The sequence below is a fragment of the Elgaria multicarinata genome, chromosome 15, assembly GCF_023053635.1.
Source record: "Elgaria multicarinata webbii isolate HBS135686 ecotype San Diego chromosome 15, rElgMul1.1.pri, whole genome shotgun sequence".
NCBI classification, from domain to species: domain Eukaryota; kingdom Metazoa; phylum Chordata; class Lepidosauria; order Squamata; family Anguidae; genus Elgaria; species Elgaria multicarinata.
This window is the reverse complement of record NC_086185.1, coordinates 17,311,610-17,888,325: the sequence shown is the minus strand read 5'-3', so window position 1 is coordinate 17,888,325 and position 576,716 is coordinate 17,311,610. Positions and strand designations below refer to the sequence as shown.

Below are 576,716 nucleotides of genomic sequence, written 5' to 3'. Positions count from 1 at the left end.
TTCCTTTTTTCCTCCAATGATCCCAAGATCAGTAACTTTACTATTGACAGATTGGTTTAAGAATCAGCATGTAAACAGTGGGGTAGCCATGCCTTCCCTTCTACATGGTTTTCCTTAAGCAAAAAAGAAAAAGGGGGAGAAAGGGATGGATTCTATTGACTATCTTTCATTAGCTGTACAAAAAGCTGAGGCAACAGCTCTTCTTATCTCTAGATCAGGTTAATTTTAAGGCTTGATCCCTCTAATGTCACACTGTCTGCTGCTCCTTAAGCTCAAATGGCATATTGATTGTTATTCAGCTGACGTCCAAAATTCTTCTTCTAGCCTGATCTGCCAGCTCTGGCCAGAGCAGAGCTGATCCTGATGGCCAAAGTGTCCATAACATGAGGGAGCTATGAATGAAACTCTGAGTTAGAGGTGTATCTATCCATTCATATCTGGCCCATGCCAGTTTCACAGGTATTGCATTATAAGCCTATCTGGCGTAGTGACTAGAGTGTAGGACTGGAAGTTGGGAGATCCGGGTTCTAGTCCCCACTCAGCCATGGTAACCCACTGGGTGACTTTGGGTCAGTCATAGATTCTCAGCCCAACCCACCTAACAGGGTTGTTGTTGTGAGGATAAAGTGGAGAGGAGAAGGATTATGTACACCGCCTTGGGTTCCTTGCAGGAAAAAAGGCAGGATATAGATGCAATAAATAATAATAATAATAATAATAATAATAATAATAATAATTAATAAATAAATAAATTTCGGCACCATTCTTCAGATCCTTAAGAACAGCATGAAGATTTGTGTTTAATATGCAACTAGGAATGTCATGGGTGTCTGACTGCATCTGGGAATCCAGTAGGGCTGTGCACAGACCCCCCAATCTTCTTTGGATCCTGATCCACAACTTCCAGATCAGGTCCGCTCCGCTCTGCTCCACCAGTCGCCTGCTCTGCTTCGCTGCAGAGCTCCGGATCCGAATCAGAGCTCCGTTCCCCCCCCCATAGACTTGCATTGAAATCCAAATGCCTATAACTTTTTTTCTGTTAATGTTAGAAACCTCAAAATCAGCACCATGAGAGCTTATCCGTGTATCCACCTTCATGCCCAGTTGGAAGGAAATCCAAGCCTCCTCAGATTTTGGGGGAATTTTTGAAAATCTGACGCCCCATTTTCAGAAATGGGATTTACTCTGACATTTTTACAGATACAAACTTGGACATGGGCACCCTCACAGATGCCATCAAGATCCACATTCATGGCAAGATTCAAGCAAATCCCATCATCCCCTGATTTTTGGCGGGGTTTTTTTTCCTTTTAACTCACCCCAATTCAAGTCCCATGCTAGAATTCCATCAGTTTTCACATTAGAAACCTCAAAATCGGCAGCATGAGAGCTTAACAATGTATCCACCTTCATGCCCCAGATCGAAGTCAATCCGAGCCTCCACTGATTTTTGGGGAACATATGAATTATTCCCCACCAAGGACAGTATGCCCATAAGGAAACCATACCTGCCCATAGGGATCCATTGCAAAGTGCTTGCCCATAGCAATCAATAGCACAGATGATTTGGGGGGAACAAGTTTTTTTTTCTAAATAAGGATCTTCATCTCAGGTGAAACACTTCCAAAAATGCATGCATGCACACACACACACACACACACGCACACACACACACACACCAAGAGCGTGCAATGCAGCTGCCTTTTATTACATGGAAGGATACCCTCCCTGAGTCAAAGCAAGACACGCACAAACCATCCCTGCGAGGTGGGCACAGAGGAGGACAGGCAGCACTGGGAGCAAGCATGCCAGAGGCTTGTGGGGTTCAACCACAAAGCCCATCATGTAGTACATCTCCCAGGCACCAGGAGGGCAGAGAGGCAGGCAGAGATGTACGACTATGCCATAGATCTATGGGGAAGTAAGTCCCAGCAGATACCCCACCACAACAGCACCCAGGCGGAGGCGGGAAGGCAGGCATGCAGCAGACATTTCTGGGGGCACAAGGAAGTGAGTCAAGGCCTGTTTCAAAGCCAGTAATGCAAACCATCCCTGTGAGGCAGGAACAGCACGGAGAGGTGTCTTTTCTTTTGCATCCCATAACTAGGGGACTATGAGGATAAGAGTAAAGCTTTGTGATCCTTGCTTCAGAGTTGATTGACTGCACTGTGATCACAGCCTTTAATAACGTTAATAATAGCAGTACTACTACTAATAATAATAACAACAACAACAACAACAACAACAACAATGAGTTGAACCACAATGAAAGCCCGCCTGACTTCAATGAAGAGGGAAAGCCAGGAGAGCTTGGGCTATGGGGTGTATAAATATAAAATGTAGTAAATAAATAAATAAACAAACAAACAAACACAGGAGGGATGGAATTAAAAGCAGCAGTGTTTCTGAATAAACAACAAGAAGATTTTATTTATTTTTTTAAAGGCTATGTCTGTCTTTTACCAGTAAGAGGAAAGTGGACGTGCCCAGGGGGAGGGGGAACTGTGCCAATTTGACTGGCCCTGTCGAAGTAACAGTCTTTCAGAAGCTACCTTACACTTCAACTCATAACAGGCATAGTAGCTTCTTCCACTGGCTAATCTTTGGAGGGTTCTGATGACCCTCCAAGGGCAGAAGTGTGCACTGGGCATGTCCATATGCCCTAGGGGACCTCAACCCCTTGCTCCACATCTATTCAGTTGTTCACCAAGGTTAGGGTGGGTAGCAGTGCTGTGTTTCCTATCTGTTATTTATTTGCTTAGTATATGATTTCAGGTTGCGTTTGCGTGTTTGGTGGGGCTACTGTTTCAAAAAACACTGGGAAAAGTCCGTTCAGAGACTAAGAAAGAAAAGTTTCCTAGTATCCCAAGTTAATAAGTATCCCGTTTTGCTTATCCCCACCTCCAACTTTGGGATTGGAGGATGCTTCATCAGGTGATTACGATTGGGAGTTGAATCTGCCTCTCAGTGCTTCAAAAAAAGGTACCCCCTCCTGCTTTTTTTACCCTATTTTTTAAAAAATTATAGCAAGCAAACCACATCATGCAAAGTGCTAAAAATAGGCACAAATGACCCACCACCCACCACCCTCTAAGCACAGAGAGTTTCAAGGAGGTAGCTTGAAAAACAAAAAAGTTATCTGCTAATCTTTTCCGCAATGCAATCCTATGGGGAAAAATATCCGAAATGGCGGGCGGAGCACTTCACGAAAAGAGGAGCGCTCCGCTTGTGGTCGCTTCTCTTTGTTGTGCTCCGCTAGCCCCCTGATCCACTTCTCCTCCACCTGTAATGGAGGCGGAGCACCCCGCTTCGCTGTTGCTTCTCCGACCCGAAGAGAAGCGGATCTCAGCCCTAGAATCCAGAGGACTCTCCTGCACCCCCCCTCTAAGACCCATTTCACCAAGCTGCCATCACCTGCCCCTGCTTACAGTGCTGTCCCAGCTTCTTCATGACCCAGCAAACACCCAACAACACCACAGGGCCACCTGCCCTCATCCCAATCCAATATTATGTGCAACAACAGGCGTTCCAGAAAGTGCGCATTTTCAAAATTCCAGAAATGACAGCCGTAAAGGCCCCATCTATGCAAAATTAAAGGTGTGGATGTGCAACTTTCTCAAACACATGCATTTTGTTAGGGTGACCCTATGAAAAGGAGGGCAGGGCTCCTGTATCTTTAACAATTGCATAGAAAAGGGAATTTCAGCAGATGTCATTTGTATATATGGGGAAGCTGGTGAAATTTCCTCTTCATCACAGCAGTTAAAGCTGCTATACAACTGTTAGAGATACAGGAACCCAGTCCTCCTTTCCATAGGCCCAACCCTAAAGAAGTCCAAGGTGGATGGAAAGCATCAGGATCATTTTGAATAATCTATTTTTCAATAATGTCGGTGTCTAGACACTCACTGCCTGAAGGGACACACGTTTTTAGTAGCCCATTGTTAAAACATCGACAGCGAATCGCAGCTCTGTAGCAAATGGTGAAATCTGAACCCACCAAAGGCCCCAATGCACAAGCAGAGAATTAGGTTTAGGATGATTAAATATCCATAATAAAATAAAAAGGGAGAATGATCAGTCTAATTACAATCAAATGCTTTCCACACAGGCACCTGCCTCCCTTTCTCTTGGGCCCTGACTACAGGGAAATAGTATTTTTGTTCTAAACAAATTCCTCTCAGGGCCTGTTAAAATTCAAGGGAAGTTGGCGAAAGGTTCAATTATGAGAATCAGTAGCTATACATTCTCATGAAAGTACATGGCAAACGTATTTGTCAACAGCAAAAAGTTCAAGCCTAGCATTCTGTATAACCTGCCCAAGCTGCTTCCAAAAGCTGGAAGAATAGAATACACCAAATGTATCAAAGACAGTGAATGGCTGAAGAAATAGTCCTGATCCAAATATAATTTCAGCGCCACAAGAATCTTTGCAAATGAGGTGGCACTTGAAGCACACTGGCCTGGTTCAGACAACACGCTAAACCACGCTGCTTAACCACAAAATGGTTAATGAAATGTATAATGCATTCCCTTAACTATTTTGTGGTTAAGCAGCGTGGTTTAGCGTGTTGTCTGAACCAGGCCAGTGTGGTGCCATGACTTCATTTTCTCCTCGTTTTGTTGGCTCAGATCCCACGTACTCCAGTTCTAACTTGACAGAAGTATCTCAGAATTGTAGTTCAGCTGACATGGTTACTGGATTTTGCAAAACCTAAACGTAATAGAAAATTAACTCCCAGGACTCCATGGCAATTTGAAATTTATATACAACAAGAGAAAGAGAAAGACTAGTGGGTCTCAGTGCATGTCCAGTGGGTCTCAGTTGCACCTTTGGGGCCTCGGTGATAGACAGAACCACTTCTATTTTTTGCAACTCAATCTGATGAAGAAGGTGCTAGCAATCCTGTCAGTTTCTGACTTGATCACCATCATCTTTGTCCTTGAAACCTACTGTTCTCAGTGAGGGACTGAGCCCTAAGCTGTAACTTGCCACCTCAAAAAGGTATTACGAAACAGCTGACATAAACGCACCATCCTATGCCATGAAATGCCTGGAAGAAAAGGGCAGTCTTAACCTGCTGCCAAAAAGATGATAGTGTCGGTGCCTAGTGGGCCTCAATGGGGAACTCATTCCAGAATTGAGGGGCCACCACTGAGAAGACCCTCTCCCTTGTTGCCACCTTTTGAGCCTCCCTTGGACATGACGCTCAGTGGAAGGCCCCAGATGTTGATCATAGTGTCCAGGTACACTCAGATCAGGAATGGCAGACCTCAGGTATTGCTAATTTAAAAAGCTGTTATAAAATAAAGCATTCTTTATTTAGCTAAGCATTTAGTGCTAGGGAAGGGAAGTGCTGCTTTAGCTATATGCCTGCCTGAGATTTGAGATCTGATGGAGGAGCCCTCCTCTCTGTCCCACCAACATGAGACATACATTATGGTGGGACATGGGAGGGGACTTTCTCTGTTGTGGCACCCAAGTTTGGAATGCCCTCCCCTTGGAGGCCTGACTGGCACTGACATTGGCCTGGTTTCAGCACTAAGTTAAAATGTGGCTTTTTATCAAAGCCTTTGGCCACAGCTAGACCTAAGGTTTATCCTGGGATCATCCAGGGTTCACCCCTGCCTGAGCACTGGATCCCCTGTGTGTCACCTAGATGAACAGGTTTGACCTCTGGATGATCCAGGGATAAGCCTTAGGTCTAGCTATGGCCTTTGAGAGCTAAATTTCCCTAAAAGTTGCACATAGTTTTTATTGCTTTTAAACTTCCTACTAGTTTTACTTAGCTTGTTGATAGTTTAATATGTTTTTAGCTGGGTACATTATTTATTGTTTTATACTGTTTGAAATTACTTTATCTGTATGTGTCCCTGAGATCCCAATGATATAGGGCGGGTTACAAATATATAGCTTTTAGGATATTTTATAGGGGGGAAGTAAAGACCCCAAAGTGGCACAGCCAATCAGATGAGATAGCACTGCTAGATGAATCATTGACTTGATTGTTGTAATCATCTCATATATATATATATATATATATATATATATATATATATATATATATATAATGTTATTGGTAATTGATCAATTTATTCTATTTATATTTAGAGTAGGGAAAGGTATTGGATATGCTAGGGCTAGGATCAACTTATTCCATTAACAATCTCTACTCTATATAGCTCGGGGTGGGGGGGTGTTCAGAGACCAAATGCTAAACAAATCTTCAGTGTGCATTACAACACAGCCATTTGTTATTGGAAAATAACTGATTTTCCTCTACTCCTTTCACCCATTTCTTCCCTCCCCTCCTTCTTCTAAGATCCCTCATTTCCCTGCCCCAAAATGCCATCCTTAGGTGATTTCTAAGTGATTTAGATGAGTGGAGTAGTCCCTCTACTCCCAGATAGGGAAGGAAAGCCCCATTTACCTATTTGGGTAAGGTCACTTACTCAGGTGTAGAGGACGAGCCCTAACCGCTGGTTAAATCGCCAGGTGCTTGCTTGCACACATACCTCTGGCATACACACTCATACCTGGCATACCACAGCTCAGCGGGAAACCAGGGAGAGAAACAAGAGGTGGGAAGCTCACCAATTGAAAGGAATGTCTGGAGCCACCTTGAGGGCTTCTTCTTCACCTTCCTTTCCACACGCTCCGGTGGGAATTTGGGAAGGGACAGTGAATACTGATTGGATGGAAGGAGGGTGAAGCAGGAAGGTTTCTGCCACGTAGGCAAGGTGGGACAGGAAAGTCCCAGGGGACATTGCAAAGGGGGTTGGGCAGGAAGGGAGATTGTGCAGAAATAACCGTTTCCCTCCCTATCTGAGCATGTCTGGTGACGTTAAAGGTGACAATTTGGGCTAGTAGCCAATTGTAAGTGTAGGATGTTTTTCCCTCTGTATAAAACTGAAAGTTAATCTCTGTCCATGGCCTTCCCTCTCCCATTTGATCTGAGGGGAGGACCTTTGCGCAAAGAGGATTTCTTGGTGCCTGGAGTGGAAAATAAACCTTCCTTTGGAAAACTGCATCCGGATGCCTTTTATTTGATTTAATTGGGTTGTAATCCACAATTTTTGCAACACATTCAGTGACCTCATATTTTAGTTGAGATCTGCAGGGAGTTCAATCACTTAGATATTTGCATCCAGTACACAGATGTGCAGCAGTTGCTTGGGCATTCTGCAACACACTTGGCAAATGACAAGCTGTTATTTGAATGTTTATGAAATCGGGCCGTACCAGCCAATTCTGTAGCCTAGTTCAATCGTCACCCTACTGGAAAAACCAAGCTGCCTATCACTAGAGTTAAATGTGGTGTCAATTTTATTCTGTTTAAACCCAACATTAGGGTGCAACTTAGGGCAGTGAATGGCTTGCATAATATGCCATTTTGCATTTGGAGGAAAGTGGCAGAATGAAGTTATTTGCTAGGCAATACTTGGATTGCAGACTTGGATTGCAGACTTTGACCTTGAGATTCTAGTTGTAGAGGTCATCTCAGAGCAGGAAGTTAAACATCAGGGGAGTCAGTTCCTCTTCTAAATTAGGATGCTAAAATGGAAGGATGCTTTGGAGGGATGCTTCCAGATAAGCCCCATATGGTGCCATGTCCTTGCCTCATTCACAGACTTTTACAAGGGGGCCACACAATGACATTTTCCATTCATAACCCTTCCATGTTTTCCCACCACTTCTTCCATCTTCTTTTTCTTGCAGAAAAAAATATGCATAAGATGGAATTCCTGCATGATACCTTCTGAAAGGAAACTCTAGAAGGCCTCTATGGGGATGCATCCCAGGAGTGGATATTGGCATGATAAGACTGTGAGCAAAGGTCTAGCACCAAAAAACAATTCCTGAACTGAAGATCTGCACTCTTGTTCCTTGATTCGATGACTTCCTTCCCTTTCAACTAAAGCAGTATTTTGCACCTGATTCTGTTTGGTGGATCTCACAGTCCTGGGTGTGTGGGGTTAAGTAGAACCTGCAACCCTCCCTCTCAATCCTCTTTCCTTTTGTGTCATGTTTTTAAGATTGTAAACCTGTGGGTAGGGACTGTTAAAAAATATTTTTGTAAGCCACCGTGAGAGCCTTTTTTGGCTGAATGGTGGGATAAAAATGCTTGAATAAATAAATATATATCATTTTTATTATTTTCATTTATTCATTTCTACTCCACGTTTTTTCCTTCAAGAAATCCAAGGTGGCATACATAATCCTCCTCCTCTCCATTCTTATCCTCATAACAACAACCCTGTGAAGTAGGTTAGGATGAGAGACTGCAACTGGCCCAAAGTCACCCAATGAACTTCCAAAGCTGAGTGGGGACTAGAATCCCGATCTCCTGAGTTCCAATCCAACACTCTAACCACTACTCCACACTGGCTTTCTGTTATGCTCTCTTACAAACCTTAGCTTTCAAATTTGCTGATATAATTATTGAGATGAAATATATGCATTACTGACACAAACACTATCTTCTAAATGGTTCACAATCCCTGTTGACAGTTTTCTTCTGATATCTCCGAACTTGATAAATGTAACAAAAGTAGAGTCAAACATATGATTTTTGTAAAGAAGAATATCAATGCTGCAGAGGCAGAACTAATTATCAACAAACAAACAAAATGCATGACTGGAGAGGCATCAGAACACATGAGAGGTCTGTTGATTGATGTCTATTAATCCAACACTGCAACAGATCTGAAAATCCCACCCAACTTAATACACCATCGCAAATGTTGAGCAGCATATTTCAACTGAGTTGCAACACTCTGATATAACTTAGAAAATGATTTTTCCTTTTAAGATGTATAAGGCAGTTGCAACTAGGGCTGTGCATGGACACACACACACCGCTCCGCTTCGTGGCCCGATCCACTTCGGGCCAATCCTCCCGTCCCCCGCTCCACTCCACGGAGCGAGATCAAGCTTTGCCGCCGTTGACGCATGGACAGCACCACCGCCAGGTAAGCCATCCCACCCCCACCCCCTTACCTGTGTCCGTCTTCACGGGCTTCAATTGAGGCTCCGGCTTGAAGCTGGAAGAGGCCTTGGCCTTCACATCCGGCTTCAATTGGGGCCTCAATTGAAGACCACGACAGACCGTGATGGACGCAGGTAAGCCTCCCTCCTCCCTCCCCAGTGGCAGCGTCAGATGAATCCCCCTCCCCCACACTTACCTGCGTCCAGAGCTCCAGATTGAGGCGATCCTCTTCGCCTCAATCCGCAGCCCCCCCCCCCCACGACTCTCTTCACCTCCACTTTTTCCGGAGGCAAGTAAGGCCGCCTCACTACTGCTTCTCTGAACCGAAGAGAAGCAGAGCACAGTCCTAGTTGCAACTAGATAACATGGGTAATGGTGTGTGTGTGTGTGTGTGTGTGTGTGTGTGTGTGTGTGTGTGTGTGATTTGGCTTCAGAAGTCCTTGTTAAGAAAGCCATGATTTCACACAGTCTAGAAACATATTTAGCCAATTTCTTTCCAGAATATTTTTTTTATGACAAAGTCAAGTTTATTTGGCACAAACTAAAAATCAGCCCTCTCCAAAGTGTTCCCTTAAAGATTACCAAGTGTTTTTTTATTAGTAAAATGCATTTGCAGCGCCAAAGAAATTCGTAATTTCAGCTCTCTCACCCTCACTTAAAGCAAGGAAGTGACAAATAGTTCTATTACCTCATTTCTTTCTTGCTTCGTTTGACTAAACAAATGCCCTAGAGTAGCAACACTTACTTGCATAGAAAATATTAATCCATCTTTTTAAAAGAGCTCTTCAATAATCTTCCTAATTTTCTAATGCCAGAGACACAGATGACTGTTCCTTATGGTGTTTGACTTTCCCAAAAATCTATCAGGGTGTCCTTTGTGTCAGCTTCAACAATCCAATGAAATGAAGGGGGGGAAAACCTGATGCACCTCTTGGCTGTTATACAATATGCAATTACCTTCCTCTGTTTAATGCTTTCCCTCTAATTCTGGCTGTTGTTGGGTTTTTTTAAAACCTTTAAAGCCCTTTATGGTATAGAATCATAGAATCACAGAATACATCCCCTGTTATGCTAATAGTGGCCTTAAAGGAGAAATCATGTCATCCTCAGACATTATAGAAGATTACAGAAAATCCCCCGACACCCAGGATAGAACAAAAACCTGAACAAATCTGGGGAACTCCTTTAGTTATTTACCCTGATTGATTTGACTTGTACCCTGCCTTTCTACCAAAAGTGGCATCAAGCCAGTTGTACCCTCCCCACCACCACAGTGGAGACCTCACAGAGTGTCACTCTGGAGCGACACTCCAAAGGGACCTGAGTCATTTTAGGACAATTAAAATGGTGGGTTTGGCAGTGTCTCTTGCAGGCAAAACCAGCATTTTTGCTGCTGCTGGCCCCTGCTTCAACATAGTAAGGGGAGGAAACTGGAGCTCCTGGGGGTCTCATCTTCACTGCCCAATGGAAGGATTTTGACAGCTCTATTGCTCTTGTTGTTGCCAGGAGGAGGGACTTCACTGGCTCTGCCAACCAGGGAAGGAGGTCTCCACCACTGGAGTGTGTGTGTGTGGTTAGCTGGTGGTGAGGGCCCTGCTCTGTAGAGCTGCTGATGCCCATGAAACCTGCCAAATTCATTGTGTATATTTCCCCCCTAAAAATAGACATCAATTGTGCACATCTTTGAAATGGACACATTCTTCTCCCCTTGATTGAAGCATATTTGTGTGGGTGTTTAGTAGTATGCATTTTTCATACATGTTTCTCACATGTACGCTTGGTGTCAAGCACATTTAGGGGGTTGGGGACCACAAATCACATTTCAAGTTTGGAAATATATGGACCTCAACTGTAGATTGTGTCCAAGTCTGCATTCTATCTGGAACTGAGTAAATCCTGATCAAAAAATGATATGAAACTAATTTCTCCTGCATCCCTAGAGTCTGGCTTCTCCTTGGCTGCCCCGATGACATCTGCCAAATCGGCTGAAGTCAAGATGCTTTTTTTTTCCCCAAGTCTGGAGGGGGCTCGTTTTCAAGTAGAATCATAGAATAACAGAGTTGGAAGCGGCCTATAAGGCCATTGAGTCCAACCCCCTGCTCAATGCAGGAATCCACCTTAAAGCATCCCTGACAGATGGCTGTCCAGCTGCCTCTTAAATGCCTCTAGTGTGGGAGAGCCCACAACCTCCCTAGGTCATTGGTTCCATTGTCATACTGCTCTAACAGTCAGGAAGTTTTTCCTGATGTCCAGCCATAATCTGGCTTCCTGTAACTTGAGCCCATTATTCCATGTCCTGCACTCTGGGAGGATCGAGAAGAGATCCTGGCCCTCCTCTGTGTGACAACCTTTCAAGTATTTAAAGAGTGCTATCATATCTCCCCTCAATCTTCTCTTCTCCAGGCTAAACATGCCCAGTTCTTTCAGTCTCTCTTCATAGGGCTTTATTTCCAGATCCCTGATCATCCTCATGACGGACATCTCACTCTAAGGCTGAGGGTGTTTTCTACCCCTCCAAATGTTTTTCTTTTAATCACAGCACTTACGTTTCAAATGCTGGCTTATCACTGCGTATTTTGTCTCTTTCATTCTGATGCTTTTATCTGAAACTGTACTCTGCTCAAGAGGTCCTCTCTTCACATTCACCCTGCAGCATGAGTAAGCTAAATTGCAATGCCAGGCAAAAGGCAGCCTTCAGTGACCTTACTAGAATTAGAACTATACAGTGATTGTTCCTAGTGCCTGGCCTTCTGCCTCAGAAGGGTTCTTACACTTTGTGTGTATTGTTTTTTTGGGGTGGGTGGGTGTGTTTTACAGTTCTTTCTGCCAGCTGGCCTTAAAAAAAAAACCATGCCTCATTCGGTTCTCTTTTGTTCCTGGGAAAATGTTTAATTAGAGAAAAATAGAATGCAAACTGCAATCTTCTTCAGCTTGAGGAGTGTTACAATATAGATACTAGATGTTGCTCCCTATTTGGTGCTTCAGAAAATGCCCAGGTTCAGCTTGCATGGATTCAGACACCACCCACTTTGACTTAGGTACCAATCCTGTGTCAAGATTTGAGGCTTCTCTTCGTCAAGGAAAAGTTCCATAGTCTTACAGGAGCTTTGTCTTCCGGAGTCTTTGTGGGTTTATGATGGACATTATCCATGTGCTCCCCACCTTGTTTTTCCTGGTTCCTTTGTTGGCATGTTCCATATGTTTCATTTATATAGCCAATAGATGGTGCTGCAAGGTTTCTAAAATGTCCCATCACCCAACATGACCCTTTTAACTGGAAATGATGGTGATGAAACCAGGGACCTTCCGCATGCAGGATATGTACTCTATCACTAAGCTATGGACCCTCACACTGAGCTAAAGTCCTGCGGAATTCAGTGGTATACTGGTTCTGAATATGGAGTTTCCATTAAGCTCCCGTGGTTAATCAGCAATCACTGTTGGTGGACCTTTCTTTCATCATGAATTTGTTGAATGTCTCCTTTAGTGATTCTTTTCTTTCTAAATATCGAGGCCCTGTTCTCTGCAGTCCTCTTTGCTTTTAATTTGCCAAAGTGGAGTACATCTTCATTTGCCATTCTATCAGGCTGTCATTTATTACCAACAGTATTCATAGGACTTGGCAATAAACTGACAATTTCATTGGTACAATCATCCATAAAAGCCTGCTTTGCATCGCTGCCTTAATGACAGGGAGTGTTGGGAAGAAATGTATGAAATACAGGCATTGTCATCTGAAGGGTGGCACACACCCAGGGTAAAAATGGCTAGTTATGCCATAGTAGACCAGTTCAATATCATGGCCAAACCACATTTGTACAAGTTAGGGTGGGGTGGGGGCAATTAAAGTTTATGTACAATAAATGTCCCAAAATGTCTAAATCATCTCTCTCTCTCTCTCTCTCTCTCTCTCTCTCTCTCTCTCTCTCTCTCTCTCTCTCTCTCTCTCTCTAACACACACACACACAGAAACTTGTTGAAACAACAATTGCAGAGAACAGGGGTGGTTGAACCTCTTTCAACCTGAGGGGCAAATTCAATGTTGGAGAAGCTCTCAGGGACCACATTCCAGTAGTGAGCAGATGTGAAGACAAAATGGAGCAGAACCAAAAGCAAAGAGCTGTGGGGCCAAAATAGCATCTCAACTTTTTAGAATGGGAGAAAGAAACATATCAAATGATCAGCAGTTGGGGCAAAGGGGCATGGTCATCTATGGAGCCCTGGGGGGCCACATTGGGACCTCAGGCAGGCCAGATAGGGCCCCCGGGGCTATGCATTTACAGTTTATTCATATATATTATCTGCACACCTTCACCCAAACTTGTTTGTAGGGTGGGAGCAGGGCTGGCACTGGAAGTAGGTGTGATCTCAGTCCCCATCCCATGTGTTTATTCAACATACTGTGAATAATACTTCTACATATCCATCATTTATATAAGGGTAGGAGGAATCTGGGTATAAGCTGAGAAGTTTTAGCCACAACAAATGTAAGAATTCTAGAATATGGAATAAGGGGAGGAGGGAGATAGTTCATGTAGTGCTCTCAAGTTGTGTTTTGGATCTGGATCCTAGCAAACAAAGACATAAAAGGTCCGCCCAAAATAAAGGGAGCAAGTGCACTTCTAGGATGTTACTTTTGTGTTCCCAAGCATATTGGTGTCAGGATCAGGATCAGTCTCCCTGATGTGGATCCCAAATCAGACTCGGAGCCTGAAGAAGAGGTAAACCAGCCAAGGCAGGAAGCAGGGGAGGAAATTCTCAAAGACTTTCCAGGACTCAAGGAGGAATTTTCTGAGGAGCTTATCAAACAGGAGGCCCAGGCTCACTGATCCTCCTCCTCACCCCTAGGAACTCAATCTTTGTCAAAGGAGCATCAGAATTGAGAGATCCCAGAGTCAAGTAGGAAGAGCTGAGGCAGTCCACTAGAAGTTACAGCTTGAAGCCCCTCCCGGAAGGAAGGGTCTGGTAAAAGCCTGTCGGGCATGGCGGGAGGGGGGCAAAACCATCAATAGGTAACTGCCTTGCTTTGTTAGGCTAATTAAGCTTAGAGGATAGCTCCTAGCATTCACAGTCCTTTCAGGTGTGAAGAGGTGCCTGTTTACTGAATAAAGCTTTGTGCATTGCACAGCAGACCTCTTTATTGCCTCACATCTCGGTGGGAGGGCTTGGAATCAAAACAATTGTCCACACTATCTTTCATTAGTTTGCAACTGTTCACCTAGGCTAAACCCCACCTCCATCCTGCAAAAGCAGGATCCTAGTTGTCTGGGAAAATGTCAAAACTTCAAGAACCCTATACAAGTTATCCACATCTTCATATTACGATTCTAACACTCCATACTGAACAGGCTTTGACAGTGTCTCTTCTCATCTCTTGAAAGTCAAAACAATGTTATCCCAGTTTCTTTTACACAATCTATTTACATTTTGCATTATATATTTTGCCATCAGTCCACCCTTAGGGACCTTGCAAATGGCTAACTTGTTCTCTTGGAAGCCTTTCAAGGGAAATCTCACATTTATCAGTCAACGCTGCTAAGAGTGCCAGAGGTATCATCGATCCAGAATATGTTAAATACCAGCATATTTTTTTACATACTAGTTAACCATGTGTTCCCCATAAGTTGAAATCATAACAGTGCCTTTATAAAGATTTGCTACTGAAGAATTGCAGTATTATGGAACGTGTGACACATCAAGTTGAATGCAATCCATCAGCCATATGGGGGTAGAGGGAGAGGAAAAGGCACAGTTGGACTCCTGGTTTTGCTACTTGCCTGTCACTGCAAAAATGGGATTCGTTTATCCATGGAAGGCTACAACATATAACTAGATGGCCACAATAAGATGGCCATGTCAAAGTTGTCAAAGTCATATCAATTCTAGGGACTGACATATCTATCAGTATTGGTCTCACTGAGATTGTCAGTTTTTTAAAGTCAAGCTCATTCCATTCCTGCTTGAATTTGCCATTTTTAACGCACACTGTGCTTTTTTTTCCTAATGTAAACATTTTTGAGCAGTTTTTTTTAAAAGGTACACATTTTTCCAAGTATTTGACTTGGCTGAAATAGAGATGTGGGCACTTTTTCCCCATGTATTTATGCACACTTTTCTCTGTTATGTGCATTTTTCCATGAGCATCCGAAAGCTCAAGAAATAGCTAATTTTAGAACACAACGCTGTCTTAGCTCACTGAAAGGCTCAGGAGCTATGAATGGGGTGAATCAGTAAACAAAACTTGCTGGAGCAAATTTCTCATCTATCCCTAACCTTTTACTGTGTCAGCCACCTGGATAACACTGATATTTTTAAAATAAAATAATAAGTAATTTGCAATAGCATCAAACACATTAGACTTTCTCCATGAGATACTTGCACAAATACCAGTTCTTGTATCAGCAGCTAACACTGAATAATTAGTATTTTATTTTTCTGGGGATGTTGTCTTTTTTTCTTTATTTTTTAACCTGTGAAGATGGTATAAGCATCACCTATACCTATGTGCAAAAACAGACACTCTTGTGGGATAGATGTTCCCAAGTTTTTATACCTTTCCAAATATAATATATACAAGCCCTGGGGAGATGGTAAAGGGGTGTTACAGGAGCAAATTTTCAGGGCCAGATGAATTACATCCTATGCTATGAAACAAACATGAGGTTGTCATCTTAGGACTCATCTACACCAAACAGGATATTCCACTATGAAAGTGGTATTAAAGCGGTACATAAAAGGCAGGAGCCACACTACTGCTTTATAGTGGTATTGAAGTGCACTGACAACTGTTGGGGCCCATTGACACATGCCATATACTGCTTTCATAGTGTTATATCCTGCTTGGTGTAGTTGTGTTATGGGACCCACCAGTTGTCAGTGCACTTCATTATCACTATAAAGCAGTAGTGTAGATCCTGCAGTGCACTTCAATACTGCTATAAAGCAGTAGTGTGGCTCCTGCCTTTTATATACTACTTTCATACCACTTTTGTAGTGTTATATCCCCCTTGGTGTAGTTGTGTCATGGGCCCCACCATTTGTCAGTGCACTTCAATACCACTATAAAGCAGTAGACCCTTTTATATACCACTTTAATAATAGAATATCCTGCTTGGAGTAGATGAGCCCTCAGAGGCTACTGTTAGGTGGATTTGTACCCAAACAGTGCTCATCAATGACTCTACATCAACCTGGAGAGAAGTAGCAAGTGGTGTACTATGGGGTTATGTCCTTGGCCTGGTGTTGTTTGACATCTTTATAAATGGACAAGGGAGCAGAAGGGATGTTCATCAAATCTGCAGATGACGTCGAATTAGTGTTATGCCTAAACCTACTGCCCCTGTTTTGGGAAATCAATCAGACTTCAGGTAATCAATCAGACTCAGAACTAGAGGTGGAGGTGCCAGACGCCAGCCAGCCTGTACCAGTAGAGGAGGAAGCTCTCACAGGTGATTCACCAGCTGGGAGTCAGCCCTCTCCAGAGCTTATCTCCTCAGGGCCAAATCCTACACACTCAGTGAGAAGTGAGCTTTCTTCCGGAGAAGAGCGTCCCAATAAACTAGCTGATGCTAGGATCTGCCAGAAGCTCAAACGCATGGAGTAGAAGGAAGGCGTGAGAAAGTTGGTCCGACTAGGATTGTGCCAGAACCTGCCTTTGCACCAGGCTCTCTGAAGTTACGGGCATTTGGGAAGTAGCTTCCTATTCTTCTTGAGCGGACAATTGTCTTGCTTAGTTTGCATAGTTTTGCCTAGGGAGAAGTTTCCAAGAGATTACACTCTCTTCAAGCAGAAGTGATGTTTGTTGCTTAATAAAAGCTTTGTGGATAACATAGCAGGCCTCGTCGTTTGCCTCCCATCAAAAGCAGGAGTTTTCTGAGAAACACGACAACTAGGTGGGGTAATTAATAGCTTGAAAGACAAAAACAGGATTCAAGACAACCTTGATGGATGGGGAACTGGGGAAAACCCAACAAAACATATTTCAGAAATGAATGCAAAGCTCTGCATTTAGGTAGAAAGAATTAGGTACAAAAGTACAGGGTTGCTGATGCCTGGCTTAACAGCAGTCAATGTAAAAAGGATCTAGAACTTTTAGTAGACCCCCAAACTAAACACAAGTCGGCAATGCAACCTGGCTGATTAAAAGACTAAAGCAATTTGAAGACGCAGCAATGGAAGTGTGGTGTCCAGATGGTGAGAAAGGGTGGTGCCAATCTCTTTTTCTGTGGTCATCCCAGATCTGGATTCCTGTGCCCAGTTTGGGGTATTGCGGTTTAATAACTGCAGTACCCAAAACAAAATGGAACATGCATAGTGCTCCTTTTCAAAAGCTGGTGGCCATACCAAGGTGCTGGGGGAATCTGTGCAGCCCAAGTGGCTCAGATTTTCCCCCAGACCAGATGTGGGGGGGATTACCCATTCCTACATTAATACACATGGAAACCAATCTGATTCATGTGGGTTCTGCCCAATCTAGAATCAGAAAACAGTAACCACACCTCCTTTCATCTTATTAAGAAGCCTCACTACCAGCTAAACTTTGCTCCTATATGGTTGGAGTTCTGTGTTCATCATGTAACTGTATTGCAAACCGATGAGAGTAAGCCACACTGAACTTAATGGGGTTTAACCTGAGCAGGCATGTATATGTTTGCACTATTAATTAAGTTCCTGTCTTGAGTTCTTCTGGATTGAATTCTGTTCACAGCTTAGTATTCCTGCCTGCAGTTGCTACCTCCAGCTTAGTCAGTTGATTGAAGTCTAATTAGTTCTCCTGAGGAAATACCCAAAGGCCTGCTGCTGAGAAACACAACCCTGCAAAGATTTACAGAGACCCCCAAAAGACATATCTTGACAATTATTGTAATGCTAAATACCCCAATTTGGTACAGCCATGTATGTCTAGCCCTGTTCATGTGACAAGATTTAGCCTCCATGCATAGAGGGGGAGGCAGTACGGTGAATTCATGAATACATCTGCAACAATATATCGTATTTTATATTATGGTTTTATACTGTTGTTTTATACTTTGAATGGTTTTAATTTTTGTGAACTGCCCAGAGAGTTCCGGCTATTGGGCGGTATAGAAATGTAATAAATAAATAAATAAATAAATAACAATCCCTGCATGCACGCTGGTTTGAGCCGAGGCAGTGCTCCATGAAGTCAGGAAGCATGGAAAAGCAGTGTTCAATAATAATAATAATAATAATAATAATAATAATAATAATAATAATTTCTTACCCACCCCTCCCTTTGGATTGAGGCAAGGAACAACATTAGTACAAGAATCAACACATCTTAAAAATTCTTGATTTTACATTGGTCTGGGTAGGCCTGCCGGAAAAGGCTAGTCTGCAAAGCTGTCTTAAAATCACAGAGAAACTCCTCCAGCAGGCCTTTCCACAATCTGGGGGCGACAGAAGAAAAGGTCCTCTGGGTAACTGATGTCAGACTAGTTTTGGCTGACTGAAGTAAGTTTTCCCCAAAGGACCTGAGTGTGCGGGGCGGCGTGTATGGGAGAAGGAGATCCTGCAGGTAACCTGGACCCAAACCATGTCGGGCTTTAAAGATAATGAACAACACTTTGTACTTTGCCCGGAAACTAATTGGCAGCCAGTGTAATGATTTTAATGTTGGGGTAATATGCTCACCCCTAGATGTACTGGTAACCAACCTGGCTCCCGTATTTTGAATAAGTTGAAGTTTCTGAACTAGATATGGTAGCCCTATGTACCGCACATTGCAGAAGTCAAGCCTTGTGATTACCAGTGCGTGCACTACTGTCTTTAGGTCTTCCAACTCTAGAAAAGGCCGCAGCTGGCGCAACAGCTGAAGCTGACAGTAGGCACTCCTGGCCGTCTCATCTATCTAGGAGAGGCCACCAGTGAGGGAGGAAGCAGCAGCCAGGCACCTCTCCACCGTGCCTGGGTCCAGCTCCAGCTGAGAGCCCCCTCCCTCCTGCTACCAACTGTAACTGCAGAGGCCACCACTGAGGGAGGAAGCAGCAGCCAGGCACCTCTCCACCGTGCCTGGGTCCAGCTCCAGCTCAGAGCCCCCTCCCTCCTGCTACCAACTGTCTCTGCAGAGGCCACCAGTGAGGGAGGAAGCAGCAGCCAGGCACCTCCCCACCGTGCCTGGGTCCAGCTCCAGCTGAGAGCCCCCTCCCTCCTGCTACCAACTGTCTCTGCAGAGGCCACCAGTGAGGGAGGAAGCAGCAGCCAGGCACCTCCCCACCGTGCCTGGGTCCAGCTCCAGCTGAGAGCCCCCTCCCTCCTGCTGTCAACTGTAACTGCTGAACTTTCCAACTAAGATTGTAGTGCCTGAGTTTGCTTTCCTTTCCCCCCTCCTCCTCCTCCCTCCCAATCCCCTTTCCTTTTGTGTCATGTCTTTTAGATTGTAAGCCTGTGGGCAGGGACTGTCAAGAAATACTTTTGTAAGCCGCCATGAGAGCCTTTTGGCTGAATGGCGGCATAAAAATCTTTAAATAAATAAAATAAATAAATAAATCTATCTAGGCTGTCATTTGGAGCGACGGATCTAGGAGCACCCTTCCTGATCATATAGAGCGTGGCCTGTGCCCATACACAGAGGCACATAGCACCCATGCCCATGAATGCAGGAAAAGCCAGGGCTATAGCCATTCACTTCCTGCCAACACACAACTATACAGAGTTTAGAGTTATTTTTTTCCAGGAAAAAATAATAATTTAATGGAGCTCTTCTTTTGCCCAAGGTGATGTTCAAACCCCCATAACTGTCCACGTGCTTCCTTCTGCCTACAGCTGTATTTCATATTCCAGGCTATTATTAAGGAAAGGAAAGGAATGCGAGCAGTTGTGCGACCTGTTTGCTATTAATCTTTTAAGATCGCAAGGGAAGTGCAGATTCAAGTCAAGGCAGAGCCTTTGGAACCAATAAGAGAGGCAAAAAGGACAAGGAGCTAGTTGAAGAAGTAATGAGAACGGTGAGGGCGGGGGGAATAGTGTTCTGTTGTCGTATCTCACAAGGCAAGATAAGGAAGAAAATAGATTAATTTTAGTCTAAGGAGGTAGGAGAGAAGCAGCGGCTGTTAACATATATATCAAGGGGAATACTCCAGAGAGGATGCGGGTTCATTAATAAATTAAGGGGAAGACAGAATTAAACTATTCTGAAAACGCCTGCACTATTAAACATCACCGTACAATCAATTAGCAAGAACGGAAATTGAACCCATTTGGAATCTACGTTTTGTTGTTGTCTTTAAACAAAGCTGTTCATGTAAAATGGGCATGGAAGAAGTTGAAAACTATGAAGGGGGAGAAAAACTCAAAAACTCCAACAAGATTGGGACAAGTGACTGGGGTATAAAATTCACAATCCATTATTTATTCAGTATCTTCTTCTTTTTTTAACTATCTGGAAGATGGACTATTGACTGGGAAGAAAGTGTTTCAGCAGCTCGTTCATTAAATGCACATCTGATAACAAATTGTAAATCGCTGTTCAGAGAAGACAAAGAAGTCATACAAGAAGGTCTGGAAAAACAGCGACAAACACAGAGTCCTGAGGGGTGAAGAGGTGCAGTTAACACTCTGGAATTAAATAATGCATAACAGAGCAGACGTTGAAAGGGAATGACAGGGTGCTCCTAACTTTCAGCTACAGTGTTTGGTTGAAAAGTTCACCATCCTAGTTGCTTCCTTCCTGTTTCCCCATCACACTCTATTATATTACAAAATATACTTTTGCACATTTAGATGCTATTGCTTATGACACTTGGATCCTGTCCTTCCTGCACTGGTGTCAGGGTCAGGGCTGGGCAGAGGGGAGGCAAGTGGGGCCGGTTGGCATGGGCCTAGGATTTTGAGGGAGGCTACTCAATGGTGCAAGAATGTTTGAATGGATTAGCAGTTTTGAACGTTAACATGGACAAGGCAAAGTTGCTTGATTTTTCTGTTGTTTATTTATTTATTTATTTATTTATTACATTTTTATACCGCCCAATAGCCGAAGCTCTCCGGGCGGTTCACAAACCTTTATGATGAATTTGCCCAAAGAAAAGCACATAAAACATTTCTGAATGTGAAGAAGTGGTGTCTTATATACATCTTGAATAAAACCGCTTGCCATTACCTTTGTTATAAATCATACTAGTTCATATGTATTTATAGCTGATTAAAAAATACTTAATGAGCATTTTGAAATGGGACCTACATTACCCATCTGCCCTGGGCCTATTACCAGCTTTGCCCGGCCCTGGTCAGGGTAGCATCCCATGAACGTTACCCCAATTTATCGCTGCACAAATCCTGCAACTTAATGTTCTGCTGAGAGAGAATGGCTGACCGAAGATTACCAAATGGCTGAGCATGGATTCAAAACCAGATGAAGAATGCCACATGGGTCCAAAAATTCTTGGAAATAAAGATGGTGTTGGAGAACAGCATAATTAGTGGCACAATCCTATGTGGGTTGTCACAGCCTCCGAACTCAGAGTATCCAATGCAGGGTGAGAGGACAGCAGAGGTGGTCATGACCTCCTGTATTCTGCTAGATGGGTGATTTTACCCATCTAACAGTGGCACCTCAGAGGAGGAGGGAAGGCAGCTGGTGTGGCCATAGGATAGATCATAGCACAGCCACCCTGGTCTCCCCCCTTCCCTTCCCATGGATTCACAATCTTTTCCCATCTCCACACTGTATTTTCCAAGTGTGGAGAGGTATCTGGCATAGTTATCTCAGTGTCAGCTATGAGGGGGAGGAGAGGGGGAGGGAAAATTGGTGGGGAACATTTTTTCCTGGCTCCAGGGTCTGTTTCCAATGTTGGAACCAGGAAACCAAACTATCCTATCCCACCCCCAGACACTATCTGGGAGGCGTAGGATTGCTCCCCCTAAAAAGCTTTAAATGTAAATTAAAAATCAGGAGGGCCTCATAGTCTAGTGGGCACCAAAGAGGTGCCCATGGGCACCACACTGGGGGACCCCAGGAATAGACAGTGCCAAACTAGATGGGGAAAGGGTATGATTTGGTATGAGGCATGTTCTTATCCTGTATGATTTTGCTATTCTCTGCTGGTCAGCTTTCAATTTCCTCCAGGAATGACAAGTAGAAGTATCGTTTCTATATAAATATTAAAATACTTGTGTTGTTGTTGTTGTTGTTGTTTTAAAAAAGAAAGAAATCCTTGTTGTGATGTGGATGATTATTGGAGAGAGTTAGTGAGAATTAGTAAGAGAACCTTTGATATGGTTTTAGTTACAATATTCTGCTCTGCAGCACAGTCAAAATGAATATCACTGTGTGTGAAATTCATATCCTTTTTAATTCATTCTGCGTTTTCACTTTTATTGTTTATTAAGTTTATTTATATACTACATTGTTCTCTCTTTTTTAAACCTTAGCCGTGAATCATTTAAATGCAGGTTAATCAATGTATGCACATTTTCTCCTGTCATTCTCTATCATCCACTTCAGCATCCAAGATAATTTGCTTTATTTTTCAGTAACTTAGGAAACAGTATATAAATTACAATAAGAGAGGCTATCAGATGTGCACTATAGGAACAAATACAATTCTGGCCGCCAAGAAGATCTGATACTTCTTCTAGTGAAACGGTTTGAATAAATACCTTAATCTACTTTATTTGATGATGGATATACCTGGTGTTTCTTCCCTCTACTTTTAAATAAGTGGTCTCAGCAGCAAAAATAAATAAGTCACATATATTTATTAATTTTGAAAATTCTCTTTAGCAACTCTTGAAGGTTAATTTCTAAAATCATCATCATCATCATTCCTGATTTAAAATAAAATTATATGGGCTTGTCAATGTTAAGAACATAAGAAGTACCATGCTGGATCATACCTATGATCCAAAGTAGTCCAGCACTCTGTTCATACAGTGGCCAACCAGCCATCAGCCAGGGACCCACAAAGAAGGACATGGTGCAACAGAACCTTCCCACCCATGTTTCCCAGAAACTTGTACACACAGGCTTATTGCCTCAAATGCTGGAGATAGCACACAACCATCAGGGCCAGTGGCCATTGATAGCCTTCACCTCCAGGAACCTATCCAACCCCCCTTCAAAGCCACCAAGACCAGTGGCCATCACCACATCCCGTGGTAGTGAGTTCTATCATTTTACTATGCACTGTGTGAAGAAGTACTTCCTTTTATTTGTCCTGGGTCTCCCACCAATCCGTTTCATGGGATGACCCTGGGTTCTAGTATTTTGAGAGAGGGAGAAAAAGGTCTCCCTATCCACATTCTCCATACCATGCATCATTTTGTACACCTCTATCACGTCTCTCCTTAGGCTTCTTTTTTCCAAGCTAAACAATCCCTCATAGAAGAGACGTTCCAGCCCCTTAATCATTTTAGTTGCCCTTTTCTGCACTTTTTCCAGCTCTATAATATCCTTTTTTTAGGTTTGATGTCCAGAACTGTACACAGTATTCTAAGTGTGGTCACACCATAGATTTGTGTAAGGGCAGTATGATACTGGCAATTTTATTCTCAATTCCTTTTCTTATAATGCCTAACATGGAGTTTGCCTTCTTTACAGTGGCCACACACTGGGTGGACATTTTTATCGAGCTGTCCACCACAACCCCAAGATCTCTTTCTTGTTCGATCACCATCAGCTCAGATCCCATTAGGTTATACTTGAAGTTGGGGTTGTTTTTTTGCTGTTGTATAGTGGATCGAGTGTTAGGCTATAATTAAGAACAAAGAGGAGACCTGCTGGAGAAGATCAAAGAACAATCTACCCAGGATACAGTTTGCTACCATGGCCAACCAGTTGCCATTGGGAAACAAAGAAGGATAGAAGATTCAGCTTTAATAAGAAACCCATTAGTGATGTTTTCATTTATAGACCTAGTGCTGGAATTTCCAACATGGCACCCATGGACACCAATAGGGCCATGGACATTTTAATTTTATTTCTTAACATTTATCTTTAAAAAGAAAAAGAAAAAAACTGGTGGTTGCTTTTGTTTAACTGGGATGCTGCCATGCTGCAACGCACCATTTTTTATTTGAGTTCAAAAGAATGGTTTTGAGGTTTGGATGTCAGACACCACCTCTGCCTTTTTCTTGGGCAAGTTACTTTTCAGCTAGTCCTTCCAGTTTGCCTTCTGGGAAATGAGTGTTTTGAGACCAACGATGTCCACCATTGCAGCCATCATGTGAGTGGGTAAAGCCCTCCATGGCGGCCAGTTCGAGAGAGCGCTCACAACACTCTTCCAAAATTCCAAATGTGCCCACTAATGCAAAACATTTGGAGACTCCTATGTCTCGGGTGGCTTAATGAACACCTGGATGGGAGATAGGATGGCACTATATAAATGAAGAAGGAAACAAAGCAGGAGGAGGAGGAGGAGGAGGAGACCGAGACCGAGACCGAGACTTAGCCCAGTGAATTTGCAAGTTTTTTCTGTCTTTAGCAAGCCCATCTCTACCACTACTTCTCAGGACTATGGGCTCATCTACACCAAGCAGGGTATTCCACTATGAAAGCGGTATATAAAAGGCAGAAGCCACACTACTGCTTTATAGTGATATTGAAGTGCACTGCAGGATCGACACTACTGCTTTATAGTGGTACTGAAGTGCACTGACAACTGTTGAGGCCCATGACAACATCTACACCAAGCAGGATATAACACTATGAAAGTGTTATGAAAGCTGTGTATGGTGTGTGTCATGGGTCCCAACAGTTGTCAGAGCACTTCAATACAACTATAAAGCAGTAGTGTGGCTCCTACCTTTTACATACTGCTTTCATACCACTTTCATAGTGGAATACCTGCTTGGTGTAGATGAGCCCTATGTTTTGCTTCTGAGATGGAACTGGGTGCATTCTTTTTCTGACCTATCTCAGAAAAACAAAGAAATTACAAAGGCTCTCGTCCCCCCACAACCCCTGCAAGCACTCTTTGACAAAGCTCATCAACAACAAAATAACAACAAGAACAGCAGCAAGAACAGCCAATTGCAAATTGAGCAGGGATGTGTTCAAGCACCACCAGCACCCTTTAAGGTATGTGTTACTTCCTGTTCTATCAAGACAAAGAATACAGTATGGTTCTTGTGCAGCTGAAGACAAAAACACTGATAGGGTGTTCTTGTCAAGAGAAAGTCTCCTAGATCAGTGCTGGGGAAGCTTTTCACTGTCAGGGCTGGCATGCAAGTGTTAGGCAGAACCAGAGCTAAAAGTACATGGCATTAATCCTTCTCTCCCTCTCTCTGCCACTCATCCTTCCTGCTCTTTCTGACACCTCCTTCTCCCTTCCCTTCCCTCTTTCCCCATTCCTTCTCACCTGGGGAAGTTGGAGAGAGGCGTAATTCAGTGGTCGAGCACCTGGTTTGCATGTCTCAGCTTTGATCCCTAGCATCTCCAGACAATGGGGCTGGTAAGGAATCCTTCCTGAAACCCTGGAGAGCAGCTGCCAGTCAGTGTTGACAAGTCTAAACTAGATGTGGACAAAGTCTAGGCTAGATGTGGGCCTATCCAGTAGAATTTTAGGATATTTTAGTATGCTTTTAGGATGCTTTTAGGGTGTTTTTTAACAGTGTATACTATGTTTTTAATCAGTATTTTATGTATTTTATGCTTGCTGTTGTTCCCCACCTTGATCCAATCAGAGAGGCGGGTAAGAAATAAATTATTATTATTATTATTATTATTATTATTATTATTATTACCCAGCAGTCTGCCAGGAAAGGTGTAGATTTCTCTCAGCCAAGGACTTGTCAGAGGGCTTTTCAAAGTAGGCAGAGGAGCACAGGATGCCCACCCTTTTCTTTGTTGCTCAGACCAGCTCATAAGCTTGGTCTAAGGGTGATATCACCTGACCCACTCTGTGCTCTCAATTTAAAGATGTTTCCTTCACTGGCTTCCGGTGGTTGGTACTGGGTGGGTGGGTGCACAGACGGAATCCGTCCCCTAATATTCTTCACGTCATAGGTCCATAGGAAGCTCTCTTGCACCAGGTCAGACTAGTTGTCCACCCAGTCCTGTTCAGGTGACATGCTAAGCCATGGTGGTTAAGCATTTTGAGCTAAACATTATGGCTTAGCATGTCATGTGACCCATGTCATGTGAACCATTCCTAACCATGGCTTAGTGTATTGTCTGAACAGGCCCATTGTCTACTCTGGTAGCATCTCTCCAGGGTTTCAGGCAGACCTCTTTTGTATCACCTCCTACGTGGTCCTTTTTAAACTGGAGATGGCAAAGATTGAACCTGAGACTAGGGATGTACAGATTTTGTAAAATTTGTTCCTTCCACATCTCGTGGAGGGTCAGGTGTCTTTTGTTCCATCATTCACTCATTGATTGAATCAGATTTTTCCCCAATGTCTTTATTTTGCACAAATTAACACTTGTGCAAATCCCCACTCCCCCATCCCCAAATGTACATTTTCATGCTCTAGCCTATGGGTAAAAGCTTCAGCTATTGGGCGGTATAAAAATGTAATAAATAAATAAATAAATAAATAAATAAAATGGCCAACTAAATTTTCATAAAATTTCAGAAAGTTAAAAAAGAAAAGAAAAGAAGAAGAAGCAGTTTGCAAGTCCCTGGAATCCACACAACTCTGGAAAATCCAGTCCGCTACGGAATCTGCTGGCCAGATCCATACATATCCAAATTTCTTTGATTCTGTCGTGGACTTCGCAGACATCCTCACATAGGACCATTTCAATTCAAAGCATACACTCTACTCCTAGCTTAATGTTACCTGTTCAGTACCTGTTCTGGGCATGAATCTCTCTGGACACATACATGCAATATAGGCCAATTATGGGAGTTGAATGGCATCAAAAAGACAAGCATGTACTTGGCTAAAGATGTTTGGGGGTGTGTGTTTTCTCCTCTTCTATCCAGAGAAGCACAGATTATGTATTCTGAAGCTATTGGCAGGAGAGAAAAGAAAAACCATGTAAGCGTTAAAAAAACCACACACCTGTTTTCTTGCCTCTGTGCAGCTTGGCTGCTTATCACCCAATCCGCATGCCCTGATGACACCTTGCTCACCTTCAAAGGAGGTCTTTTATTTTCCTCTGAACGCACCGTGGCTTTTAAAACCATTGAATAAAGTGGCATCATCTTTGATTACAGTGTAAGTGACAAAGGGTCAAAAAAAGAGAGAGAGGGAGAAAGGAGCAACAGCCAAAGCCCGCTCCCTCCATTCTTGATATGGTTATCATCAATAACAACTTTATGCTGAAGAAAAGCAGAATGGACCAGGCTTGGGATATTTCATGATTGCCTCAATTTAAGGTAGTTTTGGTGCTGAGCTGGTCCCGTCGCCTGGCAGAAAATGAACTAGCAGACGAGTCATGGCTTAGGAAGCAGGCATTCATGATGAATAACCAGGAGATGCAGGGTAAACACGCTCAAAACACCTTGTAATTTAAATTCCTGCTTTTCTAAGTGTATTCTCCCTAACTAGATTTATAGTGTGCAGCCTCTGGATTTAATCGCCCAAAAGAAATGAAGCAAAATGGGCCGGTGTAAAAGCACCTTATCAAGAAGGGCTTTTTGTGAATAGAGGCAACAGAGGAGACGGCTCGTGCTCCCCTGATTCTTCACATTTCTGCTTCATTGTGGATGTGCCTGAGAAATTCTCATCACCAGCTGGAGAGATGGAGAAGGCGCTGCTTCTAACTTCTCAGAGCGTGGGAGCCGTTGCTCATATGTGCTTTGGTCACATTAAAAATCCAGACCTCTGGGGAGGAACCCACAGGGCAACTTCATCACACACCGACATCACTCCAGCTAAAGAGAGGACCGACGCTAGCATGAGATTGTACTTCAGTGTGCTGCGCCTGTATGCCAAGGATCTTCTGATGTTTCTGAAACAGTGAGAATGAGCAATTATAGACAGTGGCTCCTGTATCATAATGGTTGTACAATTAATTCTATCATTCAGGTGATGCACTGTGAACTTCTCTACCCGAGTGATTTATTGTATGGTCGTGATTGGTCACAGAGAAGTTTTTTGGTCCTTTACATGACATTGTCAACTTCCAGGATGTCTCCCAGACTCCCCCCCCCCCCTTATCCTGCTTTCAAAAGGATCGGAGAGAAAGTTAATGGCACTATATCAACAGTGGATAATGCTGGTGTAGTGCTATCAGTCAGCCACTAGATAGAACTGTTTTAATGAACATATAGAGCATTGTCAAGAAGGGAAATTTTCATTTCCAAATCACATCTTTGCCATCTAAAGCAGCCAGAAAGACTCCAGAAGGGGGGGGGAGTAAAGATGTGGGATTTTTGCTTAATGTAGAGAAACTCTGTGTGAACTCAATTGTATTTCTCTTCAATCTGTTCCTTTTCATATCTCCTTGAAAAGGATTCCTTTTCAGATCCTTTCTAATTATTTTATTTTACATACATTAGATCACTCCATAGCCTTTAGGCAATGCATAGATAGCATTCTAAGGTTGCAATTCTAAACATGTTTACTAGATAGAGAAAACATCTCGAGGGACTTACTTCTGAGTAGACATGCTTAGTATCACACAGTTAAATAAATAAATGTAGCATGTTCCAAGTGAGGCTGGTGACTCCGATTTCAGTGGGGCTCTAAATCCACTATGGGTTTCAGTGAGAACTCTAAAGGAGCTGTCTAGGGTGCTGAACCTATTTTGTGAATAAATTCCAGCTCCTTGTATAGTGCCTTTAGTGCTCCTCCTGGTTCTGACTAAAATCCAGGATGGAATTTCAGGCCCACTGATATTGGAGCTACCAGCTTCCATTGGCATGTTCTCTGCCAGGGTCATGCAAAAGTCATGCTTACCATTAACTGAATATTTAAGTGTACATACAGACACAACTTAGCTGTAGCCTGCAGGCTTTGTTACACATCTCTTATGTTGTTGCTGCTTAGTCATTATTTTACATTAATGTAGATTCCCCCCATTCCCTTTGCCTTGAAATCGTAAAGTCCAGCACAATATGTGAAACAGCAGGGTTCCATTTACTTGCTCAGAAAATATACAGTTGTGTCCTAATTAATTTGTCGGCCTGCTGATTCTGGGTTGCCGCTTTTGTTAATAATGTAATCCTAGGCAAACATTTATGTCCTGTTATTAATTGACTAGTTTAAGCGTTCTAATACTAACTAGTGAAAATGCCAGGCGCCTAGCAGAAGCTCTATTCATCTTCCCAGGCAACAGGTGAGCAAACGCTAAGTGTCTGAAAGGAACACGGGAAGGGCACGAGGCTCAGTGTTAGCATGAAATCTTCCACAGTCAAATAAATTATCCAGTGTGTTAATTAACTCTCATCTATATTCGTGTCATTAGCGCTCATTCGGTCGTAAACTGTTTGATCATTTAAATAATTAAATAGCCTTGATGTGATTGAGCAAACAACCAGCCGCCCAAGCGGATGCAAGAGACACCATGACAGTAAGTGAACCATGGTCCTCCGATTCCCTTCCAGCGAAAGCGCTCCCGTCTCAGCTGTGGGGGAAATGAGCCAAATGCTAACTGGACTTGTCAGCCAAATATTCCCTACAGTGAATCAGCATTTGTCATTAATAGAATCTGGGCTCTATTGCTTGCTCTTTATAAGACGTAATTATTAAATTCAACAACATGTGTGCTTTTCATACCTATGGAATGAAATACAATGACCCTTATTTATTTATTTATTATTTACAATATTTATATACTGCTCCCCCATTGAAAATTTCAGAGTGGTGTACAAGATAAGATAAAAACAGAATAAAACACTTACAACAAATTTCAAAAGAAGCAAATACAGTGACTCATGGCTGGACATTAAGGAAAGGCTTCCTGGAATAATGATGTTTTCAGGAGGCACTGAAAGGAGTACAAAGTTGCCACCTGCCTGACCTCCAAAGGCAGGGAATTCCACAGGAGGGGAGCCACCACACTGAAGGCTCTTCCCTTGGTGGACTCCAATTGGAGGATGGATGGATGTGGAACCACCAGGAGCAGACCCTCAGATGACCTCAGTGACTGGGCAGGTTGGTAGGGGAGAAGGCACTCTCTCAGGTATTTAGAACCCCTTGCCTGGTGCACATCAGCTTGATTCTACATAATGCTTTCCAGGTGCTTTTGGACAACAACCCCCATGTTGCCTGGGGCTGATGGAAGTCCCAAAATCTGGAAGACACCAGGTTTAGGAAAGCTGGTGGATGCTCATAGTGAAAGATACACGTCCTTTTTTCTTTCTTTTTTAAATTGTTGTTCACCACCTTGATGGCTTTTTAGCAGATACAGCAGCATATAAATATTAATAATAAATAAAATAAAATAAAATAAATACATAAAGAAGTGAGTGGGGGGGGAGTTTGTATCAGTATGAAATACACATTTCTAAATTCCTAAAAGCACCAGAACTGTCCAACACAGTCCAGGGATGGATAAACTAGAATACTAAGTACACTACAAGTGACAGAGCCAACAAATTCCAGACTATTAGTGCATGATGTATCAGTGAGAAAGGGGGATTCAAATTGCTCATACCAAAGTCTTCAGCTTATAACTTGATTATTCACTTGTAAGAAGGCTGTGTCATTTCTTTTTCCATCCATGAAGGAATTAATATTAATTCATTTTAAAAAGGCTGCTATTTTTTGTTGGTTCAAGCTCCACAAAACCAGGAAATTGGAAGCTTAGGCTGATGCCTTAACAGACAGTAATGATGTTGAGCCATGTCACAAATTGTGTTTGCTTTCATCGTACCCTCCATGCACCCACACTTTTGCTTGGTCTTTCAGGCCCAAAACTCAATGGGGAGGATGGGCTGCCTGGAACCAGTGAAGATTGGTCCCATGTTGTCTTGATCCTGTATTGGTTTATAAAACATCTGAGCCTTACTGTATTGTTAGAGGAAACTTCCTGGGAGTTGGCCCATGCCTGTTCATTGCTTGTTATGGGGGATGACTTTGGGCCATTCACTGACTCTCAGCCCTACCTACCTTATAAGGTTGTTGTAAAAACAAGAGAAGGAAAGGACCATTTTGGGCTTTTTGGAGATGGACTATAAATGTAACAATTAATTAATTAATTAATTAATTAGCTAAATCTCCCGTCCTCTCTTCTCCAAAGGAAACTATATCCTCAGAGATATAGCGCTATAAAGAGAGACTATATATTCCTTCTCCAAAGGAAACTATATCCTCAGAGATATAGCTCTAAGAAGAGAGACTTAAACAACTGGGCATGTTTAGCCTGGAGAAGAGAAGATTGAGGGGAGACATGATAGCACTCTTCAAATACTTAAAAGGTTGTCACACAGAGGAGGGCCAGGATCTCTTCTCGATCCTCCCAGAGTGCAGGACACGGAATAACGGGCTCAAGTTAAAGGAAGCCAGATTCCAGCTGGACATCAGGAAAAACTTCCTGACTGTTAGAGCAGTACGACAATGGAATCAGTTGCCTGGTGAGGTTGTGGCCTCTCCCACACTAGAGGCCTTCAAGAGGCAGATGGACAACCATCTGTCAGGGATGCTTTAGGGTGGATTCCTGCATTGAGCAGGGGGTTGAACTCGATGGCCTTGTAAGCCCCTTCCAACTCTGCTATTCTATGATTCTGTGATTCTATGAGATGTCCTTGTTCCTCTTCTTACTGCTTAATGAAATAGAATGTCTTACAATATTAAGGACAACAAAAATTGGACAATAACAACACTTGCTGCATAACTAACGAATGTATTTGTTTGGGTCCACCGAAGCATGTAAATGCTAGGAAATGGGAAATACATAGCTTGGGAGATAGAGACAGAGGGCCTAGAATATGTCTTACTTAGGGACAGAGAAACCCAAGTCCTTGATGACATGACCCTACTCCAGTGGAGGCAGGTGGCTCCAGTTTCATTGAACTACTATTTTTATTATTATTACTTGGATTTTTATTCTACTTTTCCCCATAGATTAGACACAAGGCAGATTGCATTCCAGAAAAAATAGCTTTATCTGGAGTTGCCATGGATTAAACCCAGAACATTCTGCAGGCAAAGCATGTACTTTACCAGTGACACATTGGAAAGGAAAGGAACCTCTTGTGCAAGCACTGAGTCATTACTGACTCTTGGAGGGATGCCAGCTTTCACTGACATTTCCTTGGCAGGCCTTATAGCGGGGTGGTTTGCCGTTGCCTTCCCCCGCCGTTATTACCTTTCCCCCAGCTAACTGGGTACTCATTTTACCGACCTCTGGAGGACGGAAGGCTTGGTCGACCCGAGACGGCTACCTGAAACCAGCTTCCGCTGGGATCGAATTCAGGCCGTGGGGAGAGTTTCAGCTGCAGAAACTGCTGCTTTACTGCTCTGCGCCACACGAGACTCCAGTGACACATTGCTCTTCCACAAATCTGCGTACCACCAGTGTGTATCCATTTGCCACATTGCACAACTCTGCAACACTAGCATAGCCTCGCACATCCTAATGTCATGTTTCTGCCACTTATTATTATTATTATTATTATTATTATTATTATTATTATTATTATTTTACCTCCCATCCTAAGCAATGGAGTTCTAGAAAAAAACATTTTTGGATCAGGTTACTTGCAGCATTGTTTACAAAGCCTCTTTTAAAGGTGACCTTTTCTAATTTTGCCTCCTGTTGCCCTTTATCACAGGAGTTTATGAAGTCTCTAAAGCTCACCAATTATTTTTCCATCTGCTTTGTGTATCGTAATCAGAGGTTTCAAAGACCATTGAGCTTGTACCTTTCTAAAGACGTATGTTATGAGATGGGATCAGGGTGGGGAGAAGGAAAATGAATCCAATAAAAGGATAATGGAAGTTTCCCCTGAACTCCTCTTCTGTTTCACCCTGGCATGCCCAGGACAAAGGCAAGCAATTTCCCAAAAGAGTTTTGAAAAGGTTCCATAAAGTGATGATTATTCCTTTTCTACTACTCAAGGCATCAACAGAACACTCATTTGACTCTTCAAGCACCATTAAATTAAACCCTTAACACTACTATAAAGTGTTACTAGCACATGCAATTATACATCTCGGGTGTTCATCAGTAGGGCTCTGCACATTTCAAAACTGATGCTTCCACCAGGCCATTCTCATCAAGCCAGTATTGCATCCGCAATGCACCGATGCAGCCCAAGAGGTGACTGCGGAGAAAGGACTTTGCACAGCCATTACTAAGAGTACTCTATTGCAGTTTTGATGCCATTGAGAAATATAGCAGTGTAACATTCAAAGTTCTAGGAAATAAAATGTATCATAAGCAGGTAAACACAGATCAATGGAGTAGTGAGCTTATATAAAAAGAAAAGGCAACATTGCTGTTTATCATAATTATTTGCAAGGGAAAGGATCATCTTCAGCCATGGATTTAGAACTTAATTTTAAGTTCTTTTTCTGACTGATTTAATGTGAAGTTAAGATATAGATACATTTCTCCCATTACAAGATGTGAATGTCTAAGGCCGTAGCTAGACCTAAGGTTTATCCTGGGATCATCCAGGGATCATCGCAGGGGCCTGAGGACTGGATCCCCTGTGTGTCACCTAGATGAACAGGTTTGACCCCTGGATGATCCAGGGATAAACCTTAGGTCTAGCTATGGCCTAAGTCCCAATAAAATCATGAGAACTCCAATGCAGAAGCCTCATCTTTCCTTCTAATGCACAAAACCCAGAAATCACAGTGTGTTATGTTGCTTTACAAACTTCTCTGAGACTTGATGCTCACTTTGTCCCTGTTCACTTCTGGGAACTGAGTTCATGCATTTATTATCCAGATTCCCAAATTGCTGTTTATTGCATTCTGATGAGTTCTAGGCTTCCATTACAGGTTCATCATTTTATGACCCAGCCCAGAGAGGTAAGATAATGAAAACATAGCACAATTTCATAAAGTAATATTGAGCATCAGGCTTCGGGGGCGAGGGTTAAAATTATGCCTTTCAGCCTAATCGCTTTCTGTGTTATATTTTACAGCTTGCATCTGATTTTTGGATAAAATCAGAATAGGCTGTGTTCCGAGCCTATGACAGACAGATGGCATCTGCTTGGGCCACTTGCAATAAAAGAAAGAACATTGAAGAAGCTGGTTACATTTAATATTTAATTATCAGTGTGTTAATTGGAGAGAAATAGGCAAACACCCTTTACATTTAGACTAGAGATGAACAATAACTCTTACATTTTTAATCCCCCATTGTTTTGAAGACTGTATGAGAGACAACCCATGGTGGATGTGTGTGATATTCAGCCCATTTTCACCACTGATAATCAGGTTTTGCAGGCTTTACATTGTTTCAAAAACCTACGAAAACTTTTTGACCAGAGACGACAATGGAAGAAAATGTATTACTGTGCACCTCTTTTTGTCCTCTTTCGTGGTGATGCCTTTCCTCTTTCTTTGTTTTTGGCAATGATTCAGTCACTATCCTATCACCAGAGTCAGCAGGACCTTGTTGCACAGACAAGATCACAATCCAAACATTGGACTCTTTCCATCTAGAAGGGTCCAATGGCTAAAATGAAGGTGGAAGGGGAAGAGGAGAGCTTGAGGATCCTTCAGTGTCCCAGAACATATTCCAGTCTGATGATCTGTGACTCACCTGACTATTTGGTTAGGTAAATTCCTGGAGGAGAAGGCTAACAATGGATACCAGTCTTGATGGCTACAGGCTACCTCCAGTATTACAGGCAGTAAACCAGTTGTGGGGGAACATGGGCAGAAGGGTGCTGTTGATCTCATGTCCTGCTTGTGGGTTTCCAATGGGCCACTACTTGGCCATTGTGTGAATAGAATGCTAAACTAGGTGGACCCTTTCTCTGATGGTTCTTCTTATGTTCTTACAGGGCAGCTGCATGCTGAACCAAGGGTATACAGGTCTAGCTCTGAATGCTCCTGATCAGATCCCAAGTAATCCCAGTGTCCCTTAGAACTCAGCCTGAACACCACTGTTAAAGACTTGAGTGCTGTTGCCTTTCAGCAAAACAGAGGATGTCAAGAATATACAGCAGAGAGCCATGTCGTCACACAAGCTCCGAGTACCTATTTCAGGTCTTGTCATACATTACAATCTGGACAGCTTTAGGCCTCGGGCACATTGCATGCGTACTGCAAGGGAACATGAATTTATATACTTCGTTCCCAGCCTGTACCTTTTTCCCGCAGATAAAATAGGGCACTTCAATTTCCAGTGCTGTCAGATGGTATCATTTACAAGCATTCCATTCACTTAACACTAGAGAAAGCCAGATCCCCACACGTTCCAGGACATTTCTGCGCGATGAGAAGTCAATCACAGCTGCTTTGCCACCAGGCACTGGACAGCTACTCTCAGCGTTATGAGTAATAGCATTCTAAGCTGCTTATCTAAGGGTGGAATTTAAATTGTGAAACTTCAGGACAGGATGACATTCTTCTGACAATCTGAACACAATATGGAGAAGGATGTTGTTGTTGTTGTTGTTTTAAAAAAACTATTGAAGGTATATACTGGCTACCTATTGGCTACTAGGCCAGGTTTAAAGTTTCGGTACTAGTGTACAAAGCCCTAAACAATTTGGGACCAGGATACCTGAGAGAGCACCTGCCCAATCACTGAGGTCGTCAGACGGCATGCTCCTGGTAGCTCCACGTGAACCTGTGGCCCAATTGGAATCCACTTGGAGAAGAGCCTTTAGTGTGGTGGCCCCTTCTCTGTGGAACTCTCTGCCCCTGGAGGTCAGGCAGGCGCTAACACTTGGCTGCTTCCGGCACCTCCTGAAAACAATTCTGTTTCATGAAGCCTTCCTCAACTGACTAGCCACTGTTTTTCTGGTACCTTTGTTTTTAATTTTAACAATTTTAATTTCCTTTTTTAATCTTCTTTCTTTTACTGTTTTTACCTATGTTCACCACTTTGGAATCTGTGTTAGATAATTGAGCAGAATTATTGTTGTTGTTGTTGTTGTTGTTATTATTATTATTAATTTTCTGGAATGATCCTGATCAAACAACTGTGGAGCTGTAGCTTCACAGAAAAATGAATTTATGAAAGCAATGCCTACCATCAGATGCAATATTGTGTGTGTGTGTGTGTGTGTGTGTGTGTGCGTTGAGGCTAACATGAGTTGAATGGTTAATATGCATGACAACAGGCCATTATACACATTCACCTTGCTCCATGGAGAATGTGCATATGATCTGCTCATGAAGATGGAATTGTACATGTCTCAGTTGTATTTTGCACATTGTACATCCATTATAGACGATGGCCCAATTGGAATCTACCAGGAGAAGAGCCTTACTGTTTATATCTATGTTCATAGCTCTAGAATCTTTTTTAGATATTGAGTAGTATAGAAATATTATAAATATATAAATTATGCATAATCCCCAACAGGGGGAATGTGTATATCTCAACCATATTTTGCATATTGTCCAGCCATTATGCATAATCCCAACAGGCCTTGGGGAATGTGTATATCTTGATGGCATTTTTCAGATTCTCCATGCCATGTGCACATTCTCTGGTCAATATCCATAGTCTCCAAGAGTTTTTGAAGCTTGTGCATATCTTGATAGTGTTTTCTGCATTCTCTTTGCTATATGCATATAGAAACCCTGGAGAATATGCATACTTCAACATAATTTAATAATAATTTTGTAATTTTCCCATGCAATAAGCAGAGTCTACAAGTAACGTTAGAAAATGAGCAGAAATCAGCAACACATAAGAAAGGAATTTTAAACATTGATTATTCAGTATAGTTTTTCTGCAAGTGGTGTTAGAGAATGTCTATAAATAAATAGTAAATGTGAGATTAACCTGAAGGTGACTTCTAGAAATCAGTCCGGCTCTAAACACACCCAGATGGAAAACAAAATTGATCTCTGGGATTATAGAAAGGAAGACTCAGATAGAGCTCTCTCAGTGAGCCTGATGGCCAGCTGGTTTTTCTCTCCTACTGACCTCTATTTATGGCCTGCTCTACACATAGTAGAATGGGCTGTGCCTTTCCAGACTGCAAGTGGTAATCATGTTTTAGATTACTCGCCTGTCTGAAAAGCAGGAGTGAGTTGAAAAGGATTCTAGCAGGCTGGACTACACCTGAACTATCACAGCAAAGTGAGAAGGATTGCGATATTGCCAGTTACTGCCACTATCACAATCCTTCTGGCTATGCTAATTCAAAACCTATAGTGGGAGAAGGAACCTTGGTACAGGTGAGTCCTTAATGAATGCAATCAAACTTAATGATAAATTCTAGTTGAGTAACATCACAGTGGAGCCTCCAATAGAAACTATTGTTGTTGTTGAAAAACTCTTCACTGTATATAGCTTCCAGAGGCTGGAATGGTGTTTTAAGAATGCAAATGTATGGCATTTCCTGGAACTGTTTCACGGATGCCTTAGCAAAGAGACGAAATGCATTCACACCTAAAAACCAAATGAAACAAAATTGCCAAGCATCAAATTATGGAAACTGATCAGTATGTCAAACATCACCTCCACCTTCAGGAGAGATTGACCATTATCATTACAAAATGCACATCTTCGTCAGACCATGGAGAGTTAACGGCCCACCACGCTTCAGCTCTGCCAGGAAAGACAATGAATACATAAAAAAATTATGCCATTCTTCAAAAGAGGCATAGAATTTCCCAATAGAATCAACACTTCCCAAATGAGCAGCTTTTTACGATTCCGAATCACTAAACAAAGTGAGAGTTGAACCATTTTCCAACATGAATTAGCAATTTTAATCCTGCTCCGTAATGACAGACTGAATGCTAGAGCCTGTCAGCACCTGAGATCATTGTTTATCATTTATATTGCACTTTCGTTATGGAAAGTGCTTTACAATTCATCTTGTTTTGTATTCCACCTGACCTACGTCATTATTATCCTCTACATTTTACATAAGAAAAGAATAATTTGCATTTACTTTGTAAGACACCCTGGGAACATGTTGCAGGCCAGCATATAAATCAAATAAAAAAGAATAATACAATAAAGAGAACTGGGATAGATAGCAAAATGCACATTTTGCCCTAATGTGCATGCAGGAGTTCCAATTAGGAAAAGGCCTATTTGCCAGTTTCACTTTCTCGCACATTCATTTTTATTTTTATTTTAAAAAGGGAGTTCATGTTCTTTCTCTCTACTATATGAAGAACTTTGAAAATTTTAGTCAATTCTTATTCAAAATGAGCTGAAACAAAATCTCACCCATCCACACCAGCCAAATTCAATAGGTACTACTATTTGAGGGATGAAGAGGACCATAATAAAATAATATTTTTGTAAACAACCCAGAGAGCTTTGGCTATGGGGTGGTATATAGATGCAATAAATTATTATTATTATTATTATTATTATTATTATTATTATTATTTCTTACCCACCTCTCCATTTTGAACGAGGCAGGGAAAACAGTATATATAAAATACAAAGAACTGAATTAAGAACATAATACACATTGTTAAAACATTCTGAAAACATCCTAAAATTCCCCTGGATAGGCCTGCCGGAAGAGATCAGTCTTGATAGACCATGATGCACCTGCCTGCCATATAGGTATTAAAGATGCCTATTAAGAGGGAAAAAACTCATTCAACATCACAAAATGGCTGAATTCACAAGGATTCAAATCCAGGCTTTTAACAGCAAAGCACTCGATGCCCTGTCCATTTTGTTTTCTCCCACAAAGGTTTTTTTTAAAAAAAAAAATCTACAGGGTTTTTTTTTCTTTTCCTTGCATATAGAAAACTTTGCTAATTCTTGTAAGTTCATAGCAAAACTGAACTGAAGCAAAATTCTCACCCCTCCATAACTCCAATATACATCTTGGTGGGACCACACTTAGAATGCTGAATACAGTTCTGGTCACTGTGCCTGAAAAAGGATATTATAGAGCTGGAAAAAGTGCAGAAAAGGACAACTAAAATGATCAAGGGCTAGAGCCTCTCTCTTATGAGGGAAGGTTACAACAGGAGAGATCATTTAATTTGGAAAAATGGTGGGTAAGAGGAGACATGAAAGAGGTGTACAAAATTATACATGATGTGGAGAAAGTGAATAGGGAGCCATTTTTCTCCCTCTCATAATTCTAGAACCCAGGGACATCCTATGTGGCTTCTTCAACAGTGCAGAGTTAAACTATAGAATTCGCTACCACAAGATGTAGCAATGGCCACCAATTTGGATGGCTTTAAAAGGGGGGGTAGACCAATTGTAGGAGAAGGCTATCAATGACACTAGCTCTGATGGCCATGTGATACCTCCAGTATCAAAGGAAGTATGCCTATGTACACCAGTTGTTGGGGAACATGGTTGGGAGAATGCTGTTGTACTCGTGCCTTGCTCTTGGGTTTCCCATGGGCAGCTGTTTGGCCACTGTGTGAACAGAAGAATGCTGGACTAGATGGGCCTTTGGTCTGATCCAGCATAGCTCTTCATCACTTCTTATGTTCTTAGATATGCACAGACTGGCTGATTCACTTTAATGGCAGAGGCAAATCTATATGCATATTCCATTGTGCATTTTGGTTGTACCACTAGTGAAGGGATTTGAGATGTTTTCAGTAATGGAGCTCCATTGTCTTGTAGATAGCTTCCTCATGAGGGGGTTGTACTCGATGGCCTTATAGACCCCTTCCAACTCTACTATTCTATGATTCTAGGATTTCAGATTAGCATCTTGTGGATCTTTAAATTAGAATCATTCAAGGTTGAGCTGTTTGGGGGGGGGGGTTCTTGTTCAACCTAACAGGAAAATGGCAAATAAGCACACTGGCTGAGGAGTAATGGGTACTGGTATACCATCTTGAGCTGTTAATTGATCTGCAGTACCCCTACCAGGAGTGCAACTAAATATTTGTGCAAACTGGACTAAGTTAAAATACATATATTCACACATTGGCATCTTCAAATGTCAATAAAAAGGTGATTCAGTCACACATCTGAATGTTAAGGTGTTTTCACATTCCTATTTTCCTAGCAACATGGAGGAACTAAGCTATAAGCAGGGTTTGGTGAATTCTCTCCAGAGTTAATCAAAACCATAATCTATTTAAGTTAAGAGCAGAGACATCACACGGACAACAAAGGTCCGTATAGTTAAACCAATGGTATAGTTAAAGCGTAGTAACCTATGGCTGTGAGAGCTGGACCATAAGGAAGGCTGAGTGAAGGAAGATAGATGCTTTTGAACTGTGGTGTTGGAGGAAAATTCTGAGAGTACCTTGGACCGCAAGAAGATCAAACCAGTCCATACTCCAGGAAATAAAGCCAGACTGCTCACTTGAGGGAATGGTATTAAAGGCAAAACTGAAGTACTTTGGCCACATAATGAGAAGACAGGATACCCTGGAGAAGATGCTGATGCTAGGGAAAGTGAAAGGCAAAAGGAAGAGGGGCCGACCAAAGGCAAGATGGATGGATGATATTCTGGAAGACTCGACCTTGGGGGAGCTGGGGGTGGTGACGGCCGACAGAAAGCTCTGGTGTGGGCTGGTCCATGAAGTCACAAAAAGTCGGAAGTGACTGAACGAATAAACAACAAAACTACATAAAATAATAAAATGCAATTAAAGTGGTGCTGCTTCCACTGCCTTCAACACAAACCCACATCCCTAATTCCCATTAAGTCATGTTCCCATCCAGCTTCATCCTAGGTCCCCTGACTTCTGGCTGCATATTTCAAATTGCGCTTCTTTCTTTCTTTCTTCCTTCCTTCCTTTTTAATGTTTGTATTGTAACTCTTTAGATTGTTAGACTGAGGGTAACTTAATTTATCTGTAAGTTGCTCTGGAAGCATTTTTAGCTGAAGAATGGGTTATAAATGCTTTAAATACATATGTACCTTGACTAGGAACATTGGGGCATAGGCATGGTTGCAACAACCACAGGCTACTACATGTACATTTCCCATGTTATAATGGAAGCTTCAAGTTGACACAATGTTGAATTATCTTGACGATAAATATTCAATGTGCCGGATTTCCTCTGCAGGCTGCCTGCCAGATCCAGATTACTCTGCAGACGCAGTGGAGTTACAGATTGGCCTCTAGAGAGGAATACAGAGGACAGGGAAAGGGGATATTAACACAAAATGCAAAGGTAGACAGACATTGCTACATTTTCTCTTTGCTATATTACTCTACCTGATCTGTTGTCAGATATTCTTTTTCCTCAGTAAGTATTTACGATAAAGTCTCTTTCAAACTTGTAGTTCGATCATTTTGCTTTACATCCCTCCTAGCCTCCTTGTTGTATTTAAATGCAAATTATTCTTTCTGGAACTTTCGTCTTTTTTAAAAAAAAAATCATCTGCACAACTTGATATTGAGATGACAAAACACATACACACAGAAGAACCAGAAATCAAATGTGTGATGTTAGGAGCATAAAGCAGTAGTACAGAAGATTCTTATTTATTTATTAAAGCATTTGTATCCTGCCCTATATCACTGGGATCTCAGAGTGGCATACAGATAAAATCAGAACAATGTAAAACAATAAATCATGTACACAGCTAAAAGTGTATTAAATTGTTAACAAATTAAAACCAGTAGATTAAAAAAAAAGTAATAGAAAGAATTTAAAACTATTAAAATCATGTGCAACCATGGAGAATTTAGCTCTCAAAGGCCTTGATTAAAAGCCGTGTTTTAACTTGTTGCCGAAATGAAGCCAGCGTCAGCACCAGTCAGGCCTCCAAGGGAATACTGAAGGAAAAGATGGGAAGGATCATCATTTAGTGGGAGGACACGTGGTTTGTATGGAGAAGGTCCCAGACATCCGTGGTATCTTCAATAAAAAGGACCTAGTAGCAAATGTGTGAAAGATATCTGCCTGAAACCCTGGAAAACTGCTGCCAGTCAGTCACTTCATTGTGGGAGAAGGTAAGACCTGAGAAAGAGATTTCTGCAAATTATAAGGATGGTTGGCCACTGCGCTAACAGAGTGCTGGACTAGATGGACCCTTGGTCTGATCCAGCATGGCTCTTCTTATGTTCTTAAGAGAAGCCATAGCTCCTGCTTTGAAAAGAATGACATTAAACAAATAAAGGATTGTGCATATATATACCAGCCCAAGGAGGAACCTTTAATCCTACGTGATTAGTAATCCAAATTCAATATTTTGGCCCATGGTAGGTGGGTAGGATGGGAATAGAGCTTGATTGAGGGATGGCAGGTACAGATGGCAGGACCAGAAGCCTGGAGCCAATAGGATGCACTGGTTTTAAACGTTTGAATTAGTTGTATGTATTTTATGGTGTTTTTATTTGTGCTGTACCCCTCCTTGAGCCAGAGAGAGAGGCGGGTAACAAATAAATAAATATATTGTTGCTGTTATGCCCCTAGAAAGCTGGGCTGGACCTCATGGGAATCACTTCCCTTCCTTCCTCACTGTGATGGTGACAGTAATTGATTCACTGCTCTAGCCCACTTGACAGCAGCTGGCTGCATCTTTAGAACGGTTGGTTCTCTCGTAGCTTTCATGCAGATGCCTGAGCAGATATACAAGGCTGAACAAAGATGGCAGTAGACATCTTTGATTTGATTGTTGCAATTTAATTTTGCATACCACTTTGAGCATTTACATTGATCTCTTGTGTTATTCACCAGTTTACTGTGCATGAGCAGTGCCCGGCCACAAACGCATCCATGTCCCATTCATGCTCCGAAGGCATTAGTCTGAACTAGTCTTTGGTCAAGGTGCACCTTCCCTGTCCTGTTATTTTTCATGGAAACTGTTACTAGTGCATTAACAGTATACAAGGTTATACCTTGCATCTAGTCTTTATGGGAATAAATATATATAGTATATATCATCATCTGATGACTTTAAACTCCCACTGAGATGATGCAAGATGTTTATTAAGTTTCTGACAAGTTAATTATAAGGATGAAGAGAAGTCTTAGCTCCTCCTTTGAAAAGAATGACATTAAACAAATAAAGGCTTGTGCATTTATACCAGCCCAGGGAGGAATCTTTAACCCTAGGCAATTACTGGTTTGTTTATTTATTTATTTATTACATTTTTATACCGCCCAATAGCTGAAGTTCTCTGGGTGGTTCACAAAAATTTAAACCATAATAAAACAACCAACAAGTTAAAAACACAAATACAAAATACAGTATAAAAAGCACAACCAGGATAAAACCACGCAGCAAAAATTGATATAAGATTAAAATAGTGATCCAAATGCAATACTTTGGAACATGGGAAAACTGAGGAAGCTTAGATAATGATGTCAGTGGGAGGGTGGGAATGGAGCTTGCCTTTCTACTAGGCTACTGGATGTCTTTCTATCCTGTGCCATTGCACATGTCTACTAGGAAAGGGCTTAAGCAAGAGGACACAGGGTCGGACAGTGCTGCAGCAGCTCTTGAGTAAAGCAGGTTCAGGACCTTGGACAGATCCAGGACCATTGAGAACCAACCCGCAGGCAGGTAAGACCCCCACACTGGCTTAGAGAAACTGACAAGAATTTTATAGCCAGCACTTGAGAACTGTCCTTCTCAAGTGCTGCAACTGGATTTTTAAAGGGCCAGTGCCTTTTCATGTAGTTGCTGTCTTCTTCTGGCAGGAAGGGGCTGGTTGGGGAAAGGCTCCATGTTCACTGGAGGAATCCATGGCAGAGGACAGTTGGTGCCCATATTGCAGGTGGCAGGACTGAGGCTGAAATAGCATGGATTGCCTAAGAGACTTTGTGGCAAAGGTAAGATTTGAACATGGGACTTACTGAGTCTTAGCTCTAGTCTCTTAGTCACTGTGTTATAACAGCTTTCTTACTTTCATACTTACTTCTGAGCCGTGCATATAATTGCTCAGCACATCTCATAATATCTCTATAGGCTGAACCTTACATTATTTGTGTGATGGTGCTGCACTCAAAAGGTAGAGAGAGACTGTGGTTGATTCCAATGGTGGTCAGGTCAAATGTAATGGAGTGGGGGGTTAGGGCATCCACGCAATCAGCTCATTCCACATGGGCAAAACTTCCATGTGCCACCTGGAACATTGTAAGAAAAGCAATGGGACAGCAGCAACCATGCCCCTGTGGGTGAAGTAGAAATGGAGCCTATCAAAGAGTAAATAGTGAAAAGGATAAAGTTCATAGTGGGTAGCTGTCCGGAACATTTTACTAAAAAATACTGCATGCAAAGGAAACAAAGAGGTTTCACCTCTCCTTTTAGCTCCTCAAACAAGCTGTAACAATACTGCAAACGTGCAGCACGGTGTTGATTTTATATTCCATGCAACATATGTTGCTTTGTTTTACACAGCTACTATTGCGTATTGTACAAATCTGAATACAAACATTACAAAAACAGGGCAGCAATGTCAAGATCAGAGTAATCAATTGCACACAATAGTATAAATGCCTGTGTGTTCTGGAAGATGAATAAGCATGGCCATCAAAGAAATTATATCCTGAATGATACGAAATCTCACAGAGAATGAGCATGATTCATTTTAATTCCTCATGCTTATCCAGCAGAGCAAACACTACATAACAAAATCCACAATTCTTTCTTTTGAACACGCCAACATAGAGAGGATCTGAGGCCAGGGCTGGGAGGAGAAACTACACAGAAAGGGTTGGATGCTGTCAGCCAAAAAGAATTGGACTCCAGTGGTGCAGCTGGTGAAACTTGCCATGTTTGCAAGATTCTTTTCCTTGCCGCCTTGAGATTTACGAATGCTTAAATATCACAAACCTTTCTGCAGGATGTTATAAATGCCATCCGTCTAAGTAAGTTCCTCAGACTCGGGCAGTATTCACCTCCAAAAAACAAACAAACACACACACACACACACACACACACACACAAAAACCCCACAATGTGCAGTTAATAAAACTAGAAACAATTTAAGGGAGTTTTAAGTGCACCAATCTATTTCTGGTCCATGTCATGTTTGCATGCATTCATCTGTGAGTTTGTTCTGTTCCATTTCTGCTTTAATATGTGGGTGTTTTTTAAAGCATGCATAATATTAATGTTTAAAATTGTATTTTAAATGTGTTCTCTCTCTCTCCACACTCACATATACACATACATGTGCAGGGCTTTCTCCTGGGTGGCCCCTGCACAACGGAATGAGCTTCTCCGTGAGCCCCTGCCAAAGGAAGTGAGGCAGATGGCTACTAGGAGGAGGGCTTTCTCCGCTATGGCACCCCGGCTGTGGAATGAGCAACCCAGAGAGGTCCGCCTGGCACCTACACTGTACTCTTTCCATCACCAGCTGAAGACCTTTTTATTCTCTCAGTATTTTAACACTTAATTTTAACTTAAATTTAAATTTTACTGTTCTAACTCTGTATTTTAATCTTATATCAATTTTGCTGCATGGTTTTATCCTGGTTGTGCTTTTTATACTGTATTTTGTATTTGTGTTTTTAGACTGTCGGTTGTTTTATTATGGTTTTAACTTTTGTGAACCACCCAGAGAGCTTTGGATATTGGACGGTATAAAAATGTAATAAATAAATAAATTAAATAAAGCTTCATGATGAACTATGATTGATCTCCATTGCCTTGACAGTAGCCAAATCCTGTCGCTTTTTCTTGTATAATATTGCCAGGATTCGATCATTTCTGTCTTTCTCTTCTGCCAAGACGCTTGTTCATGCACTGGTTATTTCTCGGTTGGACTACTGCAACCTTCTTCTCTCTGGCCTTCCTTCTTCTCACATCAGTCCGTTGGTTTCTGTCCACCACTCTGCCGCTAAGATCATCTTCTTGGCTCGCCGCTCTGACCATGTAACTCCACTTCTGAAATCTCTTCATTGGCTTCCAATTCACTTCAGAATCCAATATAAACTTCTCCTGTTGACCTTCAAAGCTTTCCACGGTCTAGCTCCGCCCTATCTCTCCTCTCTCATCTCAAGCTATTGCCCCGCTCGTGCTCTTCACTCCTCTGATGCCATGTTTCTCGCCTGCCCAAGGGTCTCTACTTCCCTTGCTTGGCTTCGTCCATTCTCTTCTGCTGCCCCATACGCCTGGAACGCTCTCCCAGAACATTTGAGATCTACAACTTCAATCACAGCTTTTAAAGCTCAGCTAAAAACTTTTCTTTTTCCTAAAGCTTTTAAAACTTGATGTTGCTCAGACTTTAGACTGTTAGTTATACTGTTATACTGTTAGCTTTACCCTACCCTGTGCCTGTTTACCCTACCCAGTGCCTGTTTCCATTCTCTTCCCTTCCTTATTTGCTTTACTATGATTTTATTAGAATGTAAGCCTATGCGGCAGGGTCTTGCTATTTACTGTTTTACTCTGTACAGCACCATGTGCATTGATGGTGCTATATAAATAAATAAATAAATAAATAATAATAATAATAATAATAATAATAATAATAATAACTTTTTAATAGGTGTATAGCCTCATATAGGCTCAACTCGCTACAGTGTGAGTTGTTGCCAGCAGAGGGAACCAAAAAAAAATCCACAGGGCTGAATAAGAAAAAAAAATCTGTTGAGCTTTACCCAAAAAAATCTGTCGACCTTCATCCCTTCTTCCAGGAGCAAATTTGGTGGTGTCAGCGGGGACTGCAAAGAAGGACAGTGGGGTACCTGTGGCCCACGGGGTGAGAGTTGCCCACCCCTTCTGTATATGATGGCAAAGACTAGACTGTGCTTCCCTTCTTCTCTCCAGACCCAGCGAAATGGGCAGAGTCATCTTTCTAGTATGGAGAGGAGCAGCAGACCCTCTGTAGCTCCTTCCTCTCTTGCCAGTGGATGGACCAAACCTGATCTTCCCTTTGCACACTCATGTATCAGTGATGTTGTAAGGAGAGAGAATCTAGAAATGAATGGAAAGAACATAAACAATAGCAAACCAGTGTGGTGTAGTGGCTAAAATGTTGGACTGGAAGTCAGGAGATCCAGGTTCTAGTCCTCACTCAGCCATGGAAACCCACTGGGTGACTTTGGCCCAGTAACACACTCACAGCCCAACCCACCTCACAGGGTTGTTGTTGTGAGGATAAAATGAAGAGGAAGGGGAGGATTATGTTTGTAGCCTTGGGTTCCTTGGAGGAAAAAAGGTGGGATATAAATGCAATAATAAATAAATAAATAAATAAACTATTTGCAGTGCTCTGTTCAAAATCTGGACATAAGGTAACTGAACAATCAAGAATCGCTAATGCATTGCTTCCAATATGGAAATAAGGCCAAGTAATTTGGCATTCCAAGATGAGACATTCAGATGAGGAGTATTTCAGAGGAGTCCCTACTCTACCTACTTTTCTTTCTTTCTTTCTTTCTTTCTTTCTTTCTTTCTTTCTTTCTTTCTTTCTTTCTTTTTGTGGACCCAGAATAACGAGGCTTCTTCCAAATTGGAGGCACCAGGGATTGAACATGGGAGCTTCTGCAAACAAAACCTGTGCTCTTCTACTGAGCTATAGCCTCCTACCTATTTCACAACACGCTCTGGAATTTGGCATCACAGGATTTGCAAGCACAGCACACACAAAGGGCTCTCCATGCAGTTCTTCATTATTAGCTAGAATGAATACTTTCTTTCTTTCTTTCTTTCTTTCTTTCTTTCTTTCTCCAGCTAGGGAAGATGGTACAGCAGGGAAACAAATGTACCAGGAGAAAACCATTGATTTGAACTAATACCACTATTATTGTTTAGAAGCTGTGATGTCCATTATATTTAAATACCTCTCAAATGTGCATTGTCTTGGAAAGCACCTGTACCCCTGTGACCAGTTCAGTAGACACACAACTGCTGCACAAAGGTGCTTACTAATAAGACAGCAGCAGCTAAATTGAGCTTTCCAATACAGTATTGGAATTTGGAAGACAATAATTGATTTCATTTCTCTGACCTTGGCTGGTGAAATGGAAGCTGAAAGGTAAAAGTCTACCCTAATCAAGAGAAAAAAAAATCTATTTTCCATTCTGCTAGGACATGTTTTTACCAATCCCACCTGCAGGAAAGGGTGTCTTTTCCATGTTAAGTCGATATGCTTGCTAAAAGGCTAGCAGCCCACTGATGGCAGGGCTTAATTTCATCTGGATTAGTCTAGCAGTTTTCATCCAAACACTGTTCCAGGAAAGCCTGGGGTTCCCCAGAAGCTTATCAGAAGTTCTTCAATGGGAAGATCATTGGAATAGCAATCAAACTTCCTCAAAAGAGAGCAACTAGGTCTTCCCCTGCAACCCACCACTGCATAGCAGCATTCAGGTGTTTCCTATGATACATTCTCAGATGATGTGAGGCAACAAAAAAGTCCAAATAGCTCTGGCTGCACTAACTGTGCCTTAGAGCATGGCCCTGGAATCCTTTACACCATCACAAGCTCCAGGTTTAGTGGCAAGATGAACACAATGGGCTCCCTCTCACTTCTGTCTCCACTGTCCCCAATCAGCTGCCCAGAGAGCTAGTGCAAGGCAAGTGAAGGAAGCAGCTCCATCTTCTCGCTCTAGCAGTTATGGTGTGCATCTTCAGAGAGGGCACATGAACAGGCAGCAAGAGCAAGGAGGAGCAGAGTGAGAAGGCTCTGGGGAGTGACACTGGGCCCCCTCTGTGAGACCATTGCCAGGTGCCCAATGTTACTGACCCCTGAAACTGAACCTCTGCTTCATGACTTTCTGAGATTCCACAGCAGACATGCAGAAGTGTCTAAGCCATTGGGTGGATGAAGAGTGTATCAAGTTTGCAAACAATTTCCTTCAAGGGCAGACATGTGTGTCATGTGTAACTTGGCTCCCTGAACCTTTTTACCATTCCAGACTAAAAGGAAAGACTGATGTGGGGTATGGGGGGGGTGATTCTCAACAGGGGGAGGGTCTCTTTGCTTCATTTATTTCATTGAAAAATTGCACGCACACACACACACAGAGAGAGAGAGAGATACAACTATTTCAGCGAAGAGAGAGAAACAGGGCATTACAAATTGTATGAAAGAACATCTGCCTCTTTTTAAAAAATCATGCGTAGATCCATCTTAATTTGGTGGCTCAAACATCTTAATAGTTCAGACTCAAGTTCAGATAGTTCAAAGATCTCTAACCTGGATGTCTTTGGTTCATCACTAGGTCAACCTGGTAATAACTTTGCTTTGTGCCTTTTGGGTGTTTTCACTCTTTTCTTCCTCCAGCAAACGAGATACATATAATTCTATTCAAATGGCACTCGGAACCCAGCTTCTCCTTCAACATATTTTTATGCACCAGAAAAGAATGTAACTATAGGTGCAATCTTAAACTCCTGCCACTTTCATTCACATTATTATTATCATTAGTACTACTTCTTCTGCCATTTTCTTTCACAAAGCTAAGAATTATTCCAATGACAGTCCACTTTCCATTCTGGGCCCATTATCCAAATTACTACATCTGCTTACATTATCTAGAGTATCTCAAAAATGTCTTGGAAAACCATCGGGCATTTGTGATTCTTTCCCCCACCCCTTCTTACTGATATTGCAAAGTCAATGTGACATTATGAGATGGAGAATGAGCATGAAGTGGAACTCTTGGAACCATCAGAAACTGGCACTTGGGGGACATGAAAAAGCCAAGAACGAATTTCGGCCAAAGGTTGATGAAACCTCTCAAACTGGGAGCTCTGTTGTCTCAGAAACAAACTAGGCATTCAACACAAATACATTTAATCAAGCCAGATGGTTTGGGGATTTGGGGGGAGGGATTAATAAAATAACAGCTGTTGGGGTTAAGGTGGCCAAAAGGAGGAAAACTATTATCAAAATTGATTATCGAAATCGATTTCTCAAAAGGAGGAAATCTATTACACAAAAAGAGGACAAAAACGGCCTGATTTGCATAAAGTGTGTATATGCTAACTCATGGGTATAAATCCAAACTTAGAAACAATTACTATAATTTCAATAGAAATAGAGCCTATGTCACCATGGTGGGTAAGGCCCCTTTTCTTCCCCCCTATGGTCCTTCATCTTTAATCTGGACTTGGACTGGACAGCTTTTCAAATAGAAGACTTTCCTCTGGCAGCCCTTCAAAGAGAGGACTGTTCTCTGTAAAATAGGACTCATGGCAACCCTCTTGGGGGGAATAATTTTGAGATCAGCACAAATAGCAGGAGCTGCTGTTTTAAATCTCCCCCCTGGTCCTTTTTCTGCTCAAAGCATATCCTATAAAAGCTGCATTGAACTGAATATATGATAGCCCACTTCAAGGACTTGAAAGGTTGTCACACAGAGGAGGGCCAGGATCTCTTCTCGATCCTCCCAGAGCGCAGAGCACAGAATAATGGGCTCAAGTTACAGGAAGCCACCTTCTGGCTGGACATCAGGAAAAACTTCCTCACTGTTAGAGCAGTATGACAATGGAACCAATGTCCTAGCGAGATTGTGGGCCCTCCCACACTAGAGGCTTCAAGATGCAGCTGGACAGCCATCTGTGATGTCTGTTTTAAGGTGGATTCCTGCATTGAGCAGGGGGTTGGACTCAATGGCCTTAGAGGCCCCTTCCAACTCTAGTATGATTATATGAATGGCTGCCTATGTATTTATTTTTTAAAAAAAATCCTGCCTTGATCATGGTATCAGGACACAAGAATACGTTCAAGCTGATGTATCAGTTAGAGGGTATGGGAAGCATTTCCATTCAACCTTATTCAGGAACAAGAACCTCTTAAGACCCCATCATAGTAGATCACACCAATCTGGTAGCATAGGGGAATTTAAAGTAAATGTGCTCATGGTTGCTATCTTTTGACTCTCTGATCCTGCAAAGCTTCCAAAGAACATGCAGGGTTGCTGATCAGCCGCTTGGCGTGTGAACAAGAAGCAGGGGAGAAGAATGGGTTCATAACGCCAATTCCTCTTCAGAATAGTGCATCAGTAAGAATACTGCATCAGCTGTTTTGTGCCCAGCTATAGGGCTAGGAACTACAGACATAGTGGCCATTTGCCGACATAGTTCCCCATTCAGCTAGTGGTACGCATGCTGAAGCTTGATTCCATACATATATAGTCCCCGGTTGGATTGGGAAGGATGTCTCAGATTATTTACAACACTCTTTTAAGACCTTCTGCCAGGGCAACAAAGGTCCTGAACTGTCCAAACCAACAATCCTTGCCATGATCACAAAAAGGTAAAATAAAATTTAAAACATAGGAACATTAAAAAAAATGAATTGCTTTCTGGTTACGCTGAACAAATGGTGAGTTGGACAGAAATAAGACCAACTTTTGTTACAGATGTTCTTTTGCTTCCAAAATCAAATGAACCTATGGAGCTACTCATAACAGATCAGACCATTGGTCCATCTAGAACAATAATGTCTACACTTATTGGATGCATTACTCCAAGGCCTCAGTTCTTGCTATTCAAAGTCACAGATGGTAGGGGTTCAACCTAGGACCACACATGCATAGCCCCTGGCTGGATTTGCAGTATACAGAATTTATGTTCTACCATTGGGCTAGCCTTCAAAATTACTGGTGGAGGAGCAGAAGCACAGCTCAGAAGTGATTGTGCATACATGAGGACCCAGGTTCAATCCCTAGTATCTCCAAGTTCAAAGAGGACCAGTTAGCAGATGCTGGGAAGATCTCTAGGAGGTGCACTTGAGAATCATTGCTAGTTATAGAAGACAGTACCAGACTAGATAGGCTATTGGTCTGACTCAATATAAAGAAGCTCCATATGTCCACTATTTGGAAAAGTTAATATTGTATTAGCAAAGAGGGTTTTTAGTAATGAAAATCCATCTGTGGTTGGTTGGTTAAAATATGTCTGACCCACCTTTCCTGATGATCAAGGTAGCTTGCGCAGTTTCAGTGGAAACGATTTACCATCTGGTAGCCCTGGGGTATGCAAATTGTGACCCTCCAGATGTTTTGGCTTACCACCCTAGCCAACATAGCCAATGTTGAAGGAAAATTGTACTTGTAAGCCAAAACATCTGGAAGGCCACAAGTTGCCCACCCCTGCTGTAGCTGTTGGGTCTGCTATGTGAACAAAAAAGATCACACCCCAGTTTTCAGCTAATGACACCAACCCAATTGATATCTGTGCTGGCCATTTCTGAGAAATCAAAGAAGACGAGGTTAGATGCAGCAGCAGCTTGAAAACAATCCTGCAGTCTTACTAAAGAAAAGCAAGGTCAGTCATGCCTACAGGACCTTTGTGTACAACTTGTAGTCAGATTGGGCCTTTGTGTACAACTTTGTGTTGTGTTCAGAGCCTTTGTGTACAATTTGCACACATGTCAGCTATAGTTAGAATTTTACCTTAATGCACAGGACAAGTGCTATCCTCATTCCCCCCCCCCCCCCGGATTTTCTCTCTCAAATTAAAGCTTTGCTTCACGTCAAGCCATTTACCTGTCTAAATTCTAAAATGATCTCCAACGTCTGCAATACAACAAATCTGAAAAGGTTTGGAGACATTCCTTTCCAGCACTTGCTGGCAGTGAAGCAAGGAAGTCTTTGCTAGCCCAGCACATTTTGCTGTTGTTTAGACCCGATTTGAGGCACTCATTTTTTTTAAAAAAAAGTTCTGTCACACTTTTTAAAAGTTTAGGCTTCACTTTCAACTAATCAAGCTTGACTAAAATGGAAATAGCTTCAGAATCTGTATTCCTAACAGGAAGTAAAACAGTACGAGAGAAGAAAATGTCGCGGTGAGAAGCATACAAATGCTAAGTTTATTGATGCAAGAGAGGAGACTATGATTAAGTTGTTTAATGTACTATGCAAAGCAGTAGAACAGTTAGTTTAATATATTTAACCGGGAGAGTTAGAACACAGCTCGGAAGTGCATTTATAATTAAACCCAATGGTCTTAGCCGTTTTATTGCCCGCCCCCAAACCCCCCTCAGCTGCAATTGTTTGCGTGCACACAATTCCCTCGGATGCTTTGTTTTGTTCCTGTGTTTACTTCTGGCGGTTTTTGGGGGGGATTGAAATGCAGAAGTTGTGCCTGGATAAATGAAGAATATGGCTTCAAACATGAGGTCCAGCTGGTAGAACTCATGGCTTCTCCATTTGCCCGACTGCTTATGAAGCAGAGTTAGACAATTAGAAGGAACTTAATGAGGTCCTCGCACCCCAGGAGTTGGCACATCCCTTTGTTAGTTTATTACAATTACAGAATGAGCCAAAACAGACACTTCTTTCAAAGCATTGGTAAGAACGGGAAACATGAAAAGCTATCAGATTCCTTTTCTGATCACAAAGAGAGGTTTGCTTCCATTCACAGCTGCATGAACGTGTCATGGCTTTTTCAGTCAACAGCTTCTGATAATCAAAAGAGAGGGGGGGGAAGAGGAAGCAGAATCCAGTTGATGCTTATTGTCATTGTCACATTTTTTCAGTACTGACCTCAAGTGTCCCTAGCTCACATACTGCACGTTCTGATACTGTCAACATTAGATGTGTTTATTAGGGTTCTTTCATGGCTGGGTCATCGACAGCAGTCCAAGATGATCCAGGAGCTGGGAAGTAGGAACCAGAGGTTGAAGACAGATAGCCAGGGCTGCAGAACAAGCAGGAATCAGAACCAAGAGTGGGCCAGGGACAATCAGGAGTTAGAACTAAAGAGGAAGAACAGAGAGGAATGCACCAGAACCACTAAGACCTTGCTGCAAAGTCCTGACTCAAACAGGAAGCCCTTTTATAGTTTTCCCTGTCCAGTCCAGTTGTTTGGGACTTCTCCCATATAAGGCTACCTGGGTTTTATTATCTTTGGGGGCTGCAAGTATAGATGCAGCACCTTGCTGATTACCAGGCCTAGAGGCAAATGGCTGGCCACAATTAGAAACAGTTCTGCACCAAGTGGAATCTATCACAATGAAGTCATCTATTGATTTCTCAGAAACATTTGGCACAGTGGACCAATACTGCAAACAATCTGTCATGCCTTGAGATTACAGTTCCACGCAACATGCTTTTTGAGACATGGGTTGAGCTCAGATTTGTCATGATACCCAGAATTCCTTGAAGTGCATGCTGGCAGGGAGTTTAGAGTACACAAAATGGGCATTCTGTCTCCGTAGAAAGCTCCAACTCTTGAAGCAGGTGTGGCTTAGGTGGAGGTTCAGAAGAGCTATTTAAAAAGACAACCCAAATGCATGATGTACTGTACCCCTCTCCCCTGCTTCCGTGGAATTCTTCACTGCCTGTGGAATGAGGTACTGGTTTTTCTTCTTCTTTCCCAAGGCAAGGGAAAGCTTTGGGGAGGGGGGAATTTTATTGGAGGTGGGGCGTGCATTTACTTTATTACGTGTACAAAGGGGTCAAGATATTTGCTACCTCTTAAGTTAATTTCAAGTTTGAAATAAAACTTACATGAGCATCCCAGGAACTGTTGCCAGGCTGAAAGCTTCTGTGTGAAGAGTTCCATGCCCCTGCAGAGGCAGGTTGTTTCAAGAAGAGGTAAAACACACCTTGGCCACCGCATACACTTAGAGCACAATCCTATGCAAATTTAGACATCCTCCAACTCGCAGCAGTCCCCAACCAGCCATGCTGGATAGGTAATGCTGGGGGTTCATCTACACCTATGAGACTTCCAGGAGAGAGGAGGGAAGATCCTGGGCTTTACATCTTCCGGGATCGTCCCCCTGCTTGCACACACCTGCCGTCATACTGGAAATCAAGACGGATATTGCGGAAATGGAGCGCAATTGTGCTCCACTGCAAGTAAGTTTTTTTAAAAAAAAACACAACAACCTTGAAACTGCTCCCCATCCCAGTCCCCAATATGCACGGACTGCCCCCATGCAGCTCCATGCCCGTTTCCAGAGCCCCGCTACTTGTGGGGTAGAAGGGATTTATTTATTTATTTATTTATTTATTTATTTATTTACATTTTTATACCGCCCAGTAACCGAAGCTCTCTGGGTGGTTCACAAAAATTAAAACCATGAAAAGCATAATAAAACAACCAACAGTCAAAAAACACAAATACAAAATACAATATAAAAAGCACAACCAGGATAAAAACCACACAGCAGAAATTGATATAGATTAAAAGGTTATGACCCGTGTTCATGCGCCACACTGACTTCGGTCCTCGGGGGTGTCCTTGGACCGGAGTTATCCCAGGGAAAGTTTGTGGTTGTCCCTGCTTGACCCCTGGATCTGCTTTGCATCATTTGGACTCACAGGGATAAACTAGAGATGACCCCAGGATATATGCATGGTGAAGACACAGCGTGGGAGTTGGAGGACATTTTTCTGCCTAAAACTGCATAGGACTGTGCTACTACAGAATGATCCTATGGCCCCTAGACAGGCAAAGGATCATAGGTATTTCCCCTCTGAGGTCATAGGCAATGCTACAACCTTGGAAGGATTCCCCTGCCCCAGCTGTGTGAAAACCTCCACAGCAGCTTCATCACCTGAGGTTGGTGTCACATCCTTTGGAGGAGAGGAAATGAATATTTTCAGAGCAGGCAGAGAAGAAGCCATGGATCCACTGGATCTACAAGTCTCCCAACTCCCATTCATGGCAGTGCAACTCGGCTAGACAGGCTCAGAGGTCAATCTAGCAGAATAAGGTGGACAGAAATGCAAAAAAAAATTAGCCTCTGTTGCTCCTTCCACCCTGCTGACAAGAACCTAGAAGGCCATTGGATGCACCTGAAACCTCTGATCTTCTGTCATTTTTGGCAGCTGTCCCATTGGACTGTGTCCTTTCAAAAGAGAAATGCAACCCCTGTCTCGATAGGAAATGTCTGCATCTTTCTCCCCCTCCTGCCTTTACATTTCTCCCCCACCCTCCATAAACTGCCGTGGAAAAAAGAAAGAAAATGTTGGGCACGGCATTAGTCCAAATATTCCACGGCATCCCTTCCAGCTTAGATGAAGAAATAACTAAACAGCAAACACTTTCTGCCTAAGACAAGTGTTGTGAATGCAATTAGAATGTAAGAGCCCTGCTGGATGAGATCAAAGATCCGTATAGACCAACATTCCTTTCATGCAGTGGCCACAGCCAGATGCCTTCAGAAAGCCTGCAATCAAAGCAAGGCACGCCAAGTTTCACTTGCTGCCATTAACCCATTTGCAGTTTCATTTCCCAGGTCAGTCCTGAAATGCATTGTGGCAACTCTTTCATTCAAAGTGGAACATAAAACTCTATGTTGAATCCAGTGACACCAATACTAAATTCCTTTTCTTTCCTTCTTGCAAGTCTAATAACTTGCTTTACAGTTTTAATTAAAACATTACTATAATAAAAAGAAGCCATTATTAATTCGTTCACTTCTTAATTTCCCCACCCCGCCCCAATTATATTCGGGTTTTTTCATAGCCAGATTTTCTCTTCCCCCCCCCCTTCTTTTAAACTGTTAATGGCCTGCAGTTCCATTGCAGGCTTCCTGGAGGCAATGCAAACTTGTGCCAGCTCTCTGCATAACCTCAGTAATGCTCAGTCACTCAGAACCTCTCCATCTGGGTCTCCATCCATCCACAGAACCAGCTGCTCTGAACAAATGCATTTTCCACCTTGCCTGATGTGTCAAATATTTGAGATATATTACTACCATAATTAACCATTTTCCAGCCAGTGAAGAAGAAGAAAAAGATACAGAGCCATCCATCTATAAATGTGAACTGAGCACCTGGTCATAAAAACATAAGAACATAAGAAGAGCCCTGATGCTGGATCAAACCAAGGTTCCATCTAGTGCAGCACTCTGTTCACACAGTGGCCAAGCAGCTGTTGATCAGGGGCCAAAAAAGTAAGACATGCTGCAACAGTACTATCCCACCCATGTCCCCCAGCAAGTGGTGCACACAGGCTTACTGCCTTGGAGACTGGAGGTAGCACATAAACATCAGGGCTAGTAGCCATTGGTGGACTTCTAGAGGAATTTATCCAACCCGCCTTTAGAGCCATCCAAATTGGTGGCCATCACTACATCTTGCGGTAGTGAATTCCATAATTTAACTATGTGCTGTGTGAAGAAGTCATTCCTTTTATTTGTCCTGAATCTCCCACCAATCAGCTTCATGGGGTGACCCCGGGTTCTAGTATTTTGAGAAAGGGACAAAAGTGTCTCCCTATCCACATTCTCCACACCATGCATTATTTTGTACGCCTCTATCACATCTCTCCTTAACCTTTTTTCCAAGCTAAACAATCCCAGCTGTTGTAACCTTCCCTCATAGGGGAGAAGCTACAGCCTCTGATCATTTTAATTACCCTTTTCTGCACTTTTTCCAGCTCTATAATACCTCGTTTTCGGTGTGGTGAGATTCAGAATTTCTAGACATCATTCTGTCAGAAGGGCTTCCCTCTTTAGGATATCTACTTAAAGAAGGACCAGATTTGGGGGGGGGGGGGTAAGGAAAAAGACCACCATCCTTCTTCTTTTTTTCTTACACAGAGAGTAGATTCACACAACTGACATATATTGGTTGTTTTTAACAATGTATATTATGTTTTAATTCAGTTTTATGTATTTTATCATTTATTGTTGTTCCCCGCCTCGATCAGAATGGAGAGGCGAGTAAGAAATATTATTATTATTATTATTATTATTATTATTATTATTACATACCTTTATTTTTTGCAGTCATCAGATGAAAGAAATTGCATAGCACAAGGATGTCTAAAGTTAAAAATACTAGTACATAAAATTGATGGTGTATTATTACTACACTAAAATGGTGTTGTCCAATGACAACTGCAATTGAGAGAATCTGCAACAACCTAGGTTGCTGAAAGAGTATTGTGGCACATTTCCCATCATTCATTTGTGGCCCATTTGATACCTAATCTTGCTGACTACATTAATTGGGGGACACTGGAACAGGACACAGATAGACAGAAGGTCACAACTAGAGAACAAACCAAAGCCAAAAGAAAGACCAGAAACAGAGGCATCCCAGAACTCAGATAGACCTTGTTGCTCAAAGAAAGCTGTAGTGCAACTGGAAGTCCTCTTACAGTCTTTCCTGTCTGGGATGAGCTAATTCATGGACTCAACCTGGAAGGTTCTTCACTGAGAACTTATTTTGATGTGACTTATCACATAGGGCAAAAAAATCAGATGTTCCTGACTGTGGTCAGGTACACAGATTGGAGATGAGATTGAAAGAAATAAGATGGAAGAGATAACTCAAGGAAGTTTGGATGAATATGTCAGAGAACATCCAGCTTCACTTGTACATGGCCCTAAAGATTAGGCTGGTCATGCTTCCTACTTTTCAGCAGAGAGTTGTCTATTTGAGGCCATTCTATATTTGGAGAGCTGTCCAGTCAAGGTCTATTTTAAAGGTAAAGAACCACAAGAAAAGAGATAAAGTCCCTTGAAGTTGCCCACCTGTTAACAGACTAGAGAAGCGCCCACATGACCTAGTCACAGTCTCCTCCGCGATGGTGGGATATGTGGTAATATTACTTAAATTATAGATATTATAAATTTGCATCAATTGGCTCATGCAAATATTACACAGAACTGTATTCTCTTTTGTCCTGTTTTTGTTGTGGACTCATAGTCACCCTACCAAAGATTCCAGCCCGGGCATTGCTATTATTCCAATTGGTGTTTAATGGTGTCTCAGAGAAGATTGGATTGCAGGAACAGTTATCTCTGGATCATGCTTTGTGTAGCTGTTTTACCAGCTGGTTGCTCATCTGGAGCTATTCAAGATTGTCTTGGACCATTCATTAGGGAGTCAAGATGCTATTAAAACTACTGATAAAGCAACAGTAGAATGAGTGGCATTTTAGAAAGTTAGGAATATTTCAATAGGCGAAGGCACCAATCACCCCCAGTTAATAGTACTAAGAAGACTGCACCTAATTAGGGTGACCATATGAAAAGGAGGACAGGGTTCCTGTATCTTTAACAGTTGTATTGAAAAGGCAATTTCTGCACGTATCATTTGTACATATGGAAAAACTGGTGAAATTTCCTCTTCATCACAACAGTTAAAGCTGCAAGTGCCCTGCCCTCTTTTAAATCTGGTCACTCTAGTATAGCTCCTGCACCTTTAACTATTGTGATGAAGAGGGAATTTCACGAGGTTCTCCATATATACAAATGCCACCTGCGGAAATTGCCTTTTCAATACAACTGTTAAAGATACAGGAGCCCTGTCCTCCTTTTCATATGGTCACCCTACACCTAATGCAACCCAGTTTGAGGCTATCCAATCCATCCTCCAACTCAAGGACTTCCATATCAAAGTCCCAAATGGACCACGCTAAACATACCCCTTTTAAAATGCTGTAAAATTGCTTCACTGGTTTTCCTTCCATTCCAAACTAAAAATGAGAAAATCCTCATTTAATTAGTGGAGGGTTTTTTACAGCCATCAATAGGAAATACATTTTAACAGGCAGCAATAATAAATTAATAAGCAATTAAAGTAGATCTAATTTGTTAATGTGACATGTGCATAAAAAGGGGAAATGGAGGAGGACTATAACCATTGTTGTGAATCACCATACAGTTAATTAACAGTGGCTTATCGGGTGTGCTCTGGCAGCCTAAAAATGTGGCTGCCGCCATAAAAATACTTGGATTTTCTGACAGAAGAGCCCCCCCCCTCCAATTCTGCAAAAAGTAAGCATATGAAGTCTAAAGTGAGAAGTCTTTGTGGTTATAGACTTTGGTTAGAACCTAATTAGATATCCTACTTCATAGGAAGGCACTTATACCAAGTTGCACCATTGGTCCATTTAGCTCATGTCTTCCTAAACTGCCAGACAGTATAGCATTAGCATCTTGGATAGACATTCTGGCATGTCGTGACTGAAACCCAGAATGGATTTGCACTCCCACCAAAATTAGAGAAACCAGTCTCCACTGTTTTCCTCAATGACTGACGCCTACCAATTTCCATCTCGTGCCAGAAGCTGTGTCAGTTTGCAAGGCCATACCAAATTCCATTTCTGTGTCAGTTTACAAGGCCATACTGAATTCCATGTCTTTCCCAGTTCTAGCATTCTGCCTGCCCTGCCCTGTCCTCAGAGAAGCCCAAAACCAAATGCTGCAGTTTAAAAGTCAGCCTCCATCTTTCCGCTGTGGCATTAGCATTCTATTCTCAACCACCTCCTCTCTCCAATATTACCTCAGATTAATTGGCGGTGTATAAAAGATGTTGCCAGGTTCACAATGGTAACCATGGTAGCCTTCATACTATCTGCACAATGCATACGTAATTCATTCCTCAAGAAAACATAATTAGAATATAACATAATACAGTCTTTTAAAGCATCACTGTGCCATGGAAGTCAAAGAGTGTGTGTATGAGGAGGGGGGAGGCGAGGAAGGTGATCTGTTGAACAAGGCTGCCCTTCCTGAACAGATTCATTCAGCGAAGTCGCTTTCTGGGCCAGGTTGCTGCAGCAAAGCCGACTTGCCGGTTCGCTCCAGCATTTAAGCTAGAATATTTTTTATCCTACAGCCAAAAGGTGGCGCTGTGGCACCTTTAATCAGTTTAACATCATTCCATCCACAGACCTGTATTCAACCTGCTGTAGATTGCAGCAGTCTTGCCTGGGCAAAGGTAACCATAACCGTGAACCATTTTGCTTAGCTGGTCCCCAATACTGGGGTGGGGTGGGTTGCCACAGAGCCTTCAATAGGGACATGACCTCATCACGAAGTGCTGTCAAAATAATAATTCCGTGTCATGATGAAAACAGCGAAGGCAAAAGAAGCTGGCAGCGTAAATGAGAAGTTCCACTGTTTGCTTTTCTGAAACCTGGCAGCTGACTCCCGAAGTAAATGGGAGTTTTGTCTTACAATTAAAAACAAAATTCGATCTCTGTGAATCCTGATAAGAACTTATCCGTTCTGTGACTCCTGGACTACTGTGTAGATCCTAGCGTAGTTAGTGATCCATCTCATTTGTGCAGCCCGGATCTTCAAAGGCAGTTCATGTTTAGAAATGTGTACTTTGGGAGAAATACATTTCGGAAAGTGTATTTAAATGCATATTTGTATGCAGTCCAATGCAAAATGGGGGCTAGCTGCCAAAATATTTGCAAATGGCCTTAATACCATTAAGTTGAGAGGGTTTGGTTGATTTCCAGTCCATTTCACCTGCAGATGTTCATTGCTTTAAATTGTGGACTGAACTAAGCCTTGGGCCTCCCTACCATGGAAGCAGGGTGCATAAGGAGTTTAGAGATACCATCAACAGATTTAAATATAATCAGGATTATGATCTGTTCTGTTTTAACCTCCAGGTTCAGATTTTCAGAGGCAATATTCCTCTGAGAATCAGTTGCAGTGCAGGAGCTGCAGAGAGTGGAAGAAGATTCTTGCTTCCATGCCTTCTTATGGATTTCTTAGGGACATCTGGCTCACCAATGTGAACGAGCCTACACTAGAGTTTGCTAGACTTGATGAATCTTCAGACTGTTCCAGCAGCAAAATTCTTCTTGCAAGGGCCTATTAGTAGCTCTCAGTGCAAAATATGAAGTTTCAAAGCATTTCAACGAACATTCCTTATTTCTGAACCTAGCGGAGTCCCTGTTCCTTTTAGTACACTTGGTACTACCAAGTAGCAAGCAAGAATAGAAAGAAAAGAAAAGAAAAAAGAAGAAGCTGAGAACATCTTCCCATTCACCCCTTAATTAAACTGCAATAGCACATATGTAATTGTGACAGAGTGAAAGGACTTTGGCAAATTATTAAGACAAGCGTATTTTCCATCCCAGTAATTGGGATGCATGTTCGTTAATAATGATCTAATTGCCATAAAGTCAACAAATGATGCCCAAGTATTTGTTTTGTTTTCTTTTTCAGCTTTGCTCTTCTCTGTAAAGAAGATCATTGGTTGTGGGCAAGATTATTGTCCATGTATAAGGAATTTCCATCACACACTTTCTCCTTGTTGGGTCATTCGTAGATAGTGCATTTCTCAGTGGAACCATAAACTCCATCCACCAGAAATAGCACCCACATCAGTTACAACTGTAAGCCTGGTACGCATCTGGACTATGCTTAGGGATATTTTCAGAGGTGACACCATCAGTGCAATCCATTATTATCATTATTATTATTATTATTATTATTATTATTTATATAGCACCATCAATGTACATGGTGCTGTACAGATAACACAGTAAATAGCAAGACCCTGCCACATAGGCTTACAATCCTATGAATGCTCATTCAGAAGTCAGTCTATCTGCTTTCAATTAGGCTTTATTCCCAAACAGCCTACAGATCACAGCCTAAGTGCACTTGAGCCTGTTGGAGAAATTCGAGAAGGAATTATTATTATTATTATTTATTACATTTATATACCACCCCATAGCCGAAGCTCTCTGGGCAGTTTACAAAAGTTAAAAACAGTGAACATTAAAAAAAAATGCAAAATTTAAAAGCATAAAAAGCATAAAATACAAACAAAAACAGACAATATCCATTTAAAAACAAATATTCTGTGTTCAGATTTCTAAGTATCTAATCTGTGGTCCAGCCTCCCCAGGCCACACAGAGTCTGTGGACTACTGGATTTCTTTATTTACTTTCCCCAAATTTATGCAAATTCATTCCCAGGAAACTGCACAACCTTCTGCTGAGACATATGCTATGCTGGAAAATATACATGGTGGGAAATTGAATAGAATGGGGTACAATACACTAAATGTCACGTACTAACATGAATTATGTAAATTGTTGCCAACTTTCTTATGGAATAATTTGTGTATTTTCCTGCATAATGAAGGGTGGGATTGAATCCGCCTGTGAACAGACACCAGAATGAATGACACGGCACAATCACGAAATACACACAGGTTGGATTTCACAAAATCCGGACATGCCTAGTTGCAGGTTATATTCAGGTATCACACAAGAATACTAGGCATGCAGAAAATTTGGTTGCAGCACACGCCTTGTGTTACATTCACATTAGGAGCCTATTTAAAGCAAAGCAGATTCAAGTGGGAGAATAAAATAATGTCGTTGCCAAAAAATAATAATTACCGATCTCACAGTATGAATTTGGTCTGCTACATTATGTAGAATTCAGCTGCATTATCAATCATGTAACACTGTCCTGAGCACACGGTTGGAGCAAGGAAGCTCAATGTGGGCAATGTTAACTCAGCAAAGGTCTGGCAAAAGACAGAGGGCATAAGCATACTGACTATTCCTGATTCACCAGTTATAGATGGGTCTGCATTTTCAGTGATTACACTTGGTTGTTCCTCCTCATGAGTAAAGACTTGCTCCAAGTACACTTTCTGCCTGGGCAAAAGGGTTTTCTGACATCTTACCACAGTACCACAGGTGAGGCATCTCTGTAATGGGACTGATCTGTTTGCTATGTGTTTTCCATGGGTGGGATTGGGATTTGTTGAGGAAACCCACTCCTCCTCCAAAGAGCTCACTCATGGGTTTGGATCAGCCAGGAACCTGACAGCCATTTAACCCCAAGGGTACATCTGAGCAAGGGTACATCTCTTTACAGCTGCAATGGCATCCCATGACCAAGGGTCCCATGACATGTAGTTTACAGAGTACCCAATGGGCATATTGGGGTCACAGGCAGCAAGCTGGGAAAACAACATTTGCCAGGATCCCTGGTATCTATGGCACTATTGTTGCAACATTCAAAGTTGACGTGGAGGAAGGAGGGGTGGCAAAGAGGCCTCCTTTGAAGAATTCCTGCTGCCACTGCCTCCCAGATAATGGACAAGGAAGCAGCAGAAGGGGAGTTTTCAGAGGATGCTGGGTTCACAGAATGGAGGAGGCATTCAGATCCCATCGTGCTCACCACTGTGTCACTGGGAATCCAAAAGGATCCAAATTTTGGAACTGAAGAGGGGAAGGAAAGCTAAATCCCATTCAAAAAAACACCTAGATTTGCCAATCCAAGTTCAGGATCAAGCCCATAGGAGTTTGTTATCAGGGACAGCTGGCATGTGTATCTTCAAAGCTTGTATAATATATGATGTTTTCGGGTAGAAAAAAAGCAGATGAAATGTCAGAGGAGACATTTTGAAAAGCAGTGATAGTATTTTCTTCCACTGAGGACCACTCTGTAAGTGTTGGAATGGAACAAACTTTGCCTTTAGTTTTTGATCCTTCTAACCCAAGAAGAAACCAAGAGCACATTTAAATTCTTGGATGTCATACCAGAAGCTAGGCTGTTCCTGCAGTGTAAAGAGGATAGATTTTTGTATTGTTCCTTCACTCCTATTTCTAGCCCTGGATGCAAAGTTTAACAATAACAGCATTGGGTTCCAATTATGCAGATTCAAGAAGGCTAAGACCCTGATACTATGTGTGTTTACGTTTGCATGGGGGTGTAGCCTAACTTATTTAGGATGAAATCCTATGCATGTTTAGGCAGGAAAAAATCCTATAATTCCCAGCATGCTGGCTGGGGAAAGAGTGGGAGATGTAGGCCTTTTTCCTCTGTCTAAACATGCACAGAATTGTGTCTTTAGTGTAGTGTAACATTGTTGAATGACTGCCAATGATATGGAATGGAAAACAAGAGCTTTTTTGTCTTTTTTTCATTTTAATGGCACCAATGTGGGGCTAATTATCATTGAAAATTACCAGTAACAATGCCACCGCTTTTGGTAGTATGACACATATGCATAAAACGTTTTTGAAAATACGTTCTTCATTCTTGATCTATAATGCTTGATTGGGCAATTCATACATTTCATTGTGTGTCCACTAATCACTAAGTCCCTGAATAAATAGAAAATGGAGAGGCTGGTAGGATCACGGATTCTGATAGGAGCAAACCCCTACGAAGTGGAGGCTAGAGACTTCATGGTGCAAAAGACACATCCAGCGAATAGATATTATCAAACCACTGTTTCATTCTCTGTGGTGTACAAAGGAATTCACAGAGCAATGATTATGAGAAAAGTTAAATGTCTTTTCAGGGCTTTGAGAAAAGTTACATAAAAGAATATCTTGCAATAATGTATGCAAATGCATAGATAGCGATACACAATTTAAGCTTCAGAAGAGAAAATTGTGAATTTGAATCATTTTCCCCCAGCTCCCTCCACATCACACCCCTTATCAAGTCCAACATTCTCAAACAAGGACCTAAACTGTGTTGTGTACTGTGTAGTGAACAAACGGTTATCACAAACATGCTTAGAAATCCATTTTCTAGAGCAAAACCTTCTGGCCCAATGTATCAGCATCACTCTCAGATGCATTTCCAGCTACTGGGAGCTGTGAAGGGCAGGGAAATGGGGTAGGCCAAGAGAATATGCCCCTATAACTTTTACAATTTGTCTTTAAAGACCATCAAACAGTTATAAGCTACTCAGTTTGGACATTTCCCAAAGCATGTGATGATCCTTCTGGGCTTAGAGGTCAGGTGAGGTTGGGAGGTTGATCTGGTGTTATTGGGAGATATGAAGACCTGAATTTTTTTCCTCAAATTGGGCTACTAGTTAGTGGGGGAAGCCACTAAGTTCTCTTCTTACACTTCTAGATTTCTGGTCTCAAGCCTGCTTTCTGCCCTCGTGTCTCTCTCTTTTCTACTCTTGGCCTGAGCATCTAATACAGCCTTTCCTAACCTGTAGAATCCAATATCAGTCCTACTTAGAGAGACCCATTAAAATGCATTGGCCTGAAGTTAGTTGGATTTTATCCTCTGTGCTGGGAATTGTAGGAGTTTCATTCCAGCAAATCTAAAGGGAACCAGGTAGGGTAAGGCTGATTTAATTCATGTATAGTACAATGTCTAGTTTTGCCCATAAGAAATAAAAACTTGAGTCTGGTTTTGAGATGGGAGCCTCAAATGGGCCAATGGTTGGACTTTAACCTGGAGTCCCAATCAACACATGGACTAATCATGAAATAATAGTACTTTAAAATCATCAAGTTTACACAGGCAACAGCAGAGGCATTAGGCTACTAATGAAACACCATGCACTCCAACTTAGAAAATCCCATATATATCAGAACAACTTGAATATCCCATATGGGTTTTTTTGTTTCATTTTTTTTTTAAAAGGCACCCTACATCTTTAATAGACAAGTGTTAATCAGAAATGCTTTTATTTCTAGCCAATATTTCTGGAGCATAAAATTGTAAACTGTATTCTCCCCAAGCCATCTGTATACAACAATGGAAAGAATTTTAAAATCCTCCTACAAAAGACTGTTTTGGAGAGTCTCAAAACATGGCACTATAAAAACCTATCGATGTGCGCAGATGTTCTCATCCTATTGTTATTTGACCCCAGCTGTGTGTTTGATGCTAGAAAGAACCTAGATAAAGTTACCATGCTTATATAGCAAGGCCAATGTAAGTACTCCCCTATCTTGTCTCTCACATTGAATGATCATCATCAAGCCATTTGCATATGTGTAGCCATCTTTTATGTTCCTACTGGTCCATTTTTTGCATCTAGGGATATAAATACTACAGAAAGAAATGTACATCTGTTAAGGATGCTGTCTTCCTGCACAATGGTTGGCGTTCAAGCAGAATGGATTGAGAGGCTGCAATGTGTTCTTTTTCTGCTGTACGGTTGGGTACCATATGCCCCAAGTACACATGGGAACATGTTGTGTCCATAACATGCTGCAGTATGAAAGTGGAAGACTAAAATATTTCTGTAGTGAGCTGCACTTACTGTGGCAATGTAAGAAATGCTATGCACTGCAGCAATGACTGCATTATCTTATTCTGGGTGTAAGGAATTTCTGGCGTCCAAATAATAGCTGTTAGAGTTCAGATAAGGAAACACAAGCAAACAGTTAAATTTGACCCCTTCCAAGCTTAAATGTAGTACAAATTATATGGATGTGTTCTTACCATTGACACAGCATAAGAGGATCAAGTTAGATTCCCCAGAAAGGGAAAAAAACAGTCACATAAACATAAGGGGCTATTCATTTATTTATTTATTTAATTTTTATACCACCCAATAGCCAAAGCTCTTATGGTGAGCTTGTTCAGACAACACTTCAGGCTTTGTGGTTAGCAAAACTGTGGTTCTCTGGGGTTAGCACTAACCACAAGCCATGCTAAACTTCATGCCGTGTTTAGAGCTGCTTTCCCTGCTGCAGACAGTCCGACTGTGGTTAGTGAGTGAGCTGGGTTTAGCAAAATGCATCACGCAAGACCCCTTAAACCCTGCTGCTTAACCAAAAGCCTTAACCAGCAGGGTTTAAGGTGTCTTCTGAACAGGCCCAGAGACTATCAGTCTGTCTAGCACAGCAGCTCTCCATCACCTCATACCTGGTCATTTTAACTGGAGAAGTCATGGATTGAACATACAAACCATCACTGAGCAAAGGCTCTTCCTGCTGCTAGAAAGTCATCCACCACTGTGCTGTCATTGGCACTGCTCCATGGAGCTGACTTCAAGCACAGAAAGGAATACATGTCTACAAAAGAGCTTGTTACTAGCTAGCATAAAGAAGCCTTGGAATTTTCCACCCCAGCATGATTACTAAGAGGTTGGCCTTCATCCGTTGCCTTGTCAATAGAGCAGTACTTTCTGTTTCCTGTGCTTCTATCATCAGACTTGAAAGAAATACCCAGCTCTACCTTTCCTTTTCATCAAACCCAGGTGAGGCAGTGATTGTTCTGAACCAGTGCCTGGGCACGGTAATGGACTGGATGAGGGTTAACAAACAGAGGCCCCAGCTAGACGTAAGGTTTATCCTGGGATCATCCAGGGTTCGCCCCTGCCTGAGCACTGGATCCCCTGTGTGTCACCTAGATGAACAGGTTTGAGCCCTGGACGATCCAGGGATAAACCTTAGGTCTAGCTATGGCCAGAGACTCAATCCAGACAAGACGGAGGTACTGTTAGCGGGTGGTTCATCTGTCCGGCGAAGGGATGTTTGCCCTGTCCTGGACGTGGTTGCACTCTCCCTAAAGGATCGGGTCCATAGTTTGGGGGTGCTCTTGGATCCAGAACTGTCACTTGAGGCACAGGTGAACTCAGTGGCAAAGAGCACCTTTTATCAGCCTAGGTTGATATACCAACTACGCCCTTATCTGGACAGAGATAGCCTAGCTACAGTTATCCATGCTCTGATAACCTCTCGCTTGGATTACTGCAATGCGTTATACGTGGGGCTGCCTTTGAAAATGGTCCGGAAGCTTCAGTTGGTACAAAACAGGACAGCCCGTTTACTAACAGGGACTGGCTGGCGAGATCACATTACGCCAGTCCTTTTCCAACTTCATTGGCTGCCAGTCCAGGTCCGGACCTGATTCAAAGTGCTGGTATTGACATTTAAAGCCCTAAATGGTTTGGGACCAGGTTATTTGAAGGAACGCCTCCTCCCATATGTACCTGCCCAGACCTTAAGATCATCTACAGGAGCCCTTCTCCATGAGCCCCTGCCAAAGGAAGTGAGGCAGGCGGCTACTAGAAGGAGGGCTTTATCCACTGTGGCACCCCGGTTGTGGAATGAGCTCCCCAGAGAGGTCCACCTGGCGCCTACACTGTACTGCTTTCGTCGCCAGCTGAAGACCTTTTTATTCTCTCAATATTTTAACACTTAATTTTAACTTAAATTTAAATCTTACTGTTTTAACCCTGTATTTTAATCTTATATCAATTTTGCTGTGTGGTTTTATCCTGGTTGTGCTTTTTATACTGTATTTTGTAATTGTGCTTTTAACCTGTTGGTTGTTTTATTGTGGTTTTAATTTTTGTGAACCGCCCAGAGAGCTTCGGCTATTGGGCGGTATAAAAATATAATAAATAAATAGACTCCAGGCCTAGATTTGGGTATACAAATGCCTTCTCAATAATGGCACAGAGTCAGAGGATAAAACTAGATTCCCCAAAAAGAAATACTGAGGGGGGGGAATTGTCTTAATCTGACCATTTGTTGACCACCGCCAACCCTAACATGGTTCTGACATATTGCACCACTGCACTATCTAGATAATTGGGGGGACGGATCAACAATATAGCATCACCAAGTAACCATCATGACTTAGGGATCAGAAGCACTCCACTACACCAAACACTTCTTCCAGGCTTGTAGCTTTGCCAAACCTTTCATTCCAAGGTTTAGTCCATTTGTACGAAGTTCAGTTATTAAGATAGGCCAGCCAATTAACACATTCTTAATCTTTTTTTGTTAAGGGAAAAAAACTCCATAGAGAAATATAAATCTGGGAGGTTTTTGGTAAGTCTTCCTATAGCTTATCAACATTTTTGTAGTTCTGACATTCCCCAATAGGTTTTTATTATTCCGTTCTCCATGCAGATAAGTTAAGTGGATTTCCCATTCTCACACAGAGAGCTAATAGAATGTTGGTGCCTTCTTGAAAAGAGTGTGTTAGCCTAAGTTCCTGTACACTGGCTCTACATCATTGCAGCCATCCAATCACAAGCCTCAAAGAGACACTGGCCTGCCATGTAACCCTCTTTGTTCATGTAACTGGAAGGCAAGTGGAACTGAAATAAACTATGAGTGCAAGTTTAATTGCAGAAGGATCTTCAATCCAGGCTTAATGGCCCCTATTAGTCCATCATCCTTACTCTTGATCTGACTTATTTTGATGGTGGAGAGGAGGCTGCAATGGTGAGGAAGCTTTCTTAGCTCTGAAGAGGGGCATGTCCAAGCACATACAGATACCATTAGCCATCTCTCCCTCTTTTGAAAGGATGTAAGCAAAGCCATTTTTTTTCTGCAATGCAATGCACAAGGGAGCGTGATGCTTCATCTCTCTATAAAGCTAGGTAATTTTAGATTCTGGATCTAATATCTTATGGGGGTGGGGTAAGGACCCTTTAGATGGCCTTGCATATTATTTCAGTTGTATGACGCTTGCAACAATGAACCTTTCTTCACATCACCACCACTACCCCATGCTTCACAACTGCTTCTACATTCCTCAACTATTAAAACATTTGCCGAACCTGATTAAAAATATGCTGAACATATGCAGTCTTTCATTTTAAGCTCACTTACACCGTGGTATCATCATGGCTACAGGGATAAGATGGCATTTGTTTCTGTTACCCTGATATCCTCATCACCTACCACTTTTTGGGAGGTCATTGGGACCCCATTGAACTGGGAGACCTCAGAGAGAGACCTCGGAGATTGGTCCCAAGGTCCAGTCTCATCAGCACCCTGGCATAACTACCGTATTTCTTCGATTCTAAGATGTACTTTTCCCCCATATAAACATCTCTAAAAAAGGGGTGTATCTTAGAATCATTGACGTCTTGGAATCGAAGAAATATGGTAACATCTTTCCATTTCTTCCTGTAAGTTTTGGTTGGGTTTTTATCGAAGTTGGACACATTCTTTTTGTATGTCTTCCCCATTAGGTATATATTTTCCAAATCTTTGGAAGTTTTAGAAATCTTTTTGGGTAATGAGGAGTTTACGCATGGATTTTTGCAGAGATTTTGAACCAGTGGTGGAAGACTCCAGCACAGAAATAGAAAGAGCCATGAGAACAGGCTGATAACTTGTAGAGGAAGCAAGGTTTTATATCTTATTTCAGATCGCTTCCCATGTTTATGAACATTAAAAAAAAGACAGTCGTCTTCTATACTCTTCAAAACACGCAGCTTCATAATTTGGATTATTACTTGCAAGCCTGCATGTCTTTGAAATGCTCACAAGCTCTGATGTGCCTCAGAAAAACATCCCCTAGAGTTTGGTCAGGTTATTATTGCAATTACTTATTTGTGATCACCAGGGCACCTCAGACAACTCAAGCAAGACTGGAAATCTGTTACACATTTCTCTATGCTGGATGCTAAATAAGCTGTTTTTAAAAAGTGAACACCTAAGAGAAGTGAATAGTACATGTAGTAATTTCCTAATAGCAAAAACAGCTTCTCACCCTGCGGTCTATCATAGAATCATAGAATAGCAGAGTTGGAAGGGGCCTACAAGGCCATCAAGTCCAACCCCCTGCTCAATGCAGGAATCCACCCTAAAGCATCCCTGACAGATGGTTGTCCAGCTGTCTCTTGAATGCCTCTAGCGTGGGAGAGGCCACAACCTCCCTAGGTAACTGATTCCATTGTTGTACTGTTCTAACAGTCAGGAAGTTTTTCCTGATGTCCAGCTGGAATCTGGCTTCCTTTAACTTGAGCCCGTTATTCTGTGTCCTGCACTCTGGGAGGATCGAGAAGAGATCCTGGCCCTCCTCTGTGTGACAACCTTTTAAGTATTTGGAGAGTGCTATCATGTCTCCCCTCAGTCTTCTCTTCTCCAGGCTAAACATGCCCAGTTCTTTCAGTCTCTCTTCATAGGGCTTTGTTTCCAGACCCCTGATCATCCTGGTTGCCCTCCTCTGAACATGCTCCAGCTTGTCTGCGTCCTTCTTGAATTGTGGAGCCCAGAACTGGGCGCAATACTCTAGATGAGGCCTAACCAGGGCCGAATAGAGAGGAACCAGTACCTCACGTGATTTGGAAGCTATACTTCTATTAATGCAGCCCAAAATAGCATTTGCCTTTCTTGCAGCCATATCGCACTGTTGGCTCATATTCAGCTTGTGATCTACAACAATTCCAAGTTCCTTCTTGTTTGTAGTATTGCTGAGCTAAGTATCATCAGACAGAACAATCTGAAGTAGAGCAAGGGAAGAGAATAGCAACCGATCACCCACCTCATCCCAAACCCTTCTGACTAAGACGGTTGGAGGAGTCTGGTTGTGGGGTGGAGTTGCATGAGCTTTCGTCGGCTCAGCCCCCTGGACTCCATTCCGTCTTTTCTGGCATGATATTTATTTATTTATTTATTGCATTTATATACTGCCCCATAGCCGAAGCTCTCTGGGCGGTTTACAAAAGTTAAAAACAATAAACATTAAAAACAAATATACAAATTCTAAATACATAAAAAGCATAAAAACAACAGTATCCTTATAAAAAACAGGTATTCTGTGGTCTGTTAAAAACAAACAAACTCAGTTTATGTTGTTAAATGCTGTTAAATGCCTGGGAGAAGGGGAAGGTCTTAACCTGGCACTGAAAAGATAACAATGTTGGTGTCAGGTGAGCCTCGTCGGGGAGATCATTCCATATTTGAGGGGTCACCACTGAAAAGGCCCTCTGATGAGTCAGGGCAGCTGGTAGAATTTCTATACATTTTTATTGTGTTAAAAAAAATACATTTTCACGAATAGCAGACACAAATAGCACAAATTTGCGTAATTTGCGTAAAATTCAGGCAATTTTGAGCAACTTACAGCCGACATCTGCCCAAATTAAGCGAATTATAACCACAATTTGCACAAATGGTGCCCATGGGACACATGTTTGGAACGCTGGGCAAATGGCAATTTTAGGGAGAGGGGGACTTAAGTTCCTGGATTACAGGAAAAATCCCATAGCTCAGTTGACAAATGCAAACCAAACCAGAGGCTCTAGGGAAACATGATGAGCAGAAAGAAGGCTGGATTTCTCCATGACAGCCATCCCTACTGTGCTGACCAGAGCAGTTACTGGGGCTGGGGGTTCCCCTGGACTTTCGAGCCCAGTAGATTATTGAATTTTATATTTTCCACCACCACCCCATTGAAAGCAACAGGGTGGGAGAATCAGGTAACCAAGCCAAGTAGGTAATCAAAACAAAGACAAAACACCTTCAACTAATTTATAACAGCTAACTTCCTGATATTACTTTCTCTCTTAAACTACAAGACACAGATCTTATAGATTATGTATTTTATGAGAGTTCTCCTGTCCTCACTTTGGTAGGTCTTCCCCCTTTTCTTTCAACTCCCAGCTTCCTGTCGTCTAGTCTGGGTGCTACAGAAAAGGCCGGCTTAGCTCGTAATTATCCTGAAAATTTTGAACTAGGGGAGTTCGTAGTCCTATCCCCACTTCCCAACTCCAGCTGCTCCACTACTTTCTCATGGATTGCAACCAGTAAGTACAGAGTTCAAACAATTTATCAGCTGGGATTATATGTACTTGGTTTGGCGTAACAGAAAACTACCTGTCATACTCTTCCCAGTAATTTATAGAACTATTTCCTTTAACAATATAACACGTACAGGACAAAGACAAGCTCCTCTTCAAAGAAGCTGGCTTTTTTACTACCAGCTCTTTACAGGCTTTCATATCAGAGCAAATACAAGCTTAAAGGGAGAGATGGAAAATTCACATTGTCTGTTGATGCACCATACAAGTGGTCCCAGACGTGCCACTACTAGTTCTGAGGAGTCCTACAAGGAAGAAAGAGAAAGCAGAAGCCACTTCTTGCAGCAATTCCTTCAGTATAACAGGTACTTAGGGGGTTATTTTATCTCTTGGTTTTTTAACTCACAAAGTGGTTATACTCTGGGAGATTCATCTTGTTTATTTTGTGCCAACAACATCAATAGCAGGCTGCTGAGCATTGCTTTGCATTCAGCGGGACACAAAAGAGAGAGCTTCGGCCATTGGGCGGTATAAAAATATATATATATATATATATATATATATATAAAAACTTTCCTCAACACCGCTTTGTCAAATTTAATACTGAAACTGTTCTCTGACAGACACACTCTTAGGACATCATAATCAACATCAATCCACGATCACAGAGGAAGGAACAGTAAATTATCCACAGAGAAAGGAGGATCAGAAAACCACAACACGCATGCCACACCACCCTTACCCCACAGAGTGCCATGGCTTATTAACTATGCAGTGCACTTTATTTTTCTCGAACACACCTCCTTGAGCACCCGGGGTTTGTAGTTGGGCTGTTCAGGGTGGTTAACAAGCAACCCTGCAGAAAACGTCCTGGGTTCAGACTACACGCTAACCCACAGTTCAACAAATAACCCACACTCAACCACTGAGTGGGTGCCTCTTAAATCATAGGACCGGCTACCCAAGCTTTTATAAGAGGACAGGATGAGCTAGCTACATCTCTTCCCTTGGTTGTGCTGCATTATCTTCTGGTCCACCAGTGGTTAGCTGCCACCACTGATCCTATCTCCGCATGAAATCTTAATTGATTTTATTGCTTCAGTTCTACCTGATAGTTTTATAGTCTTCTTACCTTTTTAGTTTTACTATTATTCCACCGTTGATGGGATGTGTTGTACTGTTTTGATTACATTGTAGTTTTATGATCATACACCACCCTAGAATACATCAGGATCGGAATTTTGAAAATGACATAAATATATCAACAGTTCAGAAAGTGAACCCCTGGTTTTAAAATGAATAAATAAACGTCTGTTTCTGATGTTCCCTTGCAGAAGAATTTCTACACACCTACATACCCCGCTTTCTTCCTCCATTTCAGCTGACTCTTCTACCACTCACGTGCAAATTGCTCTCTCACTCTTGCACAAACACATACATGGAAGAGGAAATACTTGTAGCTAAATCTGCTTATGTCATGGGAGTAAGTAATGGGAATTGTTTGGTAATGATGCCTCCTGTTAGAAAGGCAGTCCCCCATTTACACAAGGCTCAAAAAAGACCACACCCTTCTTTTGTGAAGAAAAGTTTCAAATATTGTTTGTTCAGTCTGTTTCTTTGCATTCTATAACACTAGCAGGGGAGAGAGAGAACAAGCACAACTGTTCCCAGCAATGTTAAGAGGTCAGAGAAGGGGGAGGAGGACCAGGAAATCACACTGTATGCTATAGAGATCCTAAGGCTAGCTAAGCCCAAATTTTCCATGCATTAACCAGCTAACTGCAACACTGCCCCCTTCCTGTAACTTGCAGATGAGGTTGCAGTATTTGTAGAGTGACCATATGAATAGGAGGACAGGGCTCACAGAAAAGGGAATTTCAGCAGGTGTCATTTGTGTGCATGTAGCACCCAGTGAAATTCCCTCTCATTACAACAGTTAAAGCTGCAGGAGCCCTGCCCTGTTTTGTAGCTGCTCACTCTAATAGAGGCTAAGGGCCACAAGCAGGCAATAGTGATTATTTTATGGTGCTTATGCTGTTTTTCTGTTCACCAGATCTTTCAAAACATTGTGCAATAAAATACAATAAAATCACAACATTAAAAACAAGAATAACAAACCATTCTTTAAGCCAAATGCAAATTTCTAAAACAACTATGTGTCCTGGTCTAAAACTCAGTGGGGATGTAGTCAGCCTGACCTTTTTTGAGGTGGAGTTCCATAGTGGTGGTGCTGCTGCTACTGAAAAAGCCCTGTCTCATGTATTTGCAAACCTAACTTCACTTGGTGGTGGGTCACACGACAGTAGAACATAAGAAGAGCCCTGCTGGATCTGACCAAGGGTCCATCTAATCCAGCACTCTGTTCACACAGTGGCCAACCATGAACCCACAGGAAGGACACGGATGCAACAGCACTATCCTGCCCATGTTCCCCAGCAACTGGTGTATATAGGCATACTGGCTCTGATACTGGACTGATACTGGACTGAAGTCAAACAAGCATCTGGCATGTGATGGATGGAAAAACTCAAAATCCATCAGCCATCATTGTGAAATAACACAAAATGAAGAACACAAACTGAACAGAGATTGAAGTAGACTGTTGTTCCCCAGAAGGGATATGCTCTCCCTAGAGGGAGGAGGCCCTCTAACTTGGAGTTAGAAGCCATTTCATATATTTCAAAATATATTTCAGCACACAAAAATGGCTAGGCTATAGAATCCCCTCCAGGCACTTTAATTCTCTAATCCTAACTAAGGCAAAAGTTACAAATCAGGTCTATTTTTGTCCCATGTTCCTGCTGCCAAAGCAGGGCAGGGAGCAGACTTTCCTGTAATTTCACACTGATTAATTCTGCATGGAATCCAAGAACCTTAATCAAGGGAATTGCTTTGAGTTCCCGAGGAGAATAATTTTCACAAAGACAAATACGACTGAGTCCTCCCCACTACCACCCTCCTAAAATATATATAATGGGGTTCTCTTAGGAGGTAGAATGCCTTTTTGAATTTGCAAAATGCCTTTCTAACTTTATAGGCTAAAAAAATCACCTTTTTTTAAAAAAGTAAGTATTGCGCTCAAACGCACACCAGGGCCGGGCAAAGCTGGTAATAGGCCCGGGCCAGATGGGAAATGTAGGCCCCATTTCAAACTGCTCATAATGTATTTTTTAATCAGTTCTAAATACATGTGAAGTAGAATGATTTATATATAAAAAAGGTAATGGCAAGCATTTTTATTCAAGATGTATATAAGACATCACTTCTTCACTTTCAGAAATGCTTTACGTGCTTTTCTTCGGGCAAATTCATCAACAACAACCGAAAAATCAAGCAACTTTGCCCAGGGGGACTCGGAGTAGGCCCCCTCAAAATCATAGGCCCATGGCAACTAGCCCCACTGGCCTTTCCTCTGCCCAGCCCTGACACTCACTGGAAGTTGCATGTAACCAGCAATGATATAGGACACAGTCTGGGATATATTGGTATAGTGTGACCATACGAAAAGGGAGACAAGGCTCCTGCATCTTTAACAGTTGTAGACAAAAGGGAATTTCAGCAGGTGTCATTTGCATCCATGCATTCAGCACCTGGTGAAGTTCCCTCTTCATCACAATAGTTAAAGCTGCAGGAGCCCTGCCTAGTGTAACCAGATACAAAAGAGGGCAAGGCTCCCGCAGCTTTAACTCTCATGATGAACAAGGGATTTCACCAGGTGCTGCATGTGTACAAATGACATCTGCTGAAATTCTCTTCTCTACAACTGTTAAAGATGCAGGAGCCCTGTCCTCCTTTTCGTATGGTCACCCTGTATTGGTAAGGCTTAAATTGCCCTTCAAGCCATTCACAGGAACATCTGTGCCTGCTTATGAAATACATGGAGAGAGGATATTTCTTTTTCCCCCTTCTCTCATAAAACGAGAAGTCATCCAATGAAAGTGACAGGCAGGATATTAGGACAGACGAAAGGAAGCACTCCTTAACATTATGCAGAATTAAGTTCTCTGCCACACGGTGATGGCTAAAGCCAGCAAAACCCGACTCACCAAAGTTCTCTGAATTCCATCCCAAACCTCATTTTGACTCGAGTCTGTATGAGATTGTGAGATTTTTTTTTTCCTTTCATGTGAAAATCCTTGCCTATTTTCTTGCATATTTTTCCAAAGTTATGTATCAATTGTTTGCATCTTTGAAATGTACGCATTCTTCTCCCATTGATTTGCCCACATTTTTCAAAACTACTACATTTGTTTAAATATATGCATTGTTGGGGTCAACAAATCAGATTACAAGGTCGACCACAGAGTCTGTGTTCGGTCTGAAGGGTGTGAATTCAGTAAAACCTGAACAAAATTGAAACAAATTTCTCATACTTCTGTAGCTGATCCTCGCTATATTATATATAATCTTAGTGTAAGTCTACAGGCTCCCAATCTAGAACAGGAGCATTGTGAATGGTCAAGAGAAGACTAAACCTTCCCGCCCAGCCACGTTTCCCCTAAAAAGGTTCCCACAACTGACACCATAGGGGGTTGTCCTTTTTTAGCCCCTGCATGGTGGGAATCAAGTTTGGGAGGGGGGAATGGCTATGAGGGGAGGGCTCTCCTGCAGGAAAAACAGTTCTGCCACGCTGCTATATTCCATCCCATAGTCATCTAAACCTTATACTCCTAACAGGATGGCCAACCCTCCATCTATAACAGGAGTGAGGAAACTCTGGTCTTCCAGATGTTGTTGGATTGCAACTCCCATCACCACTGACCATTGGCCCCAGGCTGGTAGCAATTAGAGTCCCACAACCTCTGGAGAGGCACAGCTCCCCCACCTATAATTTATCAGGCTCCCACAGGGGATAAATTATGTCTTTGAATGTTCATATACCAGGTACTATTGCAATATACAGCCTCTACCTCCACACGCCACCTATCATAATGACAATGAAGCACAGGTGCTGGCATATGTCATCCTCATCAGATTTTTAGCTCTCTACAAATGTATTACAGGAAAAGAATGAAAACATGTTTTTTCTTCCTTTATATTCTGAGGACACATTGCTCTCTGGAATATATCTACAATGACTCTCTCTCTCTCTCTCTCTGTATAAATTCCTCTCTTCTTCTTGCTTTTGCTTCACAAGTTAGATCTTTCATTTCCCCTGACTTTCTTAGTAATGGAGTGCACAATCAAGTTCAAGCTGTGGCCAATGCAGGAGACATGAACAGTGCTATTCCTCCATGCTGGAGCCATTATAGACAACAATAAACCAGACATGCCCAGCGAAATAATCCAATACTGTATCTCACAGCTGAAGTCATCCAGGAATTTGTATTAGGTAAGATCCACAGGGAAGTGCTGTATTCAAAGGGAAAGCCGTTTGGAAAGAGCTCTTTTTTTCTTCATCATCTGTATCCAGTGCAAAGCTACAGAGACCGAATGTGCTGCTAATAGCATATTCAGCACTCGCCTCTGGTGCAGAGGAAAAATCTGGCACGATCGTCCAGTTCAGCTGCCTGTGGTCAGCTGTGTTACACTTTTCCAATGAATTTTTAAAGTCATTTGCAGTAGAGGACAAAAACGGAATTAATCCAAAGCTTCACAAACTCCGCAAGATGGCTAATATCATTAGTGTTGTTAGTTATAAAATGTATTATTAGTTGATTTTCCAACACTGACAACAAAAAGAGTGCTCGAGGCAATATAGACATGATTAAACATTAGTTCCAAAGTCCTTTGGGGGGGGGTAGGTCATTCAAATCTAGAAGGAGTTCATGTTGCATTTGTTATTTCAGGGATGGCACACACATGAAAGCAAATTTGTTTATGCCATTTATTAGGGTGGCCATATGAAAAGGAGGACAGGGCTCTTGTATCTTTAACAGTTGCATAGAACAGGGAATTTCAGCAGGTGTCATTTGTATATATGGAGAACCTGTTGGAATTCCCTCTCCATCACAACTTTTAAACCTGCAGCAGCTATACTAGAGTGACCAGATTTAAAAGAGGGCAGGGCACCTACAGTTTTAATTGTTGTGATGAAGGGGGAATTTCACCAGGTTCCCAATATATATACAAATGAGACCTGCTGAAATTTCCTTTTCATTACAACTGTTAAAGATACAGGAGCCTTGTCCTCCTTTTCATATGGTCACCCTAAAATCATTTATTCCACACCTTTCTCCAAGGAGCCATATCTGGTTCTCTCTTTACTTTGTCCTTGCAAAAACTGAATTGGGTAGCTTACGCCCAAACCATCTAGTGATCTTTATGGAGGAGTGGGTCTCCCCAGCCTTGATAGACCATTTTCCACTGTTGGGATCTATTTCTACACGAAACATCAAGGTGGCTACAGAGCAGCACCAATAAAAGACCAAAATTCTGACAGCTCCAGGAGCAACCCAGCCATCTAGAACCCAGCCATCATGACTCTGGGGGAGACTCTCTCCCCCATGGAAGAAGACAAAGGAAGAGCAGATCCATCCATGATCTGAATCCTATCATGTCCTTCTTCTTCAGCCTGTTTCTGATTGCAGAGAGCTTGCCTTGGTGTGATTCGCTTTCTGGCACAGCTGCAGCCTCGAGATACATTTGCACGTTAGTTTTTTATCCGATAAAGGATATCTTAGTTAATAAATGGTATAAGTTTAAATAAATTATTAGGAGATCAAATTGGTAAACTCTGCATGAAGCTGCTTATGAGAAAATTGTGCACTTCAGGGACAAAAAAGGCAGTTATTATCTGTTTTTATGCTTTTATGGTTTTAAATTGTGTATATCGATTTTTAATGATTAATGTTTTAATCTTTGTACACCGCCCAGAGAACTTTGGCTATGGGACGGTATAGAAATGTAATAAATAAGTACCCAGTGACCCTCTAACACCTTCAGGGAAGGCCTTAACGGTCATTGGGCAAGTCTGAAATACCTCTTGAAAACACATTTGTTTACATGAGGTTTCCCTGGCCTGTAATGGACCGTGACATTGCTCCGTTTTATTATTGTTCCTATTGTAATGTTTTTAAATGATTCATTATTTTTCCATTGCTTTTATATTGTTTTATTGTATTACATACGCATTTCAGTGTGAATCACATAGAAAGCAATCCTGTGGTCCCTGAGCAAGCAACACAGGGACTATAAGGTTGATATGACAGCATCTTTCAATGCAGCTAATGACAGCAGGATACCTTATGGAACACAGGGGAGACATCTTGCTACTGCTCTGTGTCCCCAAGTACCTGTTGCCTGAGACAAGTGCCTCACTCTGCCTTATGGTAGGGCTGGCCCTGCCTTATACTCTTTTTTGCTTGATATCACTACCTGCTCTCCTGCATGAAAGCAACAAGAGCAATGAGATGCAACAGCACCCTCCACTTAGGGAATGCAAGTGAATGGGAAGTGGCTGTGACAGTGGGGGGAGGTTCTTTTCCCCCATTTGAGTTGCCTTTGGTGGCATTGGTGTGGATGAAGTCTTTGTATTTGAATGTATTTGTTTGAATTAATTGCATACTGACAGAGGGGTTATCTGTTGCATGTCTTTGAAGACATGGTGGTTTAACGCCATCCTGAAGGAGCTTCTTTGGAGAAGGCTGCTTAGAGCTGGAGCACAAGATTTATCCAAAGATGGTCCCAGGTTCATTTCCCCATATTTCATGAAGATTGAGAATGCTCCATGTTGCTTTTTTATACAAGATCATACTATTTGCCATTCTAGCCTACTGTTCTCTATTCTCACTACAGTAGCTGCTGTCCAGGATCTCAGACAAAGTTTTCCCCCATGATCTTTTTAACTAGAGATGGCAGTGGTTGAACCTGAGACCTCATTCATTCAAAACAAGGATCCTACCACTGAGTTATAGTTCAATCCCAAAAGTGGGTTGACTGCTCATTTTGCAGATGCCTCACAGTGCTCATTTTTAGTATTCAGGTTATTTATTTATTACATTTTATTTATTAAATTTATATCCCTCCTTTTTTCCTCCAAGGAACCCAAGGCAGCATACATAATCCTCCTCCTTTCCATGTTATCCTCACAAAAACAACCCTGTGAGGTAGGTTGGGCTGAGAGTCTGTGACTGGCCCAAAGTCACCCAGTGGGTTTCCATGGCCGAGTGGGGACTAGAACCTGGATCTTCCGACTCCCAGTCCAACACCTCCCACTCTAACACCACATTGGCTCACACCAATTATTCTCTTTCTCCTTTTTTTACACTGACATTTAATTCCATAGATGTTGATGATGATGATAAGATATATTCCATTGCCAAACTCAAGAGTTCACCAAAACAAACAGACAAAACAAAAAAAAGTGGATGGTGGACACAGTCATATTTTTCTGTGCTTCATGGTAGTTCTATGTGTTTCTACCACATGGCTACTGCACAGGTGCAATAGGCACAAATGTTCTTAACCCTCCATGTGGGGTTACTGAAATGACCTCTACGTGGGATTGCCATTAAAGAGAGCTTGGAATCTCCAGCTGGTAAGTACAGAATGTTGCTGTCCAACCACTAAAAGCCACTAGGTGGTGTTTTCAAATCCAGGTAATACCACATCTACAATGGTTACTAATTTGTTTTCAGCCCAGTCAAGGTAATCATTTTGACCCATATGGCCTAAACCAAGGCCGGGCAACACTCATGGAAAAGTGGTATTTTTCCAAGGTGTTCCAAGAGAATACTGGGGAAATTCTTCAACATCACAAATAAATAAATATGATGATGATGATTTGTACTTCACCTTTCTGCCAAAAAATGACACTCAAGGTGGCTTACACAATTAAATTGATTAAAACAATAAAATAATGCATTAAAATACAATAAAACATAGCAATTACAAGGAGAATAAGAATTAAAACAGCACCCAACCTACAGGGTCACTTACAGGCTGGAGGCCTTCTTGAATAAAGTGCTCTTTGCCTTCTAGTGGAGGGGCAGCAGAGAGGGATCAAAGCTAGGTTCCCATGGGAGAGAGTTCCACAGTCTCTCTTGGAGCAACACCAAATGTGCCTCTGAAGTTTCAATCTCGAAAGAAGGGCCTTGCTCCACTCCCTGCACTCCATTCAACTTAACGGGTTAGCTAGGATCAGAACTACCTGAATGCCTGCAGAGGAATTGTAGCAGCCTCATATAATGTGTTTGCTACAGTACCAAAAGAGGTGGCTAGAAGCAAGGCAGGTGGGTTCCCCTAAAAAAGTCCAGAGCTGAGCAAAGGCAAGAGCACTTAGGTTCAAATTTCCTCTCAGCCCTGAAGTTCACCAGCTGGTCAGTGGGCAATTACTCCCTCTCTCAACCAACCCTACCACATAAGGTTGCTGTGAGAACAAAATGTGGGGAAAACACAATATATGCTGTCTTGAACTCCTGGGAAGAAAGGTGGGATACAATTGTAATATTATTTAAAACACACGCACACACAATGAATTCAGCCATTTCTCCCTCCACAAGAAACTCAGAACAACGCCTTTTGCACCAACGAGTAATTAATACATTATACAGTTCCACCGTATTAAAAAGGAAAGAAACTGTTGAATAGGGTAAGACTCAACGCTTATTTAAAAGCACTTATAATTTTAAATCGTAATTAAGAAAACAAAATTGTCAAGAGCATTTTAGCGGTGTATGAATATTCGTCTTTTGACGTCCCTCATTTCTCTCACATTATTTCACACCTCATTGTGCTACTCTGTTTTATTCTATATCTTATTCTTCGGTCGTTTCTATTCCACACTGTTTCCCCCTTCTGCTTCCCCCTTCTGCTTTAAATTCCTAATGAGCGGCTTGACAGCAAGGAACTAGCACATGAAAGGTAAATAGGACTTAAATGTGTCAGTTAAATACATATATATATATATATATATATATATATGGTATTTTTTTTAAAAAAACTTATTTTTAAGAGTTCCAATTCCCAAGGAACATTTGTAATTGGCTTAAAGTTTGCTTTTGGATTACATAAGGCTGCTACAATTCCTGTGCACGTATTCAGGTAGTTTGGCAGGCTGGCTTCTCCTGACATCATATTTTATGCATTTCTGCTTACAAATGACAGGGCTGCGTGAATGTGCATATTTTCCGAACATCAGCTCTGCATGATTTGGGGCCTCAGCAATTTAAGCCACATTCCCTCTCTCCCATTCGCTCCCCGTGATCTATGTGACTGATTTTCAGAAAGAAGCAAAAGGGAAGTGGAAAGCCCAAACCCACGAAAGCTGCATGCAGCCAAGACAGAGCTGGTAACAGAGTCAGGAACAGCGTCAACGGCAGGTATGGTTGAGCAGCCACCGAGGGCCCAAATCTCTAAAAGACATCCACTGGCAAGGGATTGAATATTGGCAATCCAAGAAGGTTCAATGTTGTAGAAGCCTGTGGTTCTAAGAGGGGAAGGAAAGGAACCACAGCAGCCAACCAGGGTGAAAGAGGCCCTATTGGGGCGTCACACTAGGCTTACCTATTGTGGTAAGTTTCAACACTTAGATGCCAACACAAGAAAGGCCGTCCCTCAGGATAGACATATTCCTAAAGTCTTGAAGGTGGAGAAAGCTGGAGAAAGGTCTCTGATAAAACCTGTTCAGATGACACACTAAGCCACGTTAGCTAAGCATTTTGAGCTAAACATCATGGCTTAGTGTGTCGTGTGAACAATTCCTAATCATGGTGACTACATAACCATGGTTTAAACACACTTACTGTTGGTTGTTTTATTATGCTTTTCATGGTTTAAATTTTTGTGAATGCCCAGAGAGCGTTAGCTATTGGGTGGTATAAAAATGTAATAAATAAATAAATAACCATTTAATACAAAAGGGTTAGCAGCCTAACCATGGTTTCTTTTTCAACTGAACAGGCCCACACTGATCTTAACTGATAGGAGGCTTCATAACAAACAGTAGGCAAGTCAATGAAAGAAAGAAAAATCATTTTCAAATTGTCACCTTATACTTCTGTAACCTTTTCCTTTCCGAACTTGCAACTGAAGTTGGTAAATATTTGGATTCATGCTCTCTAGCTCAGCTCCTATCTGCTTCAAGACAGGAGGAAATGAGTTTCTTTCCAGCCTATTAATTGAAGCTGACATTAATATTCACCATGAACTTTCAATTTGATTAATTTCACAATTTGCGTGGCACAAGTTCAAACTGAGGTATTTGTCCAGGAAAACAAAATAATTGGATTTGGTTCATTTCAAAGATTTTTAAATGTTTTAATTAAATAATAATAAACTTTTTTTTTTTTTGGACTGCAGAGGCGCATGTCCCAGGAATGCTGCTTATTTACTGCTAAGTGTGATAATGGCTGCACTCCTAAAAACAATCACATATCTTGGGTTAACTGGAAAAGAAATTGGCAGCAATTTTGACAAGTTTTCCTTGAAAGTATTTGTGGCAGAATCACTGCACTCCGATGCACCAATGTCTCCAGCTGCCAAAAATTGTTAGAATTAGAGTTTGTCTAGATGATCTATTGAGACAGCATATTTTTCAAGATGGTTTCAATTTACCCTTCATGAGAGTCCACAGCCAAACAAGCCACATCCCTCTTTACTTCAAATGGGGGGGTGGGATCATACTTTTCAAAGAGAACTTGAACTTCCAAGAAAGATATTTTATTTATTCAGTTATTTATTATACTTCTATACCACCCACTAGCGGAAGCTTTCTGGATGGTTCATGAAACAAAGTTATTAGTTATCCCTAATAGACACTCACCTCAGTGTCTAATAAGCCTAATGTCTCAAGCAATGAATGCCAAATTGGGGGGGGGGGCATTGAGTAGGGATCCAGAGGGGAATCCAGACGCAGCAGGAACAGTCCTCAGGCTGCCCTCTGGCTGCACTGCTGCCCTCAACAGTACACCATTGCTCCTGGCAGTAGGAATGAAAAGAAATTGCTCTGTCAGGAGCCAGATTTCAAAGAGGATAGGAGGAAGGGCCCCAAAGGCTAATATCACTTCTTAAGCCACTCCTCTGGCCAGGTTCACTACAAATCCCCACCAATACCAGGGCTTGAGGAGCATCCCCTCATTCCACCTCTCACCTGCAACAGCCCTCCCATGGTCAGGCAAGAGGAATGTGGAGTAGATAAAGACAAAACAGGAGCCCTACACTATGAAGGGAAAACCAGGACACATAGGACCTGTGAAAAATAATGCAATATCCATGATAATCGTGGCTAAATTAGCCAGACATTCATAATATTTGTTACATACAGCATAAACAATACAGATATACATTAAAAGTAAACATTACACATAGTGAGAATCCTACATTTCTGAAATACAGAAGTCCATTTTTACTGTGCAATTGCACGCCAATGCGCAGAATTAAATGACAACGGATTATATTAATCGTTTCGATACTTCATCAGTCAACTCTGCATGGTGACACTTTGAAATTTCAATATCTGAGGCGCTCTTCGCTCTCACTATACGCTGCAAGTAAGCTACAAGCACAAAGGTGACAATAGTGAAACCAGGTAAATGTTCCTGTAAAACTTACTGGAAATTTTCTTAATGCCATTTAATAAGGTAATCTGAACATGGTACCTTCCTATATCAGGGCTTTATATCATTTAGTTTCTTAGAAAATGCCTCCAGTATGTTCTGCAGGAACTCACCTTCAGCAACATTTAAAAGGTGAGAGAAAATGACTAAAAATTTAAGCTATATTGGTAATCAAATGAATATCAAATCACTTGCCTGTAAAAGTCCACCTTGTGCTGAGCTAAGCTTGAAAAGCAACATAAGGGAGGAATTGAGATTCTATTGAGAAGGAACACCAATATATATTGTAATGTAGTGAAAACAGCTGTGTAAGTAGTATAAACATTAATGAGATAAGTTTTTGATGGTCCAAAGTGAGGGCTTTGTAAATCGCTAACAATTAAAGAATTGATGCTCACCACACCACATTCCGTGGTCACACCCAGTGAAGGGCTTCTGAGGATGATCTTACGAACCAAGTAGCTATATATATTCATCTCCTAATCATAACACTTTCATCTGTAAATATCTTGTCCTCACCTCGTAAGTCCCATTAATTTCAATTGGTCTACTCTAAGTACAACGAAGTCTGGATCCAACCCATGTTGTTGCTGTTGTTTCCTGGTGAGCAGGAAATGTCTTCCATACTTGCAATCTATATCACTTATACTGATTTCTGTCATGGTGGATTGTAACAGTGATTGTAGTATATGACTAAACACCAGTGACAGAACAATGGGAGTTTGGACTCATGCTCCTATTGGTTAAAAAGAGAAGGGTTGTTCTTTTCCTCCCACTCACATCATATTAAAATTTGGAGTCATCTAATAAAATTGCCTGTCAGTAAATTCATGGCAGACAAAAGAAAGAACTTCTTCATACAGTGGTTTTCTTCAGATATAACATTATCCAATGGTTTAGCATTTCAAGAATGAGCCTAGCCTCCTCCTGAGTTTGCATGTTCTCACCTGCACTACCTGCCCTCCTCTGGGCTGGTTGCAAGAAGGAGACTGAAAACTTCAACTTCTGTGTTAGATTAACTGCAGTTTTGTGTGTCGTCAAAACCCTTAAATGGTGGCTAACCTTAGCCATGGTTAGAGAAAACAAGCCAGCTTCATAAACCATGGTTTGAAGTTGGCTTGTTTCCACCAAGCAAATTTAAGGTTAACCATACTTTATCTGAATTGGGATGGCACAGCAAGCTCCACTTGATCTAAAACACTTCTGAACCCCTCTGTGTGGCTGCACCAGGGGAAGAGGGGGAGAACACAGCCTGGCTAGTTCTCGCAATGCTAAACTGCAATTTGAGCAAATTAAGCAAACTACAGCCAGAATTTGCTTAATTTGCACAAATTGTAGCCACAATTTGCACAGATGTCAATTTAAGGAGAGGGGAAATACCCTGAAAATCGACAAGCTGGCCCCTGATGAGGCCAGCTCATAGGTAAGTGAGCCAAAGTCCAGTGCAGGGGTGTGAGTTGATGAAAGCTCATTGAACTTCACACCCCGGATGGATCCCTCTGACATCCCTAGCAAGTAGACAGTGGCATCTCCTCACCCCACCATTGCCTGGAACAGAGAGAAAGGGAGGTGGACAAGTAGGTTTTGATGGGTGAAGTATCAGATGCAGTACAGCACCATGTACATTGATGGTGCTATATAAAATAATAATAATAATAATAATAATAATAATAATAATAATAACAAGCCTGTATATATACCAGTTGCTGGGAAAAATGGCAGGTGATTGCTGTTGGACTCCTGCCCTGCTTTCAGGTCTTCTGTCAAAAGCCGGTCGGCTACTGTGTGAACAGAATGCTGGGATAGATTGACCCTTGGTCTGATCCAGCATGGCTCTTCTTATGTTCTTACGTGAACAGGACGAGCAAAGCCAGGGATCCCATATCAATGGGATCCTGCTGGGATTTGGGTCCCTGGCAGGGCCCAATGATACCTGCACTTGCTACAGGACCTGACTGTAAGGCCATAGCTAGATGGGGTTTTATCCCAGGGTAATCCCCGGGATCGTCCCTGTGCATCCACATGATGCACAGGGGATCACGGAGGGATGATCTCTCCCTTGCCCTGGGATCTCGCCCTCCCCTTTTACCCCGGTTTTTCCACAATCTTGGGCTGAACCCAAGACCGCGGAATGTGTGGCTGGGTGCCCCGGGTTAACCTGGCTCTGCGCGATTCCTCACGAGGAGCCGGGAGCTGCACATGGGGTGCAGCATTCCTCAGGAGCGCTGCGCCCATCGGGGGTAGGGTGGGGGGAGTGGGGAAAGTAATTTAAATTTGAAAAATTACTTAACTTTTGCGCACGAGCGTTTGTGCGCTGCTGGCCCTTTAATAAAAAAAAATGGTGGGCGCAACGCCTCTCCTTCTGAGGTCATCTCATGTAAACAGAGGAGGGATCTCACATTAAACACAACGCAAGATCTTCCCTCTTCCCTTGCGGGCTAACAGGTAGGTCTAGCTAAGGCCTAAGTCTTCTATCCTGAATCTCTTTCAGTCAATATGAACATTGCTTCTACATTGTAGAACATTGCTACAATGATTAACATTGTAGCTAATCATGCCCTAGTATCTGAAGAGCAACATCTTTTGTGTCAATAGCAAAGGAATTATGGGAGTTGAACTGTAACTCTGAAGACTCAGTTATTATTGCTGCTACTCTAGCCTATAATGGACTGTGGAGTGATTTTCCAACCAGTTTTTACTGTGAAAAGACTTGCAATCCCCATGGGGGGGGGGATGATAAAATAAATGAGCATGTATAAGGAAATATAGAGGTGAAGATCATAGCGCAACTTACATTTACAATGGAAACACCTACAGTGTTATCATTATTTTGAATTTAAAAAGCTGTTCTAGAAGCCAAATGTGTAGATCATTTCCGGAGTGCCATATGGATACTGTCAAAGATTAGACTAATAGTACAATCATCTATCTAGTATTATGCCCATTAAAACTTTGGAATATGAAATTAAGTGGCTCAAAGTATTACATTAAATATTAGACATTAAACTGCTTCAGCTGAATTTCAAAGTCTGCATATTTTAAAGGTCTAAGAAAAGAAGCCTGTGTGTGTGTGTGTGTGTATTATAATCCCTAAATATTTTCTCTGTGTGTTCTTTTACCTATTAATTGCAGTACTGAATGATATCTAATTTACAGCAGGAGATAAATGTGTATAATCTCACGGCAGTCTAGTTTCTCTCTCTCTTTTTACTACCTCCTTTTATTACTTTTGCACACAATAAGAGGTGCAGCTTCTTCAAGGTATGATATAAAACACTATACTGACACAGACACTATGTTCATGTGGAACAATTTATTCTTCCATGAAAAAGCTTATCAAGAAAAGAGAATCTCCCACCTGCACTTTGGTGGGATGGAAGAACGTGTTTAACACATGATCCCTGAACATAGAAGTGTTCTGTAGGCATATAGGTAATTTGCATATATTTGATTGCTTCTCATAAATGGCTTTAATTGCTTCCCCCACCTCCAGAAAAATTACTTCCCCAACCTCCGGAGTAATTTAAAGACATTTTACCTGTGATATGTGGATGTATATACCTTTAAGAGGCCTGTAGCTGCTAGTCTCCAGGTCCTCATCGAAGGCCTGGGCGGAGCCTCTGTTTCTGTCAGTTGGTGTTGTGGGCCTTGCTGAGGGAGTTTGGTGTCACTGTTCTAAGAAGTTTTAGTAATAAAAGAATCCAGCAATGAAAAGACTCTGATGTTATTGCCTGGTAGTCTAGAGGCAAGTGGCAGGCTGAGCAGGTAAGCTCACCCGTATGGTCCCTATGCCTGAGGGATACTACATGGTGTCAGAAGTGGACTCTCCCCTTCAGAAATCCACTTGAAGAGGGGTTTTAGTGCCCGCCGCCATATTGGAATAAAACATGGAGCATTTTAAACCTCCTTCTGAGCTAAGCTTTATCGGGAACTTAGGAGAAAATTGGAGGAAATGGGAACAGAGACTACAACTATACCTTACAGTTACAAAAGCGGAGAAAGAGTCAGAAGACTACAAAATTGCTGTAATGCTGCACTGCATAGGAGAAAAGGCTTTAGAAATTTACAACACGTCATGGTATACCTAAAGAGATAATCTGTGACCATGTACCATTTGCGAGCCAGGTTATGAGACAATTTGCAACTGAGTGGGGGATCACCTTGACACATTCGAGCCCAGCTTACCCCCAGTCCAACGGGCAAGCAGAACGTACTATACAAACCATCAAGCACATGCTATCGAAAACTCTACAAGATGGCGCTGATCCATATCTGGCTCTGTTGAACCTGCGTAATACTCCAGTAACAGGTTTAGATTTTGCTCCTGCCCAATTGCTCATGGGACGTTTACTACGGAGCACACTGCCAGCTATTACATCTGCCCTGAAGCCCAGGGTGCCACGTGGAGCGCACCCTAGATTACAAGATCGACAGAGGCAGCAGAAAGCATATTATGACAAGCACACAGCACCTCTTCCACCTTTGCAAGTAGGAGACAGGGTCAGGTTGAAAACAACTTTAGGTTGGATGCCAGCATCAGTAGCTCAGAAAAGAAGAGAGCCACGCTCATATGTAGTGGAGACTCCCCAAGGTCAAACTTATAGAAGGAACAGGGGGCACCTCAGGAGGGATTGCTTTTCCCCTGTGAGTGCAACCAATGTGGATCTAGGGGTTGCAGAGGAGCTGGCATCCCCTGAGGCAGTGGTCTTGCCAGAAGGACCTCAAGGTGAGCTGGAGCTATCGTCAGATGTAACAGCAGATGGAATCAAACGGACACGGAGTGGGCGAGAAGTGAGACTACCAGCAAAGTTTAAGGACTATGTTATGGGATAGTGGTGAAGAGCTGAGATTGACAAGTTAAGATTTAATTGAACAAAAGTTATTGTTTTTATGGAGAAGGGGGGATGTGATATGTGGATGTATATACCTTTAAGAGGCCTGTAGCTGCTAGTCTCCAGGTCCTCATCGAAGGCCTGGGCGGAGCCTCTGTTTCTGTCAGTTGGTGTTGTGGGCCTTGCTGAGGGAGTTTGGTGTCACTGTTCTAAGAAGTTTTAGTAATAAAAGAATCCAGCAATGAAAAGACTCTGATGTTATTGCCTGGTAGTCTAGAGGCAAGTGGCAGGCTGAGCAGGTAAGCTCACCCGTATGGTCCCTATGCCTGAGGGATACTACATTACCCTTAAAAAAAAAAAAAAAACTAATACTTTTCAAACCCTTTTTATACCTTCTCTTATCTGCAGTGGTGTGCCTGAAAATGGGCCTATTCAGACAACACGCTAAACCATGGTTAAGCAGCTTATCGTTTTGCAGCAAATGGTAAGTGAGCATGATTAAACCGTGGTTATGTAGCCACCATGGTTAGGAATAGTTCACATAACACACTAACAGCTTCATCACACCAGCGTTATACTGTGCAATCACTGCAAATTGCGTGCAAAGGTCTCCGAAGTTTTCCATCTTATCATCTGCTTTTACTGTGAAGCACTTCCATACATCCTGCTTTAATTGTGCTTCTTAGCCCAAAAAAACAACTTATTTTGGACTCCTTTAAGAATGAATCTTTTGTTGTTCTCTGAGCGGCCACTGGGGGCGCAGGAAGAGGATTTGATATGTTTAAACAGCAAATTAAAGAAATGCTTAAATCTGCATAAGTTTTAAAGATAAAGACATCACAACTGGCACAGTAATAGATATTAAGGAGAGCTTTCAGCATATCAAATTTGAATCAGATTGGGTCATACATTGATTTTTTATGATTTTTTACATTTCTCCCCCTTAAACCCTTTTTCTGGTATGCAAAGGATCTTAGGAGCGCTGCCACCCATGGTGTGATTTAGCTAACAACAACAATGCCAGCTTTACACTATGGGGATAATTCAAGGAAAACGGGTACGTGGGATGAACGTCTATGTCATGGTTAGTGTCATCTGAACAGGGTCTTAACTATTTTTGCATTTTCTTTAAAAAAAATGCAAAGAATAAGCAAGTTTATGAAAACTAGCCTTCATTTGGCATAATTTAATCAGAATTCAGAATTCAGTTTTGCTGAGAACAGAATCTGAGTGTGTATGGGACATAAGTGTGTGTGCGTGTGTGTGTTAAGTTTAAAGTACACATAGATGTTATTATTGATATTGGCTTGCATCCTAAGAGAAAGGGAGTTAATGGAAGGAATATTTAATTATTTATTTAATTTATTGCATTTTTATACTGCCCAATAGCCGAAGCTCCCTGGGCGGTTCACAAAAATTAAAACCATTCAAAGTATAAAACAAACAGTACAAAAACATGACATAAAATACAGTCTAAAAGCACAACCAGGATAAAATCAGCAGCAGTGCAGAAATACAAATTTAAAATACAAATTAATCAGCAAAGTTAAAATTAAATTTAGAGACTGTTAAAATGCTGAGAGAATAAAAAGGTCTTCACCTGGCATCTGAAAGAATATAGTGTTGGTGCCAGGCGAACCTCCTTAGTGAGCTCATTCCACAGTTGGGGTGCCACAGCAGAGAAGGCCCTCCTCCTGGTAGCCACCTGCCTTACTTCCTTTCTCTCACCCCAAAAAGCCTCTCTAGAGAGCATGGGATGCAAGATGAGGGCTGCGCTGAAAAAAGCCACTGCTGCATCAGCATGGGTCTGAAATCCCAGTGGTGGGAAATTACAGCAACGCAGTTCGAACAGCCATGCAAAATAAATGCACTGGTAGTGCCTAGGAAATGTCCTATGGACCCCTCAGATAGTCTCATTGGAGTCGGAGAAAATGAAAAATGAAATGAAAACACTCTGCAAAAGATGTTAACATGCAGCAATTCTAAAAATGCCCATGCAATGACCCTAACAAGTGTAACTCAATAATCTAATGATATCTAAATGGTGACTGTAAGCTACATGCTTATTGCAATGCACCTTCTTTACCTGGAAAATCAATACAACATTTGCTTAAAGAAGCCGTTTCTCTCGGTATAGCTGGCAGAATTATTTTTCCCCCAATATTGAGGCACTTTCACAGAATAGAATTTGGGTACCAAAAGTTACTGTGCTCTGGCTGTTGGGCGGTCTGGAAATGCAACGAATCAATCATCTCCCACATTACATGAAATATTTTGTGACTGCAAGTCGCCTCCACTGAGGTTGCTTCTCAGGAACTTTGCAGTATGTTTTCCCAAATACCACCAATTATGTCTTTTGATCTCCAGTCCTTCATTAATGAATGGTTCTTAAGGTGACAGAGAAAACAGAAAAGAGAGACGCTCACTAAAAGAATGTACATTCCAATCAAGGTGGCTCCTTTGTTCCATTTACAAATGTAGCTGATTCAAATACTGTCCTTGGCATCAATTATAAAACCAACACCTGAAGCTACAGCAATAGCGTTTGCAGTGATGGAAGAGCTCAACATTCACAATGCTCCTGAGTTCTGCTGTGTATAGGCCTAAAGGAATTGTTCTTGAACCTTGTTCATGACATATATGCTTGGGATAGAATACTGGACAGCTTCTGGTAATGGAATGTTCAAGGAAGAGTTTTGCAAGATCACACCGAGGCTTTGTATACGTCTCTGGAATGCAACCAGAGAACATAGCCAGCCAAAAGTTGTATTCAATAAAGGTTAGGCTGTAGCGTTCTATCCCTAGCACAGAATAACAATCATGATGATTCAGTCACTGTGGCTCAGCTCTCATTACCAAGTTCACAGAAATGGAACAAAAACGGGAACCAAATGCAACTGTAAATGGCAGCCTTCCCCAACCTGAGCCAACGTTGGCTGAAGATAATGGGAGATGTCAACCAGCACATCTGGAAGGCACCAGCATGGGGAAAACCAATGTGGGCCTGTTCAGATAACACACTATGCCATAGTTAGGCTGCTAATCCTTTTTCAGCAAATGGTTAGCGAGTGTGTTGAAACCATGATTATGTAGCCACCATGGTTAGGAATGGTTCACACAACAAGCTAAATGAAGGTTCGCATGACATGCTAAGCCATAACATTTAGCTCAAACTGCTTAACTGCTGTGGTTTAGCATGTCATCTGAACAGGGTCTATAAATTTATTTTTCCTTCTATTAATAAACGATGAGGTTGAAAATGAGGTTATTAAATCCAGCAGAGGTAAAATTTAGCAGTGACATTTGATTCTTGATCATTCGCACCATCCCTGACCATGAAGTGTTTAAAGGGGGAGGACATAAGAGTACAGGCTTTGCATGTAGAAGGTCCCAGGCTCAGTCATCAGCATATCCAGTTGGAAGGCTCTCGGGTAGCAAGGCTGGGAAAGTCCCCTGCTTTATACCCTGGGTTGGCACTGCCAGCCAGAGCAGACAATATTTTCCTGAATGGGCCAATGGTCTGACCTGGTATCTGCCTGCACATTGTCACATGTCCTGCTATGAATGATTATTGAATGTGTCACCAGCAACAACAGCCAATCCAGCATGCTGAAGCAACGGAAGATGAGATAGAAAGCCATCCCACCACTCCAGATGGAAGACCAGTTCATTTCCCCTCCTCTTCCCTCTCCACTGTTTTTTTTTTTCCCCTTTTATGTTGTGTCTTTTTATATTGTAAGCCTGCAGGGCCCACTCCAGGAGCCTTTTGGGCTGAGGAGTGGGATAAACATTCTTGAAATAAATAAATAACTTGATGTCCAAGAAAGTTCTTGTAGAGTCATTGGGCTGATATCTCCTAGCTCCCTTTTTGACCAGATCCCTTTCCTGACATCTGCTAAATTCATGGCCTGCAGTAGCCCTTGATTTATTATGATCCCTCGCCCCTCTGCCCTGAAAGAGTTGCCTAAAGGATTCCTGGACAGGTCTGCCCATACTTTGCTGGAACCTTTGCTGGAATCTTGTTCCATTTCCAAATTGCTTCCCCACCCCACACCCAAACCACTTCCTCAAGGCGTTATTGCAGCTTTTAGAGAGTGATAAATTAGACAGAACCCTTAAAGCCTACAACTGGCAGAGGAATTTTTCTTTCCCTCTCCTAAAGTCAAAAATCATCTGCCTTTGCATTTCCAGTCTTTTGGCAATGGGCTCTAGTAGATTAATCTGCTGAGTCAACATGCCATATTCCAAATCTGGCTCTTCTCAACTGGGAAGAATGTTGATGACTCTGTGTGTGTGTGTGTGTGTGTGTGTGTGTGTGTGTACGCATGCGCGCACATGGAGCTGCTTTGTGACAGATCTGGCCAGCTTTCCCCACTAATGAAAGTCATTGTTTTGGATCCAATGGTTTAAAAATTCTTTCACCAAGGACAATCTGTCCCCATTAGATAGACATAACTCGCTTAGCCTGCCTGCCTGCCTGCCAGGCTATTACTTTTCTATTGTTATCTGACTACAGCCATCAACTCTATAGACATTGGAGTGATAAAAATGTGTCCAGCTGACACACAAGCTGATATCCAGCTGCCTTTAAGCTCCATAAATCTCTCCCCCTACTTCTTCTTCTTCTTCTTTAAAAGCATAGCTAGCAGTGCTAACTCTTGGATTCTTAAGACCATTGAGTGAAATATCCTGTTCCTGCCAATGCTGAGAGGTGCAGCTTGGGTTCCTGATTGCATTAGTGAGTCTGGAGGCTTTGTCCAGCAATGCAAAGAATAGATATGTAGAAAGGTTTGCTAAAACAGGGTGGGGAGCAGTCCAGTTAAGGAGACAGACTTAGGGCATCATCAACCGAGCGTTTTATCGAATGTTCACTACTGCCCACTTATGGATATTTGTGCGTCCTTTAGACAATGACAACATCCATTACTCACACACCTCCCACTCCCTCTGTTCATTTTCTGTCACAAAATAGACCCCTTTAATTCTGACTTTTTAAAAAACCAAACTAAACCAGAATGTGCTGTGATCTCCATCTGTGTGAAGGAAAAGTGTCATGATAAAACTAGCCCCCAAATGCACCATGTGGGCTTTGTTTACTTCCTCTTTCCTCTCTGGGAGGAAAGAGGAAGTAATGAAGGACAGAAGCAGGGGCAGAGAAGTGACGGTAAGGAAACGCGATTTCTGACTATGCTTCATTTCTTGCTTCTTCCTCCTGAACTAGACTCAGAAATGGAATGTCCCATGTAGGGATATTGGATAAATCCACAATGGAACCAAATGAGTTTGGATTTTGATGAATTCAACCTAGAGATTCCACAACAGACCAGCTTTTCTCCTATTGGGAGGAGTCTGCAGACTTCCTGACCATTTTCCTAACCTTTGGGAATTTTGTGCAAATTTCATCACAGAAAATACGCCAAAAAAAATTTAAAACTACCAAAAATATGCATTTCCTCTTCATAGACTGAAGTGTGAAAATAAATATTTTTGGGGAAATTGTACATTTGGGGGGCATTTGTGCATGTGTGAATTTGCATAGTGCAAATTTGGAAACTGGGTGAAAACAAAATTGATTCAATTGATTGAACAAAAGGCGCCTGACAATCTGTGAAACATAGAATGAATTTTGAACAATCCATACACCATGTTCTTATATAAGATGTGCCTTCTGGTCTGAGCTTTGACTCATTGCTATCTATAGCCCAAGAGGTGATGGTGGAAAGTGGTGGATGGAGTTCTGACCAGTCAGGGGACATCAGTTCTCCTTTGCAGGCTCCCCGCATGGGATGTTTTTCAGGGTAGCCACTCCAGGATGTCTTTCAAGATACACCAACTTCCTAGTATTTTCTGGGGCAAGCAGTGGAGTTCTCTTCTCCCAAAGAGGAGGTCTTTTCTGGTTCTGAGCCATGGATGGGTCATAGCGCAGTGCAATAGAGCAATACTTTGCATGCAGAAGATCCCAGGTTCAATCCCCTGGTTCAATCAAGACATCCTTGGTGGAGCTAAGCAGATCTAGGTCTGGTCAATGCCTGGATGGGAGGCTAGTAGGGGACATCGCTCAGTAGTGGAGCACCTGCTTTGCATTCAGAAGGTCCATGATTTGATCCCAGTATCTCCAGTTAGGGCTAGGGAACAATTCTTCCTGAAACCCTGCAAGGCCATTGCTGCCAGTCAGTGTCAACAGTACTGGGCTAGATGGACCAATGGTCTGACTCCGTATAAGGCAACTTCCTATGTTCCAGCACTGCCAACGAGTCATGCTCATTAGGCTGCTTTACCTGAAAAATGTGGGGTGTATGAAGAAGGTGAAAGAAGAAAGCGCAAAAGCTGGGTTGCAGTTAAACCTCAAAAAAACCAAGATTATGGCAACCAGCTTGATTGATAACTGGCAAATAGAGGGAGAAAACATGGAGGAAGTGACAGACTTTGTATTTCTGGGCGCAAAGATTACTGCAGACGCTGACTGCAGCCAGGAAATCAGAAGGCGTTTACTTCTTGGGAGGAGAAGTAAATCTTGATAAAATCTTGATAAAATAGTTAAGAGCAGAGAATCACACTGACAACAAAGGTCTGCATAGTTAAAGCAATGGTATTCCCTATAGTAACCTATGGCTGCGAGAGCTGGACCATAAGGAAAGCTGAGTGAAGGAAGATAGATGCTTTTGAACTGTGGTGTTGGAGGAAAATTCTGAGAGTTCCTTGGACTGCAAGAAGATCAAACCAGTCCATACTCCAGGAAATAAAGCCAGACTGCTCACCTGAGGGAATGGTATTAAAGGCAAAACTGAAGTACTTTGGCCACATAATAAGAAGACAGGATACCCTGGAGAAGAGGCTGATGCTAGGGAAAGTGGAAGGCAAAAGCAAGAGGGGCCAACGAAGGGCAAGATGGATGGATGATCTTCTGGAGGTGACAGACTCGATCTTGGGGGAGCTAGGGGTGGCGATGGCTGACAGAAAGCTCTGGCGTGGGCTGGTCCATGAAGTCACGAAGGGTCGGAAGCGACTGAACGAATAAACAACAAGCAAATTGAGTAAGTCATCCTGCCTCCAACTTGCATACAGGCTCCATGCTCAGCAAGAGTGGCATTACAGTTGGAGCAGTGAGCCCTCTGGTGGGCTTAGGGCCCAGCCAAATGCCCACCCTTGCCAGCTTCCGGAACTGGCCCTGATAGCTACCATTTATATTGCACACGTTACTAATGCTGCAAGCCGGTTGACAATGGAGCCAATTACCTGGGGGATCATAATCCTCTGCAGAGGTCTTTAAATAGAGGCAGTAGACAGCCATCTACTGAGAGGCTCTGGTTCTGCATTTTCTGCATTAAAAAGAGGGTAGAACTAAATGGTTTCTTAGGGTCAAACTGTATGTTACATTGAGATTTTGGAGCGAGGGTGCTGAGCTGTATAGCTGTGGAGCCAGTGAAGAGAAAGGTGTGTCACAGGGACGGTTGCAGCATTCTAAACCCCTTGACACCTGCACCTGAATAAAGGAGCAGTATAAGGTGGGGGTCATCACAGGCCCAATTTGGGTTGGGACACTGCTCAACAGCAGAGTAGAGTTAAAGCTCTACACCCACACACACCCCAATTTGCTTCCTACACGCCCCTTTTGTTTCCCAAAATCCCCCCATATCACATCTATGGGGATTTTAAAAAAAGAAAAAAATCCTCCATTGGTATCAAATATTTGCAATATTTTTATATGGCATGCTTCTCTAAAAGGACAGAGATGGATAATCATCTGCTTGATCATCCCTGGGAATGCAATACATTCTCTGACCCTTTTTTATCCTTTGTTTTCATATACTTTCATTGCATCTTAGCTGAAAGCATGCATTTTCCTCAAATGCTGCAAGCTTTGCTACATAACCCATTTATTTCTTCTGAAGTTCAAATGAATTTTTAAACCCCCTTCCTATATATATATGTGATTTCTTCCCCAGCATGATTTGGCAATACTGTGATTCTCTGTACATCTGGTTTACCATTTGCATGGCTGGTTATCATAAACAGCTCTAATTCCCATTTAAATCTTTCCCAATCCTCAGCAGCACAATTTGCTAAATTCCACAAGCAAGGAGCTTTTAAATACTCGAGCTGCTTAGATTGCTTGTACTCATCTCTTAGCTTTATTGTGTTCTTTAATCTCTTCAATAGACTTTTCACTCCTGTACTGTGCCGGTGTCTCCATTCTACTATATATTAATTAACAGGAAAAGCCAAGATGAATAGATCCATATTGCGATAAACATGTTGATACTTCGGCTTCTCAAGCCCATGTTGCATTTGGAACTCCTAGACCAAATCTACACCTCGTACCATTTCGATGCAATCCCATCATGGTGACACTATATCCTTCTTGTGCATTTATACTTTACAGCCAAAACAATGGTATCTGTCCTAATGTTTTTGATTATAAAACATGAGGAATAAAGCTAGAAAGCAGCATATGGAATACATAATGTGCCCCAACAGTTAATATTGCACTTCAATACTAATTAAAAACGCTAGGCTTGATCTAGCCCTAAAGGTTCTTCTTCATAGCAACCACTCTTTTATTGTAATGTTATTGGTGGGAATGGTTATAACAAGAGAAAGAGAAACAGAGGACATAAGGATATAGGAAGCTGCCTTATATTGAATCAGACCCTTGGTGTGTGATCCTGGCACACTCTGGCCTGGTTCGGAGGACACAATAATCAAAGGAGGGGGGAGTCAACATCCGTTGTGTTGATTATTGTGTCGTGGGGGGACACACAATGGACACACAACTCACAGTATGTAATGTTCCTGAATTAAACAACACAGAAAAACAACAGGCTGCTCTGTTGCTTATCCAGTAATCAATTGATTAAAATGCCATGTGCCCAGCTCCGTTGTATAATCTCCCCCCGTTGAGTGCACTATTCCATAGGTCATAGAGTTCTCTGGCATGAGTGGCCGAAAACACCCCAACAGAACTCACAATGGCTGATGGGATAGGGCCGGAAGGACTGAGGGAGGAACACCAGCCACCCAAAAGGACGCTAGGACTTTCAGCCATGCAATGGGGGGAGGGGCAATGTGTTGTGTGGGGAATACCGGCAAAATAAAGCATGGTGAGTTTGCAATTCCCCCCGCCCTTGCCTAATATGCCATCCGAAAGCAGCCTCTGTTTCTGCAGAAATTATGTTTCTCCTGGGGAACAGGGAGTATCTTGGGAATCACTAGCAAAATCACTGGGAATCTGGCTGTGAGGCCACTTCTGGCAGCAAAAGGGGATGGGTGCAGCCCGGGGCGTATTCCTAGGAGCAATGCAGCCTTCCAAGACACCAAAGTTTCCCAGTCCTTGTTTATTAATGGTTACTCCACCTTAATAAATATCCCCTCCATCTTAAACATATTTTTTTAAAAAACACCAGAAGAAGAAAACATCCCAACAATGGTTGTAAGTCCTATGTACACCTTAAGGGCCCCTAAATAACTAGTCACCTTTATTCCAGCATAACTTTGAAAGCTTGGGAGCATAGTGAGAGCCTGGCTTAGCTAGGGTGACCATAGGAAAAGGAGAACAGGGCTTCTGTATCTTTAACAGTTGTATTGAAAGGGGAATTTTAGCAGGTGTCATTTGTATCTCTGGAGAACCTGGTGAAATTCCCTCTTCATCACAGCAGTTAAAGCTGCCCTCTTTTAAATCTGGTCACTCTAGTATGGCTCCTGCAGCTTTAACTGCTGTGATGAAGAGGGAATTTCACCAGGTTCTCCATATATACAAATGATTCCTGCTGAAATGCCCTTTTCTATGCAACTGTTAAAGATACAGGAGCCCTGTCCTCCTTTTCATATGGTCACCCTAGCTTAGCTGAGAAGGAGATATGTGAATGACGGACCCCCCCCCCCTTGAGACTTCTGGCACTGGCCAATAGTATGGTTTGACTCTTGGGAAGTATATCTCCCAGAGTTTGTTTTTCGAACACATTGAGGGGAGACTGCAGTTAGCTGCTCTTGCTTTCTTACCTCTAGCACACTGCTTAGGTTCTATTAAGGCCAGCTACTTACTTTGACCAGTAATCTTAAGTAACCAGCTGAATCTCCTGAATTCATTAGTAAGAACAGACACCCTTGGAACAATTTAGATTGTCCATAGTAAACAATGTTATACTGCAACCATGTTAGACTTCTGTTTACAAATTCAAGACCTAAGTGTAGCACTTAAGGAAATTTTATAAGGAAATTTGATTATATTAATCAGGGACTCAATAGGGAATGGTTTTTATGCATATTATACAGACTTTTAGTGCACTGTATGGGCTGTAACATTTGCTTAGCTCGCTTTTCAGACTCAAACCCCAGTTCTACGTATCGCATCTGATGAACTGGATTATAAGCCATTAAAGCACATGCTAATTTCTTAAAATCTCCAGATCACTAAAATAGCTAGTCTATACATGTGCTACACTTAACCATTGAATTTATATTACTGAGTTAATAATTGTTCCATAAGATGTATATTTAAAATAAGATACTGATTTTATTAAAAACTTTTAAACCCCACCTGTCAATGCAAGATTCTCAAGGTTAGGGTGACCATATGGAGAGGAGGACAGGGCTTCTGTATCTTTAACAGTTGTCTAGAAAAGGGAATTTCAGCAGGTGTCATTTGTATGCATGCAGCACCTGGTGAAATTCCATCTTCATCACAACAGTTAAAGCTGCAGAAACCCTGCCTAGCATGATCAGATACAATAGAGGGCAGTGCTCCTGCAGCTTTAACTGTTGTGTTGAAGACAGAATTTCACCAGGTGCTGCATGCATAAAAATGAAATTCCCTTTTCTATGCAACAGTTAAAGATAACAGAAGCCCTGTCCTCCTTTCCATATGGTCACCCTACTTGAGCCCTATTTTGGACATTTTAACCTCCCCACTCCCATAGCGGTTGATGGCCCTCCATTGCCATCACCCACCACAAGTTGGAGAGGAAATGTCTTCTGTAGGAAGACAACTCTACTTTTCTGGGCTCCCTGTGTGACTGAGGACCAAAACAGACATTACTTTTGAATGCCCTCTTTTATATCTGGTCACACTAGGCAAGGCTCCTGCAGCTTTAACTGTTGTGCTGGAGAGGGAATTTCACCAGGTGCTGCATGCATACAAATGACACCTGCTGAAATCCGTTTCCTACAGAACTGTTAAAAGATACAGGAAACTTGTCCTCCTTTCCATATGGTCACCCTACTCAAGGTGGTTTTCAATATTACACAATATACACTGGTCTATCTTCAAATAAGCCAGAGATAAGGCAAGCTCACTTTTCTACTCCATTACAAACTTAAGAACCATTACAAACACTTAACACAGATTAGTTATCTCTTTACATGCCACTTGTTGTCATCATAAAAGGGTGACGGAAGAGTCAAGAAAAGAAGAGATCAGAGCCAGAGGGTGTAAAGATTATTTTTGAATTAATAATCAGCATGGGTCTTGCATCTGTGGCTGAAAATAGGTTCATAGAACTTTGCCTTCTACCTGATTGTCATTGCCCCTGACTTCCTTTTTGTAGGGAAAGTAATTAGGGAAGAAAAATAGATGGTAGACTTTCTCTCTTTTGTTCTAAGCCGTTTAAAAATGAAATTAAATTGCACAGGAGGAGAATGAAAAATCGAGCAAGACTAAAAATGTAACAAGGAAAGAGCATTAGAAGAACCAATTACGACCAATTATTTCATACAGTTAAAAAGACATCCACTTGTGCCTAATTAGCTTTTAGAGAGGGTTCTTTTCTTGTTTGTTTTGTTCTTTAGAATTGTAAAATGAACAGGTTTTACCTAACGTATATTTATTTTTTAAAATGGCCATTAATGAAGAAGGCTAGCTGACATTATTAGGGAAATGGCTTAGGTTATCAGCCTGATCCATAGGTTGCCAGAAGGTATGGACTGGTTCCTGCAGCACTTCTTTTAATGTCTGAAGGAAGCAGATCAAGAAGATGGGGCCAGTAATGGGGTTATTTCCCACACCAATGCCAACTATGAACATAAGAAGAGCCCTGCTGGATCAGGCCAAGGGTCCATCTAGTCCAGCATTCTGTTCACGCAGTGGCCAACCAGCTGCCTGTGGGAAACCCACAAGTAGAACTTGATGCGGTACCATCATCCAATTCAGGTTCCCAAACAACTGGTGTACAAGTCATGTCCTCTCAAGCCTTGGTCTGATCCAGCATAGCCCTACTTATGTTGTTATGACTTTATCAGACTCAGATGACTCATCTTGGAGAAGGGCCCTAGTTCAGTGAGAGAGCACCTGCTTTGCATGAAGAAGGCCCCAGATTCGATCCCCAGCATCTCCAGGTAGGTCAGGAAAAATCCTGGAGAGCTGTTACCAGTCAGTGTCAATACTACTGGGCAAGATCACCCAGCTGTCTGAATCAATATAAGGAAGCATCCTCTGTTTTTATATTCCACCTTCCAATGCAGTCCTCATCACCTCCATGCTGTAGGAACCAGTGGCTGCATAATCAGAAAATAGTTGTCTCTGCATGTCGCTTTTCATGGGTGAGTTTCAAAAGAACATAAGAAGTACCCTGATGCTGGATCAGACCAAGGGTCCATCTAGTCCAGCACTCTGTTCACAGAGTGGCCAACCAGCCATCAGCCAGGGATGAACAAGCAGGACATGGTGCAACAGCACCTTCCCACCCATGTTCCCCAGCAACTGATACACACAGGCTTATTGCCTCGAATACTGGAGATAGCACACAACCATCAGGGCTAGTAGCCATAGATAGCCTTTGCCTCCAGGAATATATTCAACCCCCTTTTGGAGCAATCCAGATTGGTGGCCATCACTACATCTTGTGGTAGTGAGTTCCATAATTTAACTCTGCGCTATGTGAAGAAGTACTTCCTTTTATTTGTCCTGGATCTCCCACCAATCAGTTTCATGAGATGACCCCGGGTTCTAGTATTTAGAGAGGAGGAGAAAAATGTCTCCCTGTCCACATTCTCCATACCATGCATAATTTTGTACACCTTAGTTTCTTTTTTTCCAAGCTAAAGCTCCTTTTTCAGCCAGTGATCTGTCCAGGGTACTGACAGGCATTGTCTTGACTTACATTGCTTATTGAGAACCTGCATTGCCTAACCTGACCTTGCCTTACTGGATGTATCCTTGCCTCATCAGATGTGACCTGGCTGTGATAGCTGTGATCCAGCCTTTCCAGTCAGCAGCATCACTACAACCCAGTCTCCCTTGGAAGCCCCATGCCAAGCTAGGGCAGGACAGCTGGGAGCGTCATATTTCCTGCTGTTTGCTTTAGCTGCCAAATTTTCTTTCAAATTGGAGCCACACAAAACAGACCAAGGCCATAGCTAGACCTAAGGTTTATCCCTGGATCGTCCAGGGGTCAAACCTGTTCATCTAGGTGACACACAGGGGATCCAGTGCTCAGGCAGGGGCGAACCCTGGATGATCCCAGGATAAACCTTAGGTCTAGCTGTGGCCCAACTCACAACTCTGCAGATATCTTCTGTGGCAAAATCATCAGAACCAGCCATGTCCAGATTCAGCTCAGCTAAAACCATTCCCAGCTATGAACCCAAAGAAGTTCATAGTTACAGAACTAATTACAGATCTAGAATACCTTGGTTATAAAACTTGTTCCTCTTGACCTTCATAATCATCTGCTTGAAATCCTTTCAAGTATTTCCTGTAAAATATGTACAATTCTGCTCTTTAGAAATGAGAACAATATGCAAGTATCCAATGGGATAGAATACAGTGTTCTCCTTGTCCAGCTCCTCCACAAATCATTTCCATAAATTGATAACCCTCTTGCAATCAATAATAAAGCATGCTTCCTGATTGAAGATCAAGGTTACAATTCAATCTTATATCTCCATTATCCACCCAGGTTCTCTTTGATTTATGAGTGTAACAGATATATCTGACTGGAGTACATCTTATTGTTTCATACACTGCCAGCCCCAAGATACAGAATCCTATAAGGCTAATGCTGAGGAATGGATTAAACTAAAACATGATATTGTATACTATGAAGCTATATTAATTCAGTGTGCAATTGTAAACACTCTTACTATGAAGCAAGGCCAACTGGACACAGTTGGACTTACTCCTAAAGAAAATTGCATGTGATTGCTCTTCGAGTTCTCAACATTGTCTTTACAGTGCCCCCTTCAGTATTTTTTCACACCACACATCACCGCTTTTGTGGAAGTTATCAATACATGGCCAGCCACAACTTGATAGACTCAGAGTTATTTCAGAACCAGGTCCTATGGATAGCTCCCTACATTTGGAGTTCAGGGGGAAATGTATGTTCTGTTGAACTCCATGTATGTTCCATCTCTAAACTGTAATCAACGCCTCACCTCTTTCCTCACCTCCTTCCTGAGATGAGAAGGGCACTACCACCTTATCTATATGGGCCCTAGTGTCATACCTTAGCTTATTACAGGTGATCATCTATTTATTTATTAACTTTCTCCATGAAAGTTTGGCCTCCTCCCACATATACCTAGCCTGACACTGAGGTCATCTTTGGAGATCCTTCTCAATGTGCCCTGACCAAGTGATATGTGACTACAAAGGAAAGGGCCTTTTCAGTGGTGGTACCTAAGCTATGCCTGGAGCCTTCCTTGTACTCTTTCCAGCACCAGATTAAGACCTTCCCCCACCATGGCTTTTCAGCCCTGTTCTTATTGTGTTATGGTTTGTTTAGCCATTATAGCTTACTGTTTTGATGTTGTACACTTCCCAGTCATATTCTATTTATTATTTATATAGATTTATTTATCACCTTATTTGCCAACTTTTTCCCCAAAAAACCATCAAGGTGGTACATAACATGTATTGTATGGAACCATTCAGATGACATTGAGGGCTCTGTGGTTAGCTTAACCATGCTTCTCTGTAGTTAGCACTAACCACAAGCCATATGCTCGCACATGACAGTGTCTGGTTCCTGGTTTCCTTAACCATGTGCTAACTACAAAGCAGTTTGATGAGCACCTGAGTCCTCTGAATGCCCCGGCCCATGTCCCATCAGCCCTTGTGCTAAGAGAGCCGGCAGTTGTGCAATTTAGGCTATTTAGGCCATTCTATACTACTAGTTCTATGATTTCAGCCCCTTAACCACAGGTCTGTGTCAAACGACACCTTAAGCCAAAGTTAGTGCCACTAACTCTGCTACTGAACAAGGTTAGTGAAGCCAACCACAGTGTGGTGAGTGGAGGCACCTGGTTAAGGAAAACTTATGTCAGATTGACACCATTCACCCTGCTGCTTAACCAAAAACCCTTAACCAGCATGGTTAACGGTGTCATTTGAACAGGGCCTATATGTTGTAGGCTCTGTCCTAAGCTCTTGGAAACCATCTATCTATTCAGGGACATCCCTGCCATAAGGCATAATATAGCAAATGCCTCAGATGGCAGATGCAATGAGGCATGGAGTGGCAGCAAGGTTTTTAAAGACAGAACTGTGAGTTCATCCAATGTCCCCTGCACATAACCCTAAGTTAGTCTGCTGCCCTCAGGTGAAGTGGAAACCCTGTCCATTGTAGGGAAGAATGGAAATGTCATTTCTTTTCATACACAGAATATAAGCAGGGTGATTTTGGGGGGAGGTCTGCAAATTTCTGAATTTGCAATCACATTACTCACACACTTTGAAATGTAGATTTTTTATTAAAAATGTGCAATTTTCCCATTCCAAAAGCTCACTTTTCCCATTGGAATGAGCTGAAAATCTGGTCAAAAACAAAACCAGGAGTGATCCCAACCAAAATGTGGAGAATTCACGAAAGCTCAAAAGTTGTTGGTTCTCCCATCCTTACTCCAGTACTGAATTAACAACCAACAGTTTGTCTGTTTAGCTTCTGTACATGAAATGGGGAGAAGAGCCATCTTAACCTTTGCATGAGACAGCAAACTATCTTGATTCACCCCTGTATCTATTTCAATGAGGGAAATAACTCCCACACAGTTATTTCTATTGTGATGTTTTGCTGAATGTTCATTTGTTCCAGTTCCAGAGGGGGTCATCAAAGGCTGTCATTCCCCTTGTGAGCTTGTGATGAATCCCATTGGCTACCCTAGTCTCTTGTATGCATACCAAACCATTCTTTTCCATTGCCAACTGCCATAAGTAGTTGAAAGGAAACAGAGAAAATAGTCAAAGTAAGGCAGCAAACAAGAAAATCTGCTTCATTTAGACTCCTTCAAACAACACCAGGTCTGCTTTGTAGCCTGTGATAACAGGTAATGAGGCTGCATTAGGCAGCAGGGTATGAAATTCAGTATGGAACCACTGGGACAGGTGAACTTGGAAGCAGTATTCCATGGCCAGGTAACATTATTTTCCTCTGATATGCAACATTTTACATTACTACTCCAGGTACCACCACATTAGAACATTTAAAATTTGCATTTGCTCTGATGTGTAGTAACTGCCATTTTTACATGGTATCGACTAAATGTTATAGCTACTGATACATTTATTGTGTATCAGTTATTTAGAATTTTTTTCCCCAAAAAAAATCTTGCCGAAAGTAGGGGTGTGCACAGACACACACACCCCTGATTCAATATGAATGTTTTAGGGAGGTCTGTATCACCCCGATTCAATTCGGGATTTGTTCCTGAAGTAATGCACAGCCCTAGCCAAAAGCTGCTTTTTTTAGGAAGATTTATTTATTTATTTGTTGTATTTCTATACCCTCCAATAGCTGAAGCTCTCTGGGTGGTTCAAAGAAAATTAAAACCATCAAATTCAATTCGAGGTATAAAACAAACCACAATATTAAACACAATATAAAAGCACAGTATAAAAGCACAAGCAAGATAAAACCAAGCAGAAATGCAGAGATTTATATAGATTTAAAATACAGATTTAAAACAGCAAAGTTAAAAGGCTAAGGTGATAAACTGTTAAAATACTGGGAAAATAAAAAAAGCTCTTCACCTGGTGTCGAGAAGAGTATAAACATTGGTGCCTGGTGAACCTCTCTAGGGGCATTCCACAGCTGGGGGCTCATGGAGAAGGACCCCTGAGGATGATCTTAGAGAAGGCATTCCTTCAAATAACCTGGCCCCAAGCCGTTTAGGCACTATGAATCAGGTCAATAGTTCAGTGTGGATGTTGATGAGAGGTGATTATGAGACAGCCCTCTTGGGTGTTTAGAATGGGGTAGTCAACACAGCTTCATATGGGGAACAGTGTATGTGGAAGCCTGGAGTTCGGCACAGGACCTCTTTCTGGAAACCTGACATGGACAGGAGGTCTGATGACTTTTACAAATCCCACTGTCTCTATTTAAGCATTTGTTGTATATTTATTAGGAAGACAAATACTACAAACACACCCTATATTTCTGATGCACTTCAATCAAAAGGAAAGCAACTCTACAGTTGTCTGTCCCTGAAGATTTTCACCACTTGAGCTGTTTATAACTTTGGAAGATACAGGTTGTAAAATGCTTTGCATGTGATTAGGTGCTACACATAGCTGGGTAATATATTCCAGGTATAAATGTTCCCAGCCAGATGGAAGCAACCTCTCTCCAGGAATAGTGCAGCCTTTTTCTACTAGTGTTTAGGATGACAAAAAGAGACTTTGCCAAGTATTGGAAGCTAAATAGCACTCACATTGCTATCAAATGGTTTCAAACATTTTGGAATACAGTTATAATAGATAGAAAAAGGGGGAAATCGTGTAATGCTTCTAATTGAAGCAGAAATCAATGTAATGATTTTTTTAAAATGATGATGTACTGTGAAATGAGTTCCATGAACTCATATAGAAACATGCTTTTGAAATCCAGAAGAGTTTCATAGAGAATCTTTGACATGGGAATCATTTGTTCAAAGTGGGGGAACTTACTGGCTCCTTAAGTAAGCCTACCCCACTCTTTGGATTGCAGCCTAGTTCTATATCAAATTTGTATTATTATGAGCAATGAATTTTTTTTCATTTTTCGCATCATCCGTATATTCCATAAAGACTTCTATTTAAAACCAAAAACCCCCCAAAAAAAGATCCATTCCTCCAGTACAGAGTTCCTGACCCATGCTGTGTTAAAATGAATGAAAAGGAAGTCATCTTCTTGTTTTCTTGTATCTTTTTTGGAGGATGTTACTACTGAATTTCACCACTGGAGAAGGAATGCATTCTTCTCTTTTTAAAAAATAAAAAATGCCCCCAAACAGGTCTCGTTCTCACACCTTTTTTTCTCCTATAAGCTAGCACATTAAATCAGCTGTTAGAATTGGATGTAGAGACATCTTCCTCATCATACATTCCCCCAAATGTTCACTAATGCCCTCATTTAATATTATGGAAGCCCTTCTGAGGATAGTTTTACATTTAGCTAGAATACACATTACTCTGACAATGTGAATTTCCACTGAGACCAATTCTTCTAGTGGAGTTCTCGCATAAACAGTTTGTCCCTGACATGGAAGCATACCTATTAACATATTATGCCCCATTTTGCCATAAATAATCTGTCAGTCATGATGAAATTCCACCTCAACCACCATCCTACAGAGAGAGGGGAGGAAGAGAAGGAGAGAGAGAATGGGATTCTGTTTTCTCAGAGAGGATTTTTTTTTTTTTTGGTTTGGTTTTGAAACATGAAAGAATTAAGCAGACCCACAAAGGCATGCTGATAAAGGTTTTTCTCCCTCCCCTATTAAGATGGAATGTTTTGAAAGATGACCCGTGAACTGGGATTCTAAGCCTGATATTTCTGTTACAGCTAAATGGGCATTTATCAAATGCTTATTAAGATGACTGCAGAACAAGGTGGAAAATGATAAATGCTTCATGAAGAAAGATTGCATTTTGGCTTCCTCTAACGAAATAGCATTCATCATTACATTCCCCCCTCCTCCTTGGCTCCCACCACCACCACCACCAGTTTCTGTTGGAAAGATGTCTTTCCAGGTAGTTTTCTGCTTAGTCATCCTATCTATCAGATGAGACATAAGAAATCAATACTCCTGTGGGGAAAATGAGTTGCTTCACATTTACATTTGTTTTCTCTCTCTCTCTCCTGCCTTTTCTTGTGGCTTCTATCCATTACCCCGAAATGCTTTCCCGACGAATACTGAGTACACCTCCAGTTAATGTATCCAAAGAATTGCTGGCCATTAACTTTCATTACCACTTTGGGTATTTAACCTGAACCTTCAGCTGGAAAGCAAGCAAAATTGGGGAGGGGGGATCCTTCAACTTGCTTTGATTATGAAGAGATTTGGGGCATTAATCTGCCATTTTAAGAGAAACAGCTCAATATAAAAATAAAACTCCACATAATTGGCTGAAAAGATTAGTTAGAGCAGTGAAGGTCAACTAGTACCCATGGACTGAATCTAGCTGCCTTCCTCCCAAGTAAGCAAGGCGTAACAAAAGTTTAGTTCAGATGTTCACTTGTAAGAAAGAAGAAGTAATGAGTCTCCAGGCATGTATGCACAAAATGCTATTCTACTGCTTGCTACTTCATGCATTATGAAATTCCAGGAGATTTCAAAGACTGAGGTATCTTAAAGACTGCCTACTCCCATATAAACCATAGGAACTGGAAGCTCCTGGAGACAAGTAACAGAATGCAGCAGGCAAGAACACGGCAGGCAAAATTCAAAGGGGTCAGCTGCTGTGAAAGGTCCAAAGTAGGGCTGTGCACGGACACCCTCGATCTGCTCTGCAGCAGCGGCGGCAGCGGCAGGTAAGGGGCCCCTTCCCTCTTCCCCCCTTACCTGCGTCTGTTGCAGTCTGGCTGCTGCTTCAGCTGAGCCCGAGGACTCAAACAGGAAGACCAGGCTGCAGCTGCCCTTCCCCACTGCCCCCTTATCTGGCTCCACCGCCATTGCCACACAGACTGCAGTGGTGGCGGCACCTGGTAAGGCCCCCCTCCCTCCTCCCCCCTTACCTGCATCTGTTGCAGTCTGGCTGCTGCTTCAGCTGAGCCCGAGGACTCAAACAGGAAGACCAGGCTGCAGCTGCCCTTCCCCAAAGCCCCCTTATCTGGCTCCACCGCCATCGCCACACAGACTGCAGTGGTGGCAGCACCTGGCAAGGCCCCCCTCCCTCCTCCCCCCTTACCTGCATCTGTTGCAGTCTGGCTGCTGCTTCAGCTGAGCCCGAGGACTCAAACAGGAAGACCAGGCTGCAGCTGCCCTTCCCCACTGCCCCCTTATCTGGCTCCACCGCCATCGCCGCACAGACTGCAGTGGTGGCAGCGCCTGGTAAGGCCCCCCCTCCCTACTCTCCCCTTACCTGCATCCGTCACGTTCCAGCAGCGGCTTCACCTGAGGCCGAGGCTCAAAGCGGAAGGGCAGGCCGCGGTTATGCCCGGGGCTTCCGGTTTGAGTGTTTTGTCAACACTGACTGGCAGCAGTCTCAAGAAGGAATTTTTTCCCATCCCTGCCTGGAAATGCTGGGAATTGAACCTGGGAGCTTCTTTAGGCACTGCATGTGCTCTACCAATGGGCCATGCCCCTTCTCATATATATAAATGAATACAATCCATGGGCTCATCTACACCAAGCAGGATATTCCATTATTAAAGTGGTATGAAAGCAGTGTATAAAAGGCAGGATCCACACTACTGCTTTATAGCGGTATTGAAGTGCACTGACAACTGTTGGGGCCCATTGACACAGACCATATACATTTTTCACACCACGTTAATAGTGTTATATCCAGCTTGGTGTAGATGTGTCACGGGCCCCAACAGTTGTCAGTGTACAGTGTAGGCACCAGGCGGACCTCTCTGGGGAGCTCATTCCACAACCGGGGTGCCACAGCGGAGAAAGCCCTCCTCCTAGTAGCCACCTGCCTCACTTCCTTTGGCAGAGGCTCACGGAGAAGGGCCCCTGTAGATGATCTTAAGGTCCAGGCAGGTACATATGGGAGGAGGCGTTCCTTCAAATAACCTGGCCCCAAACCATTTAGGGCTTTGAATGTCAATACCAGCACTTTGAATCAGGCCCGGACCTGGACTGGCAGCCAATGAAGTTGTAAAAGCACTGGCGTAATGTGATCTTGCCAGCCAGTCCCTGTTAGTAAATGGGCTGCTCTGTTTTGTACCAGCTGAAGCTTCCAGACAGTTTTCAAAGGCAGCCCCACGTATAATGCATTGCAGTAATCCAAACGAGAGGTTATCAGAGCATGGATAACTGTAGCTAGGCTATCTCTGCCCAGATAAGGGTGTAGTTGGTATATCAACCTAAGCTGATAAAAGGTGCTCTTTTATACCTCTTTCGTACCGCTTTCATAGTGGAATATCCTGCTTGGTGTAGATGAGCCCCAAGTATTTCTTAAAAGGCCGGAAGTCTACATGGCTTGGGACCACAATACCTGATGGAACGCCTCTCCCGACATGAACCTACCCGTACACTGCGCTCAACATCTAAGGTCCTCCTCCGAGTGCCTACTCCAAGGGAAGCTCGGAGGATGGCAACAAGGGAGAGGGCCTTTCCAGTGGTGGCCCCCCGACTGTGGAATGATCTCCCCGATGAGGCTCGCCTGGCGCCAACATTGTTATCTTTTCGGCGCCAGGTCAAGACTTTTCTCTTCTCCCAGGCATTTTTAACAGCATTTTAACAGCATTTAACAACGTTAAGTTTGTTTTTAATGGACCCCACAATTGTTGTTTTTAAATGGATACTGTTGTTTTTATACTGTTTTTATGTGTGTGTGTGTGTGTGTGTGTGTGTGTGTGTGTGTGTGTGTGTTTTTAAATTGTATACTTTTAATGTTTACTATTTTTAAATGTTGTAAACCGCCCAGAGAGCTTCGGCTGTGGGGCGGTATATAAATGTAATTAAATAAATAAATAAATAAATAAAGTCTTCTGATAAAGTTGTCTTGAATTTCAGGATTTCGGCCAGGGAAAACAGTTGCAAAGTTCTACCTAACTTTGCAACTGTTGCAAAGTTGCAATGGTCACAAATTCATCATTGTGAAGCAAGAAGTTCAGGCTTTGTTCTATATAGTATATGAATACAGAATACATTAACACTTTTTGTCCCATTTTGGGAATCCCAGTCTGGACCACTCTTCATTACAAGTCCCTAATGCTCCCTGCCCCGATGCCAAAAAAAAAAAAAAAAAATGCTCTATCTTGATATTAGCAAAGTCAGGTTTCTCTCTGGAAACCTTGGTTGGATTAAATCCCCCAAAGGTATCTGTGTACCCATCTTGCGTTTTTATATCAACTGCCTGTATTTCTTTCCTGAAATCCTGTAGGAAAGTAATTGATGGATTTCCATATCAGGATTCAAAGCTAATATGCATAAATCAACACTGCTACAGTCTTTAGGACTAAAGACAGCATTGAGAAGACTGCCTCAAACATATGTCCCTTTGAGTTATCTTTCTTTGGATTTTGATATTTGGGCTTGAATATTACCCCCCAAAGCCTGTGATCTGTACAAAGCTAATTATATGCAGCTATTAAAGCAGATTGCATGAGACGCTGACAGTTGGAAAGGCCTAATGACCAGCTGGGATGGAAAATTTCTATGTTGTCAAAGGGTAATTCTGCCAAGATTTTTATGCTATTTTATTTGCTACCAACATGAATACCTAAGCCCTGGTTTTAATGTATAATAAGCAATCATTTGGGAGTGTATGTTTCCAGGGTAGGAACAGTGCCATAATTTTTGGCTTTTCTTACGATTCGCCAGTTTTAGAACTCTGCAGAAGTCATGAAATTTTCTTTCCCCACCTCACCCCCACCCCCCACTCCTGAGCCTGCGTCTTCTTAGGATATGGAGCTGCCCATAGAGTACAAATCAACCATACAATGATAGGAAAGTGGGTATTTTTGACTGTCAGCCATACAGCCAGGGAAAGCTTCCTCTGCTTATATTATCCATGATTTCGAATCTATTTTTCATGAAGATTCTCAAACTGCAAGGCCAGTTTTGAAACCAGTTTGAGGAATTAGTGAGGTCCTGTGCATACTGAGAGCCAGACCTGGAGCACAGAGACAGTGGATAGTGAGACATTTTTCTTCCTCTCTCATTGTACTAGAATACTAAAACTCCATGAATTTAGTTAGTAGACTGGTGATTAGCCTTCACACTGGGAAACAGACAGCCCTGATCCATGAGTAATTATAGGCATCTAGTCACACATTCCACTGGTGTCCCTGGATGTATTCACATCCCCATGGCCATTGAGCTAGTTCAGTGAGACTCAGGCCTTAGCTAGATGGGGCTTCATCCCAGGGCAATTCCTGGGATCGTCCCTGTGCGTCCACATGATGCACAGAGAATCCCGGGATCAGGGAGGGATGATCCCTCTCTTGCCTCGGGATCTAACCCTACTCTTTGAGCCCACTTTAAGTCTGAGACAGCGAAACATGTGGCCAGCCATCACGGTTTGTCCTGGTTCCTCGCAATTCCTCACGAGGAGCTGGGACCCATGCACTGGGTGCAGCAGAGCTCCTCAGGAGCTCTGGCCCCAATGGGGTGGGGTGGGGGAGTGGAGGAAATGATTTTTTAAAAAAAAATTAAAAAAGGACTTCCCTTTTGTGCATGAGCACTTGTGCGCTCCTGTCTCTTTTTTAAAAATGGCGGGCGTGGCGACTCTTCATCTGAGGTCGTCACGCGCCGCATATGAACAGAGGGGGGATCTCGTGATAAAAATATCACGGGATCTTCACCCCTCTGTCACGCTAGACCGCTAGGTCCAGCTGAGGCCTCAGATAAGGACCATGATGTGGATGCACACAATTGCACATCCACACTGTCAATCAGTGTGGATGCACCAATGGGTCTCTCTTCCTGGACTGGACCAAAAGGCTCATAAAATTTGTACAGGGAAACCAAGTTCTGAGTCCCTTTGCTGATTGTGAAATATTTTCTGGGGCCCAACAACTTTGGCCCCAGCTCAAAATAAGGCAGAGGTTGGGGAATGAAGGAAGTGCAACATGATGGCAGCTTATGTTGATGGACATCAACTCCCAGAAGAAGTGATTATTTAGAATTCCATTCCAACCCATCATTATATATCTCTTCAATGCAGAAAACCCATGTACAGCCAAGCAGTAAAATATATGAAGAAATGGGATACACCATCTTTTTTTACTTTTCAAGAAATGCCTTTCCATCTTGGCAGCTGGAACTTTGGCTCACTGCCTTTACCCATCAAAGCAGGAGGACCATCTGTCTAACTTTTTTTTTTTCTTAAGACCTTGCCAAGTCTCAAATCCAGACACAAGAGAGAATATTTCAATTACATTTTGCCATCCAGACTGTTTAAGCTACTGACTGACAGCAGTTGGAATCTGGACTGGCTAATCAAATCTTTCCTGAAAGAAATACTTATATTGTTATCACAGTCCCTCCCACCACAAAAAAAAGTTATTTCTGATTGCAAACTATTCCAGTACTGTTAATCATTATGCTGCAAATACTATTACTGCTTGAACAAACTGGCTTAAATTGGCTGTCATTACAGTGAGTGCAAGTATCCTCACAGTATGTGACTAGCTTCCCAAATGAGGCTTTAGCGTCTTCTTGATTCCTCTTCAGTGTATGTGTCAAGAAAGGGTTGGAAAGGCATCCCTTGGAGACAAGATGTTTGTAGCCAAAGAACTAGCTAGTTAGTTTAAATCAGTATATGTGAAATTCACTGCCTGCCCTCCACACACACACACACACACACACACACACACACACACACACACATGCACAAACACTGCTAGATCCAAGGATAGAAGGACCCCTGTTTTATAAACAACTTTAAATGCAAATAGTCTCTTATATATTTCATTTATATACCGCCCCATAGCCGAAGCTCTCTGGGCAGTTTACAAAAGTTAAAACAGTAAACATTAAAAAAGTATACAAAATTTAAGAATCATCAGAAACATAAAAACAACAATATAAATACAACAGTATCCATTTAAAAACAACAGTTCTGGGGTCCTTAGAAAACAAACTTAGCATTGTTAAATGCTGTTAAATGCCTGGGAGAAGAGAAAAGTCTTGACTTGGCGCCTGAAAGATTACAGTGTTGGTGCCAGGCGAGCCTCATCAGGGAGATCATTCCTGGGAAGGGGGGCACCACCAAAAAGGCCTTCTCCCTTGTTGCCACCCTCTGAGCTTCCCTTGGAGTAGGCACTCGGAGGAAGACCTTAGATGTTGAGCGCAGTGTATGGGTAGGTTCATGTTGGGAGAAGCATTCCATCAGGTATTGCGGTCCCAAGCCATGTAGGGCTTTATAGGTTAAAACCAGCACAGAGAGAGAGAGAGAGAGAGAGAGAGAATGAGAATGAGAATCATGGTCATTTTACTTTTAAAAAAAACTGAACTGATTTTTTTTCAAGTGCTTTTTACAAGGGTAGAAGAGTTAAAATAATTACTGGAGGAGAAATCTATCAAGACCATCACACAGACCAAATGGTTTTCCGGGGGGACCTACTGCATAAGTCCCACTGAAATGAAGTGAAACGTGTTCCTTTCCCCTGTCTGATGTGCAGCAGTGGTGAAAATAGCCCTTCACGCCTTATGTTCCTACAACACAAGGGGAGTCTACAAAAGGAGCAAGCTTTAAGATATATAGTTACAATCCATTTAATGAAGTCATCCTGCAAAACCAAAAACCCATCAAACTTTCAACATAAAATCTATGCCTGCTTAAATCAAACGATTTCCAGTGCTCATTGTTAAGGCGCTCTCTGCAATCCCTGAGTAATGTAAATTCATTTAAGCAGGAGAGAGAACAAATTGTCATTTAATGAAACTGCTCCAATTTACATGTATAAAAGGAAATAAGAACAATGCTGCATTACCCTGACCGTGGTGAGATTTTTAGCAGTTAGCAAAGGTCAATGCACACATAAGGTTTTTCCTAAGAAAAATGAAAAATGATACACTGTTACTCTTGGACCTTGGTGGTTTTCCTTATATCAGCTGTGGGTGAGTTCCCTTTTATTACAAAATATAGCAGAGAAGATTCTAGTCTTTGCTTCTTTTCAGAGTCTTGCCTTGTGATGAGGATAAAGTGGCCATTTGTCCTAGTTTACAAGGGAAAGTTTTCTATTGGATGGCATTCTCTATGGAATAGGCTGTCTAGTCCATGTCCAGTTTAAAGTTAAAGACTGGGGTCACAAAGCACACTAACATGTGGGTTGTTGTGGAGCTGTGGGTTGTTCGTTGAACCATGGGTTAGCATGTCATCAAAACCGAACACATTTTCCACAGGGAAGCTTGTTAACCATGAAGTGTGGCTTATTTTTCTTGGAAAAAACCACCTTGAGAAACCATAGCTTTTTGTTGGGTTGTTCAGGGTTAACAAGCCACCCTGTATAGTTAACAAACCAGGTTGCAGACCATGTTTCCAGGCCTCCCACCATCATAGTTGTTCTTCTCTGGAAGCCCTCCATCTTGTCAATGTCCTTCATGAAATGGGTTGCCCAGAAGTTCTTCCAAAAGTTCTCTGAATGCTTGGAGATATTGTGCCTGGACAAGATCTCTGCCAACCATTCACTTGTCCCAGTTTTCCCTGCTACTAGTTTCCTTCTTCCTTTTCCTTTCTCAAATTTACCTCACAAGCAGGGGAGAAGGGGAAAGCGGCGGAGAAGGCTTAGCATGGCAGAGGGCCCATATTTAAGTCTTCCATGCAACATGATGGAGAATTCTGAGCAGCTTAAATTTCATAGTTTGCAAATGTTGTATACATTACTAGGACACCTCATAGAAAAGCATCTCAGCAATCTTAATGGCACTACTGCCTCATATCTATAATCAATATTGCTTTGCAGCAAATCCCAAAGACGCCAGTTTAGTGATTGATTAAATGCTTCAGCTTTATGGAGATGGTTATTCAATCTCAGAAACCGTTTATTGTATGCTACAAAGAAATAGACAACTTCGTCTAATCATTGATTAATTTCAAAGCAGTCCTAATGGCTAACATTGCCGTTACTTACTACATGGTAATCATATCATGTTCAGCAAGTTCTATCATCCAAGTTTCAAAAGAGGAAGATAAATTTAATGAAATCAAGACTCCCCTTTGTCTTGGATCCCATGCTGTGATGAAGTCATGCATTTAGCTGACCTACTGGGAATACCATGAGACTCAGCTAGATAGATAAGCTGATCTACAGGAGCCTCATATGACTTGGTTAGCTTGAGTAACAGAAGCATGATGGGAATGCATGATGTGTGTATACTTTGCATGTGATCCAGGAACAGGTCTGGATAAGGGAGATAACAATTGAGAACCTTCTGTGAGAGTCATCTTTGTCCAGATTGTGTCAGGCCAGGAGGAAGATGCCAATGTGGAAATTACTGCATTCTGCTGCCCTTGAATGCCCAGTTGCTAAGCAAGGATAAGAAGCATTCATAGAAGACAATATTGACATTGCACACACATTCCAAACTCCATGTTCGCTTTATATCTGCACATAATTTAGATTTCTGGTGACAGTTGTTAAAAAAACACACCAACTGCAGCCAGACAAATTGCAAGACCAGTCCAGAGCACAAGGGAAATGCTCTGAAGTGCTGTTCCTATAGCTCACCACACAGGGACACTAAATAGACAACCATCCATTCCCTGTGTTTTCAATCCCTTCTCCGTTTCAGTTTTTAGCTATTTTTCGTCATGGCTATCACAGCCACATGCAGAGGGTCAGACTGCTCATTGCTTTCAGACACACACATCCCTTCCCTCCCCTCCCCTCCATCACCAAAGCTATCCTCAAGTGGAGAAACATGGATGGTTGTCCGGCTTGCTCAGCTGATAGCCCTGACTGTGTCGTGCAACATTTCCAAGTTCCTGTTGGAAGATTAGTAGCTTCTAATGGCTCTCATTAGTTTATACGGCTACAGTCAGAGGCCATTAAGCTTCTGTTTCAGAATATAAAAGGAGCTCATAAAATGTAGGGGAAGTATTATTTAACTTAGCTTTATTTTTTCATTACAGAAACACTGCAAACAAATTAATGTGTGAAATTTACAGAGGTCACCCAGAACCTGGATTAAAGACAAAGGGGATGTGGCGCAGTCAAAGTCAAGCATTGTGAAGTCCCTTCGGTTTTAGTGGAAGAGGTAAACAGGCCCTTAACAGAATTTCCAATAAAATCTGTGGGCTTTAAAAAAAAAAGTGCTTCGCTTCCGCTGGATCAGCAGCAATGAAAGTGTGCAATTTAGAAAAATGTTCTTTTTGCGTTCCTGCCCATCCCTACTCCAATCTGACTCATGTTCCATATATGAAGCTGAGTCCCAGCAACCCTCAGGATTGCTTGGGAACTCAATAACACAAAGGTCAGAGGTACATAGAGTGGGCCATGTGTCTGCTTTTACAGGTGTTCTCTGCTTAAAGGGCTTCCAGAGGACTGCTTTATCTTGAAGGTGTCCTCTACTTGAGCGTCTGTTCATAGGCAGATGGCTACTATGGAGAACTCTATGGAGATCTATGGTCTTTCTAGAGAGGTTTGCCTGGCAAGACCTGTATGGTCTATTTGGCACCAGGTGAAGGCCTTTTCAGAGCTGCAGCCAGATTGTTGACCAGGGCTGGTTACATACAACTCCCCTGTTAAAACAGCTCCACTGGCTTCCAGCCTGTTTCCAGGCACAATTCAAAGTGCTGTTTATGACCTATAAAGCTCTATATGGCTCAGATCCAGGTTATGTGAAAGACTGTATTCTCCTTTATGAGCCTGCCTATACTTTGAGATCTTCTGGAGAAGGCCTTCTTTCAGTCCCACCATCTTCACAGGCGCGCTTGGTGGGAACGTGGGAAAGGGCCTTCTCAGTGGCTGCTCCTGTGCTCTGGAACTCTATTCCCAGGGAAGCTAGACTGGCTCCCTCCTTGATGTACTTTCGGAGGCAGGCAAAAACTTCTTTGTTCCGGCAGGCCTTTGGAGAATAATGTGGTCCTCCATTTATATTAAGGACTAAATTGTCCTTAAACGTTAAATTGCCGTGCATTTTAAACCTTTAATGTTTTAATATAGTATTTTATTTTACTTTTTGTACATTTCTTTTCCTAGGTTTTAAAATGTATGTTTTAAATTTTGTAAGGCCGCTTTGAGGCCCAGTATTGGGCAAAAGGCAGGATACAAATAAATATAATAAGAATAATAAGAATAATTGTCATTCACTCAGGCTTTTAAAATAATGTACATACACCTTTGAGTCTAGGGCTGGGCCTCTCAGTTCAGAATCTTTCAACAACGCTGACATCAAAGGTGAGCATAGTTGAGCACCTGGAGATGCTCCTTCTCTTCTTCACTATTCCAACCTGCTTGTTCACCTGCTTCTCACTCTGGCCTGGAACTACAGCGGTGATGAGAAGGAGAAATAGATGCCACTGCTTGCCTGCACACTTGCTCTCTGTCTGCCAAGCAAGCAAGTGGGAACAATAGTAGCTGATGAAAATAGCAGTGAGAATGAAGAGTCACTGAAGGAGCTGCCCATTCAGCATGTCTCACCCAAAGCTCCTCAGAATAATAATAATAATAATAATAATAATAATAATAATAATAATAATAATAATAATTCTTACCCGTCTCTCCACTCTGATCGAGGCGGGAAACAGCAACAAATAACAAAATACATAAAACTGAATCAAAACACAATATACATTGTTAAAAACATCCCTAAAAACATTCTAAAAACATCTTAAAATTCCACTGGAATTCCAGAACCCTGGAACCTGCATTTATCGTGTTTTAGTTTTAATAGCTTTGATTGCTTTGTACTGTATTTTAATGTTACATTTGTTTGTGAGTTTCCCAGAGAATTGGTGTTATGGTAGGGTGACCATATGAAAAGGAGGACAGGGCTCCTGTATTCAATACAGTTGTATTGAAAAGGGAATTTCAGCAGGTGTCATTTGGATATATGGAGAACCTGGTGAAATTCCCTCTTCATCACAACAGTTAAAGCTGCAGGTGCCCTGCCCTCTTTTAAATCTGGTCACTCTAGTATAGCTCCTGCAGCTTTAACTGCTGTGATGAAGAGGAAATTTCACCAGGTTCCCTATATATACAAATGACACCTGCTGAAATTCCCTTTTCTATGCAACTGTTAAAGGTACAGGAGCCCTGTCCTCCTTTTCATATGGTCACCCTAGTGATGGGTGGCTATATAAATACAGTGATGAGTAAATAAATAAAGAAGGTTCATTTACCTTCCATGGCTAACAGCTGTTGATAGATCTATCTGCTGAAGCAGTTAAAACCTTTAAAATTCTAACATATATGTTCCATGCAAACCCATAACAAAGCCCAGATGGTTGCTTCTATTCCAGGTTCAAGAAGGGTAATTGGAGCAGGCCAAGGTGGTTAACCCTTTTCTCATCTGTTGCTTTTGCACCACAAAGCCTCCCCTGCAAGCCACTTTTCCCTCCTGTGGGATTTTAAGTAGTCAACCCTCTGTTTCTCACAAAGGAGAGTTGTACCCTTAAAACATAATAGGTGTACACCAGAAAACGTAATATGTGAGCATCGTGGAGGAGGGGGGTTTCGTGGTTCAAGAAAAAGCTAAAAGTTTTGCTTCTACAGTCTTCTGATAACATATGGAGTGGAGGGAAGAAACCATGCAAAAGTTATGTATTTAAAGGCAGCTGAAAGTGTTCTTTTCAAACAAAAAAGAAAATCCCTATGTTTTTATTTTTTAAAAACGTGCAGGTTTCAGCAATGTAACCTCTGCTATGCAGGCTTCAAGGAGAGAAAAATGAAAGGTAACACATCCGCCAATACTTTTGGTGCTAGAAAGATTAAAGTTCAACACTTCAGAGAAATCTCCTGCACACATAAAGCATAACCTTTAAGTTTAATGCATGCAGCTACCTTAGCAACTGGCATCAACAGGGAGGGAAAACATTACTTAACTCCAAAGTATTATATACTTGACAGTGGAACTAAATTGGGGCATAGAACAGAAAGAATAATTATAACAGGACATAGTGGTGGAGGGCATCAAAAGCTGGTTGCCATCATTAGACACCAAGAGGGTATTTTAACTTTCATTCAGGGTTGGCCTCCAAATGTCCCCTTTGTAACAGTTTGCAGCATTTGACATATGATGAATTGGGGGTGGGATGAGTTGCCATCTAGGCTCAATGGTCAGAATGAGAGATACCAAATGTCATCCCAAGGAGAGGTGATGGAAAAAGCAAAGATGATAAAAGGAAGTTGCCAAAGTAAGTGTCCATTAGTAACATTTTGATACTTCATGTTCTAGCTATTTTTCATCAAAGACCAAGTTGGGGAAAATGTGACCCAGTTATCAAAGCAGAAGCAAGTTAAGGTCAGAAGCCCTGCCTGGGTGAAGTACCAAACTGGTCAAAAGGATTCTCTCAGTCTACAGAATTCAGGTGCCTGCACAGACTGAAACTTCACTAGTTTTATTTAAGGGTGTCACAGAGCAGATTTATGGGCAGTCATCTGCAGTGAGCCAGGAGCTGGGAGCTCGGAGTCAGATGACAGGAGTTGTAGAACAAATCCAGTAGTCAAGACCAAATAACAAGTTAGGTTCAAGGGTAAAACCAGGAGGCTGGAAAAAGGAGCAAGGTGGAAGAGAGGGCCAAAGAACAACAATCTAGGAGTACACCAGAGCTCAGGAAGGCTCAGGCCTTAGTTAGACCTAAGCTTTATCCTGGGATCATCCCTGTCCACACAAATGACACACAGGATATCCCAGGAGCAGGCAGGGATGATCCCGGGATAATCCTTAGGTCTAGCTAAGGCCTTCATTGCTCAACTGGAACAAGATGCCCTTTATACTCCTTCTTGCATAGATGGTTCCAGCAACCACTTTCGGTGAATGGAGGCAGTCCAGAGCCTGAAGCTGCTTCACTGTGTAGTGGACCACTTGCTTTTCAGTGATCCACCACACAGGGGAGCTGCAAATGGATCCAGCAACTCCTGCCAAAGGGAAAAGCCAAGTAAGAATATAGGAACAGAGGAAGCTGCCTTATACCGAGTCAGGCCATGAGTCCATCTAGCCCAGTATTGTTAACACTGACTGGCAGCAATGGCTCTCCAGGGTTTCAGTCAGGATTCCTTCCTAGCCCTACCTGGAAATGCCCGGGATTGAACCTGGGACCTGTTGCATGTAAAACATGTACCAGTGGGCTAGAGCCTCTCACACAATGTTAATAGCAACTACATTCATAGCAGCGGCTCCCATATTTATTAACTGATTAGCTGATTTCCAAGGTGATTTACTGGATTAAAAATAATTCAGTATAACAGAAGAGGAATTTATTATTTATTTATCAAAGCGACATTCAGATAAAATACCCAGTTATTTAAAACAATCCAGATCAAAGATTTCAGAAATAGTTAAAGCCTGGTAGAATCAAAACAGGCTTTGGCTGGCACCAAAAAGATAATGGCATTGATGAGCCTCCTCAGGAAACCACAACAGAAAATGCACACTCCCCTGTACCTTTCTGTGTAAGAGAGGCACTGGTTCAGATTACATCAACAGCTGAAGCCAGATTTGAATCTATTAGGAGGCAGGGCCTATTTTGTGGTGTCACATCCCTTCAGGGCCGGCGCTTCCATAAAGGCCAGTTAGGCGGCCGCCTAGAGCGCCAAGTTCGGCACCCCCGGAAGTCACCCTCCCACTCCCAGAGCCGCTCTGGCCGAGTGAGAGCAGCTTCCGGGTGCGCCGTTCCGAAGCCTTCTGCCCTGCTCCCCAGCATCCCTGGCTTGGCTTCAGCTGGGTGCTCGCCCAGCAGCCAAAGCCAACCTGGGACACTGGCGGGCGGGGGCAGCCGGCTCCACATTCTGACATCCAGCGCTCGCCGGACGTCAGAACATGGAGCTGTCTGACTGCCCTCCCCTAGCTTCCCGGCTTGGTTTCGGCTGGGGGCTCCCAGCCAAACCCAAGCCAGGACGCTGGGGGGAGGGAAGGAATGGCTTCACATTCTGACTTCCGGCGCGCGCCGAAAGTCAGAATGTGGAGCCGTCTGACTGCCCTCCCCTGGCTTCCCGGCTTGGTTTCAGCTAAGGGCTCCCAGCCAAACCCAAGCCGGGACGCTGGGGGGAGGGAAGGAACGGCTCCACATTCTGACTTCCGGTGCATGCCAAAAGTCAGATCGTGGAGCCGTCTGACTGCCCTCCCCCAACTTCCCGGTTTGGTTTCGGCTGGGGGCTCCCAGCTAAAGACAAGCCGGGATGCTGGGGGGGGGTGGCGAACAGACGGAATTAGAGCTGCCCGCCCACCCCACCGCAGCATCCCGCCAAGCCAGGACTTCAGGCGAGGGACAAGTAACTGTTGTTAATGTTCACTGTTTTTAACTTTTGTAAACCGCCCAGAGAGCTTCGGCTATGGGGCGGTATATAAATTTAATAAATAAATAAATACAACCCAGCAACAAACTAGATCACTTACTGCTCTCCTCCAAAATATCTATGGCTTGTCAGTGTCTTCCTTGATTTGATGACCAGAAGTGAGTATGGCTGACGTCTTCACACATGCTTGTTTTCAGCCTCCATCTGTTAAACAAAGAAGCAACGCTCAGCCGAAGTAATCAAGGAAGACACTGTAATGAAAAAACTGCTTCCAGCTGAGGAGGCGTGAGTGTGAAATCTCTTCATAACCCATCCAACCATTTCTGGAAAAAAGCTGGAGCCATTTTTGGCACACATTCCCTTTTTTTTCTTTCCAGAGACTCTCTTTGAGTTGTTGCCAACGCATGCATATCCAAAAGCAAAGTGATGGAACATACAGCCCAAAGTAGTTAACACCCCTCTCAAGGTCATCTGCAATACACTTCCATTTAATTAATTTCTTCCTAGATCACCAGGAAAAGGGACTAAAAAAAAATCATTTCAGATATATTCTATGGTGCTCGACAGTTGCTTCTGAGAATGCTATTATTTCAGCAGCCAAGCAAATTAGCTTGCTTTTGTCACAGTTCCGAAAAGCTGCATGACTCTGTAGGATCCAAGGAGAAACAATCTCTGCTAAAACTGTTGGATGCAGTGGGGTTCCATTTCCAATCCAAGCGGGGAGAAGTGGAAATAGTTCTAAATAACCAACTTCCATGGAACAAGGAGAACTGGATCATCTTCAAATTGTTTGCAGCTGCCCTCCTTCTCCATAGCCTATTTCTAGCCAACCAGTCCTATCACTAAGCACCCATGGAATCAAACAAACAGCTTCATCTGGGTATGTGCGAGCCTGTTTGCATGCAGTACATACATGGACATTTACGTTTTAATCCCCCCCCCCTTAAAATACAAAACCAGGAGAAATTGATCATGCAGATTGTATATTCATCATGGAAATACTCTCTACCGCCTCAGTTCCACAATGTCAATTGTCACTCTTGATGCCGGAGATGAAATGATGCCATCTGTGAGAGGAAACTAATGCAGGGAAATGAGTCATAGCCAGCTCTCGTGAAATAGCATATTCAGTCTGAGGCTGCAGAGAAAATTACTCAGGCAGGGCAATCAGAAAGGTAGCATGCTAGCAAATCGGTTCTTAATTTATACACAGGCAGTGTCTTTTTAACTTCAACGAGCGTGTCACCTGACAGGCCTGCTACGCGCATCTGCACTTTTCATGATCGTTTTATGATACCTGCTAAGCACACCTGCACTTCAATGAGGCGGTTTTGCCTGAGGGCGACAGAGCAGAAGGGCCAGGACCACCTTGGCAAAAATCAGAGGCACACGCAGTCAGGCAAGTTCAGATTGAATGTAAACAATTAGCAGATCATTAACCGAGACTTAAGCAGTCTTTGAAACATTATCCTTTGAACAAGATTTTGAGCCAGCTCAATCAAAGAGCAGCTTTATCAACTTAAAGGATCAAGGATGTCAGAGAGAGAGAGGAGGGAGGGGGAGAGAGAGAGAGAATTATCAAATGCAAATTCCCTCTGTAAGATTTCCTTTTTTCTCCCTCTCTCTTCTTTTTGCAAAATGCAGCATATCCTGGGATTGGATCCAGATTTAGGCATACTTTGAAAATTCCAGGGAATCCCTGGCAGTTGTTTTGAACCACAAAACCCATAATCCCTTACCAGTGACCATGCATCCTGGGGAGATATAGCCCAAAAAATCTGGAAGGGCACCAGGTTCCCTACTCCTGATGCAATTAAATCAATGGAGCTTAGGTTACTCTTGACTAACTTAAGTCTCATTGATTCCAATGGGTCTACTCTGGATCTAACCTTGGGTCAGTTTGCATGACTAAGGATGAGCAGGAAAAGCAATTCAGGAAATAGTCTCTAGCCAAATATACAAAAGTTCTCAAATTCCTTCTACAATCCTGTGGCTGTAATATTTCTGAATCTGGATCAAAACCATCTCTATGAAACTAGAGGGGGCTGTTTGTTCCCTTTAAAAAATCAATAGAACTGGCTTCCCTGTCAATGTGTTTACAACTGTTATTGATCATATTGATTTCTAATTAATCTGTAGCTCACATCTATAGGAATCTATAGGAGTGATTTGCACCAATGTGGTGTCCTCTACAGGTAAGCTGAGCAAATCCTTTGTATCCTGTTGCAATTCTATTCTAAAAGAGCATGACTAACTATTGCATATTTAAGAACATAAGAAACACCATGCTGGATCAGGCCAAGAGTCCATCTAATCCAGCGCTCTGTTCACACAGTGGCCAACCAGCTGTCGACCAGCAACCCACAAGCAGGACACAGTGCAACATCACCCTCCGACCCATGTCCACCAGCAATTGTTGAATAGGCTCACTGCCTCTGATACTGGAGGTAGCACATAGCCATCAGGACTAGTAGCCATTGACAGCCTTCTCCTCCAGGAATTTATCCAACCCCTTTCTAAAGCCATCCAAATTGGTGGCCATCACCACGTCTTGTGGTAGTGAATTCCATAGTTTAACTATGTTTTGTGTGAAGAAGGGTTATATTGGGATAGATGACTCTCTCAGGGCTAAAACAAGGAAGATGAATCATTCTCCATGCCTGCACTCATTACATTTCATCTTGGCCCAGTGCATCATCCAACCACTTTTGAACTAAAGGATGCATATGGTGGCTGCTACTGGAAAACCTCCTCGGTGTAGCAGCACTGTGATAACCCTGATCTAGCCAATACCATCACCGGCCCTGCTATTGCGCACATGCAGCACTCATTGTAGGCCATCCTAAACACAATCCAGAGGAAATGTCCTGCACAATATCAGGGCCTGTGCAAGACAGTGACCTCAGCAGATGGCATGGTCGTCCATAAGATTGGACTGCGTGCAATGCTTGTGGGGGGGATACAACATTTAACATCTGAGAACCTGAGGGGAAGCTTGCAAATACATTCGGTCCCCAATGCCTCTTGTGCCTGACATCTGGAGTCAAATGCTATTACAGAAAGAAGCAGCCCAAGTGAGGAAGCCCTGGTCTGTGAACGTCTGGCTATTTCTGACCGCCATTTCCAAGACAGGCTTATTTCTTGCTATGGCCTAAAGACTCAGCTGAAAAGGATTTGGGGGGTGGGATGACATTTTATATACTTTTGTCCCTTCTGAGTAACTCTTACTGAACTGAAAACATATTAGGACCCACCTCAAGGACTTTGCCAAGTAGGTGGGATGTAAGTACTTCAAATCAGTAAAGAGCAACACAATTATTGACTTGGATCCAAAGTAATTTAATTGTATTTGAGTTCAGTTGGCATCAATGGAACTTAACATAGTTGTGACTAAATTTTCACATTGATTTCAACAAGACCTAAATGAGACTTAGTCTGGAGATCCAGCCCAGTTTCATCATGTCAATGTGCAAAGCACTTGATTCCATTTCTCATTAGGGTACATTAGCAAACCTTAACAGAAAATATAATAGCCTGTATCCATGTCTGAATGGTTAAGACAATAGGATATCTGAGCCATTAGCAGTAGTAGTCAATTGGCTTTGCAGCCTGCCATTAAGAGGGGGGGGGGACTTCTAAATTTCTAAAGTGCTTTCCAGTGGGATTGTAAAAGTAGCTAACCTATACCGATTTTCAGTCCCATGTTCCTGCAAAACTCTCCCCTGTAACTTTCCAATAGATTGGGTTTTTCTTCACAATGGAATTGCTGAGTGTTTGGTTCTTAAAGATGCTTAAATTCTACTTAACATTGCATTCAAAAGCACCTCTCATCAGTAGGTTCTTAATATTCTCCCCTACAATGGGTGCATCTTCAGGCAAAATGCCTTTCTTAAAAATTAAAAAGACATTAGTTCAGTACCATGTCAAGAGGCAATCATGAGTCATGAAGAGCTTTGACACTTGACATTTCTTCAATTCTAAGGACAGTTTCAAATATTACATTAGAAATGGGGTGGGGGGAGATCCAATGACCCCCTCGATTCATTGAAAGAATGGGTCAGAGGGATCACAGGGCCAAACAGGTAAATCCTGCCTGCCACTCAAAGGTGTCATGGTCACACACAGACACCATCTACCTGTTTGCCCAGTACCTAAAGGTGCATATAGAGCTTTTCCAGACACCAGCCAAATGCATGGACAGCAGGGGGGCATAGCATCAAGGGGTGGGCCTAGCTGATGTATCTCCCAGAAGCCTAAATAAATTATTACACTACCTGGAAGCTTGTATGAACATAAGAACCTAAGAAGAGCCATACTGGATCAGATAAAGGGTCCATCTAGAACAGCACTCCATTCACACAGTGGCCAACCAGCTGTCTACAAGGGACCCACAATCAGGACACACTATAGCAGCACCCTTCAGCCCATGCTCCCCACCAGCTGGTGTTTACAGGCTCACTGCCTCTGATACTGGAGGCAGCACACAGCCATCAGGACTAATACCCATGGATAGCCTTCTCCAGAAATTTATCCAACCCCCTTTTAAAGCCATCCAAATTGGTGGCCATCAGTCCTTCCTTTTATCTGTATGAACCACCACCACCCACACACAGAGAGAAATGTGTGTATCATAAGATACAACTTAAGCAAGGAATCGGGATTGGCCAGAACACCCTCCAGCAGACTTGGGCTCATCAACATTAAATTGAGAAGTACTGGTTAAGGATTGTTTTAATTAACTCTTGAATCTATCTTATACTGAATCATAACGTTGGTCTATCAATCCCAAGGTATCAGTGGTATACTCACTCTGAACCTGGAGGTCCCATATAGCCATCATGAGTAGTAGCCAGCAATAGACCTATCTTCCATGGCTATGTCTAGCCTCTTTCAAAGCCATCTAAGCTTTAAAAATGAGCTGCATTCATTTTCACTGTTCTGCATTTCTAACAGTTATTTTGCCTACCATATCCATCCTGTTCCATGGGGAAATCAATAATCTTTAGAAGGCAACATCTCAAGCAGAAGGACACTGGGGTAGATGGTGGCTGAAGTGGTAAGAGAGCATGCACAGAACCCCAGATAGAACTCCAGGTGCTGACTGAGGAACTAAGGACTCAGGTTCAGGACCATGGACAGTGATGCTGCAGCCAGGTACTGTAATACAATTTACCCCAGCAATGGCTTAGAGCTATGGGCAGGATTCTAGAACCAGGTCAAGAGACTCTTTCTGGAAATTCCACTTCCTCAGGTGCGCCATCTGGTCTTTTAAAGGGTTAACGCCCTTTCCCACAGTTGCTGGCTTCTTCTGAGTGGTGAGGTCTGGGGACTGAAGAACCAACAGGGCAATGCTCTCTGGGGCTTTCCTGGTCAGAGGACGAGGGCAGAGGCACTTCCTGGGGATCGTTCAGATACTGCCACTTAGAAACATCAGTCTCAAAGGGCTCTCGGTCCTGGGCTGAGACAGTATTGGTGCATCTGTTATTAGAATGCTTCAGTCTAAACTGCCTTCCCCAAGTCCTACAAAGAGCCCTTGGAGGCTACCATAAGATGTACTTGTACATGGAGCTGTAAGTGAAGCAGAGGACCTGCCAGGGTTTGACACAGTCAGGGGTCCTGTCCGGCATACTGCAGTGCAGTTTAAATGTTGGTTTTGTATGCCGGGGCTTTCAATAGGGAAGTCTATTATGCAGACTAAGTGTCATGCCAAGTAGCTGTCAGATTCCACCCACAGGTTCTCAGCAGATCTGTGGAGTCATAAATGACGTCTAAGGCACCGTGCCTGGTTATGCCTTTATAATTGCCAAATGCTTTGTGAATTCTACACAGTGCACTTAACTCCAGATAAAGCCAGTATCAATAGAGGCCACACTTCTGACGCCCCGAGCTGGTTTATTCATTATTCATTTGGGCTCTCCTTTGACTCTTCTACAGAGTCAGTGGCCAATCACCAGGCCAAATTAATCTTAACAGAACACTGCACCACTTTCGCGGGAATGCTCTTTCATGTTGGTATCTTAGAAGCTTCTTCTGTGATGATGAAGTTACAGATGTGATAGTGATTAAAAATACAGGGGCACCTTTAAAAAAAAACATGTATGAACAGCCCAAATTAGCAACAGGAATTGTAGTAGTAGAAGCTTGATGGGCTACGTTTCTGAATTATCCTGAAACAAGTGAGAACTGCAACAAAATGCTGCAGCGTAGAAAGTTCCAATTTACTGCTCCAGGCAGGCAGCCTTGCCTTTTTCCAGGATATTCCATTCCAGCCCCACCCCAATAAGTCAGCATTCCATGGCTACTGAGCATGCTCTGACTTCACTGGTATTAATAGTAGTAGTAGTAGTAGTAGTAGTAGTAGTAGTAGTAGTAGAAGTAGCCCACCTTTTGCCCAATACAAAGATTCATACTCAGAGAATGAAGTCCTTGTTACCACCCAGAATGAAATTTTCACAAAAGCTCAAAATCAAGCAGCTTTTTAAAAATGGAAAATTTTGAGCGTTTTCTAGTTTTGAGTTCAAAGGACACTTTAAAACAGGGCTGCAGATTCTCAGGCCTGGGGATCAAATCCAGCCGTGTGTCCTGCTTTGGCTGAGTAAGTTTCTAAGCTAGGAAAATACAGTTTACAAAGCAAACATGGACTTCCCTGACAGAGTTCCAAACAGGTATCATCACCCCTTCTTTAAAACATCAGAAGCTGCTTTATATTGGATCAGACCATGATATTATTTTGCCCAGTATTTCTACCCTTGAGTGAAAGTGGCGCTTCAAGGTTTTGGGCAGAAAAGATCTTTCCCAGTCTTAATATTTGAGCATCATCTTTAACTGGAGATGTTGGTGAACGAGTGTGAAACTTTCTGCAAGCCATGTACTCCACCGCATAGCTGTTGTCCCTTCACTTACATCTTGGTGCATTTTTAACAAGCTGGTTTTCTTAAAACTTTTAATCCCAAGTTGTTTAGAATTTGGATTTCTTTGTCTTTACAATCAACATAAAATAATAAATTTGAGGTTGGGGGAGGTTTACAAGCAATTTTAAATTCAGACCACTTGCTTGAATATTTTGCTTTCCACTCTTCTCTGGCTGGTAGCACTTATCCCAGACAAACCCATTGTCCTATCATAGGAAGCTGCTTTCTACAAAGTCAGATTGTTGGCCCTTTTGGCTCAGTATTGTCTACACCAAGGATAGGCAGAAAGTATGAGTTCCCAATGTTTTTCAACTCCCATAAGCCCTTCCCAGTATGACCAGTGATCAGGAATATTGGGCGTCGAAGTCCAAAACAAAGAGATCTACTTCCTGCCCACCCCTAATCTACACCAGTATTCCCTCCAAATGTGTTGGAGGAGAACTACCGTCATCTCCAGCCAGCATGGGCATTGGGCTATGATGATGGGAGTTGCAATCTAACCAAGCTGGAGAGCACCAGGCTGGGCAAGGTTGCTCTGTGCATTGACAGTAGATCTCTTGGGTTTCAGCTAGGAATCTCTGTCAATCCCCAGCTGGAGGTGCCATAGATTGAACCCCAGACATTTTGCACACAAAGTATGAGGTCTGCCCCTCCCATGAGCCCTGTCTCCAAGAGTCTTAAGACGGTTGGTTGGTTGACCTACAATTTAGCATGAATAGGGCTGGGTTCACACAACATGTTAAGCCATGATGGTTTATTTCTTGGCAGAACCAATGATGGGTTAGTATGTTGTCTGTGGGATCTGTCTGCCACCCACAATGGGTTAATCCAACCAAACACCCCATCTGAGAACCCACATTCTGCAGACTGGGCATAGTGGTTAGCAACCCATCATGGCTTAGCGTTACGTATGAACCTAGCCTAGGACTAATTCTCCAGTAAACTTGCAAGTCATCATCGTTCTACCCCCGCCCACAGCTTTAAAAAAAATGGTTCTAAAAAGGCATAATTTACTCTCTTGGATGGAACTCTGATGCATCAGAACTACCATCCTTCTTTCTTTTCCTTTTCTAACAAATAATGTCCTACCATGATACACGATTTGTTTTCCTTTTGGTCCCTACCTAGGCTTTGATTTCACCCCTTTCCCTAACAGATGGCTGCTGCTGTTAAGTAGATAAATTATAGCCTTGAACAAAGAGTGAAGCTGTGGATTACTGTCAGGGGAAGGAATTGAAGCCTTTCAATGCAGAGTTATATAAAATTCACATTTGTACCTTAAAAAAAATGAAAGATAGCTTCCAGAGGCTCATGCCTGCCATATCCAAAAGCCCCAATATTGTCATCTCATCTCATAGCTGTACCCTTGCCATCCTCGTATTTGTAATGCATTTGTTAAGTAGTGGATCATTTCCAAATGGAATATTATTGTTTGGCAGCAGCGGGAAGCTAAGCATTTATCAGCTTATTTCTGCACGCAGCGGCCAGAAAGCAGGTAGCTATGACCACCGATTACTCGGTTTTGCACACACCCAGGTCACCTTCCTTTCCAACAATAATAAGCTGTATCTCAGGAGTGTTGAGCCTCTTTCAGGTTCTTTCTCCCAAGCTGCTCCCAACCACTGCTTCATCCAAGAAGCTGCATCTGCCTAATTTGGCTTTTAAAATTGTTATGATTTTAAGGTGTGTTTTTCATGTTCCGTTACATTCAAATTTGTTTTTTATTCTTCCTTTTTGTAGACCACCTTGATTGGATCCAGTAAACTGGTATAGAAATTCAAGAAATACAATGCGAGCCAGTGCAGCGTAGTGGCTAGAGTTTTGGACTGGGAGTCAGGAGATCCGGGTTCTAGTCCCCACTCAGCCATGGAAGCTCACTGGGTGACTTTGGGCCAGTCACAGACTCTCAGCCCAACCTACCTCACAGGACTGTTGTTCTGAGGATAAAATGGAGAGGAGGAGGATTGTGTACACCACTTCGGGTTCCTTGGAGGGAAAAAAAGTGGGGGTAAATATAATAAATATAAATAAATAAATTTCAGAAAAGCTCTCCTGTAGTAGCTGTGACCAAACGCAAATGGGGTGGAGGAAAAAATACCAGTATATCTTACCTTAAAGTTCTTGCTCCCAGTATCTAAGTCTTAGAAGAGATCATATCACGCCAGTCCTTCTACAGCTTCATTGGCTGCCAGTCCAGGTCCGATTCAAAGTGCTGGTATTAACATTCAAAGCCCTAAACAGCTTGGTAGCAGGTTATTTGAAGGAATGCCTCCTCCCATATGTGTCTGCCCGGACCTTAAGATCATCCACAGGGGTCCTTCTCCGTGAGCCCCTGCCAAAGGAAGTGAGGCAGGTGGCTACCAGGAGGAGGGCCTTTTCTGCTGTGGCACCCCAGCTGTGGAATGAGCTCCCCAGAGAGGTTCGCTTGGCACCTACATTGTTTTCCTTTTATCGCGAGCTGAAGACCTTTTTATTTTCTATGTATTTTAACACCTAATTTAACATAAATTTAAACTTTGCTGTTTTAATCTCATATTTTAACCTATATTAATTTTTGCTGTGTGGTTTTATCCTGGTTGTGCTTTTTATATTGTATTTTGTATTTGTGTTTCAAATTTGTTGGTTGTTTTTATGCTCTTCATGGTTTTAATTTTTGTGAACCACCCAGGGAGCTTCGGCTATTGGGTGGTATAAAAATGTAATAATAAATAAATAAATAAATAAATAAATAAATTTCAGTCTTCTAGAGTTGGGGGGGGACCCCCCAAATGATCCGTGGTTGGGGGGAAAGAGAGAGGGCAGGGAAAGAAGGCATGGTCATCTGCAGAACCCCAGATTGGGGCCCAGGTTTGGACCCCAGATGGGCCAGATCCCCCCCCCCCCGCACTATTCTGTACCCCTGCTCTATCTGGTTCTTAACCAATCTGGCTCTTAACCAAAGTGGAACAGAGGAGAAAGAGAATGGAGGCAATAGACCCTCCACCTCCACCAAAAACCTATTGTTTTATATTTTAGTTAACTAAAGCACTGAGTTAACTAAAGCACTGCAGGAGCCCTGCCCTCTTTTGTATCTGGTCAGGCTAGGCAGCTTTCAATGTTTTGATGAAGAGGGAATTTCACCAGGTGCTGCATGCATACAAATGACACCTGCTGAAATTCCCTTTTCTATATAACTGTTAAAGATACAGGAGCCCTGTCCTCCTTTTCATATGGTCACCCTAGAGCTGCTGCCAGTCAGTGTCGACAATACTGGGCTCAATAGACCAATGGTCTAACTCAATAAGACAGCTTCCTATGTTCCCTTGACACTGCGGCTCCTGCCATTGTGACCTTGTTGACCTGTGGGGCATAACTTTCTGCCTCCTCTTTGAGAGGTGAGGGGATTTATATAGGGTGACCATATGAAAAGGAGGACAGGGCTCCTGTATCTTTAACAGTTGCATAGAAAAGGGAATTTCAGCAGGTGTCATTTGTATATATGGAGAACCTGGTGAAATCCCTTCTTCATCACAACAGTTAAAGCTGCAGGAGCTATACTAGAGTGACCAGATTTAAAAGAGGGCAGGGCTCCTGCAGCTTTAACTGTTGTGATGAAGAGATTTCACCAGGTTCTTCATATATACAAATGCCACCTGCTGAAATTCCCTTTTCAATACAGCTGTTAAAGATACAGGAGCCCTGTCCTCCTTTTCATATGGTCACCCTAATTTATATAATATCAACCCTGACATGGTCTGAAAGTATGGTCTCGGGTTTGGGGACAACATTTCCCCCACTGTTTCTTCACTTTTAGGTGACAGTGTGGTTCAGCGGTTAGAGTGTTTGGCCAGGCTTTGTTCATGCACGTTCTTGGCCCCAACTGGTCATCTTTCTGCACTTTGGTTTCTTCGCCGCCTACCAAATTTGATTGGCCCTATGCCACCAAGGAAAGGGCAGGGGGGTGGTACAGGGAGGGGCTGTCGCTTAGCGGTAGAGCATCTGCTTTTCCGGCAGTTTGTCCTGGGTGCGTTCCCTGTCCACCTTGTGTGGGGCAGGAGGGACTCATGCTTGGGGCCCTGGAGAGCCGCTGCCGGTCAGTGGTCATAGAATCGTAGAGTAGTTTCTTGTTTGTTTCTTTAATTTCCTTTTATTGTGTATTTAACATAACAGAAAATAAATCATGAGAAAGAAAAAACAAACACTACATACATAGGAATGTCATCATTTTTTTTATCAGATATACCATTCAATTAAAAAAAAGGAGGAGAGAGTTATGCATAGGTTTTAAGAAAAGCCAACCAAATATCCATGTACTTATCCACTTGCAAGTCTATTTAACACCCGTTCAAATTTTGATAGCATTGGTAAGTCCTCAGTCCATTGCATTATGGGAGGTGAGCCAACGTAATATCCTTCCAACGTAATAATATAAGTCTTTTAGCTGTCATAAGGGCTCTAAAGATCCATTTGCGCTGACTTCCAAGAAGTAGTTTAGGAATCAGAACAGTGGAGCTGGAAGGGGCCTATAAGGTCATCAAGTCCCTCTCCCTGCTCATTGCAGGAATCCAACAACACTGTGTTCATACATTCTTATCTGCATGAGGGAGTAGTATTGCTATGACACAAGATGTAGCTTTGATCCATGACCATCCTTCCCACTCTGGTATATATTTTGCCCCTGACCCCCAGCTAAGAGGCCATTCATCTGGCCATTTTCTTCTTCAGATGATAAGGGAAAGGAAGGAAAGGAACCTCTCGTGCAAGCACTGAGTCATTACTGACTCTTGGAGGGACGCCAGCTTTCGCTGATGTTTTCTTGGCAGGCCTTATAGCGGGGTGGTTTGCCGTTGCCTTCCCCAGCCATTATTACCTTTCCCCCAGCTAACTGGGTACTCATTTTACCAACCTCGGGAGGATAGAAGGCTGAGTCGACCCGAGCCGGCTGCCTGAAACCAGCTTCCGCTGGGATCGAACTCAGGCCATGGGGAGAGTTTCAGCTGCAGAAACTGCTTCTTTAAAGGGGGTCCCGATCTTTCACACTTGCCCCAGAGTTACTATGACTTATGGTTGTCTGTTCTAGCACACTTAGATGTTATTGAAGCCTCTGTAAGGGCCACTTCTGCTCAGGCTGCTTCATTGGCGACAGGTCAACCATCTATGGAGGTGGTCCTACCACAACACCACTCAGCCACATTCAAGGAACGTGCAGAACATGGCATCAGAAACAACAGTGCAAGGATACCGGACCAAGGTAAGTAGGGCCAGGGGCCAGCTCCCCCTGCATTGAGTCAGGGCCCATTTGATCATGGGGATGGCTGCAATTATCTGGATTGAGGTGGCCCCAAGGAGATTGGCTATCCCAATCTAATATTCTAACATTACCCCACACTAGCTCTCACTCACCTACCCCATGAACTTTAGGTAACGCCTTCTTGTTCCCACTCACAACTTCCCACACTTCCATCAAAGATGGGAACCAATTTTATGCTATATATTTAGCATGAGACACCCCACACACACCACATGTGTTGTTTTAAAAAAATCCTGATTAAAACGCTCCAGGGTGCCATAATATTGCAGCTAACCATCATAGTTTACTACAGAATAGATGTAATTAAATGCAGCATTGTTGCCTGACCTATGCCCCTTAGAAATTTATTAAATAGCTCTCACTTCCTTAGGCATTCATCTCCCATTCCAGAGTTTTACTGCATTGTTAAAATTAGATTATATATCAACAGATATAAACTGGATGGAGCCCTTATGTGGTAAGGCAAGATAACAATTCTATTTCAAAGCCCTCTGAAGCACATTGCTCCAATTCTCAAGGCCTTCATATTTCAACCATATACTTCTCAGTAAGAGACTACTGAAAATGATGTAAACATTGCTCTGTAAGGCTCTAACTGTGGTGTTGTAGTAGTACTAGGAACCCATTTCCCTTCAATCTAGGGCTAAACAAAAAATGCTCGTCACATTCACTGTGCCAGTTGAGTAGTTTTACCTGAGACCACTTAGACATATCATCAATGACCTATGGCCCATGTCCTCCTTTGAGCTGATTCCTGGCTCTTTGCTAAGCAAATACAAGTATGTATATAATAGAGTAGTCAATTTAGTAGGCAAATGGTCAAGCACAGTTTTACCAAACACATAGGAATTTTTCTAGAGCAAAATTTGAGGTGCAGGCAGAAGCCCAGAGATTAATCAAGTAAAAACACAGTCTGAAAGCAAAGACAAGTAGAAGTTCAGAGGTCAGTAGCATGAAGGGCCAAACACGCAGCAAGACCACGAAGGAAACAGAAACTAGAACTGAAGTTCAAACATTGTTTCCAGCAGCTCTCAAGCTACAACTGAGAGCTGATATAGCTAGACTTACTCCAGCCCCACCCAGTGATCAGCTGCTGACAATAGGGGACTATCAGATATCCTTTTCATGAGAAGAGCCTGATTGATGAGTAGTCCTTTTCAGTATGTAAGCACTCCTTTGCTGGACCACCATCTAGCATGGATCTTAAGGTTCCAGGGTTCTCAGAGGCTAAGTGGTGGCCCAGCATTCCTCTTTGCCTAGTAAGTTGAGCCCTTTATCTCTCCAGGAGGCATATCCAATGATACATCCCCTGAAGTCCTAAACCATCTGAGGGGCCAACTGGCTCTGAAAGTTCTGGCTTCTCTAAAGATGACTTCTGTGGTGAAATGACACCTGGGACCATGACAGCTCATCCTGGGCAATGTCACTTCCCTCTCAAAGGTCTTGGGTTGTAGGTCATTATTTGCTTACAGAGAAATACCAATGTTCTACTCAACAGCAACAATAGTCTATGTAACAGAGATACAGACACAGGAACCAGATCCAATTCAAATGCCAACTCTGTCTCTATGTCCTTTCTGGCTGCACAATTCAAAACCTAATTATGTCATCTACATTATCAGGGGTTCAAATACCTGCTCATCTTCCAATGTGATAAATGCCATCATCTGCGACCAATGTCCTATTGCATTCTACATATGGAAAACAGGCCAGTCTCAACAAAAAATAATAATAATAATGGGTGTGTGTGGAAACGGCACTATTCAAAAAGTGAGGAATATTTCAACCTTCCAAGACATTTTTGTCACAGCTAAACTACAATACACAATGTGGTTCAGCTCTGTCTCCTGTAGCTGGAACAGGGACAAAAAGGTTTTTGATTTTTGTTTTTCATCACACTGTGTGTGTTAATCGGCTCACCGATGCAAGGAAGACTGTTTCATTACCCTACAACAGTTGTGAATATGGTAATTATTGTTGGATAATAGGACCAATTCCACATGCTTCCAGACACTAAGAGGTGATAGAGAATGCCCTTGTTGTCTGATCACTTCCTTTTTTGTCTTCCCTTCCCCTTCCTCTTCTTTCTTTGCAACAACCAAATTCCAAATTCCATAGCTAAATCCTGTCATTTTTTCCTGTATAATATTGCCAGGATTCGATCATTTTTGTCTGTCTCTTCTGCCAAGACTCTTGTTCATGCATTGGTTATTTCTCGGTTGGACTACTGCAACCTTCTTCTCACTGGCCTTCCTTCTTCTCACATCAGTCCGTTGGTTTCTGTTCACCACTCTGCTGCTAAGATCATCTTCTTGGCTCGCCGCTCTGACCATGTAACTCCACTACTGAAATCTCTTCATTGGCTTCCAATTCACTTCAGAATCCAATATAAACTTCTCCTGTTGACCTACAAAGCTTTTCACTGTCTAGCTCCTTCCTATCTCTCCTCTCTCATCTCACACTATTGCCCCGCTCGTGCTCTTCGCTCCTCTGATGCCATGTTACTTGCCTGCCCAAGGGTCTCTACTTCCCTTGCTTGGCTTTGTCCATTTACTTCTGCTGCCCCTTATGCCTGGAATGCTCTTCCAGAACATTTGAGAACTACAAGTTCAACTACAGCTTTTAAAGCTCAGCTAAAAACTTTTCTTTTTCCTAAAGCTTTTAAAACTTGATTTTGTTCTGACTTTATACTGTTAGTTTTACCCTACCCAGTGCCTGTTTACTCTACCCTGTGCCTGTTTGCATTCTCTTCCCCTCCTTATTGTTTTATTATGATTTTATTAGAAAGTAAGCCTATGAGGCAGGGTCTTGCTATTTACTGTTTTACTCTGTACAGCACCATGTACATTGATGGTGCTATATAAAATAATAATAATAATAATAATAATAATAATAATAATAACAATAATGTGCTTTCCCCCCAGTTATCATAGCTCATGCCTTTACTTACTCACACACCCAGCATTACAGGGAAGTGTATAAAAGCACTAATAAAGTAAGTTGGTTTGAACTAGGTTTAAACTGCATTTGTTGCCTCCAATACTAAATGCTGTGTTGCCACACTTTCTCAATGTAAGGCAACTCTGCTGTAAGTCACACCAAACTTTGCAACAATTATCACTTTCTGTATATTCTTGCAATTCATTTCCCTCTGATCTCAGTTGTTTACCATCTCCCAACCCCACCCATATGTATATATGTACTTGTAAGTCGGGATAACGCTTCATGCATGTGAGGACGTGAGGTGTAGTCCACAAAAGCTTCTGCCATCATCAATGTGTTAATCTTTACGGTGCCGCAAGACTCTCTTTTTGGTTTGGCTGCAACAGACTAAAGCAGGATCTACACTGCTGCTTTATATTAGGCAAAAGGTGGAATTATTATTATTATTATTATTATTATTATTATTATTATTATTATTATTTAATTATAATGGTATTGAAGTACACTGACAACTGTTGGAGCCCATGACACTTTCCATATACCACTTTCATAGTGTTATATTCTGCTTGGTGTGTATCTAGCCTAACACAGCTACCCCTCTGGAAATTTCTCCAAATAACACTGGTTAATTGCTGTTGCTGTGGCAAGAGACATGGCCCAAGGGGTGAAAAGTCCCCAATAAAAGGTCATAAGTGGAAGGCTGTCAGACCTGCAGCACTTTGCATTCACTTCATTTATTGAAGATGCCTCAGGAATCAAGTGCTTACCTCCAAAGGTTTCCTGCTAGTGAGGGAAACATCTGGAAAACTCATCCAACTGCAGTATTCCATTGTCAACTGTCTCAAATAAGTGAGCTTCATTCGTCTAGCACTACAAGCAAACAGTGTCCATAGCAGGTGTTGACCACACTTCTTCAACCAAGCCCTCTCTTCATTGTTTGCATCTGAAGGTTTTGCTTGCAAAATACTTGTATATTGTTTTGTTCTATTGTAGAGATCATCGTTAAATTGGCAAACTTAACCGGGAAGCTATCAGTGCCTGCACTACCCACGTTTGTTGATTTGCTTAACTTTGGAATGATCAACAGCTCTTCTAACAATCCAAGAATGGCCATATTTTACACTGTACCACTGTGAAAATGAAAATGTACAGTTTGCATATTATTTTCCGTTAATGCTGGAACAATCTATCGTTTCTGAAAGGCACAAAAGCTAAGGCTTTTACCATGAAAAATATGCAAAGAGATTGTGGTGGAAAGTCAAGAGATAAGCTAATAATTTTTCCCCCTTTCTCATCAATGCAGCAAATAATTTGCACTGTACAGCAACTTAAGTAACAAACAGGAATGGTAAAAAAAATAAACATGAATGTTAAGTCAACAGAGGCATTATTATGCCGACATTTATGAACCATTAAGGGCATCCGCTTGAAAAGAAATGGCTCTCTGTTTACTAGAGATAACTACTTCAGGCTCCGTACTTAATACTTTTAGCACAAGGAGAAGTGTGGGAATGTTTTAGATGACAAATAGAATGAACTGTGGTTTTGTCCACATGCAGTATGAATTGCCAAAGAATTAGAAGCGTGCATTACTGGCGGATTCCGCCATTCATCAAAAGAACGCATGAGCCAAGAAATAAGCTTTATGGACACCATATTTTGCACCTTTATGATCTCTTATTTTTAAAGAAACTTGAAAAATTGTCTTAAATTTTAACACAAACTTTAGGAAAGTGCCATGATGCTATCAGTAGAGAGTTTTCCTGGGATTTGTAGTGCAAATTTCCTGTTGACTGTTCAGGAACATTCTACTGTTTTGCAAGTGTCTATCCAATTATTGAGAAACCTTTCACTTCTTTGCAACATGCAACATTTTAAGCTCAGGTAACGGCAACTCAGAAAAACACCCTGACACCAGGAATCAATTCAAGACACTTTACTGCATAATGAATAGGAAAGACACTAAGGAAAGACACTCTCCAATAAGAGCTTCTCCTATGGAAGGAAAGCTATTTGAAACTATTGAGAGATGTGTCATGCTATGGTGCTGGTGCTCCCATTCACTTCAATAGGACTTGTACATCAAAAGCTCCCACTGAAAAGTACCTTAACTCTACAGTAGGGAAGACACCTCATTGAGGTTTTGTTTAATTCCTAAAGTTGTTCTGCTGATATTTTCACCCCAAGGTTGAACCAGGGACATAACTTGTGAAACAAAATCACCTCCTGCAAATATTTTGGAGAGCCTTGAAAATGGTGCAAAAAGTATTTGCTCAGAGCAAAGTATTGCCTTCAGTCTGATTTGGCTTCATGATGTTGCCATATAGCCAAATCTGATTCATTACATTGTGGTATGTTGTCATCCTATTGGCTATATGACCCCTGATTACCTGGAATGTATAGCCAGCAAGAAATCCAATCATTCTGCATTGGAAATGTATGTTCATGAACATTTGGCTAAGCCTAGTTTATATGTAGCATTTTAGAAGTTATGCAAACCATTCAATTTAATGGAAACTGGACTTGTCATTAAACCGAAGTGAAATTGCCAGCTTCTGTTGAACTTGCCAACATGAGGGAAACAAGTGAAGCTTTTGCTGGCATAAAGGCATGGAGAAAAGTTCAGCACCGGAAGAGAGCCAGTAAAAAGAAGCTGGCAACTCTACCAATAACCCCAGCCCCAAATAATTAAAATGAGATTCCTACTTATTTGATTAAGAGAACAAGTAGGATATTAATCGAATGACATTTTGCACATAGAAGTTTTGTTTGTGCGCTGGCGTTCTCCAGAGGAACCCAACAGTTCACGACCTAAAACAATGCAATTATCCCCAAATGAGTGGGCAGCTAAAGGCAAGAAAGATGTTTCATACTTAATATGTATTGAAATTTCTAATAAAAATCTTTTTTAAAAATAGCTCCTAGCTCTGAGTAATTTCTCAGTGAATAGGAATGAGAAAAAGAGGGTGGAGCTGGAAGGCACATTTAGGGTCATGAGCAGCAATGAGAAATGAAAAAGGAGACAAAGTTGATGCTGCTTCTGCCAATGTTGCCCTTTCTGCAGCACAGAGGAATAATTCCACCTGAAATGAGTTTTTACAGGAAGATGAAATTAGATGTGATAGCTTGATTAAGCTCAATAACAAATTAGTTAGGATTGCATTTGTGCCAGGAATGCTAATTAGCCTCACCTGGGACTTTGGAGAAAGATTCCTAGCATCCTAGATGTCCTATCTGACATTTGAAAAATGAATAAAATATGAGGCATAAATAACTCCTGCAGAAGGTAATTAAATTTGAAAATTATGGCAAAAAATGTGCCATATTTCTTCACAGGTGAAAACCAAAGAGCAAGAAATAATAACTGGATTCCCTTTTCAGATATGATGTTGAGAAATCAATGAGCTAGTTCACACATGTACATGGATCACTTTATTTCTCGACACTTGATGACTGGGAAGCTGAATTCAGGACACAACTCTGTTGGAAAGTGTGGTGTTTTCAAATGATATGAAGCAACATGGAAGTTCCATCTGTGCAGTTTGTTTATTTATTCATAATTTATTTATTCATACTGCTCTAACAGTTGGAAAGTTTTTCCTGATGTCCAGCCAAAACCTGGCTTCCTGTAACTTGAGCCCATTATTCCGTGTTCTGCACTCTAGGATGATCGAGAAGAGATCCTGGCCCTCCACTGTGTGGATAACCTTTCATAACCTATCATGTCTCCCCTCAGACTTCTCTTCTCCAGGCTAAACATGCCCAGCTCTTTCAGTCTCTCCTCATAGGGCTTTGTTTCCAGACCCCTGATCATCCTCGTTGCCCTCTGAACACACCCCAGCTTGACTTGACGTGTGGTGCCCAGAACTGGATGCAATATGCAAGTTGAGACCTAACCAGTGCTGAATTCAGGGGAACCAGGACCTGTTGTTGGGCTTCAGCTGACATCAGTCAGCATGAAGAAGGGTCACAGATGATGTAGTCCAACAACTTCTAGAGGGCAGAAGCTTCGCCCTTCCTGCCATAAAAAGCAGTGGAGGCTGGTGGCTCTGATGTCAGTGGGGCAGTGAATACACCCTGGGTTTCAGTCAGAACTCTAAAGGAGCTATTCACTGCTCCACTGACATTGGAGACACCAGTCTCCACTGACAGAAATCGTGTTTAGGATTGCAGTCCAAGTGTGCACTGAAGGAGCACTCAGCAATGGTAGGGTCACCAAAGACAGCCTGCCCAGGGTCCCCAAAACCTGAATCTGCTTACAGAGATTTCCCTATGACTTCTGCCCATATTGGTCAGTGTAGGCTTCATCTAGCACCTAATTATCCCTATCCGTTGCTGCCGATTTAGTCATGGAGAGATTATTCAAAGCGTCGACATCAAAGAGGATGAAACAAATTTGTCAGAAAGTCTCTTGCTTTTAAATACTTGCATCGTGATTAAAGCAGCAAATGGCTCACATCGCAAAGGACCAAGAAATGCCACCTCGCCAAAAATAACATCCAGAAACATTATTTTGAATTTATATCCTGCACAGGCAGTGCATGTTTCATTAATACATATTGTCAATTTAAACTGGAGTGCAAAAAGAGCCCTAATGCTAGGGTGGTTAAATATATCTTGCGAGTTGGCGGCGAGTGGGAAAATTGACCTTTTTCCATACACTGAAGGTGTGTCAAAAAGTTCTACCCATAAAACCTGGACTGTGATTTGAAAAAAACATAGCTTTTCTGCTAAGAAAACCCTACATATGTAATGGAACGGGTCTCAGACATTTGCCATGTAATGGAGTATAGTAAGTAGGAAAGTAAATCCAGAGTGCTTGATGGGAATTAATTCCCATATTTTAGTGTTTTGAGTTATAAAAGTGTAGAGGGGAACGTATAATGTAAAGTAGTGTTATATTATGCTGTGATGTAGTTTGGAGGGGATTAATATATTTGAAGTTAGTGTGTATGTGTGTGTGTGTGTGTGTGTGTGTGTGTGTGTGTGTGTGTGTGTGTGTGTGTGTGTGTGTGTGTGCACCTTGCCCAAGGTGTGTATTTAACCCTAAGCTCTTTGGGCACATAGAACAAGCATTTCTGCTAGTTCTTGTTTTAGGGATATTTGAATGAAAAAGAGCATTATGGACAGAATGTGGCCAATTTCAGTAAGGAACTAGGAGATCAGTCCGAGGCCATAGCTAGACCTAAGTTTTATCCCTGGATCATCCAGGGGTCAAACCTGTTCATCTAGGTGACACACAAGGGATCCAGTGCTCAGGCAGGTGCGAACCCTGGATGATCCCAGGATAAACCTTAGGTCTAGCTGTGGCCCTAGCTTCTTCTGAACTATGTTATATTGCTTTGGGGGCACTGCAACCATGGAAATCTTAGTTCTGCTAAACCACTCAGCTGTATTTCGCTACCCAGCAAAGGACTCATTGGAATTGCCCACATCTGGTATTCTAGGCTTGTTTTTAATGTTTTCTAATAAACCTACTCTTAATTGACCTGCCCTTGCCCTGAGGTATGAACGGGGTTAACACAATGGGTTGTAAGCAGTGAGACTCAGATTATACATATGGCAGAAGGTCAGTGTTTCATTGTGACATCTGTAGTTGGCTTTCAATGGGGGTCAAACAGATTAGATAGTAAATACCCATAGTACCAACAGCCTCAAAGAAGGCCTAACTAAACATGAGGACTCAAATTCCGACCCAGTAGTGCAAGATTCCTAATTGCATGAAGGATTCTAACCATGTTCAGCCAAACAGGAAGACCTTTGGCCTCAATGCGCAATGACCAGAGGTGGAACCAGTGAAGACAGTGATCTTAGAGCCAGTCCTAATGCAAACATTGTTTGAACGCGTGAGGGAAAAACTATCAAAGGTGGCTTACTCCCTTTCTAGAAAATCAAAGAAGTAGAGAAACCAACCTTATCCAGACTTTAGTGCAACTCTTCATCTTAATCCCCAATCAAAGCTAACCCTAAGCATGTGTAATTAAACTGAATAATTCTTCTCCTGTTTACTCTCATCCCCACCCACATCCAGTGTTGCAGGTCCCTGGGGCAATGGCATGTCCTTTTGTTGTTATTCTGCAACATGGCATGCACAGTTATGGTGCAATATAACCTTCCCTGTGGACAAAACAAATAGGAATTATACTCCTGCAAATGATGCTTTTGTGTACAGTACTTGAAGTAAAACAACCCTGTGAAGCCCCTATTAGAAATACCTGCCACAATTTGTTGTTCATATGAACAATGAACAACCAAAGAAACTCCCTTAGGTCACTGAAAAACTGCTTATTTGTAAACTCAAACAGTTTCTGAAAGTCGATTTCTAAGTGATGAAACCATATGACAGATGAGGCCTATTCAGACATTCGGAAAGGGGTTAAAATAAATGTCAGGAGAAAGTGTGATTCAATCCACACCCTCCTTAATGACATCCAGTGCCTTATGTTCATGGAAGGCAACTTTGTGAAGAGGAAAACCTCCAATATCTGTGGAGGCTTTCCATGCAATTGAGAACACTGAAAAAACAGGAAAACATTGATAGCGCTTCCTGTCTGACAGGGCCCAATGACCCTCCTGAATGAGCGAGACCAACCCATAATCTGAGAATAGTTCAATGTCCAGCCTGACACTGCACGTTGCAGTTATGTGACTCACCACATGGGGCAGCAGGATACAGAGCTGAGAGCTCCTGGGTACAGGGGTGGCCCATGGTCCAAAGTTCATGCAGACAGAAGCTTATTATGTGGACATTAAACAAAGGACTGTTCATCCTCACTCACCTATCTGCACTACAGGGATAATGATACACCTGACCAAATGTATGGGGTTGTTGTAAAGATTACTGATATGTGTGGCATATTGTGAGTCCTCGAAACCAAGGTGATCACAAGGAGGGCAGAGCTCCTGTATCTTTAACAGTTGTATAGATAAGGGAATTTCAGCAGGTGTCATTTATATGCACACAGCACCTGGTGAAATTCCCTCTTCATTACAACAGTGAAAGCTGCAGGATCCCTGCCCTCTTTTGTATCAGGTCAAGGGGACAGGGCTCCTGCAGCTTTAACTCTTGAGGTGAAGCGGGGATTTCACCAGGTGCTGCATTCATACAAATGGCACCTGCTGAAATTCCCCTTTCTTCACAACTGTTAAAGATACAGGAGCCCTGTCCTCCTTTCCATATGGTCACCCTATTCAAAACCCACTGTATATGAATACTAAGTATTATCATCACTATTTCATCCTTGTGAGAAAATGAAAAGCCTCTGACATTATCAATAGTTAAAGGGGCTTTTAAAATGTATTTATGACCTCATGCTGCCTTTACAACTCAAATGATTTACCCTACGACCCAAAATTAAATATTGCTTGTACATTTAGCTGTTAGCATTTTAATTTGTGCCTTGTTAGGTTAAAGGTTATTAAAGAAAATAAAAAGAAGAGGCTATGAACAGTTTCTAGCAGAGTGCAAGCAACAAAAGCCCATAAAACCCTCATATAAACAAAGCCATCCTAATGTTGTACTTTCAGGCTCTGAACACAGTAACCCATTACTTGTTTGCATTACACAGGCTGCTAAATCCTTCACAAAATATTGCCATACTTAAGGAAACAGTTCATTGTGTATTCTGTCCCAATTATGTGTATTAAAAGGAGCAGTTAGGCTGTTTAGTGAAAAGAATGAAATTAATGAGGTGAAATCATTGCGTTGCAAAATGAGTTTATTTTCCATTTATTTTAAGGTGGTTTTATCCCACTCATTAGGAGACAAATGTTTCGAGTGATTCTAGTATTATTTAAGTGCCTAAAAGCTGTCATCAGGTTAAAAAGAACATTTCAAATAATAAAGTCCTCTTGCCCCCCATCAGGAAAGGTTGATGGTTTAGCAGTGCTTCTTCAGGTGTGACAGAGGGCATGTCTACACCTAGGGAGGGGGAGGATCACACAATATGGTGATCGCAAGATCCTCCCCCTTCAGTCCACACCTGAAGAGGTGTTCGACGTCCCGGTAGGAAGGAGGATGTCACCCCCGCCATTTTAATTTTATTTTTTTTAATTGAAGGTGACTGGATGAGCACTCCAACAATAAAGGTAAGGAGGGTTGGGTTTTTTAAAAGATCCCTCCCGATGGACATGGAGTTCCTGAAGCGCTCTGTGCCCCATGCCTGGTCCAGGCTTCTCGCATTTACTCGTGAGGAACTGGGATGAAACTGGGACAGCCGCCCACACGTCCCGCATTCTCAGGATGATCCTGAGACCGTGGGAAAAGTCAGGATTACAGCCATCCTGGTTATCCCAGGGAAAGGGAGGGATCCCCTGCGTGTCATGTGGATGCACAGGTATGATCCCAGGACAATCCCTGGGCTAAGCCCTCGTCTAGACATGCCTGGAGAGGAAGCAAGATCAGCAGTGCAGGTCATCCTGGGATGCTATAGGAGCTGTATACTTATTATTTATTTATTTATTTATTTATTTATTTATTTATTGCATTTCTATACTGCCCAATAACTGAAGCTCTCTGGGTGGTGGTTCTCCTCCTCCTCCTCCTTCTTCATTTCTTCTTGGCATGTGCTCTGCTCCAATTAGAACTGGAGAATCAGAAGCGAATTGGCCTGCTCCGCCTTGCCCAGAGGCGGAGTAGAAGCGGACCGCGGACCCCTAGAAGCAAGGCGAAGAGAAGCGCCCATTTTCGGAGTGATCCTCTTTCCGCGGACCGCTCCGACCGCCATTTTGAAACATTTCACCCATAGGATTGCATTGCGGAAAAGAAAGGGGATAACTGTGTTGTTTCTGAAGCTATCTTTCTGAAACTTCTTGTGCTTAGAGAGTCATGGCTGGGGGTAATTTTGAGCCTACTCTCAGCTCTCTGCGTGGTGCGGTTCGCTTGCTAGAATTTTTTAAAAAGTAGGGTAAAGGCGGGGAAAAGATTACCTTTTCGATTGCTGAGGGGCAGAGTCAACTCCCAGTCATGATCACATGATCCCAAAGTTGGAGGAGGGGATAGGCAAAATGGGTAACTTGGGATTCTGGGAAACTTCTCTTTCTACTCTGAACGGAGTTTTCCCAGTGTTTTTTTAAAACAGTAGCTCCACCAAATGCACAAACACAACCTGAAATCATACTAACAGATAGGAAACACACAGCAGTGCTACCCACCCTAACTTTGGGGAACAACTGAATACATGTGGTGCAAGGGGATGAGCTCCCCTAGGGCATGTGGATGTGCCCTCACTCTCCTGTACTTGGAGGGCCATCAGAGCCCTCCAAAAGAGTAACTCAGTGGAGCAATGCCTATCATGAGTTGAAGTGAGCGTTTGCTTCTTAAAAGACTGATACCTAGACAGGACCAGTCAAATGGCTGATGCTTCCCCCTTTGGGCATGTCCACCACCACCCCCGTTACTGGTAAAAGACAGATATAGCCTTTTTTTAAAAGTTCTTCTTGTTGTTTATTCAGCAACACTGCTGCTTTTAATTCCACTCCTCCTTTGTTTATTTATTTATTCCATTTTTTATATGCATTACTGGCTTATCCTTGGCTCACTTCCTTATGCCCCCAGAAATGTCTGCTGCCTGCCTGCCTTCCCTCCCTCCTCCCCTGCCCACCTCGCAGGGATGGTTTGTGTCTGGCTTTGACTCAGGGGAGAAGTCCTTCCTGCGCTCAATTAGACTTTTCGAAGTTTCAAATCCATTTTTCAAGTGTGGAAGAAGATTCATATTTAGGTTGATCTCTCTACTCCCCAATTCATGGCATCTTGGGATTTCCTTTGAAATGGCCCCATTGAGCTGTCTGCAGGTTTAAGCTCCACCAAAAATCAGGGGATGATGGGATTGCCTTGTACCTTGGCATGATTGTGGGTCTAGATGGCATCTGTGAGTGTGCCCACTTCCCTTTTTTTTATCTGTCCAAATGTCAGAGAACAGTCCATGTCTGCAAATGGGGTGCCCGATTTTCATAAATTCCCCAAAAATCAGGGGATGATGGGACTGCCTTGAGTCTTGCTGTGCATGTGTATCCCTGGATAAGCTATCATGGTGGCGAGTTTGAGGTTTTTAATGTGCAAATTGACGGAGCTATCGAAAGGGGTGTGAATGGGGTGCCCGATTTTCATAAATTCCCCAAAAATCAGGGGATGATGGGACTGCCTTGAGTCTTGCCATGTGTGTGTATCCCTGGATAAGCTATCATGGTGGTGAGTTTGAGGTTTTTAACATGCAAATTGATGGAGCTATCGAAAGGGGTGTGAATGGGGTGCCCGATTTTCATAAATTCCCCAAAAATCAGGGGATGATGGGATTGCCTTGAGTCTTGGCGTGCGTGTGTATACATCCATGAGGTGTCATGGTGCCAAACTTGAGGTTTCTAACTTTAACAGAAAAAAAGTTGTATACTTTTTTAGCTTAATGCAAGCCTATGGGGGGGAACGGAGCTCCGATCCGGATCCGGAGCTCCGCAGCAGAGCGGAGCGGACATAGGCGGAGCGGAGGCGGAGCGGAGGCGGAGCAAAGTGGGCCGATCCACAAATTGCGGATCTGGAAGAGAAGCGGAGCGGGGGGTCCATGCACACCCCTAATTTCTTCCCTTCTCAAATACCCAGTCTCTGATCTTTGCTTACCTATTCACAGACAGCAAATGCAGGTCCCTGAACAGCTGACTTGGCTCAGCACAGTGACAGACAACCTGACTGACAAGAGGAGCAAAAGGCAGCTGCCTCCATTTCCTAACCTAACCACCCATTCCTTTCTTGATAAAGCATAAACCAATGGGAATATTCATCATCACCCAGCCACCCTGAGCACATCACTGATGTAAGCACTGCAGCTGCTGCAGAGAACACCCAACCTGTCCTGTGTACTAATAGCCAGTGTTCTTTTGCTTTGAATGCTCTGTACTGCAGTAGGCAGTAAACAAGGAAAAAGAAAATCAATAGATTTGACCTGCGATGGGCAGGAGCCACTAACAGGTTCCACATCCTTGTCAATAGGCAACTGAGAGATTTCCTTGGAATTGGATTGCAGACAATAGCCTTGAAAATGATGATGGGGAACAAAAAGAAGAAAGAAAAACCCAGAATGCTGAACTAGAGAGGGGGGGGGAGGCATTTTCTGCTGCTCTTACTGGACCTGAATTGCTGACACAATTTGAGGCAGAAATTACATGTAGCCAGCATGCCCCAACCTCACTCATGCTGAATTCAGAGTCAGATTTAAGGGCAGGTAATTCAGCCAGCTGTCTGAGGTATTGGCTTGAGAATGCCTGTCATGAGCTATCTCACTCACCAGCTGAGACAAAAAGAATACGGGCAGCTCATATTGCATGAACAAGCACAGGGTTACGCATCCTGGCATGCAAAGTGCTCCCATTATATCCAACAGGGATAAATCATGTATGCAAACTGCGCATCAAAGTTGTGAAACACAATGCAAACTGCAGGGTGACGTCCAATGTACTCACTCCATGCTGCTTCCATTTACAGAAGGAGAGTTGTGCTCACACAGTGACCTCTTCTGCTTAAGTGGGCAACTCTCCTTTCATGACTCTGTTGGATCCCACCCAAGGTATTCAGAAGTTGAACAAATGGAAGAAGTGCCAAAAAAGGCATTTTGTCTGGGATGCCAGTTAGTCAAGGGACAACCTGTCACGCTGCGACACTGGTTATTTTTCTGGTGTGTTAAGTGACATTAGCCCCTTTCAGGCAAGCACAAGTAGAACTGCCTTTCAGACCTTGCCAATTCGACATGGAAAGAGGTGGGTGCAGCTGACGCACCCCAAGATACAGGGTGCAAAGGCAGCGTAAATGGCCCCGGCCCTCTTTCCACTTTAAGCCTGCATGCGTTCAGGTGCATACCTGAACAGGGCTATAAAGCCAGTTGGATGCAATGTGGAACTTTTGCTTAATGCAAGGATCTTTGCATGAATGGCAGAACTCAATGGGAGGAGGGAACCGAAGGGACAATCATTAATTCGAAACAGACCAGCATTTGAATTTATTTACAAATATACAAGTTGAGTATAGACAGAAGTAAGCTTAAGACTCCTAGGGTGCTTCCAAAGGGAGGGGTCCTAACGCTAACAGCCAGATGGTCAGGTACGGCTGTTCCATCTGGAAAGAAAAAAAGATGGAAGTTGTGGGAAAACACAGGAGAGATACAAGTGGAAGATAATGTAATCTGGACATACACATACCCCATAAATTTATTATGATCCAGCATGACTGTTCTTATGTTCTTAAAGCACATGCTCTACCACTGAGCTACTGTCTTGCCCTATTTGGTCAGTGATGATATTATGAAGATCTTGGGCACAAATCACAAGAGAACAAAAGAAGAGCTATGCTGGATTAGACCAGCATTGTGTTCATACAGTGGCCAACCAGCTGCCCACAGGAAAACCACAAGCAAGACATGGGTGCAACAGCACCCTCCCACCCATGTTCTGCAGCAACTGATGTCCCATACTGCCTCTGATACTAGAGGTAGCGTAAGGCCACCAGGACTACTAGCCATTGATAGCCTTCTCCCTCAGGAATTTAAAATCATAGAATAGTAGAGTTGAAAGGGGCCTATAAGACCATCAAGTCCAACCCCCTGCTCAATGCAGGAATCCACCTTAAAGCATACATCACAGATGGCTGCCCAGTTGCCTCTTGAAGGCCTCTAGAGTGGGAGAGCCCACAACCTCCCTAGGTAACTGGTTCCATTGTTGTATTTGCCCAATCCTCTTTTAAAGCCCTCCAAACTGGAGGCCATCGCTCCCTTGGGTTGACATCATGCAAAGCAGCCTTCTCCACTTGGAACCCTCCGGATGCTTGTTTGTTCATTTAATTTGTGCCCCACCTTTCCACCAAGAAAAATGGCATTCATGGTGGCTGGATTTCAGATCCCATCAGCCACAGCCAGTATGGCCAATGGCCAGGGATGCTGGAAGTTGCAGTCCAAAATATCTCGAAGGCATCAGTTTGCCTACGTCTGAAATAAAACCATGTTATCACAGAAACTTCGTAAGCCTCCTGTGGCCTCATTTGAAGGAAACAAACTCTCCAGTGTAACACTCATGCCCCTGGAGTTCTCACCACTCAGAGAATGCAGGTGTGAAGATGCAATGGTGGAATTCATCACATTCCTTCTCTGCCCCTTGGCCATTCGTGTATAGCTTCCCTTAGGGGATCAGTGGTGGGCCTGGAGTGAGTTTAAAGTTGTGATAGTGCACAAAGGGACCAGCTGAATCCTAGTGCCAAAACTTGCAAGCAGAAGCTGCCTCAAGAGAGCACTTAGCATCACATCCTCAGAGAGCTAGCGGCGTTGTTTATTCAGGCTTACCGAAAAAGTCATTAAACACCATAGCAACATGTGCTAGAAAGAATGAGGGATGTGCTCCCTTTCTTTCGTTGTTAAGTATGTTTTGCACAAGTACATTACCTTTAGCCTTTGCTTAATATAAAAGAGCTTAACCGAAGGATGGCGTTTCCATAGGCCAATTATGGGACTTATTCATTCCCAGTATAATAAGAAGCAGATTTTTCTTCAGTGATGCTGCAATTCTAGACCTAAGTGTGGCTTCTGTAAACACCTCAATCTGTACAAACTGAAATGAGACATTAGAGAGATTTCATGTGAACACAGTTGGTGCTGTGGTGTTTAACATTTGGATATCATCAAGGATCATCTCACACATTACATGACAGGACACCATGATTTGCCACTGCTTGTCAGAATGCTGCAATCTATCCCTCATGAGTTCACCTGTGAACTTTTCTACATGAGGAACTTGCTTTGTGCTTCTTGTTCCCTACTCAAAGTTGTTTATGGGTTACTTAGGTGATGATGTGAGCCTCCAGCTTAGCTTCTGAGACTAAATTTATTTATTTATTTATTTATTCATTTCATTTCTATACCGCCCAATAGCCGAAGCTCTCTGGGTGGTTCACAAAAATTAAAATCATAGTAAAACAATCAACAGGTTAAAAGCACAAATACACAATACAATATAAAAAGCACAACCAGAGCACTTTCAGCTTGTGTGTGTGTGTGTGTGTGTGTTAGAAAAATGCAGTATTATTTGTGAAAATGAAATAAATGCTTTTTCCATTTGTCTAATTTTGCTATTCCACTATACTGCAGTGCCACCTAGAGGCTATGTAGTGGGAAAGCAGGAAAGAAAGTGCTCTTTGTTTGGGGCTCAGTACTCAGTTCTGCAACAAAACTGAAGGTAGATTCAGCGGATTAACAAGCTTGTGTAAAAAGCTCTGTGGCTCCATGAACAGCCATGCAGGGCTCTGTAGACATTCAGTTTTTGCCCCCTTGTAGGTACAGTTAACTTTTGCTCCATACAGCTGGGTGTGCCTGGCAAGCTGAACATCATTGAAGCCATTGGGGATTGTTAAGCACAGAATACAAAGGATGCAGATAGCTGTTGGGAAGAGCTAGCCAGTGTTGTGTGAATCCAGGGCTCATGGGAATGCAAAGCCAAGACATTTTTATTAGCAGGGACCCTGCCATCATCTACCATTCTCAGGTTTTCCTGTTCCCTCTGAGCTTCACTGCACTGCAATCTTCAAAAGAGTTGGGGCAGGAAAGTGGGTGAATTTTTCCAACAGCAATATATTATCCCCTGTTGTGATGGAATGTATTTAGGGGTAGCTTGGTCCTGAATGGACAATTAAGACCCATTAGTTCTACAAAAGACCTACTCTGGGTGGAGATAAAAATGGCTAGAATTGGTTTGCTGGTATGGATCAACACCACTGCTTGACTTTCTGAGCTGTCTTAGGAGGTGTGACTATGGGGGCTGTCATGAGGAGCGTCCGTACTTCAAATTTTACCACGATGCCACTGGAGATAGCCTCTAGACCACCAGTGACTGAGGCTTAAAGAGACAGCATCTCTTTTCTTAATTGAAGCAACATTTTGTCGTTGAGTCACCACTAATATGCCCTATTTTGTACATCTATGCAAAGGACAAGGCAGGGATATGTTCCAATTATGCAATTGGGTCTTTTGTTCCCTTCTCCATCCTTGTGCCCCCCCAGTGGTGAGACACCCCTCCTTTTGCCAATTCCCTAAATATTCTTATTTCCCCCCCCCCATATTAAAGAGGCAGAACATTCAGTTCCTGTGACATGGAAGGCCCTTTACTCACAATGCTTTTAAAAATGCAAAGGCATTATAAGTACCTTCAATTTAGGGTAAATGCAAATTCCAAGCATTTATGCATACTCTATTTCCATTTAGATAACGTATCAGCGAGCCGCAGAGCCCTCGTTCAGCAACTGAAGTCATTAAACGAAAAATACAAATACAATTGCTAGGACCACAAACGCTAAATCCAAATACACAGCCCCATTAAAAGACAAATAACCACATTCTGGTCAGTCACCACATTTAGATCTTGCAGAAGTAGAGGAAAGTGCTATGGAACCTAAGTGACTATTTCATTAGGTAATCTGCTTGCCTAGGCAGCCCAACTAAGGGTGCAATTCTACGCATGTTTAGGCAGGAAAAAGGCCTACAACTCCCAGCGTTCCCAGCTGGCAGTAGAGAAATGAACAGTGTGGACAGATGGAAGAAAGACAGCTATTGCCATTTTCTATCAGGATTCTTTAATCATGCTTTGGTGCGGCAGGCAGACGTTCAAGAGATTTTCTCATCAGTGCATCCCTATGCAAGGACAAGTGGCATCATTTGAACTTCTGCCTGTTACTGAAGTCTTGCCAGAGAAATAAACATGTTTAGCGTGAAGAAGAGAAGGCTGAGGGGGAGGCACAATAGCACTCTTCAAATACTTGAAAGGTTGTCACACAAAGGAGGGCCAGGATCTCTTCTCAATCATCCCAGAGTGCAGGACACAGAATAATGGGCTCAAGTGAAAGGAAGCAAGGTTCCAGTTGGACATCAGGAAACAACTTCCTGACTGTTAGAGCAGCAGATACCTAGGGAATTAGTTACCTAGGGAGGTTGTGGGCTGTCCCATACTAGAGGCATTCAAGAGGCAGCTGGAGAACCATCTGTCAGGTATGCTTTAAGGTGGATTCCTGTATTGAGCAGGGGGTTGGACTCCATGGCCTTATAGGCCCCTTCCAACTCTACCATTCTATGATTATATGATTCTAAGCTCCATGTTGGGTAATATTAGTGTAGACTTCATGCCAATGTGGAGATGTTTCACAGACATACAACGTCGGGGGAAGGATCAGCATTGCAACCCCTCTTCTCGATCATCCCAGAGTGCAGGAAGCCCGATTCCAGCTGGACATCAGGAAAAACTTCCTGACTGTTACAGCAGTACAACAATGGAACCAGTTACCTAGGGAGGTTGTGGGCTCTCCCACACTAGAGGCATTCAAGAGGCAGCTGGACAACCATCTGTCAGGGAAGCTTTCAGGTGGATTCCTGCATTGAGCAGGGGGTTGGACTCGCTGGCCTAATAGGCCCCTTCCAACTCTACTATTCTATGATCCCTGTGTGAGGAACATGGTGGTAAAGCCCACCATTAAAATGCTCCTTCTCTGGTGTTACTTGTGGAATGATTGCACTAGCTTTGTGGGAAGTAGAAAGGAAGAAACCACTTTATAATCCCTTCTTACTTGCCTTATTTGGCAGCTACTACTGGTCCTCTTACTTCTGGGTGTTTGACACAAGTAGCTTGTAACAGGCAGCCTTCATTTGCTGTGCTTCAAGTGACATTTTCCCTTAATGTCTTTTTTACACCACAAGGCTGACCAAAGTTCCCTCACACTCTTCTTTCGAATGGCATACTTTAATTTTGTGTATCTTTCTTCCAAATGCCCTTCTCTATACCTTCACTATTTCTGTCACTTCTTTTTATAGAGTAAGTTGACCTGAAATGAACACTCGTTGTTGAACATGGCCTCCGTATTCCTTTAGTCAAGACCAGCAGGGGGGAAAATCCCTTTTACTAGATATTCAGTGTGTCTATTCATACATCCGAAGATGGCTCAGACTTCTTTCAAAAGCTGCTTTGAACTACCTCCAAATTTTTCAGACTTAACCACCATGAGCCAACCTGTTCCTAAAGTTCTTTGCTCAAAAAGTGGTGTTAACCTGCTTTCTTAAAGGTTTTTATTTAAGAATATGCTGATACGATTTTGTAACCACTACATGCCTGGATAAATCCAACTCTTGTCACCTTCGGGTCAAACCGCAAGTTCCCTTCATCTTCTTCTGAGAGGCTTTCAACAAGAGCCATGCCATTCATGGTGCTTTGCTTTTAATAAGTCAACTTAACAGAACAACTTCAAGACTGTTTTGCCATCAAGTCACTCTGCAACCAGGTCAGTGGTAAACTTGAGTTTTTGCATTGATCCCACTAGTAGACAACCTGCATAAAATGGGAGCACATGACCCATTGCCCCAGAATCTTCTCCATTGGGGTTTCTTGACAGACAAATTGATACACTTTCCATGAAGAAAGATTCACTGTCTTCTAGAATCCAAACAAGCTGTAACTATGCTGTGTAGATATTTTGTGCCTACAGAGACACATTATGCTTGGATCTACTTCAGGGATGCTTACTATCTTCACATTTAAGATGCACGAATGATTATTTTGACCTGTGCTGCTCTAACAGTGCAATTCTACACATGTCTACTCAGAAGAAAACCCCACCGAGTTCAATGGGACTCTCCCAGGTAGGTGGAATGGGATTGCAGCATAATAGCCAGGGACCGGAGCAAATGAAGACCCACCTTCTCTTATATTTTATGTATTTGTTTTGCTCAGTGTGTTTATACCTTAATCGCTAATGCTTTGTATTTCCCAGGCAGCCTATATAAGCAATTTCAATAAAAACATAAAATACAGAATGTGAAACAACAAGAGACAGAGCAGTATAAAATACCCAAAAGTTCAAATTATTTTCAAGTCGCAGATGATATCACAAGAGTTTAATTTATTTTAATTTTTTTTTTAAAAAAAAAAGGTATCATCCTTGAAGGTTTCAGGTAAAAGTCAAACCAACCAGAAAAACCATACCTCCCTTTCAAACTCTCATTGTTAGGCCTGTGAGTTAACTGGGGTGGAGTTTGAAAGGGGAATTGTCATTGGGTGCACTCCTATACAAGTTTGGACAGAAATAAGTCCTAAAATTCCCAGCATTCCCCAGCCAGCCACGTTGTAGGATATTTTTTCTGTCTAAACCTGCATAGGATTGTACCTTTATGGTTGTTTAGGGTTAGGAACTGGGACTTATAACACCTGTTTAGTGGTAAAAAATATATTACTGCATAGAAACCCTGTTTGAAAATAGTAACAATAATAAGCTTTCTAGCTTTTCTTTTTAGTAAATATATTTACTTTCCTGGTACCTCTGATATGACTTGTCTCATTCCTAACGACCTTAGGGAAAAAAGACTTATGGTAAATAAAAGGTAGTCTAACGTTGGTAGTGGAAGTAGATGGGAGTAAGTGGTGATTCTCTACATTTGGGGATGGGGTGGGATTGCCCTGGAGTAGAAGATTCCCCTGCTACTCTAGGTTCCCGACATTTGTAGAATGATTGGAGGCCCTGCTCTGGGTGCCTTCCTTTGAAGATGGTGCCGCTGGTAGGGGCTTCTCAGTGGCCGCACCCTAACTGTAGAATTGCCTCTCTGGAAATACCCATCAAGCACCTACACTTCATTTTTGGGCTCGAAGTAAGAGCTATTTCATTTTGGCATGATTTTGATAATATCTTCTTTGTTGGTATATTAATCCTGCTGCTACTCCTACTGATTAAATGGGTTTAATGGGCTTCCTAATTTACACACTTACAGCAGGCTCGCTTTACCAACGTTCCTCCCTACACGTGGGTGGTGGTAGTGGATGTGATGATGGTAGCATCAGTAAGAGCTCCAGGGTTTTGTTTTGCTTTTGGGGGGCAAGAATGGGCTCCCTCCAATGGAGGCTGGTGGCTCTGATTTTGGTGGGGCTGTGAATCCAAAAATACATTCAGCACCTTGGATAGCTCTTTTAGAGTACTGTCTGGTTCTGACTGAAACCCAGAACTGGAACTTCAAAGTGATCTTAATAGGCTGGAGTGCTGGACTGAAAACAACAGAATGAAATTTAATAGGGATAAATGCCAAGTTCTACATTTAGGAAATAGAAACCAAAGGCACAGCTACAAGATGGGGGATACTTGGCTCAGCAATACTACAAACAAGAAGGAACTTGGAATTGTTGTAGATCGCAAGCTGAATATGAGCCAACAGTGTGATATGGCTTCAAGAAAGGCAAATGCTATTTTGGGCTGCATTAATAAAAGTATAGCTTCCAAATCACGTGAGGTACTGGTTCCTCTCTATTTGGCCCTGGTTAGGCCTCATCTAGAGTATTGCGTCCAGTTCTGGGCTCCACAATTCAAGAAGGATGCAGACAAGCTGGAGCGTGTTCAGAGGAGGGCAACCAGGATGATCAGGGGTCTGGAAACAAAGCCCTATGAAGAGAGACTGAAAGAACTGGGCATGTTTAGCCTGGAGATGAGAAGATTGAGGGGAGACATGATAGCACTCTTCAAATACTTAAAAGGTTGTCACTCAGAGGAGGGCCAGGATCTCTTCTCGATCCTCCCAGAGTGCAGGACACGGAATAACAGGCTCATGTTACAGGAAGCCAGATTCCGGCTGGACATCAGGAAAAACTTCCTAACTGTTAGAGCAGTACGATAATGGAACCAGTTACCTAGGGAGGTTGTGGGCTCTCCCACCCTAGAAACATTCAAGAGGCAGCTGGACAACCATCTGTTAGGGTTGCTTTAGGGTGGATTCCTGCATTGAGCAGGGGGTTGGACTCGATGGGCTTGTAGGCCCCTTCCAACTCTGCTATTCTATGATTCTATGATTCTATGAATCACAGCCCCACTGAAATCATAACTACCAGCATCCATTGCCCCCCCCCATCTTACTCTTTTGAGCCTATCTACCGGCATCTCACTGCCCCCCCCTTTGGTTTATGGGTCCTCAGCAGGTGACCAAGCATGCCAAGCCTTGATGCCATCCCTAGAGGGCAGGGGCAGAGAGCACAGCCCCCCTCTTCCCTTCCAAAATAGACTTAGCTCAAAGTCCCCAGTATTGTATGACCAATGATTTGATCATCCACCCACCACATCTAAATCCAGTGTGCTCGTAGGTGTGCACAAGGGGTGTGCTCAGGCACACCCTAATGTCTCAAGCAGTAAGCATCTCGTCAATACTCCCCTCACCTGCAACGACCCTCCCACAGCCAAGCAAGCTGAATGCACAGTAAGGCATCAGTTTCTACAGTGTTTAATGAATGAATGAATGAATGAATGAATGAATGAATGAATGAATGAAAAATGTCCTTTATGATTGAGTTTTCAATAAATGTTCACCTTTAAAAAAAATAAAATCCCCTGGGTGCACACCCTAATGAAATGTGCTGTGCACGCCTATGAATGTGCTACCCATTGCCTCATTAACAGCCATGGTTTATGAAGCTTACTAATGTAATGCATGAGTCAGTGATGCCTATGGGCCATCCTAGACATTTCCTTGATATACACAATAGGAACAACACACACACACACCCCAGCATAGCTAGAATGCTTAGATAAAGTCCCTCTTGGTGGCAAAGGGGGATTTTAATCTAAGTGTTCCAGCCACATCTAGGGAGGGTGTTCATTCTGAACAAACTGGGGAGGGAGAACCTCCCCCTCCCATCCCCCAGACCAAGAAAGATCCCCCTCACTGGACACATAGCTGCAGGCTACGTATCAAGCAAACAGGCATATTCAGAAGTAGTTCCCACTGATTTCAGTGGGCTTACTCCCAGGTTAATAATAATAATATTAATTTTGTGAACCGCCCAGAGAGCTTCAGCTATTGGTCGGTATAAAAATGTAATAAATAAATAAATAATAATAATAATAATAATTTATTTCTTGCCAGCCTCTCCATTTTTATCAAGGCAGGGAACAACAATAAACGATAAAATACATAATACTCAATTAAAACATAATATACATTGTTAAAAACATCCTAAAAACATTTTTAAAACATCTTAAAATTCCCCTGGGTAGGCCTGCCAGAAGAGGTCAGTCTTTATAGGTTTCTTGAATGCTAGTAGACTGTTAAGTTGACGAGTCTCCTCTGGCAGGCCATTCCACAGTCTGGGAGCAGCAGAAGAGAAGGTCCGCTGGGTAACAGTTGTTAATATAGTTTTTACTAGCTGAAGTAGATTTTTCCCAGAGGACCTGAGTGTGCAGGGCAGATTGTATGTGAGAAGGCGATCCCGCAGGTAGCCTGGACCCAAACCATGTAAGGCTGTAAAGGTGATAACCAACATTTTATATTCTGCTTGGAAACTAATTGGCAGTAAGAATAGGATTGCAGCCTTCATTAGAAATAGGATCCATTGAACACAGTGACTTCCAACCAAGTAATAGTACACAGAAGTGCTCTGCACAACACCAGAGCAGGATTTGAAAGTTTCTCTCTGAAAAAACAGGAACAAATTGAAAGGTTATAATATAGCTGATTAGGATAAGACACTCTATTTTCGCTAATCCTCACACCCACACATATTCTTCTTGTTCCTGCCCTCTTCCTCACCTTCTATCTTTGCCCCTGATAATCTTGCTGCTAATGCTTCTCATTCGTCCATCTGAAATGCATCCCCATATTATTCCCAACTTAATTCACAATATGCAAGTTAACAATGCTGAGATTGGGATCTCATCGCCTTTATTCCTTTCTCGTGCACGTGGGAGGGTGAATTATCCTAAGTGATTTCGGTTTCGTTTAATCAAATGCAAACACAGATTAATGAGGTTCTTCAAATCAAGATCTATGTAATATATTTTCTTTAATTTAAGCTTCTGTGGCCTTATAATATCAAGTGGCAATGATTAAATGCAGTGTAGAAGCACTTCATCATAGCTCAATCCCTAAACCCCCAAGCTACCAAAAAAAAAAAAACCCACCATCAGCCAGGCCTGTTCTAAAGACCACAAAGAAAAAAAACCCATAGACCAGAGGTTCTGCTAGCGAATTTTCTCCTTAGCTTGCAAGGAGAGAAAAGGTAGAGTGTGGAAATGCAAGCACCCAGCAATGGTATGAAATTTCTTTCATGTACCATCCCACTTTCTGAAGACAATAGACTGTGTACCCTGAGGGATGAGAGAAAAGCGACAGTAGCACATTACCAAAAAAACCCACACCACTATACATGGAGACCAGCATATTGTTTCTTAGAACATCGTCACACGGGGGGAAATCGTGTTTCCTTACCATCACTTCTCCACCCCCGTGTTTGTCCCTCATTACTTCCTCTTTTGAAAGAGGAAGTAAATATCATGCACGTGGCCCATTCAGTGGGCCGTTTTGAATGCACTGGTTCTCCTGCGCACAGCAGGAGATAGTGGCAACTTCCATCTTTAAAAATAAGTCGGACTTACTGGGGTGTCTTTTTGTCGCACAAAAAAGGCTAGAAGGGATGGGAGGCACATGGGACACAGACAACGACATGAGATGGACCTGGGAAAATGAGTGCCCAGTAATGAGCGTGCAATGAAATGCTCATCTGATGGAGCTCAATAATGTGTCATTTAAAATTATAATTGTATCCTGGTATGCAGAAGGAGGGAGGGTAGTATAAAACCATTTAATTAATTTAATAAATGTTAAACCCAATGAGGTCATTCCAGGAGGTGTATAGTAGGTGTGATCCTACATGCACTCATAGGATAAACATTGTGGCAAGGAGAAGACCAACCTAGTCCCACACACCTGCTAGAGAAGGAAGAGCTGCAGGGAGCTTGTTCCATCCTTCTCTGCCAGAAAGAACACGTATAAGAAATTTTAATCTCAGAACTGGTGTTGAGTTTTGTTTTGTTTTTTCCTTTTCCCTACAATCCCTTTTCCTTTTGTGCTGTGTCTTTTAGCGGGCAAGGACTATAATTAATCTTTGTAACCCCTGTGGGAGCCTTTTTCCGGCTGAAGAGTGACATAAAAACGTTGTAAATAAATGGTATTGACAGCGAAGCCATTGAAGGGCTGTAGCTCAATGATAGAACACAAGCTTTGCATGCAAAAGGCCTTAGCTAGCCTGGCACCTCCAGGTAGGGCTGGGGGGGAAACCCATTGTTAACTCTCAAAAGCCACTGCCCATCATGTACTAAACTAAACGGACCCATAGTTTGATTCAGTACTAGGCAACCACCTTCATTCAGTGTTCCATCTCCTTCAGGTTATTTCCATGTGGCAAGAACTGAGAGCCGCTACATGCATCTAAAGTTGGATTAAAACGCTCTGTTCACTATTCCGCTCCACATTGCCTTATGGATCAGTGTGCTTCCAAGTCATTAGACACAAGCATTTAACTCTGCAACACGTTACTTGGGGAGGGAGGGGGACTTCTCTCGTGAAGTACTGAACCCAAATTGGATGATCTTTATTGAAGGAGATTAATGCATTGGAGGAAAGGAGATTAACTCATGCAAACAAAGAATTTCCTCTGCTTTGTCAATAAATCCCCATAGCTTATTCGTAACTGCATCTCTAAAGAGGCACAAAGAGGAAGACTTTGTGTTCCAAGCTGCTTCAATGCTGCACAGATGACCCAGGGCCAAAGCAGGCAAGAGAGCTGTTAAAAATGGCCATTGAATCCTTAATAAAACTTACAAGGGTGGATTCCTGCATTGAGCAGGGGGTTGGACTCGATGGCCTTGTGGGTCCCTTCCAACTCTGCTATTCTATGATTCTATGATTTGGAGGATGTCATGCCATTGAAAAAGTTGATCTCATGCAGCCTTCCCCAACCTGGTGCTCTCCAGATGTTTTGGACTACAGCTTCTACCATTCCTGACCACTGGGTCTGATGGAAGCTGAAGTCCAAAACATCTGCAAGGGCATCAGGTTCGGAAAAGCTGATTGAGTGAAAGATAGACTTGAGTAAGGTTGTTATATTCTGAATCCACAAAACTGGGAGAATTTTTTTTTTTGGGGGGGAGCTAGGATTTTTTTAAAAAAACTGAGCAATATATAAAGGTCTAGGGAAAGCCCAATTTTTGCAAAGCCCAATTTTTCAATTAAAACATCAACAACTGTAAAACCAGACATCTTAAATTCACTGCAACTTACTTCCAAGTAACAGATTTGCGGCTTGCAACCCAAATCCAAGGAGGTGGATATTTGAAGGGCGGTTTTTGGGGAGTGACTTTCCTTTCCTTTCTCCCCTCTCTCCTTTCCTCTCCTTCACCCCCTCGTCCCCCACTTGCTCGCTCCCTCCTGTCCCCCACAAAACTCTCTTTCTTCCCCCACAAATAACCCAGCAGCTCTGCCCCGCGCTTCCCCTAAAGGTCTGACCACAACCAGCCAAGCTCACCAAACGCCTTTGCATGGCCTGGGACTCAGGCAGCCTGAGGAGCACACGTGCGCCTTTCCTCGCTGTTATTCCTCTTCTACGCATCCACAGGCGCAATAAGGTGAGTCATGGTGAGTGAATCAGATGAGCCTGTGGAGGAGCGTTGATGCTCCGGAAAAGGGAACCAGACTGATGCATCTTTTTCTCTGCTGCTGCTGCTCCACTGAGCAGGCTCAAGGCACCATTTTGGAGGTCAGAATTTCTCCGGCCAGCTGGACCAGGAATCCAGGATTCTTGCCCAGCTGGTCGAGACATTTCAGAATTGCCTGGAAATCAGGACATTCCTGGTTTTCTGGGATGTATGGCAACCCTAGACTCGAGAAAATATTTTTAGGTTAGGGCCCAACTAGACATGACAGTAACTGTTTCAAGGCAGTTAATATGCATGTTTTTGTTATGTAAATAGCAGGGCTTAGGATCATGCTCTAAAAATATTGTTTATTATTTATTGTATTATCATCATTTATATCCTGCTCTTCAAGCAAATCCCCAGAATGGTTTTACATACAAAGAAACAATTAAACATACAATTAATGTAGCCCACATCCAGTGAATTCAAGTGAGGATGCTACACTAATCCAATGCGATGCATTATCTAGATACAAATATTTTTGCCCCTTTCTCATCTATATAAGAATACACTAGTGTAATGCTTATTACTAGAGATCTACCTAGAGGTTCCTCTCACTTTTTAAAAACTATGGCCAGATCTACACCAAGCAAGATATTGCACTATGAAAGTGGACTGAGAGTGGTATATAAGAGGCAGGAGCCACACCAAGCAGGATATAGCACTATGTAAGCACAACAGTTGTCAGTGCACTTCAATACCACTATTAAGCAGTTGTGTGGCCCCTGCCTCTTATATACTGCTTTGACACTGCTTTCATAGCACTATATCCTGTTTGGTGTAGATCTGGCCTACAGTACAGCAATCAAGCCTGGATTAAATAAATTCAAGGAAAGTAGATCTATCACCAGCTAGTTAAATGGGACCTCAGTAAATACCAGGTGCTAGGATAAACCAAGAAGAGTGGTTGCATTCATGGCCTGTCCATGGGATCCCCAAAGGAATCTGGTTGGTCATTGTTGGAACGCTGGACTAGATGGTCTTTGGTCTGATCCAGAAAGGAAATTGCTATAGTTCTTTTATCTCACCGCTTGTAGTAATTATGGGCAGTTCAAGTCCTGTGAACAGGTCTTGCTACAATCAACACGCTTCACAGGATGTGCTCTAAAATTAGCTAGCTCACGTAAAGTACTCTGTGAAGACGGTGATGGGAATAATAGTTTTGCCCTTTAGGAAGTTAATTGTTTGGTATTCACCATTAGGATTGGAAGGTGTGCAGTAATTAGACATGGGGCCACTCACAGAATCATGAGAAAGAGGTGGGGGGGGGGAATGAATAATTACCCCCTCAGTGAACACTGCCCAATATCTGCTTCTAATGAGCCAGGCATCCTGAAGAATAAGGAAACTATTGTGTTTAATTATATGATCAAATGCTTTCACAATACACATGCATTAGGGGGCCAATTAAGTTTATATGGGCAACTTTAGCTATGGTATTTTGTAACACTGCAGAGCTTGACTTTGCAACCTTAGTGTTACTGAACTGCTTTTGGCACCTTATTAAGAAGACATAACTTTAAAAGTTATGTCAGTTACTGTCCGGTACTGAATCAGGCAAAATGAGCTTATGCATATAACTTGGCAAAGTCGTTGCAAGAAACAAGATGCAATGACTTTGCAAGGTTCCATTCGCAATTCCTTAGCTAAATTTGGGAAGAGGCTGACAGTAGCTTTTAACAGTAATGACATGTACAATGGGAAGATGTGTAACAAATCCTTTTTGTGTGCACATCATTAACATTTGAAGCCAAAACTAACATAGTGCAGATATAAAATATTAATCCCCTGTGAAGCAAATGCAGAGTAAAATCCCCAATTGGGTTATTAGCTAGATGCATAAGTATAGGAAGTGTGAATGACACTTTTTGTCTTCACAGATCAGAATACTGTAATATTTCCTTGCTCTCAGGATCACAGGTCTATTTCAGTGCACTTGAGGGATTCTCAGCACCTTTAATTTCCTTTTAAAAAGCAACCAGACATTGAAAATTGGCTTCTGGGTAGCATGTGTGAATCAGTAAAACCCATCTGCTGAATTCCACATTGGCCTATCAAATTATGAGCTTTGTTTTTTGTTTTTCATTTGGCATGAATATTGATATGTATTTTATGTACATTTTCCCAAATGGGTACTTTTTTAAAATATACACAGTTTTCTCCTGTGGATTAGAAGGTGTGTGCACACTTTTCAAAAGTATGCATTCTTTCATGCACATGTATGCATTTTTCGAATTCATGCATCTTGTTCTGTAAATCGTATCTCAAGCTTGGGAGTGTATAGATTTTGAGCCCAGATTGTATCCAGGTTTCCATTTGTGTCGCTGGGGGTGGGGGGTGTCTTCAAGGCGCTACTTTGCTGCTGCTTTCTGGGGAAAACTCATGATATCCCAGCTGTGGGGTGCGGGCAGGAAATTCCCTCGGCAGGAGGGAGTGTGGGCACATCGAGCCCACCCCGTCCCTTGCCCAACCTCCAAGTGCTTCCAGCGACCAATCGATGGCTGTGATCTGGCTCTCGCTGGCATGAACTCAAAGTGAGGTCATCACTGGCACACAGAAGAATGATAGTGGTGATCTGACAACAAATGCAAATGCCCCATGATGGCTGTGAGTTGCTGGCTGTGTCATATAACCACTGTAGTGCCGCAGCACAGCCACCACTGGGTAAATAGGGCATATAGACAAGTCCCGGGAAGTGCAAACTGGGTAACTTCTGGTCAAAAATGACCTGGAATGAATTTCTCATACATCCCTAGTTCCGGGAATTTCTGAAGCTATACCTGTTAACAGGAATCAGAATGATTTGAGCAGTTGCTTGGAAGAATGCCACTGAAAGGAATATAAAGGTGAATTCCCACAATCCACTTTTTCCACACCAATGTGAACTCTCAGGCACATTCTAAATCCATCCATTGTGAATAGTGTGGTACATCTCCCAACTGCATATCAGTGCAAAACGGTTATGTGAAATCATTTTTGAGTTGGTAGAGTAAAAGTGAAAAAGTTGTTGTTGTTCTTCGAGGGTCAGTTCGCACCGTATTCTTTGTGTGAGTGTTACCTATGATGTGCAAATGCACAGGAAGCTGTGTTAGTCCATCCACAACCTTCAAGAATATCACAGAGGTTTGAGTTCTCCAGAATGCTCCATCAGATTAGTTGAAGGGGGAGTGGGAGAAAAAGCTGGGCACAAAAAATCTGCTGTAATCCAAAGGTATTGCCCAAATGCGGAGCTGTGCTTTAGCAACTCTGAAATCACATCAAAAGTGTGATTGTCCTCCTGAGATACTGTTGATAATATAGCTGTATTTTTCCCACTGAAATATGGAATCTACCATTTAAAAATAAATTACTAACGAGTTCTTTCCACATCCAAATTACTTGGAAAATTAAAAAGGAAGCAAGTTCGCATTGGTGCAACCAGCCACTAGGTGTCAGCAAAACTAACAGAGTACTTATATTCCTGCAAGGTACATTTTCTTTCATTGCATTTTTGCCAGCTCTGCCACTTCTCTGCAGCATGCAAAGCTGCCTCTAAAAATATGAACATTCAAATATTTCAGTTGGCTGCATATCTCTCCTGATAAGAAAAGAAAAATTCACTTCATGATCAGAGTTCTCAAAAAGCTAAAACAATCGGAAAAGCAACTTACCATGCTAATATAGCTAAATGCATCTATAATTTTAGTAAATGGAAGGTGTAGGACAAAATCTGTTTACCGATCGATAGCTCATTTCACTACAAGTAGGGTCAGTGGAGATTGACAGCTGAATCAATGTCAGTGTCAATGTGTAGCTCTGAGCTTAGAAATGGAAACTCACTGATAATATAACTAATATTCAGAGTATTTTTATGCAAAAACCAGGACGTTGGAAGGACAACTGATGGCAGTAAAATCTAAACTTTAAAAGGTAGTAAAATCTTTATGTTTAAAACATGGCACATACAGTGACGGATACTAAGAAAACTAATTGACCACCAATTGTCTTTCATGATTAAATATAACCAAGTCATTATAAAACTGAATTATGTTGCATATTATTTTTACTGTCTGCTGATGTCATTGCATCCTGCACAACTTCCACCAGCATTGTGTAATCACTGGCCATAATCCAACGGATTCTAGTCATATGCAACTTGTTTGGTGCCACAACAAGTGGAATGAAAAGCGAAGACAGAAGGCAGAAGATGATGGGGTAATGGATTCCCAAAAGTGCCTGGATTAATTAGACCCCAATGCATTTTAATAATGCAATTTCCTTCTTCAGGGGCCATCGAAAACCAATGATTTAAAAACTTATAAGCAAGCTGATGAATACTCATATATATAATTCAAAGTTGGGAGTTAGTTGGTCATTCCTTTCTGAATGCCTTCCTATTGGCCGATTCTCATTGGAAAGCTCTTTAGCAAAAATGTTTAAAGGGGTGTCAAGTAAGTGTTGGAAATGTAAAAAAGAAGAAGGAACCTTTTATCATCTTTGGTGGACTTGTAAAAAAGCTAAGACATTTTGGATTCAGATACATTCTTTAATTCAAAAAATATTAAAGACAAACAAAGAAATGAAACTAGAAGCTTTCTTACTTGGATGAATGGATAAACAAACAAAAGAGAAGGGGGAACTTTGTTTTTGTATATGGAGACGGCAGCACGATTGCTATTCACACAAAACTGGAAAGATCCAGCAATACTGACAATGGAGGAATGGATGTTGAAGATGTTGGAACTTGCAGAGATGGCAAAACTTACAGCGATAATGAGAGAAAGGTCAACAGCCGTGTTTATGTTGGAATGGAAACATTTGATAGAATATTTGAAAGAGACAGAGGAAAATGATGTATTTGTCTGTGGATTTTAGATCAAGAGGGGGAAAGGGAGGAAAGAAAGCATAACTGTGAATCTAATGTATGTAAATTGGATAGATATGTAAAGGGCAATTAAGACATTAAGGGGCATCTCTGGCATGAAGAAGGCAAAAGAAAAATATACCCTAACCACACCCTTAAATGTTTTTAGTATAACTGTAGTTGCTATATGTATTTCTGTTGATATGTATTATGTGTGATGTTTGTTTAGATGTTGTTGGAAAAATAAAAATGATGATGACAAAAAAAAGGAAAGCTCTTGACATGCAGCTTCCACAAAGAGCAATACTTTTCACTATAATCCAAAATTGGAGTTTATTTATGGCCATAAAGCTTTTTTTTTTTTTTAAAGAATTAGGCTATCTTCTATAACAATATGCTATCAAGTTTTTGTTTTTAACATAAAAATGTCAAGTATAATTAAACAACACAACAAATCAGAGTGAAATGGAAAAGGAACACCAAAAAAGTCTCTGTACACCTTTATAAACACAGCTGAAAGCCAAAGTATGAAGATATGCCAGCAACATACAGCCAGTAAACAAATCATGAAAGGATTAGGAGACACCTACAGTTAAAAGTAACCCAGTCAAAGTTTAGTTATTGCTTATAAAGGAAGTCTCTAGCTGTTAAATTTAACAAAATGGCATTTATATATTCCACACATTACTAACATGCCAAGACACCAAACCATAACCAGTGGCTCCCCAAAAATTGAGAAGATTCATAGATGTCAATAATATGGTGAAGTAGTATTAACCTTTACACGTTTATGGCCCTTTTAATGTAAATTCTTAGTGTCTTATTTTAATTCTTTGTATTAAAACTAACTTTTACTTATTTGTGGGCACCTTTTAATGAAAACCTTTTTAGTATCTTTTTGTATTTTACTTCTTTGTATTGTAAAGTTTTTGTGTGCTTACCTATGCGTTTGTAAAATTAATATGACCATGATGGTTGAAACAACAAATAAACAAACATAACCAGCATGCAAACTGCAAATCTTCTTTGCAAGAATATTCATACATTTGTTTTAAACCACTGATTAAAAAAAACTAAGCCTCACTTATAGATTTCTTCCATTTTTCCAAAATGCGTCAGGCTCTAATAAACTCAGGCACTTTTGTGAATCCAATTCTCCTTCACCTTCTTGTAACACCTAATGGGCCTGTGTCCAGAGATGCATCCAGACAGTTCAATGGGTCTCAGAGATGCATCACGATGTGAATGTGAATGAAAATGTGTGCCTGCATTGACTACACATGAATAAGTTCTCATTCTCCACAAAGATCAAATTGTTTGTTAAGTTGTCTTATGGGTTTGCCATCTGATTATTGTGTATAGGAGGCCTATCACTGTGGGCTTGCCTTAAACCAATAACTGACCAGAATCTTAGATTTGACAAAACAGAATTTATAGCCCAGGATATTCAGGTGATGTCATAGAATCATAGAAGTGTAGAGTTGGAAGGGGCCTATAAGGCCATTGAATCTAACCCCCTGCTCAGTGCAGGAATCCACCTTAAAGCATACATGCCTCCCAATAGGAGCTATTTTTTAGAAGATTGCTTCTTGATACAGGAACACTCTGAAATGCTCTGAATTTTTTTAAAAAAAAACATACTAAATACCACCACCACCACCCGGTAAGCAGAGGATGATGTAATCTTGGTCTCTGTCAGAAAAGAAACAATACAAATTGCAAGTTTGAGTCAAGGACTGGGTTCACAAAACATGCTACCCCATGATGCTTTATTTTCCAGAACAACCCATGATAGGTTAGCGTGTTGTCTGTGGAATGTTCCCACAACCACCATGGTGGGTTATTTCCCCCAAATTAGCTACACAATCTGCCATAAGGGTTATTTTATGTATGGTCTGTCACACAATGCGGGTTACAGAGCTTACCTATAGAGCTGCTTGGCAAGAGCAGCCAGAAATGCTGCCACCACTCTGCTCCTCTCAAGCAATCTCTATTCCCACCTCAAAGGAATCTAGGATAGTTGCCGAGCTGAGTGGGAGGTCTGCAGGAGGAGGAGGGGAGAGGGGGGTTGAAATAAACCACTCTGTGTAGCTTGTTTTCCTGATCGTCTGTTGGAGCACAGTAGGTTCTTTGCATAACCATCTACTCCGCATAGCTTGCCACCACCATGGGTTAGCATGATATGTGAGCCCAGCCAGGGCAAACACAGGGTTGTTAACCATGGCAGCAACCCACCCTGCATTGGGTTCGTATGTTTCAATAAAGGCCACAACCCACTGTGGTTTGTATAAGGGAGACAAAGATCTGGAGACAAAAGTCCTATGAGGAAAGGCTGAAGGAGTTGGCTATTTTTAGCCCATAGAAGACGCAATATGGTTGCCATCTTCAAATATCTGAAAGGTGGGCAAACATGACCTCTGTTGCTCCAGAGGGTAGGACCTGAACCAATGGTTTCAAATTACAAGGAAGTGGATTTCAACTCAACATTAGGAGGAACTTCTAATGATACAACAGTTAAACAGGGCCAGATCTACACCAGGCAGGATATAACACGTTGAAAACTGCATATTCAATGTGTCCTGGACAGTTGCCAAAACTGTTATAAACCAATATAAAGCAGTAGTGTAGATCCTGCCCTGATACTTCTTCAAAGACAGCAGACTCTCCATCATTAGAGAGTTTTAAATAGAAGCAAAATAGACACCTATCGTTCCCTGCTCATGATTGTTTATGGGTTCTTTAGACAATGTCGTGACCCTCCCATTTTACTTCTGAATCTAACAACCACTTTTGGTGAATTTCTTTTTCTTTTCTTTTTTAGAGCAAGGAAAATGCAGCATTTAACCGAAAGAGAAAGAAAACATGAGCTCCTCTTGTGTATTTGTGCTACTCTGCTATACCACAGTGCCACCTATCGATTATGTAGCAGAAAAGCAGGAAAGGAAACACTCTTCCTGTAGAGCTCAGATCTCAGTTCTGTTATGAAACTAAAAGTAGGTGCAATGGATTAACAGTCAATTAACAGCATCACATAGAAAAGTTCTATGATTCTATGATTATATTAACTCTATTTCTTCCTTATGCCTGGAAATGGCTGAATGTTGCAAGTGACTGCTCCTTTTACATCAAAGCTCTTTAAGCAGGCTTTTCTTATATTTCAAAACTGGATCTGAAACAAATGAGATTTCACAACTTAGCACAGGGAGGAAAAATACAATATTGGAAACCATTCATAATCAGGATAATCCAGAGAAAATAGAGGGAGTTCTAAATTCCACTGAAATGAACAGCTTTTATGGGGGGCTTTGTTTTTCCCAACTGTGCCCATTTGTCTTAATCCAGAGGCATACATGCACTCAGAAGTAGATGTAGAATCATAGAATAGTAGAGTTGGAGGGGTCCTATAAGGCCATCAAGTCCAACCCCCTGCTCAGTGCAGGAATCCACCATAAAACATCCCTGACAGATGGTTGTCCACATTGGTTTATTTTGTTGTCTTCTATCTTTTTTCCTTGTTGGAATTGTTTGTAATTGTGCCTTTAAAATTTCTTTTTTAAAAACTCCCACCCATCATGGACTCTTTTATTCATTAGGGCCACTTGCCATGGGACCTTACATATAATAGTTCTGAGTTTATTAAAATCAGCTTTTCTAAAATCCAGAGTTCGTGTATGGCAACGCTCGGCTTTTGCTTCCTTTAAAATCAAGAATTCAAGTATGACGTGGTCACTTTCCCCCAGAGAACCCATAACTGTCACTTTTTCCACTAAGTCTCTATTGGTCAATATCAAGTCAAGGCTAGCCGATCCTGTAGTTCCTTCCTCCACTTTCTGTAGGAGAACTATATCACCCACACATGTCAGGAATTTCTTGAAAGAGCCACTTTTGGCAGAATATGTCCCCGAACAGATATTGGGGTAATTGAAGTCCCCCATCACACTTCCTTGAAACACTCGCAATTTTCTTTTCAAAAGTTTCATCCTCGTCTGCTCCTTGATTGGGTGGTTGGTAGTAGACTCTGACTATCATGTTCCTTTTAGTCCTTGCCCCATTTATTTTAATCCAGATGCTCTCAATGTGGCTCCCAGGCTCATCCTCCTATATTTCTGTGCAGGGATAAGTATTTTTACCTCCTTTTCTATTTTTTCTGTTCTTTTTGAAGAAGTTATATCCCTCAATTGCTATATTCCAGTCATGGGAGTCAGCCCACAAAGTTCCAGTTATACCTATCAAGTCGTATTTGCCTCATGTATTAAGTGTTCAGGGGGGAATCCGCACATAGCGAAGCTCTCCACTCAGCCTTCTTCCCCCGAGCTCTCCTCGCCGGCCGGCGTGGAGGGAGTTGTTTGGTGGCCGTGGCAGCAGCGGCAAGGACGTCTCTTCCTCGGCTCTTCCCCAGGTAAGTTACATTATCGCTTTGGGGACGCACTGGGGTCGCTTAGAAGCGGCCTGGGAACGACGTGTGGATTCCCCCCAGGTTCATTCTGTTTCCCATACTCTGGGCATTAGACATCGAAGACCATGTGCTTTGTACTCTGACTTCGTTCCTACATTGTTGTGGACGCTATTTTGGGGCACTATTGGAGCTGTTCTCTGTGTTATGGTGCATGGGACTTCATTGTTGCCTCAAAATTTACATCTCCCACCCCCATAGGATTCAGTTTAAAGTCCTCCTGATCAAGTTCTTCATGCTGTGGCCAAATACATTCTTTCCAGCCATTGTGAGGTGCAACCCATCCCTTGCCAGCAGTCCATCTTCCAAGTAGCGTAGCCCGAGTTCCCAGAAACCAAAACTCTCATGTCGGCACCACCTTTGTAGCCAGTCATTCAACCAGAGTATTCTTTCCCTTTCTAATCCCCTTCCAAGAACTGGGAGGATCGATGAGAATATTATCTGGGCCCCAAAGTTCTTGAGATTCCTTCCAAAGTCTCAGAGTCTGACATTATATGTTCATAGCTTCGCTTGGTGACATCATTTGTTCCCACATGGATGAGAAGAAAAGGGTATGTGTCAGTGGGCTTTATGAGTTTTGACAACCCTTCAGCCACATCTCTAATATCTGCTCCAGTGAGATAGCATACCTGGTGAGTCCATGGGTCTTCATGACATACTTGGGTTTCAATCCCATGCAGCAGGGAGTCTTCCACAATGATGACTCTTCTCTTCTTCTTGGTTGACTGGCCTTCTTGTTCACTGTTGCACAGGGTCCTCTGTAATTCTTCCTCTGCAGGCTTTCCTCTAGTTTCATCCACCAGTAGTAAGAGCAGTTGCTTAACTCTAATGGTTCCACTGATGCAGAATGTCTTCTAGTTCTTCTGCTCCTAACTGTCACTCTTTTCCAGGGCGTTTCCTCTTCATTAGCTTTCCTCACCTCAGCATTCTCCACTTCTGCTTCATCTTGCTGTTGCTCTTCAATCTCTTATGCTTCTTGTTGCTGTAGCAGTTCGACCGTTCTGTCCAAGAACTCTTTGCCTTCTCTTATTCCCTGGAGGGTGGACACTCACCACTCAAGTCCTCTCACTTTTTCTTCCAGGCGTACACCATGTCAATCTCAGGCAGGAACATGAACATTGCACACACTTTGCAAGACACCAAAACTAGAAACTCCTTTCTGTCCATATTGTCTATTTCTGTTTTGTTTCTGACTTTCTGATTATATTGGAATTGCCTGTGCTTTTTCCTGTCCTCTCTGAAGGTGCACAACAAGGTCCCCTACTATATGAGTATGTCTTACGTGAAGAAGAAGAAATTGTTAGGCACCTCCCCCTTGACCTCCCCTGCTGAACTCCCCCTGACAAACTCTTGTTTCATCCCCCTGTTCGCTTGCTTTCTAGGGGCTGGCTTCCTTTTATAGCCCCCAGTGCTGCTGGGGCAGCTCCTCTTCTCTGATTCTGCTGGAGTCAGGAATCAGAACTGAATATACAAGGTGGCTGATCAATGTGCATTGCAAAAAAGTAACAACACTGCATCAGTTCAGTTCCATCAAAATTAATGAAAAAGCCATTCCTGCTAGGAGAGTCCTGAACAAAATCAGGAGATTTGGTTTGACCCAAGGTTCTCAACATGGTCTTCCATATCTAAGCCCTTTGCAGAATGGTTCCTGAGAAGACCCTATATATAATATATCCTGTCATCCTTTTACAAGGAATTCAGCGAACAGTGATTTGAAACATTGCAAAAATAAAAACAACTTGCAATTTTTTTAAAATGACACAAACACAGCCATCCCAAAATTATAAGAGCAGTAAGAGTTTTTAAAAACAACCACTCTGCTGAAAGTGGCCAGGGGGGTGGGGAAAACAGTCATGTTGTTGGAAGTCAAATCCAAAGCCTCTGCATTCCCCCAATATGCCCATGAAATCAGGGGGGGTGCTATTTCAGGGGCTGCCCTTGCAATCATTGGAAAGGGGAAAGCCACCCTCCTCCCTCCCTCAATGCTAATCTAGTAGAATTGCTCTACCCAACACATTTGCACTGGGTGGAGGGAGGAGAAAACAATGGAATGGTTGCCCCATTCTCCATTTTTCTTCCCCTTGATAGTATAGCTTCAGATTCAGAAACTCCTCTGGGAATTCTAGACAACAGAGGCAAATAGAAGTGCGTTCCTTCACTGCACAATGCTTCATTTCTCCTGGGAAATGTTTCTCTTGCTGTGAACCATGGAAATAGACCGAGCATTCCGTATTCCTCACTCAAATGGGAGCCAAAGAAAGCCAGACTTTCTAATTTCACTCTTGGAGTGCGGAAAGAGCCGAACAACTGCTTCCATGTTTCTTTTATTTGTTCTAGCATTAGAGCTATTAATATTTGCTGTGCATCAGATGATGCGGAGTCAAGAAATAAAGTTTGGGCCTGGGGAATCTAAATTACTTTTGTACACTGATGACATTTTGTTCACTGAACAAATTTCTTCCCTCAATTTATCCACTCATTCTTTTAACAGATCATTTTGGCAGCATCTTTGGATATGAAATTAATTGGCCCACGACAGCATCATTCCCCATTTCACAGGGTGACTGGCATTTCTATCTTGTTTTGTCTGGGAGATTGCCTCCGATAAGATTAAATATCCAGCAATACAGTTAACCCCTGGGTTGAACTATTTAGTTCCCCCAAAAAACTTTGAACTCCTAATTATTCCCATTGTATTGAAGACTGGGGAGATTGCATTTATCATTACTCTGGGAAGTTGATCTGGTAAAAACAAGGCCTGAAAACACCATTTGGTTTTCTTACATATATTACCACCGCTTTTTGATTTCCCAAATATGCACTACGAAAAAGAAGCGGACATTTTTCAGGGTACATTAAAGCAGTCTTTCCCAACCTTTAAATAAATAAATAAACCTTGAGTCCCAGTAGTGGTTGTATTACAACTCCCATCATTCCCAACTAGCACGGGCTATGGTCATGAATGATGGCATCTGTCGTGCAGCAGCATCCAGGGACCAAAGATTGGGAACCACTTAGACTGGGACCAGAGGCCCTCTTGCATGTATCAATAAGCCTTCTGAGTTATGGCTGAGCATCCCTTGTAATGCAGTCTTCAAACCTCATGAAGAGTTTATGGAGTCCACACTGCACGTTGCCCCTAGTGTTTTTTTCTCAAAGGCATATATATACTCCATTAAAGTGGTACTTTGACTTATTTTATTTTATTTTTGTGCAAATGATGTGAATTTCAAATATATCTGGACCACGGATTTTAACTGGTTCATCAGTCTTTCCCTTTCTTTGGGGATGCGTGGAAAGTGCATTTTGATAAAGGAGGCTAAGGATCTTTAACAGAGAATCAGCAGCTAGGCTGACCATATGAAAAGGAGGACAGGACTCCAGCATCTTTAACAGTTGAATAGAAAAGGGAATTTCAGCATGTGTCCATTGTATGCATGCAGCATCTGGTGAAATTCACTCATCATCACAACAATTAAATCTGCAGGAGCCCTACCTAGCATGACGAAATAAAAAAGAGGGCAAGGCTCCTGCACCTTTAACTCTTGTGATGGTCACCCTAGCCAGAAGCTTGACAAAGTGCCAGGCTGCAGCAGAGGAAAGGAAAAGTGCCAGGCTGCTCAGGAGGAAAAGGGCTCCTCATGAGTAGGGCTCTAACCAGAGAGCTCTAATGTACTGCAGCTGAGCTTTGGGTGGGGCAGCAGGCTCCGCTGTCTAGCCAGTGTTGGAAATAATACAGTTCCTGAAGCTCTAGTACCTTACCTCCCAGACCTTGCCCTGTGATTGATGCTCTGTGATACTGACCCTTGGACTCCTTGGCTCTGCTTCTGGACTAACTCATATGTCTACCTACGGTAAAAGTGTTTTGACTTCGGCCTATTCTTTTGATTACAGCTGCCTTATATGACTCCATGTATCTGACTGCTTGCCTATGTGTCACAATTTGACCATGCTATTGTTTACATCCCTAGCAAAAAGCCAAGACTCAGGTTATAGTGGGACACCTGTTGTAATGCAAAGGTTTTTCAAATGGCTTAGACTTGGATAGGTAATTAAAACCTATTCTTCCCCCCCCCCACAAAAAAAAACCCCACCCCATATATTCCAAAGAGAGGGATGGGTGGATGGATCAACATAGTTGCCTGCATTTTTACACTCTCCTTGGGTCTAAGGGAGCTGTTATGCTAAGCACCTGCACTTCAAAATGTACCACTACATGACTGGGCAGTGGTGGACACAGCTACAGACCAATGAAGCAGCCAGGAAAGGGTTAAAAGCTGGATGTGAGCTGGAAGGCGGACTGAGTCAGGAGATACAGCTTTTAAGAGAATGGGAAAGGGTGGTGAAAGAAGAAGTTGGGTGAGAACAAGAAGCAGGAAGGAAAATCGGCAGGGTCTATTGACTAGACAAGCTAGCAGAAACAACAATGAGGTGGGTGGTAACAGGTACTTCCCCGAATGGCGAAGTACCTCCAGAGGAGCTGCAACTAAAAGCAGTGGTGGACTGAAAGTGGGGTGGCCAAAGGGTAGATGGATCTAATTCGGCTCAGCCTGTTGGTATGTCTGTTGACTGGAATAGAATAATAGAATACTAGAGTTGGAAGGGGTTTTCACTGTCTAGCTCCTTCCTATCTCTCCTCTTTCATCTCACACTATTGCCCCGCTCGTGCTCTTCGCTCCTCTGATGCCATGTTTCTCACCTGCTCAAGGGTCTCTACTTCCCTTGCTCGGCTTCGTCCATTTTCTTCTGCTGCCCCTTATGCCTGGAACGCTCTTCCAGAACATTTGAGAACTACAAGTTCAACCGCAGCTTTTAAAGCTCAGCTAAAAACTTTTCTTTTTCCTAAAGCTTTTAAAACTTGATTTTGTTCTGATTTTATACTGTTAGTTTTACCCTACCCAGTGCCTGTTTACCCTACCCAGTGCCTGTTTACCCTACCCAGTGCCTGTTTACCCTACCCAGTGCCTGTTTACCCTACCCAGTGCCTGTTTACCCTACCCTGTGCCTGTTTGTATTCTCTTCCCCTCCTTATTGTTTTATTATGATTTTATTAGAATGTAAGCCTATGCAGCAGGGCCTTGCTATTTACTGTTTTACTCTGTACAGCACCATGTACATTGATGGTGCTATATAAATAAATTATTATTATTATTATTATTATTATTATTATTATTATTATTATTATTATTATTATTAGGAACCCAAGGTGGCATACATAATCCCCTCTCCTCCTTTCCGTTCTATAGGAGCTGCCACACCAACGCTAATATCGGCTAGCTGATTTTGGCAGAGAAAAAGTATACACACACAGCAGCAGGAAATTCTCATTTCCTTTCATGTTAGGGCAAATACAATGGCTGACACAGACATGGATGACCTTGAAATGATTCCAGATGAAACTTTATTAACGATTTGTGTCAGGAAATCTAAGCTTGTGCCCCAAAAGAGGTTAAGCTCACCAGTTCCCTTCAGTGCTTGTTACTCTGTTTTTCTGATCATGAAGCAAAGACTCTGAGAAGTAGAATTGCTAATAGAATATCTCTCCCACCCACGGGCAGCTTCATTATCAAGTATTCTTCTCACTTTTAAATGGAAGAGACCTGTTTGATACAGTAGGCATTCAGTACTGTGCATCTGAAATACAGAAATATAGTTACGTTTTGCTCATTATACCGAGTATGTATTCATACAAGATCGAGGTATTGTTGAAGGGAGATATGTCTACTGGAGTCCAACCTGTCTTGGATGTGGTTGTCCACCCCTATTTCTTAAATCGTATTCCTAGGTCCAACTTCATTAATGGAGATCCAAGTGTCATGGAGTGTCTTTAGCTGGCTAAGGCCCCTCCTAGACAGACACACAGAGAGAGAGAGAGACAATGATCATCCATGCAATAGTAACTTCCAAATTAGACTACTGCAATGCATTGTATGTGGACTACCTTTGAAGACTATTCAAAAACTTCCATTAGTTGAAAATACAGCTGCAACAAGTGGAACCTATCCCCCACATCCTTAATTTTATTTGGCTACTGGTCTGATTCTTAAAACTGATGGAGGGTACCTAAGGGAATCCCTCCATCTTCAGAAGCCTGCCCATGTGCTGAGATCATACGGAATGATGTTATTGCTGCTGCTCTGTCTGAGCCCCTGTTTCATGTTTTTTAATGCTGCTATATTGCTGTTTTATTTTCAATGGATAAGATGTCCTGAGAATATTGATATATTGAAGGGTAGCATAGAAATGTTATAAACAATATTATAGCACATGTGTTTTAGACAGAGTTTATGGTTTTGAAATGAACAAGCTTATGAAAACTCCAGCTAAGGTTTGCCAATGGACATATAAAAACCCAACTTCATCTGTCCATATGCTGTTAAAAGCAAATTGATGTGCAGGCATAAAAGGACAATAGGCCTGGTTTGGATGACATGATGTGGATATGCCACTTTTCATATCCAAGGGGTTGTCATGCCATGTGAAACCAGCAAGAGAAGATTATGCAAGGATTAAACAACCCTCACATAACCCTGGTCTGTTCATGCTCTCCAGATTTGCCTAACATGACAACCCCTGAGCAGAAGCTAGATACGCAAAGTGGTGGCCACATGCACCCTGCAGCCTCACTTTGGGTTAAACATCCCATAGTGGGATGTCACAACATGCAACCATCCCACAGCCTCCTTTAAACCAGGATTCCAGAAATTCACCTGCCAGATCACAACTGGCAACCATATATTTTGAATTGGCAAGTGCCTGCCCCACTGAAGTGTCAAAGAAGTGCTAGGCAGACCTCTCTAATCTGTGTCCTGATATGTGGATGCTTTAAGTTCACAGGGGAAGCTGGTAGCATCTAGTGATAGTCAGAATAATGCAAGAATAAAATAGGACCTTGGATAGCTCCAAGTGGATCCTGCTGGCTGGAGCCCTCTCCTACTATAACAATAGGAGGATGTTGTCTCAGCAGGGAGCTAAAACCAACTGAAACTTTATTGTAGGATAATAAGACCTGTAGCATTGTCAGCTCTGCCCCTCCTGGAGGAGCTGACTGGACCTTTTAAAGGCCCTTTGTCTAACGTTGTAGCCTGAGAGTTCTGTGAAGCTGGGAAGATAGAGGATGAGTCCCCAGCAGAACACCTGAATTGGGATTATGGCAAGGCTGTGTCATCTGGCCAGGAGGGCCCTGAATGTCCTACCCACAATATACTAACCTGCGCCTTATCCTTGTCAGAATCCTCTCCTGAACTCTGGAAGATCCAAGGGCTAGGGTTTTTTTGTTTGTTTGTTTTGACATTCTAGTTCCCTTCAGATGTTTTGGACATAAACTCCCAGAAGCAGCAGCCAGCATGGCCAATGATCAAGAATGCAGGGAATTGTAGTCCAAAGCACCAGGTTGGGGAAGGCTAGGATAGTACAGTTAAGCTTCAGGAGCCCTGCCCTCTTTTGTATCTGGTCAAGAGGGCAGGGCTCCTGCAGCTTTAACTGTTGTGATGAAGAGGGAATTTCACAATGTGCTGCATGCATACAAAGGACACCTGTTGAAATTCCCTTTTCTATACAACTGGTAAATATACAGAAACCCTGTCCTCTTTTCCATATGGTCACCCTAGTATAGAAATAATGATGATGATGATGATGATACCTTTGTAACCAACCCGACATATTTACAGACAGAAAAGAAAAATACTCGTACCTCATTGACATAGCAATACCTAATGACAAAAATGTCATAGAAAAGAAATAGGAGAAGTGAGAAAAATATACACCACTGGCCATGGAAGTTAAAGAATTATGGCAACAGGAAAAAGTCACAATTATCCCATTAGTCACATCAGTCACTGGCATCACATTGAAAAATCTATGCAGAAAACCTTCAAAAACTAAGCCTACCAAAATACATCCACACCAACATCCAGAAAGCAGTCATATTTAAATCATGCTCAATTGTCAGGAAATTCCTGAATCAGTAAAAGACAGCATGACCTGGCAAGAAAAGAGATGATGATGATGATGATGATGATGATGATGATGATGATAGTGATTGTGTACAGCCTATATGTTTTCCCTTGCATGGCTAATTCTAGCTTTAGGGGCCATGGTTTTTAGTAGGAAAGTGGTTCAGGGAGAGAGGGTTAACTCTCTCTCTCTCTCTTTCCCTGTACCATAGTCCTGCTCTGAACCATTCCCTTCTGTGGCTGCAGTTAGTAAAGTAAGACTATATTGGGAGTATCAATCACGGTATGTGTGCATCCTACCCAGATCCACGGGCAAAGTAACAGAATCCTTCTTAATATAAACCCCGAACCTAAAAATGGGGCACTCCAGAGAAGCAAAATCCCTGCCCTAATTAATCTATAAACCTAAGACTGATTAACCTGATGGCTTAATTAAGCTCTACAATTAAAAACACAAACAAACAATCTAGTTGGGATGAATTCTCAGGAGAGATTTAGTTAAAAAAAAATATCTGCGGAAAATGTGCAAGTCTGCTTTATAGCTATTAATCCATTTCTAATTAATGGTTCCAGAACCTTAGGATAGTTTTTAAATGGATTTTTTATGGTGTCTTCTTAAATATATAAGGTGATCATAATTTGTTCTCTTGTAGCCTGTCATTATCAAGTTGAGATTGGCAAGTTAAATTTTAGAAACTTTAAAAAAAAATTACTGCCTACCAGCCTGCCTAAAAATCTACTTACAGATTAGTATTTAGTACACCTGTATTCCTCTTTTCCTATAATGCTCAGAAGCACAAATGGAGGTTATCCTATTTTATGTTCACAGCAACCTTATTAGGATGAGGTATCCCAGGATCACCCAGTGAGTCTCATAGCTAGATGGGAACTTAAACCCAGTCTCCTCAGTCTAATACTCTGTCCATAACTCTCTCCTTTGTTTTCCATTGTTCCTCTTCCCAGTCCAACTATGGGATTCTGGGAGAGCCAGTGTGGTGTAGTGGTTAGAGTGTTGGACTGGGACTTGAGAGACACATTTTTCCACTTAGCCATGAAACTCACTTTGGACCAGTCACTGACACTCAATCTAACGTACCTGACATCGTCATTGTGAGAATAAAATGAAGAGGAGAATCATCTATACCACCTTGGGCTCCTTGGAGGAAAGGTAGGATATACATGAAAAAAATAATTTCCTTGTATGAGGTTATGGGCATGATACAGAACCTCTGATTAGTGTTAAGGCTACTGTGGCAAAAACTCCTCAGTGTTTTCCATATTTTTGCATTTGAGAATTCAGATTGTCCCTGTTGTATGTAATGACTCTATACTTGACAAGTCTTCTTCCACTAACACAATACTCAACCCTCTCCAACATCACCATGATCAATTTTTATGAGAGGCTTTGAAGATTTTTCTTCTTCTTCTTCTTCTTCTTCTTCAATAAAAGCTTCCTGTAAGTATTAAATACAGGTTTGGACACTTGAAACAAATGGTTTCATCTGTACCAAAGACAGCGTCTGTCACAAGGACTCAGAGGACCATTTTATATAAGTCTGAAATGTAGCTTCAGTCACCTCTAGACAAAGTCTCATAAGAAGTGAACAATTTCAGTACTGTTCGCAACTAATGAAAGTACACCGGGCAGCCCTTGGGAGAGTTAGCGCATCCCCAGTTTAGAAGCACATTTGTGAGATCCAGCTGAAACGCCATCAGATTTATGGATATGTCAACTCTGCATACGTATTCTCAAAATAGGTATTAATATTGGGAAAGCAAAGCATGGGATACATGGAATTATAACTGCTAAATCCAAGAGAACTGCTTGGTTTTCAATGTAAACAACATCTAGTCTCATTTCTTAATGCAGGTACCTATTAAGTTAGTTGGTGGGAAACAGTGTAATATAGTGCTTAGAGTGTTAGATTTGGATTGGAGAAACTTGAGTTTAAATCCCTGCCTAGCCATGAAGCACACAGGGGATCTTGAACCAGCCAGCACAATAATCTAACATTTGTTATGAAGAGAAAACGGGATACAATTCAAAGCATGAGGAGAGAATGTATCTGTAAGTTGCTCTGAACATCCCACTTGGGTAGAAGAGGTGGTACATAAATTATTATAAAAATTAAATAAAGCCTAAGCATGTTTATATTGAAGTAGGTGCTATTCAGAAGGAAGAAAGGAAAGGAACCTCTCGTGCAAGCACTTGAGTCATTGCTGACTCCTAGAGGGATGCCTGCTTTCGCTGATGTTTTCTTGGCAGACTTTGTAGCGGGATGGTTTGCCATTGCCTTCCCCAGTCACAGTTACCTTTCCCCCAGCTAGCTGGGTACTCATTTTACCGACCTCGGAAGGATGGAAGGCTGAGTCGACCTGAGCCGGCTGCCTGAGAACCAGCTTCCGCTGGGATCAAACTCAGGCCATGGGGAGAGTTTCGGCTACAGTAACTGCTGCTTACCACTCTGTGCCACACAAGACTGTTCAGAACATTTTTAAAAAAGTCCCGCTGGATCAGCTCAAAGGCCTATTTATTCTGTTTCTACACTGGCCACCAATTGCCTTAATGGGAAACCCAACAACAGAACATGAATACAATAGTCACTCCTATCCATGTTCCCCAGCAACTGAAGGTAGCTTGTAGCCATCAAGACTAGTAGCCATTGATAGCCTCCTCCATGAATTTGACTAATCCCCTTTTAAAGCCATCCAAATCGGTGGCCTTCACCACATCTTGTTGCAATGAATTCCATAGTTTATGCACTGTACTTTCTTTAATCTGTCCTGAAACTCCCTCCATTCCATTTCAATGGGTTCTTGCATTATGAGAGAGGGAGAAAAAAGTATGCCTGTATCCACTTCCTCCACACAATTTTGTACACCTCTATCATGCCTCCCCTTACTTGTCTTTTGTTCATGCACTTAATTGAACATTATTATTATTATTATTATTATTATTATTATTATTATTATTATTATTATCCTGCCTTTTGCCCAATACTGGGCCTCAAGGTAGCCTTCAAAATTTTAAACATATATTATTATTATTATTATTATTATTATTATTATTATTTATTTATATAGCACCATCAATGTACATGGTGCTGTACAGAGTAAAACAGTAAATAGCAAGACCCTGCCACATAGGCTTACAATCTAATACATTTTTAAACCTATGAAAAGAAATATACAAAAGTTAAAAATATATTAAATATATTACTATATTAAAACATTAAACATTTAAAATACATGACAGTTTAAAAGTCCTTAGCATAGACGGAAGCCCAGATTATTCACCAAAGGCCTGCTGGAACAAATAAGTTTTTGCCTGCTTCCGAAAGTTCATCAAGAATCTAACATTGCTAGATTCATGGACAAAGAATCCATAGGAATGAATAAATCCTTTAATCTTGGACTCCCACAACATCCAGATTTTTAGAAAAGCATTTTTTGGGTGTGTGGAGAAACTCCTAGAATTATTAGGCAAGATCCACCAGAGATGTCTGGAAGGTGGAACTATGGGGATCAGGTGACAAGAGGCACCAAATGTATACCAGTTTGCATTAGAATGCTGACTGGCCCCTCATATGAATGAATATGCAATTCATTCATAGATTGGGTATCCCTGCTTCATCAGCCAATGAACTCTCTGTTTGACTGTAGACTAGCATCCTTACCGTAGCTATGTAAACCTTGGAGAGAAGTTCCCATCACTATTTCTCTGCATATATGTGCTTATATTTAGCAGTTGTGCTTATATTTTACCAGGCATTTACAGGGAGTATGTGATTTTAAAGGTACTTAGATTTGATTCCCAAATGTGCACTTTAATTGACGAATACCCCGTTAACTATTTTTCAAAGCAGGCTTCTAAGCATTCCTATAATTGCATTCTTGGTACTTAAGTGCATTCTATCAATACTTAATGACGATGCTGGATTTTTATCATATGCTACATCACGCTTCATTCTGATTGAGTCAAACCATACAAACAAACATGTTCACATTGTTGGAAAACAAAGCATCCCTGCTAATGACAACCATTTTTCATGGTTAGCCTTAAAAAGGAATTTGCGCCAAGTAAATGAAAATACTTCAAGTGCCACTTTTCACTCCAAGCAAGTTTTTAATCAATAAATGCAAATCCTAACAAATGACCCACCAGAGCACACTGGCTCTCTAAAACTTCTCAATGGTGTCCTGATTAACTGTTGGCAGCAGAATGTTGAAACAGTACAAATACCTCAGCAAATCAAAGCAGAAGATACACAGGACTTAGCTAGACCTAGTGGTCTAGCGGGATGGAGGGGTGAAGATCTCGCAATTTTTTCATTGCGAGACCTCCCCCTCAGTCCACACGCGGCGCGCGATGACCTCAGACAGAGAGGCGTCACACCCGCCGTTTTGGGGGGTTAAAGGGACAGCAGCGCAAAAGTGATTTTTTTAAAAAATAATTACTTTCCCTGCTCCCCCCACCCCACCCATGATGGATGCAGTGCTCCTGAGGAGCTCTGCGCCCCGTGCGTGGGTCCCGTGCGAGGGGTGCGAGGAACCAGGACAAACCACAGTGCCCGGCCCCACGTTCCATGTAAAAACTGTGCCTAAAGGGGAGGGCAAGATCCTGGGGCAAGGGAGGGATCATCCCTCCCTGATCCCATGATCATCATGTGGATGCACAGGGATGATCCCGGGGATCACCCGGGGATTTTGCCCCGTCTAGCTATGGCCACAGATGATGCTTTTTTAACTTAAAAGGAGCGCTATAACTATGCATCGATATTCTGTGGTTCCAAATTATTCATGTTCAGGGCTTGTTGTTCATGTTATTTATTTCCAGGAATCTGTATTGAAAGGTTCAATTTGGCTATATGTCAGGCTTCAGGAAGGGCCAGGTTCTGCATCTTTAGGCCCTGGGACCTGCAGGAAGGATCTGGCTGCTATTCCAAGATTGGGTAGGTAGCCAAAGGTCAGCCGTCTATTTGGAGGGCTCCCCACTGGAAGTCTGGAGTAAGATAAAGAACATAAGAAGAGCCATGCTGAATCAGAGCTAAGGCCCACCTAGTCCAGGATTCTGTTCTTACAGTGGGTAAACATAGGGTGACCAACTGACAGGATTTCCCCGGATTTGTCCTGGTTTTTGTTCTTTCCATGGTGTCAGGGGGGATTTTCTATCATTTTCAATAATGTCCTGGAATGACACACCTTCCCCTTTAAGGCTGCCATTAGTGTGGCAGGAGGGAATGACATGCTTTCTTGAGGCACAGCATTCCCCCACCCCGAGCTCCAATTGAGGTCTTAAAGGGGAAAGTGGGTCATTCGTGGACATTATAGAAAAGGCCCCAATTGGAGTGGATGGTGGTGGTGCAGAATCAAATCCTTTCCCCTCCTCCACTCCAATCGGGTTCTTTAAGGTGGCGGGGGAATAACGTACTTTCTGCAGGACTCAGAAAGCTGCTTCCCCCCATACACACTAGGTGTCCTCTTTTTTGGTTTCCCAAATATGGTCACCCTAGTAAACAGATGCCCCCCTGGGAACCCCCACAAGCAGAACCTGAAGTAATATATTAGCTGCCATGAGCAATGGCCACTGACATCCGTATCCTCCATGGATTTGTACAATCCCACTTTAAACTCATGCAAGCTGGGGTGGGGCTTCTAATAGAAAATGCCATAGGCCATAGCTAGACAGGGCGACATCCCAGGGCAATCCCTGGGATTGTCCCTGTGCACTCACATGATACACAGGGGGTCCCGGGATCAGGGAGGGATGGTCCCTCCCTTGCCCCGGGATCTCACCCTTTCGGCCCAGTTTTTTCAGTGCTAACTACTGAAGAAGTAAAAATAAAATTAAAAAGCCAAAAAATAAAAAGGTCACAAAATGCTACAGGCAAGCAAATAAAACAATTTATTGGGGGGAAATAAGCCAGCGGTTTCCCCAAGCAATCGAAATAGACCCATGAAATATCCCCAGCTGAAAAATATTACAAGCAACCCTGTTCTCCCAACTTCTTAGACAGCTGGTGTGACTTGAAATCATATGCTTTCCCCCCATATTTTATATTTTAAATTAACACTAAATCTCTGGAGACAAGAGTTTCTTAAAGCTTTGGTTAGTGATTATTATTTCTGATGTAAAAGCAGACATCGTTAAAATATAATCCCAGCCATCTGTCTGCCAAAATTAGTTAAGGAATGTACAAACCTCATTTTCAAGTGTATGTGTTTGCTTTCTTGTGGGGGGATTTACTCAGATGGATGAAGCCCTTTTGGGAATGGGAAGCTAAAACTGGTAAAAAATGTAAGGTGTACCTGAAAAGCAGCAAGTATCTTGCCAAATCAGGTTAGGGAGGTCGTGTGTCCACCTTTACAGAGTACAGTGTTTTATTTGAAGTGCTGTCTGTCCAATTCCAATTAAAGGTAAAGAAGCACAACAATTTCCAACCCACAGTTAGCATCTAGAGAGCAAACTAAACAAGCAACCAACCAGGTCACTGTCTTCCACACTTATGGTGAGATGTACTGTATTACTTTTTAAATCATCATTATTTCTAAACCTACATATATGTATAGAATATATATACATGTGCAAATTTTATGGAAATCCATGCCTTCTTTTGTCCTCCTTTTTAATAGTTTTGACTCCTCCCCCCCCCCCTACTTCTGCAAGCCTTCCGCACACTGAGGCCATAGCTAGACCTAAGGTTTATCCCTGGATCGTCCAGGGGTCAGACCTGTTCATCTAGGTGACACACAGGGGATCCAGTGCTCAGGCAGGGGTGAACCCTGGATGATCCCAGGATAAACCTTAGGTCTAGTTGTGGCCTGAGAATAAGTTTGCTATTAGGATTACAGGAGCTGAAGGGACATTGAACCTCGATCCTTCTTGGATTTGGGGGACCTTTGCTCCTTTCCTTGCCCTGGCAGGAAATGTATTTTCGGGAGGCAGGTAGTTTTGTGGAAGTGAATTTCATAGTTTAACTATATGCTGTGTGAAGCAGTCCTTCCTTTGAACTGTCCTGTATCTCCCACCAATCAGCTTCATGGGAGGACCCCACTGGATTCTAATATTTTGAGAGGGGATGAAAAAAAGGTTCCCTATCCACATTCTCCACGCCGGGCGTAATTTTGTACGTTTCTATCATGTGTCCCCCTACTCACTAAGCTAACAGTCCCAGACATTATAACCTTTCCTCACAGGGAAGTTGCTCCAGCCCCTTGATGATTTTAATTGCCCTTTACCCCATATTTTCCAATTCTGCTGTCCAAGATGCAGTGACCACAACTGTACACAGTGGTCTTCCCAAAGAGCCTCAGCTATTGGGCAGTATAAAAGCATAATAAATAAATACCTTGTGATCATACTGTAGTTTTATATAATATGTTTATATTTTCTAAGCTAACAATGCCAGATGTTATAACCTTTCCTCATTGACAAGTTTCATCAGCCCCTTAATCATTTTCATTGTTCTTTTCTGCACTTTTTCCAGCTCTACAATATCCTTTTTTTAGGTGCATAAGACGAAACCTATAACACTGTTGCAGCTACTACTAGCCTGATATCTAATCAGGAGAAGTCCAGAGTAAATCTATAGGGCCTTCCTAAAAGTTGCAATGATGGGGTCTGATGGACCCCTGATGGCAACACATTCCACAGGTGCAGGGCCGTTGAGGAAATAGCAAAGAAGAAGAAAAATAAATGTCACTAATAGTGAGAATAGAAAAATGCAAGTAAATATGGCTTTTGTAAAGCACAACAGAGGTAGTAAAGTTTACATCCTGAAATAACATCCTGCAATAGAAAAGGAGGGCAGTGGTGTGTGTGTGTGCGTGTGGAGAGAGAGAGAGAGAGAGAGAGAGAGAGAGAGAGAGAGAGAGAGAGAGAGAGAGAGACTTGGTCATTGAGTCCCAGTAGTCAAGGTGTTCGTACATTCTCAAGCTTCACACCTGTCTGACCCCTTCTTGTGAACAGAATTGAAATGACAGTCATAGACTCCAGCAGCATATGCAAGACTCCCTGTACATTGGTTTGCTAAGCTTTTCATTAAGTTTGAGATCTCTCTTGCAGCAGGAGGTCATTGCTGGCACCCTCCTGTGCCCGCCTTTTTTCGAGGAAATCCATTTATCACTTTCTCCAGGGGAGACTCTGCAGGATAGATGCAGCAAAAGCTGTAAGATCTCTCCACGCCACTGATTCCCAAACCATAATTCTGCAGCACAGTGGTTTAGCGTAGCTTATTCCGTTTTGATTTATTTTATCCCTTCCCCCCCCATTCCACCGCCCCCTGTATAAGCCGCTTTCCTTTTCTCAACACAAAAGCAGCATATAAATAATAAACAAAATTAAACAGAACAAGAGTGCTGCAAGGGACAAATCAGTTAAATACCCATGTTCTCTTGGGAGCCCAAACTATTCAAACCACATAAAGGCTGCCTGTTGTGTATTTTAAAAATGTCTTGCCTGCCTTAAAATTCCCAGAATTTTTAAGATAGTTGACAACCCCTCCCAATATAGAAGTACTTTAAAATGCTCTCAAAATACCAATCCTTAAGATACCTTAAGCAGCTAAGTGGTAAAAGCACTGAATTAAGTTCAAAAATACAACAGGCAAAACACAGCTGTAGAAGCATCGTAGATGCATAGAGAGGGGTTCTTTGGTTGCCATCAGAAGTTAGATGGGTGAAGGGCCTTTTTTGTGTGTGTGGTAACAGCAGACTCTGAGGTCTTAGGTGCCAGGCAAAGAGGTTTACATAGGAGCACTGCAGTCCTTTACGACATTTAAGGCTTTAAATGTTAACACCAGCAAAGTTGTCTTAGATTCGAATTCAGAAGAACTGGTAAGATACATTTCAACCAGCCTGTTCCAGTCAGTAAGCTCATGGCTATATTTTTCCCTAGCTCCTCAGAGAAGGAAGAGGAGGAGGAGGAGGGATCCTCCACAGGGGCATGACAGCAGGCACTGTCCACCGTCTCACTGAAGCAAATGCTCTCCAGAGCAAGGCTCTCCAGAGCCCCCCCCCCCCGGAGGCCTTAGCAGTGCAACCTCCTCGTGGGGTCAGGGAGCATTTCCCAGGCCATCTGGTCAGACCAGATCACAGAGAAGATAGCCAACTTTTGTATAGTGGCAAGTGCTTGCCGCAAACCTTTAGTGAAATTGCACTTTTCCATCAGGCTGATAATCTGGAGTCATGTTAATTTTTATTTATTTTTAGTTTCTCCATAATTATGCAAATTATGTGTAACTACAAGTATTGTACATGTAACGTGCTGATCTAGGATTGTCATAAAGTGTATCTATCTGACTTGTGAGACTTGGGCCATAGCTAGACCTAAGGTTTATCCCTGGATCGTCCAGGGGTCAAACCTGTTCATCTAGGTGACACACAGGGGATCCAGTGCTCAGGCAGGGGCGAACCCTGGATGATCCCAGGATAAACCTTAGGTCTAGCTGTGGCCTAGGATCTATGCTACTGATTTATAATGGCACTGAAGTGCACTGTTAAGCCCATGACGCATTCTATATACCGTCTTCCAGAGGAGACTCGTCAACTTAACAGTCTACTAACATTCAAGAAAGCTACAAAGACTGATTTCTTCCAGCAGGCCTATCCAGTGGAATTTTAAGATGTTTTAAAATATTTTTAGGATGTTTTTAACCATGTATATTATGCTTTAATTATTATGTGTTTTATCCTTTATTGTTGTTCCCTGCCTTGATTAGGGTGGAGAGGTGGGCAAGAAATAAATTTACTATTATTATTATTATTATTATTATTATTATTATTATTATTATTATTATTATATTCAAACTCCTTTCATAGTGTCATATCCTGCTTGGTGTAGAACTGGCCTAAAATAAAAGTTAGTCGCAGAAGAAACTAACGAAAAGGCAGAGGTGGGGTCTGAGTTCCAAAGGAGTAAACCACTCTGTTGAACCCAAATAAACATGGCATTGGAAGGCAGCACTTCAGTGGGTAGCATTCCTGGACTCCCAGGTTCTCTAAAAAATGTATTTCGAAATAAAACAATAAACAGAAGTGGGAGAAGAAGCCTGGTGGGCTTCAGGAGAGGTGTCCACGGGGAGTCAACTGTAGGAAGCTGTGAAAGGGGAGCAATAGGAACATAGGGTGCCTTATACTGAGTCAGATCATTGATCATCTATTGTTGACCCTGACTGGCAGCAGCTCCCCAGGGTTTCAAGCAGGATTCTTTCCTCACCCTACCTGGAGAAGCTTGGGACCTTCTGGATACAAAGCATGTGCTCTATCACACTGAGCTACGACTCCTCCCCCTGAGCTATGGCTCCTCTGCTATGAGTCACTGCTGAAGGGCATGTTGAAATGCATTAGTGCCAGGAAGAGGGTTGTCGACCAGATGATGTCTGATCCCGAAGCCTAAAATAGCCCTTCTTCTAGGAGAGCCCTACGATCAGCTTTGGTGGGTACTGTAAACTTCACCGCCCAGGAAAATGATCTTGAGGGAATCTACACGTCGTTGTGAGGGATCTTACATGCGCCCCCACAATGACTGTGTAGACCGAGAAAGAAGAGATGGAGGAGGAGGAGGAGGAGGCTGGGGAACTGGCCGCGTCCTTGCCACCGCCGCCTCCCCGCCGGCCTCCTGCTGCTGGGGTAAGAGCCACCCGGGTCGGAGAGCTCAGCTTCCGCTTCCACCGAGCTCTCCGACCTGGGTGGCTCTTAGCCAGGCAGCAGGAGGCCGGCGGGGAGGTGGTGGCAGCGGCAGCAAGGACGCGCCCAGTTCCCCAGCCGCCGCCTCCTCCGCCTCTTCTTTCTCGGTCTACACAGTCATCGTGGGGATGCACTGGGGGCGCATGTAAGCGCCCTCACAACGACGTGTAGATTCCCTCCTTATCTGCTGGCCCGGCAGCTCATCACAAGGGGAAGGTGTACACAGAGTCCTTGGTTCCCAGTTCTAGCTGTGATGGGTCCTGATTCTTCTGGGCTTGGAGGCTTATAAATGCACAATCTGGGGGACAACTGACTCAGCTAAGCATCAGTGCTTGGCATGAGATTCTTGGCTTCCTACTCAAGTCCCTGACTTTAGACTTTGTCAAAATAGTAGGTGTTGCCTGTAAATGGAGTTGTTCATACACAACAGAGCTTAAATAAACAAATGACAAGGGTTAGAGGGCAGCTGTGACTCACTCCACAGAGCCAGAAAGCTGCCTCAAAGACTGCTCCTGTGTTGCTGTGTGCAAGGAGCTATATTATGCAGAATTCAGCATGGTTCAGATAATGGCAGATTTGACACTCCAGAGTGGTGCATCTGTTTTTAAGAAGGGATATGCAGCAAAAGGAAGAACAAGGAATAACTTTTGCCTCTACTGCCCTGGTGCAAAACATTTACATTTACTTGTTAATGAGCATAATTTTGTTGCAGGAAAGGTGAATATATGAAGTGGAAATGATAAAATGAGCCACTGAATCCATGTACATCCAGCAAGCTCTGATTATAAATGTTTTTTAAAATGGAGTTTGCTTCTGCTGCCCTCATTACCTGTCACTCTCTGGGTGAGTATTTGGGGGGGCCCTGCATCGTAGGGTCCTGGACTTCATCCCCAGGGTCCAGATGTAATGAACCGCTGTTGCCTATCTTCCTCAATGCCTCTGGGGCACTGCCCCGATGGATGCATCAGGAGAGAGGCATCCCCTGGGAATAAGAAAGGAGGTGGTGGATGCAATTGCTTCACTTACACGTCTCTTTAGCGCACTGGGTGTAGTAGTACCAGACAGCTGTATTGCTTTTAGTGCTGCAACTCACTGTTTTCACAGAATCATAGAATAGTAGAGTTGGAAGGGGCCCAAAAAGGCCATCAAGTCCAACCCCCTGCTAAGTGCAGGAATCCACCCTAAAGCATCCCTGACAGATGGTTGTCCAGCTGCCTCTTGAAGGCCTCTAGTGTGGGAGAGCCCACAACCTCCCTAGGTAACTGGTTCCATTGTTATACTGCTCTAACAGTCAGGAAGTTTTTCCTGATGTCCAGCCAGAATCTGACTTTTTTCCCACCTCTGCCGCTTTGGGTGGGGTCCACCCCGGGTAAGGACTGGTGGGTGCTCTGCCCAGGAGCCCACTGAACTTAGTGCCAGCTTTGAACTTCAACTGCAGTAAAAATGCAGACGTATTTGATGAAATGCCACTTCATACATTAAAAGCCCCAACTTGGGGCAAGTAAGGTAAGAGAAGGCTAAGAAGAACCAGTTTCCTTGAATCTAATCGAAGCCTATTATTCTGCAATTTCAAAAGTTAATTCTAAAAGAAGGGGGGAAACCCTGCCTGGAGCACTTTTTAATAAGTTTTGTGTCTGTTCTACCATTTTGAGAGGAGGATAATTTTCAAGGGATAGGCTAAAAGGTACCCTAGGGACACATATGTTTACACTGGGAACCGCCTGTGCCTCCATTGAGAGAAGGAGAATCAGGCAGGCAGAGAAGATGCATGTATTACAAAAGAGAAATTCTTGGTGAGGTAGTCAGTTGAAAACTACTTGTGTTAAGCGGATGTTTTTATCATCATCATCAAATATTTACAGATCCTGTTATAAACTTAGGTCATATACTTATAAGTGATGGTATAAGTATTTTGTTTTCTAAGGGAATGATCCTATAGATCAGTGGTTCTTAACCTTTTTTGAGTCACGGACCCCTTTGAAAATCTGGTAAAAGCTATGGACCCCCTCCTTAGAAAAGTGCATATAAGCACATAAACACAACTTTGCATGCAATGAATATACTTTATTTTACTGAAAACTGATTGCCTCATACAGTGTATGACATACACAAAGTATGAATGAAGTGAACAAGCTTAATAAAAAAAAATATGTTTCTCATTCTTTTTCATGCAAAAATTAATGGCCACTCAATACAAAAATGAAATACAATCATCATGTGTAAATTAAACAAAACAAAACGTTAATTCTGCTCAAAAGTTCATTTCAATGAGAAGGTTGTTCAATGAGAAGGTCATTTCAATGAGAAGGAATTCACTCGCTCTCTCCCCCTCCAAGGCTCCAGGCATGCTGGGCAGGAGGGAACAGGGAAAGAACCAGAGAACACGTGGAGGGGAGCTAAGTTCAAAATGGCCGCTGAGTTCTTTTAAAGATACAGCATTTTAAATTTTAAAAATCAACTCCAGTGATTCCCTTAATATAGTGAATATAAATTTTTATTTGACTTTCACGGACCCCCTGAAGCCCATCCACGGACCCCTTCGGGTCCATGGACCCCAGGTTAAGAACCCCTGCTATAGATAGTTTGGATTCCTAGATCTGAAGTCAGAGACAGCAGTCTGACTTCAGAACTGGGAATGGGAGTTCTGCCCCCTCCCCCTCACAGCTAGTGTGGACACAGAACTATGCCTGCTGCTCTCCAAGGTTGGGGACTTGACCTCAGTGGATGAGGGAAGGGGACATTTCAGTGGGCAGGGAGGAGAGGAGACTGGAGAAGCCAGGATACAAGCTATCCTGAGGTCTCTCCAGCCTTGTTCCTGTCCCCCTCTGTGACACTTTCACTCAATGGGCAAAAATGCCCATCTAGCAAAAAAAAAAAAAAAAAAATATGCAGGGAAAGGGGAATGACAGAAGAAAAGAACTCCTCCACCACTTCTCCTGCCCTGCATAGGGTGATCATAAACCTTAGAGTCTGGAGGCTTACAAGCATCACCATAGGATCGCACCTAAAAGATTCCAGGGGGGGATCTACACATCGTCGTGAAGGCGCTTGCGTGCGCCTGCAGTGCACCCCGAAACTCGTCGTGTAGATCCTCCCCTATCCTGGCCAGAAGAGGAGGAGGAGGAGGAGGCGGAGGCAGCCCCACATCGCCCCTCGCGGGGACAGGGCGAAAAGTTTCCAGGCTCAGCGGCTTCACTGGGGAATCCGGTCGCGTCCTTGCCGCTGCCCACCTCCCCGCCAGCCTCCTGCTGCCGGCGAAAGAGTCACCCGGGTCGGAGAGCTCAGCGGAAGAAGCCGCCGCCCCGCCTTCTTCCGCTGAGCTCTCCGACCTGGGTGGCTCTTTCGCCGGCAGCAGGAGGCCAGCAGGGAGGTGGGCGGCGGCGGCAGCAAGGACACGGCTGGATTCCCCAGCGAAGCCGCCGAGCCCGGAAACTTTTCGCCCTGTCCCCGCGAAGGGCGATGCGGGGCCGCCACTGCCTCCTCCGCCTCTTCTGGCCAGGATAGGGCAGGATCTACATGATGAGTTTCGGGGCACACTGCAGGCGCACGCAAGCACCTTCACGACAATGTGTAGATCCCCCCCCAGGTTGCACTCCCATGGGAAGGTGCTCATGTCCTGCTCATGGGTTCCTCATCAACAGATGGTTGGCCACTGTGTGAACAGAATGATGGACTAAATAGACCATTCATCTGATCCAGCAGAGCTCTTCTTGTGTTCTTATGGTCTTTAGGTTTTTAGAAACCACAGACAGACTTTGTTTAACCTTAACTAGGCTTTTACAAACCTACATTAATCATGATTCGTTTCAAACAAGCCAACCATAGTTTTAAGTTCTTATGTTTTCATTGACATGGCTGTACAATGATAATTGCAGGCAACTATAGCAGCCTTCCTCAACTTGGTATGCTTCAGCTCTGTTGGGACTGCAACTCTCATGATTTTCAGCCTACGCAGCCGTTTGCCACATGGAGGGCACCAGGTTGGAGAAGTCCGACCTATGGGATAATAGCGGTGTTTTGTTTTAACATTTTACAACAGAAGTTGCTTTCAGGACCCCATAAGAGCGAAAATAGGATGATGATTAATGCGTATAGTGTGGTGTAGTGCCTAAGGTGTTGGACTGGGCATTGGGAGATCCGGGTTCTAGTCTCCACTCGGCCATGGAAACCCACTGGGTGACTTTGGGTTACAGACTCTCAGCCCAACCTACCTCACAGGGTTGTTGTTGTTAGGGTAACATGGAGAGGAGGAGGATTATGTAAGCCGCCTTGGGTTCCTTGGAGGAAAAAAGGCAGGATATAAATGCAATAAATAAATAATATAGGTGCCCTTCCAATTTGGCGGCCTTTCTTTTCTTTTTACTACAGTTGTTTTCAGGGCAGAGAGATATATGCTCCCCCTCCCAACTCAGTCAATACATGGTACATTTCCAACTTGTTCCCAAAATAACTCAATGTTTGGACTTACCTGCATTGAGGAGAGAGAGAGAGAGAGATTCCCTGTAAACACTTGTCTCTATTGTTACACATCTCATTATACAAGTATGGGGATAGATATCCATGTGTGTGTCTGTGTTTATTTAATTGGAGACCATTTCTATTGGGGCCCCTTTCAGGTATTCCAATTAGAGGAAGAGAACAATAGAAGCACAAGAGAAACAAACAACAAAAGAGATAACATCATTTGAAAAAATGGAATCATTTTTTCATCATCTTCAAGGGACAATAATCTCGCCATTTTCAAACTGTACTCATTCAAAGCCCTGCCTGAAAAAAAAGTCTCTTTTCCCTTTCACCTGAAAAAGCAAAGAAACCCCTTGTGAGCCACGGCTAGCGTGCTGGCAAAGATTAAGAACATGAGACCCGGTGGCGGATCAGCTTTGCTCTCAGCAGTAGGTGATGTTGTAATCAGTGGGAATTACCCATATGGGGTTTAAAAGACATTGTGATAATTGAGTCTGCAAAAAAGGGGAGGGGGAGTCTACAAAAGCTATGGAAGCTTGCAGCAAGCTGCTACATCCTGGTCTTCCTGCAGGTCTTTTGTACGGTTGAATCTAAATTGGAAGGCGTCGCCATTTGGTGTAACTCAACTGCATCTTCCGATGCTGTTTGCCCTGCCCTTTTTCACTAGAAGCTCGTGCTTAACAGGCACCTTGCCTTTCAGTGCTTCGGCAATCAATCTGTTCCATTAGGACTTCATCAATAATTACTTGAGAACAATCACACTCCTTAATTTTGCCAATTGACAGAGTTTCAGAGCTTCCCAAACAATAACTCATTAATTTTGAAAGGCAATTAGACCCACTTCTCAGCAGAGACTATTTAAGCCTAGCTAGTTCTGAAACTTTATGAAAGTTTGGTTCGGGTAGTTAGAGCCAAATCAAACTGTGACAGAGATGGGCCTACCACTGACTGAGCTAGTTCTACATTTTTGAGCAAGGGATGCTTATTGCCCCCGCCTTCCTCAGTGAGTCTACATTCATTGCCATTGGCACCAATTCCTATTGCTTCGGATCATCTTTCTCATCACTGCTAGCACTGATTTGCTTGACAGGCATACAGCCAGTGAATAAGTAGGCTAGGAGTCCCCATGCTTTTTGCACCTGTGAGGCAGGTTGGGCTGACTGGGGAATAGAACCTGCATTTCCCAACTCCTAGTCCAACACTCTTAAGTACTACACCACACTGGCCTACAATCAGATGGGAGGCCAGGCAGAACCAGGCTCTCACCATTCTGGTATTCCATAGCTTGAACAGGCCCTCCCTTCTTCCTCAGTTTGTCATCAGATGAGAAACCAGGCAGGGCTACATTTTCAGGCTTTCCATGACTGAACTGGGTGTTAAGCCATCCTACTCCAATTCTGAATTAGACTCTGGCTCTAAAGTTGTAGGACCCACAGTGGTGCTTGGGCTTGGCCTGACACCATTTTGAAATCATTTTTGTGCTCTGTAGTTAAAACAGACCACCAAAATGTTGATACTTTGGGTGCTCTGTATGCCATTTTAATGTTTAATTTCTTTAAAATGCAGTGCCATGAGGAGTGTGTCTGTAGTGCCATAATAGCCTCTGGACCTCCCAAAACTGCCCACCCCTGAGCTAAAGTCCTCTTCATCAGATGCGTGAAGTGTTTTCATTGGTTGGATATTATAAGTTGTCTCTATTTTGTCTACTTCTTTGCCTTTTGGGGATGCCTTGTTAGGTTTTATTAGTATGCACTGATAGCATTGCCATTTTCCAGGGTTCAACTTCCCCTAGAGGGACTCTCAAAGTTTAATCTCTGATGCATCTTGTATCTAGCATAGAACCCTTGTCAATGCATGTGTGTGAAAACGAGGAGACCATGCTATTTCACAGCCTGCAGCTATTGAGTATATTTTGAACTGTTGGTAATTGTAAAACAATTATGCTTCCTAATGTATCTTTAAGCAAAATAACACGTCCTGCTTGTGAGCTTCCCATAGGCATCCACTTGGTCACTCTGAGAACAGAATACTGGACGAAACAGGCTGTTGGTCTGATCCAGTAGGACTCTCCTTACATTCTTATGTTCCTAACACTCTGCTGACACTCAAATTCTTAGAAGGCTTAACGATTGCAGAGTGAAAGGGGAAAAAAAGATGATAGAAGGTGCAGTAGTGCTTATGCAATGGGAATTGGAGTGGGGATTGGGAAGAGTTCCTAGATTTTGCTTATTTTAAGCATGCCACCACCTTTGTGAAGTGTTGGAGGGTAGGCACTGGTGCTAGTATGTTTCTAGTCATAAGAACATAAGAAGAGCCCTTCTGGATCAGACCAAGGGTCCATCTAGTCCAGCACTCTGTTCACACCGTGGCCAACCAGCCATCGGCCAGGGATGAACAAGCAGGACATGGTGCAACAGCACCCTCCCACCCATGTTCCCCAGCAACTAGTGCACACAGGCTTACTGCCTCAAATACTGCAGATAGCACACAACCATCAGGGCTAGTAGTCATTGATAGCCTTCGCCTCCAGGAATTTATCCAACCCCCTTTTGAAGCCATCCAGATTGGTAGCCATCACCACATCCTGTGGCAGTGAGTTCCATAATTAAACTATGTGCTGTGTGAAGAAGTACCTCCTTTTATTTGTCCTGGATCTCCCACCAATCAGTTTCATGGAGATGGGTGAATTTTCCTCCAAGTGAATGTACTATTCCCTTGAAAAGTAACAAATTCATCAGTGTAATCTCAGACGATACTTCCCCTTTAATGTGAGATCTAGTTCTGTGTATACAAGTTTTGGTGTAAGCGCAATATCAGTTTACATCTTGGGAGATGCAGTTTGGAATCATACAATGTTTCTTGTATCACATCACATTATATACCCATTCTTAACTGGCTGCTTTCACATGGCCTGCCTGATAATTGAACCTCTTTTATTTATTGGAAAGGAAAAAGTTGAGTTTGCCAGCTTGCTTAAGTGTTCCCATGTCCTCCATTCTCAGTTTATTATCATTGAGTTTATTATCAATGCATCACAAGCCATCATCCTTTGCTTCAATTAGGGACCTTGGTACAATATTTATGTTTTTGAGTCAACATGCAATTACAATACAACTAGTATGTTGATGTTATCTGGAATTGCTGTACCAGTGTGAAACACTAGAATGTGTGATTTGCACAAAAAGCCTGGGACTCAACCTTATTTCAATTTTGTTTTCACACAGCAAACCATAGGATCAAGTTGTCACCCATTCTGGTTTACTAATAAAGCTGCCAGCTGTTCATTGACGCTATAAGCCTCCCCCCCCCTTTTTTTTTTTAACCAGGGATTAAACCCCATCCTTGTTATTTATTTGCTAGCCCAGCTGCTTTCCCATTTAGTGCAGCTGACTTGTGCGGTTTAGAAATCAAACAGTTTAGAAAACGAAGAAGCTACCCTCTAGACAGTAGGGAAATTGTGGAGTTTCCCCTGGAATAAACCATGAATTCAAGTTCGATTTCAGTGTTGGTGTAACTTGCTATTCCCCCACATATGGGAAAATCACTTTGCTTCCATCTACTTATCTAGTGTCAACAAGACTAGTATTCTGGAATGCATGTGGTCACCACTGCCCTAAAAGGCAGGGCTTTGGGCAGAGCCGACCCTAAGATTAATAGTACCCTGGGTGAGGAGAGGCTTTGAGGATCCTCGCCAGTCAGATTGTTAGTGTTGTCAAGTTGTGTTAGTTTGTGTACAATGGCAACATAAAGCTGTGTCCTGCTGATTTTTGCCTAGAACAAATGATAAGCTAGAAACAAAACATATTTAAAGTTAATCGTTCATACTGAAATAGCCTATAGAACGTTAAAAAAACCCTGAAAGATGTTTACTGCCTTTTGCACCCAAGCTCACTGCAGGCAGTACGCTCAACAAACACCAATATGCTTAATTTCGTGGCCCCTTCAACTCAGTGCCCAGAGCAAGTGCTCAACTTGCCCAACTGGAAGGCCAGCTCTGGCCGTTGGACTCCGTCTGTTGTTAGATGGGTGATGGTGGTGTGGATATAGGAGCTTCCTAAGGAGTCATTTGCTGGCCTATGGAAGGACATTTTAGTCTTGTGGATCTTAAGCAAACAGCCTCTCTAGAAGAAAAAGAGCCATTCCCAAATTCTATACAGTATGCAGTAAATAGCAGCTCAATTCACATAATGTTTTTCCAGCTGCGAATGTGATTTTGGCTGCATTAACAGAATCATAGTTTCCAAATCACAGGAAGTAATAATTCCACTATATTCTGCACTAGTCAGATTTCATCTACAGTACTTTACCGAGGTCTTATAATCAGTGTTTTGAATTGTATGGAGAGCCTCCACGCATGCAGAAGGCTTTCCTCTTCAGTCACCTTCTATGCAGGACAAGCCCACCCAGGAAGCGGGGTGAGGCACCTGCATCAGGCGATGGAGTGGAAGAAGTGGCAAATTGCACTGCCAGTGGCGACTCCAAGGGGGGGACAGAGGGGGGCAAGCACCCCCCCCAAACAAGGAGCTTGCCACCCCAGTTGCCACCCCAGTTTTAGGACTCCTGGTATAATTGCCTGCATTCTGGGATGGCCGAGAAGCCAGTGGCAGTGGAGAGGAGGATTTGATCCAGTTCCAGAGCCAGTTCCAGGGCTGCTTGATCAGCTCACTGCTGGGTGACTGCTTGAGCGGAGGCTTTGATGCCTCTTTGTCATGGTGATTAATTATCTGGAAGAAGGGGCTGTGGCGTTACACCCCACAAGTCAGTTCCCAAATGTATGTCTGCAGTTTGTAAGTCTGTGGGTTTTAGAATGTTGGCCTGAGTGGGCGGAGTTAGAATGGCTGGGGAGGGGGAGGAGTGATATATAAGGGAAGGACGGAGGGGATTGTGAGAGACTTTTTAGGTCCTCTTAGAGCAGCCTTTCTCAACCTGGGGCGCTGGCTGGGGCATTCTGGGAGATGCAGTCCAACACATCTGTAGCGCCCCAGGTTGAGAAAGGCTGTCTTAGAGTCTTTAGTGCTCTCTGTGTTTAGAGTACTTAAGTTCTGGGAAATTTGAGAGTCAGTGTAGAGAGTGGTGTCTTTAGAGCGTAGTGTGCACATAGTCGATGTATATTAATCAATACTGATAATAAAGAAAGTTCAAGATTGATTGTGTGAGAAAAAGGAAAGCGTGTATGTGAGTGAGTGAAAGGACTGTATGACAGGTTTCAAAAAGGTTTTTAAATGGTTTATTTGAAACAAAGCTTGTGTACTTTTGAAAATAAATTTTGATTGTTTTGTTTTTAAACTACCACAAAAATCCCACATGTCTGTTTGGCATTTATCATCTAAAGTTTACTTGTTTAACACCCACTCTGACAATCATTCACCTCAGCACATATAACTCACAGTGTTTTATTTTATATATAGTGAAATCCTTCTCCATTTTAACCCCTTTCTCCACGTAGTTTGGTGGAAGGTGGGTTTTATCCCTTGCCTCAGGCGTATCAAGCGGTGGTGCTTGGCTTGAGCACGGAGTAGCCTCGGCCGGGTCTGGTGTTCAGAGCCTGTGTCATGGCAGGGGCTTGTTGTTTTAGAAAGAGGTGGGGCAGGGTGGGAAGTTTAGGAAGGAGCGACTGCACAAGTGTGGAGCGGAGAGCAGCACATTCCAGGCAGGCCAGGCTAAGCAGCCTCAGTGAGCAGACACTGCCGACACCTTTTTTCCTTGCTCCTTTTCCGCTGGGAGCAAAATCCAACTGAAGAGGAGGAAGGAACAAGGAAGACATAAGGAGCAACCGGCCCAGGCCCCAGGTTGCTGCCTCTGCTTTCCCCGCGGCTGCCAACTGCACCCTGTTTAAGTGTGTTTTAAAAGATTCTCCTTTTCTTTAAGTTACTAATATAATTTCATTCCCTTAAGACAGTCTGCTGACAATCTAGCATTCCATTTATATTATTGCTCTCCCTTATAAAAACACTTCCTAATATTGTTTGTCAGGAAAATGCTCAATACACTATTCAAATCTTCTGCACTGAGGAACATTTTATTTACCCCACTTTTGCCTTTTTGTGAATTGAATCCCGTTCGTAGAATATTTCTGTGCTGGTTGCAAAAAGCTTTTGGTGGTTTTTTTTTTAATATTCAGCACAGTGTCGTTATGCATATTGGGCTGGGTTTTTTTGTTGCATGTTGCTTTTTGCTAGCAGCCTGTTTTGCCCAGTGTATAATAGTTCTGCTAAAGTTTTACTGTTTGCTGTTTAACCTTTGCCTATCTGGCCAGCAGCTTCAAGAACGTCACTATCATCTTCATCCTGGCATGATCTTATTGCTATTTTTTTGTAATGTTTCTTGCTGCTGCTGGTCGCTGATCTCCTTTGTTCATTTCTGGGTGGGTAGGGGATTATTTCCCTCAGCAAAAATACTTTTGTTTTAACAAAAACCATTCCCATCAGAGCCCAATAGATTCATGTAAAAAATATTTTCATGGGGCTGTGACAATAGGGAATGCATGTAACTCTGGGGTGCCATGTCATGTAAAAATCTATTTGGGCTTGGTGTGTGTGTGATTTTCAGATTGAGAAATTCTTGAGTGTTTGTGTGTGTTTGGGCCTAGAATCTATTTTGTTTTGCTGTATAATTCATCTCAATTATATTGTGAACACGTGGTTTTAAAAAATAATTTCTTTGCTTTTCGTGGTGCAAGTTAATATATATTCGTGGCTAAATTCTTCCTGTTTGATGGAGCGCATTTTCCCCCTTTAAACATGTGATTATGTAACCTAAAATGTCTCACTTGCAGTCATTGGCTCCTATTTAGCTGCTGCCTTAGTTTTTCTATGTGTGAAATGGGTTTCTTGGTCTCCCATCTGCATTTAATTTAAATGTTGAAGAAGTGGGCTTGTCTATAAATGCCTTTCTCTGTGCTGTGACATACCCTGGATAAATTGTGTGCATGTGTGTTTAAGACCCTTTTTTTTTAAAGCTTGCTCTCTGTTGGCTCTGGGCACTTAAGTTTGCTGCAATTATGCAACCCAAACTCACTCTCTTGCAGTAATTGACTCTTATTTGCCTCCTGCCTCAGTTTGCCTGTGTGTGAAATGGGCTTCTTCCATCCCTACCTCCCTTGCTTCAATAAGTGGGCTCTGCCACAAACTGCTTTCTCTGTGTTATTCTAGAGAGGTTTCTAGGAGGGTGGTGACCCCCTTGGCTCTGTCTCCAATGAACCCACTTTCTGCCCCACCAATTAGGGTAAAGTAACTGAGGTTTGGGATGAGGGCCCTAAACTTAACTGCATCGCACTTAAAACCCCTGATGCCTAAGCTTATTCTTGGCAGTTTTCCAAACTATACTCCAGCACCAGCCAGCTAGAAGAACACTGGTTATTCCATGGATCTCTTCCTTTTTTTCTCATTACAGTCGGCCAGGAAAAATGAGAGGGGGGAGAGAATTAATCTGTACCTTCTCCACGTCTTCCTTTTTTCTCCTCAGAGAATTAAGACAGGAATGGTGGGTGGGTGGGTGGGTGGAGAGAATTCACTCACAGTGCAAGAGTAAATTGTGAGAATTTGCTCACAATGTTTACTCGTCAATCTCACCATATTCAATGCCTCTTATTTCTTTAATTACATATTACAAAGGCATGTTACATTCACAGTTGGCTACAGAATCAGTCCCAAAGAGTGCTTATCAACGGAACCTTCTCAAACTGGGGGGAGGTAACGAGTGAGGTACCGCAGGGCTCAGTCCTGGGCCCAATGCTCTTCAACATTTTTATTAATGATTTGGACAAGGAGGTACAGGGGATGCTTATCAATTTGCAGATGACACAAAATTGGGTGGGATAGCTAACACCCTGGTTTTAGTGTAAGATATACCATTATTTTTCTTTGGAGACCTTAATATGTGGGGCACAGCCCGCCCACCTAGAAATGTACTTCGCCCCTGATGTGCCCCCCCCCTGAATTTTTTTTCTAGTGCTGCCACTGAATGGGGGTGTTTTGTGACTTTGCGTGACTGCCGTAGCAGCCATTTTATGAACCAGCAAGCCCCGCCCCATGGCAGCTCTTTTGTGAGAGCGCTCACAACACTCTCTCAAAAGTCCAAATGGGCTTACTGGCTGAGAAAGGCTTAGCCCTGACACAAATATGCAACATCAGCTCCCGTAGTGGGCAGGCAGTATGCCTCTGGATTGTCCAGGCTTGGAGTAAATTTTAGGAGACCAGGGGCTCATCTACACCATAGCACTATGAAAGTGATATAAAAGTGGTATATAAAAGGCAGGAGCCACACCAAGCAGGATATAGCACTATGAAAGTGGTATATGGTATGTGTCATTGGGCCCCAATAGTTGTCAGTGCACTTCAGTACCACTATAAAGCAGTAGTGTGGCTCCTGTCTTTTATATACCACTTTCATACCACTTTCATAATGCAATATCCTGCTTGGTGTAGATGAGGCATAGCTTTCTGGTCCTGCCTGCATGACAAAGCATTATCTCCTATGTTGGGTTTGCAAACTTATTTATTTATTTATTTATTTATTACATTTTTAAACCGCCCAATAGCCGAAGCTCTCTGGGCAGTTCACAAAAGTTAAAACCATAATAAAACAACCAACATGTTAAAAGGACAATTACAAAATACAGTATAAAAAACACAAGCAGGATCAAACCACGCAACAAAATTGATATAAGATTAAAATACAGAGCTAGAACAGTAAAATTTAAATTTAAGTTAAAATTAAGTGTTAAAATACTGAGAGAATAAAATGGTCTTCAGCTGGCGATGAAAGCAGTACAGTGTAGGCGCCAGGCGGACCTCTCTGAGGAGCTCATTCCACAACCGGGGTGCCACAGCGGAGAAAGCCCTCCTCCTAGTAGCCACCTGCCTCACTTCCTTTGGCAGGGGCTCATGGAGAAGGGCCCCTGTAGATAATCTTAAGGTCTGGGCAGGTACATATGGGAGGAGGCGTTCCTTCAAATAACCTGGCCCCAAACCGTTTAGGGCTTTAAATGTCAATACCAGCACTTTGAATCGGGCCCGGACCTGGACTGGCAGCCAATGAAACTATCAAATCATGTCAACAGAACAGATAGGAGAGGCCAATGACATATCTTTCTGCATCATAATCTTCTCTGAATCCTTCAGTGAGATAAATACAGAGCAAAAATAAATAAATATGGGTTTACAACTTGCTGGACAGAGGGTTTGATGTTTCCTACAAAACCTAACGGTTTCAAAACAGACACAACCACAACTTAGATAATATGAACATTTGTCCCTGAAAGGTTTTCACTTTGTAATTTATTTATTATTTTAATGTTTGGTGCTATCTTGCTGCAGCTTTCATTGCTCACACTAATAATTGCTCTCTGGAGACGATTGAAGCTAGCAGTATTGCAATTATAGTGCCATTGTACTACAACCACATCTTGTTATCCTGAGTACTATAACTGTGTTTCTCGTTATTGGGGTGATCAACATGTCAGGTGTCCAGCTCCTCAGTTTTCCAGCAAAAAAAAAACATTCAATAAAAACAGCAGTGTTGAATGCCTTTTGTATTTAAAAAAGAAAAAACATCCCCCGCAACAAGAAATGAAGCTACCATTTCAGAGCATAGATCAGCAATGGGGAACACGAGTCATCCCCTGCAAAACACTATAATTTCCATCATCACCTCTCACCTTTAGCTATGCTGCCTGGGGCTGTTGGGAGTTGCAGTCCAACAGCATCTGGAGTGCCACACATTTCCCACCTCTGATGCAGAGGAGTTGAGGATGGACTTATTTGAACCAATCTGTGTTCAAAATGTGTATGCAGACTTTCAAGCAACACAGGGATTTTCCTCAAAGGGGACAGATTTTTGAACTTCCTGGGCCCTTCAGGCTGGACAATCAGTTGCAGATCCTATGCTCTTTATTCAAGTTTCTGTGTTATTTATTTAGGCATTTGTACTCCACTTTTCAAGGCAAAGAAATATTTACAAAGTCATAGAATCATAGAATCATAGAATGGCAGAGTTGTAAGGGGCCTACTAGGCCATCGAGTCCAACCCCTTGCTCAATGCAGGAATCCACCCTAAAGCATCCCTGACAGATGGTTGTCCAGCTGCCTCTTGAAGGCCTCTAGTGTGGGAGAGCCCACAACCTCACCAGGCAACTGATTCCATTGTCGTAGTGCTCTAACAGTCAGGAAGTTTTTCCTGATGTCCAGCCGGAATCTGGCTTCCTTTAACTTGAGCCCGTTATTCCGTGTCCTGCACTCTGGAAGGATCAAGAAGAGATCCTGGTCCTCCTCTGTGTGACAACCTTTTAAGCCTTTGAAGAGTGCTATCATGTCTCCCCTCAATCTTCTCTTATCCAGGCTAAACATGCCCAGTTCTTTCAGTCATAGGGCTTTGTTTCCAGACCCCTGATCATCCTGGTTGCCCTCCTCTGAACACACTTACAATATAGTTAAAATAGCATAAGTACAGCCTTAAACGTAAAAATTAAGGCTGCAATCTTATATACCATTTCCTGAGAGTGAGTCCCTTTTATCTCAAGGGTGTTTGTTTCTGAATAGACATGGTTGTGCTACAAATAAAAGAATTCATTAAAAAACAGTAACCATATAAAACAAGAGTCCAGTCAAAATACAGCAATCAACTATAAAAAGCCTTCCAAAACAGAAAGGTCTTTAGGGCACATCTTAAAAAAAGGGAGGGAGCTTGTTGAATCTCCAAGGGCAATGAGCCATGTGGCCACCACTGAGAAGGCCCTGTCTTCAAACATTAGTTAATGGCAGGGCCAACAATAGGCCTTCCCATGCCAATCTCAAGGCCCAGGCAAATTCATGTGGGCATAGGCCTGCCCTCAAATTATTTCTACCCATCACAAATGCAAATTTAGTCTTCAAAATGACCACAGCACACATCCCAAACAATCTTTTGTCAAATCCATCACTTATAGCTGCCTGCCTGCCTCTGGAATTGCTCGACATGTGGTATAACCTTTAAAAAAACAGAACAAAAAATTCAGAACACGTTTCCCATCTAAACCAAACAATTTACGGTTGTCTGGGAAAAAAGCACTGCGGAACAGAAAGCAACCTATCATTTTGTTTGTGACACGCTGCAACCCAGGTGGTTTGATAGAACTCTGTTTCAGAACTCTCGAACGAAAAAAAAAAGAAAAAAAGAGGGGCGAGGGAGACAGAGAGTCATTGCATTCATCACTCATTAGGATAATCCATCACCAATTCAGCACCGAAAACAGACAACACTTGATCTTCTGATTGCCCCAACGGTTGAACGTGATTGATATTCCATCAGCCTGGGACAGGCCGTTGTCTCCTGCATTGTTCTAGTGAATTATGTAGAAAGATGACAAAAAGTTACCAATGAGGATGCAATAAGAAGACAAGGTACATTATGGATTGCGGTGCATGGAATACAACGTGATGGAAACCTAATATTCAAGTATTCCTGGAGTGTATTGTCATCAGCAACGTAGCAGTGAGCCCATTTCTGCCGCATGAATAGGAAGTTTCAGGTCCCAAAAATATGGCCTGTTAGCACATCATAGGCTTGCATTATTTATTGAAACGGCTTTCAAAACTAGAGCCCTGCTTGGTACTGTGGGAAGATTGTGAGAGCATGGACTGCAGCAGCATATTAAGCTGGCAGAGGATTTATATGCACACATGTCAAGGGCTTCTTCTAGCATGGGAAGGAATAGGGACGTCAGCAGGAGCATCCCCTGTGCTGCGACTGGCTGTTAGCACAAGCCCTCTGGATTGGCCGGGAGACAGATAAATACCAGGAACCTGACCTGCACCAAGTCCACAGAGCAGTATCTTCTGTCTGCCCATCTAAATCAGTATGTGAGTCCAAACTTATATGATGCTACTGTCATAGCACGTAGCTCCTTGGCTGGGTTTCTATAAGCAACCATGGCAGGGGGAGTGTCCTGTGTGAATGCCAGTGGAAGGTAGACCCGGCCACTTGTAAGATGCTGCTGGGGGGTTCTTGAATCAGAATTCTCAGCAGTCGGCATCCAGAGATTGATCTCCTGCACGGCCAGCACTCTTCTTCTATTGCAAGCCTGGCAGAATGGAGCTCTGTGGGTCGATGGGGCCGCCTAGGCTGCAGAGCACTCCGTGAGCAGCTGACCCCAAGTGTCAATCCCTGCCTACCAAACCCTACAAAGCAGGAGTGCTGAACCTCAGGCCTGCGGGCCAAAAACGGCCCTTCAAGGTTCTCCAGGTCCCCTGTCTCCACCTCCTTTTACCTGACCGCTGATCCTTTCCTGGATGCCAGGCTTTTGCGCATTTCTTTCCCCCTGTCTGAGAGGTTTGAAATGCCTCTCCTGAGGCTTAGTTTCTGCTAAAGTATGCTACTCCTTTTAAAAAAGAATGCCCCTGCCCCTTTTGTCTTGAACTTTGCCCACCACTAGAATATGGCCCCCAAGAGCTTCTTCAAAATTGAAATTGTCCCTCAAAATGAAAGTGGTTCAATGCCCTTGCAGCTAGCCCCTTAGTTTGATCAGTTTGTGTGATAACACTGCCTAAGTTTCTATTCCTGTCGTTGTTGTTGTTGTTGTTGTTGTTTATAGTATTTATATATTGCTCAATTATCTAACTCAAATTCCAGAGCGGTGAACATAGGTATAAACAGTAAAAGAAAGAAGATTTAAAAAGCAAATTAAAATTGTTCAATTTAAAAACAAAGGAACCAGAAAAACAGTGGCTAGTCAGTTGACAGAGTTGTTTTCAGGAGGCGCCGGAAGCAACCTACTGTTGGTGCTTTGCCTGACCTCCAGGGGCAGAGGGTTCCACAGAGGAGGGGCCACCACACTAAAGGCTCTTCTCTTTTGTCCTGATTGCTGACCTGGATTTTCCTCTGGCCTGCTTGATCCTCTGTGGATGCCTTGGAACATGACTCCTTGCCTAGCTTGGATCACACACCTGGTCCAACTAAATTGACAGCCATCCCTTTCCCCTGGCCTCCCTTTAGCCCCAGATGCTGCCTGTAGGCTGACACTTGCTGAATCCTGACACCACCTGGTTTGTAAGCTATGAATGGAAACACAGAAAGCCTGGTGGAAACATCTTGCACAGTCGTTGCTATCAGGGCTGGCCCTCCTATGAGGCACGGTGAATCCCCTGCTCGAGCGGTGTAATGGTTCTTTGTAAGATAAACTGAGATAGGTATTGGACCAGTTCCAGCAGACACTAGTAAGCATTAGCAATATTTATAAATGTTAAGAGAAGTGCCATTTTTATGAACATTAACCACAAAACTGAAAGTACTCTAATATCCCTGTAATCTCTAATAACCATTTAGCTATTGCAACAGTTCACTTTCTGGCTTTTCTGGTCATTGAAGATCTGTATCTTGTTCTTTAAAGCAGCTGGTGATCCGTGTCTTTTTCTGTCTCATTCTTTAGCTGCAGGCCTTCCAATGTACCTGCTCCTAACGGCCATTCCGTGCTATGTCTTTCTCTCCAAATCCAGTTCTTTCCCTGTCCCACTCAACAACACAACATACATTTCAGTCCTTCCCCTTTTTTAGCCACCTCTTACCTGTCCCCCCATGTCCATGACATTCCATTATTATAGAACTATTGTAGTACTTGCCCCAGCAGCAGATTGACAAGCTGCTTAAAGAGAGGGGGGGACCCATGGGCACTGTCACCACTGCTGCACCAGCTCTGCTCACCTACTGGGTGGACAGAAGGTGGGATGGTGCTGTTGCACCATGTCCTGCTTGTGGGTCCCTGGTCAACAGCTGGTGCTGGACTAGATGGGCCCTTGGTCTGATCCAGCACGGCACTTCTAATGTTCTGCTGCAAATATGACAGCAAGAGAGTGGCTAGCCAAGCTCCTTGGGGTACCCCCCCCATGTCTCACTCTAAATACTGTATGGGCCTGTTCAGACAACACACTAAGCCATGGTTAGGCTGCTAACCCTTTTACTGCAAAAGGTTAGCAAGAGAGTTGAAACCGTGGTTATGCAGCCACCATGGTTAGGAATGGTTTGGGATTGTTACACTTACTCCAGTCAAGGAAGCTCGTAGTCTTGGCTTTATATTTGATTCCTCGCTCTCCTTTATTCCTCATATTGAGGCAGTAGCTAAATCCTGTATAATATTGCCAGGATTCGATCATTTCTGTCTGTCTCTTCTGCCAAGACTCTTGTTCATGCATTGGTTATTTCTCGGTTGGACTACTGCAACCTTCTTCTCTCTGGCCTTCCTTCTTCTCACATCAGTCCATTGGTTTCTGTTCACCACTCTGCTGCTAAGATCATCTTCTTGGCTCGCCGCTCTGACCATGTTACTCCACTGCTGAAATCTCTTCATTGGCTTCCAATTCACTTCAGAATCCAATATAAACTTCTCCTGTTGACCTACAAAGCTTTTCACTGTCTAGCTCCTTCCTAAGTTCCTGAGTTTTTAGCTCAGCTAAAAACTTTTCTTTTTCCTAAAGCTTTTAAAACTTGATTTTGTTCTGACTTTATACTGTTAGTTTTACCCTACCCTGTGCCTGTTTACCCTACCCTGTGCCTGTTTGCATTCTCTTCCCCTCCTTATTGTTTTATTATGATTTTATTAGAATGTAAGCCTATGCGGCAGGGTCTTGCTATTTACTGTTTTACTCTGTACAGCACCATGTACATTGATGGTGCTATATAAATTAATAATAATAATAATAATAATAATAATAATAATAATAATAATTGTTTAGCTTGGAAAAAAGGAAGCTGAGGGGAGACATGATAGAGGTGTACAAAATTAAGCATGGTATGGAAAATGTAGATAGGGAGACATTTTCCTCCCTCTCTCAAAATACTAGAACCTGGGGTCATCCCATTAAACTGATTGGTGGGAGATCCAGGACAAATAAAAGGAAGGACTTCCTCACACAGCATATTGTTAAATTATGGAACGCACTACCAGAAGATGTAGCGATGGCCAACAATCTGGATGGCTTTAAAAGTGGGTTGGATAAATTCCTGGAGGTGAAGACTATCAATGACTACTAGCCCTGATGGTTGTGTGCTATCTCCAGTATCCGAGGCAGTAAGCCTGTGTGCATCAGCTGCTGGGGAACATGGGTGGAAGGGTGCTGTTGCACCGTGTCCTGCTTGTTCATCCCTGGCCGATGGCTGGTTGGCCACTGTGTGAACAGGGTGCTGGACTAGATGGACCCTTGGTCTGATCCAGCATGGCATTTCTTATGTCCTTATGTTCTAATAGTTCACACGACACATGAAGTCATGGTTAACGCGGCACGCTAAGCCATAATGTTTGGCTCAAAATACTTAAACACCATGGCTTAGCATGTCATCTGAAAAGGGTCTGTGAGAATGAGAGATGGGGCATGGAGTAACTTGCGATCGATGAACTGCAAGTTTTTAATCAGTGTGTGCCCGCACCCTGGCACATGCCAGTCCACTCTTAAGCAGCCTTACATGGCTTTTCATAATTGGTACAAGACTCCTCCGCTGCTGTCCTGCTGACGTTTGTCACTGTCTCTGAGCAGCTGTAGACTCTGCAGCTATGTGCCAAATGCAGAAGAAGCATCTGTCTTCACCTGTGAACTTGCCCTGCATTTGAAAACTTCTTGGATTTGAGAACACAAGTTAATTAATTTCAGGAGAAAAGCCCTATTGCTTCCTCTCCTTTTTTTTGTCAGCAGCTGTGAGCTTCTTCTTTGCTACATCCCTAATAAGTTCAATTAAAAACTAAGACTAAAATCAAATTAAAATGACTTTCCTCATTATCGAACATCCTGCTATCCAGCTGTTCACAGTATTAGCATTAATCTGTTTCATATATGAAGCAAATTGCCATGTTCTTCGTAGATTGTCTCTGTCCCATTGTTAATGACTTGCGCATGGTGTTATGTCAGTTTCACTTCCTATTTTTGCTGTCTCCTCTGCTTTTATAAACCGCCATGAACAGGAATCATGAAAAGAATCCACAGATCATTATTAGTTCTAATGTCTCCCTACCTGCCACTTTTCTCATGAAACAGTACTCCAGCTACAAAAGAATTAAATCCAAATGAAGTAGAGCTACAATTAGTCTCGTTTCAAAATAATTTTCAATAAACTCGAGATTATAGCCCACTGACTGTCTAAAGAGATTTAAACAAAGTGAGTGTCTTTACCTGGCATCCTTGAACAGCTTCCAGGACCACCACCACCCCTGCCCAAGGGGGAACACTAAAAAAAAAATGGGTCCAATACTCTGAGCAGCACTGGGTGAATGGGTTGAACTGAGATAATGCCTTCTCTCTTACCAACCTGCCTGGTGACTGATGTAATTAGAGAACATGTTCCTGGTGGTTCCACATGAAGCTATGGTCTGGCTCAAGTCCACCAGAAGAAGAGCCTTAAGTGTGGTGGCCCCTTTTCTTTGGAATTCATTGCCCCTGGAGGATAGTCAGACACCATCACTGTGCTGTTTCAGGCACGACCTGAAAACAGCTCTATTCCAAGAAGCATTCCTTAACTGACTAGCCACCATTTTTATTGGCATTCTGTTTAAATTGAATAAGTTTGATATGCTGTTTTTATCTTTTTACTGTTTTATTCCTATGTTCACTGGTCTGGAATCTATTCTACATATGGAGCGGTATGTAAATATTGTAATTAAATAAATGGCGACACTAAATTCCCACAATGCTCTTGATGTGTTATCACTCTGCATATTGAGGGAAATGAGAATGCAGGTAGGTCCTGGATTGAAATGTCAATTGCCAAGATCTGGAGAGAAAACGAGTTCATTTCAGAGATTCCTGCACGCCAAAAAAAAGTTGTACATGGGTAAAAAACATGCATGATCTTTTTATGTGACACATAGTTGTTTCTGTATTAACTTATAGGAAGATAACACATTTGGGATGGGGAAAGAATAAGTTTTGGGGAAACGTTGTGGAGGATACTTTTAATCTTCATTGGAATATGTCCGTGCAATCCATAATATTGCTCCAAGAAAAGATGCATTAAACTTTGCTAAAGCCAAGCTGGCTTTCCTTCTGGATTCCAGGATGCAGCTGAACAACATAAAGAAAAAAATAATTTTAACAGCCATTGAAGTATTTCCGTAACACGAACATTCGGAAAATAGGTTACCTGATATGATTTACAACTTTGCTCTTTGGCCTGTTTACAAAGCGTGCTACAGTGGCTGACAATGAGAATGCAGTCTGAGTTGTGAATGGGGCAGCTGAGCATCCGCCAGGAAATGAGCACCGTGCGGTTCAAAGGGCAACTTGCCAGACCATCCGCTCAGCTGCAGCAGCAAAAGAATGAGAGGAAGGAGCTTGACAAGTCAATAGGGGCTTGCCAAAAGTCCCAAGGACTCAAACAGAAGTGAATTTAAGCCATCACGTCTACAGTGCAAAGGAGTGCAAAAGCTCCTCTACATATCAACCCAGAAGTAAATCCCACTGAATTCAGTAGGTCTTAATGCAAGTAAGTAAGCATAAGGTTTCAGCCTTCAAAAGCTACTGGCACCAAGTGAAAGAGCTTTTGATGCAGAAGTAAAGGGGGGGAAATGTGCTTTCTCTTGCTTGCTCGCTTGCATTTTTATGCCTCCCAATAGCCGAAGCTCTCTGGGCCGTTCCCAACAATTAAAACCGTAAAATGCAAAACAATAAAATACAATTTAAAAGTTTAAAGCTGCAGTATAAAAATAATAACCAAAACAGAAGCTAGCAGCAGTGTAAAAATGTAAAATACAATACCAGATATAAGATAAAAGGTCTTCACCTGGTGCCGAAACGAGCACGATGTAGGCACCAGATGAACCTCTCTGGCAAGTTCATTCCACAACCAGGGTGCCACAAAAGAAAAGGCCCTCTTCTTAGTAGCCACCAACGTCACTTCCTTTGGCACAGGCTCCCAGAGAAGGACTGCTGAAGCTGATCTTAGGGGCTGGACAAGTGTTTATGGGAGGATACAACCCTTCAGGTAGCCTGGCCCCATGCCATTTAGGGCTTTAAATGTTACCAGCATTTTGAATTGGTCCTGGGCATGGACTGGCAGCCAGCTCAGATGGAAATGTACTGGCATAATATGAACATATTGTTAACCGGGACTGGCCCACCTGGTTGTGCTTTTTATACTGTATATTGTATTTATGTTTTTAACCTGTTGGTTGTTTTATTAAGGTTTTGATTTTTGTGAACCGCCCAGAGAGCTTCGGCTATTGGGTGGAATAAAAATGTAATAAATAAATAAATCTTGCTGACGTTTAGACCAGCTGAAGTTTCCTGACTATTTTCAAAGGGATTACAGTAATCCAAACAAAAGGTTATCAGAAAATGGATAACTGTAGCTAGGGTATTTCTGTCTAGATAAGGGCGTAGTTGGTATAAGTCGATAAAATGTGCTCCTTGCCAGCAAGTGTTTTAGTTGTGATATGTGTTTGTTTCTGAACTTGTCCATTTCTAACATTCTGGTTCAACATGACTAGAGCATTAAAATGCCAGGCAGTCATGAGAGTAAATGACCTATCCCAGCTTTCTCCAACCTGGTGCTATGGTACCTGAGGAATTATGGGAGCTGTAGTCCAACACAGCAGGTTTGCACCAGGCTGGGGAAGGCTGGTTTATCCATAGGACTTTAAGATTCATGCTTGGATGGATGATAATAATAATAATAATAATAATAATAATAATAATAATAATAATAATAATAATAATAATAATATGTGGGACCTGCAACAAAATGTTGCAGTGTATCCTCACCCCCTTAACAGGAGTGCTTCTCTTCAGGGTTCCAACAACCTAGCCATTCTCCTACTCCTGGATATTATGAACTATGAGTGGTTCAAACAGGCCAAATCTCCCTGCCTGTCTGCCTACACACATGTGCAGCCTAGGTTTCCAACAGATGTCATGCCTCTTCAGCATGTTCAGTCCTCATCAGGCAGGTTTCTTTTCTCCCCAGAATGGGGTATCCCTTTTGAAAGTTTTGCACTTCTGCACACTTCAGGTTCACGTAAACATCCAAATACCTTCTTTTTGTTCCTCAGTGGCCCAATTTTTGTTCCAGTCCTATTGGCACTCAGCCACATGAGTTTGTTCTTAGAGGAAACATGATGATATCACTTGGCTGGATACCATGGGGCAGGATGACACCCTTGTCTCAGCTAGGGGATGGGGAACTGGGACCAAGGGTCCTGCCCACTTGGTGACACCTTCAAACAAAGTTATGCAGCTGTCAGAATTGGACACATTCTGCCTGCCCTGTCTGAAAGAAGCCACGCCTGCTGGCATCCCTAGGTAGGGCCTCTGCCGTAGTGTCCCGTGCTGGAGAGATCGTCCACTCCATTCCTTTGACACCCCACAGTAGGAAAGAGGGGGCAGGCATATAACTCTGCCCCTTGAACAAGCCCCTGGCTTCAAACTGTGTTGACTGCAAAACTATGCACTGGTAAAGCTGGGTTTATTAGGCAGTATGAAATACAACAATAAAACAGCAAATATAATATTTAAAAGCAGAGTTAGAAATAACAGGAATTTAAAATGTATGGATATTTTTATTTTATTTTTGGTGCCCAAAAGATGGTAGGCACTAGGTGAACCTCCAGTGGAGGCTGGTGGATCCTATTTCAGTGAATCTACTCTGGGTTTCTGCCAGGACTTTAAAGGTGCTGAGCCCATTTTGGGGATAGGTTCAGTACTTTGGACAGCTCCTTTAGAGTTCTGACTGAAAGCCAGAGGGGATTCATAGCTCCACTGAAATAGAAGCCACCACCACCACCCTACTGGGTGGGCATTCCATTATTGGGGCATCCTGGCTGAAAAAGCAGAGGGGGACATCCTCTATCCCTTACTTGGGATGAGAAAAATGAGATGTGTAAAGAACTTTGCACTCTTAAAGGACTAAGTAACAGAGAAGCGATCTCAACACTTCTATATTAAAGAATGTTGGCATGAACATTTCAGCTGTATCCTGTGCCATATACTTTCTTGCCTCAAAAATTGCTTGGGAAATGCATGTTCCAATGCCATGGTTACTTCTCAACTTTCCACCACCCCCAGGGACTATTTTAACAGTGTTACTTTTTCACATCTAAGCCAGATGGAGGCCTGACACTAACTTCTGGGTTTGCCGCATTTTATGCTGGAAATTAGAGGCTCTTCCACAACCTTCCATATCCATATGTTTGAGGTGGTTGTAGTGGTGGTAGCAGCAAACATTATAGTTACATGGTCAAAAATGATTTAACATAAATAGGAGAATACTAGGCAAGAAGCTGATCTAGTGTGAAATTTGAATTTCAGCTAGAATATAAAACTTCTATAAGAGGAGGCTTGAGATAACAGTTATGGGTTACTTAAAATGTAATTGGTTGCACTGTGCTCTGGGATTGCTTTTTCATGCGCAGAGTTCGACATTTGCATATCCATATGGCAAAAAAGTATGTTATGGAGGAACTGCAACACTCGGGAAAACGGGTTTAAGCAATCAAGGTCATAAATTCACGGTGCATAAATGCAGAACAAGAAGCCCATAAATTTAAGCTGATTGTGCCTGATGAGATAAAATGCTATTATTTTTATGGCTTGAAAGTTCTCCCTTTTTACTTTCATCAATGGCCTGTTTCCCCGCCCTCCTGCTGCTATCAAGCTGGTATTCTTAAGTACCTGTGCACCAAAGGTACAAACAGTAACTTTGATTTAAATGCTTTGAACAAGGCTGTGAGTGCCACCAATCACTTAAGCCAGAAGCATATTTTTATCTACTTTCTGTCAACAATAATGGCTCTTGCTTAGAATAGCCTATTGAAAACGTCACTTCATCCGATGTCACCCCTTTTCTCACCTCTTTCAAGCTTTGCAAAGCAGCTCCTTGCAGACCGATATTAATCACTGTTCGCTCCATGCAAGGCACCAGCAATAACTTGATTAGCTTGGTTATTTGATGTGCAGAACTGGAAAGCAGCAAATAAATGAAGCATCAGCTCACAGCATCTGCGCTCCCAGATAGGTCCGTGATTGGATTAATTGTCAAGGTGTATACCATTTCTCAACAACCATATTTGTCAAAGCAGTGAAAATTGTCTAATAGAATAATCGCTCTTACAAATAAACTGTGGCACACTCTATATCAATTGTCATTCTTCTGTCATTGTACGTCGGGAGCGCTCCAGTAGAGTTCATACAGATCGCCGTTTTTATTACCTTCTTTGTCTGTACTTGTCAGCGCTGAGTCAACTTGAATCTAGACCTGGAGGATGTGTGCTCTGGTTCAGAGTCCTAGAGATTAGTGGCTTGACATAGAAGCTGGGGCTTGAAGGGCAGGAAATAGGAAGGGCTGCTGTGTTGACCAGGCAATGGAAGATGCCCAAGCTACTCAAATTTAAACAGTGGTGGCCAATGCAGAGGCCTCATATGGCTTGCCAAGAATTGTATCAGGGCTGGCCATCAAGGAGCAGCTGAATGGATGGTCTGTTCTCCCAGCTTTATTATTTATTTATTTATTTATTTATTTATTTATTTATTGCATTTATATACCGTCCCATAGCCGAAGCTCTCTGGGTGGTTTACAAAAGTTAAAAACAGCAAACATTAAAACAAATATACAAAGTTTTAAAACATAAAAAGCATAAACACACAGTCTCCTTATAAAAATAGCTATTCTGAGGTCCGTTAAAAATAAACAAACTCAGCATATGTTGTTAAATGCTGTTAAATGCCTGGGAGAAGAGAAAAGTCTTAAATTGGCGCCAAAAAGATAACAATGTTGGCACCAGGTGAACCTCTTCAGGGAAATCATTCCATAATTGGGGGGCCACCACTGAAAAGGCCCTCTCCCTTGTTTCTCAAAGCTGTTAGGGAAGGCCTGGGCCAAGATTTTATTTTATTATTTAGTGGTTTATAAAGCACTTTTAAACAAAAACACACACCAAACAAACCAGGTCTTGTCAGAGATTTACAGTCTAAGATAAAGGAAGTTAATTGGGAAGTTTCCAAGTGAAGAGAGAGTCATATGGTGTTCCTGAAATATTCCATTTGCACATATACAAACTGTACATAGGAGAACAGGCAAGCACCCAGAGGTACAGTGCTATGCTGTAAAGCAGCATCAGTTCCCACAAATCAACAACATGCACTTGGAATATTCCCAAAGCTCCTTTATACCAGCCAATTGCAAAATCTCAAATGTGTTTCTTATTCACTAGCCAAATTGCCAAACTGCTTAAGCAGATGTAGCCAACCGTTAACAGTTAACCAACCAATACATTAAGCGTATTTGGCTAGCATAACCCTTAAGAGAAGGTGAATTTTGTATATCCAAAAGTGGTGCTTAACACAACTTGATCTCAAGATTATATGCAATGTAAATTCTGGAGTGTGTGTGAGAGAGAGAAAGAGAGAGATTCTTGCCGATTATATTACCATTTCATCGGAACTTCATTTGGTTTTGTTTGAATAAGGAAGTGTAATTATTTGATATAAGTATGAAATGGGTTATCAGGTTGGGAAACATAAAACTGTATCTTTTTTAAAATGACATTGAAACTAGTGATTAGCATTCGAGGTTCATGTTTTACTCTTCTATAGTCATTAATAATTGAGGATTAATTCACTGAAAACTCAGAAAACTGATGAGTTTGAAATATACAACTACTTTGGGAGGTAAGAAATGTGCAGGGATTTATCATTTATTTAGATGATCATAAAGGTATTTTAAAACCCATCATGCCGAAAATGTCAAACCAAAGAAATTTAGATCTGCATTTATTCTGTGTCAAGCAAATAGTGGAAGAGACCAGTGCATAGAATACAGCAGCCGCCCCCAACCTCACTCAGATCTACACCTCACGTCATGTCTTAGAATCATAGAATCGTAGAATAGTAGAGTTGGAAGGGACCTATAAGGCCATCGAGTCCAATCCCCTGCTTAATGCAGGAATCCACCTTAAAGCACACCTGGCAGGTGGTTGCCCAGCTGCCTCTTGAAGGCCTCACCACTTTACACCTCACCACTTTTTTTTTACTTAGAACATTATAATGTTTGAAACTGAGGCCTTTATAGTTACACTTGCATTTTTTGTTTTTGTTTTACCGTATTTCTTCGATTCTAAGACGCCATCGATTGTAAGACGCACACTAATTTCAGTACCACCAACCGAAAAAAAGCTTTGATTCTAAGAAATAATAAATGACCTGCGATTCTAAGATGCACCCCGTTTTTAGAGATGTTTATATGGGGGGGAAAGTGCGTCTTAGAATCGAAGAAATACAGTATATCTTTGCTTTGTTAAAACTTACAATAAAAATGGCAGCCTTTCATATACAGGACCGTCTTCTGTAAAAGTGGCTATCCTGCTTGGAACCATCTAGCAATAACTGCTTCATTGTTATGGAATGCATACACTCAGGTATATAAAAGCCATTGGCTGAGTTCATACAACACACTAACCCACCATAGGTTAACATGTTGTCTGAACGCAGTGCATTTTCCACTGGGTGGGTTAACATGTTTGAATGCAGTGCGTTTTCTGCAAGGTGGCTTCTTAGATGTGCAGTGTGGTTTAATTTTCTGATACAAGCGACCTTGATAACCCGTGGGTTGTTGTTGGGTTGTTCAGGGTGTTTAACAAGCCACACTGGGTGATTAACAAGCAACCCTGCAGAAAATGTGAAGCATGTAGACAACAATGCATTCAGAGAACACAATAACCCATAGTTCAGCAACAACCCACACTGGGTGGTTAGTGTGTTGTGTGAACCCAGCCATTTCATAATATAAACTATAAAAGAAACAAGGATTATTGAGGTGTGGAACATCTTTTAATGTTGCAATGTTTTTACCTTTTTTTAACGTCCATGTTTTTATGGTTGCAAGTTGTTATTGTTTTAAATTGTTGAACACTGCCTTGATGGCTTTTTAGCAAATATGTTGGTATATAAATATTAATCATAAATAAATAAATAAATAAATATTTCCATAAACTCAGTGAATCCCCACATAATTGTCCTTTTCCCCCATCTGAACATCTTATCAGCAAAAGTCAGGTTAAATTAGCCAACTGTAAAAAATAAAGAAGCAACTGCTACTATTAAACAGATGATCACGGACACTGATGTGATTTATCAATAACAAAGAAAAGTAATCTCTTGAAATCAATGGGATTCATGAGATTTTGTGAGCACTGTTTGCTTTTAAAGTTTCCTTTTAAGTAAATTTTCTTTTTAAGATTATTAAAAGTTAGCTTTAGCAAGAATCATTTGATTTTTTGTTTAAAGGACAAGAAAAAGAAAGAAAGTTTGCTTTAAAGGTCATGTCTTCAAAAACACATAAACACCATCAAACTCTTTGTGCTGTTTCATGGGATATGCATAATAAGACCTGTCTATGCAATACACCTTTATACATCCCTATTCTGGCTTCAGTTATCTTACAGCCAAGGTGGAAGGGTGAGTTCCCTGTGGTGTTCCTTGTGTCCACGCATGGCACACATTTATACCGGATGTGTGCCATGGATAAAGCCCTTATGTGTTTTCCAAGTCTATTGCAGCGAAAACAGCAAAATAGTCTTGTGCCACCTTAAAGATAACACTTTTGAGGACTAATGAAATTGATAGTGTCGTGAATGCTTAGGTCCAGACCTGGCATCAGAGAGAGGCATGGTCAATTACCTTCCAAGGGCCCATGTCCCTGCAGTTGCCCACTGAATTGCTCCTCTTTTTCACCATTGCAACCTCCTTGTTTAGCTGCCTCTTGCTGTGGTCCAAACAACACCGGTGTTAAGGAGGAGGAGGAGGAGGAGGAGGAGGAGGAGGAGGAGGAGGAGCCTCTGCTTACTTGCATGCTGGCTTTTTGCCTGTTAAGCAAGCAAGTGGGAGCAAAGAGGACAGAGGATGAGGAGCGACAGCAGGTGATGACCATGGTGGTGAGAAGGTAGCCTCACTGAGGGAGGGAGTCTTGCAGGAGTCTTGTCTAAGGGCCCTCAAGGACCTGCTTATGCCATAATAACTTTTTTGGTCTTGAAGGTTGCAAGAAGCCTTCTTGTTGCCCTCACATGTGTAAGAGCTCCATGTAGGCCTGGCAGTCACATTTAAACACACTACATGAGCTGGCTCACATGTAAAGTTCAGAGGCGTTAAATACATACATACATACATACAAAGATAAAAACATTAAATCACAATCATAACATTTTAAAAAATTAGCCGCAATAAATAAAAACCAATCCGACCAACTCATATTAGCATCAAGAATGTCTGATCCTAAACTTGAAAAATGTCAACAGTGCTCTAAACCTTTAAAGGATGTTGTGATTAACGTTAAAAGGCTTGGGAAATGAACAGGTCATCAGCTGGAGTCCAAAAGAACAAAGCAGAGATGCCAGGAGAGCAGGGACAGCCCATGACATTTGGTTTCCTGAGACAAAAGGGGGGGGGGAATAGCACACGCAGAAGCTGACCAGAACCATAGCTGGATCTTGCTTTAACGTTGCTGATGGGATGGTGCCCTCTACTACACCTGAGGACAGCAAGCTAGTCTGGCAGGTACAGGTTGCATAGCACTCTCCTCCAAAACCTCACTGCTGCCCTGCTCCCCAGCAACTGCTACCTGAGGCAACTGGTTCATTATACCCAATGACAGGGCCAGCCTTGCAGTCATGCCTGCTGGAGAGGATATTCAATAACCAGGGTGCCAGGACTGGGAAGGCCTCTCCCTGGGATGGACAGGATGGGGGCAACCTTTACAAAATGAAGGAAGTGGGGGACTAATTCACCGCACTTTGACAGTTCTCGCTTGACTACGTCTCTTACCTGAAAGTACGTCTGAGTGTTTCATCCTGCCAAATGACAGAATGGTATGCAAAAGCTGTGAAGTGATCAAACAAAGAATGGTACGCAGTTCCCTACCACTTCAGTATCTCAACACACAATCTGTTCCTGGCACCACAAATTAATTCCAGACTTTATGTGAACGGACTGCCTCCAGTATAGCTTGAACATAAGGGATCTCTTTTTTGGGTTTTTTCCATATGTTTATCACACACATACACACACACACACACACACACACACACTTGCATTGCTGTTTTGATGAAATCTCGGTATTGTGGCTGTGCCAAACAAATTACACAATCAAGGTCAGATGTGGATGTAAGTGTTGTTAACTTGAACTATCAAATTATTATTTTTATTTAGTATATTTTTGGCCACTCAATAACAAAACTTCTCCGGGCTGATTACATCATATTTCAAGCACAGTTTGTTATTCTGTTTGTTACTTTGGGTTTAATTTTCTCTCTCCCTCTTAAATTAAATTAAATTATTTAATTAATAATTAAATTATTATTTAATTATTTAATAATTAAAAATAATTAAATATTTAATTATTTAATAATTAAATAATAATTAAATTATTAGAAGCACCTGTAGATACACAGTCAGCCTTATGTGTTAGTACAAATGGCAAAGTTGTTTAGACTCTAACATTTAAACGGATCCATATGCAACTGAACAAATAGGAATACACACACACACACACACACACACACACACACACACTTTAAGCAGCAGACAATGAGCAATGCTCTGAAGTCAAACAAAAAGCTTTCCTGGAGAGGACTTCAGTTTCTCCTGTGCTAGTGTAGCAGAACTCCAGGACTCACAGGACCCCAGACATGCTCTTTTTCTTGCCGAAAACCCGGAGGCAGAGAGGCAGGAGGTAGCTGGGGCTGAGTATAAAGTTAAAAGAGAGCTCTGCCTGGGGTCAACTCAGGCTGATAAGGGAAAGTGAAGCCTTAGCAGTAACATTTGGGCCTCATGATACTAGAATGTGGGGTCATCCCATGAAGGTGATTGGTGGAAGATTCAGGACAAATAAAAGAAAGTACTTCTTCACACAGTGCAAAATTAAACTATGGAATTCACTTTGACAAGATATAGCAACGGCCACTGATTTAGATTACGGCCATGGCTAGACCAGGCCTATATCCCGCAATTGTCCTGGGATCATCCCTGTACATCCAAATGACACACAGGAGATCCCGGGAGCAGGCAGGGACGACCCCTCCATTTGCCTGGGATAATCCTTAGGTCTAGCTAAGGCCCACTTTAAAAGTGGATAGGACAAATTCACAGAGGAGAAGGCTCTCAGTGGCTGTCCCCTCTTTTCCTGATATTATTCCATAATATCATGTTCTTCTATAGTACCTTACTTGTTATTGAAGCCACAGTAGAGGCTCCAATAGATAAGGTGATGATCAGTAAAATAAGGGTATACTTTTACTATGATATAAAATGCTTAATGGTTAATAGTAGAAAGAAAGAAAAATAAAAGCTATTACTTACAGATTGTTGTTACAACACACTACACTCAAATGTTTAGATACCCAACCTTTAAATTTTTAATTTAATTGCTGCTACATCAACATTTTTCCATTCAAGTGTTTAATTTGAGAATGCTGCAATTAGGAAACTGACAAGATTGCTTGGTTCCCTTCCCAAAATGCCACTGAGATGCAGCTCGGCCCGCTATGTTAGCTTTAAGTGTGCCAGTGAAATTCTTAATTTAATTATTAGAAGCAGCTGTAGATACACAGTCAGCCTTATGTGTTAGTACAAATGGCAAAGTTGTTTAGACTCTAACATTTAAACGGATCCATATGCAGCTGAACAAATAGGAATATACACACACGCAACACAATAAACAAGTTTCATTTATTTGGGAACAGGGATGCTTTGCCAGTTGTTTCACAATGTTAACTTAGGCCAGATTTACACCAAGCAGGATATATCACTTTGAAAGCAGTTTGAAAATGGTATATGGAATGGGTCCTGGGCCCCAACAGTTGCCGATACTGGCCTGGTTCAGATGACACTCTGGGCTTTGTGGGTAGCTTAACCATGTTCAGCTGTGGTTAACGTTTTCTGCAAGGTGGCTTCTTAGCCATGCAGTGTGGTTTATTTTTCTTATACAAGCGACCTTGATAACCCGTGGGTTGTTGGGTTGTTCAGGGTGTTTAACAACTCACACTGGGTGGTTAACAAGCAACTGCCTGCCAATTAGTTTCCGGGCAAAGTATAAAGTGTTGGTGATCACCTTTAAAGCCCTACATGGTTTGGGTCCAGGCTACCTGCGGGATGGCCTCCTCCCATACAATCCACCCCGCACACTCAGGTCCTCTGGGAAGAATTTACTCCAGCCAACAAAAACAAGGCTGACAACTATTACCCAGAGGACCTTTTCTTCTGCTGCTCCCAGTTTGTGGAATGGCTTGCCAGGAGAGATTCGTCAACTTACCAGTCTTCCAGAATTTAAGAAAGCCATAAAGACTGATGTCTTCCAGCAGGCCTACTCAGTTGAATTTTAAATTTGTCTTTTAATAATGTGCTGCTTTTAATAATGTATTAGTTTTAAATGTTTTAATTAGTTATATGATGTTTGCATTCATGTTGTACCCCGCTTTGATCCAGAGGGAGAGGTGGGTAACTATTATTATTATTATTATTATTATTATTATTATTATTATTATCCCTGCAGAAAACGTGATGCATTTAGACAACAATGCATTCAGACAACACAATAACCCATAGTTCAACAACAACCCACACTGTGGGTTAGTGTGTTGTGTGAACCCAGCCATTACATAATACAAACTGTAAAAGAAACTAGAACTACTGAGGTGTGGAACATCTCTATGTCCTACAACTTAGATTCAGGTTCTCCCCTCCAGTATCAGCAAAGCTATGAAGCAACCCTTTTATTACAGCTTGATTTAAATTTGGTTGAATCATCAGGGTTCAGATTAGAATTCCTTCTGGGGCCAGGGCCAGGGCCAGGGCCAGCTCTTAGGCCAGCCACCAGCCAATCCTCCTGCTACTGCTTCTTTGCCTTCAGTTGAGTAATGGTGAAAATGCACATCACTGACAAATAATGGAGACGGCTAAATTGTTCAGTCGCCATAAACTAGTGCTATAATATGGAAGCTCATTTAGCAACTTCTTTGGAGAGAGGGTAATTAATATTCATGCGCAGATAAGAGCTTTATTTATAAATAATGATTTTACAATGCACTTTCTTCCTGAACTACTGCTATAAAATGGAAATTGCCTTCACAGCTGTTACAGAGCACAACGTTAATAACCACACGTATATCTAGTCCAAACTCTGTATTATTGGTGAAATTCACTTCCTTTATGTGTGGCCTTCTGCTATATACGGAAATTAATTTCATGACCAGTTTCAGGGCTTCAGTACTAATCAAGCATCATAGTTTTAATTTTACTTTTATCTGGTTATGCTTCAGAGAGTTTACAATCCAAAAATATCCCCCCCCCCCCGCAAACCGGGTCTTGAAATACATCTCCAAGAGTGAAGGGGAGGAGGGAGTTATTAGGACATAAACACTGCTTTTGTTCCCAGAAATAATTTTGAACCTAGTCACCAAAGATGCCTTTGGTTAAACAAGCTGAGTCCTGGAGCCAGCCAAGATGACTCATAAGCAGCTTGCTAGCTCTATTTAGCAATAGAAAACTCAGCAAATGATTAGCTCAGCTTCAACAATAACCTATCTCTGTTGCTGGGCAAAATGACAGAAGAAGACAGCTTAACTATAAAGATCACATTCAAAGAAACAATGCTCAACTTTAAGATTGTGGTATTATGCTTAGTTCCTCTGAGGGTTGTTTTGCTTGTTTTTCATGTTTCTTTTCTTTTTTTGCTACCACCTCTTTAAAGGCAATCTGAATAAACAAACATCTGATATTTATTGGCTGGGTGACACACGTTGGGTTACTAATACTCTCTAATCTCACCTACAAATAAGAATCCACTATGGAGAGCAGAGAGAACTGCTTGTCACAAATACAGTTACTACAGGATATTCATTTCCTCCCGAATCAGCTCTTTAATTTCCTGCCTTCTAAATACCCCCTCAATAGTCGAAGCTCTCTGGGCAGTTCACAAAAATTGAAACCAGAATAAAACAACCAACAGGTTAAAAACACAAATACCAAATACAGTATAAAAAGCACAACCAGGATAAAACCACGCAGCAAAATTAATATAAGATTAAAATACAGAGTTAGAACAGTAAAATTTAAATTTAAGTTAAAATTAAGTGTTAAAATACTGAGAGAATAAAAAGGCCTTCAGCTGGTGACGAAAAGAGTACATTGTTCTAATAGACACACAGGACTGGGTCCTACAGCTGCTGTTGTGAATATTCAAGCCCTGGCAGGCAGTTGTCACAGTTTAGCATGATGTGTGAACCCAAACGTGGTGGTTTGTTGCATGGTTAACAAGCCACCCCAGAAGTTTACTGCAGCCAATGGGTTCCGGGTGGTTTAAGCCATGGTGAATGCTGGTGATCTTATGAACTGGGTCACAGACTTGGGTTTTCTTGGCTTGGTTTACTGAATAGTCCTGAGGGGTTCACATCTCTCTGGACGAAAACATAGTTCCATGTCTCTTCATCATTACAGTGACACCCCCACCCTCACCCCACCCCCTCTCAATTTCTGGATTGAGATAATGGGTTTGTTGTGATGCTGAAATGCTTATGTTAGAGCATAGTGTGAAACCATGTCTTGGAAAATAACACTAGACACAGTTGCTCAGTTTGGATGTCAGGGCAAATTAGAGTAACCTGGAAGTGGAATTGGCACGTGAGGGGAGAGAAGGATGGGGTGGGAGTAAGTCTGCAAATCATGGTGGATCCTCTATCTCTCAAATTGAGCTAATGAAGGTGGGTGGATGATGGCTGCATATTAGTATGGGAAAGGCACTCAGTACATGTTCAAGAGTCCTCTGATTGGGGCTGGCCCATGATATTTTACCATTTTATGCAAAGGATAAGATGGCACCCCCTCCTATTTCACGTAAAGAAGCTGACCAGACCACATATACCACTGGCAGTTGAATGTTACTTTGCCCCTCATGGTGGACAATCAACTCCACACTGTACTTGAGGGCAGCAGTCTTGCTTAGGACAGTGGCCTTCAACTGGTCCAGACCTGAGACTCACCTCAGACTCCCAACTTGCATCATGGTACCCACTTTCACAATTTCACAGTGGCCCAACGTGGCTGTGACAGCTTTGCAGCAACCCATCTGGACTGATCTTGCAACCTACTTTTGGGTTGCAACCCACCAGTTGAAGACTACAGACTTAGGAAATGCAGGATCAGAACATGGCACACATAACTCAGCCCAGTGCTTGCCAATGTCTTTCCCCCACATCTGCCCAATAGGAGGGCCAGCCCTCCCTCTGTTGTTTCTACATATCTGTTCCAGAGGTGGGCCCTGGAATTTAAAAGATGTTCTGGGGCGTAGTCCTGGCTCAAGTTGAACTTGCTGATTTGATTTACCTTCAATAGCAAACATCTAGTATCACCATGTGATCCATAATTAGTTTAACTCCAGGTCAGAGGTTTTTCACTGGAACTAGTCACACTGCTTTGAACAATAGAAAGAGACAAGATAGAATAATCTGCCAGGTTCAGAAGCCGGGACACAAGGTGAGCCTTAAATACCTGCCCTGCCCTTACCCTCCTGAGCAGGCAGGAGGCCAGCACTGCTGTTGCTGAACAGACTTAACTCATGGACGCAAAGACGCTCTCCACTTACTTTAGGCAATATTGCATTTCACGCTTCTATGGGACAAACAGGACTGTTGATCCTCCCTGAAATGAGCCTGTATGAATAAATGATGCTTGAAGAATTAATACAGTGAATATCAAATGTGTGCATGTGTTTCAGAGAAAGAGAGAAAGAAAAAGGGAGAGAGAAAGATGTTCGTGTCAAAAAACAAGGTGGGGTGAAAACTGTTATTCATCAAGAATTTCTGGAAGAGTAAATAGAGAGCCAGTGTGGTAGAACGGTTAGAGTGTTGGACTAGGAGCTGGGAGATCTGGGTTCTAGTCGCCACTTGGCCATGGAAGCTCACTGGGTGACTTTGGGCCAGTCACAGACTCTCAGCCCAGCCTACCTCACAGGGTTGTTGTTGTGAGGATAAAACGGAAAGGAGGGAAAGGATTACGATGCCACTTTGGGTTCCTTGGAGGGGGAAAAAGGTGAGATTTAAATGAAATAAATAGGAGGGTCATATTTTGGATTTTGCTAGGCTCAGAGCTGATGGGATTCAACAGTAGGAAAGAGCTGATGTTCCAGGGCTTGGAGAGCCAACATATTACTTGCTTGCAAGCTCATCTGTGCACCTCCCTGGTGCATGAACTACCTCAACATAAATGGATTAACCACACTGCAATCTCTGGTGCCACCATCACAAGCGAATCTGTTTAAAGTTGCCATTGCACTGAACTTTCCACTCCTTTCGGAAGGAGACGTAGGAAAACTCTGCTGTTCTGTGCTCCTTGTTTTTCCCAAGTGCTGAGAAGTGCAAGGACAGTGCACTAGAGATGAGTTTCTGTTGGATGAGAGGGAGAGAGAGAGAGAGAGAGAGAGAGAGAGAGAGAGAGAGAGAGAGAGAGAGAACTATGATGTCTTTGTACTGTCTGTTGATTTGCAAATATAGGATTTATTTGTTTACTTATTTGCACCATTTATGACCTTCCATTTAGGCAAAAAGGCTCCCAGAGCTAATTACAGAGACATGGAGGAGGAACATCACTGCCCTCAGGCTTAAAATCTAAATTTAAGAGGTGACACACCAGGAATAAGGGAGAGGGAGGGAGGACTTACATAATTCAGATTGTTTTAAAAGTCTGTTTGAAGAGAAGATGGTGGCAACATGCACTTCTCTTCCTCTACAACTTACATTGCAGTTGGTTGGAATGGCCTCTGGGAGGGGAAGAGGGGTCTAGTTCCTGCATCATGAAGCAACAGCAGCATCAGATGGGAAGATGATGATGATAACAGTACCTCTGGCTGGCTGTGTTGTGGTCTTCTGTTCAGGTGGGCAGATCCTACTTGGAGCAACTTCTGATCTATGCTCCCTATGTGGGGCGGTCATTGAGGCTGGTTTGGAGAATGCAGGTAGTGTGGAATAGAGGGCCTTTTTTAAATAAAGGTCTTAAACCAAACTCGACACAAGAAGCAAACTGGGGCTTAAGAGAATTTATAGATAATGCAAAATAAGGATGGAGCTACCATAAAATAAACCTTAATAAACTTTAATAAAACAACTAATGTATACTACTAAGTATAAAAGGTAGATGCAAAATATTTAATTGTAAGAACGTAAGCAGGAAATGGTGGCAGGTATTATTATAGTAAAAAAAGGATGATGGTGATGATGATGATGATGATGATGATGATGATGATGATGATGATGATGATGATATTTATTTGTATCCAGCCTTTTGCCCAATACTGGGTCTCAAGGAGGCCTTACAAAATTTAAAACATATACGTTTTAAACCTAGGAAAAGAAATATACAAAAATTAAAATAATAATAAAAAATACAATATTAAAACATTAAACGCTTAAAACACATGACAGTTTTACAAGACCTTAACATAGATGGAGGACCAGATTATTCTCCAAAGGCTTGTCGGAACAAACAAGTTTTTGCCTGCTTCCAAAAGCACATCAAGGAGGGAGCCAGTCTAGCTTCCCCAGGAAGAGAGTTCCAAAGCACTGAAGCAGCCACCGAGAAGGCCCTCTCCCATGTTCCCACCAAGCGTGCCTGTGAAGATGGTGGGACTGAAAGAAGGCCTTCTCCAGAAGATCTCAAAGCACAGGCAGGCTCATAAGGGAGAATACAGTTTTTCAGGTAACCTGGTCCTAAGCCATATTGGGCTTTATAGGTCATAACCAGCACTTCGAAGTGTGCCCAGAAACAGACTGAAAGCCAGTGGAGCTGTTTTCACAGGGGAGTTGTATGCTCCCTGTAACCAGCCCCGGACAACAATCTGGCTGCAACTCTTTGAACCAGCTGGAGTTTCCAAACACTGTTTAAAGGCAGCCCCACGTACAGCATGTTACAGTAATCCAATCGGGATGTAACTAAGACATGTGTCACCGTGGCCAGGTCCGACATCTCTAGGATTTTCAGGGTCTTATTTTTTGGTGGAAAAAAGAGCAGAAGATGTGCAGGAAGAAGACGGCGGTGTCAAAAGGACGCGCACATATCCGAGAGTGCTCAGTAATGAGCTTGTGTGATGATGCTCAGTGCCTGAAACAGTGATAATTTAGAGCCACTACAGTGTCTAAGCAGAGAAAAAAGAGTAAAGTTAAAAGTGGAAAACAAAGAATTGCAGGTTCTGAGGTCAATAGTCCCTTTTCATCTCTCTACATCTGCCACTCGCTCTGAAATCCAGGGATGAAAAAGATTTCATGCTCTTAGCTGCAATATATGAATATTTCAAATTCCTAAGTGGAAACAGGACCTTTTAGAGCCCAGGGACTGGACCCAAACAGTAGCTTATGGCACAGTCATATACATGCCTTTTGTTCATTGGGGCTTACTCAAAGTGAAGCCTTAAAAATGCCCAAGGACATATTTACTGACTAAAAATATAGTCAGCCCTTTCTCCCACATTCCCTGTTCCCACTGACGTGCTCTTTGTAAGATCTTGCTTGATGAAAAGGTCTGGAGACCTTGAAAGCTTGAACATTTTTTATTTTTTTTGGTGATCTTTGAGTTGACATAATAAAGGTATTACACTACCGTATTTCTTCGATTGTAAGACACCATCGATTGTAAGACGCACACTAATTTCAATAACACCAACAGGAAAAAAAAACCTAAGACACACCCGCGATTCTAAGACACACCCCATTTTTAGAGATGTTTATATGGGGGAAAAAGTGTGTCTTAGAATCGAAGAAATAGGATAATATGGTCTTTGGAATTGTTCTTATGGCCAATATGGCTACCTTTGTTGCGATTCTTAACTTTTTGTTTATCTTTCAACAGCCAACTTCCCTGGGTTGGAACGTAATTTACTCTCATGCCAAACAATGTGTTATGCTATTCACACTTTTTAAAAACACATGCTTAAAGTGTCCACTTTTACAGCGTTTTCAGATGAGGGGTGGAATCACATTTCTCAACCATTGGTTTGTCTCCTGCTTCTCTCACAAAATATGGATGAGCAGCTTCCTCTTTCTTCACACAGGAAAGAAAGAGGAAGCAAATAGCAACCACGAGGCCCATTCAGTGAGACATTTTTATAGAGCAGCTTTTCCTACACACAGCAGGAAATGGCGCCAATTATCGTCAGAGCCAAGAAGAAATGGATTTTCCAGGTCTTATTTTGTAGCGCGAAAAACACAGAAGAAGGAGGAGGCACACAGGAGGATTGCTGCATCATCAAAATGACCCACAAAGATCTGTGAGTGGCCAGTCATGAGCATGCAATAAAACACTCATCTAAAGAGGGCAAAAAGGAAGTAGAGGACATGAACCATTCACTATGGATTGGTATCAATTTATTATGTATGTTGGTAACACTTAACTTCATAACACTGTACATGTAGCATATCGGGCTCTCTGGTTCATGTGAATAATGTACTTTGTATTTTTCTGCCTTGATTTATTATAATTACTGAATGCTTGGACTATCACATGTAGGGGAGTGGGTGGAGAAAATAGAGTGCTAATTTTCAAAATGTCAAAATAAAATAAAATTCAAAGAAGAAATGGATTTTCCAGGTCTTATTTTGTAGCGTGAAAAACCAAAAAAGAAGCAGGAGACACACAGGAAGATTGCTGCATCATCAAAATGACCCACAAAGATCTGTGAGTGGCCAGTCATGAGCACCTCTTCTTCCTCCTCCTCTTCTCTCCTTTAGCTCCACTCAGTTCTTCAACTGACGTTTTGCTTTCCCTCACTCCATTTCCTGCTCATCTCATTTTACTCTAGAGACAGGCATTACACCTCCAGTATCAGAGGCAGTATGCCCATGGATACCAGTTGCCGGGGTACATGACCATGAAGTTGCTTTTGCATTCAAGTCCTGTTTGGGGTTTCACACAAGTAGCTGGCTGACCACTGTGTGAACAGAATGCTGGAGAATACCGTTCCTTCATACCAGTTGCTAGAATTATTTATTAGTTGTCAAGCATATAGTTTATGCTCTAAGATGTACCCAGGAAACCCCCAAGATATATCCTCAAGAGAGGACAATCAGAACAGCAATTATGCTTGCAAATTATGGTTAAATCACTGGAAGCAATTAGTGCTTAGTGATTTCCTCATTGTGTGCAATGAACACTGCTTCTAACCTTGGATTTAGCCTTTTTGTTTCCATATCAACAGAAATTATACTGCCCATGCATTGATGTTCTGCTTCATCAAACAGGAAATTAGCATCTTTAAAAGTCTGCATGCGTTTGCCCCTAAGGCCTTTTTCTTTTCCTTTTTTGGAAAGATCTGCACAGAGAGCAGTTTCTGCTGGTCCCTTGAAACTTTCCCCTAGGCGTTGGCATGTGCGAGGATCACCTCAAGCTTAGCTTCAGGAGCCATCAGTCTTAGCATGCCTTGGGAAACTGAGAGCCTGTGTAATTAGCGGTCTGTCCAGAATGAAGTTTCATTAGGCTAGGAATGATTATTTCATGAGCTGCCAAAAGTGTGAATTAGGGAACCGTTTTTGTTAACCTAGGGTGACCATATGGAATGGAGGACAGGGCTTCTGTGTCTTTAACAGTTGTAGAGAAAAGGGAATTTCAGCAGGTGTCAAAAATAAATAAATAAAATGTAATAAATAGATTAAAATAAATTGTATGCATGCAATTTATTGGGAGACCTGCCCTCTTTTGTATCTGGTCAAGAGGGCAGGGCTCCTGCAGCTTTAACTGTGGTGATGAAGAGGGAATTTCACCAGGTGCTGCATGCATACAAATTACACCTGTTGAAGTGTCCTTTTCTACACAACTGTTAAAGGTACAGGAGCCTTGTCCTTTTTATATGGTCATCCTATCTTAGAGTGACCATATGAAAAGGAGGACAGGGCTCCTGTATCTTTAACAGTTGTATTGAAAGGGGAATTTCAGCAGGTGTCATTTGTATATAAGGCGAACCTGGTGAAATTTCCTCTTAATCACAACAATTAAAGCTGCAGGTGCCCTGCCCTCTTTTAAATCTGGTCACTCTAGTATAGCTCTTGCACTTTAACTGTTGTGATGAAGGGGGAGTTTCACCAGGTTCTCCATATATACAAATGACATCTGCTGAAATTCCCTTTTCTATGCAACTGTTAAAGATACAGGAGCCCTGTCCTCCTTTTCATATGGTCACCCTACCCTATCTTATCCTTTGCTGTGATGAAATGGTGCTCATTTCCAAATAGGGACATAATCCTAGGGGCATTTTTTTTGTTTTTGTTTTGTTTTTTGTGGGGCACAGTTGGCTTTTGTGGCCCTGTACTTTGGCTCTGAGATCAAACCCTAGCTATACCACTGATCTAACATTGAAAGCTTGGCTTCCTAAATTGGCTTATTTTCCTATTCTCTCCCTTCCTTTTTCATCCTGTCTCATAGACTGAAAGCCAATGTTAGAAAATGATGGCATCTAAATGGTGTAATCAAATAAAACGAAAAACATGTATGGCTGGAGGTGGTTTGGTGCCATGGTAAAAATGAGCATCTTGACGTGCACCCAGGGTACACGGCACCACCTACATGAAATTCATAGCCATGTAAAAAATTCATCATGTGCCCAAAGAGGCACTCCATTGCAAGAAAATGCTTAACAAGAACACTTGGTGAGCAATCTTCTTCACAAGACTAATGAGGTAGAGCTTTAAACATTAAGTTCAAATCAGAGACACTTGATATATGCCTAATTGTCAGCTGTGAGAAGCTGTGGACGAACCGTAAGGCAGGCTTATTTGTTGCCCCTGGCAAAACCTCAAGGGAAATTTGTTAATCAACAGAATTAGTTGCCGTCCCTGCAACAGAGTGCTGAACAGTAAAAAAACTTAATTTTATGCACTGCATAGTTAATAAAAACGAACGTTAAGTACCACAGTTTTATGATTGTTGTAACAAGACTGGTATTTTGCCAGTGTCGTTACCTACTGTTGAAGTTAGCAAGTAGTGTTTATAGCTATCATACTCATGAACAGCAGTGGGTATAGCTATTGTAAGGACTAGGAGAAATCTTGGTGCATCTGAACCATGGACTTCACAATGTCCTTGAAAAAAGAGTTGAAGGTCAGCTTGGACATAGCAATGGCAGCCATGGTTTTTAATTTATATTTGGCCTATTTGTTTATAAAGCCATTTGTGTGTGTGTGTGTAATGTTTATGTCAAAGGTGGCATATAGGTATGCTGTTCAACGTCTATATGAAGCCGTTGGGTGAGGTCATTAGGGGTTTTGGGGTTGGGTGCCATCAGTATGCTGATTATACTCAGCTCTACTTCTCCTTGTCAATGGACTCAACTGGGGCTGTAATGGGCTGGATGAGGGCCAATAAATTGAAGCTGAATCCTGATAAGATGGAAGCTCTGTGGATTGGTGGGAATTGGGAATTGGGTAAGCGACCTGTTCTGGATGAGGTGGCGCTCCCTCTGAAGGAGCAGGTGCGAGTACTCCTAGATCCATCATTGTCACTGGAGGCCCAGGTAGACTCTGTGGCACGGAGTACTTGGGGTCAGCTTCAGCTGACCCACCAGCTACGGCCTTTCCTGGACAGGGACAACCTAGCCACAGTTGTGCATGCACTGATAACTTCCCGATTAGACTACTGCAATGCACTCTATGTGGGGCTGCCCTTGAAGATGACTTGGAAGTTGCAGTTAGTGCAAAATGCAGCAGCTAGACTCCTGGCGGGTACATCTTACAGAGACCACATAACACTGGTCTTAAAGAAATTGCACTGGCTGCCTATACGCTTCCGGTCGGAATTCAAGGTGTTGGTAATGACGTTTAAAGCCCTAAATGGCTTGGGACCTTGATACTTGAGGGAGCGCCTCTCCTTATATATATGCCTGCTTGAGACCTGTTGGAGGAGCCTTTCTCTGCATCCCACCAGCACAACACATTCACTATGATGGGACAAGGGAGAGGGCTTTCTCTATTGTGGCATCCTGACTGTGGAATGCCCTCCCCTTGGAGGCCCGACTGGCGCCAACGCTGATCTTATTCCGGCGCCAAGTGAAAACATGGCTTTTTAACAAAGCTTTTAATGGTTGAATTCACTAAGCTGGCACATTGTTTTAACTCTTTTAATAGTTTTACTGCTTTTAAATTATATATTGTTTTAACTTGGTTTATGGTTTAATTTGTTTTTAGCTGTGTATATTTACGGTTTTATACTATATGCTTTTATCTGTATGCTGCCCTTAGATCTTATTGATATAGGGCGGGATATAAATGTTTTAAATAAATAAATAAAGTAAAATAAAAATAAAGGGGAGTTCATTCATTCATTCCATTTCTATACGGCCCAATCACTGAAGTTCTCTGGGCAGTTTACAAAGATTAGAAACCTTAAAAATAGTATTATGCACAATATTAAAACAGTTTATCTAGAAATATATAAATAAAGCAGACACAGATACACACATATGAAAACAAAACAAAATTTCATGCTGCCAAATGCCTAGGAGTAGAGGAAGGTCTTCTCGTACCGAAAGATAACAATGTTGGCACCAGTTGTGCCTCACTAGGGTGTTCATTCCATAATTGGGGAGCTACCACTGAGAAGGCCTTCTCCCTTGTTGGCATCCTCAGAGCCTCCCTCGGTGGAGGCACCTGGAGGAGGACTTTAGAGTAGTCTATTAGGTTCATACCACGAGAGGTGCTCCAAGAGGTATTGAGTCATATCCTTGCCCACCTCCCCCTTGTTGGTGCCTGAACTTTTTTAGGCTTTTACCTTTAGCCCAGCTCCAATATAGACAGTGAAATGAACAAAAAATGTCTGGGGTAAGGCGTGCTGGTAGGAAGTCAGTAAGACTTACCTTTGTGTCTCTTTGATTATAACTGAATGAGGTATCTTGCTCAACTTATTGATGGTGACTTACTCAACAGCTCTTCAGAACCTTGAGCCAGCACTGATCTGCCTCATTCGTTTATAAATGTCCCTCCCTCAGTGAGTCAGCCTGCCCACTGTCATTGTCACCAACTGCTCTTCCTCTTTTTCATCATTGCTACCACTGGCTTGTTTGACAGGCAGAGAGCCTGTGGCGAAGTCGTAAGTATCATTGACTGGGTTCTGAGGATCCATGTAGGGAGAAGAAGCCATTGTGGCTTCTCCCCCTCCCTGCATGTATCAAGTGCACAGACACAATTTGCAGAATCTCTCTCCCCCCCCCCCCGCCGCCCCATGCAGTAGGAATTGGCCTGTAATCGAAATCTAGCGCACGGCCTGCAAATGGTGGCTTTGTACCCACCCTACACCCCATGACTTGCAGTGAGGGTTGTAGTGTGGGTATGACGATAGCTTCACTGGGTATAGATGACACGCCAATCTATGCTACATCGTGGGGAATTATGCAAATGTCGGTGCTGCGCCCAGCACACATGGGAAAAAGCCATGAGTTTAATATGGTTTGGTCTTCAGTCCTCTGCTTACCCGGGAGTAAGCCCCAGACATGTATAGGATTGCACAGTTAGGCTGCAGTGGTTAACAGTTACTTGCTGGTAAGTCCCAGTAAACAGAGTAGGCAAGGGGTGGGCAGATGTTTTGGCTGACAACTCCCACAGGCCAACATAGCCAATGGTGAAAGATGATAGAAGTTGTATCTGAAAGACTACAATTTGCCTATATCTTCCTGAGATGTACGTAAGCATGGGGTTGCACTGTGAAGCTTTTAAAACTGCATTCATGGCCCTCTAAAGACAACCTGCTTTCCTAAGTAAAAGAATCATAGAGAAAAATATCAGATTTCGAGGTGAAGCTGAACACATGGAAGCAGAAATGGCACACGCACCCCCGTCCATATTTAACATAATGTGTGAAAAATGCACTTGTCTCTGAGCAGATATGATTCTGCAGTATAAAAGGGCTATAGGCTACATGACCTATGCAAAGGGTTTGCATTATGATTCTATAAATGATGTATTTTGTTACAAGCTGTTGTGTTTGAAATGTCATATCACCAATTAGTGCACATGCCTGTTGAGGAAATGTATGAATTAGACAATGGGGAAAATGTGTTTAAGTTCATCTCTTTCTTAGTGGTTCATTATTTAAGTAACTGATATAAAACCAATTCACCACTGTGAGTTCTAAGTTGCTCCAAAGCTAGATCTTCTAACAGATCAGTAAAAGTTACAATCTGAAACAGTTAGATTGTCTATTAATTGTTTCAGTTGATATTAGCTGCTACATCTTGTCCCTCTTCCAGGCTGATAATATTGGAGGATCTTTGTTCTAATAATAATAACAATAATAATAATAATAATAATAGCTCTCTTTTAGCAAAAGTTGAGCCAGGCAAATAGATTCTTTGCAATATTCTTTCAACAGCCATCTAGCCTTGTAACATGTGCAAGAATAATGCATATGGCATGGCCTGCCCAGTTGAATTTTAAGATGCCTTTTAATAATGTGCTACTTTTAATAATGTATTTGTTTTAAATGTTTTAATCAGTTGTATGTATTTTATGGTGTCTGCATTTGTGTTGTACCCTGCCTCGATCCAGAGGGAGAGGCGGGTAACAAATAAATTTATTATTATTAGTAGTAGTAGTAGTAGTAGCAGTATGTGCACAATAATGCCTTTTTCTCATGAATGAGTAATCACAACCAGAACCACTTATCTGGAATTAGGGGAAATACAGAAAAGCAAGAGGGTGTGACTCCCAACAGGGACCAGTGAGTATCTGTGATGTTGGCAGCAGTTTGAATGTAGGATATCGCTGGTTAATGAATAGTTAGGATTGTAGCTGTGGGCAGGAGGATGTGTTTACACTCTGATGGTTCAATGTGGTGCAGTGAATAGAATGTTGGATTGGGGGTGTGGGAGATGCAGTAAACAACAGAGCAAAAACAGACCTTAACAATATGTACTATTAACAAAAGTCAGTTAAAGAAAACATATACCCTAACAATAGTGTTTAATACAAATAAATACACATGTTGTAACAATATAACAATGACACATAACAATGTATAAATATTGAAAGCTGAATATATAGAACCTAAAAAGTATGATTTAATAGGCCAAATGTGAATGAGTTATTCCTTAAGTCGCTAAGGGTGCAATCCTATGCATATTTAGACAGAAAAAGTCCTGGAACTCTCAGCATTCCCAGGTAGCCCTACTAGCTGGGGAATGCTGGGAGTTGTAGGACTTCTTTTTTCCTGTCTAAACATGCATAGCATTGCATCATAGGGTATATTCCTGCTCTTTCTCTAAGAACACTGTAATTCAACTGGGTCATGTTTCGCCTGTCATGGGAAAAAACATCCAGAAGGGTAGCTGTGTTACTGTTGCAGCAAAAACAAAGTGTCTTGTGGCTCCTAAAAATTAACATATAATTTATTTATTTTTATTTATTATTACATTTTTATCCCACCATTTTTCATCTTCATAGTCCTCCTCCTCTCCATTTTATCCTCACAACAACCCTGTAAGGTAGGTTAGGCTGAGAGCCAGTGACCAGCCCAAAGTCATCCAGTGAGCGTCATGACCCAGTGGAGACTAGAAGATCTCCTGAGTCCCAGTCCAACACTATAACCACTACATCACACTGTCATAAATGTTGATGAAATAGTATTATTCTCAGCACCCATGGATGTAGGGGGTGGAATTTGAACAAATCCTACATACACGCTAATATACGTAACGTAGATTAAACTCAATAGCACTTACTTCTCAACAGATATGGATAGGATTCCACTTTGAGTGTATCCAAAATAAACACAGTAACCATTCACAATAGTTGAAATCGGTAATTACTCAAGTACTGGTAAGTTAATTAATAGCACTAGTAGGACAGAAATCCATTTTCTCCATTCATGCCCAAACATGCAGAATCAAATTTCTTGATAAATTCTAAACCAGAAACTATAGTCTCCCTTTGGGGTTTCTTTTGTTGATGAGTCTTAACTTCCAAGTCAGTGGCGAAGTGTCCTGGGAGGCTCCCCTGTTCCTACCCTAGACAATGCACTGATGAGAAGGGTGGTCTGTTGAATTCCTGCCTGTCCTGCAAAGAACAGGAGCAGACCAAGTTTGACACCTAGATAGTTGCATGCCTATTTCGCCTCCAGTTTCACCCTGATCCCTGGGCAACCACAAAGCCTGTGCCGCCAGAGCTGCGCTTGACAGCTGTCACCCCACCCCACCCCACCCCCTCTGCCTGTCTGCCTTCTATCTTTCACCTTCTTCTTAATCCACTCTTTCTAGTGACTAATCTCTCATACACATTGTAGGCTGGTGGCTCCTATTTCAGTGGGGGCATTGCATCCTCTCTGGGTTTCAGCCAGACCTCTAAAGCAGCTATCCAAAGTGCTGAACCCTATCCCTCCCAAAAAAACCGTTCCAGTACCTCGGACAGTTCTTTTTAAAGTCCTAACCGGGTCTGCCTAAAACCCAGAGCAGATTCACCGCCCCACTCAAATCGGAGCCACCAGCCTCCACTGCTCATGCCTCCACCCCCACCATCACCACCACCTCCTTCGTGCCTTCAATCCGGGCACTCACTTCCGCCAGGCTCTTCCTTCTGCGCCCTCACCTCCCTCCCTCTATCTCTTCGAAGCCGCTTCCGGGTCCCGACTGTCGTCCTTCTGAGCCTGGAGTGAGGGCAGCGGCGCTGGCACGGCTTCAGCGTGCCGAGAGCGGTGCGCGCATGCGCCTTCCCTCATCCCGTCTTCAAGAGAAAGGGAGCGTACGTTCCCTCCCCACACACACTTACTTCCTTTCCGTCTTCTTCTCCTCTTCGACGGGCGAGGAGCAGGAGGAGGGCGCATGCGCAGAAGGCGAGGGAGCGCGCGCGCCCAGCCGAGCGCCCTGACAGGCTGAGACGCGCGAGCGAGCGAGCGAGCGAGGCGGCGGCCAAAAGCGCCGGGCCGGGCGCCGCCTTCACCTGGGCGCCGATGGGGAAGGCCTGAGGGGGGAAGCCGAGGCAGAGGCGAGGCGGCATGGAGAACCAGGGAGCCAGCGGCGGCGGGGAGGAAGTGCCGGGGAAGATGAACGCCAGGCGGGGCGTCGGCGTCGGCCGCGTCCCTGAGGACGAGAGTAAGAATAAGCCCAAGCTGGTGAGTGAGGCGGCGGGGCTGGGCGTGAGTGAGGGCCACGAGGGAGGGATGTGAGGAGGATAAACAGGCGGACCCCCCCCCCAGGCCCCTCCTCCCAGCCCAGCCGGCTTGGCCTGGCGGAGAGACCGGCTTTCGGGTGCCCCCGTGGGCAGGTGAGGCCGGCTGCCAGGGCGTGGACTGCCAGGCCGGGCGGCTGTGGTTAAAAAGTTGGCCATCCTTGGGAGTGGGGGTGGCGTGGCCTGCCTCCCCCACACCCATGGCCTGGAGCCTCCCGGAGTCGTCACTAATCCTCCAGATTATGGAGAGTTTAAGGGTTGGGTATTGTGGGAAATATCGGGTTGTAAGGGAAGAATCTCCAGGAATTGCTTCAGTCAGAGTCAGCAACCCCAGCAAGCAGAGGGGAGAGGTCTGCGTGCGTTGCAAGCTGAAGAGATCTGTGTGTGCTGCAAGCTTCTTTCACTGTTGCTGGTTGCTGTGTCTTTTTCCCCACTGGCCTTTTTTTTCACAGCGCTGTAAGAGCATAAGAAGAGCCCCTGCTGGAGCAGACCAAGGATCCATTTAAGTCCAGCACTCTGTTCGCACCGTGGCCGACCAGGAAGCCGGCCTGGATTGCAAACTGGCCCTGCTCCTGCCCCTTTTGTAGAAGTTCGCGAATGCAACAGTAGGCAGGTGTAGCTTCTGCTGGCGTGGAGATGGAATGGTCTTACTTGTGGGTTGCTGCAGACCAACTTGCTGTTAATGGGTGTCGCTGCTGGGGCTGGTTCAAAAGTTGGCAATCTTGAATAGGCTTTCTTAAACAAGCATGCTCAAATCATTCTGAACAGGTGTGTGTGCGCGCGGTCATGCGACAGATAGATTACTAGCTTCGTTCAATATCCCAGCTCTTGTTCCTTTCACAAAAGCTTCAATTTCCATTTTTTAAAAACTTATTACATTTCTATCCTGTTTTTCTTTTCCATGGAGGTTAGGATAGCATATATTTATTTTTATTTTTTTATTTTTTTATTGCATTTCTATACCACCCAATAGCCGAAGCTCTCTGGGCGGTTTACAAAATACATGGCTCTCTCCTTTCCATTTTATTCTCACAACAAACCTGTGACATAGGTTATCTTGTGACATAGGTTGTGACTGGCCCGGGGTTACTTGGTGAACTTCATGGTTGAGGAAGGTTTTGATTTGGCAACTTTTTGGTCCAAGTCCAGCACTCTAACTGCTACATCACACTGGCTCTTAATTGTGCTGACTGGTCTCTTTCCACAGACCTGCTTCTGTGTTTTCCACAATGGCTTGTGATGCCAACTGCTTTCACTAGCCCTGCTCCTGTGCCTTTCCACAGAGGTTTGAGATGCAGAAATCCACAGGCATGGAGATGAACAGTTTCACTTGCTCGTTGTTGCAGGCCGGATTGCTGTTAAGTGATAACTATTTGAGGGCAGAAGGGAAGACAGTACCTTGTGAGGGTTGGCAACTCTTCCGTGGCCCTTTCCATGTAAGTTAAACAGCAACCCAATAATATACAGAAATAGAACAGCAAAAACGCATGTAGGTTCAGATGACACCGTTAACCATGCTGGTTAAGGGTTTTTGGTTAAGTAGCAGGATTAACATGTGTTTTCCTTAACCAGGTGCGTCTGCTAAGTACATTGTGGTCGGCTTCACTAACCCTGTTCTGCAGCAGGGTTAGCGGCACTAACTTTGGCTTAAGATGACATCTGACACACCTGTGCTTAAGGGACCGAAATTATAGAGCTAGCCGTATAGAGCTGCCTAAATAGCCTAAATTGCATAACTGCTCTCTTAGCGCAAGGGCTGATGTCATACGGGGTGGAGCATTTGGAGGACTCAGGCTCTCATCTAACTGCTTTGAGGTTAGCGTGTGATTAAGGAACTGGGGAACCGGGCAGGGTTAACAGTGTCGTGTGCAAGCATATGGTTTGTGGTTAGTGCTGACCGCAGAGCCCTCAGGGTCGTCTGAACGGGCCAGTAGTGTGGTGATACTTAAACCCTGACAAATTATATTGTGGCATGAACTTCTGTGGCCAGGAACCTTTTTGTTACATGAAGCTACAATACATTTGTTAGCTGTCTTTACAATGCCACACCAAGATTCTCTGGTTGTTCCTGCCCTATCACAATATAACATTCTGTAGAAATCAAGCTGCTGAAGTTTTTCCTGTCACATAGATGCTAGGAAAAGCCTCACTTGCTAAGTTTCTGTATGTCATACTACGGTTAGACACAAGAAGAGGCCCAGTAAAATAGCTGGTAAGCCTAGACCTGCAGAGAATCATAGTAATGATACTTTCTCTTTGAGGAGAGGCTTCAAAGCATTGTTACTACCTGGCATTCAATGGATGTAGTTTCTTACTGGAGACACAGTGGTTGGGAAATACTTCACCTATTGATTCTTCACATGGTATGTGGCTTTTAAATACATTGGAGTCCTACTTTGAAAAAGAAGTCAGCAACTGTACCCAGAAGGCTGCCACTTTTTTTTTTCTTGGCAATGTTCCTGGATCTTCAACAACCATCTAATAAGTTTTTAATAGTTGCATATTTTCTGTCACTGCAACTCCAGACCACAATAAGCGTTACTGGCTAAATTTCTGCTGATTACACAACTATTACCGATGCCTACCCAAAAATGGTAACTTTATTTTGGATTAGTGTGGGGTTGGCTTGGTACTCAGACTTGATTTTGGGAATCCAGTCTTGAGATGGCCTGGTTGTAAGGAGGTTTTTTGTTTCCAAAATGGGTGGTGATGGATTTGCTGTGGCCTTGAGAACAAACAGGGATTGCACTTGAGGTCACATGGGCTGGCTTAAAGTTAGGTTTATGGTTTGTACTTTTAAAATGTGCAAACATTTTTACATTTGTTTGTCAGGAGAAATACAAAGTGAGTGACTATAGGAGTGGCATTTGTGGTGTGGTGTGGCATGGTATTTTCTTGATAGGTTTTGTTGTTGTTTATTCGTTCAGTCGTTTCCGACTCTTTGTGACTTCATGGACCAGCCCATGCCAGAGCTTTCTGTTGGCCGTCGCCACCCCTAGCTCCCCCAAGGTCAAGTCTGTCACCTCCAGAATATCATCCATCCATCTTGCCCTTGGTCGGCCCCTCTTCCTTTTGCCTTCCACTTTCCCTAGCATCAGCCTCTTCTCCAGGGTATCCTGTCTTCTCATTATGTGGCCAAAGTACTTCAGTTTTGCCTTTAATACCATTCCCTCAAGTGAGCAGTCTGGCTTTATTTCCTGGAGTATGGACTGGTTTGATCTTCTTGCAGTCCAAGGCACTCTCAGAATTTCCCTCCAACACCACAGTTCAAAAGCATCTATCTTCCTTCGCTCAGCTTTCCTTATGGTCCAGCTCTCACAGCCATAGGTTACTACGGGGAATACCATTGCTTTAACTATGCGGACCTTTGTTGTCAGTGTGGTGTCTCTGCTCTTAACTATTTTATCAACATTTGTTATTGCTCTCCTCCCAAGAAGTAAACATCTTCTGATTTCCTGGCTGCAGTCAGCGTCTGCAGTAATCTTTGCGCCCAGAAATACAAAGTCTGTCACTGCCTCCACGTTTTCTCCCTCTATTTGTCAGTTATCAATCAAGCTGGTTGCCATAATCTTGGTTTTTTTGAGGTTCACTGCAACCCAGCTTTTGCACTTTCTTCTTTCACCTTTGTCATAAGGCTCCTCAGCTCCTCCTCGCTTTCAGCCATCAAAGTGGTGTCATCTGCATATCTGAGATTGTTAATGTTTCTTCCTGCAATTTTAACTCCAGCCTTGGATTCGTCAAGCCCAGCATGTTGCATGATGTAACTTGATAGGTTACTGCTGGCTATCTTTGGGAAGAAAGGAGGAATTTGTAGCTCATAGTGGAGAGGCTGTGGCTCAGTGGTAAAGCATCTGCTTTGCATGCAGAAGGTCCCAGGTTCAGTCTTCAGCATCTCCAGATAGGTCAGGAAACCCTGGAGAGCCACTGCTTCTAGTCAGTGTCGACAATATTGGGCTTGATGGACGAATGGTCTGACTCAGTATAAGGCAGCTTCCTATGTTCCTATGCAATTTAGGCTAACATACGAATTTAGGATAGGGGTGAAATGAGGATACTAGTCCTTGTCTTTTTATTTGATAATTTATTTAAGGTCTTCATAATATTTATTCCAATTGCTTTACAGCGTAATTTAAACCAAAACAATAATATGCAGTGAACAATAGTATGCAGTAAACATATTAAAGGTAGTAAAGATGATGAGCACAGTACACAAAATAGTAATTAAAACTAATGATGGGTGAATGTCCCCGTTGTTTGATCTGAAAGTAACAAATTTGTCTATGTGAGCTTGGGTAGGAGTTCTCCTTTAATATGAAATCTTGTTCCGTGTTTTTGAGTGCGTGTGATTTTATTTATTTATTGCATTTATATCCCTCCCATTTTTCCTCCAAGGAACCCAAGGCTGCAAACATCCTCTTCTGTTCCATTTTATCCTCAGAACAACAACCCTGTGAAGTAGGTTGGGCTGAGAGTCTTTGACTGGCCCAACATCACCCAGTGAGCTTCCATGGCCGAGTGGGGACTAGAACCTGCTTCTCTTGACACTCGGTCCGACACTTTAGCCACTACACCACACTGGCTCTCAAGATACATCTTAGGAGCTGTAGTTTGGAATTGTGGCATGACATTGTGCATCACCCCTTTCAGAATGCTTATTTTTGCGTGGCCTTCCTTCGTGATGATTTGATGTCATGTGATACTTGTTTGCTGTTGCCAATCACCAGTACGAAGATGGACCCCACAGAGTCCTCCTTGCAGAGCCAGAGCTGTGGTGGTTGCAATGAGAGAAGCAGCTAATGAAGTTGCTACAAGAGGTTTTTTGGGGAGGTCTAGGTGGTTGGAGCTAGCCCCCCCCGCCCCCCCCCCCCCATTTTTTTTTGCTTGCGATCCACTCTAAAGCTTGTATTCAATTCTGAACTCAATAGTGATTTCATAATACATCAGTCTGGGCTTTCTGTAAAGTTGAGCATAATAAATAGACAAGTTTTGATAATCAATTATGAAATCAATGTCATCAATTAGTGATTCCGACGAATTCTGAATTCCAGTGTTTTAAAATTTAAAATCCTTCCAATACTATTTGAAGTACAAACAACTGAAATGCCTAAAAGAACATATGAACTGATTAACTGTCACTAACATGGGTTATGTATAAGCATACACTTTGGCACTTGCCTACTCACACACTGGCTTATGTACAGTTTGGTACTTCACTGCTCAAATGGGTACAATTGCATGTGTCTGAATAGGCAAGTGGCAAATAGGCATGGATGAAGACTGGACTGTTTACATTACTATCCTGATAATGGAAGTGCCTCTGTCAGTCCTTCAATATTCAAAATTGTAATTATCAAATGATTCCGCATACATAAATGTAACGAAACTGACTTGATCTAATCTACATTCATGCCTGTTCTAGATTGTTTATGTAGCTTTTATTGTAAACTGCCCACAAAGAATGGTTGTAGCCTTCTAATTTATTTATTTATTCCATTTATATACCACCCCATAGCCATTTAAAAAAGTTACCTTCTACACTACTTTCATATTTTAGCAGTATGCTACTTTGGATGTTGTGCAGAAAAGCAGTTGATGTATAACAATTACTTTGTCTTTAGACTTCCGTCTATGTTGGTTACAGGAAAAACTGTCATATCAACATTTTAACAGTTTATCTTTTTATTCAAGCCTTATATAAATGAGTTCGTTTGAACAGTTCTCCTAGGAACAATTATATCATTCTACTTTCAGAGGAATTTTTCCCTTGATGAGGGAAGTCTAGTGTGTTTCAGAATGCACACCCTCAGCTTCATGGGTTCACCTTGCTCTTGACAACTTTTCTAGGTTGGGTTCTAGGAACAAAGTTTACTTTTCACTTGTTCAATGTGAGCTGTTTTGACTGATTTTGTAAACTTTAAGATAAGAATCCTTATTTATAAGAAATTGGAATGGTAATTGCTGTCTTATTTCTTTTGATACACCATTTATTATTTCCAGGGAAATCATAAAGATTTGTCCAGCTGCAGGGGCGTGTCATAGAGGAGCAGGTGGTATATGTACTGGATAGTTATGATAAACATAACAAGCATAAACCTAGATTAGCGATCTGTAGTTTATGATGTAAATTGTGTGGTGGTAGCTACCGGAGTTGGACCATTAGGGTGACATTTGTCTAATGCTGTGTCTCTGCTTCTTGAAAGGCTTCCAAGATTCCTGTACCCTGGGTTGAAGCCGGCGGAGCAAGAGGAGGAGCAGAGGCAATTTTTGCCTTCTTCTCCTTTGACCTTTGAGTTTTTGCTAGACAGGCTTCTTAGGCCATCTAACAAGGGCGCTTCGGAAGGGAAGGGGAGGAGGCTCAGGATACATTATATCCTGGTCTCTCTGGTCTTCTCCCCTCCTTGCCCATGAGAAATCTCCCTTTCCCCTCTCTCCAAGTTAGTTTTTCCAACCTCGGAGACTCAGTAGTGTGGTTCTCTTCATGTCTGCTGTGAGGGGCTAAGGAGGGTGGGTCTCTAAATCCCTGTTCTGAGGTTGGAGTGCTGCCTCTGAACTTGGGAGGAGGGAATCCAAGCCATCCTGTGGTGTCTGGGACACTTGTCCAGGGTCCATAGGATTGCTCTCTTAGTCTGTCAGAGTAGTTCTGAAAGCACTAAGCATTAGGAGATCATGCAGAGTACTTTCTATTCCATTTTTAAGAGTATTGAAATTTAGAATTGAAATGAGATTTTGAGAGAGTTCTAAACTTGTATAGCTTCTCAGATCTGAAATCTCAAATGCTTGATAGATCCAGAAGAAAAATTCAGTTAAGATTATTGGTATTCAAAACATTGCAGTTGACTATGTGTCTGAGGATAAAGTTCTTTCAGTTTATTTTTGGCCTTGTAACTAAATAAGTTGTCTTGGCAACTACCATGCACACAATTTACAAGGTTGATAACCTGCCAAACTAATTTTGTAAATTTTGGACCCATTTTATTCCCATCTATTTATGTAGAAGTGTCACTTCGCACAAATATAAGTCTGTGGGAGCCACCTTCAAATCTCGAGGGAAGCTCAGTCTCTTCCTCTCTGGGTCTTCTCAGGACCCAAATCCCTGACCCCAGTTATATTGGGTATGAAGGCGAGCCTCGAAGCAGTTGTTGTTGGTAGGAGTTTGGGTATTGCAGGGCAAAGGGCTCCTTATTTCTTTGTCATATTCTGCTTCTGTCCTGTGCCTGTCAGTTTATCCCCTGCGCTATAAATTTTGCAGGGGTTATATTTGAGAGTGGTCGTTTTGTTACTGTTGAAGTTGTTTGGAATTGCACTTGCCGTATGTATTGGCAGTGGTTAACTTTCTGTATGAAACATTTATATTGCCTTTCTACAAGAGTTCTCAGGGCAGTGAATAGTTTGTAACCCTATTGCACTATATAACAATGTCCTGGTTAAATTTGAATGTATCAGACTCTAGGGGAGTATATTGGATATAGGATTTGTGAGGGCAAACAGCTACTCTTTGGGGAATGTTGCCATGTGCTAGTTCTTTGAAACAACCTCTTCCTTTTTGCCCCTTTATACATGGAACTGCCTCCCACGATGGCTCTGACTTCATTCTTTGAATTCTCCTTCAAAACCCCATTTTTTTCTGTGAAGGAAATTTTTCTCGTAACTGTATTCAGTAAACTTCGCTGAAATATCTCCTTAGTTTCTATCATCATTGATGATAAAATGTTAGGTAGTATACAACACTAACTCAGGTTCTGCATGCAAGGTATATAGTTCCAGATAGAAACCAAAGCATAATGTCTCTTTCCCAACTCTGGAATTCCAAATAACCCCTTTTCAACACAGGAAATGCAGCAATGTGTTTTGAAATACATAGCTTGAATACCAGTGAGTTGGATTGTGCCTGAGGATTGCCCTAGCAAAAAATGTCTAAAAGCTTTTTAGTCATGGCTTTATCATTTGGAAGCTATGTACATGTCCTATCTAAATATTCCAGGTACATTATGTCTTTAAGGCTGTATAAAAATGTAAGCTGCCTGCACGCATGCAGTACCAGGCAAAACTGCATGTTCTGCTGAAATGCAAACCCTCAGTGTTTCAATTTTATAAGCTGTCACATGGCAAATAGCTATACATTGGCTGTGAAGACTATTAAATGAAATTTTGCTTGTGATCTGTTGGGTTTATAAAACATTTTGCTCATCCTGTAAATGACTCACCTTTTCCCAATACATCAGGGACACTTACAACTTGAGAGTGTTTGTAGGTAGAGTTACACTTGTTAACATTTTTGCTTTGGGATGGCCTGGTGGTATATGACTGACCACACCAGATCTGATGCTGGAAATACATTTTCATCCAGGTCAAATGGCCTAGTAGAGAAGCTGGGCTTTGGGGGCTTTTTAACTTCAGCTTTCATTGTATGACTTATTTTTCTTGTTGGAAACATCAGAAGCTATTTATTATATAGGGACCATTTCAGTTTCTTTTTGCAGTGTTTTGAGGATGGGCTTGTGCAGGTTGATTGTATAAGAGGTAGGTGTATGATGTGGCAATGAATTGTGTATCCTTCCTGTGATGTCTTCCAACTCAGATCCCATGTGGCAAAGAAGAGAATCCCTGGATGTTGTACTGCTGCATTATTGTATATTGGTATTACTATTGCAGCAATATTAATGTAGATAGTACAGTCTTCCTAATCTGATGTCCTCCAGATGTGTTGGACTTCAACTTCCAGCATCCTCCAGCCATGGAGTTGTAGACTAACACATCTTGAGATCATCAGCTTGGGTAAATGCTGGTCTGCAGTGTAAAAATGAATGAAGAGCATTAGAAACAGGGTAGAGAGACTGCATCTGTGCATCAACTTAAATGCCAATTGTGGTTGAACCCTGCTCTCCTTATAAATACTAAATCCATTTCCTTATTGTTTTTTGGTTCTCAAACATTGTAGACTGATAATAAATATGTAGTACTCAGACTATGACATTTGCTGCTGAAGACAGCTGACACATTTATTTTCTCATTCAGTGCTTTGACTTCTCCATGAAGCCAATTCACATGTTTAGTTGAGGCATCAAGTTATCACTGTGCACTTGTGAATTGGTCCCAAGTGTACATACAACATAATTTTTGAATTCTTCCTCAATTGTATATTTATTTATTTAAACAAGTATACAAAATTAAAAACTCTAAAACACAGAACATACACACATAAAGCATTAAAAACCGATTAAAAACTAAACATGTGGTTGATTAAGATGTGCCGCCATATGCCTGGGCAAAGAGGAAAGTCTTAACCTGGTGCCGGAAAGATAGCAGCGTTGGTGCCAGGCAAACTTCGTCAGGGAGATCATTCCATAGTCTGGGGGCCACCACCGAAAAGGCCCTATCCCTCGTTGCCGCATTCCGAGCCTCTCTCGGAGTAGGCACCTGGAGAAGGACCTTAGATGTTGAACGTAGTGACAGGGTATATACACGTTGGGAGAGGCCTTCCGTCAGGTATTGTGGTCCCAAGCCGTGTAAGGCTTTATAGGTCAAAACCAGCACCTTGAATTGGGCTCGGAAACATACAGGCAGCCAGTGCAAGCGGAGCAGAGCAGGTGTTATATGGTCAAACCTTCTGGTTCCCGAAATCAATCTGGCCACTGCATTTTGCACGAGCTGCAGCTTCTGAACCGTCTTCAAAGGCAGCCCTATGTAGAGTGCATTGCAGTAATTTAACTTGGAGGTTACCAGAGCATGGACAACTGAAGCCAGGTTATCCCTGTCTAGATAGGGGCGTAGCTGGGCCACCAACCGGAGTTGGTAGAAGGCACTCCGTGCCACTGAGGTCACCTGAGCCTCAAGTGACAATGATGGATCTAAAAGAACCCCCAAGCTACGAACCTGCTCCTTCAGGGTGAGTGCAATCCCATTTCCTGCTATGTGAGTTAAAGGCATAGCTGATATGAACCTGTCACACTGTGAAGACAAATGCTTCAAATTTGATAACCTTATAATGTTGAAGCTGAACATGCTTCATAGCTAGGATTGGGAGGAAGCCAGCGTGAAGATATAGGAATGGCCATTGTATTGTGTAGTGGTGCATGTCATTATTGTGATGATGTTTGAAGGTATTTCTTCTCTAAACCGTGAGATTCAGTTATGCAAAATCACTGGTGTTCTGATAATGGTTTTACCACATCCTTGCTTTAAGACAAATACTACTGAGAAACTTCATCAATAAGAAAAGTGAAACTGGCTAAAACTTTATGTAGAAACAGGCATTGTGAATTATTCAAGATGTAGCTTAGGGTTTGATGTAGAAACTTCAGAATAACTGCTTCTCATGACTTCACTATGTTTGCTCGGCTTTCATTTTCTCCCTCCTTTCAAATGAATGATTTTTATTTTTAAAACAAGCAATTGAGAGTCTTTATAATTCTGGCTTTCAAAATACACTCTGTGATGCTTACCAATAATGAGTGCTCCCTAGTGCTCTTAAAACAGTTTGCATTATCATTCAGAGTCATTGTGCTGACATAATCTGTCACTTTGGATCTTCGTACTTGAAACAGACCACTACCGCTGATAGGGAGGGGGGGAACATTTGAAGACAAATGCAGTTGAAATGTTTAGCAAACACTACTTATTTTGCCCTCTAATTTCATCATATGTTATTTTTAGATTAGGATGTTGTAACCATGAGTTCAGAGTGATAGTTCTTTATAGCACAAACAAGTTGCAAGTTCTGAACCTCAAAAAATGAGAAAAAATAAGCCTAGCTGTGCTCTCTCTGTCTCTCTCTCTCTCTCTCTCTCTCTCTCTCTCTGTCTGTCTCAAAACTTACAAAATCCATGGCCAGGTAATATCTTTATTAGGGCAAGCCAAATATGGACAAAACTGTGGGCAAGCTGATGTTGTTTTTGTATCTGGGGACTAGTAACTAGGGTTAATTAGTTGTTGTATTTGAGGGTGCACAGTTCTGGCATGGTAGCTAGAAGTGACCACTGCATATTCCTATATCTGAATCCATGGAACAGATTGGAGCTTTGGTGGCCACATCAAAAGAGGCCTGCAGTTTTGAAATGTTTATCAAAATAGATTTGAGAATAAAGACAAGGTAGACTAGGCTTGTAATACTATCCATAGGTACTTGGATAAAGCTCCAATGAATTAGGATTGGGCTGCATATAATCCATTACTTTGGCTTGGGGCTGCTTAAGTATTACTGTATATATTCTTAAGATGCATGCAAGTGCCATTCAGCTATTTTTCAAGCAAATGTTCCCAGTAATCATCTAGAATTTTTTTGGGAGTGGATTTTAGAATGCAACTATGTTGCAACATGCACAACCACTGTCCCTTTGTACTCATCTCAAGGCAGAAGTCTGGAACTTCAGGCTTTCAAATAATAATGTAGGGCATAGTCCTTCATTATAGATCGCTGGACTCCATTCCACTGACAGTGGGTCCCTGTTTCATCATAATTGTTCCAACTTCTACAGTAGCAAATTAAAGTTAAGAAAAAAAAGTTAAGAAAAACACACACAGTACTCTTGATAGGAAAGAAATGAGGTTGTGCAAAAGTGTTCATTAAGCACAACAAAACACGTATCACTTGCTACTGTGCTCTCAGTAATGGCTTGGCCATAGTTAGCTTGGGTATGGGCACAAATTGTGATAAAAACTTGTTCTTTCATATATCATTGACTGGCTTTGTTGCAGCTGACATGAGCCTTTATAGCATATTGGAACAACAGCAGCAAACAAATCAAACAACTGAATATAAATAAGTTCAAATGGCTATTGGAAAGAATGTTATCTCTGTTTGTTTCTCAGGCTAACATAAAATTCCAATTGTAATCTAGCAATGTGTTTAAGCATGGGAAAGTATAAATGACATAAATGTTCTTTAAACTTTGAAACTTGATATGGATGCTACTATTTAGTTTCAGTTCTGTATATAAGCTATATCATAGAAAATGGGGAAATGATTGGGTTGCTGCACACAACACTGTGTACAAAATGCTCTGCCATTTAAGTGTTTCAGCAAAGCAAGAGAGCATCTGAACAGTCTGAACCAATACGAGGCACTTATTTACCCTGGTTTAACTTAATTTAGTGCTTGTGAGGTGTGCCAACTGGACAACATTGCAGATAAAGCCATCTGTCCCTTATAAGTGGCAAATAACACAATGGAAAATGATGCCTTTCCAGTTCTAGTATGAGTGCACTTTAATTAAAGCATGTCATAACCACCTGTGCAAAGGAACAGGCTAAACTTTTTTTACAGTTACCGATAACATTTTTGGGTAAAACCCAACAACTTTCTATATTATGTAGGTATATAACATAGGCTTTATATGTTCAAAACTTATTCACCCTCTTTAGACTGGCAATTTCAGAGAAAATGAAATGGGGGGAATACTGCAGCATTTTCAATGTAGTAAGAAATTTGGGTCAAAGAGCTATCTGCATGAATTTGGTGACTCATTTTATTCTTTCCTCATTACCACCAGAAAGTGTACCAAGTTTAGAAAGAAATATGTACAAGAACTTACAAGGCATATTTTGAAGCATCTCAGAGTGCTCATACTAACAGCATGATCCTATACGTTAGGGATGTACTTCCTATGCATGCATCCTCTACATTTTTGTCTCTACCATTCCCCCTGCAGGCTGCACTCCTGCCACTGGCACAGAAAAGCAGGAGTTTGCTGCTGATTTTTGGTGGTGATCTCTGCTAAGGAAAGCTAAAATGGCAAAAATTAGCTCAAACAGTTTGCTGCTAAAAGTTAGTGATAAATTGTTATTTTTTTGGCCTCCCTCAAGCTTTTTGGCGGAGCAGCGGTCTCACCGGGGGGGGGGGGGGATAGCCCACACCATCTATACTTGTTTGTTCAGAAGTAAATCTGAGTTCAGTGAGACATAAACACACTTATCTGGGAATAGGTTTGCCGCCAAAAATGACACCCAAGAACAGCCATAAACTTTATTATAGTCTGTTCTTCCTGTAATAGGGTTACCAATGTTTGTAGCTTTCTTTTCAACAGGAGTTTGGAACTACATCAATGAACATATACCTGATCATGTTTTAGTTCCATCGTAACATGAAAAAACTTTACCTATCTACTTTGGTGAATCAAACCTCTGAAAGGTACATGAGCAATGAAAGAATTTGGCAACCAGTGAAAGAATCAGGCCTCTTGAAGCCTATTCAAGACACTTCCTGCTTTAAAGGATTGCCAACTTTTCACCCAGCTCGTCTAGTTGTCTCACTAGTATCAGTGTGATGTGTGGCAATTAGCTGATGATGTTTATTTCTATGCCATAAAAAACTTCAAGAGATAATTTAAAGGATAGGAACAGGCTAACTGTGTGTCTTTCCTTGGTGTTTGGCAACCTTGTCCTGAAAAGACCCTTTCTGCTTTCTTGGTTTTTTCCTCCTAAGTCAACATCATCCTCCATCTGTTCTCTCTCAGCCCCTCAACCCCCCCCCCAGTCTACTGATCATTTCCTAAAGCCTGCAGGGCTTATCTGTATGATAAGGAACTATAGTTTGGGACTATTCCAGTTCAGAGGTAGGGGATCATGTACTCTATGATGGTGGAAAGGTAGCATGGAAAGCTACACCCTACCTTTCTGCCAGTATGCTAGCTCTGTACGTGGGAGCATTTTTACATGACTAAATGTTCAAAGATACATCTTTCCATTGCATGTTAAAGCAGCTCAGTCCCAGTAATTGGCTGTATGCATTTTCTGAACCTGTAGATTGACCCCAGAAACATAGGGAATGTTGTGTTTGGGCCATTTTGGACTAATTCTGCGGTCACTATCATTTCCTTTTGATGCAGATGTTAGTCTTCTACTATAACTGTCCAGGGCTTGGGAGCTCAGTTGCTTCTGGTATATTGAAATGTTTTGGATTTTAGAATTGTGTTGTTTGTGAATGCAGATTTGGTATTTGCAGGTTTGGTAAGTGTAAAGAAAAAGTGTGGATTTTTTTTTAAAAAAAATCTTAATTACCTTTCTGCCAAACTAGGCACCTCAAACGGTATACAAATCTGCAAGTAAATATAAAGACTAGTATCTTTTAATTAGGGCTTGGAAACAAACTAGGCATCAAGACTGTTACAAGAACATTGGTGTCAGACAACTGGATGTATGTATATAATTCTGTGTCAGGTTTGCAGGTGATGAAGCATTTGGCTGATCATATTAGGGAAATAACAATCAGGTTCCTTTCTGGAATCTTCATCTAGAACGGTTTTTTTAAAAATGAAGTGGTAAGTTTCAAGGGTTGCAAAATTTGGCAGGCCTTGGATGATTTGTGGCTGTTACCAATCCTTATTACTCTACTATTTGCAGGGATTGAGGGAAGGGAAGGTCAATCTCTTTTGTGCTAGGCTTTGCAAAAAAAAAAATCATAAATATTCCACCCCTCCCTTGATTTCACTCCAGATTTCACTTCTTGCTGGCTACGAGAGTTATGGCAGCCCCTAAAATTATGTTTATGGATTTATGAAACCCCCAGTTTTTTCAGCATTCTTGACTTTGTCCATGCTAGATGGAACATCTTGATGGTATCAGGTTGGAGAAGGCTAAAAATGTTAGAAGGATAAGAGCTCTTGCTGCTCAACTTGAGCTATTTTCCTTAGTGTATTCATATAGCATGCTTGAGTTTAGATGCTCCTGAAATGAACATTACCTTCTATCTGGCAAACATTTGAAGAATGTTCATCAGTTTGAATGACTAACAGTACACCCTAGTAAAACCATGGTGTTGTTTTTGCAAACCTGTGCTTTTTCTAGGGGGTATAATTAGGTCATTTGTTGTCATGTCAGTTACATAATTAGTGGCTAAGTAAAGTATAATCTCTGGTGATTTGAATACAGTTTAGTTCTCCCACATTCTTGTCTATGTGGCTTGTAGGTGTGGTTTGCTCAGAAAAACTGCTGAGCTCTTTAGAGCTGTTGTGGCTTTCCTCATTGTATGTATTGTTGCTAGTTCTGTGGAGACTCCTAGTGGGCAATTGGGATTAATTCCAAGTAGTTGTGCTCACTGCCACTGAATTTAATAAGATTAGACATAATCTTATAAAACTTTTTTGAATGTGAGATGGTTTTACAGGTCAGTAATGTACCATTACTAGGGGTATTAGCAAATTTTTTGCAAACTACCTGATTCATGTGTGCTACACAATTTGAAATTTAACAATGCATGTTCTTTAAGTAGCAAATGAAAGCCAGGAAAAAGAATGGAAATTTTCACAACGGCAGTCTCCTTCCCCTCCACCCTAGCTAAAAAATGGGACAAAATATTTTTTAAAGCTACCATGATAGAAGGATATTTTTTTCAGACTGAAGAGTGCTGAAATCATGTTATAGTTCCTTTTCAGATCAGTTCTTAGGTTGAATGTACTGCATGGAGAAATGGACAACATTTAGACAGGAATTCTTTGCTTAATGTGATCTATTTCATCGTGTGCAGGCATTCAGTTTCATGAATAGTTAGGGAAAGTGGCGGCATGATCTGTTTATAAGTAGCTTGTTGAATAAAGATGAATTTTAGATCAAATTTCATCATCTCAGTTTTGCAATTAGAACAAAATTAGGGTTCAAACTATTAACGGAACTTACTTCAGTAAAAGTTATACTTCAGGGACACTAACTACAATAATTGACTGGTTACAGCTTGAATTATGTATGTTTTCACATGGCGACATTGATTGAACGCTAAGAATGTGTTTTCCTGTTACTGGAGAAGTTAATCAGTCATAGTTAAAAGCAAGAACACACAATTTATATTCCTATAGCTTTTTTCCTTGTTTGCTAAAAAGTGAAATATCAATCTATGTACACTTTAAATCAGTGTATAAGACATATCAGAATATGTTAGATGAACAGCCTGGTGCCTAGTACATTTATTCAGAAGTAACTATCAGAATTCAGTGGGATGTGCCTACTGTTGAGAGATTTTAGGACTAAGGTTAGAATCCAGCACAGATACAAAATTTACATCCGAAAAGGCTTTGCTTTGCGACAGAACTGTCATATGAAAAAGTAGTATTGTTTTGCGTGTACTTTTTAAAAATTGAATTTTTAGCTCAGGGTCCATAATGTGGAAGCAGAGAATCTTAATTCCAGAATGTGTTAATTACTGCCATGTGTGTATCTGAGAGAGCACTAGTAAATCAGTAATCACTGGATGCACCTTGGGTGAGCCGAAGTATCTTCTGATAACCATAGTTTCATCCAGAATGGCTTTCAGAGTAAATGTTTCTATTAACAATGTAAAGGGGTTGTCACTTAAGCAAAAGTTCCCTTGAGTCATTTTATTTCTATGATAAATCATAGGAAATCTTTGTGAGGGCAATCTGCATTATATTTTGAAGAACGTTACATTTTTTGTGCCCTCTTATCAGGTAAGTGTAAAAGATTAGTGACCAGGGATTACAAACTGGGTTTCTCTTCTCAAGGCAAGCGGCTGTTCAAAGGACTTCAATGTCAGCTGGATCATTCTTCAATTTATAGAGCAAGTTTCTGCCTAGAAAAACAAGGGTTGGAATACCATTGCCATATCACCTTCTATCTCATTGTCAAACTTTCTTCATGCTTTTGGGGCACCTGGGTGATCAAAATGGTGTGGACCATAATGCCACTTAAGCAGTTTATTTGTTTGGAGCCTCTTCCTTTATTAGCTATAAATATTTTGCTTTTGGGTTGAGTTCAGGAAATATTTTACATCAGTAAATAAAGTCCTTTATTTATTTATACAACAGGCTAAGGTACTTCGGTAAAATGTAATGCTTTGAATTAGCTTTTACTCTTTGTTTCTCTGCCAACTCCAAGTCCTTATTCTCTCTATGTTGATGCAGGCCTCTCTTAATTGCTAATGGTTACTGCTGGAGAAATACATGTCAAATAGGTGGGGTTGAAATGATGTGATATATTAGTGTGAAGAACAAGATTTTGAAATATATGAAAAGAGGGGGCTTTACCTTAAATTTAAAAAGCGTGTTGGGTAACACACTTTTTGTTTTTGTTTTCTTGATTTGAATAGAACCTTCAGATAAAAACTTTGGCAGATGATGTGGTAAGATTCTCATGTGCTGCGTTTGTATTTATCTCTAGTGCATGCTGCTTGTATTGCATAAGAGTAACTGTGGATAGTGAAACATTTTGAACCTGAAAGACTCTAGAGCTTTGGTGGCTGATCTTCATGGAAAATGCACTGCAAGCCAAATCCAGAGTCTGAGATAGTACTACCCTTCCATGCCTTGGTGTGGGTTTTGCCTCTAGTCTACTAAGGTGGGGTGCAGACAGTTCTGTAGTCTTGCTTGATTCTACATTATATCCTGATCCATGAACTGTATGGCTCCTACCAAAATATGCCGTTAATATCTAGTGCCTGTACTAACTTGTGGCAAGTATGTCACAGTTTGACCACCTACATTCTATTCTAGGGCATATTTTAATAAAATTTATTGTATGTACAATTTATAAGATATTGCACCTTCTTGTCTCATTTAAAGAACTCGGCCATTGCTGGTTTTGCATTCTACATGCATGGAGCAGGATGGAGGCATTTCACATAGATTTCCAGCATAAACTTTCCCTCACTTCCTAAGCTGCATCCAGGGCCAAGCAATTCATTTCAGGCTGAATATCTTCCTTGCCTCCCCTAGGAGCGTCCAGCATTCTTTTCTTCCCCCGGCCCTTGTTATACAGGATACGATCAGGAGGCGCTGAAGTAGAGCCTGTTCTTTTGTACTAATATGCAAGCACTGCTGAAAGGGAGAAGAACTTGACTAAACCATTCTATCTGCAGAATTGAGCCTCTTAGTGTTACTATCAACTAATGCCTGTTAAGCTTGCAAAAGGTCTTTCTGGAAGCAGTATAACAGCTAACTTGTTTGTATAATGATGAACACTAAAAAAGAGACTGTACTTAAGCCCTGTAATGACTTTTAAGATGCCTCAAGCCTCTCATGAACAACATAAGCTAATTCATGGCTTTGCCAGTCTAAAAATCCTCCAGTTTGTGGAGAATTAGATGCTCCTACTAGGATATGGTGTATGCATATCCTACCAGGCAGGGCTGCATGTACACTGTCATTCTGTGAATATATTACACAAATGTGGAATCTAGTGTTGAATATAGAACTGAGCGTCTTCAATCTTAGTTTTTATTTTTATAAATGAGGCTGGTTTCCAGCTTAAAGGCCCAAACCATTGTCTTGGTTTGGGAGACCAGGGCAATGTCTGGTGAAATCTAGTGAGGTTTCCTGCTTTTCCTTATGACTTGGAGACATTTATGCACAATAAGCTTTTGCTCAGTTAATATAATTCATGCAGATTTAGAACTTAGCTTTATTCGCTTGAAATTTAAGTCAGTTGTACAAACTGTAGAGACTCCGAACATACAAAAAGACTAAATGCAGCCCTGATTCTAAGCAAGTGATATTTTGGGGCCTAACATTGCATCTGTTTTAAAAGCATGAATTGTAGGCTGTACTTTTGTGTAGAAAGATACAATTTTTGAATGTAACAAAATCTGTAGTTAGATGAAAAGAGCTCTTGGAGTACAGTCTCGGAAATGTATGGCTTAACTAACTTTGGCATGAATATTGGTGTTGTCTTAGCATGTGAAGTAATTAATAAATGTCTCTCATACAACAACACTTACAGAAAATATTTCTTTTTTTCCTGCAGCGTGACAGAATAACCAGTTTTAGGAAATCAGGTGTCAAAAAGGAGAAACTTCTCATTCAACACCCCATTGACTCTCAGCCCTCTATAAATGAATTGCCAGTGGCTCAGCCACTGTTTGATGAACGTTCAATGAATTTATCAGAAAAAGAAGTTATGGACCTTTTTGAAAAAATGATGGTAAGATTTTTGCTTCTCAGGCATGTATATGAATTATGAATAATTCAAAAAGAAAGTTTTCTGTGTTACCATTGTTTTTGTAGTTATTAGTTGTTGATCTGAGCAAAACAATTAATCCTCACATGAAGACACTAATTAAATAATGAAGGGAGATGAGATTAATTTGTGTGTGAGCACTCCAACATAAGTTTTAATTTGGGCTGGAAAACACATTTTAGTTGCTATGGGGGATGCTGCTGAAAATTACTTCCCTGTGAGGTCTTCACATTCCCAGTTGCCAAGAGTGGGTGGTGGGTGGAAGATTCTCAAGGCATTTATCATGTGGTTGAGTGGATTTTCATATTATGGCTGGAGTATTATTGTCACAGGGAGACCATTTTCAATGGCTTCTCTATAGCCACTGTAATATATTCCAAGTCCAAGTACTGGACTAAACTCACTTTGAAGTAAAATTTTGTTTGAATGGAAGTCTTCAACCAGGTAAAGCCATCTTCTGTCGGTTGCTTCCTGATGGAAATTCCAGTGCATAGAATAGCCTTGAAATTTTTGGCAGAAAGGTTGTAGAAGACCTGAAGGATGCTTTGATATAATCTGTATACTTTTTATTTTAACCTGTTCCAGAGGTGTAGCTATGTTTATTTATTTATTACATTTCTATACCGCCCAATAGCCGGAGCTCTCTGGGCGGTTCACAAAAATTAAAAACATTCAAAGTATAAAACCATAATATAAAATACAATATAAAAACTCAACCAGATAAAAACAGCAGCAATGCAAGATTACAAATTTAAAACACCAAGTTAAAATTTATTTATAGACTTAAAATGCTGGAAAAATAAAAAGGTCTTCACCTGGCGTCTAAAAGCATATAATGTAGGTGCCAAGCGAACCTCCTTAGGGAGCTCATTCCACAGCAGAGAAGGCCCTCCTCCTGGTAGCCACCTGCCTCACTTCCTTTGGCAGGGGCTCGCAGAGAAGGACCCCTGAGGATGACCTTAGGGTCCGGGCAGGTACATACGGGAGGAGGCGTTCCTTCAGATAACCTGGCCCCAAGCCGTTTAGGGCTTTAAATGTTAATACCAGCACTTTGAATCGGGCCCGGACCTGGACTGGCAGCCAATGAAGCTGGAAAAGGACTGGCGTAATGTGGTCTCGTCGGCCAGTCCCTGTTAGTAAACGTTACCCTGTTGCAGCAAAAACAAAGACCTTTGTCCCCATAAAGACTAACGAATTTATTGTGGCAAATGTACTGTGGCATAAGCATTTATTGATTACAGTCTACTTCATCAGATGCATAAAGTGTTGTCCTTAGCTGTATCAGGATAGGGCTTTTTTAAAAATCACACTACATTGGATATTTGTTACCAGCAACATCTGTTTTGTGAATGAACATTGTTGATAAAATGACTTACCACACCTCAAAACAAACATGTGCAAAAAGGTGCAGAAAAAGGCAACCAAAAATAATTCCCCCATGAGGAAAACTTAGAAAAGAGATGAATAAGAGGGAACATGATAGAGGTCTATAAAAGTATGTGTGATGTGGAGAAAGTGGATAGGGAAATATTTTCTCCCTCTCTTAATACTAGAGTTCAGGTTTATCCAATTAAGCTGGTTGGTGGGAGATTCAGGATAGATAAATGGAAGTGTTTCTTCTCATAGCAAACAGTCAAACTGAAATTTGCTTCCACAAGATGTAGTGATAGCCATAAACATGGAGAGCTTTAAAAGACCAATTTATGGAGGATAAGAATATCATTGGCTATATGTTGCTTCCCGTTTTAGAAATGGCATGCTTCTGAATATCAGTTGCTGGGGAACATGGGGAGCAGCATGTTGCTGCACTCATGTCTTGGTTGTGAACTTGCCATCTGGGAGGCCATGGTGGGAACAGAATGTTGGATTCAATAAACCTTTGATCTGATCCAGAAAGTATCTTCAAAAGTATTTTCCACATTTCATTTCCCTCAAACCTCACTTCACCCACCACCAGCCATGGGTAGACACCTGTATCTAAATATCACACTTAATGCCGTAATACATTTGTTAGACTTTAAGGTGCCACAAGACTTTTTTGTTTTTTATTTTAGTGTAATTTGCTGTACTTGCTATTTCAGACATTTAAAAAACTACAAGCCACCTATGCAAACATGAAAGCTAGGTATAATTCTAGTTTTGAGATGGCAATAATGTAATTTCTTTATCTAGTCATCCTGGGACAGAGCAGTACTTGCTTCCTTACTGGAAATGCCAAAGTGGAAGGCTCTTGAAGAAGGAGCTATGCCAACTCACTTTACCATGTTAACTTGCCATAATGTAGTAGAAATGCCATGTTTTAATCTGCAATTAATTATTTAGGCAATTCATCATACTGTTTGACTTGATGATTTATGCAAATAGCAGACTTGTTTCTCCTTAACTAAAGTGCAAGCTCTTCTCTGAAAGTCAATTGGAATACAATTCTTTGCACTTCCATATTCCACTTCACTTATTTTCTGTTTGCATAGTGCAAAGCTGAAGAAGCAGAATATCCTAAAAACAAATGCATGTATCTGCCCTCTCAACACCCCTATGAATGGTGGATATCTGGAAATACAGATTCTGACCTTGTTTAGTTAATAAATGCTACAATGTTGTGGTTTGGATGGACTACTTAAGTATGAAGGTTGTATCCTAGTCTAAGCAGCTCTTAAAACTTGAAGTTCAGGCTGTGATTGTGTATACACAGATAGACAATAAAAACACCTAATGTGGAGGCTGTTGACCATTACAAGGGAATATTACCAATTTTTTTTCATGTCCAGTGAATGTCCCAAGATACGGAGAGTACTGGATGTGGGCAATATTTAATAGTTAGTGACACCATGGAACTCTTAAACTGCTTTTTAAACTCTCCAGTGTTCAAAACAGCAATTTGGTGATTTGGTAGAGAACTTAGAGCCTGAGCAGGTAGGGGTGGAATACATACCCCAACAGTAAACTACCTTTATGCATCTCTCACACAACTTCCCCCAGCTGCTTTGTAAATTAACATGGTTAAAAATTTGAGATTTCACTATGGGCATCTGCTTAGAACAAAACACTTGGAAGAACAATTGATACATACTCTAGTGACCACATGAATCTGGATCTTGTTCCTCATTTGTAACTCCTTTTCAGTGTCTTAATTCTGGGAATGAATAATTTCTGTGAAAGTTTAGTAAAAAACCAAACCCCAGGGTAGTTCATTATAAACACATAACCAAAAGACTTGGCACTAACTGTCCCGGAGATGTGCCTTTTTATCCTTACAATTCCCAACAATTCTATATTAGAAGAAAAGCCATAATGCTATTTGAGATACTGTTCGGTGACATATGTCACTCAAACCAGTTGCTTATTCCTTGAAAAACAGATTGCAAACAAGCTATGCATTGTACTATATCCTCAACCAGTGTGAGCATGCTAATTCTGTTGCTCAGCTTTGTGTATGTGTGTAATCCCACCCACCCACCAACTGTAAATGAAAAGAGTTTGAGGTATGAATTAAAACTACTCCTATAAACTGATAGCTTAGGATAATGATGTAAAATAGCCTGTCGGAAGTAAACCAGTCATCCCTGCTCTCTCTAAATGTAGAGCAATTCTTAGCATCTGTAGTCACGAAGATTAGCTAAAACTATGCAATAATAATCCAATCTTGGTAATGTTATGCCTATTTATTTACAGGAAGACATGAACCTGAATGAAGAACGAAAAGCTCCTTTACGGAATAAGGACTTGACCACAAAACGCGAGATGGTTGTCCAGTACATTTCTGCAACTGCCAAATCTGTAAGTAGGAAGCTTCCCCCCAAAAGATAGGTCAGGCTAATACTCTTAACATCATCTGCAGTTTTCAACTTAAATCTTCAGATTTCTGCTTCAATTTATCCTTCCTAGAGTGCTTACAAAGCTTTCTTCATAAAATCCTTTAAAATGCCTTGAACGATGGATAAAAGCCTTAATTAGAATGTATTACATATCTCACAACTGCTTGGTAATCTGAAACATGATGCTGTCTTTACTGTAAACCAATAAGTATCCTAAATCCACTGCTGCAGAATAATCATCAAGGCTTTTCACAGTATCCATTTCATGGTTAATAGCACAAACCTGGAGATGCTGATAGCACTTTTAAAACAAGGTACAAAAGTATCTGAACTTTCAGACCATAATATTTGCTACCGACTGATGTCCTGCGTTCAGTACTATTGAAAATAAAGGCTGGTATCAAAGAGCCACGTTGTCACTTCTGAGCATGCAGTGTGGCTTTCAAATTCATTCATTCCAAGGGCAGTTCCACTTACTGCCTAATAGGAGTATTTTACTAAATTATCTGATGCAACAAGGACAACCCTTGTTGCTCATGCTTTAAGGGTTCTTTGAACTTGACCAATTATTCTCTGATACAGAATAATGGCAAACAATTAGCACATGAAGATCTAGTGTTAATTTATTTCAGTGACCTAAACAAGTGGCGTGGATTGGATGTGTAGAATTCTACTTTGAAGCTTTCCTTCCTATGAAATAACTGGCTGTTTTTCAGAGGTTTAGGACAATATGTACAGTTAAGCAAGTGATTTATATTCTTGGCTTTGTTCTAGTCATATTCCAAGAATGAAAGTGCTATACCCTATGTGTGTCAAATTCCTAAAAATACTATGATTACTGCTTGCAGATTGGCTTTTGACAAGCATCAAGAGTACTCATAACATGTTTGTAAGAACATAAGAAGCTGCCTTGCATGGAGTCAGATTGTTGGTCATCTAGCTCAGTACTATGAACACTGACTGGCAGCAGCTTCCCAGGGTTTCAGACATGATTCTTTCCTAGCCCTACCTGGCCAAGCCAGGATTGAACCTGGGACCTTCTGTGTGCAAAGTAGGTGCTCTACCACTGAGCTATGGCACCCTTTTTAGGTGAAATGTTATTGTGCTGAGGTTCTGCCTTAATAGAAGAGTGAGGAAGTATTTTGTTTTTCTCTGGGCCTAAGCTGTCTACATATTTGCTGTTCCTATAACAGAAAGAAATGAATTTGTGACTTCCAGTATAGCAGTTAGAGTAAGAGCATTTGTCAAAAAAATCTGGTGTGTGTATGGGCAAACTGACACCTTTATCACTGAATACATTACTTAGAGAAGTGAGTGACACTACTTTGTGAGATTACTTCCAAGTATAGGTATTTAGGATTTCAGCTTTAATCCAATGCTATTGTGTGTGTGTTTTTGTAAGGAATAGCTTCTTTTGCACAGGATACACTTCCTTTAAAAACACATGTAGCAGTTGCAGGGAAACACCTGAACTTCTAATTCATTTGTTCCTTTGGCTTTTATGGCACTTTTTACAAGCTGCTGCTGAATATCTACTTAAGCTGCACATTAACGCACTACCAGGACAGACTAGCTGCAAGTTTTCTAATTTGCCTTGCTTTCCAAGGGCAGAAATATGTTTCATGTGATAAGTGAAATTTGCCACCAGGCTAATTTCAGTAGAATTACATGTTGCATGGGGTTTTACTTTGAAATTCCAATGAATCTTTACTGAGTTTTGTACTCAGATTATTGTTCATAGTGAAGTGCTTTGGGAAACACAAGCCTGCATATTCAGTACTATTTTTCAAATACCTAAAGGCAGAAATATAATCATTCCAAATAACTAAAACAGAATGCAAAATGCAGATAACAGTACATGAATAATCATGTGTTGTATTAAAATGAAGTAGTAAATGAGATTATATTTGTGTTTGCCCACTTTGTTTATAAATGTAGAGCAGATGGGAGAGGACTTGCAAAGAACCATAAATACATAGTTGATAACATGAAGCAGTGTAGCAATAAATAAACTTAAAACACATATAACTACATTTATTTGCAGTAACATGTTTTACTTGTTCTTCTTCGTGGTCTCTATGCATCACACATATGGGCTTTGCGCCTGCGCAGAGACCAGACCGGAACCTTCTCTAGCTGAGTGGAACGTTTTTGGCGGGAACCCCTCCCCCCACGCTACCGCGCATGTCCATGGGGTTCCCGCCCTTACCTTAGTTCTTCGTCGTCCGCCGTTGTGCCTAGACCGAAAAACTTTACCTCTAGCGTTTTCTCTGTTGATCTATTTAAAATACTTTTCTAACTTACCTTTTCTTCTTTTTCGTCCTTTTTCTCTCTTTATCTATATAAAAAAAAAAAAAAAAAAAAAGATTTTTGTAGTTAGATTTCTCCTCAGCGACTTCGGTCGTGTGAGGCCTTTATGGCAATCAAAGCACCATTTAGAAAGTGCGTCAAGTGCGGAGCTAAGCTCCCTCCGTCTGACGGCCATTCTTTGTGCATTATCTGTTTGGGAGAGGGACATGTGGTAGAGACCTGCCACCATTGTATGTCTTTTACCAAACAAACCAGAAAACACCGAGCAGACCGACTCCGCTCCGTACTTTGGGAGAAGGCTCTCAAGGCCACAGAGGCCCCTTCGATGGAAAGAACGGCGGTTCATAAGTCTGTTGCCCGTAAAACGGCAGTTACAAAGACTGTTGCGGAGAAACCGTCAGACCATAGCACTGAAGTGCAGACCAGAGCAAATAGGGCTGAGATACCCCTCACGCCTGGTCGGTCTTTATCGAGTTCTATGGCTAAGACAATCCCTAAAACAGCCAGAACTCTGATATCTTCTTCTGAGCCGGAGAAGGAAAAGAAGAAGAAGAAAAAGAGGGATGTGGAGAAATCCACCGTACCGTCACCTCGACATCGGGAATCGGCCAAGAGCCATTCCACGCCTCCTGCCGTACCGACCACTTCGATACCGAGGTCACCTTCGGTACCAAGATCTATGTCAGTACCGACGGCCACGGTACCGACATGCCCTCCAAGTTTATCAGAGGGTGAAATTCGGGATTCAGTGTCGGTAACGTCCGCTCGGCAACCTATGAGGCCGCAAGAACTCGTACAGCCTTCCCCGAGACGGACCTCAAGAACAGATTGGGACAGGGCATCGCAGTACTCTGATTCCCAGTCTAGATATTATGACTGGGAAAGATACCGTCCTCAACAATATTTTCAAGGGGATCAAGGTTACTACCAGCAGGAAGGTTATTATGCACAACCTCCTCCAACAACAAGAGTCTGCCAGTTGCCTCTGCCTTCTCCATCCGCTCAGTTAATGTCGACGGTATCGACGCCTCGACACCGTGCACAGCAAGCAATACCATCTGCTGCATCCGTTACTGTGCTGCCGCAAGACGAACAACATGGTCTGCAAGTGGTGACGTTATCATCACCAGAGGATAGCTATCCTTCTGATTCTGAATCTCAACATTCAGTTGCCCCAGCTGCTCCTTCACCAGACGATGCAATCGAAGATGCCGATCCATCCTCGCCTTCGGACGATATGGTACGTTTTTCGGACCATATGCTTAGGATGTCCAAAGCATTGGGACTTGACATACAGGAAACAGATGAATCGGTAGTCGACCCAATTTATGATGTGTTTCAGTCGACAACGAACCAACGTTTGGCCATTCCTGTTCCTCAAGCCTTGAAACAAACGGCTCAACTGTCATGGAAAACCCCGGCAGTGACACAGGCAACATCAAAGAGATTGGAGACACTCTATAAAGTTAAGGAAGAGGATGCACAATTTTTGCTTCAGCATCCTAAGCCGAATTCAATTGTAGTGGAATCGGCACAGGGACAGTCACAAAAGACTCATTCTGCACCTGTCGACAGAGAGGGGAGAAAATTGGACCAAACTGGCAGGAGAGTTTACTCGTCCTCATCTTTGGGCATCAGAGCATCGGCGTACGAGGCAACTATGGCGAGATATCAGATTTTCCTTTGGGAAAAGATGGGTTCTCTATGCGAACATCTTCCGGAGGATAAGAAGGAGCTCGCGAGAGTATTTCAGAATGAAGCGACAGCCATAGCAAGGCAGCAATTATCTACCGCTCGACACCAGGTGGATTGCCACTCAAAGTCGATGATGGGGGCCATTTCTTTGAGGAGGCACGCTTGGCTCAGATCAGCCAATCTTACTCAAGAAACGAAATGGAGGATAGAGAGCATGCCATTCGATGGCGAAGGTCTATTTAATACAAAGACCGACGAGACGCTGGACTCTATCTACAAGGCGAGAACAACAGCTAAAAAGATGGGGTTTACTGCTCCTCCTCCACAGACTCAATACCGACAGAAAAGATGGATAAGACCTCTTCCACAACAACAACGGCCCCAATACCAGCAACCAAGGCAGCAGCAGCAACAACTTCAAAGGAAACGGCCTTATCAGAGCCGTTTCCAACAGGAAAAACGTCAGCCCGACTTCTCTAAGAAGCAGCGGGTTTGACTCCTCGGCTCCAGATCCACCCCCTTTTGCGAACCGCCTAGCACCCCATTACCATCAATGGGAGTCAATAACATCGGACTCCTGGGTGCTCACTATCATCAATTCGGGCTATGCCATCGAGCTCGATGCCCTTCCTCCTTTTTCCGGCGTGAAAGTAACGACTCCATCCCCTCCTCTGCTACTCGAGGTACAGACCTTGCTATCGAAAGGAGCCATCTCTCCTGTACCTACAGAGGAAATCAACCAAGGTTTTTTCTCCCGTTACTTCACGGTCCCGAAGAAAGATGGAGGTCTTCGACCGATCATGGACTTAAGACAACTGAACAAGTTCATCATCCCGAAGAAGTTCCGTATGACAACGGTTACTTCAATTTTGCAGCTTCTACAAGAAGGAGTTTGGTTCGCAGTGGTGGATCTGAAGGATGCGTACTTCCACATTTCCATCAGGAAGTCGCATCAAGCTTACCTGCGGTTTTCGATCGGTGCATCCCAGTACCAGTTCACCGTTCTTCCGTTCGGGTTGGCCACGGCACCGAGAGTCTTCACGAAGGTCATGGCGGTGGTATGCGCCCACCTAAGGCAGAAAGGCATTTGTGTTTATCCGTACCTGGACGATTGGCTTCTCGTAGCGGACAGCAGCGAGGCGCTCCAGTCGGATATACTAACCACCCTCAACCTGTTGGACTCGTTGGGGCTGTGGGTCAACCACGAAAAGTCCATTTTGACTCCACAGCAGAGATTGGACTTCATAGGGGTAACCCTATCCTCTCGAGACGGGAGAGCATACTTACCTTTAACCAGGGCAAACACCTTGCAGCAGTTAGCCATCGACATCGAGAGCCGGCGGAAAGTATCGGCTTGGACAGTCCAGAGACTATTAGGCCTGATGGCAGCCACTACGGCAGTCATCAGGTTTGCAAGACTCAGAATGAGGGTATTGCAGGCCTGGTTTTTAAGAACTTTCGATCTCAGGCTCAATGCTCGACGAACTTACCTTTCGTTACCGAAGCAAGTCAGGGCATCGCTGAAATGGTGGTTCTCGATGTCGACTCTTCTCGAAGGCGTTCCATTCCAACAACAGGCGCCTTCGGTAACGATCACGACGGATGCATCCTTAGAAGGATGGGGAGCCCATTGCAGCTCCTTAACCTCTCAGGGTCGTTGGCCTCGATCACAGAGGGAGCATCACATCAACCATCTCGAACTCCTGGCAGTAGAAAATGCAGTAAAAGCATTCGCACAGATGATCGAGGGCAAGAATGTCTTGATCGCGACAGACAATACTACTGTAGTGGCATACATCAACAGGCAGGGTGGAACAAGATCACACCCCCTGAACCGTTCTGCACTCAGGATATGGAACTGGTGCATAAAGAGAAGGACTTACCTGACTGCGATCCATGTAGCCGGCAAGGAGAACGTCTTTGCGGACTCTCTCAGCAGATCCTTCCATGTCGACCACGAGTGGGAGCTCGACGTCGAAGTGCGGGAAAGCCTTTTTCGGTACTGGGGCCGCCCTGTTGTCGATGTCTTCGCTACCGAGGACAACGCAGTCTGCGCCAAGTTTTGCAGCAGGGCAGGAAGAGGAAAGCGCTCTCTAGGAGACGCTTTCACCAGAACTTGGAGAGGAAATCTCCTGTACATGTTTCCTCCCTTTCCACTGTTGACAAGAGTGATAGCCAAGATCCAGATGGACAACTCCGATTGCATCCTGATCACGCCGTGGTGGCCTCGACAGACGTGGTTCTCACACGCTCTTCGGTTATCGAGAGGGGATTACATCAGGCTCCCGTCGACACCGAAGCTACTGTCTCGACACCAGGGCAGGGTTCGACACGCAGATCTGTCGACCCTCAAGATGACTGCATGGAGGATAACAACAACTCCTCCTCTGCAACTAGAACTTTGACTGTGGATCACATTATATTGGCAGCACTAAAGCCTTCCACTAGGAAAACTTATGCAGCAAAGTGGCAAAGATTTCGGAACTTTGCTTCAGTACAAGATCAAACACCAGAATCTTGCCACTTACCCTTCATCCTTAATTATTTATTGACACTTTTCCAGCAGGGACTTAAGCTCGCATCCATCAGGGTTCACCTTGCTGCGATTACATCTTTTCACCGGGGTGTGGATGGTTTTACACCTTTTACCCATCCAACAACCAAGAAATTTCTGAAAGGTCTGAAGAACACGATACCGACTGTGAAGACTATCGTGCCGCCTTGGAGCCTGTCAGTTGTGCTGCAAGCATTGACACGCAAGCCCTTCGAGCCCATGGCTTCGACAGACCTTAGGCTGCTTACTTTAAAGACTGTCTTTTTAGTAGCCATCACATCAGCAAGACGTGCAAGTGAGCTTAAAGCTCTTAGGATAGATGTTCCATACACTATCTTTCATAAGGACAAGGTTGTGCTACGCACAGACCCAGCCTTCCTGCCTAAGGTAGTGTCTACTTTTCATCTGTCCCAGCATATTTCTTTACCTGCTTTCTTTCCTAATCCAACTACACCTCTTGAGTCTTCTTTGCATACTCTGGATGTAAGAAGGGCTCTTGCTTTTTACAAAGACAGGACAGAGACATTTAGAAAGACAAAGCAACTGTTTATTTGTTATGGTGAGCCTTCTAAGGGACTCCCTGTCTCCTGCCAACGACTGTCACGCTGGATAGTGGAGACAATAGAATTGGCCTACTCTATTGCTAAATTAGAGTTAGTGAAACCTGTAACAGCTCATTCCACCAGAGCTGTTTCAACGTCGGTGGCTTTCACCAGAGGTGTTCCACTGACTGAAGTCTGTAGAGCCGCAACGTGGTCCACTCCATCCACGTTTGTCAAGCACTACAGTTTGGACACCCGTGCGAGGCAGGACTGCTCATTTGGGAGGACAGTGCTTTCAGAGATCTTCAGATGATGCACCAACCCACCTCCAAAGGTATGTCAGCTCGCTATTCGCCCATATGTGTGATGCATAGAGACCACGAAGAAGAAATGCAGGTTGCTTACCTGTAACTGTAGTTCTTCGAGTGGTCATCTATGCATTCACACAACCCACCCACCATCCCCACTTGGTGGTGTGAGACTTACAAATGACACTGTTTTATTGTGGAATGTACTTTACTTTATTTACACTCATGTTTATGGGGGCACAACGTCGGACTCCTGTAAACTGAGGTAAGGGCGGGAACCCCATGGACATGCGCGGTAGCGTGGGGGGAGGGGTTCCCGCCAAAAACGTTCCACTCAGCTAGAGAAGGTTCCGGTCTGGTCTCTGCGCAGGCGCAAAGCCCATATGTGTGAATGCATAGATGACCACTCGAAGAACTACAGTTACAGGTAAGCAACCTGCATTTCTTTTAACTGCCAAATGGAAATGTAGGTAATTGCAATTGTTTTATTTTTAAATCAGATTTCATGGATGTTGCTTTAAAAATTCAGATTTGAAGGCATTACATCTTGCTCAGTGTAATGCAATCATGCAATTCACAGCTTCATTAAAAGAAATTATAGATTATAGACTGTGTTGTATTTTGTTTGGACTTTAGGAGTATCATTGCTAAGGTTAATTTTTTAAAAACAACAACAACAGTCTTTGGGTCCTGTTTGTGTTGGGCAAGATAACCTCAGACAAAATGTTAATAAAATATTCATCTGCAATTCAGGCATAGAGAATTAGATCAAGTATCTGAGCGGCTTCCTCTCTCCCTACCATGTTCTGATCTGAGCAGCAGAAAAGCAGCTTCTTCAGATTGTCTCACCATTAATTTGCTCTATGCAAGCTCTGACAGAGGATTGGTCAATGGTACCCATCATCATTGTCCCTTTTTATGCAAAATGCTTGGTCCTGATTGGCTCTGTGGAGGTGGATCAAGACAATATATGGGAGTGAGGCAGAGTATTCTCCTATGATGCTTCGCCTCGCTGCCTATGTCTAAATCCTTAAGGCCAGTTGCTGCCCTTAGAACTATGGGGAATGTTATGAGCGTGCGAACCCGCTAGGCATGCTCAAAATGTTACTCTGTTCTAAGGTACAAAATGTTACTCTGTTTTACCCTACCCAGTGCCTGTTTACCCTACCCTGTGCCTGTTTGCATTCTCTTCCCCTCCTTATTGTTTTATTATGATTTTATTAGAATGTAAGCCTTTGCGGCAGGGTCTTGCTATTTACTGTTTTACTCTACAGCACCATGTACATTGATGGTGCTATATAAATAAATAAATAAATAAATAAATAAATAATAATAATAATAAGGGCATCAGGAAATTGGTAGGCAGTGCCAGTTGCTGCACGAAATGACACAGCTGGCTGCAGAGAGATGGGAAAATGTATGGTGTGTGTGCTACTTGTAAGTAGATAGAGACTGTTGAAGGGGGAGAGATGGTGGTAGGACTAGCACCCTATATACCCATAGAATCCAGCCACCTCTAGGTATCAGACTTTAATAGGCAATGTTTCTTGCAAAGGATCAGCTGTAAAGTTTCTCTGAAGCTATATCTTACAGACTGGCTATGGTGCTGTTTCAAAACCAAAGGAATATCGGGTTATGATGTGCAGTACGCTTGCTATCAGTTTTTACTATAGGCTTGATACAGTGGCTTGTTTTGCATAATCATGGGGCTTAAACTTGGCCTGTTGCTGTGTTATTTGAGGGTTGTTTCCCCCTCAGACAAGCCATGCCGTCTGGGTTTGGCTCACCTAACGAGTTGTGCCCAGATAAGTAATTAGGCCAATGGTATCTGGCATGAACCAGCACATCATTGGTTTAAACAAGCCATTGTGGCGTATTCAAGCTGTGCTGATCATGCTATCCAGGCTAGTGGCTGAGAGACAAATGTAGAAAAAATCTAGACAAATAACTACCATGGATAACTACCAGGCTGCTTGATGGCTGGTCTGCAACCTATGCATCATTTTAATGCCCATAGTGCTCCTGATACAGTGTCACTCTTGACATTGTGCGAAGTTAAAATAGTGGCCCCCATAGCCCAGTCTAGTTTCCTAATACAGACTGTGGTACTATAGGTGCCAGCAGTTAAGCCCACCAGAGAGGGATGTGAAGGGACACCAAAGGACATTTTGCCAGGCCTCTTTTCTCAAATCACTATATTAGGACTGCAGGTTAATAAACTGAAAAGTCTCTGAAGTGAAGCAGCCCTTTTTTCACAGTGGCATGGGGGAAGGAATTGTGAACTGAATGTGTCCATGTCAATAGTCCTAAAATTCCTGGCCTGCTTGTGTAATGTGGGAGGGGACAGAGGGAAGAGACACTGTAGACATTTGAGTAGGGCCTTGGGTTTTGAAAATCAGGCATATGTAGACATGCAGCTTTCTGCATTTCTTCCTCTACATGGCTGTGGTCCCTAGTCATGAAGGTTTTTAAAACCTAGTACGGGATGGAACTATAAGTGTGGGTTCATATCCTAAGGTAGGAGTGTCAAACCCCTTTCAGCAGAGAGCTGAATTCTGTTTTGGAGAAGCCACCTGGAACTGGAATGAAACCAAAAGGGAGTGGGACCAAAAACCAAAAGGGCATTTTCAAAACACCAGCATAGTTTAGCTGAAAGCTCTCAGTGCCATTAGATAAGCTTTAAAGGTATTTCAACCTTTTATAATGGGAAACAAAATGCAAAAGCCAGGAAGCCACCAACGACCATTGGTTAAGCAAATGTGTGGGGCCGTTTGCGGAACTGTGTAGGACCAGATTTGGCTCTCGGGTGTGACATTCAACATCCCACCTTAAAAGTTCACCTTGAGCAGAAATACTGTTCTACTCAAGAGTTCAGTGGATTTACTAACATTATTTTGTGGTCTGCTCTTCAAAGGTCGTTGGCAGAAGATCTGCAAGTGCTGGTGCTTATGACAATTCTCTAGGTTTAAGAAGCAGAAGTAACTGGTTCAGTTGTACTATGCAACCTGTGGAAGATGTGGTGAATAAGGTGTCTGGGCTAACCCATTTGGCCTTTGTGCACTATCATACTACTAGCTATTAGCACACAGTGCAACTTTATGTAGAAGCTGTATCTGCTTGTGCCATAAGAGCCACAGCCAGAATAGGATTGGATTGCCTATGAGGTTGTGGATAATTAACTCCCTATTACTACTTGCCTATTTCTACATTTTCTATTCGTTGGTGCCTTGATGGTGCCTTATTATGCCATGTCTTAAGGTGTTAGTACCAAGAGGGAGATACAAGAGATCAACCCCTTCCCTGCCATAAACTCTCCTAAAAACAACTTCCCAGTATGAGAAAAGGTGTGAACATAGGGTTGTTGGTTCATTATTCTCTCATTTAGACATTCAGATGAATTTATTTAATTCAAGTGGGGGGACATCTAAAACATAAAATTGCCAATGTTTTGTTGAAGTAGTACTGCTGGAATTTAGCTTTTTGCTGCAGTACGCAAATCTCTAATAAGCTATTCCCAAAGTATATAATTTTGACTGCAGCTGTTAAAAAGTATGCCTAATTAATTTTTTGGTTCTTGTCTTTGCATGCACTAATATACAATGTACCCTTAGCTAAATAATAAAATATTATAAATGTATACAGTTAAAATGCTGTTTGAGTTCTCTGCTTTTACAGATTGTGGAGATCTGTTTATAAATATTTTCTATGTCTTATATTAAATATCTTAACAGTTACTAACTACTAAACACATGGCTAGTTGTGGGAAATGCTTCAGCTTACTCATTTTACTTCTTTTTTTTTTTTGCTGTCTCTGCTCTCCGTTGATCACTGCATGCAGTTTATTGGATGTAAAGTTCCGGTGAGTATGAATGTAGTTCCTCATAACTTGCAGATGCATGATATAACAGAAGAAAAAATGTGCAGGTCAGGTTGTTTGCCATTGCTTTACTTTATATTGGCCACTTGCATGTTTTTTTAATCTGACATAGCAGATAGATATATTACTGTAATTCTGGCATGAACATTTTGAACATTGAAATTAAGTGTAAAGCCAAGTTTTTATTCCAAATTTCTTAAAAACAAATCTACAGCTTCTTGAAATCAACTGGAGCCTTGAAGGGCAACATTTGGGAATATGGCTGATGACTTCAGTATGAAAAGTCCTATAGTTTGAGGATGGAACTGACTGTGAAACAGTTGTGAATTGCATTTTATTGTGATATTTGGGCTGTTGTGGTGTAATGTGGGTCTGTATGTTGTACGGATCCACACATTTTCACTGGGCTTGGTAGCCTGTGAAACATGGCTTTCTTGGTTCTTACTTCACAGTCAAAATAATTGCACTCCTTTTGAACTCCAATACCTGGTTTAATGAAATGAAAAAGTGTGTGTGTGTGTTTGTGTGTGTGTATGTTTTGTAGCTACCCATCTTTTGCTACCCATGGCCCTGATGCAATTTGCAAGAGGCACTTTGCCTCCCTTTGTTGCCAGTTACTAAAGTATATTCTTTCTAGAAACCATATTGCTGAATTTCTGGCAACAATATTGGTGTATCTCTTTAGGGACCCAGGAAGGTACAATGAGGGAACCTATTAGTTTCATTTGAAAGTATTTTCTTTGTAGCTTGAATGTTCAGCATTGCTGCATCAGATGTTGACCATGATGCTGCAGTTCCATTGTGGTATTTTCAATGTTAGCTTCTAAAAACGGTAGTGATTTTGAAATCCCAAAGAGGTATGTGCAATTTTAAGACACCAAAAGCTGATAGTCAAACTGTAGTGAATGATGGAAATGCTTTCTCTCTCTCATAAACTGTTTTTTTTTTGTATATCAGAAGTCTTGATGAAATTTTAATTCCTTGTAGTTAATATTGCTGTTAACAGATTTACAAGGTAAAATATTCCATGACATGAAGCCACAATTTAAATCTCAGCTGTAATGTGTGCTAAAGCAGGTTGTTTATAGCTCTTGCTATTTATTCACTTTTCTCCCCTTAAATTACTGTTTTAAGAGGGATTTCAGTGAAAAGTGAATTCAGATGGACATTGAACCAGCACAGCAGGTCAGAGGGCTTGCTCAGTAGATCTGCTGGTACTGCAGCTGGCCTTAAGCGTGCTTTTTAAAAATCAGAGACCTCACTAGCCAGAACAAAGTCTATAACCTTTAATGGGAATAGATTTACTGTTTCTTTAATCTGTGTTCAAACATTATGGGTAATTGAGTATGGGAAGTTTCAATCCGAGTTTAATATTACTAAACATGGAATTCGAGCAATGAATTTCTTCACTCAGAATGGAACATAATCTGGGAATAAAGCTGGTTCAAAATACATTCTTATTTGTAGTTGTAAAACACTGCAGTTGAACATGTTTCCTTTCAAATCTGAGCAGTTGGTTGGTTTGCATAAAAGTACAAAATAAAGATTGTAAAGTGTTCACTTTTTATATGATGAAATACTGGAATTGTCACTGGCATACAATTTCTATTTGGTTTTATTCCTCTTGAATACTTATCCTAGAATGATGGTGTGACAGGTGTGTGTTGGGTGTGTGTGTGCTGCTGTTTGAATATCACCCCCATTGGCCATGTGTTTTTTGCCTTTCTACTTTCTTCCTGCCACCACCTGCTGCTTGTTTAATCCAAAACGGGCCAGCAAGACTCCTAGTGACTTAAGTTTATTTAATTGGCCGTTGGGAGAGTGGCAGCTAAGCTCCCAATCTCCTACTAGTTAGCTTCAGACTATTGCTGTTATTTTCCATTAACTTAAAACTGGTAGAAGCACAACCCTTTAGTGTTATAAGAATCCAGTCCAGCTCAGGAATCCAACTACATATAAAAAGGGGAAAGTAGGTGAAAAGCAATGAGCATTCACAATAATAAAACTGAAATAAAATCCTACACTAGACTACTGGTCTATATAATCCTACATCGAGCAATCTAATAGAGCAAGTGCCTTCTGGAGGGTCAGCCCAGTCATCTGAAGTGTCTTGAGGTGGTTGAAAGATGAGTGACAACTCCTAAGGAATAATATCCCGTCTTTTCTGGAATCTAATCAGTACTGTCTTGAATGACAGCTGGGGAGTGATTAGTGAAGAGGATGTCCACGTAGGCAAGGGATGCTAGAGGAAAAGGCAATTATTGCCAACAATCCCCTCTAGAAGGTGAGAAATAGGACGGACATGACTAGTCTTTTCCTGCCAGTCAGCTACTGGATTAAAAGGGGTGCTGGTTTGGTACGTGACTGGCAGGACATCAGGAAGTGGTGTCTGCTATTCCAGCCAACTATGTGGAAGTCTTCAAATTGCAAGCTTTCTAGGGTTAGTAATGTGTGACAGCTGGTGCTAGAAACTGCGTGCACATGCTGTTTAAATTATTCTTTATCTTGAACAACAAACAACGCCCGCCAAAAAAAGTAAACCAGTTGATTATAAAGGTTTATTGGCTACCTTGCTTCTTGATGCAGCATGGGATTTGATTTCTGTTGAAATGTGGTACTAATTGCCTATGGTACAAAATTTTAATTTTCAAATTAAAATTATTCCCATTGTGAAGCTATCAAAATTGGGCACAATCCAGCCAAATTTAAACCTTTACACATATGTAATTCTTTCAGTGAAATCAGTGGACTCAAGTATTCTGAACATACCTCTTTGTGACTAGAATTATTGGTGCTTCAAAAGTTCCATCATAGAGCAAGTAGTTATTTGGAATAAAATGGTGGACTGCAGTAAAATTAATTTTCTTCATCCAGAAGTTGTGGCTCTAAGTGTAATGATCCAAAAGATTCTTGGTAACATCTCAATAACATTTTAGTAAAATATGTTATAAGACCAACATTCAGGAAAAATGCCTGGCAAATGACCAAAGGTTTTATTGCTGAAACAAGCAAACAAAAGTAATAAATTCTGGGTGCTGTGGTCTGTCAGAGCAATGAAGCCTGACATTTAGAAATAAATCTGATATATTACTGCATATATTAGCCAAGATGCAGAGAGCCCTTTTAAAATATGTTGAAAGGGCTTTCAATGCCCAAAGTGACCCACCCTATCCCTCTGTCCCCCAACAACATATACTTAATTCCTTTGGAGAATGTTTCAGAAGCTGTTGTGAAACTCTGTGTGGTTTGGGGCCTGCTGTACATAGAAGGGAGTCAAACCTCATAGTACATAAAGGCATTCTGTTCTCCATATAGACGTGCACAAGGATTGATGTTTAGTTTTAAATCTATGGATAATTAATTCTAGAGAACTGCTGTTAATGGTTGTGATATAATTACAAAACAAAAAAATTATAGCTTGCTTCTACAGCTATAATTTGGAACGAACATTTCCTGTGCAACCCTGTATTGCTATAATTAGCATTGCCATTAATTTGACTTTGAGTCTGTCCAGCTGCCTTTTGTGGGTCTCATAACTCTTCCTTTAAAATATAGTTTTCTTTTCTATATCCCACATAGATCAGTCTGCCAATTTATTTGATTATTTTGAATGTCAATAAAAATTATTTTAATTGGACGTTTCTCTCTCCGCCCTCCCAGGTTCATTGGGTTATGGGCATGCATGTTTGCTTAGTAGGGTACATACTAACAAGAATGAACCCAGTATAGTGGCACTTTGGAGACAACTGTTCAATGAGCAGCAGAGGGAGGAGACACCATCTTCTGCTGCTTCTTTATCAACTGGGGCTGCATTTTCTCATAGCAGGCTATTTAGGGGCTAGATGTAATTAAAAAAAAACTGGGGGAGGGACTTCTCCCATTGACCCTGTTCACTCATAACAACAAATCATGGGTTAATTACACCCAGTTAATTAACCCATGATTTGCTGAGCATGAACTAGTGAGTGTGCTGCGTCTGAAACATTCTTCTCTTCTGCTTTCATTTTACAACCTATTGTAAAGCTCTGGTTGTAGGATGCTTTTGTTATGTCCAAGCCCAGACACTAGGTTGTTTAGGGGTTAAACAACTCAAACAAGTGCAAAGTAGAAGGTTAACATGATGAACCAGTTGATCTGTCTCTTCTCTGTAGAATTAATCGGAGGTAAAACAGACAAAAACAGAAGTATATGCTGGGAAGGGAGCAGAAGGGGGCAATGAAATGAATATTTTTAATTTTTTTGTTTTGTTTCCTAAAGTAGTCCATACTTTAGCTTGTGAACTCTTTAATGCCAGTGATAAACACATCTTTGAAATTGCTATAGGCCATGTGGTAGGGTGGGGTGGAAGTTTAATATTTTCTTTCCTGGACTAACACAATACCTTGTTCAGACAAAAATGGTGGCGACTAATGGCAATTGCGGTGCGCAAACCAATTTAGGTTTGCTGGAAGAACCTATGTGGTTTTCATAGGTTGTTTCCTTGACATCCAAACACGAGCGATTTGGGTTGTTTGTGGGTTTAAAACCACAAGACAACCCATGGCTTGCCACATATGTATGTTGTTCCAGGAAATCTCATGCAGTTCATTCAGGCGGAGACCATACAAAGCTAAGGAGCTTTATGGACTGCCTATTAATAATAACCAGTCTTCTGAGATAAACGAAGTTCCTGCAGCTTAGTAAAACCACAGAGATAATTCATTCCCTTGGCTAAAGAGATGTTAGCTTATTCTTCAAGATTCTGAGCATCATAGCCTTAAAGAGTGATTAACTGATACTTCAATACTAGAATATTCCTTGAATTATGTATGTTAGCTATTTTTCCAGTAGTGTCACCACCAAGAAGATGAAATCTGTTAAACGTTCCACAACATGGCTTTGTTATAGAGTGGGCAAGATATCCACTCGAGTTTTATTAAAAATCAGACAAAAGAATGTTGAATCAGCCTGCAATTATTAAATTGCAAAGATTTTTTTTCTTAAATCACTATTGTTACACTTGCAAATGTAAGTCTCCCACTTCTCTGTTCTTGAACTATTCATGCCCCTGCAATTCATGGCTTAATTTGTCCAACAGTTGCAGTTGGTTGCTGGTGTTACATCTGAACATATATATATTTTCTTGCACTTTTTAATACTACCTATGAATAGAATATAGTGATTCAAAACAGAAGAAGACTGAAACATGGTTTAATAACTAGTATTAAAGTTTATGCATTTTAATTGTAACAAAGATACTTAAATGGAACAGTCTAAGTAAATTTCAAAATGCAGCTCTTTAATTGCTTTGTTTCTTTATGTGCAAGATTCCAGTTACAAAAAACTAAAATATTGAATTGTAATATGCTCAGAAGGTGATTTATTGTACATTAATACAAAATATTCCCTTTCCGTGTAAAATGAGTATTTGTATATGCATTTTTGTACAGTTCATTACAGATAAGCAACTAAATAATAAAAATGGTGGTTGAATCACCTTTCATATTTCCAGTGTCTGAATATTGTATTTAAAACAGGACCAAGCTTTCACCATATTAGCATATCTATAGCAAAAGAAGATGAACAGGGTAATACTGATAGTTTGCTGCAAGTAAAAAGAATATTTGGAGACAGTAATCCTGTTAAGAATTATCTACTATGAACTGTGGCAAGGAATCTGAATATTCAGGTGAAAGGCTTTGAAATGGATTTTGAAAGCCATATTTCAAAAATAATATTTTTAAAAGTATTGAAATGCTTGAATTATCAAATCATACTTAAAATATGGGTATAATAGTAACTGGGAAGGGTGGGTGGGGATTTGGGGTAGAGCATTTGTTCAAGGGGTATCCTTTCCTGGTGGCCTCTTTCACAGGATGATGCATGCATATATAACTTCAGAAAGTTGGCTTTTGCAATGCTGCTTCTGGCAACATCTATGTTCATTTACATATTTCACGAGGCTGCTAAAATTCATTGCGGGAGAAAATTCTAGCTCTGAAATGAAATCCTCTTTTAGCTTTTGGCAGTTCTTGATGATGATGCCAAAGGGTTTAGATCCTGAAAACTTACAGTGATAAGTCCCAAACAAACTAAAGAAATCTCCAGATATAGAAAACATTTCATGCAAATATGTACTGCATATTTTAGGACTGTTTCCAGGGAAACAGGGTATAATGTAGAGCACTGGTGTGTGTGTGTGTTTTAAAAATTCTTTCATTTAACTATAGCATAGAATTATCTGGAGCTAAGGGCCTTATATTAACTGAGTGGTGGTGTTAGTGTGTAATGTTAAACCATAGTTTAATACTACATGCATAAGCAGAAAGGAGACCACACAAAGCATTGGGATTGAGCACTCCAACCTTCTCCCTTGCATAACCTATAGGAGGAATAAAGCGGCATTCCTTTTACTTTGCCTGATTCCTGGTTTGTTCTTAATGTGAACCAGGAATGAGTTAAACAAAAAACTAGTCAGTTGCTAAACAAGTCAGCTTAACAATCCATGTTTTGTAGATTGTTTAATAAATTACTAGAGTTTATTTTAAACCATGGTTCTTCAGGGGCATGGATTAATGCTGGTTAATTTATCATTGGTGATGGCAAGGGGAGTATGTGAGTCTGAAGCTCCTTTCTGCACAGGCATGTAGCATTAAGCCATTCTTAAGCATTACATGTGAACCTTACCAATGTCATGGCTACCGCTTCTGTGAGGTAGTGACCTCCGGGGCTCCATAAATGTTTGTTTGAATGGGGAGATTACTCTGTTCCAAAACACTGACACAGCAATATCTGTCATGACGATGCAGAAGCAGCAAACAAGCTCCTCCTGTAATGTAAGAAGCATCCTTAGATGTGTGACGATACTACTTTTAAGACACAGATTCACAATGTGAGATTCTGCATTAGGCTCAAAATCAGTGCATTGCAGGCTAATGGTTATGCAAATTGGACTTTAGCCATTTCTTAATTAGCTTAATCTGACTACTTTGTAAGTTTTAACAGTCTTGATGAGCCAGCCATTGGTAGGACTTGTATAAATCAAAATACCTTGAATCAGGCATGTCTAACTACTTAAAAGATGCACAAAAAGGATTAGCATGCTTGATGTGGTCCCTGATATAATTAACTTCCAAGCACATAGAAATCCTGTTAGAAATGCGATGGGTGAAAAAAAACGTGAAAAAATGCTTGACCTATCTTCATTAAATTCAGGCAGAGACCATACAAAGCTAAGGAGCTTTAGGAACTTCCTATTAATAATAACCTATCTTCCGAGATAAACCAACTTCCAGCAATTTACCAAAACAACAGAGATAACTCATTCCCTTTGGTAAAGAGATATTAGCTCATTCTTCAAGGCTTTGGACATCATAGCATTAAAGACTGTTTAGCTGATACTTCAATACTAGAATATTCTTTGAATTATATAGCTTAGCTATTTTTTTCCAGCAGTGTCATCACCAAGAAAATGAAATCTATCAAAAGCTCATCATGGCTTTGTTATCCAGGGGACAAGACATGCACTCAATTTGTATTAAAAATCAGACAAAAGGACATTGAATCAGCATGCAATCATTAAATTGTGGAGAAATATTATAGTTAAGTCACCGTTGTAACAGTTCTTCTTCGTGGTCACTCTGCATCACATATAGGGGTTCTGCGCCTGGGTAGAGCATTGATTCAGGAAACATTCATAACTGAGGAATTTTTGGTGGGAACACTGTTCCACCATCCCACTGTGCATGCTCCAATAGATTCCTGCCTATTCCCTCAGTTCTTCATTGACTAAATGAATTCATGTTTTTGATGCAGTGCACAAACAGGAAGTTTATAGCATCAACTATAAATAAGTGAAGTTCAAAGAAATATGACTCTGTGCATCAGGTATTTCCTGAACTGTGCCCCTATGAACAATTATACCACTATTTTGGATATATTTCACACTCCAAGCTAGTGTATCATTGCTCCGCCCTCCCCAGTTGATAGTAAGATTATCTGATGAAAAGAGTAAGGATGGAAATGAATTACCTAGTGTAGCCCACATTGTTTTGGGAGCATCCTAAAAGTTTCACCACTGTCTGTGGTGAAGTTCATGCTTGGTTGACATGTAGGAACCCAAGAAGATTCCTACTGGATCAGATCAGAAGCCCTGCTAGTTCAGTATTCTTTTCCCAAGGAGGCCAATGAAATTCCTCTTATTATTGCAATCATGACAGGCAGGTCATGATTGCAATAATAACTCCCTGCTCATGATCACCAGCTACTGCTATTCAGAGGCGTAGTGCCCTGATGCTGGAAGTAATAGCCTCGTGACTAGTAGCCATTGATAGTTTAGTTTTCCAGAAGTGGATCTAATATTCTTTTAAAGCTAAGTTGATCTCTCTCATTATATCTTGTGTTAGTACATTCCAAAGTCTGACTGTGTGCTGTTTGTCAGTCCTTAATCTTTCACCATTCTGATATATTAGATGATGTTCTAGTGTTATGAGAGTGAGAAAAATTTCTCCTTAACGATATTCTTCACATAATACCTATCTTTATAGATCTCTGTCATGTGAAAAGGAAGGCTGGAACACTGGATTTAATTCGGCTATTCTGGAATTGCAGGATAAGCTACCAGAACAATGCAAAATTGTTTTTTTGTTTTGTTTTTGTTTTTTGTTTTGTTTTACAAATTACATATCTCTACTCTCTATTTTACTTCAGAAAAATAAATATAAGGTGATACATATTTGGGCAACTTGAATGCAAGAATGATTCCCTTACTTTGTGTTTCTGTTGTCCCTCAATGTTTCTAATTTTGGGGCATCAGCAACTCCTTGAGGGAAGGTCAAGATACAGTTATAATAAGTAAGTATAAATCAGTAATTGTGTCTACTTACTATACTGCAGGGCAGTAGGACTCTGAGACTATCAATTAAGATTGATCAGATGTGCTTAGAGTTCTATGCTGTTTACTGAACCCGATCTCTCTCAGCTTTTCAGTCTCCAGCCATGTTATCTGTTCAAGACTAAGAGTCAATTAGTAGCTTGATCAAGCAATCAGGTATGAAAGCGATGAAGATTGAGCCTTTTACTTAGAATCAGACCATAGTATACTTTGGGAGTTAAGTATTTAGACTTCACAGCAGGATATAAACAGTAGCTCAAAAAAAGAATATATGAAAATATTGATATCGCCTACTTTTAAATGTTATAGTGGATTAAATAAGGTAGTCACTTAAGACCTGATGTGGTAGATCTGTGATCAGGATCTCTTGTTGATTTGTTTTAATTCAGATTAGTAGCCCTATATAACTTTGATTTGAGAAGGAGACTGTGTGTACAGTGGGAGGTGAGAGCTGGGAGAAGGGATTTCCTTCCTGGTGTTTCTTTGATTTAAAGCAGGGATGGGCAGTAAGTTCAGTGGCTCTAATTTGTTTTTGACATGAAAGTGCTTACCCCATATTTTCAGTGCAGTATTGGTGGTTATCTACAGTTAATCTTTGTGAACTCCCAAAGAGCTTTGCCTGTTGACCAGTATAGAAATGTAATAAATAAATATTTTTGTTTCTGACTTCTGACCGCCTCCTCCCCAATTGTTGGGACTGTGATATGGCAGTAACTGTTGCCTATATGCTAGTGCAACTAGTCCCTCAAGGGATTCAACCAGTATGGATTGAGCTCTAAACTCCATTGAAATGTGCTAGAGAAGCCAGTTCTCACCCATTGATCTGGACTATCACCTGCAGGTTTAAGTAATACAATATTTTATTTGGACCCTGTACCAGTTTCTCAATATTTCCAGTTTTGGATAGGGGTTCTCCACTGGTGGCTTGTCTTGCCAAAAAACAATATATTAATCACAGAAGCACAATCATTTGAATAATTATGAGTGCCCAAAGGGACATTAGGGCCTTTTATAAAGATAATATTATGGGAATAGTATCTATACTAGACACTGTGATATATTTCACAGACTTTTTGATCAATCTGGAAAAAAATATGGCTTAAGAGGAAAGCAGTTAGTGTTTTGCCTCAGTTAAAGGTTGGACCCTATATAAAATTGGGAACTCTGACTAGTGTTTCCCTCTCCTCCTCCTCCCTCCCAATCCCTTTCCTTTTGTGTCATGTCTTTTAGATTGTAAGCCTGTGGGCAGGGACTGTCAAGAAATACTTTTGTAAGCCGCCATGAGAGCCTTTTTTGGCTGAATGGCGGCATAAAAATCCTTAAATAAATAAATAAATAAATAGTGTTTGGGAGCAGATTCTTAATGATCTGAATGGATTGTGTTCTCACACCTGAGGTCTATATACTATGCAGCTTAAGTACGTCAAGCAAGGAGTTGAAATAAAAAACTTCATCTGAACTAATGTAACTGTGCATATGCAATATATGATAGACACATACACATTAAAAAACCATTACCATAAATAGTTGCTGTTATTGAAAACCACTATTTACAAGAACTTGGTGATCCATAATGAACTGAAAAGTTAAAAGCCTCATGGTCTTAAGTGACCGATGTAGTACCAAAACAAAACAAGGTAAATTATATAGCTATGTCTTGTTTTGCCAGAGGAGAAAGCAATTAACAGGAATTCAGACAGAGTGGAGAAGCCAATTTTCATTGCAGGATACTAGGAATTGTAATCAAGTTTTATTGATTATATAATTGGTATGGGTCATGAAAATGAAATTGTGGCAGAACAATTTAAGCTGATATCTGCTATGTGACAAAGCCAGCTACAAGCTTTGGGAATTATATAGAACAGGGTTATACTGTAGATTTAAATAACTTGTTTTCTATCATAATTTCAGCCAAGTACTTGGGAACCATAATTCAACATAAAGGTGATGGATTTCTAACAACGTTCAGAGGTCTTGCAATACTAGTACTCTGTGGAGAAGTGATGCCCATTGTATAACCCTTAGTCACAACTGTATCAGTGTCACAAATCACATGTGGAGTGAAATTTAATCTTGGCAAATAGTTAAGATTCCTAAGATCTGAAATGTAGGCTTTAATCACATATGGTTAAACCATGCAAACTGGCCGGATCATAATTTAACATTGTGAGGGCTAAACACATTGAACCCTGGGTTTATATGTTTGGTGTAGATGTGGCCCTGGTTAGTACATCTTCTGTAAATGTATTTTACTAATCCAAGCAATGGAATAGGTTTTGGACACCTCACAGTTAAGGAATATAATTGCAAATGAATGTTGATAAGCTAGCTTCATTAAAAAAAAAACATTAAATGTAGAATGAGTATGGAAATTATCTTTTATAGATGCAAAATGAAATGATTAACAGGTGGAACAATGAAATTGTGTTTGAGTTGGGGTACATTTCTTAAAGAGTTGTGATCGAAATCTGCTATGACTAGTATTACCTGTTATTTAGCTAGCTGGTTGTATGGGTACTCATTGGCTTGGTTTGCATGACATGGCAGACTTACTGTAGGTTATTTGACCCATGATGAGCGGCAGTGCATGCTGCATGCCATTTTGAATGTATCGGGTTGCTGTATGTCAGCTGAGCTCCTGGGAAATCCTGGGATATCTCTAAGATTTCTGCAGCAGTAGAGATGATGATGATGATGATGATGATGATGATGATGATGATGATGATGATAAATTATTTTTGGCGAGCCTCTCCGATTGGATCGAGGCGGGGAACAACAACAAGCATGGTGTATCAGATCTAGTTACCCCCTTGTGCATAGAACATATGCTAGTTTCTTATAATTTTCTATGTTTTATTATTAAATTGTATTCTAGATTCATGATCTACTATAGTTAAAATTGATTGGAGCATGTATTATGCATATGCAGAGTAGAAGAAACCGTTCTGTTAAGCAAGGAGTTTGCTGTTTTTGTCTCCTTTTGATGTACATAAAGCTTTTTTGTAGCATTTACTGTTAAACGTTTCTCCCCAAATTTTTATTACTGCTATTTTGCAGTTTTAGAATGCTTCGTCGAGTACTTTTTTTTTTGGCAATTCTTTCTTTTTTTTTTTTTAATAATTTTTATTCATTTTCAACACTATATAAACATAAATGAACATTTCCAAAATATAATTGAAACAAACACAATAAGAAAAAGAAATACATCAAATATCTGCTTCATACATATTGAATAATTGTTGAGTACAAATATCAAAAACTATTACATATGCCTTATCACACTACAACATTTTCATTCTTAACATAAAAGTGCACCCCCCACCTCGGGATCATTCTTGAATCCAAAATCTAATCGTTTCTTCTGATGGTGGTTTCCCATTTCCCTTAGTAAACACGAACACTAGGAACTGTTTCCAAATTCCTTCGAACTCATTTATTTTAGTTACGCCTTTTCTCCACTTAATATTACATGTCAGTTTATCATTAATGGCTATATCCCATACTACTTTATACCACTCCTCAATAGAATATTCCCCTTGGATCTTCCAGTTCCTAGCTATCATCAATCGTGCTGCAACCAACAAACTCGATATCAGCTCTATAGTTCCTTTTCCACACTTTATATCTTCAAATAGTGACAGCAATGCTATTTTTGGTGTTTGTTCTATTTTCATTCCCACTATTTCTTCAATTTCTGAGAACACCATCTTCCATAATCTTTGTACATATTTGCATTGCCACCACATATGTAAATACGTTCCTTTTTCCCCACATCCTCTCCAACAATTTGCTGAATGTTGATCACTTATCTTGTTCAATCTAACCGGGGTTAGGTACCACCTCCATAAAATTTTAAAATAATTCTCCTTTATTCTTACTGATAAACTTCTCAACACTCTTTGTTTCCATAGTCTCTCCCAGCTCTGTCGCCCTATTTGTATCTTCAAATCTGATTCCCAAATCACTTTCTCTGTATTCTCTCTAAACTCCTTCTCTAACAATATTTTATATATTTCACTCATTAACCCTTTTGAAACTATACTACCTCCTTTTCCTTTCTCCTTACTTACTACTAATTCTTCAAACCTCGTCATCTTTCTGCACATTCTATTATCTTTAATCCACTTTTTATTCCATTGTTCTAATTGACCATATTCTAGCCAAGATAGCTTCTTCTCCTTTAACAAATTTTCCATATCTTCTCTTGTTTTAATATCTCTTACCCAATCCTTTAATTTTATTTTATTTTTCTCTTTTAATATTTTACATAATCTACCCTTTAGATCCTCTGGGAAATTCTTTAACATTATTATCGGTGCTAAGGGAGAGTTGCTCGGAAGCAGCTTCCCTTTAAATTTGCTCCAAATTTCCCATTGAGTCCTCAGGAGTGGATTATCTATACTTCCAACCCATTTTCTTCCTCCATCTTTAAAAAAAACATTCTCCAGATTCATCTCTACCTTACTTATGATTTTTTCTTCCATCCAGTATAAATCTCCTACTCCCATAATTGCTTCTACAACATGTCTTAATCTATTTGCTACGTAGTATAATTTTATGTTTGGGAGACCCATTCCCCCCTTTTTTTGGCTTAGGTACCAATTATTTTTATTCACTCTTGCTCTCTTTTCTCCATTACAATATTTATTAATAATATTTTGCCAACTTTTTATCTCGGTTTCTGATATTTTTATAGGTAGCATCCTAAATACGAAATTAATTTTAGCTAGTATCTTCATTTTTATCAAAGCTATTCTCCCAAACCAAGATAAATTTAATCTTTTATATTTCTCCAATTTCTCTAATACCTCCTTCTTTAACCTCGTTAAATTTTCCCTTTCTAAATTCTCTAGATTTTTTGTAATTTTAATTCCCAAGTATTTAATCTCATTCTTAACTTTCAATTCCATCCCCTTAAATTCCCAATCCTTTTCTTCCTTCTTAGTATAGTTAAACAACATCATCTCTGATTTAGACCAATTTATTTTTAACCCTGTAATTTCCTCAAATTCCCTCAACTGATATTTAATTCTTTCTAATTTTCTTAATGGATTCTTAATGGTCAATAAAGTATCATCCGCAAACATGTTTAGCTTTATCTCCCTTACCTCTCCAATTCCTTCTAATTCTTTATCCTCCCTTAGTGCCTTCGCCAAAACTTCCATAACCATTACAAAAAGGACCGGCGAGAGCGGACATCCTTGTCTTGTTCCTCTGGCTAGTCGTATCTTTTCAGTAAGTCCGTCATTTACCACCACTACCGCCGTATTTTGGGAATATAACTGTTCTATTACATTTTTAAATTTATTTCCAAATCCCAATTTATCTATAATACTCTTTAGTGCCTGCCAGCTCACACAATCAAAAGCTTTAAAAATATCTAATGCCATAATACCTGCCTTAATATTTGCTTTTTTTATTACATTTATTACATTTAAAACTCTACCCACTAAATTATGCATATGTCTTCCTACCACAAACCCACATTGATCTGCTCCTATATATTCTGCCAAAAATTTATTTAATCGTTTGGCCATAATAGATGTAAAAATTTTAGCATCCTGATTTATTAAAGAAATAGGTCTATAAGAATCAGGATTAGTCAAATCTTTATCTGGTTTTGGGATCAGAATTATCACTGAATGTTCCCATGATTCAGGTATCTTCTCTCCTGATAATATCCTATTATAAAGTTCCATTAATTTTGGAACTAAACAATCTTTGAAGACCTTATAATATTCTGGACCCAAACCATCTGCTCCTGGTGATTTACCCACTTTTAACTTATCAATAACTTCTTCAACTTCTCTTTGAGTTATTACTGACTCCATTAACTCCTTATATTCTGATTTTATTTCCTTCTTTATAAACCTTCCAATATACTCCTCCACCTTTTCTTGTTGAATTTCTTTACCCTTGTACAATTCCTGATAAAATTCCTGAAAATTTTTTATTTTAGCTTTCATTGCATGACAATAATTCCCTCGACTATCTTTCAACGTTTCTATCCCATTCCTCCCTTTTTCTTTTTGTGTGAGCTTGGCAAGCAACCTCGAGTTCTTATCACTGTTTTCAAAATATTCCCTTTTCATATACATTAAATTCTTTTGAATCTCTTCTATATTTAAGTTTTCTAATTGTTTCTTCTTAGCTTGTATTTCCACTAATTTATATTTATCTTTACTTCGCCAATATCTTTCCTCCAAGTTTTTAATTTCTATCTCTAACTTTTCCTGTTCTGCACGTTGTTGTCTTTTTAAACTACATGTTTCTCTAATACAGATTCCTCTTGCTACAGCCTTCATGGTGTCCCAAATGACTGACCCAGCTGTTCCTCCTTTTTCATTAATTTCCCATGCCTCCGACAGTTCCTTCCGAATTTTATCTACTATTTTATTGTATTTCAATATCTTTGTGTTCAACTTCCATCTATATGCCTCTTTATAATCTTTCTTAACTGTAAATTCTAAACTTAACAAGGCATGATCGGTTACTTTTATTACCCCCATTTCCATTTTACAAATCCTCGTTGCAAAGTCTTTTGAAACAAATATATAATCTATCCTGGAGTATGTATGATGAACTGGGGAAAAGTATGAAAATCCAGGCCTATTCCCGTAAAGTAAGCGCCACGAATCTAAATAATCATTTTCTTTTACTAATTTATTCAATATAGTCATATTGTTCCTCTTTTCAGCATTAGTGGGATTTGACCTGTCCCTTTTATTATCCATAAATTCTTTCTGAAGCTTTACAATGTACATTTATTTTCATACCAACCTTATGAAGCAAGTTTGATGAAGAGAGTGACCTTTTAATTCTGTAGTAACCTTTTTACTGCATTAATTTTTAAAGGTATTTCAGGAGAAGGAAGTGTGCAGCAGATATATGAACTCTAAATATGGAAAAAAATACACCTATGTTGTCTTTATGGATTATGCAATATGAGATTATTTGAGCCAATATAACAAAATAGTTTGTAGTGTGAAGTCCTCAACTTCAGTGTTTCTTGTGTAATATTAGAAAAAGAATGCTGACCTACCTTAGGAGACTGTTGTAAATAATGACTTATGTGAAGCACTTGAAACACATGAAATTCTCTAGATAAATGCTAAGTATTACATTTACTAAATATGCATTAACTCCGTGCTAAAATAGACTTTCACTAAACTGTCAGTGGTTATGGCTTTTTAAAACAGAAGAGTACACATTTGTTCTTGCTCCAGAAAACAAATTGAAAAATAATTTCCTTATAGTAAAGTGGTGTGAATACATGTCTTTAATGAAAAGAAATGAAGCTGTCTAACATTTGAGCGAAATAAGACGGAAAGTAATTATGATGATGTTGACTCGTTAGAAAGCACTAAACACTTCTTACCTGCTCATTCTTGCATAGACACAGACGCAAGCTTTTTGTAGAAGATGCAAAAAGTGTTTGCACTTCTACTGCTTGATCTGAGCATGTGCAGAATTGCCATGAATTAGGATAATAGACACTGGGTACGTTTGTCAATAAGCTTAAACTATGGTTATTGCCAAAGCTTACTCCCATCTCCTTCTTTGATGCTTCTTCCAGCTATAAAGTAATCATAGCTCACCATTATGTCTGAATGTGGAGAATTGTTTAAACGATGGTTAAAACAAGTCAGGATTAAATCTGGATTCAGTTTGATTTTGTATTATGAAGACATACTGTGTGAGACAGTTACCATAATCAGTTGTTTGAAACAGGCATGGTTGTCAATGGAAAACTGTGGTTGACATCCATTTAGCTAGCTTTTTATATTTTGAAAAATTCTAGCATAAATTAATATCTCATATTGTTCAGAACTGCGGCTGTCTGTTTGCATACTTTTCTCACAACCAATGTGTTGTGGAATGACCACTGACGTATATGGTGATAGCCAGTGTGTTTGATTAGATTGGTTTTGTAGTTACTCCTGGAGGGTATTGTGTATGTATGTTGGAGAGCACGATTTAACTTGGTTTGATATAAAAGTAATGAATTCCAGATGTCAGGCCCATGCAGTGTAGTGACTGCCTCTTGATTCTTCTGGGTTTTGTAATCCTTAAAGTTGAGTATGGAAAATGCTTGCCTTTCTCTGACTGTTGCTCTTAAATTTCTTTTCTGACTCCAGGAGGGCCTCTTCATCAGTTTAAAAAGTTCTTCAATGATGCTTGCAGCAGCGTTTTCAATACCGTGTCTGTTTCTTTCCCTCTTGGCAACCCCCCCCTTTTTTTTTTACTGTTCTTATTCTTTATACCTTTTTAGTCTGGAAGCTCTGGAAGTCTGGATGTCTCCCATAGTGTGCTTCAAATCTCTCTCTCCCCCCCCCCCCAAAAAAAAACTATCTTGTGTGCTACTTTCATATTGACCCTGACTCTTAAACTTCCTTCCAAGATGATGCTAGAATTATTACTTCAGCAGTGCAAAGTGGTAGTGAAGAGAAACAAGAATTTTGCTACACATGCATCATATAATGGGGATAAAAATGGCAGTTATAGAAGAAGTCTAAAAAGATATGCACTTATAATGATACTTGAACACTAGAGGGTAAATTTCAGTACAGACTTACTGCTGTTTAAATGCTTGTATTGAACATGCATTTCATGTTTACTGCTTTGGATGTTGGTGGAAGGATATTAGCAAGTATTTTGGGGAGAGCCACTTGCATCCACTTCATGTTATATTTATTGTGTCTGTTCGTATACTAGCTTTTCAGTAGAAAAGCAGTTGATACAATTCAATGTACTCTTTTTTCCCTTCCTTTTTTAATTATTTTTAAGTATGCTAAAAATGTAATCCACACTGGCTGCTTTAGAACAATCAGGTCTTGGCTTAATAAGCCAAGATTTGCATGAGCTTCGTGCTCTTTTCTTTGGGTAAGCAAATTGGCCAGGAAGCCACTGCCAATCATAGTTTTCTGTTATGTTTGAATCAGGAAACTTTTAAACCTTGTCTTCATATGCTGGCTTGTTTGAAGCCATTAACCAGAGTTTCCCTGCTTGAATGTAATGTGAAACTGCTTTTAACCGTGGCTTCCTGGCTTGTTTCCCTGCATGTATGAAAAGACCAAAGCAGGAGCAAAGGAGGAGCAAAAGAGCTGAGCATAAGTATATATGTGCTTATACTTGCTTATTAAGCTAGGATTTGTTCACCTGAAGTTGGTCACTGTGTGATCTGTAGCCCTTTAGATGTGGGAAATGTTCTGGGTTGATCTATCCCATGTAGTTTGAGGGACTGCACTACCCCAAATATTAAAAATCAGTCTTTGGGAAATTTTGCACAGTGCTATGGCATTGAAATTGTTGAAATTCAGCATTGAAATTGTTGAAATTTTCATGTCTTTTGCTTAGCTATTCACCACAAAGGTATTTCTTCATCAAATGTTCATTTTTTCCCCCCTGGAAATCAAAAGTCCTGAAAAGTTGTATCAGCTCTACTTATAATTCTTAGTCATTAGACATTGGTGTGGCTGTTCTTTTGTTTGTTTGGAAGCTATTATTCCACAGAAAATGAAGTATGTTTTAATGACACTATTGTTTATAGGCTCATCATTTTGTAATCAGTGTGTGGATAGAAATTTGTCAAGCGTTTTCTGAAATGCCTTCATATGACTTGAATGGTTAAACATTTGGCTTTTTTTGGTTACATCTTGGGAGTAGCTCTTAAAAGTGTTACTTATAAGCTGATATGCACTATTGTATAAGCTACTACTGTAGGTGATAGGACTTCACTACAACACAAGGAGTGACTTTTATATCATTTGGCATCACACACAAATGTCTGAATGCCTTATATTGATTTCATTAATTGAGCTTAGAGGTTAGATTGTAACTATCCATAGACTCACTGACAACAACAGAAAATGCTGACGATGCAGTTGCTTTGGCATGAAAAATATGTTTCTCCTTCAGCACTAATTAGTACAGTTTGGTGACTTTTGTACTCCATAATTAGTGTTGCATTATGCAGACCCTTATGATCAATGGAAATATAAAAATGTGAAGTGGTACAGAGGTTAAATGTGTATATGTTGCCATTCGTGAAAGAATGGCTTTGAACTCCACTTAATATGGTTACTCCAATGTGGCTGTAAAGGATGTTCACCCTCTGATACAGCTTAAAGTGTAAAGGACAGAAGTGGAAGGAGCAGGTATATGCTTGTAGGTCTTGGCAATTCAGCAATCACTGGGTGGACAGAATGCTGGACTAGATGGACCCATGGCCTGATCCACCATGGCTGTTCTTCTTCTAGCTGTCCTCCCTCGTCTCACTCATATACGAACATGTGCTCTTTCACCTTCAGTTCACTTTCAGCTCTGATGAAATAGTATATCCTGATGTTAAGTCCCATCACTCATGTGGGAGCAGTGTTTTACTAATTTGTAAAAAAAAAATCTTAAATAAGTGGGAGACTACAAAAAATAAATGAAACCCACACAGGTAAATTTGACAGACTTTTATATTAATCAAAGTTGATAAATGTGATTGGAAATAGTCATATGCATACAATTTTAAATAACTAAAGGTGCAATCCGATGTCAATAGATCTCAGCCTCCGAACTTGGAGGCTGCCGAGTATCCAATGCAGGATGGTCAGAGTGTAGAGGTGATCTTCGCTTCTGTGCTCCGGCCATCCTGCATTTCTGCTAGATGGGCGATTTTGCCCATCTAGCAGTGGCACTTCAAAGGGGGAGGGAAGGAGGCTGGAGCAGCCATAGGATTCAGTGTAAGACTTCTCCCCTGGTCTTTTCCCTTCCTTGTCTCTCCTGCCTACACTCTGTTTACCGAGTGTGGAGAGGTAACCAGCACAGTTTTCTTAGCGACAGCTGTGAGGGAGTGGGAGTGGAGAGCAGAGTTTCCTGGCTTCTAGGATGGAGCCAGCCTCCCCCCTCCCCCACACACCATGCTGTCTAGGGGGCCATAGGACTGCTTTCTAAGGCCATGTATAGAAATAAGAAGTAGAAACCTTATTGTATCAGCAGATAACCAGCTATATTTGCTTATGCATAAAACAGCTTTGGGTTGTTTAAGCACACTCTGCATTGTTTGTATGCATTGTGCTTCCTTCCACACATACAAACCCATGTGCCAAGAATATATTTCTGGTAGTTTCAAGTAGCATGTGTAAACAAAGCACACCACTAAACATGAGCCTGAAAATGGAAACACTGCCACTTTGAGATGTGAATGCAAGTCATTCAAGTAACACAGAGTTAACCTTGCTTCAGTCATTGGCTTTGAGCACACTTAGCTTTTTGTTTGATTGTGGCCAGTTTTTTTGTATGCAAAAAGAAAAAGAAAAAGATTCATGCCTCTTACATAATGTTTCATGTTGAGACATGTATGTGGATGATTGGGTTTCAGAGTTTTATTGCAAATTCCCTCGAACACTCAAGAGCGGAGGCTCAATTCAAAGATACATGAAGTGTCACACATTGAGCTCTTTAAGTCTATTTAAAGTTCTACCCTGAAAGGTGGCCTAAAATCATTTAAAACAAACAAATAAAATCATTTAAAACAAACAAATACTTTACATATTCCTGTTGTTTAAAACCTCAATAGTAATAAAAATAGTAATAAAAATGAATATAAGAGCAACATTTTTGTGTGTCAGCTTTAAGAATCAGGAAGGATTATTGTAACTTAAATCTATAATGCATCTAGGATTAGTATTTCAGATGTGCATATATCAGTTGCCATGCATGTGCTTTAAACGTTTTTGTCCTCTTTTTCTCTTTGTTCAGAGAGTGAGATGAAGAAATGTGTTTGCTGTAGCCTATTTATTTTTATTCTGGTAAAGAAACTGCATATGCAATCCTCCTAACCCTTAAACATTAAATGGATCAGGATTGGGCTGCAGGATTGGGTATTCAGCCTCTCCTCACCCACTTAAAATGTTTAAAGGTTACATTGGCACACACTTAAACTTAACTAGAGCTTTCTCTTAAACAGGATTTGAAGCCAAAGATTTAAGCTGGTTTTACTTCTCTGCTTAATAACAAACCCTGGTTGGAATGAATCATGATTGAGTTGGTTCTGATTTAACCTTTAACCCTGGTTAACACTGGTAGGGGGAGTGTGTATGTGAGAAGATAATGGATTGAAAGAATGACCTACACAATCTATCAGCCCATGGTCTTTATGCCTTAGTAATGTTAAAGAAGCATTGAGTAAAATCCAGCTTAAGTCCTATTAGGGTAGACCCATTTAGAGTAGCCATAACTAACTTAAATCCCATTCATTTCAAAGGGTGTACTCTAAATAGGACTTAGGCTGGATTTTATCCATTACATCTGCAGGTCACCCACATGTGGTACATAACATTAACTTCAATAGACATACAATTGCTGATAAGAGTAAAACCTGTAGATATAAGGAGACACTGTCTAGTTTTTGTTCTAACATATGTTTATTCAGGATACTCTTGTATTCTGGAATGTTTTAAAATTATAACCTGTTCCTTTTCTTCCCCTATTAAGGGAGGCCTGAAAAATAGTAAACATGAGTGCACTCTGTCGTCCCAAGAATATGTCCATGAATTACGGTCGGGTATCTCAGAAGAAAAACTTCTCAACTGCTTAGAGTCCTTGAGAGTATCTCTAACGAGCAATCCTGTCAGGTAAGTATTGGAAATTATCATCCAAGGAAATTGTAGATAATGATCTGTAAAGTACTATATGTTAAGAGATGAAGAGTGTCAGAATTACCAGATCCAAATCGAAATGCCACATATTAGAGGGAGTTACGTGCCTACCTTGCAGGGTTGTTGTGAGGGTAAGAAAGAAAGAAAAGAAATGAACTTAATTTGTTTAAAGGTTAACTCAGAGGCCTAACACTGGCCTGCTACTTTAAGATGATTACCTCGCAGACATATATCTTAGGGAGCCCAAGCAACACCGGGTAGAAACTTGAAATTTGGTCTGGCTGTTCAATGTACCAGAAAAGTCTAAAAACATAAAATTTTGGATTTTAAGTATTTTTAAAGAATTTAATAAAAATCTGACGCTTATGCTTACAACTCCCAGCATGCCTTGGGTGGAAGGCCTATGACTTCTCTTGCCACCAAACTATGACTCATGGTCATGACCACTACAAATTGTTATTATTCCTTCAGGACATTCCGTAAATCAAATTTCTTCAGCAAGAGATATTGAAAACTGCTTTATCCTCTATGTGGCTCCATAGCAGTGGCATAAGGCCGCCAGCACCATAAAGTGCAAAAAATATATTAAAAAGTGCCATGGTGTATCTTCAGAGCACATGCATACAACAGTTCCCAGAGTCCAAAGAGATCTGCTTCCCTACTATCTGGGCAATGCTGAGTATATTTTGAAAACATATCCTTAGGTTTGCATCTTTTTTAGCTGGTAGAAAGGTTGTTGTGTGTCCTGATTGATTTTGAAGTTTAGACGGCTGCTCTGGCCAAGGCATGATGGGAGGTGTAGGCATTTCAGGTAAAACAAAAAATGTGGTTTATCACGAAGCTCTAATTAAAAATACAGTTCTTATTAACACAAGTTTCCATTTATTCTAACAAAACAATTTACTAACTCAGCCAAACTAAAAAAAGCCCCAACCAACCTAAAGATGAATAAGTTGCAGAGAAATTTATTATTTATCATATCAATGTTATAAACATTATTCATGGACCCGAGCAACGCTGGGCATATCAGCTAGTAAATAAATACATATTTAGCTTGTCTGCAGGATTGCTGTGAAAATGTAGATTTACATAGACATCCTGAAAATCTCCCCTCTTTTTTAGAACAAAAACGGGATTCTAACTTCAGAGATGAGCTTAAAATGTGTGTGGGGATCTCGTGAAGTATATAGGCTGGGTCACACAACACGCTAACCCACCATGAGCTATCATGTTGTCTGAGCACAGCCATTTTTTTGCAGGGTGGATTAATGTGTTGTCTGACTGCAGCGTGTTTTATGTAAGGTGATTTGTTAACCATGCAGTGTAGTTTATTTTTCTCAAACAAGCAACCTTGAGAACCTGTGGCTTGTTGTTGGGTTGTTCAGCCTGGTTAACTAGCCACACTGCATAGTTACCCTGCACTGGGTGGCAGCTCTAAACCCTCGGAAGTTTGCAGGATCGAGACAAAACTTCATACACAGCTTCCCATAGCAGAAGAGCGACAGTAAATAAGTCATCTTCTGAAAGAGTACTTCTCTATGGGTCAGAACAATAAGGGAAGCCAATAAAGAGTCAGTGACCTTTTTGACCTATTGACACAAGGAGGTTTCCTTAAAAAATGTGGCTAGTCTTTGTGTAACTCCACCCCACCCCATTTTGGCCAGAACCAGATATTGGAACATAGGTTAAATTCTGAGCTGCCATCCTTTCCCTGTTGAAGACCCAACTGGGTTTGATTCCTGATACGTGGCAGCAGAGTAAATTTTGCAAAATAATCAAATACTTGCAAATATACATTTGGGTTGTTGATATCCAGGCATTCTGGGTCTGGCTTTGTATTGCTTGGCATTAGTCTCTGCATTACACCAGTATGTTGAAGTAATGCATTAATTGTTCATGCCGATGTTAAGAATGCAGCACACGCATAATATTTAGAAAAAGTGTATCCAACCCAGCATGTTTCTCCTGCTGACCAAGGTAAAGTGAGAAAGGAAACTTAACACGTAAACATGACCTTGATGTGTCTGCTTAACTGTAATGGCAGAGGAAGGTGAAATGAGTCCTTTGAGACCCGCTTTGAAAGATTCAGACTTGTTGAGACTAAGTCTGTAACCCCTGTCTTCATTTTATTGTTGCCCCTGCCTATTAATTGCTCTTGCATTCATCTCCCGAATGAGTGTTATCTATTCTTTTGCCAGCTTTGTATCAAACTTTCCCCACATTTTCCCTTTGTGTTGTCACCTTTCGAGTCTTAATTGTCTTTTTAGTTAAATGGTGATGTTTGGGCTTATCTATTTCTTGGTACTCTCAGTTGCTGCTATAGTTTCAATTGCTCTCTTTGTTGAGATGACTTTCAAATCTCCTTTTAACATCCAGTTGAATTCTGTATTACTGGGTTCTATCACTCCAAATATATTCATATTTTCATTTTCTCCATGTCTGAGCTGAAAATCTATTTTGCTGTGGTTGAGAATAAGATTGTCTCTTTCTCTTTGAATACATCCGAAGGTGAAGACTTAATAGGAAGGTGGTTGTTCCTCATGCTCTATTTAAATACTCACAGTCTCATGCTTGCACGCTTATTAATAGTGTATGTTCCTTTTTGTGTTGTATTTTTCTTTGTGTACTCTGAGAAGTACAGTGGTATTTAAATATTTAAATACCAAATAATAATGATAGGCTTGGTCACTTTTTCTCTCTCATGCTTCCCATGAGACTTTTTTATTTAAATGTTCAACACGAGTTGTTTTATACCAAAATGTGCAGTAAATTATCAAGAATGGATAGAATCTATGAGGCTGATGCCCAAGGAAACACAATGGCTAGTCAATTACAGGCCTTCTCTCCATGGTTTAGTCTTATTAAGAAAGAACAGTACTTTTCACAATATTTGCTTGACCTATCGTTTCCTGCCCTAAGAAAGGCCTTTACTGCCCTTCGTTTTCAGACAATGCCCTCTGCTTTCTTGGAGGGGAAGTATAAAAAAGTCTCCCATGCCCAGCGGATCTGTTTTTGTGGCTCGGGGGAGATCGAAGACCTAGTGCATTATCTTCTGCGTTGCCCTCTGTACAAAGAAATCAGGGAGCGTTCTCTAAAGGAACTATTCTTAGCAAGAGCGGGTTGGCACACTAGAGACATTATCTGCGATCTGCTGGCGGACCATAGCAAAGCAATCACAATTAAGTTAGCAAAGTTTGCGGCTGCAGCCCAAAAAATCAGAAATAACTTTCTAAACAAAGTCTGCGTAGATTGTAAGGGGGACCATTTGATTTAATAGTTTTGTATAAACTATCATCAGAGATCCCACCTATCTGATAGTGCCAGATATTGACTGCTAGCATTTTAGGTTATAATGTAATCACTGAAATTATTCTTGTGACTTTGGCATGTATGTCACCATCGTGATAGCAAAGGGTGGGTGCTGCAGACAAATGGAGCACCCCTAGAGTGACCCACTGACTGACTCCTTGGTCGAGAAAGGATTGTACCTTAAATATTTTGAATATTTTAAATAATGTGTGTTGCTATATGTGAGCAATTCTGTATTTTGTAATGGACTTTGTGCTACAAACAAATAAACTATTCATTCATCTCAAGAATGCCCTTCCTTCCCACATGTTACTCATTTAATTAAAGACACAATTGGGAAAATAATGGATAGGGGAGCTAAGGTTAGGTGATTCATCAGCATGTATGTTGTTGAAGATAGAGCTAATATGTTGTTGGTTAAATGCCACACCGTTCTTGACTGATTGACCTGACACAGCCTCCATTCACGTTTCCAAGTATGGAGGGTCACTGCTTTCAAGTAGTATGTTAAATAATTTGAATACTGCAGTAGCCCTCAGAATCCATAGACAATGGTTCAGACGACACGCTAAGCCACAGTGCTTAAGCCCTTTGAACTAAACATTATGGCTTAGTGTGCCATGTGAATCATGACTTAGCATGTAATGTGAGCCATTCCTAACCATGGTGGCTACATAACCACAGTTTAAACTAACCATTTGCTGCAAAAGGTTTAGCGGCCTAACCATGGCTTTGCATGTTGTCTGAACAGGCCCAATGTGATTTTACATGTTGATAACAGGTTTCCAGGGTTTAACTTCAGGCTGTGTTAGTAAACACAGTTAATTCTCTGTTCCACCTTCCTTCAAAATGTAGTGGTAATAGGAAAGAATTCTACAATATAAGCATATAATTCCACTTGATTCTGCACACTTCCACCAATGACTGTGGTTGGTAAATCCAAGGTGATATTTTTTTCCAGAGAGATCAGAAAGCAATGTTCTACAGAATTAGTTGTAATCTAAAATCAAAGGAAGACATTTTAATTCTTAAGTGTTCCCATATTGGTCTGGGAAAATGAGATAGGGTAGGTGGTAGGAGACTCTTCATTGGACCAACTTTGCTGTATGTTTGTGGTTTTGACCTGTAGAAGTGGGTCTAGTGGAAGGAATATCTTTTATCTTAATATTAATTTAAAATTTATTTATTTATTTATTACATTTATATACTGCCCCATAGCCGAAGCTCTCTGGGCAGTTTACAAAAGTTAAAAACTGTGAACGCTAAAAGCATGCAAAATCTAAAAGCATAAAAACAACAGTATCCATTTAAAAACAACAATTCTGGGATCTGTTAAAAAAAAAAAACTCAGCATATCTTGTTAAATGCTGTTAAATGCCTGGGAGAAGAGAAAAGTCTTGACCTGGTGCCGAAAAGATAACAATGTTGGTGCCAGGCAAGCCTCATCGGGGAGATCATTCCATAATTGGGGGGCACCACTGAAAAGGCTCTCTCCCTTGTTGCCATCCTCTGAGCTTCCCTTGGAGTAGGCACTCGGAGGAGGACCTTAGATGTTGAGCGCAGTGTATGCGTAGGTTCATGTTGGGAGAGGCGTTTCGTCATGTGTTGTGGTCCCAAGCCATGTAAGGCTTTATAGGTTAAAACCAGCACCTTGAATCGGGCTTGGAGGTTACCGGAGCATGGACAACTGAAGCTAGGATATCCCTATTCAGATAGGGGCGTAGCTGGGCTGCCAACCAGAGTTGGTAGAAGGCACTCCGTGCCACCTGAGCCTCAAGTGACAGAAATGGTTCTAGGAGAATCCCCCAAGCTACAAACCTGCTCCTTCAGGGGAAGTGCAACCCCATCCAGAACAGGTTGAACACCCACCATCCGGTCAGAAGACCCTGTGTTTCCAAGCTAAAACCTACCCAGTACAGGTTACAAAATCATCAAAAGCATACAAACAGCATTACATGAACTCCCAAAATAGCATCTAAAAAAATCTTGATAAGTTCATAAGTGACTCCCTCTCCTTAAAGCTAAATGTTGGTAAAACACAAAGGATATAATTTGATTCTGACTTTCTTGGGGGGAAGTGTTCTACAATGACAGCACCACAACAGAGAAGGCCCTGTCCCTTGAGTCCTTGGTGATTTAATTTCCCATGGATATTAAAGCCAGGACTCTTCATGAGATATTGAAACATTAGGGAGCTTTGTATTGCTTTCCATTGCTAGTACTATGAATTTCCCTGGGTCTTCTCCATCTTATCATTTGTTAGTTGATAGTATTGTTAAATCTCATGAGCTCTTGTGTCTCTTCAGAATGCATATTTTGCAATGCTTCTTAAATGGCAATCTTGAACCTAGATGGCTCTGGAGAGCCATCTAGTGCCTGAGAGTTGCATACACACCACTAAAAACAAAATACAGAAGAGCAAAAAAGCACACTCGGCATCAACTGCTGAAATATGTTGATAATTCTGCATATGACGATTGCTCTTCCTTGATGTTGCGCATATGAATGCCAAAGTCTTAGGCTTTTTAGCAGAGAAATGGCTGTAATAATAATAATAAAAAGCTTGCTGTAGGGCTTGGTTGATGAATGAGATTTCTGCATGTTTGATACATTAATGGGATATTATTGAATGCTTGATGTGTTTAATACTCTGCTCATTTATCTTCTGCTCAGGAACTCAGTCTTTAGATGTAGGATGTATATGCTTCTAAAAATGTCAACAACATTACTTTAGTGGCATAGTGTTGTCGGGGGTCCGCTTGGTTTTTCTTTTGACCACTTAAATTTGTGTGGCAGCCATCCTACTTGGAGGATCAAAAGAACACAGCCAGGGAGTTTACAAACATTGAGCTAATGCTTTGTGAAGAAGGAAAAAAAATAGCAAAGACTTTACATAAAACCCCAAAGATAGGAGTAATTATTGGGAGCTGAAATGCTGATGGACTTAAATACATTCAAAAGACCAGATTTGCCTCAGCAGGTATGTTTTAGAAAATAAAAAATAAAGCTAGGTACGAAGTGATTACATTTTTGTGTGCATCGTGCCCTCTATATACATGGTCCTTGGTATAGGAATATGAAAAAAGAGGCAAGTTCCAAGGAGCTTTGAATTAAGTTAAAATTTTGACAGTTCTGTAGGTTATATGTGAATGGACTCCAGAATTCTTAACATTTAAATTGCAACTCCTGGGTGTTAGAAGATATTGCTTGACAATAAGACTTTTAGTTTTGCTGTTGCTCTCAGAAGAAGATAGACTACATCATGGTGCCTGTGGACCCCAGCACACCCCCAGACACCTTTCTTGGTGCCTACCAAGGTGCCCCATTCCTTCCACTTAAAAAGAAAACAAAACACATTTTCTTACTGGCAGCTGGGTTTGCTGCTGTGAAATAGGTTTCTGTTAGTGTGAAAGTTGTGGGTTCAAAGGAACTGTTTCGTGTTGGACCTCAGATCTCAACTCAAACTTTTGGAGATGTTACCTGTCCTTTGTCACACCTCTCATGTCAGCGATATTGTGTTATTATTCTGGACAGTTTCTGAATTTGCCAAGTGCACCCATGACTGTCTCTGGACTACACCTTATAATTTCCCTACTATTATTTTATTTCTCCATTTAGCTCTAAACTATCACTCATTTTATTTGACGTTCAGTGATTTGGACTGTGCTATGAGATTTCAGCTTGGAATGGAACGCAATGAGCGAAATGCAGGCTGTTGTATACCACCCACAGTCCTGAACACTAGCCTCTAGTATTGCACAAACTATGATAGAGACACCATGAGGGGTTCTCATGATCAGTGCAGCTTGTTGTGGCTTATTTAAGTCATGGTGAACTAAGGTGCCCATGAGCATCAAACTATATATTCAAGCCACAACTGTGGCTTGTTGTGTTGTTTGAACCTTGTGTGGGTTAATTGTGTGAGGTTCAACAACTCTTGCATAACCTTTGGCCTGTTAGGCTTGTTTAGAGTTATAATAGGCTTGTTTAGGGTTATACTAGGGTTGTTTAACCCTCACACAATTCATGTCTGCTAGGTTTGAATGACCCAACAAGCTGCTGTACTGCTTAAATATTCAATATGGCTGCCAGCACATCCAAACAGGCCCTGTGACTGACATTGGACTTCTTTGCTTGAGACCAGTTGTCACAGGCAGGCTTCACATCCCACATTATTTTGTTGTCGCGGGAAAAATTACAAACTTTGTAATATCATGTTTTACTTTGTTTTTCATTCCACTGTTCATCTATGTTGATGGCATGAGTAACTGATGATTTCACATATCATTAATCGTTCCTGTCTGAATTCTTTATTTGTTACATAGATCAATATACTGCTTTTCATTGGGCTATCAAAATGGTTTGCAGAAATGATTAAACATAAAATCTAACAATAAAATTTCACTTCGCCTTGCTTTATTAGCAGTGGCTAAAACATTTTGGAAGTTGCTTCATGAATTTCATAGTTACTTTGATAGTATTTATGCTGTAATACCTACAGAGCTGCTAAAGTTGGACAATAGTCTGAAGGCACCAAAGAACCTGGCAACGTAAAACATAACAAGAAAAGTATGGTGACCCAGATATTGTCAGATATCATTTGCTGATTATCCATCTAGTTACAATTTCTAACTCATGTAGAGGAAGTAGGGAGACTTACCTTTATGTTTACTGGTAAGCCACTCCATTGGAGATAGCAGTTAGAAAGAAAAAGTTAACGCCAAAAAGCAAAGAAGTGCTGCTTTCAATGCACAATGTAGTTGCTCAAGGAAGGATAAAATTTGGCTCTGTGAGAGCGTGTCAGTTGGCCACCAGTTGACAGTCTAGAAGCAAGTAAGGAGGGATGGTGACTGTATTGGGATTTGTTAACATTTTACTTTTGGGAATAAGAAGGAAATCTTAATCCACCAACCTCTATCTTGTTCTCAAAGTGGCCCTCTTACTAAGTGTTTCATGACCAAGGCATAGACTTTCTTCTTAAGCTCTCCTACTGCAACATCACATAGCTCCTTCTCTCCCTGGATCCTTTACTGCTTTCCCTTCAGCCAAGTACTTCCTAGCATCGAAACTGATTATCAGCATTTTTTTGCTGACTTTCCCCCTTCAACATTGATACCTCAGCTTCCTGGTCATTAGTGTGTGTGTATGTATGTGCCTGTGTTCGTAGGGTGCAGCTTGATATGCATCAGTTTTGGATGAAGCACAACCAGAATCAGGGCACTTTGGACTACTTCTAGTGTTTCCTGTGGCAAAATGGGTAATCAGAACTGAAGCTGGGCCAGAACGAGGGTTTGTTACCTATTCATGCTTAGAGACACAGACATTCTGTCTCCTTTCCAAATAGCATCTTTTGGGTTTGTTTCTCTAAACAGTGATGAGAGGGGGAAAGGAAGGAAAGCGGTTGAATGACTGTCTGGTCTGCCTTCAAATCTTTGGGCATGTTTTACCAGGGGCTCCAGTCGCTGTGCTTTGGCTGAGTTCAAGACCCCAGGCTTCACAATGAAAAAAAAGCCTTAAATTGGTTATCAGTCATCATAACTCTCTAGGCCCTGCATCTATCTTTGTAGGTTTCTTGCCTGGGGACAGCTGTAGGAGAGTAATCCTTGGCCCCTAGGCAGAGTCTGGGAGGCCATAGAATGGTTCGGATTTCTGCAGCACGCCAACCTCAGGCCAGGAGTCCAAGCTGCCCATCCCTCCCTGCCCCCTCACAGATGGCATGGAGACAACCGCACCAGCTTCGGTCACAAAAGTGATCTCATAGGGAAAAGGGCCATGCCAGTGGGGGGAAAGGGGTAGCTTATACTGTATCCCTAGGCCTCCTCAGCCTACTTCCCTGACCCTCCGTGATGCCTCTGCTAGAGAGATGGAAAAAACGATTTAGGTGAAAAAAACGTTCTAGCTAAATTGCAGAGTGGGGAGGCGTGTGGAGGGGAAGATCACCTCCGCTGCACCTCGCGCTTTGCTTTGGATACTTCTAAGTCTTTGGTTTCGAAGGCTTATGAGTATTAAGGGTGGATCCAATAGGATAGTGTCCTAAGGCTGCTTTCATTTGTGGTATATTTTTTGCCATTCACTTGCTTTCTGCTTGTTTCTGGATTGCAATCTGGGGTGTGTGGGTCAGGAGAAGGATGTGTGGATAGCCCAGTGGCTTCATGAATTACTTTGTGTCCCTTCCAGTTCTTGTGATTCAACACTGAAATGTACAGTAGAAAGCTGACTTAATGCACCAGCATTCCATTTTATTCCATATTTGCTTATTTCCCCCAATGGATTAGTTAACATACTATCTGAAGTGTGAATGTATATGGTATGAGCAACACTATGGTTCACTTATATAGGGTGTGTATATGGATATACATACTGGCCCTGTTCAGAAGACACCTTAAACCATGGCTTTAACCATGGTGAATAGAGAAAAAAGCCTTATTCACCATGGTTAAAGCAGTGGTTTAAGGTGTCTTCTGAACAGGGCCACACACATCCAACTTGATGGGGAAGTAGTTTGGAGGAAGAGTATTTCCATGAAAAACCTTAGAACATTACATGTGTGTTGCATGTGTTTTGTTGAGCTATTTTCTGACCTGACATTATAAAATGACATGCTTATAATACAGGGAATTCTTTTTTACCCTCCTGCTTAATGAAGTTCTTAGTATTTTAGTATATTTTTCAGCGGACTTTTCTTAATATCAAAAGCCCTTTCTTGGGTCATAGTTGGCTGATAAAGGGAGCAGTTTGGTGAGAGAGCTGTTAGAAGTTATTCTGTGGAACTACTATCCAGAAAGTCTAACAGTGAATGATGCTTTTGGTTTACAAAATAGTATGGGATACAGTAAACATATGCACAGATAAAATATATTTGAAATTAAGAATTTTGTGATACTTGAGAATATAGTAACAGCATATTCCAACCCAGAGTTCGTTGTGTGCACTGTTGCTTTCATTGAAATCTTATATATAATTTTATTTTATTTTTATTTATTTACAACATTTGTATATCGCTCCATATCTAAAACAGATTCTGAAATGATGGACCTAAGAAATAAATAGTAAAAAGATTAAAACACCATATTAAAAATATTTAAAACAATGCTCCTTGGAACAGAACTGTGTTCAGGAGCTGCTGGAAGCAAACCCAGTATTGGTGCCTGCCTGACCTGAAGGCACACTGAAGGCCTTGGATTCCAATTAGGTTATAAGTCCATGTGGAACCACCAGGAGCATATATAATGGCTTTCCTATTAGTTACTGTGTGTGTGTGTGTGTGTGTGTGTTCAATATGTGCACAAACTCTATTGAAGCTCCTCTGCCTGCATCAATCACTGAATGGGGTTGATTAACTTTGTAGGTGTTTATGTAAAAAAAAGCAAATTTAAACTAATTTACATTTTCTTTTTTTACAGTTGGGTTAACAATTTTGGACATGAAGGACTTGGGCTTCTGTTGGATGTTCTCGAAAAGCTTCTGGACAAGAAACAGTAAGTATAGAAATTACAAGGAGAAAGAAGACAGAAATAAAAGATACTTAATATAATATAGTGGTTTCAGTTAACATTACTTAACATCACTTAACATTACTTTTTTTTTAAAGGCAAGAAAGTATTGACAAGAAGAATCAGCATAAACTTATACAGTGCCTCAAAGCATTTATGAATAATAAGGTAAGAATTTCAGTTCTTTTTGCCTTTTGCTTTGCATGAGTTCAGTATAAATGACTGTTTTTTTAAAAAAGAAATTATTGCAATTAGGAAATGGAAATTTGATCTACTATTGCCAATGCTTTGCCTATTCTCCGTAGTATATTACTTCTGTTCGAAGTGAGGAGTTAAGAATAATGGGAAAATAAATTATGGGTTACTTCATTGCTTGAATAGTGTATAAAGAATGGTGAAGAGTTTTCTATTTTTTATTTTTCTGTAGTCGCTAAAACACGAAGAAAAGTTTTGTATTATTTTTGTTGATTTTGTTTTTACTTTCTGGAAACTATTCTATGCTGTGAATGAAAGATACACACACATATATTTCTGGAAGTAGGAATGCCCCCCTTCCCCATCCCGCAGTCCTTTAAGTTACAAGGAGAGTTATTCCTACCCCTCTGCCCCTGCATAGAGGGGTAATTTTTTTGTGTTCTTTTGTGGGGAGACAGAAGAGGAACAGCAAAACACACACACAGTTGTCCTGCAACCTGCCATGTATCCTGCCATGTCCTATTTCCTGCCTGCACACGGGGGACGTATTTTGAAACTAGCGAGTGACATGACAAAGACGTTATACAAAGAAAGGGATAGAATTACCGTTCTTGACTTCTGCCATGCTTATGTTATCTTGGAACATTAACACAAAAACATAGCACTTCCTGATGAGAATGTAAATAGCATAATACAATGTCAGGTAGATAATAGGGTGTCATATATAAATACATCTTGGATAAAGTTACTTAACTGGAACATGTTACGCTGCTGTATAATGAAGCAAAGTATTAACAAGTTATATAACAATACAAATGTTCAAGTTGGTTTTTGTGCATTTTCCGCAACAATTATTTTTATGCCTCTGACTTGATGATTGTGGCTGAAATGTACGACATAGGAAAGACATTAATTACTATCATTTTTTCACTATATTAGGCATTTGAAAGGTTGTATTTTTGGAAATAGAAATTAAATAATTTATTTCTTGTACAGATGAAACATTCAGCCTGCAATCCTTATACACATTTACCTGGAAGTATGTCCTGTTGAACACTTCATGTATAGGATTAGGCTGTTGTTGAATGCAGAAGGCTGAAAAAAGTTTTTGGACTAAATATTAGGGGTGTGCACAGACCCCCCGCTCCGCTTCACTTGCAGATCCGCCATTTTTCGGATCGGGCCGCTCCGCTCCGCTCCCGCTCCGCCCACTTCCGCTCCGCTCCGCCCGGAGCTCCGGATCCGGATCCGGAGCTCCGTTTTCCCCCCCCATAGGCTTGCATTGAAAGCTAAAAAATTATACAACTTTTTTTCTGTTCAAGTTAGAAACCTCATGTTTGGCACCATGACACCTCATGGGGATATACACACGCATGCCAAGTTTCAAAGCAATCCCATCATCCCCTGATTTTTGGCGAATTTTTGAAAATCGGGCACCCCACACACAACATCCCTGCGAGGTGGGCAGGGGAGGAGGGAGGGAAGGCAGGCAGGCATGCAGCTGGCATTTCTGGGGGCATAAGGAAGTGAGCCAAGGATAAGCTAGTAATGCATAGAAAATGGAATAAATCAATCAATAAACAAAGGAGGGGTGGAATTAAAAGCAGCAGTGTTGCTCAATAAACAACAAGAAGAACTTTTTTTAAAAGGCTATATCTGTCTTTTACCAGCAATAGGGGGACGTGCCCGGGGGAGGGGGAAGTAGCTGCCAGTTCAAGACACTGACAGCCACAGCTCCGAGAAGAAGTAAAACGCTCACTTCGACTCAGAACAGGCATTGCTCCACCACTGAAAAGTGACCATTCACTTCAACTCATGAGAGGCATTGCTCCACCGTTTTACTCTCTTTGGAAGGCTCTATGGCCTTCCAGTGCAAGAGAGAGTGGGGGCACGTCCACGATGAGATGCCCTAGGGGAGCTCATCCCCTTGCACCACATCGATTCAGTTGTTCCCCAAGGTTAGGGTGGGGAGCAGTGCTGTGTTTTTCTATCTCTTATTCTTGGCTTAGTATATGATTTCAGGTTGTGTTTGTGCATTTGGTGGGGCTACTGTGTTAAAAAACACGGGGAAAAGCCCGTTCAGATGAAGAAAGAGAAGTTTCCCAGAATCCCAAGTTACCTGTTTTGCCTATGCCCTCCTCCAACTTTGGGATCATCATGACCGGGAGCTGACTCTGCCCCTCAGCCCTTTGAAAAAGGTATTTTTCCCGCCGATTTTTTAAAAACGTCTAGCCCGCGACCCGTACGATGCAGAAAGTTGAGAGTGGTCTCAAAATGACCCCCATCCACGACTCTCTGTGCACAAGAATTTTCAGAACGATAGCTTAAACCCCCCCCCAGTTATCCCCGATTCTTTCCCTCAATGCAATCCTATGGGCGAAAAGCCGAAACGCAGTTTGAGCCCCGCGGTTGACCCGATTTTTTAAAAAATATTGCACGTGAACCACAGCACGCAGAAAGTTGAGAGTGGTCTCAAAATGACCCCCATCCACGACTCTCTGTGCACAAGAATTTTCAGAACGATAGCTTAAACCCCCCCCCAGTTATCCCCGATTCTTTCCCTCAATGCAATCCTATGGGCGAAAAGCCGAAACGCAGTTTGAGCCCCGCGGTTGACCCGATTTTTAAAAAAATATTGCACGTGAACCACAGCACGCAGAAAGTTGAGAGTGGTCTCAAAATGACCCCCATCCACGACTCTCTGTGCACAAGAATTTTCAGAACGATAGCTTAACCCCCCCCCCAGTTATCCCCGATTCTTTCCCTCAATGCAATCCTATGGGCGAAAAGCCGAAACGCAGTTTGAGCCCCGCGGTTGACCCGATTTTTAAAAAAATATTGCACGTGAACCACAGCACGCAGAGAGGTGAGAGTGGTCTCAAAATGACCCCCATCCACGACTCTCTGTGCACAAGAATTTCCAGAATGATAGCTTCAAAAACAACGTAGTTATGCGCGATTATTTGCCGCAATGCAATCCTATGGCGAAATGTTTTCAAGATGGCGACCGGAGCGCTCCGCCTGAACTCGGAGCTCCGAAAAATGGTCGCTTCTCTTCGCCTTGCTTCTAGGGGGTCCGCGGTCCGCTCCTACTCCGCCTCTGGGTAAGGCGGAGCAGGCCAATCCGCTACTGCTTCTACGCTCCTAATCGGAGCGGAGCACATCCCTACTAAATATATATTAACTGTATTTCATGTAAAGCTGCCTATTAACATCGTTTGCTGAGCAGCTTACAGCATAATATTATAAAATAAAATGTAAAAATCCAATAGCATAAAGTAACTTAAAAATTCTAGCATCAAATTTCCAGCCAGTATAAAAGTAGATAACTTACAATATATAGTACATACATTGGGCCAAAACACTAAAAACCTTAGATTTTTTAAAAGGCCTGGGAAAATGAAGTCTATAACTGGTGCCAAAATAACCATAACAAAGATGCCATTCCACAGTCAGGGTGCCACTGCCACACCCTCTCACAAGTAGCCAGGGATGTCACTTTATTGAGTGGGGCAGGGCCTCTAAGAGGATCTTAGGCTTCAGGGAAGTATATATGGGAGAAGATTATCTTTCATGTATCCTTGTCCCAACTGTTAAGCACTTCAATAGCTAAAACCATCACTTTGAATTTTGGCCGAGAAATTGGGACCAAGAAGGTTATAATGTATAGGTTTTGTTTTGGGATTATAATGATTTAAGACTGTTGATATGCTGAAATATCTTTCTTTCAAAACATGGAGAAAGGTGTGTGTAGAGGGGAATCACATCTCACGTAAAACATTTTTTTTTTTTTAGTATGGTTTGCAAAGAATACTAGGAGATGAAAGAAGCCTTCTTTTACTTGCCAGAGCAATTGATCCAAAGCAGCCAAACATGATGACGGAAACAGTAAAAATACTTTCCGCCATCTGTATTGTTGGAGAAGAAAATATGTAAGTAATAACGAAAGATTTTCTTATTTAGACTTTGATGGTTAACACAAATTCATTTGTATCTGTTCTCTTTCACTTGGTTCCCTTTGGCATTTTGCCACTAAAGAGACTTCAAGAGCTCTACTGGGATGGACCACCACCTCACTTTTCATTGAGGATAAGGCTATCTGTTCCTTCCAGGATCAGAAACTACATGCCTCTCAATACCAGTTGCTGGAGGCCAACAGCAGGAAAGGCCTGTTGCCCTTATATACTTCTAGTTGGCTTCCTGGTGGCATCTAGTTGGCCACTGTGATAAATAGGATGCTGGATTAGACAGACCTTTGGTGTGATCCAGCAGGATTTTTCTTAAATTCTTATTGTCTTCTCTTTTTTTCCTATCTCCCTATGAATTGTGTCTTGAGGCAAAAGCTGCCTTGCTGAATACAAAGAAAGGGTGGAACTGGGTAGAATTTGTCATGGGACAGGTAGAGCGGCTATGGTCTTATTTTTATTGGCTATTTAAAATTCTTTTAAAGCCACCTGTAAGGCTGGAAAACAGTGGCTTTCCATGGCATAATAGGATTAGCATCCCATGACACAAGTATCTCACAAGTGAAATGGATGTAAAACAGAAGGGAAAAGCAAGGATTTATTTCCTTTTTTTAAAAAAAATACTGTATTAGTAGAAGGTTACATTTTTGGTGTGTGTTTGTTTTTAAATAAACATCCTATGAAAAAATACAAAAATGCTTTTAAGAAGGAGAGGTGTATTTATGAATTTTTGATTTTATAATATAAAGTATATGTATATATTGTAATGCATACCATTAAACTATATATTTATGTTGCAGCCTGGACAAAATTTTAGGAGCCATAACAATTGCAGCTGAGAAAAATAATGCAGAGCGGTTCTCTAATATTGTGGAGGGGCTTGAGAATCATGAAGCTTTGCAGTTACAGGTGGGTTCCTCAATTTACAATTTAGATTATTAGATGAGATTAGACTATTTGGGGTTTTAACAAATGCCGTGTAAGGAAAGTTTGTGTAACAAGTGGATGCAGAAAGTGTGTGTGTGTTTTAGGCAATCCAAATAAACCTGTCGTGTTTCTAGGAAACTCCTGCTTTCAATGGGAGACAAATGGCGAGACCTGCTAAGTAATCCACAAAGCTTTTTATTAAGCAATAAACATCTCTTCCCACCTGAAGAGAGTCTAACCTCTTGGAAACTTCCCCCTAGGGACAATTATGCAAACCAAGCAAGACAATTGTCCTGTCAAGGAGAACAGAAAGCCTTTTCCCAAAGCCCATGACTTCAAGCCGGGCCGACTTCCTCATGCTTTCTTTTTGCTCTGTGCGGTTTAGCTTACAGTGCACTCTAGCATCAGCCAGCCTGTTGGGGTGCTCTCCTCCGGAAGAATGATCGCTTCCCACTGAGTGTATGATTTGCCCTTGAGGAGATAAGCTCTGGAGAGGGTTCACCCCTAGCTGGAGAAGAAAGCATGAGAGTTTTCTCGCCCACTGGTATAGGCGGGCCTTTGTCTGGTGTTGACTCCTCTACTTCAGTATCCGATTCTGATTGATTACCTGAAACAACTTCTCCCAAAACAGGGGGAGCAGGGCTAGACATGACAAAACCATAGCTCCAAGTTTTGTTTAGTACAAAGCATGATCTTCTTTTTGGCCCTATGTAGCTGCATTTGAAAGAAAAATGTCATCCATACAGTTTTCCTATCTTTGCATTGTTAAGAAGTTCGGAAAAATATTCGAAACAGTGCCCAGCAATTCTGATGAGCTTTTCAGTTTCTCAGATTTCACTATTTACTAAATGATGGACCTTTTTTTCCTTACCTCTATAAAAATAGAGGATAGCAAACTAAATAGTTTCATGTTCTACACACACACACACACACACACAGAGCAATGTATATGGTGAATATCTCAGTGTAGTAAATATACCACATTTGAATTGGCATTTGATTATCCATTGCATTCCAAGGCTGTGCACAAATGTCTGTATGGAGATCCTACTATTATTTTGTGTGCATTGGAGCCCATGATGTGTATGCAAGTTGCATCTGCTTATATACATTACAAAAGGGTGTTTCCATTTGTGTATGAATGATAGAGACCATTGTATTTTTACTGAACACGTTTCTTCAGCTCAATAACTGTGGGAGCTCAGGTACAGTAAAAAACTTAAAGTGGCTAGTTACTCTGTCTCCCATGTGAGGGTTTTTCCTCACATATTGTGTATTAGCTCTGAATCATGGCAGAGATAAAATCAAGTCCTGGAATACCACCTTGTGAATGAGATAATGATTGAGTTCATGACTTCTGCCCTGTAAGGTTAAGGCCATAAGACAAGAATTATTTTTGTAATCTTGACATGACAGTGTGAAAACTTTGAGTGCTAAAAAGAACCAAAAGGAAAGATTATCTTCCATAAAAGGTCAAGGTTATGCTACAATGACATTCCTTTTTTGATGAATCTAAGTTGTGTTATGAACAATGCAATTACAAAGTTTGTTTTCTGAAGACATTGAGGAATCTAAAGTAAAACATATTTTTATTACCTAGATGATGCTAAAATCTCCAGATAATAAAAGTGAGGTATGAAATATCATGGGTAGATTGTGTACAAATCCAAGAAGTGTCCTTAGCAGTAAATAATATTAAACATTAACCTTGATGTCTGCTGAGGCCGATGTTTGGTGATATAAACTAATTTGCTATTTTTGTGCAACCCAAGTGATGTGTTAGACCCAGTTTTAGTCTTAGTGGAGGATACTTGAGAAAGTTTCCTGTGTTTGAACTGAAAGTTCTAACCAGTTCAAGGACAAGAGCATCAACATTCTTTTACAATTCCTAGCAAGGGTAGATATGTTTATTTGAACTGTTACTAACTGCCCTTATTGTTGGTGTAACAAAACTTTTGCATCAGCTTCCTCTATATTACATTCTAGTTTCTTACTGGTTCTTTTAAGGGAACCACTGACAATTTATTTAGTCATCTTTCACTTTGACCTTTGCGTCATAGTGTTCTTATACCTTGCCTCAGAAGGCAGAGAAAAGTGGAAACACCAAACAATATATTACTCTCATTGCAGAACGCACAAAGGCTGACAATGACTGAAATATTGATAGCATTATATATGCTGCCCATATGATATACTCAGTTATACTCATGTCACAGTGAATGTCCTTTAACGCTTTTTGTGGCTTTTATGATTTTTCTGATCAAAAACTCCTTGACTGAAGGTACAACTGCAAGACTCATTAACTCGTTTCTGACTGAAATGTTCTCTTTACCACTATTAATACAAGCAATTAAGCCAGAATTTCTTCTGGCAAAAACAATCACAGCAGATGGTACCTTTTCTCTCTATTAATTTCCGATTGGACATGTACTTTGGCTTGTTCGGTCATGTCATAGTTATAACATAACAAGGATCATTCAAGCAAGTACAATGACAATGTTATAGGCATATATGGTTTGGAAAACTTTACCAGATTGCAGCATTCCATAGAGAAAAACTACACTGTTTTCAGGGTATCTAGGCACAAATTTCATGTATAATTTGCATTGCTACTAAAAACTAAATGGAGAATAATGGCATTTGAAGGATAAATCTTTATTTGCTGCTTATTCTCTCTTTCTTATCAGAACCTATTTGAGTACAAGCTTGTGTCGGATATTATTTTATATTAATCTTTTTACTAGACCTCTAACATTCTAGTAGTTGTTCTGATCTCTCTTAATGATTGCAAAACCATTGACAGTACAGTGACTCTTGCTCAAACAGCAGCATTCCTTTATAATGCACTGCATTTTAGCATGTTTCATAGAGGGTCAGACAGAATGGATCACATTATTACTGATATAGTTTTATGGTGAAGTACATCACTATGCTCTGTAAAAAACTTTTAGTTAGAATGTACATTTCCTTGTTTACGAAGTTGTTTTCTCCAATGTTTATTACTTATGTGCATTGGGAAAGCTGTTTCTAATAACCTACTTTTACCATAATTTCTAATTACAGGCAGCCTGTATGCAGTTTATAAATGCCCTTGTCACGTCTCCTGAAGATCTTGATTTTAGGATACACTTGAGAAATGAATTCCTACGTTGTGGGCTAAAGAAAATATTGCCAGTAAGTTATTTGCAGAAGAATTGCTAATGTACTGAATACTGTGATTGCTTGCCTTATGATTATAAATCTTACACAAGTCTTGCGTGCTGCAGCCAAGTGTGACTTTAATGGTTCTTTATAATTTTTAATCATTGTGAAATGGGAGGGAAATGCTAAAGCGTTAAAAATGTCCAATAATGGAAATTCATTTTAATTTCTTGACTAATAGCTAGTTATATTCTTTTCTGTTGATCCAGGGAATTTTTTTAGTGTATATTGGCAAAGTTAATAGAGTAATGAACTCGTGACATGAGAGACTCAGATTTTACATCAACTTCATCATAGACTTTCCTATTTAGAGTGACTATCAACTCCCCATCTTAAATGACCTACAGGAAAGGATAAGCATTTTGCAGTTGTGATAATAAACATTCTTGCTGTTAAATGCAGAAAACAAGATAAAATTATTGTTTGGGTAATTCTGATGGCACACAATATAAAAAACTAAGTTGGTAGTTCTAAGACAAGCAGTTGATATAATTTTGAATCTAAACAAGGTGCAAAAGAGAGACGTTCCTAATTTGGGGGGAACTGTTAGTTGCTCAGCTGAGAAAACATAATCAAATCTTACCTCATACTTGATAACCATATCTCGTTATCGTGTTAGATCTGTTTATACTAATTGTATGATAAGCATTCTGTTACTGCTATGTGAAGTAGTGATGAAAACTTCTGGGATATTGTAATTAAAATTACCGTCTCAAATCTGTGTTTTGCCTCAGAAAGCCATGGCAAAAGAATAACCCCTTTTCTCATTATTAAATGTAATGATCTAAAGAACAGAATAATAAATAACGCTATAGTTTTACAGTATAAGTAGTATTCAAATTACTGCTTCTGTAAACACACCACCAAGATAAGGGTTATGACTCTTAGGCCAGGTTCCAAAGGATCTCATACCATGGCCCGTTCCCCGCATGTCAAACAGCAAACTGTTTTTATTGTTCGTTTTTTAAAAAATATGGGATGTTTATGAAGCACATTGAGAGGGGCCTAGTCTAAGAAAATGGGATACCGAAGTCTAACTTGATTTGTGCAAGCAGTGGCACTTCTAAAGGAGTGGTGGGATTAGCATTTTCTAATTTTGTTGCTGATTCTCACTAGAAGAACCAAATACCATATACTTAATTCATGCTGTCTTCTCTATTAATATAAAATCAATATTTACTTTAGTATACAGTTTTTCTAAAATGAGCACTCCTCAACAGCATAGATAGTAGATGTGGAAATGACCGTCCACAGCAAGTGCTCCTTACAGCACCACCCTTTTGAGTTTTAATTTGTGAATATAATTTTTCACAATATCCTTTCACACACTGAACAGTTGGCCTTTGATCAAGCAAATGCAGTAACTAATATGGTTCAGTAGAACCATTTGAAACTGTATCACCTATTTTTCTTTAGATCTTTATTGTTTTAAAATATTATGACCTCAGTCCTCCAGTGAATAATTCTATTGCTAAAGTGGGAAATATTTCAATTTAATCCATATGACCTTCCTTAAAGATTGTTTTCACAGACCTTAATCCAGACTCAGAAGGGTAACAGATTTATACTTTGAGGTGATTGGAACACAGTTTCTGTAAACTAGACTATTTTTGAGGTGATCTATATTTCCAGTTTTGAAACAGATATTAGATATGTAGCCACATACATTCTGGGAAGCATATATAGATTCAAGACTGCAATTGATATATTTTGTGTACAAGATACCTGCTTCAGCATTTTCCCATGTCCCAGTTTGAATGTACAAGTGGGACCTGCAACAAAATATTGCAGTGTGGAGTGCTCCTATTCAGTGTTCTGGCCAATTAGCCATGACTTCTTTATGCCATGTTCCCCCTCTACAATTGACTGTTTTTTGAGTTTCCTCATCAGAGTTTATTACCTGTCTAAAGGTTGTTTTTTGTAGTTCTGCATACCTTGGGTTCCCTCAAACTTGTTGGTATCACCATCTTGTGTGTGGTTTGGGTTGGATTTGGAGAATTGGGTTTGCTTTTAGTATATATGATATGATGGAGCTATCACACTTCCTCAAGTCGTTGCATTCATCTCCAGTTCTATTTGTTCAGATAAATGATGTGGATGATCTATGAATGGAAACCGTGTGATGTGATGACATAAATTGTGTAACCTGAAAATGCTCCATTGTGTACCTCTAAATTCTTTGTCTTTCTCATGGCAAAAGGGAACCACGATGGTGCTTTATGTTGCTATGCCTCTCCAGCAGTTAACAAACTGTTCACAAGTAGTTATTAGGGTACTTTATACTTGCAACAAAGTGGAACTGGGTTCAAAATGGCTTGTGACAATTTGTTATATAAAATCAGTATTCCTTGCCTCCATCATTTTTATATGAGAAAGGCAGCATAGAAAAATAGCAGGTTTTATGACTGAAAAGTTAGAAATAGTAGTTCACTATTGTAGCAAAGAGTTTACTAAAAATACAGCTAAAAATACAGCTAAAAATACTGCACCATTTTTTGGGGCACAAAATTATCATTGACTTGAAAAGTAAAATTATATATTGTCTTTCACAGTGCAACAGGACAAGCTTGATTGAATTGCTTTAAATTCTAATTTTGAAAGTTCATATAAGGGATATAAGACAAAAAAAATCCTGTTGATGTTTAATTACTTACCTTTCTTGTGTTATATAAAGTCCAATCAGGATAACAAATTAGTAGTCAAGTTCATTTCCTAACCTTTGGCATAACTTAGATTTTAATTTGAATGTTCAGTTAAGGAACCACATTTTAATAAAGGAATATAGAAGTGTAAATGGAAGGTGATAGGTTACTGGAGATAATCAGTCACTCACTCATTTAATAAGCAGGAAATGAGTAGGTCTGATCAATTACAGACTGGTTGTTGGGAACATCTATTGCACAGCCAGCTTTATAGTGAAGCATTATGACTGACAGATGTTCACCCTTAATTAAATCTTTTATTACACAACTGCAGGGTCTCCTGTTTAGTGGCCTTGAAATAAGCATAACTTGGCTTTTAGTAAAATAAATAAATAAAACAAAGAAATGGGGCAAATTATACTCATTATTAATATTTTTAAAGGTAGTTTTAGAACTTAAGGCTTACTGAGGTGGAACTACGTTTTTGTGCTTGACTGAAATTGGTCTCAAATCTATCCTATCTAAGTATTTGTTTATAAAAGCAGAAATGGAGGGATGATCCTGACTTCCAATCTGAGAGTTGGATTACATTTTTGTTCTTTCCATTAAGGTTAACTTCAATATAACCACCAGCTAAGCTTTACTTGACAATTTCAGAGTTAAGTAGATTTGGTATAGTTGCAAATCTATAAAGAGAAGTTAAATATTTCTGATTTTTCATTCCTAGTCCCACTAGCTCCATTGTAGACCAAGTTCTGGTGGGCTTCCTTGTAGGTGATTCTTGCTTTGAAAGCATCGTGCTTTCACATCAAGAATTATATATGTGCTAGTATTTACATAACATTAAATTTTTAATTTTGTCTGCAAGAAGTTTGATGACTTAGACATAATGCTTAATTTTCCAGATATCTTTATATCTTTCTATTATTACTTGAAAAGGTGACAAGACTTAAGTTCTTATTGCTGCATGGTTAAATTACTTATGATCCATTGATTTAGTTTGTTCCATTGTTATGTAGATCAGATAGTCATTACTCAGTACATTGAGTTCTGTTCTTTGTGGCTAACTGTGGGCTCCGCATTGCTGACATTTTTGTTGTAGGTGCCACATCTGGTCATCCTACTTCTTCTGTTATCATCTTTGAATGCCCTCAGTTGTGATTATCGAATGTCTTTTGAAAGCTACAAGATAAAAGGGATCATAGTAAAAGAACTTCAAGGTGATATATTAATCCCAACAATCTCTAGTGTGGCATGCTATAAAAGTTTGGATTTTTCGTTTTCTCTTAAAAACAACATTTTTTTAATGCATGTGCTTTTAATGTGTTACAGATAAATCATCTAGTATTTAAACAATAGTTGCACTTAGAAGAAAAATGGTTTATGTAAATGTAGAAATACTATATAAAAACCAGACTTCACACTTGTCATACTGTTCACCAAATGTATGTTTTAATGATACATACATTGTAATTTGCTGGAGGTGTTTTGCAGTCATAAACAAAAGCTGGTTAAAATCAACTACTAAACCAATTTGAAATTCTTAACAGCCAATAATTACTCGCAGTTAACATGTAAGTGATGAACAAATATAGCTGCACCATATAGCCAAAAATAATTTTAGAGCATAGTACTCTTCAACCATTCTTTTGTATATGCAATCAGGGTGTTAAAGAATGGTAGAGGAGTAGATATGAGTCTTTCAGCTATGATTCTTTCAACTGATATTAGGTATCACTGAAACCAGAGGGATAGTTCTGAATTTATGCAAGGTATAGGCTTGACCCTATACATCCACCTTGTAAGTGGAACAGTTACATCTTGTAGGACCCACCACTGGAAGTGAAATATATTTCTGACAGTACCACCCCAGCACAGAGATTCATCATGAGTAGGCCTGATAAATTAATTTGATATAGCCAGTCTACAAAACTTTAAACACCATCAACACCATTCTAGATACGGTGTGCTAAAATGTAAAAAGCACATGCAAAGAGCTTTGTGTTCTGGATAGAGAGGTGGCACCATTATCTCATTTGAATGAGAACAAATCAAATTGAGATTTGAGGCTTATGTGGATATGTGTATGAAGACTATGCAGTTGAAAGTAGCACTTCATCGGGTTTTAGGTTGTTTTTCCATGGAAAGTGCAGGGGCAAAATTCCTTAATTGGGCATGCTTGGAATAGACACAATTGTGGTAGATTAGAAGCAGCAATTTAAACAGAATTCTGAACACGCCATACTTGGGACTGTTGTGCTTGAATATATCAATCTGTTTTATTCATATGTTACAAATAATATGTGTTATAATTGCTCCTATCCTTTGAGATGTTCAACTGTTGTACTGGATCAAGTTTTTAATTGTTTATCCCTATAGAATAATGCAATATTTTTGTCATGCTGTCACTTTGACCTAAACTGTATGTATCATACTGTGGTGAAATATTTCAGCCTTACACATACAGAGGATGGAAAATATGTCTGTAACAGCTCTTCTGTTTGAAACTCAACATATAACCTTCAACTGTTGAGCTATGCTTATTTGTATAGTAAGTATAAAAGAGATGGAAGTATGCCAATTAAATAAGTTTTAAGATAAATTATTCAATTTATTTCATGGAATACTAGGATCTAAAAGAGAAGGAGAATGAAGAACTTGATATTCAGTTGAAAGTATTTGATGAAAACAAAGAAGAAGACTTAATTGAATTGGCCCACCGCCTCAATGACATCAAAGTAGAAATGGAATATCCTTTTTAAATATGACATTGTTTTCCATAGAAATGGACGCTAGCAAAAAAAGAGATGGTTTTGAGACCAAGGTGATTCTATTAGAGAGCTTACAGAAAGAGGTAGACCCCAGTATAGAATCTTTTGGCAAATGTATAATGGAATAGCTTTAAACAATGAAGCTAGCTACTGTAATCTCACTATTTGGTGTGTGTGTGACGATGTAGAGGATAAACAACTAATATATTTGTTTAATTCAGTACTTAAAATTGAGCACAGGTCATTTGCGGGGTGGTGATGACAAAGAAAAGATGACAAAGAAAAGGCTGAAGTGATCAATTCCTACTTTGCCTCAGTCTTCTCCCAAAAGCGGGTCTATGACCCGCCTAGAAAAAGTGAAGCAGAAGTTGAGGGGGCAGGATTACAGTTTGAGATTGATAAACAAATGGTCAAAGAACACCTAATTTCCTTGAATGAGTTCAAATCTCCAGGGCCCGATGAACTGCATCCTAGAGTAATGAAGGAGCTAGCGGAAGAACTCTCAGAACCTTTGTCTATTATCTTTGCAAAATCATGGAAGACGGGTGAGGTGCCGGACGACTGGAGGAGGGCTAACGTTGTCCCTATCTTCAAAAAGGGCAAAAAGGAAGAACCTGGGAACTACAGACCAGTCAGTCTGACATCCATCCCTGGGGAAATTCTGGAGCAGATTGTAAAGAAGTCAATCTGTAAACACCTTGAAATCAATGTGGTGATCACTAGAAGCCAACATGGATTTGTCAAGAACAAGTCCTGTCAGACAAATTTGATCTCATTTTTTGATAAGGTAACCTCCCTTGTGGACCGTGGGAACGCTGTGGACGTCATATATCTTGACTTCAGCAAAGCTTTTGACAAAGTACCACATGACATTCTGATTAACAAACTAGCTAAAAGTGGGCTAGATGGAACAACTATTAGGTGGATTCACAGTTGGCTACAGAATTGGACTCAAAGAGTACTTATCAATGGAAACTTCTCAAACTGGGGAGAGGCAACGAGTGGGGTACCGCAGGGCTCAGTCCTGGGCCCAGTGCTCTTCAACATTTTTATTAATGATTTGGATGAGGAGGTGCAGGGAACGCTGATCAAATTTGCAGATGACACAAAATTGGGTGGGATAGCTAATACCCTGGAAGACAGAAACAAACTTCAAAGTGATCTTGATAGGCTGGAGTGCTGGGCTGAAAACAACAGGATGAAATTTAATAGGGATAAATGCCAAGTTCTACATTTAGGGAATAGAAACCAAATGCACAGTTACAAGATGGGGGATACTTGGCTCAGCAATACTACAAACGAGAAGGATCTTGGAATTGTTGTAGATTGCAAGCTGAATATGAGCCAACAGTGCGATATGGCTGCAAGAAAGGCCAATGCTATTTTGGGCTGCATTAATAGAAGTATAGCTTCCAAATCACGTGAGGTACTGGTTCCTCTCTATTCGGCCCTGGTTAGGCCTCATCTAGAGTATTGCGTCCAGTTCTGGGCTCCACAATTCAAGAAGGATGCAGACAAGCTGGAGCGTGTTCAGAGGAGGGCAACCAGGATGATCAGGAGTCTAGAAACAAAGCCCTATGAAGAGAGACTGAAAGAACTGGGCATGTTTAGCCTGGAGAAGATAAGATTGAGGGGAGACATGATAGCACTCTTCAAATACTTAAAAGGTTGTCACACAGAGGAGGGCCAGGATCTCTTCTCGATCCTCCCAAAGTGCAGGACACGGAATAACGGGCTCAAGTTAAAGGGAAACCAGATTCCAGCTGGACATCAGGAAAAACTTCCTGACTGTTAGAGGAGTACGACAATGGAATCAGTTACCTAGGGAGGTTGTGGGCTCTCCCACACTAGAGGCCTTCAAGAGGCAGCTGGACAAGCATCTGTCAGGGATGCTTTAGGGTGGATTCCTGCATTGAGCAGGGGGTTGGACTCGATGGCCTTGTAGGCCCCTTCCAACTCTGCTATTCTATGATTCTATGATCAGTCAATCAAACACACATCAAACTTGTATTGTAACTTTCCCCCTTGATACTAAACATGCACAGTTAATTGAACAAGATCACAGTTCTTCAGCTAAGGGGCTAAGGGGCATATTTAAGATGATGGTTTAAAAGGTCTGGAAATAAAATTTAAAGGAGACTAGATGCCAGAGTATTGGCCACCGGGTTCAAACCATCATAGACTTTTCAACCCGGCTTCTTGGCCCCATTGCCTCCTTCACAATGATGCAGTGACAGTCGTAGTCATACCTTGCAGAATTCCACAGTCCCCCTTTGGCCTCATCCTATCAGTAGTTCACACACCCAGTCCCACTTTCCAATTTTGTTCCAGTTCTTTCCTTAGCTCCTTCTTTTTCAAACTGCATGTTTTCATTATCCTCCCCACCCCCAGCTTCTTGCTTTTCAGCACACTGTCAGCTCTGACCCACTTACTTTAGCCACCCAACCTCTTTTGCATTTCTTTCTCCATTCTGTACAGCATAAAGACCCTTGTTTTATGTGCTGTGAAGGGTTTTTTTAGAGCATGCTTGGCCCTATCTTGCTTCAATTCCCTTCTCTTTTCCCCAACTATTATTCTTAATGTATTCTTTCAGTTTTCCCCTCAGTCTGTTGCCTACTCTGTATCCTCCTTCCCTTCTCCTTGTCTTTGGGCTTCATTTTCCTTAGCTTCCCCATGCTTTTTGGAAACTGACAACTTTCCCTTTCTTGGGCAAATTATAGTTTTTTGGGCAAATTAGCATTCTGTGTTCCACATCACTAAACCAATAAGTGTTGCATACTTCACTACCACAAGAGCAATGCAATATAGACCATCCCCACCCACCCCTCATATGGGTCCTGGGTTAGGCCTTGTGTGCACTAACTGAGATTGAAACACAAAGCTCTGTTGGGCACATGGAACACATTTCAGGGCTTTTGGGGTTCTGGTCTTCCAAAATAAATAGTTATTATCTATACCTATAAACCTACTTTGGCATTTCCTTGACATTACTTGTACTGATGTGAATGAAGTTTACCATCTGCTGTATAACATGTTGAAAGAAACAACATCTGAAAACTACTTCCTATCTATTTTACAACATTTTCTACTCATAAGGAATGATTATTATGTCCGGTAAGTCATCTGTTTTTGCTTTTCAGTTTAAAATTTGGTATTCACATATCAGGATAACATATTTGCTCCTTAATTGCCCGAACAAGGACATATGATCTAATGAAAGCAACATCAATTTGTATCCTACTTGCAAGGTAGAACGGATGGACAGGAACATCTCTCCTTAATAACCAACAGCTAACAGCACTGTGTTAATTATTCTGAATCTAGACACATGCAATCCAGATTTGTGGTGTTCTTGAGGAGAGCGGGACAGATCTTCTACATCACTTTAAGGAACCAGCACATAAAACACACACAAAAAAACCAGCACTAATTTCTGACTAACCTTAAACAGATACAATCTCTATGCAAGTTCAGCACTTTCATAAATAACAGCATCCTTACATCCATAGTTACACTAGTGACTCCTCTGGAGGCTGAAGCAAGCAGTGATCTTCAGGGCCACCAGAGTCAAAGACTTGCTCAAGCTACTCTATTTGTTAACAATGATCTAGTAGTAGGGAGAGTTAATTGGCGTGGGGAAAAACAAGTATCCAATCAAATTCGATCCTGGGTTTTGCCAGCCTGTCACCCTGTTTTCTGATAGAGAAGAGATTCTTAAAGGGTCAGAGATTTGGGACTTTGCTTTATTACATAGCTATTACAGACCTACGTGAAGTTATTTTGGAAAGGGACTAACCAATAAATGAAAGAAACCATTTGGATGCTCCCCCCTTCCCCCAAAATAGATGGTTGCAGGCCTAGGGAATAATCTAGTCCACACAAAATGGATTCCGCCAGGGATGGGGAGCCTGTGGCCTTCCAGATGTTTTTCGACTGCCTTCAGCCCCAGCCAGCATGGAACTGCAGTCCAAAAATATCTGGAATGCCATAGATTCTCCAACAGCTGGTTGGCCACTGTGTGAACAGAATGCTGGACTAGATGGACCCTCGGTCTGATCCAGCATGAGACTTCTTATGTTCTTACTCATGCTCTGAAAGGGTGGAGAGGTTGAATGGAGATATGGGAATTTCATACAAAACTCCTATTCCTAGTAATAGTCACTTCTGCTTCCTGTGGGCATGTACTCAGGGGAATTGAGACCATTGTATCAAACATTGTATTGATCCCAGAGGAATAACTTGCATTTGAATGTTGCACCAGTGCTGGATCATCACCCTAATAAAAGTAACTACTAAACAACATTATTCAATTGTCCCATGCTTGAAAATGGATTTACTCTTATTAGTTGTTAAAATTAAAATGTTTCTTCCCTATTTTAAGTATGTAAAGTGTCTTATAAATAATCATTGCTTCTTTTTAAATATATACTAGGCCTCAGTATTACAAGATAATAGAAGAATGTGTTTCACAAATAGTATTGCACTGTAGTGGCATGGATCCTGACTTCAAGTGCAGAGGAAGGTTGGATGTGGACTTCACTCACCTTGTAGGTATGTGCTTCTTAGTACTACCTGTTTTAATGTTTTGGTAATTATCTAAGAGTTATATTTTTACAAGATCAAAGGTAAACCAATTTAGTTCCATTGATATTAATGATAGAAAGTAAAACCTATAGGACTGAAAGGCTTGGATTGTGTTCTATATTTTTAATCACTAGAATCCATTCCTGACATGTTCTCTATATAATTCTATTAATAAACATTTGCCTTGTGCATAAAGAAACTCCTGTTTCAGCATGGAATGCATTCTTGGTCAGGTGAGATCAGGGACTGATGGCTATGCAACAGAGGTGTTCTGCTTCAGCAGATTCTGCAGTACCATACTGTGTTGATATGCTTGTTCTTTCTTCAGTCTCTCAGTGTTTTGGTACATGCTTATGACTTCTTGGTGAACATGAATGACAAAAATGGTAAAGATCAGTAAAGATGGGCATATGTGATTTCCCCCCTCTAATGTTACTGGACTGAAACGTTTGTACCCTTTTCTCACTGAAAATTAGAGGAGTTTCCTTAGGTTAATACATTTTGGTTTAATGGCTCATCAGAATTTTGGGTCATACATGTTTTTGGTGGAAGAATCTCTTACCAAACAGTTCTAAGTTGGGCAAATCCAGAACTCCTTTTACTCAGTCAGCATCAAGTTGCTACAAAGTTGAATTTGAAATCAAAGTATTGGATTTTTGAAACTCTGCTGAGCTTAGAAACATTGAACTTTTGAAAATGTTTTCTAGTCAAAAGCAATATACTCATGTATATATTTGTCTTTAAAAGTGGAGTTTATGTTGGTCCTTATGGTTTAAATCCTTTTAGATAGCTGTGTGGACAAAGCAAAAGTAGAAGAAAGTGAGCAAAGAGCAACAGAATTTTCCAAAAAGGTAAAAGATAGGAACTATCTTTCCCAAAGATACTTCCTAGCACTGCAAATGTTTGCAACTGTTGATCAAAGATCCATTTGTTTTCTATTTGATTTGTTTTCTATAATCATATACTTATTTCAAGGTTTAGTGTTGCTGTATCAATTTTGTTTTTACGTGGGAATACAATTGTGCATGGACATGAATGAGATAGACACAAGTTTCATGGGGCCACAATTTGGGGGAAACCTGAACTGTTCATTTGCACTCTGCCCTCTAGAACGGGTACTGTCGAACTGTGGGTGTGCCTATCTCATCCTGCATCTAGGCAACCTCATCCTGGCTCAGAGTTCTTGAACAGTTCTTGGTTCTTCTACAGCCAACATATATCAATCTGTGTTTAGGGAGGCCTACCTCCAGAGCCAGTTAAAGCTTTGGTATGTGAGGCAGAAACACTTCAAGGGATACCTTTCCTTGCTCTCATGAGCCAAGTAGCCTTGGGAGACTGATCTGAAGGAGCACCCCTCATCCTCCAGATAATGCCACTGCTTTTCACAGTTCCCTGTTGTCATTGGTCTCTTGTGCCTGCACTTACCTTTTTGGCAATGACTAAAAAGTAACAAAAAAATTCAGGCAGCTAATTTGTATCATAATGGCATTCCTTCCAACAAGGCAGGCACAGTAGGTGAAAAAAAAGCTTCATTTCCTTGGCCAATATGGATCAAAAGGAGAAATTCCTACTTTCTGCGTTGTACATCCCGGGTGGGTTGGTGGGCATCACACCTGGAATGCAACATCTTTCTCCTGTGTCCTATTGGCTCTCCGGTGTTACTCCATTGTGTTACTTCCTGGCACAGGTACCCTAACCTGGTGCTCTCCGATGAGCTGGAGTACAACTCCCATTGTCCCCATTCAGCAGAGTAAATGGGAGTTGCCATGTAGCTGGTCTGGAGAACATCAGGTTGGGAAAGGCTAGTATATGAGAAATTAAAACACATTTAAATATCTGGGATTAACATGGGTTAGAAAATAGCAATGGAAAACACCATTCACTGTGTACTGATTTCAGTTGTTTAATATACTACGTGGTTGCTTTTGAGTTTTGAAAGTTTTCCTAGCTCTCTCAGTTTAACCTCTTAACAGGTAACTCTCTTCTATGGAAGTCTAGCTGTATATCTTTTAGTAATATTGCTTTGTTGGCTTTGGTATATTTGACTGCTGTCATATTACACATAATTTCACACAGTCCTTGTACTGTGCCAAGCTCTGTAATTATAATTAAAGATATTACTCTGTAATGGTACCATAGGATGTTTTGATGTAAACTCCATAACCTTTATATACTTATCTGAGTATCAGCCTGTAGAGGTCTGATCTCTCTGTAAATTCATATTTATCTTCAATACACGTATCTTGTCTATACATTTAAGAGATCAGTCCTACTAGACAAGCAAACATGTTAACAAGGGACTTACCAGTAATACATTTATTTATTTATTTTTATTCTTTCATTTATTCAGACATTTTTATCCCACTCCTCAGGCAGAAATCCCTGGAGCAGCTCACATACAGTCAATAAAAATAAAACTATCTCTGTCAGCAGATTTATAATTTAAACACAAAACACCAAAGGAAATAGGAATGGGAAGGAAAGAGGAAAATTATTATTATTATTATTATTATTTATTTATATAGCACCATCGATGTACATGGTGCTGTACAGATAACACAGTAAATAGCAAGCATTGTCCATCATCCTTTGCAATATGCCTGAGCACACTGAAACCAATCAAAATTTATTGGATGTGATTGTTGGGAATTATTATACATACCCATTTCTTTTAATGCCTTGGAAATCCTTTTAAAATTGCCTGAGTTTGAATACCTCAGTCATTCATTATTGAAATGCTACTTTGATTGAAAGTATTACTACATGACCCAGTGGCTCTAATAGCTGATCAGATTTGGTAAATCTGAATGTGGTACATCACCTTTGAAGACCACATAGCTTGAAGAAGCAATGATTTCCAAATGGAATATTGCTATATTTATGTGGAAGCTTATTGTGTGTTTGTCTGTTTATGTGACACACACGTTTAGACATTGACAATCCCATGCATGTTGCATCTAACTAGGAAATGATCAGTTCTAAATGTTTTAATTGTTAGTGCAATTACATGCAGAATGTGAGTTTTAACATCTGAAATAGTTCCTTAAGATGCTGTGTGACATAGTCTGGTGTTCCTCAGAGAGTCCTTGCCTTTTTTTGTACCCTGGCACTTCAGAGAAGTCACAAGGAAGGCCATGCTTTCTGGTAAATGGTCTATGGACTTCATGCAAGCTTCCCAGTTAATTCCAATTGAAGACCTAGGAATTGGTTTATAGAGCTTGGGCCTATAAGACTGTCATACTGACCTACTCTGTATCAAGATATTGGCAGGGGTGAAGTTAAGGTCCACCCTTATTGCTTCTTCAGGAAGGGAGTGAGAATAGCAGGAAAGAACTTTAGGGCTTTGTTGACAATGTTGAAGTGAAGGTCAAACTTTTTTTTTAGGCATTACAATGTACTCCCTAGCTTCCCAACACTACAACATGTTGACTTTTGTATACCTGCTAGTGGTTAGGAATGTAGTGAGAGGTGAATCTAGATTGTAATGGCTGTGGAAACTTTGAGCCTTGGAAAATGAGAGAGATACTTATTTATATGTCATTATATCTTATGTATCACTAGTTTAGGAAGCCAAACAGGCTTCTATTATTTTCATATGTCTATATAACATTTGTGTGAAAGTTACAGTATTAAGTTTGGACAAAGATGGATGAGTGTTTCTATGTTGGTGGTCACTGCAGTTTGATGAAGAGTTCACAGCTCGACAGGAGGCACAAGCTGAACTTCAAATGCGAGAAGAGAAAATCAAAGAACTGGAAGCTGAAATTCAGCAGCTACGAGTCCAGGTAATCTAGAAAGATGGACTTTACACCCTGTCAAAAGGAATTCAACTTTGGGGGAAGTAGAGAATTAATCTTTTTAGAATGAACGAGAATTATTAACCGCGTGTTAAGAATGGGTGGTAGGAGAAATGTTGCTTCAGCGTTTGAAGTGAGACAGAGTGATAACTTCCTTCTATTCATCTGTTGATGAGCAGGTCGTATTGCGAGAATGTGTAAATAATTTTATGTGGACTGTAAACACCACAATGAAAATCAGTGATTAAAACGAACAGTTATAAGAGTTTCAGTGAGCCCATGAAATTTCATTTCCCATAAAAACTTCACTCATTTCAGTGAAGATAGCAGAAATGTGTGTGTGCACATGTGCATATATACAAGTATGTGTGTATGCACATCTGTTTCTTCCATATAAATGAATAAGGGGCAATCACTTTATGTTTTCATAGGACTTAGAATCAACATAACTTTGAAAAGATAAATATCATACACATATGCTTTATTATTGGCAGAGGCTTTTGTGAGTTTTGTCCATTTTAATCATTATGTAAGCAGTTGTCACATCTGGAGCACTAAGCCCACCAAAACTCGATAAACTTAGCAGCATGGTATACAAATAAAAATTAAACACAATTTTTAAAATATTTTGTCTATAAGCAGCTGCATGTTCATTTGTTATATATTCTGTGAATGCGCTTGTTGGTTAGAAAGCTTATTTGAACTGATCTGGAAATAAGTATCGCATAAGGCATACAATGTAAACTGTAAATGAGCAATTTATATTTGATTCAGGTTCACCTAAAGGCTAATAGAGGAGCTGTCTTCTAAATCTTTTAGCATTTTGAACATAGTTGGAAACAGTTATGGAGAAATTTTTGGTGGTTGTATTAATGCACTCAAATGCTTATTGAAAATTCTTAAGAAATAGAATGTCCTTTATGCCATTGTTATTTGATATTTAGTGCCAATAGGTTGCCAACCGTTCTAATGGACGTAGAGGTGATGCTATAAACTGGCCATGGTTATCTGTTCAAAGATAGCCCCTCCCCAGAACAGACTTTGCCTCTAGAGTTGATGTTTTTAAAGGGGTAGCATAAATATATAGTTTTGTACCTTTAGCTGTTCGTTAGTCTGCCAGTGAAAGTTCCCTTCCTCCAGTGGGATTTATTCCTAAAAGAGAACACTTGAGGAGTAGATTTCCAATTTATGCCTTTTCATGCCAGTGGAGTTGCATTTTACTGTAAGGAGGGCATGCTGGTGTTTGGTCCAGGGCCTCAAAGGTCTTATGGTGTTAAAAGCTTATATTGGTATAGATTATGAACTTCCCTTGTTACTTTCCCAGTAGACATGAACCTTATTAAAAATCACAGCCAAGACCCAGATCTTTATCCTAATTTCCCAACCAGTACAGCTAATATCATTTAGAAGATGGATTTCTGAGGTAGTGAATATTTAAAAATGGGAACCTTACGATGATAATTCTGTTTCAGCCAGTTGGCTTCCTCTCTAACAGTTCTATGAATACCAGACAGATAAAAATATCTTAAACCCCTGGAATGTATTTTGTTAATGGGCCTTTTTTCTTGTTTTCAAATGTCACTTCATTAATTCTCCTGATCTATTTTAATGTGAAGAAACTCTTACAAAAGTTACATATGGCGCTTACTGCTTCTCACTGTAATATAGTGCCAAAAATATAACCCATTCCTGTTAAATGACTCATACTGATTTGAAAATGATTTTTTTCTCCCATGGTATAAGACCACATTCTCTTCATTATGGATTTCATCTCAGTGAAATCCTTTAATAATATGTAATGGAATACAGTTGAATTACCTCGCATACTTGAATGTCCTGGGAGACATCCAGACTGTGAAGGTTCTCAGATTGTCATTTGAATTTGACTTGTTAGGTTCCTCTGATGATTGCTGTGTGAGGAGCATTTTTCTACTTTTCCTCCCTTCCCTGCAAATCAAAAACATGTTTGCTTTTCAGGCTCCTGTATCTTCAAGTGGATTACCATCAGCAGGGATACCACCCCCACCACCCCCACCACCCCCTCTTCCAGGTGGTGTAGCCCCTGCTCCTCCTCCTCCACCACCGCCATTACCTGGTGGTTTACCACCACCACCACCACCTCCTTTGCCTGGAGGGTCTATACCTCCTCCTCCTCCACCACCTCCTATGTTTGGAGGTCCTCCACCACCACCACTTCCTTTTGGCATACCTCCTATAACTGCACCAGCACTGCCTTTTGGGATGAAGCAGAAGAAAAAATACAACCCTGAAGTATCTATGAAGAGAATCAACTGGGCAAAGGTATCTAAATGTAATGTCACAAACGTTTAAGTTTCTGATCTCAAAAGGGAAGAGTAGCAGGGATGCTTTTTTTGAATATGAAAATATTGGCATTTAATGTCTGCCCATTTTTGAGCCTAATTCTTTATTGAGTGTCAATACATTAACTCTTAAAGCTACTTTGTGAGATGGAATAACTTTAATGGATATTGATACTCAAGACATAGAGTTGTGAAAGCCATAGAGAGTTTCTTCTATGCCTATTTAAATGTGATAATAGAGATAAAGTAGGCCCTTTGTGAAGCCCATTCTTCTTCCCTGAGGCAAATGACTAAGCAAATCCCCTCCATGCTCACCAAGATCAGGAGAAGTCCCATTGCTCATTGGTAGAACACATGTCATCCATAAATGATCCTGGGTACAATTCCCACTACCTCCAAGAAGGGCTGGGAAAGAACCTTCTTTGCCTGACTACCTGAAAATGTTCTGCCACTCATTGTACCTAATCCAGACCTGGATGTTCTGAATTGTCACAAAGCATCTTTTAAGACCCCAGGGTCACTGCTTAAGGGGAAATCAGTAAGACTAGAAGGGTTTCACATGAACAGTTTTTCAGACAGATTTTTCAGTCTGATCTGACTGCAGTGGAAGAACCTTTCAAGGTATGATTGTTAAATAAAGATGACTTTTTCCCTATTCTCCACAAAGCTGTGGTGCCATTAAATATTCATTCCTTCATTCAAGGACTAGACATACCTCCTCCTTGAAAGCCAGCTAATTGTGAGGTCCCCTTTCCTTTGTCATTTGAAAAATTGGTTAAAGCTGAATGAAATGCCATCCTCCAAAGCAGGAAGGTATTATTCTTTACCACAGAGTAGGGTGACCATATGAAAAGGAGGACAGGGCTCCTGTATCTTTTAACAGTTATATTGAAAGGGGAATTTCAGCAGGTGTCATTTGTATGTATGGGGAACCTGGGGAAATTTCCTCTTCATCACAACAGTTAAAGCTGCAGGTGCCCTGCCCTCTTTTAAATCTGGTCACTCTAGTATAGCTCCTGCAGCTTTAACTGTTATAATGAAGAAGGAATTTCAGCAGGTTCTCCATATATACAAATGACACCTGCTGAAATTCCCTTTTCTATGCAATTGTTAAAGATACAGGAGCCCTGTCCTCCTTTTCATATGGTCACCCTACCACAGAGCATTATGGAAAAACTTAAAGTGACCTTGGTTGTTGCTTCTGTGGCAGCCTTATTCTCAGGAATTATGAATCGTAAGGATGGGAATGCGTCTCTTAGAGAATCTAAGAGGTCTTCCTCCACAACATCCTTGTTTCTGTAGGGCTACCCTTCTTTGGATAGAGGATATTATTAACAACAAGGAGTTAGATAGTTTCACCTGGTGATTATTAAGACTATATCAGATGCCTTTATCTTACATGCCACACAGGATTTCAGGCTTTATGTGGCATTGCTGCAACCACAATGGCAAGATATTCACTCTAGTTTAAACTGGAATAACCATTCATGTTAAACTAGCGGCTCTTCCCTTTTGATGGGTCCCACCTCTTTGGAGATGAGGCTCTTAAGAATATCTTAATGGAAACTATGAGATGAAAGTCTGAAATGCTTTCCTTAAGAACCTTTCCCATGTGTTATGTGTTTGTGAAAAATAAAATACAGAATTTTTCTTCATTAGGCATTACAAGGCACCTATTGTTGCATGCTTTATATGGATTTGTTTACTGTTTTGAGCTCCACTTCACTGATTTAGGTTCCATTTATGAATAGGTTGATTACTATTCATTCTAATCTAGTAGCTGAGCAGTAGGAAGCTGAATGATATGCATAATTTTATGTAAGTTCAGGATAGGAATTTCAGCTAATGAAACTTCTGAAGATAATGCTTTCTGAGGTTCATGTACATTATGAATGCACAACACAGCACAATATACTTAATATTCTGGCATACGTGCAATTCAGATGTATAAACACCATTTATTATTATCCTATTGGATATGACCAGAGAATAGCATTTGAATAGATCTTCATTTTATCTACACATGAAATTACTGTACAATATAGCAATATAATCCCAATATACTGAGTTAGATTCTGAAGAGCAAACAAAAAATAGAATAGTAATAAGAATCCTTTAGAACAAATACAGTTTCCATTCTTTGGACTCTGGAGGAGAAAAGGACTTGGAATATTTTTGCACATATATTAAAAATATCGAAAGAAGAATGTGTATCTCCTCGTACTTCCCTTCTAACTTATTGTTTCTCACTTGATAAGGAAGATTATTATTATTATTATTATTATTATTTATTTATATAGCACCATCAATGTACATGGTGCTGTACAGAGATTGGAAAACTTGATTACTGATATGTTATAATTTCTTTTGCTTGCTTTTATGGAGTACAGATTTAATAATCTGCCTTTGTCATGCATTTTGTCAATTTATTTAAATTGGTAGCCTGCACAGCTCCTCAGCTAGGTGTGGATAGCACCTAATCAGTTTTATTTTCATTTTAGGTTGAGCCACAGGAAATATCAGAACATTGTTTTTGGGTAAAAGCAAAAGAAGAAAAGTTTGAAAATCCAGATCTGTTTGCAAAGCTGGCCCTCACTTTCGCTACACAGATGAAGGGTAATAATTTTTCTTTTCTTCACTGATCTGTCAGTAGTAGATAGGTGAACGGCCACTGTTATTGTTGTTATGCGATCATTGTACATGGTTCTTTAATGAGCATATAAGCAAAATAGGCAGGTTCTTACCTCTAGGATCCTATCATTTAAATGTTGAGAGGTTGGAGTGGGAGGACGGGAAGATGGGAAAAGATGGAAGTGAGGATGACAAGTGAAGAATACGGGCATACATAGGCTTAGTTTCTCTAAGTGATGTGGACTTTGAAGCCAAGGGCTGAATAGAAGTGGTGAGTTTTGGGAGATATGAAGTAAGGAGAAAGAATGCATTATATAGTGAATGATCTTAACTGTTTTTGAGGCACCACCACCGTGGCCATGTGAGGCTTTTCCCTGGCCTTGGGGAGCCTCACCTCTTCCCTCCCTCACAAGTCAAGTGGGAATGCTATGCACCAGACTTGGCTGGAGGTCCTGTTGTGTCTCCTCTCCCCACTCTCCTCCATGTGATCTAAGTAAGTCCTCATCAGTCAGTCACCAAGCAGGCAAAATCTGACAGGCTCAGTTTTGCCTTTGATTGGGATGAATCTTTCTCTCATCACCGAGAGAGTGCTCTGCTCTACTCAGTGCTGCAAAGTTCCTCAGTGCAGATCTACATTAATCTCTCTTGCACTTGCATGTTCAATTTCCCCTCCAGTGCCTGCGCAGTGCCCCACTGCAGCTAGCTAGTCATGATGCTCTTTACCTCTTGGGCTCCCCCTCCCACCACAGCTAATTGGCTGGTTGCTCCTGTGTTCTCCTCTTTACAGTTAATGAGCCCCAACACCTCTTCTAGTGGCCTAGATCACAGCAGTTGGCACACTGCTAAAGCAAACGAGGCAACACTAGAGAGCCCCTGCTGAGAGTGAACAGCTACTGCAAAGAGAGAGAGAGAGAGAGAGTGTCTTTGTGAATGAAGTGGGGTGGGGCGGGGAGAGCTGCACTTGAGGTAATTGGGAGCCACCAGTGGCCCTCGGGGTTTGCAGTGAAGTATAGGTGTTCTTTAAGGGCGTCCTAGGCATTAAGAGAGCAAGAATGAAATAATTTAAGGGACCAGTAGACCTTCAAGTAGTAGAACTTGAGGAGTAAAGGTCTTCAGCAGGAATATTTTGTGGGTGAGGTAAAGATAAGATGGGCAAGGCCATGGAAGGCTTTGAATGTTGGGGTGAAGAGTGAATGATGTATTTCATTCCCAAAGACAGAATAAAACCCTAGGCTTCTGCAGTTGCATGACAATTAAAATAGCTGAAATGAGGCCTTTATTTCCTCACTCCAGGATAGAGGCTGTTAACTGTCTTCTTGTATAAGTTCAAATTGGGTTTCTGAGGTGATAAACAGATACCAGAAATAGGTTTTAATACGTTTTTACTGATATGAAGTACAGTGATTTCAAATTTGCTTATTTTAGCCTTTGGATACAAGGCATATTTTTGTGTAAATTGCATAGCAGCATAGTAATTGTGCTCCTGGGCTATGCTAGACATGAATTTTCTGTAGTAGGCTAAGGCAAATAACTGTCAAGTGTTGTCAGGTTAGTTGCAGCATTGCTTTTCCAGTCAAATTCAGTTAAGAGATCTCTACTGAATGCAACAGTAATATATCAAATTCTAATTCAGGCCTAGTTGCTCTTTTCTCCCAACATATCCTATGTTATATCCAAATCGTCTTATACTTATCCCTGTCAAAAATGTAAATGAAGACATCACTAAATCCTTATTTGGAAGGTTTGATTTGTTGGCTATGTTATGAAGGATTAAATGATAACCATACATTAGTGTTAACCTAGAATGAAAAATTTAGGTGGTAATTGTTATGAAGGGAATCTCAAGAAGTTTAGCATGAAGATGTCTAATAAACTGGTGGCCACAAAGGTAGCTGAATTAATGAAATGGTAATGAATATTTAAAAAGGCTGCAACATTTAAAAATTCTGCCCAAAATGATTAGAGTTATAATGTTGATTAGTGCAGATGTGTTGCAGATGTTGGCTGTCAGAGTTCAAGCTGTCACATGGAATTGCTGGGAAACATGCAAGGATTTCCCTTGGTGTTAAAATCTGCTTTTACTATTTCTGTAACCTTGTTTTAATCTCTCTTAATTTGGTTACATTACAAGTTCAACGTTATTTTCTGACTTTTAAAAGTTCATGCTTTAATTGCTATGAAACAAGAATTGTAGAATAGTTATAACAACAAAATGTTACACATCTTCAGGTTTTATAATTTTGTTACGATATTCTTTGTTGCAGTGGTTAACACCTGTGAGTTAAATTTCATGATAATTCTGTTTCCTGTCGATATACTACTGTGTGACTGACTGTTTCTGCATTATGTGCCTCTTAAAAGAAATAAGTAGTTCTGCCACCATGCCAGCCAGAATTTTATGTTGCTTTCAGCTGACTTATTGTAGAGGTACATTTATAGCCTGGTGAGTAGAAAAGAGGAACTAAATTATGGCAAAATCCTTGACTTCCCCCCTAGGACAGTCAGAGTGTTTGGGAACTATAGTTAGCTACCATGGTGTTGGTTATTTTGAAAGTGTATTTGTAGTTTTGTGAAGACAAGATGCTGATTGATAGGTATTGTTTGTTGTAATGTTGAAAAGTCTAAAACCTAATTCAGACAAATATCTGATATATTTTGCTTTTGTTACATACAATGAAGTTGAAATGTCATCTCCCACCCCCTGCCTCAAGGGGGAATGTAAACTTCTGCAGTTTGCATTATGAAAGGGCACTGAATGGGAAATACAAATTAATGCCAGGTTTTCAAGAAGTTCTTGACTACTAAATCTTAACTCTTTGCAGTTTCCTTTAACCTTAAAAGTGGCTTTAACTTCTCTTACCAGCAAATTTACCATAGGAAAGGAACCTCTTGTGCAAGCACTGAGTCATTACTGACTCTTGTAGGGACGCCAGCTTTCGCTGACGTTTTCTTGGCAGGCCTTATAGCGGGGTGGTTTGCCGTTGCCTTCCCCAGCCGTTATTACCTTTCCCCCAGCTAACTGGGTACTCATTTTACCGACCTCGGGAGGCTGGAAGGCTGAGTCGACCCAAGCTGGCTGCCTCAAACCAGCTTCCGCTGCGATCGAACTCAGGCCGTGGGGAGAGTTTCAGCTGCAGAAACTGCTGCTTTACCGCTCTGCGCCACACGAGGCTAAACCTAAAATTTACCATAACACATACCTAATTACTGATGCAAAATTCTGGCTAAAAGACTCTGATCATTACTTACTGGAATGGGCTAGAATAGAAGTGGTCAAAGTAGCCCCGCTGCAAAGATGGGCTGCACTGGGCTCAGTTTACTTTAGATATCCTGCACATTACACTCCCACAATATGGATTACCATGCTGGTCTGGAAAGTAGTAGCCAACCGGCTTCAATTTAACCCAATTGCACATATTCAGCTCACTATCTGGGGCAAGCCACAAATGTTGATAGAAAAGTAATGTGGAAAACTTGGGTCAATGACGGAGTTTATTTCCTGGCACAGGTCCTCACCAAGGAAATGTGTTCAAGCTCTTTGTAATCTTAATTTGGTTTACCTCCCACAGCAGCCTAGCAATATCTATAACTTAAGGATAGTATCAACAAGCTCACATAATCCTAAAACAGGCCATGAGTTATGTGATGGTTGTTTAACCACTACATTTTTTAGTTACTTTAAAATATCTCTAATTGAACTTATACCTGGGATACATCATCAAACCCAGCAATTTTCTATAATCCGGTCTTGTTATCTCCCTTGTATCATTAAATCAAATTCTTCAGAACATTCTTGACTTGGCTTGTTAATCATCCCATTATTATTATTTTTGTCCAGCTCTTCGGTCAGACAAAATGTCTTCATCAGACTGGAGGTGAAGTAACAGTAGTAGTTATGGCTACTATGATGTATAAAAGAATCTTTGATTTCCAGTTATATGCTTAGATTCCTCTGGTAGGAAGGCAGTAGTACTACATATGCAACTATCTAGCACTGATGTGTTATTACACTGGCAGTAAGTTTGAAAGGGGGAATGAACATTCTCTGTCAGTAGATAATTGCATAATTTTACTTTCTGGAGGTCTGTTAATGACCAATGGGAAAAATATTCATGGTGCTATTCTGTTTTGATTTAGAAAATAATATGATTTGAGTGAAACCAACCTTGTAATTAGCAGGAATGGATTTAAAGTGCAAAATATATTGGCCACAATAGGGCCAGCAAAGTTGACTGTTAAATGGTTTCTGTTTAACTTACCATTCTTGTGCTAATTGTTATCTGAGATGCACTTTCTATTAATTGAGATTGGCTAAGTTCCAGGACTATTGAAAAAGTTGTCTAGCTTCTCAAATGCTCACAAAACAGGCTGGTATTCTCAGTAAGACATTTTCTTCCTCCTCTGAATGTTGTTTTGAGGTGCTTAAAGGGCATAGATACTTATTAGAGCCATCATTGTTCAAACTTCTTGGGGTCTGTTGGATTGTAGAAGAACACTTGTGTACCGCTTCAATGTGCAGAATTATAAGCTGTTCCTTATTTTTCAAGAAAGTTCTTGTTTGGTCCTATGTTCCTGTTTTGGATGGAGGAAACATGCCTTCCAGAAAATACATAGTAAGCATGCAGTTGAGGACTATAATTGGTCAATCTTTCCAAGGATGTGTTCGCTGCATATTATCAAACACCTGTTTCTCTGCTACCAGTTATGGTGTTACTAGTGGTTAAACAGGCATTCATAATTTCCATAACATGTGAAATTACCATGAAATAAGTGAGTAAATGTTTAACAACTAGTCTTCTGGAGCTACTGTACTTTGAGGAAACATTTTTATATATATAAAGAAAAGCCCTGATTGTCATCTTTTAATACAGTTGAAATAATTGTAAAGGAAAAAAAAGTTGATGGGACCTGCATTATAGTTGACCTTATTAATTTTAATTGTGCGGGATTTAATAAAAGCAACATTATGACTTCACAGGCTACAGTACTCTTCATCCTTTTAAGTAATGACCTTGTGAAATGTCACACTCTTGTATTGTGCTGCACTGAAAGAGTGCTTGAAGTATTTAAACCCTTCTTTTGAAGGTCAATTTCTATTAGACTCTTTTTGTCAAGAATATGTTGACAGAAATTAACTATGTAGCCAAAATTTAGCTGATAGTGAAAATCTAGCAAGGTGGTTGACCTAAAAGATAGAAGAGGAGAACTGTCAATTATACTTGGGTAGGGCTTGCCTTTAGTCATTTTTGTCATGAATGTTACAGTTTTTATTACTTTAATTGATATTTTTATTGGATATATTGTCAATATAGCAATGGATTGTGTTATTAGGTTATGTTTTAATTTTATTCTGAGTGGTATGGTGCACCTTTTTAATGGTGATGGGTAAGCAATAAAGATTTGGATTTGGATATAGTTTGTAAAAAATATCCATAATGTAAACAGTCAAGCAATTTAACTTTTGGCTAATACTATTAGTGGCACAATGTTTTTAGTTTAGCTAAGTACAAAGATGTATCTTTCATATCTTTTCTCCCTTCAAGGAAAGGAGGCCAGCTAGATTGGAGAAGGCCCTGCCTTTGAGGTTTTGTTGAGTACTGAGGAAGTGAAGCCTCCCTCTGTAGTTCCAGTTAGACTTCCTGTTATGTGGCTAGAGGCATACTCCATCCTTGGCTTTTGTGCCCATGTGAGAGCTGAATTTAAAATAAAAAAGAGGAAAGAAAAAACACATGACAGCAAAACCATGAAAACCATTTCAGCCTTTCGCTGCTCAGGAGATCGCCCTGAGCAACAGGAACATGTGGTAGAGCAGCCTTCCATTCCCTCCTCACCAGATGTGGGTAGGAGTGTGCCCATCGTACCTAAAAAGGAGTCCCTGCTAACTTTGGCTCTTTAGTGGTTAAAGCCTTCCACAGAGGCAAGGGAACAGGGCGACAGACAAACCACAAATTTAGATTTTAACTTCCCAGAAATTGTAATTCATATAAGTAGAAAAAGGAAGGTATGACCATTCTCTGTCTTTTTCCCATTTCCGTGGAAACAACTCCATGAGGTTTACCTATTTAATGGCCACCTATGTTACTATTGGCTTTAAAGTGTTGAATGCCTTGCAGCAAATTTAGATTTTCATGGTGATGTGGGAGACATGACAGCAAGCAGAACTTAATCATAATTCATTTTCATTCAGAAATTTTCATACGCAAATCTTTTATTGAAAAATAGTAGTTTAAATTCCTAGAGGCTTTGGTTGAATGCCTGAGCTTCAACAGGTAAATCTTTGCACAGATGGAAGGTTCTGGAGCTAAAACATGAGTAACTTGATTCAGGAAATAAGAAAAAAAATGAAAATGTTGAGTCCCTTCGCTCCCTCCTTAAGTGAAAGCTGCAAGAGGGCACAGCTGTGAAGAAAGCTGGCTCTGAAGTTGCAAATGGATGTTAATCACAAGGGCAATATGTGTGCTTGCTGTGATCCAGGCACTGGCTTGGGAATCCAAAATCTCTAAAGGTGATTAATGGGAATAAAAGAATAAATAACCTTACGTTATAGTCTTCTGGGTTTCAAACTGCAGGTGGCTCTCTTGATCTTCTGGTGAGCTCGCATTGATATCTCCATCCCAGATTTTTTAAAAAAACACCTCCTCACACCCTATTATGGATGTGAATACCCAACAGAGGATAATGGATAACAGTTTGAAAAGTGGACGGCTAATCTTCAACTGGGGAATAGGAGACTGAAAGCACAGCAGATAGCTGTCCCAGAAGATGCACATATAACTAGATGAATATTTAGATAGCTTGTGTTAGCTGAGAAGCGGAATGACGATCAAATTTCTTATGTTTGCGACTTTAGGAATTCATTGCTACGGTTGTAGTTTGCCTCATTTCAAAAAAAAAAATAGATGATATTTTATTTTTAAATTATAAATAGTTTTCTTGACAAATTGCCTGAGCACATAATGGGAAGATAAATTAGTATCCCAGTTGAGATTTTTTTAAAAAAGTAGTGGCGGTTGTACTTGTGCTGTTTTGCCCCTTAATTATTTGGAGTTATAATTCCTTGATCCTCTAAATAACAATTGTTTTGACATTGTGAATATATCTAAAGATAGTTACAATTCCATGTGAGTGTGTGTTTACTGGTTTACAACTTCATAATATGCATTTTTCCAGTCCTGTCTGATGCATGTTTACTTGGAAGTTCCATGGATTTCAGTGGGACTAGTTGCAAAGGAAGTATTCATAAGATAAAATCATTTTCTTTTTTGTTAATATTTTAGCTTTAATTTTGCTAAAATTTGGAGTACCAACAGCAAACACTGTATATAACAGAACTGATCCTTTAGAAGTTGAATCCTCATTCTCATTCATAAGTACTTTTTCATAAGTACTTTTTTTTTTTTAATAAAGGAGTATGGATTGCAAATTGACCTTAAGAATGATAGATGTGGCTTTGCTGCAGCTGGGCTATTGTTTCAGAGATTCACCGTATGGGCCTCCCAGGAGTTGCTTGTATGTTCTCTCTTTTGTTTAAAGTTTTTGTCTGAGAAACCACTGTGCAAACACTCGCTGCTCGATAGCACCTGCTTCTGTTGTAGGGAGTGTGAGTCTTTTTTTTATTGAGAGAGCTTCAGTAGCCATTTCATTCATCCTTATACAAAAGGTCTCCATAAGGAGCAGCATTCCACTGACGCCAAACCAAGCCAATGCTTCCAGCAACAGTGACGCTTGTAAACATTGTGCTTGTTCTGGTTCATCTTTTGTTCACCCAATAATTGTATTGGGACCTGTTTTTCAAAGTAAAACAGCCACTTTAGGAGTGTAGATTTATTCTCTTAAACGAACAGACGAAAGAATTCACTTTACATTTAAATAGATAGTTTAAAATCAGCAAGACAAATAGATAATTAGAATAAAATCAGCAAGACAAAGTTACATTTTTCAAGGTTAATTTTTTGCGTTCAGTGTATTATTTAAGGCAGTGTCACAAGGTGCCTACCAAACTGTCGAGTCTCATCTGGAAGTTCTCACTTTTGCATGTATTTGTTTGGGAGTAAGAGGCAAAGCGGTTCTGGAACTCTGCAGAACTACATTTATGTTTCATAGCATTAAACTTAATAAAGTAAGTTGGACTTATTGGCCTAGTTCAAATGCAACGCTAAACCACTGTTTCAACTCATGTGGTTGCTTTCACCAGCGTTGTTACAGAATATACAGATGATGCCTGGTCATTGGAGAAGTTCATTCACTTCTGTGTCTTATAAATGTGCTATTGGGAGCAACTGCATGGATGGAACCATATCCACATTTCTAGACTGCCATGAACAACTGTGCAGGCAGTGGCAGAGGCACACATGCCAGGAAGAGAACAAGTCAAGGAAGACTTGCTCTTTGGTGTGTTATGAGGTAGGGACTTTTTTCTGAGCCAAAATAAATAAATAAATATAGAGGAACAAGACTTATTGTGTGTGTAGTACCTTTATATATTCTAAATTGCCTGTATGGATGTGACTATCATTAGATTTAAAGGGTTACAGTACCTTACCTTGAGAATATCACGAACTGTCTTTGAAAGAAAAGCTGGCCCTTCAGGACTTGCCTTGTCTAATGCTAGAGAGAAGGAGAAAGAGGCTAGAACAAAAGCAGTTATTAAATGAATTCATCTAATGCACTTGAGATTTCTCAGCCCAGTGTTAGTTCATCCTAACCATCTTCTGATACTCGTGAAGAATTAATTTGTGAGTGATCCAGGCCAGGTGGGAATGTTATCTTAGTTACTAAGGAACGTTCTCTGTTTAATATTCTCCATGTTAAAATTAAGTAGTGGCAGAGGTGAGGGGGAATGAGTGAGTTTGGGATTTACAATCACGGAAAAGGCGCCTCAGTAGAACAGTGAGCACTATATTTTTCTCAACATTGTTGGTCTCAAAGGTCCCCATTAAACAGAATAAGGATTGCTGCTTCTCAGAACTTGTCAGATCCATGGCATACAACCTGCATGCACAATTGAGGCACTAAGGACACTGGCCTGCCTTTGTGATAACCTTGTTTATACATTTAAAGAACATATTGACTACTGTATGCATTATTTCTACAGCAGAACCAGAGCTTTACTTGTAAAGATTTTGTAAGAAATACACAGGAGGAAGGAAGGAAGAGACTTTGGATTCTAAAATGTCTAATTCAGTCACAGTGATACAGTGCTCAAATGAACTGTGGCAAATTTAATGAGCAATCGAGGACAGAGACACATGTACTGGACACACTGGGGAAAGAGATTACGTGTACAGGGACTAATTAGCATGAAATATGAATACATTCGTATAAGTAGTCTTGATCTATGGGCCTCCTATATTATAGGGAATGATTTTTGAATGAGTTTAATGAAGAGAAATTCTGAACTTTGGAGTGTTTTAGAGAATTTTTAAATAGTACTTCAGCTTTTAGATTCCAGGAAACTTAAATGTTGTGGAGAAAGTTGTACTAGTGATGATCCAAATTAAAGATCAAACATAAAAAACTCATTTTATAAAACAAGAAGATTAAACATTAATGTTAGGGTTGCATCCCTGTTTACTTAAGTTTTGCACCAAATATCAGATAATTATCATAGAAGTAGAGAAAAGTATACTACTGAAACCTGTTTAGGGCATTTCCTTTCCTCTTCAGTTTTCCATTCTTCCATTACTAAGGATTGTCAATAAAAATGTTAGGCAGCTGCGTTGATCCATTAGAAAAATGTTGAAAAGCTGCAATAGGATAATCTATTATGACAAGCTAAAATTTCATGATAATTTGTTACTTCATAGTTAAATGATCGTGAGTTTATATTTGGAAAAAAGCAGTTGGGGATGTTAGCAGGCAGGCTTGCTAGTATGGAATTGTGCTAACACACAGAATAAGATCAGAATTCAAAAGGGAGGAAGAAACAGTCGAGAATTCTGGTAGACCACAATATGTATTTTCCATATTGTGGAAAATACAGTGGTGGTCATATTCATTTTTTATGAATGCCTCTGAGTGATACCGCCCAGAGAGCTTCAGCTATTGGGCGGTATAGAAATGAAATAAAATAAAAAAATAAAAAAATATGATGGGGCTCATAGACATTCTTAGGAAATGAAAACGAGAAAGGGGGGATGGGTGGGTGGGTGTGTGCGTGTGTGAGAGAGATTACTTCTGTGGGTGGTGATCTAGAGTGAGCGAGAAAAAGATGGAGGCAATGAGTTGGCTGGTAGAAGAGGTGGGAAGAGAAAACATTTGCCTTTTATGAAAGAGATTTCTGTGGGAGATTCAAGGGAATTGTTTAGTGTGTTCTGGCTCAGACCCTATGGATGCCTTATAAACAGTCCTTTTGGCAGGTTACTTGTCCTTTGTGATGTGTTATGCATCCCATGGCAGCCATTTTGTGGTGGTGCCCAAGATAGTTCTCAAATTGTCAAATGTGCCTAAGGGCTCAAAAAATTACCTACCTTAGCTTACTGTGACATGCAAATATGGCCACAAAGAGAATACAATTTTGAAGAGCTGAAATAATGAACAGCTTGGGTGTCAATATTTGAAAAATGCATAGGAAAAGCCTTTTAGTGTTGGATGATAAGGATGAGGGTATTAGTTATCAATTTGTCTTTTTGTTTTGAGGTGCTATAAACTACTTGTGGGATATAGGTGGATATGAATCTAAACATACAATGCTAAATCACAGTTTGGTACGTATATATACTGCAGCCATTTGGGTTTCTTCAACTATCACTAAGCACTAATCTGTTTCAATTGAAATCCATTGGTAGAGTTGAGGCTTTTTTTTGGACAATAGTATGTAAACCCATGTGAAGGGATTAAATGTGAATAATTAAAGATAGTTTAGATTCTAAATGCGGTGAGGAAATAAACGATTCTAGGATTTGAACACATTAATAATGTTGAGACATTGCTGAAAGCTGATAATCCTAGTGAAATAGATGGGTTTACTTTTTTAAAAAAAACCTAATAATCTGTATACATTTTCACATGTGCAATGGCCTTTCTCTTACTTTTTTCTGCCTCATTCTTGGGCAATAATAGAAACTTCTAGAAAATCATAATACCTCTAATCAGTCTAACTTTATGTCCCCATTCCGCATGCATATCAGAGCGAGAGTTCACTTTCAGAATACTAATTTTGGAATCACTGGCCAAAACCAACAGCAAAGCTGAATAAAAGACAGTTGGCAGGCAGCTTCCAGTGCCGAAAAGTGCGCTGATTAGACAATTTGAGATAATATGATGGCATTTGTTTCTTAGGAAAATACTTCAGCCTGTGCAACAAATGATTAAGCACAAGAAAACTATTCATAACTATAGTAATCTTTTGTATGCAGTTATCAGATGTTTTTTTCAGTCATTTAGCTAAAACTGGGTTTGATCATCATTAGTGAAAACCAGGATACTTGATGAATAATTTAGTGAATTATTACTTCTCATATCGCCTAATTTTATATATGTAATGTGTAGCTATAGCATTAAAACTTTTGTGCCTGCATTAAGACATCCACTGTGCATTGCCTCTGGACTTCTTTTAAATAAAAGTAGCAGTTTGCCAATGAGCACTACAACCAGCATATTTATTTTGTATCATTCTGAAACTGTTTTCAGGTGTGGTGTATATTTCTCATATTCACTTCCCTATGAAGTTATGAAGCTAAACTCTGCTTAGTGGAGTTTTATCTCTAAAGTGCCCCCCTCCTCCCACTTACCCTTTTTGTGAGAACAAGAACTTAGAGCCTACCCTAAGAAGTCCTGCATTATTTATTTATTTTATTTGTGGCATTTGTATACCGGTGAGAATAGTAAAATCTCTCAGCGATTCACAATATTAAGTATGGTGGGTAAAATGAGCAATAGATGCCGCTATCTTACAAATAATCTAAATGGTGATAGTTAGCAAAATACCAGATAAAATGGAGAAGAAACCAGCAAGAGACTGGTGTTTTTAAAGGGTCTAAAGTAGCATGTATGCTAAGATTTTAATCACACCTGCAGTGCCGTAAGTGGTAAAATCAGGTATACCACTTCAAAATGTAGTTTCCTTTGTTTGAGAATCATTGCATACTTATGGTATCTTTGTGATGAGGTTTTATTTAGTAGTTAGAAACAGCATAGTGAAACAAATTTCTATAGTATGCAGCAAAACTGCTAATCTTGCAACAGATTACAAAAGCATCAGCACAGATCCCTACAGATTTCAGGATACTTCTAACCTGTTAACTCCAGCTCAAATTTCTCTGACGATGTCTTTTTCATTACCTCTTCCCTCAAAGTCAAACTGTTTCTGTTTGGCCTGTAGTTGTATAATTGTTTATGTTTTAATATTGTAATTATTTTTTGGTACATTTCTTTTCCTAGGTTTAAAATGTATATGTTTTTAAATTTTGTAAGGCCGCCTTGAGGCCCAGTATTGGGCAAAAGGCGGGATACAAATAAATATAACAACAACAACAACGTAGCAGTATCTTTGGACCATACAATATTAACTATTATTAGTTTTAACCAGGGTTTAAGATACTTCAAGAAAGGAAACTGCAGAAAAGGGCAACTTAAATGATCAAGGGACTGGAGCATCTCTCATGTGAAGGAAGGTTATAACTTCTGGGATTGTTTAGCTTGGAAAAAAGAAGGCTAAGGGGAGACATGCTGGAGGTGTACAAAATTATGCATGATGTAGAGAACCTAGATAGGCAGACATTTTTCTTCCTCGCTCATAGTACTAGAACCAGGGGTCATCCCCTGAGGCCAATTGGTGGGAAGTTCAGGACACATAAAAGGAAGTACTTCACACAGCATAGAGTTAAACTATGGAATTCATTACTACAAGATGTATCGCTATGGAATTTGTTACCATAAGTGATGGCTTTAAAGGGGGTTAGAGAAATTCCTGGAGGTGAAGGCTATCAATGGCTACTAGTCCTGATAGCTATGTGCTACCTCCAGTATCCAAGGCAGTAGGCCTGTGTAAACAAGTTGCTGGGGAACATGGGTGGGAGGGTGCTTTTACACCATGCCCTGCTTGTGGATTCCTGGTCAACAGCTGGTTGGCCACTGTGCGAACAGAATGCTGGACTAAATGGATCCTCGGTCTGATCCAGCAGGGCTCTTTTATGTTCTTATGCTCTTAATCCTATAGCATTCCCCAGCCATTTTAAGTTTACCAGATCTACTCCACTCTGTAAAGTGAAACTCTGTTTAAGAACTTAACACATTACTGCATTTTTACAGTAGGGCTGCTTGCTAGATTTTGACAAAAGTGCAGTGATGAAGGCTATCTTAGTGGCTTAGAAGATGAAACAGTGAAGAACTAACAAAGTTGGCCCCCTCAGAGGGCATTACAGAATGGGGAAGAGAAGACAAAATTTCCTTCAGCACTTGCTAGGAGTTATTCAAGTGGGCAGAATCCTTTCCAGAGGAAGAAACCCTGACGATATCTCCCCTATTTTGTGTTGCTGTGTTTATATCAATGAACTGTATTACTTAAATATTTTGTCATTAATATATTTTTTGGATGACTTCAGTAGATTTATTTATTTTTTTATTTATTCTATGTAGGCTATATCTGTCTTTACTACTATGGCTCCATCCTTTCCTACATGAATTTCTCTAATATGTTTTTGAGGCCATCTTAGCTAGTGGTGATCACCATATCTTGTGCTAAATTCATTGTTAGTTGAATTGAAAATTAGGTTATCTGTTCAAGGAATCTCACTGTGATGACAAAGTGGATATTTGAAATGAGGTCAGTAATTTAAATAACAGGCTCTACTGAGCCCAGATTACCATAAGCCAGTTCCATTGTTCAGTGGCATGAATGACAGTATACATATCTGAAAGTAACCGAAGTAATTCTTGCTGGCCTGCAACTATACCTGTTTGTCTCTTCTTTCCTTGCATGTGAAGGCCATTAAAAACAAAATGACTTAGAAAAATTATGAAAGATTTTTTTTAATAGCGATGACCTCAGTAATACAGTTAGTTGATGAACTTGCAAAGGAGTTTGCGCTCTCAGTTGCCACATTATAAAGTGTTTTTTTTTAAAAAAAGCAACATTTAAAGCCTGAAATCGGAATACATCAAAGACTTTATACAGTACCATGCAATGAATTCATCTCTTAGAATGCTGAAACCTGTTATGTGCTGTATGCAAGTAATATAGATTGTCTGATTTGTACAGGGAAATACGAGTTTAACATCAAGTGAATATACTGTGCCTTTTCCCTTATCTGGATACATGGCTGATGAATATGTATTTTTTTATTTATTTTTACATGAGCACATATGGCAAAAGAGAGAAATGTACAAAAATAAGATGAAGGATCTGAAATATTTGTGGCAAAAGTAATCGCTTTGAAGTTTCAGATAAATAGCTGAACTATGTGAAATACTTATCTCTTCCCTCCTTTTCATGTTCATCCCAGGTAGAGTTTGTGTATTTAATTAAAACGAATAAGACTATTTACAGGTGTTCTAGTACTATGTTAATTTAAAAATTGAAGATGAAGTAGAATTATTCATATATATTCTAAGCAGAATGCTTCTGGCTGAAGACATTCTATCACTGCAGTAAGTAGCTGTTTGGGAATGAGAGTTGTATTTGATATGTTTATTGTTTATCTTTTGCAACAACTAGCTCTTGAAAGCCAGTCAAAAGAAACTCGCTCCTCTTGCTCATGAAGTTAATTAATGAATCATTTACAGAAGCCTGAGTGCTGAGTAGCCTTAAGGTTTGTGCTGGTTAAAAAGTTGGGAAGGATAAAATCTTGCCTGCTTAACATTTGTTACTTTTAGGGGGGCTTAGGGAGATTTAAGCATGCATTTTACTAATTGTGAAATTTATTTATTTATTTATTACATTTATATACCACTCCAAAGCTGAAGCTCCCTGGGCGGTTTACAAAGGTTAAAAACAGTGAACATTAAAAACAACTATAAAAATTTTAAACCTTCAAAAGCATAAAAGCAACAATATCTATTTAAAACAACTGTTCTTTGGTAAGTTAAAAACTCAGCATATGTTAACTGCCTGGGAGAAGAGAAAAGTCTTGACCTGGCAGTGAAAAGATAACAATGTTGGTGCCAGGCGAGCCTCATCGGGGAGATCATTCCATAATTGGGGGGCCACCACTGAAAAGGCCCTCTCCCTTGTCGCCATCCTCTGAGCTTCCCTAGGAGTAGGCACTCGGAGGAGGACCTTAGATGTTGAGCGTAGTGTACGGGAAGGTTCATGTCGGGAAAGGCGTTCCGTCAAGTATTGTGGTCCCAAGCCGTGTAAGGCTTTATACATTAAAACCAGCACCTTGAATTGGGCTCAAAAATGTATAGGTAGCCAATCAAGCAGACCAGAGCCGGTCTTATATACTCGAACTTTCTGGTTCCGGTTATTAATCTGGCCACTGCATTTTGCACAAGCTGCAGCTTCTGAATTGTCTTCAAAGGCAGCCCATGTAGAGCACATTGGAGTAGTCTAATTTGGAGGTTACCAGAGCATAGACAACTGAATCTAGGCTATCCTTGTCCAGTTAGGGGTGTAGCTGGGCCACCAACCAAAGTTGGTAGAAGGCACTCCATGCCACCAAGGCCACCTGAGTCTCAAGTGATGGAGATGGTTCAAGGAGAACCCCCAAGGTATGAACCTGCTCCTTCAGAGGGAGTGCAACCCCATCCAGAACAGGTTGAACACCCACTATCCAATCAGAAGAACCACCCACTAACAGCATCTCAGTCTTGTCTGGATTGAGTTTCAGTTTATTAGCCCTCATCCAGTCCATTGTCGCAGCCAGGCACCGATTCAGCACATTCACAGCTTCACCTGATGAAGATGAAAAGGAGAAGTAGAGCTGCGTGTCATTGTGTACTGATGACAGCACACTCCAAAACTCCGGATGACCGCAACCAATGGTTTCATGTAAATATTAAAAAGCATGGGGGACAAAACTGACCCCTGTGGAACTCCATACTGGAGAATCCATGGGGCTGAGCAATGTTCCTCAAACAGCACCTTCTGGAGCCGGCCCGCCAAGTAGGAGCGGAACCACTGCAATGCAGTACCTCCCACTCCTAACTCAGCCAGTCGCTCTAGAAGGATACCATGGTTGATGGTATTGAAAGCCGCTGAGCGATCAAGGAGAATCAACAGAGGCCCACTCCCCCTGTCTTTCTGCCGACATAGGTCATCATACAGGGCGACCAAGGCTTTTTCCGTGCCAAAACCAGGCTTGAAACCTGACTGAAATGGATCCAGATAATCAGTTTCATCCAAGAGTGTCTGGAACTGGCCCACCTTACTAATTTTGAAAAGTTGCTAATGGAGAAAGGAAGCTCCGCTTTGCTTTCTAGACTCTATAATGCATGATTGAAATTTAATTAAAATAGTTACAAAATATGTGATAATGAGAAATTGGAGAATAGATCTGTGTATGATTTCTGTTTTTACACAGGGATATGTATTTTCATTTTCTGTTAAACTAAGAAAAACTCACTTTAAAATATTAGTATCTTTGACACTTGGTATCTTTTAATCAAATAGGTGGTATTTTCCCATGTTAGGTTAATTTCTAATTGATGAAAAATAAACAGCATTATTTCCTTTTATGTGTGTTCATTTTGTTTAAAAGTTTGAAGCAACAGTTGTTGCAATAATATATGTTGTGCTTTGTTCAGGTACGCATGAATAATCTGAAGCTCACTTCATCAGGTTGGCTGATGAAGCAAAGTAATCTGTATGCGCTTAGTTTTGTTCTTAGGAAGCAATGTCAGTAGTGACAAACAGATGCAAGATTACATCAATTCTTCTCATTTTTAATGCAGCTTTTGTATCTGGCAGGCTTTGCTACAGGAAATTTTTGATTTAAGTTGATATCAGTCTGAAAACGAGTCTTTCTTTTCCACGGGAAGGTGGAGGAGGGGACAGGACTTCTCAGAATTGTTGGCTTTTATGATTACAGGGAGGATTGGAATGCAACAGAGGCACTTTACTTTCACTGCAGGAGCTGATAAATGTACAATTTGCATACCTCCCAGGTGGCATCACATCTATGCGGTTAGATCACACATCTGTTGACTTAATTGGGAAAATGGGTGTGGCTAGCAGGTGCTTTGAAAATCTGGGATGAAAAGCTATTCCAGATTCATCCTGTATCTTATTACTTTCAGCAGGTTGGGGATGTACATAATGCTATCAACATCTCCCCCCCCCCCCCCGCCCCACTTGCTACTGTTAAGTTTTGGAGCAATGCTGAATGTTGATCAATGTAGTAGACTGATGATCCCAAATCCCAGCTGGTCAACTTCCTATAATATTACTTTCTCTGAAAAAGACCCGCTTTGTAATATCAAAGAAATTCCAAGAATTTTCTTAATTCTGTATTCTTGTAGTTAGAAGTTTAATAGTGCTCAAGTCATTTTTGGTAGACTGATTTTTCCTCCTTATTGATTTTTAGAATTTAGGTGTGCCATTTTCATTATGACCCCGGCATAGGAAATAACACTGAGTATGTCACTGCAGCTTCTTTTTTTTTTTTTTTTTTTGGTGTGAGAGTAGAAATGGTAATGATTTTTCAACTGGTAAACCCAGGATAGAGCATGGGTCGTGATGATGAAGCTAGAGCATTTTATTCAGCCCTGGAAGCATTTCCAGTTTTGTGGAAAGGAGTACTGATGATTTGTTACCCATAGAGAAAGTATGGCATGCTGGTTGTGACTATGCATGAATATGCTACAAATATTAAACTGTGTATTAAAGAATATATTAAATAAAAGTTAAGTCTTATTTAAATAGGGTCACACCTCTCTTAATGGACGTAGCACATGTGAATGGTTAAGAAAAGTTTTTTTCAATTGCTGGCTGTATTCCAAACAAAAATATATCAGGATATGCAGGATTTTTCAAATAACAAAATGATAGAAAAGCAACAGTTGTCAAACTTTTTTTAAAAAAATTACATTATACATTTTCTAAATTAACATTGTTTGACTTGATCAGACTTTTTAGGTATGTTCATTTTGGGTGGTGTTTGTGAAGAAAAAAGAGGAACTTAAGTGTATATTCAATTAGTCTCTCATTTCTGTTGAAACTTAACTGCCTAGGTCTGTCTTGTCTTAACTATGTAACAACAAATGTTTCTAAGGCAAGGTCACACTCCCATCAGTTGTTTTGGTCAGTCTAATTGTCTTGCTTCAGTGGTCACATAGAATATTCTTGCTTCTGTCTTTTGTGTAGTCTTCTGTTACATGTCAAATCTCACCGTTTTCCCCCCTCACCTTTCAAGATTTCAGCTGAAGTGTGATCAATACTTGCCACTTCACCATTTTTCAAGTGATGAATTGCATTTAAATTATCTACCCACAGCAGCCTTTTAGTGATACATAGCTTTAGAAATCCACCTTCATCAAAATATTCTGTAAATGAGGCTTGATTTCAGAGGTATTTTGTTAGCTCTGAATTTGGGGAAGACATGTTTTAACTAGTTGGGAGAAATATAGCTCCTGGAAAAATGGTATTTGGAATGACGAACAGTGGTATTTGTACCTTCGCTAAAACACTTTGGAAGCTTGCTCTTGTATTTTGGAGTGTGTGCATTTGTCTTCTCTTCCACTGTATCACTTTAGAGTCAAGACTTTTCACAGGGGACACCTCCTTCTTCCTTACCCCCTTTAGGAACAAAACCTTTCTTCTCTTTCCTTTAAGTTACCTGAAAAGAATGAGAACTGTGCTCTAAGCAAAAGAAGGCAGAGCTCCATTTTGATATGACCCAGGAGGAATTCCAACTGTCATGAACAATTCCTTCCTTGGGGATTTGATTGCAGCGCATCCCTTCATAACACGTCACTGTCCTTATTGTGTCCTAAACTAAATAGTCACTTGTACAAAACAGGCAGGGGGTCACATTGATTTTGTAAACTTGTTGTTGTTGTTATATAAAATAGATCTGTAACTAATGACCCCACTTGTGGTGTTGGATTTTAATTGTTACTGAAATGGTTCAATTTAAAACATTGCTTTTATACTGTTTGGAGTAAGAGGGTAATAATGACATAGCTTAGGTATTAAAGAATAATATCCTAAGTCTTCATTATATATTGTCCTGAAAGAGAGCATGATTGTCAAAGAGCACGAATGACTTCATATCCTGGCAATCTAATAGGGGACAGGGCAACCACTTAACCGCAGCATTAAGTAATATTAAAAGACTAATGATTGTAAAAAGAGCCTTCTACTCCCTATTTTTGAAAACCAAGAATTAGAATGCTATCCATTTTTCTTTTCATTTTCTCCACATGTTTCAAATACTTCAGAATAGTTTAGTGTTTGCCACTTTTTAATTATGTGTGGATACAATGTTATGACTGAGATGTTCTCAGAAGTTAACATGCCCATGTGTTAAATCGCATGCTTTATAACTTCATAACAAATTTCAAACATGATAATCATCATGAAGTTATTTAAATGGTGCTGTTCTTGCCTCCTGTGATATACTCTGTCTTTCTTCAGTTGCACTGTGATTTCATCATTCAGTATTCCGTGCAGCATGCCACATGCATATACTACCTTTCCATACTTGTTGAGCTTGCAACAGGTACAGAAGCACAACTTGCTCACAAGCACAGAAGCATAACTCACTCTTTTCCAGGATTTTACTCTCCTTTTTATCATTCTTTCCACATTTGGAGGTAGGAGTCATGATCACCGAGCTAGCTCTCTACGACCAAGTTCAGGGCAGTCAACCTTTAGCAACATATATTATTCTTTTAAAATAGAAAACAACAACAACAACACTAAAGAGCTATAACTACTAATTCTTGAACAATAATTATGGTCTTGTATTGCTGTTAGCTTTTTGTCCTGCTTCCAACTTTCGGGAGAGATTTCTAATGTTCCACCATGCTTTTATGAGTGGTGACCAGACCTGGGTTGTAGTGTTAAATACAAAGAATACCTGCTTTATTAACTCCTCTTCTGATATGCGTAGTAGTTGTACTATACAGTAGGGAGTATTTTCCAGTGTGCTTCCCAGAGTAGGTATACTCATCAAATTGTAGAAGCTGCAAAGAGTGTACAATCCTTGCATTTGTGGCATGGGAAAAAAGGGGTTTGGAAGCCAAAATATTTCTTATAATATATTCCCCCTACACTTATTTTTACATCATTTTTTTTTCTATTTCCATCCTCGGTTGGAATTTTGGTAATATATTCTTTGAAAACTAATAATCTACTTTCCTAGTAGTAGTGATGTCAGTGCTGTGTGATAATGTCACTGAGCGCAAATGAAGCCAATTCAGATGGAAGGCTGTACTTCCTTAATATTGCATTTTCCTCCTTTGAGTTAACTTATTTTGCTCTCAATAACAATGTCAGTGTCACTAGGAGGAATGGTTATTTTTCAAACCGAAAAGGATGTCTAAGTTGCAGTTGACGTTGGTTGTGATGAGAATCACTATAGAGTGGTTTGCCAGATAATATGTTGGGTGGTGGGGAATGCTTTATAGAAAGAAAAAAAGGGGAAATGTTCCATTGAGAAATCTCTCAAAAGGGGAGGCACATTACAAAAGAGAAATTGTTGACCAAAGTGTACCCTCTCTTTTGGTTCATCCCTAATTAATATAATTATACAAAAATGCACAGTAAGGTGCACTAAAACCTCTACTTGGTGCAGATGTTCTCTTGATTCCCAGGATCATTTGCTATTAAACAAGCAAAGCCAACCTACAAGACAGCTCAATCTGAAATCTTGCTCCTTGCTGAAACAGTGGCATAATAAGGCTTTTATTTATGGTAATGGATAGGCACTGTTTGTAGCTGTTGTTTAACCCTGCACAAGACTCTATTAGTGTTAGTGTTAGTTCAAGAAGTATTTAGCAGTTCACAGTGTGATAAAGTTAGCTCAACCTGGGCTACCATCCAGAGAATATCAAGCCATCTTGTGTTAAATGTTAGCAGATGTTTGACATAATCACACATCTCCCTGTCTAGTACAACTGTGTGATTTGGAGGCTTATTTCCGTGTTTCGAAAGCAGTTGCTAATAACGGTTTGAATAAATTTCCTGAAAGTAGTTCACTATGAGTGCTTCAGCCTCATGAACCACAGCTAAACGTTTAGCTTCGCAAATATAACCTGTGAAATTACACCACTGTTTTCTCACTAGTGGAAGTAGTCAATATAAGGGGATCAAAACTTTGGTTTGTTCAGTTATCAGGTTAGGTTTGAAAGAGTGTGTTTTGCCTTAGGAGATGCTCCTGTCCTCATAAAAGTAGATGTCACTCTCTTTGTTCTGTGTGTGTGTTCTCTGGAGTTGATGGCATAGGGATCATAATTTGAGAAGGAGGAAGGGAGATATATCAACTAGCTTGAACTTCAAATAATCAACCTAGCACTGTTGGACTTGTGGAATGAGGATTTAGCAGGAATGAGGTTAGTTCATACAGGCAACTCTTCTGCCCAAATATTTATTTATTTATTTATTACATTTTTATACCGCCCAATAGCCGAAGCTCTCTGGGCGGTTCACAAAAATTAAAACCTAATAAAACAACAAATATGTATCAATTGGGAGGGCAGAGGATCTACATCTGGAGGTGACTACATATGTGGAAGCAAATCTCTCCTCACTCAGTAATGGTGACCTGAATGATGCACCTCATAGGCTTTCCTGTGCATCATCAGTATCACTTGAGTTGTTTGGAAATGAAACCTCTTATTGGCATGAGATAGTGTAGAGATCGTAGTAATTATAAATATATAGTGCTATTTTCTAAAAATCTGACAGCTTAAGTAGAATTGGGATGACTGGAAGCTCCTGCATTTTGGGTTGTTGTGCAACATGAGTTTGAGTAGGGGTGAGGTGTGATTTTTGAAAATTCTAATTCTGGTGAACAGTTAAAGTGCCTTGCCCTCTACTATATCTTGTCATCACTGGTGTACAATATTTTGCTTTGTCTTAACATTAGAACAGTTAAATCATGCAGAGGTAATGTTTAATGGTGTTCAGTAATTGAGTTAATGATCAGGTGTGAGAGTACATTAGGTATTGCACAGCTGTTAATTTTCAAAACCCATGTGTTTCCAGATTTTGGGATAAGCTAATAGTGAAGTTTTACTTAATTAAGTCTCTGAACCATTACTGCTATCTTTTGGGTTTTCCTTGTCACCAGAACAATTGGCTCTGTTTAATTTTCCTCTCAATTTCTGGTTTACTTCAGCTAATGTCATTTTACTTGTGTGGGCACAAAAGCAGGTGTCATAACAAAATTATTCTTTCAGGGGGATACATTAGTTTACAGGTGTAGGCAATGCAAAGATGTACCTACCTCTCAGCTACAAATGTAGTACATAACGTAAGAGTACGATGCAAAACAATCTCTTACAGCATGTTGCATCAGCTTTTCCTCCCCAGCTTTCATAAACAAATACGTTATTGCTCACAAAATAGATCACAGTATTAACGGAAAACAAAATCTTGGTTGCTTACCAACAGGTTTAATTTAGATCCACTCTTTGATTTGTTTTGTTAAGCGTTTAACTCTGCCTTTCCCAACACCTGAACCTCTTTTCATTTCCCTTGGCTATATTTTAAATTAACTAGTGTGTTCATACAATAAATAAAATAGTGATCAGTATTGTGTAGTTGCAACCAGTAGGAGGCTCTGATGTGCTGAAGGTAAAAAATTGGTAAACCATGGCTGCCTCAGAGACAGCTAGTAAGGGCAGTAGAAAGGGCAGTAGAGAGCTACTTGTCTCCGTCAAATAGTGTCTCTTAGTTTTGAAATAGTTCATTATCCAACAGTGGCCTTGTTTTAGCAGAAATATCTTTTTGATCCCAAAGCAAAGCTAAAATGTTGCTCTGTGTGGTAGCCTGTATTCCACCACACACAAATATGATTTCTTGAACTTTGCTTATTTAATGTTATAAAGGATTAAGCTCATAAATGCAAACTTTTTAAAAGTTTAAACATAACCTAGGAATAGAAATATTGCCTCTGTTAAATATGTACATACTCATGAACGTTCCTTTTGTTTTGCAGTTAAAAAGGCAGTTGAGGATACAGAAGAAAAGAAGATAGCTATGCCTAAGAAGAGAGTTAAAGAGTTAAGACTATTGGATGGGAAGACAGCACAGAATTTGTGTATGCAATATGTTCTTTCACTTTACATAATGTTTGTCGAAATTTTAACACTTTTCTGTTGTCAATAATTTGATATTTTGCTGTAAGTATGCATTGTGAAATCGTCTCCTTGAACTCCATGGTTTGAGGCAAGAGCTGTAGGTATTAATATTGTCTTGTGGAGATTGTGACTCTTGTCTTTAGCAGTAGTTGAAATTACTTCCAAGAATAATCTGGGTCCATAATGGAATGAGGGAGAGATCCAATTCCTGGTTATGTTGAACTGGAGTGTTTTGAACTTATCAAAACCTAGTACAAATTAAGCAAAGGCAAGTGTTCGATGCCTGTGCTATTGAACATGAACACCAGTCTGTGGACATGTTTATCAGCTTCCCTTGCTGAAAATACAACCAATATGTAGGAGATCTGGCCATCTCTAGTGCCATAGAGATGGTTCCTCATTTTTTCTTTTCTTTAGGGATTACAAGAATGGGAAGCACTGGAGCTGTCTTCTAAATTTTGATATCTAAACAAGTTGGGGGGAACAAGAATTCCATGGAGACATCAAAACTACATGAGCAATAAGTTGTTGGAACAGTGGTTAATTAGACTTCTAACATACATTGTTGAAGTTGTAGCCTCAGAAGCTCAGCTTATTCCTTGTGTAGAAACTAATGGCACATTCTCTCTGTTTTTGACTGCAGTCTAGATTTGTATTAAAATTATTCACAGACATAATGCCTCTGAACCTAGACGTTCACTGTAATTACAGTGATTGTTTCCAATGGTAGTTAAAAGCACTCTTCAGGTTCAGAAGCCATATGCTCCTTAAAATTGCTTTCATGCTCTGCTTGTGGGCTTCTTGGAAGCATCTGGCTAACCATTATGGAAAACAGCATGCTGGAGCAGTTTGGACCCTTGGTTTGATCTAGCAGGGTTTCTTATAAAACCAACCGGCCTGTAAAATATGTACCAAATTATTATTCACATCACACTGGATTTTTTTTTAAAAAAAATTAGTGTGGTGGTATGATCTGAGTCATGGATTGTTGATCGTAAAAGCTCTTAATTCAATTTTTGATGTTACTGTATTTTCTTAAAAAGGATTCTGTATTTGAATTGGGGCATTAAAGCCAATTCACCTACACTCCTCACAAGCAGTGCATAAGACTATCTCCTAGAAGACGTCACTGGAATTTTCAATTCAAATGTGTTTCTTGGTATAATTCATACTGTTCTATAAAAATGTTAATGCAATAATGCAAGGACATTCAATCTTCATTTTACAATTGTTTCAAACTATGGTGGTGTTTCCTTTCAGCTATTTTCCTGGGATCTTTCCGTATGCCTTACGAGGAAATTAAAGATATTATTTTAGAAGTAGATGAAGAAAAACTGAGTGAAGCATTGATTCAGGTAAGTTAGTACGGCATCTCTTTGAAACAAATTTCATTTGTTGTTTTTTTGAATGCTTTTTTTGAAGACCCATTGGCTGCAATGGATACTATGGGGCAGAGAGATCATATACCCACTTCAGGGTCACTAGTTCCGAAACAGCTGCTTGTATGTTTAAATGCCTTTACATAAATTCTCCTTTTGATCCACTATGTTTTTATCTTTGTTCATTTCAAATATTGTTTGATTTTTCTTTACTTTCTTGGGGAAAGATTCTGGCCACTTATAATATTGAGACTACCGTTCTTTGTGGTTTGAATGCCCTTATCCTGTATAATGATAGTAAAACTTATTTTCCAAGTGCTGATCCATATGTAGCCAAAAATACCATCTACACAAAGGTGGGTTGTGTAGCAGCAGGTTTGAATAAGGAGGGGAAAAAAGGGGGTGACTAAGGTGGAACCCAAAGAACAGCCCAACGAAGACTGGGTGTGTTCAATGACCATTAAATGCTGGCTGACTCATGGCGTGAATGGAATAGAGTATCCTGGAAGAGAGCATATCAGAGTGCCTGGAACTCCATATCGCAACGTGTTGTTGAAGATTGTGAATTACAATTATCCATTATGAAAACATGACCCAAAACATGACAGTTTCGCAGTTGATTTCAGTGTAATGTTAAAATTAAACAATAATATTGAAATAAGTGATTATAGACGTTTGCTGTATTTATAGATAATTTACATCTAAAAAGACAAGACAACGTACAACGTAAGACTAACAGTGACAAAATCCTACCCCCGAACCTCAAATTTAAATAAATTAATACGTTTGTTTTGATTTCAAATTTATCTCACCCAAGGGCTCATGGCAACTAACACCAAAATCAGATGTACAATTAAATAATTAGTCCTCAATAAATAATGATTAAATGCAAGTGTCTTCATTAAAAGTTATATTACACTTGCATGACCCTAGGCATTAAAAGGCAGCTTAGATTCAAAACAAAACACAAATTTTGCAGAGCTTTCAGAACATGTTCAGGCTGTAACTTTGGTAAATCTTCATATGGGGTGTTCCACAGAGCAGCATGATATTAGGTAACTGTAAAATATAGAAAAATAATAATAATATTCTCAACAGTTTGTCTTTTTTAGGGTGCAATCCTATGCACATTTAGGCAGAAACATGACTATAAAAATTAATTGAAAAGATACACAAAAGGGTATCACTTCAGTTCTCCCTTCTTTTTTCATGTTAGTTTTGTAGACCCTTGAAGGGAAAGGCTACAAACTGGGTACGTCTTCCTCCTTCCTTCACAGAGGCTGTTACAACCATTACCTTTTGAGCAGGAGAGGAAGACGTGAAATGTCATAATCACCACTTTTTAAAAATATGCTGTTTTAATGGCCTATATTTGTTCTTATTACCCCATATGTTATCTGCTCTAGGAGCCTTGAAGGCTGAAGAGAGGGAAGGAAAATGCTTAAAACGAAGAAAGAAATTAGAGCCGCCTTAGCACATCCTCTCCCTTGTCTGAATTTGTGAATAAAAAACATAGCTGCAAAATCCCTCCTCCTCCCACACATTTAAGTGTGTGTTTGTGCATGTGGGGCACACAAACACACGTGTTGAAATTTGGAATAGTCATCTGCATATTTAAAATTGATATAAGTAAAAAGTGTTCGCTAAAAGTATATATAAAATATTTACGCTATATATTGCTCCATATCGAAAATAGATTCCGCAGCAGTGAACATAGGAATAAAACAGTAAAAAGATTAAAACAAAAAATTAAAATTCTTCAATTTAAAACAAAGTACCAATAAATACAGTGGCTGGTATCCATAGCAGAATCCTGACCTAAAAATAATAATTAAAAAATGGATTCATCAGCTGAAGTTCTGCCTAACTGATTCCTGTTTCTGTTCCTTTATTTTTTCCTTAGACATAGTGTTAGGAGAGCCTTCATAGCTCAGAGGTAGAGCATATGTTTTGGAATCAAAGGGTCAAGGTCCTATCCCTGGCTTCTTCAGCTAATAGAGCCAGGTAGCAAATGATGGAAAGGTCTTATGCCTGAGATCCTCAAGAACCTCTGACAGTCAGAGTAGGCAATAGTGGGCTAAATGGATAAATAGTCTGACTTTGTATAGGTTAACTTTCTATGTTACCTGTTGAACCAGTAAGTATAATAAACTGTCCTAGAATCAAAACCGTTAGATACTCTAATTGGGAGTATATTTCCAATAGCTTTGTCTATACAGTATTTGCTTGAATTTGACAAGGATCCAGTCTGTGTACATTATGATGAGTTTAATAATGGAGAATCCAAGACTTGAGTAACTTAATGAGATGTTTTGAGACAAGAAAGAAAGGTTAAGTTTTGGTATGCAAGAAAGGGCATTGTGGTTCGATATCTTCACTTAACTAACCTTTAAGTGTGCAATTAACATTTAAAGAAATAAAGTTTGTGGAGTGCTGTTGAATAATTGCAGAAATGTGGAAAGTAGTTAAATGTCTCCGTTCTGTTTAACAGGCATTTTTTTTTAACATAACAGTGCTGACATACCATAAAATTAGAGCTATGAGGCATGAAAGATTGAATACAAAGCATACTTCATTGCTGTCACAAACACTTTCTTTTGGCTTTGCTGTCTAGAACAGGATCAGTAAGGTGCCACTCGAAATATGATTTTATGCAAAATATTGAACAATGCTATCTGTTACGCTATGAATGTGTTGAGTTAATGGGTACATGTATAGAATGTATTCAAATAAGACCTGGGGACAACTGTCATACCTTCAATGTAATGAAGGTTGCTTGCTTCTCCAAGGAATTTAGCTGTTGTTTGCCATATGCCTAGTTTTACAGACTAGTCTGTAATATAATAACATTTCCATCTACCTGTTATGTATGGGAACAGTGAATTTTTTTGGAATTATAAGGCTTAAAACCAGGGGCAATTTATTCCCACTGTAATTGGTTGATGATGATGATGATTTTTACTATTGCATTTTGCATATGCTTCACTTTACTGGGTTTGCAGGAGAAAAGAAACCCTGTAAATACCACATAATAATGATTATAGATATACCCTCTGAGACAGTGTGACATGATTTCTTCTGAATTGTGCCTTTGGTTTTTTCTTCTATTAAATAGCACATTCACACAGCGAATGTGTTTTGAATATGTTCATATAGTGAGCAGTGTGATAATTGAGGAACACAACAGACATCTTTAAATATGGAGAGGACACACGTATGGAAGTTGCAGCTGAACGTTCCCCTTGGAATGTTTACAATTGACCGCGTGATGTATGGTGAACACATTTGCCTCATAAAGCACAGGAAGTCATTTTCAACCATGCTAGGAACTATGGTATTGAGACATATAAAAATCGGCTCAGCCGATATTGACATCTTGGGCTATTTATGTTTCTCTATAACTTTGGTAGTGAGGGGGATAGTCCATTGGCCAGAAGACATAGGCCCTTATCAGATGACATGCTAAACCATGGTGATTAAGCATTTATGGTAGCTACATAACCACGTTTTAAACATGCTTACTAACCATTTGCTGCAAAAGGGTTAGCATCCTAACCATGGCTCAGCGTGTTGTCTTAACAGGCCCTAAGTGTTGCTGGACAGTTGACCACACCCACTCCAGTAAGAAATGCTATATGGGAATATTAGCCTACTTCAAACTGGATGTAAATATATATTAACTCAGTTTTGACACTGTCAGATTGAGCTTCCTCCTCTACTGTATGCTATCAATCCTCTCCCCTTGTGTTTGAAAGCCTGAGAGTGAGGCCAGGGTCTCATTGTCATTTATGTGCAGTGCCTGCCACCAAAACTGCATATTGAATTTAATTGACATGGGGCACTTTGGGAGCCATTTTACCCCAAAGATGTGGAATAAAAATGTAATAAATCAGTAAAATAATTCAGTGTTTTCTAAAGGATTTGAATCTTCATAAATACGATGTGGTCAGGCTGTGTTCCAATGATGGATCCTGGATCCTTGCAAGATCACTCTGAAGACAGTATTGTTTGCCCAAACCAAATTCCTCCAAAATATTTCCTGATTGCATGTCTGTTCTTCAGTTAAAGAAGGACATATAACAACAACAACATTGTCAGTATCACCATTAATGAAACCTCTTGTTTTCTAGCACCCTAAGATGTTTGTGATTGTTTTTGTGCATGCATTGTTACTTATATTAATTATCCCAACATTAGTCACATAAACTGTAATTATTTAACTGTAATGCGTTTTTAGATTACTTTATACTTTGATCCAGTACCATCAGAGAAGCTAAAGCTGAAAACACTATAGCTTATAGCTAAAATGAAAAATGACATATGCAGGAATGGGAGTCTTGCATATTCTATACTTTCTGAACAGTTTCTGGTTATTTCAACTACAGTTCTGATTTATACTTGAGTAATTTCAGAATTAAAATCGAATCTTTCATGATTCATGTCAGTCATGGGATAGGATTGTAGTATGCCTATGTGGGGGAGGGAGTTACAAGTTTGTACTATTTCCCGACCCCCAAAATGATGCTCAGGTCCTGAATGTACAGAACTGTTCTCCAAACCTTTTCAGAAGCATGGGTTTGTTGAGAAAAGGCTGCTCGCTTGAAAGGTTGATGTACAAAACCATTTACTAAGCTTTTTAACAGGGTTGAATAAAGGCTTGCAAATCTATGGATATTGCATTTAGCCAAATTGAGGGGTGGTTTTTTTTCTTTTGTTTTTATGAAGACCATAATTGCTAAACTAAAAATAACCCTTTGACATCATGATGCATTTTCTACTTAAGAAAAATTGGAGTGGGGAAAAGCTGTTATCACTTTGTAAAATTAGCAATTATAATATTGTTGGAGAAGCTGATATATATATATATATATATATATATATATATATATATATGTCTTTTATGTAGTATGTCTTATTTTTTATTGCCTTCTGTATGATTTTCAAAAAAAAAAAAAAAGACAATCCTGATTTTTGTTCTTTACACTAGAATTTGGTTAAGAACCTCCCTGAACAGAAGGAGCTCAGTGCCTTAGCAGAGTTGAGGAATGAATACGATGATCTCTGTGAACCAGAACAATTTGGAGTTGTGGTAAGTTCTATTTTATACATTCAGCTTGTAATTAGTGTGTGCTTTATTTAAGGTATTTCACTAGATTTAACTCCCACAGAAGCCCTAATAGCACAGATGGCTTTGTTTCCTCATCGGATCCCTTGCTGAAAACTAAACATTGTCCTCATTCCCTGACAAGCCCCAGCACAGCTTGCGAGATCTTATTTAAAGCTCAGGGATCCCTTTCTCCCCAAGAAATCTGTTCCAGATGTGTGTGTGTGAGAGAGAGAGAAACCAGTTGCAAGTGGGCTGGAGGTGGAGAAAGACTGCAGACGTAAAAATGCTGATGGAAGTAAAGATGAGACTAGAAATATATTTTTAATGGACCCCAGAATTGTGGTTTTAAATGGATGCCGCTGTTTTTATACTGTTGTTTTTATGTCTCTGATGGTTTTTAAATTTTGTATATTTTAAAAGTTTACTGTTTTTAGCTTTTGTGAACCACCCAGAGAGCTTCGGGTGTGGGGCAGTATATAAATGTAAATAAATAAATAAATTACCCATTGCATTTCAGTGAGTCAATTAAATTACAAAGCAATTATTCCTCTTGTTCTTAAAACAAAACAAAACCCTACATTCTATTGAAATGAAATGACAGGAACCTGTTGATTGGAAGGCACTTGGAAGAAATATATTCACAGGTTGATGGGTGAACACCACAGATGTTAGCTGTAGAGTTTTCATTATGGCTAGAATACTGTCCATTTAAAGCTGTGAGCAAGAGCCAAGGAAAATGTAAAGCTACTAGGAGAAGAGAAAATTGAGGTGATACATGATAGCACTCTTCAAATACTTGAAAGGTTGTCACACAGAGGAGGGCCAGGATCTCTTCTAGATCATCCCAGAGTGCAGATTCCAGCTTGATATCAGGAAAAACCTCCTGACTGTTAGAGCAGTACGACAATGGAACCAGTTGCCTAGGGAGGTGGTGGGCTCTCCCACACTAGAGACATTCAAGAGGCAGCTGGACAGCCATCTGTGATGTATGCTTTAAGGTGGATTCCTGCATTGAGCAGGGGGTTGGACTCAGTGCCCTTATAGGCCCCTTCCAACTCTACTGTTCTATGATTCTAATAAGATATTGTTCATTTAACTTGGTCACCCCTCACCCCATCCCCATATCAACAGGTATGTGTACAGTAATGTGATATGAGTGAAATGATTCTGTTTTTGTTTCTGTTACCTTGTGAGAACCTTCTGTTTTATTTTCCTTTAGGGCTACATTAAAGTCATGTAGCAGAGTAGCCATATTTTAGAGTAGATGTCATTGAAGCTTCTGTTTGGTCTCTTTGGATTCCTAGGCTGTTCTACTCTTAAAGCAGTTCATTTGCCCTTAGTAGATTTCTCAGTCATTTAATAGTTCATTCTTTATGGGCCTGTAGTTCAAATCAAAGCATCAGATAAGGTTGTTGGTTGTCTAAAACAACATCTTAAGTGTTGGATACTGGAGTTGTCCAAATAATAGTCCACTTCAATATCCATGTAAACAACAATTACTTCTGGGTGAGTATTTTGCCATGTTCGGGTCACACTGGTGTTCCTAAAAATATGCACTAAATTTTGAGATAAGGTTGGGGAAGAAGTTGGGGGAGTTGTTGTGTGTATCTGCATCCATACTTCAGATAACCTGAATGAATTGTATTCCATTATTCTTCAACATATCAGAAGTAATTCTTCTAGACTGAATAAAGATTTACCTGATGTAGATAACTGAGCACAGATTTCGGTGTAAAGTGATTGTGAACTAAATGCTTTGCCTGGGGCTGTGCGTTTTTATTTTCAGCATCCATTCTGTCTCTTTCTCTGCCTTTGTATTACATTTGCTTTGCGCTAAATTTCATTCTAATGTCCCTTTTCAGGAAACTGAAGCTTTCTATCAAAAGCTATTTCCACCCATTTCTGTCAGCTATAGATAGATGTTTGTTTATTTGTACCCAACTTTAAAAATGTGTTCGTGGTATCTAAACTTGACGGAACTATCCTCCTTTAAATAAGAAGCAAATCTTAGCACAAACAGTTATTTTGTCTCATATTCTGTCTTCTTTGGGAAGAATTATCCTGGTTTAAGCTGTTCTATGTCCAACACTGTTAGGAGCAAACTATATGTTATATATACCTGTGGGTATTAAACATCCAATGCCTTCTTCTAAAAGGAAAACAACTTCAGAGGGGATAATCAAGAGAGAAGAAAGGGGGCGAGAATGCAGGGCACTTTATCCTTTTCACTCCTGCTGTGCCTACGCTAGAATATATCATTTCATTTATTACATTTTTATATCGTTTAATAGTCAAAGCTCCCGGAGTGGCTTACAAAGATTAGAAACCTTAAAAATACCGTATTATGCATAATATAAAAACAGTTCAGCTACAAACATATAAACATAGTATAACTTTTCTTGTTTGTTGTTTCAACCAACTTCCTGAAGTATGTATGTGCATCAAAACGGGTGTGTACACTCCAGATATATAACTATACACACCGCAAACACTTTTCCATGTATACATATAAGTAATGTGCTGTTTGTCAGAAAGCCCTGTAAGAGGGAGAAGTACACGCACATTTGACATTGGCAGATTAGATTCTGCTTAAAAAGTCCATGATGGTTTATGGAGATATGCCTCATTCAGGTAGCTGTTATAGATAATAGTTTTGCTAAAAGAACGCTTATTTATGATAACCTCGGTACTGCTATTAAGAAGAAGTAGAAGATTATTGGAAAGATACCTTTTATTTGATTTTTTTCTTTTTCAGAATGTGTACACCTATTTGCATATACAAATTGGATAAGTTAATTATTAATATAAGGTTTTAATTGGATAATCAATATACCCATCAAACCTAATAAAGGTCAGAATTAGATGTTTAAAATTCATTTAGAAAAGTCACAGTTTGTAATTAGGTTCCTTATTATAACAGACTAATTAGCTTAATATTCTTATTTGTGCATGAAAATTGGAGCATCACATTTTCATTTAGATGAAGCATTATGATGAATTATACATTCAAATTAAGTACAGTTTTTGGAATTATATCCTAGGATCAAATGAAGTTTTGCATCTAATACAAGAGAGATGAAATTTAATGATGGATTGCAAAGAGAAGTTACCATCCTTTGCTGCCACATTGTGCTGTCATAAGTCTCAGAGATGAAGAACAGTCTTGTTATTCTTAAAACAAAATTTTCTGATGAATCAGTGTGAGATTTGTATATGTATATACATATTTGTATATGTCAGTTATAGACTTTATCTGATATTACTTTCGAATCAACTCATATAATCATATTTCCGAACATTTTTAAAAAAAATAGTTGAGTGGATTATTACTACTTAGCGTTTTATTTATTTATTTACAAAGAGTGCATCAGGAGTTATCATAACTGTATTCTGTAATAAGATGTGCTGATGTAGTAATATGAAGTTATCAATGTTCTTTTGCTAGACTTAGCCCTCAAAACTAAACAATTCTAGAGAATAAAATACATTTGCCACATCAACTCTAATCCATATTGAGAAAACTAAGTAAAGTTGTATAGGCACTATTGATAACTGCTGGCCCAGAGTTGCAAAGCTGCTCAAATTATATAAAGAATTTAACTGATTAAAAGCCTAATATCACTGTTATGTGATTCTCTGATTTATATGGAAAAGAATGCAGCAGTCAAAGCCAATAAGATGCAGTGGTTATTTAATTAACAATTCCTGACACATTTTGCTGATTTTCATTAGAGAATTTTACAAGAACACATTGTCCACAAATGTATAGTTTAAGCCCCCTACCCTCTCTCTCGCACAGCTCAAACAGTAACTATGAATATATTTTGTGTGCTTTTTTTCTGGGGGTTGATGTAGCCACCTCTTTATCTGTTGTCTGGTTGGTACTGCAGAATGAGCAAAAGAGAAGAAAATTGGTTGGATGTCTTCAAGTCTAAAATGTTAGAAGCAAACGTTTGGAATATACAGAAGCCTCATTAGTCTGGAACAAACACCTTGGACAAGTTAGGCTTTCTCAGCTTGGCTGTGAGCTCTGTTATACATTGAACCCCTTTAGACAACCTAATTCCACTCGGTTTTCACTTCACGTTGACTCAAAAATTAGTTTTGATGGTGAGAAGAGAACAACACTGTTAGAAATCTTATAAGTAGCAAAAGCATAAATCTATCAGAAACTCCATAGGGAAATAAGGCACTTGTAACAGCTCTCAAAAGCTGTCAGTACCCCATCCCTATTTTAATATAGCATAGGATCAACTCGGAATAATGAAATTCCCTTGGTGTATTTTGATGGACAGTGACCTCATAATGCTAATAAAGCCTTGCATAATATGCAGTTGTGGTCAGTATCCCAGAGCACTTTATGCAATGAATCATAAAATCAAAATGTAAGGCATCTGAAATGCAGCTGACAATTGGGTTCAATCAATGGTTTTAGATGCTTACATACCTTAGTCTGCCTATAGTGCTATTGCGACATTAGCAACTTTTAATAATTGCAACTGCCTGTGCCTTATTTGTGTACACTCAGTAACTATTACATTCCTACCATTCCATGGTGTCTGGCTGTGCAGTAACTTAAAAATATATATAATGGTGTTCAATACCTTTTTCTTTTTCTCGCCTTTTGTCAAAGGCAAAAGGACATCAGTTAAACTAGCACTAATTAAATAATCTTCCTCCTGTGATCTTGATCTTAGAAGATTTGTTTCTTCTGGTTATCTACTTTTATGTTGTTGTTTTAAAAAGAATCCAAATGATGTAACCTTGAAAAATCCTCATCTCAAATTATGATGGTGAAAGGTTTGGATGCGATAAGTCTTCATAAATAGCAAAATTAGTTTGTAACAGTGGTGTACACACACAATGCAACTTGAAGTTTTTCTGTTACCAAACTTGGCCCGCTATTGTATTGAACACAGAATGTCTATTCTCCCAGTTTTTCTTTGTGAGGTGACCTTAGCGGAAAAGGAAAGAATTATTGAAGTAGGAATTGGAAACCCGTGGCACCTGGGTTTAATCCACTCCTCTGAAGGGTGGTGCTTGGTGTACCTTGCCTGCCAGAGTTTCTTGCCTTTCCATTCTGCAAATAGCTGTTTTTAATAGCAGAGATGTTTGGAAGAGAGCAAGAGGCAGGTAATGTCTGCTTTAGAGAGCAGGGGAAAAGAGCTATGGTACATTGTTCAGTAATTGGCAGGTGGAGGAGGTAATAATAATAATAATAATAATAATAATTTATTTATATAGCACCATCAATGTACATGCTGCTGTACAGAGTAAAACAATAAAATAGCAAGACCCTGCCACATAGGCTTACATTCTAATAAAATCATAATAAAACAATAAGGAGGGGAAGAGAATTCACCAAACAGGCACAGGGTAGAGTAAAACTAACAGTATAAAAGTCAGAAGACACTGTATTATAATTCCATAAAAGTAAGAGATCCTGACTGCAGGCTTGCAGTCTAAAAAAGAACATCAGGAAAGGTGGGGGGAGTTGAGGAAGTAGGAGAAGTTAGATGTCAGTGGCTTGTTGTCAGTACTTTAAGTTGCTGAGGATGGGGAGATAAGGTGTAAACAGAGAAGGGATATATTTTCTGAAAAGGGGGAAAGTCTGCAGAATCAGTACATACTATGGTGTATATGTAGCAATATTCCAGATTCATCATTCTTACCAGAGTATTCTGTAATTATGTGTCAATAGTGCAGAAAGATGTGCTTCCACCAGCAGTAGCGAGCCGAAGTGGGATGTTTGGTTTAAGTTATTGAAATGGGATGCATATCCACAGGTGGCATACGTCTGGTTCTTTTTTTAAAAAAAAAAATGTGGAGGTGTTGCCGGTCAGATGACAGCTTTATAAAATGAAAAATGCTGTCAAGCTATCTGAAGTTGTAAGAACTGATAGATTTCATGGGGAATTCCTTAGGAAGAAGGAGGAGAGGGAAAATGTAGTGGCAGGGATCAAGAAAAGACTTTTAAGTGTGCCAGGTAGGTTTTTATTTATTATTTATTTTATTTATTTATTTATCGTATTTATACCCCGCTCCTCAGCCAAAAAAGGCTCTCAGAGCGGCTTACACTTAGCAAAAAAGACAGTCCCTGCCCTCAGGCTTACAGTCTAATAAAGACATGACACACAAGGAACAGGAGTTCAGGAGGGAGGGAGGGGGAGGAGAGAGAGAGAGAGTGCAACAGGAGCAGGCCGTGATGTTTCTTCTGCCTGCTCCTGTCCCCTTGCTCTTTCTTCTTCCCCACAGGGCCATGATGACAGTTTGCCCTGTGGGGGTGGGGGAAGAGTCCAACAGGAGCAGGCCGTGATGTTTCTTCTGCCTGCTCCTTTCCCCTTGCTCTTTCTTCTTCCCCACAGGGCCATGATGACAGTTTGCCCTGTGGGGGTGGGGGAAGAGTCCAACAGGAGCAGGCCATGATGTTTCTTCTGCCTGCTCCTGTCCCCTTGCTCTTTCTTCTTCCCCACAGGGCCATGATGACAGTTTGCCCTGTGGGGGGTGGGGGAAGAGTCCAACAGGAGCAGGCCGTGATGTTTCTTCTGCCTGCTCCTGTCCCCTTGTTCTTTCTTCTTCCCCACAGGGCCAAGATGACAGTTTGCCCTGTGGGGGTGGGGGAAGAGTCCAACAGGAGCAGGCCGTGATGTTTCTTCTGCCTGCTCCTTTCCCCTTGCTCTTTCTTCTTCCCCACAGGGCCATGATGACAGTTTGCCCTGTGGGGGTGGGGGAAGAGTCCAACAGGAGCAGGCCATGATGTTTCTTCTGCCTGCTCCTGTCCCCTTGCTCTTTCTTCTTCCCCACAGGGCCATGATGACAGTTTGCCCTGTGGGGGTGGGGGAAGAGTCCAACAGGAGCAGGCCGTGATGTTTCTTCTGCCTGCTCCTTTCCCCTTGCTCTTTCTTCTTCCCCACAGGGCCATGATGACAGTTTGCCCTGTGGGGGTGGGGGAAGAGTCCAACAGGAGCAGGCCGTGATGTTTCTTCTGCCTGCTCCTTTCCCCTTGCTCTTTCTTCTTCCCCACAGGGCCAAGATGACAGTTTGCCCTGTGGGGGTGGGGGAAGAGTCCAACAGGAGCAGGCCATGATGTTTCTTCTGCCTTCTCCTTTCCCCTTGCTCTTTTGTTTTGATTGGTTTTTTTACTCCTTCTCTGCCCTGTCCATGCCTTATTATAAACTTCTTTTCAAAGTCCTTTTAGTTTCAAAGGTGATTTGGACAGCTGCTATTGAAGAAATGCAAATCCAAAGCCCACCTAGGTGTACACAATTGGTTGCATGTTTCTTTTAATCCTGGCCTTTGGGAAGAAGAATGGCAAAATGTTGTTGAAAAATAGGTATCTTACTTATTTTTGTGAATACCTGTCAGCGTGGAAAAAATAAAAATATAATAAAACATAATATGAAAATACTATTATTATGCTGTATTGCAGATGAGTTCGGTGAAAATGTTACGGCCTCGCCTTAACGGCATCCTTTTCAAGCTCACGTTTGAAGAGCACATAAACAATATCAAGCCTGGCATCATGGCAGTAACAATAGCCTGTGAAGAGTTGAAGAAGAGTGAAAGCTTTAGCAGACTGTTGGAACTTGTACTGCTAATTGGGAACTACATGAATTCTGGCTCAAGAAATGCTCAGTCGTTGGGCTTTAATATCAGCTTCCTTTGCAAGGTAAGGCTAAACTGTACAAAGATACATTATTATAGTCCCAATACATCCTTCTGGGAACATTTCAGATCCACACTGAAGTGGATTTGTATTGTAAAGGCCACCTTTAGTATTGCCTCTGTTTCCTCAATATTTATACCAGGCTTCCCCGACCCGGTGCCCTCCAGATATGTTGGGCTGCAGTTCCCATCACTGGCTATGTTGTCTGAGAATGATGGGCCATGGCTGGGGACAATGTGAGTTATACTCCAACACGCAGACAAGCTGGAGCGTGTTCAGAAGAGGGCAACCAGGATGATCAGAGGTCTAGAAACAAAGCCCTATGAAGAGAGACTGAAAGAGCTGGGCATGTTTAGCCTGGAGAAGAGAAGATTGAGGGGAGACATGAGAGCACTCTTCAAATACTTAAAAGGTTGTCACACAGAGGAGGGCCAGGATCTCTTCTCGATCCTCCCAGAGTGCAGGACACGGAATAACAGGCTCAAGTTAAAGGAAGCCAGATTCCAGCTGGACATCAGGAAAAACTTCCTGACTGTTAGAGCAGTACGACAACGGAATCAGTTACCTAGGGAGGTTGTGGGCTCTCCCACACTAGAGGCCTTCAAGAGGCAGCTGGACAACCATCTGTCGGGGATGCTTTAGGGTGGATTCCTGCATTGAGCAGGGGGTTGGACTTGATGGCCTTGTAGGCCCCTTCCAATTCTGCTATTCTATGATTCTATGATTCTATGACATCTGGAGAACATCAGCTTGGGGAAGGCTGATCTATATTGTGACATTTCCTGGCAGATATTTACCTGGAAATAATAGTTTATTCTTTTTATAATTACCCAAATTTATATCCCGCTTTCATCAAAGGTATGAAAGGGATGAACATTAAAATGCAATGACACCAAAACAACAATAAATATAACAAAGCACACAATACAAAATTAATCAGCAGTAAAACTGCACACTCTACTGTGTGCTGCAAATAGCTGGCTGTAATGCCTGTGTAAAGTGATGACAGAACTGTGGGGAGCAGTTAAGGACAGTTTACTTTAAGGGCAAATACTTTTTCCTCTCATGTGGGTGACCCACTTATGTGAATAGTGTGATGTTAGGAGCTCACAGTTTCCGCTGGGAAACTTCACATGTTCTAAAATGTATTAAATGGATATGAGAAACCACAACAGCTTAGATTTTTCTGTTAAAGTTGTTTGCTCCTGTAGATCTGGGGTGGGCAGATGGTAGATCTCCAGATGTTTGAACTTCAACTCAACTCTGCCAACATGGCCAATGGTCAAGAATACTAGGAGTTGAAGTCCAAAATATCTGGAGGTCTACTTTCTGCCCCCCCTCCCTGCAGATCATGTGTGTGTGTGTGTGTGTGTGTGTGAAGAAGGTACTTTATTCCTGATGTGGAAAATGTGAGTATCGAAGTAAAAACACCTACCATTGTCCAAAAGAGATAGGAGGAAGCAACATCTTTCTGTGTAGCAGCAACAGAATTAATAATAGCTCTAATACCAGTTGGAAATTTATAGAGATCTCTTGAATCCAAATGAAATATTCTTTGTATTTACAGGTGTAGTAGTCTGCTCAAAATATTTTGCACAAACAATTGAGGAATCAAGATGTGGGGGCGAAGACAATAATTCTCAGAATATTTTTTCTGAGTTTAATTATTTACATTGTAAAATACACGGAAAACATGATTAATTTTAATCACTTCACCGTGTTTGGATTGTGTTTTGATTTGAAAGCAGCAACAACAGTGAACCTTATTGGGGAGGAAGGAATGGATTAAAACATAATTTGGAAGTACAAGGTATAAAAATGGTTACTATTTAAATCTTTTGTATTACCCAGCCATGTAGATGAATCAGTCACGGATTAACCTGGTTTATGATTCCCCCTTCCCCCTGCTACCCTCCCCCCCCAAGAGGTTTTGTTTTTAAATTTTGCATGCTAAGGCTGCATTCCGATGCCCACTTACTTGATATATTGAACTTAATAGGGCGTACTTCTGAGTGGACATGTATAAGATTGCATTGTAACTTTCATAGATATACTTAGTTTTTTACTAAGTAGTAAGCATACTTAGTTACAAGAGATATATATTGCTTATACTTCAAACATTTAAAGTGTGTATGTGTATGTGCATAAGCAGCAAAATGAGGTTTCTCAAGACCCTGGTATGCCACATACATGGCTGGTGGGTTAACATTTGAAGGTGGGTTATAAATGGTAAAGTTCTAGTGTATGTAGCATTCTCATTCTTATAAATGATTAGTCGTCTTCTCTTCTAAAAACACAATACCTTACTGGTTACACACACTATCTTATGTGGAAAGAAGACTAAACCCACAGTATTCCAGATCTAAACTTCCTTAACTCAAAATGTTCCTTCTTAAAAGCAATGTGGCCGTGACCCCACATTTCACAAAACAAGCTTCCTTAGCCCACATAACTCTGCATGTATAGACACAGGTTTGGCTCCTTATACTGTGATAGATCTTGCCTTAATTCAGCTGCTTTTAAACAAGTGCATTAGGCCTCAATGTTGATACAATAAATAAACAAATAAAGGTTACTGCAATGATTCAGGTGTCTGCTGGAAGGGAGACTTTTATTATTGGGCTTACTTGAGATCCCAAGGGGGATCAAATTCATTTCTAATACTCAGTAACCTGCCCTGAAATATTTGAAGGAATAAAACAAACAACTTTGTTAATAATAATAATACTTTTTTTAAAAAAAGAAAAGAATCAATATTATCAGAGTATTCTCTTGCCACTTTAGCCATACTTGGTTGTGTAAACTGGCTCCTTTAGAATACAAGAACAAACCATTTATAAATATTAATCTTGCAGAAGGAATTTTAGAGCAGCTTCCTATATTTGGGCCCTAGTTTTCTCCTTGTCAAATAAACATTCTTGTGTGTAGTAGACATGCAGCATTCTGCCCAAAGTTTTTTGCCGACCAAGTAAAATTAAAATCTGGGAAATGCAGTTCTTTTGAAATAGTTGTTTTAAAGTGAATGGGAGAGAGAAAGGTTTCTATATGTCAAATAGAGTTTCCACTGAAAAATGAGGACACTATCTAGAGATAAATCAATGTTTTAAGTAGAGAGACACTTGTTGGTTGATATATATATATATACTGTGTTCTTGCATGTTGGATTTGATTGAAATTTGATTTTATTGTTTTAACATTACCATTCGAATTTTCCTTTGAAAAATAACTGTCAAGAAATACTTTTGTAAGCCGCCATGAGAGCCTTTTTTGGCTGAATGGCGGCATAAAAATCCTTAAATAAATAAAAAATAAAAATAAATGTAAAGTTGAAATGCAGGTTATATAATCTTTAAACACATAATAATTGCAGCCTCCCTGTATGTGAATCACAGTCTGTGTTTGAGCTAGAGAGTTGAGATGAGAACAAATCTTCCTTCCTTCCTTCCTCTTTTAGTAAGACAGGTTAAATTATTTCAGTGTTGAGCTTATGTAGACCTAGTTCGCACAACATGACACCCCGCAATGGTGGCTTGTTGTGATGTCTGAACCCGGAGAATTTGCCACAGGATGGCTTACATTTCAAGAACAACACACCCCTGAGAACCCATGGTTTGTTGTTGGGTTGTTCAGGGTGGCTTGTCATTATATCCGAACCCAGCAGAGTAGGTTCTGCATGGCTTGTTGGAAAAAGCTGCAGAGGCACTCGGCAAGAGCAGCAATAAAACCTGACCAGTCCTCTCATTGCCCTTCACCCCTCCAGCTAACCCCCCCACCTCCGTTCAGCTCAGTGCTTCATTTCAGAGTGACTGGCTTTATCCCCTTGCGAACCTCATTTCTTTTTTTTAACCATTCCCCACAAGTGGGGTGATTTCAGAATGAAAGAGGAAGGGGGAAATTTTAAATCCCCACCACCAAAATTGCCATGGTTTGGAATTGAGAGTGCACGCGCACTTACCCATAGTTAAGTCATCTTAACTGTGATATGAAGAGGATCGGCTTGCAAGGAGCAGCTGAAGAGGCCTTTTCTTTTAGCGTTAAAGAAAGAAAATAATCAAAACACTTAGCCACCTCATTCTAAAAAAATAAGGTAAGCCTACTCCTCCTCCACTCTGAAGATACGGCATATGTATGTCAACGCAGGTGGTTTGCAATGCAAGAAAGTAGGGGAGAGAGGAGAGAATCTCATCACAACAGGAGTATAGAGTTGTGCTGCAAAGGTGCCAGGGATACATGCAGGCGTAAGCCACGACAAGCCTTGGACAGGCTGATCATTTGTCAGCGCCACCATGGGTCAGCGAGTGAATAATGAACCCATGGTGGCTTATTGTCAGAGTGGCTTATGATGACATGCAAACCAGCCCGTTATGTATTCACAAAATTTTGTTTATCAAATACATTTTGTAATAAGACCAATTAAAAAGTCACAGCTCATAAGCACTGTGATTTTTAAAAACAAAAAAAACAAACATCTGAATCTGAATGCCAAATGAAACTAACATGCAACTAATATGTGGCTCTAGGAATACTCTGTAAGATACAACTTATAACTATTTATTTATTTATTTATTTAGAGTATTTTTATCCCGCACCTCAGCCAAAAGGCTCTCGGAGCGGCTTACAATGTATCAATAAAGAAGACAGTCCCTACCCTCAGGCTTACATTCTAAAAAAAGACGTGACACACAAGGAAAAGTGGATGGGGAGGGAAGAGGGAGAAAATAAAAAGAAATTAAGGAGACTGTTTAGGCTGGTGGGAAGGCCCTGCTCCGTCCTCTCATCTCCCAATGGAGGGGCAAACCAACAGCTCCTTCTTCCCCACAAGTTGAAGATGTTAGCCCTGGGGGGGAGGGTCCAACTGAAGCAGGCTCCGATGGTGCCTGCCTGTTCCAGTCTCCCTTGCATCTTCTTCCCCACAGGGTGAAGATGGCAGTTAGCCCTGTGGGGGGGGGGTCCAACTGAAGCAGGCCCCGATGGTGCCTGCCTGCTCCAGTCTCCCTTGCATCTTCTTCCCCACAGGGTGAAGATGGCAGTTAGCCCTGTGTGGGGGGGTCCAACTGAAGCAGGCCCCGATGGTGCCTGCCTGCTCCAGTCTCCCTCGCATCTACAATTTGTAGATGTGTCTGTGGGTGCTTAATAGAAAAGACAGAGAATTGGAAGGAAGAGATCATAAAAGACACAGTATATTTTTCTGTAGGAACAAAAATGCTATTTATTATTAGTGGTGATCTGTAGCAGTGTTTAATTGAAGGCCCTGGTGTTTTTAAAATAGCCTTTGGATATAGTTTATTGAGGGGGGGAATCTTGTTTTATTAAATAAAAAATCAGTCTCAGCCTTTTTCTCCCCTTACCTGTTATTTTTTCATTCCATGTTACAGAACCAATGAGTGCTACTCCTACACTTTTTAAAGGAGTGCTTTATGGTGAAAACCCCTAGTTCTATACAAATGACTTGCCACATGGGTTGCATTGAAATCAGCAAGCACAATATTGCTTGTTTGCTTAGATATTTCTAGTCGTGGAGCACTGGGGAGGGCCATTGTTCAATGGCAGTTGTAGAAATACATCCAGGAAAGCATGTATTAAACCTGTCTAGTTCTAGCTACAAAACTAATGTCTTTATGTTGATTGCAAATCCTTAAAAATGCATTATCTTTCCGGATGTTATATTGCAGCATGTGGCGTTACTGGAGAAAGCAATGATTTGTAAACAACCCTTGGCAGAGAGCACAGAACTTAATTTTGCTTAAATAAAGGAGACCTCCATTAGAATTCATGTACTGTGTCAAAGCTGGCAAGCAGGAGAAGTACTTTTGATATATTCACTGAAGCATCCATGATTGTTGATTTCACTGAACAGTTAATATTTATCCAAATATGATGCAAAAAGAAGCAATGTTTGAATGAAAGAAAATAAATGCAAAAGCAGTTAGGAGCTTACTAAATCTTGTTGGTAGCTTCACAGTTTTTCTGTAGTTGAACTGGCTAGCTATTGTTCGGCATTTCCATAATTGATGCATTATTATTATTCCTATATTTATTTATATCCCACCTTTTTCCCAGTACTGGGACTCTTAATAGTTGTTCACTCTAACACATGCTGGTGTGTTTCATATATGTTCATATACATACACACACATGGGTGAAGAGGGAGAATTGGTGCAACAGCCCACTAAGTTTGTCTCATTGCAGAACATTTAAATATCCATCAGATTCTAATATTATTATTATTATTATTATTATTTATTTATATAGCACCATCGATGTACATGGTGCTGTACAGATAACACAGTAAATAGCAAGACCCTGCCGCATAGGCTTACAATCTAATAAAGTTGTAGTAAACAATAAGGAGGGAAAGAGAATGCAAACAGGCACAGGGAAGTGTAAACAGGCACCGGGAAGGGTGAAGCTAACAGTATAGAGTCAGAACAAGCTCAAAGTTTAAAAGCTATAGGGAAAAGAAAAGTTTTTAGCTGTGTTTTGAAAGCTGTGATTGAGTTGGTAGTTCTCAGGTGTTCTGGAAGAGCATTCCAGGCATGAGGGGCAGCAGAGGAAAATGGACGAAGCCGAGCAAGGGAAGTAGAGACCCTTGGGCAGGCAAGAAGCATGGCATCAGAGGAGCGAAGAGCACGAGCGGGGCAATAGTGTGAGATGAGAGAGGAGAGATAGGCAGGAGCTAGACCGTGAAAAGCTTTGAAGGTCAACAGGAGAAGTTTATATTGGATTCTGGAGTGAATTGGGAGCCAATGAAGAGATTTCAGAAGCGGAGTGACATGGTCAGAGCGGCGGGCCAGGAAGATGATCTTAGCGGCAGAGTGGTGGACAGAGACCAGCGGACTGATGTGAGATGAGGGGAGGCCAGAGAGGAGGAGGTTGCAGTAGTCCAACCGAGATATAACCATTGCGTGAACGAGAGTCTTGGCAGAAGAGACAGACAAAAATGGTCGAATCCTGGCAATATTATACAGGAAGAAACGACAAGATTTAGTTACTGCCTCGATATGAGGAATAAAGGAGAGCGAGGAATCAAATATAAAGCCAAGGCTACGAGTTTCCTTGACCGGAGTAAGCGTGACATCGTTGACAGTAAGAGAGAATGAGAGATGAGGAGAAGGTTTAGGAGGAAAAACAAGCAGTTCAGTTTTTGCCATATTGAGTTTCAAACGGCGATGAAGCAGCCAGGCTGAGATATCTGAAAGACATGCTGAGATACGATCGTGGACATCAGGAGAAAGTTCCGGAGATGAGAGATATAGTTGTGTGTCATCGGCATACAGGTGATATTGGAGGCCATGAGATTGAATAAGTTTACCCAAGGGCAGCATGTATAGAGAAAACAGCAGCGGGCCGAGCACCGAGCCTTGCGGAACCCCTACTGAAAGGGGAAAGGAGGAGGACGAGCTGCCGTTAGCCGACACGCTGAAAGAGCGACCCTCTAGATAGGAGGCGAACCAGTTATAGACAGAGCCACAGAGTCCAAGGTCATGGAGGGAATCTAAGAGAAGATCGTGATCAACCGTGTCAAAGGCTGCAGTTAGATCAAGGAGAATAAGGACGGAATAATGGCCCTTAGACTTGGCAGTGAGAAGATCATTGGTGATCTTGGTAAGGGCTGTTTCAGTGGAATGCAAAGGACGGAATCCAGATTGAAAGGGATCCAGAGCAGAGTTACTAGAGAGAAAGTCAAGACAGCGAGAGTAGACCACACGTTCCAGAATCTTTGAGACAAGGGGCAACAGAGAGACAGGTCGGTAGTTAGACAGAGAAAGTCGATCAAGAGTGGGTTTTTTGAGAATGGGAGAGACAGTAGCATGTTTAAAAGCAGAGGGAAATGAGCCAGAGGACAGAGAAGAATTAATGATGTGAAGCAAGGACGGGAGGATAGCGGGGATAAGATTAATAAAGACGCGAGAGGGAATTGGATCACGGGAACAAGTGGAAGGCTTCGACGAGCTTGGTGCTATTATAAACACCTCATCATGGTTAGGAAATCAGAAGTGTGCCATGGTCTTATACAGTATTCTTCTTCCCAACTGTGCAAATCCTGCCTTTCCCTTTTCAGGTCCTACCATGGTGTATCAATACATCTGCACTGATATTAATGGTAATCATGATAACCTCTAAAGTTGAGCAGTTGTGGTTTGAAGCTAGCTTCGGTTAGTGCAGTCAGGGCAGGCCATGGTTAGGATGTAAGGAATTTCCCTTCCCATTACCTGTAAATGTCACTGATGTTGAAACATTCTAGCATACAAAGTACTTGCATAGAGAGGTTTTCCTGTCCAGTTAGTGTTCTACTGAAGGCATTTGAGCTGCTTACAGTGCAATATAGAAATGTCTTGGAAACAGTTCTATCTCTTTCCCTCTCCCCCCTTTCTTTTTCTCAAAAGAAATAAATTCATCAGAATATTATGATCGACTGTAATCTGTATATAAGATTAGACTGTAACTTGGCATACATTGCCTACAGAAAAAATGAGATACCCTAAGAGTTGCACTATGAGACCAGATAATGATACCTTCTTTTGGGTGCCACTATATTTCGATCAGTCCTCTATCCGTTAGGAAATCAGTTGAGGGGATTCGTTACATCTGCAGAAGTGTGGTGAGTAGCAAAGAATAACTTCTAACACTGAGGATGATTAATGATCATGCTAACGTCCTCTTTATCTTCTTTGTAGCTTCTCTTGTAAAGGAAAAACAAAACAAAAAACAAATGTCGCTCTAACTTGCAGAAATTATCTGCCTAGAAAAAAGAAAATTATATATATATATATATATATATATATATATATATATCCATTTTGTAAGAGAATAATCGTAAGTGGTTTGGATCCAACTAATTATGTTTATTTTCTTACAAAATTTTAAAATTTAATTTCTGTATAGTAGAACTGGATGCCAAAAGAGACAACCCAAATGATCATGGGGCTGAAGCAACTCCCCTAAAAGGGCAGGATAAAGCATTTGGGGGCTTTTTAGTTTAATAAAAAAGAGGAAAGAGTGGGAAGGGGTTGATGACGATTTATAAAATTATGCATGCTGTGGAGAAAGCGGATAGAGAGAAGTGCCTCCCACCTCATAATATTAAAAATTATGATCATTAACAGTGGTGAATGGTGACATTCAAATAGCTGTAGGTCACACAGCACTTAGTTACACTACGGAATTCACTGCTAAAGTGGACTGTCACCAACTTTTATGACATTAAAAGGGGATTAGCTGATTACAGGATCAGGTTATCAATGGCTACTAGTTGTGATGGCTATTGGATTCTTCATTTCAGCTTCATATCTTGGACATTGTTCAGATTTACCCAACTTTTTCAAAGCAAGTTGCTTAGGAGAAGCAACAAAGCCTGCCCATCTTCTTTTACAGTGCAATCCTATACATGTCTACTCAGAAGTAAGTCCCATTCAGTTCAGTGGGGTTAACACCCAAGTAAGTGGATATGGGATTGGTGCTTTAGTAACAAAAGGACATGAAACTAGACTTCTAGTATCCTGAAGGCAAAATAGATCTATAGAAATTAATGTTTTAAAATGTAACAGAATCGAAGAAAAACCTGTTTTAAAAACACATTTTCTGTTTAGTGCTGTTGTGAAATGTAATTAATTAATATCTGGAATCAGATCCAAGAACACGTATTGAATTTTTTTTATTCCTTTAGGAAAAAAAGAAGAGGAGAAAAATGTATCATCAAGACATAACAAACTTCCCTCTTTTCTTTCCATTTGCAGATCAGAGATACAAAATCATCTGATCAAAAGACAACACTTTTGCATTTTCTGGCTGAAATTTGTGAAGAGAATCATCGAAACATCTTAAAATTCCCAGATGAACTTGAACATGTGGAGAGCGCAAGCAAAGGTATATGGAGCGATAAGCCATTGAAGATACGATCCTATCGGTATTTAGACAGAAAAAGATCATACTGAGATTTGTAGGACTTTTTTCTATCCATGCATAGGATTGTGCCTTAAGAGTATTTGTATCTATTAAGGTCTGGAAAGTGCTTGAAACGTTTTATTTTAAATTGTAGGATTATGTGACCTGTAGTCTGTCCCTCTGCTTTTCCAGATGTTTATTGAACTAGGGAAAAGCAAGAAAATAAATTTGTTTTGCTATGAAGCTAAATGTAGTAATAACACAGCACATTACTGTGAAGTACTTTGAACTTTAGATGAGGCACCTTGTAACATCAGTGTCATGATAATTTTCAGCTCATTAACTACCTTGCAATGATAGTGCACAGAGTGTTTCCTTTATCTTTCTCAGAACTACTTAAATCAGAACTTCTTATTAAAAATTGCAGATGTGTCTTAATTTCGTAGAACTTTTAAAAATGTTCTCTCTCTCGCTCTTGTGTGTGTGTGTGTGTGTGTGTGAGAGAGAGAGAGAGAGAGAGAGAGAGTTTCCACCATCTTGAAGAGGCCTGTTCAAGTATTAAAGAAGTAGTGTACTTGCAAACCCCATTTGCAATCTTGCTGATAAGTATTTGACCTATATGAACGAATGATAGTAGTCTCTTTCATGTGATGACTGGAGAGTGGAACTGCACCCTTGCCGTCCATGTCACAAACCTGGGCTAGCCCATCACTTGACACACATCGGAAGAGGAGCCACTACATGTGAGCTCATTTATACAGTCTCCTTTTCAGACAAGCATGTATCAGGTTGGTGTGGAGCTAGAGTAGGTATGTAAGATCAGGGACAGGACCTGCAGCCCCTCAGTTATCAATGGAGTAATATGTATGGGGGGGCTTCTATGTTGGAGTCAGTGTGTTCAACCCATTGTGTTCAATAAAAACAAAAATATTAGATTCAAAGCTGCCCCTGTGCTCACGGAGGGAATTTTCTGTTCATGAAAGGGCTCTTTTGAAGCTCAAACTAAAACATTGTGTGACAAAAGTTATACTAATTCTAAAGATGGTGTTTTCTTTGTTCAACAGTGTTTTCAATCTCTTGTGCAAGCATTAGAACCTATTACAACATTGTGTGAACTATTCATGAGTCTGCAGAACAGTGCTAGTGGCTATTTTTCTCACAATCAGAGTTCTTTATTCCAAATCATAGCAGAGCAAAGTCCCTCATAATTGCATATATGGAATCCAGATGTAAATTTTACCAGAATTCAACAAAAAAAGTTGTCCTTGCCTACTATGGATTTACCAAATCCACAGATTTCTCTCTGTTTTGTTTTGGTTTTTTTTTAAAAAAAAAACCCGCTATATAGTTTTCCAAAGCTTTAGCGGTTTAGCAAACATGTTTGATAATTCCTTTATTGGTTTTCTCTGGCTAACACTTAAAGTTGTAGCTTTGAGGATTTTTTCTCCCAGTTTGATTTAAAACCTCTAGTGTGTGAGAGGTCAGCTCAAGGGATTAAACCAAAAAGGTTGGTAAAGTTTAATTAAAACCATTGCATCAGTAGGAGGGGAAAAGATTTATTAATGGATTTGAAGTCCTTATTAATCCTAAGATTTTGCATACATCTGAAGTGGGTTTTGCTTCAGTTAAATTTGTTCCATTTCAGGATAAAAGCTAGGTTTTCTATAAACAGCATTAACAGATAAGCAGCGTAAATTATTGTATACCTTAATAACTAAACTCAAGCTTTAGGTCCTCTATATACTAATGGGCAATAGGCATGGGCCTCATACATACAATTTTCATAGATTTCGTGTGTGGCGTTCACTTGTTGGAAAAGTAATATGTCTGAGAAGAGGGAAAGATTCCTCTATTTTTAAAGGGGCTCCCATGACCGTATTTTCATGTTGTAGCTAACCTTTTTCTTACATGCCAGGTGTCATAAGAACATAAGAAGTCCCATGCTGGATCAGACCAAGGGTCCATCTAGTCCAGCACTCTGTTCACTCAGTGGCCAACCAGTCATTGGCCAGGGACCAACAAGCAGGACATGGTGCAACAGCACCCTCCCACCCATGTTTCCCAGCAACTGGTGCATACAGGCTTATTGCCTCGAATACTGGAGAGAGCACACAACCATTAGGGCTAGTAGCCACTGATAGCCTTCGCCTCCAGGAATTTATTAGATTGTAAGCCTATGCGGCAGGGTCTTGCTATTTACTGTGTAATCTGTACAGCACCATGTACATTGATGGTACTATATAAATAAATAAATAATAATAATAATAATAATAATAATAATAATAATAATAATAATAATAATCCAACCCTCTTTTAAAGCATGTCGTGATCCTTTTCTTCATTAGAAGGAAAACTCAATTGAGAATGGGATCTCATGAGTTTGTCTAGCACAATGTACTATAACCCTTAGGCATTCAAGTCTCCCATTTGTATTTGTTTATTTAGAAAAGTGCATCTCCCCTTCATTTTTAATAAAATTCTGTAAGATGGTTTATAACAAGTACATCAATAAAATAATCTGCTATATAAAAGTCAAACTTACATGATACAACAACAAAATGAAATGCAACAAATAAAACAGATTAAATCAATTCATTCAGACTTACAATACTTCTTAAAAGTATGGGGAAATAAGATGGTGTTTGCTTGATACTGAAAAGATAAGCAGTGAATCTCCCTGGAGGGACTGTTTCACAAATGAGCAGAGCTACTGAGAAGGCCCTCTCTTCTCATTTGCAAGAGGAAAGAACTTCTGAAGACAACCTAAGTGAATCAACTCATAGACTTCACACTGTACTTCATGTCATTTATACAAAATTAGTTGTATACATGTACAGAAAAACAGCAGTATTTTTTAAGATGGACAATATAAATGACAAAATCCTTCATTCTGTATGTGTTTTTCAGAGGGCTTTAAAAATCCCATGTTAATACATGGGCAATCAGGTTACAAAAAAGACAACAAAGTTCTTATGCTTAAGATGTTGCTAAAGCAGCCTGTATTTGCAGAATGGAAATTAGATTTTAATACGAAAAGGTCAGGAAGATTGGGAGAGCAAATAATATGCTTCCCAGAATCTTCAATAATTTGATGTTAATTCATAGCAAAATCTTTCATCTTATTAAAGACAGAAGTTAGTTTCATATCTAAAAGCTTATTCAAGAAGGGGGGGGGACAAAAAACAAAACAGACCCATAATTATTTTCAACTTTTTCAGGGAAATGTTATGAAAGTTTGCAAGAAGATGAAGCGAAGACACTATCTATACTACAGCTTTGTGTGACAGTAGATAGACTTGTCAGACATAGCATTCCAGAACCACAGCAGAACTATGGAAGCCATAACAAGTCATGATGACAGAGAGGTGTAGTACAGGTGCATCAATTTGTGTCTCAATGTTGACAGAAATGGTGTCAAAATGAGGCTATTGAGAAACAAGTGGGAACCCTGAGGTTTGCAGAAGTACAACAACGTATGAAGGGAAGGGAAACAGCCCCCCTCCACCAGCTCATTTAGAAATAAGCATGGTCAGTGGGCACCACACCCTATGAGATGTTGAGTGTCACTTGGAAAAAGGAAACATGTAAAATTGAGAATTGGGGGAAGGGGGATGATAGTGAAATGGCTTGTTTGCACTTCTACAGTTTAACGTATCATAGAGCAGGGCAATTAGCTGGAATCCTGAACAAGAACACTTTTATGGAATCCTGCCAAAAACAAATAAAAACAAATCAGGACCAACATTATTATTATTATTATTATTATTATTATTATTATTATTATTATTATTATTATTATTTATATGTGGTAGTATAGTTGAGAATCACAGAATCATCTCTTAGTAACTACTTTAATACTATTTGTGCTGTTAATCCGTGTTTTATTTCTCTTTTTCTTTTTAATTGACAAAAGTTTGAGAACAGATGACTTTAAGGTTGATTCCTTCAGAATATATTAAGTAATGTATACTTAACGATGTATACATTTTCTTAAATAAATCACTAAATACAAATCTTGACGTTCTAAGCCAGAGAAAATAAATATGTTTTTAAAGTCCTTTTAATAATGACAACAGTTGGGATCAGCCATATATCTCAAGAAGGAATTCTATTGGATAGTGGCTACCACTGAATTGGTGGTCCATCCTTACAGATCTTAATGGTGGTCCAAGAAGTAGAGCCTCTAAAGATGATCCCCCTCCCTCAAAGAAAGCACTTTTTCCATCCCATTATTCAAAGAAGCATTTATTACTTCTGTAGTCCAAACCCCAAGTTTTGCCCTGGCAGATTTTAAAGTCCAAGGTGAGAGAGGACATAGAATACAGGTAGTAGGCCTCAGTCCTCCCAAGATGTTTGCCCGCATCCTTAAGTTGCAAAAGCTGAAAAGTATACATAACAAAGGGCCAGACAATACCCTAGCTATATACATCTCTGATTCTGTCAAAAATGTGTTGCCCAAGTTGCCAAACGATTTTATACACAATATACAATACAAATTGATCATAGTGAGTCTTTGAGTCATCTGCACTCTGTACTAGTGAAATGATACCATTCGATACAATCCAATGCATTTAGATTTTATAATGGGCAAGAAAAATGGTGGTACGGTTGGGCTTCTCAATAATTTGATTGCATCTCTGAGTAGGCTATATTTGGTAGTTTTATGACCCCTATCTTTTCTACCGTGGAGCCAGGACACTGAATTATAAAACCCCTAGGATAGTTTCATTTCAAAAGTTTACATTGTGGAGTACCAACTAACTGTCACAGTTGGTCAGTCACCATGTATTGAAATGCAGAGGCAAAAAAGACAGGAAGAGTAAATATACTTAAATGAGAACTGTTTAGTAAAGGAACTGCATTGTCATATAAGTGCCTCTAGATTATAGCCACAGAGGAAACATGAGTGGACATTTCAGAGTTCCTTGGTGTATAGATGTCAGCAAAGAACTCCAAGAGTAGCTTATTTGTTCAATTTAAATTTTGATATATTCGTGTATAGGCAGACTTCAAAGGATGCTCTGTTCAGGATAATTTAATGCTAATTAAGTTTAATTTTGTTGCTCCGAATGTGCGGACGATGTATATAAAGAAATCATAAGAAAGAAGTAATATGTCAAATTTTATAATTGGATTTCTATTTCTCAATTTTGTGTTATTGCTGTGAAAATCCTCAAACAGTAAAATGAAATGATTTGTGAAGTGGGTAGAAAATTATTCATGAAACCTTTAACGTATTAGAAAGACATAAGTTCCTCCCCATTCTTTGCCAGTTCTGACTTTTTTTTAGTTCTTAACTGAACTATAAGTTATTTCTTGTATCAAGATACTTTTGCAGTATCGTTGATTACATAGCTAATAAGACTAGCTAACTGCTTCTTGATAGTGAAAGACTGGGAATGGGTTAAACAAGATGTGCTCTGTTTTGTCCCCCATGCTATTTAACATATACATGAAAATGTTGGGAGAGGTTATCCAGAGTTGTGGGGTGCAGTTCCACCATGATGACACCCAACTCTACTACTCCTTTCCACCCAATTCCAAGGAAGTGGTTTCTGTGCTAAAGCGGTGTCTGTTGGCAGTAATGGATTGGATGAGGACGAACAAATTGAAGCTTAATCCAGATAAGACAGAGGTGTTCCTGGTCAGTTGAAAGGCAGATCAGGGAATAGGGATTCAGCTTGTGCTGGATGGGGTTACACTCCCCCTGAAGACATAGGTCCTCAGCTTGGGTGTACTTCCGGATTCAGCCCTGAGCCCGGATGCCCAGGTTTCAGCGGTGGCCAGGAGTTCATTTGCACAGTTAAAGCTAGTGCGCCAGCTGCGCCCGTTCCTAGAGATCTCGGACCTGGCCACAGTGACACATGCCTTAGTTACATCCCGATTGGATTACTGTAACACCCTCTATGTGGATCTGCCTTTAAAGAGTGTTCGGAAACTCCAGCTGATTCAAAGTGCTGTAGCCAGATTGTTGACCGGGGCTGGTTACAGGGAGCACACAACTCCCCTGTTAAAACAGCTCCACTGGCTTCCAGTCTGTTTCCGGGCACAATTCAATGTGCCGGTTATGACCTATAAAGCCCTATATGGCTTGGGTCCAGGTTATCTGAAAGACCGTATTCTCCCTTATGAGCCTACCCGTGCTTTGAGATCTTCTGGAGAAGGCCTTCTTTCAGTCCCACCATCTTCACAGGCACGCTTGGTGGGAACATGGGAGAGGGCCTTCTCGGTGGCTGCTCCAGTGCTTTGGAACTCTCTTCCCAGGGAAGCTAGACTGGCTCCCTCCTTGATGGACTTTCGGAAGCAGGCTAAAACTTGTTTGTTCCATCAGGCCTTTGGAGAATAACCTGGTCCTCCATCTATGTTAAGGACTTGTAATATTGTCGTGTATTTTAAACGTTTATGTTTTATTTTTATTTTTTTCTACATTTCTTTTCCTAGGTTTTAAAATGTATGTTTTAAATTTTGTAAGGCTGCCTTGAGGCCCAGTATTGGGCAAAAGGCGGGATATAAATAAATATAACAACAACAACAACAACAACAACAACAACCTTGCAGGGTTGTTGTGAGGTTGAAAGAAGAAAAAAAAATTAATTTAATTTGTTTAAACTTTAACTCACGGGCCTAGCATTGGCCTGCTAATTTAAGATGATTACCTCACAGACATATATCTTAGAGGGCTGAAGTAGAAACTTTAAATTTGGCACGCTGATAGGTCTGGCTGTACAATGTACAGAAAAATATAAAAACATTAAATTTTGGATTTTAAGTATTTTTAAAGAATTTTGTAAAAAAAACAAGGCTTATGCCTACAACTCCCAGCATGCTTGGGTGGAACTCCCAAGACTCTTCTCTTGCCACCAAACTATGACTCATGGTCATGACCAGTACAAATTGCTATTATTCCTTCAGGACGTCCCATAAATACGATTTCTTCAGCAGAAGATATTGAAAATTGCTTTATGTTATAAACACCATTCATGGACCGGCATATCACCTAGTCATTCATAAAATAGCTGAAATTGATTCTTGGTCAGGTTGCTGTAGCATGAACTATCAGGATAATCCAGAAGTAGTGACAGTAATCTGTTAATTTCTTACATTTGCTTTCCCCCGTGGTGTTTATTCTGGGTCACCTAAACTTTGTGTGCCTTGCTTGGAATGTTGTAATGCCATAATTAAAAAAATAAATATGATGTCACTATTAAACTAGGGCTTTTTGAACTTGAGTGTTCTGTTTTTCCTCTGTTTTTTTATGAATTGCAATGAGAAAAAGAAACAGTACTTTGATATTTCAGGAGGAACCCCCCCACCTCCAACAAATCCTAAGTGCTAATTAAACTGTTCTGGAACAATATTACCTTTTTTAGTTTTACACTGCCAAATTTAATCCAGATTCATTTTAACAGGGATTCCGATCAGAATACATCAGGCTTGTCATTATTTCTCCAAATTCAGTGAACAAATCCATTCCTAAGCATCATGACAATACCTTTATTAGCTTCTGAACAAAAGCATTCTCTTTTCCAAGGAGTAATGTGGTAAAATTAATTAATACGGGAGGTTTTATACCAGGCAGCAATTTCTTTTTCCTTAAAAAAAAAATGCTACGTATTAAGGTGTTAAACGTAAAATGTTAAATACTTTAGATATTAAAAAGCTATTAATGGTCTGACTCCTTCAAAAATTTAGTATTTTAATAGCTATTGTAACATAGGTATATATCCACATGCCAAGACTTGTGGGTAGCTATGCTATAATAATTTTATTTATTTATTTATTTATTACATTTTTATACCGCCCAATTGCTGAAGCTCTCTGGGCGGTTCACAAAAATTAAAACCATAATAAAACATTTTATTTCTATAGGTTCTTTCATCAGTAGATGTCCACAGTTGTTTGCATAATGTGTTTCCTGTCCTCTAGAATACACAGCTGTTTACACTGGCAAATAAATATAATCTATATGGCAAGTCTTTCCTCTCTCTATTTCCACTTAAAGATTAAAAGAACAATGGTTTATTATTTGGGATAGACTTTCATATGTCTGAACCATGGTTAATGAACTTACTGTTTGAATTCTATCGGGCATACAATTGTTGTCCCCCAAATGGGGAGGAAGGCTCCTTACCCCAGTGCGTAACTTCCCAAACAAACACGCAAGGGTGGAGAATTCAAACTTAATCCTTTACTTTCAATGCTGCACCATGGATACTCCAGCAAAATGCAAATCAGAAGCACTTTGTAATATTAAGTGGAGAAGAGGTATAGCTAAAACAAATGATTTTGAAGGAATTTGGAAACAGTTCCTAATATTTGTGTTTTCTAAGGGAAGTGGGAAACCGCCAGCAGAAGAAAGTGTGAGATTTTGGAATCAGGGATGAGATCCCGAGCTGGGGGGGTGCACTTATATGTTAAGTTTGATTATGTTGTGTAGATATGATATTATGTATTCAACATTTATGTAGTATGTTGTTTTCTTTAATTGTAATGATGTATGTTTAATTTTTAAAATAGTAAAAAAAGCACACATGACAAAGGAATCTCATATATATATATATATATATATATAGGCTCTGATTACAAAAGGGTGTTCGTCTCTTCATTGGTCAGTGTCACTACATTCTAACCATATTCTGGGTTGTCATTATGTGTGAACCAGGCCTAATGAAGTAAAATTTGTGGGGTGTCTTTCCCAGAGTGGTCTATCATCCTCTAATCTTACATATTTTCAGAACACAACATGAAGATTTAAAACAAAACAAAATAGATAAGTATTTTTGTGCTAGCATGTTTTATTATTATCATTGCCTGATTTTAAGGAATAGAATAACTGCTTTGTCTTATTAAGTTTGTTACTTTGGTGATTTACATTTCAAAATTACAGTGCTCTTGAGTCTCCCACTACCATCAACTATTAGTTAATGTGGATTATTATTATTTTTTGTCCTTGCACAAACTATTACATGCCTGTCTGTCTCTTGTTTAAGTCATTTGGAAGGTTTTAGCTTCTGGAACATTTCAAAATCTGACTACATGTATCCATTTGGATTGAATTAGCTTAATCCTGCTTGAATCTGGATAGTATTGATAAGCACTTCTGAGGACTTCAGGTTAAAACAGTTGAAATAATATTGCCTCCAAGGATTTATCCTCTTCCTCCTTCTTTTTGGTCTATTTGTATCTTGTTAAGTTGCTAAATCTCCATGAATGTAGCAGAGGCATTTCACTTCTCGGTCTTAATTTTCCTGTAAGGCTGTTACATGCTGAAATAAGCTACCCAATTTATTTCCTGTTCCCATTGCCTGGCACTATTTGATAACCTTGAATTTATAAGTCAACTTGAGATATTTTAGTGTGCGTGGATTAAATATAAGATAACCCCTATGTACCCCCTTGCCTAACTCATTGGAGGTACACATGAAATAAACCTACTTTTAGGTAATATTTTAACACACATGATCTCCTCCCCAAACCCATGCCCTGGGTCAGAACTGGATAGAAATGGTAACTATTTTTTTTTAATCTGCTCAATTTTTGTTTTCTTTGATCTATTTGGGAAAACATATCCTGCCTTTCCATATCACAGATACCAAAGGCAGCCAACAAGACCCCTCCCCATTTAAAAACTATGAACAAATACATTAAAAACAACTAAAACAAGATCTAATACTGATACAATGGTAGCTGAAGTGCAGTTCAAGAAAAATGAAAGTAAATGCCTGCTGTAATTATAAGGACTCTTCAAAAGGTGGTGAAAAAAGAACAGGAAAATGGCCAGACAGATTTCCCAGGGCAGGGACTGTCACAACCAGGGGACAGCCACAGAGAATATTTTTAGTTTTATTAAGTGATTGTAGAATTTGAAGGGACTAGGGGGATCATTTATCTTGCATTCTCTACCCTCCATTCAACCTATGCATCCAAGCCTCCAGTATCACACACAATAAGCCTATATTCACCCGTTGCTAGGGAAACTGGGCGGGAGGTGCTATTGCACCCATGTGCTGCTTGTGTGTTCCTGAAATTGTCAGAGTCCCCTTGTGACATATTTGCAAAATAGATTGAGGATCAAATCATTCACTTTTGCCCTGACTTAACAACCAACTCATCCCCCCCCCCCGGTTTAATCTAATTCAGATGAAGTTGTAGGAAATATTAAATCACTTGGGTTAATAAATTGAAACTCAATCTAGACAAGGTAGAGGTACTTTGTCTAGGTTGGTAGACAAGGTAGGTGGTCCATCTGCCCAAGCTAGTGATGTTCATCTTGTGCTAGAGAGGGGTTGGGCTCCCACTAAAATGACAGGTTTGTAGGTTGGGGGCATTTCTTAATCTATCTTTATTACTAGAAGCACACACTGCTTCTGTGTCACAGAGTCCCTTTACCATTTTAGTCTGGTATGCCAGCTCTGACCCTATCTGGGAAAAGGTAGTTTGGCCTCAGTTATACATGTTTCGGTAGCCTCCAGGTTAGACTACTTTAATGTGCTAGATGTGACTTTGAATAATATTTAGCACTAATTAGTGCAGAATGCAGCTCTATACCAAATGGCTGTGAAGTCTATTCCCAGACCTAATTCAAAATGCTGTTGTTGACTTTTAACACCCTTTATGGCTTAGTACCAGGGTACTTGTAGGATCACCTATCTCCATATGTACCTATCCATACATTGAGATCTGTAATGGAGGGCCTCCTGTGGGTGCCCCTGCCAGCAAAGATGACACTAATGGCTACTACCTTCTTTTTGGTACCACTCTAGTTGGCCTCCCCACCCCCCAGCAAATACCGTTTTTATTTTCTCAAGCTTTTTACATGCAATTTTAATCCTGCGAATTGTTATATCTATTTTTTATGGTTTTATGACCTTTAGTTTTTTTTAAAAAAATTGTATTTACATTTTCATTCTTTCAGTAAGCACTGGGATTATAACTGAAGGGCAATATAAACATAATAAAATAAATAAATATGCAAACACCAAGATTTTAACATCCAGATGTTTCAGGGCTTTTTGAATATAAAACTGGGATTCAATCCACGATCATGAAATTCAAGAAGAGTTTTGTTATTGCCATGAATGTGATGAAGATTGTCCTTATAAATTCAGTGGTGCATTAATCTACCCTATGTCCTCATTTAATGCTTCTTGAATTTAAATTATATTAAAAGAGGGGAAAGATACGTTCCTTAGAAATCTAGAGACTTACAGACTCAGAAAATATCTGTGTATAAATAATACATGATATATGGCAAAAAGGAGATAGTTAATTTTTAAAGTTTGCTGATCTAAGAATGCCTTTTCCTGCATGTTTGTGCATGAGCAATGCTTTTTTCTTTCTAACTAAAATGAGTTTTCTGAAAGTAGCCTAAGGTAAATTTGAAGACTGTCAGTTCCACTCCAAAGCACTGCATTGCATTTGCCATGTGTGAATCCTACTTTGCTTGAAGATTTTAAAAGAAGTCACTTTACTTGTCAGATAATGTGCTCGCTACTTACTGTGTCACCTTTAGGGGGCAGGGTGAAGAGAATGCCCTTTATCTATGCTTAGTTGCCCCTTCTCTTCTTCCAGCCTAGAAATACTTGGATGCGTAGGTGTTAATAAATTGGTTTTGTATCACTTGTGCTAACGTCTCTGCTTGTCACATCCAGTCTTTTAAAGAAGATAGGGCGAGACCTGAATTAGTGTGCTATGCAAACTGCGTTAAGAGAGGAAACAAAGGGTATAGTGACTTACTTTATATTTTAGCAAGATATTAGGGTAGATTAAGCTTGTACGTGGCAAAATAGAAATTCTGTTCAATTCTTTATTTCATAAATTGAAATAAGAACTAAATTAAATTATTCTACTACCTCCCTATCTCCCAAGATAATCAGGTTTAAGCTCTATGTAGAACTGAATATATGTAATCCACAGCAATTTTCTGGGAAAGTTTTTTTAAAAAAAAAATCTTTGGAGCAAACACACTTAGATTTACTGTGTCAATATCTCACCAATGCTCTGGCCACCATATACCAGGTACAGCACAAGTAATTACCAGGATATCTACCTACATATATTTTTGTTTCTTTGTTTTGGAGAGGACACTTCTATGTTAAAGCAATAACATAGTGTTTGAATGGTTTGGTGGTAAAAGCTAACATCTGTTATGATTGTGAATTGTATTTTAGTACTGAGGACACTTTTATCCAGAGAGCTCGGCGTTACTCTTATCTTTTTAAATCTCCCCAATAGCTCTGTGTATTGGACTAAACCAAGAGAGAGTGATTGGAGCAAGGTCATCCTGTGAGTTTGAATGGTGGAGTAAGGGATCGGATCTTGGGCTCCCCTGTTTAAATCCAACTATAATCACTAGACTACACTAGCTGTGTATAACTACATTGAAATTATCTTGTTGGGGAAAGCAACAAATTACTTAGATCCTGTATGTATGCATGTATGTAAAATGAATTCAAATTCATTGTTCTCCTTAAGAACAATGAAATGCTGGTTTTCAATTTTCATATTTGATGCGAGCCAGACTGCTAATATGATGGGGCTGTCTGTCATATGACATTGTCTGCAGTGTTGTCCGAAGTAGCGGCTAATTAACAGCTTGGGATTAAAATGCTACAGCTTTTGAATTTAGTGGTGTATATTGTACTTTCCACCAAGGTAGCGAATTGGATGAAACAGCCTGTGATTACCATTAGGGCAGCTAGTAGCTTGAGGCTTGCTCTGGAAAGTTCATTTTAAGCATTTGACAGGGATGAGGAGATTAGTTCCAGCTGAACTGAAAATAATCTTTGACTGGGAGTCAGGTACTCTTAAAGGTAGGTAGTTGCGAGATGGGGGGAAGGGATGAGACCTTAATGTGATGTAAATTATGTGACAGAGTGCCTGGTGTTCATTTGTGCGTTATTCTTCAGTATATGGAACGCTCAGTGCTGCCATCCATCAAAAGAATATTCGGAATATGTCACACCAATGAGGTGCCAGTAGCGGTCCTACATATAGTGTGTTCGTGATTTATAGAAGGCTTGTTTATTATTGAGTAGAAATGACTAAGAGAAAAAGTTAGCAGTGTGTCCTATTTTCTAAGCAATGTAGGGCCAATTCACAGGATCAGTTCAAGGGGAGAAAGATGATCGAATCAAAGTTTGCCCTGTTCTTTGCTGTACCAATATGAAAGCAGGTGAACCTTGAGAGCAGCTTCATATGATCACCCAGTCAGTCATTAGTGGTTATCAAAGTAGAACCATGTGACGAATTCACCAGGAATAGTTTAATATTTTAGCCCCACCCCTGCTTTATTTTGTACATATGAGGATGAGGCAGATGCAAATACAGGAATAAAATTCACAGATGTTCTTTGTGTCTAGTGTGGTTACTAATAATTTAAGATTTATGCAGTCTTGTATCTTAACAATTCACCCAGTAGCCGTAGACCAGGAATTATGCATAGCTGAGTGCATGGAATTCCACGCACATGAATGAGCGGGTAGGAGAATGGATCTCTGTCCCCACTCTGCCAGTCCATTAGGTTTCCGTGTTACCTTCTACCTTCATAGCTGATATGAAATGATATAACGTTTTGTCCCTCCATACTGCTGCTCTTGATAAAATACATATTTTAACCATCCTGCTAAGAGGGTAGCTAGTAGCTTAGATTTCCATGTTGGTTGTGGAGAAGGGACCTTCTTTTCTTCTGCAACCAGCATCAAAATGCAGGCTAGGATTTTTTATTACTTTACTTTCTTTGTGGGCTAGTAATGTTTGTGGATTATTTTCAAGTCTGCATTTCAACTCTGCATGTGTGTTATTGCATAAATCCTTCTAAAAAGTGTAACCTGCAATATTGTAGTGTGGTACATAAGAAGATGGGCCTAAAAGACACACAGATAGAGAAGCCACCAAGTGAGTGCATTATTATTATTATTATTTATTTATTTATTTATTTATATAGCACCATCAATGTACATGGTGCTGTACAGAGTAAAACAGTAAATAGCAAGGCCCTGCCGCATAGGCTTACAAGCTAATAAAATCATAGTAAAACAATAAGGAGGGGAAGAGAATGCAAACAGGCACAGGGTAGGGTAAACAGGCACTGGGTAGGGTAAAACTAACAGTATAAAGTCAGAACAAAATCAAGTTTTAAAAGCTTTAGGAAAAAGAAAAGTTTTTAGCTGAGCTTTAAAAGCTGCGATTGAACTTGTAGTTCTCAAATGTTCTGGAAGAGCGTTCCAGGCGTAAGGGGCAGCCGAAGAAAATGGACGAAGCCGAGTAAGGGAAGTAGAGACCCTTGGGCAGGCGAGAAACATGGCATCAGAGGAGCGAAGAGCACGAGCGGGGCAATAGTGTGAGATGAGAGAGGAGAGATAGGAAGGAGCTAGACTGTGAAAAGCTTTGAAGGTTAACAGGAGAAGTTTATATTGGATTCTGAAGTGAATTGGAAGCCAATGAAGAGATTTCAGAAGTGGAGTAACATGGTCAGAGCGGCGAGCCAAGAAGATGATCTTTGCGGCAGAGTGGTGAACAGAAACCAACGGACTGATGTGAGAAGAAGGAAGGCCAGAGAGAAGAAGGTTGCAGTAGTCCAACTGTGAAATAACCAGCGCATGAACAAGCGACTTGGCAGAAGAGACAGACAAAATGGGTTGAGGTGAGCCTTCAGGTGTCTTCCAAGCTTAAAGTTCGCATTAATCCAGCATATAATACCTTCAGTACACACTCCTAATACGAAGGAAGTGTTGGCACGTTCAAAGCCTTCCCTTTTTAACCTCTTAATACTTGTGCTGTGAGCTGTTCTACATGTTCATATAGAGATGTAATCCTGCCAAGGATTCCATATGCTGAAGAATGCTGCACTAATGCAGATGGGAGAAATATATCTTTGAGTGTTTCCCCATGCAAAGCCAAAACAAAACAAATGATTTGCACAATAAATATTAGCATGCCAAGAACAGGATAAGTTAGATCTCTTTTCTGTGACCTGCTAATTCCCCTTAGGCTTGAATTCCATCTTCTTCCCTTGTACGGATGCCCGCCTCTCAATATGAACCACTCTTGTGGCAGCTTATAAGTAATCATCATATTTTTTTAAAAAATAAAGTGCAACGATGAAATATGAGAAAGATGAAGAGTTTGAGCTAGAAACTAAAAACATAATCTTAAATGCTATGAAAAGCATGAAAGAACAGAATAGATCTCACTTGGCACCCAAAGGATAAAGATTGTGCCTTGCAAACATGTTTAGGAAAAGAGTTCCATAGTCAAAGGCAAGCCTAAGTAGAATGCTTTAATTACCTGGCCTGGATATTAATAGATCATGGATAATGCGGACCAAACCATTTCTTCCCCAAGAAGGGACATCACTGGCTCACCAACCAAAGTCACCTAAAGTAGTTTCTTTTAGAAGGCTATACTTCAATGGCCCTACCACTTCAAGTGGCATATGCCATCTGTATACTTTCTACATAATGTCAGACTGAGTCTATTCTATTTGTGCTGAGGATATTTATCATGCATTACTCTTTATTAACTACATTCAATACTTTAGTTCATGAAAATAGAGTGATACTCGCTTTATTTTGGACTGATTTTGAAAGCACGTCTTGAGAAAATTGAACTGAGCTGCCCCAGACAGATTTCCTTCAGCACCATATTTCTTTAGCAGCAGAGTTTTCAAGCTGAATATTATAGATTACTATGAAATGCAAATGCTTCCATTTTGTTTCACTGCTATCGTTAAGAAGAAGAAGAAGAAGAAAAGGCTGTGTACCCATTAAGATAAATTATGTACTGCTTGGACAACAAAATTAGGAAAAGAAATGGAAAATTGCCCAGTAAGAGCTCAGCACTCAGGGAATCGGTTGTGAAATCTTTTGACTCAGAGAGCAAAGAGAATGTACTTCTATGTTCAGCAGTACTTTTTAAAACTTTAGATAACTCTGTTAAAAAGCTGAGTTTGTTAATATTACATTGGGGCTCCAGAAGTTTAGGAATCATAATGGAGTTGCAATGAACATTCAAAACATGAAAAGAGGACTGCATAGAAGAAATTAATATTAATTATAGTTGTACTGACGTGTAAGGGTGTGCATTATAAATTGATTTGTAATTATTGTTTTCACACAAAAAATGAAGGTAACCATGTATTGAAAGCAGTAGAATTTCTCATGAATTGCTTTACTTTCTTCTTGGGAGAGGGCAGCTCAAAGGCTTTGCATTCTGGCCTTTGGCAGAGATTCTTTTTTTTCATGGTTTCCACAGCCATTAACATTCTGACCAAACTATGTGCAGTCTGGCCTCATGAGGATTGGCACACAGGCAGGCATACATTGAAGAGGGACTTATTTTCTCTGCTTACTCTATATGCTATCACACTAGACAATGAAGTGCCATAGTTAGTTTACCAACTACTTTGTAGACCAGAAGATGGGCAGCAAGAGCCTTCCAATCTATCATAAAACACAGGGTGAGCAATGGACAGATTAGCTGTTTCCAGCCTTAACTACAGTCTGTTTCAACCAGGTTGTTTCATCCCCACCCCACCCCATTCCCTGAAATTGTTATTGTTTATGTACCGGCAGTCTGAAAGGTTCTTCAGAAAATCTCTACCCCTTACACTATATCCCAAAGTCTATATCCCAATAGGCAGTAGATACATTTACTATTCATCACACTGCAAGTACCATTAAACCCCATGGAAACTGAGAATGTTAACTCTGAATTTCCATTTCCCCCCATGGATTTATGCCTGATACTTGACTGAAAATCTTAAAACACTGTAATAAAATTCTTTTCAAAAAACAAAAGAAAAACCTCTTCAGATTAGGTGTATTTGAGGGGGGAAATACATTTGGTGCTTGCTGTGTTTTGAGCTGCCTTGGAAGACAACCAAATGCACTGCGAGCCTTGTCACAGCCTATAAACCTCTAGAGAGTGGCAACGTTGCATGAGAGCTAAAAAGAACATGAAAGGCACTAATGAAGTAGAAGCTTAATATTTTCATTGAGCTCATGTGGGTGAATGTAAGAACCTAGCCTATTAAAAGAGACAGCTAAAGAAGGGAGCACAATTGGGGATTGGAGAAACCCACTATAAATTGCAGGAAATATTTTGCCATGACAGTGTCTGTGTAAAACATGTCTGAGTAGTACAAAGTAGTTACATCTTCACTGAGTAGTTACATCTACACATCAGTTGCTTTACCTCGGAGTTGGAATAGACAGGCAACTAAGAGGTCCAATGTGACATCCAGAAGCTCAATCTGTGCCTGAAGAACTTGTTCAGATGGAGCAACAAGTTGACATTCCGCAGGTTTTTTGGCCCAGGTGAAGCTCTGTTGGCTTCTTGTGTCACATGGCCTCTTGGAACTCCACTTCCAGTCCCTGTCAGTGGCCCCGTTCAGACAACACGCTAAACCATGCTGCTTAACCACAAAATGGTTAATGGAATGCATGCATTCCGTTAATCATTTTGTGGTTAAGCAGCATGGTTTAGTGTGTTGTCTGAATGGGGCCACCGTTGCTGCAGTGAAATAAAGATTTCGTTGCTTGCTTGGTTTTTCTGTATCAAGCCCCCCCAGTGGTACAGAGAATAAGATGGGTGAGTCCTGCTGCTTGAGTCTCTACTTTTTGAAAGCCCTGGCACTGTTCCCTTTTCGTACTAGCATTCCTTTTATCATCCTTCAGCTACAAAAATAAAACCTTTCCAATGCAAGTTTTTCACTCCCAGCTTAATGAACAATATTCTATTTTTAAACACACATTAACACTGTCAATTTTAATTTTCTTTTCCCCCTGCCAGTGCATGCATTCTAAATGGTGCAGTGCCTTTGCAGCACACACGATTGCCTTCAGTATGCAGTTAAATTAAGTTGTCAACCTGTTTTTAATTATTAGTCTGTCTCTCACTTTATTAAGCTAAATTAGAAGTGCATTTGTCTTGTCAGAGTAGAAAGGCCTTGTGTTTTCAGTAAGTTTAACGTACAGGCAGTGTTGTTTTAATAAAGCCATGTAGGGTGCAATCCTATGCGTGCTTAGACAGAAAAAAAAAAAGCCTGCAACACCCAGCATTCCCCAGACATCATGGCTGGCTAGGGAATAATGGGAGTTCTAGGACTTTTTCTGTCTAAACATGCATAGGAGTGCACCCGTATCCCATTTAGTTACTTTTAGCTGTATTCGTAGTCTAGTCCCACTCTTTGTTCTTGGAGTTACTAGCAGAAAAAACACATTGTTATTTATTTTATTTTAAAGGTTTTTTAGGCCGCCTTTAAGGTTAGAAACCGCTTAAAGCAGCATGCTAGATAAAAACAATACAAAACTATGCACAATATGTGAATAGAAAAATGAATAAATAAATACTCAATAAAATGCAAAAATAAATAAATAGATAACAGCAATAAAACATGCATCCTAGAGACTGTGGCCGTAGCTAGACCTAAGGTTTATCTCAGGATCATCCCAGGTTCGTCCCTGCCTGAGCGCTGGATGCCCTGTTTGGCACTTAGATGAACAGGTTTGACCCCAGGACAATCCTGGGATAAACCTTAGGTCTAGCTTACAGCCTAAGAAAGGCCAGCAAAAACAAGTGTATCTTCAGAGCCTTCCTTAAGACCTGCAAGGAAGGGGTCAGATGATGAAGCTGATAAAGGCTCTCTTCATTACACTCACCAGTCCAATTGCTCTTGGCTGCGAGCGGGTGAGAACGGCCTTTGCTGATGACTTTGCAGTGTGGACAGGGTGGCTCTGGAGAAGACTAACTCGGGCCCAAACCATTTGAGGCTTTAAAGGTTAAAGCCACCACTTTAACTTGGGCTTGAAATCACACTGGCAGCCAATGGTGTCACGTGAGAAGATGGTCCAGCCCTCGCTCTAATGCAGGCGGCTATCTTTTGTACTTCTATCCCCAAATATATGGGACAGGAATTTTATTTGATGCACATCTTGCTCCTCACTAGCGCTGCCTGATCAATACCCATATCTGGAGGTTTTATTCTGTGGTAAAGTGCTCTTAGGAGCATTTGGAAATTTGTTCTGCAAATGGTTAGGTATGTTCTGCTGGTCTCCACCTTAAACTATATAATTGGCAGGTTAGATGCATTATGTGCTGGAGGGCAGAACCTGCATTTGTAGAAATAAAAAGAATGCAAAGCTGGTGTTCTTCAGCAGGATGGAGTGTGTTAACACTTCCAATAGGGGATGTGTCTCTTGAATCTGCTGCCCCCAGCACATAGGCTAACCACCATCTTGAAGCCTAGGTGGAGTGGGAAAATGGTTACAAGTGCACTTGGTGGTGGCATTGTAGTATAGGGGCACTTGTAATCATGTTTCCTTGGGTAGGGGAGTAAGCACTTCCTTGCCTGTTGATTCTCCTCTGCAGGTGCCCACCTTTGCTTTTTAAAAAAAAGCAAACATGGTGATAGATATCCCGTATTTGCTTCATAGATGTCACATAATTTAGAGAACCTCAGATTTTACTTTTTAATGTCACATTACTAGAAGTTTGGGGCTGTGTGTGTGTGTGTGTGTGAGTGCACGTGCAGTGTCTGCCTTAGTTTCACAGATTAAAGAGGGATAGTTGTTGGAGAAATTAGAGCTGTCATGCTTTGGCTTAGCCCTTTGTATTTTTTTAAAAAAAGTTCCACAGTTTTGCAATTCCTGAAATGTTTACAAACATCATTGTGCAGATTGAATGAATTTTCACAAGTCTGTGTGTGAGAGAGAGATGCTGATGTTCTGGTTTTGTGCTTGTGCTTGTTTGTGTTTTAAAGTAGCAAAGAGTAGCGATGCATAAGAATTTATATACCTTGGTTGAGAAATTGCTCAATGTTCCAAACAGAGAGAGCCTTGGTGACAAAGCTGTCTTGTAAATAAAAACATTAAAACATGTTGTTTAAAAGTGTGTATGTAATATTCTGCAAATTGGTAGGAAATGTACTGTTTCATTGTGCTTGCTAATGCAAGCACAATGTAATATTCAGGCAATATTTTCTAAATAACTAGAATTGAACTTCACCAAAACTGGCACAGTGTTTGGGAATTCAAGGGATTATGGCTTCTGCTATGTTAAATTTAATGCCTGCATCTGTGGCCATTCTGTCAAATATAGTGTCTGAAAACTGTTGTTCTGCCTTAAAATTAAGAGCCACCTTCAGAGCAACTCCCATCATTCTGTCGCTCCAGTAAATCACTAGTGGTCTGTCCCTATAACTGTCTGTGTGAGCACATTAATAGAAGGAAATTAGGTACACCAGACACAATAGAGTTGAAGAAAATCACTAGTGTATCTTAAATGCCATAAGGTTTATTGGTAGAGGCCTGAATGTTGAACAGTGTCATGATTTATCATACAAGAAAATGCACTTCTTTGAATTCCAAAGCCGAGGACAATAAAAAATGGAGACTGGGGTGAATTTTGTGGACTGTGCTTTTGATATTGGCATGGTTTGGGTGTGTGTGTGTCTTTAACCATTTTACCAATAGTGCATATACACTGCACATCTTCGGTTCTGATTATGTAATTGCTTATGTAATTAAGTAATAGCAGAATGAAATCTTGACACTCTTCCTTAGTAGATGATTATGCTTTTAAAACAACAATCCGGATTGGCATAACCAGCTATTTCACATGTGCATAGGAACTTTTAACCCTCTCCCCATCCCCTTTAAGTGCAATCTCCCTCCCAAGGACCTCTGGTGTGGCAACCCTAGCATACATGGGGCTGCCATCTGGGGACATTTTTGTCTTGGCCTCCCTCCTATGTGTGAGAAGGGTGGGAGGCGGTGCTCCAAGTGGATCTCGCCCTAAATTTGCATAGGGGAAAAATGGGATATAGGCATAAGCTCTTCCATTAGCTCCATGATTCACCAACAGTAAACACTGTTTTTCTTTGTTTTTGTTGCTTTTCATGCTCATTTTAAAATTCCAAGTAATGCTTGACCTCCCTTCTTGATCGGGCTACAAAATGGAATGAATGACCTAACAGTGCTTTCTTTTAAAGAGTTGAAAGTTTGCATAATAATCCAGTTCAGCACTTGATTTTTACAAGAACCAATTTTATAAATTGAAGTTGTAAATACATTTTTGTCTCTCATCCTAGCTGCCTGACTTGTTAAATTATTAAAATGATTTTGCATGTTAAAATATTTGATATAGTAAGAGTATTAATATTATATGGTAAATTCAAGTTGTTATTGCTGTGGATTGTATAAATCTTGACAGTATGCCTCCCCCCCCAAAAAAAAAAGAGAGAGAATTTATATGATTATTTTTATATGAATGCAGGGCATGCTCTTCAGTTTTTGGCTTGTCAAAAGTAGACCAGGCGCAAGGGCTACCATGAGTCATCAAACCATGAGTTGGCAAGGACATTGGACACTGTTGCTTCCTTTGACTAGCTTAGAGTAATACAAAAACTTTACCAGCTGTCTCGTTAATATGCATTCTAATCCTAGTTGATTAGACATGTTTATATAAGAAGTAACCCTCTTCTATGAAGATACTGCATTATCTAGACATAGGCCATAGCTAAACCTAAGGTTTATCCCTGGATTGTCCAGGGGTCAAACCTGTTCATCTAGGTGACACACAGGGGATCCAGTGCTCAGGCAGGGGCGAACCCTGGATGATCCCAGGATAAACCTTAGGTCTAGCTGTGGCCTTAGTGTTGTGATCAAGTGCTGTGCATAGCAATTCATATACTGTAGTTGAGAAACTTACTGAAGAAATAGAAGCTGTCACCACTGATCTTGGAAGGGCCAATATTTCTTGGTATAATTGTGTCTTGCTAACTTCCCCCCTTGGCTTCTTTGATGGTCCATTAAAATGTTGTACTTCGGGTGTGTTATGCATATGTGTGTGTGTGTGTACACGCTCTCCCACCTCACCCTAAATGAAGCAATTTCATGGGCTCAAGTATGTGACATCTACATTTTCTCAATGAGGAACATTTAGAGGGGATTTTTTTTTAGAAATAGAGTTGTAGAACAAGACAGCATTTTCTTTGTATCCTGCCAATAAGTCAGCCAGATTGGTTTGAAGTAAATTTATTCTGTTTTGTTGCTGGGTGTGTATAACTGAACTCTTGCTTGCATAGCACGTGCTATGCCTTAATGTGCCTCCTGGTGGATTGTAGGGGGTGGGGGAAGATCCCTGCATTTTGTCTCTTTGTTGTTAATATCTTCTTTCCTATGGTTCACTAAAGAACAGTTATATAGAAACGTTAGAACATTTTAGGATTTCAAACTCAGTATAATCAGTGCAGTTATGAAAATGTAGTCTTGGAATACTAGCAATTGGTTTCTATTGTTACAAAGAGAGTAAGAACTTTAGCTGATGTTGGTGTGAAATACATAATGTTAACCTTAAAATGTTAATCTTAAAATGTTCAATTGGAAATTGTGATCATGGATGTAAAGCCCCTTCAAGATGAAAACACCAATTAGATTCTGTGATATGTTTTGCTAGCCAGCTCCCAAGACATTATCCTTCAGGGTGCTGTCCAGTACATTTTCAACAGTCTGAGCACTGCCGTTTCTTCCTTGACTCTAGGAATTTAGTTTCACGACCTAATTGGTGTAATTTTCTTGAGGGGAAAAAAAAGCGCACCCATCAGTTTTAAAGTTCATAATTAGTTCAAATGTAGTCTGTTGTTGGAATCTTGTACAATGTACAAATATATATTAGATAATGATTACTAAAAACTTTTCTTTTTCCTAAAGCTTTTAAAACTTGATGTTGTGCGGACTTTATACTGTTAGTTTTACCCTACCATGTGCCTGCTTACCCTACCCAGTGCCTGTTTACCCTACCCAGTGCTTGTTTGCATTCTCTTCCCCTCCTTATTATTTTACTATGATTTTATTAGATTGTAAGCCTATGCGGCAGGGCCTTGCTATTTACTGTTTTACTCTGTACAGCACCATGTACATTGATGGTGCTATATAAATAAATAATAATAATAATAATATGTATCATAGCATTTAATGTGTTAACTAAGTTGCAAAAGCAATTATTGTTGTTGTTAGACTGCTTAGTCTGAGATACAGAAATGCACGGATCAGCCGGCACTAAAATGTGTGGCTTGGCAGATTCATTATATTTCTCCCATTGCAGTCCTTGGGGAAGCTTCTTCTGCCCTGTTAATGTTGGTATGGTTTAGATCTAACCCCAAACCCATGGCTTGGTGTTATAGAATTAAGTTTGGATGCCCCCTCCTCTCCTTCCACTCTACACACCATTTTTTATTAACTCTTTTGATGTATCCATTTAAAAGCAAACAAACAACAACTTCCAAACTGCATTGCCTTCCAAACCAGAATTGCAAGAAAAGAGGGAGGCAGATGCACGCAAACACAGGGCTCCCAAATCATGCCTTGGTGTTTATTATAAACTAAGGTTAGTCAACCAGGCAGCATATCCAGCGTTCAGAGATTATTGGAATTGCAGTCAAAACCATCTGGGGAGCATCAGTTTGCCCATCTCTGGTATAAACGAACTTTTTTGCATTGTGCTTTCTCTATATTTGTTTAATTTTACTACAAAATAACTATGCAACATTGTTACCATTATAGCTGCATGTAACATAAACAAGCCTTGACAGTCATCTTCTCTTCACTGTCCAATATTTTTCTACTTTTGGAGAACTAGTGTCAACAGGTGCCTGTGGTCAGTGCCGTTGTATATACCGTATTTCTTCGATTGTAAGACACCATCGATTGTAAGACGCACACTAATTTCAGTACCACCAACAGAAAAAAAAACCCTAAGACACACCCGCGATTCTAAGACGCACCCCATTTTTAGAGATGATTATATGGGAAAAAAGTGCATCTTAGAATCGAAGAAATAGGGTATGTATCCTAACAGGAGCTCCCATTTCAGCCACTGAGTGGCGTGGTGGAGAGAAACATTTTATTTTTTTGTTAAATGCTTAGCATTGACCCTAACAACCTTTCAGGAAATACTCAGGACAAGAACACTCGTGCAAGATAAATTGACAGCACAGATAATCTGGGGGAGGAAGATGTTTTTCCATCCTGCCTCTTCTTTCTCTCTGCAGGCTATTTGTGCAGCCAGAATGCTTAAGAGTCTAGTAAATTACTTGTCTAGGCAAAGAAATGAGGCTTATGACCTTTCCCGTATTCCAGACACTCACAAGGATGAATTGCTCCCTAAACAATCATCTGTTTAAAACATAGTTATGAATTATTTGTGCTTATATGACATGATAAAGAGAAAATTACAGTGTGACAGGAATCCTTAACCTGTCTTTCATCATCATCAGGGTTGTGTTCTGGCATTCATGGCCATTCAATCAACTTGCATGGTGTGTGTAGAAACATACTAGTAAATCCAGTTGTATTTAGTAAGCACAAACACGTTCCAGGCTGCCACAGCAAAACCCTCCTCTATTTATAGCTATCAAAGTTAATACTCTCAGATTTGACTTAACCTTCATGAATATGTCTAATCTACACACACACACACACACACACACACACACACACACACATTTCAAGCCATTTTAATTGAAGAAGAAGAAGAAAGCACATAATACAAGTAATTGTGAAATTATGGTTGTAGCGATGATTGTGCATTTGGTGAGGAATTTACCCCTTGAAAATGTATTGCAAGGTCCAGAATTTTATAATGCATAAATGAGTGAATAATTTCTCTCCGTTTAACTTCTCTGTATGTTTTATATTATATTATAAACATCTATCATAGCCACCCTCCCAACTGCCATTTTCTAAACTAAATGTCTTAAACTTTTTAATCCTGCCCTAAACTTCTTGAGTCTCTTTTCAAAGAAAACTCTCTGAACATTTTAATAGTTTTTACTGTACATTTGCTAACTTTTATGATATTCTAAATTTTGTGACATGTATTGATTTTATTGATAGTAGCATTGACACTTTCAGTTTATTTTTAATTAACACTTTTTAAATCAATAGTTCTTAGTATTGAATGCAGCTTTATCACTGCAGAACAACAATGAACTAACATTTTCAACAAGCTTCTAGTATGAGTTCCATTTATTTTCCTGGGTAGTTATTGTCAGCTTATGTTATTAGTGTATTTGTATTTACAGGGACACTGCTGTGTTCCTGTAGTTAAGGACAGACAGTAGAAAAAGCATTCTACCATTATAAAGGGGTAATTAGGGGGGTGGACATTCTAACATTCATCAAACCGAAAATGTGTCACCAATCTTCCTGAAATTTACATGTGCCAGAAAGAATTGTTGGTTTTACATTCCCTGAAATTTTCAAGAAGATTAGTGAAAGATTGAGGGAAGGAGGGCAGTTTAAAGTATAAAAGAGGGGGGAAAAACACCTCTCTGAATCAAAATGGTTCTGATAATTTAGGCTGGTGATTTTTTTATACATGAAATTTGGAGTATTTATCCCCATACCCATTAATTCAGTGGTGGTGACTTCTTCCTCCTTCATTGTAGTTGGTAGAATGGCATTTCTTTTTTTAAAAGTCCCTTTAGTTGATTTTTAATTAATATTCATCCTATTAGAGTGAATACAGAGGCCTTCTTCAGGGATAGTGCACACAAGTTCAGTAGTGTCACTCTCCCCCTCCCTCCTGCCTCAGATATTTATATTTGAAGTTGAAATGTATTTACTTTTTGGTCCAAATGTGTGTCAGACGCAGCAATTATCCTATTTTGCCTCAGGCCTACTAAAGTGCACTTAGGGAAAGGAAAGGAACCTCTCGTGCAAGCACTGAGTCATTACTGACTCTTGGAGGGACGCCAGCTTTTGCTGACGTTTTCTTGGCAGGCCTTATAGCGGGGTGGTTTGCCGTTGCCTTCCCCGGCCGTTATTACCTTTCCCCCAGCTAGCTGGGTACTCATTTTACCGACCTCGGGAGGATGGAAGGCTGAGTCGACCTGAGCTGGCTGCCTGAAACCAGCTTCCGCTGGGATCGAACTCAGGCCATGGGGAGAGTTTCAGCTGCAGAAACTGCTGCTTTACTGCTCTGCGCCACACGAGGCTCCTTAAAGTGCACTTAACAATATGATTAATCAGACCTACATAAAATTGACATCGGACATTCCTTCAGATGCTGCTGATTGTATAATTTTATCAGGATTATTTTGCTATGGTAAATTGAAGTTTGGGTTGTTTTATATCTTATTTTTAGAATGAACATCAGGTGCTCTTTATATGAGTATGTGTGAGCAATATTGTTCATACAAAATGGGCTATTTAATATTATAGGTACTTACTGGTTGTATTTGTGGAAAACATTGTCAGTGGCACAATTTCTTCTTTGCTGTGCTCCCCGGAATACTATTCAGAGTTTGTCATTTGCCGTCTGCCTTTGTTGACTCTCATGCATGTGCCAGGGTGCATTTATAGCTTTCAGTAGCCTAGGATATCGAAGTTGTTAACTTTGACAACCATTTTCATCATTTGAAATGTGATTACCAAGAGCCTGGGTCTGGGTGGATGAGCAGCAGGGAGCACCATCCCTTTTCCCTGTGTGTTGTGAGACTTTTAAGGTTCCTAACAAAGTAACATCTCAGAAAACATTTCTCTTTACCACCAAATACTTTTGTGTCCTTGTTTTCTTTAATATTTCTTTTAGTTTCTGTCTGTATGTTAAAATACCAGCCATGGAAAAAGTTTGCCTTTTATTTGTGCATATGCATATGTGTGTGTGTGTGTGTACCAAATGCACTTCAAGGATTTTAGGAAATAGGTTTGCTTATATCTTCAATTGGTTTTCCCATGATACATGCCATTGGTCAATGACATCAGTGAGAACGTACCACATTAGAGAAGTTGCTTCATACATTCAGAGTAAGAAGATAGAAGACATCCACCCATGAGTTTAGGCAAAGCTTCATCAAAATATTTTAGATTAGAACTAATATTGAATTGCTTCTCACGATGTGTGAACCTATATCCCCAAATTACTTGCCTGTGTATTTGTGGTAGCAGATTATTTAACTTACTTTTCTAAAATATGTATTTATTTATTTATTTATTGCATTTATATACCGCCCTATAGCCGAAGCTCCCTCGGCAGTTCACAAATAATTAAAACCATCCAAGGTATAAAACTAACTGTATAAAAAACATGATATACAATGCAATATAAAAGCACAACCAAGATAAAATCATCAACAGTGCAAAAATACAAATTTAAAACACAAATTTAAAATAGCAAAGTTAAAATTTAATTTATAGACTGTTAAAATGCTGAGAGAATAAAAAGGTCTTCACCTGGCATCTGAAAGAATATAGTGTAGATGTGTAAAATATAGTGTAAACTATATTTGTATATGCAGAAAGTAAGTTGTGGTTTTTTAAAAAACTTTTTCTCAATTTAAAATCCAACTCCCCAACCCTGAAGTAGAAATAGGCATGATAGAAGGGTTCACTAATAGCTTAATTTGATTATTAGGGCATGCTTGTAAGGTCTGGCTGGGGAATGTTAGGAGCAGTCTAAATATGCATTGGATTGTACTTGACATATCTGGTAAGGGAAAGTGCAAAATGGAAATGAGAAAAGTTACCTAAATATAGTATCCTCAAGTGGATAGGTAGGAAATAGAGTTCCCAGCGTGTGGCTGTTGTGTGAGAGCTAGTCACTTAATGCATTAATTTTCTTGGTGTTATGAAAGGATTTCCAAAGAACTGGAAGGTGTGGCAGTGAGACTAAACAACTTCACAATTCACTTAAAAAGACATTTCTGGTCACATTTCAAAACAGTGACAAACATAATACACTTTGAGCAAAAAAACAAACAAACCCAAAATCTCAATAGGAAGGCAGTGTATCAACTTTTTTGCCATTATTTTTAATTCTGGTTTCATTGCTTTAATGGTAATAAAAATCAGGGATGGAAAACTTGGTGTTCTGCAAAAAAAAAAAATCTCAACAAGGTGTAATGCAGCCCCCAAATCATAAAGTATTGTTAAATGGGGTAATTTGATATTATCAGGAATAATAAGATCCCAAATATTAAGTGGAAGTAGAAATAATAAGATCAAACGGGTTATTATTCATTTATGCAAATCCAAAGCTTGGAAAGGGACCGGAAGCCAGTGCAGTTCTGTCTGATGAGATATAGTCACGATACTTCGAGTTAATAGCCTAGTGGTTGAATTCTGGAAAAGAAGTGTAACACATTACAGTAGTATATCCTGGATGTTACAGCATGGATTGCTGTGGGTACAAGAGAGCCTAAATTAATAAAAGGTGGTCTGTGTGCCCCAGAGGTTACTTTGGGTTTCTAGTTACAGATATAGAAATAGTCCTAGATTTCAAAATAGATCTTTTAGGAAGAGTGCAAACCCATCTAGAGCCGGCTGAACTTCATATATTGTAAAGTATAGTAAGTACACATATCTCATCAATGTGTAAGGAACTGTATTGATTTCTAGTTTCTTTGCAACTTTGCATAAATGGATGATAACCTGTTCAATTTAATTATGCTTTCCTCTCTTTGTTTGGGATGTTTCCCTGGGGCTACAGAGCTGAAAGGAAGCACACACTGGACTATGCCACTAGCCAGTTAGCCACATACCGCTAGGAGGCTGCACAACCTGCCTCCCAGAAAGAACATTGTGGCGAGACAAAAACCCAGCTTCCATCAACCAGTGAGGGAGCACCCGCAGGAAGCTTGCTTCCCCACTTCCTGCTAGGAAGAATATTTGACTCCAGTTGCTTTGGGAATGCAGAACCACAGGGAAACATCTTCTGGGTGGACAAAGGGCTGCTTGTGCTTGTGAGAAGTAATTTGATTGGAAGGCAGGGAATAGATCTGCTAGAACTCATTTCTCTACCTCTCTTTAAACAAACTTGTTCTTTTTCTTCAAAGGGAACAGAATAATTGAAAGGAAAAGTTTGAGACATTCTAAGGGGAATAAAGTAACATTAAATAACATCAGGGCGTATATTAAAAGGGGTGTGCTATAGCTCGCCTATGTGTTCGCTTATGTATTTTAAGTATCAATGATTTGTATTTATTTTTTTAAAAAAATGTGTTTGAAGCTCTGGAGTAAAGAAGCTGCAATAGATACAGGCCTATATATAGATCTGTATATTGTAGCAGCAGGGGGGGACTTCTTCTGCAGCCTCTCTAAATCATTTACATAACCAGTTATATGTATTACTGAGATAGAATCTCTTTGAACCTTAGTTTCTGTTTAATCTACAAATTAGATTTAAAGGAATGAAATATTAGCATTTCTATCAATAAATTTGAATAGAAATAGATTAATTTGAACTAATGGCAGAATAAAATGGTGACATTCCCACATTAACCATGATGATTTCATATATTATATTATATATTCTCACTTATTTCATGAAGAGTAGAACTTTTATGAGCAGTAATTCAGAAAAACGAGAGCACATTTTAATGGAATTATCCTCACTGCCTTCATGACTATTATTTCTGACACTGCTTTTCTTCCTTACACCCAAATTTAGTTTCTCAGTTATCATATTTTCTTCCAGTTTCAGCTCAAAGTCTTAAGAGCAACCTCGATTCCATGGAACATCAGATACAGCGTTTGGAAAATGATATTAAGAAGTTCCCCAAAACAGAAGATCCACATGATAAATTTGTTGAAAAGATGGTCATATCCTTTGTGTACTGATAACACTATAGTTTGGTTTTCTAGTAAAATATGTAAATTACATCATATTCACATATTAGGTAGCTTTGCGGTTAACACTGTGCTTCTTTTACATGAAAGAGTGTCAAAGCAAGTAATCTTCATAATTGAATGTATTGCCCCATTGTTGTAGCTAATGGTGTACAATCAATGACACTAGGACTATTTGAAGTGGAATGAGAGAACCATATTGTTGTGGACTTAAAGTGAAGCGTAAATCTCTTAACTATTATTTCATATAGCCTTGTCTATTTTGGCTGGTGAGAGGACACACACACACACAATGAAGTTGTGGTTTTCTTTGTTTTTCAAACTCTGCTTCTCCGCATAGAAATTGATATGAAAGCCAATGAAATTAATGGTTACAAAAGAATCAAAGGAAGCCCCTTTCCCATTTTATTAAGGGATACCTCTCACACTGTTTAGGCAAAAACAAACACCCATAAGTGGGCTGTATGGTGAATATATATTAAGTGATAACTTATGAAAGTTGCCTGTGTCAGACTACTGGTCCAGTACTGTGTTCTCTGTTTGGTGATTGCTGTCCAGGGTCTCATGCAGAAATCTTTTGCAGCATGGCTGGAAAGTTTCTTTATTGAAGGTGTCAGAAATTGAACCACAGATATTCTTCATGCAAAACTTGTGCTTCATTGCTCAGCTGTAGCTCCTCCCCATATAGCCATACCAGATATCTACCTTAGTGGCAAAAAGAACTTTACAGTGGCTTCATTTATTAAATTAAAATTGTTTAAAACGATCTTCACCCTTAGGTGACTTCATAAACACAAATATGACTTCATAAAGACAAAATACAATAAAATGTTAAAATATAATCTTCAAAACAAATACGGGGAAGGAATACAATAAGTCAAGCAACTGAACCTAAAATGCCTTAGCAAAGTTTTAACCAGGCACTGGGAGGATTGCAGTGCCTACACCCCTGTATCCCTAAAGGGAGGGCATCCCAGTATCAGGTTGCCACAGCAGATTTTACAGACTGATGTAGTGAAATATAGACTAATATAGGGAGGTTGATCAAATTTGGGAGGGGAGGGGGAGCACTGGAGGCCAAGGCTTGTACAAGTAACTCTAAATCATATTTTAGCTTTGTTACCAAATAGGAAAATGGGGATATAGAGAAATGTTCCTCATTATGTTGGTCGAATCTCCAGACCACTGGTTTGCCAAATGATGCAACTGGCCATTTCTCTCAAAAATCAACAGGTATGGGTAAGTAACCATTTCCGTTTTACTTTCAGAAATAAGTAGTTTCTGAAAAAATGCATTCCCTTAGAAAACAAAGTAAGGTTTGTTCAATTGTCTGACAGAGAAACCAGGGTAGGGTAATAAACTATGGCTTAATTAAACCATTGGTTAGCATTACGTGCAAATTGTGGCTTGGTGTTACATGAACAATACTGAGACTCACGTGCACCATCCACCCATTGCATGCTCAGACTGTCCTGGTTTGGATGTAATATAAAACTGTGGTTTAGTGTTAAGGGCATGAGTTTCAGTTATGATTTAGTGCTACAGGCATGCACCTTAGGCTCATATGCTTCCCCTACCCTCTCCTCTGACATGACCATAAGTAGCAAAATGGAAGCTATTGTGTCAATTTTCTATTAACCATAATTTATTGCTAAATTTAAACCCCAAACCATGGTTAATCTTAGCTGTAGCTTAGAGAAACAAGTTTCATGCAAGTAACTCTATTTCCTCCTCCACTTCCATTTTCAAAGTAAACCATAGTTTGCTTATATCTGAAATGAACATACTATGGCTTGCTTGTGTTTTCCAGTTTTGTAGTATGAAAGGCATTGTTTTCTTGATTTGGATGTAAGAATTACTATGACTTGCCAGTGAAAGAAAACTCAACAAGAGGAAGGAAGGAGATGAGGGAACATGCAAGCTTGAGTCTTATTCATGTAGGTCTGAACATAGTTTAAATCCGTCTTCTGTTATTTGAACAAGTCTTTCTCTGATAAGGGAAGATTTCACTCAAGTCTGATTAAACTTGTGTGTATTGCACACAACTATGTATGTGGATTTTTCATAATTATGTTCCATATTCTTTAACTGGTAAAGTTGAGAGAAGGTTTTTAATATGGATCATTATAGCCAGTAATACCCATTCTTCTCTTGTTTTTGGTTTGTGCTACATTCCTTGTGTTGATCAAAATTATAGTATTTCGGTCATGCACTCTTGTGCTGCTGGTAGTATTGAAAGTAACTTCTTTTGATTATTTTGTGGCAGTCCAGGGTAGACCCACCTGCTTGTGATATCTGTGCCATCAGTCAATTTTGAAACTTTGCTACAAAAGGAATCAGGTAAGAGCTTCCTACTATTTTAACGTTGTTGCTTATCGTCATACCTCATGATTTGTCTCATATGCAATGGCAATGAAGAACTTGGAAACACTACTAATAAAACAGCTTAACTTCATTGTACATTTTCACACTTTTTGACATAAAAGGTAAGAACGTAAGAAGTGCCCTGCTGGATCCACCTAGTCCAGCACTCCGTTCACACAGTGGCCAACCACCTGTTGACCAGGACCCACAAGCAGAACATGGGTGCAACAGCACTCTTCTGCCTATATTCCTGGGGGAGTGCTGTTGCAACAGGTTGCATGAAGTGCAGGTCATTGTAATATTTTTTTGGTTTTATAGTTGCTTGTAAGCTTTAAACATAACATAAACAAAACATGACATTGAAACAAATTTGGCAATTAGACAGGATAGCTAACTGAGAATAGCTATCTTATCAGTCAGTGAGATATCATAATTAAGCATTAATTAAGTTCATTATACATAGAAAGAAAGGGAGAAAAGAGTTCAATTCGGACAGTATATTTCTATTAATATTAGCAAACATTTGGTAATCTGACAAGCTAAGGAATTTGTTTTGGAATTCAGGATGGATTTAACTCAGGTCTGTGTATATCAGTCAACTTTCTGTGAGCAGTGCACAGTTTTCAGTTCTGCTACTTCGAGAAAGAGGAGCTGAGGAAGAAATAGCTTGTCCAATTAGCTCCTAGGAGGCAGACACAGAATTCCCACATCTGTCCAAAGGAAGAGGATTTTCTGGTGTCTAGGTGTCTCTGAAGGACTTCCTCTGTGGTCGTCTTTATATAAATGGGACAAAGCATGCAGTGCTTTTGACTCCTTGACTGGAGTAACTGAAAAGATAAGAGGATCTTTCCTACTCCTGGGCAAGAAGTTTGATGCCCTATCTCAGACTCTAATGGCAGAACACCATCTGTACATGTAGAATAGATCAGTGGCTTGAAAGCGATTTAATCTTAAAATGTCTAAGCAGTCAAAATTGTATTTTTCTATTTAAAGAGTGTTCTTTAAATAGGTATATGGCAAAATAAAGGTATATTTTGCCATATACCTATTTGAGGTATATGGCATATATGAGGTATATATGAGGTATATGGCAAAATAAAGCAGATGCTAGTTCTCTGTTAGGGAGATTAGTTCCCCTCCCTCAGTGCCTGGGAGTTTAAGATTCGTGGATATTGAAGGTGTCTGTGGTAGTGGTACTTCTTGGTCTGCCCCTAGAAACTCTGGAAAAGTCTCCCTCAGGCAGTCTCAAGACTTGGGTTGAATCCTAAGTATGATAAAAAGAACTCCCAGGGTCATATTTATTTATTTTATTTCAAGTATTTTTGCCTTGCTTTTCTCTGAAATGGCTCCCAGAACAGCTTACATGAGATCAATAACAAACAAGACAGTCTCTGCCTTCAGGCGTACAAACTAAAATACATGAGACAAAAGGAAAAGAAGGATGAGAAGGGAAGAAGAAAATAAACAAATGTATGCACCAGTTGTTAGTGACATTTTTTTTGTAATAACCAATTTGAATGGAAACAGATCACGGAGAAGAAAAGCCAAATGGGACTGATCCCTCAGCTGAACTGATGGTTGCCTTGTTTCCCATCTCTTTCTTTGTTGCAGCCTGACGGAATGGAATGATAGCAATGGCTATTATTTGTTTTGATTCAAACACCTTTTGCTGTCAAAAAACTGTAATATCTGAGGTGGCCTGTATTTATTTATCATTTTTATCCTAACTTTTGTCATAAAAATGGTGCTCGGGGCATGCCAGGGTTTGTTGAAATGCTGTGATAGTGGAATTCATTTCTGGAAATTATCCATTTGGAACCTACAAATGCACCGTCAGTTCTACCTGGCGCATAATTGTCACAGAGGAGATAAATCGGTGCCTGGCTGTACCACTTAAGACTGCTGATGAGGGTGCCCTTGATGGAAGGCTTCTCTATGAAATAAAAGCTTCGTACACAGGAAACAGGTGTGTTACGGGAACATTTGGATGACTGGGGAGCTTTATACTAGAACTGTCACTCCCTGAAATCTAGTTCTCTCTCTCTCTCTCTCTCTCTCTCTCTCTGTGTGTGTGTGTGTGTGCATCAGCTTTCCCCAACCTGCTACCCTCCAGATGCTTTGTATTACAACTCCCATCATGCCTGACCATTGACCATGCTGGTTGGAGCCAATAAGATTTGTAGTCTAAAACAAATGGAAGGCACCAGGTTGGGGAAGACTGAGATAAATCATTCCAACCTGTAAACACTCATCTGCAACTTTTTAAGCAATACCACTGAAACCTAGGTTACCATCTCAGTGATAGGTCACATTAGTCTCTGTTAAACTGGCTTATAATATTCTACTAAATCTGTTGTTAGCAAGGGTTATACAGGAATGCAGTCAGAAGCTCCAACTGTTTAGTTGATTCTTGTTTTAGGTTAGGGAACAGAATGGAAAGAAAACGCTTCCCAGAATGTTTCACTTCAGTGATTCTTTGTTGACATGAGGGTCACCTCACAATTTCCCTATTTAACTCGGTAGCTGTTCCTGGATTGTACTGTGCAGGTATGCTCCTGTCTTGTAAATGGTAGCTCAATTATGGTTTGCCACCAGGATCTTGGCAATTTCTTCCTGCTTTTCTGCTTCACAAACTCTTCTTTTAATAAGGCTTTTGCTCAAATCATTCTGGAAACATTCAACTCTGAGAAGTCTAGCTTTGATAATTAAAAAAAAGAAAAGCAATTTCAGAGTCTTGCGAACTTGGCTTTGACTCCTTATATTGTTTCTCTTTTCCTGCAGGTAATTAAGGCATTTTAAAATGAAAGCCTTCTGCATTTTGTATCAGTAAGTTACAGATGGTTGGTTATTCTTCATTATTGTCACCAAAGTGTGACTGTTTGTCCACATGGGATAGGGAACTATATTAAATGGTGAGGGCTTGTTACTCTGTGTTGTTTTTTTTAAGTAAAAGGAAGAATGTTATCAAGGAACTTGGTATTAAGTTGTCACAGAATCTAATAGCTGATATGATTAAGGCTGTAATCCTATACACAGTTACCAAAGAGTAAGGCATAATGAACGTGATGGAAGTTACTTATGAGTAGACATGCATCAGATTGAACTGTAAATTAATTTAATGAGAACGAATTGTACATTAGAAGAACTGTGCTGGATCGTACCAAGTGTCTATAGAGTCTAGCATTCTGTTCCCACAGTGGCCAACCAGGGCCATTTCTACACCTGCTTTTTCTCCCGGGACCATCCCTGTGCATGCAAATGACACACAGGGGATCCCGGGAGCAGGCAGGGATGATCCCTCCATTTTCCTGGGCCCAGGTGTCTATGGAAAGCTCACAAGTAGGACATGAATGCAGTTAGCATCTTCTGCTCGTGTTCCCCAGGAATTGGCATGCGAAAACATACTGCCTCTGGCACTAGAGGAAATGTGCAGCCATCACGATTAGGAGCAATTGTTAGCCTTATTCTCCATTAGTTTGTCTAATCTCGCCTCTTAAACCATCCAAGTTGTGGTGGGGTATTGCAATTAATTCCATAGTTTAACTATGCACTATATGAAGAAGTATTTCCTTCATATGTCCTGAATCTGACCCCGGCTTCTAGTATTAAGAGAGAGTGGAAACATGTCTTCCTATCCACTTCTCTACACCATGCACACATTCATACACTTCTATTATTTTCCCCCGAACTTGACATTTTTCTAAGCTAAAAAACCCCAACTGTTATAATCTTGTGGTATGATGACCAGAATTGTACAAAGCATTATGATAGTCATAGTTTTATTTTTGATTCATTTCCGAATGATCTGCAGCATGGAATTTGCCTTTTTCAAAGCAGCTTCACACTTGGTCATCGTTCTCAGCAAGCTATACGCCACAAGTTCCCTTTCCTGGACCCTTTCCTAGCGAGACACACGTATTTGCCCGTGTGTTTCACCAATGATCCACCAATAATGTAATTATCTTTCCCCTCATTGTTCTACTATTTCAAGAGGCCTGGTATTGTAACATCAGTTGTATTAAGAGATTCAAATATTTTGTGATTTTTACATAGTTTTCTAATTAGCCAAAGCCAAAAATTTAAATAAAACTGTAGGAATTAGGTTATTGTGCTAACTTAACTGTTCTCTCAATCCTTTAATTGATGATATAATATATTTTTGGATGATTGTGTTGAAAATCTAATACGATGTCCAAACCGCTCTTTTATTTTCAAGAAGGTGGGGGGGAAGCCTGTTTCGGATAATCTAAAAGGGCAGCAGAGCTCTGGCTTTGCCTAATATGTAGAAATCCAAAGGTTAATCAAAACAAGGAGTAGGATTTATCTTTAGAAAATGTACTCTACCTATGCAGTGGGAAGCAAGTAGAAAAGCTGAATCTCTAATTCTCTGCCAATAGTTTACACCATATTAGAAATTGTAACTCAATTTTTTTTCTGATGCAAACAGTATTATTTTAGCTAGAAATGTAAAACCACTGATGCTGAGTATACATTGGCAATGTCATATAATCATAGAATAGTAGAGTTGGAAGGGGCCTATAAGGCCCCCTGCTCAATGCAGGAATCCACCTTAAAGATGGTTGTCCAGCTGCTTCTTGAATGCCTCTAGTGTCAGACAGCCCATGACTGCCCTAGGTCATTAGTTCCATTGTTATATGTCCAGACGAAATCTGGCTTCCTGTAACTTGAGCCCATTATTCTGTGTCCTGCACTCTGGGAGGATCAAGAAGAGGACCTGGCCTTCCTCTGCGTGACAGCCTTTTAAGTATTTGAAGTCATGTTGACTACCATGCCATTTCAGCTGGCAATACTGATTTATGGAACCTTAGAATCAGTGGATTTTATAATTATGTAATTTTTAAGCGTTTTTATGTTCTCCATATGTATCAATACATCTGAGTATATATTTTGTAAGTTATTTTGAACAACTCCTTTTTGGATGGGAAAACTGGACTACCCGTCAGTTGTTCTTCAACAATCCTTTGAGATCAGAGGTGGGTGTTTTGCTTAACGTATTTTAAAACATCTTGATGGACCACATGAAAGTGCTTTAAAAGGACCTTCATAGAATTATTGGATTGACTCTAAAGGTTCCCTTTCTTCAAGGGAAGAAGTCTTCCTAAAACAGAAGGAGAGATCCTTTGGATCCCCAAACCATTATAAATCAAAGACATAGGGAGCTACATAGTTGACTTGCAAAAGAGTGTAAATCTGAAATATTCAACTATGGGTACCTTCTCCATCACTACCCTTTTAAATGTTAAGAAGTACCTCTATACAAAATCCATCTAATACATATTTAATACAGCATTTCAGTGGAGAAAGCCATCTTCTCTCTCTATCCTTTTTGCTAACTTCTGGGAGGACTGTACTTTAGAATATGTTTAGTTTTTAATGTTGGTAATAATGTAGTGATGTAACCCTGTCTCATTTAGACCTGACTGCAAAGGGAAATGTGCTGTGCAGAAGTGGCATCTCAACATACTTTAAGTGAATTATTTCTCTATAATGAGCTTTGAGGAAATCCCAGGTGTTGGTAGCTGATGGGGTGTAAATGTCATTAACATTCTGTCAGTGCTCCTTGTCAGTGTGTTAATGATACCCTGCTGATCAGATACACTGAGCCCTCCTTCTGGAGTAAAGCCTTCACTACCAGTCAGTCAGGATAAGGAGGCTTTCCCCATGCCACTTGGTAGGTAGATTTGTGTGTGTGTGTGTTTCTTCCCACTCCTAAACTTGAAAGTGAAATAAAAGAAAACTTCTGGAGGGAAAAAGCATGGTATTTAAATGTTTTTCACTCCTATTCTTACTGTATAAAATGTTTGTCCTACTCTTTGATTTTCCCTTTGCACACAAATGTGTTAACTGAAATGTGTTAAATGAAGGAGCTCACCTGTGCAGATGAAGCTCTTGCAAAATAGCATAAAATCCTGTTGATCCGCCTTAAAGAGATTTTTTAAAAAAGAAAATCTATTGAAAGCTTCCTACATCAGCAGGCTGTAGCTGCGTTCGGACAACACAATAGTGGGTTAATAGTGACCTCCACAGTTGGTTATCATAAGAACATAAGAAGAGCCCTGATGCTGGATCAGACCAAGGGTCCATCTAGTCCAGCACTCTGTTCACACAGTGGCCAACCAGCCATCGACCAAGGGTGAACAAGTAGTACATGGTGCAACATTACCCTCTTGCCCATGTTCCCCAGCAACTGGTGCACACAGGCTTACTGCCTCAAATACTGGAGATAGCACACAAAAGGGTATTCCCCACACAACATGATTATAATCGACTGTAGTGTGGATTAAGGCCAGCATTGAGTTGACTATTAGTCAACAGTATGTTTGACACTTTCTCCCTGTCTTCCCCATCCCCCAGTCCACTTTGGTCGCTCTTGCCAGGGGACTCTGTAGTCACCGAAAATAACCAACTGTATGCGATGAAATAGTCAACTGTGCCTGACAGACAATACAATAATCAAGGGTTGTTCAAATAATCAACTCTGCACAGTGTTGGATATTTGCATTGGTTATTTTGGCTGAATAATTAACTATGGTATGAAAAAGTTTTGATGGTCTACACAATAACCAACTGTTGACTATTTAACCGACCATCAACTATTGTGTCATTCGAACACAGTCTTTGTGTTTGCTCATGTGAAGACCTTAGCAATTGATAGAATGCTGACGGTTTTATTTATTTATTAAACAACTTCCTGCAGGAACACCATTTCTCTCTTGCCGACTCATGAAAATAACAATCTGTGTCAATAGTAGAATGGCAGAGGGGGACACAAATAGAAATTAGAAATAACAATACAAACACAGAAGCATCAGATAAAGTTGATTTAAAAGCCAAAGTTTGAAAAAGTCATGATGTTTAGGGAGTACCTGTACTCCTTTGCCCACCCTCAGCTTTTATACAAGTCGTTGTCACCACTAAGAGAACACAACTATTTTGTAACAAAGTACTAGGGTATTTTGTTTGTTAGTTAGTTCTTTAGTTGCACTGTTTTTTTAGCTTTTGTAAATCACCAACAAATGCTTGGATGCACAGCAGTTTAAAAATATTTTAAATAAATACATCATCTACTGTAAGCAATCTGTACTTATTTATTTATTACATTTTTATACCTCCCAATAGCCAAAGCTCTCTGGGCGGTTCACAAAAATTAAAACCATGAAGAGCATAAAAACAACCAACAAATTTAAAACATACATACAAAATACAATATAAAAAGCACAACCAGAATAAAACCACACAGCAAAAATTAATATAGGATAAAATATGAGATTAAAATAGCAAAGTTTAAATTTAAGTTAAATTAGGTGTTAAAATACTGAGAAAATAAAAAGGTCTTCAGCCGGGGACGGATAGAAAACAGTGTAGGCGTCAGACGGACCTCTCTGGGGAGCTCGTTCCACAACCGGGGTGCCACAGCAGAGAAAGCCCTCCCCCTAGTAGCCCCCTGCCTCACTTCCTTCCACCTAATACCCAAATCGTGCATATGCTCATGGCACAAGTAAACCCATACCCCTTCTTAAACCCCAGGACACCCCCTACTACCCCCAATTGTTTTCATTTTTTTCTGGGTGCCTGAGCTGTAGCCACCCACCATTTTTATTTTCTAAGAATGGCTCTGGGGCCCACATGTGGCTTAGAGCCATTGCTGGAAATACACACCCCTGGAGGCCAGCACTTTATTTTGAAGCACACCAGTTATTAAAGAAATAAAAATAATAAAAATCAGGAGGGGCAGTATGTCTGGTAGACACCAAGAGGGGTGCCTGTTGGTACCACATTGATGATACCAGGTTTAGAAGATACTGAATCTTGTACAATTCAAGAAGCAAATAAACAAAATTTGCTATGTAACTACTTGCTTTTGTTATGTCCTTTTCTACATGAGAATAGCACAGCCATCTACTTAGTGCAGAGTGCAGTACTATACTTTCTGTATGTATTGAAATTCACTAAATAACAACATCAACAAATCCCATGTAAAATACTCTTTTCATTATAGCAGAATTTTTTACACCCGATAGTTTATCCTAGGTTGGTTAAACAGAGATATGTTAGGAAGTTCAGAAAGTGTGTGAAATGGAAATATTAAAGTGGCAGTGCTTGTCTCTGCTTATTTACTCAGCTGGTTATATAATTTAATTTCATGTTTGTTTGTTTTTTATTGTGTAATTGAAAAGAGGAACAGGTGGTCACTGGAAATTAAATCAATTAGAGCGTTATGGCTTAGTCTCCTATGGTTGGTGTAATTTAGTTGCTTAGGAAAAAAGCATTTAAGTAGAGATACAAAGAGAAGAACAGAAAGGACTAGAATTATGGGACAAGTTAGTCAAGGAAGGGTAAGGGAACATGTAAGGGATACTATCCGAGGAAGGTGGAACAGGTAGCAATAGTGGTGGTGGTGTTTGGGGATGGGGGAAATTCCACCTTGGACAAGAATATTCCTGGGTATAATTTTGGAATTATTTGGCACAAATATTAGAAGAAATAGTGCAATCCTAATGGCAATAACAAGTGTACTTATATCCTTCACAGTTGCATGACAAACAATGAAATTAATATGCATTTAGGTAGGATTTAACAATGTTGTTCTGTGAGAATAGCTGACAGTGTAGGATCTCACAAAGCTTATTGCCCCTTGTTTCTGTGCCTTCCTCCCCTTGTGTAACTCTGGAAACCGTATAATTGTGTAGTTAAATTAAGACACAAGATTTGTCAGCTATGATTAAGTATATCATCCAGTAGGGAATATAATTTCCTCCCACATCTGAGCTCTGTCGTTTTATCAAGCACACTTTTAGTGAGTCATACGAATTCTCTATATAGTTGTCCTAGATTATATTGAATGACTAAGAAACCTGTAATTTATAAGTTATTTCTAGCTGTGTAGTAATTGTGCTTACAGGTTTTTTACAGACTTTGTTCCTTCAAAAGAGTAGTGTCTATGTACAAATGATGTGTAAGTATACACTTTCTACCGTACTACATTGTCGATCAGAGTGATTAACAACATTTTGATCAACTAAAAAAACAAACAAAACCAGATGTTTCTTTTTAAAAACATTTTAATAAGGTGGACCTGTAGATGATTTTTTTTTAATAAATAGCAAACCTTTCTCCTTCCCTGTCTTCCTGCATAGACCTAATCTAATGGTCAGGGGTATCCCAAAAACACATCAGTACAGTAGACATAACTATTGCACTGCTTTTATACAACAACACACCTGTGTTCTACAAGAAAACTGATGCATGAGGAATTTGAATATTCCTTTCTCTTGCATATGATGCATCTATACAGAGAATGGGCTACATCCAATGTTATGCAAGTAAACGGTTCACACAACAGGACTTTCCCTTCACTTCTACCCACCCTCCTGCAACCCCTAATATTTGCTCCAAAGGTCTCCCAACCCTCTAGAACAGATTTGGGTGGGGGTTGCATGATCCATCCTGCTGTAGAACAAACAATGGATGCAACCCAGTGAACAGAGAGATATTCCTTTGCCTACTCTGGTAGAGTTTTAGATTTCCCAATCAAGACCTGAGGTAATATAGTTATGAATCTGGTCATGCTGTCCCACATTAATGCTTTCTGGAGGCATCTGACTGGCTGCAGAATGGCAGACTGAAGGGATCCTTTATACTAGTGGTTCCCAATTAGCTAAGTACTGCGGACCCCTTGTTTTTCAAATGCCAAGCCATGGACCCCCCTCCTTTTGAAAAATTTGTTATCTCTATGGTAGTTACCTGTGCGAAGCAATTTTTTGGAGAAAATAAGGGGTAGCCCCTAATAAGCAAAAGATTTTAGGTATACTAAAAAACAGACCATAAAATTGTGATATTTGTGATATTACCACGCAAAAATGACAATGATTTAGTTAGGAATATAAAGACGAATTTAATTTTACTAACATCTAGTTTACAATTGAACAAATTATGACATGTCTAGCAGCTACTAAACCTAAATGTGATTGGGAGAAATCATGCCTCTTTTTGTCCCGAACAATCCCTTCCACATCCGGTTCAATATTTCCTACTTATAATCTCAAATCTGGATCAACATCGAGCCGATTTCTATGCTTATTCTTCATATAACAAAATGTCAAAAATGTTTGTTCACAAAGATATGTGGAACAAAAGGGAACTAGATGTCTCAAAGCTTTTTCACCTAACTTCTTATAATCAGGAAAAACCTTCACCCAAAACAGGTCCAGTCTATATTCTTTGAAAAATTATTTCAATGAACCATCACAAGTCATGTCAACAAGTGCATTTTGCTCTTCCACAGATAGAGTTGTTAGTTGTACATCACCACATTCAAAAGGATTCCTTATCCATGAGTTTTCAGGATTAGGTGTAGGGAAGTAATCTCTGAAGCTAGTCGCTAAATCACGCAGGTATTCAGTGATGTTATATTTTACTTCTGGTAGGAATTCATTGTCAGTGGACTCCAGAAATGAATGGTGAATATGTGAATGGTGCCACGGACCCCCTGGGTGGGTTACGCAGACCACCAATTGGGAACCACTGCTTTAGACTGTCTAGAAGGAGTCTTTTTATGCACTTTCCTTCCTTTGTTTGACCTTTTCTTTTCTCTGAACACACTAGGTTGGTTTGGATCTAAAGCAAACCATAGCTTAGTGTTATGTGAATGAGCCTAAGGATCACACACCCCATTCTCTTCCCTTCTTCTATCACATCCTTCCACACAGTTTGATTCTGAATTGAAATTGTAGGAGCAATAATAGTTCATTAGTTTGGATGTAATGGCAAACTATGGTTTTCTTCAAATCGGAAAGGAAATGGAGCCCAGGAGAGGAAAAGACAGAAAAAAGAGACATCGGAGCATAAAAGCTCAAGATAATGTTATTTTATCTGAATCAACTCCCCATCGGTTCTGTCTTCCTGCTAAATGTAGATTGTATTCTTGATGTGTGAACTTCCCCATAATATTGACTTTGAAGAGTAGAGAATCATCTGTCTAAGGCAGTGGTCCTCAACTGGTGGGCTACGACCCAAAAGTGGATCACAATATCAGTCTAGGGGGTCATGGCAAAGCGGTTGCTGCCATGTTGGGCAATTGTAAAATTGTGGAAGTGGGTCCCATGTTGCAGGTTGGGAGTCTGAGGTGGGTCTCAGGTCTTGACCAATTGAAAACCACTGGTCTAAGGAATATAAGGTTGAGATCCCAGACTTTGCTTGAAGCTCCTTCAGAAATATCTTGTAAACTGTATCTAATTCAAAGTCGGGAGTAAGTTGATCATCCATTTTTTATTGCCTTCCCGTTGACCGGTTCTCATGAAGCATACTTCATTGGAAAGCTCTTGTCACATGGCAAATCACATGGCTTGTTCTCAATTTATAGATGCCTCTTTTAGATCCTTCTGTGGTCTTCTAGCTGATTCTGAGTAAACAACCTATGCTAGCATGAAACCTTTTCTGGAAAAGGTGAATTAGAGAAACCAGATGGTTTCCTGCTAGAATCAGCCCTGATCTGGTATTCCACATTGCTGTCTAGAAGAGGTGCACAACCACAGCTACTATCTCCAGTCAGTTATCAACATAGTTTCTTCATGCTTCCTGCCATGTTTGAAACAGTCTGTGTGCAAACCCTCCTGTGAGGTATGTTTGGGAGCAAGAGAAGACTTCCCTAAATTTTTTAATAAGCAGATGGGGGGTTACTCTCCATTTTTAAGGGACTTGTATTGCTGCATGCAATGTGGTTTACATGCAGCTTGTGAGAAAATATACTTGTCAAATCTGATGTCTCGTTAATATGATAGGTCAAAATATGTGGCGTCAGCCGCCACCCCCGAATCCCCTCTACTGGACATGGAAAAAGACAGATTTTTTTTAAAAAAAAACAAAACAAAACACCAAAGGTAATGAATAGCAATACATTATTATCCCAGGGTGTTTAATAGGGTGCTTTGGGGATCCCATGTTGGGTCCAACTTTATTTTAAGACTTTATATGAGATCTGCAGGAAAAGCTAAAGAGAACTTTAATTAAATTCACAAGTAATGAATTTGTATGTTATGCAAACACTGGGGTAGATAGAGCAATAATAGGGAGTCTAGGGAGAGTTGAAACATGAGCAGGAAATAATGAAATATGAGGTTGAATCTAAAAATTGCCCATGTAAACCCCAGAGCAAATATTACAGAGCACATAAATTTAATGAGGGAATACTTAAATAGGAGATGATGGCAAAGTGGGTGCCAGTCCACATGGGTGAAGTGGCAGCTAAAACGATCTAAAATTTCTAAAATGAACAGGAATTACTGTATTCTTATTCTATAATTTGTTCTTTCTCGTACCTATCGATGGTTGGAACTAGTAGGATGACGTTCCCATTAAGTAGGATTTCTGAGAGCTGTAAAAAGTTGCATGGAAGACAGTCCACAATCAGACTAAGTGCTTTACTATCCTACAGGACATGTTCTGGTTTAGGTAGTATTAAATCAGCTTAAATGAATCCATGCTAGGAATGTTTTCTGTGTCCTTTAACATTATTCTCTTGAAAGGTTATTGTACCTCATACTTTAAAATACTATTATTACTATTTTGTAAAGAATATGCCAGTATACCACTTGGGGGAGTGTGTACTTCAGGGACAGCATCTTTTTATTTCTGTTGCTTCAGTAAAGAATTATGTGTACTGGGCAGGGTGGGTGAGATAAAAGGAATTTGAATAAGAGAAGCCGTAAAAGGTTTAAGGGGCTCAACAAATAGGTATGGGATTCAAACAGAAAGCATGTAACTATCCTCATTGGTGCAACAGTGAGTAAAGGGTAGATAGTAATATCTGTGCATTTAGAGGCTAAAGCCTCCTTTCCCCCTGTACATAGGAGATAATGAGAAGAAATTTAAAGCAGGAGAATCCAGGCTAAACTGTTTTTTCCCCCATCTTGGAATTCCAGGCTACTATTTTGTTGTTCTGTTTGGAAGGAAGTTCTTCTAAAGGGTGTTAATTAAAACTGGGTTGTGCCATGACTTCCATAATGTGTATTCAGGTTACATAATAAAATGTTAGTGAGATCAGAATAGCTTGTCTGTCCAGCTTGTCTGTCACGTTTACTTCAAATGGTTGTGTTTCATATTTTCTACCTTTAGGGAAGCACTTTCTCAACCATTCATCTAGCATGTTTGCCACTGACTAGTGCTCGTTGAAGCACGTTCTATGGACCCTACTCAGTTCATGTAGCACTTTTGCCAACTCTGTTGGGGCTCACCATCTCCCCATATCAACTGAGTGAACTGTGGCATATCACCACTCCTCTGCAACTCCAAACTGCACTGAAGAGCAGTAGTAGTGGGCAAGTTATAGTTCATAGAGGCTTAGGAACGTAGGAAAGTGCCTTATACAGAGTCAGACCATTTAGCACAGTGTTGTTGATGCTGACTGACAGCAGCCCTCCTGGGTTTTAGACAGGAGTTGTTCCAGCCCTACCCAGAGAAGCTGGAGATTGAGCCTGCGATCTTCTGCATGGAAAGTATGTGCTCTATACTGAGCTACATCCTTTATCTTTCTTCTTGTCCATTACTGGCTTGTGTTCCATAACTGATTTTCTCGAAGACGAACCCCTGATTAGCTTCTAAACAACCCCAGAGTTCCTGGGAACAGTTTCACTTATATATAAAACCTTAGAAAGTAGCACATTGCAATTAACTATTAGAGTCTTACAGCCTTAGAAGAACCTGTCAGACAGTTGCCCATTTTAAAGATTTCTGTGTTCTTTTCTTACAGAGGTGTGTGTTTGTTTTTTCGCAAGAAGAATCAGCATGTAACACTTCAAAAACAAAACAAGCAAAACACACGCACACACATATATAGTTAGTAACCTTGTGGCCTATCTTGGGAAAGAAGAGAAAGGGTGAGCCTGCCTGTAGATAAATTTCTCTGGTAACATTTCTTAAAGAAATAGATACCTCCTCCTCTGTAGTTAAGACATGCAATTGATATGCGACATTGTTTAATTAACAGTATTTATATGTGCAGTGACAGGTAGGTTGTAGTTTTTGCTGTTTTAAATACACTGGCAAACACATTCCGACAAACAAAACTCCCTGAAGCCTCATAAATATGTAGCTGGCTGCACTTTATTTCCCTGCATCCCCAAGATGCGGAATAGAATGAAGGCCTTTTCACTGATTTGCACTTAGCAATGAGCATTTTATTAGATATAGCTAAAATATTTTTGTAAGTAAGTTAAAAGGTATAAAATTAATGAATGATAAAATGTTTTCATTTTATTATTCCTGTTCTAAGTGGGATGATGTTTTATATCTTTATACATTGCCTTTTAAATGAAAAAATATAAAGTGAAACTAGTTCCCTTCTTAGATTATCATCTTTTTTTGCATTTAATGGCTTTATTGAGTTTTACATTCTATCCTAAAGTGCAGATAAAGCATTTCCTGTAATTAAAATAAAATAAAACAATTCTCATGCAAGGGAAAGGACTTTTAGGTACTCTTAACCCCTAATGGAATTTTTGAGTAAGTTAGTTAATATTTCTGCTTTGTTGCTGGGTTTTTTTTTAAAAGGACTTCCATGAGCAACAGGACAGTCATCAGAGAAAGGGAGTCAGTTGTTTGGGACACTGGGATTGTGTTATGTTTTTTGATACGAAATTGTTCTGCTAGTTCCTGATAACCAATTCACGCAAGTGTGGTAGAAGTGGGCAATTGTTCTCCCCCCATGTAATACAGATTGTCACCTTCATGGTGAAGTGGGCCATCCATTCATTTCAATGGGTCTACTCTAATTAGGATTTAACTTAGTGTGTGCGAAATATAACAATTATATGCAGCCTTTCTATTGTGAATCTTCCCTTATTTTCAGTATAGGCATTCTAATTATATCAAAATTGAAAATATTAAGTTAACACCTAATGATTATATAAACAGAGTTGGATGTCCTACATCTTTCATAGAAATACTCACTGTTTTGACTCTTCTTTTGATGATCCAGTCCTCCATTTCATTTGTTTTTAATTAGCAAAGATTTATCTGAGAGCTCAGATAGGTGCTGTTTGAAAATACACACACATGACTTTTCCCAGATGCAACTCCTACATTTCACAAGCAACTAGCTAAAAATCTCAAGCCTGATAAATGTACAATTTATGATTCAGAACTAAACTATACGTGATATGAAAAATCATTATAAAAATGCAAAAATATATCATCAGCTTGGGTTAATTAATGAAGTTAGGTAGGTGTGTGTCAGTGGGGGATTTCCCCCCAAAGCAAATACTAGTTTAGAAGGTTCCACCCACCCCAGGATGGCAACAGAGGAGGCCAGAGTTAAATTCAACCTTCACACCTGATAGAATTGGTGTTTTTTAAAAAAGAGTTGAATATTTGATGCAAAGACCCTTTAATATGACATGTTTAGCCAGTCTACCCAATAACGATTATGAACGCAAACCGATAATGAGGTAAAAACACAATGTCGATGATCAAGCCACTTATACAGTTCTACTATATTTACATTTCCCAACCTAGAAGAAGCTAGGAGCGTTTGATTGACTTCTATTGAGATCAATATTGATAAGTGCTTAAGTGAGTGGTTCCACATACTCGCCACTATTTACTCCACAGTAGATGCATTACAGAATCACAAGATATATCGTTGCCCTGAACATTACTTTGGTAGATGTTTACTTAATGCTTTTACCAGCAGGATTCCTGCAGAGCAATTCCATTATGCTGCACAAAACAAGTGTTTCATATGAACAAGATTACCATGGGAACAATGACCCTTGTCTGTTCAAGTAACCTTTAACTCAGACAAATGGGCAAGGAATGTTTTAAGCATACTTCCCTATAAGATAAGATGGTGTGAACCAGTGTGAGAAATAGCACTACTACTATGAGATAATTCAAAATCAGTTGTTTTGTGGCACATTAAAGGCCAATTTACAAAATCATACTACATGTGGGTAACTGTTTTGTTTTTTCCTTCCCATGCTGCAACACCCTTATAATCTCAAAGGCCATACACATATTTTAGGGTGAGCGTTAATTGCAATTTTACACTCCATGACTTAACACACACCTAGGAGGTATTTGCAGAGGCGTGCAGCATGCATTGGGTGAATGGTCCAAATGGCCCACAATTAGCCATGACCTAATTTATCACATTCATTGTAATGGCTCTGCTTATGTAGGACTAATAGATTTAACAGAGTTAAGTAATATCTTGAATTTTAACATTTGTAGCAATGCATTCTCTCCTGATGTATTGTTAACCAACTTAATGTACCAACTGTGTGTGTGTTCTCATAATGTAGTGTATTCCACGTTCATGTGATCTTGAATGTCATTATGTAGATTTTCAGCACCTCATTGTCAAAATATAGAATGTCTTGTTCACATATCATATAATAAACTTTGCTACTTTCCACGTGTTTCTCTTATCTGTGGTAGAGCGAATATTTTGCATTTATAAACTCTCAGTGTCAGTCACTGACATCTCCAGTGAAAAAGGATCTTAGATTACAGAATTTAGGAAAGAAAGACCCCTTCCTTAGATAATAGGCATGGCTACCAATCAGTATAAACACTACTGGCCTTGATAGACCATGTGTTTGACTCACTTTTATGCCTTCGTGTGGTTTGAAAGTAACCACACCACTTCCTAAACTGCATCAGATGAAGGTACTATATTACCAATGATTGTAGTCAGTGAACCAAGCCCATCAGAAAGAAGAATGTGGTGAAGTGCATATGGAAATTGGCTCAGATTTATGGCTTGATTGATAAGAATACTGGTTGAAGAATCTCTGAGATCTTGTTTGAAAATTGCTTGGTTTTGGTGCCAGAGTTTTGGCATTTTAGTAAATAATACGATGGCATGTTTTTTTGTTTCTTTGTCTTGTTTTGTTTTTGGAGTTATCTAAAACGGTTATGCTAATTAATGTGAAAGCAGTATGCCAAATTAAGTTGCAAGCCATATCATAGATATTTGTTTTGTTTGAACTACCTATATTTCATTTGCTGTTCTTAAGTTTTGTTTTGTTTTTCTTCCTATTTATTGTGGCAGATTTCTTTACCTAATTTCCTCTCCAGGGAGGTACACTAGTGATCTATTCTTACAATGTTCCTTGTTTGATTACTTCTTTGCTGCCATGTCTTTTGTGTCTTGTCTTCTAATTTGTGTATGAATAGACAATGGAGTGAAATTTGAATTTCAAAGGCTGCTTGAACTTAACATTTGTTTATGTGCTGTGACAGAGAATCTATATCTTTATTAATGTTAAACCAGTTATAATAAAAGAATGTGAGTATATCTGTCTTAAGTAGGAAGGGGTGAACTTCCCTGTATCCTGTTTGTGCTCTTCTCGCCAGTCCCCTGCCAGTTGCTTGTGGGGCAAGCCACCAGATGTTCCGTGGGCACCTAGTGAGAGCTTACACCATTTTTGCCCACGAACCATGGTTTGTGCAAATTTGCGGCTGGGAAATTGTGATTTGTGCAAAATTGGGGCCATAAATAGTGTCATTTGCATAAAAATACAAGCGCGAAGAACCATTTATGCCTGCAGTTTTGCACAAATTGCGCTACTGACAGCTGCAACTTCATGAATTTTTTTTCCGATTTGCATAAAATTTATTTCCATAAATATTACCAGCTGTGAAATTGCACAAATAAAAAAAAAAGGTAGTTAAGCGCATCGAGCCAGTTCAAGGATTCATAAGCTGGCATCCGGGGGGGGGGGGGCGAGCAGGCAAAATCTCACCAAGCTCCACCCCAAAAATTGATTCCTCTGACATCTCTAATTCTACATCATTCAAATTCTTTGAAAGAATAACCAGATTTAACTTTTTTTTTCTTTCCTTTTTTTAAGTGCACTTGATGTGGTAAAATTAATCTCTGGGTTACATGCTATGTTTTGTAAATGGTTTCCTACAAAATTTGAGAGGAAGGTGTGTGTGGTGGGGAATGCTGTTCTCCTCGGTCGTCAGCAATGTTCTCCTAATGTTAAAGCCAATCCTGATGGTGGCTACTGTTGTTGTTAGTGGTGGTATTGCTTACCGGTATTTATTTATTTATTTATTACATTTATATACAGCCTCGTTGCCGAAGCTCATCAGAGAATCTTACTGTCCACCAGTAACTCTCTTGGACATCTTCAAATAGTTTCAGTTCTTTAGAATGTCAACACGATCAGGCCCTTGCATAAAGGGCACTAGCTATGTTAATGAAGACAATTCTACTTTGTCTAAGAGAGAAAATTCCTGAGGCTGATTTTCTTTATATGTATATATGTGTATATATGAAAGCAGTAAGCCAAGAGAAAAATGTTGGCAGACAGTTGTTTTGTGTAAATTTAAATGTGATCTGTCTCTTACCTCATATTTTTACTTCTGCGTTCTAGGAGCACCGATATAGGCTGATCTGAAGTAATCTCACAAAGGGGATGTACAGCCTTACGCAAAGACATGCAATAATCCTATTTTTATTTATGTAGGGCATAATCCTGTGCATGTTTAGACCGAAAAATGTCTTACAATTCCCAGCATGTCCAGCAAGGCATTCCCAGGGATGCTGGGAGTTGTAGGATTTTTTTTCTGTCTAAACATGAATAAGATTTCACGTTCAGAAATCTGCTTATTTAATATCCCCTCACACTGCTTTTGTCAAAGCACCCATCTTGACAATGCTGAGAGAGGGGGGCTTTCCATCCTATAGTTAACAGTGTTTTTCAGCTTTCTGAAACACTTTAAAAAGAAACCTTGTTGTCTTTTGAATGCAATCTATAAATTCTACCATTTAGTTACAACTTTTACTTAAGTGTTCTGGAGAGGGTAAAGGATGCTACATACATTCAACAAAAATACGTAATGTGCTTGCTGCTTTCCCACAAAAGCTATTCATTCATTCATCTGGCTAGGGAGATGTGTGTTTTATACAAGGTTCTGTTTAAACCTCTTGTGGGAAGAATGAAGCAAAATGTTTCCTTTTCAGGATTGGGCTTTGGCCCTTGATGGCATGAACTCTGCAAAAACAGCTGCTTAAATTGGAGTTCATTTTTATTTCTTCTCTGAATGATGATGTATTACCATACAATACTTGGCCATACTATGGAAACAGCAAAGAGCCTCCAGAGATGAGAAATTATTTCTAAAATAAACAAAACCCACAGTTTCATGGCTGATCTTTATTCTTTCATATTGCAGTGGTGATTGCCAAAAGGTCACCAGCCTCTTAAATTAAAGTGTTCCGTACGGTTCTTACTTTGAAACTTCAAATATTGGAGATGTAATTCATTGTTTAACTGTACGTGTTTAAACTCTTCAGGCTTCTTTTTCAATCTTTTTTCCTGTTACTGGTGGTTGGCATTAAGTAGACATAATCTATCCAATACTCTTTCCTAGCTTCTTGTAATATTCAAAATCATGTTCAACCATATATGAAAAGATAGAAAATGAGAGAACACGGATAATAGACAGATTACACAGATTTTCTTCTAGATACCCAAGTGGCTTTTACTGCCCCTTCTTCTGTTTTACGCAGAAATCTGCTTTTGCAAGGCACTAGGATAAAGAATGTTTATGCAATGCAGAAAATGCTATTTGTGTTCCAACTGCAATGAGATGAATTCTGAAATATGAAGCTGATTATCGGGAGGATCTCAGGGCACTGAAAAGAAAAGAAAAACATGTATGGAAGCTTTCCAAGAAACAGCACTGTACTCTATATAATAATATAGGCATGTTGATTCTTCCAATTCCAATATTGGAATTTTAATTCCTCTGGGAGAATTTTTAATCTGACTCTTAGACCCTCTTCTGCATCCCTACACCCACCAATATGTTAGCAGATAACGTGGAGTATTTGCAATGTTTGGACTTAATTTCAATCTGCCATTTATCAAAGAACTTAGTGCATTGCAACCCACATGTATCTGCTACTGCACTTCAAACATCTTCTTTGCTCTTCTGAGTTTGAGATTTTTCTTTAAAAGATTAAGTTATAACAATTTTTCATCCACCTCAGCAGATAAATTAATAAAGGGGGTTAATGTTATCAAGATGGCCCTAGATATTTAGGGAGGAGACTAGCTCCCTTCATATTAAAACTAAAATAAAATTAAAATATTGGGGGTCTGATTTTTCTTAATTCAATTTCTAGTCCATCTTGAAAATAGACAGAATTTGGATCCACCATTTTATATATAACTAAGGAGGAACCATTTATATATGATATTTCATCTTTATGTCAGGTCAGTGGCAGTTGTTCATTAGTAACATAAACATTAGCATCTGCACTATAAACATTAGAAAGCACACTAGAATGTTTCTCTTATTGATTTACTCTATCTGCCTTGTAGATGAATATAAAAATGTGCCTGCCCAGAGACACTTAGTGTGTCACAGGATGCTTGTATAGTAGGTTTTGGCCAGCTGTTTCTCTAGCAAGCATGGTTAATTATCCAACTAATTACTGCTCAGTGTCAGCAGATAACCAACAGAATAGCTGGTTTTAGGGTATGCCACCTTGATGGATTGGGCTGTCTATTACAAATGAGTGCAGGGTATCATCTACTTCAGTTCTGACCAATGACCAGAAGGTGTATGTCAGGAGTGGGCAGAAAGCAAATCTCCAGATGTTTTGGATTTCAACTCCCAGTATTCATAACTATTTGTCATGCTGGCAGGAGTTTCTGGGAGCTGAAGTCCAAACATCTTGAGATCTACCTACTGCCCATCCCTGGTATAAGTGACTGGGAATAATCAAAGTGGAGGTGAGAAAATAGATTCTGCTTTGAAACAAAATATAATTTAATTACTGTGGCAAAACTGGGTGTCAGTTGGTAGAAGTGGCTAAATTGGCTAATGGGAAATACACCATCTAGTTCTCGCTAGGGGGAAAATGTTTATTATAAACCCTGGGTACCTGCTTATGTGGGGATGGGGGGCATCTTTGTGACTATGCTGGGATAGGGTAGAAGATGCACTCCAGCTCAGTGGCCACAAATAGCAGATGGCGTCTCCCCTCCCCCAGTGTATTACTGGGCATAGGACAGACCAAAGTGGTTATGATGACTGAAGTGGCTACGACTGCTAATGATAAATTCACATCTGGTTCATGGACAATGAGAAGATGCTTTTAAGAAGCAGCCATAATTGTCTGTTTAAAATGTAGTATTAGGTAAACCCATATCAGAGAGTGTTCTTCCTCCCATTCCAGTACTTATAGGTTGAGCTTTTATTTCTGATGTGTTTGTTGAAAGCATGCGTTATGCTGCTCGTGCGATTAGAGTTTATTATAGCTAACTATTTTCCTTTCTAATACAGGATGAACATGTCACATACCAACACATTGCTGGTACCTTTATAGCAGCATTCATCTCTGTTGCCATAGATACAAAAAGAGCGGGCGGGGGAAGCTCAAACATAACTTCTTTTCAGAAAATAGTTGGTAAAGGGATAAATTGAATCATATAGGTTAGTTGCTTCTTTATTTATTTATTTATTTATTTATTTATTACATTTCTATACTGCCCAATAGCCGGAGCTCTCTGGGCAGTTCACAAAAATTAAAAACATTCAAAGTATAAAACAACAGTATAAAACCATACTATAAAATACAATATAAAAGCTCAGCCAGATAAAAACAACAGCAATGCAAAATTGCAAATTTAAAACACCAACTTAACATTTTTTTATAGACTGTTAAAATGCTGGGAGAATAAAAAGGTCTTCACCTGGCATCTAAAAGCATACAATGTAGGTGCCAAGCGAACCTCCTTAGGGAGCTCATTCCACAGCCGGGGTGCCACAGCAGAGAAGGCCCTCCTCCTGGTAGCCACTTGCCTCATTTCCTTTGGCAGGGGTTCGTGGAGAAGGACCCCTGAGGATGACCTTAGGGTCCGGGCAGGTACATACGGGAGGAGGCTTTCCTTCAGATAGCCTGGCCCCAAGCCGTTTAGGGATTTAAATGATAATACCAGCACTTTGAAACAGGCCCGGACCTGGACTGGCAGCCAATGAAGCTGGAAAAGGACTGGTGTGATGTGGTCTCATCGTCCAGTCCCTGTTAGTAACCGTGCTGCCCTGTTTTGTACCAGTTGAAGTTTCCGGACCGTTTTCAAAGGCAGCCCCACGTATAACGCATTGCAGTGATCCAAACGAGATGTTATCAGAGCATGGATAACTGTAGCTAGGCTATCTCTGTCCAGATAAGGGCGCAGTTGTTATATCAGCCTAAGCTGATAAAAGGTGCTCTGAAATGGTTTGCTCGGTCAAAACAAGCAAATATGACTTATTTAAATCATCACCGTGTGCTGTTGGTGGGGCATTTTAGGATTGTATGCCCCTCAAACAAGGCATACAGCCCAGGTTCAGACAACACAATAATCCGTGCCCAAGCGGATAATTAGGCTAATAGTGACCAGCACATTCCACTGATTTAAACAAGCCACCATAGCTTATATAAGCCACGTGTTTTAGTTGTGCTTACTGGCCCTATATGTTCTTTATGAGCAAAGTTGAACACAGCTTCTTCAGTGAAGAATAAGACTACAACAGACTATTAGTTATTTGAGAATTGTTTAACCCTCAAACAAGTCCTGCCACCACCGTTTGGATATACATGAGAAACCATTGGGACCCACTGCTGGGGAGTGGAATATTCAAAATGGGCATGTGCCACAACCCACCATGGCTTAAATAAGCCACGGTGGGCTGCAGTGATTGTGTGAACTGGCCGTGTATGTGTGTTAGATCACCTTATAATAATGATCAGGAACCACTGAACAACCAAGAGAGGTCTGATGTTTCATATAATATTGTGGCTACTTTTTAGCCAAATCAATTTCTGAAGTCATAGTAATGTAGGGGGTTTCAGACATTTGCGGGGGAGAAGAGGTTACCGTGGCGTCTCCTCCCTGCCCCCAGACAAATCTGTTGTTTACATAATACCCTCACTGCATCATGGGTTGCTTGGATCATGTGAACCCAATGCATGTTGTGGTTAGTTTGGTACCTGCCCTTCTGCACGATGTGGGTTGTAGGGCGGGTACAAATCTACACCTGCTGCACCATGCATTGGGTTCACATGACATGGCAACCCGCGCTGCAGCATGGGTAATTATGTAATCAAAGGGCACGTTCATCACATGCAAGGGCAGGGAGAGAGGTCACAATTGTTCCCCTCACCTGGGTTAATCTAAACCTAGTCAGTAGTTTGGAAGAACATCCACAAACAGTAAAAGTGTAATCCATGTACACCCCAGTGACGGGGGTAGGATCTCTGGTCTATTTTCTTTGGTTTTCCCTCTCTTCCCAAGAGCTGATCTAATTTATGTAGATTAAGTGACTAGGTTGATCCACCATCAATAGCATCCTACTGCCAAGATGAAACATTTATATAGATGACTTGCAGTTTTATGATGCTATAAGCAGGGTGCCTTTTAGCAGTGCTTATCGTTTGAGCTGGCTTCAACTTAAAAAGTGACAAGCACGTGATTGATACTGAATACCCCTTTCCTAACTACAGCAGACACCAAGGTGCAGTGACTATACTGGATATACTCATTGTTTTCCATAACTATGGTCAACCTTGGTCAGAAATCAAAGGATCAGAAATTGTGTAACTTGGGAAACATCATAAAAACAATTGCTTTTTTACTTATTTGTTTTAGACTTTTGCCACTATCTCTTGAAACCTGCATTTCCCTGTGAAAGAAAAGCTAGTATTTTAGTCAAATCATGAACACTGCTGCAACACATTCCATGTAGCCTACAGCCTATTCTGCAAATGTCATTAAGTTGCAAAGAAGTAGAGCTTGACTATGTTTTGCCTGGATTATTAATTAAGCCTCATGCCTTTGCAATTGTCAACCTCAGTGGTCCATGTGTTTTCAAGGTTCATCTATATGAGAAAACATGCATTGAGATTTACCAGATTAAGTGGATTTGCTTAGATCTTATTTTCTTTTGAATATTGATAACATGGCATTATGAAGTATGTACACATGGTTGTTGTTACAATGGGATAAATGGGAATCAGCATCTCAACTTGTTGCTAATATTGACGTGGGTGGGGTTGCCATCAAAATTGCATCATGGCCCATGCAGTTGTCCACCAGTTATGCCTATAAAATGACAGTAGCAAAACTCCAGAGTGCCTTTAAAACAGGGGTCAAAACCTGTGATCCTTGGCCTAGTTTAATGTAGCCCACAACCTAATTTCAAAAGTCCTCTGCAAGTCATCGGTTGAGATGTCTGGCAAGATCAATCTGTCCATCGCCCCAGCAGCTCATGGTAGAGAGGGAAAGGGGAGGGAAGAGAGAGAAAGGCGCAGAGAGAAAATGGGTTGCTCCACCTACTAGCAGCATGTGGGTCCCAGCAGATTATCCATGAGGGAAGTTCTATAGTCTTTCTATAGAAAAAAAACACCACTCTACACATCTTGCTTTTATGAAAGATCTCCACCCAATGATTTTACACACACACACACACACACACACACACACACACACAGAGAGAGAGAGAGAGAGAGAGAGAGAGAGATTCTTGCACACATTTACTTGAGGCCAGTGGGGAAACAGTGCTCAAGGACTAAGAGGTCAGGAGGCGGCCATGGGATTTAACACTCATTCTCTCTAGCTCCTTCACTCTTGTACACAATTTGGTCTACAGACACATTACATCTAACTCTCATTGAGCTTGGTTAACAGAAAATCAGGGGTGCTTCAGTGATAGCCAAAGTGATAACCAAAGAGCCCAATCTGCAAATGTTAGTTATGGGACATTGGATGTTACATTTGCATCGACCCTCAATCAACTCTTGGGCCTGCAATCTAAAAGTCCAAAATTTCTTCATTTGGCCACTTCTAGATGTAGAAACCACATTTACGTGGGGACACATGGAATATCCATGTGCATAAGTGAACTAGTGGTTCTGCTTCACTGAATTATGCCTATTTGTATGAACTAATTATTATTTTAACCTGACTACTTAGCAAGGCTAATGTCAGACCTTCATGATATGAAAGATGTGCATGTTTGTCAAGGTACATTAATTTCACGTTTTTATAATTAAACAACCTATCTCAACCTGTTTGTGGGAAGGATTTCTATGTTTAGGTATCAAAAGCAGTGTTGTAATTACTATCGGGTTTCCTATTTCTGACTTTCTTCCATGGTTCATGGTCTTGTAAGTCTCTGAATTTTAGGAGGACCAGTTTCCTCTTTGATTGTAGACCTCCAATTGTAAGAAAACTGGCATTGTTCATAAACAGCCAAATTGTTGTGCAGCAGGCTGGATCAAATTATTTTCCTGATCAGTCATGTGGCATTTATTGTAATCATGTTTTTCCCCTTCATATGTTTTGTAACTACTCCACATTGGAGAGGAAATGAAAGTTTCCCCCAGCTTTGCTAAATCCATTGGCAGCTCTCCAGTTTAGGATGGCACTAATTTGACATCAAATTCTAATATCAAGCGTGTTTACCATGAACTTACTAGCTCATTTCCTTGTTATTTCTTTTGCTTGGCATGGAGTCTTGCGTGTCACAGCCTAGTGAGCCATATGTGTGGATAGTTGCTTCCAAAGTTAATGTCAGTTGCTTCCAAAGTAATGTCTCATCTGCTAATGAACATCTTTTGGGGTCCGTTAGATTAAAAAAAAATGTTTGCCTAGTGCAGCAGTCAACCATGCCAAGCGAGTTCTTATTATGAGATAGGTTCTCAAATGGCTTATTGGGACATGTGTGTTCATTTGTGCATGAACAGGTAGAAAACTTGAGGTGAGTGTATAGAAATATGCCCTCTGTGTGCGACGAAACATAATTAGTTAAACTGTGTAGATAAGCAATGCACTAACAGTCTGAACCTGTATCTACTCAGAAGTAAGCAACACTGTGTTCAATGGGGCTTCCTCCTAGGAAAGTTTATATTGGCTTACAGCCTAAGAGTTCAATGCTGTTTTTAATCTTGCCTGAAAACAACCTTTCTTATCTCTGGAAACTGAGGCCTACTAAGGCTGTGGCCCTAAACTCAAGCATTTCTGTCTTAATTTCCATTAAAGAGTGGTAACTAATAAACAGACAAGTGTAACAGATATAACCTCGATAACGTGGGTGGTTTTGTTCCACTCTCTGGATTCCTGCGTTCATGCAAGTCTTTGTTTCTCCTGCTCTGGCATTGTGAGCATTTCATTTGTCACACTGCAGCAGAAGGGTCAATGAGGAAACAAACAGTATCAACATGAAGCAATTTGTCACAGCAAACAATGGCCTTTCCTTTGCGAGCCTCTACAAAACAGGAGCATGGGCCCTGTTCATTGCCATCAGGTCTTCTTGCAAGACACATTCCTGTAAAATTATATGTTGGAGGTGGCACTTGGCCTTTCTCTTTGTTCGAAAGATTTGTTCCTATAGTTGAATATCATAAGGAATCAATGGCATGCATATATTCTCTTTCACTGAGGGATACAAATGCTGCACGCAGTAAGCAATACATGCATAGTGTAGACCTGTTAGGCATTGCATGGTCTTGAAAAAAAATTGTTTTGAAGACACATTTTGGCTTTGTGAGAATTGTTATGTTGGTTCACCACTTTACAACTTCTTTTTTTAAAAGAAATAAATCTCAGTCTTCCAGTTGCAAAGAAAGCTCTAACATCATCTCGGCGGTTTGGGGAATTTGGAGGAGGCCAAGGTGTCAACACTGGGTCATAGGCAGCTAAAAACGTTGGGGAATGGAGGTAAGAGTACAGCAGAATGGGAGTGGTGCTTAAAGCGAACTTCTGTTGCTGTTCTAGCAAGAATCCTGGACAAAAAGCAGACTAGGGAACAGGCAGGGAAAACTGGGAAGTGCAGGTGCTGGAAAAGAAAGGCTAGAATCTGGCCATCTGCTCAAGGAAGCTTGGCTGGGAAACAGTTTTGGCAGGGGCAAGAGAGACCTATCAATTGTCTTGAGTGGAAACTATGTTTGAATCTTGGGAAGGTAATAGATTTTTTTCAGCCTTATCTCTGAAGCTTCAAGTGGCTTGTTGCAAGGTGGCCATTGGTTTACTCCTCATAGTTTCTCATAGCTTTGGAGTCTTTATTATTATAATAATAATAATAATAATAATAATAATAATAATAATAATAATAATGATGATGATGATGATGATGATGTGGTCCTCTTTGTGGTCCTGTTCTTGTCCATGCCTGCTAGAGTTGCTACCTAGACAAAATATTTTGAAATCTGTGAGAACTCAATAAGAATATATTGTGCCCAGGCACAGTTACAGTTGTTCCAAACAATGATGTCGAATTGTAATTTGGGTTAGTTTTGAAATATATTTGGGAAAGGTATATTTGTCACTTTTGACAAATTAAGTGTTTTTTCTCTGCTGTTTCCCTGTTGTTGAAAGATGATCCTTCCGAAACTGTCTAATCACAGTTTTTCCCTGCCAGTCACTTTCATTTTGAGTTGTTAGCAGGGAGCATTCTGTACCTGGCTGCCAACTCATTTGTGTACTTTCTTCACTATTCATCTGAACCCACTTGGTGGAGTTGCCTGTGCATTAATATTCAGGAGCTCTCAGATGCTCATTGAGCAGGCATGAATTTTGGCTGCTGCATGAGAAAGCAAATGTTTCTCTGATTTAGCATTTGTATTTGAATACATCTTGCATTGCAGAAAGAGAGTTCTTAGCCACCTTAGCCTAGATTGCTTCCATGGCCAAACTTTATTCATATTATTTTTGCATTACTTTATATCTTGGATTAATTCCAAGTGTTGTTTCACAATAGATCTGGAGCATTAACACAAGTTGAGAATTAGAAGCTTCCTTGAAGTATGTTAAAGCATTGCCTTAACTCAGACCATTTCAAGAATGATATACCCTGCAATGATGCCCTCTCCTTTTGTTGACTGTTTTAAAGTTTCAACACTTAAAGGAGGGGGGGATTTCTAACCAGGGCTCTAGCATACCAATAAGAGTGAACTATAAATGTAAACCTCAGAGAAACTTCTTTCCCCTATAGCTTCAGAGTAGTTTTGGCAAATAATTCCTTCCTCACCCTGCAACATAGAAAGTCACATTATGGAGAAAATGGGTGAATGCATTTCCCCCTTTTTTATCCTCACCCACCCAACAAGCTGCCCTTGGGCACCCAATCTTGATCAAGACAATAAGAGAATGGGAGATTTACCTCCCCCCATTATGTTTTCCCAGTTAAAACCACCCCCACCCCACCCCTGCTATTTTGCCCTGGTAGCAAAAACTTACATACATTCTGATTGGGGCATTTTCATTAGGATAATAGTGCAGGGAAATCAAATCTCCATTTCCCATGGTCCTGACTGGGGGCCCCAGAGTCAGGACTGTGTGGAGGGTAGATTTAATTTCCTCACATTATTTTCCCGATGAAAATAAATTTTGTATATCTTTGCTATTTTGCAAAATAGTAGCTTGCTTAGGATGAGAAGTGGATGAGAAAGGGATTTTCCCCATGGTCTTGGCTGGGCCCCCACAGCTGCTATCACAAAACAAAAGGAAGATGGAGATACATTTATGGGACGTCTTTGTAACATAGTGCGATTCTAAAACTCTTGAGAATAAAATTGCTTTAATTTAAAATTAAATGATACCATTGGAAGAACTTTTAAAAAGCTCTGAAAGAGCATGTCACATCACAAGATAATATAGCTTAATACAAGTGTTGGCAGAAGATATTTTGGGATCTACTGGTAGATTTCTGGGTGCTTTGCAGGAGATTGGCAAGGTATGTTTCGTCCCAATTCTTGTAACAATGGCCTGACTTACATGTAATGAGATCTACCATGGTGAATTTCCCAGCAAGGCTTCTTGCTGCAGCAGTGGCTGCCATTTTGAATATTCGAGCCAGTATAGCTTGTTACAAACAAACCTGGCAAGCCACCCAGAAACCATGGCCTGTTTTAGGGTGGTAATAATGCTACATGGTGGGAAAATTTCCCCAAAGACACTTCTCATTACAGGCAACCTAGGCCAAAACGACTTTTTCCTCCTAAATTGGGAAATAGCTAAACAAAGTGGGGTATCCTAGAGTAGACTTTGTGTGAAAGGGAACAAAATTCCTATGCTCAGAACATGTTTAGAGGTATCTTATTGTTTAATTTTTAACTTTTTTTCACGTGCTTCTGGTTGTTAAAACTCGGGGTTCAAGTAAAATATGAAGTATATTTGACAAGCCCGAAGACTGCCCACTACTGCCTTAATACAGTTTAGTCTGGATTCCTGTCTATGCTTACTTGGGAGAAAGTTGTTTCATGTTAAGTAGCTCTTATTTGAAGTAAACATCCATAAACAATCCAGTTGTGCTATGGAGTTTACCATGAAATATGCAGGATATTAACAAAACATAGATATTACTTGGCTCTGAAATGAATTGTTTCACATTGCAGCTCTAGCAGAATTATTACATTAGCGTAGTTATTGTACAAAACTGTGCTCTTATGTGTTGCCTTTTCCAAGAAGAAAAAATGATGATGCTGAACTGCTCTCTTTTTATTGAGTTCTCTAATTCCCTCATTGTTTCTTCCAACTACTAAAGCAATCTGCTGTAAATTTGCAGAGTTTCTCTGGATTTAATAGTTTATACAAAGCTAGAAGACGAACTTCGCAGTTACATATTGCAAAGTCACTTTTCTCCTTTATTTGCAGCACCATGTCACCTTACAACTGCTCCAGAGTGTGTTTAATTCATATTGGGATCAGTGTGCATCTTTTTTCTTTTTCTTTGTTTAAAAAAGCACCTTCAAAACATCAGTTCCTATAGAACATCCTGAAATACATGGTGTAAAAGATAAAAGTTCAGATTTCTTTCAAATGCTCCCTTTAAATTAGTTATATCATCTGTTCTCTGGAAACTGTTCATTTGTCACTTCCCTCTTCATTTCAGTGTTGGTGCCAATTTATTCCACTGGGTTAGTCTCTACTCTTTTACTCTGTGCTGACAATGGTCGGTTGCCTGCGATTGTCCACAGGTTTTATAGAGCGCTGTGCTCTTTCTTCCACTTAATTTAGGGACCAGGATAACTTCCACCAGCTTCCTACATTTTTAATTGTGCGTTAAGAATTTCCAAATGGAAGCTGAAAGCTCCTCACCAAATCATTTTAGCTCACTCCACTTTTATCTCGTGTAGGAGATAACCAATGCTATTTGGTAGTGAGAGAAGAGTCCCTCCTTTCTGTTTTGGATGCACCGACAGGAGATTATTAAGTGTGCTTTGCACATCCTACTGAGGAACTGAAAATGTTGTAAAATTTAATAACACCGGAAAGACAGTAGCATGTGTGCATACATGCATGTGCGTGCACACACACACACACACACACACACACTGTGTTATTGTTTCAAACATCTGAAATGTATATACATCTTCTGCATCTTTAATAGTGCCTAGGGCGCTTACACACACAACAAAAACTCCTCCTTTTGTCTATTTTTACTCTCGGTTCTTTTTCCATATACACTGCAATCATCATTTTTTTATTTGATTTTTATAGTAGATATGTGTGTTGCCTACCATCTGAAGACCTATTTGAGTCTTCAGGTGATACGTCTTTTTTTCTTATCTTTATAAGCTTCCTTGGCAGCCTTTTTGGTGAAAGGGGGGGGGTTAAAAATGCTATGAAATAGATACAGAAATAATAAATCTTAAGAGATAAATAACTGAAATCCCCCCTCCCCAATCCTCCACATTGGGTACTTGGACAAGAGTTGTTTTTTCCTGTTCATTCGTCCACCCACCCCACCATATATTAAGAAGCATCCATTTTCCGTTGTTTGCTGATCATGCAGTTCCATGATTGTGGCAGGTATGGTCAAACAACTGGCAGGTGGATAAGGTGTCCGTAGGGAGCTGAGAGAATGAGATATGCTCCTCCCTCTCAGGATTCACTTATGTCTTTTTTTTTTAGCATTGATGGTTATATCTTGCTGGTTCCAAGGCAGCCATTTGATTCAACAGCATTGGGATATCATCACTATTATGATGGGGCTTGAACAATGGCATAACAAATCCAATTTTCTCCCCCCCCCCCTCCATTTTCTGGAAATATATTACTAGGCAGCTGTACACAACCATCTATCTTTGTTTAACTGTTGCGGACTAACTCAGCTTATGTAAAAAAGCTACTGTAGAAAGCACCTGGAGGATGCATGACCAGGTCCTCCCAGGCCATTGATTAGCCAGGTTCAGTTTCTCTCTCTGAGAACTGTCCAGCCTCATACTTTCGGTCTCTGAGATTTTCCTTTGTGTCTGGCTGGACTGGTTGATGAGGCTATTTCAGACCTGGACCCAAGGTGTGCTTCATCCTTCCCCCACCTCAACATTCTTTGGTGAGTGATCCATAGGCTCCTGATCAATTTTACTTAGCTAATGTTTATTATTGTTGTTATTATTGTATCTCTTCCTCGCTCATGGTGGTTTTTCTAGGGCTTTGCCAGGTCATGCTGTCTTTTACTGATTCAGAAATTTCCTGACAATTGAGCATGTTTTATGTATGACTGCTTTCTGGATGTTGGTGTGGATATAGTTTGGTCGTCCCTGAAGGTTTTCTGTATTATTTTTCGATGTCAGGCTGGTGACTGATGTGACTAACGGAATAATTATGACCTTTTCCTGTTGCCATAGTTCTTTAACTTCCATGGCCAGTGGTATGTATTTTTCTCATTATTATTATTATTATTATTATTATTATTAAGCTGTGGATTATTTCGTAACTAGTCTCTGCTTCTTTCTCTCTGTTTTTTTTTTTTTAAATATATTGATTTGAAAACCGACTTGATTTGATTCTCTTGCCTAGTTTGGACATTAGCCTACCCAGGTGTTGGACTGCTTGGCAAGCTTGCTAACTTGATTCTTTAGAGTTTAAAGGAAGCCGTGAAGCAAGGAACTATCCTTTTCCACATATAAAAGTCATACGTCTGTCTTATCACATGGGTAGACTAAGGGACATTAAAAATAGACATGAGTTGTGGCAGCACTACCTCAGAGGAATACAGACAAAAGGGTGTCTTGCACCTTCTTATCACAGATGCAAATAGTTGTTTGAAGAGAGACCTAGGGAGGTGGTGGGCTCTCCCACACTAGAGGCATTCAAGAGGCAGCTGGACAACCATCTGTCGGGGATGCTTTTGGGTGGATTCCTGCATTGAGCAGGGGGTTGGACTCGATGGCCTTGTAGGCCCCTTCCAACTCTGCTATTCTATGATTCTATGTTGTTGTTTATTGTCTTGTTTATTGAAGCACTATAGACGGAATAACCAGGCATTCTTTCTGTGGCTTTCTTGTTTGCCTTTCCTAGGCTGTTTGAAAGAGGAGAGGAGACGGTATTTCTCTGAGGAGCACAAAATGCATCCTATCACTTTCCATTCTCTATGAGTTTTCCTGTCTGCTAACTAAGAGCTTAGTAGGAAAAGGCAATTGGATTTGCTTGTTCATTTGCAGACATATTGAACATTATATCAATAATATTAGTTATATTTATATAGTACGTGTTCAAAGTGCTTCAACTGTTTCAATATGTTGTTGTTTTAATGATATGTGCAGAAAGCAATCCAGTAAAGTTGGTCTGTATAATTATCTCCATATTAAAGATGTGAGGTTCAATTCGCACATGAGCTGAGAAATAAACAAGCAGTTTTGAGCATGTAGCCCATGCTGTTAAGTTTTACGGCTTTCAAACAACAGTTGTTCCTTTTCCAATTAAAAACACAGTACTACTCCATTAAAATTAATGGATGATAGATTAATAATAGTATAGTAGTGATAATGTTGTAAAGGCATGTGTGATGGTACTAATGTTGTAAAGGTGTGTATGAATCTGAATGTCTATCTTAAAGTTACGTTTTAAAATCTAGTGATTTTAAGCCAATGTGACAATTTGCTATCACTATTACTGCTGCCAACCACCTAATGCTTTGAAAGGCACTGTCAGTAGTGTCAAGAAAAGGCTCACTGAGTTATTGTCTACATAGGGGACTGTCATCAGAAACTGGAAGAGTGTGTATGCAGGCAGAGACAGTACGTTCAGGTGCTTTTCTAAATGAAGCTCTGCTGGTTATGTTCAGAGGACTTCATTGAGAGTTTAAAAAACTGAAATAAAAAATGAAATGCCATTTCTTACATCCCCTACGCACAATATCACATAATCCCTCTCTCAAAATACTAGATCCCAGGGTCATGCCATGAAGCTGATTGGTGGGAGATCCAGGACAAATAAAGGGAAGTACTTCTTCACACAGCACATAATGAAATTATGGAACTCACTACGACAGGATGTAGTGATGGCCACCAATTTGGATGGCTTTAAAAGGGGTTTGGATAAATTCCTGGAGGCGAAGGCTATCAATGGCTACTAGCTCTGATGGTTGTGTGCTATCTCCAATATTCGAGGCAGTAAGCCTGTGTGCACTAATTGCATGGTGCTGTTCTACCATGTCCTGATTGTTCATCCCTGGCCGGTGGCTGGTTGGCCACTGTGTGAACAGAGTGCTGGACTAGTTTATTTATTTATTTTATTTATTTAAGGATTTTTATGCCGCCATTCAGCCAAAAAAGGCTCTCATGGCGGCTTACAAAAGTATTTTTTGACAGTCCCTGCCCACAGGCTTACAATCTAAAAGACATGACACAAAAGGAAAGGGGATTGGGAGGGAGGAGGAGGAGGGGGGAAAGGAAAGCAAACTCAGGCACTACCGTCTTAGTTGGAAAGTTCAGCAGTTACAGTTGACAGCAGGAGGGAGGGGGCTCTCAGCTGGAGCTGGACCCAGGCACGGCGGAGAGGTGCCTGGCTGCTGCTTCCTCCCTCACTGGTGGCCTCTGCAGAGACAGTTGACAGCAGGAGGGAGGGGGCTCTCAACCGGAGCTGGACCCAGGCACGGTGGAGAGGTGCCTTGCTGCTGCTTCCTCCCTCACTAGTTGGACCTTTAGTCTGATCCAGCATGGCACTTCTTATGTTCTTATCTCCTAAATCAGTTTGTTTCAAGTGTATTGCTTTATGAGTTGTAAAATGTAACAACTGGCTCTTGATCCATATGTCATAAAGAGTATAACAGCACCTGTTTACCTGGAACAACCTTGTATCAGCTATAAAAGCGATTCCATCTCTGCATTCCTAAATCTCTGTCAAGTCACTGGTTTTCACTAAACTAAAGCCAGCTATAAGTTGGTTGGTTATTTAATTAATTGATTTTATTATAGAGGGGAAACAAACAAACACAAATGTACTGAGTGTGTGTGTGTGTGTGAAAAAATGACAGCAGAATTAAACAAACAAACCTTACAGTGCAAACCCTATTTTATGGTAGAAGGCCATTCTAGGGGGTGTAAGTGGGCCTCCCATGGGAGAGAATTCCAGAGCTTAGGTGCAGTCATGGAGAGGAAGGCCGTCCTCTCCAGTTTCAACTGGATTTGCTTATGTTGCGCCAAGGCAGCCTCACCTATCCTGGTACCTTCCAGATATTTTGAGTCACAGCTATGCTGGCTGGGTCTGATGAGAACTGATATCCAAAACACATGGAAGACACCAGATTTGGGAACAGTGTCCTGAGGCCATGTTGGCAACATTATATTGTATTGTTGTATGTCTGGTTGATAATAAACACAAATCCATATACTGCTGAATCGTCAAATACAGTTCTTTTAATGTAAATCATCCTCACAATTCCTTACACAACTTCCTCTTCCTGAATGTTTGCTTGCTTACCTGCCGATTGGTTTTTACTTCTTGCCTAATAAGAGAAGGTAACATTGCTTCAATAAAAAGTGAGTATGAGAGTCCTCTGTTGTTCCTCCACGGGTAAGTGGGTGGGATCCTAATGCAGCAGCTGCATGGCATTTGAAATGGGAGCTTCTTGATAGCTGAATTATTCTGTTAATAACTTTCCTATATCTTAGCAGTCAATAGAGACAATACCATTATATATGCAGTTCTGTATCTTATGGTATAGGTTTTTGCAGCTTGTGCTAGCCCAGTGGGGTTTTTTGTTTAGATTTTCTTTTAATGGCTGAGAACCATGCTGTGAACAGAATCCTGGACCAGATATGTCACATACAAACTATGAGATAACACACCTCTGGTGCATACTTTCGTGTGTCTATCCATTCATCTAGTGTGTATGTCTATGTATATAATGTGTGTATCTATACAACAGAGATGTAGATACAAAGATGTGGGAAAGCGTTTGACAAATCTTTGGTGTACTCCCTGGGAGAATGTTGGCAGGAATATGGAGGTGTCTAGGAACATATGCCACTGGGCGAGTTGCCTTGATTCTGGGTACAGCATACACCGAACATCAAGCTGTTTAACATCATCTTTAACATCATCAAGCAGCCTGCTTTTGCCTAAGGAACTCAAGTTACGTTTTGTGGAATCTTTTTTTTAATTAAATGAAGCATTTATTGAATTTGGAGCAGAAGAATGGGAAATGTATGCCTTAATTATTCCCTTAATAAAATTTTAACCTTTAGTTGCATCCACATTGTTATAGAAGTTTAACTTCTGTGTGAAATTGCTTCCTTCCACTTCAGGTGACAATTATACAATTTGTAACTAAAACTATTGTGAAGGTCAAGTAGATCTTGGGTTGATTTCCAGTCCTCTTCAGTTATTAATAAAAAGTATGGTGTGTTCACTATAATTGAATAGTGCCACTTTGAACAATGGCCCTTGCTTAATTTTAGTTCATTAAACAGAAAGCACAATAATATTCATCCTACAGAATTGAGGAAGGTCCTGTAAGATGGTTATCACTATGGCTCATCTCCTGTTAATAGTGGGAGCTGCTTTTCAGAAGTTCACCACTGTTGTATACTGTTGTTTTATACTTTGAATGGTTTTAATTTTTGTGAACCGCCCAGAGAGCTCCGGCTATTGGGCAGTATAGAAATGTAATAAATAAATAAATAAATAAAATATTCTGACTCTGACTAGTAGGATCAGGCCCTTATAACATTTCAATTACAAAAGTCATCGCTCAGCCTTTCACATGTTAAGCTTCTCTACTTACACTCAAAGCAGCTCCTGAGATGCAGCTTCATACCTGCGGTATATCACCTTCTCCCGTACAGTCCAACCCGCACACTCAGGTCCTCTGGGAAGAATTTACTTCAGTCAACAAAAACAAGGCTGACAAGTATTACCCAAAGGACCTTGTCTTCTGCCGCTCCCAGATTATGGAATGACCTGCTGGGAGAGATTCGTCAATTTAACAGTCTTCCGGATTTTAATAAAGCTGTAAAGACTGATCTCTTCCGGCACGCCTACCCAGTTGAATTTTAGGATGCCTTTTAATAATGTGCTGCTTTTAATAATGTATTAGTTTTGAATGTTTTAATTATATGTATTTTGTGGTATTTGCATTTGTGTTGTGCCCCGCCTTGATCCGGAGGGAGAGGCAGGTAACAAATATATATATATATATATATATATATATATATATATATATATATATATATATATTATTAGAGGGACAGCTCCCAGAATTATCTGTGCAGTTTGTGTCCCATATTTCTAATGAAACATTTGGATGGTACAAACATGCTTCCCTGCAGCCACATTCTTGCTTCTTCCGTACATCTGATTTTAAAGTGTGAGTAGATACATAACATACTGGAAGTTGCTGTAAGGGTTCATTTTTGGGAGTAAGTCCCAATGAATAGAATCAGTCTAATGGTGATGTATCATGTTAATTAGATCTAAGCTCATTGAGTCTCTGCTGACAGTAGCTCTCATTGCATAGTAATCCATCCCCAAACCTTCAGCAGCTCCACAAAGGTGGTTTAATGCAGTAATAGGCAGAAGCTAGATCTCCACATGTTTTGGACTTCAGCTCCCAGAAGACCCTACCAGGGATGCTGGGAGTTGAAGTCTAAAATATTTGAAGTTCTACTTTCTGCCCACCCCTGGTCTAATGCAGCTCTGAGGGCTACTGGGTAAACATGATATGTGAAGTCAATATGAGCAGTATTTATTTATTTATTTATTTATTTGCAAGCCACCCCATATCATAATGCTCTCTGGGCAGCTGCAGTAAACAAACATAAAAATAATTTAAATATAAGATGATGATGATGATAGTCTGCCAATGTTAAGAAAACTTATATGTGAGAGGTCAGTTAAGAAAATATACATGCACACTCAGTGTCATGTATAAACTGCTGCTGTCTGCACATGCAATCTTAACGTGTTAAGGATCCATAGACTTGGGAATACATCATCATGATGTATAATAATAATAATAATAATAATAATAATAATAATAATAATAATAATAATAATACAACACCAAATAAAATATAATACATAAAATGAAGCTGACTTGCTTGTGATGCATGTGCAAATGCTAGTAACACAAATAAATTAGATATCCTACATAATTTATATGTGACACTGAGCACATAGATACAGATACATTTAAACACACGCACACACACTCTCTTAAGGATCTCATTTAAACTGGGACCAAAAAAAACACCTGGAGCTGCTTAACAGGTGCTTTGGCACCACACAGTAGAAGTTCAGCAGTATGTTTCTTGCATTGTTATTTAGAGTTTCTGTGTGGAGATTGTGAATTTACTGTGGTGGTTCTCCCCTATCCCATATACACACACACTCTTTGGTGAGTCCTATAATATGAAAATCAGTTCTTCAGGATAAACACAGAAATTTGCTTCTGGTCTCAAGGGAAAAAGATGTCTTTGCATAGATGGTGTTTCAGTCTCATAACATACAGTGCTGCCTGTTTTGCTCATATTTGGACCTATGCTTCACAGGTCCAGCATTCTAGATTTCTACACATTTATCAAGATCAGCCTCAAGCAGCCCAAGTCAAGTAGTGCTCACTTCAACAACCAGCAGTTCTGCAGGAAGCACAGTTAGGTCAAGAAGGTATGAAAAACAAGGATCCCTATCTTCAAAATGCATTGACCTGGGGAAGTTTGTTCAGCTTGAAGCATATGAAAATATATAAAGCATATAGTCATCAATTAGCAAAGGCAATAGTTGAGGAGGAGGAGGAGGATTGCTTTTGATAGACCAGTCTCATTTTTTCCTGTTGCTTTGCTATTCGTTTCATCCAAATGTCCTTAACACTAAGATTACAGCTTTGCTAAGAGTTCCAGAGAGCAGTACGAAAAGTTATCCAACATGCACAACAACATGATCAAGTTATATGACAATCTGGGAGACTATTTCTCTTTCGATCCCAAAGCTGTGAGTGTTGAGGAGTTCTTTGGAGATCTCAGTGCGTTCCGGACACTGTTCTTGGTAAGTAGAAATGTCCTGCATTCCTCCCTCCCATATACTCTTTAATATGCTTACTTATATAATAATGATGATGCTTTCTTAGTACATTCTCTCCTACATGTTATATAATAGGTAGTATAGGCCATTAATGGAGATACATCACTCAGATGGATTTACTTCTACTGTTACTTTCTACTGTTAGTTTTTCCCTACCCTGTGCCTGCTTACCCTACCCTGTACCTGTTTGCATTCTCTTCCCCTCCTTATTGTTTTACTATGATTTTATTAGATTGTAAGCCTATGCGGCAGGGTCTTGCTATTTACTGTTTTACTCTGTACAGCACCATGTACATTGATGGTGCTATATAAATAAATAATAATAATAATAATAATAATAATAATAATAATATATTCAAGCGAGCTATTTTTTTCCAGCTTACCATCCAAAATTCTATTTTTCCCCTTGAAAAATTGACTCTTTAATCTACATGTATATTTATAGTAAATATACATGTATATTTACTATATACATAGTAAATATATTCCAGTGTATATATATGGTGTTCGTATTCATAAAATATCATGTATTCTGTTTTGGAGTGTGCGTGTGTGTGTGTGTGTGTGTGTGTGTGTGTGTGCATGTGCATATATGTGTGTGTGTTTCTTGCAAATGTGTAAAAGGGTAGGAAACCTCCACCCAATGGGGCCTCCTCTCTGCCCTCCACACCCTTACTGCAATTAGGATTTTAAAAACCTTCTGTTGGTGCCAATGAAGATTTTTAAAGCCTTATTGCTATATAGGGGTTCTGTGCTGAACTTCCCCTCCCTGAGTGCTGTGACACTATGCCAAAAATTCCTCCCTAGCTGCAGTTGGAGGCTTTTTAAAAAGCCTGATTGCTGCATGGAAAGTCAATTCAGGGGGAGGTGTGTGTGTGTGTGTATCTGTATCTGTGAGCACACAACGAGTGTTTATTTGTCTCCTTCCACAAATAGAACTCCACTTACAATTCTTAAAATCCAACCCATTGCATGTTTCTTTTACTTTTTCACATGCATGGGTTCCCCCTCCATGCCATAGCTGTCTCATACATGTATATCAAAATACTTGTAAAAGAGAGAGCCCCCCCTTCTCTTTCACTTTCTTTCTTCTTAAATTGGTTTCTTGCTGATGTCTTTCCCAGTGGCTGCCTGTGGGTTGTAATTAACTGCATCTTGAGGAATGGGTGGGGGGAAAAACATATGGGCCAGAATGTGATGCTTACCTTCAGGGAGTATTCAAATTGCCTAGAATTATCAATACTGCTCAGCCATTTGCCATACAGTTTGTAGTGCATGGATCCATATTGCCAACAGCAAGCCTTAATCTGTTGAATAACTATCAGCAGTTTGTCTGTGCCTAGGCTGCAAACAGTTCTCTGACTGTAACTTTACTACATGGAGTTTTATTTTATTGTAAATTCTTAACTACATCAATTTTAAAAACATTTAGTAGGTTAAAACAGAACATCTTTCTAATGTATTTTTACAAAGCTGTTGTAATAGGAAACTGCTATCATTCACAATTAGCTACAAAATGTATACGTATTTTCTATGTCTTTACTTTTATACATAAACATAAAATTAAATTGAAATCAAGTTACAAAAGTTAGAGGCACTTGAAGCTACATGATCTATGTACTTGGCACAAACGTAAAAATGAGGTTTGGCTGTTGGTCAGTAGGTAACATGTACCTGCAGTCCAGATAAATTAACTCTTCTTACCACCTTGCTACTACAATCCATTGGTATTTTCTCCCATTTTGTTGTTACCATATTAGAAGCATAGCTATGACTGGTAATTAAGGGCCAACTGGTTTATCATAAAGGAGCATACAGAAATAATTTCCTGTCACTTAACTCAGATGACACTCTTTTCTTCATATGTGCAAGCTATGACTGTGACTTGTTTATTATCGTCTTACTCCATAGAAGCTGGATTGTACAGTTATCTGTGGTGTGCTAGGTGGAATGAATAATTCAGTTACGCTTTACAACTATATAGAAACAGGATAAATTCTGCCTGTGCTAATGCCTTAGGAAGCCAGGGCAGATTTTACAATATTAGATACAAGTAAGAAACAAAATTCATTGTGGAAGTGGCACATTAATTAAGTGTTGAAGTAGATTTACCTTGGTATTGATTGATGCCTTTTCTGACATCTCCCAGTGATGTTCCCCATGCCAGTTCCAGGTGTCATGTTTCCTTTATGGTACTGTGTATTCTTTATCTTGTGAAGACTCAAACAATTTGGATTTCAGAGAGGAAATCCCTGAAATTCAGGACATAATTTAATGAGTAATGTCTACACAGATCTTTTATGATGTGATTCACATAGAAATGATTTGCACTTATCCCAGAGCTAAAAGTGTTCCTTGTACTTTGTACTTTTACAGTCCACTTTTCAAAGGGACCATGTTCTGCTTGGTTTATTAAAACCCAGGATATTGTTCCTGGCTGCTGGATGGATCATCTCTGAGAGAATATAACGCAAAGCATATATAGTTCCCCTTTAGATAATGTATAAAAATGGCATGAAGAAATGGTGAAGGTGCCCTTTCTTATAAACTTGGAAATAAATCTCAGTTGTAGTATTTAGACATATTCAAAGAACAGTAGCTGAATTTCACTAGAGGAACCGTGGAAAGTGCAACAAGCACTGTTTCAGAGCATTTATCTGAGCTTTTGGGCTTATCTACACCAAGCACGATATTCCACTATGAAAGCGGTATATAAAAGGTAGGAGCCACACTACTGCTTTATAACGGTATTGAAGTGCACTTACCACTATGAGGGCCCTTTGACACATGCCATATACCACTTTCACACCGCTATATCCTGCTTGGTGTGGCTCCTGCCTTTTATATACTTCTTTCATAATGGAATATTCGGCTTGGTGTAGATGAGTCCTTACATTCAATTGATTATATACCCAGCTGTAAATATATTGCCAAATTACCCACGCAGGTGGTAGACACAAAATATTTCTGAGCTTGAACCCTTTCCAGTTAAGAGAAATCCACTAGACATCCAAGTAGGTTGAGCCAAAAACTTGATTTTATAAGCTTGAATAGCAGATGGTATAGAATGACCTCCTACTGTAAAACAACCACTACTACCTTGTTAAGGTCTGTTGGCTTTTGTTCAAATCAGGACTCTGTATTTTGTGTTTTAATACCTAATTTGCCACATTTCTATCTGTTCTTCTAACTATAAACCCACAGTTACTTTGTAGTCATGTTGCCATAGTCTTCATATAATGCCTGTAATTGTGTGTGTTCTACACACACGCACACAAAGAGAGCAAGAGAGCGCTATGTAAATATAGGTATAGATAGATGTATAAAATCATAAATGTATGAAGCCAGTATATTCTATGTTGCCATTAAACAAACCTAATTGTAGTGTTAGTTTCTAAAAGGTGGGGTAGGAGGGATAGCATCTCACTTGCTATTTCCAGCAAGTTTTTTTTAAAAAAAATCTTAAAAGTCTGAAACAAATGCATACATCTCTAATTCTTATTTCCAATGTAAATGTTAAATATATATCAGAGACCACATGTTCTGCAACAGTATCTTGGTTTAAATGTTAGTTTTAATGAAATAAGGCTTCAAAAGCTGATAAAAAGTTGCCTAAAAAGATAGATCAATCTTCAAAAGGATTATAGAGATACCCCACCATTCCCAGCTGGTCTAAAAAAATAAAATGTGTTGAAAGTTTGACTTGTTTCCCAGTGGCATATTCTGGGTTTCAAAAGTTATTATGATGTACGGAAGATTTTGTAGGTTTTAAAAAATAAAATCCCAAACAATCAATGATTGAAGAAAAAGAAAACTAACTTCTATTCTTCTGATCAAAGCATTACCAGTGACTTGAAAACAAGAAAAATCCCTTTGGGTCTTGCAGTTCCTCTTCACGTATGATTTTCCAGCAAAATGTTTCCTTATAAATAAGTTATTATCACATTATCGGTAAGCATCAAGAAGAAAGGAAGTTACAAAGAAACCTGTGCAGATAGTACAGGCTCTGACCTTTCTCGGTTGCTTTGTGAGCAGCTACAGGTATTGATTACCATCAAAATGGTTTCCTTCCTTCAGGACAGAAATACTTGCTACCCTAGAAAGGGCATTTACTTCTGTGAACCTGACTTGTTTGTTTTCTTCTGTTTCTTCTTACTGCTTTGTAATCTCTGTGAATTACTTTCACATATCTCAAATAATCTCTGACTGTATAATTATGTCTTCTGTATAGATTTTATCACCACAGGCTGGTTACATGCTTGAGAAATGACAACATTTGTCTTGAGAAGGGACATCATTCCATAGATAATGATGTTGTGTGTGTTACTAGATATAGTCAGATATACCTGAGTGCCCCCTGCCCAGCTTTCTATATTCATTGTTGTTTTGGGATTCCTTCTTTCAAGAATAGAAGCCAAAGCAAGTATTGGTATTTAGATAATAATAATAATAATAATAATAATAATAATAATAATAATAATAATAATAATAATAATAATAATTTGTTACCCACCTCAATCCAGAGGGAGAGGCAGGTAACAAATAAATTTATTATTATTATTATTATTATTATTATTATTATTATTATTAACAACAACAAAAATGCAAACACCATAAAATACAACATCATAAAATACTTGAATTTCAACTCCTTTAACTTCCTAGTTGCCTCTCTTTTCAGGTCTCCCCCTATATTAGCAAGTTCATGCACAATGAATGGAGCTTAGTCCCATGGAATAGTAGAGCCTGAATGAAGGATAGACTGCTACGATTATAGGAGAGTTCTGTAGTTATGAACATCATACACATTATATCCAAGTGTGCTTAAAAACTTAGCCAAATATGTGTTTGTTGGGTTGGAGGTGGTTGGGTGGGACTATGCAGAACTATTAGAAAAGTATGCTTAAACATAAATCAGCAATATTGCTGCAAGCGAACCTGGTAAATATTCAAAGAAAGTCAAATAAGTAAATAATCATATAAACAATCTCAAACAGTATATAAATTGATTAAAGAAGTAAAATGTAGTGAAAACCTAAGGAAGGTAGATACGAAAGTTTGGTGAAATCATGAATGAGAAACACAAAAAGAGATTTAAATTTATTTATTTATTTATTTATTTATTACATTTTTATACCACCCAATAGCCGAAGCTCTCTGGGCACTTCACAGTAATTAAGATGGTGTTTAATTTCTTTTCACTAGAAATTCCAGTCTATGTTTCATCAGGATATGATGAAGTAAAAAAAACCCTCACCTTTTATCCCAAAGTTACATGCAGAATAAACATTCAAGTTGAAATAGCTAGTTTTTCAGTTGGCAATGCAGACAGATGGGCTTCTGTGAAAGATGTTCAAAAACTAAGCTGCTGTTTTATGTCAACAACAGACATTGATTGTGAGTCAGTCAGCATACGGAGGATTCGCTTTAGGGTTACTTTGCAGGATGAAGTTTTGCCGTTTTTGCTACCGACGAATTAAATAGTAAACCATTCATAAATTTTAATATCAGTCAATCCGTTATTATTGTCAGCGTTGTAATGCAGTTCTCATAATATAACTTTATGGCTTGCCAACATCACAATTTAGGAATCTAACTGTACAAAAAAAAGCATTTTGTTATAAGCTTAGGTTGTTCTCCTTCTTTATTTAATGAAGACAATACTGGTCTGTTCAACTTACTGCATTCTATTTGTAGTTTTCTGCAGGCTCTCATTCTTATTCCTAATGTCACCTGTCTTCTATAGGGAACCGTTCATGTGCTCAGTCTATTTCTGCAGGTCTCATGTCACTGTTTTCTACATAGTCATGTCCATCTTGTATGCTTTGAATGTGAATGAATTTGTCTTGTCCTTTCCTGACAGTGGATGTATCTGCCTGAAGTCACAGGGAAAAACCACCATGCTACAAAGGAACAGAGTTAATGTAATGGTTGCTCTGAGCACTTATGCCTGACAGAGAAGCTTAAAAATATTTATAAACTTAGGAGTGTCCCAACATGGGCTCCCACCATCCACTCTAAGCTGCTTTATACCAGGTCAGAATATTCGCCTATCTCTCCCAGTACTGTCTATTTTGACTGGCAATGGGTTGCCTAATGTACTAAGCAGAGGTCTACTCCCAGCTTTGCTTCCTGTTCCTTTTAACTGGAGCTGTCAGGGACTGAACATGCATATATATATATATATATATATATATATATATATATATATATATATATATGTGTGTGTGTGTGTGTGTGTGTGTGTATTTATATTTCTGCTCAACAATAGGAATGTACAAGAATTTTGTTTTAACTCACAAAACATGGGGAGCTCTGAATGCAAGCATGAGCACGTGTCCGCTGAAAATATTTGCAAATTATTGAACATGTGTTTGCATTCATCTCATTCCCAATTCCAAGTTCGATTTGCACAGATTTCCTCAGTAGTCTGAATCAGGAAATTTCCTCAAAAGTGGGGGAGATTTGTGCAAATCTTCCATTCATTCACTGTTCAATTTGCGCAAGTTTCCCATTTGTGCAAGGTGAGAAAGTAACACGGATGGGAATCCGACACAAGATGAGCAGTGGGACAATGTTTGGAGGATCCTAGTGATGTCAAACATCACTTATTTGCCCATCTCTAGTCAACAAAGACAATTTGCTTAATTATGAAGACTTAGGAGTCTCTGGAAAATTATATGATCTCAAGGTCATGTTACGTTAAGTAGGTGGTTATGATAAAAATGGAATGATTAAGAATGAGAGGCACATTTCACCAAAATTCCCTACTGGAAGATATCAAGTCTGAAGCATTACTTTTATGATTGGAAAACACTACAGCACTCACAATCCAGTGTATTTTTAAGCTTCCCAAATCCCTTGTTAGTGAGGCTTGTCTAAGTTGTCAAAGTTAATGTTACAAATCCTCCAGTGACAGTTTTCAAAAGAAGCTTCAGGAAAAAAAAGGCAAGCATCTCTTAAAACAAATGTAGATAAAATCTGAGGGATGGGTGGGGCTAGCACACAGTATGAGCTTTCTATTAGCAAAGTGAGGTGTGTATTTTTTTCTTACAGCAATGAAAATCTTACTTGCATATCATCTCTAATCACAGCAGTGGAATTTGGCAGTGGCGATATCCCCCAGGGCTTTAAAGGTTACTGCCTGAAGGTGGAGACCCAGAGACCTGTGGTTTGCAGTTGTGGCTTTGTGTGAAGGGAGTCCATTAAACACATTATGAAAATAAGGATTCCTATCATCACGAAAAGCTAAAGTTGGCCACGAAGAAACAGATAAAAGCAGTATAATTTTGCAAACACACCAAAACTAAATGGAGAGTACTTGAAAGGGACTAAACTAGGATGTTTTGGATTCATTCTTTCAAAAATAGATAATCACATAAGCATTATATGTGTTGCAAACATTTCTTATGAATAGAATAGGTACTTTGGTTAGTCACTGATACTTAACGTCTGTTAATGAATCTGTTGCATTAGCAATTCCCTTTCTCTTCTGTTTTCTCTCAGATCTCCTTAGCTTTCACTACAGTGAGGTAACTTTTTGATAAGAGTATTACTTGACTTTGTCACTTTCTTTCCTCAATAGTTCCAAGTTGTATGGTAGATATAATTTTTTAAATAATTCCATCAGCAACTAACAGGGGTTTTAGGGACAAGTACACGACACTGGAGAATTTTTCCATGTGTTCCTTGAAAACTGTTTGAAGTCGGAGGTCCTTCTAGAATCTAGATAAGGCACAAGTAACTATCTTTGAAGAATCTTCAATGAAGCCACTTGAAGGATGGAGGGGATGGTAGCCATCACTTTTGATCATTACTGTCTTTGGGCTAGATTTTAAAAGTAAACCTAAAAATATGGAATCCTAATTAATCTTCCAACTTGTTGACCTGGCATGATTCCAGCATCTGTGCTCTTTAGGAAAGAGTCCCCCCCCCCCCCGGCTTTTCTTTTAAATAAATAAAACTAAATAACAACAACCTAAAATACTTCTAAGTTGCAATTTCTTCAAAATCTTTAAACAGCTTAAATGTTAACATAGGTTGTCTCCCCTCTTCAAATGTTGTCTCTAATGGAAAGTGAAAGCTATTATTTTTTAAGTACTCAGGTGCTCATTCTAATTTGCCACTCTTACCACTTATGGGCTGATTACATATGTTTAATGAATGGTATTGTTTTGTGTTGAAATAATGTTGATAGCATTTAAGGATAGTCCGCTTCCATATTCTGTTTGTGTGCCTTTCATTTAATGATCTGAGTGGTTGTTTGTTCTAATGAATTTCAGAAACAACCATGCAAAGACCAAACATGCTTGGTGTAAGTAAGTGTGTGTGTGTGTGTGTGTGTTTAAAGTCCATATTTAGCTCATTACAGTTTGACAACCTCTGCTTTATTGCTTTGCCATATTGCTGCTGCATTAACAGTTATCTGCCAGTTAGTGAAGCTCATTTCCCTACTGAATTTATCACAATAGCTTGGCTTGCCAGGAATCATAATCCTTTATGACATCTTTCAGAAGTTCCATGTCAAACTTGATGCTTCTGCATAAGTCACAAGGCTCAGTGTAAACAGGATTTGTCTCTTTTTTTCACACCCACCTACTGGGAAGCACATAGCTTGCCTGCTGCTTTGGATACCACTTTGTGTGGGGTTTTTTTGTTCATTTGTTCATTTGTTTTGCTTGTCATTGAAAAAAGAAGTTATTTGAATATGTAATTCAGTCCAAGGATGTAAAAGACATAACGGGATAACATAGGTGAAGAACTGGTTAGGAATTGGTAACTCTGGCCCTTAATATGTTGTACATTAACTCCTTGCCCATTCAGAACTAGCATCTCAGAACAAACCTAAATTAAAACCTCTTCCATGAGGAATTCTGATGAGTATCTGATTTTGAAGCTTCCATATTAGCAGTATTTCCCAAAGATACTAGAAGAATGTTATCTAATTTATGAGGGGGTTTTTTCTGCTGGAAAATGATTAGGAGTTGAATGTATTCATTAAAGATTTAACTTCAGTCAGTAGAAAATATAACCCTATTTTGAAGAAAACACTTAAGTATCATCAAGTTACATTATATTAAAGAATAAATATTCATATTAACCAAAACATTCATCTTCATTGCCTCTTGCCCTTAGAGAAAAAAGAATAATTTGAATGAAATAGGCAGATAAATAGGTAATCTGGATATTTTTTTTAAAGGAAAACCTTAGCATTTTTATTGGTTTTATATGCACATTCTGAATCCTGATACTAGTCTTCAACCCCCTGTAAATTTGTTCTCATAGCTATTTTATAAGGTAAATTCAAACCCATTTCATCAAGGAAGATTCAATTCATATGCCATCAAAATTAATGGGAGTCCTTGACTTTCAGGTACTTTACCAAGTACTCAAAGACATTGTAACATTTATATTTACTGTTGTTCACGGTCTAGCTCCTTCCTATCTCTCCTCTCTCATCTCACACTATTGCCCCACTCGTGCTCTTCGCTCCTCTGACGCCATGTTTCTCGCCTGCCCAAGGGTCTCTACTTCCCTTGCTCGGCTTCGTCCATTTTCTTCTGCTGCCCCTTACGCCTGGAACACTCTTCCAGAACATCTGAGATCCACAAGTTCAATCGCAGCTTTTAAAGCTCAGCTAAAAACTTTTCTTTTTCCTAAAGCTTTTAAAACTTGATGCTGTTTGGACTTTATACTGTTAGTTTTACCCTACCCTGTGCCTGTTTACCCTACCCAGTGCCTGTTTGCATTCTCTTCCCCTCCTTATTTCTTTACTATGATTTTAATAGAATGTAAGCCTATGCGGCAGGGTCTTGCTATTTACTGTTTTACTCTGTACAGCACCATGTACATAGATGGTGCTATATAAATAAATAAATAAATAATAATAATATGAAAAATTGTTTTAATATGTATATTGTCTTTATATGTTGTCTATTTTTATTCTTCTATGGTTTTAAATTTTGTATATGGATTTTTAATGTTAAATGTTTTAATCTTTGTAAACTGCCCAGACAGCTTCAGCTATGGGGCAGTATAGAAACAACAACAACAACCACAATAATAGGCATGCATAGGGGCAATTGATCTAAATTATTTGACATGTGTTTGCTAGACTTCGTTTCATCTGCTTTATTTTGTTTAATTGGCTTATTTTATAGTTGGCACCATGTTGTGTTCTGGAGTGTGTGTTTTTCCTAGAAAAGCCTTACTTTTTCTATAGTGTGTCAGGCTGAGAATAGATAAATCAGCCACAGCAGGAGCAGCAGCAAAGACTGTAAGTCTTTCTGAGTTGTGCTGGACAAGACAACCAAAAACCCCTTTGACAAATGAGCAGACATGGCCAGCTTGTCTTGCAACATTTTTTAAACAGTGTTTTGCTTCAGAGTGAGCCTTCCTACATAACAGAAGCCTACAGAAGTTTTGGGAGATAGAATTTGCAAAGGCATGAAGCAGTTATGAAAAGCGAGGGAAGATTGTAAAGAAAGAAAGAAAAACTCCAGTGCAACGACAAAGTTGTTGAAGTGGGTTGGTTGCCAGGTGCCACACACAAAAAGTTCTTTACCAATGAATCTTGAGATCAGTTCACTGGACACGATATAAGAGCAACCTGAATTATTAAAATTGCAACCAACTGCTATTTGGAAGAGCTCAGAAATTTAATTGTGTCCAACCCTCCCTGTGTGCTTGACTGCACTAATAGAATTCCTGTAGAAGTAGAATTTTCAATTCATTAAAGTGGGAAGGAAGCTCTCTGAATAGTTACCCTTGAAAATGTGTGCTTGTAACTGCGTGGTAACTGGAGATCAATGCAAGAGTTTCTGATTTTTTTTATAAATTTTAAGTATGAATAGTGTCAGGATCAGGCCCGGTCTCCTTGGTGTGGATGCCGAATCGGACTTAGAGGCTGAAGAAGAATGCCAGCCAAGACAGGAAGTGTTGGAGGAAATCCTCCAAGACTCTCCAGGAGTCAAGGAGGAATCTTCCCAGGAGCTTATCAAACAGGATTCCCAGGCTTAGAGATCATCTTCCCCTCCCCCCCATCCCTGGGAACTCCGTCTCAGTTGGAGAGGGAAGGAGCATCAGAATTGACAGATCCTAGAGTCCGCCACAGGGTCAAGCAGGCAGAGTTGAGAGGAGGTGGAAGAGAGACTTAATTACTAGCAAGCAAGGCTAAAAGGAATGCAAACATTTGAATACACAGTGAATCTTCATCCACTCTTTTTCTGTTGTGCCAGTCTGCTTTAGATTCCCTGCTTCACAAACTTTGTGAGTCCTTGTAGGTTTGCTTTTTTTTTTTTAATGTATATCATGGTCTCTGGAAATTTTAGTTATGAAAATAACATGATGAGAAGGTACTTTGGCCTATGAAAGCATGTGTCCCAAGATATGGTACTACATGAAAGCGCCCCACTCAGACGCCAAAGAAATTGTTAGCTTTTACTGGTGTTCATATTTCATGACTAGCGTTCTTTTGATCTAGTTTCCAAAGGTGCACCGTGTGTATAACTACTGAGTGATAGCAGTGGTAAAGATAGTGTTCTACAATCCTGTGAAAAATATATGTTGTTGTGCCACATAATAAGGCACCACATAGTTTTAATTTTAGTGTAAGGTAATGGAGCTGTTTTTTATACCCTCTTTTAAAGCCACCAAGACATCAGCAACCTGCCTACAATTATCTCTCCCTTCAAATAAATTAAATAAAGTTACTTCTCCCCTGCCCATTGTGGTCAGGAACTTTGCTTTGTTTGTTTATAATCTTGTATACAGTATGTATCAATTACTTGTTAGAACCCTGCTGCGTTACCATGGGTTACCTATGTCAACACTGTTCTATCAAAGTTATCTGCCACATTATTTACTATCTTCAGTGTACATTTTTAGCTAAATTATTGACACTGACGTATGTGCGTTAACTGTGGAGACAAAAGTTAGGTAGATCCAATTTTTCCTGTTCGTTATATTAGGGTTATTAATGGTGATCCCAATCAGGATAAAATTATGATGCATGATTACCCATTTAAAAGCACGTTATTAAACTATGAAAGACTCACAAGTTTTATGGGGGGGTTGGGCTTGTATCCAGTTGTTTCTTTTCTGCACAGGACGAAAACCACTGGATGCAACAAGCCTTTGTTTTCAGGTTTTGTGGGGGGAAGGGGGAAAACATTTCATTTGTTTGTTTTTGTGGTTTAATAGCTTTGATTGGTTGTTAGCTGACACAAAAGCCTTTGATGATTGCTGGATTAAAAAGCATTAAAATGAATTAGATAATGTTGTGACTGCAGGCTAGCTGCTATGTTCAGAATTTGCTCAACTTTCTAACAGTCATCAAGGGAGCCGCACATACAGCAATCACAGTGTTGAGGTTACAAAGGCACGAACGACAGGAGCCACTCTGTTTAGGAAAGAGGATGTTGCAGTAGTCTCCAGTGCTGGAATGAAGAATAGTGTTTCATGCCCAAAGTGTAAATGGAAAATCCAAGTTCAGGAAAAGCATCATATGGCCCCAGAGTTTGGTGACCAGAGAAGCTGGTGCTTATAGATGTCCTTATAGTTTGGATTTCTTCACAGTAGTGCGCAATAGACATTACAAGGGTTATTACTTGTCTTCTGATTTCTAATTACTATTTATGTTGTAAGACAGGGAGGGAACCTGTGACCCCTAGACAGTGTCTGAGGGGGCGATAGGATATTTGGATTTCCCAGATCCAAGGTTGGAGACAGTGCTCCCTGCCCCCTTCTTTGGAGAGAACTGCACAGCTGCCTCTCCGAGGTCACAACAGTGACTTTGGAGACAGGGTAAAGGGACGTCACTGTGGGCAAGGTAAGGAGGGGTGTGTTGTATCCCCAGGCCTCTCTGGCCTCCTTCCTTCCCCCTCCAGAGTGCCTGAGCTAGATGAGCTAGCAAAAATGCAATGGCAGAGGAGTGGCAGAGACACAAATTGTGTCCATTATTGTTCCTGCTGTGCCCTGGATCCTTGTAAGTCTCCAAGTTTGGAGGCTTATGAGCATCAGGTGTGGATGTCATAGAACTCTGCCTTTAATTACATTCTGGAGGTAAACTGACTGATGTCAATAGGATCTCCTATGAAAAGACACCAAACATTTCTGTCGGCTTAACATTTTATCAAATGTAAGAGCTTTTTGAAGAAAGGTGTTTGTGTTGTAAAGATCTTTCGAAGTCTCTACATTAAAAGCAGTTGAGATTCAGAGGATGAACTTATTCTAAGGTTTGTATGTCATTTTGTTTCCATTAGAGACCTGCCAAAGTAGATTAATATCCAAGTTTCTGCTAGTTAATTGGGCACAGTGTAATTCAGAACTTAATGCTTAAGTTTATCCGAACTTGAAAGGGGGCTTCTTCACTTGCTTGGGAAGTCATTCTTTAATAATTTTATAACATAGATATTTATTTAATTTCCAGCTATCTGGAGTTGCTGGCCTAGCCTAGTTCGTATGTCAAAATGTATCAAGCTGAAAGATGCAGGATTTATTTTATTTTATTTTTAAGAAAGTGGTTATTCACCCAGTTCTTTCAGAGGTGACATGAATTTTTCTCCAGGCAACTAAAAATACAAGTCAAGCCTGTACACAAACAAGGTTCCTTCAATTTGTTGTGCATAAGTAATGGAGGATTCCTGTGTTTCACATTCGTAATGCAGGAGGCACTGAAGGAAAACAACAAGCGAAAAGAGATGGAGGAGAAGATTAAGAGAGCCAAGCTTGCAAAAGAGAAAGCAGAACGTGAAAAACTAGAACGGCAGCAGAAGAAGAAACAACTGATTGACATGAATAAAGGTAAGGCAGCATTGGCAGTGGTGGTATGGATAGAGACAAGTTCTGAACAAGTCAGGGCCACTTTCAGTAGTAAAAATATGTATTTGCTTTATGGAAAGTGGAGAAACAGACCACATTTCCAGACTCTTCATCATGTCTGGTTATATTCCTTCTGCGTGCTGTCTTTTTTTAAGGCAGTTATTGACTTGATTTTGAAATGGATTTACTTTTTGAAAATACGCCTTTACTGTTGTTGTTGTGATGATGATGATGATGATGATGATGCAAATAGAGAGTGTGGGGCGGTTAATGTTTTTCTTCTTCAGCTCGGAGGCTCCCCACTCTAGATGGATGCTCTCTCAACAGTACATTTTTTATGAGCTGCAAAACTGGTTCAGCTGTGACCCATGTTACAGATCAATGATTGGATATGATAAAGAAAGCCATATGTTGAGCTTGCTGGTTAGCTGAAATGATACTATATTGTGTGTGAGGGCATTAAATGAGAGAGGGTACCAGAAGGAAAGGAGGGGAAGAATCAATAGGCCCTTAATATCTGTGCTTTGCACAGCTCCAGTAGGCTGTTGAAATGCATGCTTTATTTTCCAACCCTTTGGATTCCCGGAGCAGAAAAGGAAGATGGCACAAATATGAATTAGATTGAATGAGAGATTACTTTACCCTGCAGTTTGCTTTCTCCCTTCTGTGATCATTTCAGTTTGGTTGCGAGGCCGAGTTTAATCCACCCCCATCATAAAACACATAAAAATGCTCAGTGTGTGCCTGTGGCTTGACTTTTCTGCCCAGTGAGCAAATCTGACACGATTCAGTCCTGGCAAAGATAACAGTATTTCTCTCTTGACAAATATTATGTAATATGCCAAAAGTATGTTAGTTGCATACAAGAATAGTGGTAGCAGGACTGGAACCAATTAGTTGTGCCTTAAATAAAAGCACTGCATGTTGAAGTGACCTTTTAAAAATTATTTTAGAAGGAGGCAATATCTTGGATGCTTAATCTAATATTGAACAAAGCCGTTTTTGGTGTGTTGTTTGAGTCAAGGCTTCAGTTTAACTTCTTAAACAGTGAGTGCATGCACATGCATCCACACTATGCCTGGTGCCATAGCTTTTGTTCCTTTAATGCCTTCAGCAAAGCATGGCCTTTTGCTTGTTTCTTTTTCTTGGCTTTGAGGACATTTTGACATATCATCCTTTGGGGCACTTTGATATGTTGCTGTGTATTCAAACTTTTTATCCCACTGCTAGATACCATTTTAAGACTCAGCCTCCTAATAGATTCAAGGTCTGACCAGTCTGCTGGTGTCAATTCACTTTATGAAAGTGGCAATTGCAATATAAACCTTGGTCACATCTTTGTACATTGCCATAGTTAAAATTTCAACATGCTTCTGGCAGAGACGGAATAGTCATTTTAGATTTTGATTATCATCTTTTGAAACACTTTGGACATTCTGTTTCCTTTGTTAACTGTGATTAGTTTATTTTTTTCTCCCTAATGAGTTATTTTTCTCCCTTGATTATAATTGTGTATTGTACCAGTACTTTAAGCACACTAATATAAATTCCTGTGCTTTAGTTATCTTCCAGCGTATGATTTATTCACTTAGCTCATCCTGTATTTTTTTATTATTTTTTCTTTAGACTTCTTCAGGGCCCAATCCTATGCAGGTTTAGGCAGAAAAGGGCCTTCAGCTCTCAGCATTGCCCAACAAGCATAGAATTGCACCCTTAAAAAACGAAGTCTTCATGGGTACAATCCTATGATAAGTGAGCCTGATGCTTGTAAGCCTTCAAACTTGGAGGCTTTTGAGCATCCAGTGCAGAGTGGGAAGAGTGGTGGAGGTGATCACTGTGACGGTCCCCTTTGGCCCTAGGACTCTTCTTAATCCACCTGCTGCCACGGGAGAGATGTCCACTCTCCACTGGGTATCCTCCTGGATCGCTTCGCTCCTTTTGCGACTCTAAAGGACCCAGCTCAGGTGCGCAAGTTAGGGCTATAGATGCCAAGTCTGTCTCTGTGGCGTGCCTGCTTCAGCTTAGCCCCCGCAGCAGCCCAGAACAACACTTTTACCCAAACCTTCTCCCTTCCGCTGCCACCATAGATTTCACCCGTACCCTTTCCCAGGTACTTCACTGTCCACACCAGGATTAATTAAATGATATTTATTTAACAAGAAGTTTGTTCAGGTTCAAAGCGTATTGGTCTCCTTCAGTTACAAGCGTCTGGTGACAAGCACAGGACGTAATAGTTTCTTTGGTTCATTCACTTAAACGTTTCACAATATAACTTCCAGTAGTCCTCTTGCCTACTCTGCCCACTCTAACTACACTATCCTCTTCCTACATACTGATCTCCTAAAACAACAAAATATGCAGACCCTTCTTAAAGCTCCCTCTCTCCACCTTTTACTTCAGAAGCAGTTCTCTTTTATTCAGTTCAGTCTTCCGACTCCTCCCCCTCTCACACACAGCCAATCCAGGCACTCCCCACCAACATCCAATCAGCACTCACCTTCATCCAGCACACATTAACCCTTGCATGACTCATACTTACCAATCAGCAACACACACACGGTGAGTACTACCTTTTAAACTCTACAATTCTTAATACTTTATACTTTACAACTTAACTCTAAACAGTAAAACATCACAATCACCGCCTCTACCTATCCTCCTGCTCTGCATTTTAGCTGGACAGTTTGATTTGCCCGTCTATCTGGGGCATATCAGAACGGGAGGGAAGGCAGCTGGGGAGGACTTAGGATATTTATTTATTTATTTATTTTATTATTATTTATTTATATAGCACCATCGATGTACATGGTGCTGTACAGATAACACAGTAAATAGCAAGACCCTGCCGCATAGGCTTACAATCTAATAAAGTTGTAGTAAACAATAAGGAGGGAAAGAGAATGCAAACAGGCACAGGGAAGTGTAAACAGGCACCGGGAAGGGTGAAGCTAACAGTATAGAGTCAGAACAAGCTCAAAGTTTAAAAGCTATAGGGAAAAGAAAAGTTTTTAGCTGTGTTTTGAAAGCTGTGATTGAGTTGGTAGTTCTCAGGTGTTCTGGAAGAGCATTCCAGGCATGAGGGGCAGCAGAGGAAAATGGACGAAGCCGAGCAAGGGAAGTAGAGACCCTTGGGCAGGCAAGAAGCCTCCCCACCCACCAGAACACCCCATCTTCAAGGTCACTTTTGCGACTTCGGAGAGGTGGCCAATGGTCTTCTCTGTGCACCATCTGTGATGGAGGGGAGGGGAGCACAGTTTTCTGAATCTGAGTTAGCTCTGTCTCCTACCACAGATTCCAGAATCTGAAGTATCCTATGCCCCCACCCTCCGGACACTGTCTAAGGGCCATAGGATTGCTCCCTAGGTTTACTTTGCTAATGTGCTAAATTTCCTTGCACTTAAACTTGTAGATGGATATTTTATCCTGCTGGTATGTAATTGGGCAAAACTTTTCATGAGGGAAGGGGGCAATCTTATTACTGCTGGGAGAGAATGCATATTTGGACCATTTACAAGTTATAGATTTCTTTTCTTTTTTTTTAATGCACATAGTTTGAGTTATGGCAACACTTTTGGGAACATACAAAACTATTAACATGCCCTCCCACCCCCTTTAATGCAAATGTACATTCTGTCTGATTTTATTTATTTATTTATGTATTTACAACATTTATATACCACTCAATTATCTAACACAGATTCCAGAGCGGTGAACATAGATATAAACAGTAAAAGAAGGAAGATTAAAAAAGCAATTTAAAATTATTTTAAAAAATTAAAAAGAACCCACAAAAACGGTGGCTAATCAGTTGGGGAAGGCTTCTCGAAATAGAGATGTTTTCAGGAGGCGCCAGAAGCAGCCAAGTGTTAGCGCCTGCCTGACCTCCAAAGGCAGAGAGATCCACAAAGAAGGGGCCACCACACTAAAGGCTCTTCTCCTGGTGGATTCCAATCGGGCCACAGGTCCACGTGGAACCACCAGGAGCATGCCTTCTGATAACCTCAATAATTGGGTCGGTTGATAAGGGAGAAGGTGCTCTCTTAGATAATCTGGTCCCAAGTTGTTTATGGCTTTGTACACTAGTACCAAAACCGTAAACCTGGCCCAGTAGCCAGTGCAATTCCCTCAGCAAAGGAATTATATGCTGAAAAGAGGCAGCTCCTGACAACAGCTGGGCTGCTGCATTCTGCACTAGCTCCAGCTTCTGGAGCAGTCTTAAGGGCAGCCCCACACAGAGTGCATTGCAGTAATCCAGTCTTGAGGTTACTAATAGCCATACCACTGTGGCCAAGCTATCCCTGTCCAGAAGAAGCCAAAGCTGGTAAAAGGCACTCGGAACCACCGCAGCAGCCACTTGGGTCTCCAGTAATAATGATGAACCTAGGAGTAACCCCGAACTATGGCCCTTTCTATCGCATGTGGGTATAGAGGGAGGGAGTGGGCGATCCCAGACTTACCTTCTTCCAGGATTGTCCCATGTGTCCAAATGGAAGTGCGACATCTGGGATGGGAGGAGGGATGTTGCGCGAGTCGAGGCCACCATTTTTTCTTTAAAGGGACAGTAGCCAGAGCACATTTGTGCTCTCGCTCAAGGTAAGTTGGGGGGGGGGAAGCCCCAACCCTACTCCCTCCCACCCCCGATTCCTTCCGGTCCATCTCCTTCCCTCTACTGATCCCTGCTACTCACAGGGAGTAGGGAAGAAGCCAGGATGGGCGCCCACACATCCTGTGGTCTCAGGACGATCCCGAGACTGCGGGAAGAATGGGGTTTTCCAAGGGATTATTTATCCCTGGGAAATCCCGTGCTCGTCCTCCCTTGCCCCTGGGAGTCCCTGTGCGTCATTTGGCCATGAGCAGCACAGACGTTCGGGCTGGTGTAGAAATGGACTATGAACCTAATCTTTCAGAGGGAGATTATATGCCAATAGTGACATTTGTGGCTGGGTAACTCAACATTCATAATAATACATTTATGAAATTTCTTATACTGTACGATTGTACTCTGAGTGTGAGAAAAGCACTAAAGACAAAGAACCTTTTAAGAACAGCAAATTCTACAGCAGCAATTTTGATGCAAATGTTATTTAATCAGAAACGGTTTTGGTCTTCATTATATCTGATTGCCATGGCAATTAAAATCACCTGTTAACTAGCGGTACAATAATAAAGGGAAGAATGAGCTGCCTCAGTCACAATTAGTATTGAATTAATTGTTTTGAAAGGTATATTAACATTCCCTTAACGCAGATGAAAATAATAGAGTGGAGTTTATTACTGAGGGGTTGACGGCTATCTCAGATGTCAAGGTATTTCGCTTCTGAAAACACATTAGTATCCCAGTAGCTGAATCATAAGTCACTTAATAAGCTCATATCTATTAATATTCAAAATTATATTATTGTAATAGCTCCATTGTACTTCACACAATAACTATAATACTCTCATGAATGTTTAACAGTCTGGTGCAAAGAGACTCCAATTGCTGCTAAATTTGTAAGTCAGTGTACTTTCCGTTTACAGATGTCTATAACTGATTTGCAACTGATTCAGAATTGTGTTGGGTCACAAACATGTGCTATATCAGTAGTGAAACAGTCATGTAAATAGGTGCTCCTAAGCTGTCTGATTTATCAGAGTTACATGCATGGACAACACTTGATTTCTCTGCACTCAGTTACTGTACACCCATTGACTGGTAGCTGGCTCAATGGTGAAAAAAAATGTGCTGGGTCATCTCAGATCATTATTTGATGTTGTCAAGTGATAAGTATGCACGTGCAAGCCATCCCAAATCTATTTCTCAATTTGGTTTTCTAGTTGTATGGTGAGCTGTCATCTGGATGCTTGATGCAGCAATTTAACGCCTTTACTGCAGCGTCAGCATGGTGCTACACCAACAGGTTAATTGGTCCATAGCATGTGCCTTTCAAGATGGTGCACTGTATAGTATACTTATACATACACTATACAAAACATTGCTTTGTTTACTAAGCCTTTCATTCCATTAATTAATTGCTCAGTAGATACTCCATACCTGCTTTCTCCTTGTGGCACATTGCAGTCTGGATTGTGTAGTGGGTTTTGTTTCGGGGTGGGTGGGTGGGATCTGCTGATCCTGCCTCTGAGTACAGAACTGGATTTAAATTGGTTCTCGGTTTCTTGCAATTTTTTATTCTGTCCAAGGCAAAATTATGAAACCTTGACTCTGTATGCCATAGCAGTGGTTAGACATGTGATTCCTTATCCCAAAATAAATGAATATTTTTACAAAAAAAAGTAGGTTTATGAAGCTCCTAGAATATAATCACGGTTAGGAGTAAGTTGTACTTGTGACGAGAAAGTAAAAGAACAGTAGATTGTGTCGTTATTGAACCATAAAAGGTGTTAGTTACACACATTTTCTAGTGCGGAGCCTCCACTGAAAGCTATGTTGCTTTCTTCGTTTCTGTCTGTGTGACATTTAGTTATAGCCCTTCTAAGAAGAGTCCTCACCAATTCCTGAAGGAGTCCTGACACACCTGTTTCATGTTCTTCCTTTCTTCTCATGCAAGTTGACAGTAAAGTGCTACATACTCTGTGAGGGAAAACTTTCAAATGTCCACAAAATTCCTTCACTTTTTAACAGTATTTTTCTTCACGTTTGAAAACGTTTTAGATGAATTCAGCAATACTTGCACATTTTAGCATAAGCTTTCTTGGCACCTCTTTCTGCAGGCAAAACTGTAAACCGGCACTTTCATTGAGGCCCTGAAAAACCTTCTGTTTTTGCTCATTGTTTGAAAGTGTAAAAATACGGGCTGGGGGGTGGGGGGCTGGCAGTCCACAAAACCTGTCTTCATGGAGCAAGGTTACATTTAGGTGGCACCATAACCTAAACAATAATGGACAGAAAGAGATGGTCACTGGAGATATAAAATTCAGAGCTGTGCTTCAATTCAAAAATAACATTACATCTAGGTCAGTGAAAAGTAATTCTTCCATCTATTGCCTACCATTGTGACATTTTCCTAATAAAACACTGAGAACTTTGAGCAATTTTAGAAGGAAACAGACACTTTGCAGCTGTACAAGTTTCTTCTAATTAAAGATAGACTCTAAAGCTTTGACTCAATTTTATATTGAAGAATTCATTTTGATAGTATACCATCTTCTGCAGAATAGGAATTATTTATATTTCTTAATAGTTCTTGTAATCCTTTTTGTTCAAGCAGAGATTTCTTAATTACTGAGTGACATACTATAAGAACCTAAGATCAGTTACATTTACACCAAGTGAAGTTAAATACTGAGCAGGTTTATCCATATATGGAGCATTTCTATATTCTAACTCACTCCTTTTATCATTTACTTGTTTTGATTAATATCTTGTATAAGAATACAGTAGTATAAGGCTTAGTATTCAAGATCTACCACACTGATTTTGCTCATTTTTGTTTTAAACAGAAGCTTGAGCAGTATAAACATGCAGAAAATTTTGAAAGTTTTAAAAAATTTAAACCTCAAGCTTTAATAGCAATTAAAGCCCTGCTCAGCCAAACAGTGTAGTGTGAAGGCGGGCCTCAGGCACAGCTACCCAGTTAGACTGCTGCCGCCAGTGGGGAGGGGTTAGGGGATGTAGGCAGCCAATCAGGGTGAGGGAGAAAGGGGGCTGGGCTGTGCCACATGCAAATTTTGGAGCTGGAATTCACTATGCATGAGCCACATTTGCATAATTCATGAGCCCCTCTGTGGTGAAGGGACTGAGAGGCAAAAAACTGGGCAGCAAGCAGGACTACTAGCCCCCATGGCAACATGGGCTTTAAACTACTAAAACTAGAATGGTGTACTCTAACAATTTATAGAAGTAGTACGCTGAGTTTTTTGTCTCACATTACTTTAAAAGGTATGGGTCCATTCTAAAAATCTACAACTACGATCTTTAGATGCGTTCAAATGGTTGCTTATGCCAAATAGATATGGCTATTTCTGGAAGTAGATTAGACTTTACACATCATCTGAAAACAGTCCCGTGACAGTTGTTGTAATGCGATCCAAAGTGTATAGAATAGTTGTCAACAAGTTTATGGAATTGTGAAGGCCAAGCAATTATCAAGATCTATATACCGTGCAAGGTTAGCTTCAGTTTTGTTCCTTGTGGCTTCTTGTTCTGTGATTTGAGATGATTTACTTACTTAATGAGACAGAAAAACTGTGAGCTACTAGAAATCCAGTTACCTCTGTAACCCTTCAGATTCGAGCTGGCCATTTCTTCAAAGCATTGTTATGAATATCCCGCTTTCATGAGTCCCACAATATGCCCCATATAAAATTATCTGCCATAAAATGGAGGGTAGCGCAATAATAATCTAATCTCTGTTTGGAAATGTGTGTGTGAGAGCGAGAGCGAGAGAGACTGTATAGCAGCTCTACGCTTACTGTGTCTGATTCCTTAGTATGCTCCTGCTGAGTTAAGACAGGATGGGCCACAGGGCTTTCAGAATCTGAAGGAATCAAGATCATACAGAGGATATTGGTCCAAAGCCCCAAAGACAAAATAATTGGCAAAGATGACTGAATGCACATTCTCTGTGGTACCATAGTGTCTAAGGGGAGGGTGTTATGCTAAAAGACAATATATGAAAGTGAAGCCTGTTCTCAGTCAATAATGCCAAAGTTGCAAGGGGTTTGTGGGGAGACTTGCCTTTCTTGTGTCATTGTAAATGTGATGATGAAATTATGTGCAGAAAAGCAAGCCTGGCAACCCAGTGTGAGTTCCAGTATACAGTCCTTTAAGGAGAAAAGCAGCCTTTGAAGGAAGATCAGCCAAGTGATGCTGGAAGTATTGAGGCACTGATATGATTTGCCTGTTCGTCTTCGGTGTATTGGACTATGTTGCTTTTCTGACTTAGATATAACACAAACGTAGTTTCTAGTTTGGAGGACAATTTGGCTGTCTCTCAGAATTTGTATTAAACCAGATGAGTCTTGCTTCAGGCTTCTTCAGCCCTTGAAAGGAAAATAAAGTGTTTTGAAATTGGACTATAGAGCTTGCCCTTCACTCCTCAATCATTTGGTAGGGAAATAGCAGTCCTTAGCTCAGTCCAACAGACGAGATCAGCACGTGTGCACTCACCGTTTCTTGTGGTGAAGAAAAGGAAACAAAAGTAACACAATTGATTAATTGGACCAAGATTTAGGACTTCTTCAAACGAGCAAAATAAAACACGCTCGTGAGTGGCCACTCCCAGAAGTTTACATGTCCTTTTGACGACATTGGCATCAGCCAGGACGTCTCCTGTGTCTTTCTCCCTTTATTCCATTCTAAAATAGATCAGAAAAAAGCTGGAATAAAGCCTAATGGTGTAAAATTGGCTGAGTGTAAAGCTGGATTTGCACTATGAACTCACCGAGGAAAGACCTTCCTGTGTCTGCAATCAGGGGAAAAGAGGGATCCCCCACTCTACCAAGAGCACCCCTTTAAGATCAGTGGGGCTTACTTCCAAGTAAGTGAGCTGAGGGTCTTATGTCTACTCAGAAGTAATTCCTGGCTTTCCTGGGGGCTGTGAGGAAACAGTACAGCAGATTTCCTTTCCCCTCCTTGCACACATGCCAGGGAAGGAGGCACTCCCTCGATTCAAACCTTTGAAGGAGCCCCAGGAAACAGCAGGATCTTCTGTGTTGTCACCCCTCTCCTCTGGTGCAATCAACTCATATCAGTTGCGCCAAGAACCAGGACGCACAACAGCCCCAGATAAACAATATCATTTTCCTTCTTGCCAACTCTTTCTCATTCTGTTAATCTGATTTCAGACGTGTGTAATGTTATCATAAACAATCTGCTGATTGTTTACACTCTGATATGAGATACGTGCTTACTTATTTACACTGACACAACTTGCTCTGTTTTAATTAAAAAGTTAATATCATTCACTGTATGCCTAAAGACAAGTGCTTCCTAGAAAATCTGGTCCTCATGCAGAATACATTTAGCAATTGAAAATATAGCCAACAGCCATTTCAGATGACTGGAATCCATGTGATAGCCACTTAAAAGCTCACATGCAGTATCAATAAATGGTTATAGGCAGGTGGTAGCCTGTAGCCTAAAGCCACATATGTTTAAGCCCTTTGTTACCACCTCTCTGCTCTAGTGGACTTCCAAGCAGTTAACAAGGTGTGGTAGTGTTGAACAATATAGCTGTAGGCTACACATGACCTTCTTCCCTTGTGGTTATAAGTGACACATTCGCTTGTGCACATTAGCTACTGTGTGGCTGCCGGTTGCTTCAATTTATTTAAATTATGACGTAGAAACTTTTACCAAAGTACATGATGGAAAAGGTGGCGTGCAACAGAATGACTTCATAATGAACTAAACATCATCCCTTGTAGCTGAAGTTTTTCTCTCTATGGAAGGAAGTAGTTTTAAGCATGCAGAGGCTGCATGACAGGACAGGTTACAAAGCCAAAAAGCCACAGATCGCTTCTGCCATTGAAATAAAAAGAGAAGATAAAGAGAGAGGGGAATATTCCAATATTTCTTCAGTTTTATGTGTACTTTAGTTCGTTACATTGTTAAAATAAGTAAGAACAAAACGTAGGACAGATTGTCATTTTCTAAAAGCCACATTGCTTTTTCCAGTGGATTTATACTCATTTGGGGGATTTTTGAGAAGTACTCGCCAGGTGTCAAATGTAGCCCAGGGCTAGCAGCTGTTGGGTGGTGATGTCATTGTATTCATTGCCAGTACATGCTGCTGTCATCTGCTTGTGAGCAAGGCCAGGCTAAGGTATAGCAAAGGAGCTATAATGGACGGCAACAATGTTGGAATGTGTAACTGTTGATGCTTGGGGGAAAGTTTACAGCATATAAATATTTTCCCCAATATCACTTATGACTTCGGTAATACATTTTCCCACCAAAAATCAAAATGAATGTTTAGGGACACTAAAAAAGAAAAAGGCAAAAGTGAAACTGTTAGCATGAGTAGATTCTGGATACAGTTCTTGTAATGTTGTACGTTACCCCTTTGTTTTTGAGAGTAGTTGATGCATTGGACCTGTGGTGGGAAGTATTTATCCTGTGTGCATAGTCCATTACAGCATTGGACTTCAACTGGTGGGTCTGCACCTATAATCTTTGGAGGGCTGAACCCAAAACCCAGTGGCAACATCATTATTTAGTTGCTATATTTTTAGAGGGCGAGGAGGGGAAGAGCCAGAAGTAGTAAAATGAAGAGATGGACATGTAAGGTTAAATGGCCCCCATGTTGCAGATTGGGGTTAAAGTGGATCTAAGACTACAGAATCAAGCCATTTGTTGTTTGCATATGAAGTATGTTTATGATGGCTGTTGAAGCTGTTACAAAATTTAAAAATGAAGTCTCTTCCTGTCCAGGTTATAAATATTTCATTCATAAGCCTTAGAAATAACAGAAGCCTGATGGCCCATTTTTTTCATAAGTATTTTTTCTTCAAGGTGGCCCATTAAATGTTTTAGTGGAGAGGCCATAAGTGTCCACATTGTTGAACAGGGGGCTTGTCACTCTCAGTGACATTTTGGCAAGAACTTATTTAAGTGAATGAACTCTGGAATACGTCTAGGCTAGCTTTTGCTCTTTTGCCTACTGCTTGAATGATAAGAGTTAACATTGGGGGCAGGCAGAGACGAATAATTTTGGATTCCAGTGAAAGGTTGAGAACTTCATAAAAGCAGGAACTTATAAAATCATATTTTTATATAGTCTGACTGTAATAGTTACTGCTACTAATGACTGAATAAAGAAGTCTTTTTCGTTTATCACTGTGTCAAATAGTAATCATAATACTTACACTCTTAACTGTAAAGGGAATCAAAATGACTTTGCGTTAAATGCAGATGCTTTACTCAGGTTTTGTGATGAAATTTTCTCAGAGAACTGTTTATAAATGCATCTTAAGAATGAAATCCTAAAGTCTTGGTCAGCAGCTAGATTTTCCGAGGAGTGTTTTGAAGTAGAAATGGAATATTTCAGTAAACTGCCCCATGCACAAGCCTCTAACTTTCCTGAATAGCCTTGGTGCCCCACAGTGGTTAGTTATGCCTTCCATTCTCTCTCCCTTCCTTGATAACACTAGCGTAAATCCCATGTCACCCTGGGCACTAGTAGTCCTGCTCCTTTTCCACTTTTTTACCCCTCAGTACCCTCACCACAGAAGGGCTTGTGAATAATGCAAATATGGCTCATTCATACTGAATCTCCCCCAACAAAATGTGCAGGCGGGCCCAGCCTCCTCCCTCATGCACCATGATTGGCTGCCTCCATCCCCTTCCCTCTCTCCGCTAACCGCATGGCTGTGCCTTCAGACCACACTGATTGAACAAGCAGAGGCTGCCTTCCCTGTTTGGCGCAGAGGAAATTAATTGCTATGAAAGCTCTAACTTTGAACTTGCTCAAACTTTCAAAATTTTCTGCACATCTACACTGTTCAAGCTTTAGTTTAATAGAAAAATGAGCAACATTGATCTGGTTGATCTCTAGTAATAAGCCTTATACGATTGTGTTCTTAGATAAGATATACAATAAGATTGAACAAATGCTTCTGGCAAAGGGATAAGGAAAAGGGAGTGGAATGACAATTGGTAGTCCATGTGGCACCACTTGGAGGGTGGTGTCTGATAATTCCTCCCAGTTTTAGGTAAGGCAATTAGGAGAAATTTAAAATTCTGGGAAAAGGTGGCATTAAGCTCTTTGCTTTACTGTTTTATTGAAGAGAACTCTAAACTAAAGATTGTGTTTTTCCATTGATGACAAAAAAAAAGTTATCCTAAGGCTTAAGGAATAGCATAGTTTCTGTTGTTGTTCTTTCTGTTGAAAATCTGCCAAACTTCCTTTGTTATCCTTGGTTTTCTCTCAGCCCTTAGCTTTCATCCTTGTGAGGTGTTTCTTTAGGTTAATTTAGCAATCTATGAACTATGTTGAAACTGTTTGATTCCCAGCTTTTACAAATACATCAGAAACACCTGCTGTATAAAGCTTGTGCCAACTGTTCCGATAAAATATAGTTATAAAAAACAAAGATAGTTTAATCCCTTTGTGCTGCTCCTGAGATGGATTAAATGTCAGATCTGTATGGTTATCCATGTAGGTCTGGAAACCTAGTGTGCTTGAGGAATGCTATGCCTGATCTACATCATTAACAGCTTGTTCTGTTCATGGCCAAATTGCTATAAATTATCATTGAGTGTGTAGCAGAGCAGAGTGTTTTGTATCTTTGAATTAGCTGAGTTGTGTAGCTATGGACTGGGAAATGCCACTTTAAGAGAACGACATTTAGCAGCAAGGTGTCGAGGCATTAGAGTGGGATTCGCTTAGTGGTGATGCAACTGGTTTATCAAAATGCTTCTAGCATTTAGCCCTCAGTCATTTCCCCCTTTTTGCTTTTAAAATATACCAAAAGACATCTGAAGCGTTCAATAGAAAATCACTTTGCAGAGGACCGGCACTTAGTATAAAAAGTACACTTAAATGAATATTGCATTTTCATGTATTATTTTAAAAAGAAGATAGAACAGAGTAATTCAACATTTTTAAAGATAGAACAGGGTAATTCAACATCATTTCATTCCTAGCTACCGTTTATGAGTAGAGAAGGATAAATGGCAACAGCAGATTCTGAGGGCGTTGTGCTGAAACAGCAGCTCATAGCAAAAGTGTAAAAGTGGCCTTCTCCCTTCAGGAGGATTTCGATACTGGGCAATGCGGACAACTATTTACCACACTGTGTACGTGAATTGGTCCATTGTATTGTTCTGCTGAGTACCATATTTCTGCAGTTCCCAACTTCTGTAGATTTCTGATGAGGGGACGAAGTATGCTAAAATGATGTGTAAGAATTGACAGGATGATGCAAATGACAGCTTCTTGGTTGGTTGCATGCTCATCCTAATAGTTTACCACTTGGTAAATCATCAGCTGTATTCACCCACTGTTAACACTCCAAAGAGAGGATATTTCTTCTAAGCTTTGTGTTTAGCTTAATTATGTGGCAGAGAAAGCATGTGCAAATTAAAAGTAGCATAAATTAATCCCTCCCAAAATCAGTTACTTAGCAATCTTCAGATGGAAACATCAGACCAGTATTCAAAATGGTCAGTAATGTTTGCTATAGAAATTGTGCACAAAGCTACAAAAATAACTCGGACTTACCCAGGATGAATTGCTTTGAGAACATAATGGCAATATTGAAGCCAAATCAAGAATCTAGCAAAAAAATGGAAAATTGGCAAAGATATGCCACTTGTTGTGGGGATGATATGCTGAGTTTAAGAGGGGAGTGAATTGGTTGATGGTTGTGCAGCCATGGGACATATCTGTCATCCCTATTATTTTCAACCTTTTGATCAGCTTCTTGCATTTTTGTGCTGTGTCATCGTCAGATGCTTGGAAGAGAGAGTAAACAATAGTACTTCTGTATTTTTTTCAGGCATCCAGTCAATAGTCCAGTTAATGGTGGAAGGAGTGTTGGATATGCACATAAAAGAGTTGTAAGGAAGTTAATGATTGGGTTTGCATGATCAGGGAAGAAAAATAGGCCATCCTAGCTTATTTTCCCATCTTGTCACATTCCGCGTCATTACCATAATTACCTTTTCTGGGTGCTGTTTTGTCATGTCATCCAAATCTGGCGAGGGTCTATGGTGGGTGGGTTTATAAACCACCCCAGAACCCATGGCTTGTTCCAGGGTTTATAACCCACCCGTGCTGTGCAACCTCTCCAGGTTTGGATGACATGGCAAACTGAACTCGGAGAGTGTGAAATTAACTTGCGTGTGGTTGGGAAAATAAACTACGATGGCTTATTTTCGTTCCCCAATCATTCAGACCCAGACATTGTCTTTGATCCAGAGACCAACTTCTATTAGATTTAAAAGAGTCCAAACAGAATCATAACCTGGTTGAGGACCTCTGAGCACCTTCTAGGGTTATTTTCTTGCTCTTTTATATAACATGCTCTGACATATAGAATGCCAACTTGTGTTTACTTTTTTCTCCCACTTGCATTGATTTTTTACTTCACTGATGTAGTACTTGCTGAAACTAAGGGATAACACACAACTTTTTTGGGGGGAAAACCATCAAAACATTCGGGTGCAGTCCTTTTAGGACTGTATCTTTTGAAAAGTCAAATGTACAATTCCGTTTGAATACTTTCTGATAACATAACTCCATTTCCATGCAGAGCTAGTGTATCAGATAGGATGGATCTAGCATAGCCTTCTCCATGATATGTTAGTTTTCTTACTAGTCTTCTGGAAGGGTTTTGTTTTCATTTTGCATTTCGGCATGGAGGGAGCATTCAAACATGCAGTTTCATCTATTTTCTGAAATAGTTCACTTTGTCCTATAAAAGCTGTACTGCATGCTTTTCTGAAGGTGTAGGTCAACTCTCTGTTTCAGATTGGAGCTTTCTGGCATGGGGAGAGTTACGGTAATTTGGCTCAAACAGGTTAAAGTTTTAGGGTATCATGAAAAAGAATAAAAAATGATATGATGATAGAAGCATGTGTATGTGATATGTGTTTCTAGATATTTCTAGAATTCATATTAGAAGTATTTGCATATTCCTATTTGCATGCATGTGCCACAATTCTGCAGGCATGTTTAAAATCTGTGGATCTTAAGTGTGTGTAACTGAAAGCAGGGCTGGAGACGTTGGTTTACTTCTGTTATGTAGCATTCCTTTCACTAAACGGTGTTCAGGGTGCTAGATGTAACACTAATCAAATACATTAAGTCATATTAAAATAATCTAACATTATATCCCTTTAACATTTTATGACATTGTATTTGATTACTGACAATCCACAGGTGTAGGCAAGGAAAACCACCCTCAACCTTCATTTCTTGCTTCAGTATATGTAGTGAGCTTCTGCAGTTGAGACTGTAATATGATTATGGATAAAATAAGCAGTATGGCTCATTGGTCCTCTACTAACTTATAGCTGTTCATGCCCTGTATGTCTTGCTTTATTACATGCTGCTACAAGGCCTTATTAACAGAACAAATTGAAACATGAAGTGAAACATGCAAATAAATAATGGTCAAATAATAAAATAAATCATTTTAACCAGCTTCCCATAATGCACTAGTGATGCAAGCAATTTTAAGCCCTCAGCACTCGCTGCTTTAAAAGGTGAATCAGTTTCTGCCTATGGATTTTTTTAGAATGTTACATTTCCTTTCATTGGTACTTCCCTTACAGGTTACTATAATTGTGTCTGATTGAAGAATTAAAATGTGGGGAGGGGAGGGGGATAGTTTTATACCATTTGATGTCAGTACTTGAGATAGGTAGGTGCTTACAACTGCTTTCCCATACATTTATACGTGCTTGGCAGATACTTATATTTGTTTGCTCCTGTTGATGTTTCCATGCCATTGAAATGAATGGTGAAATGACATGGAAGAGATCCACATTGAATGACATTGATATCTTTGCTCCTTCTTAAAACGTATAGGTAGTTAACCTGGTGCTGATGTGCTATCAAATTGCTTCACATGCATCAGTTCTGCTGAAAAGGCTTGCCAGGTTTTTGCTTAGAGATCTTCACGAGGACCTTAAGAGTGTAACAGCAGCTGCAGATCAGCACCTGTTTATTTACATATGGAACATGTCATTGATAATACACAAGACAAAGTCTTAAAAGTCAAAAGAACAACAAGTGAAGTTGACATCAATTTTACTTAATAGACCTTCATAAGCAAAATAGTCAATGAAACTGACAGCTTTCATTACAGTACAATATATTTCTTTAATGTAATGGTTTTATGTAAATGTGACCCTATTTTTGCTTTCCATATTTTCCCTCCTGTTATAGCCTTAATTGCAAAGAGATTAATTTTATTTCCTCTACTATTCACAGAGGGCGATGAGACAGGAGTGATGGATAATCTTCTTGAGGCACTGCAATCTGGGGCAGCATTCAGGGATCGCAGGAAACGAACGCCAAGAACTCAGGGTAGGACATTTATTGAATGTTTTTGGGGAAAATATATCTAGAGTTCAAAGTCAGGGATCAGGGGTGGGGGAAAGGAAGTCCATTTTGGGAACACTTTTATGCGTTTCAATGAAAATCTCTTTTGGCTCATGTGTGAAATGCAGTTACATGTTTTAATATGATAATTGTAATAATTGTAGACTACAGAAAATAAGATGCTCCCATTGGGCTAGTTTGCACATCACAATAAGCCACCATGGGTTCTGCTAGGGTTATCCAGTGTTTGTTTAATCCTCAAATAACCCGCAATGCCCGGGTTTGCCTGACATGACTTGCCATGGTTTGCACCCACCACAGCTTGCATATTGAAAGTGGCAGCCAGCCCAGTAGGTGAATTAACCCACGATTGTTTACTGTCATGTGTGAACCAGGTCACAATGTTTGATACAGCATTAAATAAACATAAATCAACACTTCATAACTTGTGGAACATCACTGAAAACCATCAGTATAATTAAATTGACTTAGCTGAAATCTTTGGACTCTGGAAGTTATGAATCCTCATGTTTATTATTGTTTTCTGTTTTTAGTGCTGGTTGTGCTACATCAGCAGTCTGCTTATTTTTATTTAAAAATATTTAGTCTGCTTTATGTATTTAAGTCAAGTGGCTACTGGCCCAGGGCTAGTCTGCCAATGGATATCCTGGGCCTGCACAGCAGGCTTCTATTTTATTTCCTCACATTTTCTATCTTAAAAACCCATCTTCTTATTGTTGGGCATGGTGGCTAAGCATCAAACACCTTCCTCAGAAAGAGAAGAAAGGATTTGAAGGTGAAGAAGGAATTAGCTGGAGATTCTATAGGCTGGTTGGAGGCACAGAGGGGTGAATGGGCAGAAGAAATTAAGAGGACTTTTAGCAAATATTCAAAGCCATATGTAGACAAGAGTAAAGATGTGGAGTTGCTTCAGTTTTAAGTCTAAGCTCTGTAGGTTGATATCACAGCCACTAGCTCTAACAGTGGGTACATACTCCTATGTACTTTAAGTACATACTTAAAAACAACGACAAATGCATAATGTCTTACTTTAGTTTCAGCATTTCTCACTACTTCATACGGTTCCTATTATTATTATTATTATTATTATTATTATTATTATTATTATTATTATTCCTTTTAAGAAAAAGTATATGTCTATATGTATTTCATAACTCTTAAATTAGGTTTTTTTTATAGTATGGTCTTCTGAAAACTGTGAAGTTACATATAATGAGAGGGAAACCCATGCCCATTGCCCATGGATTTGTGTTTGCAAATTATCACAAACCTTAGGCTCCCCTTCCCTCATGTGCTGTGATTCGAAGCATCTGGTTTATGACAGATCATAGGCTGCTGTTTCATCCAAACTGGCAAACGAGGGTTTGAGCAAATCATAATTTACTTGCAAGTGATCGGAAACATATCATTATGGTGCGTGTGTGAAGGAGGGGAAGGAAGGAGCTGATGAACCACAAAGATTGCATGTATGTTCATGACACAGGGATGGGAGGTATAATATGCTACCTGAATAAAGCAATAGATTGGGTTGTAAAGATCGTAAAATGGAAGAACAATTTAAGACCTCCCCATCCCAGATGACTCATGGTTTGGTCCTGGGGCAGTTAGCCTTTGTTATCATAGTTTGGATGGAGAAAGTTGTTATTTCTGCCTCCTTCCTGTTTCAACTCCTAAAGGTGAAAGGATTTTTAACCATGATCCTCAAAAGGGACAATGGAACAGGCTTCTTATCCAGCCTTGCAAAACTGTAGCTTCTTAACAAACTTGATTATTTCAGAAGATTATCAAGAACCATCTGGAAAGTGCAACTGAATTCAGTGTACCTGCATTTATGGAAATTGTATTAGCGGGAATTTTTTTTTTAATAGGTACATATATAAGAATCTTCCTACATGTAAAGGAGGATTTCATTTAATGAGGCAAGGAAGTATGTTTTATTTAGGTTCCTTACTGTCTAAACAGTTCATGCTGGTTGTTATTTTCACAAATGGTCTCTATGCATATTCCTGATTACCCTGTACATTAAATTCAGATAGGTTGTAGTATTGATTCTACCATAATGTATTGTAAATGTCACTTGTTACTCTGTATATTTTAAAAACGTGTGTTGTGTCAAAAACCCAGAAGCCTCACATGCAGGTGCCCATAAAGTGTATATGTTTTGTATGTCATTGTTGTGCTGTGTAGCCTGCCCTGTTGTATCCCAGTATAGATTGTCTTATAGCTTCCTCACATTCTGTACATACAAGACACAGAATGCAGTAAAATGATATGCTGCTAATGTTCCTTACTGTCTAAACAGTTCATGCTAGTTGTTATTTTCACAAATGGTCTCTATGCATATTCCTGATTACCCTGTACATTAAATTCAGATAGGTTGTAGTATTGATTCTACCATGATATGCTGCTAAGGAGAACAGCTTTCCTGTAACATCTGCTAAACGTTTACCTATAAGTCCGTGCTGTTTCTTGCATGACAGTAGGAGACAATGTAAGAAGGACGGCTCCCCACTGGAGACCTGGCTGACCTTCCTCAATGAGAATTTGCTCAACCTCATTTAATTATAATAAATCCAATTAAAATGATAGTGTTCTAAAAAGATACCTTTGCTTCATACACAAAAACATCTTTTAAAAATGCAACGTATGTTTGCAATGCCTTACTTAGTGATATATACGTGTACACCTGAAATAGCGGTACAATATGAAGTCTCTGTTGGGTCAGCTTAGACAAAAAGTATGATTCAATATATGCTGCCATACTAGTTTCAGTTTCTGCTAGTGTAGCCTATAAAAATAAAAAAATATAGCCCTAAATATTCATTGGTGTTTCGGCTGCGGTAATACATTTAAATGAATTACATTTGAACCAAATGTTCACTCTCTCAGCCACTGCACATCTGAACTAAAAACATTTTAAGTCACAGTTGCACTGCAGTCTTATGTGGTAGCATCTCTCCCACCCTTTCTACTTATGTAAATATTATTAAAAAGTGGAGAAGGGGCACGGTAATTTAAATATAGAATCTGAACCTTCTATAGTTTCATTCCTTAAAAGGCAGTAGTTTAATGATTTAGTGATAAAGTTTCAATTTAGTGAAATGCTTGTTCCTTTAATAATTCTTCCAGTGCCCTGTCATAGCTGAAACTGTTAAAGGGACACATTTTGAACAGCATCCATCACTCTTTCACCAATTATCCATGACCTTTTATCCTAGCCTCGGGCTATGAGATTATAAAACAAGACCGATTCTGAAATATATTCTCTCTAATATTAGTTTAAGCGATTTTTTTTCTGCATAGCTAACTGTTCTATTAGGATTTTTTCCCCTTTTACTTTGCACTAAGCTGCTAAATCTTTTACTATAGAATTAAATTTCTAGAAACGTTAATAGCTACTGCCCTTTTAGGATTGTCCTAGTTCAGAAATATTGCAGCTGCAGTGTTACTACGTGCCATCATCCCCCCCTTATTTCTTACTGCAGAGAAGTTACAGCTTTGAGGTATATGCATAGCTTCAGTCTTTGACTCTGAATCTGCGGTGTGCACATAAACTACTCCGTGCACATAAACTAGTCTGCCCCACCACCACCAGTATTATACACATGTACTGTGGCACGTTATCTTGCAGCATCTGAATGTGAAGCAGAACGATTTACGAAGTGTGTACTTGATTAACTTGAGATATTTGCTCCCACCTCAGTAGTTTGTTTTAACAAATGGAGAAAAGGAATCTGCCTTGTAATCCCTAAATGTATTTGCTTCTTAAGAATATGAGAGCAGTAGAATATTATTCCATTATTCTGTTCTTGATCTACAATCATATGGGCTAAGGATTCAGTTTGGACCATGATTTGGTGATTTGAAAACAGCCCGATTTAACTTGGACTGATTTGGTGGTCACTTGATTCGAATAAGAGGCCAAACCCAAAGAGATATGAGAAACTGAAGCTTTGTGCCTTCCATTGACTAGTATGGGAAATCCACAAATGGTTTTGCTCTTAATCAGAACTGGATGACATTTACAGGCCTAGTAGCCCCTTATGAAGGGATTATGCCTGCCATATTTCAGACAAATAGGTCCCCCCACCAAATATATATATATGCTTCTCCTATATTTTTTGTGAGCAATTATTATGAAAGTGACAGTATAGAGATGATACTAGCTAAGGAACTTGCCACATTTCAGAAGGATTGGTGCAGAGTGGTTTGTGTGTGTGTGTGTGTGGAAGAGAAGAAGGAAGGGTGAAGTGATTTTCTTCCCCTCCCCACTCTCTGTGAGGGGAGATGTTCTGGAGAGAGAATTTGTGTGAAAATACCATATACCATACCATTCACCTGGGTAAGAAACCTCCAAAATTTCAGAAAGATAAATGGGGGGCTAGGAATGGGGCTGCCTTTGAAGACGTTTCAAAAGATGCAGCTAGAGATGTAAAATTTCCAGAAATTTTGAGGCCATACAAGGTGGGGGGGGGGAGTTCAGATTCAGATCTCGCAGCTATTATGGGTTTTTCAATTATTTTATACTGGAAATTTGCATACAGAGATGCCCTTCACCTTATAATGTGTGGGAACCCCCCTGCCATGTATGTATGGGACCTCTCATTTTGTGTGTGCAGGCAGTTTCTGAACTGGGGCCAATGCATAGATGGTTTTAAATATAATAGATAATAACTTAGCCTGTTTTGTGGCACACGGGGCAGTATCCAATGGTGGCATTCCACAAACTCAACGCTAGTGGAGCTCCGCTGAATCCGCCCTTCATGTAAGCGGTGGCCCATTACTCTGGCACAACAAATTGTCAGACAACTAAAGTTAAGTTTGCACAAACAAGGTTGCTCAAGCAGTTGTGCATTATGCTTGTGTAACTAGTTGGGCGTAACTCTTGTGCAACCCATTACGCAATGCATTGAACAAGCTTAATGCACAACTGCTTGTGCAACAGTGCTTCCCCAAACATAACTTCAGTTGGATTCTTCTCTTGTGCATAGTTCAGAACCTAGTTTGTGCTAGTGCAGCAGCATTTACACTAACGGAATGACATAGTTGAATACTGCCCAGAATTACCCAATTCTGGTCCGACTTGCATATTGCTGGTTGGTACGCTGCACTTCAGAATTATTGAACCTCTCCCATTTACATGTTCTGAACTAGCTCCTTAAATCTTGGTTGCTTTAAAGAAGGGCTATATCTCAGTAAGAACTGGTCTGCTGAGAACCAATTTTATATTCATATTTTATAGAAATATGATAATTATTGTCATGTATCTGAGTTTTTGAATTAACATTGTTTCTTGTTCAATTAATAGAGAAGAAATCTGTAGCACTTTAAAGACTAATATGTTTATTACTGAATAAGCTTTCACAGGGTAAAGCCCATTTTGTCCAATGTAATTTATACTCGCATTCAAAATTATTTGTTGTTTAGTAATTGCTTTAGTCAGAGACCCCCATAAAGTATCTCAAGGCAATCTGAAAACCCGTATTTGTTCAGTAAATTGCTTTTACTTCTCATGCAGTTTATTTTATAATTATTCTAATACAAGTAATAACTAAATGACGTATCTTCGTAGAATTGCTTGTAAGCAACCATTTCTGCACAAAGGTATTTATTTTGCCTATCAGGCAATCACCATTGTGAAGGAGAAAAGTCTAAAAATAAACTTGCTTAAAAAAAACCATCAACAGCGTTCAAAGCAAATGTTTTGGCTGAGAAAGTTCCATCGGCATTATTGACTTGAGAAAATGTTTCTTGGAAAGCTCCAAGTAGGATGCAGGTAATTATCTCTTGGGCATGTTTTAGTACAAGGTATTGTGCCTTGGAACCAAAGGATTAGTCAGCCCTTGTCAATCCTGTTAGTCTATGAAACCCTTCTTAAAGCAATGCCTTGGCATGGTAATGGACTGGATAAGGGCCAATAAGCAGAAACTCAATCCAGACAAGACAGAGATATTGTTAGAAGGGGGTTCATCAGCTTGTTCTGGAGTTGTTTATATTCTCCCTAAATGATCAGATACATAGTTTGTTAGGTGCTCCATTACCATCATTCCAGTATAGAGCAGTTTTTATCTGCTTAGTCTGATGCACAAACTATGAACTTACCTGCAGAGGGACAGTCCTGCTTTAGTTATCCATGCCTTGATAACCTCCCATTTGGACAACTGCAATGCATTATATATGTGGTTGCCTTTGAAGATGGTCTGGAAATTCCATTTAGTTGAGAACACAGCTACTAGATTGCAGTAGCGAGTCCATCCTGCCAGTGCTTTGCCATCTTCACAGACTCCCGGTCTCTTTCCTGCTCCAATTCAAATGCTGGTTTTTACCATTCAAGCCATTAATGTAAGGATGGGGAATCCTATTCATCCCAGAGATCAAATTGGTTCAGTGCCTCATTGCAGCCCAAGGAGGAGGAGGGGAAATCCTTAACTCTGATTGGAGATGGATTATTTATTTATTATGTTTCTATACTGCCCAATAGCTAAAGCTCTCTGGGCAATTTACAAATTATTAAAACAATAACAACCCAACACACCTACCTGTACCTTCTGAGCCCCTTTTCAGTTGTTAGATGAGTTGCCAAGTTGACAACAAAGGAAAAGGTCTTGATGTTGTTTCAGTGGCTGATCAAGTCTTCCCACCCTCTTGGGCTTTTAATATTCCTACTTCAAATTCCTTTTCCCTGGGTTTTGCTTCTATGCTTTTTGTTTGTTTATTGATGATTTATCTATTTTAATCATTTTTGTAAGCTGCCCTGACACTTACAGGGCAGTATATAAATATTTGTTAAAAACAAAATAAAGAGAATTAAGTTAGGACTACTATCAGAAGAATCTTTAAGTAAAGAAACTCCAACAGTAAGAAAAAAACAAAACTGTAAACAAACCTTTAAGTAAGTAAACCCCCATTTCTTTCTACAACTAATCCATTAGAAGACTGCAGAACCATTCTGTCAATTGTCACTTTTCACCTGCATCACAGTGAGTTGGATGTTGTCATCATATTTATGGTATCAATTTCCAGATTATCTTTCCCTTTGCTGACACAGAATCAATGGGAGAGCAACACAAACAGGAATCCTGCAGGAACCTATGAAAGATGTTTCCTGATGATTCCAAGCAGTTTAAAGTAATTCACAGTTCATTTGGGAGGTGTGTTCACAGTCTGGATTGCTGCCATTTCTTCATCTGTTAACATGTGTCTACAATTATTGATATTGGAGGCTGTGTTTTTGCTGAGTGAAGCTTAAAAGACAGAAAATATATGTGTTCTGTTTGTGTAAATGGTGATAGAAAAGAGAGATTGGGTGTTTTGTTTTGTTTTTTAAAAAGACATATTATGGTATATATTAAGTATTATGTAAGCTGCTTTCAACTATGTTGTCAGTATTGAGTACCCTGGAGCACATTGCACATTAATTAGGAACATGGAAGCTATTTGGCAAATTCTCTTTAGTGGAAGCCATGCTAGGATATGATTATATGAACTAATTTATCTTCTAAAGCACTTGTTTTTATTACTAATTTCAGTTTAACTGCTCTCCATTTTTACTGTGCATTATCGCTTCCCCAAAAGTGTTGCATCAGAAAGTGATATACATACAGCGAGTAAGTTTTTTGTCCCAAATACTTTAACTAGAAACATTTCTTCCCAGCCTCAGATTTCAAATGTGGCTAATTAATTTATCCATGCTTTGCAAAGAGAGTGGGGTTTTAAGGGGCAGGATTCTACAGCATTCCCAAGTTACTTTGAACTTCATTTGCACATAGGGGGAATGGTGCATACTCTTATCATGGTATAAAATAGTGCTGATGCTTCCAGAGTCATAATTAAAATACAGAATAAAATATAGAAGTCATCAGCTAGCTAATTAAGTTTTCTTTAGTAAGTTTTTAATCTTCATAATCACCACACTTGGTTCATATCTGTCTCCATTTCACTGAACTTTTATCTCAGCCGCAAACACTAGTGAACCATTAAAATCCACTTCTCCATCACCAACATCCTTCCTAGTTTTATTTATTTCTTATTGGATCATCATGAGTGTGTCTCAGATATTCTACACTCAGATGGTTCAGTCTGAAGCACACTGAACTCTGTTCAATGCAGGAATCCACCTTAAAGCATCCCTGACAGATGGCTGTCCAGCTGCCTCTTGAAGGCCTCTAGTGTGGGAGAGCCCACCACCTCCCTAAGTCATTGGTTCCATTGTCATACTCTGCCAGGAAGTTTTTCCTGATGTCCAGCCAGAATCTGGCTTCCTGGAACTTGAGCCCATTATTCCATGTCCTGCACTTTGGGATGATCAAGAAGAGATCCTTGCCCTCTTCTTTGTGACAAGATTTATCACCCATTCCTTTACCAGACGGAACATACAATATTGAGCAAGTTGGAGCAATGATCTGCTTAGATATAAGCCAGCTTCACATGTTAATGTGGCAACACCTTAGGGTGAAATCCACTCAAAAAATTGTTTCAAAAACATTGCTTCAACAACTTCATTTGTAAAACTTTCAAGGACTTGTATTTATGGCAGATCTCTTTCCTTAGCAAAATTAAGAGGTGTGGGAAATCATCTTCATAGCAACTATATCTGTAACAGGTATTTGCATTCTTATTTTTTGATTAATTTAGCTCTACCTTTGCCTTCAGTTGTTTTTATGCTTCTGCTCAGTATCATTGTCCGGTATTTATTTATTTATTTATTACATTTTTATACCGCCCAATAGCCGAAGTTCTCTGGGCGGTTCACAAAAATTAAAACCACAATAAAACAACCAACAGGTTAAAAGCACAATTACAAAATACAGTATAAAAAGTATACGGTATTTAATCCTGAACAGCTTTTCCTGTCTATTTCCCCCTCCTGAAACACAGTTTTTATGGGCTTGTCATATTGAAAATTCCATATAAAATAAAAAAAATGATACTGTACTCATTCATAAAATAGTTTCCATATCATTTATAGAGAACATGAAACAGCCACTTAGCAGGCTACATAAAACCAATAATAGTGAAGATTTCTTCAAATTAACAATATTCCAGTTTATTGGCCTAATCAAACTTGATATACATGCATGCATTTAGTACTCTAGATTTGTGGTATGTCATTTATCAGCTGGAAGAAATACATTTTCAATGGTGACGGGATATTTGAACATTGTGAAACATTTTTGTGTTATATATTTTCCCCCACATTTAAGTGATACCGCTTAACCTACAAATTCTTTGTCAAAGAAAAAGCAGTAGGGAAAACATATTTTGCTGCATTTATAATACCTGAAAGGACATGGAAGTGTGCATAGTTGAAATTTCAGCAAATGACCCAAGGCCAACCATCTTTTATTATAAACATAAATACTAACTCTAACGTGATGATTTTGTGACACAAAAGGAACGTTTATATATCATTCAATGATGAGAGACCGCAAAAATGAGAAATAGTGTATCCTGCGGAGTGCTCAACATTCCCATTCATTCATTCTCATTATGTGATTGAAGTTCAAGGCTGGATAGATCTTTCTTACCGTTAGCATGCATTGTGCTATTTCATATCAAATGTTCATATTATGGCAATTTAAACAGTTCTGTGTTCTCCTGTATCTTAGATAGCAAAGCCTACTATGCCTTAAAATGGAAAATGCACATTTGAAATCAACAGCTGTGGTTGAATCAGGGGCCTAGAATGTTTCATATCTAAACAGGGCTGGTGTCATCATCTAATACTTGCTCAGTCTCACTGCCAACTCATCTACCAATAGCCCTACTACTTCTGCTTTGTGCTGTGGCTGCTTGTTCACCCCTTTGCTGTGGCTACAAGCAGTGACAACAGAAATGCTTTTTATACTGTATTTTGTATTTGTGCTTTTAACCTGTTGGTTGTTTTATTATGGTTTTAATTTTTGTGAACCGCCCAGAGAGCTTCGGCTATTGGGCGGTATAAAAATGTAATCAATAAAATAAATAAATAAATAAATAAATAAATAATAATAATAATAATAATAATAATAATAATAATAATATGTATTTGTTACCCGCCTCTCCCTCTGGATCGAGGTGGGGTTCAACACAAATGCAAACACCATAAAATGCATATAACTAATTAAAACATTTAAAACTAATACATTATTAAAAACAGCACATTATTAAAAGACATCTTAAAATTCAAAGAGGATTAGCATCCTCCACTTGCCTGAACCCCTCTGTGCAATCAGGCTAATTGGGGCCACAGGAAGAGGGTGGATGAATGGGCAGGTATGAGGATATGAACTCACTCATTGGGGGGTGGGGCAACTTGCTGAAGAGATCCTTTAAAGCCTGGAGCTGGCACAAATTTGTAGTTCCCAAAGCTACATGGAAATCCTACTACTTAAAAATCCTTAGATGAACATAAAAAGTTCAGAAAATCTATACTATCTATGAACACATCAATGAAACCTCACCCTTTTTCAACAGTTAACCCCGCAGTCTATAGCCCATCAATCTGAATGTAATCTATAAGACCACTGGGGGCTTAATAAACCTTTTCTTTGCCTACAGGGCTTGCATAAGCAGAGCAATTGTCAAGCATTTGGTAGTCCAAAAGGTATAGCTTGGCTCAGTGGGGAAACAGGTTGTGTGGACAAGTAAATTCATGTTGCACTCATAGTGCATTTGAAAGAATTATAAATTTATATGCTTCCATGTAGCGTATGTAGAACACATAACAGAGGTGCTGACCCTCCATTATAAGGCAATGTTTCTTTTTGGATATGTGACCTTCAGTTTCAGTGGTCTGACATGCTCTAGAAAAGTCTCTCCTCTGTTTTCTTGCCTCGCCTCTTTACAAATGTCTGTTTGTTGATGGTATGGTCAACAGTCTTGACAGCCTGAAACAAGTTTCCAAACATTCAAAACTGGGCCATGCCAATAAATAAATAAATCATCCTACTCTTGCTGTGCAACTTTCCTGTTCATTTGAAATTATCTATCTTTTCTGCTAATACAGTATTATTCTAAGATTTTTAGAAAAATGAGAGATAAACTTGTAGTCACAGTACTTCCGCTTCATCATTAAACGCTTAAACTCTAATTCCATCCATTGCTGCATCCTCCACGCTTGACACACGTTTCAGACCTTTCTGCATTGAAAATGTATCTTTCCAGCCTTTGTATGATGTCACATATGACTTCACTTAATATGTCTTCACTGAAAATTTACGGTGGATTGATTTTCTGGCATTTTGGGGTGTCACACCCCAATTGCCAAAGAAAATAATGGAGTACTTCTATTTGCTTGTATTTCAAGAAAAATATTTTATATGCATTGGTTATAACTTCAGGAGGTTTTTTTGGCAACTATGTTTTATTTATAACCAGACCTCAACCCATTCACCCAACACCATCCCAAAATCACTTGTTTGTGTTTTTTCTTTGATACCTGGAGAATTCAAATAGGTAAATGATAAATGGTCCAAAAAAGGGGGGGGGAATCATTATCTTTAAGATATAAACCATTCCAGAAGTGAGTTTCTAGTAAGTGGAACTTGATTGTAATGTTAATTTTATTTTTGTAGCCATTTTCTTATTGTTCAGGTGGGCAAACGCCCATTAATGATGACAGTGTTCAGAAGATTGCTTTGTCCGTATCCATCTCAACTCCATGAGGAACAGCAATATGGAATTAATATTTTAGTTTTACATTTGCTTTCATCAAACATATAATCCCAAGCGATGAGTGCCTTGTTGTCATCCAGAAGGAATGCATTTCGCTTTCTTTGAAGCATACTCTAGGCTTTTATCCTGAAATGTTCTGAAGCTCGTTGGCCATTATTACTATATATTCTTCTGAATTCCTTTCTTTGGCTGTATACTAATGCAACATTTAATATTTTTTAAAAAACTGGAATCTTTTCCAGGTACTGATAAGGACTCCTGTCCGAAAGAACAGTCAAGAAATATTTTAAATAAACAAGAGAAAAATCCTATGACCTCTGGACATGGCCTGGGTGGCCATAAGATAGTTTGGATTTTGAGGTCAGAGGCAGCACCATTTTCCTCTCCAAGGTCACAAAGGCAACCTCAGAGAAAAGGGGAAAGGGTCAGGCCAGTGGGCGAGGAGAAGAGAGGAAGGCTTACACCGTATTCCCAGGCCTCCCCAGCCTGCTTCCCTCCCCCTCCCCAACGCCTCCGCTAGACAGGCAAAAACAACCATCCAGATGAAATGCAGAGTACGGGGGAGCAGAGAAGCAATGATTGCCTCTGCCATTCCTCCTGCTCTGCTTTCGATAGCCATAAGCCTCTGAACCTGGAGGGTAACGGCAAACCCCATAGGATCAGGTCCTAAGACAGCATTCAGAATAAAGACAAGAAGACAGATTCTACATCATCATCATTATTATTGTTGTTATTATTATTATTTATTACATTTATATACCACCCGCCCCATAGCCTGGGGCGATTTACAAAAGTTAATAATTATTAACTTTTGTAAATAAACTTTTGTACAAAACAGGGCAGCCCGTTTACTAACAGGGACTGGCTGGCGAGATCACATTACGCCAGTCCTTTTACAACTTCATTGGCTGCCAGTCCAGGTCCGGGCCCGATTCAAAGTGCTGGTATTGACATTTAAAGCCCTAAACGGTTTGGGGCCAGGTTATTTGAAGGAACGCCTCCTCCCATATGTACCTACCCGGACCTTAAGATCATCTACAGGGGCCCTTCTCCGTGAGCCCCTGCCAAAGGAAGTGAGGCAGGTGGCTACTAGGAGGAGGGCTTTCTCCGCTGTGGCACCCCGGTTGTGGAATGAGCTCCCCAGAGAGGTCCACCTGGCGCCTACACTGTACTCCTTTCGTCGCCAGCTGAAGACCTTTTTATTCACTCAGTATTTTAACACTTAATTTTAACTTAAATTTAAATTATACTGTTTTAACTCTGTATTTTAACCTTATATCAATTTTGCTGCGTGGTTTTATCCTGGTTGTGCTTTTTATATTGTATTTTGTATTTGTATTTTTAACTTGTTGGTTGTTTTATGATGGTTTTAATTTTTGTGAACCGCCCAGAGAGCTTCGGCTATTGGGCGGTATAAAAATGTAATAAATAAATAAATAAAATAAATAATTATTTCCTTGATTCCCCAGCCCTCTTAAGTTTAGGGTAATACTGCAGAACATTATATCCAGATCCCTAAATAATAATATAAAGCTTTTTAAAAATACATTGCTTGCAGTGCTTGTGGTGCCTTCAGTGGGATGCTTGTTGAATTTCACAAACGCAGTAGCAACTACATAAATTTGGGGATCTCATAAGACCCATAGTTCCTGTTTATTCCCACATTTAGTCCAGCCATAAATTACTGTTTTACAATTTCTTATTTAGCAGAAAGTCATTTGCTTTGTTTTGTCCATAACAATTCATTATCAATTGATAACCTAGTGGGTGAAGCCTATAGTATCCTTCACCAGATTCATTTCATTTCAACTATCCCAACTAAACCTACCACAATGAGAATAAATTTGGCTGGTAATAAGAAACAATGAAACTTGGCTATTCACCATGTGCAATGGCTATTTAAATTGCTAATGCAAATTCCAAAGTAAAATCTCTACCATTTTGCATGTTGGAAGGGAATGTCACCAGGAGAGAGTGGTTATGATAACCCTGCAGTGCAATTCATACTGAATATAGCAGGTCAAGATTGACTGGCTTACCACAACCCTGCAAGTGAAATAATTCTAGAAGTATTAAAAAGCTTATGACAACCTTGCAGTGTGGTCCACTGTCAAGAGGTGGGACAGTCACTGTTATACATATCCATGGGAAACCATCCTTTCAGATTCTGTCAGTAGGTAATACTGTAGTTTTGAAGCATGTCGAAAGCAAAGGCGTTTTTTGTTAAGCTTTTAAAAAGAGCATTGCATGTAGTATTATAGGGACAAATCATAACAAGTGAAGGGAATATCTTCAGGCATGCAGTGACTTTAGTTCTGTATTGTTTCAGCATAGTCTGTGCTGTTTAGTGTTCAGAATTCCAAAACCTCTCATATTGTCAAAGCAAATAATGCACTTTATGAGGCTCCTCTGGCAGTAAGGTTATCACAGAGTCATAGTCCTTTGAGGGAACTTGTTGTGCAACAGGAGTTAATTTTGTTTTAAAAACATGTCCGGAATATTTAGAGTTGGTTCATTGTACTCTTCTGATGTGTTTTCCACTTCCACATTGTTGATATTCAATGCAGTCAGTAATACTTGCAGCTGCTAATTATGTGGACTGAAGAGATCAGGTGGAAAGTTCATACTCCAGCTCTATAGGTTTTTAATTTAAAAATAAAAATAAGTAAAAATCCAGGCATAGTTGTATATTTATATTCTTCAGTCGTGTGTTCTTGTAATGTGTAGTGTTCTCCTTTCAGCTTATGAAAGAGCATCATTGTCTGAGAGTGGCCACCAAAATGTTTGACATTCATTATTGATCTCTCATGTTGCTCCATGAAAAAAGAGCCTAGAATATTCAATAACACTGAATGAAAGAGAAGTTCATTCCTTTTCATAAGGTGCCATCTGCAGAGTGTGGAATAGACAGTAAAATCATTATGCAGTTATTTAAGTTTAAAGCAAAATACCATACTGAATAATATGACATTATGTTTTTTGTTTGTTACTTACAAATTGTATTACATGGAATAGAGACACTTCAGTAGTTTTATAAGTAACACATTTTAACAATGTCTACCTTTTGTCCATCTATAAAAAAATAGTTTTATCTATTTGACTTGAAATGTTCTGTCCAGCACACTATGAACACCAAATAAACATGTAGTACCGCCAATACTTGTGTATTCCTGAAAAAATGGAAATTTAATTTCACCATTTTCATTTTGGTGTTACATTGGAAAGACTGTGTTAGGTAGCTAAACTTTTGCCATTTTCTGTGTTCCTTCACATTAGGGTCGGGTGTTTGTGGTTAATCTTTTTCTTTCTTATGTTGGGCTGTTTCACATGTTATGCAGTTCATGTTATGCATGTTACGGAACACACTTTTGTGTCGGAATTAGCTTGGTACATATCTGTAGTTTTGCCATCTGATGATCCAACATGTATGTACATGGAGGCATGCAGGCTTGTTGGGATACCATAGCCAATAGTTTTTCCAGACATACTGTGGCATATATGCTTAAAACCAAATCCTATGTGTTGCAGTGGAATCATGCAGCTGTTTTTTTATAGACTTCAGTGGCTGAAAGCGAAAATGGTTAAGACTTTTCATCCAGCTACTACATATCCATAGTACTGTTTTTTTCCATAAAGTAATTATTTCACTACAGTTGAAAACATTTATTGTAAGATAATATATCATATTGCTTTGATGTTTGCCCGAAAACAAAAAATGCATTGGCGTTCCAAAGAAAAGGGTCAGATTGAGTTATTTTCATCTAAGTGTTTTTGTTGATTGAAAATCTGTATACTACAGGAGGAACCCACAAGGAATTGCAGAGGGAACAATTCTCCTTCAAAGATTCTCCTTCCAATAATCAAGGTTGTGGCTGTGCCTTAGAGGAAGTGCAAAATGGAGAGATGTCTCTAAGCCCAAATCCTCCCCCACCCCTGTAGCAGCAAAGGGACAGCTCAGTCTCCTTCATCCATAATGTGGTTTTGGGGAGAAAGAGGGTTGGGCTCAAACACAGTGCATCATAGATTACTGCTTCTTCCTGAGGCCTTAACCTCAGCCCATGCACCAGGGGGTTTGCAGGAAGTAATTTCAACCAGCTGTTGTTATGTTTTTTGGTTTGTTTGTTTGTTTGTTTGTTTAACAGGGATAGGTACAGACTTTCTCAGTCCTTACCCTCTGTTCCAATTTTTGCATTCTCCGTGTCTGCTGAGAGGTTGTACTTTACAGATACATGTCTAGATATGCAGAATTATAGTTTGAGAAAACATAAAGCATTTCTAGCTGCTGAGGCCAAAAGTATATAATCCATATGTGAATATTTACCTATTTCAATCATCTTAGTTTTTTTGCAACCTTATTTACAATCTTGAAGAATAATAACTTGAGTCCAAAGAACTGTGACTGGAAAGAAACTAGCTGCTTGCACTGTTTTTTGAATGCCTGCACAGGAGTTTGGGCAAGAGTTCACACGATGCTGCAATACATTCTATGGCAGTCCTCATGCTACCACTTAAACAAGATCTTGAGCAAGCAAAATAACAAAATTGGTGTTAATTTAATTTTTTCTTATGCACTGCTTTGGTGTAAGGTATAAAATATCCCTCCTTTCAGCAGAAAACATCTTCTGCATTCAAAAGGGCATGGATCCAACCATACAGGTTTAGTGATTGTTTTGACCATAGAACTTCGTAAACTCATAATACAAATCAAAAAGAATGTAAGTAAACTCAACTTTACAAAATCTCCTATACAATGTCTATAATATATTTTTTTTCACAAACTCTTCCTGAGTTTTCCCAGATGCTCAGGAAAAGGATATCACTGCTTGAACAGTTTTCACCCATTTGTATGCTAGCAAACATTTATATTTCTGAGAAGTGAAATATGAGGGATGAGAGAGAACAGAGAGTGAGGCCATTCGTTCATTTCATAACTTGGGGCATATAAGCTGCAATATATCATAGTATAGAGAATGTATTCAAGTTCACCTGACCCATAGAAGCAGGTGGAAACTTGGGAGTTCGTTTCAATATAATTTCCTTCCAAAACCATGGGAACAGTTTAGAAATATAAAGTCACTGTCATCATATTTGTCTACAGCTAAATTCAGAACAATTACTTTAAAAATTGTCACTGCATATAATAGTAGTGTAGTGAATGGGAAAGCATTAATAAATGCTGGATCCTACTCCTTGGTAACATCTTAAATTCTTTAATCGAGCATTTACACGAAAACATGTGGTAGTAACTCCTTACTGAAAACCATGAAAGAGTTAGAAATGTTGATTCCAGAAAGCCATGCAAAGTTTATGAAGTTTGTTTCCAGAAGTTATTCCTCTAAAGAAGAACATGGCAATCAGAAGATATCCAGAAGTTGATGTGTGCCCCACAGTCACTAATGGTGCAGTGTATTTGTTCCACTGCAGAACTCACTGCTATGGGAAATCCCCCCATACACGTACACACACACTTTGTATGGTTTTTAAAAAATATTTTACATCCACTTTCACTGATTAATTTGAAATTAGCTCTGATTTTTAAAATGGTATGTTTTAAGTTGTTGCTGGTCAGTTTGCATAGTATGTTTTTTGTAGTTATTATACTCATTTTCTGTTTTATAATGGTATGTTTATATGATTTTGTTATAATTATGTTATGTGAGACCATTTGAGAGAGCTGTATGGCCACTAAAAGTGGTATAAATAAATAAGACACATTTCTGCTCTATTAACAGGTATGCTTTTAAACAAATAAGAACATGATCTTGACTTTTTAATAAAAACAATGTCAGTATATCTAGAGTTTATATAACCCAACAATTCAACATTTGTGGATTGACTTAAGTCTAAAGATTCCAATTGCTCAAATAGATATGTCTTGTTACAATGCTTGAAGAAAGAGGTTGAAACTAATTAGCACTTAGCATTATAGAACAGGGGGGAAATTAAATCAAGCAGCATTAATATTAAATCCATACTGCTGTGAAGATACTTCTTTAGTTATGGAGATTTTTGAATGATGGACAAGCTAAACCAAACTCATAATGCTATTAGTATTCTCCTATACCCATCTAATAAGCTTATCGGGTTAGTTCTTCATGGTCTATGATATTACCTTCTCCCTTTAGCTAATAAGTTCTCTAATGTACTCATTGAGTATCTTGTTTGCATTATATGCATACATGTTACAATCTTAAATTTTATTTATTTTATTACCCTCTAGGAAAGCTCATATTGCAACTTTGTCTTACAAAAACTTAATCCACCAGCATACACACTTGTCCTTACAGTCTTTGAAGAATCATCTAAGCTGCAAAAACATGTTATTATTAATCAATTTTATCGTATTTTTAGCACACAAAAGTCCCTTATTCTTAATTCATGTATCTACACAGCCACCCTGCAAAATTGGTTAGGATGTGACTTGCCTAAAGTGATCCATTAAGTTTCATTGTTCAGCAGACATTTGAATTTGGGTCACCTCTATTTCAAAACAACTGAACCACTGAATTCACCACATTGGTCTTGTTCTGCTTGCTGACGTACTAAGTTTCCCCCCATCTCTAGTGTCTTATGCTGGTAACAACTCTAATTAACACCAAAACACTAATATAATGTAGTACTACCATTACCTCAATCACATAAAGGAGGTCTTATGGAATTCCAGAGACTTCTGACTTTGGTGAGCTTCTCTGGTGGATGGAGTTCCAGAGTTAAGAATATTAGAAGAGCCATGCTAGATCAGACCAAGGCTCCACCTATTCTGTTCACATAGTGACCAACCAGCTGTCACCCAGGAACCCACAAGCAGGACTCAGGTGCAACATCAACCTCTCTCCCATGTTCCTTAGCAATTGGTGTACAAAGGCTTACTGTCTCTGATACTAGACTTACTGCTTCTAATATTAGAGCTGAGGGACAGCCATCAATCATAGTTATTTTTCTGCCCATTTTACAGCTGCCGAAATTGGTAGCCATCACTACATCATATAGTACTAGTAGCAAATTATATCATTTAACTATGTCCTGTGTAAAGAAGTACTTTATCTGTTCTGAATCTCCTGCTATTAGAGAGGAAGAAAAACACTTGCTAGATCTATCAACTGCTTATATAGTCCCAACGTTCTGTTTCCCACAGCGGCCAATCAGATACCCATAGGAAGCCCACAAGCAGGACATGAGGGCAACAGTGTTCTCCTACTGTTGTTCCCTAGCTGCTTGTATTCAGAGGCATCCTGCCTCTAATCATGGAGGTAGTGATAGCCTTATGTTCCATGAATTTGTCTACTCTCCTTTAAATTCATTGGTGGCTATCACCAGCTTCAAGATGTGCTGTGTGAAGATGTACTGTATTTTCTGGCGTATAAGACTACTTTTTAACCCAGGAAAATCTTCTCAAAAGTTGGGGGTCGTCTTATACACCCAGTATAAGATGACTTTTTAACCCAGGAAGATCTTCTCAAAAGTTGGGGGTCGTCTTATACGCCCAGTCGTCTTATACGCCGGAAAATACGGTACTTCCTTTTGTCTGTCCCTGGATCACCCTCTATTCAGCTTCATTCACTGATTCTGGGTTCTAGTATTACATGAGAGAAACTTCTCTCTATTTTTTCCACACCATGCATAATGTCATAGAATCATAGAATAGTAGAGTTGGAAGGGGCCTATAAGGCCATCGAGTCCAACCCCCGCTCAATGCAGGAATCTACCTTAAAGCATACCTGACAAATGGTTGTCCAGTTGCCTCTTGAATGCTCTAGTGTGGGAGAGCTCACAACCTCCCTTGGTAACTGGTGCCATTTTTGTACTGCTCTAACAGTCAGGAAGTTTTTCCTGATGTCCAGCCGGAATGTGGCTTCCTGTAACTTGTTATAAACCTTGCTTCACGGGGCCCTTATTTTCCTCCCCTCACTGACCCCCCACTGCTGAAAACTGCTATGTTTCATAAGGAAATGAGTTGTTTCTAGCCTTTGCTGTTCTTTTCAAAACTGTACTAACAGTTGTGTATCACTGTGAAAAATATGAAGCCAGTGTTACGGTTGTAATGTTTGCTCTCTAATTCATAGGAACATGTTATTAGCCATAGTGAGCTCACAAATTATTTCATGAATAATATTTCCTAGTTGATCATTTATTTATTTATTTCATTTTTATACCACCCAATAGCCGAAGCTCTCTTTTCTGGGGGAGTTGGTATGAACCTTGAAAAAAATAAGCTGAATAACATAACGTTAGCAGAACGTGTTGTATATTTTTGTGGCCACTCTGTATTTGCAATTTTCCTCCTAGCATGCTAGTACTCACTGCTCATCTTTTACAAACATTGCAGGAAAGATCAAGTCCAAGGATGTGGCACAAATCACTAAAGTCTTATAAAATTGAAATTCTAAACAGTCAGAATTTGATTTAGAAGGGAATGAGTACAAAGATCCAACTGTTATAAATATTGTGGAATACGAACCAATTGAGCCAAATAAAAAAAACACATCCGGATGTAGGTTTTCAAAAGGAAAGTTTATTTCCACCTCAGGTACCAAAAATCTCTTTGTACAAAGGTCCCTCTCCCTTGTCAATGTAAGGCAAAAGGCCCGGAACAGAAGTTTACATTTCATTTTATACAGGGGGGAAACATTGTATGCAAATAATTGGTTGCTTGCTCAGATCATCACAGCTGATCCTCCTACCTGTTTTCTTGACCTGCCCAGATGTGTGAGAGACCCTATTGACTTTGCAAGCTCCATTATCACATAAATCCCTTAGTAATGAATCCTGGGACCTTCCTGTCACGTATTCCATTGTCTTTAACTAATCCCTGTCCACCACTCCCTCCCTGGTTCCCCCCCCCCCTCGCAATGTCCCCTGGGACATTCCTGTCCCACCTTGCCTACCTGGCAGAAACCTTCCTGCTTTACCCTCCCTTGGCGCCTGACATTCCTTTCGATGGGCGAGCCTCCCACCTCTTATTTCTCTCCCTGGTTTCCCACTGAGCTGTGGGGAAAGGAAATAAGAGGGGGAGGGTGTGCCAAGCGCCTAGTGATTTAACCAGCGGCTAGGGCTCATCCTTACCCCTGAGTAAGTGACCTTACTCAAATAGGTAAATGGGACTTTCCTCTCCTACCTGGGAGTAGGGGGGTCTATTCTACTCATCTAAATCACTCAGAAATCACCCAAGGGTGGCATTTTGGGAAAGGGTAATGAGTGATCTTGTAAGAAGGAATGGGAGAGCAGAGATGGGAGAAGGGAGTAGTGGGAAATCAGTTATTTTTCCATAACACAACTGTATACTTAATAACATATGGCATAGTAAAGGAAATTGGAAATGCCTTATACTTATATTATGAGAATATGGGAATGTTTCTTTGTAAAAAGACCAGATATATAGTGGGAAGGGAAGAGAAACGTTTTTAATTACTGTGAGTAACCTATGCAGCTCACAGGCATGATGGAGAAAAAATGCAGAAGGTTTTTTCTGAGAATCTGTCAGGGGAAAGATGCAGAGATGGACGTTTATAATCCTAATTCAGCACAACTAACATGGCTGTGAATACTGAGGCCATAGCTAGACTGGGCAATATCCTGGGGTGATCCCTAGAATCGTCCCTGTGCGTCCACATGATGCACAGGGGATCCCAGGATCAGGGAGGGATGATCTCTCCCTTGCCCTGGGATCTCACCCTACCTTTAGGCCCGTTTTTTCCATGGTCTCGAGCTGAGCCCGAGACCGCGGAACATATGGCTGGGTGCCGCAGTTTGTCCCAGCTCCTCGTGTTTCTTTGCAAGGAGCCGTGACCCGTGCATGGGGCACAGTGCTCCTCAGAAGCGCTGCGCCCATTGGGGGTGGGGTGGGGAGAGCAGGGGAAGTAAATATTTTTTTAAAAAAACTTACCTTTTGTGCACGAGCATTTGTGCGCTGCTGCTTCTTTAAGATTTTTTTTAAAATGGCGTTAAGGCCTGAGAGATGCAAACCCAGACTTCTAAGAGCAGTCTGCCTTAAAGAACGAATCTGTCAGTTTCACTTTTGCCCCATATTCTTTTTAAAAAATTGCACATCCTTCCCATTCCATTTGTGAAGAAATGTACAAAGTTTAGTAAGTTATCAGGAAACAAGCCACAATTCCTAGGCCTGTGCTCAAGTTTTTAAATCAAGTTTTAAAAGCTTTAGGAAAAAGAAAAGTTTTTAGCTGAGCTTTAAAAGCTGCGATTGAACTTGTAGTTCTCAAATGTTCTGGAAGAGCGTTCCAGGCGTAAGGGGCAGCCGAAGAAAATGGACGAAGCTGAGCAAGGGAAGTAGAGACCCTTGAGCAGGTGAGAAACATGGCATCAGAGGAGCGAAGAGCACGAGCGGGGCAATAGTGTGAGATGAGAGAGGAAAGGTAGGAAGGAGCTAGACAGGTTTGGAATCCTTATATCTGCCCCAGATTTGGTGTGTTTCAAATACCTTATGGGCATCAAATGCCCATCAGTTTACAGCTCCTTGCAATAATCTGTTTGCTTGTAAGATAAAATAAATATTAATTCATAGGTTGCAACTTGAGTTCTTATGACAGGGTAAGGTTGTCATAGCAATAATATTCTCAACCCTGCAGTAACCATTTTTCTGCTTCCATGTACAAACCTATATGCACATACATTTCCTGTTTCAAATCTCACCTCCAGGAAGGCCATGGGTTAGGGTTAGAGTACCCTCTTTCGCATTCATCTGATGCAAAAGATCCCAGGTTCAATGTTTGGCATCACCAGTGAAAAGAATCAGGTAGTAGACAGTAGGACAGACCTGAACCTCAGATACTGGAAATAGACAGTACTGGATAGATGGCCTTTTAAAAAAAAAAAGAATTACAACTTTTATGCATTAAATATATAAAATTAAGCTCCTTGCCTTGCTTATTTGTTATAAGATACTTTGAGCGAATAGGCAAGGTTTCCAATTGTCATTTTACAGAGGTTTTTTTTTAAAGATATATTATGTACATAAAGTAAAATAGCGAAGTCCAAGATATGTTAAACTTGTTTCATATTTAACTCAAGATTGTTACTTGAAATGTTTCCAAAGGAATGCATTGGCAGAAAAATCTATTTGACAGTATCCCTGGGGGAAGCTGGCCTTCATCAAATGTTTACAGTAGATTTTGGAGCCCTTGACACTGCCGTCATATCGCTAGGAGCTCAAGCCGAAGGTAGAACCTTGGTTCATAGCTTATGGAGGAGGGGGGTGAGTGTGAAGACTTTGGGGCTGAAAGGTTCATTAGGTCAGACTCTAAGTGCTGTCAGTCAGCTTAAGCAGACAGATGAGCAGGAGAGAAAATTGTATTGAGACTTACATTGGGACTTGTAGCATGAATCCTCTTCTGTCACAGCTTTTTGGTTCACAAGTAGTTTAATTTTGCAAGAATTGTGGATAATCTTTAAATTGGAATTGCTTGACTGATAATTTAAGCATAAATTAACATGTATTAGTATGGAATTTTGATTGCAAAGCTTGTATTTAGTAGGCTTTGCGTATATATTATAAACTTACGTTAGTTTGTTATATCTTGTTTTTTAAGCAATAGAATTATGACTTCCAAGCATCCTTATGGATTCAAACACATTGTTTTTGGTCACGTAAGAAATTATCAAATAACATAAATTATAGTTTAGGTTTTTGTTTGTTTTTATACTTATATTTGTTAGATATCCTGAAGATACTCAGTTACTTTCCTCCTTGGACATGAGCATGTCCCAGGATACAGTGATTTAAAGCAGCCTCTCTATGCCTAAATCTGCTTTATTTTCAAGTGTCATCCATTACAATAAGCATCTTGAAAAGGACACTGACCAAAATGTTCATTCCCTGCCCTACTGAATGACACCTGGGCATAAAATAAACTTATGTATAATGGAATAGATGATCTAAGCCTTCTGTTCGAGCAGAGTGCAATTATATGAATATTTATTAACTACTGAATGAAAATGGTTCCTAATACTAAGGGACATCTATATCACAGGAAATAAAGACTTGTCACTTGGGATAGCCCTATTTTGCTTGAGTAGCTGGAAACATAAAATGTCTGAACTGTAGAGTGATATTAATTAAAGAATTCTTGTGTGCAGAATTTTGTGGACTCTGCAGGTCCCACACTGCAGGGGGCTGTAAAGGGAGAAAATCTTTTTATCTGTCTCAAGTATACTTGAAAGGAGATGAAAATACATGTCTACCTTGTTCAAAAATGTGTATGGTGGGGAGACCACTGGTATATGCCAAATCAGCTTTTTTACTAGTATTATCATGGCACTATAAGCGGTTTTATTATAGCAAGCAAGTTGTTTCTTCAAAATTCAAGTTTGACTTGCACAAAGTGCAAGTGCAGTTTACAGCTCACCACAGCTTTGAAAGTATGTCTTTCTAATAAACGTGTATGATTTGTTTAATTGCGGGACTTTATCAAAAGTTGTACTGTTGCTTTTCTCATTGATATTTCAGTGGGTGGGATAAGACATGGAAATGCCTTTTCATTTAAAGAGATGGACTTTGAAAGGCCTTTAAGACACTGCATTTGTAAGAGATTGAATGCTCTTGTTCAAATGATCTAAGTTCATTGGCTTTTGCGAAGCACAGGAGACTTGATACAGAAACCTCATTCTAAAATATTCCTTGGTTAGAGTTGGTTTCATCATTCATACAATGGGAAAATATAAAATGCTTATCAAAGTTTTATTGTCCATGGCCAAAGAATCACCCATCCATCCACATTTAATTAATGCAAATTATTCCTCTTTTACAGTATACCCAAGAATATGCAAATATAACCTTGCATTTGTAAAGCTTGCAGCTTATGTGACAAATAAGTATTGCTATGTAACATATTGTATTTTTATAGGATAGCATAAGATGAAGGACACTCTGAGAAACTGCCTTTGTAAGAGAGAAAAAATGTGTGTGTGCGTATGTGTTTTAGCTGAGTACAGCTTCTTTTAATTCCTTTATAATCCAGGCCATCTGTGTATATTATTTTGCTGGAAACGAAAGGGATGAGCTGCTTAAAAAATGTATGGTGTTGCTCCAGGCTTGTGAAGGAATGAGTTGAAATCAATTACTAAACTGAAAAATGGAGGTTTCACAAACCAGAGCATTACACTAAGTTGTCTGGTTTTGGATAACACACTTGTTTAACGTTCACATAAACCACATTCACCAGTTTTGCACATGACAACTCTCACATGGGGATTGTGTGTTCAAAATGGCAGCTGCCCACATTGCAGCCTTACTGTGAGTTAAATAACCCACCATGGGCTGTTGTGTCGTGCAAACAGCTGCGTTGTGTGTGCTTAACAGTGTTCAGTAGACAAAGGGGTTCTCCCTGGCAAGGGAGGGGAGCACTTGCCAATGAACCATTTAGGCCATTACTTGAACCTGTTGCTGAGCCAGTTTTGTCTCTGCAACCCTACTCATCATATCTTGAATATGATGTGCTTGAAAGCAGAGGTTAAATAATAGACAAAGTCATGTTTGTCAATCTAATGATTAATGACAACCCATTCTACACGGAGGGCTACAGCTTCTGTAGAAAGTATAAATGATCAATGCCTTTGCTTTGTGGGTGTGGGTGTTCGCCGTGCTTGCCCATAATGTGTCTGCTTCTACTTTCAAACTTAGGAATGTTGCAATTCACATGCAAAAGAGAATAAATAGAACCTTAAGAAAATTTGTATTCTGAGCCATGGCCATGGAAAGAAATTACTAGCTGTAGAGTTGGAATTATTTCAGTAGAACAGACATTACAACTTTTCCTTGCATGGTCATTGGATTCTACATTTTAGTGCTGATGATGACACAGAATTTGATGAAGTGAATTAACTCCAGAGCTTTCTGAATGTATATCTCAGACTTGCTGAACTGGTAGCAACTTCCATTTGCATTCCTGCATTATGTAATTTATTCTCCTTGAGGTATTTTTGCAAATCATTCAGACTCTGTACATACAACACCATTTCTTGCATTTCCCTTGAAGCACTACTCTCAGCTGGGGAGAAACATGAGCTGAGTGAGACATTTCTCTTCATATAGTTATCATATAAATATTTCTAAAGCACCATCCTAAAATTAATAATGTATTCTGCTTTCAGAGTAAAAGCTTATGTCAAATATGAAAGTGATGACAGATTGCATTGGCTTAATTTTCTCTGTAATAGAACTAGCCCGATTTGGTTCACAGAGTACTTCACAATATAATTAAAATTATAATAAAATCAATAAATGAAAAGAAAAGTATTTACTCAGCAACCAATTTAACCAGTAAAAAACAGAATTAAAACAAGAAATCTAAAAGACCTTGATGGGAGGGCGGGAAAGAAAAAGAATTTCACCAAGCACGAAAAAGATTCTAAGCCTCCTGGAGAAGGAAATTTGAAAGCCAGATGCCACCACTGGGAAGGCCCTATCTCCACCAAATCACCACTTGCTTCGCTACCAACAGCAGTAGGTTCTGTCTAAGGGTATGTTAGCTGATCTTAAAACGGGCAGCCATAAAAGTAGGAGCAGGAGCCTTGTAGTAGCCTATTAACAGTTAGTGCCTTAACATCCTACTGAGCAGCTTCACAACTCAACAACCCATGGTTTAACAACAACCCACACTCAACTATGAGTGTGGGTTGTCATTGTGAACCCAGACTATGAGTGTTAACCAGGAACAACCCAGAGTTCACAACAGCAACAAACCATAGGTTCTCTTAACCATAGTGCAGGGTTTGCACTTAATGACAACCTACGATTGAACCATAACACATACTGAATCCATAATCTGGGTTGTTGTTGCCTGCGATCCAGACCTATCTTTTTTAGATGGAGTAAAATTTGTACTATTTTTCATGTCAAGGCTGCCAACTGATAAGCCACTTGAATTAAAAGAAATATTACAATACCCAATACATGTACTGTTTTAAAGTTATTCAGTGAAGATATAAATCTCTCTTTGTTTAGAAAATTGGTTTTAACTCATTTCCAGTCTGATGGTAACATAACAATTGGCACCAGAGGTTTAAAAAAAAGTGTGAAAATGTTTTTAGAGATAAAATCTGCATTGATGTCTATTTTTATAAATTGTTAGTCAACCAGAACAATTCAAATTTTTTTGCGCATAAAGGATTTTTCCCCAAAGAACTGCTTACAACTCCAAGCAACTTGGACATTAGATGGTTTTTTTTCAACAACAACAACAACAACAAAAAGGGGGGGATACTGAATAACTGGGATTTCGTTTTGTAATGCAACCAGTGGAAAACAATTGATTTCTCATATACTACAGGAATAAAAAATACTAAGTGGAGCCAGTGAGTGGTGTTGCTATACTGCAGTGTTGCCTCAGAGGCCAAAGCAATCCAAAGAAGAGGTCAGCAAGGCATGCCTGCATAGCTATAATGGTTTTCTGTACCATTTTTCTGTTGTGACTTTGGATCTGGAAAGGTGAAACTTAAACACACACACACACAGAGAGAGAGAGAGAGAGAGAGAGAGAGAGAGAGAGAGCAGCATCTGACAAATGCTGCTGCAGACAGCAGGGGGAAGAGTATGGCCAAATTACCAGACTCTGAGAAACATCTTTAAAACAAAAACAAGGGCCCCTTCTCCTCCTCCTCCTCCTCCTCTTCACCCCCCCCAAAGAAACCTTACATTACCAATGACAAATCAAACCTGAAAGTTTGCTTTGCCTGTTGTCATTCATTGCCATTCATATTTAGAAAGCAGACTGCTGTGATAATTGATTTGATGGTCCGGCTTGAGTGGAAGCACTTCTGGGCATAGCAGGCCTCAGAGATGCCAAAAAAGAAGAAAAGGTGGGAATGAAATAATGCACTACTTTCTCCTTAGAGGCATGTGGCCCAGTTTTGAGAGAAGAAAAACATGCTTTAGAGGACGGGGGTTGTGGGGCGGGGGAAGAAATCCTTAAGAACTCGGTAATAAAATACAAAAATGGCCATATCCCCTCAGTGGGATAAAAATAGGCATTCAAACAGAGACAATGAGAGTACATATTTTACTGGCAGGTGAATAATGGAAGAATGCTGTGGAAATAATCTGATTTTTAACGGACCTAGTCCACGGGAGTATCTTTTTTCTTTTTCTTTTTCTTTTTTTATTTGCTATTCTTTGTGGAAGGACAAAACTGGGTCCCCTTTTATAAAGGCTTTTAACTTTTCTTAAAGCTGTTCAGAATGGAATTAATAGCTGAGAAGCTAGGGGCGTGGGGGTGGGAAATAAAACAATAATTGAGTTTGAAAGGCAGTGTATGTGCCCAGGATTATATGAGCACCTATTGAGTTTATTTACTTGGAGCAATATTTGATAATGAAGCTTGTCTTTATTTGTGTCTGGAGGGTGGTGCTCACCCTTGCCCCCCTGCTGATATGAATAACTTTAAAAGCTAAAATGCCAGATGAGGGGAAATTAGATAAAATAGGCACTCAATTCAGTACTGACCTCTTAATCACAATGGGTAGCTCAGCCGTTTGCCCTGTCATCAATTCAGAGAATGTAGCAAAAGCAGATAAAAGATGTGAACTGTCACAACACACATTTTAATCGGAATCTATTTGTCTTTTCTCGTAGTAGTAATGTGGTCTTTTAACTCTGCTGAGATTTCTTTGTCTTTCTCTACCTTTTCTTAGTCCAATATATCGTTGCAGTTGAGGAGAAAAGACTGAGGTAGGGGGTACAGGAGGACTCAAACTAAGCTAATACAAGTCTATGAATAAATTGGCTCAAGTTCAAATGTAAATACTGCTACTTCTAAATCTACACTTTTTGACTGTGATAGAAAGGGGATAAGAGGCATTGTGAGCACAAAGCAACCCAAATATTGAAAAGAAACTGTAGAAAAGGAGCACTGTAAGAGTCTTAAAGAAAGATGGTACACTTTTTATCTTTGATATTCCCCCAAAATTAGAACCTATAAAATGAATAAAGCCCTCCCTTCCCCGCCCACCCCGCCCCCACACACATTAGGGAACACCATGTAAGCAAGAAGTATTGCTAGCTAGAAGAAAGATTGGTGGCTCTAATACAAGGTGTAACCTTCCAGAGACTTATTCTTATTCATGTTTCTTAGTGATCTTCAACGTCAATAATGGCCACTTGACTTAACAATGCATTGCAGCGGTTCTCAACCTGTGGGTCGGGACCCCTTTGGGGGTCGAATGACCCTTTCACAGGGGTCGCCTAAGACCATCGGAAAGCACATATTTCCGATGGTCTTAGGAAACTGTATTGACTGAACTATGTCATGTATCATCTTTTGTGTTATTAAAGCTATTGTTATGTATTATTTTCATTAGCGAACCATCCCATGACAATGGATCGTGTAGAGAACGAAAATAATTTTATGGTTGGGGGTCACCACAACATGAGGAACTGTATTAAAGGGTTGCGGCATTAGGAAGATTGAGAACCACTGGGCTAGAGTGTTGGACTGGGAGTTGAGAGATCCAGGTTTTAGTCCCCCACTCAGCCATGGAAGCTCCCTGGGTGACTTTGGGCCAGTCACAGTCTCTCAGCCCAATCTACCTCACAGTTGTTGTGAGGATAAAATGGAGGGGAGGAGAATTATGTATGCTGCCTTGGGTTCCCTGGAAGAAAAAAGGTGGGATATAAATGTAATAATAAATCCAGATCACAAAGGTGTTCTTGAGGGCTTCCAGGCTGAACTCAACATTTTCCCCAAGTCAGTGCTGGTTGGAGTTGTGGGAAGTGAGTTGGTTTGATTTTTCTGTGGGGAGAATATTGTTTGTTTCTTTTTGGCTTGGCTGCTAATACTTTTGTTGAATAAGCAGATAATTACAAGAACACTCTAAAGCAGGTATACAAAACGTGGTCTCCAGGTTCCACCAGGCCCCTTTTGGAAGCCCCTCAGCATCTGCTGGGGTGGGGGGAGAGAAAAATGCTCCAGGAATGGCTCTATGATTCCAGCCATAGAAGGCTCATCTCTAAAGTGCCGTAGCAAACCGTGCTCAAAGGTTCTGCCTGCTTCTCAGGACCCCACTGGGAAGTTCTAAGAGCAAGGCTGCTATGACAGGAGCCATAGAGCCTATTCCTAGAGGACTTTTCTGTCTGTTTTAGTGGCAGCAGCAGATGCTGAGGGTCTTGGGGGTTGCTTAGTACTTCCCCCCCCCATGGTGGGAAGAGTTAAAGCTGTGAGTGATGAGATATGAGTATGTATTAGTGGGGAAAATGTGGGGGGGAAATGAGTGGAAGTAGTGTGTGTGTGAGAGTGTGTGTGTGTGTGTGTGTGAAGAGTAGCATAGTGGGAACCTGGCCTATGACAGATTATCCCCATGTGAATGTAGGATAAATTCCCCTTCCTATCTTAAACAGAAGGTTGTTGTTGTTTTTAGAAGAACAATATATACATGGCAAATATATTTTGTGTGAGTTAATGAGTGCTTTGTGTGAGTTGTGTACGAACGTGAGCGTGTATATTGTGAGTGTGTGAAAGCTTGTGCAGCCCTGCTTTAAGGACTGATTCATACAGTGGAAAAGGCCAAGTGCAAATCCAAAGGATTTTATCGCCTCATGGATTTCTTTAAAAATAGGCAATTTATCATTTTAACAGTTAAATTTTAAGATGCCTTTTTAATAATGTGCTGCTTTTAATAATGTATTAGTTTTAAATGTTTTAATTAGTTATATGTATTTTATGGTGTTTGCATTTGTGTTGTACCCTGCCTCGATCCAGAGGGAGAGGCGGGTAACAAATAAATAATTGTGGGGTGTGGTTTTTTTTTGGTTTTTTTTATTATTATTATTAAAAAAGATTCATACAGACAAGTTCACCGCTAGATTGACTTGGATGCAATGTTTTTCTGAGGAATCAGTACACACATTCACTTTCAAGACACCTAGAGAAATTATGTGACATTTATGCATTTGTGAACAAGCCCCAATTGCCCCTGAAGAAATTATCTTGTCAAGATAAGATGCCCTGAAATTCCCCACTGTGGAAAGAGAAACAAGCAAGAATAGAGTCTGATCTACCTATCTTGTTTCAGAAAGGTTTCTCTTAGGCATTCTGTGACATTGTTTGGTTTCTGAGACTTCTATCGTTTTTAGCTATCTTACTTCATAATTCATAACCAGAAGAGCAAGTAACAATTTTCTAGATCCCTAGATTTAGCTGTGTTCTTACATTTTAATATATCTGTGTCAGAGTTGGCCAGGATGAGTGTACAGACAGCTAAGGAATTGGCAAGGCAGCAAAAGAAAATCAATATATAAGATTGTAACAAGTCTGGGTCTGGGTTTTTTGGCTCATCGTTATGTGAGTTTTGCATGTTTTTATGGTTTTTAAATGTTTTATCTTATGTGAACTGCCCAAAGATGTTTGGCTTTGGGGCGGTATATAAATGCAATAAATAAACAAATTTTTATTTATTTTTATTTATTTAAGGATTTTTATGCCACCATTCAGCCAAAAAAGGCTCTCACGGTGGCTTACAAAAGTATTTCTTGACAGTCCCTGCCCACAGGTTTACAATCTAAAAGACATGACACAAAAGGAAAGGGGATTGGGAGGGAGGAGGAGGAGGGGGAAAAGGAAAGCAAATTCAGGCACTACAATCTTAGTTGGAAAGTTCAGCAGTTACAGGTGACAGCAGGAGGGAGGGGGGATCTCAGCTGGAGCTGGACCCAGGCACGGTGGAGAGGTGCCTGGCTGCTGCTTCCTCCCTCACTGGTGGCCTCTGCAGTGACAGTTGGTAGCATTTTATCCTCACAACAACTGTGAGGTAGATTGGGCTGAGAGACTGTGACTGGCCCAAAGTCACCCAGGGAGCTTCCATGGCTGAGTGAGGGACTAGAACCTGGATCTCTCAACTCCCAGTCCAACACTCTAGCCACTACACCACATTTGATTTAATGCATTGTTAAGTCAAGTGGCCATTATTGACGTCATAAATTCCCCAAAAATCAGGGGATGATGGGATTGGCTGGAGTCTCGGCATGCATGTGTATCCATGGATAATCTATCATGGTGCCAAGTTTGAGGTTTCTAACGTGAAAATTGACGGAGATATCAAAAGGGGTGTGAATTGGGGTTATGGGTGGTGCATTAGAGGTTTAAGCCCCGCCAAAAATCAGGGGATGATGGGATTTGCTTGAAACTTGGCATGATTGTGAATCTAGATGGCATCTGTGAGGGTGCCCACTTCCAATTTTTTTATCTGTCAAATTGTCGGAGAACAGCCCATGTCTGAAAATGGGGTGTCCGATTTTCATGAATTCCCCCAAAATCAGGGGACGCTTGGATTAGCTTGAGTCTTGGCATGCGTGTGTATACGTCCATGAGGTGTCATGGTGCCAAACTTGAGGTTTCTAACTTTAACAGAAAAAAAGTTTAGACTTTTTTGGATTTCAATGAAAGCCTATGGGGGGGGGAAGTGGAGCTCCGATCGGGATCCGGATCTCCGCAGCGGAGCGGAGCGGACTATAGGCGGAGCGGGGCAGAGCGAAGCGGCCCAATCCGCAAATTGCGGATCTGGAAGAGAAGCGGATCGGGGGGTCCGTGCACACCCGTAGTAGAATTGCCAAATGTTTCTTTTGAAGGAATATTTATCTCTTCTCCATTATGGGACAGCTAGATTGTGCTGAATTTGGATGGAAGGCATTGATTCAAATCCTCTTTCAACGAGGAAGCTCGGAAAGTACTTTTGAACAAGTATCTAATTTGCATCTTAACCCACTTCATAACATTATATTGAGGATAAGTATGAATTGTAAACCATATAGGGCAAATCACTACCAATTAACATCTAAGAACAACCTGCAGCATGTTGTGGCATAGATGTCAAAATCCCAAGTATTGTATTTGTTGGGATGTGGTTAGAACCTACACCTAGCTATGTGGGTAGACCAACATTTCTGTAACTGTACAGCAGCAAGATATTTCTCTTGAGACATCCATTAGATTTGAACATAAATCTTCAGTAATGGAAAGCTAATCATTTTTGCCCCATCGTGATCCCCAATATTCTCTAAATGATACCAGCTCAAAGTCCCTTGCTGCAATAGCTATAGCCCAAGCTTTTCTTTCACTTTGCTGTAAGTCGCCAATGTGTGGGAAGCCTCTATAAAAATACATTTTGTGTAATAAGCTCTGTTTGCCAAGTGAACGATCCATATAATATTGGTAGATATAAACCTTTAAAACTGTATGAGCTCAGCTGCTTGTATCTCACAATGTTAAGTCTTCAGCAGTTGAAAATAGAAACTAAGTAGCAGCTTGAATTAAATGTGGTACTTTTACTCTGGTGTAAACATAAGAAGAGCCATGCTGGATCAGACCAAGGGTCCATCTAGTCCAGCGTTCTGTTCACACAGTGGCCAATTAGCTGTTGCCCAGAAACCCACAAGCAGGACCTGAGTGCAACAGCACCCTCACCCATGTTCCCCAGCAACTGGTGCACACAGGCTTACTGTTTCGGATACTGGAGGTAGCACATAACCATCAGGGCTAGTAGCTATTGATAGCCCTCTCTAGGAATTTATCAAACTCCCCTTTAAAGCTATCCAAATTGGGGCCATCAGTACATCACGTGGCAGCAAATTCCATAGTTTAATTATGCCACCAATCAGCTTCATGGAATGAGCCCTGGGTTCTAGTATTTTGAGAGAGAGAGAGAGAATAATGCATCCCTATCCATATTCTCTACACCTCTAGCAAGTCTCCCCTTACCCTCTTCCCCCCACAAGCTAAACAATCCCAGCTATTGCAACCTTCCCTCATAGGGGGTGATGCTCCTGCCCCTTTATCATTTTACTTGCTCTTTTCTGAACTTTTTCTAGCTCGGGTGTTATGTTACCCGAAACCAGGCAGCGTGGCTTGTTTGGGGGCAAAACTACCCTCAGATAACCCAACAAACAAGCCATGCCCCACGGGTTCAGACAACACAACCAGCTGCGTCTGGCACATGCCACATCTTGAACAAGCCACCATGGCTTGTTTAAGATGCATTGATCACGCAAACCAGATCAGAGAGTACACATTTAAACTGTGAAAAATGATCACAAGGCATTCAGAGCAGATCACTTTATCTTCCCACTGTCATGAAATTGTAATTTATTCACTCAGTCCTATGTATGTTTACACAGAATTATGTCCTACTTCTGGATTGAGAATTGCTTCTTGTTTTAATCTGCACAGGCTTACAGTCTAAATTACCTTAACGAACCAAACATGTTTTGTTTATTTACTTTTCAGCCTCCTTCCCACCTCCTCCCAAAGTGATTAATAAAGGAAAATCAGGATTTTTGTAATGTTTACTGGAATATTTATGATTGATTTCAAGCATATTGCAGTAAATTAGTAGTCTTTTTTTATTTTAACTAATATTTCCTAAGGGACTCAAATTTAGTCAGTGATCCCCAAAACTCATTGATATTTGATCAGGTATTAAAAAAACAATCAAACGAACAAACAACTTGAAATAACATCACCACCCAACCATCCTCCTAATCCATGCCATTATTTAAACCAGCTTCTGGAATTACAGTTTCATAAGCAATTTGCCGTGTGTTATGTGGGAGAGGAAGTTGCTGCTTATGAAACTCAATGCCCCCCAGGAATGCCTGGAAGTAGACTTAAAATTTGTTTAAACTCATCCATGAAATTCTTTGCAAGCATACACAAGCATTCCTGGTGTTGCATTTATTGTTTAGGACCCAAGACAACATACGTATTCCTCCTTCTCTCCATTTTTATCCTCATAACAACAACCCTATAAGGTAGGTTGGGCTGAGGATCTGTGACTGGCCCAAAGTCACCAAGTAAGCTTCCATGGCTGACTGGTGACCACAACCTCATCTCCCAACTACCCCACACTTAAAATGAAGTAGGTCACACACACACCCTGACACACACATATAGAAGCTGAGCCATTAGAGCATATGCTGGGCTCTGAATGGGGGGGGATATTCTGTCCTAGACTCCCCAGCATTTATTTTACACTAGGACAATATGTGTCATGTAGAGTTCCCCCTAAATGCCAGCATTTGCCTCTTTTATGGTTACTCCAAACAATTAAAAAAACCCAGTAAAAAGACCCCAATATATTGCTTCCTTTTGTGCTTGATCTTCATAATAATGGGTTAATTTGTAATTTATTATAGGCTTTAAACTCAACCCACGATTTACTCTTTATAACTTCACAGACTCAAGTATGTCATACCAAAAATGTTCCTTTCATAACTGTTTCAGAACTATATTCTTACTTTGTTTTGGTACATGTTTTTTTTTAATGGTTTCCTGAAGTGTAGGTCTGAAACATACAAGCCTTTTTGTTTTTAAGGCTCTGCGAATCATCCTGTACTAGAGATGTTACTACACATGGTTAAGCAAGCAGAGGTGCCAAAAGGGTGCCAAAATGCTGTTAAAATATTACTTGAAAGTGTGTGCAAATACATTGCTGGAGGGATTGTACAGTGTTCTCTGAACATTAAATCTGCAGTGGACTTTTTTTTTCTCACTGAACACCTTTTACCTTGTATTCCTAGTGAAACTGATTTTTTGTCGCTTTAGGATGTATATTTCCCATCCTGATTGTTATTTTTTTTTCAGAAAGAAAGAAAGAAAGGAACTAAAGTCCTTTCCGATTCCAATGACTTTCTACAGAGGTCATGCACTTTTAAGATTCTTTCTGTTTTTCATGCATAGTGTTTTATCACAAGCAACACTTCTTTTAGTTGTGCAGCATGAAATTAAACCACCTGATTGTGTTTCCTTGAGGGGAAAGGAAAATAAATGTCCTTCAGCAAATTAGGCTAGACTAGCAAAACTTTGACATAGCTGTAGTCTCTGACATACCAAGCCTCCCCCAATTAAGGCAAACCACGTTGATGCTTCCTAGATTGTATGAGAAGAAAAAACAAAACAAAGACAGGTCTCCAATCGTTTTTAGGTCTGTTCAAGGTCAGGAGTGGGAAGATCATATTAAAAAAGAGCTAGCTTAGATATGCAAACATCCTTGAAGTCCCTGGTATTGGCTTTTAAAGAGCCAATTTATACCCCGATATAACACATTTATAATTAGTTAGAATGGCCGGGGAAGGCAACGGCAAACCACCCCGCTATAAGGCCTACCAAGAAAACGTCAGCGAAAGCTGGCATCCCTCCAAGAGTCAGTAATGACTCAGTGCTGGCACGAGAGGTTCCTTTCCTTTTCCATGCATGGAAGTAAGAACATAAGAAGTGCCATGCTGGATCAGACCAAGGGTCCATCTAGTCCATCAAAGTACTGACAAAGGGAGTGAAGATAAGTTTCATTAGAGGAGCACCAGTATTAGGGCTCCTCCAAAAGAAAAAATCCAAAAAAATAAAACAGAATATATACTGCAACAACATATCAATAACTTGCTACATGAAATCTCTGGCGTGCTAATTTTCTATATACAGAATTATTTTTGTATGGAGGGTCATTCAGCCGTGTGAGCTTCCAGTATAAGACGTTACAGACCAGGCGAGATTTACCTCTTCGGTAAGAACTAGAATCCAAAATGGAAGATGTGGGATATTTCATGTTCTGTAACGGAAACTCACTGGAGACATTGCTATTACAGCTACTTTATTGTGATCCTTGATTATTATTAATTTGTTTTAGAGTTGCTCTTTATTTGCCAGAAGATAACATCATATGTCATCTTATCATTTACAAAGGAGAACAGTGCATCTCATCTTGTTACTCCTGTGTTTCAGGAAAGCCCAAGCCTTATAGCATATGTAACAGTTGCCAAGGTACACTCTCTAGGTCTAGGGCTTAAGTGTAGTAGTTTCAGGAGAGAGAAATAACCTGCCTGAAAAGATACCAAAAAGTCAGGCCATCGTCTTGCACTATAATGTGATCCTTCACTAATTTAAATAGTTAGAAATTGATTTCAGGTATCACACACCACTGTTGACTAGTGACAAAATATTTGCCAATTGGGAACAGGGGCAGGGAAGATTTCTGTTTAACACAGCTCCCCAAGCAGACAAGTTGCTGGAAGTTGATCTGGAAATATAAACGAAGAAGATTTGATCATCAGTGTTTTATTTTCTTTCCATCATTGTATGTAAATCTAGTGTTTCCAGATCCTGTTTTATGTGGCTACGATAATGTTAAACCTTGTATCAGAGAGAAGCTGTGCTGAATAGCAGGGATTATTTTTCTCTCTCTCTGGACATTGACCTTAAACAGGCTACAGTCCTATCCATGGCACTGGGAAAATCTACATGAACATAATTTTAGTGTCTAGATGTTATAATGAGCTGATTTTTCCAATAATCTTGCAATATGAACTTGGTCTATAATATTCTGACACATCCAGATTATGACTCTACATGTCTTAAAACGTGATAGGAAAGTAGGTTGACCCAGCATAGGAATTCATATAATTTGTACAAAAACATTGGCAAGAAATCAACTTTCATATTAATTTCAGCTTATAAAACAGGATCGTGTCAACTGGCTGTTAAGTGCAGATTGACAATTGTGTGGTGAGGAGAGTCAAAAGCTGGGAAGATTTTCTCTTCTTGGTCTAATCATCTAATCAGAGTTATCCTACATGCTCTCCAAAGTGGCAGTGGCAGGTGAAGCAAAAAAATAAAATAAAAATCAGAGCAGAACTAAGTGACTGATGATAATGATTTAAAACTGTTTCAGAGCTTGTGTATAATGGAAAGGGAAACCTTATGGGGAAATTGCACAAATATTGTAAAGAACATACCATTACATTGCATAAGCAATGTAAAAATGCAAACATATTTGTTGCACTTGACTAACCTGCTAGAACTTTGCATGTATAAAATACATGACTCACTAAATGTTTTATTTATGGAAACAGTATGACACAAAGTCAGTACATGTATGGTTTTTGGTCAAATACATGAAACCGTTAGCATTGTGTCTTAGCTGTTATGTATCTAATACATTTTAGACAGAAAATTATTATATTTTATTGCTTCATCATCATTCGGAACAGCGGCTGTTCTGGTGTAATTAACCATCCAAAGTAATGAATTGTAAATTGCATTTTCAATTACTTGTAACTAAAATTATCTTGAACTAAAAATAATCATTTTGGTCCCATAGACAGCTTCACTGCTTTATCACTGTTGTTGTACTAGAGCTTTAGATTAGGGTAACTTACTTTTTAAATTAAATGTCAAATATAATTTGCCAGTGGAAACATGAAGTGTAGCCGGCTGTATTATGGGGTGGGAAAAGCTAGCTCAGCATTCCTCACTATTGATAAATATATAAAATCAGCTTTTTCCCCCTATTAGAACTTATTTGGTGGAATATGAGATGCACTTTTACATATACATGCATGAATACTCCACTTATAAATGTAGAAAATAAACTGTACCTAAGGCTAAGATTTTGTCACAGCTGTCAGAGGAGAAATGGATTCCATATTTTTAATTTTTATTAAATATGAATGAGATTGGGCATTTTTGTGATTTTTGATATGATATTTGACACTTTGGAAAATCTGTATGAAGGACTATGTTTCTTATTGGGCTGCAGATGAATACATGTCTTTGGAATCTTGACAGGGATCCCTGTTAATCTTGGGGCCCATGGAAGGCTAGTAACTTTGAATAACAGACATCACTTTAGATTCCTAGTTTAGTTCTGAATGAGCTTTAATTCTAGAAAACTCACATTAGCCCATTTCTATTTGGAAGGTTTGAGTATGTGTTTCCATATATAACCTGGTGTGAAAGCAGAGGGGAAAGGAGTATTGGTCAACGGCAACTTTCATGGCTGTGTAGAAAAAAATAATCATTAATGTGCCCAACTACCAATACCGACGGGTCTGTTTCTGTAAAGGGAACTTGGGGAGAGAAAGCGCCAAACAAAACAAACGTTATCTCTGAACTGGTCCAAAGTACTTCCAGGCACCCTAAAATGGCCTATCGTTACTGGTAAAAATGTGATATTCTATGTACTTCAGTGAGAAAAGGGGGGTATATACCACTTCCCCCACATACACACCCATATATATATGGAAGCAGGGTATATTAACACTTTATACATCTTGATCCAGAAGCTTCAATGCATATTTGTTATGTGTACCTGGAGCTTTGTATATCAGGGATTGCTCTGTTCAGGCACCCCATGTGTTACATTGCATTAAATTTGATAAATTTAACCAGCCCCATGTTTTATTTAATAGAATGACCACCCCTGAATTTTCTACTGTGGCAGGTGTATATTCTATGTCAAAAAATAGCCTTCCATTTCAAAATCCTTGCTAAATCAATGAAATCTTTATATTTATTTTATTTATTACATTTCTATAGTGCCCAATAGTCGAAGCTCTTTGGATGATTCACAACCATTAAAGCCACAAAATACAACATGATAAAATAGAACATAAAAGTTTAAAACTACAGTATAAAATAAAAATAAAACTTGGCAGCAGTGCAATGATTTAAAATACAGCAACAGATTTAAAATGACAGAAAGCAGAAAGACTATAACGCCTGGGAAAATAAGGTCTTCATCTGGTGCTGAAAAGAGCACTACATAGGCACCTGGTGAGTCTCTCTGGGAAACTCATTCCATAACTGGGATGCCACAACAGAAAAGGCCCTTTTTGTCAGGATTGGGACCAGCCTCCCTGCAGACACTGTGGAAGTAGATTCAGAGTCGGAGAGGAAGGAACCCAAGCCTCAGGGAGCTCAAGACGGAATAATCTTCCCAAGGGTAATCTAATTAGTTGGTTCAAAGCCCAACCATAACTTCTCCTGCCATGGGAACTCAGCAACTCTCAGAGAGGGACAAGTTTGGCATGGCAGGTGCACCTATGACACACAAAATCAAGAAGGAAGAGAAGCACAATGTGTTCCACCGGATTAGCCCATCGCTGAAGGTCTCTAGGAGAAGACCCTCCTTGAAGAAAAGTCTGAAAAAGTCTTTCAGGCTCTGTGGTATAGACTTGCAACAACCCTCTATCCTATTGTAGTGCATCTCAAACGGTGTTGAGTTGTGTCAGTGTAATCAGGGATTTTCATAAAGATGACCAAGTCTTTGGTTGGGATAATGAAGCTATTCACAGATATTGATCCTGACGCTCTTCTTAGTAGCCACCCACTCCACTTCATTTGTGTTGGTTCCCAGAGAAGGACCACTGAAGATGATCTTGGGGTCCAGGCAGATATGTATGAGAGGAGACTTATAAATTGTGTACTTGTTTATTCCTGTGTTTTGAATAGTCCTTCCAGGCATATGGACAAATAAACACATGTTATAGCTAAGTGTAGAAGCAGAAGAATGTTAATCTAGATTGATTCCCCAATCCTGAAACCGCCTATAAATCTTTATTGTCCACAGTGAGATTTATAATTTCAGGATTACAAGATATTCATGGGAAAGTAGAAACAAATGTGCTTGATGTTTTAAGAATTTAATGCCTCTAGATAGTTACAAGGTTTTTAAATCTTGTAAGTTCCAAATACTAGCACATGTTCAACCTTGTGTAAATTAGCATGTGCTCTAGCACAGATTTATTCCTCCAGGTAGCAAGGCAGTAAAGTACTTCTTTTTCTCATCCAGTGAGATTGTTCATTGACTGAAAAGACATTTCCATTTACAGTTCCCTAGAATGAAGTTTAAATGGAGTGGCTAGCATTTCCAAACCATAGCCTTTCCCCCTTTAATCTGCTACAGGAAACATTAATTTCCACTATTAACTAAAAAATAGTAACACACTGTTTCTAAAATTATATTTGGGCATGTGAAAGACAATTCTAAGCATGCAGTTGCTCACTGTACCTGTTTCTTAATTTATCAACCAACCCTTCCGTTTTGACACTGCCCCTCATTGCCAATTAAGCTGCCTAATGTGGATTTTAAGCCCATCTGGGAAAGAACTTATTATGTTGGTATTCTGGATAGTGCCACTGTGCTACTCATGCTAAATTATTATTAGCAGCTGTAGGTTGTTCATTAATCCTATTTGATGGGTAACTCCTAAAGTGTATTTCATGTTTTTAAAGAAAGAGCTCCAGATTGCACTCCTACATTGTGAAAAGATCTGTGTTTGTGTACTTTTTCCTCCCACATATTTTATTCTCTATTTATTCTGTTTTGTCTCATGTGTACTCAGAAATTATTTATACCATTTGCCTTTTTTTTCATTCAAGACTGGTCATTTACTTTCATCAGTTAGTGTCCACTGCAGAGAAACATAAAACTGAAATATAGCCAACAGGATATTCTTAAGGATAAATTATTCCAGAAGCTGAGTAAATCTTCCAATTTGATTTGTACAATGAGCCACAAATGGAAATTCCATTCACAATTGCATCTGGCTGTATAGCGTTCATAAATAAGCAACAGCTACATGACTTAGGGAGGAAAGTCTCAAAATTGATTATATTTCCAACTGTTAATATAGAGCATATGTGACATGAGATTCCTAGTGGACTCTAGACTGCATTATATTTGTTAACCTAGACTAGGATTTAGGATAAGTGGTTAGTATTCTAGACATTCTGAAAATACAAAGTATATGGGATTGTACCATGCTCTGAGCACACCTGCTTTACCTATTTTTGTTATAATGAATTCCAAGGCAGCATGGTGTCTTTTGATACAGAGATGGATACTGTACTTCATAGGGCCCACATTTATTTATTTATTTTAATATAAACCTGTTCTAAATATGTTAGAAAAGTTTGATAAATGTGATGGTGACACTAGTGAGTTAAGAAATGGATGGAAGTAGAAGTTGAGCTAGTAAAGTTCTCTGCAAAATCACAAAGTTCTAAATCGTATGCCTGTGGTGGCATTTCCAGTGACCCTGGCTATTATTAGAAATATTTTCAAATTTCCTCCCCATACAGAAGAAAAAAACCTGATGATACACATTTTAAACAAGCACCTGAATGCAGAATTAAAGCTTCAATCTGAACTAGTTCAGACTCAAAACCTAATGTTAAATTTTGCTGAACAGAAATGGATAAGAAAATGCATTTACTATACATCATATGTGAAAGAGATTGTCAGTAGACAACCGCTAACAGAATGTGCATTCTAATATCTCAGGCGTCCTTGGGGAGAGGTCTCCAGATAAAATAATTGCCTAATGCTGCATGGAGCACACGTTCAAGCAAAACATCCCTGCAGAAGTTATAAAAATTGTAGGGTTTGGACATGGTGGAGAAGATATGGAAGGAATGCATGAACAGTTGGAATGCCAGAATGTTAGTGACCCTTCATGAGTAAATATCGACCAGTTTATCTGTGATATGGCACGATTATGGAAAACATTGCAATATGGTATCGCTCATCACCTGGAGGTATTTGCTCTGCAAACACCTTACTATGATGCATCTTATTCATTCTGCTTTCTGGTATGGTGTACTGTGACCTGGACTGTGTGAACTCATCAGTAAAAACTGGTGTTGATTGGTTCTGTGTCTGTATGTGATGGAGATACATGGTAGCATTTTGGTAGAGGTAAGCATCCCAAGGTCCACTGTGCTTTTTTTACAAAGCTTGTTTCAGCATTGAAGATTCATGTGCATATATTTTGTGTTCTTAGCAGCAAGCGAGCCATTCTACCTGTGCTCCTTAAAATTGTTAAGGTAAAATACTAGGAATCAAGTCATATATCTCACACCAGATAAACTCACTCCAGATAAGTTGAATATGGAAAGTAGTGGCTAGTAATATATTTAATGTCTTATTTTAGTTATTTGAAACGTTAGAGATTTTTTTTTCCAAGTCTAGCTGCTTTGTGTATTTTTCTGCTTTATTATCAAGGTGCCCCATGGGTTTGTTGAACTTTCTGTATTCTGTTACCTGACTTAGTTGCTTATCTGGTGAAATATTGGTAGAAGCAACATAGGCTGCCAAGGCTCAGAACTGCAGTGTGCCCTATAGTTTTTACAACCAGAATCTGATCAGAAGTGGTCTGGAAGGGTTTGGAATATAATACTATTTTCTAGACTTTCCCAACCCAGTGCTTTCTAGGTGTTATGGACTTCAGCTCCCATCAGCCTGAATCAGGCTGGCCAATGATCAGAAATGCTCGGAGGTAGCCATTTTTGCAGGATCTGCACCATCAACTAATAATGCCATGATTACTTAGTTGTACAATTTCATTCAAGATTGTAAAAAGGAAAAACTACCTGAAATAGGAATTGGATTTATCCACACTGTGTTTTTTTCAGGAGTAATACACAGAGAAACCTTAAGTCAAACCTCCTGCATGAGACCTAGTTCAGGGATATATTTTTGTACAAACTTGAGTCTGTATGGTCCTCACAAGCTCTGCACAACCTGAGCTGAACTCACACTGGCCCTCTTGTGGGGCCAGCAAGACAGAGTGTACAATGTTGGCAAGAATTTATCCGACATCGTATCATGCTTCTCTCTGCATTGCTGGCACAGGCTATTATATTGCCTAGAGCTAATATTCTGAAGTAAAAATATCCTTGTTTCTAGTTAACTGAGCTAGACTATTACCTTGCTGGTTGCTTTGAGGTATTACCTTGCTGCTGCTTTGGATTTTCTCACATTTTCCACTTAGTCTTCTTTTTTGCAATTGTACTCACTGAGTGACTTTAAATTTTCTATGCTAGATTAGGATTTTTATTCCAGTCCTGGATTCCTTTCAGTAACTGCTAGAAAAGACTGCCAGAATAATACTTTTCATCCTCCAGGGTTGGCAGAATCTACAGCATTTTCAAAAGCCTCCATTAGTGGCTGTAGTTGTGCCAGATAACGGCAGGCCTTTCAAGGCCACACACATCTTTGTTTTGCTTCTAAAACTTAGCTAAGGAATCTCAATTGTTCTCAAACTTGAGAAATCTCAGATTTGAGAAATCTCAGATTTTATTTATGAAATAAGAGTCAGGGGAGGACAGGTTCTCTTATGCATCAGTAACTGGTTAAAAAGGCAGGAATCAAGGAATAGAAATAAATCCCTTACAATGGAGGAATATAAAAGTGGGTTCCCCCAAGGTTATGTTTTGGGTCCATAAATTATTTGGCATTAAAGTAGAGCACTGAAGTTGCCACGTTTGTGGATGACACCTGGGGCTCATCTACACCAAGCAGGATATTCCACTATGAAAGCGCTATATAAAAGGCAAGCGCCACACTACTGCTTTATAGTGATATTGAAGTGCACTGCAGGATCGACACTACAGCTTTATAGTGGTAATGAAATGCACTGCCAACTGTTGGGGCCCATAACACATCTATACCAAGCAGGATATAACACTATGAAAGTGGTATGAAAGCAGTATATGGTATGTGTCAGTGGCCCCCAACAGTTGTCACTGCACTTCAGTACCGCTATAAAGCAGTACTGTGGTTTTCATACCACTTTCATAGTGGAATATCTGCTTGGTGTAGATGAGCCCCAAATTAGTCATGGCAGTGAAAGGGAAAATTTTGCAGACACTTCCAAAAGTTCTGTGTTAGGGATAATTTAGAAAGGGATTGAAAATAAAACTGCCAGTATTTAATGCCTTTATATAAATCTATGGTGCAACCACACTTACAATACTATATACAGTTCTGTTCACTACATCTCAACAAGTGTATTGTAGCTCTTGAAAAGGTGTGGGAAAAGAGAATCAGAATGTTCAGGAAGCTGAAGAAACTCCTCTACGAGGAAAGGTTACAATTGTGGAGGGGGGGGGAAACATCAGCCTGCCCTGTTGGGCAAATTAATCTGTTGGAAGAGCAGAATCCTCACATCATAAGTGTTGGGGGCAGCTTGATAGGCTCAGCAGGTAGGGTTTGGACATGGTGGAGAAGATATGGAAGGAATGCATGAACAGTTGGAATGCCAGAATGCAGGTAGGCAAGAAGTACATAGGAAGATGGTCCATTTGCATTTTACAACTATTCAGGGAGGTAAAAGTAAAAGATGAAAATTGGGGAGATCTTTCCTCTTTAGTCCTGGTAGACAGGATCCTTTACATGGAAATTTCCAGTCAAGGTACCTGGAAGATACGTCAGCTCTCTGAAATAGAGAAGCTAGGTATTGAGCCATAGATAGGAGATTGGTAAAGTGATGTAATACATTTATATTAAAGCCTCCCCTGCAACAGCTGATGACATGATAAAGGTTTATAGAACTATGCATGGCATGGAGAATGTGCATAAAGAGGATTTTCCCTCTCACACACAACACTAGAACTGGGGGTCATCCAGTGGAGGTGAACAGCAGAAGATTTAGGACAGACAAAAGGAAGTATGACTTCACATAGCACACATTGAAAAGATTATATTTATAGTGCACAGTTAAGCAGTGTAATATAATGGCCAGCAGTTCAGATGGCTTTAAAAGAAACAGACAAATCCATGGAAGATAAGGTTATAAATGGATAGAAGTCATGATGCTTCCTCCGGACAGGGCTCCAGAACCCACAAATCAACCACTCCCACCTTGCATCAGTTCCTATACATACCCAGCCCTGCACTACATAGGCCCTTTTAGAGGGAAGTGGCATGAGACCCAGTGTTACATCCTTAGATTTTACTGGGTCATAGCTCGGTAGTAAACCATGAAGAAGGCACCAGGCATCTCCAGTTAAAAGATACCTCAGGAATCAGAGCTAAGAAAGTTACTGTCTGTCAGAATGGACTATAGAATGGACATAGTCTGATTTGGGGGAGTGGGGGAGGTAGTTCCTTATATCTATCTATACAAAGCTGTTCTATTTTTCTTCTTTTCAAATAATAGCATACTAAGGCAGTTTTTAATTTGTTTTATTTTTAATTAATTTTTCTGTCATGCCCCAGAAAAGAGTGAGGGCATGTTTTAAATGAGGCAGTTAGGTGAATGTCCTATAAAGAGCTGTGATGTTGTTAATACAGCACTTCAAAGAATAAAAAGGAGTGAACACAATGTCATCAGAAACTACTAGGAGTTCTCACTGTCATACGTATTGACACTGTTAGAGGAGGAGGAGGAGTGTGTGTGTGTGTGTGTATACACAGCAGATGATGATATACATTATTTTTCTGCAAATCTTAAAATTATATTTCCATTAATCCCAGAGTTCTGTGGATAGGACACTGCTGTGTGACCTGAAATGGTATCCACATGCTGAGTAGATAGTCAGAAATACGATATAGATTTTCCAGCATAGGTATGGTTCTGGTATTGAGCAAAATAAAAGCACCTCATCATGAGAAATTAGTCTTGAAGGCTACATTATTCATTTCATGAAGCATAATTATTTGTATAGTGGTGAGGGTTCTTAATTGTCAGTTGTATTTACTTAGCATTGATCTGCAGTATTTCTTAATTAGAATCCCATACTTTTAAATACCTGTCGCAGTTGGCTAAGAAATGTATAGCTTTCATAACCATTCAAAATATACTTGTGTTTTTCTCATTTGTTTAAAATACTGTCTTTTAATAATAACGTAAGAATTATGCATAAAGAAAAGAAAAACTGTCAGGTCTCTTGCCAGCTAAGAGAACAGGAAACATTTAATTGTATCTTAGCTAAAGGGTCAAAATAGTGCACTATTGGAAAACATTCCTAATAACAAAAGTGTGTTTAGCTAATACCGTTGAATAATAGTGGGCTTGAAGGACTTTTTTGCTCTCATCTAGTCAATTAATGACATGAGGAACCAATTTAGAACCAGAACAGTTTCCTTGGATTTAGTTGAAAAAGACAAGACAGAGTTAGGGTGGATTCCTGCATTGAGCAGGGGGTTGGACTCGATGGCCTTGTAGGCCCCTTCCAACTCTGCTATTCTATGATTCTATGATCAGCATATAGGCAGCACCAAACCCCAAAACTCCAAACAATAGCATTGGAGACAAGATGAAACCCTAGCACCACCTTCTGAGATTGCCCCTCAAGAAGGACACAAACATTTGTAAGTTGATATGACCATGATGGTTGAAACAACAAATAAATTAACATACAAGAATGCCTACCAGTCCCACTTCAGACAAATATATCAGAAGGATGCCATGGTTAATGGCATCAAAAAGCCACAAAGCTATTTAAGGCCTTAAAGACCAAAACCATCTCCAAAGTCAACAGGCAGCCATTCTAAAGGATACAGAATAGGTGTAATATGACCGAAGTTCCTAGCTCCCACAAGTGTTCTAGCTGCTGCATTCTGTACCAGTTGCAGTTTCTTAATTGTCTTTAAGGGCAACCCCACATTACAGTAATCTAAACAAAAAAACAGGGCATGTGTCACCGTGGCTAGGTCAGGTTGCTCAAGATAGGTCCACAGCTGTCAAACCAGCCTGTTTTATCAAATATTATTGAGTACCTGAGCCCTGAGATAAAATCCCCAGCCTAATCTCTATATCGCAAAACATTTTCTTTAATATATATGGTTTGGCTAAAACCTACCATATAGGCCATTTCCTTGTCAAATACATATTTCAGCAGATTGTCAGTTATGTGCCTCAATCTGCTTTATTGTAGTAAAACTCATTGGCATTAATTAAACTGAAAACTGAAATGAAAACTAAAAGACAGAAACAATTATTTAATCCATACATAATGGCTCTTGAGTTTGCTGTCTTTATAGAGCAACCTGTGAGATTCAAGTGGCTTGCACTCAAGAGTTGTAAAATATTTCTGCTACCCAGGACAAGACTGCAGGGGGAAAAAAATCGATGCACAAGTTGTACTATTTCTGCATCTCCATTTTCCGTACCGTCTTTGGTTTTGATGTATTTCCCTGTGGGGAGTAGAAGCAAAAAAAACTTATATCAGATCACTTAAGCTATGCAATTTTACTGACTAGAAAAATTGTATGGGGTGGGTGGGGAGAGGATTGTGGGGAGAGGATGTTTAAATAAAATGCACAAGCAGTAACTTAAGTGGGTTGAATGCAGAGGGCACCTTGTCATACTTGTTCTTAAACTGAGAACTGTTCTCTGATATAATCAGCAAAGCTTATTGTAAAATACTTTGGCTTATTTATTTATTCCCTCTGCAATTATGCATACATTACAAAACATCTCCTGTCCTAACTCTGCTGTCCTTCTCACCTCCCCTCCACCCCACCCTACTCCACTGCTTCATGTTGCCTTTGGATGTGACCATTATGCAGAGGGGAAGAGGAAGAAATAGAATCCAACTTCCAAATGCGTTTCCATCTAATACTGGTTATAAGGTTAAAATGAACTCCCAAATTCTGACTGGCTCCAATGCAAATGTTTAGAATATCAGTGGAACATGCATATAATAATATTTTGCAGTGTTCCACAAGCCATTTTGTTGGCATGTGACATTTACTAATACAAACCTGGCTATAAATATATGAATTAAAAAATAATTATTGTATTTTAGTTTTGATAAAAGTTTCATTTCTCTTTTTGCCAAAGGGTGGTAGTGTTTCAACAAATAACATAAAAACTCCCATGTGTATGTACTGTACATATTGAAGCGTGAAGTTTTTTTGTTTTGCATTTAATCAACATGTTCAGTCTTAAAAAAATTAGTCACTTCTCCCAAATGAGAATGCCTAAACTAACATTCACTACTCATTCATTATTCTGCATAATGTTGTGTCTTAAATATATATGTTAAGACCACTTTTTTTTGTCTGTGATATCATTTACACTTACTTTGTAATTCCTAAGGGCTATCAGCTGTTCATTAAATCTTGATTTTCTGTCATGAGAAATTAATAAACTGGCCTTCTAAGTGAATTTAAAAGCAAGGAGGGAATGAGCTCAAATATTTGAATAGCATCTCAGTGTTAAACTGCACATTTGATTTTCAATTTAATTATAACTAAGATTGAGAATTGCATTCAGTGTACAGATCTTTCTGTTTTTTTCAATAATTTCTTTCCTTTCTGTCTTGATGTTGAACCAGTTTCCAACTCTTCCAAATAGTTTACTACATTTTTAACATAGACTATCCTTCTTTTTTGAACTGCACTTATACTAGAAACACTAAAATCCAAGCAAATTTAACGTAGTATGAAGATATTAAGATGAATGGTGTTTATGCTGGAGACTGCCATTCTAAACACATTGCATGAAACTGATTGGTGTTACACTCATGACAGATAAAAGGAAGTTCTTCTTCACACAATCCATACTATGGAATTTACTTCCATGAGATGTAGTGATGGCCACCAGTTTAGATGGCTTTAAAGGGGGATTGGATGACTTTATGGAGGACAAGGCTCTTAATGGCTACTAGTTCTGATGGCTATATGATACCTCCAGTATCAAAGGCAGCATTTCTTTGTACACCAGTTGCTGGGGAACATGGGTGGGAGAGTGTTTTTGCATTCATGTCCTGCTCATGGGTTTCTTGTGGGCAAATGCATGGATGCTGTTTGAACAGAGTGCTGGACTAGATGGACCCTTGGTCTAATCCAGCATGGCTATTATTACTATTGCTATAATTATTACTATTATTCTATGTATTTGTATCCTGCCTGTCCCCCAATATTCTTATGTTTCTATGGTAAATAATAAATAAATATTATTTAAATTTGTATTATGTAATTATTTTTCAAAATAATAACTGAAAATAACTATGATAGTTGATTTATTATTACATGAAAATAAAGGATTTGGGATGATACTCACTTTTTACTGTAGCATAGCACGTAGAAAGAAAAGCCTAAAATCATGATTGTTTGCTCTTTTGTTTATAGCACATGGAATTTTATGCCTTTTTAAGAAAATGATCCTCATAATAATCATTTGTAGCAATAATGTAGATCCTTTTCTCTTTCTTCAAGTTCTTTCCCATGAAAGATAGGCTAACGTGACTGCGCTGCTTTATGCGTAAAGAAACCCCTGCAATGTTTTTTGTTGGAATTATCTGACTGGGGAGAAATGCCTTTCCGAAAACATAAATGTCTTTAATGTCCTAAGCAGAGAGTGAAAGCAATCTTGTTTATTGAGTTTTATTTGGTGACAAGAATGTGTTGATCACACCCAACCTTATTTCTCCTTTCCCTCTAATTATATAGAAAGGAAAGATAGACTTGGATGTCATCAGGCATTGATTAACAACAGCTTAAATCCAAGGGAGCTGTTCAAGTTCTAAATCAGTGTCTGATGTCGGTAATAACTGGATGAAGCTTAATCCAGACAAATTCAGAGGTGTCGCTGCTCAGTCCAAAGGCAAATGGGGAAATAAGGACTCAGCCAGACTTGAATGGGGTTAGACTCCTCTTGAAGGCTCAGCTTTGTATTTTGGGTATACTCCTGAACTCTGTACCTGGAGGGCCAGGTTTTAAAGGTGTCCAGGAATATGCTTGCATAGTTCAGGATTAATGTTTTCCTCAGTCAGCCTAAAGAAATGATTATTCTACTCATGATCCATGTAACCGTGTATTTCTTATCTTCAAACAAATTTATAAGTAACATTTAAATAAATTAAGAACAAACAATATTAATATGTATAATGTCACCAGGATCCTTTGTACAGGAGAGCTAATGCTAGATGCACCTGTGCTGTGGTGGATGCAGTAGGTACAGCTGGAGCAGAACCTGATGTCTTCCACGCCTGCCTGCCTGCCTCTCTCCGTTTCTGCTTGCTCTTTAAACACACACCTACACAAATCATGGTAAAATGAATGATAATTCTGCTTGGTATGGAAGGCTATCAGCCCCAGGAAGAGCATAGTTTTGTTTACACCCCTCACTTTATTTTTCCTCCATTTCCGCCAATGTGTTATGGCTTCCTCCCAAGTGAATATTAATATTCTACAGGTGTAGAGATTTCTAAAAGCATAGGACCATGGCAACTTCAATATGAATATGAAGTTCCCATCCCAGAAGGTAGCCTACTGGAATTTGGAAGCTTTCCGAGCATGGCAGCACTACAAAATAACATTTTCCTGCTTTGAGCCAAGTTCTGAAGAACATGCTTAAGTAACATAATGCAAGCTGAGAGCAAATGTTGTTGTTGTTAGCCATTTTTGAAAGGTACATGTCTACTAAGAGTACTAAACTTCCATGATCCGTGAATAGCTAGCAAAATTCACACAAAAGTGCCAGATTTCTGTGATGGCAGTTAATGTTTTTAGGCATTTACAAGTGTTCTAAAACTTCAGCAATTTTGTTCCATTAAAATGAGGTGATTACGATACAAGGAAGGACAAATTCTTATAGGAAGATCAGTTTTAAGCTGATGTTCTTTTGCTGACTAAATGCTCTTAGCTGGGAACCAGTGAGACTTTAAAGTATATAAGCGCTCCCAGTGAGTCCCTTCCACCCCCTTTCCTAGCATAATATTTAAACCTGTCTTTTGTTATCCTAGTCCAATGGAGATGACCAATTTTATCATATATGATAATTGTATCATATCATATAAGATATCCCGGTCTTAATCTCTGAAGTCTCTGAGATTGAGCAGGGGGTTGGACTTGATGGCCTTATAGGCCCCTTCCTACTCTACGATTCTATGATTTATACATTTTTCTCAATGCACTTGTGTTCCTTTGGTTGTCAAGTTTTTGTTTTTTTTAAATCATAGTTAATTTTTCATGTAATGTGTGGTAATGGCTATGTGCTACGTCCAGTACCCGAGGCAATAAGCCTGTGTGCACCAGTTGCTGGGGAACATGGGTGGGAGGGTGCTGTTGCACCATGTCCTGCTTTGTTGGTCCCTGGTCAACAGCTGGTTGGCTACTGTGTGAACAGAGTGCTGGACTAGATGGACCTTCAGTCTGATCCAGCATCAGGGCTCTTCTTATGTTCTTATGATGATGGTAATTCACATTTGTATCCCTTTCTTCTTCCACGGTGCTCAGTGTGGCATATATTGAATGTTTCATTATACTGATGCAGTCTAATGGTAGGAAGAAATTCTAACATAGATTATCTAGAAAGCTTAATTATTTATATTCCACTTTTTTGGTTACAGTCCTCAAAGTGGCTCTCAGCTTTTATAATATACAAGTAATATATGAAGAACTTCACACATAGAGGATTTTTTTCTAAACTGAAATCTTTTAAGACTGTTCAGAAGTCTTGCATGTGCATGATCCCTGACTATGTTTGAGGAATAGAACAGTTCAGAGCTCCCCATCTTCCCAATTTGCTTAATGAATTTATTGGTTAATTACAGTGGAAAATTCTATAGAATGTTTGAACTTGCAACATTTTCCTGATAAGTCTACATAGTCCACTGCCAAGCTGCATGCCCCCAAAATATTCACCTTTCTATGCTTCTTTTTCTGAACAGCCTAACATAAAACATTTCAGCTATTATGGTGAGGTTCAGGGAAAAAAGCTTTGAGTATAGTTGATCTCAAGCCCTGAAGAGCACTATTGAGGGCTGTTTTTACTTTGGTTTACATAATTATCTTGGTATAAAGTTCATCTTAATTGGTTTGATTAGAAAAGAACTAGAGAAAATTGTACTCTATCTCTCATTCTGTAGTAAGCGTTTATCAAGCCCAAAGCAGATGAGGCATTGAAAGCTCACCTGTCATATGGTCTTTGTGCTAAATAGGAAGCTATCACTTGGAAAGAATTACTCCTCTGCAGTTGATATTTGCCATTGAGGTGTTCCCAATAATAATGTTGCTTCTACAGGGACTTAAAGTCTATTGAGCAGAGCAAGCTATTTTGCTATGGAACGTCAACTGTGTGCCCACACAGAGATTCGCTAATAGGCAACTTCCATTTTGCTGGAGAGTCCAAAAATTCTTTCTAGCACAGCTTTATCTCTAAGTCTAAAAGGTAATTGGTTTGAGTTAACCTTCATACCAATTAACACTTTAATTAGCCTGCTTATTTATTAGAGGATCCGCCTAAGTAGACTGTATTCTCCACATGGTCCCTGAGGGTAATTTTCTCAGTCAAGTTACAGTTCATTTGGTTCATACCACATTGCCACCAAAATTTCAAACTGAATTCACAATATATAATACACAGGCTGAATTATAAAAACCCTACAATTATACTTCTGTCACTTTTGCTTACTTAATGAAGGTCTGGGCTGGGCTGAACAACAGTTAATTAATTATATCAAATTGTAAGTGAGGCTTTTATACTTAAACACCAAGCCAATCCCAGCTCTTTCTTTGGGCAATATTTGTTACTGCCTTTCCCTGGTTTGAAGCTGAATGTGTTACTGAATTCTTCCCCGGAATTAGCATTGCAAATATTGTGGACAAATCATTGCCTGATTACATTATTTTTGCCTTACTTAAGGGGAGTTCCTTACCGTGAAGTTTCCTTGCAAGTGTAGATTAAAATTAATGCTAAAAGATGCACTACAATTCTGAGTAGTAATAAGCCAATCAAGCACAATTCTGGCCTGATTAAGAATATATTTGCATTAACATCTTCGATGAAGGCTCTTTAAAATCACTCAAACTCAGCCACTATTTGAATCACTCTTAACAGTTTATCTGAACAAGCCACCCTTTGTATATTTATCTAAATGAACCACCCTTTGTATGCAAGCATCCTTCTGCACAGTCAACCTCTGTCAGTTATCTTTAGGGGCATCATCAGACAAGCGTTTTATTACACGCTCAATGCTGGGCACTCACAGATTTTTGTGGGTCCCTCTCATGACATTGTCTGCATCCCCGCCCCTTCTAGCCTTCTTCGCACGACAAAAAAACACCCCAGTAAGTCCGTCTCATTTTTGGAGATGGAAATTGCCGCTATCTCCTGCTGAGTGCAAGAGAAGCAGCGCAATCTAAACGGCCCATTGAATGGCCCACTTGCACGTTGTTTACTTCCTCTTTTGAAAGAGAAAGTAATGAGGGACAAATATGCCGATGGAAAAGCGCCGGTAAGGAAAGATGATTTTTCCCTGTGTGATGACGCTGTCGGTCTCTATTCCTTGTAGTGAACTCATCCCCTGCCATTTTTCTTTTGCTTATTTGCTCAGTCCTTAACCTGTTTAAACAACAACAACAACAACAATAATAACGGACTTTGTCACCTTAGTTAATTGTAATCGTGTGTAGCCTTCTGATGTTTGGTGTGTTGTAAATATCCTTTTTGAGTTGTTGTTGTATACTATCTACTCTAAATGACTTACAGTAATAAATGCAACTAATGCTTATTGAATACAACATATTGAGTACTATGTAAGTGCAACTGTTAGGATTGTATCATAAACAGATATGTTAAATTGCTTTTTTAAAAAACAGTCTAGCTCTGAATAAAATTTAAAAAATGACTACTTTTCCTTTCTGCTTCATAAAGCAAGAGGCTTGTGCAATTTAAACCCTTCCACCTATATAGGTTTCTATAATAAATGTTAAAATCTATTTGTTCTTATTATATAGGCTCGCTAGTGTGGCAACTCATTTTCACAATGTGACATAACCCTGTATTCTGCTGCCAAGACGCTTGTTCATGCACTGGTTATTTCTCGGTTGGACTACTGCAACCTTCTTCTCTCTGGGCTTCCTTCTTCTCACATCAGTCCGTTGGTTTCTGTCCACCACGCTGCCACTAAGATCATCTTCTTAGCTCGCCGCTCTGACCATGTTACTCCACTTCTGAAATCTCTCCATTGGCTTCCAATTCACTTCAGAATCCAATATAAACTTCTCTTGTTGACCTTCAAAGCTTTTCACGGTCTAGCTCCGCCCTATCTCTCCTCTCTCATCTCACACTATTGCCCCGCTCGTGCTCTTCGCACCTCCAATGCCTTGTTTCTCACCTGCCCAAGGGCCTCTACTTCCCTTGCTCGGCTTCGTCCATTCTCTTCTGCTGCCCCTTACGCCTGGAATGCTCTCCCAGAACATCTGAGATCTACAAGCTCAATCTCAGCTTTTAAAGCTCAGCTAAAAACTTTTCTTTTCCCTAAAGCTTTTAAAACTTGATGTTACTCGGACTTTAGACTGTTAGTTATACTGTTAGTTTTTCCCTACCCTGTGCCTGTTTGCATTCTCTCCCCCTCCTTATTGCTTTACTATGACTTTATTAGAATGTAAGCCTATGCGGCAGGGACTTGCTATTTACTGTTTTACTCTGTACAGCACCATGTACATTGATGGTGCTATATAAATAAATAATAATAATAAATAATAATAATAGTGCCCACCACCACCGTGTCCAGTGGCACCCTTCTGGCGAGCCTGAATAGGCCTGGTCTTATTTTTTTTGTTCTCCAGTAAGCATTTGCATGCTAAAATCTTTTTTATAGTGGCCCACGTGGTTGAAACCAGTCAGATCTTGGAGCTTTTAAGGAGGAAGGTCAGCCACTAAGTAACTTTCTGATTAGGACACTAACCATCAGAAATGGTAGGTATCACACATCACAAAGCTGCTATTTGCCCTGCTAGGGTAAACTCATGCCAAAACCCAGTGGTACACTATACATCTGGAAATTCTGATCTGATTCCATCACTGTAAGCATTTATACCTTGTTGCTTCTTATGAAGCAGGCTCTTGCTTACAAAAACCAGGTCACAATTGGTTATTTTTAATGTGCTGGAAGACTTCCTTGGTTTTACTCATACCTATTTACCTCAGTCGTGAGGAACCTGTGGCCTTCCAGAAGTTGTTGGGCTCCAACAACATATCTGAAGGGTTACATATTCACCACCTCTGATTTAAGAGAAAGTAGTTTCAGTGATTTGTTTTACTTTTAACCTGTTGGGAGCTGTAGAATTCAGACAGTCTGAAACATCCAGGTACCTCTAAATATGCCTTAATATTTGTTGCAAATATTCTGTATGCAGAAATCCATTAAGGCCTACTAGTCTAATTCCCTTGCTTTGTTTTGTTTCTGTTTTGATGAGTCTAAATAGCAAAGGGAGAAGTTAAAATATCACCAGTATTACCAGTTTAAATAATATTTAATTTAAAGTCAAGGCATATGCACTTCTATCTCCTCTTCCCCTTCTCTTTCTTCTTACATTAAATTTACTTGTACTAAAAACAACATGGGAGCCAGAGAGCTGAAAGGCCCTCAAACTGGTTCCAAAAAATTGGTGGCAAGGATATGCACAATGGTGTCATATGCCTCCTAGCTCAGCAACTCTTTTGCTGAGTTTCATCCATTTTGATTACTTCAGTCATATAAAGGCTGTGCTCACTGCACATGCTAGAGGGCTTCTTTTCATTTCGTAAGACATTAAACAAAATGGTATTCTACTTGTCCAGCTGCTTCCAAGCTGAACAGAAATATTCTCAGTAATTACTGGTCTTTGGTGTACATGAAAAATCAGGATAGGATTTAGAATCCAGATCAATTTCAAAATGTGCTTGATTAAAGTGTGTTTCGGGTCATCATAAATAAAGTTTGCCTAGGAGAACTTCCCATGAATTGAGCCCGTTTTTCTCATGAGGTCTTGCCAGAACTCTGAAGTAAAACAGTTGACGACGTTCACCCAAAGGTTCAGGGGGATGCTTAAGAAGAAGCTATGCAAGGCCAAAAGGGTAACTAATCAATTTAGTAATGAACAAACTGAAAGGTCACTTAGCATTGTGATAACCTTATGTTCATCTGGAGTTGCTCAGTTCCATTCCTACAATGCTCTCGTAACCCAGAAACAGGAATATTAAAATAGTCTTTATGAGCCTTCTCCCACTTGCTCTTATAAAATAATATCCTGCTTTTCCTCACAAATATAAATAGCTATGTCAGCTTGCCCTTTTCTCCATATACACACACTCCCAATTAAAAGTAGGTACCTTCATCAAGTGTGTTCATGGCAGGAGGCCTCAGAATAACTTTGAAGATTTTTTCAAAAGCAAAAACGATAGAAATAGAATGAAAGCAGTATCTGGCTATGCCATGGTTGTTCTATCACACATTGAAGACAGCAGCAACAACAGGTTGGCTCCTGTGTGATCCCAGACATGCAGAAATGGGAGCATCTTGAAAGAGAGGGAATAAGTCATAATTATTGACACCAACCCTGTCAAAAGAACTTGAGCACTCCAGTGACCAGTATGGGAGGCGAATGAAGGGTGAGTGGGAAGACAGGAGGAAATACAGTAGAATTAATCACTTTAATCACAATGCTGTTATCCATCTAAAGATGTTGCTGTATCTGAGATACAAAGTTCTTTTGTAGACACCTGTGAAGCATGACTATGATTTTAAAAATATGAGACTCGGTTTCGAGAAGCATGAGAAACCAACTTAGAGGAATTAAATCACAAATAGTGGCTTGCTATCTTAATTGTTTGGGTAACACATGCATCCAGATGTGTTTTAGACAATTCTGTACTTTCCTCCTAAGTTCTACAACTATTATTTTCCAACTTTACTCTCAACATTTCTAAGGAAGTAATCGACGAGCAACCAGTAACATAGAACATTTTTCACTGACATAGGTTAGGGGAAAAACCTGAAATTTAGATCATGGCCATGCACATTGCAGTGTTGTTGTTGTTGTTGTTGGTTGTTTTGTTTCTCAAAATTATCTAGTTGTATTTGTCTGTTTTCTTTATTGCTGAATTTTGATAAAGTGTTTTGCTATACTTTGATAAAGTAGGAGCTTGAATTTCAGTAAATGAAAAGAAATGCAGAGGTACCAATATTAAGATTGGAAGTTTCAATCAAACGCAATTTAAGATAATGTAAAATTGCAATTCAGGTGTATTTTGCCGAAAGGGAGGCTATCGAGAAAATAGACAATTAACTATCTCTTATGTTTGTTTTGTTTGTTGTTTTGTGTTTGTTTTTCTTAAAAGTTAGGTCATGGAGAAAATGAGAATGCTTCTAATGGATGGAGGTGGGGGCAGGGTTATTCATGATCAACAGCCACAAAAATAATTGAAATAAGCTGGCGAAGGAAAGGAAGCTACTTTATCTAAGACCAGCAAGAAGTAGCAAAATGTATCAACATTACCAATGAATATAATTGAAAAATGGAAGAACTAAGAATTATCCCAAATATTGTTAATGCCATTGCAGCCCACATATCTGGCTTCCTAAGGTAAATCCTAAGCAGCTGCTCCACTATGGCTTCACTGCCCATTAAGAAGTGCCAGACAACAGTGATGGTGATGTCACTGCCTACTTACTTCCTCTCCCCAGTTCCATTCTCTTCTCCCATCAGTCCTATGTGCAGAGTTGCCAGTCCATTGAGAAACGCCCCGAGGAATAGGCGTTTTGCATCAGGGATGGACATGAAGGAAGACAGTGTGGCTAACTCTTCCTCTTAAGTCTTTTTTTATTCAGGTTTCCCCATGGACTATTATAATAATCTGCAAAATTCAGAGATAATTTTTAATATTTATTTTTTATTACATTTTAGAAGTCAATCTCATTGTTTTCATGGGGGCTATTCCTAGGTAAGTGTGTAGGATTGCAACCAAACAATACTATTGAAGGTTGATTGGGCCAGGCAATAAATCACTACGTATAGGTCCATGAGCCACTCAGCCACGTAGGATGATAGAACAGGGACTGTTCTATCATCCACTGCAGCCTGCTGCTCATTGCTTGCTAACTGCAGCTCCCTTCCCTGGTGTTGGCTGGATGCTGACTGCAGAGTGGAGACACCTGCCAAAGTTCTTTCCAGCCAGTTAGTAGAAGAGTGCTATCTCCGAGCCTGTTGAGACCTTGAGGCACCGTGGAGATTTAAACTGCCCTGTTACGAGGTGGCAGGGCGCCCCCAAAGAGGGTGCTCCCCTTTGGTTTGCCCCTTCGGGATGCCACGAGGGCGAGGATGCCTCACTTTTTGGTTGAGTTTGGACAACACACTAATCAATGGTTGTTTCCCATTCTGTTCCTGTTACCCACCCAACCCAGTTGATTAGTTTGTCATCCAAACTCAGCCGTTCTCTCTCTTCTCTGGGCTGTCATCTTATGCTTATTTACTAATCACCTGGGTTGTGTGAGTAGAGTTTCCCTGAGCGAGAGCAAGGATCTCTTGGGAATAGTTACAGTTACACCTTAATGCTTACCCACCCTGAGTGAGAGATAGAGTTTGGGGGCTTCACATATTAGGGCTGCTTCATCTGTCCAGAGTGAGAGACTGTGGTAGTTGGGGGTTTCCCCTGGGTGAGATCCAGGGGGAGAAGTGTGGGGTAGTGTGGCCATGCTCCAGGTGGAAAGCAGAATGAGCAGGTACTAAGGGAAGGAGATGGAATGGAAAAAAGCACTTTATTGCTTGGCTGGTAGTAAGCCTGATGTCTATTTGTGACCAGTGGCTGGTTACCACAAGTGAGAACTGTGATTGTGTTGTTCTGTTGAGGTAATATGGTTGAGAGTGGGTCTGAATGGTGAGTGAGTATTGCGAGTATGTTGGTAAGGATGTTCTTGGGAAACCCTGGTGCAGGGACACATGGAGGGGGTGCCACTATTCCAGTGATTTTGGGTAGAAGGCAATGTAGCAGGAGGAGGGGGTTGGGACATCAATGCATTTCACTGATAGAACTAGTTTTCTGTATGCATAGAATTCTTACCAAGGAGGATCATAGATCCAAGTTCCCACTGCAGCCCCAAATGGTCCAGTCCAGGAAAAGTTTTAATATTTGATTCTACTGAAAATATAAACTAGTTCTAGTGACTGAAGGATGTCTTCTGATAGATACCAGAAATGGAGTAGTGATGGCGAACTGTTTGGGGATTAAGTAATTTAGCAGCAAAGGGGTAAGTCATTTACTGACATTTCAATGAAAGGCCAAACATTTAAGTGCCTGCTTAGAAAGTATCAAACATTAAGCTCTGTTAGTGTACTTTATGGGTGAATGCATGCTCTCAGTGCCTCTGTTGATATTAATAGTTCATTTAGAGTCAAAAGAAGAATTAATAACTTCTGAATTTATAAAACAGAGTTCTCATTTAACACACTCATCTGTCAGCTAAAATTACATTGGCAATTGACTGAAACTGAAACTTAGGATTGGAGCGGTAGAAAACGGAATGTTGTACAGATGCTATAGAATCTTAAAATGCCAATTTTTCTCCCAAGTAACCAAAAATTCAGACATAGGCAACAGCCAAGTTAACTTTGGCACTGACTGCTTCAGTGTCCCATCCATTAATGACTATACATTTTGTAAGAGTTTTTGGTGTTAGAAAGCTGAAAGTTTTGGCATCAAGGGATTTGAGGCTGCAACTCAGTTTTCTACAGCTCTTCTTAGAGGGACAATTAACAGTTTTGTTGCTTTGATATGGTACAGAGGTATTGGCAGGGGACATTCTGGCCTAGTACCAGACATCTCTGTTCAGATGCAGAAGGAGGAGTAGGTGGTATTTTCTGGTTTCCATTTAACTATTGTGGTAGTGATGGTATTTAAGGGAACCTTGCTAGAAATAACAGGCAAGTACTACTAGCTGGGTAAAGGCATCCTCCAAACATCACACCTTTATAATTTCCTGTCCAGTTTAATAAACAAAGCCTTAATACTATTTTTAACAACTTGTTTAGGGGACCCAGAACTTCAGTGATATGTCTTGTACAAGTCACACACCCAAAGGTATACATACATACACTGAAAATTTGGAGAACATATTCTGCTGACCCCAAAAAAACATTATAGGATATAATGGAAATGGGATGCATTCAAGTGATTATCATCAGAAGCTGCTGCACTCCTGTGAAAAAAGGTATAGAGGAAATTATTGAAATGCGTATAATTCATCCAGAAGCTTACAATGAGTCATTCGGAACTAATCTATTTTTGCATGCATTGGCAAGAAAATTACGAGTGATTTTAAGATTGGTAATCACTGGTGTGTGTGTGTGTGTGTGTGTGTGTAATATTACAAGTATTTCCAAGTTCCTCTTATTGTGATAATATCATATAAAGAGGATTCAAAGTCATTGGCTTCACCAAGTGCTGCTCATTGCACATAGCCATCCTGGCTTTCAAGATTCTGTTCTATTCCAAAGAAAAATCTGTCAGTATCTGACACAGAGCTAATGTATTATTATTATTATTATTATTATTATTATTATTATTATTATTATTATTATTATTAGGTTTATCTATGTTTTTAAAATCCTGTTATTCATTCAAAGAGGTCTGCGTGCCTGGAAATCCTATGTATGCCTGGCTCCTACACAGCCTTAGACTTACAGTGGTGGACAAAATTGTGGCACTTTTTGAAATTTTCATGTGTTGCAACTTTGCATGCTTCTAGAAAATGTTCTATTTCACAAAATTCAAATGTTTATATATCAATTGAAAGAGAATGTAATGCTGAATTCAATACAAAAGAACAGAATGCAAATATCTACAGTACAAAAAAAGTTATGCTTACTTTAGTCTAAAAACAAACACAGGTGTGATTGAGTGAAGAAGCGGATTGGAATTGCAAACCCTACTGGCCAATCACAGTCCTTGTTCTGGGGACCAATCACATGGCAGTAGCTGTGATACATCATGTTTCAAGTTGGGGATAGTCAGTTTTGCTGTTTGTTCTGTAACTGAAGTGCAATTGGAGATTGTGTGAATATTTGAAGTATTTCTCAAATTAAAAGTGTACTTACGTACATCATAAATAGAGCAATGGCGCCAAGGAAAAGAGTTGATTGGGCACCCAGGAAAAAAAAAAGCAGGATTATTGTATTACGTGAATCAGGTCTTTCAACTGATATATAAACATTTGAATTTCGTGAAACAGAACATTTTCTATAAGCCTGCAAAGTTGCAAAACATGAAAATTTCAAAAAGTGTCCACAATTTTGGCCACTAGTGTACTTCACTTCCCAGAAAAATCTACATCAGCTTCTTTCACATCACTCTCTAAGCCAGAGTAGTCAAGCAAAAGGCTCCAGAGACCTTTTGAGACCCTACATGCATTCTGGAGCATCTGTACTTCATTCTACACTCATGACAGGATCATTTCAAGGCTAGGAAATGACACCCAACCAATGTCTGCTATTGCACATCTCAACATTTCATTTGAGGGTAGCATAGTTGTCAAGGAATGTGGAAGTTGCTGTTTTCAAACATTTGTGCCCCCCTGTCAATGGTGGTGGCTTTTGCCCATGTGCAAGAAGACTATTCTGAATCAACTCTGAGCTAGTGAGGTTAGTCACTAAAAGAGAGAAGCACGCAGGGGGCTGTATTCATTCATATCATGACTTGAAATGTTTGTTTTGTCTTCCAAATTATTCTTCAGCCCTTTAAAACAAGGAATAGCTCCTCATTGTGTAAACTTGTAGAGTCTTTTGTCACAAATAATTTATAGCTGAGACACATAGAATATTTATTATTTCCCAGTTGCTAGGCATAGTGAGGGGACTACAGGTAAACGACAAGGCTGTCTCGCCAGCCTCACACAGGATTTCCGCTTTAATGTTAGATGATGAAGTCAGTGGGCAGGCACTAATGATTGTTCTTTGCTCCAACCACTCACACAAGAAAGATGCAGTCCTCAGTTTCCTCATAGCATATTCAATTCCATTTAAATATTGCAAACTGCTGAATTGCAAATGTTAGGCTAGGCATGAATAAAAAATGTTGATATTTTATTCTAAAAATAATAATTACGGAAAGCCTGTCTTTATTGTATTATTTAAAATATTTCATTTTACATGTAGACTACAGGCTAATGCAGAATTGCCACTTTTTTCTTTTCTTTTTTGGACAGAAATTGTTTCTGGGGCATTAAAAATACAAGAGGAAGGCTATTGCAGGAATATGGGGAAACATTATTTGCTTTTGACAGGGTCTGTCAGTAATTGTTGGCTGGAAAGAAAAGCGCTCTACCCAGTTTCTGTGAAAAGCTCAGAAGAGTGAGATCCAGCTCCCATTATACATATAAAAAAGACCCCTCTCTTCTGTAGAACTCTCCCCCTCCCGACTTTGAATTCATTGCTTTCATAGTATACACTGAATGCAAAGAATAAAACATCTGTGCATGGAAGACTAACTTCTGGTATTTAAACTGCCAGCTGCTAAAAGTGATTGGGTGTCCTGCTGAGGCAAACGCATTTCTACACCCATCTTTAATAAAATATTGTAAGGAATAGCTAAAAAGCTTTCCCTTGGACTTTCATCTAGCCGTTTTTTTATTATTATTGCAGTCTTGTGAAGGAATCGGTATTGACTCCTGTCAGGCACTTTTGGATGGGAGGTGAAGAGCTTTCTCTCATGGCTTTCTGTGTGTTTTGTCAAATCCAGTACTTTCAGCTGAAGTGCGAAGTGATCGCTGATGTCAGGAAATGCCTTCAAGCGCGAGGTGGTGTTGGTCTCCTGCGACTCACTCTTTTTAAAAAAGAAAAAAGAAAGAAAGAAAAGAGGAAGAGAGGGGAGAGGGAATCAGATTGGGTTATAAAATGATGGCAATCTAACTGGACATAAACACATTTATTGCAGGCTCAGCAGCCGTTACATATCATTAGAGCAAGAAGGCAAGAGGGAAGGCGGGCTACTCTGATGTCAGATCTATTCTTTTAAGGACAAATGCGTCCAGATGAGAAGATCCTAACTTGATGGCAGCTTGTTGACTGAAGATTCAAAACCCATTACCGTCTTTCTCCCCACTCGTTTTGCGTTGAACTAAAACTTTTTGTAATGGCTAATGCAAACTGAAAATGATAGCGCTAGGAATTGCAAATATTTGAGGACTGGTAAAATTTGGACATTCTTTTAGTTTGTGTCATGTGCCAAGAGGTGGCTTAGTCCAGATCTAGACCAAGATTGATCTCTTCCAGCAGGCCTATCCAGTGGAATTTTAGGATACTTTTAGGATGCATTTAGGATGATTTTTAACAGTGTATGCTATGTTTTTAATCAGTATTTTATGTATTTTATGCTTGCTGTTGTTCCCACCTCGATCCAATTGGAGAGGCGGGTAAGAAATATATGATGATGATGATGATGATGATGATGATGATGGTGCAGGATATAACACTATGAAAATGGTTTGAAAACGATATATGGAATGTGTCCTGGGCCCCAACAGTTGTCAGTGCGCTTCAAAACCTTTATAAAGCAGTAGAGTAGATCCTGCCTTAGTACAGTGGCACAAGTCAGGCCCAAAAGGTGTGTGTGTTTTGTAAAGCACAAATCACTTTTGTGTAGCACTTTTTGGGTATCGGCAGCTTCATCTTAAAGTAATTATTTGTTTATATAACTTTCCACTTATCTAGTCCTGATCTACCCACACAGCAGAATGAAGTGATAAAATGGACTGTACCACTTTAAACAACCGATGGATGTTAACGTTCTGAAGTGCTGCCCTATGTTAAAAATTCCCTGCAAATAGAAAACTAACATGACTAGTACAAGACAGAGGAGATAACCTTTCTTCTTTTGTGCTAGTTTTCTATTTGCAGGGAGTTAATTACCTGCAATGATGCAGTACATTCTAGCACCTCATTCTTCTGCATGTGTTAAGACGAGTTCAATAGTTTTATCACAGCATGGGCACTAAAAGGTATGTTGCTTTACATGTGAACTGACCAAGGAATAATCCATGTACTTGACATTTCCTTATGTATTTTTTATTTTCAAAAAACGTCAGATTTGTTTGCTCTGTGAATGCTTTTTGCAGCTTTTAATATTTGACATGTTAAAAAGTGGAAGACTTTTAGGGATAAATGCCCAGAGGTTTTGCCAAAAATGTTTCAACCAGGGCTGTCCTCTAGTGAATATTCTCTGTGTGTTTTAGTGACAGAGAATTTGGGGGAGATGCTTCAAAACCAGGTTTTGCCCCAGAGCATCAGATGGGCTGTTTGCAATAGCAAAAAACGATGGAGGGAACACAAAGATTGTAACCAAAAATTGAATATACTGTAAGTGTTAAGCCTCAAGTCAGTAATGGATGGAGACCAGGGGAGCTCAAGCATCAGCATAAATGATGGAGTGGCCCTGTTTCTCATCTCCCCTTCTGGAACAGTCAGATGGAATGGCTGCTGTTGAAATTACTCATATATCCATCCCCATTTCATTTTAACCCTTTCTAAGACCAGCCCTTTCATAAATAAATAAATAAATTCCCCACTAGACAACACTCCCTAGCCAAAATGTTCTCCTGTCCATTACTGTTTTACTTCCCTCTCTCCTACCCGAAACCAAAATAACCTTTTTGATTCATACATCCCATCACCCTCTTTCTCTATCCCAAACCCTCTGTTTGCCTTTCTTTTTTTTTTCATTTGGTATCAAAACAGAACCAATGCTTTCATGGATATTAACCGCACATGTAGTTGTTGCCAGAAGCTACTGAAACATCAAGTGTAAAGATCAGTCAGCCTCATATAACCACTGCAGCTAGTTTCTAGTATAATCTTTGCTGGTCAACAGCAAAAAATGAAGGAGACTCACTCCTCACACTGGGCTACCACTCATATGGAAGTGAGACATGATAGGGAGCATTTTTTTTTATTTTATTTTTTGTATAAACAGAAAAGGGATTTCAATGCAGTAGATTATAGGAACTACCATAATGCAAAGCATTATCATAGACCTGACCTGTCTCCAAGCTCAGATTCCTTATAGAAACCATTTTAATGGTGTGTGTGTGTGTGTGTGTGTGTGTGTGTGTGTGTATGTTATATCCCATGGAGCACTTCCAGTTGTCCCATTTGGTTTCAAACAAATCAGGAATTCATGTCCTAAATGTTTCACTAGTCAGAATAATTAAATTGATCAGGTCTGGGAGTACTGGAAGGAAAATAATGGGGGCACTGAAGCATTGAAGCTCTAATGGGAATCTGAATTTATTCAGATATCAAATCTAATAATTGTTCTACACCTGTATACACAGGTCCATAGAGCAAATTCACATTAAAGGTTTAGTGGAACAGTTTCAATACTACACACACCAAAGGGATTTGATCCTCCCCCACCCCTCAAACCCGGTTTTGTTTGCTTTTCTTCATCAACTTTTGTTTTTGAGGGTCTGTTGTATTTTAATGGCATATTCAATCTTTCATAGATATGCAAACATTGCATGCTTTACATTAGTAATAGGGATTGTTTTTATCACACCTTTAGAATGGAAGGCAGTATAATTGCAGTTTATACCGATGTTCAGTTACAGAGGGCAATATTTCTGAATTCTTCCTCTTCCTCAAAGACAACTAGTAAAAAATGCTAGATGTTGGAGGATATGCAGATGCTTAGATTGGTACTTCATAGAGATCCTGGCTTGAATACAGGCTGGGAAGACCATATAAGAATGTGAGGATACAGAATCCACACTAACTGGCATTGCATACTGTTTGGACCTTTCTACAAGCACACAATTCTGTATATTGTTGGGCTGGGTCTTGGGCTTCTTTACTAGCATTTATTTCTGCATTCATGTAACACAGGAGCTCCCAGTTCCATCTCCCCATAATGAGGAGAGTCAGAAAGGAAAGCCAAATTCTCTACCTCACTGTGTGAAGAGATGAGGGATGGAGGTAACATCCAAACCAGCTATTAGAGCTAAGAATGTGCTCAGTGCAATATAAAAGATGAATGTGATGCATCCTTTTCCCAGACTGCTTACAATCAACATGTGGGTGGATGTAGACTGTCTGCGTGTGGACAAGATGCAATGGTGTGGTCAGGGATTGAAGATGAGTGATGGGAACAAGAAGAGGGTAGATGAATGAATGAAACCTGAAATGGTTCAGGAAAGTCTTTACTGAAGAACTTCTGTCTTGAGGTAGTACTGAAAAGAGGATATAGAAGTGACTTGGATTACCAAGCCACAAGGCAGCATGGGACTCTATTTTAAGTATAAAGAGTGATATGGAATGTTATAGAGATGGTACTGGGAGAAGATAAGAAAACCAACCAGAAATTATCTAGTCAGCAGAGGCCATAAAGTAAGAAATCACAGAAAAGGAGAGGAAATATATTTATAAGAGAGGTCTGCATATGCTGAAATAGAAGATACAATGGAAGGGTCATCAAGAAGAAAGTAACTTAACCAGAACACAGACAAAGGCTTTAGCAGGGATCTTGGAAATGCTGAAAAAGAGAAAAGGTTTAGCCGATTTGGGAAGAAAAGAAAACAGCTCTGTGTTTCTGAACTGGCAAGCTAAAAGTATAGCTTGCCCATCACAAGCCAGATGTAAGGAAGCCCCAATGCCCTCTTCTCCACTGAGAAACGCCCCGAGGAATAAGTGTTTTGCATCAGGAATGGACATGAAGGAAGACAGTGTGGCTAACGCTTCCTCTTAAGTCTTTTTTTTTTATTCAGGTTTCCACATGGACTATTGTAATAATCTGCAAAATTCAGAGATAATTTTTAATATTTAATTTTTATTACATTTTAGAAGTCAATCTCATTGTTTTCATGGGGGCTATTCCTAGGTAAGTGTGTAGGATTGCAACCAAACAATACTATTGAAGGTTAATTGGGCCAGGCAATAAATCACTACGTATAGGTTCATGAGCCACTCAGCCTCCACAGACTACCGTCTCCTTCCATTCTGAGTATTCTTCCGAGTTCCAACCCTCGTCCTTCACAGCTACTAAAAAAAAACAGTGCTGGGAAATAGTTCCCAGTGGAAACCAAAGCAAAGCCTGTCGATCAAGGAAATTAGTAGTATGACCGCAAAGTTTTATTTATTTATTTTATATCCCACCTTTCTACCAAAAAAATGGCACCCAAGGCAGTTTGGCTATTTATTTATTTGCAATATTTATATACTGCATTTCAACAAAAAGTTCTGAAGTAGTTTTACATAGTAAAAGATGGCTTACAAACATGATCTAATAACGTTTAGGTGTTAATCAAAATCTGTGCTCATCCTATCCCTAAATGCCGGTGAAGGGGAACACATCCCCTGACCATTACTGGTTACGGTTAGATTCAGCAGTTATAGATGTAGCTGAATCGTCATTCTACTATGTTCAGTGAAATGCTTATGTAATAACCAGAGTATAAAAAGAAATGTTCTTGTACTGTTGAAATAAAAAGTAATAAAGATGACGTGATTGAATTCTAACTTCAAGTTATTCTCACTACAACCCTTATTTCAAAATGTGTCTCTGTGCACCAACCGCCTGATACAGCAGCTTTTTCATCGTCCTTTCTGCCCCATCCCCTTCGTTAACTTTCTCAGCTGGGAGTTGAAAATCAAAAACGAGACACAGAATGACTGTGTATGGCTCTGCTTGTGTTGGCAAAAAGACCTATTTTCCTGTGTGATTTTAAAGGCCAATTACCCTTGGAGGAAGGGAGAAAAAAGATTGATTTGTCTTGTAACCCTTCAGGCTGGCATACGGTAGTGTCTCAGTATAATTCTTAGCATGGCTACGGCCATGGAAATGGAAGAGCTTTCAATCATTTCAGAAGTGTTTCTCTCAAGTGGTGGCATTTTTGATGGAAGTAAAGTTAAATTTGGATGTGATTATATTCTTTTCCTTTTTTAAAAAAAAAGCTAGCCTTGAGCGGATCTTGACTTTCAAAGGGCAAGTCATGTAAATAAAATTGATTATGATGTAAAGCTACTTTAAAGACTAAAAGTATCTAAATGTAATTTTGTAGTTCTATTTACAGTTCCATAGATGCTTTACTTGTATGCTGCTTTTCAGTATAAGCTATACACAAAACATAAATACAACATGCGCACACTCATTCCATTGTTATCCATGTGAGCCATTCTCACTAAACACAAAGTAAACATGCATAGGGCCAGGCTTTAAAGCTAGCAAATCCTTGTTGGGTTTAATTAACTTTGTGAATAAAGGGCTTGGGAGGTTTCTTTGCACTTTGGAGCAAAAGGGACGATGAAAAGTGCTGTATTAGACAAGTGCATAAAGAAAAATTGGAAATAAGGGGTACAGTGAGAATAACGTGAAATTAGAAATCAATATCCTCCTTTTGTTTTTATTTCAATAATAGAAGAATGTTCCCTTTTATTTTCTGCGTATTTCATGAGATTTTCACTAAACTAGCACAACAATTGGGGATTTCCATTCTGTACGCTAAGAGTAATCCTACCATTTCTGTGAATTTCCTTCCTGTGGGTGGATGGAATCCAGATTTAGGCTTATTTTCTAAAATCATTACTATTTATTTAAAGAATTTTTATGTCATTCCTCAGCCAAAAAGAATCCCAGAGCAGCTTGCATAGAATCAATTAAACAAGACATTCCCTGCCTGCAGCTTACAATCTAAAAAGACATGGCACACGAGGAAAAAGTGTGGAGAGGGAAGAGGAGGGGAAATGATTATTTTCAAAAGGGCTGGTAAAACTGCCCTGCTCTCCCTCTCATCTCCCTAAATTCAGTCTGCTGGAATGGGTGCCATTGGTCCCAACTGAAGAAGGAGCAACCTTCATGAGGGAGGTCTTCAGCAGGGCTGGTGAATAGCGATGCTGTCCCTCTCATCTCCTTCAACTCAGCCTGCCGGAATGCACTATAACACATACAAGACATCCCCTTTGACCTAGAACCTCTTTCACACTATAGGCCCAAGTTCTGGTTCATCAGTGATGAATGAAAAACATAAAAGCACCCTTATGATTGCTTTGCATATGCTAAATCTGAAAACAAACAATGAAAACAGGCTCCAGGCTTAGGGCAAGGCAAATCTTGGCACAAATTGTTCACAGATTGTGAGTCAATTCTGTATTGGCATAATTGGCAAGTCTAGGAAAGAAAAAGCATCAAAGAACAGTCAGCATGCCACCCAATGGCCTATCTTCAGGCTTTGAAGAACTGTAGGACACCTATTGCAATGTTGTTTGTAAAGCTTTAAAAATAGGTTCTTAAGGATATTCAAACTTAAGGTTTTTTTAGGATTCAGTAAGGGTGGCTGAAGAGAGATAAATATTCAGTTTTTCAGTCTTTCACTACCTTGTTAAGATTACTGGTATGCACTCTATGTGGAGCTGCCTTTGAAAACAATCCCAAAAAATTCCACTGGTCCAGATGTGGCCACATAAGTTCTAGGAGGGGGCAGAAGATTGGAGCATATTACTTCTTTTGTGTTTGATCCCAATTTCTGAATGGCCTGGGGATGGGATACCTCAGACCAGCCTTCTCCCATATGATCTTCTCTGGGAACTCTTCCACTGGGGAAGCCCTGCTTTGAGTTCCTTTAACATCTGAGGTAGTGAGGACATGAGAAAGAGAAATCTCTCAGTTGTGGTGCCCAGATCATAGGACAGCTTGCCTAGGGCGGAGGGCTTTTCATGAAAGTGGTGAAGACAATTTTATTTCAGGGAAGCCCTTATTCAAATGCTGTTGAAGTGCTTACCCCAACGCATGAGCAGAGAGTGGGCTACACGCACTCTTTCCCCCTGACATCATATAGCCCTTCCCCCAGGCATCTACACCTATAGCCCTTGCTCATACAGTTGTACACGTGGACGCATCCATGTGAGCAGGAACCCTGGAGCCTCTCCCTCCAGACACATGCCAGGAATCACCCTGCTCCCAAGTCACGTGTTGGGATAAGCCCTTTCCTAAGGCCTGGGTAGGACTTGAGTGTGAGTGTATCTTTTAATGTTTGATATTTAAACTGCTAGTTTTCTGTTGGTTTATAATTTCATGATTTGCCAGTTTTGTTTTATTATGAGCCGCTCATAATAGAAAGGCATGGTAAAAAGTAATTTAAATAAATGTTTACTTTTTATTTTATTTTTTACTTTAAATTTTTTTTATCGCCCAATAGCCGGAGCTCTCTGGGCGGTTCACAAAAATTAAAAACATTCAAAGTATAAAACAACAGTATAAAACCATAATATAAAATACAATATAAAAGCACAACCAGATAAAAACAGCAGCAATGCAAAATTACGAATTTAAAACACCAAGCTAAAATTTATAGACTGTTAAAATACTGAGAAAATAAAAAGGTCTTCACTTGGCGTCTAAAAGAATATAACGTAGGTGCCAAGCGAACCTCCTTAGGGAGCTCATTCCACAGCCGGGGTGCCACAGCAGAGAAGGCCCTCCTCCTGGTAGCCACCTGCCTCACTTCCTTTGGCAGGGGCTCGCAGAGAAGGACCCCTGAGGATGACCTTAAGGTATGGGCAGATACATAAGGGAGGAGGCGTTCCTTCAGAAAGCCTGGCCCCAAGCCATTTAGGGCTTTAAATGTTAATACCAGCACTTTGAATCAAGCCCGGACCTGGACTGGCAGCCAATGAAGCTGGAAAAGGACTGGCATGATGTGATCTCTTCGGCCGGTCCCTGTTAGTAATTGTGCTGCCCTGTTTTGTTTAATATGAACGTTCATATTAGTGGTGTTGAAGACTGAGCTAGGGGGCAATATACTGATTTATTTAGATTTGTAGCCCACTCCAGTCTAACAGCTTGAGGTAGGTTACAAAAGCAAAATCCCACTAGCATAACAGATTAACATCTTTCCACCCTAGCAGTATTTTTAACACCACGGTGTAGCATTTGAGCCGTCTTCAACAAACCACAATGGCAGCTTCCCTAAACTTGACCTTATAGAATGCAGCACCCCATAGATTATCACCCAGACTGCATGCCGGGAGGTTGTGTAACTTGATCTTTTTCTGAGTTCTCATTACAAAGGAAACTAATCCCAATAAATGTCATCTTAAGTCGGTTTTAAAAGGTCACGTTCAGATTTATTTTGCTGTGTATTATTAGAAGGCCTTATTCAAACTTTTATACTTAAAAAAATAGTTGAGGTTTAAAAGTCTAATTAGGCAAAAGAAAGAATGCCAGTGCTTTATAAGAGAAGGAGAATGCATTCAGAAATCTCTTTTCAGTCTCTCTGTCTGTTAGAAATTTAATAAATCAGCAAGATACAATTCTGGGTTCTGTTGTATTGATCTGCAAGTTCAGAGGAGATAATGAGAAAATTGGTTGCTAGTCCTAAGGAATGGAATATGGATTACTTGTCTTGGAATACTTTCTGATCTCGATTTATCCACAGATGGTCTTAACACTCACCCCAAACCTCAAAGCCAGCTCCCTTCTTACTCTCAAGTCTGTCAACCCCCCAGAATTCTTTGAAAGTTAAAAGAATGGGGGGGGGGTAAAGAAAAGGAAGCTTGTTGATGAAATAGTTGCAACAATAGTTTTCTTTCAGACTTTTCCCATTTGTGATGTCGGACTGTGAACACTGAAGAGAAAGCAATGACAGAGCACAGATTTTAATGTAATTAATCAACTGTTTCAGTTCTGTAAAAATCTCAGCAGCTTTCAGAAAGCTGTAGGACAACTTTAATGCTGTATAGTTCTGGAGCCCATTTCTCATGGTTTTGAAATGCATGTTTATTATATGGGGTAGAACAATCCAAAATCCAATCCATCTTGAACACTTATTATATGCAATCCCAGGCACCAGCATGACCATGATCCCAACTAAATTGAATGCAGTTAAGCAATGCTGAATAGTTCCTCCCACAGTTGCTATGTTAGCCTGAGATGTCTTGGAGTGCAGTACCTGCAGGATAGTATAGGCAGGTACGTCCATGGTCACGCTCACACACAACATTATGAACTCCCCAAAATAATGACCTCTTCTACAAGCAGGACCTCTCAGTAAAGCATCTTTTTTCAGAAAAGGAACAATCCATTCTCATCTCCTGTAATGGATTTCTTGTCAGAATTCTCTCCAGACAGTTCAAAAGAGGGTAAGGCAGAAAAGATAAGAGTGTGAGAAGGCAGGGGACAAAGCACTTGGTGTCAGGGAGCAGGAGTGAGGTCTATCCCAGGCTTGACTCAGAAGCTCTTATATAGGTCAGGACTTGTCAGATGACCTGCTCTGGTCCATCAGCCATTTGTGTAACTTGCTGGTGTTTCAGTTCCATCCTTTGCCAGTGCTCAGGGGTGTGCAAAGATTGAATCCTATCAGCCCTAGCCAGCAGGACTAATGGAGAAATATGATGGGAGTTTTAGGCCAAAACATCTCAAGGCCACAAGTTGCCCAACCCTTTCTTAAACCCTTACTAGACTTAGTCTAGTTTCACTATTCAAAATCCCCTTCAGTAATCAATCTAGTCAGATTACTAGCTTCATCCCACGTACCTGTTTCCCTTGAATTATCCCCTACAGCGCTAAGCTGTCGTTGTTGTTAGCTAAATCACACCCCAGGTGGCAGCGCTCCTAAGTTCCTTTGCCTACCAGTAAAAGGGTTTAAGGGGGGAAATGTAAAAAAAATCATAAAAAATCAACAGATGACCCAATCCGATTCAAATTTGGTATGCTTAAAGCTCTCCTTAATATCTATTACTGTGCCAATTTTGATGTCTTTATCTTCAAAGCTTACGCAGATGTAAGCACTTGTTTAATTTGAAGCTTAATAAGTATCAAATCCTGCTCCTGCACCCCCAGTGGCCACTCGGAAAACAACAAATGATTCGCTCCAAAATTACTAGCAAAATACCTTGATTCTTTTCCCTTTATAGCACAATTAATGCAGGATGCATGGGAGTCCTTCACAGTCAAAGCAGATTATAAACTGGAAAACTTCAGAGTACTTCACAATAAAAGCAGATTATAAGCTGGAAAACTTCGGAGTCCTTTGCACGCAATTCACAGTGACTGCACAGTATAACGCTTGTGTGATAAAACTCTACAAGTCCACTCAAGTCTATCTAGATCAATGTTTTGTGTAACCTGGGCAAGGGACAATTAATATTACTGACTCCTGCCCATCTCTCAGTTCCTAAATTGAACTGCCTATGATGCAAACCACTTTACTTGTCAACTGCAGCTTGTAATTTACAGGAGAAATAATCAGAATTGCAACAAGACTAATGTTTGGGTTGGAGAAAGTAATCTCTTCTCTACACAATGTTTTTTATTCTTGCTTTTAATGCATTGTTTTATCTAAAATGACACTGAATATTATATTTGGTTGCCAATGGCTCCCTGAGTCAGAGAAGATTTTAGACTTAATTGTTAATAAGGAGGTGAAAGCTTTTATCATTATATATTGTACAAGACGAAGGTTAAAAAAGCTAGCATTAAAATAACTATTTAGCCACAGACAACATATGTTGCTTTGGATGGATGGTGACCTTTGTTGACCAGTGGAAATATGAGTAGCTGACCTCACAAGGCTAAATACATGGTGTCAGTATCACTTGTCATCCCACATGATTAAACATGAAAGCTATAACAAATATTGTAAAATACATAGTACACTAAATGTGCTATATGAACTATTGGTTAAAGCAGTTTAAATTATTTCCATTCACCAACATGTGCAATAAAAAAACTAATTAGTGAAATCTGAAACTGCCCTATTCTTGTAAAGACTGGAATATCATTGCTCATAGATTAAGAAGGGAACAAAGGGATAGTTTAACTTCCCCACCCCACCCCCATTTACTCCCACGTTCCCTTTTCTTTCTAACATGACCAGATTTTATAGGGCAGATGAATGACTGTCACAAGCAAAGAGTGGCTATATGCAACTGTCTGCAGAGTAAATGCATCCAGATAAAGCCAAGAAAGAAAGTCAATCACCAAAACGTTGGGAAGACTATTTCCCTGGGCTGAAAGCCAGTCTGATGTATGGTGAAAATTTTGCTGGACCCTAGATACTGAGATTTGCCAAATACTAAGCATGAGCAAATTCATCAAGTCTTCCCAAGCAATACATTACTGTTCTGAAGGTCTTCCCCACGCCATCCCACCAGTGCAGTCTCTCTAATGCCCCGGAAAAAGGCTGGATAGGGGTGGGAGCCTCCATGGCACCAGTTCAACTTACTGCAAACTTCACCTTGTGAGTAGCTCTTAAAAGAACAGAAACGTGGTGTAGGAGCAACTGTGGGTGCTTCATGGATGTGTTGCTGCATCTGACTCCTAAAGCCACTATGGCCTTAGCTAGACCTACAGTTTATCCTGGGGTCGTCCCTGCCTGCTCCCGGGATCCCCTGTGTGTCATTTACATGAACAGGGATGACCCCGGGACGATCCTGGGATAAACCTTAGGTCTAGCTAAGGCCTAGGTGAAATCCTGGCTGTTTTTTCAAGGATATCCAGTATGTCATGATGTCCTGCATAGAGTGAAATGTTTAATTCCTCCCACTGCTGGAAGAATTGATTTGTGGTTTGCTAAGCAAAGTTGTTGTTGTTTTTCCTATTAACTATAGTAAAATAAACCAGGCAACCATACTGGGATTTGCTGACCAAGATCAGCTGACTTTGCTTCGATTTGAATACTTTTCACTTCTAATTAGGAACCAGAAGGTGCCACTACACTTATGTCGTGAACTCTTCCAGTTTTGCTTTTCCCTCTCTGGTTTTTAAAGCTATTTTAATCCCTTCATAAAGCCTTTAAACAGAAAATGAAACATACTTGTGTGTCTCTTGTCTGCCGTGTTTAGGTTTTGTATTGCTTATATTGTAGTAAAGTTCCCCGGAATTGTATGAATATTGTCCCATGGGTCTTTCATAAAAACTAGATGTGCATCTCATTAGGCTTTTCCAGTGAGCAAAGTTTTAAATGAAAGAACAAATAAATATTTGATGCAAATGCTTTCATTGCCTCCCAAAGGTATAGGCCATACAAATGCCTTTACAAGGGTGTTTCCTCCCCATCTTCTTTGCTGTTTCAACAAAAATTACTCTAATAAGGTGGAGCTTTAGCAGTTCTTTTTATTGCTAAAGAGGCATCAGCTTCTTATTTTATGTGTTCATTTACATTCACTCTGCCAGTTTTTTTTTATTATTATTATTTAAAGTTTAGATAGTGTTCTATTTTGACAGTGTTTGAAACGATTTCTCTACCACAATTCTGGGAAACATAAAATGAAAGCAGTACTCCCTGGACCCTTAATTCTATTAACTCTTTAGGAAATGTGGGACCAAAAGCCACTTCTGCTATTATGTTCAGCTCACATTACCTCCCTTTCATAAAACAACTTATTCTTCCTTTTAGATTAGAGGTAAGCGAAGTATGCCCCAAAAGTTACATTCTGGGAGACAAGCGTTCCCCTCCTCTTCCCCCCCTTTTGTTCTGTTCAGCAGGGCCTACTTACAGCTCACATTCATTTCAGTAGGACTTGTGTTGGAAAATATCCAGTTGGATTGATCCCTTAGTTTCAGGAAGAGCAATCCTAAGGCCGCTAGACAGAGTCTGGGGCAGGGCAGGGGGCATAAGATACTTCGGATTCCTGAATCCAAGATCAGAGATACTGGTCTAACTTCAAACGCAGGAGTCACAGATGGCATGGAGAGAACACGGAGTGAGCCTCGGGTGACCTCAGAAGTGACCTCGGAAAGAACAGAAAGGGGGTGTTCCTATGGGCGGGTCGAGGAGAAGGCTGGGGAAGTAGGGATGTGTATTATCCCCAGCCTTCTCCTGCCTCCTTCCCTCTGCTTCCCCGATGCCTCAGCTTAATGGGAGAAAACGCCCGTACAACTAAAATGCTGAGCATGGAGGCAAAGATCACTTCAGATGCTCCTCCTGGTCTACATTGGTTGGCCATAAGCCCTAAGATGCTCTTTATCTTCTGACCGATACAGCATTTTCCTATGTCTATGTCCCACCAATTTTGTTTGTTAAGCATATATGACTGCATCTTCTTCTTGTGTGCTATATAAGACTTGGCTTAGGTAATGTTAAAGTCATTGTTGCAAACTATATATCCTCTCATGGGAGAGAGAGTAACAGAGCAGTGTAAACTCCCACTTCTTCCCTCTCCCCCTGGATATTTTATTACTCCCTGGGTGCGTAAAATTGCTCTTTTGGGTGTTTTTACAAGTGGATGCTAAGAACACCTTTTTATCCTCTATGCAGCATTTCCAAATATTGTTAATGCAATACAGAAAAGGGGTTTTAGAACTGGATAGCAAGTTTTGGTCAATGCAACTTTGGTCATTCAATTTACGGACATGGGAAATCAAAATACTGTTATGTTTCTCAAGAAATGTCCTTAGCTTTTAAGGCCAGAGAATGAAATATGCAAGTTCTGTTGAAGAAGTGAAAGCAAAGCAGACTCTTTATATTCATTGAGGGAAGATCGTTGTAAAATTACTGCTATTTGGAAATTTGAAGTGATCCTATAAATCGAAAAGTTCCAGCCTTATGAATGACCCTAAGCCTTAAAACCCTAAAGGTGGTATCTTTCAAAGAGGAGCAGTTCCGAGCTGAGTAAATCTTCCCTCGCAGGCATCTCTTGAGTTAGAAATGCACCCTGGAGTATTGATGTCTTTTAGCTGTTACAAGAACAACAGTCATCCCTGACAAAGCTTGCAAATGAATGAAGGCAGTTACATTGTATTTGCATATTGGATGTAATATATTCATTGCATTTCTATCTTGGCACATTTTATTACAAAATCAAAATGAACTCTAAGTGGGTTTTACAATTAAAATAAAAGTCTGCACTCAGTTTAGGGCGATACATTCTTTTCTTTTTCCGGCTTTTCTTTAAAGCTTCCATTATATAGGGGAAAATATTTGAAAATCATCCAGAATTACAGAAGTGGCATATTAAGTGACCACATCTGTTTGTATATGTTCCTGAAAGTTTCAGCAAAAACTATGTAAGGGATTGCATTATTTAAATACTCGTTTCAAAGGTACCTCATTACAAAAGTGTTAACAAGTATGTACTTCATTAATACATTTTAATTTAATGGGTTGCTTTATTGTTTTAACAAATTGCTTTCAATCAATGTTGTTTACAGATCAATCATTAAAGAAATGTTGGCCGAAAGGCAAAGGAGGTAATAAAGTCCACTACAAAATTTGCTCAAGTCGCATAAACACAAAACCCCTGGCATGTAGAATATATGTTTTGCAGGGTGTGAGAGCTAACCCTACCATTGTGCAAAGCACATTCAGTGAGAACTGAGAATTATGTAACGAAATGCTTATGCTAGTAACCCAACTCATACACTATCTGCTAGGTCTGCTACTGGGAGCTAACATCAGGCACCTACCAAGGTCCATGCCTCAGCAGGAGGCCTGCTCCTGCCCTGGCTGCTGCTCCTGTAATTGCCACCCACTCAACTTCTTTATACCTGTGGCCCCAAGAAAAACGCAACCATGGAAGGGATGGAAAGGGGAAACTGCCATCACTCCAGTCTCATTTGCCAAACAATCTTTGTGGGGACTTGGGCCGAATGGAAAGGGAGGCTGAAGTCCTCTTGCTCAAGAGTTCTCCAAAAGCTAGAATCAACTCTGCAATCTGCCATGAAACAGAAGCAGACATCAAAGACATAATATAATCCTAAATGAATGCAATCCTAAACGGTGCCACCCAAAACCTGGTGCATTATGTGAATGTTTTCATACCAATTGGATACAGTGACCACAGTGCTATCAGATTTAATATATATTTAAGTGGAAAATTGCCAAGGAATTCCAGCACAGTCACATTTGACTTCAAAAGAGGAAACTTCTCTAAAATTAGGGAACTGGTAAAAAGGGGGAGTGAAACCGGTTGAAAGGGGGAGTCGAGAGGATTAAATTTCTTTAAAATGCTTGGAGGTTACTCAAAACAACAATAAGAGATCAGCTAGAATGTATTCTGCAAGTCAGAAAAAGTAGCACCAAGTCCAAGGGGACATTAACCAAGCAGTGTCAAGTAAGCTATTACAGAAAAAAAGGCTTCCTTCGGAAAATGGAATCCTTGCCCAAATGGGGTGGTTGGGATGAACACAAACTTACACAAAGAAAACGCTCGTGATACAAATAGAAGTTTTGAGGGGCATATTGCTAACAACATTAAAGCCAACAATAAGGAATTCTTTAAATATATAAAAAGAAGGAAAACAGTGAGGGAGGCAGTTGAATGACAATAGAGTTAAAAGAGTACTAAAGTTAGATAAGAAGATAGTAGAAAAATGGAATTCTTTTTCATCTGTCTTAACTGCACAAAATGCAGGACAGGTCTCTGTGGTTGAACTGATGTTTTCAGGAAGGGAGTCTTGAGTAACTGAGGCAAACAGTGGCGACAAAAGACAAAGTCATTGACCATATTGGCAAAATGAAAGATAATAATTCACTAGGCCCATATGGTATCTATTGTAGTTACTGATCCAGCATAATTCTTCTTCTGTAATTCTAAAGACACCGAATTTGGTTTTCTCAAACTTTAAGTTAATCAGTAAGGTTGTAATACAGCTTTAACAGTGTGTCAGGCATTGGGAAGGTAAGCCATAGAACATACAGCGTTAGGATCACTAGCAGACTGCAACACACTCTTTCTACTTTGCATAAAAAGGGGGTTTGTCACAAGATCTTAACTGCCACTCTGATGCTTTTAAATTGTGTGTCAGTTGCAAGGACAAGTTACTTTAACAGAATTCCTCAACATTTTTGTGTGTGTTTCAGAGTTGAGTAATTGATGTCCAATCCTCCACACATCCATTTTCCTGAATATATGTCTGGGATCTATTTCTCAGCTGATGATGTTTCTATTTACAACTTCATAGTTTCAAGAGAAGATGTTCTTAACTCTAATTTGCTGCTGCTAAACCATTTCTTCTGTGGTATCACCGTTTCTAGGGACAGAAAATGTCACAGTTTTGTGTGTGTGTGCCTCCTTGCTTTTTGTTTTAAATTCCCTTCTTAGCAACTTTGAACAGATATTGGCTACAACAGATAAAACTGGATATGCCAGATAAGTCTTTTGGAAGCAACTTGCACTCTATTGTGTACTGAAAGCAAGTATTTGCTATACTCCCAGGGTATTTAGCCTCAAGACAGCATAAATCAGCAGAAACTTCAGGAGAATTTTTGAGCCCTGGAGACATTTGTCTGCTGTGTGCCCTCAGCCTCAAAAATCTTCCTCTAAACTGTAAAGAAACAACGTATGGGACTTCAGATTTGTTAAACACACACACACACACACACACACACACACACTTCTTGCTTTCTAGCCTCCTGCCATTTAATAACAAAAGAGCCATGCTGGATCAGATTATGGTTCCATTTAGTCCGGAATTCTATGTAGTGGCCATCCAGGTGCCCACAGGAACTCCACAAGCAGGGCATGAGTGTAATAGAACCCTCCGGCCCATGTTCCCCAGCCACTGGGGTTCATAGGCACCACTGCCTCTGTCACTGGAGGTAGCATATAGCTATCAGGGCTAGTAGCCTTATCCTCCATGAATTTGTCTAACTCTAGGAGTTTCTCCCCAGTCTACCTCCCATTTCTTCAACAATCTAAGCATTCTAAATGCAACAGGAAATCTTCATTATAACAACACCACAGGAATTGCAGGTGTTAATTAAAAATTCAATAGTTTGGTTTTACATTTTGTCAGTATCATCATCCCAAAGAGAATATTTGCACCAGATGTTATGTAATCTCCTGAACTTCCCAATGGTTTAACTGAGATCATACATCTAGGGCTACTCATCCCTTTCCTAGGACTTCTCCATGTAACAGCTGGGAGTTGTATTCCAAAACATCTGGGGGGCACCAGGTTGGAAAAGGCTGGTCTACGATATTGTCTTCAAAACAGTTGTATGGGATTTTATTCCCTCCACAATCTTTATGAGGGATCCTTCAGAATATGTTATGCCGATTGGGCTCATGTTTACTACTGAACCCATTTACAGAAGTAGTTGAGCCTGTTGACAGATGTAGTGGGAACAGGGGCCTGTGTCTTTTCCATGCATAATTGAATGTGGAGATGTTAGAAGCAAGCATCCTTTTACAGGGATTTCAGCAGCAAGAAAAGGGGAGAGAATGCCCCAAATAAAAACCAGTAGAGAGGAAAATAGCCATGAATTCTCAAATTCTTGCTTGTGGTTATACAGAAGTAGATGGAACTACTACTATATATATTTGTTTTAAAGTAGATGGAAAAATCTACTAATCAGTGACTTGTTGCACCAAGTATTTTACTCTTTTCTCTATATCTGTCATTAGTTTCCCTCCAAAGAGCTGATGTTTGCCATGTAATGTAAGCTGATGAGTAGCTTGTCTACATCAAGCTAGAAGTCCATTCATGTCATTTGGATTTTACTGGTTAAACAAGCTGCTAAGCACATCTGAGGAAACTGTGTGTGTTTGTGTACTTCAGTCACAGCCGGCATTCCTTACAGTTGTACTTTGAGAATATTGAACTTTTAGCCCAAGATGGTTTCTTCCTAAAATATGATTATCTTAATAATTGCCATGTAAGAATAATTCATACCGAAATTGCAGTTGATATTGTTATTATTATTCATGTAGGGGAAATGTAGGAAGTAGTTTATTTACTCATACTAAATTGAATATCTTATCTCCTCATTTTATCCGGTGGTGTGCGTGGGGGAGAGAGAGAGAGAGAGAGAGGAATAGTCTATAACTTCTACTATATGTAAAGGCTGGTGAATTTCCCCTACATCAAAAGGACGACGTTCCTTGTTCCTTCCCAAAGCAACTGGGCATAGAGGCTTCTTTATATAGTAACACTTTCCCCAGCATTTTAGTTGTCACCCGCTATTTCCAAGGGGTGAGTGCTGCAGAATTCTTCCAGTGCTTTTATCACCCCAGCTTCTCCGATCAGGAAAGCAATTTATTGCTGATTGCAGAACTCTTGAACTCCGCCTGGCAGCTGCACTCTGAAATTTCTCTGATCCATCCTCCTAGTAATTTATTTATATATTCCTTTGAAATTATTTTCAGGACTGCCTGAAACACTCTTGACATTGCAATATCCATGTTTTAAAATCTTACGCTGTTGTTTCTTTCTTCCTTTATGTTCCAGATAACAGACGAGTAACTTTGGAAAGGTCACGTTCCCGCCACAATGGAACTATCACAGCGGTATGAATCCTCCCAATGCCAAAGAACTGGAAAGGTGTTTTATTTACTTTATATGGAGACATGGTGAAAAGAATGTGCGAAGAGCAACAATGATCAGAAATGATTTTTAAGTGAATTCCAGGGAATAACAACCAGAAGAATAAATATGTATTTTACAAATATTGTGCAAACAACAACAACCCACCACTCTTACTGTATATTATTAACAAAATTCTCAAGCGATGTAAACAGTGTTAAAATATAAGGTTGTGCCTCTTCTTCTTTAGTATTACTTGCGGTTGTTAAGCTAGCAACTAGGATCCGACAACTACCATGTTTTTGGGCAGCTCCCATTAATTTGATTGGGAGGGTGCACAGCGGATTGTGCCCAAAGTGTGGAGGACAATGTATATAAATTCAGGCGGATAAGGTATGCATTTGCTGTTAAAATTAACAGCATCAAAAGATCAGGTCAACTAAAGAGGACAGAAGCCCATTCGTAGTTCTTATTTTGACATGAAAGGAAAAAAGAAAATTTGCATATTAATGAATTCAGATATGAGCTGATATACCACACATCATAAGAGACCCTTTTTGTAAGCTTGAGAAAGCACTGTGTAGCCCCCATCAATTTCCTTAGAATCTTATCTCAAGTTTTAAGCATGATGGATTCAGCTATTTTGGCTGCAGTTAAACTTTATCACACATCTACAGCCTCAGTGGTAGAAAGATATATAGCTTCTCATCACTGCAAAAAAAAAAAAAAATTAAACAAATGAGAACATAGGATTATACCAAAGTTAAACTATATCATTTGCAGAATATGTTTTTAAATATATTTAAAGATGTATTTTCTAATTATGTACTTATATAAACTTTATACAGATATTTTGAGGAAAAATTCTTATGTATTTTGATGGTTCCAACATTCTTTTGCCTTTGTTTAAGCTTTCAGAAACATAGTCTACTAATATAAAGGTAATTACAATTGGATTCTTAAGACACTCCCAAATGTACTCTGGAAAAGATGTTGAGATGGCCATGGTTGTGCGATAAAATAGTAACAATGGGGAGAGAGTAGCCTGGTTCAGACAACATGTTAAACCATGCTGCTTAACCACAAAATGGTTAAGGGAATGCATTCCCTTTACCATGTTGTGGTTAAGCATCATGGTTTAGTGTGTTGTCTGAACCAGGCCAGTGAGGGGCACATGCACTCTAACGCTCTTTGCAAACCACTCCCTTTTGACCATTTGACCCATCTTCCATTTTGATCCCACCAAAGGCCAACAACATGAGTCAGCTGAGGATGCCACATGCTTTGTAATGCACTGTAAAACCTGCTCTACCGCACTTCCTGTGTGTGTGTGTGTGTGTGAGTGTATTTCAGGAGGATGGGGGAATGTTTCATAGAATGAAATACCCTTTCATTACTGATGGTGATTAGAGAAACACAACGAGATGTGCAAAAAACAAACACAACAATTTATTCTGACTGGTGAGTTTACAAGAGCCATGTTAGTGAGACTGGTGGAGAAGTGGAGAGGTTTGAATGCACTGCAGCAAAACATTCCGTAAAATGAAGGCGGTAACTTTAATTTTAGCTGGTATTCAAAATTCAGGCAAATCAGAAACAGAGTCACCAATCCTTTGCTCAGCTTCTTTAACAAGAGGTTTCATAACCACTACCATATGCAACAAGGACTAAAATCTTGTAGCCACCTAAGTTATCACAGAAAACCGCTTTTGCTCTAGTTTTCCATTAAGTATATTTCTGAGCCTCTCAAGAAAATCATATCACAAGAAATCTAGAGTGGCGATCTTGTCTGCCCATGGAAGGCATCCATCAGGGAGAAGGCAATTTTCAGTGATACGCCTTTCCCCCTACAGTTCCAAATACAGCCCACAATCTGTTCTAGAGGGTCCTCTGCAACCCCTACAGTGCACATTGGGATGGAGCACAGAGGGGGTCATTGAAAATCACTACCTTCCCTGTTCTGCTGATGGCTGTCCCATCACTGGAAGGACACTACTTAGATACCACCTATTGTTTTCCCACCCCAAGAGAGAGGAAATCATTAACCACATTATATCCTAATGACAAAGTAAGAGCAAAACATGGAATTTTGTCCTGACAGTAGCCCCATATTGTAGGTTAAACAGAGATGCCAAATGGCCCATGGTCACCCAGTGAGCCTTGCAGCTAAACAAGGATCACAGACCTGCTCTTCCACATGTGATACTCTTGCAACTATACATTTTCCCAGTGCAATGGTGGTGATGTTGGGTGGGGTGGGGTTGCCTAGATTTAGTGTTATATGTATGGAAAGGATAGGATATTCCTCATTCATTCTACTGAAATTTTCTTAGACACTGCTCATCTACTGCATTTTATATTTTGTGCATATTATATTTTTTAAAATAAGTTTCCCACAAATTCTTATGCTTAACTACTGAATGCACTGTATTATAAGGGAAGTATCAATCCCTTTTTGTTCATGCATGTGTTCTGTTTTCTGCACACGGGGTGCAAGAGAGGATGAAACCATCCTGTTTGGGTAGGCAGCAATGTTTGGGTTCCTAGTCTACGTTCTGCAGCTACCTAAGACTCATATGTCTGAATTTGGGCTGTTTACAAGTTTAAATGTATGGAAAAGAAGAAAAGATCCTGAGGTCCCAGTGAAGTAGAAAAAGTCCTGAATTTCAAAGGACGTGATTAAGGCTTATTGTTTCATAGGTGTATGATGCTAGTATACCAGACTGAATGCTACAGATCTTTCTAAGGAACACAAGTAGTTTTTAGCAAAAATAATAAATACTCCTCATTTACCTCCCACTCTATAAGAATTTATTAATAGGTGTAAGGTAAACAATCACTTTTTAAATTACCCATCTAATCTACATTTTCTCATTCATGTGTTTAGATTCAAAACATGTTTTAAATCATAACGCCAACATTGCAACTCATTTGGATAAGCAAAGTGTTAATGTATAGTATTTTAATTTTCTAATGTATAGTATTTTAAAACAATGCATTGAAGCTCAGAGATGGCATCAGTAATTTGCTAGAATTTAAAAGCCAAAACGTTAAAGCAATTATCAGAGCATCTGTGAACATATCCTTCCACAGATATTTTTACTGTAAGACTAATTATTATGACTGCAGCGTTTTTTATTTCCTGACATTTTGTTTTTGACCAGCCTAGTAGTTGGCAATTGAAGATTTTAAAGAACCACATTCTGACCAAAAGCAAAGCCAAAAGAATCCTAAAGATGTTCTGATATTTCAGTTTTACCAACCCTGTCATTTTATTCCACATTTGGAACATTTATTTTATGCAATTTAATAGACATGTATCTTAATAAAGCAAAACAAAATAGGTAGAAAAAATATAATATTGTAAATACAGGGTGCTTGTATTTATAAAGTCTAAAGTATTTTCTGAATTTTATGTTGGATCACGGAATCTTTTGATAGTTTTTATTCTCTTTGAAAATGCAGATTAAAGAAAAAACTTGCTCTTCGTATTATTATGGATCCCACTATTGTCAAATGTTTACCTGGTGATCTAGTAAATGTGTAGTCTTGAGGTCATATCATCGTTCCCCGAACTGCACTTGCCTTATTTTCTAACATTAAGAGGAAAACATTGTACACCTTCGATTGCTTTGCAAAAACCTTCCCAACAATCAAATTACCTTAAGTACTAATCATTGCTTAGATACAGTTCTTGCTGCTTGCTCGTAAGAATGTGTGATGCATTTCCATGTAAAATAGAATATGCTATGATCTTGCCTCTGCCCTTGCCCTACAGGGGAATGACATCTTAAATGTTAACATCTTTTAATCAGTGTGCAAGGTGAAAATAAAACCTGGCCAAAAATAAAGCCTGTTCAGGCAAAGCTACTTGTTCTTTTAAATTAAACCACTATGAAGAATTTCTAAATAAGCCACTTTAAATAGCAAGCCCCCAAATCTATATTTTTTTTTATGTAAGTGAAGCTTGCTTGTTTCTGCTGACCACTATTTACAAGCTTATAACAAATATGCATAGATGTTATATGCTTGAGCGTTTAGCCTTTGCATCTGTGTGTGTGTGAGAGTGTGTATATGTACTACCTCAGAGTGCAATTTAGCTACACACGGACTTCCTCCTCTTCCTCTCCTCCCCCACAAAATGTAGTTCAGTAGATAAAGACATAGAGCCCAAATAGACAAGACATTGATGATCTGTGAATTCAACTGGGGCACAGAGAATCAACTTTTCCCCACATTGTGTTCCCAGTCTAAATCCTCCTTGAATAACTTCTTTATAGGCATAGAGATACTGAAAATATAATAAATAACACTTCCCATTGCTCTTTGTCCTGTTAGGAAAAACATATGGGTACAGGCATATTTTCCTTAACAGGACAAAGAACGGGGGGGGGGAGGGGCGCGTGGGAGAGAGTAGAATTCAGGAGTAGTCCTCAAAACCCCAGCGCTGTGCTCCTGGTTATGTTTGAGTGCCCCCCATCAATTCTTTTAGGAAAAAAGTTAAGAGATGGGAGATCCAGTCACCAATCTTCACCATCTCATCTGATCTGGCCCTTGGGAACTTAACGGTGTCTTTGGGGTCACAAGGTTACATTAGCTTGGTTTGAGTTTAATCCTTTGTTCCAAAGTTCTTCAGCCAGCTAGGAACAAGTTCAGCTGATACTTTTGCAGCTGTGATCCCCTTCCCAACTGCCCCCCACCGATAGTTCTCCTTGAATATCCAGAATACCTGAGCCAGGAGCTCACAGGCTTTGGTGCCTCATCATCTGCTACCTGGTGGCTCATTTTCCAGCAGACTGCAGAATTTACTGCAGCCACAACTTGTGCCTTCTGGTTCACAAATCGTTCTTGCACAAGCAACTTCTACTTGACGATAGCCATGCTCAGGACACAAGCAACAAGAAAAGTTTAAATCCAAACCATCTCTGGTTAGGCTTCAGGGGCAAGTAAGAAAACTAGATAATTTTTCTACATACACCTGTTACGTACACCTCTAAGTAGTCAGGGAATCTGAGTTTCAGTAGAAATGTGTAGGGTCCCTTTTGATGAAGCAGAAAGAAAAAAGGTAATTGAAATGACACACTTTGATGGTCAAGTTTATCTTACGACCAAATGTCCCATTCTCTCACAGTGCAGCACTTTTGCCTCTCTTTTATTCCAGCTCTGGTGCTATAAGGGGGCACAGAGAGAGCAGAAGAGCAGAGCTATAACCAACATAAGCAACACTTTGGTCGGTCAGAGGTGCTGGAAGGCCTGTGACCTTTCAGGCTCATTCAGTCATATTCAGATTGGGCCTGTGGCCGGTCAGGTTAAGGCCTTTGCCATAATAACATGCTGTCCTAAGTATTTGCAGAGTTTTACAGATAAGAGCAAAAGGTTAACCTATCCACCCATCTGCATGTATTCATAGCCATAGGGCAACTGTATGATAACTCTTCCAAACTGCTTGCCAAGAAATACTGCTTAACTACAGAGGACTACTTGCACCCTTCTTGGTTTAAAAAAACCCACACAAAGTAGTAACCCTATAATATCCCCTACAACAAATATCAAAAAGTTCCAATGAGGGGGATTTATTTAACTTGCACTTTAAATAAAATGCCATATGAATATCAAATTGTCTATTAATAACAATACAAGCAATGCCCCCTTTGTATTCACCATGACTTTACAAAGCTGGAGAGCAGGTAAAAAAAAGAAAATTACCCATGACAATGATTCCCATACCTTCATTAAGAACCTGCCTCATTTGTGCTTTGATCTCAGCACTGCTGTGTAGCTGAAATGTCTAGCATATTATTGACACTTGTCAGGATGTAGTTAGCTAAGATGTAGAGAGTTCTCCCATGTGCCATAGTGTCTCTTTTCTATTTTATTAGATCTTTTCAGTTCAAATACGTACATTGCACTTTTATAACATTTGCAGGCCCTTGTAAAAGTAAAAACGAAATTCCACAGTCGCTCCCCCACTCTTAGCTTCCCTCTGCAGCACTAGAAACTTAGAGTATATAGAAGATCACTTACTACATATTTGTATGCACAACTACCACCACTGTTTTGTGCACACACTAATAACTAATACTATTTATAATACTGATCCACCCGTGAAAGCCTCACTGTCAATACAGAAGTAAAGTGTGCTAAGGCATGTGAGCTCTATATAGTATATGTAGTATGTGTGTACAGAGGAGAGGTATTGATCACCTTACTATGTTCTACTACTTACAGATGTGCCAGTTAAGGTTATAGCAGTGTTAACTTGAGTGGGGAGCAGCAGCAATTTGTGTGCTGTTCCCCCAGGTCTGCTTCCTATTATGCCTCTGAGTTATTTCTGGAGTTAACCTCACTTTCAGGCAAGACAACATCCCAGATCATTCACCAATATAGAAGGCAAAGGAAAAATAATAACGGAGGTAGCCCCCCTTCCTGCCTCATCTTGAACAGGGCTGCCTAAACATTTCGTGGATGTCTGAAAACGTCTTTCGCCCTCTGAAATACTTGATATTTCCCAAATCTGAATAAGTATGTAAAACAAATGCTTTCCACTAACTGTTACTCAGATTTCACAAAACAAAATATTTCCTCCTACTTGGATATCTTAATTCCAGGTCCAACGTCCCATCAGATATACCCTGCCCAAGCATTTTGTCTCCACGTATTCTCAGAACACATGGAGGGATTTTCCATGCATGCTTGCCCCATTCCCAATATCATCCTTCCCTTTAACTGTAGCCTCAGATCTTCCCATGTTGAGTGGAAAGGTCTGAAGGATGAAACTTTGGACATTTGGGGTCTTGGAGAACACCTGAACAGGGCTATATTTAGGCTGTTATCTAGTGCAAATTGTCTTTGTTTAGGTTTCATTGATTTTAATGCAGGTTAACTGCATAATTCTGTACTGGATGGTAGCATTCAATATTTTAGATTTGGATATCAAATGTACATTACAAGTATCCTGCAGTAGAAGGCTTAAACCCTTTCTGTATAATACATTTTTTTAAAAAAATTGGGTGATTTCAGAGCTTAGTAATCAATCTAAACTTTGTTAAAACAAACAAAAGTTTTTGTTTTGAAATATCTTGTGTCTATTTAATACCTCTTGAACATTATCACTTTGAAGTACCTCTGTGCTGCAAAATTCAGTGGTATTTTGGGGGAGGGTGGGATGGGTTTTGTTATGTTTTTACTTTGAAGTGTCAAATATATTTGTTTGAAATGGGCAGGGAGAATGCTTTCTGTATTAGCTAATTTTTTAAAAAAAATCTGGGAAATGCTATTCTCTTTAAACTGTCAATTCTTGGTGGTACAAATTAAAAATGTAACAATATCATACAGTCACTGAGCACATTAAAATCAGTCTGATTTCAAACATATTGAGTTGATTAAGGTATTGTGATAAACATAATCAATTAATTTAAGACAGTTACTGTTCATATTACTAATCCATTCATGACACTTAAATTAATGAATGAAATTGGCCTGATAACACAGTGGGAAACATTTTTGCCTGGGCTTGATTTGAGAGGAGAATCTGCAAGGATATTTTAGAGAATACAGGGCACTAGGGAAGTTGAAGCTGCATATTTCTTGAGCCCTAGGAGCATTGTCTGTCAGAACCACCCATTCATTCAGATAAAAATCAGGATCATGAAGAACAGGAACCAGTTGTGCACCAGACAAGTTATTGCACCCTCCCCTTGCTATCCCAGAAGGTTGCTTCTTACATGCCAGATTAAAGTTAGTAGCTTGGTGTTTTCCTCTTCAAGAAAGTTTGCATTCATAGAATCATAGAATAGTAGAATTGGAAGGGACCTATAAGGCCATTGAGTCCAAGCCCCTGCTCAGTGCAGGAATCCACCCTAAAGCATCCCTGACAGATGGTTGTCCAGCTGCCTTTTGAATGCGTTCAGTGTGAAAGAGCCCATGACCACCTCAGGTAATTGGTTCCAATGTTGGAATGCTCTAAGCGTCAGGAAGTTTTTCCTGATGTCCAGCCAGATCCTGGCTTCCTGTAACTTGAGCCCATTATTCCGTGCCCTGCACTCTAGGATGATCTAGAAGAGATCGTGGCCCTCCTCTGTATAACCTTTCAAGTACTTGAAGAGTGTTATCATGTCTCCCCTGCAATGCTCTAGGTCTCTAGTTTCTTCCCAGAACTTATTGCCTGCTCCCACACACACAAAAAACAACACTATTCTGCTCTTGACCTCAACCCCCTACTTCCTTGTTTTTGAGATCATGGCCAGTTTCTTCTTCCTAAAGTAGTGTTAATATCTCTATCCATTCATCTCTTGTTCACTCAATACAGATAACCAAAAGGCCAAGTGCAATGTTGAAGTTCACCACAATATTTCTATATCACATCTGTATTTGGAACAATACACAGCACACTGCTGGTGCTATAATACAGGAGTGGCCAGGCCTCAGGCCTCTGGGATCTACTTTGTTTTTTCACTAAAACAAAGTGAAAAAAGCTGAGGAATTTGTTCTGACTATCAGAACTGAATAGAGCTCAGAATCTTTCCACACAAAAATCCACTTCTGGTGATCCCAAGTTCATTTCAGGACTGTGCATGGGGAGGGGGCTGGTTCACACAATCACAACACACTTCCATGGCTTAAATATGCCACAGTGATCTGCAGCATGTGCCAGGCACAATTTGCATAATCACCATCTGGCTGTAGCTTATTCTGTCATCTGAACGCTTGTGACACAGCTTGTTGGAGGGTTAAACAACCATCAAATAACCCTACAACAGCTTGTGGGCTTAAACCACAGTAGCTTATGATCACGCAAACCGTGTGTGTTCGTTGCTGGGGTGGGTGATGCTGCTATTTTTAAAGGAGTGGGAGTCAGACATCATTGTCAATCTACTGCAAATCATCCAGAGATCTACTCTCAGATCGAGATCTACTACCTGCCCCTTCTGCTGTAATACAAGCTAAATTGTATGCATTGTAATAATAAAAGTGGCCATGTCACTTGGCAACATCCAGGAGCGTGCTTCCCGGCCAAACTAGCAATATATAGAAATGCCCACCAAGAAGAACAAACTCTGTGTGGAAGCAGTAGCCAGGAAGTCTAATGTTATGCAGATCATTACGAAAAATAAACACATCGGAGCTGGCTATTAATGATCGATGCCTTGATTATCTGTTGCGTTTTGTTCTCTCAACAGCTGCAAAACCTGACAGTTTATTTTGCCAGGAGACCTACAAGATAGTTTATGTGAAATCTCTCAAGTTGCTTGATGTGCCTGCAGTCATCTGCCCATATTTCACACCCGTGTAAAAGTGATGATCAGTTTTGTTGACAGTTAGATAGTATGCTGGTGGAGTACCCTTGTGGCAAAGCATTTCAAAAGCCTGGCTTTCCTTTTGTATTCTTTTGATGTCTCTCAACCCAAAGAACTGTCATTAGAGCTGGTACTGCCAAGGTTGATAAAGTCCCAAATAATGTTTCTCAGCTTTGAAATGCCCTATGATGATAATCAACTTAGCATTTGCAGTTGATAAAGCCCAGCTAGGAGATGATATCGTTAGTCTCTCTGTATTTCTGAAAACAGGTCATAAATCCAGTGCATGTCACTCTGTTAAGGGCTAAGTAGACAGCGTGCCATGAAGCCGCACACATGTTTGTGCAGGAATTAAGAAATGCCTTGCTGGATTAGATGACAAGTCCAATGAAGGATGGGATATTTCAGAGTAAGGGTAAAAAAAAAATGGTTGCAGGTTGCAAGGGTGATGATTCACCTGGCCCTGTTGTATCACAAGGTCAACTACTTGCTCTATCCATCAGCATAATTTAACTGATATTTTTCTTGTACATAAAGCATTAAAAAAGACCTTTCTGGTGGTAAATTGGTTTCCCTTCGAGGTGAAAGCAGGAAAGATGAAAAGGACATAATTTCAAATGGGAAACCTATCCTTATGCCTGCAGACACAAGGGCTAAAACTCTGGAGAAGGAGGGTCCATGCATATGAGCTCCCCTCTGCCTGCCACCCAATATTCCAGGGCATGTGAGCTGTGCATTTACCATGAAGGCCTAGAAAGGGTTTCTAAGCACATTCAGTTGAATATGCTTTGAAACTTGAACGTAATTGAGCACCATCAGGGTTCTTGATGCCACTGATGCTTCTAAATGTATCTAATCAAACACACTTAGGAACACTTTTCAGACTTTCGCCTTGATTGCATAAAGGATTTTAGAAGGGCCTGTGGGCCCAGGGATGTTGGGCCCAGGGATATGGCGTGTGTCCGCACCCCCTTCCACAATTTTAGTTCTTGGGTGTGCAAGAAACGCTCACCTCAAATGAGTATCTGATATTTTTAACTGCTGGTGCTGCCATTTTTTGCAGAAATTATTTTCATCCCAGCAGGGAGTCTCTATGCAAGCCTATGTGCCATATTACTGAACAAAGTAATATATTTAGGGTGAATGTGGGCCATGGTCAAATGAGCCGTACTACTACCACTAATAACACATCTAATTGCTAACTGACAGAAATATCCTGTGGTGAGCATAATGCACCAAAATGAATTGTTAATGTAACGTGTAAAAGCTGCCAGTCAGGCTGAAAATTGTAGCCCCTATAATTACTGGTTTGTTTCCATATTTCGGAGAGGCTGGCAAAGAAGAAGGCTCTTTGGATGATCCGCCTTTAGTAGTACAAGTTCCTATTGCGTTAGATCCCCCAGGACACGTATTGGCCAATTTCCATCATTAGGCAGCCTGCAAAACTATTTTTGTCCCCACAATGCTATTCATTTGAGCACAATGCCAAGGCCGGGAACAAAATGGGGAGTGAGAACTGGTATGAGAAATGTATTTCGGGAGGAAGTATAAGAAAAATCTGGCCTATCACACTGATTTGCATTTGCAATTTGCAATGAAAATGCCTCCAAGGATCCTATTACTGTATTAATTCACATCAGTTGTGTAAACTCTCCAGAGATACAATCAGAGCCTGAACTATATGCAAGAGTCCTGTTGTGCCTGATACTCCGTGCAATCGTAATGTCTTTTATATTGATTGACTCATATCCTTGCTCCTTGGAAACAGCAGCTAATCTTAAAGAGCTGTAGCAGCTGCTGGGATGTGATTTCTGTATGATGGAGTGAAGCTTATTCAGCAATCTTGTGATGATTAAGGTAATAAGGGTAATTTATTGCCTCTTCTGTCTTAGCAATACCTCAAGCCAAAACATAAAACCACTGCTAGGTGAAACAAGAGCCAGTGGAAAAAGTCAGCGGATACGGAAGGGCACCAAGCCTCTTATTAGTGACACACAAAGGAATAGGCAGTGGATATGTAATTTATGAAAGAGCATCTGTAAGTATGAAGCAGGTTACACCAAGGTATATGGTTAATATTCCAAGCCAAGTTAATATTCCACAGGGACTGGTACTTTTGTAACACTGGAGCCAGCTGTGAACATGGTAGCCTAGCTTCATGTTGAAGGAGCATAACAAAGGGATGATAGAAGCACAGCCTGTGGCATAACATCGAAGGGAGGCAGACAGAGGAAAAGATAAGTACCATGGCCCAGACAGGGATAGGTGGAGGGGCAGACAAGCAAAAACATATGATAAGGACCACCTAGCTCAGAACTGGGCAACGTGCAGGATGACATCTTTAAAAACTGGACTATGTAGGTCATTCAGTATTTATTGTCCAGATGAAATGTTGAACCCTCGGGCATCTGATGTCTTAACACTTGGCATTGATCCTTTACGGTTTCAGTCCCATGGTCACTGGGAGAGCATCTTCAGGGCCACAGGATAGTTTGGGTTTCCCCTTCCAAGGAGTGGTGTGGTGTAGTGGCTAAAGTGTTGGACTGGGAGTCGGGAGATCTGGGTTCTAGTCCCCATTCGGCCATGGAAACCCACTGGGTGACTTTGGGCCAGTCTCAGACTCTCAGCCCAACCTAACTCACAGGGTGGTTGTTGTGAGGATAAAATGGAGAGGAGGAGGATTATGTATGCCACCTTGGGTTCCTTGGAAGAAAAAAGGTAGGATATAAATGCAATAAAATAAATAAATAAATAAATGCCTACTCCCCACCCCATAAACGTCAGCCCAGTTTCATTGGCCCTCAGCCTAATTTCACAAGCCCTCTCAGTACACACCTCTGGAAAGAGTGATCTGTCCCTTCCCCCAGCGGCCAACTTGGTGAGGAGGAAAGGGGAGCGAGAGGAGGAGAAAGGGGTCAGAAGAATAGAAAAGAGTGTGGCAGACAGTGAGGAAGAAGACTTTGGGCTTTAGACCTGCCTCCCAATGGCTTCAGCTCCACCTACCACTGCATGCAGTCCCTGGTAGAGTACCCCAAGTGAAGGCAGCCCTTGAAAGATAAATGATTGTCTACTCTTGACCTTGCTAAAATAAAAGTGTCTGCAATAACATATTACAGCTTCTGTACTGCAACATCTCCCACCTATGTGGGATGCTTTAGGGTGGATTCCTGCATTGAGCAGGGGGTTGGACTCGATGGCCTTGTAGGCCCCTTCCAACTCTGCTATTCTATGATTCTATGATTCTATGTCAAATGTGACTCCTCTCCATACATTCCAGACATGGCATCACAATATAAAATGCAGAAGTAGTATTTCAAAAAGTGTTACATCTCCACTAAACGGTACAGGAACCTGCTTTATACAGCCAGAGCAGGCAGATTAAACATCCCTCCAGATGTTTTGGACTATGACTCCCAACATTCCTAACCACTGACCACGCTGTCTGGGGCTGATGGCAATTGAAGTCCAAAATATCAGGTTGGGGAAGACTGCTAGAGGTTGTATCTGGAGCCATTTACATACAAAGCTCTGAGCTACAATAATATTGTACTTAGTATCTAAATCTTCATGTTAATGAAATTATATGCAACATGGATTAACTGCGTGCAAATTGAAATAGTCAAATTTTGGCTGATCAGTCTTCTTATTATGCCCAGTTTATCGTAAGCTGCACCAACAACCTATCCAGTATCCACAACCTCTCTAATGTGCCTTTTCATTTCAATACTTACAATGAACCTAACTATGAACATATGGGATGTAGAAGTTTAATCAAATGCAATGGCTGTCCTCAGAGTGGCTTCATAAATATTTATTTTTAGAACATATTGCCTCATTACGTAATACCAATTTCATAATTACTTCATTAAAGAGTACTTACGCTCTGGGATGCTTTAACCTTTATTTGGGGGAAAGTAATGAGAGACTTGGAATTTTGAATTGGCAAGGATTAGAGTTTTAAAAAGTTATAGAAGCAACCACATTCCTAACATGTATCCTCTTCTAAAGACCTCCAAACATCATGGGGACATGTCGGCTAGATGTGCCAACATCTGTTGTATCAAAGAGCAGAATTGCATCCTTTAAAAAACGGCCTATGTAGGTCATTCAGCATCTATTGTCAAGATGAAATGTTCAACCCTTGGGCATCTGATGCCTTAACACTGGGCATTGATCCCTAACGGTTCCAATCCCATGGTCACTGGGAGACCATCTCAAAGGCCACAGGATAGTTTGGGTTTCCTCTTCCAAGGGTGGGAAGACAGGTCCACCTCTTGGAGGAGGACATCTGACCTCAAATGCCCACTCCCCATCCCAGAAACCTTAGCTGCCCCTCTCCAAAACTGGCAGAGAAAATAGTAGTGGATCAAGCAATGTATCATGAGTGGATTGGATCCTATGTATCCAAAGGCTCTCCCAGTCCCCAGAAACAAACCTGATGGAGGTGGGGGATGCTAGCCCTGGAACTGACATACATAATTTATTTCCCACCTGGTAATATTGGAGGAAAACCATTAAAAAAAACAACACCTTGAACAGGAAGAATGGGAGGGAAACACAGCTCCTGAAAAGCCTGCCCTGCCCTCTCTTCTTCCTGCCTTCATGAGCCCAGGATCGCTTTGGACATGATGATTTCTCCACCTTCAGATCTCCCAGATAGAACTGGAAGCAGTGATGGAGAGAGCAATGCTATGGCCCTTGGGTGGCTTCCAAAGGGCCATAGGGTTATCCAGAGTCCACCTCCTGAGGCTGTAGACACTGCTATGACCTTGGAAAGGGGACTCTGAGTTCCGATCCCCTGCCTCTTCATGGCCACCACAGAAAGAAACATGCTGGCTGCATCCCAAGGTCACAAATGCAGTCTCAGAGGGAGAGAAAAGGGGATGTCCCTGTGGGTGGCGCGAATAAGTAAGGGATATGAGCAATCCTATGACCTCCCCAGTCCCAGGCAGTGCACCACATCTAGATGGACTCAAAGAACCATCTAGGGGGAAAGTGTTTAAATGGAGGATGGAGA

General features: G+C 40.3%; 1 protein-coding gene across 1 annotated transcript; it reads left to right on the top strand.

Annotated features, from left to right (window-relative positions):
• Positions 1-239,278: 239,278 nt before the first annotated feature.
• Positions 239,279-566,597, top strand: DIAPH2 (diaphanous related formin 2). Its single transcript, XM_063141950.1, has 27 exons — positions 239,279-239,456; positions 256,545-256,577; positions 258,197-258,373; positions 262,082-262,186; positions 294,869-295,008; positions 305,745-305,819; positions 305,933-306,002; positions 309,825-309,961; positions 310,795-310,903; positions 313,985-314,095; positions 319,395-319,513; positions 322,533-322,649; positions 323,968-324,086; positions 324,906-324,970; positions 327,800-327,904; positions 329,894-330,217; positions 332,739-332,853; positions 355,914-356,015; positions 357,316-357,410; positions 362,422-362,523; positions 369,971-370,210; positions 379,945-380,074; positions 409,571-409,696; positions 450,217-450,380; positions 464,084-464,219; positions 481,124-481,219; positions 562,329-566,597. The coding sequence occupies exons 1-27, from the start codon at positions 239,340-239,342 to the stop codon at positions 562,391-562,393; spliced, it is 3,294 nt and encodes a 1,097-aa protein (XP_062998020.1). The 5' UTR covers positions 239,279-239,339; the 3' UTR covers positions 562,394-566,597.
• Positions 566,598-576,716: the final 10,119 nt, after the last annotated feature.

Coding starts and splice junctions, on each gene's coding strand:
- DIAPH2 (XM_063141950.1), top strand. CDS start 239,340: ATGGAGAACCAGGGAGCCAGCGGCGGCGGGGAGGAAGTGCCGGGGAAG. Junction 305,820..305,932: donor AAGCTTCTGGACAAGAAACA/GTAAGTATAGAA, acceptor TTTTTTTTAAAG/GCAAGAAAGTATTGACAAGA. Junction 450,381..464,083: donor CGTTCCGGACACTGTTCTTG/GTAAGTAGAAAT, acceptor TTCGTAATGCAG/GAGGCACTGAAGGAAAACAA.